At 39.4% G+C, this 484,522-nt stretch overlaps 8 protein-coding genes, 1 non-coding gene and 1 pseudogene across 12 annotated transcripts in view; 5 read left to right on the top strand and 5 right to left on the bottom strand.

The window, feature by feature from the left end:
- Positions 1–16,235: 16,235 nt before the first annotated feature.
- Positions 16,236–67,138, bottom strand: syt9b (synaptotagmin IXb). The gene is made up of 8 exons (XM_088339764.1): positions 66,674–67,138; positions 45,395–45,570; positions 43,700–43,917; positions 41,798–42,338; positions 28,922–29,042; positions 27,381–27,552; positions 27,172–27,301; positions 16,236–19,480 (listed from the first exon to the last, which is right to left on the bottom strand). The coding sequence occupies exons 1-8, from the start codon at positions 66,819–66,821 to the stop codon at positions 19,403–19,405; spliced, it is 1,584 nt and encodes a 527-aa protein (XP_088195890.1). The 5' UTR covers positions 66,822–67,138; the 3' UTR covers positions 16,236–19,402.
- A 13,426-nt stretch (positions 67,139–80,564) lies between these two features.
- On the top strand, positions 80,565–108,149 carry olfml1 (olfactomedin-like 1). Its single transcript, XM_088339239.1, has 11 exons — positions 80,565–80,709; positions 83,846–84,001; positions 88,595–88,691; positions 93,974–94,044; positions 96,019–96,122; positions 96,202–96,392; positions 96,896–96,999; positions 99,120–99,311; positions 102,736–102,916; positions 105,693–105,852; positions 107,126–108,149. Exons 3-11 carry the CDS (start codon positions 88,607–88,609, stop codon positions 107,280–107,282), a joined length of 1,245 nt encoding a protein of 414 aa, XP_088195365.1. The 5' UTR covers positions 80,565–80,709; positions 83,846–84,001; positions 88,595–88,606; the 3' UTR covers positions 107,283–108,149.
- On the top strand, positions 100,703–100,849 carry LOC148362367 (U2 spliceosomal RNA; annotated as a pseudogene).
- A 77,163-nt stretch (positions 108,150–185,312) lies between the features above and the next one.
- On the bottom strand, positions 185,313–190,004 carry LOC148362365 (ras association domain-containing protein 10-like). Its single transcript, XM_088339763.1, has one exon. It carries the CDS (start codon positions 189,754–189,756, stop codon positions 188,422–188,424), a length of 1,335 nt encoding a protein of 444 aa, XP_088195889.1. The 5' UTR covers positions 189,757–190,004; the 3' UTR covers positions 185,313–188,421.
- A 13,276-nt stretch (positions 190,005–203,280) lies between these two features.
- Positions 203,281–274,644, bottom strand: LOC148362363 (transcriptional enhancer factor TEF-1-like). The gene is made up of 12 exons (XM_088339784.1): positions 274,508–274,644; positions 240,360–240,691; positions 222,729–222,793; positions 220,952–221,014; positions 218,547–218,678; positions 218,209–218,258; positions 214,741–214,802; positions 212,025–212,149; positions 209,735–209,908; positions 208,365–208,505; positions 208,131–208,283; positions 203,281–205,882 (listed from the first exon to the last, which is right to left on the bottom strand). Exons 2-12 carry the CDS (start codon positions 240,562–240,564, stop codon positions 205,769–205,771), a joined length of 1,284 nt encoding a protein of 427 aa, XP_088195910.1. The 5' UTR covers positions 240,565–240,691; positions 274,508–274,644; the 3' UTR covers positions 203,281–205,768.
- Positions 216,087–216,168, top strand: trnal-aag (transfer RNA leucine (anticodon AAG)). The gene has a single exon. It is a non-coding gene; the product is annotated as a tRNA-Leu (tRNA).
- Positions 274,645–295,966: 21,322 nt separating the features above from the next.
- Positions 295,967–332,894, bottom strand: LOC148362362 (alpha-parvin). Its single transcript, XM_088339762.1, has 13 exons — positions 332,659–332,894; positions 321,223–321,312; positions 318,069–318,139; positions 317,831–317,933; positions 317,583–317,723; positions 314,406–314,521; positions 309,120–309,178; positions 307,559–307,578; positions 307,419–307,480; positions 306,216–306,284; positions 305,988–306,089; positions 301,297–301,369; positions 295,967–297,198 (listed from the first exon to the last, which is right to left on the bottom strand). Exons 1-13 carry the CDS (start codon positions 332,795–332,797, stop codon positions 297,122–297,124), a joined length of 1,122 nt encoding a protein of 373 aa, XP_088195888.1. The 5' UTR covers positions 332,798–332,894; the 3' UTR covers positions 295,967–297,121.
- A 3,211-nt stretch (positions 332,895–336,105) lies between these two features.
- LOC148362361 (F-actin-monooxygenase mical2b-like) lies at positions 336,106–407,407 on the bottom strand. The gene is made up of 38 exons (XM_088340272.1): positions 407,256–407,407; positions 390,325–390,679; positions 387,107–387,314; positions 386,180–386,296; positions 384,773–384,874; positions 383,650–383,805; positions 383,454–383,554; positions 380,448–380,705; positions 380,221–380,336; positions 379,089–379,215; positions 377,797–377,881; positions 376,457–376,604; positions 374,800–374,999; positions 371,623–371,702; positions 371,248–371,316; positions 371,006–371,131; positions 369,212–369,379; positions 368,835–369,083; positions 368,544–368,672; positions 368,109–368,468; positions 367,879–367,977; positions 367,656–367,748; positions 365,878–366,064; positions 365,714–365,778; positions 362,498–362,839; positions 357,525–357,561; positions 353,926–354,051; positions 351,503–351,553; positions 350,497–350,618; positions 348,563–348,784; positions 348,266–348,444; positions 345,054–345,373; positions 343,417–343,484; positions 343,242–343,331; positions 343,002–343,095; positions 337,869–337,980; positions 337,721–337,794; positions 336,106–337,648 (listed from the first exon to the last, which is right to left on the bottom strand). Exons 2-38 carry the CDS (start codon positions 390,586–390,588, stop codon positions 337,383–337,385), a joined length of 5,610 nt encoding a protein of 1,869 aa, XP_088196398.1. The 5' UTR covers positions 390,589–390,679; positions 407,256–407,407; the 3' UTR covers positions 336,106–337,382.
- Positions 407,408–415,359: 7,952 nt separating this feature from the next.
- Positions 415,360–450,159, top strand: LOC148362360 (dual specificity tyrosine-phosphorylation-regulated kinase 4-like). 4 transcript variants are annotated; one of them, XM_088339782.1, is made up of 13 exons: positions 415,360–415,511; positions 418,083–418,262; positions 418,354–418,417; positions 418,489–418,652; positions 423,750–423,886; positions 428,065–428,205; positions 428,292–428,430; positions 432,541–432,616; positions 442,522–442,655; positions 442,723–442,783; positions 446,043–446,142; positions 446,226–446,326; positions 449,574–450,159. In XM_088339782.1, exons 1-13 carry the CDS (start codon positions 415,494–415,496, stop codon positions 449,654–449,656), a joined length of 1,398 nt encoding a protein of 465 aa, XP_088195908.1. In that variant the 5' UTR covers positions 415,360–415,493; the 3' UTR covers positions 449,657–450,159. The 4 variants fall into 4 exon arrangements, 3 of the variants coding, with proteins under 3 accessions (XP_088195908.1, XP_088195907.1, XP_088195909.1); XM_088339781.1 differs by having other exon boundaries at positions 442,483–442,655; XM_088339783.1 differs by having other exon boundaries at positions 418,337–418,417; positions 442,483–442,655.
- A 27,221-nt stretch (positions 450,160–477,380) lies between these two features.
- The window catches only part of LOC148362359 (synaptic vesicle glycoprotein 2B-like), an 85,997-nt gene continuing 78,855 nt past the window's right edge, over positions 477,381–484,522 (top strand). Inside the window, exon 1 of the mRNA XM_088339778.1 lies at positions 477,381–477,550. The gene's annotated coding sequence lies outside the window, so the exon portion shown is untranslated. The remainder of the gene's footprint in view (positions 477,551–484,522) is intronic.

Here is a 484,522-nt window from a genome sequence, read left to right as displayed (position 1 = left end):
TGCGTCGTAAGCGTGTCTCTTAATAGGAGCCATTTCAGGGTCTTTATACAAACACACAAATAAAAGAGAATCGTTGTTTAATATTTCCCAGTATGCACAGCGCACTTCTTCTACGCGAAAAATGGAGTCGGTGGCTGTTTACCGTAAGTTGCGAGACCTGTCGCGGCTCAATATTGATCCATATATAAGGCGCACCGGATTATAAGGCGCATAGTCAGCTTAAAAAAAAAAAAAAAAAGATTTTAGGTGCGCCTTATAGTGCGGAAAATACGGTATTTAGATTTTTTTTTTCTGTAAGAGCCAGAACCATATTTTTTAGGACAAAACTCAACAAAGCCAACAAACCCGTTTTACAGAAAAAAAACTAATTCTTCTGTGGATTTTATTTCATTGTGTGACGTTTGAGGATTTAATAAAATATATGGAAAAATAATAATGTCAGAGCCTGTGTCCCATATCAAAAAATATTGCACTTAAAATTTGTTTCTCCTGCAGTTACTGTAAATTTGGGACTACAGAGCGCACCTGATTAAGAGCCTCATGCACAAATTTAAAAAAGACACTCAACTTTGTTTTTGCACATGCCACACTAAAAATATGAACCACAGGTTTAAGCAGTCACAGAGAATGAACTAATTCATGTTCATTTTTTAAATATAAGAAAAATCAGCGGGGAAATGTCTAGTACAGAGAAGTAACATTGTCCCTCAGTTAAGACACTCATTTGACTGACCGCTGACTGTGTCTGCAGCTAAAAATCTCAATCAACTATCCTGCAGGGGTGGGCAACCCGGTCCTAAAGAGCCGAATGTCCTGCCTGTTTTGGAGGTTTCTCTTCTCCAACTCAGTTGATGCAAATTCTAAGCTTGATAGAAAGCTGTGCTGGAGTTTGACAATGACCCAGGTGATTGGACTACTGCATCAATCAACATCATTTACATTGGTGACAAAAAACATTCTCAAAACAAAAAATGTATTATACTGACTAAAATTCAGAATCCCGCATGACGGAGAGAGATAGAGAGAAGATTGATTATTGCCAGTGTTCCGGTAGTGCACACATTCACCTAACATGCTAATGGTCCACGGTTTGAGACCGGGTGGTTTGAGACCACGGTTTGAGACTGGGTGATTTGAGACCACCAGGCTGAACTTACCCAAAACACACCATAGGAAGTGGTGCACCTACGACCCTAGTGGTTAAGGAATCCAAACAACTACTACATTAAAAAAAAGACAATTACCGTAAATTCCAGACTATAGAGCGCACCTTATTATAAGCCGCACCCACCACATTTTAAGAGGATAACCGCTTTTGTTCTTAAACAAGCCGCACCTGTATATAAGCCGCATGCGCCCACATTATAACATGTAACACAATCACAAAATTAATCCAAACCCTTCTTTGGGTCCCGTGATTTTGACTGAACATAAAGTACGCAATTCAAAAACCACAGCCTGCAAAATCGACGGAAAATGAGAGCGGTAGTTAAGATTTGATGCAGACCTGCAGAATCCGGGTCCCGTTAAAAGTAATCCAAGGAAAAAAAGTGTATATTTCGGGTAAGGGTGGGAAAAATATATATCCACTATTGTCTGCCGTGTCCACAAACACTCACCTTTACCAGTCCCCACTTCCCGTCATCCCCCGCGTCTGTTACGCCCCTTCTTTTTAATTGGTCAGTGCAAGACATATTACATATTATACATGGTTACACATATTTACAAAGAAAGACGGTACACCAAGAGAGTTTTCAAAGCTTTAATAATAATATTATAACTTTCATCCCAAACCGTGCCTGTGAAGGGTAGCAAAACGCTACTAACAACACGCTCGCAATATAGCTAACGGGTCTGTAAAAAAAAACATACCGTACATATAGAAATCTCTGTAAAACGTTCTCATCTTTCTCCCTAAAACTGACGTCATCAAAGTTGTCCTCCTTTAGGGAAAGAGACTTTGTCATATAGAAGTCGTCCCACGCTCCCTTATTCAAAAACACGCTAGCAACACGCTCGCAAGGTAAAGTTTCCGTGCAGTAGCTCTGTTTCCTTCTTTATCGGACTGCTCGATTGCATTGAACTTGTAAGCTGCGCCATGTGCCTTGAACTCGAGCGCCGCTGGCGGCCGTTAGAAAAATTACATAAATTGGCCGCATCACTGAATAAGCCGCAGGGTTGAACATTTGGAAAAAAAAGTAGCGGCTTATAGTCCGGAATTTACGGTATACATGCCGACACTCGTTACAAATTAATCTGTGAGTACAGTACATTGTTTTTTTTGTTTTGAAAATGTTTTTGTTACACTCCCGTATAAATGCTAATGCTAATTTATTAATTATTGACTTCTGCGCTAGTTGATTGAGACACAGTCCGCTAGTTAGGTCTTCTGTAATAATGTCACTAAACAAGAAGGACACAGAAGTATTTTCCTTCAGCTATTTGACAAGGTCATATTTCTAACCTTGGGAATTGAGTGTTCATTATTCGTCCTCTATTCTGTTTTATAAATGCAAATTTTCAGCATCTTAGAGGTTTGCAATTTTCGTCATGAGCAAACTCTACACTTGAAAAACATGCAGGAAATGGTAGAAGGTGGACATCACACTTGCATGTAGTCTAATGCATTTAATTGGCTAGGAGACATAGAAATAATCTCACTGACATTTCTTCTTACCAACCCAAAGTCTAGAACATACAAAACGTGAGAAAATGGTACATGTTTTTTGCACATTTATAAATACATAATGTAATTGGTATATTCCAATTATTTTACAAGATAATTCATTTTGAAGACAGTGTTCTGAAAAGTTTTGAGTGTTTTGAGCCAAGTTTTGGTAGTTTTTGTGGAGAATGCCTAGGGTGCAGCAATGGTACAACAAATGGCGAGGAGCCAAATTTGGGCAAAAATAACACACACAGAGCTAACAGGCTAAACCAAACGAAACACGGTGGCTAGCCAACTGCTAAAAAAAGGCTAACTTAGACCGATGGGCAGAAAAATAGGCTGACCAAAAGAATGCAGTAGGCAGCCAAGATAAGAGGGAGCCAACAACAACCTCAGCAATAAACACAAACCCAGCTGGTAGGAAAAAACATTGAGTACAGTAGGCTAACCTAAACCAAACCAAGCCCGCATGCTAACGGGGAGCTATTTGGACAATATTATATTAATTGCAAGACATGCAGCAAAATACACGAGAAGAAAAGTCACGATCACATACCTAAAAGGAGGCGAAGTCAAAAAAGGACGGTACGTGTACAAGATGGCAGGTAAACTGACCACCACCAGCTTTTGATGATCCAACCGCACAAAACGGATAAAACAGTCAGAAGTCCCCTCTGCAACACGGTGAGCAAAGTTCCAATTACTCCACCCGGAAGTGAGCTTTTTGCATTTTGATTACTACAATCACCGTCTGTTTTTCAACAGGTTGCCCATTTTTTGGGTTCTCTGTCATCCAATGACGTCAAGGCGCTTGTTGATATAAGGTCAAACTGTCTACTTTGAAATTTAACTTCTCAAGATCCTTGGCGCGTGGAATATTTTGAAACATATCCGCATGATTGTGGGTAATAATTTTCCACGGGTCTAAGCGTTCACACAAAGTCGGTGAGCAACGCTTGAAACAACAGTGGGCAACCATAATCCCAAGTGTGGCAAGATAATTCATTATCAAACATGTCCAAAACTTGACATCAAGTTACATTTTGCTGAGTTTCCGGCAATGCAAAATTATTTTTCTCTTTTGAATGAATTGACTCATGTACTATTGCAAAGGTTGTACGGCCTACAAACGTCGTTTGTTCTTACAATTCTTTCACAAGATATCCATTTCTTTTTATTTCCTGAGATATTTTGTCGCATAATATTATTATTTTGGGGGGCTTTTTTAGTCTGTTGTAAGATACAGAACTGTACTTAATCAGCAAGTTTTTCTTCTTTTTTTCCGTGTTTTTTTTCTACTTTTTTTTAATTCCTTTAAAAATCTCATTGTGTTTATTTTTTCCGAGCCGTTACTTTTTTCTTTTTGTTCTCTATTAACTTTTTTCTTACATTGCTTTCTTTTCTTTTTTTCTAGCTTTTTTCTAAATGTTTCCTTCTATTTTCCTCTTCCTTTTGTTTCTTTTTTTCTCAGCTTTTCACTACTTTTTTATTTTGGTATTTTTTTCTTTTTTTGTTCTATTCCCCCCTTCTTTTAAGTCATTTTGTGCATAATTTTACATAATATTTGGTTATGTTGGGATTAAAGAAGCAAAAACAACCTGAAGAGTCGTTTCCTTTTAGTGAGCCGAGCCGAAGAAGCCGGTTCTCACCAAACTCTACTAACTTTACTAAATTTCTACTTCGACTCGACTTCAAAATACCGCATTTGGGACACAACGTCAGGGAACCCGTGTATTTTTACCTTCATGCACTGTAACTTTGACTTAAGTCGCTTCTTAATAAGTAATTTTCAGCCCTCATTTTTGTGCGCTGGCTAGATTTTCTTGTGCGCAGAGAATGTGCGAGCAGTGCGCAATTGCGCACGCGCGCAGCTTAGATGGAACACTGGTAGGGACGATGCACGTTCTGTGCCTAATTGAAAAAAAAAACAGTCTTTTGTAATCCCTTTAAAGGAAAATAGTGCTCCAGCACTATTGCCGCTTGTGGTAGCAACACATATTGCACTCCCGGTTTAAATGCATTAAGATAGTACATTTTTATATCAGAGCTGGATAAACTCATGGGAAAAACCACACTTGGCTCTCGAGCCCTACATTCCTGACGCCTGCGCTAGTAGCAAGCTTCATCATTTGATAAATTAGTGCATAAAATCTGCATTTAGAAGCTTATCCTGTGCAATAATTCTCTTTATGACAAACATTACGACTATTTCGAATGAGGGGAAACAAATTCAAATGCTTCTGCAAAGCATGCCGACCCAATATAATTGGTATCAATAATCAATCAGCAAAGAAACGGTTGGAGTAGTTGTATCTCATATCTTCAGTGGCTTGCGAAATTATTTGGCCCCCTTGAGCTTTGTGACGTGTTGCTACATTTCGGACTTCAAACAAAGATATAAAACTGTAATTTCTTGTGAAGCATCAACAATAAGTGGGACACAATCATGAAGTAGAACACACTTTATTGGATATTTTAAACTTTTTTAACAAATCAAAAACGATAAAATGGGTGTGCAAAATATGTGCCCCTTTACTTTCAGTCCAGCAAACTCTGTCCAGAAGTTCAGCGAGGATCTCTGAATGATTCAATGTTATTCTAAATTACTGTGTGTAATCAAGTATCTGTATAAATGCACCTGCACTGTGATAGTCTCAGAGGTCTGTTTAAAGCGCAGAGAGCATCATAAAGAAAGAGGAACACACCAGGCAGGTCCGAGATACTGTTGTGGAGAGGTTAAAAGCTAGATTTAGATACAAAAAGATTTCCCAAACTTTAAACATTCCACCCACTGTGCAAGCAATAATATTGAAATGGAAGGAGTATCGGACCACTGCAAATCGACCAAGATCGGGCCGTCCCTCTAAACATTCAGCTCATACAAGGAGAAAACTGATTAGAGATGCAGCCAAGAGGCCCATGATCACTCTGGATGAACTGCAGAGGTCTACAGCTGAGATGGGAGAATCTGTCCATAGGACAACAATCAGTCGTATACTGCACAAATCTGGCCTTTATGGAAGAGTGGCAATAAAGAAGCCATTTCTTCCAGATATCCATAAAAAGTGTCATTTAAAGTTTGCCACAAGCCACCGGGGAAGCACACCAAACATGTGGAAGAAGGTGCTCTGGTCAGATGAGACCAAAATCAAACGTTTTGGCAACAATGCAAGAAGTTATGTTTGGTGTAAAAGCAGCACAGCTCATCACCCTCAAAACCCCATCCCCACAGTCAAACATGGTGGTGGCAGCATCATGGTTTGGGTCTGCTTTTCTTCAGCAGGGACGGGGAGGATGGTTAAAATTGATGGGAAGATGGATGGAGCCAAATTCTGGAAGAAAACCTGATGGAGTCCGCAAAAGACCTGAGTCCGCTAAGGGATTGAATCCGGCCCGCGAGACAACACTCAGAGAAGCCCAAGAGAAAAACAGGCTGCAGGTTGAAATATGTCACCTTGATGTTGCCAAAGAGAGGTGCCTCGTACAAAGACGCTACTTGTATTTCTTTTTTTTTCTCTTGCTCTCTCTACCTCTTTTCCACCCCTTTTCTCCCATTCTCTGTCTCTTTCACTCTGTGTCTCTCTTTTTCTCTTCCTTTGTTGCTCTTTGTCTCTTTCTCTATGTGTGTCCTTTTAACTTCTGTCGCTCTAACTTCTTTTTTTCCTTTTTCTCTCTTTTCTCTTTCTTTCTTCCTACCCTTTGCGCCTTCTTTTCTCTTTTCTCTTCTGTCTTTCTATTTCTCTTTGGATTTCTTTACTCCTCTCCCTTTCTTTTCCCCCTCTCTCACAACTTTGTATCTCTTTTGTTTCTCACGCTCTCTCCCTCTTTCTCGTTTTCTTTCTTCTTACCTCTCTCTCTTCTTTTCCCTCCCTCTTTCTCTTATTTCTTTAACGCTCTTTTTATTTGGCTCCCTCTCTCTTTTCGACCTTTTTCTCCCACTCTGTCTCTTTCCCTCTCTGTGTCTTTTAACCTCGTTTGCTAACTTCCTTTTTTCCTTTTCTCTCTTTTCTCTTTCTCTCTTCATACCCTTCATGGTTTCTTTTCTCTTTTCTCTCCTTCTGTCTTTCTATTTCTCTTTGGATTTCTTTGTTCCTCTCCGTTTCTTTTCCCTCTCTCTCACGACTTTTTATCTTTTGTTTCTCACGCTCTCTCCCTCTCTCTCTTTTTCTTTCTTTGTCCCGCCCTCTCTCCTTTTCCCTCCCTCTTTCTCTTTTTTCTTTCTCTCTCTTTTTCTTTTTCTTTAATCGACTAGTCCGGCCCCCCGACAGAATGTTTGCTCTATCGTGTGGCCCCCGAGTTAAAATGAGTTTGACACCCCTGCTGTATGGCCTTGTCCTGTGAGGTGTCATCACCCCCTACTGGTTGCGCCCAAGAGGACAGGTACATGGTACACCTTAACAGGGCTTTATGGAATGTGTGAATTATATGTCGTGCAAAAAATATGGTTGCATAAAACATGATTACGTCTTATGTTTAGTTTTTAGAGGTTTGCAGTTTAAAAGTACGGTAGGTATTTCAATATGAATGTTTTAAATTCAGGTGGCACGCCGGTTGAGTGGTTGGCGCACAGCCCTACCGTGTGGAGGTCCAGGCTTCAAGTCCAGAATGTGGAGTTTGCATGTTCTCCCTGTGCTTGCATGGGTTTCCTCCCACATTCCAAAAACATGCATGTCACGCTAATGGGCAGGTCCAAATTGTCCCTAGGTCTGAATGGGTGAGTGAGTTGTCTTTGCGTGCCCTGTGACTGGCTGGCAACCAGTTCAGGGTGTCCCCTGCCCGAAGATAGCTGGGATGGGCTCCAGAACCCCCCGCGATCCTACTGAGGATAAGAGGTGCAGATAATGGGTGGATGGATGTTTTAAATGTCAAAATTCACTGTTTACGTACAGGGAACCCTTAACCCCCAGGGTTTTAGAGGCACCACTTCCTTCTTGGGCAAGAACACCCTGGCGGTACCAATCCATCTCCAGGCTGTATTTTAGGCTAGGGGTTTGCTCCCCCACACAAACAATGTTTAAGTTAACCACTAAAAGATGTCAGTTCGAAATCAAATTGAGTAGAAAATCGCAAGAACCCATCAATGGTGAGCTATTTTCGTGCTACTTGGTGTTCGCAAGCACCACGTTGAAGACCTCTGATCTAGTGTAGCAGAAGCTACAAATAATGTATGTGTTCATATTTCATAAAAGCTTAATTTTGTGTTTTAGTATTATCCATCCATCCATTATCTGCACCACTTATCCTCAGTAGGGTCGCGGGGGTGCTGGAGCCCATCCCAGCCATCATCGGGCAGTGGGCAGGGGACACTCTGAACTGGTTGCCAGCCAGTCGCAGGGCACACAGGGACAGACAAATCGCTCACTCATTCCCACCTAGGGACAATTTGGACCGGCCAATCAATGACATGCATGTTTTTTGGAATGTGGGAGGAAACCGGAGTGCCCGGAGGAGACCCACGCAAGCACGGGGAGAACATACAAACTCCGCACAGGAAGGTTGGTAGCTGGATTTGAACCCATGACCTCAGAACTGTGCCGCCGTGCTGCCCTGTTTTAGGATTATTTTTTTCTTAATTGAAATATCTTTGTCTCTTGTTGGCCTTTGTTTGGAACCCAAAAGCATTTAAAAAAAACAATTATACAACAAAGCAAAAAGGTGTATTGCTGCGTTCCAAAATTGGCATTTACATTTTGCAGAAATATGTCAAACGTACATTTGTGTTCATCTGATGGAAACGTTGGAAGTACTGTACTGTATTTCCAATTAAGTGTATTGGCGGGTTTGCAGTGCCACTTGCAGGCCATTCAAGGAATCGTTGGTATTACCAACAAGTAATTGACACACATATGAAGTGTTTGAAACGAGCTAAATAATAATATAATAATAATAGTCTTATAGTATACATTTATTTTACTATTGTTTGTTATCTTGCACATGTTGCATATCTTGGTAAACAACCACATTTTGAGTGAAATAAATCTGCTGTTTTTTCCTGTTTTAATTCCCATTTGCCTTCTCTTGGGACATCTAAAAAACGGTTTGGATACAGTTTAGGTGGCAGTATATCATACCTGTCAAGCTCCAGGGCTTCATGCCCTTACAAACTGTTACAAAAAAAATCTTACACCATATTTTTAAACGTGTTTATTTATGTAGTTTAACATGTTATAGTGTACATGTGTTTCGTTATATCATCATCATATATTGTAACATTTTATATATATATATATATATATAATAATAATAATAATTTCCTTTGTATTGTCATTCTTTGTAACAATGTACACAGAACGAAATGTCGATACACCTGACCCGTTGTAGCGAGCCGATGCAGCCGCAGCCAACAGAGGGCGCCGCCATACTACCAATTAGGTATGAGTCGGCCGAGGCGCGAACCAGCGACATATATATATATATATATATATATATATATATGGAACATTTTGTTGTGAGACTGAGTTGCTTGACATGAATGAGGTTTATTATAAAAAAAGTTCAAAAATGAAGTAGCTTGGACGTCCACTGTAGAAGGAAAAAATAACTGCAAATATAATTGAGTAGAATAATACATTTTCTTATTCAAATTATGAATTCATTTTTTGCATTAAATTATTGTTGGTAATATACTGATTAAACGGATAACAACAAACCCAGCTTTTTTCATTTTCTCCTTTTATACTTCTTTTTTTCTTAACTTCATTATACAACCTAATGATTCGTAATATAATGCATCAAAGCAAGTGAGCCATTTGAAAGCCGTCTCTCTTTAATGAGTTAAGCAGGTTCTCTAAAAAGAGACGGACTTCCTTTCACTACACAACTACCACATGAAATCCGAGGCGGCAGATGCATGCGCACAGTAGCATCAAACCGCTCGCTTCGTTTATAACGACAAAAAAAAAACTATACCGGGATAAAGGCTACCGCGGCGAACTGGCTTGATTGATTTGCCGTTTCGTGATAGTCGGTGTATACCGGATGGTACCCATAATTGACAAATTTGCGTTTTTTCCGTGCAGATTTTCTTGTACGTCGTACACGTCTTAAAAATGCATAATAAACGTTCTTTGTACAGCAAAAACGTACAGGTTAACAGGTATAGTATATGTTAATAATTTTATAATTAAGCTGTTTTTTAAGCCCGCATAGACAGAATCATAAGATGGCAACAACTAGTGGCATCCATACTAAGGTATACTCCCCATCGCCTTAACTTTATGATTTTTTTAATGTATCAATTTCTCATACATTTTTATTTAATTTACATATAACATTATTTTGTCAGGGGCAGCACGGCGGCGCAGTGGTTAGCGCTTGTGCGGCACAGTTCATGTCATGGGAACCTGTCGTGGGTTCAAATCCAGCTCCAGACTTCCTGTGCGGAGTTTGTATGTTCTCCCCGTGCTTGCGTGGGTTTCTTCCGGGCACTCCGGTTTCCTCCCACGTTCCAAAAACATGCATTTCAGGTGTATTGGCCGGTCCAAATTGTCCCTAGGTGTGAATGAGCGAATGCGTTGTCTGTCCCTGTGTGCCCTGCAATTGGCTGGCAACCAGTTCAGGGTGTCCCCTGCCCGCTGCCCGGAGATGGCTGGGATGGGCTCCAGCCCCCCCGCGACCCTAATGAGGATAAGCGGTACGGCTGATGAGATGAGATGAGATTATTTTGTCAATGATATCTGCTGTTTTGTTTTCTTGGAGCAGGCACCAGATGGCGATAAAGATCTAAACAGTGACAATGTTTCCAGGCGGAGTTCCTGCTATTCTTACTGGATTGTAGTTATGGGAATTCCATCTCTTTTTAGAGAACTGGATCTTTAGCCTCAGCTAAATAAAAAATAGACTGTTCATTCGGCTCCCAGACGGCGTTTTAGATGTTTGTGTTGCTTTAATCTCTATATCAGCAACAATAATGTAACATTAAGCACACTATGAATGAAAGGACAGTTTAAAAAGATGTCAGGTCACATTTATTTGTATAGCCCATAATCACAAATGTCTCAAAGGACCACACAAGCCACAATTCCACTGTCCCCTGATCTGAAACCAGCATGTAGGGAAGGGACAACTCAAAAACCTCAGCCTGAGGAAAATAAAACCCCACTTTTGTGATGACTTGGCCGCAATAGACCTTGCATAGAGTAACAATACAAAAAATGTAGTCAATAAAAAATAATAGAAAATATGTAAGACTGTTCAAGAACTCCATGACAGCAACAATGCAGCTTCCTATCTTCGATGTAGATCAGGGGTGTCAAACTCATTTTAACTCGGGGGCCACAGGATAGAACAAACATTCTGTCGGGGGCCGGACAAGTAGATTAAAGAGAAAGAAAAAGATAAAGAAATAAGAGAAAGAGGGAGGAAAAAGGAGAGAGGGCGGGACAAAGAAAGAAAAAGAGAGAGGAGGGAGAGAGCGTGTGAAACAAGAGATAAAAAGTCGTAAGAGAGGGGGAAAATCAAGGGAGAGGAGTAAAGAAATCCAAAGAGAACTAGAAAGACAGAAGGAGAGAAAAGAGAAAAGAAAGAGCAAAGGGTAGGAAGAGAGAAAGATAAAAGAGAGCAAAGGAAAAAAGGAAGTTAGAGCAAAAGAAGTTAAAAAGACACAGCGAGAGAAAGAGACAGAGAACAACAAAGGAAGAGAAAAAGAGAGACTCAGAGAGTGAAAGAGACAGAGACAGAGAGTGGGAGGAAAGGGGTGGAAAAGAGAGAGAGAGAGAAAGAGAGAGAGAGAAATAAATACAAGTACAGTGTCTTTGTTCGAGGCACCTGGCTTTGGCAACATCAAGTTGACATATTTCAACCTGCAGCTCATTTTTCTCTTGCGCTTCTTTGAGTGTTGTCTCGCGGGCCGGATTCAATCCCTTAGCGGGCCTGACCTGGCCCGCGGGGCGCCTGTTTGACACCTGTGATGTAGATGATGACATGCTTCAGGTCCAGGAGCTCGTCTACTGACTCGTCCCAGTCCGTCACTCTCCATTTTTTCACCACCAACCAGGCAGCCGGAATGGAAAATAAAATAAAAGTATGAGGGCGGCATCACTCATAAGCTATAGAAGAGAAGTGTGTCTTAAGTCTAACAGATTTCTTCTTGGCTCTTGGAATCACAAACAGACCAGAATTTTCCGAGGAGAGACTGCGCAGGAACTTAAGGAGGAATTAAATAACCTTAACAGACCAGGGACAGTGCAAGTTAACTGAAATTGGAGTGTAATGATCAGACTTTCCTTAAACCGTTTGGAGAATATTGACGGTTTTGGTATTTTTTGAAATGTAACTCTGAAGCTTTGTCCCCAAACTGAAATATCACTGCAACATATGAGAAGGGTTTTATTCCCGCCTGATTTTTTTCAATCAAATTCCTGCAAAAGAGTGTCTCAGCAGGAAAATAGGTGAGACAATAGCTTACTAAGTATCTTGTCAAATGTGATGTTCATCTGAAACTAACCATTGTGTTTCTCACATTTTTCTAATGATAGGTCTAGGTATTTCCAAAAGCAGCCATTTGGAGACCAGTTTCCAAACTTTGCATTTGTGTATTTAACTTTGGCCAATGTTTAGACATTGTGAAAGAATTGTAAATGTTTGACTTGTCTTTCTAGAAGTCTATCCATGATTGTGCACACTTGTGCATAATTATGGTGTGTAAAAATGATTGACGATTGGCTTTGCGCATGTTTACTTTAGGCCCTGATTTGAATACACACCGTAAATGTCTACATGTTTACTTTTGGAATTAAATATGCTAACCAATGTGTCAATTCACATTTGAATACATCACTCTCGACTAAAAATATTGTAGCCAAATATGTCATGAATTGTTTTTCTCTTTTTTTTTCTTAACAGGACCCTTATAGTCAAGTCATGTCAAGTCATGTTTATTTGTTTAGCCCTTAATCACAAAAGGTCTCAAAAGGCTGCACGGATCACAGATTATGGAAAACCACAGACTTATTATTACTTATTATTATTCCCCTGATCTAAAACCTACATGAGGGCAAGGAAAAACTCAAAAACCTCAACATGAGGAAAATGAAGAAGGACCAGGTAACAAGCTTTCAATTGGCCAAGAGTGGTGTCACTCAAAAAGTCAGAGAAAAACAGACTGATGTCAAACAATGCAGGTATGCTTTTAGGTGTTTTTTTTTTTTCTTTTTTAAATCTGTCGGCATTATTGTGTGTTTTGGTGTGAATATTTTAAATGCTTGGATTTACCGGACTTTCGTGATTGTAACGACACTATATTTGCGGGTACTCCTGTCATGAGTAGTGTTTAGACATTTAACCTTTTTCACTAAGCAACTTACAAGTCAAGTAACACAGATTTTTTTGAAAAAATGGAACTCATTAACTCTTTAATACTACAAACTATTTACAATTCATTTTTGACCAATTTAGACTGAACCTACAAAAAATAAAAGGATGTACCGTCATTGCCACAAAGTTTGTTTTTCAAGAAAAATATAAAAGCCACAAGTGTTGCGATTCCTATAGTACAATGTCAATATGAACAAATGAGGTTTACTCTAAATATCGGAACAGAAGAGTTTTTTCATCAGGGATGACTCTTTACAATTACAAAAATGACGGCGACCAAATGATGAAAGTTCCGTATCTGAGTTAGATCAGGAGGCTCTTGCTACTGGTAAGTATGGAAACCATACTGTCTGGTTCATATGGGGGACAAAACCTACATCCAAAAATCAGGCTTGAAAATGATTTACCTCACCAGGCTGTACTTTCCCAAGACACACCACAGGAAGTGATGCCCCTGTGACCTTTGTGGTGAAGGGATCCGTAAACCGTGATACTTTATTTCACTATAGCGTTGAAAATAATTTCAGTACACTTTCCTTACTTCAAATAATATTTTGACGCCATCATCAGGACATTATTGGAAAAGAAAAAAATGATGTAAAAAAATATTTTGCCTTCCTATAGCATGTGGAGAAGTCCATATTTGTTGGCCATAGAAAGCTTCTTCTTCTTTTGGTGTTTTTGTTGTTCCAGAGCGTTTTGTTGGCATATTGTCTTTTAGAAAAACTCGAAATTGAAAAACTGTTTCACGTACCTAATCTAGGTTTGTCAAGCTTTTTGTGCACAACTCTGTCCGCAATGTTATTGACTCACTGGCAGACACAGGCGGAGAAACGGGTTGGGCGATTATTAAGCAGTCAGAATGCAAAACACAATGAAAAATGAAAATCAGCGAAGCAGCAAAAAGTAAATAACGATACTCGAGGGATTACGGTAATTGAAAAATTTGACACTGCTCTCTACGTTCTTCTATTGCAAGTATTTGGCATGTGTTGCTCTGGGATCCATTTTCAATCGATACTAGCCCCTCTTCCGATGCCAGGAGGTGTGAAAAACGTGAAACTATTTAAGGCTGAACCACAAGCTCTTCTCAGAAGTTTGATGACGACGCCACCTTGGACAGACTAGACACTGACGAGGTGGAGATCGGAAAATCAACTGATGCTACGGAATCCAAAAGAGTTATACTTGACTTCAGGCGGGCAAGCACAGTCCCAACTCCATTCATCATAAATCCAGGTTATGTGGAGAGAATTTACTATTTTAAACTCATGCACTTCTGACAACCTCTCCTGGTTTCCCAACACGAGGACTATGGTAGGGAACGCCAAGCATTGACTCCCATGCCGAAGGTTCTCTGGAGAAACAACCTGGAACAGAAGCTGGTGGTGTACAATGAGTAATCAACACAGCCCAGAAAATCATTCCCTGCTCTCTGGCCAGTCTGGAGAATGTTAGGAATTAAATATTAAAATGTAACGTTTACCAAATTATTCAAATTGGTTATCTGACTCCATTAACCAAACATAAACTTCATTCACCTAACAATGCATGCTTGTTTCTTTTTGTGAAAAGATGGACAAGAGACCGGCATTCCCGCACAGAGGTAGATTTAATTACTTAATCAAATCAACTGAGTGAACTCCATCGAATTAGCTGAATTAGTGTCGCTCGAGTCTTCGTCGAGCCTCTCTCTCGATTGTCCCTCTCGTTCTTTCCCTTTCTCGATCTTCTCAAGTTCTTCTCTCGACCCACGTCTCTCCCAAGCTGGCGTGCCGGCTCCTCCCATGGGCGAGCAGGAACGCCCCCTCGCCTCGATGTCAGAGATGGTCAAAACATCCCCGAGCGTTTCCACGTCATCAGGGCTTTGTTCTCCAAACATCGCCTGCCGTCCCCCGTCATCAGGGCCCCTCTCAGTCGTCGGATGTGCTGATTATCTTATCAGCCCTTGTCCCAGTTCCCGTTGTTTCAGTAAACATCATTCTTCACAAGGTTGCAATGACCTGCCCCACAGCTCAGCCAGTGATATCTTTTGCATTAAATGTAATTTGTATTTGATCATACAAAATTCCTTATAGTCAAATGTATATAGCCCAGAAGATCATTCCCTCCTCTCTGCCTAGTCCGGAGGACATTGCCAACTTGCAATACCGCAGCAGAACTATCACTATCTTAAATGACTTTTCTCACCCGCACAATCCACATGTGCGACCTCTTACCCTCTGGGAGGCGCTAGACAGTCTTTTAAAACAAAGACTAACAGGCTCAAAGCCAGTTTCTTCCCCAGCGTCGTCACCATTCTAAACAAGTGCGCAAAACGGTGAAAAATGTATATTTGCCCAGTTATTTATCGACTTATTTGGGAATTTCTGTTATTTAACTTCTTTTCATTGCACTGTTGTTATGATGCACTATTTTTTATTGTACTGTTATTTCAACTTAGCCACACCTTTGCACCAGTAGTCTCCCAACGAACGCATCCCGGACGCTTACGTGGCGCTACCTGGAGCTACCCGGAGCTATCCCGCTTCAGCGCTGTTAGACACAGACACGAAAGCCTGCGGGAAGCGGAGAGGAGGTGGACTCGCTAACACGAGGTGGTGTAACCCTGGGCACAAAGATTTCCATCTGCCGCAGGGACGTCGAACTTTTGGCCTAGCGTGTGACGTCATCCACTCTGCTGTTGCTAAACTACAACACAGCACCCCGAGGCCATCCTGTTAATCTGTTAATACACAAAACAAAGGAGACTGCTGGAAGTGTGAATTTCCCTACGGGGATGAATAAAGTATCTATCTATCTATCTATCTATCTATCTATCTATCTATCTATCTATCTATCTATCTATCGGGTCATTGTGATTTTCCAGGGAATCAGATTTTTAACTGGCATATTTTAGTGGTTGACTGAGCCTATTTCAACTCAACTTTTTAGTATATGGTTAGAATAAAGTAACAACATAGAAATAATGTAAGTTTTCATTTTAGATACTCATATCAAACTAGTAGCCCTTCGTGCCAAAAGGCTGGTGCCCCCTGCTCCAAGCACTACCTTATAAATAATTTCACCTGTTTATTCTGACATTATTTTATTTACATCTTTAAAGTCTTGATCATGTATTTATCCTGGGGTACCGTGTCTAATCTCTTTGCAAACAATGTTCACTATGTTGTTATCAATGACAATAAAGACAATTTAATTAATGGCGATAATCAGTTACGATCACTTCACAGAGCAGGTACCAAACAGCCGGTTCCTTCGTAAAGAAATATTTATTAACAACATCTGAAAGAACAGTTTAACAAACACAACTCGTGATACATCAATTAAAAATGTAAAATGAAAAGAAAAAGAAGCATCGTACATGCATTTAATCAACCAAGCACAAATCATTACAGCTACACGTGATCTTGAACAAAGTATTTTCTCAAATTCTATATCTAGAACAGAAGTACAACATGGCGTGGTATCACATTGATATAAACATGTTGGATGGTTGTGTGGTGTCTGTTAGTGTTACTTAGTAACTTGGGATGGTTGGCTAAAATTGCCCTGAAGCAAAACAGAAGACACAAAATCTCAAAACCAGCCACTAACTGCCATGTTTGAACCCAAAGGGTAGGAATGGTTGCATACAAAAGACGCTGAAGATCACATCACGTCATTTTTTTTTGTACGAGGCCTTCATATTTTTAATTTAACAAAACGTTGTGATAATGCTACTTAAATGTGCGGTTGAAATAAATGAAGTCTGAATCACTGTTAGTTCCTAGTAGAGGTAAGATCTTGGGCCCATACCAAGCCCAAAATTTGGAGTTTGGTTTGGCCTTAAAGCGTCAATCATTAAATCGGGCTGGCACGGCTTCTCTGTCATCCTTTTTTTCTGCTTTTCTTCTCTTTTTCCCATTCGTTGAGGATCTGGACAGCATGCGCTTACTTTTATTCATGTAAAAATTTAAATGAATTTCCCTGCGGGGATGAATAAAGTATCCATCCATCCATCTATCTATCTATCTATCTATCTATCTATCTATCTATCTATCTATCTATCTATCTATCTATCTATCTATCTATCTATCTATCTATCTATCTATCTATCTATCTATCTATCTATCTATCTATCTATCTATCTATCTATCTATCTATCTATCTATCTATCTATGCTATCTATGCTATTTACAGTATCTATCTATCTATCTATCTATCTATCTATCTATCTATCTATCTATCTATCTATCTATCTATCTATCTATCTATCTATCTATCTATCTATCCTATCCATGCTATTTACAGTATCTATCTATCTATCTATCTATCTATCTATCTATCTATCTATCTATCTATCTATCTATCTATCTATCTATCTATCTATCTATCTATCTATCCGTCCGTATTTCTATCTATCTATCTATCTATCTATCTATCTATCTATCTATCTATCTATCTATCTATCTATCTATCTATCTATCTATCTATCTATCTATCTATCTATCTATCTATCTATCTATCTATCTATCTATCTATCTATCTGTGCTATTTACTCTATCTATCTATCTATCTATCTATCTATCTATCTATCTATCTATCTATCTATCTATCTATCTATCTATCTATCTATCTATCTATCTATCTATCTATCTATCTATCTATCTATCTATCTATGCTATTTACAGTATCTGTCTATCTATCTATCTATCTATCTATCTATCTAAAGAAAATAATTACTAAACTTTTAGCAAAGTTTAACTCCAGATCACTAAATCCAAAAATTGTTTATCCTCGGTGTTGGAGTAAAAAATGCGCTGCTTCCTCCTTCCAACTCCCTAACATCAGACCTAATTTCCGTTTACAAGCTTTAGATACTTTCCTTCTGCTTTTTGGCTAGATATTTCACTATTTGCAGCTTGTAATCTGCAGAATTTTCAGTGCTATTTCGTTCACTTTCATTTTTTTTCACTGCAGGTTGCCAAAATGCGCATTTCAGCGCTGAACTGTTCATTTTGGCGCTTCAATTGCAGTGCACACTTGATTTGAGGGACTCAGCCAAAAGTAAACCACAAGCTGCGTGCTTCGGTGCTGAAATACGCACGGGCGGAGTAAAGCTTTGTGTTTACTTTGGAGGCAAATTAAAGCTTCTGGGTTTTTTTCGGGCTCGGTTATCAAATCAAGTTAATCTGCCGGGTTTGGGCGGGTTCGGGTTTAACGCCCCGCGACTCGGGTCGGCTCGGCCTGAATTTTTTAGGCCCGATCTTACCTCTACTTCCTTGTCATACTGTTAAAGCAAATACAGTTCCATTATGTCCGCATGTGATAAAAAAAAGCCTACATTCTACGTATTTTTAACCTAAACTTAAAATGACAGTGTGTGTTATTTGACGACCAGATGTCGCTGTAAGGTTTGGTGCACCCGATAATGAGTGCAACAAAACACTAGAAAGAATACAAACTATGGGGACTCAATTGACCAAAACACACCATTTTACGACTTATGGTTTTTCCCAGCTTTTTTAGGCTTTTGAGCAGCAAAATGGGAAACAATTATGTCAGCTCCTTTTAGGTGAGCCTCATCTTTTAAATAAATGGATGTACTTGTATTGCTGCTTATTATTTAAATCAATATTGTGTTTATTTAATGAATCAAGTTTTTTCCCACTAGAGGGCGCTAAATGATACACACTGTCCCTTTGATGAAAAATATAACGTCAAGAAATCATTAGTCACAGTTATCTCAAATTCTTAGTTTCAAAATGTTTAAACTGGAAGTAACAGTTAAAACAATTTCATACAGCAGCGGTTGTTTTGGAATGTAATTAGGTGTTTTGTAAATAAGGAAATAAAAATAAGCCTTCATGGTACAGTGGTGCCTCTACTTACAAATGTTCCTACATACAAAAGTTTTAGGTTACAAAAAACCAGAACGAGAAAATATTGCCGCTAGTTACAAATGCGTTTCAGGATACAAAGTCAAATATACAGTTCAGTACGTGCTATTATTTGCTCCTTCCAGAGTTCTACCTGGCAAAGCGGTGCGTATGCGCGAATCCAGGCATGCTCTTCGTGTCCCCAGGTAAGGTAGATTAATATTTTTATTTCTTTCCTTTATACTATGTCTTTTAACACGATTTGCCTCTCGTTTTATGTTTATTGTGCAGTAATCAAGTTTTAACATGTATTTCTTCATGTTCTGATGCTTTTTTATGATTGATTAAAAAAAATATACCATACTTTTGCGGGGCTTGGAACAGATTACCACATTTACATTTAAAAGGCGTCTCTATTTACAAATGTTTTAGGTTGCAAAGCTACTCCCAGAACAAATTATATTCATAAGTAGAGGTACCACTGTACTTCCAGTAGGTTTGTTTTCTGTTATTCAACCAACCTGAGGCTCATTCCACGCACCCGGCCTAAGTTATGTATTCAAGGTGAAGGCGGAGCCTTCAGCGAATTGGAGGATCCTCCTTGACTTCCGGTCCCCGTTGCTCCTGGTCCAACCCACTAACAACCGCAAATGAAAAATGCACAAAAAATATCAGTTAGTTGCAGAAAAAAAGTGCATACATGTACACACACATTTAGCATATATTTGACAAGAAAGCGTTTTCCATATCCCGTAAATTACGGACTATAGAGCGCACCTGATTGTAAGCCGCACCCAGCACATTTCGGGAGGAAAACCGAGTTTGTATATTCACAAGGCGAACCTGTATATTAGCCGCATGCGCCCACTTTTAAAAAATGCAACACAAACACAAAATTGACCCATTCCCGATACAGTACAAAAATCACAGCCGGCAAAATGAACGGAAAACGATACCGGTACTTAAGGTTTGATGCAGACCTGCAGAGTCCGGGTGCCCGTTGAAAGTAATCCAAGGAAAAAAGTGTATATTTCCAAAGGTAAGAGTGGGAAAAACACGTCTCACCTTTACTCCACTTCCTGTCAGCCCGCGTTTGCCCCGCCCCTTCTTTCTCATTTGCTCGTGCAAAACATATCAGAATAAATTTCTAAAATAAATACATTACAAAAATATACAGTTGCAAATACATATTATACATGGTTACACATATTTACAAAGAAAGACAGTACACTGAGAGAGTTTTCAAAGCTTTAATAATAATAATATTATAACTTTCATCCCAAACCGTGCCTGTGAAGGGTAGCAAAATGCTACTAGCAACACGCTCGCGGCATAGTAAATGGGTCTGTTAAAAAAAACATACCCTATTTGTAATAAGCACGGTAAAAAGTCCTTAACTTCCTCCTTATAACTGACGTCATCAAAGTCGTCTTCCTTCAGTATGGGAAAGAGACTATGTCATATAGGCGTCATCCCCCGCTACCTTATTCATAAACACGCTAGCAACACGCTTGCAAAGTAAAGTTTACGAGCAGTAGCTCTGTTTCCTTCTTTATCGGACTGCTCGATTGCATTTAGCTTGAAAGTTGCATCATGTGCCTTTCTTTTTGCAATTTGCATGATGAGGATATGTCTACGCTAATTTAATTTGTGCACAAGCTAAGAAGTTGCAGTCTTCCTCGGCGCATATATTCCACCGGTCTAAATCTTACCTTTTGTACTCGAGCGCCGCTGGCGGCCATTAGAAAAATTACATAAATTGGCCGCATCACTGGAGAAGCCGCAGGGTTGAAAGTTTGGGGAAAAAGTAGCGGCTTATAGTCCGGAATTTACGGTAGTATAATTTTCATTAATTTTCCCTTATTTAAAGGTGCGGTACGGAATTTGGAACCTTGTTACTCGCTGCCGCCATCTCCTGGCTTGTGTCATTATTGCAGCCTCTATCGAGCTCCTCGTGTTGCGTGGCATTTCTTAGAATAAATTCTGCTTGTTTTCATCTTTTTGGGGGGTTGAGATGATGTTGGACTATGTGCGGAGCTGAATGAACCAATCACGGTTAGGTTTATGGGTCTGGTGGGCGGGACATCGGCCGGACTGGCCGGTGCCCCGGTCAAACTGAAATTTAACAGTAAAGCCGTGTATACACTATGCGATTTTTTTCAGTCGCGGCAAAAGCTACAGCTCACACTGTACGATAAACTGTTACTGTTTACCTGACTTGTTTACCTGACTGCCCATTTTGCACATCTGGTTAGCTGCTCCTCTTGCACTATTTGCCCTACTGTAAAATACTATAGATAGCCATAATTATTTAGTATATTATTAGTACTCAATACTCCAACTCAATACAACATTTTTATTTATATCTGTACATTTAAGGAAACTGTGCGGGTCAGATGTATCGACATTTCGTTCCGTATACACGTGTACTAGAATGACAATAAAGTAGATCTGAATCTGAATCTTAAATCTGAATCTGAATAAACGTACTTTGTACCAGCGGCCCCTAGGTCAATTGAGTTTGAGACCCCTGGTCTAGAGCCACTGCTCCTCCGCATTGAGAGGAACCAGTTAAGGTGGCTCGGGCATCTGATTAGGATGCCTCCTGGACGCCTCCCTCGGAAAGTGTTCCGGGCATGTCCCACCGGCAGAAAGCCCCAGGGATGACCCAGGACACATTGGAGAGACTATGTCTCTAGGCTGCCCTGGAAACACCTCGGGAGATGAAGGTTGGGAATAGGGAGGTCTGGGATTCCCTGTTAAAACTGCTGCCCCCACGACCCGACCCCGGATAAGCAGAAGATAATGAGTGGATGGCAAATAATTTACAAATCTGGCCTCCGTGAGCATGGTATGTCTACCACGTGGCCCCTGAGCTCAAATGAGTTTGACACCCCTGATCTATACACAACGATTTCCATTTTAAGGAACGGCACTCCGAGCAGCAGTCATCGAGGTCGGGTTTTTAAATCAAGGCTGCTCAATGCTTTGCTAGCTGGTGGCTGCTATCTAGATGCGTATCAAGTGTGATCCAATAAAGGTTGTGTTATGAATATCAATTTGACACGGTGACATAAACAGGGCGATACGCCATTCAGCTTGTCCTCATTATCAATGTTGTGTGTTTGCTTGTTTAGGAGCATGACAGCCAAAGAGTCATTAAAAGTTAAGGGCATGCAGATACCTTTTGAGAGGCAGGGTATATGTGCTTGTCTGTAAAGGTGGGCAGATTGACCCAGATAGCGATAATGTCGATACTTAGCCAATTCTTTGATTAAATCAATACCATACCGGTCAACTTCCAGGGCGCCCTTACAAACTGTCGTATTTTCCCTTACAAAATAGTCAAGTCAAGTCATTTTTGCTTGTATAGCCCTTAATCACAAAGAGTCTCAAAGGGCTGCACAGGTTTTTCAGACTATTATCACACCATCCCCTGATCTGGGACCAACATGAAGGCAAGGAAAAACTCAAAAACCTCAACATGAGGAAAATGAAGAAACCTTGAGAAGGGACCGCACATACGCAAATACAAAATAATCTTACACCATATTTTTTTTCCAAACCTGTTTATTTATGTAGTTTAACATGTTATATTGTACATGTGTTTCGTCATATCATATATATTGTTAATTAACATTTCGTTGTGAGATACTGACTTGCTCTACATGAATGAGGTTTATTATGAAAAAAGTTCAAAAATGAAGTCGCTTGGACGTTCACCGTAGAAGGAAAAAATACATGCAAATATAATTAAGTAGAATAATACATTTTCTTATTCAAATTAGGAATTCATTTTCTGCATTAAATTATTGTTGGTAATATACTGATTAAAGGGAAAACCACAAACCTGTCTTTTTTCATCTTCTCCTTTTATACTTCCTTTTTTTCTTAATTTCTTTATACAACATAATAATTCGTAATATAATGCATCAAAGCAAGTGAGCTGTTTGAGAGCCGGCTCTCTTTATTGAGTCGAGGCGAAAAAGCCGGTTCTCTAAAAAGAGACGGACTTCCTTTCGCTTCGTTTGCAACGAAAAAAACGATACCTAGATAGAGGCTACCGCTACAAATTTGCGTTTTTCCGTAAAGATTTTCTTGTACGTCGTACACGTCTTAAAATGCATAATAAACCTACTTTGTACGGCAAAACGTACAGGTTGACAGGTATGCAATACCTTTGTCTTAGGATGGATATAGTCGTGGTTTCAACTATTACTTACTATAATAATGTTGTTAGTGGGTCATAAGATGACACATACATTACAACTTTTGAAATTAGAATGTTTTTGTGTTTTTTTGTTTTTTTGTTTTTTTCAAAATATTGTGCAATGCGTATTTTATTTTGTGTACTGTAAAAAGTTTTGACATTGACGTTATCTGCACTATTTGCACTTTGACTTAATTTTCAAACTATTGTGCAATTGGGAGGTATTATAGTTGTTTTTATTGACATTGTTATACAATATTCGTATTTTTGTTACATAACTTTGTTTCTGGTTTGATTGACATTGTTTTTTTGTTTTTTGTTTTTTTTTCTCATGTTTGAAATAAAGTTTCAATCATTCATTCGGTCTCTTGACTTTTGTTCTAATAGAGTTGGAAAAATAGTTTTTGCTCTGTTAAAATTGCATTGTAGCTATTTAATTGAATAAAGAACATTTTAGTGCCTCAAATCTTTGCCCTGTGTTTATCAGAGTATTATTTTAAATCAAAACGAGTGTTACAAATGAGGAAAGACTCAAAGTGACCAAAATGCACCATATTACTTTTCTTTTTTTTTGCCATTTGAAAAATATAAGAACCTACTATAAAAGCAAAAAAATATTCATCAATCTTAGGGTAGTTTGAATTACATTTAAGAAAATTGTTAGACTTAGTATATTGGAAAACAACAAATAGGAAGGATAGCTTGATCTGAGACTTGGCTTTTGTTCCTTAAATCATTTAATGTTTGTTATTCTGGTTTTTGGACAATAAAAACTGCTTATATTTTCTAATTTCCGTGACGTAAAAAGGGGGAATGATAAGTAAATGATTTTTTCTGTGTTCACTATGGGAAATCTGCAAATACGTTTGCTGAGATTCCAGAGTTGTTTGTTATTTTGACTATTGTTGCTTTACTTTGTTTGGCTCACTGTGTTTTTTTTTTAACTCTTATTTCACATTTTCATGTGCTGTTTACATCATTGTCACTGTTGGCCAATCATATTGGTGTACTTTGATATCCACTACACTTAGTGCTGATCTGATTTTTGTAACCTAGCAGATTTAAACAAAAATAAAAAAAGGACCTATTACAACAGGTTTGGATTTTCTTAGCTGAGGGTTTAGTGCAGTCTCCTCCTGTTCTCCTTGCTAGTTCAAAATCCACTGATGTCTTCTCGTCTTATTATGAGTGTCAACTCAACTATTAAAGCATCAGTCTAATTCAGGACCAGTGTCGTTCTACCAAGGCTGATACACTGCAGAATTTTAAGGTATCGGTACTTCACACTAACACAAAAATGACCATTCATTTGATTCAATTCAACAGGAATGTTCTATTGACTTTTTCTTAGGGTTATTTTAGATAACGTTACAAGTGGTGTCGGGGATTGTTAGCGATGAGTAGTACCTTGGCATTGGGTCCTTGTATGGGCGTGGAGAAAAGTGGTATCAAATGTTCCTGTTTTGCCGTTTATTGCTAAACCTGACCCCAACCTTTCTTTGTATACTTATCACTCACAAAAGTTTCAGATCATCAATCCATATTTAATATCACACAGGGACAACCCATGTAAATAGAAAATGATGTTTCGAAATGTTGATTCCATTTATTAAGGCACAAAAAATCAAAACCTATCCGGCCCTATGTGAAAAATAATGCTCCCTGAACCTAATAGCTAATTGGGCCACCTTAGGCAACAATAAGAGGAATCAAATGTTTGCCATAGTTGGTAATGAGTCTTTCACAACTCTATGGAGGAAATTTGGCCCACTCTTCTTTACACAATTGTTTCAAATCTTCTATGTTGGAAGGTTTTCTAGCAACAACTGCCAGTTTAAGATCTTACAACAGCATCTCAATTGGATTTAAATCCAAACTTTGATTTGGCCACATTGGAACCTTTATTTTGGGTTTTTTTGAGCCATTTAAAAGTGGACTTGCTGGTTTGTTTTGGATAGTCGTCACGCTGTATGATCCAAGAGCACTTGAGTTTGAGTACACGGACTGATGGCCAGACGTTTTCTTTCAGGATCTTCTGGTAAATACCAGAATTCACTATTTCGTCAAGCACAGCAAGTAGTCCTGGTCCTGAGGCTGCAAAGCAGTCGTAGACAATCATGGCATCCTGTACTTTCTTTTCAAATGCTTTAACATTTATACATCAGAAGTATTGGGCTGAACACCTTCCCCAAAAAAGTTACTTTTTAACTCATCAGTCCACTGAATTTTTGTCCAAAAGTCTTGAGGATAATCAAGATGCTTTTTTGCAGATATGAGATAACTCTTTGTGTTATTTTGTTATAGCATTGGTTTTTGCTCGGGAACTCTCACCTGGATGCCATTTTTGGCCAGTGTCTTCCTATAGTGGAGTTATGAACATTGACAAACATTTGATTTCTTTCATCCCTGCCAAAGGTGGCCAAACTCGCTATTTGGTTCAGGGGGCAACTACTTTTTCACATAGGGCCAGAAACACTTTTTTCAATAAATTGAATCATATAAAAACTATCTATCTATCCATCCATCCATCTATCCACCTACCCACCTATTTACCTACCTACCCTGGTCATATCCCTTAAGAGGAGTGACCGACAGCAAGACAAACACATACAAAAACAAAGAAAAGAAAAAGGGAAAAAGTAGCAAAAAACACACACAAAAATTTTTGGGGGACCATGGCCAACCCAAATGCCCAAACACCCAAACAAGTTAAGCACCACCAACCAAGTTGGTCATGCCTTTCTCCCTCCAGATGAAACAGGACACAAGAAAGCGGCCATGTCACTTGCGACAGGGTGACACAACACACTCTTCTGTTCAACAGCAGCGCCCGACAGCTTTCACTGGTTTACCCCTGCCGCATCATACAGGTGCCCTGCCCATCCCTTAGAACCCATCCAAACATCCCTCTATCCTTTTCCAACACCTCTCCACTCATTCCTATCAACAACAAGAGCATTAGTTCCACTAAATTTAGTACTCTTTCCTCCAGTGCACCCATAACACCATCCATCCACGTCAATCGTGGCCTTCCTCTTGGTCTCCTTCCATTGACTTCTGCTCTGTAGATCTTCTCCAACATTCACTCCTCATCCATTCTCTCCATGTGTCCAAACAACCGAGTACTCTCTTATCCACTTATCGTATCTTCTCAAAACTGCATTTTGTATTTTTATTTGGTTATCTCTGTGTGATATTAAAATTGTTTTGATGGTCTGAAACCTCTGTGAGTGATAAATATGCAAAAAAAAAACAGAATTCAGGAAGAAGGCAAATACTTTTTCATGTCACAGCAGATGTTCAGGTTCAGCCTTATAGGACACTTTCCGTTATGCTGTTCTTGTAGTCAAACCATCTCATCTCATCTCATCTCATCAGCTGCACCGCTTATCCTCAGTAGGGTCGCAGGGGTGCTGGAGCCCATCCCAGCAATCATCGTGCAGTGGGCAGGGGACACCCTGAACCGGTTGCCAGCCAATCGCAGGGCACACAGGGACAGACAACTCGCTCGCTCATTCACACCTAGGGACAATTTGGACCGGCCAATCCACCTGAAATGCATGTCTTTGGAATGTGGGAGGAAAACCCACGCACGCACGGGGAGAACATACAAACTCTGCACAGTAGTCAAACCATGTGTTCTACGATTACCAAAAACTATTGGAATTTGCTACTTTAAAAACCTCTTCACTGTTTTGTCTTTAAATACAGTAGTTCCAGCATGATTTGAATAAATTAGCCTAAGAATTCGTTTTTTACATGCTGCTTTGTTTTTTGCTCTTTTTTTAATAGGTGTGGGCTGGGAATTTAGGGCTATATATAAACAGCTCTGCCAATGTAGTCATTGCTCTGTGCAGCCTCAGCTCTTTGTTGTGGAAATCGGAAAAACAAGGCAACGCAAAATGAAAGCTGTGCTTCTTGTTACATAATTGCTGTTCCTGCCATGTAGGAATTCAGCATGATGCAACAGAAGTCACCCAGTGCATCTAATGAGATGTTTTCTTGTTTCAAACCTGAAACTGCATATTCCAAACATCCTTTTTTTAATATTCATCTGTAAATAGATGATTCATTTGGATTCTTATGACAAAATATCGCATTCGAAATTGTTGTCCTACCTCTATTAGCGGGTGCCAGTGCGCCACAGGCTTGCGTGGGTAGGTCAACATCTCACTCCAGTGGTCTCGTCCAAGAGTATCAGCTTCGTTGCCAACCTTACACACGCCAATGATTTCGTTATGTCCGACCCTGCAGTAAGAACGAGAGCAACGTGTCCAATCTCAGATGGGCTCAGAAGAACAGAAAAAGTTATGAGTCGCGAGCTGACCGATCATAGTCCATGACGGCTATAAGTAGACTTATTTGATTGATGTTTTCTGGGGGAACATCAAAGACGATGGCTTCGTTGTAAACTGGGTTTAAGGTGTTGCGTTTGGTTGATGTCTTCCTCTTCTTGAGTCTCCGGCCCTCACACATCAGGGACACCTTCACATACGGATCTGTGGGGGATCAGTATTCGGAGTAACGTGTTATGAAGGAATGCTTTCCAGGAATGCCATTACTTTTTTTTTTACAAACTCTAATGCGCTATTGATCATATTTGGTAACCACATACCTGTCGACCTGTACGGTTTTGCCGTACAAAGTACATTTATTATGCATTTTAAGACGTGTACGACGTACGAGAATATCTGTACGGAAAAACGCAAATTTGTCGATTATGGGTACCTTACCTTACTATATATATATATATATATATATATATATATATATATATATATATATATATATATATATATATATATATAGTTGGCCATGCAGCCATGCAAGGCGCCGACCTACTCATTGGGGGCATTGGGGATTCAGTGTCTTGCCCAAGGACACTGCAACATATAACACGGAGGAGCCGGGAATCGACTATCACAAAATGGCAAATCAATCAAGTCAAACGAGTTCTCCGCGGTAGCCTCTATCTCGGTATGTTTTTTTTCGTTGCAAACCAAGCGAGCGGTTTGATTTTTTGAAAGGAAGTCCGTCTCTTTTTAGAAAACCGGCTTTTTCGGCTTAACTCATGAAAGAGACCCGGCTCTCAAACGGCTCACTTCCTTTGATGCATTATATTACGAATTATTATGTTGTATAAAGAAGTTAAGAAAAAAAGGAAGTATAAAAGGAGAAATTGAAAAAAGACAGGTTTGTGGTTATCCCTTGAATCAGTATATTACCAACAATAATTTAATGCAGAAAATGACCATGCCGGTCCAAATTATCCGTAGGTGTGAATGAGCGTGTGAATTGTCTGTCCCTGTGTGCCCTTGTCATGATTACTGATGCGGGGCACCTGAGTCTGCTTCGTTGGCGCCAACAGCCGTGGACGCTGATTGGCTGCTTCCTCCTGACAACCTTCCTGAACCTACGCTTACACGCTAGGCAAACTTTTGTGACTCCTGACTCTATCCTGCCCCGTTTCCTGCCTGATACCTGTTGCCGACCTCTTTTCTGGACCCGTTTATATTTTTGCTCCTCCGCCCCGGCCATCGACCTGTTTGTTCTCGCTCGACACGGAAGAGCCACTTCCCCGTTCCTGCTATCTACCACCCGTGACCGACGATCATCGGATCGTGGATGCAAGTCCTGTTCTCCTCGAGTAAAACAAACGCAATTGGGTCCCGTCTCCGTTCCAGGTCTGTGACAGCCATGCGATTGGTAGACGACCAGTTCAGGGTGTCATCTGCCCACTGCGCAAGGATAGCTGAAATGGGCTCCAGCACCCCCGCGACCCTACTGAGTGTGAGCGGTGCAGATAATGAATGAATGAACGATAACTTTGGAGTCCGTGACGGATTGCGGCTTGGACGAAAAACCCACCTGAAGCACCAGTGATGTCCATGGCTTTGAGATTTCTTGCTTTGATCATTGTGATGGTCAGCCTGCCAGCCGTGGGGAGATAGCACAATGAGAACATCAACTCTCCCAGGTCCACGTTATCCTAGAAAAAAAAACAAATTCTAATATATCTTTAAACTGAGAAAAAATGTGTCTTGTTAACTAAATTGTTTTTAATCCTTTGAGGATCCAGCACACCACTGCCCTCCAGGTGGCGCCAGGGGACGAATTGACTAAATGTCCACGCTTGTCAACTACCTGGCATTTAACGCTGGCTGTGTTGGATCATTGCCGCTCAAGCTCTTTCATGCTCTGTTCACGGAACCTTTGTGCCCAAGAGGAAAGCCTTGGATTTACCCATCCATGAATTTGGACTGTGTTTGTGTTGGCTGTTATCTCCTCTCCTTCCTCTGCTTAGGGTTATTTCCCTTAAATCTTTAAAAACTGTCCACACGATGCATGTCTGCGTTTGGATCCTCTCCGTCCAAAACAATATATGAGTTACATTTTCACTCAATTCACACATTTAATTTTGGGAATATTGATGAAAATATTTTCATTCATTAGGTTGAAGAAAATGGACACTGAGTTTTGAGGTGTTAATAAAGAGTAGTTGTTAGTTTCAATCTAGAATGCTTTTACAGTAACAGGAGGAAACAGTTTACAATACTTAATTGATCGATGGTGAGTTACACGATTTATTTTGATATGAGTTCAACGCAAACCTGTATCAACTTGCGTAATGCCATACCTGTCAACCTGTATGTTTTTGCCGTACAAAGTACGTTTATTATGCATTTTAAGACGTGTACGACGTACAAGAAAATCTGTGCGGGAAAACGCAAATTTGTCAATTATGGGTACCATCCGGTATACACCGACAGGGTTGGGTAGGGTTACTTTAACTTGATTACTTTCAATTACTTTTGGATAACTCCAATACCAAATATGCTAATAGAAGACAAAAGGAACTAAATATAAATAAAATGATGACTCACAACACGTGGTAAGCTTTCTCTCCTGGCTTTGATCTCTTTGATCTCCGGCAAAACGAACATAAAATGCGACAGAAACAAAATGAAAATAAATCCAAACAGCTTTGCCAACATCATTTTTGCCTAACCATGTGTTTCGTTACTCCCCAAGCCTGCACAAAATTTAGTAATTTTATTCATATTTAGTTTCTTTTGTCTTTTATTAGCCTATTTGGTATTGGAGTAATCCAAAAGTAATTGAAAGTAATCAAGATAAAGTAACCCTATCCAACCCTGTACACCGACTATCACCAAACAGCAAATCGATCAAGTCAAACCAGCTCGCCGCGGTAGCCGCTATCTCTGTATCGATTTTTTTTCGTTGAAAACAAAGCGAGCGGTTTGATGTAGTAAAAGGAAGTCCGTCTTTTTTTAGAGAACCGGCTTTTTTCTTCCAGTAATCCTCATGGGATTGGATGGATCATGGGCGCCACCCTTTCCCTTCTTCCCAATAAAAAAAAAACGCTACACGAGTGGGTCCTGTTTCCGTTCTGGTCCTGACACGTAGCCTTAAGAACACCTGACAAGCTTCTGTGCACGCTGCTTCTGAAATAAAGCTCTCCAGTGATAGGTCTTCATTAAATTGAGTTTCTAACTGGTGTGAGTTTTAGGGGTTGACTGATCCTATTTTCGAAATAATTAACATGGTAATAACATTGTGACAACATAAAACAGCATAGGAATAACTTGGTGACTTATTATTTCAGAAATATATTTTAAACTGGTTGCCCTTCGAGCTAAAAAAGTAGCGCTTAGCTTTAAAAACCTCAGTGAATAATGAGATAAAAGGTAAAAATGGCTATACTGGTATTTCTTACATTCCAATAATGTGTTTTCCTTCTTTACATAACTTCGCCTACTGCTGAACTAGGGAAATAATTATATCATAAGACAAGTACTCTTAATTCCTTAGATAAAAGATCAAATAATCATTTTTGAGGAAGTCCTGGTTACACCATATATGTATGGTGGTGATATATTTTAGGGGAGAAAATATTTGTAATATTTGTATATGTAATTAAAGGCTAGGTGTGTCGAGCAGTGACAATCAGGAAGGTACTGAAAGGCACAAAAACCAAGGCTTCTTCTATTCTTGTATTAAAGTCGATTTTTCTGCTCTGGCTTGACCAGAGAGGATACATGCTTATCACGAAGAGGGTGGAGTAAAACAAATATCTATTTGAATATACATTTATTAATAATGGTATATACAGAGCAGCAGCGTTCCCTCTAAGCTGCGCGGGTGCGCAATTGCGCACTGCTCGCACAAGAAAATCTAGCCAGCACAAAAAAATGAGGGCTCAAAATTACTAATTAGGAAGCGACTCAAGTCAAAGTTACAGTGCATGAAGGTAAAAATACACGGGTTCCCCTGACGTTGTGTCCTAAATGCGGTATTTTGAAGTCGAGTCGAAGGAGAAGGAAGTTGAGTAAAGGTCGTACAGTTTGTCTGGGAACCGGCTTCTTCGGCTCGGCTCACTAAACGGCTCTTCGGGTTGTTTTTGCTTCTTTAATCCCAACATGACCAAATATTATGTAAAATTATGCACAGAATAACTTAAAGGAAGGGGGGAATAGATCCAAAAAGAAAAAAAATACCAAAATGAAAAAGTAGTGAAAAGCTGAGAAAAAAAGAAACAAAATGAAGAGAAAAAAAGGAAAAATTTTAGAAAAAAGCCAGCAAAAAAGAAAAGAAAGAAATGTAGGAAAAAAGTAAATACAAAATAAAAAACAAAAAGAAAAAAGTAACAGCTCGGAAAAAAAACCACAATGAGATTTTTTTTAAAAGAATTTTTAAAAAAGTAGAAAAAAAAACACAGAAAAAAGAAGAAAAAGTTTGTGTTGCATTCAAATAATTTCCAATGATATCAAGTGAATCCTGTTGCCAACATTGTACTTCCACTAAAAAATGTGATTAAGTACAGTTCTGTATCTTACAACCGACTAACTAAGCCCCCAAAAATGTTAATATTATGCGACATAATATATCGGAAAATAAAAATTAATGGATATCTTGTGAAAGAATTGTAAGAACAAACGACGTTTGCAATAGTACACGAGTCAATTCATTCAAAAGAGAAAAATTATTTTGCATTGCCGCAAACTCAGCAAAATGTAACTTGATGTCAAGTTTTGAACATGTTTGCTAATGAATTATCTTGCCACACGTGGGATTATGGTTGCTCACTGTTATTTCAAACGCTGCTCACCGACTTTGTGTGAACGCTCAGACCCGTGGAAAATTACAGGGAACATTGCAGAGCAGTATTGCTCAGTGGAAAAACTGTACTTGAATGTGTGTGAAAGAGTATTCATACAGCCAAGCATACACCGATGAGTCTTCCACTTAGCACTCCACAGACAATGTCATCTCCTCCCACACAAACACCCATTGAGCTTGCTTTTAGACTACAAAGTGCTAGCCACTACTCTTTAGCACTCAAAACAAAGCCAGTGGTCAATAGTACGGTCACATTTGCCCAGCCAATGAAATTAGAAAAACAGGCCTGAAGCACAGCAATAAAGCGGAGTGAGAGAAGACAGTCCATCTTTCCCAATTGGATGTTAACGCTATGTGGGAAAGTATGGATTTTCATCAACTTCCTCGTACTATGACCGTCTACCTGATAGTTTGATGTGAATCATGTGTTCTCGATGACGTCCAGCTTCATCTTTCACTGAGTGTTAATGACACATATCCACCAATAGATGTGGCGCCACAGTCGGCTATATTGGATGAGTCCAACAGAGGCAATCTGATGTTATCATGGGTCTAAACGGTTGTGTTATTGGCTGTTAAAATGAAAGTCCGTTTTTTTTTCATCTCCCCACAATAGTTACCTCTCAGGGCGAGAGAATTAAGGAACATGGTTATCGAGGTTCAGTAAAGCAGACCGAACAGAAATCGTAGCCATAGGTGAGGAGTCTGTTGTGAACATTTTAAGGGGAGACATAACTTCAAAATATTAAATGTAAGAACACGATTTAAAAGTTTCTGTATATCTATAACTGTTGTAAAACTATGGAACAATCTCAATAAGAACCTGAACCAAGTCAAAATATCCACTAGTTCAAGAAAAGGTACAAATATATGTTGCTTAGTGGGTACAAAGGAGATTGACCATGAATAATTACTGGTGAATTTGATTTATGTAATAACATGGCAGAGTAACAGGAGTCAGAGAGATGTAGTTGTATGTTTGTATTTAGGTACATATGTATGTGTATTTATTTGTGTATGTGTGTATATATATATACCGTAAATTCCGGACTATAGAGCGCACCTGATTATAAGCCGCACCCACCACATTTTAAGAGGAAAACCGATTTTGTACATACACAAGCCGCACCTGTGTATAAGCCGCATGCGCCCACATTTAAACATGTCACACAAACACAAAATTAACCCAAACCCGACTTACAGTCCCGCGATTGAAACTAAATGTCCTTCATTAAAGTCCACAGTCCAAAAATCACAGCCGGCAAAATGAATGGAAAATTATACCGGTACTTAAGGTTTGATGCAGACCTGCAGAGTCCGGGTCCCTTTGAAAGTAATCCAAGGAAAAAAGTGTATTATTGTATACTTCTGCTCACTCCTTTCTGAATATGTATTTTGTTTTCTCTTCTTTTGTTTTTTGGTTTATGTAGCTTCCTCATTTGTTTTTCAATTTGACTTGAAAAAAAGGGCGGTAAAAAGCTGGAGCTCATTCTGGTCCTGTCCCCTTAACAGCCAGCATTAATCAAATCATGTATTATTAGTAGTAGTACTAACAGAGTTTCTAAGTGTGCAGCATTGTCAAATAGGAGCGAGCTACAGCAGTTTGAGAGAACCACATAGGAAATATTGAGCCTAAACATGTCAAGTCAAGTCATGTTTATTTGTATAGCCCTTAATCACAAAGAGTCTCAAAGGGCTGCACAGATCAAAGACTATTGCAAACTATAGACTATTAAGACACCATCCCCTCATCTAAAACCTACATGAGGACAAATAATACATATTATCAACATAAAATATAAGTGCGTTTTAACTGAGATTTAAACATTTCCACTGAGGTTGCAGATTGAATCTCAGGTGGAAAAGCATTCCACAGCACCGGGGCCCGAATGGAGAGCGCTCACGAACCTGCGGATCTCTTCTTGGCTCTTGGGATCACTAGAAGACCAGCATTTTCAGAGCAAAGGCTCAGGACCGGAACATAGGGGATAATTAAATCTGAAAGCTATAAGGGAGCAAGTCCATGCATAATTTTGTATAATACCAACAGAACCTTAAAATCACATCTTAAGCTAACAGGAAGCCAATGCAGGTTAGCTAAAATCAGGGTAATGTGATCAAACTTTCTTGTCATAGTTAAAAGCCTCGCTGCAGCATTTTGTACCAACTGAAGGCTCTTGATTTTGGACTTCGGGAGACCAGAGAGTAGTGCATTGCAGTAATCGAGACGGGAAGTAACAAACGCGTGAATTATAATCTCCGCATCTGACTGAGACAGTATTGAACGGATTTTAGCAATGTTACGAAGATGGAAGAAAGCTGTTCTAGTAATATTCTTCACGTGTGTTTGAAGGGACAGATCGGGGTCAAATATGACACCTAAATTTTTGACTGTGTCACTCACATTTGTCAATGTTCAGAGCAGTTTTTGAGAACAAGTCACGCCATTTAGATGGACCAATAACTAACATTTCAGTATTTTCAGAGTTAAGGCGAAAGAAGTTGAGTGACATGTTGTCACATCCTGCACGGTTGTCATGGCGCCCAGCTGGCCCCGCCCCTTGACGCCGGCTGAGACGCATTGGACTGATTGCTCTTGGAGTACTTAAGCGCGCTCCTTTGTTCTGTGCGTGGCTGGAACGTTTGTTAAACCTGGTTAAACTCCGTGAGACTTCTGTTAAAAGCTGTTAAATCCCCAGTTCTGTGAATCTGCCCGTATTTGATCCTGTTTTGTTTTTTGGTCTGATCCGTTTGTTTGTTTTTGACAACTTGTCTTTTGTTTGGATTTCTAATCCACTCCGCGACCATCGATCCCCGGATCGAGTGTGCGCACCCTCCTTATCCTTCCCCCAATAAATTGTGAGTACGTCTACGCGAATGGGTCCTTTTTTTCCTGTTTCCCGTTTTGTTCCGTGACACATGTCTGCCTCTCATAACGAGTTTTTTCCCTGTTTTTACAATATTCCAGATTTATTGACATTCCCCAATAAAGGCTCTTCATAAATTTCAATTCAGTACAATTGGTTTTAAAAATGTTTTAAAAAAATATTGTTCCGCAAACAATAACTCCAGTCTCACAGTCTTTATTAATAGCTGACCTGCAAACTTCGGTTTTAAGATATGCTGCAGATCATCAAGTTTGATCATCCTCCACGAACTCATTAAGAGAGATGGCATTTCAGGAGAATATTGGGTCAATTATATTTAATCTACCATCCCTTTAGTACACAGTGATATTTATGGATGTGTTTGGCAGTGGAACCGGTACTGCAGGGTTTGAAATGGTGTGGGTGAATATCGTATGTGACGTGTCCCAAACTTGCAGCAGAATGAAAAATAATTCAACCAAGAAAAATAATGAAAGAAAAATGCAAAGGGGTGAGACTATAGTTTCAGTGCATCATATATGCTTAACTTTAGATGAGACACATTTGCGTTCAATGTTACTTAGATTGTGACTTAAAAATGAAATATGTGCTTTTGTGCAGTGTTCATTTTACCCCTGAAAAGTGATGGGTCCCGCATGCTCAAAAATATATGGGTCCCAACGTAGATCTAGGGGTCCCTAAAATTTAGTGTTGTAATTATATGGTTAATCGGCGACAAATATATAATATAAATCTATGTATTAATTCAGTTTTAATCATCACAGTTTATTGGTAATACAAATCAGTTATCACTTCAGATTTTTCAGTCCACAATATTGTAAATCATACAAAATAATATTGCTGAAATAATTATATTAATCTATATTTTCATTCAGTTTTAATCATCACAGTTTATTGGTAATACAAATCAGTTATCACTTCAAGATTTTTCAGTTCACAACAATATTGTACATTATACAAAATAATATTGCTGAAATAATTATATTAATCTGTATTTTCATTCCGTTTTAATCATCACAGTTTATTGGTAATACAAATCTGTTTATCACTTCAAGATTTTTCAGTTTACAACAATATTGTACATTATACAAAATAATATTGCTGAAATATTAGTCTATATTTTCATTCAGTTTTAATCATCACAGTTAAACAATTCAGGTTTTCAGTTCATATATTCTTCGTGGTTTGCTGTCCCGCCACAGTTGTTATGCCTTCTCAAGGTTCAATCCATTATCATCCTCCTCATAGCGTAACCAGGAATATAATTGAGTCCATTTTGGCAGAAAAGTCCTTTTCTTGCTAGGGATATTCTTTTGTTTATTTTCTTTCATCGAATCGTTCCCTTCAACACACGTGTTTTCCAAGCCTCTGTGGTCTTCCGAAGAATTTCTCCGCCGTTTTTTCGTGCCGGAATTATTACCGTTGTTATCACTTTTGGCATTATTTTTCGACTTATTATTGACACTGAAGAAATTACTAATTTATTTTGATTTTCACCTTCCCTCGACGACAAGCACCACAACAATGACGTCATCTCGAAGGAAAACAGGAAGTCAGAGGCAGATGAGATTGAAACCAGACAGGACAGACGGGATCTTTACCAGACACACAAGCAGATACCGGACAGGAAGGAACAGACGGGATTGATACCTGATACACGAGCAAGATACCGGACAGGACGGAACAGACGGGATTGATACCGGACAGGACAGACAGGATCAATACCTGATACCGAGATCGGCGTGCAGACGAAAACTCGAACCGCGAGCCCAAAACAACAATGGCGGATCTGTCTGATGAAAAGTTTGGAGTGCGGTAAATCTTTGTTAAAAATAAAAGTAATCGGGTAATAATGACAATTTTGTGTCGAAAAAGTTGCGTCCCCGGGGACGCACGTTGATTCGACACTATGCGTCCCCAGCAAAAATGATGCGTCTAGGACGCAGGGACGCGGGCAAACGAGAACACTGTTTTGTGCAACATTTTTGGTCAGAAATAATAGTGGGACCAATGTTTAAACATACCGTGGTATTTCTTTACCGGTATCAAATGGGGGAAAGAAAAAAATTGGGTTATATGGTGAGACTTTTGGCAGAATTACTATTGCTTTATAACAATCTAGTGACCAAATTATGAATGAAATCATGATTTTGGTCAAAGGAGCTGTACTGAATTTGGACCGTTATTACTCCGCCATCTCCTGGTTTGTGGCATCATTGCAGCCTCTGTCAGGCACATTGTGATGTGCGTGCAAGTATGTGCATTTCTTAGGTGCCCTTGAAGAAAATTTATATTTCTTGGGGTTTGGAGGGTACTTGAAACAGACGTTTTTCTTACTTCCACAATTTTTATGTTACACTAACAAATGGAAAGGAAAAGAAAACTTGAAGACAAGCATGAAGTCACTTATCATCCCCCCATCCGTTTGTGCCCCCATTCCTCCTACTTAATGTGTTCTGTCCCGAACAGCTTTGCTAAAAGTAAGATAAAAACAGATGGTGTGAAAAAAAAATATATACGTTTTCTACGAACAAAGTTAGGCATTGTTAACACATACCTTAATGGCGTTCCTTAATGAAATGAGCATATGATATAGCAGACAGAGGTATGTGAGGTATAAAACAAATCCTACTACTCCATCAGTAGTTAAGTATGTGATCTTTTGTATGCTATTCCTCAAATTAGTCCAAAAATTTTAATGATTTTAGGTCCCACACAACACAAATATTGCTTTTGTAAAAAAAACATAGTAGAAAACAGAAATCGGTGTACTGTAACTAATGTATTCACCCTGTAGATAGACTTTGGTATTCAGCGTTTGAGCAGTACAGTCATGTGTGTTAATCACAGCCCAATAGAGGCTTCAGGAGGATTCATGATTATGAATGATGCACATAGTATACGGACTAGACCAGCGCAGAGGCCCCACTTGCAATCTCAGTGGACATAACCTACTTCTACTGGGGAATGTCAGACTCCCTAATCGTCTTTACTATCCATGCTCATGCTTTGGTGAATGCAAAACCCATAGTTTTCGTGTATTTATAGAAAAAAAATGAATTGCGGTTTGGGCTGGGAAGAGCAGGAGGGTTTTAGGATCATAAACACTTAGGCTTTTCTATAAATTGCAGGATACAATCCAGTAATATCTCACTGTATCACTGTTTATTTTTTTATCGTGCATTGTGTTCCGCATTCTGATTGGCTAAACAGTCACCCCGCCCCTTTTTAGCCTCTCTCTGCCAGTGTGTCAATCACGTTGCAGTCTAAATCGTACACGTATATAACAGCTTGACAACCCTTCACTATGCAGGCGCATTTTTTTTAAATTTCAAGTTCTTCTAAAAGCCATCCTTGTCAACAAAATGCTCTGGATCGACAAAAGCACCAAAAGGCAGAGGAAGATGCTTTCTATCGCCCACAAAGTTGGACTACCCCAAATGCTAAAGGGTCAGAAAAACATTTTTATGCAGGATTTTTGTTTCCCTATGGCGACAAATTCTCATCTTAAGTAAAAAAGTATTATACTTAAATAATTCCCACCACTTTTCGGAATCAGTAGTACAATAAAGCAGCAAAAATATTTTTAGAATTATAACTTAACAATACAGAAGTATTTTATCAAATATCTTTTATAAAGTGCAGTACTTTTATTTCTTAAAATATTCTATTCACGTTAACATTTTTACACCACATTTTTGTTTCCCTATGTTCACAGGTAGCAAAATATCTTTGATGGATAGTGGCTTTAAATCAGTTCCTCTCCTTTTTGGAATCAATGGTGCAATGGAGCAGCAAGATTATATTTAAAATTGTAAACATTATCTGTAAAAAACAAAACATTTACAGAGTACAGTACTTTTATTTGCTTAACAAATGATTGAGCCTGTAAATAGGGTTTGTTCTTTGGTTTTAATGCATAATAAACGATTTATTAATTACTTATAAATAGTCCCTTTTTGCAACAGAACCCCCGCAAAAAATGAAGGATTATTTTATTCTGCTATTTGATCATCAAAAAAACGCCTGAAAATTAGTACTACTGCCACTAGGGTACATTCTGCATGCACAGCTTACTTATAATATTACTATCATTGTTGCACTCACTTGGCAGGTGATTGGACACGCAGTGTGCCAATGCCATACATAAGGTCGGGTGAATAATTTACCAGATTTCGTGTTTCTGTCACATTCCATCGTTGTGCTCTGTCCTATATGGGTCAACACCCATAAGGCTTTATACAGCTTTCATTAAACATTAAGTGTCTCTAAGTATATTTCAGTGTTTCTGTCTCTTGAAACCACTCATGTGTTCTACTTGGAGACAAAGCCAGACACATTTCCATTGATACTTCTCCAGAACTGAATTCTTACCGGGCAATTTCTTGGGCTTTTTTTTTTGTTAGCAGATGGGTTGTCTCAAAGGCTTTTTGACCAAATTGGGTGCCCCTGTCCTATATACATAGAGTTCCAAAGGTCTTGGACACATTTGAAGTCCCCATAAGAATGGTATAAGATAAAAGTTATGCAATTATTTTACGTTTTTTTAAGACTATTGATTTTGTAATATATTTTCAGACCCTTTATTAGCGTTCACTTAACCAAAAAAGGCGTTTTTTGTGCTCAAATGTGCAAAAAATGGATCATGAACTTTTATTCAGCGTTCATTTTGCAGAACATTTGGAAGGAGCCACCAGAGAGGAAATCCATTGTGAGATGACATGGTTAATTCATAAGAGATGAGTGCTTATGACCAGCTAAAAGAATAGAATACCCCTCAACTTCTGACGATTCGATCAAACAATTTTGACTGCTTTCCACCAGAACCCCTGTAAATTGATCAGAAGAGCCAGTAGGCAATTTTAGGGTCCTACATTGACCATTTGGTATGTCTTAAGAAGACAACAGCACATGACGCCTTACAATATACAGTTAGTCTAACAGTTGAAGGACCCTGACAAACCAGCACATTGTAACTTTAGCATTACATTGCAACAGAAGATGGAACATGGCAGATTTGACAATTGTCTTGTTTATGGCAAGGAGGTGACTTTTTATGTAAACTACCAAGTTAACAAGTGTAACACTTGTCATGATTGCCCTATTTGGAACACCTGTGGCAGCTTGATTGGCGCCAACAGCTCGGACAAGCTGATTGGTGGCCACACTCTTGTTAAGCCCCTGTCTTCTGTTCAAACTTTGTCAGATCGTTTGCGAGCTGTTGTGTTTTCACTCAGTGAGCGTTTTCGTCCGACTCCATCCCTGTTAAACCTGTTTTCTGCCTGATCCCCGTTTTGACCCATTTCTGAACCTGACTACGCCTGTTCTGCCTACCGCCGGCTTATGACCACTATTACGAACTCGACATCGCCTCTCATCTCCAGCCCATGTCAAACGACGTGCCATTCCCGCCTGCCTTCTTCCGACACGGAGGTGTCATCCCCGCCTTGCTCGATTCCGCTCTCTGCCAGTCCTCGGATCAAGCAATCAGGCAAGCCTAAAATCTCACTCTCTTTCAATAACATCTGAGAAACACATGCAATTGATTCCTGTGTCCGTTCTGGTCCGTGACAACACTTGCATATGGGGTACTGAAAACCCATATGAACTTGTTAAACCTGAACGAGATTCCCTAAAGTTGACTGTGTTTTGTGCTATGTCAAAAAAAGCTGTCTATGGACCATTCTGGTTTGAAAGAACAGCAGTCAATAGTGAGACGTACCACAACATGCTGGAAAGCTGGTTAATGGATAGATTGAGTAAAAAAAGAGTCTTGTGGGGTGCCACCACACTGGAACCTCAGGGTTGGACAGGTTCTGAACACAACACTGCTAGACAGATGAACTGGACAGTCTGGGCTAAATGGCCTTAATCTTATGTCCTAGCCACCTAGATCTCTCATAAGGTGTGATTTCTTTTTGCAGAAAGGTGTTAAAGGAATGGTCTATGTACCCCCTAGTCCAGACCTGGACACTCCGGTCCTGGAGGGCCGTATGTTCTGCATGATTTTTGAGGTTTCTCTGATCCAATACAGGTGATTTCAATCACCAGTATCGTTAACGAGCACTTGCTAGCTTGCTAACGAGGTTATAATTTGTATCACCTGAGTTAAAGAAGAGCAAACTTCAAAATCTGGCAGGACGTATGGCCCTCCAGGACCGGAGTGCCCAGGTCTGCCCTAGTCCAAAAGACCTGATTAAGCTTAGGGCCCAAATAACTGAAGCTGTTGCAACCATTGACAATGCAAGAATGTGACTATCGGTATGATGTGTGTCGTCTGACCAATGGTCTTTGGACATTCCATGTAAAAATTGAGATTGCAAGCTTTCTGAATTTACCAGATCTGTTTCTGTATCGTCAAAAGTTTCCAAGATATTCAATGTCAAAGGGTAACTTTTGGAACACCCTGTATGATCCACAAAACATAGGTGATCCAACTAACTGTTGTAAGGGTTTTAAGACCTGAGCAAAGAAGCGTTTTGGCAATCAACAAAACTTGAAAGCCAGTGTGAAACCTTGTTTGCGACAACGAATGCTCGAGCAAGTTCGCAAAAATGACTGGCCCGTTGTAGTTGGTTAGTTCTGGTGTAAGCTGCAATAAAGCAGTGGTCGTGTTCGAAATACTCACTAATGAGTATTGCGCTATTAATAACATTTTATAACTCTACTGTTAAAAAGAAATCAGAATAAATGACATAAAAGATTTGGTTCTTACCGAAGTGACATATTGGACTTCCCGGCACAATTTTGTTTCTCGTGGGAAGTCGGAAAGATCCAGGAAGTTGTCGACAACCACTTGTCCAATCAAGTCATGGCGGGTAAATCTGTCAAAGTCATAGACACTAAAGTGTAGCTTTCGGTTCGTCAACTCAGCGTACGCTACCGGAAAGAGAAACACCTCATCAAATATTGGGTTGAGAGTCTTGCGATGGACCTTAGTCTGGTGCTTAGTTTTACGGTCAGGAAGCAAGTAGATCTTAACGTAAGGATCAGAGGTCCCAGAAAAGTCCTTGGCAGGAAGATCTTGAGCTTTGTGAATCTTAACTATCAGCTGCTCCAGGTCAAAGTCAAACTTGAGGATGAAAAAGAGACGACCGCAATTGTCTGTCCTACGTCCATCATCCGTGTCCACAGAACGCTGCTTGTAGAGCTCCGGTTTGATGCGACCCAGACCAGTTAGACTGTCCTGCCGCTGGAACTGAGTAGGGTTGAAGTCTGGATTGGACAAGTTCATCTGACGCCGGATCGAGTTGTGTCTGTAAAGAGGGCAATGGTTGTATTACTTGGATAACTATATTGTGCAGTTTGAATTGTTATCATTTGAAAGTTTATTTCAAACAAAGGTTTGACTCTGTTGTGATGTTTCACAGGGCTTCTGGGGAGAAGAGTGGTACTAAATTAACACGTTATCATTACTATAACTTTTTAAGAATTAGATCTTAAGATAACGTGCAAGGAAAATAGTATTTTACACACAGTATGTCCCAAAAGTGAGTACACCCCTCACATTTCTGCAGGGATTTTATCGTAATGTTTAATTGAACAACACTCAAGAAACATCGCTTTGACATAATGAAGGGTAGTCTGTGTAAAGCTTATATAGCTGTGTACATTTATTTTTCACCTCAAAAAAAAAAACTCAAAATATAGCTATGAGTAGCTGAACCCGATGGTAGCAAAAGTGAGTACACCATTAAGTTAAAGTTCCTGAAGTTCAATTATTTATGTGGCCACCATGAATTTGCAGCGCCACTTCAATCCTCCTGGTCAGAGCCTCACAAATTGCCACTGGAATGCTCTTCCACTCCTCCAGTACAACATGACAGGGCAGGGGGATATTCAAGATCTTGTGCTTCTCCACCTTCCATTTGAGGATGCGCCAAAGATGTTCTATAGGGTCTAGATTCGGAGATATGCTTGGCTACTCCATCCACTTTACCCTTAGCCCTTTTAGAAAATCTGTGGTCATCTTAGAGGTGTGTTTGGGGATTCTTCTCTGCTCCAGTTTTTCACAGTACACACTTGAGTGTGTGTTTTCCTTAATGAAATGCAAGTCCCAAATTCCAGTTTAACTTATGCAGCCCCAAGCCATGACATTCCCAACACCATGCTTGACTTTAGGCACAACATAAACATGTTTGTACTCTTCACCTGGTTGCCGCCACCCATGCTTCACACCAACTAAGTCAAATACATAAATATTTGTCTCATCCGACCAGAGGATATCTTTCCGGTAAACCTTGGCCTTTGTTTACATACTTCTCTGCATTGTGTCAAAGTTATGTTGCTCCAGTGATGTTCTATTAAACATTATAAATAAATATCTGCAGAAATGTAAGGGGTTTACTCACATCTGAGACATACAGTTCAGTATTTGCTGGGGTATAGCATAGATTCATATGTATCTTTGGTTAATGTTGAGTTCTTTGACAATTTTTATTGTTTTATATTAGAGAACAATCTGTTGTTTTCTATATATTCAATACTTCAAAATGCGAATGAAGAGGAGGAAAATAATTGTTAGTTGCAGCCCTATTTTCAAATACTCCAGTATTCATATTTGACTTTCTCTTTTAACACAAGTTCAGCATCGCTAAATAATCGATTTTCTACTTACCGTACTGAAGACGTAGGTTCAGTAATTTGCCTTTGCACTCGGTCCCTTGCCAAGGTGTGAGCTTGGGCATGGTCAGCTTTTGCCTGAGTTTCCAAAGGTATGTCGGGTGAAGTGTGGCTGATCTTCAGACCCGACTCTGGGACCGACACAGCCATGGTGAGGCCTGATGGCTCCTTGGTACATCCGTCCTCACTGTACTCCCTGTCATCTCCATCCGCCTGGGATACAAATATTGAAACGAAACGAAATGAAATGAATTGATCTGCATTTATATAGTGCTTTTCAAGTCAAGACTTCCCAAAGCACTTTACATTGTGCTTCACATTTCCCAATAGCGGGCGTGCAGCCATGTAAGGTGCTAACCTGCTTATTGGGGGCATTAGGGGTTCAGTGTCTTATCCAAGGACACTTCGACATGTAACACGGAGGAGCCGGGATTCGAACTGCGATCTCTTGATCCCAAGACGAGCGCTCTACCTCCTGAGCCACTGCCGCATTGGAAAATGCTTTATAATCAATGTATCATTTCCTTTAGATAAATGGATACATACATGGATAAAAAATTCAACTGTTGGGTCTTCTTTCTTTGAACAGTAATCGCGGTTTACTTTTTGCAGTTTTTGTTGCTTCCCCGATTTTCGTGGATTGTTCTGCATTCTATTCTGCCTTTGTCTGTCTGTGCTTCAATAATGTAGCTGCCTAGGTTGTACACAAACAGCTTGACCAACTTACATTATATACTGTATGGGTAAATATCTTTTTTTCAATATAGGTTTCTCTAAAAGCGATCATGCCAACAAAATACTCCATACCCACATGATCACAAAAAGACAAAAATATATTACCTATTTCTGATGAAGTTGGACTTTTCGACATGCTAAAGGAAGATTAAAGCATTTTTATTCCATATTTGTTTTTTCCCACTAGTGTCCCTCTAGTGGCAATAAAATCTCATCTTGAAATTATATTTAGATAGCACAAAAGTTATATGTAAAAAGACAGTTCACAGTTCACAGATCCCTTAACCGCCAGGGTTGTCGCAAAGGGGTTTACTCTCCCACATAAAAATAAACACTAAAAAAACACCACAACGGAAGCTACTCTGGTGTATCTAATGAATAACCGGACTTTGAAGAAAACCAATACATTATTGTTGGTATTCTGTTCATAGTTTACGCTTTCAATAGGAGATTTTAATCATGGCAGCAACTATTCAACAACATCTACTACCTACAATGCTTAGATTGAGCAAAGAAAAATTAATACATTCGGAAGTTTTGTCTGCAGTACCTCAAATGCTTTGTCATTTTTATTTTGAGGTGACAGTGGTGGGAAAATAAAGGCTAATTCATAACACGGTACTTTTATTTGTGAAACAATTACTTGAGCATGTAAGTAGGGTTTGTTCTTTGGCTTCAATATACAATAGAATATTTGATAAATGAATGAATAATTAAGTACATATTTCTAAGTTGCATCTTTTGACTATTGCAGGTCCTTTTTTGAAAGTAACACACGCAAAAAATGAGGAATTACTGTAAAAGATAAAAAAAAACATTTGTATCTCCACTTTTATGAATGGCAGATTGTACAGTACAATCATTGCTAAATGAAAAAGAACTGAATATTTCAGTGTGTTTTATCGGGATTACACCACTGTGTCACGTCCATCTGAGGCCTTGATTTTACTTTTACCTCTGTTAGGACAGGCTCTTGGTCTCCTCCCAGAAAATGTGCCCCCTTGAGGACATCTGGCAGAAATCGGCCACTGAGAGGTACCCAGCACAGCTTCCATGATACAAATAGTGAAACGCTGAATAAAGCCAGGCCACAGGTGGTCACCAGCAGGGACAGCAGGCTCACGGATACATCTGGAGATAAAAGAGAAAGAGACTTAGGGTACCGTGTGCACTTTCAGGTGATGGAACAGAGACATGTAAAAAACAGCTTATGGGAACTGATGTTCTTTCATGCTTCTAAAGGACAAAATGTGCTGTACTGTAATGCAATGGGGAAAAAATGAAGAATGCTAACAGCTCCACGGAGAAAAAAAGAACATTTGTATAATGTCACGATCCTGCACTTCGATTTTTGCTTCTCGCTATGTTCTCTCTCTCCTTCTCTCACTCTCTTCTGCTTGACTTTACCTTATTTGGTCACTCGCTTCCTGACGCTAATTCCCTACTTGGTTGGGACTCGATTTCCCTTCTATCTCTACTCTCCCCCATCATCATCTAAACACTCTGTTTCCTTGGCTCTGTGCTAGTTTGTTGCCTTCCCTGTCACGTCCCATGCACTCTTACCTTTGCTTTTTGGACTCACTGGAACACCGACCGCACGCTCACATCCTTGACCACGATAATTGCCTCGCTACCCGAATACCTGTGTACCACACCATGCCCGAGAAAAAGGCTCTGTTTGCTGCAATAACCAGTGTTCCTGCACTCTGCCCAAGTACATTCCCGATTGGGTTCCTGACAAATAATACAGGAAAAAAGTATGCTTAAAATAAATACAAAAACAATAATAAGATAAGACAAAATAAACAAATGATTAAAATTAGCTGACAACAGTTTACCATCTACTGCGGTAAGCATTCAATTACACCAGGTCTGCCTGGGGAACACATGCGGCCCGTAAAACGAAAATGGTCAAAATATAATGACAATATATAAAAGTAAATATGGTTTTCTGGGTGAAAAATGTGTCCCGTGTCCATTTCTGTGTCAAAATAATTCTAATACAGAAATATGACAAAAAATACTACTAAGCTAAATATCAAATTTAGTGCTTAAAACAGGGACTTAATAGATTATTTTCCTTTCATTATAAAAAGTAAATAATACTATAGAAATACTACAAAAATGTTAAGTCAAATCATGTTTATTTGTGATGCCTTTAATCACAAAGAGTCTCAAAGGGCTGCACAGACCACAGAATATTATGACACCATCCCCTGATGTAAAACTTACATGAGGTTAAGGAAAAACTAAAAAAACTCAACATTAGGAAAATGAAGAAACCTTGAGAAGGGACTGCACTTGAGGTAATCCCCCTTCCGGGATATTACTACATTAATACTATAAAACAAAAATACTACTAGCAAAATAGGACAGAAATACTACAAAAATAAAACTGCAGTAATTTACAAAAACTGCAAAGAAATAATGCAAACTTACCACTATGGAAATACTACAAAATACTACAGAAATAGTACAAAATCATACAGAAAGACTACAAATATACTGTCAAGGAAATACTTCGACAGGAATACTACAAAACTACCACTGTATAAATACTATAATAAAAAATATTACTGCAGGAATAGAATGACAGAAATACTACAAAAATACTTCCACATAAATATAACAACAGAAATATGACAAAAATACAACCATCGTAATGGTACAAAAATACTGCAGATACACTTAAAAAGAGTATACGACAGAATTACTACAAAAATACTATGTCACGGTTGACATGGCGCCCAATTGGCCCCGCCCGTTTGGCACCAGCTGCGGCTCATTGACAGATTGGCTCTCATTGCTCTCATTCTGCCTTTGTCAGTCCGTCAACGAACCTCTGCCCCGCAAGACGTGGGTTCTGACTCGGTCCTGTTTTACTGTTGGTATTTTCTGTCCGGTATTGTTCCCGTTTATTTTGTTTCGTTCAATATCGGTTTCCATTTTCGTTCCCATCTGTTTTTGTTCTGTTTGTAACCGCGGTATACGTGTCCCACCAAAGATCCACATTCACGCTGGACTGGATGATGAGGTTTTTATTATTACAGTTTCTGCAAAAGGATGAGTCACAACATTAGCTTTTCTGCTGGCTTTGATCTCTTTGATCTCATTGCAGTTCTCTCTGGTAAGACTGCCAACAAAGCATATCAAAGAGCTTTCTTTTCACTTTACATAAAATACATTTTAGAATATCTCAATACATTTTTACATCTTTACATTTTAACAAGATACTCTTAACAAGAGATCGTACAGTGGATTTTTAACGTTTACAATGAATTCAACATATTTTTCTTTAGTCTGAATTTTAACCAACATCATCCTTTTTAATGTATATGAGAACATAGAAATAAAAACAATAATGAGTATAAAAACGGGTACAATTTACCTGCAAATGGATGAGTCACAACATTAGCTTTTCTGCTGGCTTTGATCTCTTTGATCTCTACAAGGGGAATTAATATTTAGTAAAACAGAAACAAAACGAAAATAAACCTAAACAGCTTGACAACATCAATCACATTACTGTGCATGTTGAGAGATTTGTCAGCTGGGGTTATAATGTTTAAAATTAACTTATTTTGTGGAGCACCAAAAAATGTGTCTTACCATTGCAGTTCTCTCTGGTAAGACTGACCTTCCGGTCACATGTCAGAAGCCAAAACCAAACCCCACCTTATACCAGCAGATGGCACTGTTGGACTCATCATTGCAGGACATTTACCAAAAACTATACACATATTTCAGCAGGAATTTCAATAAAACAAAAGTTATTATTACACCCGTTACATGTTTATTATTCTCTCTAGTTTTCATTCTCGTCTAGTTTGTCCTGTTTAATTTCGATATCCTGTTTCATTATCAAACCTGTCTGCCCCGTCCTGTCCGGTATCAAACCCATATGTCCGATATCTGCTCGGGCACCTGGAATCGATCTCGTCTGTCTCTGGGTTCCTGTCTTTCCACGCCGGACCGCTGCCCAACGTGCATGACTCCCCATTTCCCGTAAAATATAAGGGTTGTGTGAGAACGTCACATATTTGGGTCCTGATCCTCTTCCGGTTCTTGACATACTAGTATAGAAATACAACAAGATAGTACTGCAGAAATACTACAAAAGTAAAATAAACCGCTGCAATATTACCAGACTAAATATCAAAATTGGTGCTTAAAACAGAAAACCAAATACTTTATTTAGGTATAATTGTTATTGATAAAAACTAATCTAAATGAAAAAATTGGATCGGTCTCCTGGATTGTTGGCCAACCGTGTATTAAAAAATATACGACTACAAACACAACAACAAATAATCCTTACCCACATTTACTTTAATGTTGTTCACCCAAAATTGGAGAAGTACTTGCCCACTTGCATAATATTGCGAGCTGCTAGGATACGAAAAAGTAAACAATGAGCTAAGCAAAGAATTATTTTCAAGAATCTTAACCTCAACAAGCGAATGTTTTGACAGCATTTGCTAGTGAACATTCCGTTTCCAATCACATGTATATTTCATTGCCTTCATGGATTCGTATTTAGCCATTAAAGAAAATGTATGGTGTGCTGTGGAAGGTAAGCTGGAGGTGGAGAAGAAATCCTGCAGGCGATGAGGTGCCCGAGTGCAAATTCTTGTTGCTTGCCGGAGAAGCAAATAGAGAGAGACGCCACAGCTGGTTGCACTTCAGGCAGTTTAAAAAAAAAAAAAAATGTCCGAGCAAATTCCCTTTCCAGTTGAAGTAAACCGACTCACTTGAGTTGGAATCAATGTGTTCCTGTTATATTTTTTTAATAACAAATACAGGGAATAGAATATACCTTTATTGTCATTGTTACAAAATGGGTTGAACATATCGTGAGAACGAAATTGGGCGTGGCACTCCAGGTTCACATTTAACAGTCAGGACAAAAGAAACCAAAGAAGATAAAGGAACAAAGAAGAAAAGGTTATAATTTACACAATATAAAGGAACAAAGAGGGCAGCATGGCACCGCAGTGGTTAGCGCATGTGCGGCACAGTTCATTTCTTGGGAACCTCCTGCGTGGGTTCAAATACAGCTCCAGACTTCCTGTGCGGAGTTTGTATGTTCTCCCCGTGCTTGCGTGGGTTTCCTCCGGGCACTCCGGTTTCCTCCCATATTCCAAAAAAAAACATGCATTTCAGGTGAATTGGTCGGTCCAAATTGTCCCTAGGTGTAAATCAGCGAGTGAGTTGTCTGTCCCTGTGTGCCCTGCGATTGGCTGGCAACCAGTTCAGGGTGTCCCCTGCCAACTGCCCGATGATTGCTGGGATGGACTCCAGCACCCCCGCGACCCTTCTGAGGATAAGCGGTGTAGCTAATGAGATGAGAAAGGAACAAAGAAGATAAAGGTTATAATTTACACAATATTTACACAAGAAATGTGGGCATGTTGGATGTTACATACAGTTTTGGGATTGTATTAGTGCAAAAATACTCAACATTGTGCAAAAATAGTCAACATTGAGCAAAGAGAGCATAGGCATGAATACAATTTTACATCTGTATGAGGTAGTGTGTTTGCAAGAGTTTCAGTTTTTGTGTGGTGTGTGTTAAGGGTGGTAATGGCTCTGGGGAAGAAACTGTCTCTGAGTCTGTTTGTTTTTGTTTTGTGTGACCTGTAGCGCCTGCCGGAAGGCAGCAGGTCAAAGAGGTGGTGGCCGGGGTGAGAAAAATCCTTGATGATGTTTTCCGCTCTGCTGAGGTAGCGAGAGCAGGCAATGTCCTCCAGACTGGGCAGAGAGCAACCGACGATTTTCTGGGCTGTTTTAATGACCCTCTGCAGCGTTTTCCTATCTGCTGCTGTGCACCCAGCATACCACACCGTAATGTCAGAATGCTCTCCACTGTGGCTTTGTAAAAGGACACCAGCAGCTGCTGTTTTAGATGATTTTTCCTGAGCACTCTCAGGAAATGTAGTCGCTGCTGGGCCTTCCCTACCACCGCTCTGGTGTTTGCAGACCAGGAGAGGTCGTCAGAAATGTGCACACCCAGATATTTGGAAGAGTGGACTCTCTCTACACAGTCTCCTTTTATGATCAGTGGTGCTGGGTTCTTGTCTTTCCTCCTGAAGTCCAGTATGAGTTATTTTGTTTTTGTGGTGTTCAGTATGAGGTGGTTTTTCGAACACCACGTTGTCAGTGACTCCACCTCATCCCTGTACGCCGCTTCGTCCCCTTCAGAGATGAGCCCGACCAAGGTGGTATCGTCGGCGGACTTAACAACTGTGTTCGTGAGTGCGGTCTATTCACTGGATATACAATGAAGTGACCGAATCTAATACCGTATAATAAGTTTACATTGTAGTATACACTCAAAATAAGGCGAGAAGACATCAATGGATTTTGAACTTGCAAGGGGGGGCGGTACAAGAGCTTTCAGATAAGAAAAATGGCATCCCTTCCTAAAGCCTTCCTCCGAGCCCCCTCTTTTTATTAGATCTTTAAGGTTACAAAAACAGATCAGCCCTGAAAGATGTGGAAATTGAAATACAGCAACATGATTGGCCGATGGCAACAACAATGCCCTTGAAAAAACAACCAACAGAAGTGAGTGAACATAGGGAACAGTCATTCAATGAAATCTCCTTTGCCTTCATCCAATTAATTGTAAGACACTAATAATTTCCCTCCAAAATAAATCAAATCGCCTGCTCATTTAAGCCCCTAATCTTATACTGGGCCGCCCACCCACAAACAAGAAGGGCTGAGCCTAATCAATGTGCCCAGTAGTCCTAACTGGTAACTGGATTGCGCAAGTGTCTTTGACCTTTTTCAAGTCAAGAGCTACTTTTTGTGACTAATTAGTGCCACTTGAGTGTGTTTGTGATGTTAGTGGTGAGTTGGTTCATATGTAAAGTTGCATTTATTCAACTGTTGAAATAAACAAATTGTTAACACATCCAATGCCAAACAATTAGATCATTTATTTCACTGTTTGTGAATAAATGTGTTGTACTTGGATCCCTTATAATCGATGAGTATGATTTCTAGGTTGTAGGTGACTATTATTTGGCGTTGACATTTTTTCTACCTATCCGGCTCACCTGTGAACAGTTAGTCTGCATCCGCCCTCAGAGCCCAACTGAGTTTGGCATGCCTGTTTAAATAAAGTTTTACACTGTAGTAGACACTCAAAGTAAGGGGAGAATACATCAATGGATTTTGAACTCGCAAGGAGACCCAGTACAAGAGCTCTTAGATAAGAAAAATTCCATCCCTGTCATGGTTGCCATGGCGCCCACTTGGCCCCGCCCGTGTGTATCACGGTTGCCGTGGTGCCCAATTGGCCCTGCCAGTGTGTGTCACGGTTGCCATGGTGCCCAATTGGCTCGTTTAGAGATTGACTTTCTGTGTACATAAAGCTCAGCGCGCTCTTGCTTCAGGATCAGCCCGTCAACAAACTTCTGCCCCACAAGACGTGGGTTCTGTCCTGTTTTCCTGTGATATCTACAGTCCGGTATTTTTCCCGTTTATTTTGTACTGTTTAATTTCGGGTTCCAGTTTTGTTTTCCGTCTATTCTTGTCCTGTTGTTTAGTTTCTCCAGTTTTGGTTTCCGTCTAGTTTCTCATGTTTATTTTTGTTACCCTGATTTGTTATCGATCTCGTCGGTCTCTGGCGTCCCGTCCTTCCACGCCAGACCGGCTTCCTAACGTGCATAACTCCCATTTCCCATAAAATAAAGAGCTTGTGTGAGAACGTCACGCTATTGGGTCCTGTTCGGGTTCTGACAATCCCTTCCGAAAGTCCTCCTCCGAGCCCCCTTCTTATACTAGATCTTCAAGGTTACAAAAACAGATCAGTCCTAAAGGGTGTGGATATCAAAGAACAGCATTATAATTGGCCGATAGCAACGATGATGTAGATACTGATAACTGCAAGGGATAAAGAAGTGTGTCTATTTTGTTTGTGCATAATGTGAAGCTGTATGTGAAGCCAACTTCCACAAGCATTGAATAAGATCATGGAGAAGAACTTTTCAAAAGTTTTCTTTCAGAGCCTTCGAACGATAATTATGTATGTGGTGTCGGATTCCATCATACAGCGCTGCTCTTTCAGCCTCGCTTTGTCATTCTCGACACAAAGAGCGCTTTGCAACACATCTTTCGCTTCGGAGGAGTGGGTCATCAAGTGGCCCTGGGGTCGGTTGGCGGAATGCGACGGTCTTTGTCAACTTTTTTTGAGTCAAGGCACACTTTTTTTATTCAATTCTTTTGAGGCACACCGAAAATGTTTAAAAACACGTTTGTGGACACGGCAGACAAAGGTGGATATATATTTTTCCCACCCTTACCTTTGGAAATATACACTTTTTTTCCTTGGATTACTTTTAACGGGACCCGGACTGTGCAGGTCTGCATCAAATCTTAACTACTGGTATAATTTTCCGTTCATTTTGTGGTTTTTAAACTGTGTACTTTATGTTCAGTTAAAATCGCATGACTCAAAGTAGGGTTAGGGTTAATTTTGTGATTGTGTTACATGTTTTAATGTGGGCGCATGCGGCTTATATACAGGTGCGCCTTGTGTAAGTACAAAAGCGGTTATCCTCTTAAAATGTGGTGGGTGCGGCTTATAATCAGATGCGCTCTATAGTCCGGATTTTATGGTAATAAGAAGTGGATCGTGTCCTGAATCAATACAGTAGTGCCAGGACCGGCCCAAGCCTTCATGGGGCCCTAAGCCAAATTCAATTTGGGACCCCCTATTACTTGTTAATTTGCATACCTACTAGAACTCAGTCCATGTTCTACTCCCGGGGTGGGCAACTATTTGGAGTCGGGGGCCGCATGTGACATGTTATACTTCTTTTGAAATACATTATTTTCATCAAATTGGTTTTGAAACCACCACAATAAAAGCAAAATAGTTCATTAGGTCCCTGTTTTAAGCACTTCATTTGTTATTTAGTTTTGAAGTATGACTGTAGGTTTTTTTTTAGTACTCGATGCATGAGCTGTGATCACGACTATAAGCCAAGAGGTGGCAGCAGAGAGTAACTCATTTTCAAATTCCGGACAGCACCATTAAATAAATGATTGAGACTGTAAAGTGGGTTTGTTCTTTGGTTTTAATATATAATACTGTAGAGTACTTAATAAATAAATGAATGGATCAAGGTTTCTGCCTGGGACCTTTTCGGAATGCAACCCACATGAAAAACAACATTGGGTCTTTTAAACTTCTGTTTAAAAGACCCAATGTTATTCTTCTTATTAATTCTTCTTATTTTTTAATTGCAATAAAGACACTTGTCGCTTTCTGAGAGCTATGGGGTTTCCTACGTATGCGTGGTCTGTAATCATAGCCTTCAGCTCCTTACAGCTCGAAACATCTAATTGCATTCAGACGCTTCTCTAATCAGCAGGTTCGTGACAGGAAGCTGGAAAATGTCCAGATCCTCGTTACGTATTTCGGCGGAATTTAATTATCGTAATGTGATTGGGCGTGTGGCCCGTGGATTGAGCTGTTCTGCTGTCATGTGTTTCTAGATATGAATCACACCAACATGGAGGTCTAAGATCATGATACACTTGAGCTGGGAAGCAAAGATCAGTTTGATCATCGGGAGATAATGTTCTTTGTATGTTTCTCAGGTAGACAACTGTCGACAATTGAAAATTAACAATAAAAATGTAAATTAAAAACTGTCAAAGGGAATCCAGGGTGTGCTTAATTGATAAAATTATTAATAAGTATGCACTAGTTGGCATGTTTGTCAGCAAACTGATGGAAAAACTGTGACTTATCGTCCTTATAATAGAGTGAATACATTTCACAAGAAATGGAGCTCCTTCCCTAACCTTTTAATCTAATCGGAAAAGCTATTTATGAAATGAGTCTCTTCCTGGTTTTCTTTCCCTTGCATTTCTTATTTAATTCAACCTTTTTCTCTTGGCATTTTTCTTTGTTGTTATTTAAAGATGGCTGCTGGATGGCCCTGCCAATTAGCATGAGCTTTGTATACATGCTAATGATGTGTAATGGCACAGTTTTTTTTCCCCTTTATGCTAAAATCTGAACATATACAGAATTGAATGCATAGGTACTTTTCTTCCTCTCATATTTGATAATGTACTAAATCTGTATTTTTTTCATTGCTGATTATTAAGGTTAGGAGAGCACCTATGGCAGGTATTGGAACGCTGGCAATATTTGGTTTGTTTAAGGGTATCTGTCCTTGGAACGCAGACTCATACCAGTATGGGCTGCCATATATTGGCCTTTGTCTATTCGCGAACCAAAAATAAGGGGATTTAAAGAAAAGCTGTTATGACTTTTTATTGATCACTACTAGAGAGATGAGTAATATTGTTACACAACTTTGCTACAAACGTAGGATTTGACTTTTGCTTGATTGTCCATTGTTCTTGTTGGGATCTAAAGTAGTGGTTTCATCAAGAGTAGAGTAGTAAATTCAAAACAGACAGGTCAAAAAAAGTATGAGAAAAACTTAAAATCAACAATATGGTATGCTTTTGCTGATAGAAACTCAGGCACTGAGGCTCCCCTGGATCTGAGGTGACTCCAACATCAATGCCAAGCGAGAGAACATGAGCAAACACAATGTTGCTTGGATTATTTGCTGCAAATCTCTCCTTGATGAAAAATGAGTCAAGCAAACTGGACAAACCATGGTTAAAAGTGCAGTAATTTTGAGTCATGTGCAATATTATACAAAGCAATCAAAAAATACAATCACACTAAATTGTCACAACCCTGCACTCCTCTTTCATCTATCTCTCTCGACTTTACCTTATTTGGTCACTAGATTCTGAGTTCTATTTTCCTTCTCACAGCTGCGGGCACTTGTCTTGGTTTCCCTCCTATCACAACCCTCCCTCTTCACTATCTAAACACTGTTTCTCCTTGGCTCTGTGCTAGTTTGTTGTCTTCAATGCCACTTCCCAAGCTTGTTTCAGCGTTGTGGTATTCCACTGACAATTATCTGCCTTTCTGGATTCTGTACTGCCCGACAAACTCTTGGACAATTGCTCCCGCTGTTAGTAGATACTAAAACACCGACACCTTGCCTGCATTTTGTACCACAATCTTTGCCTCGCTACCTGACTTCCCTGGTATCGAACTCTGCCCGAAAAAGACCATTGTTTACTGTATTAATCAGTGTTTTGGCTCTTTGCTTCGCACCCCCGTGAGAGGGTTATTGACACACATTTATTTGACAAGCATTTTTCACATAAGGAACTGCAATTCAATGTGCGGTATAAAAGCAGTTAATAAAACATACAATGCAAGACATGCCCTTTACCACTTAATCAATATCCTAGACAATGATAAACACAAACACAAAGAGAGTGTAATGGAAAACATGGAAAGGTACAGATTAACCATTTCAGGAAAATACCTTATCTACACTAAGGACAGCAGGGGCCAGTCACAGGAAGGAGTTAATAGTAGGGATACAAGATAATTATCAGGCCAAATATGTCGCACAGTAGTTGGCCTGTTAGAGGGAAAAGAAAAGAGTGGATAGTCATATGGAGCCACACTGTCATATTCAATCGGCCGACACTACTTGTTAGAAATATTCTAATCGTTTAGGATCCCCATAAAATAAAGTATCGTGGTTTACTTTTTGTTAGGTTTAAGTCCCCAACATTTTTAATAAAACGCTCTGAAATAAAGGAAGACATAGAGAATCGGTCATTTAGAATTGGTTATTTTATAAATCATTATCATGAGAGCGGCGGAGACCAGGCTGTTACAAATCTCCTCCTCGCTCTGAACAAGTCCCCGAATCCTCCCTTCTAATATTAAGGTTCTTGGAGAAAAACAACTTGAGTTATGGCATGCACAGGTCAGGGTGCACCCACTGGAATGTGAAAGAGACAGAAACAAAAAAACAACTCATGGCCTTGAAGAACAGCTTACGGCTGAAAACTATACAAAAAGGGCTGAGAACACTTATAACATATTAATGTCAACTGTAGGATAAATATATGTATATAACTCCAACACTTTTCCCCCGTGACTCTACTGTGGATAAGCGGTGCAGATAATGGATGGGTTTCCTTTTCACGGTGCATTGTGTTCTGCATTCTAGATAACCAAACAGTCGACCCGCCCTTTTTTCTGCCTGTGTCTGCCTGTGCGTCAACAACGTTGCAGCCTAAGTTGTACACTTACGCAAAATAGCTTCGCAAACTTACTTTACAGTTATAATTCTCTCCAAAAAAAAAAAAAAATGCTCTGGATCATCAAAGACACCTGCCGCCAGGCCCGAAAGGCAGAAGAAGATGCTTTCTATTGCCAACAAAGCTGAACTTCTCAACAAAAGCTTTTGCATACTAATGAACCTAATTGAACCAACTGGAAAGCTGACATCATCCTCGGGATTGACTTCTTTGAGGGCATCACGCCTAACAACGCTTAATCAGACCACCTGGTTTCACGAGATGAAAAACCCTATTTTTAATCGTTTTGTTATAAGCATTATTTTATGAAACATACTAGTGTGAAAGATGTCAAGACCATTAAGAGAACGGGGCGAAGCTGAGTTTGTGCTTTTTTTCTATTAGCCCTTTTTTCTTATTTGTTTTCATTTGAACTGTAATCTGGGTCTTTGAACTGACTGTAACCTTGTTTCTGAGATGGAAAGAGATACATAAAATGACCCCCAAAAAATTCTAATCTCTGTGGTCTGCACTTGTGGGAATTACTGTTAGACATGAAGTTCCTGGTGCTCATCCACACTCGTCTACCCTTTAAAAAAAACAAACCTTCATGATTAAGGATTCACAGACTGCAAAGATTGTTATGTAACTCCGGGTGTCATGCTTTTGCCATTTAAAGAAAATAATTATTTACTACCTTGTTTACCAAAAATCCAATACACAACAAAAGCCACTTTTTACTACAACATGAGGGTCTGCCATAAAAGTGTAATAAAGAAATCCAGGCTAACTGAGTAAGCGCAGCTCGATCTGGCCAACACATCTTGGCTTAATCCGGTTCTCAAATAACGAGGCAAAAAATGAAAATGATGCAACATATCAATACATAACATGATTAATGCTACAAAAACCTTTTAATTTTTCACACGATTGACAACAGACGTGCCAGTGGTAAAAGCTAGAAACATACTTTCTTTTTAATGAAAGATGAGAACAAAATATTATGTGCGCCTTGAAAAAAATGATTAAAAATAATTAAAAATTGGTTGACCCTGCACTTCCCTTTTGAAAGAAATGGAAAGTATTAATGGGTTTAAATTGCACGTCATTATTTGATGTGATGCTCTTGTGCTTCTCTTAGCCTTCGGGGGCCTAATACGGCCGCTGATTTAAACAATACATTTCGATTCACTGAATCATCCGTCCATTATCTGCACCGCTTGTCCTCTGTAGGGTCCCGGGGGTGCTGTAGCCTATCTCAGCCGACTTCGGGCAGTGGGCAGGGGATACCCTAAACTGGTTGCCAGCCGGTCATAGGGCACACATTGACAGACCGTTTACTCGCTAATTTACACCGAGGAACAATTTAGACCAGCCAATTAACCTGGCATGTTTTTGGAATGTGGGAGAAAACCGGAGTGCCCGGAGGAAACCCACACAAGCACAGGGAGAACATGCAAACTCCGCACATGAGTATTCGATCCCATGACCTCAGAACAGTGCTGCGTACACGCAAACCACTGCGCCGCCGTGCCGCCCTTCCCTGAATCGACTCCTTCATAAGAATTTCCATGATACAATGCTATGTATAACATGAAATAAACTTGGGACAGATTGGTCGGGATTTCCAGAAAAAAAACAACGATAGTCTTCATTCCAGTGTGTTATTTCTTGTGGAATGCCGCTTTCAGTGGGAGAAGGTTCGCTTTTCATGGCATCTCATTAAACTGCACTGTAGTGCCTCCTCCCAAGAGTCAACCTCCGAGAACAGCTCAATAAGATGTAGCAGTCAAGTCAGCAGCAGGTCAATAAGAGACAATAAGCGAAGTGAAAGGGCAAAGGAGAGGGAGTCTAAAAGGAAACATCTACATAATGATCCTCTGCAGAGTTGGGAAAAGCTTCCCTGTTAACAATACCTGGAAGAATTTTTGAAGACATACGTTGGAACAGTTGAGGACAGAAAGCACTTTTGTGCAAGAAGAGACGGTAAGATAATTGTAACCTGTCTGAGATCATTCAGGAACATTTAATTATAAAGTCCTTAAGAGAGAAGGCAATATTGCAATGTTGCCAAGCAACAGTACCTCCAAATGCAATTAAAAATGTAATGAGGGAATCCCACAAATATTTAATGCATTTTCTAATCATCAAGTGACTCTGAAAGTAATAAACACAAATTTTATGGGATGTGAAGTTCTAAAGCAGCATATTTCCCATGGTAATGATGACTGCATGTTCTTTTGCATCAAGAGAAAATGAAGCCATCAATTTAGATTCAGGAAACCAACATTTGGTACTTTGGAATGGATGGGATGACGGGGTCCCCTTTTGGACAGTTCCGGAACGTGCCAATTCACCATATACCATAACGAAATCTGATACATAAAGTTTTAAATGTAATAAAAATATCCAAGACTATATATTGATGAAATAATGTTAGAACCGTACGTAATTATGACGATTGCAGTGGGCATTGTCAATTACAGAACATTACGCACATTTCTCACTTCTTTGGCTTTTTAACAACTTCAAACACCGTCATCCGATCCCGGTGGTCTCAGATACCTGAGACCATCAGGATTGGATGACGGATACCTGAGACCACGGCCAAAAGAGGCCTGATCTGTTCAAGCATTCCTGTTCCATATAAAAAGAGGAGCTGATTGATATTTGGCAACTTAATTTTATTATTCTTAAACTCTATAGTGCTCTCCTTGAAATAAGTAGTCTAAATATTTCGCTTCAACGGTTCTATGAGTCACAAAAGTTCTCGCACTCTGCATTATAGGCGTGTAATTTAATTTATTTATGTACTATGTAAGAGATTTTTTTTCCCAAATGACCTTAAAGTTAGTTAGAACCCTGTTATTCTCAGGTCGTGACATGTTCAGAATACAGCACAATTCAAAACCATTTGAAAAACAAAAAGATTAGATTAGATTAGGTTATTTTTACACAGGGATTGGGACACGGGTGGAATGAAAAGCAAGACTAGGAAGTAAAACTTATAAACAGTATATACGTGGTAGTAGTGATCGATACTGGTCCGATACCGTTGGCCAGTTCAAGCAACGTTACTGTTTCTCGTTCAGATGATGATTCGTTCCATGAGAAAATATTGTATTGCTCATTAGTTTCAAGGCACTGGTACATCTACATTTGTACTTTGCCAAGTTTGAGATGCGTGGAAGAAAACCAGAAGCAATTTTATGAATCAGTAATGTTTCTCTCTAATTATCAGTTATTATTTTCAGACTACAAGGTTTTGCATAGTGTTGTCCGTTTACCCGAGGCCAGTAACCAGAGCAAAGGCAGTCATTTGTTCTTTCCATTTCCCTTTCATCTTAATAAGGGACTGGAACCGAAACTAGCAACTCACAATGCACCAAGCTGCCTCCTTTTGTTTTTCTGTATGGAACTTATTGAAAATACTGCTAAATACAGCAATCGTGGAGCCTTTCTTGTTAGTGGTAATGTTTTGTTTTATGCATAACTGTCCATGCATGATAATACAGTAATTATTGTTGTTTAGGTATAGGTTTCATTAATATTTTGAATTTCTTGTAATATGTGGCTATATTAAAGCACTTCTAGAGGATTGCTTGTACTGTATGAAATGTAAGCCAGCGTATACTTACTTACTTGAATTTTTTTTGTTTGTTTGTTTTTTTATGTGAATATAATACACTATATCTGGCTTAAATTGCCCAATTCCCTCATTCAATAAATTGGAGAAGAGAAAATGTCTTCTCGATTTGGGTCGATGGTGGATCCTGAAGTCAGACCAGTTAAGAACCATTGTTTTAAGACAAAAGTATACATTTCTAAACAAAGCAAATTGATTTTTTTAGGTATATATTTTTTGGCATCAAGTGGAGCATGCGCCTCACCAGAATTAGAATTCAAAATGTGGCAAGGAAAGCAAGTTTAAAGCAATTTGCTCTTTCATGGTTTAATGTACAGCAAATGTATAAAATAATGCAGGGGTTGTGATATCAAGCCAAAGACAACAAATACCGAGTGGGTGGGAATTTTTCCTCTCTATGCAACATTTGGGCAAAAAAATAAGGACCTTATTGTTAAAGGACTTATCAGCTTTAGTATGTTAGTCAATTTAAAGGGATAGTGTGTATTATTTAACGCTTCCCAGAGGTTAAAAAATCATTAAAAAATACTAAAGTGAATTATATATATTTATATATATATATATATATATATATATATATATATATATATAGAGAGAGAGAGAGAGAGAGAGAGAGAGAGAGAGAGAGAGAGAGAGAGAGAGAGAGAGAGAGAGAGAGAGAGAGAGAGAGAGAGAGAGAGAGAGAGAGAGAGAGAGAGAGAGAGAGAGAGATGGATAGATGGATAGATGGATGGATGGATGGATAGATGGATAGATGGATAGATGGATAGATGGATAGATAGATGGATAAATAGATGGATAGATAGATGGATGGATAAATAGATGGATAGATAGATGGATGGATAAATAGATGGATAGATAGATGGATGGATAAATAGATGGATAGATAGATGGATGGATAAATAGATGGATAAATAGATAGATGGATAAATAGATGGATAAATAGATAGATGGATGGATGGATCGATGGATAAATAGATGGATAAATAGATAGATGGATGGATGGATCGATGGATAAATAGATGGATGGATAGATAGAGAGAGATTGAGAGAGAGAGAGTGAGATAGATAGATAGATAGATATATAGATAGATAGATAGATGGACGGACAGATATCGTAATATCATGTTAATGTGCATTTTTAAAAATCTCCATTCAATTTTACATCACTTGAGCCTCACCTAGAGGGGGGTTCCCATACCGTATTATAAAGCGTACCCTCCAAAAAAATTATCTTTTGTGATACAATTTTAATCATGAAATCAAAATTAAAGTAAGAGCAAGTGTTGCGTTAAATATAAACAAATAAATTCAAATGATTTTATTTCATTTTATAGAACATAAATTAACATTATGACATCGGTTACTCCACAATTATTGTCCTAAGCAGCAACAACAAAAAAAAGATTTGCAATAAGCCTTCGAAAGCTGGCCTATGAGCTGCCATCGAAGTTCTGCGCTTCTCTTTTGTTTCCTTTTAGCAACAAAAAATAAACATGTTAACCACAAGAGGACACTTGAAGACCACTCTATATGTTTCTCAAAGGCAGAAGAGTTATCGTTGCAATATGATATAATTGTAAATCTGTATTTCCAATTTCATCCACCAAATTTTCCGGTATATAGAGTGCGCCGGATTATAAGGCGTACTTCCAGATGTCTGGCTAATGTAAGATTTTTAGGTGCACCTTATAGCCCGTAAAACATAGTATTTTAATGCTCCGTGGCGATGTGGGATTTTTGCAGCCCATGCTGTTACCTTAATCCAATCGTGCCGACTCGCCCAAATCAATGTAATTGGTCGTTGATGGATTTTTTTGTTATTTTTTTGTGTTTTGTCTTCATTGTATTTTGTCGTAGTTGTATTTCTATTTTTTGTTGTCATATTTTATTGTCACTCATATTTTGTTGTTGTATTTTGTCGTCATAGTATTTTGTCGTAGTTGTATTTTGTCTTAATTGTATTTTGTCGTCGTTGTAATTTGATGTCGTTCGTATTTTGTCATAATTGTATTTAATGGTTGTTGTATTTTACTATCAAAGTTGTAGTTTATCATTGTATTTTGTTGTCGTTGGATTTTGTCGTGATTGGTATTTTGTCGCCCCTTCATTTAATTAACATTTTGCTGTGACAAAATACAACGAGGTCAAAATAAAACTACGAAAAAATAAAACTAAGACAAAATACAACAACGAAATAAAGTGATATAATAACACGACAACAAAATACAATTTATACAAACTACAATGTGAATGTGGGCAGGCCGGCGGAGCAGTGGTTAGCGCGTGTGTGGCACAGTTCTAAGGTCTTGGGAACCTCCTGTGTGGGTTCAAATCAAGCTACCGGACTTCCTGTGCGGAGTTTGTATCTTCTCCCCGTGCTTGCGTGGTTTCGTCCCACATTCCAAAGACATGCATTTCAGTTGGATAGGCCGGTCCAAATTGTCTGTCCCTGTGTGCCCTGCGATTGGCTGGCAACCAGTTCAGAGTGTCCCCTGCCCACTGCCCGATGATTACTGGGATGGGCTCCAGCACCCCCGCGACCCTACTGAGGACAAGCGGTGCAGCTAATGAGATGAGACAATTTGAATGTATTTATTTATACATCTATTTCTACCTATGCCGGGACCTGTCCTCCCATGGCATTCAATGCTTCTTTAGCATTATCATAGCTCAAGGTAAAAGTCTGATTCTGCACATTCCCAACACAGTAACTTTCCTTGTACGATAGTTCAAAAGAAAAATCTTGTCCACACTTTTTTATCTTGATAATCTGCTTGACTGCGTCTCTCTTTTCGGTTTAACTGTCAGATGACAGAACTTTATACTGTACTGGTCTGACGGCGGTGACTCTCGGTTTCCATGACGTTTGTGTGGATGTGGATCAGACCGCGTGTGCATTTAGAGCAGTCTAATACAAGCGGAAGTGGGTCACAGCACCTCGGGGGAACCAATCTGGGAGCTTGAAATTCCTTTTCATCATTCATGTTTAATGATGGATTGTATCTATCAGTTTTAAAAGGCAGAGGCCACGCCACACAGGCGATGAACAAAGTCAACTACTAATATATATATATATATATATATATATATATATATATATATATATGGTTTTTAGTAAGATATACTTACAATTTAGCGCATTTATTTTTGCCAGGGCCATATCTGCAAAGTGCTCATCGGAGATAAAGAATAATTTCGGGCGGGGCTCTCCCATCTCGCTTTTCTGGTCAGTCCATTAGAATCACCCTAACACATACTCAACAACTCTAACATTTAATGCGATAGACCAGTGTTTCTCAACTGGTGGGTCGGGACTTTTTATTGATTTGGGTCGGAGCTTGTCAATTTGGTGGGTCCTTAAGTTAAACCAGTTGACAACCAGTGTGTTAAACTACAGTTGATCTCCTTTTAAAAATACCATCTGATTGAAAAACAGTTTTTCCTTTTTTTACTTCAAGACTAGTGTTTCAGTCTAAGGCTATTTTATCTTGATGCATGAGGTTCTCATTTGATTTCAGTTTTGTTTGCCACTTCTGGTTTCAAACAAGCTCATGTAATGTCAACACAAAAGCAAAAGAAATGAAAAAAAAACTCTGAAAGATGACACCAGAAAAGAAAAACTTGGAACAGAAGTACGGTATTGAGTTCAAATCCGAGTGGACCAAGTTATCATCCTTTTTACAAGAGCATCACCAAAACACGTTTTGAGATTAAAAAGCGGTAGATTTTATCGTGGATTCTATTTTAACGCGCAAAACACAATATGCCTCAAGAATATAAAACAAACAAACGATATGTGCTTGTTTAAAACCAGAAATCCAATGTAATCGTCGGAGCGATTTATTCACGCACAAAGACTTTAAGATAAAAGCGGCCGTAGCCTAAAATACTAGTGTTGATTCAAGATGTTTTGTTGTTGTTTACATTTTGGAAACACGGTAGATTGTTTTTTAAAAGCGCTTGCCGTTTTTAAGGGTCGAAAAGCGGTAATCTAACACGTAAAGATGTAGTCTTGACAGATATGGAATAGAGTAGTGTTTTAGGTATTTATGTGATGTAAATAAACTATACAATGTCAATTAAGATTTGTTTGCGTCTTTGAATGTGTCTGTTTTTCATGATCTGGAGACTGATTGATTCTGTTTCGTGCAAATAAGTAGAGTATGCAGGGTTGGGTAGGGTTACTTTAACTTGATTACTTTCAATTACTTTTGGATTACTCCAATAGCAAATATGCTAATACAAGACAAAAGAAACTAAATATGAATAAAATTAGTAAATTTTGTGCAGGCTTGGGGAAAATTGGAACACATGGAATGGCAAAAATGATGTTGGCAAGCTGTTTGGATTTATTTTCATTTTGCTTCTGTCGCATTTTATGTTCGTTTTGCCGGAGATCAAAGAGATCAAAGCCAGGAGAGAAAGCTTACCACGTGTTGTGAGTCATAATTGTATTCATATTTAGTTTCTTTTGTCTTTTGTTAGCATATTTGGTATTGGAGTAATCCAAAAGTAATTGAAAGTAATCAAGTTAAAGTAACCCTACCCAACCCTATGAGTATGTGATAACATCTACTGCTTTTTAATGTCAAAATATTAGCATGTATGCAAATATACATACAATTTACCATGTTTTTTCTTTTGCCAAAGCCATATTTGCAAAGTGGTAATCGGAGATGGAAATATTTTGGGTGGGGCTCTCTTATCTATTTAGTCAATTAGAAGAGGAAACATCTTAACAAATGTCAATTTTACCGTGGCACATCCAAAACCTTTGTCTCGGAACAAATGAACTACAATTGTTTAATGATACGATCAGCAAAGTTGGGAGAACTGCATACATGCTAAGTTGCCAATCTTTGACCTAAAAGCAGTACATTTGATCACGCTTGCCATTTTTATATGCGAAGCAGCAAGAAAATGTTCTTGTTTCAAACCCCAAATAGCAAACTTTTACCGAAATGGAAATCTAATGTGATCGTTGGAGAGGTGTATTCACACACAAAGACAAAGTCTCGCTACAAAATCAAATACTAGTCTCGAGCCGAATAACTTTTTTTCTGTTTAATTTTGGAAAAGCGGTATATTTTTTGGTATTTGGTAGGAGGATTAAGGGGGGGGAGATGTAGTCTCACAGGTAAAGTGGTAGTGTTGGTATGTATCTAGAGGCCAGCAACTTGCGGCTCTAGAGTCACATGTGGCTTAAGTACAGTGCTAGTGAATTCCTGGAGCTTTTTTTAAAGAAAGCTTGGTAAATAATTTTTTATCTGGTTTCTTTAGGACAGGAGTCCCCAACAGAGCCCGCAGGCACCAGGTTGCCACCTAAGCACAGGAGCGCTTCTAAAAATCGCTTACTAGTGCTCGGTCATTGTGATTTTCTAGTGAAATGCTTTTGTTAGTGGTTGACTGAGTCCATTTAATCCTAATTCCAATAGCTACCCTGGTTTATAGTACACGGTTCATAGACCTCATAATCCCCTGGGTTGTAGGGCTACCACTTTGTTTGGTGTGTCTTGGGCAAGTAAAACCTGGTGACACTCATCCTTCTCCAGGTCGTTGTTTTGTTGATAAGGGTTTACTCCAGCATGGTAATAATATGAGACGTTGTTATCTTAGAAACTAATATACAAAAGGGTGCTCTTTGCGCTAATTAATTACAAAAAGTAGTTCTCAGCTTGGGCAGCACGGCGGCGCAGTGGTTAGCGCCTGTGCGGAGTTTGTATGTTCTCCCCGTGCTTGCGTGGGTTTCCTCCGGGCACTCCGGTTTCCTCCCACATTCCAAAGACATGCATTTCAGGTGGATTGGCCGGTCCAAATTGTCCCTAGGTGTGAATGAGCTTTCTGTCCCTGTATGCCCTGCGATTGGCTGGCAACCAGTTCAGGGTGTCCCCTGCCCACTGCCCGATCATTGCTGGGATGGGCTCCAGCACCCCCGTGACCCTACTGAGGATAAGCGGTGCAGCTAATGAGATGAGATGATATGAGTTCTCAGCTTGAAGAAGGTCAGAACCCCTGCTGTAGAAAAATCAAACATTCTTAACCTTGTTCCTTGATTCATGCATTTATTCATTTTCAAGGCTCTAAAAATGTTTAGAATAAATATTAAATGAGAAAGTCAATTTTTTATTTCAATTTCAAAATGCTTATATAAGGCTTTTATACTTTTTGCTGCATCAGAAATTGTATTTTTTTATGGCTTGTTCAACATTTTTGGTTGCTGATCACTAAATTTAGCCAAAGAGGAAATATCCAAAAGATTCAAGCAACAAGTCAACACATACTTTCTCCCCTATTTCGAATCACCTCCATTGTTTAACAAATGTGGAAAGTTTTGCAGCCAAATTATTTGTATTCTCGAACCTAAACACGAACGGTTATATAGTTGCGGGCGTCGTGCGATTTTGCGCAACCATTACGCGCGTGCGTCCTTACCAGAGTCGGTGTAACGCGGTCTAGCCAGGTCCCTGAAGTAGTAGGTAAAATCCAAGCAGTTTTCGTCCTGAACCTCTCCTCTCGCGCACAAATCGGAGAGCAGTTCAAGCGCCTTTCGACAAATCTCGTACTCTCTTTCTCCAGGCATTGCCTTCCAGCATCCTCCTGAGCGCTCGGCCACCTTGCCCACGTCGATGTCCCTTCTACTAGTCGCGCTAGCAGGCACCAAAGTGCTCCTACGCCCCTGGATGGCGACGCATTTGCCAAGTGGAGCCCCACCTGAGTTTGCCGACTTTAGGAATATTTTTTTAATTCTGGTTTTATAAGTTCATTTTTCGCTGTAGCATCCTCGTTGCAGTCTTGCTTTTGTTTCTGTATCTGCTCCGAAGCATCAATGGCTGCAGATGAATGAGAGCTCCGAGTGATGCTCTCAACGCAAGGCGATGCAGAGACTCACAGGAAGTTAATATGACTCCATCAACACACCCCTCTTTTTCCTTCACGGAATTTCGTTCCTGCACTTTGATTTCGCCCCCAGGTTTAAAAAAAATACAAATAATTTCAGAAAACAAACAAACAAGAAGAAAATGAATGTGTCTATGTTTATATACATTTAATATGTCATCCTCAGGGCAACACGGCGGCGCAGTTGTAACAGAGTTGAAATTGGATTGTTTTGAATGGTTTTTTTAATTCTCACAAAATCTGTGTTTTTGTTGTATTACTGTTAATATTCTGGTACTTCATTCAATTGTTAAGTCATGGGCGTCTGCAACTGTCTTTTTCGTTTGGCACTTTATGGGCTTCAGCGCTTGCCGTAGCTTCAGCTAATTTGCATCGCGCTGAAGGTAAGATGTGCCCGATATCAGTTGGATAAAAAATGCATATTTTGCTAGATATAGGAGCTGCTTCTACTAATTATTTTTGTATATAAAGATATACAACTTGTGCTAAATGATGTATATTAAAAAAGCACTAAATTAAAAGTAAAGTAATGCCGCTTGAAACGATGATGCAACATGTTTTGATGCAAACACGCCACGAGGTGCGGCCTGTTGAGTGATGTCCCGTTTGTGTATTTTTATTGTTTTAGATTATTGCAGTCGTGAACAGATGCCCTGACTTTTGTATTGTTTTGTTTACTGAATGCAGGTACGTGGGAAAGTTATGTTCATTGTTATTATTAAAGTTTCACTTTTAATATGCTCGCATGTTGTCTGCTTGCCGTAGCTTCAGCTAATTTGCATCGCGCTGAAGAATATTGCAGTCTTGAACAGATGCCCTGACTTTTGTATTGTTCTGTTTACTGAATGGAGGCAATAAACCGAGTGACTGTGAAACCTTGTGTCGCGCATGATTGAGGGTCGTTACACAGTGGTTAGCGCGTGTGCGGCACAGTTCTGAGGTCATGAGATCGAACCTCCTGTGTGGAGTTTGCATGTTCTTCCCGTGCTTGCGTGGGTTTCCTCCGGGCACCCTGGTTTCCTCCCACATTCCAAAAACATGCATGTCAGGTTAATTGGCCAGTCCAGATTGTCCTTAGGTGTGAATGAGCGAGCAAATTGTCTGTTCCTGTGTGCCTTGCGACTGGCAACCAGTTCAGGGTGTCCCCTTCCCACTGCCCGAAGATAGCTGGGATGGGCTCCAGCACCCCCGTGACCCTACTGAGGATAAGCGGTGCAGATAATGGATGGATGGATGGATGTCAACCTCAGCCAATTGATACCCTTATTAATTATTGTTATTCCCCAAAATCAAGCAATAATAAACCTTATAAAACATGCGTGACAACAGACCTAGAGGATTTTGTTTAGGAACAGTAACATGCTTACATTTGGGTTTCAGCTCGTTCCTTTCTGCAGGATGAGTTTTTTCATGTATTTATGTCAATTTATTGTGTTGCCACAGTAGCAGACAACTTCACCATACCATTCTGTAGTTGAAAAAAGGCCACGCTAGACTGCATTTCCTGTTTGTCATTTTTAGCTTCTGATAGGGGAGGGCTGATAGATATAGCCCTCTCTTCTGACTGACAGGCAGGATGAAGCAGCAGGCGAGGTAGGGAGAGGTCCCTGTCAGCTACACTCTCAGGCAAAAACTCTTTGCACAAGGGCGCTGGGCGATAGAGAAAAGGGCTGGGCTGTCTACATAGAAAAGTGGGGCTTTGACGAAATTTGTGGAGGAGTCAAGTAGCAATCCCAGGATCAAATGCTGGTACTTGCTTAGTGTCCTTTATACTGATATTTAAATTGGACCACTAACCCTTAGTTTGGATATCTGCTCATGAACTGAAATTATTGTTTTCTGTCTCTCATTGTGTATTCCACTCAAAGAAGTAATGGGATGTTATATGATAAAACACAGCTGAATATTGAAGAAAGTATATGAACAAATATTGGCGATGACATATTATGTTATTACACAATCTATGTGATTCTTAATATCCTTGAAGCTAGTTATGTCAAAGATTTGATTTTTCATTGGCTCCCTGCCACCTGCAAGTTGTAGACTGCAAAGCCCAAATAATGAGACATAATGTACGCATCTGACCTTTACTGATAGGACTAATAAAGAACAATCGCAAACGATAAACGTGCCATTAAGGTACTGATAAATCAAATAAAGGGCTTTTCAGCCATGCCCGTCTCAGTCAGTCTATAAATAGATGCAGACAGTTCGCCATGTACCCAACAGCACAAAGGCAAACCTTAATGTTTTGTGAATGGTATTTATCGCCGTTATTTAAGACATTTTTAAGCTTAGATCATGATTCAAAGATGTTTCTTCACTCAAAACTCAAGGACATTTTTTCAGTGTTTTTATACATATTGGCACATGAGTGTAAAACTATGATCATAGTGGGCGAAACTGGAAATGTTGGTATTGATCCGATTCAATTATAAACATGGTACTATCAATCGATAACGATCCGATACCGATATATGTTTTGCATGGAAATGGCATAAACAGTGAAAACAACAGTTTTTGTTTAGGAACACAAACAGGTTTATATTTTTGGTTGTAGCTCGCTGTTTTCTGCAGAGGGTAAGGTTTTTCCAATATTTTTTTGTAAATTTGCGGTGTCGCCACAGTAACAGACCACTTTAACACACAAATACACCTGGCATTGTCCTTCTGTAGTCAAACATGAACACACCGCTTCCTTTTTGCCTCTCATTTATAGATTCTGGTAGCATTTTTTCGGCCGTCTCTTCTGCCTGACAAACAGAATGCGGCAGCAGGCCAGGTAGGGAGAGGTGTTTAAAGTCTGTCTGTCACACACTTTGGCATACACATAGAGAGTAGCCAAGGGCATTGGGTGTGAGAGAATGACTGCCCTATCTATATGAAGAAGCGGCGCTTTGAGGAAATTGACAATGCTATTGATCCAGTACAAGTACTTGCTTAGTACTAATAACATCGATATTTGGATCAATCTGCCAACAACTACATAGTGGTAAGTTCAATTTCAGCAGTTTTTCTGTTGTGTGGTTGTAGTGGTGTTATGGTGGGCTGCAGATGCACCTAATTTGGGTTCAGGCACTGGAGCATTGGCCTGGTCATGAAGAACAAGGGGGAATGTGACTGCCAGTTGGTATACCCAGAGTATTCCACATTTTCAAATACCAATGCTAAATATCAATCACAATCGCTGATTAATACAATCAGGGGGAAACACTGATATTTTTTTACATGCACTGGGTTTGAAAAAGGGCTTTGAGATTAATTTGCCATGAATTAACAATGCTGCATACACTGCTCCGTGGGCGTGTACAGCAGGGTGCAAAATACCTCCTAACCCGCTGGGACCCCTGCAGAGGACTTTGTCTTCTAATTAACGTGATTGTTTCTGTTTTTTTTTTTTTTATAAAATAAAATGACAAAAGCAACAAAGATTGAGAATAGAATTGCTGGGTTGCTGTCACGCGTGCAGCAATCTTTTTTACTCAATCACCGTACTATTGTCACGGCGGTAGGTAGCACTCAGTGACTATTATTTTTTTACAGGAGACTGACAGTCAAATATTACAAAAACAGAGTCCACTTTGCCCCTGGGGAAAACTTTTGTATTGAATTGAATTCTAATTCTTTGTTATGATACTTCCAAACTAGTTTAAAGCGAGATGTGTGTCATGAAGAAAGTTATCATAAGAAGAGATTTCTGTCTTACTCATTTTGGATCAGGGGGCCAGCTGGAGGGCTGGGGGTCTTTTCAAAGGCTCGCGATTTAATTATGATATGGGGATGTAAAAATTGATTATAAAATGATAGTTTAGGGTTTTTTTTCCCTCAGTATGTTTATTCCTTCACCAAAATTTAAGCTTTTGTTTTGTTGGCCTGGAAAAATAATGAAATGAAATGATCTGCATTTATACAGCGTTTTTCAAGTCAATGACTTCCCAAAGCGCTTTACAATGTGCTCCACATTTCCCAATAGCGGCCTTGCAGCCATTTAAGGCGCTAACCTGCTTATTTGGGGTAATAGGGGTTCAGTGTCTTACCCAAGGACACTTCGACATGTAACACAGACGAGCCGGGATTCGAACTGGGATCCCTTGATCCCAAGACGAGCCCTGAATTTACCTGAATATCCTAACTTTGCTATTAAATGTTATATACAGTTGAGGTCAAAAGCTTAGGTACACTTGTAAGGAACATATTGTCACGGCTCTCTTGAGTTTCCAGTTATTTCTCCCATTTTGATTTTTCTCTGATAGAGTGTTTGGAACAGATAGTTCTTTGTCACAATGAAAATTTGAGGTTTGGATCTTTTATGAGTTTATTATGGGTTAACAGAAAAAGTGATCAAATCTGCTGGGTCAAAAATATACAAACAGCAACACGAATGGATCTGAAAAGGTGAATCACGGACAGAAAAGTCACTTGGAGCCATTTATAATAATATATAATATATAATTTAAACGAGAATCACCAAAAAGCAGATCTGCCGAGAATTAAAAGCTGCTGGAACATAGGTTTCAATGTCCACAGTCAAGCGTGAAATGCATCTCCATAGACTGGGAGGCTGAGAAGGAAGCCCTTGCTCCAAAAATGTCACCTTAAGGCTCAATTGAAGTTTGCAGCTGATTACATGGATAAAGATAAGACCTTCTGAAGGAAAGTTCTTTGGTCAGACGAAACAAAAATTGAGCTATTTAGCCACCATTCCCAGCCATATGTTTGGAGGAGAAAAGGTGAGGCCTTTAACGCCAAGTACACCATGCCTACCGTCAAGCACGGTGGTGGTAGTATCATGCTGTGGGGCTGTTTTGCTGCCAATGTAAGTTGTGCTTTACAGAGAGTAAATTGGATAATGAAGGAGGAGGATTACCTTCAAATTCTTCAAAACAACCTCTTGTCTTCAGCCCGTATATTGGGTCTTGGGCGCAGTTAGGTGTTCCAACAGGACAATGACCCCAAACACACATCAAAAGTGGTAATGGAATGGCTAAATATGGCTAGAATTAAGGTTTTGGAATGGCCTTCTGTCATGGTTGCCATGGCATCCACTTGGCCGCGCCCGTTTGTGTCACAGTTGCCATGGTGCCCACTTGGCCATGCCCGTGTGTGTCACGGTTGCCGTGGTGCCCAATTGGCCCTGGCCGTGTGTGCCACGGTTACCATGGTGCCCAATTGGCCCTGGCCGTGTGTGTCACGGTTACCATGGTGCCCAATTGGCCCCGACCGTGTGGCGCAGCTGCGGCCCGTTTAGAGATTGACTTTCTGTGTATATAAAGCCCAGCGCGCTCTTGCTTCAGTCTCAGCACGTCAACAAACTTCTGCCCCACAAGACGTGGGTTCTGTCCGGTTTTCCTCTGATATCTGCAGTCCGGTATTCTTCCCGTTTATTTATGTCTGTAATTATCTACATACTGTTTGGAAAAGATTAACCTCAAGATGCAAATGTCAAGTTGGTTGGTTAGTTTGCTCCCTTAACCACTATGGTCAGAGGCACCATTTCCTGTGGTGTGTCTTGGGCAAGTACAACCTGGTAGCGCCCATCCCTCTCCATGCCAACATATACTTCCACCTGGGACCTTAAGTGATTTAGGCAAATGTCCTAACCACTGCACTACGGAAATATATACACTTAAGAATTTGACAAATAAAATTGACTTTGACATAGTATGTAAAGGTGTGTAGCATAGCACCACACCATGGGTTTTATTTAGATCCTGGGAGACGTTGCCTAGCAGCATTCGGTTTTACTTACGGAAAATCCAGTTTTTTTCAGTTAAGCGTGGTTGTGCTGGGTTACATTATTTGGCATTTAGCGTTTGAATATCCAGCCCGGCTTGGCTACTTGTTTTGCTATCCAGCATTGATTCTGAGCAAATGAAAGAAAACATGGTTCAAAGGTACACAGTCTTCCAAATCTGTGAAAAATAAGCAATTTTAGTCAAACTCAATCACACCGTTTTTTATGAGCAAGGCGGCAGTAGCTCAGGAGATAAAGCGCTCTTCATGTGACCAAGTGGTCGCAGGTTCGATTGCCCAGCTTCTCCGTGTTCTATGGCAAAGTGTCTTTGGGCAAGACACTGAATCCCTAATGCCCCTGATTAGCAGGTAGTTGCCTTGCATGGCGGATGGCACTATTGGTGAGCGTGTATGGGTAAGTGTGAAGCACATTGTAAAGCACTTTGGGAGGTCTTCGATGACTTAAAAAGAGCTGTAGAAATGCAAACCATTTGATGTCATTTAATGTGTACTGGGCTATTTTTAGAAGCTGCGTAAATGTGATGAAAACGGTTTTAAAACTAATGAATTATCCATCCATCCATTATCTGCACCGCTTATCCTCAGTAGGGTCGCGGGCGTGCTGGAGCCCATCCCAGCCATTTTTGGGCAGTGGGCAGGGGACACCCTTAACTGGTTGCCAGCCAGTCACAGGGCACACAGGGACAGACAACTCACTCGCTTATTCACACCTAGGGAAAATTTGGACCGGCCAATTAACCTGACATGCATGTTTTTGGAATGTGTGAGGAAACCCACGCAAGCACGTGGAGAACATGCAAACTTCGCACAGGAAGGTTGGTAGGAAGATTTGAACCCATGACCTGTGAACTGTGCCGCACATGCGCTAACCACTGCTCCACTGTGCTGCCCAATGAATTATAGTTTAAATTATTACAATTGAAATCTTTAAACAGAGGCATGGCGGAGGAGTGGTTAGTGCGTCCGTGGCACAGTTATGAGGTCATGGGATCAAATCCAGCTACCAACCTTCCTGTGCGGAGTTTGCACGTTCTCCTCGTGCTCTCGTGGGTTTGCCCCGGGCACTCCCACATTCTGAAAACATGAATGTCAGGTTAAATAGCCGGTCCAAATTGTCCCTTGGTGTGATGAGTGAGTAAGTTGTCCCCTGCCCATTGCCCAAAGTCGGCTAAGATGGGCTCCAGCACCCCCGTGACCCTACTGAGGATAAGCGATACAGATAATGGATGGATGGAAATCTTTATAGAATATTAGTGATGAAGATTTATTTCCATTCTCGTCCAGCCCAATACTGGGCGCTTGGGTGCCAGTGGATTCTAGGAACCTCACTAAGACTAATGGAGTATTGCAAAGGTTGTACGGCCTACAAACGTCATTTGTTTTTACAACAATTCTTTCACAAGATTTTCATTTTTTTTTCCTGGTATCTTTTGATGCATAATACATTTTGGGGGACTTATTTAGTCGGTTGCAAGATACACAACTGTATTTCATCACATTTTTTTAGTGGAAGTACAATGTTGGCAACAAGATTGACTTGGTATAATTGGAAATTATTTGAATGCAACACAAACTTTTGCTTCTTTTTCCCTGTTTTTTTTTTCTATTTTTTTTTATTCCTTTAAAAAAATCTCATTGTGTTTATCTTTTCCTAGCTGTTACTTTTTTTCTTTTTGTTCTCTATTTACTTTTTTCCTTTGTTTCTTTCTTTTCTTTTTCTCTGGCTTTTTTTCTGAATTTTTCCTTTGTTTTTCTCTTCCTTTTGTTTCTTTTTTCATTTTGGTATTTATTTCTTTTTTGTTCTATTTCCCCCCCTTGCTTTAAGTCATTTTGTGCATAATTTTAGATAATATTTGGTCGTTTAGTGATTAAAGAAGCAAAAACAACCTGAAGAGACGTTTGGGACCCGAAAGAGCCGGTTCTCTTTAGTGAGCCGAGCCGAAGAAGCCGGTTCTCGAAAAACTCTACTGACTTTACTTTTCAACTTCGTTCGACATTGACTTCAAAATACCGCATTTAGAAAACAGCGTCAGGGGAACCGGTGTATTTTTACCTTCATGCACTCTAACTTTGACTTAATTCGCTTCTTAATTAGCATTTTCGAGCCCTCATTTTTGTGCGCTGGCTAGATTTTCTTGTGCGCTGAGAATGTGCGAGCAGTGTGCAATTGCGCACGAGTGCAGCTTAGAGGGAACATTGTTGGAGACCCCTGCTCAAGAATTTATCCCTGAATTATTTTGTACTGCTTTTGTGTTGCTGTGTAGTGTTGGTCAGAGGACAGCAGTTTACGTAAGCGACTTTTGCAGTGCTTTACCAAGTGTCCTTGATGATTGTCATCACAATTCTATGGACCGTCTCAATGTTTCCAGTTTCATCCTGGTTTGTGAGGTTTGGTTTTTGTTTTCTGGTTCCGACATTTTTATTGATTGTCTGTTGACCATTTGTTCGTTACTTTTTTGGATCATTTTGTTATTAAATACCGTCTTTTTTGGAACATTGCCAGGGATCCCTGCGTTTGGGTCTGCCGCAAATCATAACATAGTTTTCCTTTTCAAAATATCTTGAATTCAATACCACAATTTCTTTCTTGATGCACTCGCTTAGAATCATTTTTCTGTATTCCTGGCAAGAAGACACAACATTCAAGCAGGGTAGTATTAATGAAAAGTGCACCTGCAATTCACTTCACAGATGCGGTGTTGTGTTTCAGTTGCGAGTGATTTAAATTCATTATCGGACGAGATGGAGACGGGCTGAGAGCCAGGCCCAGCTGCCTCCGAGATACACAGCTGATCTGTTCACCTCCACACAGGCTGCTCTGTTCTTCATAGCATCTGCAGACTACAGGAAAAACTGAAACAAGTGTCAGGATTATGGTCTGGAAGGTAACCCAGTCATGGAGTAGCATAGGTGTGACTATTAGGTTAAAAGATTTGGCCAGAGGTCGGTGTCTGGAGACGTATGCAATTTTTTTTCATTTGCATTTAACAATAAATATGCATGCATGTTATATTTCTTTTTTTATCTATCTATCTATCTATCTATCTATCTATTGATATTCAATTTTAGATTTAGCTTAGTAGTATTTATTCCTTAGCACTTTTATAGTATTACCTGTCATGGTTGCCATTTCTCCCAATTGGTCCCCGCCATGTGGCGCCAGGTTCTGTGACGGTTGCCACGGCGCCCGAATTAGCCTCGCCCACTGATACCAGCTGAAACGCATTGACAGATTGCTGCCAGACTATGATAGAATAGAATAGAATATACCTTTATTGTCATTGTTACAAAATGGGTTAACATATTGTGACAACGAAATTGGGCATGACAACGAAATTGGGCATGACACTCCAGTTTCACACATTCACAGTGAGGTAAAAAACCCAAGAAGATAAAGGAACAGAGAAAATAAGGTTATAAAACAAGGAGGATAAGGTTATAGTTATAATTCCCGGACAATAAAGCGCACCTGATTATAAGCCGCACCCACCACATTTTAAGAGGAAAACCGATTTTGTACTTACACAAGCCGCACCTGTATATAAGCCACATGCGCCCACATTAAAAAAAATGTAACACAAACACATAATTAACCCAAACCCGACTTTAAGTCCCGCGATTGAAACTGAATGTCTGTCATAAAAGTACACAGTCCAAAAATCACAGCCGGCAAAATAAACGGAAAATGATTCCGGTACTTAAGGTTTGATGCATCGCGTTTGACCGTGCTTACACGCGGTACACACGCTAATGCACGTGATAACACCGCGATACAGGCGCAGAACAAACGTGCTATGACCGTGCTCCACCCGCGATTACCCGCTAAAATTTCGCGTCCTACCCGCGTGTAACCACGTCTTGGCCGCGGCCGTAGCAAGTCCTAGCACTTTCGTACCGCGTCTTTACCTCGTGTGTACCACGTGTGCCGCCCGCGGTTACCTGTGGTCTAAAGTTTTGAGCAGCGCAAAACTTTTTCGCACGGCCAACCGCGTGTGAATTTCTTACCGCGTGTAAAGCACGGCTGTATCTCGTCTGTATCGCGATCTCAAAGCGTCCAACACGGGCAGAAATTTATGGCCGTGATTCAGCCTCGATACGCCCGTGAAAGGCTGTGTGACCGGGCCTTTAGCATAATCTTTAGTACGGAAAATTACGATAACGCGAACGTACGATTAGCCTGGGTTAGCTTTATGTTTACGTTAAACATTCAAGGTAAACATTCAGGGTGTTGGAACAGATTAAAACAATTTACATTATTTTTAATGGGAAAAATGATTTCGGTGATCGAACAAATCGGTTTTCGAACAGGGTTCTGGAACGGATTATGGTCGAGAACCGAGGTTCCACTGTATGCACAAGCCAAGAAGTTGCAGTCTTCCTCTGCGCATATATTCCACCGGTCTAAATCTTACCTTTTGTACTCAAGCGCCGCTGGCGGGCGTTAGAATAATAACATAAATTGGCCGCATCACTGGATAAGCCGCAGGGTTGAACGTTTGGGAAAAAAGTAGCGGCTTATAGTCCGGAATTTACGGTACTTAAACGCGGTCTCGCAGGTTGCCTAGTGTTGCCTGCTAGACTCTGTGATATGCCAAGTCCTGTGAATTTGCCTGTGTTGGATCCTGTTTTATTTTCGGCCCGATCTGTTTGATTTTGACCACTCCTTAGTTCTGATTTCGATCTACTTCCACAACCATCGATCCTCGGATCGAGTGTGCGCGCATTCCTCTTCTCCCCAATAAAACTGTGAGTAACGTTACGCGATTGGGTTCTCATACCTGTTTCCTGTCCTGGTTCATGATATTACCGTTTGAGTATTTATATAGTAGCATTTTTGCAGTAGTATTTTTGTATTTTGCAGTATTACTGCAGTTTGCAGTATTTCTGTAGTACTTTTGTAGTATTACTGTGGTTTTATTTTGTAGTTTTTCCTATAATTTTTTCTAGTCGTATTTTGCTAGTATTACTGTAGTTTTATTTTTTAGTATTTCTGAAGTACTTTTTCCTGTATTTTTCTAGTATTGCTGTAGTTGTATTTCGGTGGTATTTCTGTAATAGAAATGTTGTAGTAGTATTTTTGTATTACAGTTGTACTATCGTAGTATATTTTAGTATTTATTTAGTATTGGAGTATTTCGGTAGTATTTCTTTTCTTCTTTACTGTAGTTGTATTTCGTTAATGTTGCTGTAGTAGTTCTGGTCAAAAATGTCCTTACTTTAAAACTCTACATGACTAAATATAACACTAAATGCTGTACATACTGTCAGATTTTGATGACAGATCAAAAAACTGAACCTGAAAGCTTGAGCGGATAGATAACATTGAAAAAAGATCAAAAGGACAAAAATAGTGGAAAAACAAACAACAACCATTTCAATAAACACAATTTTTCCAAAACTGAATATTTAAGTGAATATAATATTATACCTAGGTCATTTTTATAATAAGCCCAAGATAGGTTTCAAGAGCTTACAACAGTCCCGTGTTTATTGCTTATTTTAATTAAAGTCACACTGTAATTTACCAACAGTCCCTGGGAGTATTGAAAACGATCCTGTGCTATCCACTGAGACAGTAAACTTGATGGAACAGTGATATTGAGGTCATAAATCATAAAGAAGATTGGGTAATTTTTTTTCTTAAATGACATGTAGCCCATGATGCATGGGTTCGATGGCAGTTGAAGGTTTGCAGTCTTTTATTCAGTACAACATCTTGTCTAAAAGCCCTTTAGTGCAGTGGTTTCCAACTGTTGGGTCGCGGATACGATAATGGGCCTCGAGCGCGTTTTTTAGTTCGTCGCGGGCCTTTGGCTTTGCATAATGCTAATAAGAAGAAAAAAATGGTTACACTCCATAGGAGTAGATGGTCATCATGTCCTGTCAATCTCCTCTGCCTGCTCAGTCAGCCAGCTCATTTGAGAGGGACCACATCTCATTTTATTGTGATTTTGTTGGTTTTGTTTCCTTTTTCTGCCCATAATGTGGATCCTAAGAAAGGTAGTGATAAAGGGGAGGACAAGTGGAAAACAGTGATAATATTGATCCAGTCAAAGAAGGAAATGATTGACCAATATGAAAATGGTTGTCACGAGGAAATAACAACTCATTTGCGTAGACTTACTCACACAATTTATTGGGGAAGGACGAGGAGGGTGCGCACACTCAATCCGGGGATCGATGGTCACGGAGTGGATTAGAAATCCAAACAAAAGAAAAGTTGTTCAAAACACAAACGGACCAGACCAAAAACAAAGCAGGGTCAAACGCAGGCAAAATGACAAACTAGGCACTTCTCAGAATAAAACAGGAATCTCACCGAAGTCTCACCAAAGTTTAACAGGTATAACAAGGTTTAACCAACGATCTGGCAAAGCACATTTCAAAAGAGAACGTTTAAGTACCCACAGAAGTAATCAGTCAATGCGAGTCAGCCAGTGTCAATGGGCGGGGCCAGCTGGGCGCCATGGCAACCGTGCAAGACATGACAATGGTGTACGAGTGTCTGCCATTGAAGCACTGCTGGAGAGTAGAGTAAAATGGTTTAAGTCTATATTCTTAGTTTTTACCAGTATTTTAATCTTTGTTCACTTCATATTATTATCAATGTTTAGGTACTCACTTTGGGCAGCACGGCGGCGCAGTGGTTAGCGCGTGTGCGGCACAGTTCTAAGGTCTTGGGAACCTCCTGTGTGGGTTCAAATCCAGCTACCAGCCTACCTGTGCGGAGTTTGTATGTTCTCCCCGTGCTTGCGTGGGTTTCCTCCGGGCACTCCGGTTTCCTCCCACATTCCAAAGTCATGCATTTCAGGTGGATTGGCCGGTCCAAATTGTCCCTAGGTGTGAATGAGCGAGCGAGTTGTCTGTCCCTGTGTGCCCTGCGATTGGCTGGCAACCAGTTCAGGGTGTCCCCTGCCCACTGCCCGATGATTGCTGGGATGGGCTCCAGCACCCCCGCGACCCTACTGAAGATAAGCGGTGCAGCTAATGAGATGAGATGAGAGATGAGGTACTCGCTTTGGGTATTTAATTCATTTTATAGAAGACGATTTCAAATCCGGTTTTGTGAGTTGCTTATATGCGATGTAAGCTTATATGCGAGTATACCTGAAGCCGTTTTAGTTTTGCTGGTCATTCTGGGTTTATAAAAAAGAACCGAACCCAATCATTGCAATCGGGAACGAAATCGTATTATATTGTGTGTTCACGTAGCTTTGCAAAATCGGAATACCGCCAGTATTTGGTTTACAATCGGATTATTGTTTGCATGTGTGTCTAGTATGCTGCAGTATACTGGTTAAAAAACACTGGTTTAGCCTATCCCTATTTAGAAAAAGACAATTTCTCACCCATCCCATAAGCTTCCTGAACTGCAGTCACATTCGGGTCTACAGAGACTAAAAAAATAATGCTGTCGCTATGAAATATTTAGAATGAGGCTAATGCTAATCTTTCAGTGAGGTAACTACTTCATTAGCGCTAATGAATTTATATACCCAGGGTCGATTTGGCATTCACCTAGACCTCATTACCCGACAGGGGAGCTTCAGAGTCATTACGTTTTGAAAGATGGGGCAGCAGGAGGTCTGACAATACACAGAGTGGCAACTTGAGGGTGGAAAGAAGATTGTGTTTTACAAGCACACACTGACAGGAAAAGATCAGAATGCTGATGAGAAGCTGTCGGGAATAAGTGAGCGAAATCTTGTACGAACTGTAATTAAAAATGGACGGTGATACTGCGGATGACCTAATTTATGAAGTCTACTTTCGTGTATTCAAGTCTGCTTGGTGGAATCGTCATCCCACATTCGAAGGTGAGTTATAATTTTGGGAAAACTGAAACGAAACAGATTATCCTAACGTTGTAGCTTCACATTGGAAAATGTATTTAAAGAAGTAGTTAAGAAAAAGTTTGTAAACTTGATTAAAAGATTGGATTCAGAGTGATATGGCCTTGAACCAAAATTATAATTTGCCGCACTTGCAGCTTGAGGACAAACAAAACTTTGAATGGATAGATGGAAAAAGTTTACTGATTAGTCACCATTTAATTAAAGCAAATAATGTTGTGCAATCTTTTTATTTCCAGTGTTTGACAACATATTACCGATAGACCACTCATATCTGCGACTTAAAAAGGTGACCTAGGGCCTATTTCCCAGGGGAACTTGCTTTGTCTAACCCTAACTTCTGAGTCGTCCACCCTGATAGAAAACACAAAGGTTTTGGTTTCAGGCCTCTAGAAAAAAAGAAAGAAAGAAATCAAGAAAGAAAGAAAGAAAACAAGAAAGAAAGAGAAAACAAGAAAGAAAAAGAAAGAAAACAAGAAAGAAAAAGAGAAAACAAGAAAGAAAAAAGAAAGAAAACAAGACACCAAAAAAACAGAAAGAAAGCAAACAAGAAAGAGCTCAAGAAAGAAAACAAGAAAACAAGAAATAAAACTAGAAGTAAAGCAAGAAAACAAGAAAGAAAACCGAAACCAATAAATACAGAAAAAAAGGCCGGAAACAAGAAAGACAGCAAGAAAACAAGAAAGAAAGAAAACCAAAACCAAGAAAGAAAGAAAAAAAGCAGGAAACACGAAAGACAGCAAGAAAACAAAAAAGAAAGCAACAAAAGCAACAAAAGTAAGAAAGTAAGAAAACCAGAAAACAATCATGAAGGCAAGAAAATAAGAAAAAGCTAAAAAAATAAATAAATAAATAAAGTACGAAAGTACGAAAAAGTAAAAAGGTAAAAAAGTCAAAAAGTAAGTAGGAAAGACAGAAAGAAAGAAAGAAAGAATGAAGGAAAGAAAGAAAGAAAGAAAGAAAGAAAGAAAGAAAGAAAGAAAGTTCTGTTAACAAAAATGGACAGTGATACTGCAAATGACCTAACTTATGAAGTATACTTTCATGTATTTAAGTTGGCTTGTTGGAATCGTCATCCCACATTCGAAAGTGAGTAATAATTTTGGGAAAACTGAAACGATACAGATTATCCTAACGTTGTAGCTTCACATTGGAAAATGTATTTAAAGAAGTAGTTAAGAAAAAGTTGATGAAAAGATTGGATTCAGAGTGTTTATGGCCTTGAACCAAAATTATAATTTGCCGCAATTGCAACTTGAGGACAAACAAAACTTTGAATGGATAGATGGAAAAGGTTTACTGTTTAGTCACCATTTAATTACAGCAAATAATGTTGTGCAATTTTTTTTTCCAATGTTAATTTTAAATAGTTACTTCCTTGATGAGTTCGACAACATATTACCGATAGACGACTCATATCTGCGACTTGAAAAGGTGACCTGGGGACTATTTCCCAGGGGAACTTTCTTCAACCTGATATAGAAAACACAAAGTTTTTGGTTTCAGGCCTCTAGAAAAAAAAAACAAGAAAGAAAGAAAGAAAGAAAGAAAGAAAACAAGAAAGAAAACAAGAAAGAAAACAAGAAAGAAAACAGGAAAGAAAACAAAAAAGAAGGAAAACAAGAAAGGAGGAAATCAAGAGAGAAAGCAAGAAATCAAACTAGAAAGAAAGAAAGAAAGAAAGAAAGAAAGAGGGAAAGAAAGAAGGAATTCAAACTAGAAAGACCGAAATAAAGAAAGAAAGAAAGAAAGAAAGAAAACAAGAAAGAAAAACAAAGAAAACAAAAAACTAATGAAAGAAATAAGGAAATAGAAAGAAAGAACACAAGAAAGAAAGCAAGAAAGAAAACAAGAAAGACAGAAAGAAAGCAAACAAGAAAGGAAGCAAGAAAGACAATAAGAAAACAAGAAACCAAGAAATAAAACTAGAAGGAAAGCAAGAAAACAAGAAAGAGAACTAGAAAAAATGCAAGAAAACAAAAAGAAAACAAAAAAACAAGAGAGAAAGAAAACAGCAAGAAACAAGAAAGACAGCAAGAAAACAAGAAAGTAAGGAACTAAAGCAAGAAAGCAAAAAAGCAAGAGGGCGAGAAAGCAACAAAAGCAAAAAAGTAAGGTAGCAAGAAAGCAAGAAAGCAAGAAAACCAGAAAACAAGCAAGAAAACATGAAAAAATACAAAAGAAAGTAAGAAAGTAATAAAGTAATAAAGTAAGAGGTTAGAAAGTAAGAAAGTAAGAAAGTAAGAAAGTAAGAAAGTAAAAAAGTAAAAAAGTAAAAAAGTAAAAAAGTAAAAAAGTAAAAAAGTAAAAAAGTAAAAAAGTAAAAAAGTAAGAAAGTAAGAAAGTAAGAAAGTAAAAAAGTAAAAAAGTAAAAAGAAAGAAAGAAAGAAAGAAAACAAGAAAGAAAAACAAAGAAAACAAAAAACTAATGAAAGAAATAAGGAAATAGAAAGAAAGAACACAAGAAAGAAAGAAAGAAAGAAAACAAGAAAGACAGAAAGAAAGCAAACAAGAAAGGAAGCAAGAAAGAAAATAAGAAAACAAGAAACCAAGAAATAAAACTAGAAGGAAAGCAAGAAAACAAGAGAGAGAACTAGAAAAAATGCAAGAAAACAAAAAGAAAACAAAAAAACAAGAGAGAAAGAAAACAGCAAGAAACAAGAAAGACAGCAAGAAAACAAGAAAGTAAGGAACTAAAGCAAGAAAGCAAAAAAGCAAGAGGGCGAGAAAGCAACAAAAGCAAAAAAGTAAGGTAGCAAGAAAGCAAGAAAGCAAGAAAACCAGAAAACAAGCAAGAAAACATGAAAAAATACAAAAGAAAGTAAGAAAGTAAGAAAGTAAGAAAGTAAGAAAGTAAGAAGGTAAGAAAGTAAGAAAGTAAGAAAGTAAGAAAGTAAGAAAGTAAGAAAGTAAGAAAGTAAAAAGGTAAAGAAGTAAAAAAGTAAAAAGAAAGAAAGAAAGAAAGAAAGAAAGAAAGAAAGAAAGAAAGAAAACAAGAAAGGAGGAAAACAAGAAAGCTGCCCTGGTTTGAGTTACTATTGCTTTGAAAAACACTCAGGGTTCTTTCCAACTAAACCAAAGTTTCCTTTTTTATTTTCAGTCTCCAAAATCTGACCTATCCCAAATAGAGACGTTTCCATTCGCAAGCAACATTGACAATACGAGCGATTCGTCAACATACAAGACACAGGAAGACGAATGTGGGTCTCATGGACAGAGTCGGATGTCTTGCTGGGACTTCATGGATATTTGAAAGGTCTCCTCCACATATTGCAATGCATTTTTCATGAGGGTATATCTCAACGTGCCATGTGAGCCATGCGACCGTATGCAGAGATTTGTGGCCCTCAGCTAGAAAATCAAATAAGTGAAATACAATGCAGTCACCATTTCAGGCCATATTGTAATATTGTCATTTCACTCACTGCCAAAACGTAACTTCCTACATTTTTACTTTACCTTATATTTTTCTGTGTTGCACCGTCTGGTTTTTATTTTATTAGAGGTAGGGCAATACTGATACCAATGGTGAGGTTTATTTATATAGCCCTTTATCACAAAGAGTCTCAAAGGGCTGCACAAACCACAGATTATTGCAAACCACAGACTATTATGACACCATCCCCTGATCTAAAACCTACATGAAGGCAAGGAAAAACTCAAAACCATTTGTTTCGTGATAATTGATAATAGAAGCCATCCCGCTTGAGTTAATCGAGAGGGTCAATCCACAAAAGCACAAAAATACAAATGGAACAAAGTCAATATGACAATTATGTCTTCCATTGCACAATATTTTGAAAATATTTGGCGCCGATCTGTCCGAGGTCCCCGTCGGACTCTACGCCACGCCGCTCGGCCTCATTGCCGTGCCTATCGGCTGGCCTTCCGCACCTGTTCGCTAGTCAGACTCTCCTGTTCGCCAGTCTGACTCTCCTGCTCGCCAGTCCGACCCTCCTGTTCGCCAGTCTGACTCTCTTGCTCGCCAGTCTGACTCTCCTGCTCGCCAGTCCGACTCTCCTGCTCGCCAGTCTGACTCTCCTGTTCGCTGGTCAGACTCTCCTGTTCGCCAGTCTGACTCTCCTGCTCGCCAGTCTGACTCTCCTGCTCGCCAGTCCGACTCTCCCGCTCGCCAGTCCGACTCTCCCGCTCGCCAGTCCGACTCTCCTGCTCGCCAGTCCGACTCTCCTGTTCGCCAGTCCGACTCTCCTGCTCGCCAGTCCGACCCTCCTGTTCGCCAGTCTGACTCTCTTGCTCGCCAGTCTGACTCTCCTGCTCGCCTGTCCGACTCTCCTGCTCGCCAGTCTGACTCTCCTGTTCGCTGGTCAGACTCTCCTGTTCGCCAGTCTGACTCTCCTGTTCGCTGGTCAGACTCTCCTGTTCGCCAGTCTGACTCTCCTGCTCGCCAGTCTGACTCTCCTGTTCGCCAGTCTGACTCTCCTGCTCGCCAGTCCGACTCTCCCGCTCGCCAGTCCGACTCTCCCGCTCGCCAGTCCGACTCTCCTGCTCGCCAGTCCGACTCTCCTGCTTGCCAGTCCGACTCTTCTGCGCGCCAGTCCGACTCTTGTTTTCGCCATTCCGACTCTTCCGCACAATATTTTAAAACAATAATAATGCAAAATATACAATAAAAACAATAAAACACTTCTATCACAACAACTGTACAGAACAAAAGTCAAAAGAGTCAATCCAAAAAAAGAATCAATGCAACAGAAACAATAATGGAACAGAGTCAATACGACAACTATATCTTCCATTGCACGATATTTTGAAGTCATAGTGTCAGAACCAGAACAGACGGTAGACCTCAACGGGTATTGTTTCACACCAAGCTTTATTGAGGAATTGGGAAAGTCAGGCGCAGGGAAACAAACGACAGCGATCCGGTGCTCGTTTGGCAGCAGAAGCAGGAAGCCCTCGAGATCGGAGCATGGGCGGAGGACGGAAACAATTCGAGCAGCCGGGACGGGAGATCGGAGCGTGGTCGGAGGACGGAAACGAGTCGAGCAGCCGAAACGGGAGATCGGGGCGTGGTCGGAGGACTGAATCAAGTCAGGTAACCGTAGACGATCGGAAGGCCAGGGACGGACGAGCAAAAAACAGCAAAGGACGAAACAAACGGGTGCCAGAATCAAAAAGTGCTTGCCTTGCATGTGCAGAGGTTTGCTGACGGACTGACAAGGAGTAAATGAAATTGATGTGTTTAAATGGGAGGGGAACCGAGTGGGCACAGGTGAGGGCAATGGGCAAATCATGACAAATAGTGCAAATAATAGAAGATATACGATGTAAAAACCTTTAACAGTCCAAACAGTACTTCTACTACAACAACTGTTTGAGAACAAAAGAGACAAACCAGGGCAGCACGGCGGCGCAGTGGTTAGCACGAGTGCGGCACCGTTCTAAGGTCTTGGGAACCTCCTGTGTGGGTTCAAATCTAGCTACCGGACTTACTGTGCGGAGTTTGTATGTTCTCCCCGTGCTTGCGTGGGTTTCCTCCGGGCACTCCGGTGTCCTCCCACGTTCCAAAGACATGCATTTTAGGTGGATTGGCCGGTCCAAATTGTCCCTAGGTGTGAATGAGCGAGCGAGTTGTCTGTCCCTGTGTGCCCTGCGATTGGCTGGCAACCATTTCAGAGTGTCCCCTGCCCATGGCCCGATGATTACTGGGATGGGCTCCAGCACCCCCCGCGACCCTACTGAGGATAAGCGGTGCAGCTAATAAGATGAGATGAGATGAGAGTCAAACCAAAAAGCAGCAATATAACAAAAATGCAAATACTGTTTAGCAATATTACCAAAACAACTTGAATACCTTATGACGTATCATGCGACCATTTCGACCTCTTAATGCGTATGGGATGTTTTTCACTTCAGCTACTGTTCAATTACACAAATTCTACAATATGAATACACTATATACATAAAAATGGAAAATATTTATTTTTAAGAAGTGGTTAAATAATAAATATGAGTACCCTACATACATAGAAATGGTAAAAATGTATTTTAGAAAATTCTTTAATAATAAGTACAAATACACTAGGGCAGCTATGTCCAAAATCCGTCCCAGGGGCCAATTTCGGCCCGTGATCACATTTTTACTGGCCTGCTGTCAGGGGACCGGACCAGATCGGAGGCAGGAGGCAGGAAGGGAGAACTCATTCGCGTTAACGATCAGATACTTTTATTAAGGAAATAAAAGTCGTCCAACACTCAGGGACAAAACAAAACAAAAACAGGCTTACAAGGCAAACAGGAACTAAGACTAGGGATACTCACAAAACAGGCTTTTACTCAAAACGTGCAAACACAGGTTTCCTCCGAATCAAACAAAACAGGACAGAGCAAAACAGAACAGAAAATGCAGAACAGAAAATGCAATGAACCAGCAACCCGCAATACCCACAACCCACCCTTGAGAAGCCCACACGCAAATTAGAAGATCTGCTCCAGCCGGTGCCCAGGGGGCGGGGCCAGCCGGTCGCCACGGCGACCACGCTGGACATGAAAACCTGCAGCTTTTGTCATGAAATTAATAACATTTGGCCAGCTAGTAATGTTGAGCACTGTATAAAATCAGGTTGATAAAAAAGAAAAAAAATCACCATTTCATCATATGATGGTAGTATCTCTTCAGCCACCTTGCCTTTGGCTTTCTGTTAAAATTTTGGCCCACCCTATTTCTAACATGCCTGCTGTAAATAAAAAAGAACATGTGGGGATTAGAGTATTTTTCCACCGAAATCCGAAACAACTGCGTCTCCCTAATTTGCCAAGAGGCTGTGTCTTTTTAAAGAATATAATATCGAAAGGCATTGCCAGACCAAACATGCTGTCAACAAAAAGTTAACTGAAAATGAACGCTGCGAAAAGGTGAAGCGACTGGAAGCTGTTTTAACGGCACAATAGCACTTTTTCACGAGACCGGCAAGTCAAATGAAAATGATACAAAGGCGAGCTACGAGGTCACAACGCTGATAGCCAAGCACTGCAAACCTCTCATTGAGCGTAAATTAATCAAAGACCCTTCAAAAAATGCCAGGCTGAATAGTCGGCCTTCACACATTTTCAGATTAATAAATCTGGCTTGCTTTCTGAAAAGCTTGGACACCACTGCACTAGAGCTATACGAATAAACGTGAGTTGACTTCATTATGTACATATATGAAAAAATGGCAAAAAATGCTTAAATATTGAATACAAGTACAGTATTTACATACAAATTGTGCATATTTATTTTAGAAAATGCTTAAATAATAAGTATAAATGCACTATATACACAAAATGGCAAGTATTGTTTAAAAATGCTTAAATAATAAGTGGAACTGTTGAAATCTAGGCTTAAAACTCACTTCTATTTAATAGCTTATGAACTACAAAAATTTCATGTTGACAATATCTGTATATTATTTGTTATTGCAACATCCATTGCAGACTGGTCATCCTGGAAGGGGATTACCTCATGTGCGGTCCCTTCTCAAGGTTTCTTCATTTTCATCATGCTGAAGTTTTGAGTTTTTCCTTGCCCTTATGAAGGTTTTAGATCAGGGGATAGTGTCATAATAGTCTGTTGTTTGCAATAATCCGTGGTCTGTGCAGCCCTTTGAGACTTCTTGTGAGTAAGGGCTGACTTGACTTGCATTCCACTTTTAACCTGCGGCTTAAAATCCAGTGAGGCTTGTATAAAGACAAAAATACGTTTTCTGTCTTAAATTTCCACCTGCTGCTTTTATTTAGGTGTACTCTGTAGACCATGATTTGTGATTGCTCTTATTAACTAACTACTGCAGTTATTTTAGGTATTCTAACTTGGTATTGTATTTTGTGCACACGGTACTATGGGAAGACCACAGGGAGGATGCAGATAAAAAGGAGAGAATCAAACACGATCATCTGGTCATCAGCTGTTGCGAGCAGCGCTGGAAGGCAAAGTGTGTGCCCGGGTATGTAGGTTTATTTTATGGGTCAGGTGTCAATTATTCTACAGTATGTGTTAACGTACCTGTCAAGCTCCAGGGCTCCATGCCCTTACAAACTGTCGTATTTTCCTTTACAAAATACAAAATAATCTTACACCCTATTTTTTTTTTCAAACGTGTTTATTTATGTAGTTTAACATGTTATCTTGTACATGTGTTTCCTTATATCATACATATTGTTAATTAATATTTTGTTGTGAGATACTGAGTTGCTCGACATGAATGAGGTTTATTATAAAAAAGATTCAAAGATTAAGTAGCTTGGATGTTCACTGTAGAAGGAAAAAATACATGCAAATATAATTAAGTTGAATAATACATTTTTTAATTCAAATTATTAATTCATTTTCTGCATTAAATTATTGTTGGTAATATGCTGATTAAAGGGATAACCACAAACCTCTCTTTTTTCATTTTCTCCTTTTATACTTCCCGTTTTTTCTTAACTTCTTTATACAACACAATCATTCGTTATATGATACATCAAAGCAAGTGAGCCGTTTGAGAGCCGGCTCTTTTCAATGAGTTGAGTCGAAAAAGCCGGTTCTCTTAAAAGAGACGGACTTCCTTTAACTACATAACTACTACATAAATTCCGAGGCTGCAGACGCGTGCGCACAGTAGCATCATACTCGTTTTGTTTGCAACGAAAAAAACAATACCGAGATAGCGGCTACCGCGGCGAACTCGTTTGACTTGATTGATTTGCCGTTTCGTGATAGTCGGTGTATACCGGATAGTACCTGTAATTGACAAAATGATAAGAGTTCCATTCCCATGTGACAGGTCAACACAATATTGATACTTTTGCCAACATAAATGCCAGATAAAAACTACCCTACGAAATATTTAATGCATATATATATATCAATTTGAAAACGTAAATCTATGCTCTATTTTGTATTTAACATATTTTTCAGTTTACAACCTGCTTATGAAGGTGTAATATTCCATGCATTGAAAAGCATTAGATTTGATCTTGCACTCTATTTTTAACAGCAAAACACAATCCATTGCCAGAATTAAAAAAGGGCTTATTTAAAACTGTTATTGGCAATTTTTTACCAAAATGTAAATCTAATGCGAGGTTGGGGCCGTATTTTTACAAAGACTTAGTCTTGCTTCAAGATAAAGCAGCCGTAGACTGGAATACCAGTCTCAAATATATGTATATATATATATATATATATATATATATATATATATATATATATATATATATATATATATATATATATATATATATATATATATATATATACACACAATGTTCTCTTATCTTGCTATCTGGCTACCTTTTTAGCTTTTTAGCTAGCTATCTTCCCTACCTTATTTAGCCATCTAGCTAACATTTCTACCTTTTTTGACAGTTATCATTCTAAATATCATTCGAGCTTTGTTGTTAGCGTTCTATCTGGATAGTTATATGGCTTTTTAGATAGATAGATAGATAGATAGATAGATAGATAGATAGATAGATAGATAGATAGATAGATAGATAGATAGATAGATAGATAGATAGATAGATAGATAGATAGATAGATAGATACATACATACATACATACACACACACACACACACATACATACATACATACATACATACATACATACATACATACATACATACATACATACATACATACATACATACATACATACATACTTTATTCATCCCAGTGAGCTATCGATCAAGCTACCTTTGTGGATATTTTAACACCAGCTAGCTAAGTTGCTATTTCGGAAATTCTTATCAGACTAGGTGCCCTTCGCGCTAATTCGTAACAAACATTAAAATGTTGTAGACCCGTGCTCTAGTGGTAGTTAAAAATATTTACATTCAAATCCCATCACACACACAGTTTTCAATGTTGGAAAGCCAGATTTTGGATTTTTCCGCTATTAACATCCATGAGTACTTCCTCAAACATGCCTGCCTTCCCTGTGACGTCATGTCATGTGGCACCTTCGCATAGGAAATTCAAGTCGCTTACAGGTTTAGTTGGTCATGTGAACAATCTTACAAAAACATCAGATTTCACACGAAAAATTCGGAATTAAGTATTAAGCTCTGCAGTCTTAACATGGTTTAGTCTTGCTTTAAAAAAGGCAGAAGTGGATTCACATAATAAAGTGAGGTCAAGATATTTTTTTGTTGTTTAAATTTGAGAAAGTGGTCAATTAAAAAATGTTTTAAGCGTTTATGAGGGGTGAAACCACCCCATATCTACTCCCCATTTTCGCACACCAGCTTGAAGAGAAGCATGCTTTCACCATTTACAGTGGGGGTTTTGGGGATAGTGTGGCTGGTGATTCGGTATGTATTTCTAAGGTTTGCTGCTCTCTTGTGGATAAATGAGTGTAGTTCAGCTTACAATATTAGCAAGAGAAAGGGAAAGAAATGCATGTTTGTGTACAGAAGGATTAATAGAGGTAGGGACGAATGGATAGATGGATGGATAGAAATGCATGTGTGTACAGATAGATAGATAGATAGATAGATAGATAGATAGATAGATAGATAGATAGATAGATAGATAGATAGATAGATAGATAGATAGATAGATAGATAGATAGATAGAGAGGGATTGAGCGAGAGAGAGTGAGACGGACGGATAGATAGATAGATGGACGGATAGATAGATAAATAGATGGATGGACGGACAAATATATAGACGGATAGACGGACGGATGGATGGATAGATAGAAAGAGAGAAACGAATGGATAGATAGATAGATAGATAGATAGATAGATAGATAGATAGATAGATAGATAGATAGATAGATAGATAGATAGATAGATAGATAGATAGATAGATAGATAGATAGATAGATAGATAGATTAGATCGATATATAGGTGGATGGACAGATAGATGGATATATAGGTGGGTAGATAGATAGATAGATAGATAGATAGATAGATAGATAGATAGATAGATAGATAGATAGATAGATAGATAGATAGATAGATGGATGGACAAATAGATGGATGGTGAGAGAGAGAGATAGATAGATAGATAGATAGATAGATAGATAGATAGATAGATAGATAGATAGATAGATAGATAGATAGATAGAGAGGGATTGAGCGAGAGAGAGTGAGACGGACGGATAGATAGATAGATGGACGGATAGATAGATAAATAGATGATGGACGGACAAATATATAGACGGATAGACGGACGGATGGATGGATAGATAGAAAGAGAGAAACGAATGGATAGATAGATAGATAGATAGATAGATAGATAGATAGATAGATAGATAGATAGATAGATAGATAGATAGATAGATAGATGGATAGATAGATAGGTGGGTAGATGGGTAGATAGATAGATAGATAGATAGATAGATAGATAGATAGATAGATAGATAGATTAGATGGATATATAGGTGGATGGACAGATAGATGGATATATAGGTGGGTAGATAGATATATAGGTGGATAGATAGATATATAGGTGGATAGATAGATATATAGGTGGATAGATAGATATATAGGTGGATAGATAGATAGATAGATAGATAGATAGATAGATAGATAGATAGATAGATAGATGGATGGACAAATAGATGGATGGTGAGAGAGAGAGATAGATAGATAGATAGATAGATAGATAGATAGATAGATAGATAGAGAGGGATTGAGCGAGAGAGTGAGACGGACGGATAGATAGATAGATGGACGGATAGATAGATAAATAGATGGATGGACGGACAAATATATAGACGGATAGACGGACGGATGGATGGATAGATAGAAAGAGAGAAACGAATGGATAGATAGATAGATAGATAGATAGATAGATAGATAGATAGATAGATAGATGGATAGATGGATAGATGGATAGATGGATAGATGGATAGATAGATAGGTGGGTAGATGGGTAGATAGATAGATAGATAGATTAGATGGATATATAGGTGGATGGACAGATAGATGGATATATAGGTGGGTAGATAGATATATAGGTGGATAGATAGATATATAGGTGGATAGATAGATAGATAGATAGATAGATAGATAGATAGATAGATAGATAGATAGATAGATAGATAGATAGATAGATAGATAGATAGATAGATAGATAGATAGATGGATAGATGGATAGATGGATAGATAGATAGGTGGGTAGATGGGTAGATAGATAGATAGATTAGATGGATATATAGGTGGATGGACAGATAGATGGATATATAGGTGGGTAGATAGATATATAGGTGGATAGATAGATATATAGGTGGATAGATAGATAGATAGATAGATAGATAGATAGATAGATAGATAGATAGATAGATAGATAGATAGATAGATAGATAGATAGATAGATAGATAGATAGATAGATAGATAGATGGATGGACAAATAGATGGATGGTGAGAGAGAGAGATAGATAGATAGGTGGGTAGATGGGTAGATAGATAGATAGATAGATAGATAGATAGATAGATAGATAGATACTGTAAATAGCATAGATAGATAGATAGATAGATAGATAGATAGATAGATAGATAGATAGATAGATAGATAGATAGATAGATAGATAGATAGATAGATTAGATGGATCAATAGGTGGATGGACAGATAGATGGATATATAGGTGGGTAGATAGATATATAGGTGGATAGATAGATATATAGGTGGATAGATAGATAGATAGATAGATAGATAGATAGATAGATAGATAGATAGATAGATAGATAGATAGATAGATAGATAGATAGATAGATGGATAGAATGGATAAATAGGTCTTTTTGGCTAGTTCTTGTCCTTCTTTTCTTGGTTGCTTTAAAGCGCAACACCCATTTTCGTGTTTTGATTGCTCATACTTCAAAAGCACACGTTCCAAGAAAGGGGTGCGGACAAAAGGAAGGGATCACAGACTATCAAATAGGCGTGCAGAGAGGAACTGGAATCCCTTCAGTGAATCTGGATCCAAGAATGTCTGGCCTCCAACTGAGAAACAACTGAATTTTCCGACAAAAAGGAGTGGAAAAACTTTAATTTTTTACGGAATCTTTCAACGCAATAGGACTGTTACTGCTCACAGATGCCCTTTGGATTAGCGTATTTTGTTCTTGTTATTCTGTTTTTTTATCCTTTTGGAGAGCTGTAGAATATTTGAAACAAAGAATCCTATCAGGGCTGGGATAAATTAAGCAGACTTATTTTACATAACCGAAATAATGTCAGACAGAGATTTATTTCTGCTTTTGTTATGTGGTTTTCTCTGTTTGAGTTCAGTCAAGAACCAAGGTTCTCCACAGGATGCTTTTATACTACAATACCTGGAAAGGAGACTGAGACAGATAGAGGTAAGAATATTTTTTTTTAATATTGCAAAAAAAAAAACAAGATGCATGCGCATACCTGTCAACCTGTATGTTTTTGCCGTACAAAGTACGTTTTATTATGCATTTTAAGACGAAGAAGAAAATCTGTACGGAAAAACGCAAATTTGTCAATTATGGGTACCATCCGGTATACACCGACTATCACGAAACGGCAAATCAATCAAGTCAAACGAGTTCGCCGCGGTATCCTCTATCTCGGTATAGTTTTTTTTTTTATTGCAAACGAAGCAAGCGGTTTGATGCTACTGTGTGCATGAATCGGATTTCATGTGGTAGTTATGTAGTGAAAGGAAGTCCGTCCCTTTTTCGGCTCAACTCGTTAAAGAGAGCCGGCTCTCAAACGGCTCACTTGCTTTGATGCATTATATTACGAATTATTATGTTGTATAAAGAAGTTAAGAAAAAAAGGAAGTATAAAAGGAGAAAAGACAGGTTTGTGGTTATCCCTTTAATCAGTATATTACCAACAATAATTTAATGCAGTAAATGAATTAACAATTTGAATAAGAAAATGTATTATTCTACTTAATTATATTCGCATGTATTTTTTCCTTCTACAGTGAACATCCAAGCTCCATAATTTTTGAATTTTTTTCATAATAAACCTCATTCATGTCGAGCAACTCAGTATCTCACAACAAAATGTTAATTAACAATATATATGATATACCGAAACACATGTACAATATGACATGTTAAACTAAATAAATAAACATGTTTGAAAAGAAAAATATGGTGTAAGGTTATTTTGTATTTTGTAAGGGAAAATACAACATTTTGTAAGGGCATGGAGCCGTGGAGGTTGACAGGTATGTATGCGACCCCTATTTTAACTTTTCCTACCCCTAAAGCTGAATCCTCATGAAATTGCTTGTCCTTTCCCCTTCACTTCTCTAATGCATAGCTGCTCTATTATTTATTGTTTAATTACTTTAAAGGGAAAGTCAACCCTAGCGGCCTTTTCCAGCAGCTGCCCTATTGTTTTATTGTCTGCTCCTATCTTCGGTGTTTTTTCTTCCCGTTTTGACAACTACACTATGGATTACTTCTATCCTATGGGACATGGGTTTTAGCGCACAAAAAATGCGTGTACTGTATTCAAGGAATTTCAACTCCTTGCCCTGAAGAATTCTCGTGCCGGCGTGATGAAGGGGCCTATCGTGGAAGAAGAGCCAGAGCTAGCGAAGCGGCTAGCGGCGTTATAAGTCTTCGGTACCATCCGTAATCATGGTAAATGCGAACTCACGTCCAAATAAGATCATCGAGTGCTGGTGGAAAACATCGAAGCGCACAGGGAGCGCAGTTGCTGTGTTTTGCGGAAACGTGGCTCACGTTTAGCATTCCGGACGCTAACGTGTAGCCACCCGGAGCTACCCGGAGCTATCCGGCTTCAACGCCGCTAAACAGAGACACGAAAGCCGGGGGGAATCGTAGAGGAGGCGGACTTGCTAACACGAGGTGGTGTATCCCTGGATTTTCACAAAGAAAAGTTTTCCATCTGCCGCAGGGATGTCGAACTTTTGGACTGGCGTGACGTCATCCACTCCGCTACAAGCACCCCTAGGGCATCATGTTCATCTGTTAATAAACAACGGGGTAGACTGCTTGAAGTGTGAATTTCCGTACGGGGATGAATAAAGTATCTATCTATCTATCTATCTATCTATCTAAAATGTCCTGGTCTATTCAAATCCTTGTCCTCCTCTAGAGTAAGGAGTCTGATGACTAAGGGGGAGGTACCACAGTGATAGAAGACTGTTTTCTCGCTGAACTCTCAGAACCCTTATAAGAAGCACATGTCTGTGGTCGCCAGCTCATCACTTTGTTGTATCATGAATGTTTATTTTATCATCCATTGAGTTTTCTTAGTGTGTCAAAGTTTGCTGTTCCTGACTCCCTCTATGTGATCCAAATCCTCTATGCGTTCGATATAAGGAGCGACTGAATCAATGCGATCAAAACACCGTCAGTGTTACCCAAAAGACCTACGATCTCTCCTCAGAAATGAAAAATCATCTGTCAACCTTGAATGTTATAAGGTATGAGTACATCTCATTGCTTGTCGTTTCAGCAAGAAATTCAGGAACTGTTGAATTATTTTGTGATTTTCCCCTTCAGATCAGAGGTGAGAGGCCAGATAGATAGCGTGTCCATGCGTGTGGAGCGAGTGGAGAGGGAGCTGGAATATCTTGAAAACAAGATGCCCGCCCATTCTGACATTGAAATGGAAGAAGCCCTGCTTGAGGAACAGATAAAGGCAGCAGAACTGGATCAGCTCAAGAGAAAGGCCAAAATCAAAGTAGAAAATGGTGTGGTCTTATTGATAGATTAACAAGAGAACACATAAACAAATAAAAAAACAAGAAAGATAAATCAATAAGTTAACTCCAGGGTTGGGTAGGGTTACTTAAACTTGATTACTTTCAATTACTTTTGGATTACTCCAATACCAAATATGCTAATAAAAGACAAAATAAACTAAATATGAATAAAATGATGACTCACAACACGTGGTAAGCTTTCTCTCCTGGCTTTGATCTTTTTGATCTCCGCCAAAACGAACATAAAATGCGACAGAAACAAAATGAAAATAAATCCAAACAGCTCGCCAACATCATTTTTGCCGTTCCATGTATTCCGTTACTCCCCAAGCCTGCACAAAATTTAGTCATTTTATTCATATTTAGTTTATTTTGTCTTGTATTAGCATATTTGGTATTAGATTAATCCAAAAGTAATTGAAAGTAAACCAGTTAAAGTAACCCTACCCAACCCTGGTTAACTCATAGTACATGTGATGTGTCGTTTCCAGATTGCCATCTAGTCCTGGGTGAAATAAAGTCTCTCAAAATTGTAAAAAAGGTGGGAGATAACCTGGGCTCCTGGTTCAAGGATCCGTCTCCTGGATCAGCCAAGGTAAATGTTCCGAAATATTTATTCTCATCATTGTTGACGTCAAATATTAAATCAAAGGGAGAAACTGTGAATTATTATCAGGGTTGGGTAGGGTTACTTTAACTTCATCTCATCTCATCAGCCACACCGCTTATCCTCAGTAGGGTCGCAGGGGTGCTGGAGCCCATCCCAGCAATCATCAGGCAGTGGGCAGGGGACACACTGAACTGGTTGCCAGCCAATCGCAGGGTACACGGGGACAGACAATTCACTCGCTCAGTCACACCTAGAGACAATTTGGACCGGCCAATTCACCTGAAATGCATGTTTTTAGAATGTGGGAGGAAACCGGAGTGCCCGGAGGAAACCCATGCAAGCACGGGGAGAGCATACAAACTCCGCACAGGAAGTCTGGAGCTGGATTTGAACCCGCGCAGGAGGTTCCCAAGACATGAACTGTGCCGCAAATGCGCTAACCACTGCGCCGCCATGCTGCCCTTACTTTAACGTGATTACTTTCAATTACTTTTGGATTACTCCAATACCAAATATGCTAATAAAAGACAAAAACTAAATATGAATAAAATGACTAAATTTTGTGCAGGTTTGAGGAGTAACGGAATACATGGAACGGCAAAAATGATGTTGGCAGGCTGTTTGGATTTATTTCCATTTTGTTTCTGTCGCATTTTATGTTAGTTTTGCCGGAGATCAAAGAGATCAAAGCCAGGAGAGAAAGCTTACCATGTGTTCTGAGTCAGAATTTTATTCATATTTAGTTTCTTTTGTCTTTTATTAGCATATTTGGTATTGGAGGAATCCAAAAGTATTTGAAAGTAATCAAAGTAAAAAAAAAAGTAACCCTACCCAACCCTGATTATTACACAACTTTGTGCTTTGGTTATGACTGGTTCAATGCTTCACAGATTTTAATGGTGCATTGTGTTCCACATTTTGATTGGCTAAACAGAGAGAAACGCTTTCTATCGCCAACAGAGGTGGACCGCTCCACCCACTAAACCTGTTCTGTAGCCAAATGTGGGTCTTTGTCACTCCCTCTTGGCTCCCGAGCACTTTTTATAAATGTATGATTTTTGTATGACAGAACCCAAAGTTCCATAACACCCACATGATTGCAGCAAAGTATCGTGTAAAGCGAAGTGGATCAAGTCCTTAATTTACAAAGCCGTGCAATAAGAAAAAAGCAAAATTGGGTTAAAATTATTTTTTATTCATAGGGCAGCACAGTGGTTAGCGCGTGTGCGGCACAGTTCTGAGGTCATGGGATCGAACCTTCCTGTGTGGAGTTTGCATGTTCTTCCCATGCTTGCGTAGATTTCCTCCGGGCACTCCGGTTTCCTCCCACATTCCAAAAACATGCATGTCAGGTTAATTGGCCGGTCCAATTGTCCCTTGGTGTGAATGCGAGTGAGTCGTTTGTCTTTGTGTGCCCTGCTATTGGCTGGCAACCGGTTCAGGGTGTCCTCTGCCCACTGCCCGAAGACACCTGGGAGGGGCTCCAGCACTCCCGCGACCCTACTGAGGATAAGTGGTGCAGATAATGGATGGATGGATGGATTTATTTGTAAAAAAATAAAAAAATAGAGGCTCAATTATTTCTTTAACAGAAAAAGTAATGTACTTTATGAACTTATTTTACAAATAGATTCCGTATTGTCAAATTATAATTAAAATAATAATCTTGCTCTTAATGATTTCAGGACACTATCCTATTATCACCATCATGTGGATTTTGATGGGAAAACACATATATGCTATAGAAAAGCTTTGGCCTTCCTTTAGCATATCGCTAGGTCCAACTTTCTCAGCAATATCAAGCATTTTCCTCCGCCTTTTGGTGCATTTATGAATCCAGGCGTTTTGTCGATACAATGGCTTATAGAGAGACAGACACAGAAAATGGGCGGGGCAACACACAATGCACAATGAAATTTCGCAAAGTAACGAAACCGCATGTCTACCAGTTCAGGATGTCCCCTGCCCACTGCCCGATGATTGCTGGGATGGGCTCCAGCACCCCCGCGACCCTACTGAGGATAAGCGGTGCAGCTAATGAGATGAGATGAGAACGAAACCGCGATACAGCGAGGTATTACTATAATGTGTCTTCATACTTGAAGGTGTACCTGTTGAGTGGAATTCGCAATGACACGCTGCTGGAATACGAATCCCTACGAAGCTTCTCGGAGAGAATCGCTGCTCCACCCAGTCAGGTGGTCAGGCTTCCTTTTTCATGGCAGGGGACAGGCCACATGGTCTACAATGGATTCCTCTACTACCACAAAGCAGATACGTCCAGCCAGATACTCAAAGTATGGATATCAATACCAGATTTTACATATTGTTCTTCATTTTCTGAAAGTCTGGCGAGCATTAATCTCGCTTAGCAATGTGAGTTAGGAGTTTGGAAGATATGTCCATATTTGTTTTAAATTAAAAAAAGGGTGTGACTCTTGGATGGAGACAGGGTCCCCTCAAAATGAACTTAATCATTGGAAAAGGCTTATATGTTCTTTTCCTTTTCTATCCAAAAATACTTGAGGGATTCATTTTTGCCAAAAGCAACATAAAAGAAATGAGTAAGTAACCTCAAAATTGACTGTCTTTCATTAAAACAGGACTGTAGCAACAAATACCTTCCCCAAGAGAAAGACAGGTTTTGGTATCAATCCACTGCTTAGTTTTAGGAAATCTAGTGTCAGTAGGGTTTTTAAGCTATTGCAGTTTTTTTGAAAAATAAAAGTTATATTTTCCCTCGAAAAGGGACATTTAATAAAGAAATGTCAATCCAAACTTACCGTAAATTCCGAACTATAAGCCACAACTTTTCTCCCAAACGTTCAACCCTGCGGCTTATTCAGTGATGCGGCCAATTTATGTCATTTTTCTAACAGCTGCCAGCGGCGCTCGAGTACAAAAGGTAAGATTTAGACCGGTGGAATATATGCGCCGAGGAAGACTGCAACTTCTTAGCTTGTGCACAAATTAAATTAGCGTAGACATATCCTCATCATGCAAATTGCAAAAAGAAAGGCACATGACGTAGCTTTCAAGCTAAAAGCAAACGAGCAGTCCGATAAAGAAGGAAACAGCTACTGCACGTAAACTTCACTTTGCGAGCGTGTTGCTAGCGTGTTTTTGAATAAGGGAGCATGGGACGACGTCTATATGACAAAGTCTCTGTCCCATACTGGGGAAGACGACTTTGATGAAGTCAGTCATAAGGAGGAGATGAGGACGGTTTACCGTGGTTCTCAACAAGCACGGTATGTTTTATTTAACAGACCCGTTTACTGTGTTGCGAGCGTGTTGATAGTAGCGTTTTGCTACCCTTCACAGGCACGGTTTGGGATGAAAGTTATAATATTATAATTAAAGCTTTGAAAACTCTCTCGGTGTACCGTCTTTCTTTGTAAATATGTGTAACCAATGTATAATATGTATTTGCGCCTGTATATTTTTTTAATGTATTTATTTGAGACACTTATTCTGATATGTTTTGCGAATTAAAAAAAATGGGGCGGAGCAAACGCGGGCTGATGGGAAGTGGGGTAAAGGTGAGTGAGACCTGTTGTTGCGGCGGACAATAGTGGATATATATTTTTCCCACCCTTACCTTTGGAAATATAGACTTTTTTTCCCTTGGATTAGTTTCAACGGGTACCCGGACTCTGCAGGTCTGCATCAAACGTTAAGTACCGGTATCATTTTCTGTTGATTTTGCCGCCTGTGGTTTTTGGACTGTGTCTTTTATATTCAGTTACATTCGCGGAGATGGAATAAGAGCTTGCTCTGTCCACTCCATGCATCGGCCCGGTATTGCAGTACCTCCGGGAACGGTGCATCCGCAATGATCGCAGCAAGGCTTTAGGACTAGGACCTTAGCTTGGCCTTTTGGCTGAGAGTAAGTGTCCCGGCTCCTAGGCTTTGCAGCGTATTATGAACTGACCGATAACGGATAATGGATAATGAATAACGAAGATAGAAAAATAACCCTTAAAAACCCCAAAACCCCACATTCGCGGGCTAATTTTGTGATTGTGTAACATGCTTTAATGTGGGCGCATGCGGCTTATATACAGGTGCGGCTTGTGTAAGTACGAAATCAGTTTTCCTCTTGAAATGTGGTGGGTGTGGCTTATAATCCGGTGCGCTCTATAGTCCGGAATTTACGGTAAATAGTATTGCTAGTGACTCTCATAAAATATAATTCCCAAAGAAAATCTTTATTAATCTTCTTTAGTATATTTATTCAAAATACCTAGAGTATATTATTTTTTAAATTGATGTAAATAAGTGACATTTTTAAGATTATTTTCTAAATCATTCCATGAACGAATAGCTTTTCGGGTGCGGTGTCAGGAAACTAATATCAGGAAAGTTCTGTCGGCCACTGAAGTATAACAGAGTTCTTTAAGGCATAAATTATTACCACTGACGCTCTGGTAGAAACAGGCACAAAACTTCAATCCGCATACTATATTGAAGTTTGCTGTTAAGTTGATGCAACACAGAGTTCAAATAAGATGCCAAAGAAGACATTTTGTCTTCACTGGAAGTCTATTGACTCATCTTACAGCTGCGAATCACACTGCCAAATACAAGATCTCCTGTGAAGTTTTCCTTCTTCTACCGTAAATTCCGGACTATAGAGCGCCTGATTATAAGCCGCACCCACCACATTTCGGGAGGAAAACCGATTTTGTACATACACAAGCGGCATCTGTATATTAGCCGCATGCGCCCACATTATAATAACGCAATACTAACACGAAATTAACCCATACCCGATACAGTCCAGAAAACACAGCCGGTTATCTCAGCGGAAAATGATACCGGTACTTAAGATTTAATGCAGACCTGCACAGTCCGGGTGCCCGTTGAAAGTAATCCAAGGAAAAAAGTGTATATTTCCAAAGGTAAGGGTGGGAAAAATATATATCCACTATTGTCGGCCGCGTCCACAAAAACATCTCACCTTTACTCCACTTCCCGTCAGCCCGCGTTTGCCCCGCCCCTTCTTTCTCATTTGCTCGTACAAAACATATCAGAATAAGTTTCTAAAATAAATACATTGCAAAAATATACAGTTGCAAATACATTTTATACATGGTTACACATATTTACAAAGAAAGACGGTACACCGAGAGTTTTCAAAGCTTTAATAATGATATTATAACTTTCATCCCAAACCGTGCCTGTGAAGGGTAGCAAAACGCTACGAGAAACACTCTAGCAACACAGTAAACAGCTCTGTTAAAGAAACATACCATACTTGCAATGAGCACGGTAAACCGTCCTCATCTTCCTCCTTATAATTGACATCATCAAAGTTGTCTTCCTCCAGTATGGGTAAGAGACTTTGACATATAGACGTCGTCCCACGCTCCCTTATTCAAAAACACGCTAGCAACATGCTCGCAAAGTGAAGTTTACGTGCAGTAGCTCTGTTTCCTTCTATATCGGACTGCTCGATGGCGTTTAGCTTGAAAGTTGCGTCATGTACCTTTCTTATTGCAATTTGCATGATGAGGATTTGTCTACGCTTTAATAAATTGGCCGCATCACTGAATAAGCCGCAGGGTTGAAAGTTTGGGAAAAAAGTAGCGGCTTATAGTCCGGAATTTACGGTACCTAGATTACCGGTAATAAGATCTATCAAATTGTTCCATTTTCCAATTGCAAATCTTAGATTTTTCTGCCTAGCATTCACATTCAAACTCATGTTTATTTCAGGTTGACCTATCGAACGGCACGGTGGTGGACAGTACACTTGTCCCAGGTGCAGGTCGCCTCCCAGTGTACAGTTTGAATCCTTACTCCTACTTAGACATGGCTGTGGATGAACTAGGTCTTTGGGTCATTCATGCTGATCCAGAATATGGAGGGAACTTGGTTCTAACGAAACTGGATAAAGGTAACGCAAGTGTATTCACACATCCTAAATATTGCAGGTATTGCTGCTTTGTATTACAATACTATTCTGTACTTTAGTGAAATAAGCACTTTTCCGCCATATTTTTCATTTTGGTTTAGTTACGGTCCGGTGGTCCTTTTCAGACATATTTAACTCATCCAATGCCATAACATTTAAATACGTTTTTAGAAGTATTGTCCCTGAGTGCCAAAACGTAAAAATACATTTTATTTGTTTTGTTTTTAAAAAAAAGTGTATAAAGGGTTCAAAGTAAGTATCAAACCTCTGGGAAGATTTCAGTGTGATAAATCAACATTAAATGTCAGGAGTGGCAGATCTTTCTCCTCACATCGAGGAAGCCCCAACTTCCTAATCTTGCTTCCTGTATTCGGCAATTGAAGTGTGTAGGCAGCCCTATATGACGAGTAGGCATAGTGAATCAGGATGGTGAGAGGAGTGAAGACATGTCAGTAAGTATCAAACCTCTGGGAATATTTCAATATGATAAATCAACATTAAATGGCAGGAATGGCTTTGATAAGATCTTTGTCCTCACATCGAGGAAGCCCCAACTTCATAATCTTGCTTCCTGTATCCAGCAACTGAAGTGTGTAGGCAGCCCCATATGACAAGTAGGCATAGTGAATCAGGAGGGTGGGAGTAGCGAAGAAATGTCAGTAAGTATCAAACCTCTGGGAATATTTCAACATGATAAATCAACATTAAATGGCTGGAATGGCTTTGATCAGATCTTTGTCCTCACATCGAGGAAGCCCCAACTTCCTAATCTTGCTTCCTGTATTCAGCAATTGAAGTGTGTAGGCAGCCGTATATGACGAGTAGGCATAGTGAATCAGGAGGGTGAGTGTAGCGAAGACATGTCATCTAGTATCAAACCTCTGGGAATATTTCAATTTGATAAATCAACATTACGTGGCAAGAATGGCTTTGATCAGATATTTGTCCTCACATCGAGGAAGCCCCAACTTCCTAATCTTGCTTCCTGTATTCAGCAATTGAAGTGTGTAGGCAGCCCTGTATGGCGAGTAGGCATAGTGAAGCAGGATGGTGAGAGTAGCGAAGACATGGAAAAATACAGATAGTTAACACTACAACAGGTTTTTTTCTTTCTAAAAAAAGAATGAAGTCCCTTCGTCATCATTGGTCCAGAGAGGTACAATGTTCTGCTCATGTCCACTCATGAGCGCAACTGGGGTTTGAGAGTTGCATTTAGTTGAGGGAAACATTAACTCAAGCATGTACTGTAATACTGGGGAAGAGAATGATCCCCTCCATCCAGAAACTGGGTCCCAGGGCAGTGTTCCAGCCTGACAATGACCCCAAACTCACTTCTAAGATGGCCATGGCTTTTCTAATGGGGCTAAGGGTAAAGGGGATGGACCGGCCAAGCATGTCTCCAGATCAAGACAAAATCGAACGTCTTTGGGGCATCCTCAAGTGGAAGGTGGAGAAGCACAAGATCTTGAATATTCCCCACATCCGTCATGTTGTCATGAAGGAGTGGGTGTCATGATTACTCATTGCCCTCACCTGTGCCCGCTCGTTTGGCGCCAGCTGCTGCTTGTTGCCTGATTAATTCTCCTCCTATTTATACCCAGTACGCCAGTCTCTCCCTGTCAGTCCGTCAGTCAACCTCTTCATACGCAAGGCAAGAACTTTGACTCTGGCTCCCGTCGGTCCCGGTTTGTTTTCCGTATACCAGTAGTCTGTTCTTGATTCCACGTTTGTCTCCGGCTATCGACCCGTTTTGCCCGTTTGACCACGCTACGATCTCCCATTCCGGGAGATCCACTTCCACATTCCGATCACGCTCCAATTCCGTGAGCGGCTTGCCTCCATCGTCCAGCGAGCATTGGATCGCTGGCGTTTGTTTTCCTCTATTTCTCAATAAACTTGTGAGTAAACGTTACGCATCTGGGTCCTCCTCCTGTTCTGGTTCTGACAGTGGGAGAGCATTTGAGTGACAATTTCTGAGAAATTAATGCTGAGGAGAATTAAGGCGGTTCTACAAAAACATATATATAAATATATATATACAAAGTGGTTTGCATATCCACCTGAAGGTTTAGGGGTCCTTGGTTTAATTCCAGCTACTCGCTTCCCTGTGTGGAGTTTGCATGTTCACCCCGTGTTGGAGTGAGTTTTCTCTGGGCACTTTGTTTTTTTCCCATGTCCCAAAAACATGCATGACTGGTTGACAGGGTTGGGTAGGGTTACTTTAACTTGATTACTTTCAATTACTTTTGGATTACTCCAATACCAAATATGCTAATAGAAGACAAAAGGAACTAAATATGAATAAAATGATGACTCACAACACGTGGTAAGCTTTCTCTCCTGGCTTTGATCTCTTTGATCTCCGGCAAAACTAACATAAAATGCGACAGAAACAAAATGAAAATAAATCCAATCAGCTTGCCAACATCATTTTTGCCGTTCCATGTATTCTATTACTCACAAAATTTAGTAATTTTATTCATATTTAGTTTCTTTTGTCTTTTATTAGCATATTTGGTATTGGAGTAATCCAAAAGTAATTGAAAGTAATCCAATTAAAGTAACCCTACCCAACCCTGCTGGTTGATCATGAACATCCATCACCAATTACAAACGCCATAATAAAAATGTCAAGGAAGACCCTGACAGTTAAAATTATAGTTCATTTATAACAATTTGCACAAGAACTCTTGTCATGTTGGTTTAAGGTTTTATCAAGATGAACAAAAGCATGTATGATGGATGTCTTTTTGTTTAGGAAATCTGGAAGTTGAGCACATCTGGGACACGCAGTGTAAAAGCCAAGATGCTGAAGGAGCATTCGTCATATGCGGCACTCTTTATGTGGTCTACAACACACACTATGGCGGACGCTCCACTGTTCAGTGTGTCTATGACATCCACGACACCGTCCACAGGTTGGCCTTCAACTCAAAAATTCACATGAAAAGCATAAAATCTTTTAATTCCTGAATGCGAACAAACTACTGAGAAAGAATGAATCATACCTGTCGACGTTGAAGGATTTTATACATTCGACTATAAAGGATTTTATACGATCGAATACAAGTTACATTTAATGCAAAAGATATTCACTGGCTGGGCTGTGGTGCGATGTCAGGGCACTCTGGTGGAAAATGTTGTCTACATGAACGGCGGGAACGGGACGTAAGGCTGATAAGATAATCAGCACATCCAGACGCAGAAAGGCCCTGATCACGTAGAAACGCTCGGTGTTGTTTTGAGTATTCCAGACATTGCGACGCTCTTCGACGAGATGGTGAAGCCCAGGGGGGCTTCCTTGGCACACCCATGGGAGGAGTCGGCACGCCATTATGCGGGGAGAAGATGGCCAATAGGAAAAAGCTAAAGGACTTGAGAAAAAGGCTTCCCTGAGACTCCAATGTCACTAATTCGGCCATTTTCGATGGAGTACACTTAGTTAAATTTTTAGGGAAAATAAATCTGCCCCCGTGTGGAAATGTCGGCTTTCTTGTTCATCTTTTCCCTCAAGAAACGAGTGCGCATACATTTTTGGGTGAATGTAGGTTGTGTTTGGTTAATGGAGTCAGATAACTAATTCGAACAATTTGGTCAACGGTACATTTTGATATTAATTCCCAACAACGTATACGTTTTCCCCGTATTTTCTACATTTCGTTAATTTCAAATTACGTACACCGTGGCTCTAACCCGGATCGTCACTGGTACCAGACGACAACGTCGTCGTAAGTTGCTAATATTGTGATATTCTTCATAGTCTGTCATGCTGTGAGTAAATAGAATACAATAGAATAGAATAGAATATACCTTTATTGTCAATGTTACAACATGGGATATGTTGTGACAACGAAATTGGACGTGGCACTCCAGTTCCACATTTTACAGTGAGGATATAAGGAAAACAAAGAGATAAGGAACAAAAAAGATGTTTGTACTGTCCTTGTTGTATAGGCTTTGTTTTCCTCCGGAGGGGGGTTGTATGAGGGGGTGAGGGACAGACAGAGATGGGCGGATCCAATTAGATGCCACCTTTTGTTTGTAAGGTTTATAATTGCGTTACAAGGGGATTTGCAATCATTAATAAGGGGAGCAACTAGCTAAGGTCGAGTGGTATGGTAAGAATTGAGTCTTGATTCTTCTATTTCCAACTAACTCATTGTTTTGTCATACCTATGCCATCAACCGAAGCTCTGAGAGTCCTGTGGTGTTTTTCCCGAAACGCTACACAAGTCACAGCAGTATCCACTACCACCCTGGAGACAAAGAGCTCTATGCCTGGGATGACGGCTACCAGACGATTTATAAAGTGGACACAAACATCCGGGATCAAATTACGGCTGCTTGATAGTTTGCTTCGCTTGCTTTCCTTTTGATAGGGCTCATACTTTACATGCTATTTACACATAAATCTGTTGTTTTAATGCCGTTTGTCAATCTTATGTAATATCATACCTGTCAACCTACAGGGCTCCATGCCCTTACAAAATGTCGTATTTTCCCTTACAAAATACAAAATAATCTTACACCATATTTTTTTTCAAATGTGTTTATTTATGTACTTTAACATGTTATATTGCACATGTGTTTCCTTATATCATATATATTGTTAATTAAAAAAAAATGTTAGATACTGAGTTGCTCGACACCTATGACGTTTATTAAAAAAAATGTTCAAAAATGAAGTAGCTTGGACGTTCACTGTCGAAGGAAAAATACATGCAAATATAATTAAGTAGAATAATACATTTTCTTATTCAAATTGTTAATTCATTTTCTGCATTAAGTTATTGTTGGTAATATACTGATTAAAGGGATGACCTGACTTTTTTCATTTTCTCATTTTATACTTCCTTTTTTTTTTAACTTTTCTCAACTTTTTTATACAACAATAATGACTCTGTCATGTCCAGCATGGTCGCCGTGGCGACCGGCTGGCCCCGCCCCCTTGGCACCGGCTGTAGCAGATTTTCTAATTTGCGTGTGTGCTTCTTAAGGGGGGGTTTTGGGGATTGCCGGGCGCGGGTTCATTGCATTACTCTGCATTATTCTGTTCTGTTTGACTTGAGGAAACCTGTACTTGCCCGTTCTAAGTAAAAGCCTGTTTTGTGAGTATTCCTAGTCTGAGTTCCTGTTCGCCTGTAAGCCTGTTTTTGTTTTTGAGTGTTGGACGACTTTTATTTCCTTAATAAAAGTAATTGATCGTTAACGCGAATGAGTTCACCCTTCCTGCCTCCGATCTGGTCCGGTCTCGTGACAGATTCGTAATATAATGCATCAAATTAAGTGAGCCGTTTGAGAGCCGGCTCTCTTTAATGAGTTGAGCCGAAATAGCCGGTTCTCTAAAAAGAGACGGACTTCCTTTCACTACATCAAACCGCTCGCTTTGTTTGCAACGGAAAAAAAACGATACCGAGATAGAGGCTACCGCGGCGAACTCGTTTGACTTGATTGATTTGCCGTTTCGTCATAGTCGGTGTATACCGGATGGTACCCATAGTTGATAAATTTGCGTTTTTCCATAAAGATTTTCTTGGTTGACAGGTATGTAATATAATGTATCACAGAAATATATAAGGGTTAAATGAGCTTAACGGGGAGTTTTTTTCCCCCCAGACGCATTTTTGAGCCAGAGTGACTTCATTTTGATTCCGTGCTCATTGACGCCCGAGACCAAAGGCCTGCGTACGAATGACTTATTTGGCAAGATGAAAAAAATGTCTGTTTTCATTAATCATCAGGTACTATATGTTGGAAATTTATCTTTATTAAAGAATTACCGAAAGCAGGGGTGTCAAACTCATTTGAGCTGGGGGTTACATGCTAGACACAAAATCTCATGGGGGCAGGACTAGTAGGTTTAAGGGAAAGAAATAAAAAGAGAGAGAAGGAATGAGAAATAAAAATAGCGAGAACAATGGATACCGAACAAGAGAAGGTAAGACGGACAAATAAAAAGGAAAAGAGTGAAATAGAGAGAATAGGAGAAAAAAACAGAGAAAGGAAAAGGAGGGGAAAAAAGGAGAAAAAGAGGGAGCATAAGAAAAAAACAGAAATAAGAGATACAGAAAATAGAGAAAGAGAGGTGATAAAGAGAGTGCAAATAGACAGAAATGTTTGGAGAAAGAAAAAGAGCAAGAAAGACTGAGAAATTGATAGATTGAAAGATAGTAAACGAGATACAAAGAAAGAAAAATATGAGAGAGACACAGAAAAAAATAGAGAAAAAAAGAAATGAGAGCAAGAGAGAAGAAATACTACTACAGTTGGGATCTGACATTTTCATTGTAAGTGCATGTCCACTGTGAGGGAGATAAACTAAAAAGAAAAATACAGAAATCACATTGCATGATTTTTTAACAATTTATTTGTTGCAAATGTGTATTTGAAAACCTGAAAAAACAAATGGTAATGTGGAAAGTGGTGAAATCCTGCTCTGGGAATGTCGTAAAGGCTCCAGAGGTTTCCAATGTCGCCACAACAACAGGAGGAAGACATGTTGTTATGGAAGAATAGTTTTGTTCATTAGGACATGGATTACTTGAGAAGATAACATTGCAAAATGAAATTGTAAAGGAAGAGATTTCTTTGGAGTATTTACTCTCGTCTAGTCAGTAGACATTGGCTTAGCCTTAGCTGTACATTGAGACTGTGCCTATTCATTTGTAGTCAAACTGTCATGTCCAGGGAAGCATTTCTCTAAATATGTGGCCTCATTGACCCACTAGTGTACATATTGTGTATTACAGTATAGTTCAAGCTACCCGTCAAATGGGTTCAAGAACGTCCACACTTATAGCCTAAGTGAGTAAGTCTGGAGTAATAACCCCACCTGCTGCACATTTACAGTACTGCAACACTTCACCTTCCACTTATCCATTTTGCAGTCATGGCTGGGGTCAGCCATGACTGCAGAGGTCCAACTTTGGACTAAGGCATTCCTCCCCTTAAAGGTATTCAAAAAATAAACAACATGCAAAATTAGTGGAAATAGCACATGATTCTGGCATAAAATCTATATTAATATTTCATCAGTATCGTCCAATCATTTTCTGAAATAATGGATTTTGAAGACAACCTGTCTTGTCTTCGACTTCCTGAACTGTGATGTCATGTGAGGAACATCAGCACCCTAGCAAGCCAGTTACTCACAACCACCGTGTGAAAAACTGCAGTCTCCGTCAATGGTTCTATTTCTCTATTGAACACATACACTAGGCGCACCCCACTATAAGGTGTGGGAGCCCTCTGCTTACAGCCGAGTTACCACAACGCAGACAAGTGTACGTATTTAAAAATACAACGGAAGCAAAACTGAGTTTCATAATGGTTTATACGTTTTGATTCAAAAGTAAAACATTCTCATAAAACAAACGCGGCCGCAGGCAAAAAAGCTGCCGAGTCATTTTGGGCGGTGCAGTGTGTAGCGTTAAATACAGATACAGAACTGCACCTTTTAACACAGTGCACCCTATAGTCGGGAAACTAGTCAACTCGTGTTTATTTGTAAAGCAAGGCTGCACAGATCACAGACTATTGCAAACTCCAGACTACACCATCCCCTGATCTGAAACCTACATGAGAGAAAGGAAAATCTAAAAAACCTCAACATGCGGAAAATGAAGAAACTTTGAGAAGGGGCCCCACTTGAGTTAATCCCCCTTCCAGGATGACCAGGCTGAGCTATTACATATGCTATTGTAAGGGAAATTATGGTCTAAATGTTATGCTATATTCTATCCAATATATACTTTTACGTTTATATTTCTATAGTGCTCAATAACTGTGTGGTTTTACCATTTCACAAACGCTTTGAGGGTCAGGAGAGTAGGTTTCCCAAGCCAAAGGAACTTTGTCTCTACAGCCAGGAAGCCACTGGTGGGCTCCCTATCTGTTATCAAACAGAAGCACAGAACTCCTTCCGGCTAACCTATACAACCCGAGGAAAGGAGCATGAGCTTCCCAAGCCAAAGGAACTTTGTGTCTACAGATTTGGAGGTCACTGGTAATTTTCCCAAGAGTCTTATATATGTGGAAACAATAAACTGCTGTGACTGTAATTTATTGTACTCGCACGCCATCTAGCAAATAACATTATACACTGCATTGAAATATGTGATTCCTGCCTAAACCAATCAGAATGCGCTTAACGTTGTTAGGGAAAAAATGATATTACAAATGTAGCGTTTACCAAATTGTTCGAATTTGTTATCTGACTCCATTAACCAAACACAAATTCCATTCTTAATGGGAAAATGAACAAAGATAGCCGGCATTTTCACACGGGGCAGATTTATTTTCTTCAAGTATTGAGTAAGTGAATTCCATTGAATTCAGCCGAATTATTATCGAATTAGTCTAATTAGTCTTCGTCGAGCCTCCCTCTCATTCTCAGATCTGATCTTCTGTCTTCTGTCTCTGAAGTTCTTTTTCACAAGCTGGGGCATTGTCTCCTCCCTCATGGGCTTGCCAGGAACTCCCCACGTGCCCCCCACCTAGTCGCCTCCTCGTCTGACCAGTGCGTCATGAAGGCCCCTCCCATCGGGTGGGTCAGGTGCCAGCTTCACCACCTCCTCGCCGAAAGGCGCCGCCACGTCTAAAAAAACTCACACCAACAAAGCTTATCAGAACAACTCCAAACAATGTCTCCTTTCCCGTGTCACATGCTCCTCCGGCGTAACGCCGGATGTCTCCGTTCTCACAGTTTTCTGTAAACATCATTCTCGTCTAGGCCGCACTGACCCCAAGCCTTACCTGTAAAATATCCCCACTGCATTCAACAAATGTAGTTTGTATAATATCCCTTATAGTCAAATAAATAAAATAAAAAATCCTTCATTGTGCATGTGTTTTATTCTATCCTCCAATCAGAACTCTATGAAACAGTATAAGAGGCTCACGATTCAGTCCGTGGGATTATTTCATAGCAATCCAAGAACGCAATTTTGCCTTGTTTCAATGTGTTTGCTTTTCTTTAGTTAACGAGTATGATTGTAACTCAAAAGTCTCTTATTTCATCCGGGCATCGTTTTGAACCTGACAGCTTTATATTAGCATATCTGCCCTACAGTTTAGAGGACCCGGCTTTAATTTTTTATCTATTTTTTTTACAATCTTTTGCACTTGTTTAGGGTGGTAATGCCCCTGGGAGGAAAGGCCTCTGACTCAGTTTTTCTACAACGTTTATACTTTTTTGAAAATAGTTTTTAGGAAGGAAAGGAAGTGAAGAAAGAGAAATAATTACTGTGCGCATACAATAAATGAAATGTGCCAACAGTCTTGCCCGCATATAAATTACTAAAGTACACTAGACATCACGTAAGAGTGTGCAAGATGGTGGCGTCCTGTTCGGCTGCGGCTACATCGGCTCGCTACAGTTTTTTACACTTCGGTCACAAAACCCAGTCTTCGACTCAGTTTTGACGGCGAACAAAGTCAACTCAAACCGCAGATTAATATACGATCGCAGTTTTTTTGCTGGATATGCGATCATCCAGAAATCAAGCGCTCGGTGCTACGACCACTCGGGAGTGTTTACTTAGCCTCGGACTGCTACGTCAACAAGACCCAGCGGCCTACAAAGCAGCGAAGCAGAGTGGCAAGAGAGCGGTGTGACCGGAGGAGGAAGCGAGGTTGTCGGGCCGGGCTAACCGCTAGGCTAAAGGCTAAACCCTTCAAAACGCCTCTCCCATCCATTTTCTTCTCCAACGTTCGCTCTCTGGACAACAAACTGGACCATTTACAACTGGAACTATCATCGAACCGCGAGATGACGAACTGCTGCGCTATAATTCTGACGAAGACATGGTTATCCTGGCTGACGCTCAAGGAAACTGTGCGGGTCAGATGTATCGACATTTCGTTCTGTATACACGTGTACACGAATGACAATAAAGTATATCTGAATCTGAATCCGAACATGTTAATTACAAGATTGTGCTTTGCTCGTCTTTGCTCAAAAGATGAGTGTGTCTCATCCAGCAACTCCCCCTAGATGTTGACCCCTTGTGTCTAGGACTCATTTACAGTGCGTTAAAAATAGTAGTTCAAGTTCAGTTCAGCTGTGATGCGGGATCTTTTGGGTCTGTGCCTCTCTCTCTCTCGCTCTTTTGCTCTCTCCTTCAATATGCAACCTCCATGCATAAATCAATGGTAACAGCAGTTGACTCATTGCATCTCACGTCTGATGCCCAATACATCCTTGAAAAGACCGATGGTAGAAGTGAACTACTCATAGTAAATTCTGCGTGGCTTCTTGGACCAAACTTGACATTTGATTAACAGCAACATTTTTTTTCAAGCAAAAAAATAAGTCTCGCGGTAACACACAACTATAATCCCAATAACGGCTTAGTTCTATAAAAATACTTAATGCTTCGTTTTTAAAACAATACATCTACCCATCATCTGCACCACGTGTCCTCAGTAGGGTTGCAAGGGTGCTGGAGCCCATCCAGCTATCTTCGGGCATTGGGCAGGGGACACCCTGAACTGGTTGCCAGCCAGTAACCACAGACTCATTCGCTCATTCACACCTAAGGAAAATTTGGACCATACAATGAACCTGACATGCATGTTTTTTGGAATGTGGGAGGACACCGGAGTGCTAGGAAGAAACCCTCGCATTCATGGGGAGAACATGCAAACTCTGACCAGGAAGGCCGGTACCTGGATTTGATCGCCCTACCACTCAGCCGCCGTGATGCTAGTTCGAAGCAATGTTGAGTAAAAATCGTTCATACACATTTCGATCAGGCAGCACGGCGGCGCAGTGGTTAGCGCTTGTGCGGCACAGTTCATGTCATGGGAACCTGTCGTGGGTTCAAATCCAGCTCCAGACTTTCTGTGCGGAGTTTGTATGTTCTCCCCGTGCTTGCGTGGGTTTCCTCCGGGCACTCCGGTTTGCTCCCACATTCCAAAAGACATGCATTTCAGGTGAATTGGCCGGTCCAAATTGTCCCTAGGTGTGAATGAGCGAATGAGTTGTCTGTCCCTGTGTGCCCTGCGATTGGCTGGCAACCAGTTCAGGGTGTCCCCTGCCCACTGCCCGATGATTGCTGGGATGGGCTCCAGCCCCCCCGCGACCCTACTGAGGATAAGCGGTACGGCTAATGAGATGAGATGAGATGAGATGAGACGTTTCGATCAGATGATTTAGAACTACATCGGAAGAAAAAAATGTCCATTTCTTGATCCTGTCAAGAACCCAATCGGGGTGTGTGAAGGTAGAGAGCAGAAACTCTGATTAGTAGAGCAAACAGTGGTATTTTATCCTGGCAGGGTTGGGGACATAGGAAGTCAGGTCGGAGGCAAGAATCGTGGTCCAAGATGCAGGTGAGGGGTCAGTGTTCCAGTAAGTCTAAACACCGGTAGCGACAGTCCAGGAGTTCGTCAGGTGGTACTTGTGAATCGAGGGACAGGCAAAAGTTCGGTACTGTGTAATAACAAGAGGCTGAGATAAGAGTGCTTGGGATGTGACATGGAAAAAACATGACTAGCACAAAGCCAAGGAGACAGAGTGTTTAAATAGTGAAGAGGGAGTGTAGTGATAGGAGGCAAATCAAAACAAGTGACCGCACCAGTGGGAAAATTGAGAGTCACCAAATAAGGTGTATTGAGGGAGAATGGAGAGAGATATATGGCAGAGGGAACCTTACATAGAAACAGGAACCTGAGCACAGCATCGTGACAGACCATAATTTAACACACATACATATAATGTCACTGACAATCAGCAGGACAATACTTTTTCATCATATGCAGTGGCTTGCGAAACTAATTGGCCCCCTTGAACTTTGTGACCTTTTGCCACATTTCAGACTTCAAACATAAATATATAAAACTTTAACAATAAGTGGGACACAATCATGAAGTGGAACACACTTTATTGGATATTTTAACCGTTTTTAACAAATAAAAAACGAAAAAATAGGTGTGCAAAATTATGCAGCCCCATTGAGTTAATAGTGTGTAGCGCCACCTTTTGCTGCGATTACTGCTGCAAGTCGCTCGGGGTGTGTCTCTATCAGTTTTGCACATCGAGAAACTGATATTTTTGCCCATTCCTCCTTGCAAAACAGCTCGAGCTCAGTGAGGTTGGATGGAAAGAGTTTCTGAACAGCTGTTTTCAGTTATTTCAGCAGATTCTCAATTGGATTAACATCTGGACTTGTCCATTCTAACACCTTGATATGTTTTTGGGTGAACCATTCCGTTGTGGCTTTTGCTTTATGTTTTGGACCATTGTCTTGTTGGAAGACAAATCTCCGTCCCAGTCTCAGGTCTTTTGCGCACTCCATCAGGTTTTCTTCCAGAATGGTCCTGTTTTCAGCTCCATCCATCTTCCCATCAATTTTAACCATCTTCCCCGTCCTTGCTGAAGAAAAGCAGACCCAAACCATGATGCTGCCACCACCATGTTTGACGGTGGGGATGGGGTTTTGAGGGTGATGAGCTATGCTGCTTTTACGCCAAACATAACGTCTTGCTTTATTGCCAAAAAGTTTGATTATGGTCTCATCTGACAAAAACACCTTCTTCTACATGTTTGGTGTGTCTCTCAGGTGGCTTGTGGTAAACTTTAAACAACACTTTTTATGGCATCCTTCTTACCACTCTTCCGTAAAGGCCAGATTTGTGCACGACTAATTGTTGTCCTGTGGACAGATTCTCCCACCTTAGCTGTAGACCTCTGCAGTTCATCCAGAGTAATCATGGGCCTCTTGGCTGCATCTCCGATCAGTTTTCTCCTTGTATGAGCTGACGGCCCGATCTTGGTAGATTTGCAGTGGTCTGATACTCCTTCCATTTCAATATTATTGCTTGCACAGTGCTCCTTGGGATGTTAAAAGCTTGGGAAATCTTTTTGTCTCCAAATCCAGATTAAAACTTCTCCACAACAGTATCTCGGACCTGCCTGGTGTGTTCCTCGTTCTTCATGATGCTCTTTCCGCTTTAAACAGACCTCTGAGACTATCACAGTGCAGGTGCATTTATACCGAGGCTTGATTTTGGTTTCGCAAACCACTGTAAAAAGGAGCTTTTCACAAAGGATTTCTTGGTCATGTTTGTATTTATTCAGCTGAGCTGAATATTTTCAGTCAGTAGCAGCTCATGCGGCTTTCCGTCAGACGTCTCGGTGGGATTCGAACTGTCATGAATAGAGCAATGTCATGGTGTCCGGCGTGCTTTTTTGCCTCTGCTCTGTCGTTATAGCAACATGTGATGCGGGATCTCTGGGTCCGTGCGGTGCATCCGGTTGTTTGACTTTCATTTTTTCAGAATTCTATTTTTGGAATTTAATGTGCGGTAAGAGATTTTCTTGGCTTTTATTCATCAATTTAAGTGTTGGCAAGTTAACTAACATACTTTTCCATGATTACACATTTTTGCTTATTAATTTTCAGTCTGCTAGACTGTTAGAGACCCACACGGTTCGTCAACCTCCTCAGGACACATATTCTCCTCTCATAATACTCAGTTTGCTGCATGCTCTGCCAGATTTTTTTTCTTTTACTTACCTTATTTGACAAAGTAACTCACCATACAGTAGGCTAATTGTTATTTTTCAATTCACAGACTAGATTTTGTTCAGTATTAACCTAATGATGGTACCTGGGAATCCCCACATTATACTCACACTTGTTTTTACATTTTAAAACAGAACTATAAATTTATATTTCCATCAAATTTATATATATATATATATGTATATATATATGCATATGCGTGGGTTCAAATCCAGCTCCAGACTTCTTGTGCGGAGTTTGTATGTTCTCCCCGTGCTTGTGTGGGTTTCCTCCGGGCACCCCGGTTTCCTCCCACATTCCAAAAACATGCATTTCAGGTGAATTGGCCGGTCCAAATTGTCCCTAGGTGTGAATGAGCGAGTGAGTTGTCTGTCCCCGTGTGCCCTGCGATTAGCTGGCAACCAGTTCAGGGTGTCCCCTGCCCGATGATTCCTGGGATGGGCTCCAGCACCCCCGCGACCCTACTGAGGATAAGCGGTGCAGCTAATGAGATGAGATGAGATATACCAGAGTGAGAATAGTTGAACGGTACAATGTTGTTTTCCATTAGACAAAAAAAAAAAAGAAAATAGCTGCACAGTGCTAATTTGAAATTGTAACAAATATATGTTAATTATTGAATGTCTACCCAACTAATATATTTAAATGTTTAAAAAAAACGAATTTCAAAAAGTTTTACAATTTTTCTACCCTGTGAAAATGCAAAAAATTATCATTTTATAATCAAGATTTTTTTTTTCACTTTCCGGGTAAAAGCATTTTGTTACATAGTTCCCGGTTCATGGATCCCTTAACCCGCAGGGTCATCATGGCATCACCTTTGTGGTGTATATTGGGCAAGTACAGCCTGGTTGCGACCATCTTTCTCGGTAGGGGTTTGCTCCCCCACATGAAACAGACAGTACTGGTTCCATAGTTGCCAGTAGGAGAAGAATCCTCCAGATCTGATTCAGATACAGCACCTTCATCATCTGGTGGCCGCTGTTTTTTGATGTAACGCATCATCCCTGCTCTTTACAGATAAGCCAAGCCTCTGCATTGAAAGGCAGCAGCATGTGACAATATTACTCCTTCCTCCAGTAGAAATACTGTACTTTAAAAAGTATTTCAACAAAAAACAGACATCTGGTAACTTAATTGTAACGTCAAATTCACAATGTCAAAAATAAATGTAAACAACAACAAAAATTGAGGTATCTGCGAGACTAAAGATGAATTAGAAAATGCAGTCAGACGATAGAATAACAAAATGACCCGAGCCTTTAATCAGGGTTGGGTAGGGTTACTTTAACTTGATTACTTTCAATTACTTTTGGATTACTCCAATACCAAATATGCTAATAAAAGACAAAAGAAACTAAATATGAATAAAATTACAAAATTTTGTGCAGGCTTGGGGAGTAACGGAACACATGGAACGGCAAAATTGATGTTTGGATTTATTTTCATTTTGTTTCTGTCGCATTTTATGTTCGTTTTGCCGGAGATCAAAGAGATCAAAGCCAGGAGAGAAAGCTTACCACGTGATTGTCATGATTACCCAAGTGGAGCCACCTGGGGTAATCATGTGGCAAGCTGGAATGTGCTTCCTGATTGATTAATGCTCCCTTTTTAAACGCGTTACGCGGAGAACTCTTGGTCGGAGGATTACTTATTACCCCGTTTGACTCGCTTGATTTTCCTCTGTATTTTTGACTTGTTTACCTGATTCTGCCTGCCTCCGATCCGACCTGCTTCCGTTCCACGCTACGATCTTCTCTCCAGTCCCGGTAAACTCGACCTGCTTCCGTCCCACGCTACGTTTGGCTACGTGTCCCGAAGTTGTCTTCACGGCGTTGCTGCTGACGTTCGACGGTCATCGCGTCTCCCGCTAACCCTGTACGCTTCCCCAAATAAAAGACTTGTAACGAACGCTCTGGGGTCTCCTGCTCTGTTCTGGTCCTTCCTGACAGTGATGTGAGTCATCATTTTATTCATATTTAGTTTCTTTTGTCTTTTATTAGCATATTTGGTATTGGAGTAATCCAAAAGTCATTGAAAGTAATCAAGTTAAAGCAACCCTACCCAACCCTGCCTTTAATGAAACTGAAATAGTTACGAGTAAAGATACCTTTGCTTAAAAAAGGCTTACATGTACCGGTTGTCTCCATGGCCAGTTTAGTTTTTTACCAATTGTAAATTATTTAGACAGTTACTGTAATTTAAAATAATATATTCTATTAAGACGGCTCCTAATTCACGTCGATGGTACCATATTTGCACATGTGTTTTTGTCTGTGCTCCAACAGACTGGGAATACCAAAATGAGTCACTGGCTGGTGGCTTTAGGGCTCTGTTTGCTAGCACAGCTGGGAATGCAGTAAAGTCGGGGTCGACAGAAACGCCTAGGGCCAGCTCGCGAGAGGGGGATGCATTGGCAGCAATGTTCCCTCTAATTTTCCTTACGGGTCTGAGCATTCACACAAAGTCGGTGAGCAACACTTGAAACAACTGTGAGCAACCATAATCCCAAGTGTGGCAAGATAATTCATGATCAAACATGTCCAAAACTTGACATCAAGTTACATTTTGCTGAGTTTCCGGCAATGCAAAATTATTTTTCGCTTTTGAATGAATTGACTCACGTACTATTGCAAAGGTTGTACGGCCTACAAATGTCGTTTGTTCTTACAATTCTTTCACAAGATATCCATTTCTTTTTATTTCCTGATATATCTGGTCGCATAATATTAACATTTTTGGGGGCTTATTTAGTCGGTTGTAAGATACAGAACTGTACTTAATCACATTTTTAGTGGAAGTACAATGTTGGCAACAAGATTCACTTGATATAATTGGAAATTATTTGAATGCAACACAAACTTATTCTTCTTTTTTCCGTGTTTTTTTTCTACTTTTTCAAAAATTTCTTTAAAAAAAATCTCATTGTGTTTATTTTTTCCGAGCTGTTACTTTTTTCTTTTTGTTCTTTATTTACTTTTTTCCTACATTTCTTTCTTTTCTTTTTTTCAGTTTTTTTTTCTAAATGTTTCCTTCTTTTTTTCTCTTCCTTTTGTTTCTTTTTTCTCAGCTTTTCACTACTTTTTCATTTTGGTATTTTTTTCTTTATTGTTCTATTCCCCCCTTCCTTTAAGTCATTTTGTGCATAATTTTTGGTCATGTTGGGATTAAAGAAGCAAAAACAACCTGAAGAGCCGTTTAGGACCCGAAAGAGCCGGTTTCTTTTAGTGAGCCGAGCCGAAGAAGCCGATTCTCGAAAAAACTTTACTAACTTTACTCAACTTCGTTCTACTTGGACTCGACTTCAAAATACCGCATTTAGGACACAACGTCAGGGGAACCCGTGTATTTTTACCTTCATGCACTGTAACTTTGACTTAAGTCGCTTCTTAATTAGTAATTTTGAGCCCTCATTTTTGTGCGCCGGCTAGATTTTCTTGTGCGCTGAGAATGTGCGAGCAATTGCGCAGGCGCGCAGCTTAGAGGGAACACTGGTTCTAAAAACGATAATAACACCAATAGCACCATGCATAATGTAGCATAATACACCTTGTTTGTGGATGGTTTGTTGTGTGCTTGTCTGCGTCAGTGTGTGTGTGCTTCAATGAGTCAGATTTGCCTTCAAAGCATCAACCAGATATCAACGGATTTATCCTCTCATTTGGGCTGCTCAACTTACATACATTCTTACATACATTTTCAATGTGATACAGTATTCCCTCAATTTCCATGCCTATTCCATTCCAAAACAACCTATTACCGTAAATTCCGGACTATGGAGCACCCCTAATTATAAGCCGCACCCACCACTTTTTAGGTGAATTGCCACTTTTGTACTTAAACAAGTCGCACCTATGTATAAGCCGCGTGCGCCCGCGTTAAAACTTGTGGCACAGTCACAAGATTGACCCAGACCAGGATGTAAGTTCCACGATTGTAACTACATAGGTGGTACACGATCCTAGAACCACAGTTGGCATCATAAATGGAAAATGACACCCGTAATTAACGTATGATGCAGACTTGTAAAGTCCGGGTCCCGTTGAAAGTGTGGGGGGAGGGATTTTGTAAGGTTTATTGTTCTATATTCTTTATCAATTATCCATTATCCGTTATCGGTCAAATCATAATACGCTACAAAGCCAAGGAGCCGAGACACTTGCTCTCAGCCAAGGGGCCAAGTCAAGGTCCTAGCCACAGAGCCATGCAGCGATCAGTGCGAATGCACCGTTCCCGGAGGTACTGCAATACCGGGCCGATGCGTGGAGTGGACAGAGCACACAGTCCAAAATTTTCGTATACAAATCAAAGTTAAGGGTGGGAAAAATATATATCCACTATTGTCCTCTGCGACAACAGACAGATCTACCGGTAACTCAGCTTTACCCCACTTCCCATCAGCCCACGTTTGCTCCGCCCCTTCTTTTTGATTCGTCCGTAGAACACATAACAGAATAAATCTCTAAAATAAATACATTACAAAAATATACAGTTGCAAATACATATTATACATGGTTACACATATTTACGAAGAAAGACGGTACACCGAGAGAGTTTTCAAAGCTTTAATAATAATAATATAAATTTCATCCCAAATCGTGCCTTTGAATAGTACCAACACTCTAGTAGGATCACGCTCGCAATGTATCAAACATGCCTGTTAAAAATAGCATCCGGTAATTGTGAAATTCTTGGTAGATCGTCCTCAACTTCCTCCTCATAACTATGGCCATCATGGGCGTCTTCCTCATTATCGGAACGTACCTTAACTTTACAGACAATGTATGCTAAAACTTAGAGGTTGCAGTCTTTCTTGGCGCACATATTCTACTGGTCTTAATCTTACCTTTTATACTCCAGCGCCGCTGGTGGCCGTTAAAAAAATTCCATAAATTGGCCGCTTCACTGAATAAGCCGCAGGGCTGAACATTTGGGAAAAAAGTAGCGGCTTATAGTCCGGAATTTACGGTAAGTGAATTTCCATGAAGTAGGAGCTACTGTAAATGTATAGATAGGTAAAATGGCCCTGTGTTGCCAGGCCGATAAAAGACAGTATTGTACTGCTTGGAGTGGTCAGTGGTCAGGAGATGGTCTACCCAATTTGGCAACCAGAGGGCGTTAAAGATCCCACGAAAGGAAACCCAACGAAAGCAGATCTCATCTCATCTCCCATCTCATCAGCTGTACCGCTTATCCTCATTAGGGTCGCGGGGCTGCTGGAGCCCATCCCAGCTGCTGAAGTCTGAAGGCCATCACGTTTCCTGATAATCAATGGCAATAACGACAATCGTGATTTCCCACTGGGCCCCTTGTTCAACGTTTCAGCTAGTTCATGCCAGCTATTTTTTTTAACTATTTCAGCAAAGTCTAGCTGTTTAACCTTGCTCCTAAAGTGAAATAAAAATTGGTAACAATCTTGGTAACAAAGTTGGTAAGTTTTCAATTTAGTCTCTTTGAGACTATAAATCACAGGTGTCAAACAGGCGGCCCACGGGCCAGATCTGCCCCGCTAAGGGGTCGAATCCGGCCCGCGAGAGAACGCTGAGGGAAGCGCAAGAGAAAAACGAGCTACAGGTTGAAATATGTGTCCTCGATGTTGCCAAAGCCAGGTGCCTCTCACAAACGCTGTACTTGTATTTCTCTCTCTCTCTCTTTTTCTCTCTCTCTCTCTCTCTCTTTTTCTCTCTCTCTCTCTCTCTCTCTCTCTCTCTCTCTCTCTCTCTTTCTTCCTCCCTTCTTCTTGCACTCTATCTCTCTCACTCTCTCTGTTGCTTTTTATCTTTCTTTGTTCCTCTTTGTCTCTTTCTCTCTTTCTGTCTTTTTACCTTCTTTTTTCCTTTTCTCACTCTTTCTCTCTTTCTCACTTTCACTCTCTCTGTTGCTTTTTCTCTTTTTTGCTCCTCTTTGTCTCTTTCTCTCTGTGTGACTTTTTACCTGTTTTTGCTCTCTCTTCCTTTCTTCCTTTTCTCACTCTTTCTCTCTCTCTTTTTCTCTCTCTTTCGACCCTTCTGTCTTTGTCTCCTCATTTATTTCCTTCTCTGTTTCTCTCTTTCTATTTCTCTCTGGATTTCTTTCTTTCTCTCTCTTTATTTACCCCTCTCTCACTATTTCTCTTTTTGTCTTTTTTGTTTCTTATGTTCTCCCTCTGTCTTTCTCTCTTTCTCTCTCTCTCTGTCTCTCTCTTTATCCCTTTCACTCTTTCCTTGTCCAACACTCTCTCTTTTTTTCTCTCTCTCTCTCTTTCCTTCTCCCTTCTTCTCTCACTCTATCTCTCTCACTCTCTCTGTTGCTTTTTGTCTTTCTTTGTTCCTCTTTGTCTCATTCTCTCTATCTGTCTTTTTACCTTCTTTTTTCCTTTTCTCTCTATCTCTCTCTCTCTCTCTGTCTCTCTCTCTCTCTCTCTCTCGCTTTCACTCTCTCTGTTGCTTTTTCTCTCTTTTTGCCCCTTTGTCTCTTTCTCTCTGTGTATCTTTTTACCTGTTTTTGCTCTCTCTGCCTTTCTTCCTTTTCTCACTCTTTCTCTCTCTCTTTCTCTCTCTCTATCCTTCTCTCTTTCTACCCTTCTGTCTTTGTCTCCTCATTTATTTCCTTCTCTTTTTCTCTCTTTGTATTTCTCTCTGGATTTCTTTCTTTCTCTCTCTTTATTTCCCCCTCTCTCACTATTTCTCTTTTTATCTTTTTTGTTTCTGATGTTCTCCCTCTCTCTCTCTCTTTCTCTGTCTCTCTTTATCCCTTTCTCTCTTTCCTGGTCCAACACTCTCTCTTTTTTTCTCTCTCTCTCTCTCTCTCTTCCCTTCTCCCTTCTTCTTGCACTCTATCTCTCTCACTCTCTCTGTTGCTTTTTATCTTTCTTTGTTCCTCTTTGTCTCTTTCTCTCTATCTGTCTTTTTACCTTTTTTTTCCTTTTCACACTCTTTCTCTCTCTCTCTCTCTCTCGCTTTCACTCTCTCTCTGTTGCTTTTTCTCTTTTTTTGCTCCTCTTTGTCTCCTTCTCTCTGGTGTCTTTTTACCTGTTTTTGCTCTCTCTTCCTTTCTTCCTTGTCTCACTCTTTCTCTCTCTCTTTCTCTATCTCTTTCTCTCTCTCTATTCTTCTCTCTTTCGACCCTTCTGTCTTTGTCTCCTCATTTATTTACTTCTCTCTTTCTATTTCTCTCTGGATTTCTTTCTTTCTCTCTCTTTATTTCCCCCTTTCTCACTATTTCTCTTTTTATCTTTTTTGTTTCTCATGTTCTCCCTCTCTCTTTCTCTTTCTCTCTCTTTCTCTCTCTCTCTCTTTATCCCTTTCTCTCTTTCCTTGTCCAACACTCTCTCTTTTTTTTCTCTCTCTCTCTCTTCCCTTCTCCCTTCTTCTTGCACTCTATCTCTCTCACGCTCTCTGTTGCTTTTTATCTTTCTTTGTTCCTCTTTGTCTCTTTCTCTCTATCTGTCTTTTTACCTTCTTTTTTCCTTTTTTCACTCTTTCTCTCTCTCTCTCGCTTTCACTCTCTCTCTCTCTGTTGCTTTTTCTCCTTTTTTGCTCCTCTTTGTCTCTTTCTCTCTGTGTGTCTTTTTACCTGTTTTTGCTCTCTCTTCCTTTCTTCCTTTTCTCACTCTTTCTCTCTCTCTTTCTCTCTCTCTATCCTTCTCTCTTTCTACCCTTCTGTCTTTGTCTCCTCATTTATTTCCTTCTCTCTTTCTCTCTTTGTATTTCTCTCTGATTTATTTCTTTCTCTCTCTTTATTTCCCCCTCTCTCACTATTTCTCTTTTTATCTTTTTTGTTTCTCATGTTCTCCCTCTCTCTTTCTCTCTTTCTCTCTGTCTCTCTCTTTATCCCTTTCTCTCTTTCCTGGTCCAACACTCTCTCTTTTTTTCTCTCTCTCTCTTCCCTTCTCCCTTCTTCTTGCACTCTGTCTCTCTCACTCTCTCTGTTGCTTTTTATCTTTCTTTGTTCCTCTTTGTCTCTTTCTCTCCACTGTCTTTTTACCTTGTTTTTTCCTTTTCTCACTCTTTCTCTCTCTCTCTCGCGTTCACTCTCTCTCTCTCTGTTGCTTTTTCTCTTTTTTTGGTCCTTTTTGTCTCTTTCTCTCTGTGTGTCTTTTTACCTATTTTTGCTCTAACTTCCTTTCTTCCTTTTCTCACTCTTTCTCTCTCTCTTTCTCTCTCTCTATCCTTCTCTCTTTCTACCCTTCTGTCTTTGTCTCCTCATTTATTTCCTTCTCTCTTTCTCTCTTTCTATTTCTCTCTGGATTTCTTTCTTTCTCTCTCTTTATTTCCCCCTCTCTTAATATTTCTCTTTTTATATTTTTTGTTTCTCATGTTCTCCCTCTTTCTTGCTCTCTTTCTCTCTCTCTCTCTCTGTCTCTCTCTTTATCCCTTTCTCTCTTTCCTTGTCCAACACTCTCTCTTTTTTTTCTCTCTCTCTCTCTTTTCCCTTCTCCCTTCTTCTTGCACTCTATCTCTCTCACTCTCTCTGTTGCTTTTTATCTTTCTTTGTTCCTCTTTGTCTCTTTCTCTCTATCTGTCTTTTTACCTTTTTTTTCCTTTTCTCACTCTTTCTCTCTCTCTCTCTCTCGCTTTCACTCTCTCTCTGTTGCTTTTTCTCTTTTTTTGCTCCTCTTTGTCTCCTTCTCTCTGGAGTCTTTTTACCTGTTTTTGCTCTCTCTTCCTTTCTTCCTTTTCTCACTCTTTATCTCTCTCGTTTTCTCTTTCGACCCTTCTGTCGTTGTCTCCTCATTTATTTCCTTCTCTCTTTCTCTCTTTGTATTTCTTTCTGGATTTCTTTCTTTCACTCTCTTTATTTCCCCCTCTCTCACTATTTCTCTTTTTATCTTTTTTGTTTCTCATGTTCTCCCTCTCTCTTTCTCTCTTTATCTCTCTCTCTTTGTCTCTCTCTTTATCCCTTTCTCTCTTTCCTGGTCCAACACTCTCTCTTTTTTTCTCTCTCTCTATCTGTCTTTTTTCCTTCTTTTTTCCTTTTTTCACTCTTTCTCTCTCTCTCTCGCTTTCACTCTCTCTCTCTCTGTTGCTTTTTCTCTTTTTTTGCTCCTCTTTGTCTCTTTCTCTCTGTGTGTCTTTTTACCTGTTTTTGCTCTCTCTTCCTTTCTTCCTTTTCTCACTCTTTCTCTCTCTCTTTCTCTCTCTCTATCCTTCTGTCTTTTTACCCTTCTGTCTTTGTCTCCTCATTTGTTTCCTTCTCTCTTTCTATTTCTCTCGGGATTTCTTTCTTTCTCTCTCACTATTTCTCTTTTTATCTTTTTTGTTTCTGATGTTCTCCCTCTCTCTTTCTCTCTCTCTCTGTCTGTCTCTCTCTTTATCCCTTTCTCTCTTTCCTTGTCCAACACTCTCTTTTTTTTCTGCCTCTCTTTCTCTTTTTTCTTTCTCTCTTTTCTTCTTTCTCCTCAATCGACTAGTCCGGCCCCCGAGAGAATGTTTGATCTATCGTGTGGCCCCCCGAGTTAAAATGAGTTTGACACCCCTGCTATAAATGGTGCTGGTTCCAACATTGCAGCATTTTAGTTTGTCACCACAAGATGGGGATAAGTAGTACACAGTGCGGCACTTTTACAGAAAAGCCCTCAAGTGCGAGCACATCATGAAACATGTTTTGCAACCACTACTGAACAACATTCGTTGGCTTTCTCCAAAGGGTGAAGCAACATCTACCGCTCCACCAATAAATCATTCATAGTTCTAAAAACCTTGTCATTACAATCCTGAGTCATATCCCGACCATGGCCTTGAGCTCACGGTAAGCTCATGCAAAATGTCCTCATCCTGTTCAACTTGAGGTGACAAATACAAGCTGTAACATGTCGATGTTTCGGGTTTACCATTGAGCTGCGAAAGCGGGACCTCCACACATGTCTGACATTGATGGAGGTGGATCGGAAGGGAGACATTGAAGGAAGGAATCTTGGGTCCCGCTGAATGCTTTTGGATGGTCTCTCTCTCTCTCTCTTTTTTTTTTCGGTAGACAGTACTGGTTCCATAATTACCAGTAGCAGAAGAACACTCCTGATCTGATTCAGATACAGCACCTTCATCATCTGGTCGAGTTCTCAGGACTCAGTAAGAGCTCACATTAGGTAGTAATGTCGGGGGACGTGGTGGCGTGGAGTGGGGTGACCGGACCAGAACGGAGGCAGGAAGCAGGAAGGGAGAACTCAATTGCATAACGATCCATAAGTTTTATTTAACAAAATAAAAGTCGCCCAATACTCCGGGACAAAACAGAACAATACAGAGTTCCTCCGGCACGAACTCAACAGGACAAGGCATAACAGACCGGGGATTGTGTAATGAGCCAGCGCCCGCCAAACCCAAAATCCAGCCTTAAATAGCAGACCAGCAATCAGCTGATCTGCTGCAGCTGAGTTCGGGGGCGCGGCAGACTGGTAGCCATGGCGACCGTGACAAGTAAGGCCCTCCAATTTATCATAAAATGAAAATGAAAAGAAACGATCTACATTTATATAGCGCTTTTCAAGTCAATGACTTCCCAAAGCGCTTTACAATGTGCTCCACATTTCAGATTCAGATTCAGATTCAGATTCAGATCTACTTTATTGTCATTCTAGTACACGTGTATACAGAACGAAATGTCGATACATCTGACCCGCACAGTTTCCTTGAATGTACAGATATAAATAAAATGTTGTATTGAGTTGGAGTATTGAGTACTAAAAATATACTAAATAATTATGGCTATGTATAGTATTCTACAGTAGCGCAAATAGTGCAAGAGGAGCAGCTAACCAGATGTGCAAAAAGGGCAGTCACGTAAACAAGTCAGGTAAACAGTAACAATAACACTGTAACAATAACGCTGTAAGTACAATTTCCCAATAGACGCTAACCTGCTTATTGGGGTTATTAGGGGTTCAGTGTCTTACCCAAGGACACTTTGACATGTAAAACGGACGAGCCGGTATTCGAACTGGGATACCTCCTGAGCTACTGCCGCCCCTCATTTGCTCTTTCTGTCTAGTAGCGGCCTTAAGTCGGAAGAGGAATTTAACACAAACAAAAATGAACAATTTCACTGTCCACAAAAAAATACCAAAGATGTGAAAATACAGAAAAAATATTAAAAGAATTTTGTTAAATGTTTGAATGAACAAAATTTTGGGTGAGTTTTCTCTCAATAGATAAAAGGTTAATTGCGAAGTTTGGCTTGCTAAACGTAATGAAATGTTGAATTTGTGTAAGTACAGAAAGTTTTTATAGTCATGGATTAAAACTACATTTAATCTATCTTTTTGTGTCTCTCCTTTTTTAATTAGGTTCACATGTTTTTTGAACCTTGTTTTTTTTTTTTGCTCAGCAAGTTAAGATTTGCGTGTTGCTTGTGTTTAAGAGGATCCAATCTAAAATTTGCGTTTGGGTTTGGGTTTGAACAAATGTATTGACACTAAAAAAAAAAACAATCTTGACAATCTCAACAGCAATCAAGCACATTCACAATATTATATTTCAATATGACGTTTTTAACAGCAAACACAATGTTGTCACGGAGAGGAAGGGGGGACCGGACCAGAACGGAGGCGGGAGGCGAGAACTCAATTGCGTGACGATTATTTACCAAAATAAAAGTTGTCCAAAACTCAGGGACAAGACAGAACAAACAGGCTTTAACAAAAACGTGCAAACACAGGTTTCTTCCAACTCAACTAAACAGGACAAGACATAACAGAACGGACAATGTGTAATGAGCCAGCACCCGCAAAACCCACAATCCAGCCTTAAATAGCAGACACGCAATTAGTTGAACTGCTTCAGCTGGTGCCCAGGGGGCGGGGCAGACCGGTCGCCAAGGCGACCATGACAAATCTGAGGTTTGAACAACCCTTCTCGAAAATCTTAATAGCAATCAAGCGTATTCACAATTTCCTTATATAACATCTTTGTTAGTGTCAATAGATCCGTCCAGGCCAAAGTCGATTTTTTTGGTTCTGAACAAATCCACCGACACCAACAGCAGCAAAACAAACACGACAATCTCAACAACCATCAAGCATAATCACAATTTTGTTATATCTGACAATATGACGATATGACGTTTTAACACTTTTTCCTGACATTTTCAACATCAATTAAACAATTTCAGAGTTATTATCTTTTAATAGTAGTTAACCAAAGTGTAAGGGGCAAAACTATTGTGCAAGGGCATAGCTCTAAAAGCAGCATCCTCCAGTCCTCTTTGTGGGTCCTCTCCCTTCTTACTTCTACTTTCCACAACCCAGGCCGTTGCTGCCGGGACCCCCACAGTGTAGCCCCGGTTCTCCACTCCGGGTGGGTGCGGACGATTCTTCTTTATGGCTGCGTCCTAAGCCCGCCGCTCGCAGATTGTATGGTATCTGCAGCCATTTGGAGCACAGCCACTGGGGGGATCTGCCTGCACCAGCATGTTTCTAGAGGTTCAGAGTGGGCCAATCCCTGGCAAAGTCGTTCCGAGGCCTCCTCGACCGACTCACCCCGTAAAGCACGTACTGTGCATCAGGGACCTCCCCTGCTGGCAAGTCCGGGAATTTTCCTAGTTGGTCGGCCATTGTCCACAAGTCCTCGGCAGCGCCGCACTCACAAAAAAGGTGCCTCACCGACTCCTGGGCGCCAGGTCGAGGGCATGTCGAAGTCGCTTACATTCCTCGGTGGTGCATTACGGCTCTGACTGGGAGAACCTCATGAGCCACCATCCGTGACAAGTCTCGTAGTCTGTTTGGGAGGCCTAATCTCCAAAATTCCTCCTATTTCTACAATTTTACACCTACAGTTTGTAATTTATGTGACTGTATGCATCTGCATGCTCATGCGCCATCATACCCAACGCTGTATATCACTTAGTCTATGTGTACACAGCTTGTCTAAGCAGGCAAAGATTGTCTCCTGAGTAAATACGGGGAACTACAGATAACATTCAGTTGGGAAAAACATGAACATTTACTCACAACACATACACAAACACACGCACACACGGCGACACACTTACTATAATCCTCCACACAAAGGAAAAATATACTGTAATGGAAAGGTAAATCAATTTTCCAATCCAGAGTACAGTCTGTGATAGATTTTATGAAACGTTCCTCTTCATGCATGGAGTTTAGATGATGCCATAGCTTGAAAATATCAATTTCCTGAAAGGAATCATCACATAAAACAATCAGAAAAAGACCAAATTATGTGTTTACTTGTTTTACCTCAGAGATGAACTTCAGTGCCATTCAATTCCGTAGCGAACCAAATATGGTTCAATATGATGGTGGTACCGTATTTTCCGCACTATAAGGCGCACCTAAAAGTCTTAGTTTTTTTCAAAAGCTGACCACGCGCCTTATAATACAGTGCGTCTTATTTATGGATCAACATTAAATCACAAGGTCTCGCAACTTACGCAGCAGCCGCCGACTCGATTTTCCCCCGAACGCGGAGTAGTCCGCGGTGTATGCTGGGATTTATATACCGGCGTTTCATTGGCTAACCAATGTGTCAATCATTATTTGAATCGATCACTATTGGCTGAAGTTATTCGGAGCCTCGGATTGGCTGGAGCGCCAAAACAAACCCTGCAATTGGCCGAAAAAGATGTATCAATCATCTGTTGAATTGATCGCTATTGGCTGAAGTTATTCAGAGCCTCAGATTGGCTAGAGGGCCAAAACAAACCCTGCAATTGGCCGAAAAAGATGTGTCAATCATCCGTTAAATCGATCGCTATTGGCTAAAGTTATTCGGAGCCTCGGATTGGCTAGATGGCCAAAACAAACCCTGCAATTGGCCGAGTTTAGCAATGGCGTAGCAAGCTTAGCAAGCTTGGCAAGCTTGCTAAAGTACACCATAAAGAAACATGTTTTATTAGTCTGTATTTGCAAATAATTTACTCTCCTGGATTTACTCCACTCACGGTTGTAAGAATACCATGATTGCGTATCATTATTGAACGTGAGAACTTAGGTGAGCTATGCGGCTTTATATTTTCCCGGTATCTTGTTTTAGAACGATCTTGATGTTGCTGTGATGAGTTGAGTGAATTAAACTCAATTCCAAGTGTTTATTGTCATATGCACAGTAAAGTTGCAAGCGAAAAAGAAAATAGAAACTAAGGAATGGTTGGCATTTCTTGAATCCCAAGACTTTAACCTTCCGAATGATATTTGAAATGATGCATTTGAGTGACATCGTACGGACACCGCGTCCGCACGTGTCTATGACACGTATTTGCTTCTTTGCAAGCTTTGGGAATGTTAAGGGGGTGATCAGTTGGACTGTATCATCTGACTGTTTTGTCGACGTTCCCATTGTAGCGCCTTATAATCCGGTGCGCCTTATCTATGGAAGATATAGGACCAAAAACTATTTTTTGGGGGTGCGCCCTATAGTGCGGAAATTACGGTACTCCATTTGCAACGACTACTATATTAGACAAGGCAAGGCAAGGCCAGTTTATTTGTATAGCACAATTCATACACAAGGGTCCGAGGAAGTTGGTGCCAAAGGAACAGACTTTGGTGCTCCGCGTCAGTGATCATGACACCCTGGCAAACAATATTTTCCTGCTACAAACTGCAAAACAGTGTTTCTTGGCCCCTCGATATAGCATTTTCTCCACGATACGACATCAACAACAAAACCATTTATTTGCAAGTCCAAATGCTTACTCTGGCCTCGATAGCAGATCACATCTCAAAGTCTCTGTTGTGGGGCAAATTGCCCACACTTGTACGATACGAAAGAATAGTCCCCTAAAATGTGATCCTTATTTATTGAGGCGGCAGTGGCTCAGGAGGTAGAGGGCTCGTCTTGGGATCAAGAGATCGCAGTTCGAATCCCGGCTCCTCCGTGTTACATGTCGAAGTGTCCTTGGGTAAGACACTGAACCCCTAATACCCCCAATAAGCAGGTTAGCGCCTTACATGGCTGCACGGCCGCTATTGGGAAATGTGAAGCACACTGTAAAGCGCTTTGGGAAGTCTCGACTTGAAAAGCGCTATATATATGCAGATCATTTCATTTATTTCATTTCATTGAAAGCAAAAAAATAAACCGTTTCTCAAGCTCGACAATCGACAAAGACTCTTTGTGATTAAGGGTTATACAAATAAAAATGACTTGACTTGACTCGAATCATTTTGAGTGGCCAAAAACAAAAACTATTATATATTGACCATCAGAGAACTGAAACAAAAAAAAAAAACAGGCTTGGGCAATTGACAATGTACAGTATACACTGTTTGCAGGATAAAAGGAAAAAATGGTTTAGTGATAAAGAAGAATATCCTTTTTTTTTTTTACAATGCAGTCACTTCTCATTAGTGATGGGGTTCAACATTAAGCTTTAAACAGACTAATGGGACTAGTGAACCCCAAATAATAAGCTCTCGATTTATGCGGCTAGCCTGACATCATTTATTTAGAATGTGGCAAAATCCAAACCTACTATAAAAAACACAAGACAAGTGCTTAAAACGCTCTCATCATGAATAATAAAGCGGGAACAGCTTGTAGGGCCAGGCTGCTGTCCTAATATGTCAGCTAGCATTAGGACAAGAAATGATGACACCCTTTTATTACTGTGACCTAAGCCTTTCATGCACAGGCTCATATTTGCATGACAGGGACCAATAACTTGAAGTCATGCAAGTTGGGATTGCATTAAAAAGAAATACTGACCTTTTCCGTTCTCTCAAGTTTAAAACTTTTTTTATATTATATTTTTCGAGTTGGCTGTCAATTGTGCAAACTGCGAGCAGCTAGCTCATTCAACTTAAAAATGTTGTCTTGCGAGTCAAGCGTGTGGAATTTGGAATGGTTAAGTCCACGTTGATTTATGCATACATGAGATTTTATGTTCCGGAACGACATGCTCTGGAGCTGCTGAATGAGCCGACAAACAAGCTCTCCGACATGACTTTTAAAAGTCACACTTTGGCATTTCCGATCATGATTGTACATGTTTTAAGATAATGAGTGCACTCATAATAATGTTTCAGGGGGTGACAAAAATGTTGAAATTGTATAAACAATGGTAAAAATCTATTTGTGTTTCATATCATTTTGACCGATTGCTGAAAAAAACGTATTTTCCGCACTATAAGGCGCACTGGATTATAAGGTGCACCCAGCCCCCGAAAAAATAGTCTTTTGTCCCATATTTTTCACTCTTAAGCAGGGTTGGGTAGGGTTACTTTAACTTGATTACTTTCAATTACTTTTGGATTACTCCAATACCAAATTTGCTAATAAAAGACAAAAGAAACTAAATATGAATAAAATGATGACTCACAACACGTGGTAAGCTTTCTCTCCTGGCTTTGATCTCTTTGATCTCCGGCAAAACGAACATAAAATCCAATGCATATGCTGACTATTTGTTGCACTATGATGACTTTGCACCAAATGCAATATTGCACAACCCTTACGATACCAACGGTATCACGACAACACTGTATGTAACATCCCACATGCCGACATTTCTTGTGTAAATACCATGTAAATTATAACTATAGCCTTATCCCCCTTGTTTTATAACCTTATCTTCTCTGTTCCTTTATCTTCTTGGCTCATACCTCATTGTGAATGTGTAAAACTGGAGTGTCATGCCCAATTTCGTTGTCACAATATGTTAACCCATTTTGTAACAATGACAATAAAGGTATATTCTATTCTATTCTATTCTAAAATGCCACAGAAACAAAATGAAAATAAATCCAAACAGCTTGCCAACATCAATTTTTTCCGTTCCATGTGTTCCGTTACTCTCCAAGCCTGCACAAAATTGAGTTATTTTATTCATATTTAGTTTCTTTTGTCTTTTATTAGCATATTTGGTATTGGAGTAATCCAAAAGTCATTGAAAGTAATCCAGTTAAAGTAACCCTACCCAATGCTGTGGAAGCGGATTTAAAAGAAAACGAGCATTGTGTGTGTCAGAGACACTAGATAGATAGATAGATAGATACTAGGCAATCCTAGCATTAGCCTTGATATTTATGAACTTGATGGATCGTTTGGTTTCTTTCCTTTCATTTTTTTGTCTCTAGCCACTTCTCTCATCCATTCATTTGCCATTCTTTTAGGGCAATTGAGGTGATACATTTTTAATGATGGCAAGAAAACAGAGTAACAGTGATGACGCTTAGGCAGATTCTCATCAATGATACATCAGTCTGTATGAATCATTTCATTATACCGACAATAAAAACAGGGCCAGATTTTAATATGGAAAGACTCTTCAGCAATTATTCACACATGCTCAAAATATGATATTTAAAACATGACGAATAGCACTTGAAAAAGTTTCATACTGAAACTGAGAAACAGAGAGATATTTTACTTAAATATAGACTGACAACCCAACCGGTGAAAGTCACACCACCTGGAAAGCCAAATGAGAGAGAAATACATAACTATATTGATGAAATCACCATAGCAACATTAAAACCAAGAGCACTAAAATAATATGGTCCATTAGCATAAATATTTTATCATTTTAGAAATCCATTCTCTTTCTTCTTTTATATTTTAACTTGATTTTCTAATAAATTAAGATAGTAAAGTTAATGTTTAAATTGAATAAGATATATTATTTAAAAAGATTACATTTATCTAACGGAAAAAAACGGGTCAGTATCCAGGACGGGAGACAAAAAAACGTGGTCCGGATCAGATATGAGTCGAAAGGCAGGAGAGGAGAGTAGACGTGGTCAGGATCAAAAAACGGGTCGAAGCCGGAAACAGCCGGGAGCAAAAACAAATGGGAGTCAGGGTCGAAAAAGGCTTGCCTGGAGTAATCTGAAGTTCGCAGACGGACTGACCACAGGTGACAGAAGGGAGTGGTTTTAGATAGTGACAGGGAGCCAATCAGAGTCCGAGGCGCCAAAGGAGCAGGCACAGGTGCATCACATCGATAATCATGACAGAAACCTGCTTTAAGGAGTGTAATTGACCCGCGAAAATATATATATATATATATATATATATATATATATAAACATATTTATTTATTTATTATTATTACTTTTTTGTCAACATTATTTTGCCAAGGCAAAGGCCGCAACCCAAAAATGGTTAAGAAAAAACGGTTAATTCCAATAGTGTATAAACTGTGATCAATGATTAACTTCCAATTTCAGTATAATGTAAAAAAAAAAAAAATTACCGCGAAATTTGGACGAAAGATGCACCTGATTATAAGCCGCACTCAGTACATTTTTAGAGGGAAAAAAAAACGGGATTTACTTACATAATTCACAGAAAACTTTGTCCTTCAGGTTGAAGGCGATGCTTTGGGCAGAGAGTTGTCGTTTCGTGTGGTCCGAGGTCTCGATGCTCCCACCTCACTATAAGCAGCATGTGCCCACATTGAAACATGACATTTACAAAGAAAGATGGTACACAGGAAGTTCTAATAATATACAGTACCTTAACCCCTTAAAGTTCCGACAGCCCACCGGTGGGCCGCTTTACTTTTGATTAATACGTCTCTGTACGATGTCACCGGACACTGAACTCATTCATGCCACATATCATTGGAAAGCCTAAACTCTCGGGATTCAAAATAAGAATCACCTAAAAATATACTCATCAGAGAAACATCACAATCAGTCTGAAACACGATTCCTGAAAACTATAAAGCCGAGGTACCTCACCATTACCATTAGCGTAATCTTTCGTACGGAAGATTACGATAACGCGAACGTACGATTAGCCTGGGTAAGTTTTATGTTTACATTGAACATTCAAGGTAAACATTCAGGGTGTTGGAACGGAGCCCAACTTTTAGGGTGTTGGAACGGAGCCCCCTTTCCAATGAACCGCTCACCACTTGTTGTGGAGACCCGGGTGCTAAATGACTTGTAAACGAACTGATTTTTTTTCATTTTTACATGTTCATGTTAGCGTAATCTTTTGTACGGAAGATCACGATAACGCGGACGTACGATTAGCCTGGGTTAGCTTTATGTTTACGTTAACATTCAAGGTAAACATTCAGGGTGTTGGAACGGATTAAAACGATTTACATTATTTTTAATGGGAAAAATGATTTCGGTGATCAAACAAACCGGTTTTCGAACAGAGTTCTGGAACGGATTATGGTCGAGAACCGAGGTTCCACTGTACATCAATCTGCTATTATATTGTCTCCATGTCCACCTCAGTAAAAAATCTTTCACACCAATGCGGCCCACTACTCAAAAGGTTTGCCCACCCCTGATCTAGAGCACATATGTCAGAGTCAAGGCCCGCGGGCCACATTAGGCCCGCGAGAGGGTTTTACCTGGCCCGCGTGACGATATCAATATATTATTAGATCCGGCCCGCAGGCCGCTGCAAGCCAGCAGCCCGCAGTACGCACGAATACTACATTTCCCACAATGCAACGGGGACGCGCCGAGCGGGAGCAAAGCGGGAGGCGGTTTGATTTATTCAGCAGTCGATCAGCAGCAGTCATTAGCATAACAGCAAAAATTAGCCCACATTACCCATCAACAATGGCTAAACGGAAGGTGGACACTGAAAACCGGGGCTTTCAAACAAGGTGGGAGTTGGAGTACATGTTCACGGAGGTAGCTGGAAAAGTATCAGCGTCAGCCTCAAACAAGTAATGTAGAGTTGTAGTAATACAGTACTGTATATAAATGTATGTAAATACAGTAATAATACAGTAATGTTTCCTGTGCAATTACACATTTGAAGTTTTTACTCCGTTCAAGTTTAAAAGTTAAATATGCACATAAAGAAGGTCTTGTTTTTTGTTGTTCCCCTCGGGAATTTTAAAGCTTTATTGTCTATGTTGACTATGTTGTTTTTGTTTGCCGACTCTGTCCTGGGAGTGTTTCTTGTTTTTCGGCTTTTCATGGAAAATAGATCTTGATGTGGACAACAGTCTTTTGATAAAATTGTCTCCTATTTAGCAGAAAAAATGACTTTTGATTGTTATTATTTGTTAATCAGTAATTCCTTTTTTTCACACTAACCCAGAGAAAGCCCAGAAAGGAAAGTCAATGTACATTTGAGCAGGACAGATGAGGTCCAGTGTGTTGATTGCTATTGGTTTTAAGTAACAAGAGATTTTTGCACTTTATTTTATTGTATTTCGAGGCAATATTTCTTTTTAATAATTTCAGATGATTGAATGATAGAAAATGGTTATGAGTTGTTGTTATGAGATATGTTATGAGTTTTTTATATAAAGGACATTTGTATTTTGTGCCTGCTGAAATTAAATATGACTGACAGAGTCATAAGAAAATATTGCTTTATTTATACAATCATATTGTAATATATTTGTTGTGTTTTCAGTAGGTTAAATCTTGGTTTCAGTAAAGATTGGACAGTCCGGCCCTCGGCTTGTAGCCAAATGTTTTATTTGGCCCTCCGTCCATTTGACTTTGACACCCCTGATCTAGAGTGTCATAGGAGGACTCGAGTCCCTCATGTGTGAAGTGACAATGAGAGTTAATGTGGCAGATGAAACATTGGTGCATCATCTGTTGGAAAAATGGATGGTAAGACAACAAAGTGGAGTGCTGGCATTAAACAAAAGAAAAGCTCATTTGGCTTCACTCTGCTTTCATGAGGAAGGAAGTCGACACATCTATTTCTGTCGCTGCCTTTCCAGATGGACAGCGCTAGGTCGTGTGGAACCGCATATGTGTCCAAAAATTTAACCCGAACAAAAATGACTTTTATTTCACAAAATGTGACTGAAGCTGAAGAGCGAACGATGAACATCAACCTCTTTGAGAAGGATTCATAAGAAGGAGGTCTACCTTGAAATTACTGTAAAATCAAGATTATAAACAGCAAATGTTTTTTCCTAAGCTTTCAGCCCTGCGGCTTATGCAACAATGCGGACAATTTCTGCCTTTGTTCTAATGGCCGCCAATCTTCCGTACGAAAGATTACGCTAACATGAACGTGTAAAAATTAAAAAAAGGATAAAGAAAATAATTATGAATAGGATTTCTTACCTTTGTGGTGGTCAGCAGAAGGCACAGGCAAGATCAGACACTCGCAAACCTTCTTCATATTTGCTATTATTTCTTTCTTAAATGCAATAGTTGTACGGACTACTTTTCTTTTTGCACCTGTAGCAACTTTGCTGCTTGCACTGACTTTCTTCGGAGACATAATTAGGGGCTAAAACACTTCGTACACCTATATTAAAAGCGAAAGCAAAACGAAGCACGTCCGCACGCGATAACAGTTGGTCACGAAAAGAGCCATCTACATCCGTACGCCGCTCAGCATCGCACCCTAGCGTAGGCACTCACGCATTACCGGCGTTCGAACTCCGATTTTTTGACCGAACAGCGAAGCAAGAATTTCTTGAAATTTTTGGTCAGATTCCGATTTGTTCGAACTGAGAGGCGTTCGAAAACCGAGGTTCCACTGTATTTAAGTGTTTATATGGCGATAGAGTCTTAAATATAATACCTCTGCAATACATGAGGAAAATGGACAACATAAATCCATCTTTTCACATCGGCAGTTACCTGCACAAGTTGTGTCTTATTATCTATTTGTTTATAAAGAGACCGTTTCATCCAATTACAATAAATACTTAGATTAATAGTGGTAGCAAAGCACTAAATTTGAATATTTGCATTGAAAACAATTAATGTAATAGGACTACTCAGTGTTTTATTGCATACAATTTTAAACCTCGATAGTGTCAGGACAGGAACGGAAACAGGACCCACTTGCGTAACGTTTACCACTAGTTTTATTGATGGAATGAGGAAGGGGTGCGCACACAATCCGGTGTTCGCTCTCGTACTCAACTTGTGATTCAAACACGAAAGTGGATCTTCCGTAGCGAGCGATGGCGGTGTCAGGGGCGGACAACTGGTCGGTAACCGGGACTGGGAGAGCAAGAGGTGACCTGGGTGGGAAACAAGTCGCAAGCCGGGACGGGAGAGCAGACGTGGGACAGGCGTGAGTCAGGGTCGAAAAAGTCTTGCCTAGTATACATGAATATTCGCAGATGGACTGACAACAGGGAACAGATAAGAGTGGGTTTACGTAGGGACAGGGAGCCAATCAGAGTCCAAGGCAGTTGGCGCCAAAGGACGAAGGAGGAAGGCTCAAACATCTAGATAAGTGTAATTATATTGCCTTAAATAATGACTTTTTGACTGTTTAAAAATAAAATAACATAGGATTTCCACAAATGTTTTACATTTGATGAATGGTAGTCACCATATAAATATACAGTGCGTGTTACGGAATGGCACGTGGCTTTAGCGCCATTCAGTGGACACATTTATTATTGCGGGTCATTTTTAAATAAGAAGCAGCCAATTTTTTGCCTTTTGAATCATTCAGTATCGTCTCGCAGGTCAGATTAGATATAATGGCGGGCCTGATACTGCCCGCGTGCCGTAGATGTTAGGGCATTGATCTTAAACTCAGGGCCCGAGGGCCAATCGCGACCCACGGGATCATGGTTTGAGGCTATGTTTGCCGTGTGTATGTCTTTCCAGAGCAACTATATTTACAACTGAAATGATTTCCTTTCAAATTGGTAACCTAAGTGACTAGCATTAGATGCTAACATAGCATTTTTGTTTTACAACTAAAACAACAAATAACAAAAAAGGGAAAGATATGCACTGCTGTATTATTATAAAGATATTTATAAAGTTATATCGTGTTGATGATGTCATTATAATTAAAGCAAGGGTGATTTTAACTTTAAAATGGACTATACTTGGATTATTCTTGCACTACAGCCACTTCTAACTGGACTACACTTGACTACTGAAGGATTTTATACATTTGACGATAAAGGATTTTATACATTTGACTATAAAGGATTTTATACGGTTGACTCATAATGCAAGGAAGATCTTCCCTGAGTAGGCTTTAGTTCAATGACAGGTCAGGCTGTTCCAAATGCAAAATATTTTGTCCAGTTCTGTTGATAACAGGAGCCTGACGGAGGACGGCAGGCGTTGTTTTGAGAAACGCTCTGCGTTGTTTTGAGTATTCCAGACATTGCGACGCTCTTCGACGAGATGGTGAAGCCCAGGGGGTGCTTCCTTGGCACGCCCATGGGAGGAGTCGGCATGCCATTGTGTGGGGAGAAGATGGCCAATAGGAGAGAGCTAAAGGACTTCAGAAGAAGGCTTCCCAGAGACTCCGACGTCACTAATTCTGCCGTTTTCGATGGAGTACACTTAGTAAATTTGTTAATGAAATTAAATCTGGCCCCGTGTGAAAATGTCAGCTTTCTTGTTCATCTTTTCCCTCAAGAAATGAGCGCGCATAAATTGTTGCGTGAATGTAGGTTGTGTTTGGTTAATGGAGTCAGATAACTCATTCGAACAATTTGGTAAACGGTACATTTTGATATTAATTCCCAACACTACTCGTGCACACTTGAGTCGATCTTGTGTTTATCTTTATTTTCATATTTTTGCCTTAACTCAACTTGAGTTAATCTTGTATTTTTATCGTTTACTATTTGTAATATTCTTTTATGTGTATATGTGTATATGTGTATAGTTTCCTAAGTTTTCATTTTTACGCTGGCAACTGTGTGGACAGCAAAGTAAGAATTTCATTGTTCATATACTGTACATATGACAATAAACACTTTGAATCTTTGAATCTTGATTTTTTTTGTTTTTTGCTTACTTTGAACTGTTTTAAATGTCTTGTGTGACGTGCTTAATGGGTTCTTCACCCACACTGAATAATCAAACCATCCAAGTACAAAGTTCAATGTTGTATTTATCAGCAGGGCAAGGTTGTTAGTGCAGTGGTCATGGTTGCGGCCCCCAACCCGTCTACTAATGTAAACATCAACCATGAGTCTGCATACAATACCTCAAGATGTCAATCTTTCCATTTCCCAACTCTTTTAAAAGCCAAACAAGCGGCACGTTATCAGTAAGCGATATGCAGGGTTGGGTAGGGTTACTTTAACTGGATTACTTTCAATTACTTTTGGATTACTCCAATACCAAATATGCTAATAAAAGACAAAAGAAACTAAATATGAATAAAATGACTACATTTTTTGCAGGCTTGGGGAGTAACAAAATACATGGAACGGCAAAAATGATGTTGGCAAGCTGTTTGGATTTATTTTCATTTTGTTTCTGTCGCATTTTATGTTAGTTTTGCCGGAGATCAAAGAGATCAAAGCCAGGAGAGAAAGCTTACCACGTGTTGTGAGTCATCATTTGATTCATATTTAGTTTCTTTTGTCTTTTATTAGCATGTTTGGTATTGGAGTAATCCAAAAGTAATTGAAAGTAATCAAGCTAAAGCAACCCTACCCAACCCTGTTCTTAAACGTTTATATACACGAATTATGTGTTTTGAGAGTGTTAAAACAACGCCTGCCGTCCTCCGTCAGAGTACTGTTATCAACAGAACTAGACAAAATATTTTGCATTTGAAACAGCCTGACCTGTCATTGAACTAAAGCCTACTCAGGGAAAATCTTCATTGCATTATGAGTCAATCATATAAAATCCTTTATAGTCAAATGTATAAAATCCTTAATAGTCAAATGTATAAAATCCTTCTGTAGTCAAGTGTAGTCCAGTTATTTAAACAGGTTGTTGTGGGTTCAGCTGAGGGTGCTGCTGACTTATGGCTGCATTCTACACGTGAGTTGGTAAATATTTTCTTTTTCGTCCTATTAGGCAAGGCAAGGCAAGTGTATTTGTATTGCACAATTCATACACAAGGCAATTCAAAGTGCTCTACAGAAATGGCAAAGAGACAGGTTAAAAACACACAATTACAGTTAAGTCAAGACATTTTTATTTGTATAGCCCTTAATCACAAAGAGTCTCAAAGGGCTTCACAGGATTACGCAGACTATTTTTTCAGACTATTATTACAACATCCCCTGATCTGGAACCAACATGATGGCAAGGAAAAACTCAAAAAACCTTAACATGAGGAAAATTAAGGAACCTTGAGAAGGGACCGCACGTGAGGTATCCCCCTTCCAGCTGTTTACGTTCCACCGGATGCTAACGTTCCACCGGATACTAACGTTAGCATAGCGCTAAATCTCCTGCCCGACAACAGAGGATGTTGCAATCGCAAATAATACAGAGATATTGTCCACGAAAAGTTTAGGTTATTCATGCTATAGAGTAGAAGCGAGTTTTAAGCTTAGATTTAAAACATAGAAGAAAAGACACTGAAAATTTAAAAGATGGTTTTCAAAATGCATTAAAACCACAGATAAAACATAATAAAATCAATGAATTCAAATAAAGTAAAAGTGAAGAGTGCAGATAGAACCCTTTCAGTTGTATGCACTTAAACACTGTCAGAGTAGACGCCTGTCTGACGTCATCAGGAAGACTATTCCAGAGTTTAGCTGCATGGAACTGAAATGCAGCTTCACCCTGTTTAGTCCTGGCTCTGGGCACCAGCAGAAGGCCTGTCCCTGAGGTTCTCAGGGTCCGAGATGGTTCATATGGGACCAACATGTCACAGATGTACCGTATTTTCCGCACTATAAGGCGCACCTAAAAGCCTTTATTTTTTCAAAAGCTGACCATGCGCCTTATAATACAGTGCGCCTTATATATGGATCCATATTAAGTCGCAAAGTCTTGCAACTAAGGCAAGCAGCCGCCGACTCGATTTTCCCCCGAAAGCGAAGTAGTCTGCGGTGTATGCTGGGATTTATCTACCGGCGTTTCATTTCCTAACCAATGTGTCAATCATCATTTGAATCAGTCACTATTGGCTAAAGTTATTCGGAGGTAAAGGGGGCGGATCCTTTTTATCATTTACAGGCTCGCATAGGCTAAAGGGGCGAAACAAAACCTGCAATTGGCCGAAAAAGAAGAATGTGAATCACACGTTGGGTTGCACTACGGCATAGAGAAAACATTTTTTACTATTCTGTATTTGTAAATATTTTACTCTACTGGATTTACTACACTCACGGTTGTAAGAAGACCATGGTTACGTATCATTATTGAACGTGATGGCTGCAAGAGAACTTAGGCGAGCTATGCGGCTTTATATTTTTCCGGTATCTTGTTTTAGAGCGATCTTGATGTTTCTGTGACGAGTCTATTTTTAAACTAAATTGAATTCATATGCACAGTAAAGAACCCCGTTCCCCTGCACAACAAAATTCTTACCTTGCTGTCCACACAGTTGCCAGCAAAAAATAAACTGGAAACTAAGAAATGTTCGGCATTTCTTGAATCCCAAGACTTTAACCTTCCGAATGATATTTGGAACGATGCATTTGAGTGACATCGTACGGACACCGCATCTGCACATGTCTACGACATGTATTTGCTTCTTTGCAAGCTTTCGGAATGTTAAGGGGGTAATAAGTTTGACTGAACTATCTGACTGTTTTGTCAACGTTCCCATTGTAGTGCCTTTTAATCCGGTGCGCCTTATGTATGGAAAATATAGGACCAAAAACTATTTTTTGGGGGTGCGCCCTATAACCCGGTGCGCCTTATAGTGCGGAAAATACGGTACTTTGGTGCTAGACCATGAGGAGACTATTCTCTGAGCGACAGGAAGCCAGTGCAGAGACTTGAGCACAGCACTAATATGGTCGTACTACCTGGTTCGACCATATTAGTCCTGTGCTCAGGTCTCTGCACTCCTCATAGCCACTCCTATTAGGCTCAGCACTTCTTGGAGAGGCTAAGAGGGTGTTTTGTGACCTGGGTGGACACCCAGGGCAGAACTGGGTGTCCAGATTAACAACTACAAAGGCTATCTTTCCAGACAAGGAATGTCAACTTTGTGGCAGGAAAGGGGAATGAACTGACATGTGAGGCGGAGAAGTTCTGTCTCGACCGACCATTTGCTTTGCAACTGATTCCTGAACTTGTGCTCAGAAAGGGGTTAGTTTGTTCCAATCTGGAGTTGTCCACAATAAGAGGCCTAATGCCCGTGTAGACATACCTTTTGCCGTTTCGTGTGGAGAATAGCTTCGACCATTGCCCATCAGTTGTGTATGCCTTGTTAGCTGTGTGGATCTAAAAGGGGAAACAATATTTGTCTTTTAGAGAACATGAATTGTCCTGTTCCTGTACATTGGTGTCACCAGAACATGGTGACAATGTGACTGAAACAGATTCTGTCGTATGTACCAAACTATATCTCCCATGGTGACAAGATGGTACAAGATGGCCGGGTCATCGAACTGAAAGTTGAAAGGAATTGTTCAGAGCCAGTCTTGAATGCTTTAAAGCAGGGGTATCAACCTCATTTTAACTCAGGGGCCACACGATAGAACAAACATTCCGTCGGGGGCCGGACTAGTAGATTAGAGAGAAAGAAAAAGAGAGATAAAGAAATAAGAGAAAAAGGGAGGGAAAAGGAGAGAGGGCGGGACAAAGAAAGAAAAAGAAAGAGAAGGAGAGAGAGGGAGGAACGAAAGATAAAGACAGAAGGAGAGAAAAGAGAGAAGAAAGCGCAAAGGGAAAAGAGGGAAAAGGAAAAAAGAAAGTTAGAGCAAAAGAAGTTAAAAAGACACAGAGAGAGAAAGAGACAAAGAGCAACAAAGGAAGAGAAAAAGAGAGACAGAGAGTGAAAGAGACAGAGACAGAGAGCGGGAGAAAATGGGTGGAGAAGAGAGAGAGAGAGAGAGAGAGAGAGAGAGAGAGAGAGAGAGAGAGAGAGAGAGAGAGAGAGAGAGAGAGAGAGAGAGAGAGAGAGAGAGAAATACAAGTACAGTGTCTTTGTTCGAGGCACCTGGCTTTGGCAACATCAAGTTGACATATTTCAACCTGCAGCTTGTTTTTCTCTTGCGCTTCTCTGAGTGTTGTCTCACGGGCCGGATTCAATCCCTTAGCGGGCCTGATCTGGCCAGCGGGCCGCCTGTTTGACACCTGTCCTTTAAAGGGACCTGTATTCCTCTGCTGTAGACATAAGATACGGCACACAACCCACCTGGCGGCAAGTTTATTAATAATACATGTCAGTCACTAGGTAATTTGCTTGGTAGAGCACTAGATTAGTCCTCGAGACATACCTCCCTTGTTCAATTCCCAGTCCACTTTTTCCTTTACTGAATGTTCTTCTTACTCTCAGATTTTTAGTCATAGTGGTCCTTTCCTGAGGGTTTCTCTATCGCACACATTTCCGTGCAATCTTCATCTTTTCTATCAATTATTCAACTCGTGGGACACAAAAACTCCATGTTTTTGAATCCTGTTCAACATTTTTTGGGGTCAGTCAAATTATTTATTGTCATAATGTTTTTGTGGGGCAGCACGGCGGCGCAGTGGTTAGCGCGTGTGCGGCACAGTTCTAAAGTCTTGGGAACCTCCTGTGTGAGTTCAAATCCAGCTACCGGACTTACTGTGCGGAGTTTGTATGTTCTCCCCGTGCTTGCGTGGGTTTCCTCCGGGCACTCCCGTTTCCTCGCACATTCCAAAGACATGCATTTCAGGTGAATTGGCCGGTCCAAATTGTCCCTAGGTGTGAATGAGCGAGCGAGTCGTCTGTCCCTGAGTGCCCTGCGATTGGCTGGTAACCAGTTGAGGGTGTCCCCGTGCCCACTGCCCGATGATTGCTGGGATAGGCTCCAGCATCCCCGCGACCCTACTGAGGATAAGCGGTGCAGCTAATGAGATGAGAGATGAGATGTTTTTGTCTTACTACAATAAGTAGATTGAAATGCTCCAGATGTGATCTGGATAACTCGAGTATGTAATATTTCTGAAACTCATATTGGTGAGCCAGGCTTGGTCACCTTTGGGCCAGAGATCTGCTGTGCAACTACATAGTATGGACATACTAAGCTTTATATTCCAATAGCTTCTTCCCTCTTCACAGAAAGTCCTTAAACATTTGGCTCACAGTTCATTTGTATTACCGTGAATTCCGGACTATAAGCCGCTACTTTTTTCCCAAACTTTCAACCCTGCGGCTTATTCAGTGATGCGGCCAATTTATGTCATTTTTCTAACGGCCGCCAGCAGCGCTCGAGTACAAAAGGTAAGATTTAGACCGGTGGAATATATGTGCCGAGGAAGACTGCAACTTCTTGGCTTAGGCATATATTAAATTAGCGTAAACATACCCTCATCATGCAAAATGCTAAAGAAAGGCACATGACGCAGCTTTCAAGCTAAAAGCAATCGAGCAGTCCGATAAAGAAGGAAACAGAGCTACTGCACGTAAACTTTACCAGACCCGTTTACTGTGTTGCGAGCGTGTTGCTAGCGTGTTTTTGAATAAGTGAGCGTGGGACGACGTCTATATGACAAAGTTTCTTTCCGACACTGAGGAAGACGACTTTGATGGCTTCAGTTGTAAGGAGGAAGATGAGGACGGTTTACCGTGATTTTTACAAGTGCGGTATGTTTTTTTACCAGACCCTTTTACTGTGTTGCGAGCGTGTTGCTACCATTAACTGTCCTGTCACAGGCACCGTTTGGGATGAAAGTTATAATATTATTATTAAATCTTTAAAAAATCTCTTGGTGTACCGTCTTTCTTTGTAGATATGTGTAACCATGTATAATATGTATTTGCAACTGGATATTTTTTTAATGTATTTATTTGTATTTATTTTAGAAACGTATTCTGATATGTGTATGAATGAGAAAGAAGGGGCGCAGCAAAAGCGGGCTGACAGGAAGTGGAGTAAAGGTGAGACGTGTTTGTGGACGCAGCGGACAATAGTGGATATATATTTTTCCCACCCTTACCTTTGGAAATATACACTTCTTTCCTTGGATTACTTTCAACGGGACCGGACTCTGCAGGTCTGCATCAAACCTTAAGTACCGGTATCATTTTCCGTTCATTTTGCCGGCTGTGATTTTTGGACTGTGTACTTTAATAAAGAACATTCAGTTTCCATCGCAGGACTTAAAGTCGGGTTTGGGTTAATTTTGTGTTTGTGTTACATTTTTAATGAGAGCGCATGCGGCTTATATACAGGTGCGGCTTGTGTAAGTACAAAATCGGTTTTCCTCTTGAAATGTGGTGGGTGCGGCTTATAATCAGGTGCGCTCTATAGTCCGGAATTTACGGTGGTTTTTGATTGTGTGACAATTTAGGGTATTTCTGTATGGAACATTATTGATTGTTTACAGGCAGTTCCTTAATTGTATTATCTAATGATGGCTTTCTTAAAAATTCCGATCACCATAAAGTAGGCCCTAAGGCTAAGGTTGAGCCTAAATACCAGAGGGATTGATCAAAATCCCTTAACGTTCCTGTAAAATTTACCTCAAACACCTGTCCAACACACATTCGAAGTTAATTAAATTATGTTTTTGAACCGTTTGGAGAATACGACAGTTCTGGTCTCTTTTGAAATGTAACACTCCAAAGTTTTAATCACTGCAAGTGCAACTAACATTGAGTAATCTAAATTGAAACACACCGAACTTGAAGGTTGTTATTCATGTCTGCAAGAGTTTAGCATGTACGTCAGCTTGGAAGCAGATGGGATAATAGCATGAAGCCTTACCTGGTCCAAGGTAAAATCTGATCACTATAAGAAAAACTAAACATTGTATTTTACACATTACTCTGTAACCATGCATTGTACTTTAGTCAAATTTTAGACATTGTAAAAGAGTTGTATATGTTTGACTTATTTTCCAGAAGTCAGTCAGTGTTTGTGCACACGTGCTTGTGATAATCGTGCGTGAAAATGAATTCCGGATTGCATTATGTACGTTTATTTTTGGCTCTGATCTATATACAAACCTAGAAAATGAATCTATGTTGGGAAATCCATCGGCTAACCAATGTATCGATCAACATTTGAATCGGTTACTATTGGCTGAAGACTTGTTCAAGCCAAAGTTGGTCGTATCTGTTTTCTCATTTATGGGGCGGCAGTAGCTCAGGAGGTAGAGCGCTCGTCTTGGGATCAAGGGATCCCTGTTTGAATCCCGGCTCATCCGTGTTACATGTCGAAGTGTCTTTGGGTAAGACACTGAACCCCTAATACCCCCAAAAAGCAGGTTAGCGCCTTACATGGCTGCAAGGCCACTATTGGGAAATGTGGAGCACATTGTAAAGTGCTTTGGGAAGTCATTGACTTGAAAAGCGCTATATAAAATGCAGATCATTTCATTTCTATACAGGAATTTAAAGGCTGTGGCAGAATAAAGACGGTGAAAAAAAACTTGCATTTTGCCGACCGTGGTGACAATCAAAAGGTCAGAGGCCATATTGGAAATGATCTTTGAAAAGGAAATTACCCGGCGAAACAGACGGATTACAACAAGGAACTCCAAACGATGCAGAGATGCCCTTAGGCGGATTTTTTTTATCCGTTGACATTATCATGAATAACTATTTTACACAGTTGGATTCATTGGACTTTCGTGAATGTAACCAGACAATTTTTCGTGACGAATCACCTCACAAGCTGAATACTAAGGGACGTTATTGCCGAGCCCTATAGTTTTCCGGTACCTTGTTTCAAACTGATCATGATGTTAAGGGGTTTAAAGAGTCTGAATTCCTAAGATCAAAAATTACTTGATACTTTGACTTTTTGGTGCCCCAAAAATTTGTATGTAAAAAAATACACCTACAGCGGAACCTCGGTTTTCAAACGTCTCTCAGTTCGAACAAATCGGTGTCCGACCAAAAATTTCGAGAAATTCCTTGTTCACTGTTCGGTCAAAAAAATCAGAGTTCGAACGCCGGTAATGCGTGAGTGCGTACGCTAGGGTGCGATGCTGAGCGGCGTAAGGGTGTTTTAGCCCCTTATTATGCCTCCGAAGAAAGTCAGTGCAAGCAGCAAAGTTGCTACAGGTGAAAAAAGAAAAGTAGTGCGTACAACTATTGCATTTAAGAAAGAAATAATAGACAAATATGAAGGAGGTGTGCGAGCTCCTTCTGCTGACCACCACAAAGGTGAGAAATCCTATTCATAAGATTACGATAACGCAAACGCAAAATAAAAAAATTCAGGGTGTTGGATCGGAGCCCAACATTGAAGGTGTTGGAACAGAGCCCCCTTTCCAATGAACAGCTCACCACTTGTTGTGGAGACCCGGGTGCTAAATGACTTGTAAACGACCTGATTTTTTTATTTTTATGTTAGGGGAATCTTTCGTACGGAAGATTACGATAACGCGAACGTACGATTAGCCTGGGTTAGCTTTAAGTTTACGTTAAACTTTCAAGGTAAACATTCAGGGTGTTGGAACGGATTAAAACGATTTACATTATTTTTAGATAGATAGATAGATAGATAGATAGATAGATAGATAGATAGATAGATACTTTATTCATCCCCGTAGGGAAATTCACACTTCCAGCAGTCTACCCTGTTGTTTATTAACAGATGAACATGATGCCCGAGGGGTGCTTGTAGCGAAGTGGATGACGTCAGGCCAGTCCAAAAATTCGACATCCCTGCGGCAGATGGAGAACTTTTCTTTGCGAAAATCCAGGGATACACCACCTCGTGTTAGCAAGTCCGTCCGCCTTATCTCCGATTCCCCCCGGCTTTCGTGTCTCTGTTTAGCAGCGTTGAAGCCGGATTGCTCCGGGTAGCTCCGGGTGGCTACACGTTAGCGTCCGGAATGCTAAACGTGAGCCACGTTTCCGCAAAAACACAGCAACTGCGCTCCCTGCGCGCTTCGATGTTTTCCAAAAGCACTCGATGATCTTATTTGGTCGTGAGTTCGCATTTACCATGATTACGGATGGTACCGAAGACTTATAACGCCGCTAGCCGCTTCGCTAGCTCCGGCTTTTCCCCACGATGGGCCCCTTCATCACGCCGGCACGAGAATTCTTAAGGGCACGCATTTCTTGTGCGTTAAAACCCATGTCCCATAGGATAGAAGTAATCCATAGTGTAGTTGTCAAAACGGGAAGAAAAAACACCGAAGATAGGAGCAAACAATAAAACAACAGGGCAGCTGCTGGAAAAGGCAGCCGCTCGTGGCAGCGCCGCTTTGATCGCTAATGGGAAAAAATGGAACGGATTATGGTCGTATTATAAATCGTACCTGTTTTAAGTGTGTTTTAGTGCCAGTGTAAAGCAACACGTCATTTCGTTTTTCCTACTACCGTCCAACCCTTTTTAACGACAGTTCTCTTGCATGGGAGTAAAGGGGAAATAATGCTATGCCTGATTCAATGTAGCAAATTATTCCAACCGCCTTCTTCACAGTCCATCCAAAATTCAGTGAAATGGTTTTACCGTGAATTTAGTCGTCACGCTCAGTGCACCCAACAGTGTCACAGCTGCAGATGAAACACAGAAAGTTCATCCGACTTCATCCTCCGCCTATCATCGCCAAAGTTGAATGGAGGGAAACAGATGCTGCCCACAGCTTTCCTGATTGCAGTTTCCTATTATGCCTCGTACTGATATGTGTGAGACTATTTCACTTTCCATGTCTGCTCCTGTTAGCTGGAGATGCGAATGTAGGAGCTTTTGTGAGAAAAACACCTTGCAGGCAATGTTCCCTGTAATTTTCCAGGGGTCTGAGCGTTCACACAAAGTCGGTGAGCAACGCTTGAAACAACAGTGAGTCACCATAATCCCAAGTGTGGCAAGATAATTAATGATCAAACATGTCCAAAACTTGACATCAAGTTACATTTTGCTGAGTTTGCGGCAATGCAAAATTATTTTTCTCTTTAGAATGAATTGACTCATGTACTATTGCAAAGTTATACGGCCTACATACGTCGTTTGTTCTTACAATTCTTTCACAAGATATCCATTTCTTTTTATTTCCTGATATATTTTGTCACATAATATTAACATTTTTGGGGGCTTATTTAGTCGGTTGTAAGATACAGAACTGTACGTAATCACATTTTTAGTGGAAGTACAATGTTGGCAATAAGATTCACTTGATATAATTGGAAATCATTTGAATGTAACACAAACTTTTTCTTCTTTTTTCCGTGTTTTTTTTTTTAATTCCCTTAAAAAAAATCTCATTGTGTTTATTTTTTACGAGCTGTTACTTTTTTCTTTTAGGTCTCTATTTACTTTTTTTCCTACATTTCTTTCTTTTTTCTGGCTTTTTTCTAAATTTTTCCTTCTTTTTTCCTCTTTCTTTTGTTTCTTTTTTTCTCAACTTTTCACTACTTTTTCATTTTGGTATTTTTTTCTTTTGTGTTCTATTCAACCCTTCCTTTAAGTCAATTTGTGCATATTTTTACTCAATATTTGGTCATGTTGGGATTAAAGAAGCAAAAACAACCCGAAGAGCCGTTTAGGACCCGAAAGAGCCAATTCCTTTTTAGTGAGCCGAGCCGAAGAAGCCAGTTCTCGACATACTCTACTAACTTTACTCAACTTCGTTCGACTTCAAAATACCGCATTTAGTACACAACGTCAGGGAACCCGTGTATTTTTACCTTCATGCACTGTAACTTTGACTTAAGTCGCATCTTAATAAGTAATTTTGAGCCCTCATTTTTGTGCGCTGGCTAGATTTTCTTGCGCGCCGAGAATGTGCGAGCAGTGGGCAATTGCGCACACGCGCAGTGTAGAGGGAACACTGCTTGCAGGTCATTATTTTTAGCACAAGTGTGTGACTTGTGCATGTTAAAAGACTTTTGACCTGGATGCAGGTGATCCATGTGGCATGCTCTCACGTCAATTTCATTTGGTTGGGTTTGTGCTGATGATGAATAAGTAGTTCACTTGACCAAAAATATCGCGACATTTTGACTACCTAATCCAAACTAAGAAACTCTCATCGGGATGACTCATATTTTGCCATTTGTCATACAAGCAAGATACATTTTGATAAGATAATTTTTGTCCCACAATTGGGAAATTTCTTTTGTTACAGCAGTAAAAGACAATGAATAACAGCTAAAGAATATCGACAATATAAACATGGAGTACAGTGGAACCTCGGTTCTCGACCCTAATCCGTTCCAGAACCCTGTTCGAAAACCGATTTGTTCAATCACTGAAATCATTTTTCCCATTAAAAATAATGTAAATCGTTTTAATCCGTTCCAACACCCTGAATGTTTACCATGGATGTTTAACGTAAACATGAAGCTAACCCAGGCTAATCGTAGGTTCGCGTTATCGTAATCTTCCGTACGAAAGATTACGCTAACATGAATGTGTAAAAATTAAAAAATCAGGTCGTTTACAAGTCATTTAGCACCGGGGTCTCCACAACACGTGGTGAGCGGTTCATTGGAAAAGGGGCTCCGTTCCATCACCCTGAATTTTGGGCTCAGTTCCAACACCCTGAATGTTTACCTGAATGTTCAACGTTTTTATAAAGCTAACCCAGGCTAATCGTACGTTCGCGTTATCGTAATCTTCCGTACGAAAGATTACGCTAACATAAACGTGTAAAAATTTAAAAAAAGGATAAAGAAAAGAATTATGAATAGGATTTCTTACCTTCGTGGTGGTCAGCAGAAGGCGCAGGTGGACGGTGGGCTATTCCCTAGCAAGATCAGCACACCTTCTTCATATTTTGCTATTATTTCTTTCTTAAATGCAATAGTTGTACGCATTACTTTTCTTTTTTCACCTGTAGCAACTTTGCTGCTTGCACTGACTTTCTTCGGAGGCATAATTAGGGGCTAAAACACTTGGTACACCTATATCAAAAGCGAAAGCAAAACAAAGCACGTCTGCACGCGATAACAGTTGGTCACGAAAAGAGCGATCTACACCCGTACGCAGCTCAGCATCGCACCCTAGCGTACGCACTCACGCATTACCGGCGTTCGAACCCCGATTTTTTGACCGAACAGTGAAGCAAGAATTTCTCGAAATTTTTGGTCGAACTCTGATTTGTTCGAACTGAGAGACGTTCGAAAACCGAGGTTCCACTGTATAAACAGAAAGTCACGGGCGGGGCCAATTGGGCACCATGGCAACCGTGACACACACGGGCGGGGCCAATTGGACACCATAACAACCATAACACGCAGGTGCAGCCAATTGAGCGCCATGGCAACCATGACATTTTCATACTGTATTAGTCTTGTCATGGTAGATTAAATTCATATGAGCATAGTATTAATTTTTTTTCCTGCATTTGGGAAAAAAAAAAGGGGGCTGCAAAAGGCAGAAAAGACACGAAAACTAATTTTTAAACACAAGAGTATAGCTATATATATATATATATATATATATATATATATATATATATATATATATATATATATATATATATGTATATAATGCCCTGCGATTGGCTGGCAACCAGTCCAGGGTGTCCCCTGCCCACTGCCCGGTGATTGCTGGGATGGGCTCCAGCATCCCCGCGACCCTACTGAGGATAAGCGGTGCAGCTGATGAGATGAGATGAGATACATATATATAATTATATAATTTGTATATAATTTTTTTAAGGGTCATTTTGCACAAGATTTTCTCATATTGTTTGCCGATTCTATAATCACAGTATACTTAATGTGTGCAGGTTAAGTGAACACAGGTATGTGACCCCCTCGGTTCACTGCAGCTTAGGTTAGGAAGCTTGTCTTTGATCCTGAATTACTGGGTTCAACCATTAAAGGGTCATAGGGTACATGTTGTACATTCCAGTCTTTAATAGATCACCATCTAAATGTTAAACTTGTGTTGAACTGAGCCAAAAAAATGTGTTGTCTGTGTATACTTGAACTAAATCTGTAGTATATAAATCCTTTGTCGTTGTTTAACACACTGAAGTCTGTCTAAAGTCCGGCCCGGGGGCCAGCTACAGCCCCTTATCACGTTTTCATTGTTCTGAAGAGCTTGGAAATATATTGAGCAAAGTACTAAGACGAGTTAGCAACATGGAGTGGGAGACTGGATTTTTTAAAAGCAAAGGGTGGTTAATGGTGGTTTGGACCACCTGGACAGGGGAGTTGAGATGGAGACTGGAAGATGGGGCCATGCTGTCATCTCTTAGAGAAGGGAAGGGACTACAGGTGCCAGACCATGACACTTTTAGATTACAGAGTCAGGGTTTGGGCCAATGGACAGCAACAGGTGGCTCTGGAGCCGCATGCAGGTCTTAGGCGCTTCTTACTGGCTCTTTGGTGTTTTTTCAAAAATGTTTGATAGTGGGAAATTATATTATTGCTGTAGGAGAACAAACATGACACAAACATTCTTAATGTTTCTTAATGAATATAAATAACATATACAGTACATTATATACCAGGGGTCGGGAACCTATGGCTCGCGAGCCATATATGGCTCTTTCTATGAGTATCTGTGGCTCAGAGACCAATTTGATTGCATGCAAAATTTCTCCATCTTGTTCAAAACCGGAGCTGTCAATCCTATTCAGGTACACGCAAAGCCAAACCAAAGCTAAATATAAAAGTAACACTTCGCAGTATATATAGGGCATGTTTTTCACTACAATTTACAGTCAAGGTGTCACACAAAAAAAAAGGGGAAAAAAAAACTCGTTTTGGCTGTACAACGCTAAAGAATCCTTTATTTAAAAGTTCACTATATAATCTGTGTTCAGTGTTCAGATACTTTATGATGAATCCACAGAACTGTAAATACGCCAAAACACCGGAAGAGAACTTAGTCATTTGATTGGGTGAGTGGGAGGGATGGGTGGAGCTATGCAAAAAGTACAAGCATTCCCTCCCATCTCTCGCCAAAGGTAAGCACATAAGGCTCCCTATTCTCAGAATGTTGTGACGTTTTTACAAAATAAATGCTTGCATCTGGTTTTGAAACCAATATGTATGAAAAAAAGGGTCAAAAGGAGTTTAACCGATCTTGAGTAATTGCAAGAAAGAGACAAGTTTAAAGTGGTCTGTTTGTTGAATTTGGGACAGGGGCTCTGGCATTATTCTCTTTTCATAATTTTTATCAAATCATCAAAAATAAATGTGCTGAAGACTAAGCTTCTGTCTGGGGCGCGGGTTTAGCAATTTAGTAAATTTGTCTCATAATATATGGTGTGGCTCTTTCCCAAAATAAAATTAATATTTTTTGCTTTTATGGCTCTTTGAGTCAAAAAGGTTCCCGACCCCTGTTATATACTGTATATGCATTGTGGTTTGAATCCTTTATGAGGCTGATATAGAGCTTTTAATTTTTTGCGACTCCAAACATATCATTGTTTTTTGTCCAATATGGCTTTTTCAACGTTTTGGGTTTCCGACCCATGGTTTAGGTACCCCTGTAATGTATTGTATAAGTTTTGCAAAATAGTATGCATTGTGTCTATCTCAGTAGATTAGATCAATACAGCAGTAGTTATGCTTGCAGTTGCCAAGTAGTCCACAAAAACTACATGAAAAAGGAGTGAAAAGCTGGGGGGGAAAAAGAAACAAAAGGAAGAGAAAAAATAAGAAATTTCAGAAAAAAAGCCAGAAAAAAAGATAAGAAAGAAACAAAGGAAAAAAAGTAAATAGAGAACAAAAAGAAAAAGTAACAGCTAGGAAAACATAAACACAATGAGATTTTTTTAAAGAAATTAAAAAAAAATAGAAAAAACAGGGAAAAAGAAGAAAAAGTTTGTGTTGCATTCAAATAATTTCCAATTGTATCAAGTCAATCTTGTTGCCAACATTGTACTTCCACTAAAAAATGTGATTAAATACAGTTGTGTATCGTGCAACCGACTAATTTTTCTGCATTGCCGGAAACTCAGCAAAATATAACTTGATGTCAAGTTTTGGACAAGTTAGATAATGACTTAATTGCCACACTTGGGATTGCCGTTGCTCACTGTTGTTTCAAGCGTTGCTCACCGACTTTGTGTGAACGCTCAGACCCGTAAGGAAAATTACAGGGAACATTGGTGGGGACCCCTGCACTAGTGACATCTGATCTACATTTGTAATTCAAAATGTGACGCTTGTACTTTTGCACTCCTTCCCCAGAAGGCTGAAATGATCACAGGAAAGAAAAAGCACAGGACAACGTAATGGTATTTCCCAAGGGACGAGGGATCAGAGGTGGGGACCAAGGCCAAGAGAAGCTCCCACACTGCTTAACATGCATCTATGGATCAGATAACAAGCTTCAGTTAACAAAACTCACTTTAGAGCACAGGTGTCAAACAGGCGGCCCGCGGGCCAGATCAGGCCCGCAAAGGGATTGAATCCGGCCCGCGAGACAACACTCAGAGAAGCGCAAGAGAAAAACAAGCTGCAGGTTGAAATATGTCCACTTGATGTCGCCAAAGAAAGGTGCCTCGAACAAAGACACTGTACTTGTATTTCTTTCTCTCTCTCTCTCTCTCCCTCTTTTCCACCCTTTTTCTCCCACTCTGTCTCTTTCACTCTCTGTGTCTCTATTTTTCTCTTCCTTTGTTGCTCTTTGTCTCTTTCTCTCTCTGTGTCTTTTTAACTTCTTTTGCTCTAACTTCCTTTTTTCCTTTTCTCTCTTTTCTCTTTCTCTCTTTTCTCTTTCTCTCTTCCTACCCTTCGCGCTTTCTTTTCTCTTTTCTCTCCTTCAGTCTTTCTATTTCTCTTTGGATTTCTCTCCCTTTCTTTTCACCCTCTCTCACGACTTTTTATCTTTTGTTTCTCATGCTCTCTCCCTCTCTCTCTTTTTCTTTCTTTGCCTCGCCTCTCTCCTTTTTCCTCCCTCTTTCTCTCATTTCCTCTTATCTCTTTTTCTTTCTCTTTAATCTGCTAGTCCGGCCCCCGACAGAATGTTTGTTCTATCGTGTGGCCCCCGAGTTAAAATGAATTTGACACCCCTGCTTTAGAGCCTGTAGAGCAGGGTTGGGCAAACTACAGCCTGTGGGCCACATGCTTTTTAATCCAGCCCAACAAAGAAAAATAATACAATAATTATGACACTATATACAAACAGTATATATAAAAGTTGATAAAGTACTTCCAATAAAAAAATTGTTTTTGGTGGCAGCTTTGTCTCACTTGTGCTTTTCTGTGTCTACTACAAAATTAAATAGCAAACATACTGCTTAAAACAGGGACTTGATGCATTACTAAGTTCTACAGCAATTTTACAAAATACTACTCAGGAATACTTCATTTAAAAAAATACTACAACAGAAATCTAACAAAAATACTATGAAGCTAAATAATAACTTTAATGCTTAAAACAGGGATCCAATATATTATTTTGCTTTAAATCTGAAAAGAAACACTGCATAATACTAAACAAATTCAACAAAAAATACTACTAAAATATTACTACAAATTTACTACAAAACAATATACCAAATTTTAATGCTTAAAAACAGGGACCACATGTATTATTTTGCTTTAATTATGAAAAAATACTGCAGATACACCACACATATACTACTACAATAATACTATCATGCAAATATACAAGTATGGATGTCAAGAACCGGAACAGGATCAGGACCCAAATGCGTGACGTTTCTCAGACAAGCTTTTTATTTTACGGAAAATGGGGAGTCTAGGCAGCAGTCTGGCGTGGAATGACAGGAAGCCAAAGGCCGACGAGATCGATACCAATTGCCCGAGCAGATATCTGACAAATGGGGTCGATACCGGACAGGAAGGGACAGACAGGATTGATATCAAAACAGGATATCGAAATTAAACAGGACAAACTAGACGGGAGCGAAACTGGAAACCGATATTAAACAGGACAAAATAAACGGGAAAAATACCGGACAGGAAATAGTGAAACAGGACCGAGTCAAAACCCACATCTTGCGGGGCAGAGGTTCGTTGACAGACTGACAACAGGTGAGTCAGAGCACTGAGCTTGAATAGAAGGAAAGCCAATCTGTCAACGAGTCGCAGCTGGCGCCACACAGGCAGGGCCAATTGGGTGCCAAGGCAACCGTGACAATAGAAATATTACAAAAATACTAAAACTGTACGACAAAACTATATACTGTACTAAATTTAGTGCTTGAAACCAGAGACCTAATATATTATTTAGTTTTAATTCTGAAAAGAAAAAAGAAATACTACATAAATCCCACCAAAATACTACTACAATATTACTATCAAGCAAAAATACTAATAGAAAAATACTACAAAAAAATACAAATTTACTACCACTGTGTACAGTAACAAATTTAGTGTTTCAAAACAGGACCTTATATACTATTTACTGTTTTGCTTTCATTCTAAAAAGAACAAAGAAATCATTCAGAAATTCTAGGAACACATTACTAGAGAAATACTACTACAGAAATACGACTACAGAAATACAACAAAAATACAACTTCAGTATTACGACAAAATAATACAGAAATTCTGTAAAAACACTACAACAGTGATACTACAAAACTACTACTAGAAAAATACTACTACAGAAATACTCCAGAAATATGACTACAGAAATGCTACAAAAATACAAAACTAAACGTCAAACTAAGTGCTTAAAACTGGGATCTATTTCAAAAGAAAATATATGTAAATAATGTATATGTATTTAAAAAGAAAAGTGTAAAAGTTGGCATGAATATTTATTCATAAATCCAAATGAAAAAACTGGGTAGGTCTCCAAGCCTGGGCCCCTGGCCAAACTACTGAGCCCCACGCAGCCCACTACTCCTGGTACAGAACCTATTTTGCACACCCTAATGTCTTGTTGCTGTCTCCGTCTCTGAGTCATAGAAGCTTGGGGTTGTCCATCGATTCGATGATGACCATCTTCTTTTATTTGTGAGTCTTCTGATGCTTGAACAGTCCGATCCTGGATCCACAGATGCTGACGTGCAGAGGTCCAGCTAAGAGCTTCCAGCTCATTCAAACCTGCTCCCGTCACTGGATACTCCATCGCCGCCAGACTTTTGTGGTCGGAGACTCAGGTAAAAGAGGATACCTGCGCAATGATGGTTTTTAAAGTGGCGTGAGGGGTGCGCTTTACCCATCGCCACTATCTTGATTGTAAAGAAGATGGTTCCAGTGGCATGGGAGACCCTAGACAACCGGCATCTTCCTACAACTGCAGGCGGCTGCCGGGATCCAGGTCTGTAGGAAACCGCCTCGAAGCGTGCCGCCACCAGCTTTTGGGATCACCCTTAGTCTGGACTCTACCCTTCGACCTGTTCGGCTTGGGTAACCCTACCAGGAGTACGAGACTCCCGCCGACATAGGGGTCATGGAAACGCGCAAGGTGCCCCACCACGATAAGGTGGTGATCCGTCGGGACACCACCTGAATAATGCATAATAATGAGTAATGCACTATAAAAAGTTTTGTGTTTTTCACTCTCACACCAATTCGCTTCTGGCAGACTGCCGGGGTCACATGTGTTCATCTACTTTCAAATAAAGGATGAAAAAAATAAACAGAATAGCTGCAACTGGGTCAATGATAAAGGGGGGGAGTTTTTTCTCACTAACCAAAGAATTTAAAACTACCGTATTTTCCGCACTAAAAGGCGCACCCCGAAAAAATAGTTTTTGGTCCTATTTTTGACATACACAAGACGCACCGGATTATAAGGCGCTACAATGGGAATGTCGACAAAACAGTCAGATAGTTCAGTCCAACTTATTGCTTGCAAAGACGCAAATACGTGTCGAGAACACGTGCGGATGCGGTGTCCGTACGATGTCACTCAAATGCATCGTTCCATCATTCGGAAGGTTAAAGTCTTGGGATTCAAGAAATGCCAACCATTCCTTAGTTTCTATTTTCTTTTTCGCTTGCAACTTTACTGTGCACATGACAATAAACACTTGGAATTGAGTTTAATTTAAAAATAGACACTCCATTCCATCCATTGTCTGCACCGCTTATCACAGAAACATTGAGTTCAGTCTGAAACAAGATACAGGGAAAGTACATAGCCGGAGTAGCTCACCGAAGTCGTTGTGTTCAATAATAATGTGCAACCATGGTCCTTTTATATCCGTGAGAATAGTAAATCCAGGAGAATAAAATATTTTCAAATACAAAATAGTAAAAAAAATGCTTTCTTTATGCCGTCAACCACGTGCTATACGCATTCATCTTTTTCGGCAAATTACAGGCTTTGTTTTGCCGTCCAAGCCAATGCCAGCCTGTGAATGATAAAAAGGATCCGCCCCTTGAACTCCAAATAACTTTAGCCAATAGTGATCAATTCAACTGATGATTGACACGTCTTTTTTGGCCAATTGCAGGCTTTGTTTTGCCGTTCAAGCCAATGCCAGCCTGTAAATGATAAAAAGGATCCGCCCCTTGACCTCCGAATAACTTTAGCCAATAGTGATCGATTCAAATTATGATTGACACATTGGTTAGCCAATGAAAGGCCGGTAAATGAATCCCAGCTTACACCGCGGACTACTTGGCGTTCGGGGGAAAATCTAGTCGGCGGCTGCTGCATTAGTTGCAAGACTTTGCGAATTAATTTTGTTCCATAAATAAGGTGCACTGTATTATAAGGCGCATGGTCACCTTTTGAAAAAAATAAAGGCTTTTAGGTGCGCCTTATAGTGCGGAAAATACGGTAAATACACACGGATACACTCACATATAAAATAAGAAACAAACAGAATATTCTGGGCTTAGGGACTCAGGACAAAGTCTTCCCTAGACAAGTATTGAGAAAATGACTCGCCACTGTCTTATAGTATAGGGGCTTGGACTGACAAAAGTGAACTTAGCTGGAAAATGAAACAACCAGCCAAATTAAGGAAGCCCCATCTTCGCAGGAGACCTTTTGTTAAGACTGGATCGAACAAGATTTTGCAGGTGTTGTGATAAGAGTATGACTCAAGAGCATATATCAGAACACCACTTAGAAATATCACTGGGAAATTAGTGAATGGGTTGGGTTGGGTTACTCTAACTGGATTACTTTCAATTACTTTTGGATTACTCCAAAACCAAATATGCTAATAAAAGACAAAAGAAACTAAATAGGAATCAAATTACTAAATTTGGGGAGTAACGGAATACATGGAACGGCAAAAATGATGTTGGCAAGCTGTTTGGATTTATTTTCATTTTGTTTCTGTCGCATTTTATGTTCGTTTTGCCGGAGATCAAAGCCAGGAGAGAAAGCTTACCACGTGTTGTGAGTCATCATTTTATTCATATTTAGTTTCTTTTGTCTTTTATTAGCATATTTGGTATTGGAGTAATCCAAAAATCATTGAAAGTAATCAAGTTAAAGTAACCCTACCCAACCCTGTGAATAAGAATAAAATGTGTTTATAATAACTAAATGAATTATGTGGTTCTCAAAGTAACAATGTGATGATTGACTAATAAAAGTAATATAGCTGAAAAACTCATGCAATGGTAACAATATATTCAGTGACACACTTTGAATAATGTAATACTATATAAGTTAATCTTGGTATTTTAGGCCATAGATTCTCACCCTTTTTTGAGCCGTAGAACTTTTTTTTTTTGTTTTAAAAAGTATTTTTATTTTTAATAATTTGTGGTCACTGTGGCTCATGATTTACTGCAACCAGTTTTTAAGCAGTTTTATTTTATTTTTCTAGAAAAATAACAAAATAAATAACAATAAAATGAGAACCATTTTTTTAACCTCGTCCTTATTTTTTTCCATTTATTTTTAATCAAAATAAGAAAATAATATTAACAATCATCAAAAGGTTGTGCAAGATTGATACTTTATTTTTTTTATTAGCTCTCAAATCTTAAACATAGATTAAATATAGAAGTAAATAATTTCGACTAACAATTTGAATGCAATTCTGTATTTTACTATATTTTTAAAGCTCCTATATGTTATATTTGACCACTAGATGGCGCTGTGTTTTCTAGTACGAGCAAGTGTCAGTGATATACGGCAGAGCAGGGATGCCGAAAGAAAATAATATAGAAAGACAAAAAAAATCATGAATAGGGGGTGAGAGGACTGAGGTGATGAGTCTGGCATAAAAGTGGTCTTCAACCCGGTTTGCTAGTCCATATTCCTTCACCAGCTGCCTCCCCGTGAGGAGTTTGCATGTTCTCCCCATGCATGTGTGGGTTTCCTCAGGGCAATCCGGTTACCTCCAACATTCCAAAAACATGCAAGTCAGGTTAACTGGCCAGTCCAAATTGTCCCTAGGTGTAAATGAACGAGCCATCAGGGAGTGTCCCCTGCCCACTCCCTGAGGACAGCTGAGATGGACTCCAGCGCCCCTGCAACCCTAGTGAGGATATTGAGATAGAGAGAGGAAGGTGCTCGCTGCCCGCGGGAAGCAAGTCGCTCTTGCAATCGGATCGTGATCTGAATACGGAGGTGGATCTTCCGTAGCGGGAGATGGCGGTGTCAGGGAAGGAAAAACTGGTCGATTGCCGGGACAGGAAAGCAAAAACGTGGTCAGGGACAGAAACGGGTCGTAAGCCAGGACGGGAGAGCAGACATGCTCAGGATCAAAAATGGGTCGCAAGTCGGGACGGGAGAGCAGACGCGGTCAGGCTCAAAACCGGTTGTAGCTGGAGACAAACGGGAACAAAAACAGGACAGGCGGGGGGCAGGGTCGAAAAAGGCTTGCCTTATAAAAATAGAGGTTCGCAGACGGACTGACAACAGGGGATTGACAGGACTGGGTTTAAATAGAGACAAAGATGTGCAATGTATAGCCGAAATCTAAATAGAGCAGTTTTGCATTCATTTGGCAGGAAGGCAGATGTACTTGTATATAAAAAACATATTCCTTTCCTCAGTCTCACAGTTGTATTTTAACATACAACTCACCAATGGGTGGCACGGCGGTGCAGACTTCCTGTGCGGAGTTTGTATGTTCTCCCCGTGCTTGTGTGGGTTTCCTCCGGGCACTCCGGTTTCCTCCCACATTCCAAAAACATGCATTTCAGATGAATTGACCGGTCCAAATTGTCCCTAGGTGTGAATGAGCGAGTGAGTTGTCTGTCCCCGTGTGCCCTGCGATTGGCTGGCAACCAGTTCAGGGTGTCCCCTGCCCACTGCCCGATGATTGCTGGGATGGGCTCCAGCACCCCCGCGACCCTACTGAGGATAAGCGGTGTAGCTAATGAGATGAGATGAGACTCACCAATGTTTTAGAAATGTGAAATGAATTCTTAGACACAAAATCCACGCAGTATGTTTATATACTGTACAAGCTGTCTTTTAACGCTATGCAAATGGAAACTGTGTGCCGTCTCTTTCATTCCTGAGTTGACATAGTTACCCTCATGGACTTGGGCCTTGTGAACAATGCTGAACTAAATCCAGCCATTACTCAAAATGACAACTACATAGTTGAGACTGTTTCTAGGTAAGCCATCCATCAATGTAAAGGAAAACATACTCAAATCTGAGGTCAAATTCCAGTCACTTCAACTAATAAAAGAGACTTTAGGCTGAGGAAATTAGGAATGTACAGTAAGTAATCAGCTTTGATCGAAAAAGAATGAATGTACTGCCTGCAATAATGCACACTAATTCCACCTTTCTCTTGTATTTCAGTTTTTGTTTTTAATTATTTGTGGTCACTGTGGCTCATAATTTACTGTAACCAGTTTTTAACCAGTTTATTTTATTGTTCTTGAAAAGTAACAAAAAAGAACAATTAAATGAAAACCATTTTTTTAACCTCGTCCTTATTTTTTTAATTTTATCTTTAATAAAAATAAGAAAATAATAATAATAACAATCATCAAAACGTTGTGCTAGATTGGTGCTTTATTTTTTTATTAGCTGTCAAATCTTAATTAAAAAAAATTCGACTAACAATTTGAATGTAATTCTGTACTTTACTATATTCTTGAAGCTCCTATATGTTAAATTTGACCACTAGATGGCGCTGTGTTTTCTAGTACGAGCAAGTTACTGTAAACCATGGGTGGGCAACTATTCGGAGTAAAATAATAATAATCATAATAATTTCCTTTGTATTGTCATTCTTTGTAACAATGTACACAGAACGAAATGTCGATACACCTGACCCGTTGTAGCGAGGCGATGCAGCCGCAGCCAACAGAGGGCGCCGCCATTTTACCAATGTTATAAGTCTTAGGTATGACTCGGCCGAGGCGCGAACCAGCGACCTCCCAGTCTCAAAGCGGGCGCCCTACCATCTAGGCTACTGAGCTGGTAAGGCCATATTGGGTTAAAACAATGGCCAATGAGCAGGTCTTGAAGACCTACCTAATTTTGCCTATTTAGGATAAATATTGCCTATGTGTTGTAAAAGGATAGCGGGATGTTTTGGCGCATTCTAAGGGATAGACAGGGCACCTGTATGATGCGGCAGGGGTAAACCAGTGAAAGCTGTCGGGCCCCGCTGTTGAACAGAAGAGTGTGTTGTGTCACCCTGACCAGAGTGACATGGCCGCTTTCTTGTGTCCCGTTTCATCTGGAGGGACGAAAGCATGATTAACTTGGGTGCAGAGGTGCTTAACTTGTGTGGGGGGTTGGGCATTTGGGTTGGCCATAGTCCCCAAAAAATTTCTGTGTTATATGTTCTGTGTTTGTCTTGCTGTCGGTCACCTCTCTTGAGGGATATGACCAGGGTTGGGTAGGGTTACTTTAACTGGATTACTTTCAATTACTTTTGGACTACTCCAATACCAAATAAGCTAATAAAAGACAAAATAAACTACCGTATTTTCCGCACTATAAGGCGCACATAAAATCTGATTTTTTTTTTAAAAAGCTGTCTATGCGCCTTATAATCCGGTGCGCCTTATATATGGATCAATATTGAATTGCAAGGTCTCGCAACTAAGAGAAGCAGCCACCAACTCCAATTTTCGCGTAGAAGAAGAAGTGCGCTGTGCATACTGGGAAATATTAAACAACGATTCTCTTTTATTTGTGTGTTTGTATAAAGACCCTGAAACGGCTCCTATTAAGAGACACGCTTACAACGCAGAGTTTAAACTCAAGGCGATCAGTCACGCAGTAGAACACGGAAATAGAGTAGCAGCAAGAGAGTTTAACATTAATGAATCGATGTTGCGGAAGTGGAAGAAGCATGAGGATGAGCTGTTTACGTTTTACATTTTACAGTTAATATGTTATTGCATTATTGTTATTGTTTTGCACTTGTTATTGTTTTTGCACATTACGAGTGTCACTATATTGCGATTGCACTTACGTTTAATGTACCATAACAATTTTAGACGGGTTTTTTGCGTCTTGACTAAATGGAGGAAAAGTAAAATGTTATGCCTTGCTGTTGTTCAAAGATGTTAAAGATGGGTCACAGAAATGCTTTACCTCAGAGAAAATAATAAAACAGCTGTTTATTCATTTTGGGAGTGAATGGAGTTGAGGAAAGCTTGTTTGTTATCTATTAATAAAGTTTGACTGACCTATCTGACTGTTTTGTTGACATTCCCTTTAGCGCGGCTCCATCTAATGGTTGCAGAACGTAACTACATCCTCTACTGTAGCCAAGTCAAGTCACATTTATTTATATAGCCCTTAATCACAAAAATGTCTCGAAGGACTGCACAGGATTACAATTACAAAATTGCACAATTACCTGATCTGAAACCAGCATGCACTTATAGTGCATTATAATGCGGTGCGCCTTATGTATGGAAAAAGTTTTAAAATATATCATTCATTGAAGGTGCGCCTTATAACACGGTGCGCCTTATAGTGCGGAAAATACGGTAAAAATGAATACAATTACTAAATTTTGTGCTCGCTTGTGGAGTAACGGAATACATGGAACGGCAAAAATGATGTTGGCAAGCTCTTTGGATTTATTTTCATTTTGTTTCTGTCACATTCTATGTTAGTAAGAGATCAAAGCCAAGAGAGAAAGCTTACCACGTGTTGTGAGTCATCATTTTATTCATATTTAGTTTCTTTTGTCTTTTATCAGCATGTTTGGTATTGGAGTAATCCAAAAGTAATTGAAAGTAATCAAGTTAAAGTATCCCTACCCAACCCTGGATATGACCAAGGTAGATAGATAGGATAAATATACATGCAGACACCTACATGGTATATTTCTTTATTTGTTTTTTAAACAGATCAGTTCCAACAAATTGGTTTCGAAATGTTTAAAAAACAAATGTATTAGGTCGCTGTTTTAAGCACAAAATGGGATATTTAGTTTGTGGTATTATTGGAGTTGTATTTTTTAGTATCTTGTAGTTTTTCTGTTGGATTTCGTAGTATAACTGCAGTTTAATTTTTGTGATGATTTGAGTATTTCTGCAGTAGTATTTTCGTAGGATTTATATAGCAGTATTTTAATACTAATTAAGTCGTATTGTTCTAGTATTTCTATTGTATAATTTTTGTAGTCTCTGTAGCATTACTGTTGTTTTTTGTTGTAGTGTTTCGGTGGTAATGTTTCTATAGTAGTATTTCTGTATTATACTATTACTGAAGTGGTATTTCTATAGAAGGTATTTTTTAAGTATTTCCGTAGTTCTTTTGTAGTATTTCCATAGTACTATTTTTTTTGTATTCCTCTAGTTAACTTGTAATATTACTTCAGTCGTATTTTTGTAGTATTTCTGGGGTAATGTTTCTTTGTATTATAGTATTACTGTAGTAGTAGTTATGTGGTATTTTTTCTCTTCAGAATGAAAGCTAAATAATAAATGAGGTCCCTGTTCTCAAGCTCTAAATACGATATTTAGTCTAGTATATTTGTCACTTCTTTGCTGTAATATTTTGGTTGTAGACAATGGGTACACATTTGACACCCCAGTTTACATCATTAATAGTATTTGATTTACTGTTATACAGATATATTTTGAGCATTTTCTCTAGGCGGGCCAAATGAAAAAAGCCCGACAGGCCGCAAGTGGCCCACGGGCCGTTGTTTGCCCACCTCCGCTCTAAATGTTATGCCGAAAAATGGTTTTATAATGTTAGTTGCTTCTCACTGTTAAACAGATGGTTGATGACTATGACCGCAAGCAGAAAATTAGAATGGATAGGGAAATCTATTCTCTCGGGTGAAACAAGAAGAATAAGAATAAGGAGATACAAGAGAGTACAGCATTCCTCCTATTGTTCCATGTTCTTCGCCTGCAGCTCAGTCGATGTTTGACGTATCAACTTCTTCACAAATTCTACGCATTTGAAAGCACTCTGAGCAGAATACCAAAAGAGCCTTAAAAATTCCAGATACATGTGGTGTTCGGACAATATTTTTACAGCTCGAGATATGTCGCGCGATTGTGGGATAATGCCAAGTGGTTGTGGTATTCCAATAGTGTGACCCTGAGAGCAAATTGAAGACGCCAGCTCAACCTTTGATTTTGTTCAAGAACTGAAAAAACAACCTTACAGACTAGCTCTCCGCCAAACTCATTTGAGCTCAAATAGCATCCACGCGAGGGCTGGACTTGTTGATTAATGGTATAATGGCATGTAGGGTTGGGGATCTTACAGAGGCTCACAATCAAATTACCGTATTTTCCGCACTATAAGGCGCACCGGGTTATAGGGCGCACCCCGAAAAAATATTTTTTGGTCCTATTTTTGACATACATAAGACGCACCGGATTATAAGGCGCTACAATGGGAAGGTGGACAAAACAGTCAGATAGTTCAGTCCAACTTATTACCCCCTTAACATTCCCAAAGCTTGCAAAGACGCAAATACGTGTCGAGAACACGTGCGGATGCGGTGTCCGTACGATGTCACTCAAATGCATCGTTCCATCATTCGGAAGGTTAAAGTCTTGGGATTCAAGAAATGCCAACCATTCCTTAGTTTCTATTTTCTTTTTCGCTCGCAACTTTACTGTGCATATGACAATAAACACTTGGAATTGAGTTTAATTTAAAAATAGACACTCCATTCCATCCATTATCTGCACCGCTTATCACAGAAACATCGAGTTCAGTCTGAAACAAGATACAGGGACAATATAAAACCCGGAGTAGCTCACCGAAGTCGTTGTATTCATAATAATGTGCAGCCAATGTCCTCTTATATCTGTGAGGGTAGTAAATCCAGGAGAATAAAATATTTACAAATACAGAATAGAAAAAATGCTTTCTGTATGCCGTCAGCCACGTGCTATATGCATTCATCTTTTTCGGCCAATTGCAGGCTTTGTTTTGCCGTTTAAGCCAATGCCAGCCTGTAAATGATAAAAAGGATCCGCCCGTTGACCTCCGAATAACTTTAGCCTATAGTGATCGATTCAACTGATGATTGACACGCCTTTTTTGGCCAATTGCAGGCTTTGTTTTGCCGTTCAAGCCAATGCCAGCCTGTAAATGATAAAAAGGATCCACCCCTTGACCTCCGAATAACTTTAGCCAATAGTGATCCATTCAAATAAATCCCAGCATACACCGCGGACTACTTGGCGTTCGGGGCAAAATCTAGTCGGCGGCGGCAAGTTAGTTGCAAGACTTTGCGAATTAATTTTGTTGCATAAATAAGGCGCACTGTATTATAAGGCGCATGGTCAACTTTTGAAAAAAATAAAGGCTTTTAGGTGCGCCTTATAGTGCGGAAAATACGGTATGTTTCAGGGGTGTGCGATTCAGTTATTTCTGTCCTCAATATTTGTTTTGCTTTACTTGTCAGGGACCAGAGCAGACTCTCGGATCCAATAGCGTTAGTTTCAGAGTTTTTATTTGAAAGAGTTGTTGGAGCTGGCTTAGGACGTCGGCGCTTGTTGGTCGTCAACCTCTTCGGGCGGAATGGCAGCTCCGTGACGGATAGACGAAAGGTGCAGCTTAGCGGGTAAGTCGCTGGCCGGGGCGGGAGAGTAGGTCGCAAAACGTGGAACGGAAACATGTCAAGAACGGAAGGCAGGCATGAATCAGGCAAGAGAAGTCGTGGGTACCTTGTAGTCTGGAGAAACACTCAGGGATACCAAGGGTACACTCAAACGTCCATCTCTGGACGCAGACCGCTTAAGTGGAGAACGTCAAACCAATCAGTAAGTGCGCTCCAGCACGCCAAACGATTGCCCCAGGTGACTTCACTTAGGCAATCACGACATTACTAAAATGTAATCTTGTCATGATTGCCGATTGAAAGCACCTGCAACTGTTTAATTGGCGCCAACCGCCTGGACAGCTGATTGGCTAATGCACTCTTTTTAAACTCCCGGCTTCCAAGAGGAAGCCGTCAGATCGTTATGCGAACTGTTGCCATCAGCTCAGTAAGCCTTTCCGTCAGACTCTGTTACTGCCCTGCTTTTGTCTGCCTGATCTTCGTTGCCAACCTGTTTCCAAACCTGTTTCCGTTCTGCCTGCCTGTTACCTGATCTGTTTTGCCCCATTACCTGCCTGCCTCCTGTTGCCGACCTCGTTTCCGAATTTGACAACGCCTTTGCTCTCCAGTCCCGGCCAGCGACTTGTAATTCCCGCCTGTCTCCAATCCTCTTCGCTAGACACGGAAGTGCCACTTCTGCATCGCCCGCTCCCCTTGTCCGTCAGCCATCGGATCGTGGAAGCAAACCCTGCTCTCCCTCTTTATTAATAAAAATAGAATAGAATAGAATATACCTTTATTGTCATTGTTACAAAATGGGTTAACATATTGTGACAACGAAATTGGGCATGACACTCCAGTTTTACACATTCACAGTGAGGTATGAGCCAAGAAGATAAAGGAACAGAGAAGATAAGGTTATAAAACAAGGGGGATAAGGCTATAGTTATAATTTACATGGTATTTAATGTCGGCATGTGGGATGTTACATACAGTGTTATCGTAATACCGTTGGTATCGTAAGGGTTGTGCAATATTGCATTTGGTGCAAAGTCATCATAGTGCAAAAAAAAATAGTCAGCATATGCATTGGTGAAAACATAGACATCATAGTGCAGAAAAAAGAAATGGTCAGACATTGTGCAAGGTGAGCAGTAAACGTAGTGCAGTCGACATGTGCAAGAACATAGACATGAGTACCATTATATTGTATGAGGTAGTGTTGGCACGAGTTTTCAGTTTTTTTGTGTGGTGTCTGTTTTGAGCAGTGAACAAACATAGTGCAGTCAGCATGTACGTGAGTACCATTTTACATTCGTGTGAGGTAGTTTTTTGCAAGAGTTTTCAGTTTTTTGTGCGGTGTCTGTTTAGGGTGGTAATGGCTGTGGGGAAGAAACTGTCTCTGAGTCTGTTTGTTTTTGCTTTGTGTGACCTGTAGCGCTTGCCGGAAGGCAGCAGGTCGAAGAGGTGGTGGCCGGGGTGAGAAAAGTCCTTGATGATGTTTTCTGCTCTGCTGAGGTTGCGAGAGCAGGCAATGTTCTCCAGACTGGGCGGAGAGCAACCGACGATTTTCTGGGCTGTTTTGATGATCCTCTGGAGCTTTTTCCTGTCTGCTGCTGTGCACCCAGCATACCACACCGTAATGCAGTATGTTAGGATGCTCTCCACTGTGGCTTTGTAATAGGACACCTGCAGCTGCTGTTTTAGATTATTTTTCCTGAGCAATCTCAGGAAGTGCAGTTGCTGCTGGGCCTTCCCTACCACCGCTCTGGTGTTTGCAGACCAGGAGAGGTCGTCGGAGACTGAGAAAACGAGCGCTTTTGAGTCCTGTGTCCGCTTCTGGTCTGTGACAAATCTTATTTATGAACTGTAATATATAAATTGTAAAAAATATCATACAGTGGAACCAAAGAACAAACACTCAACAGGTTCAAGCATGTGTTTAACCATTAAACACTGTACCATCAAATAATAAGCACCATTTAGCCTGAGGGTCTCCGACGAAGTGCCGCCGGGCACCAAGTAGTGGCTACTTGGCTACCAAGACCACCGGAGTAACCCATGGACTAGTTAAAAAGATATATATTGTGTCATTGTGATTTTCGAGGAAATTCGATTTCTAGCTGGTGTAATGTTTAGTGGTTGGCTGAGTCTGTTTTTTTTACGTCTAAAAATTACAACCTGAGAATAACATAGGATCAACGTAGAAGGCCCAGCAGCGACTCCATTTCTTGAGAGTGCTCAGGAAAAATCATCTGAAACAGCAGCTGCTGGTGTACTTTTACAAAGCCACAGTGGAGAGCATTCTAACATACTGCATTACCGTGTGGCATGCTGGGTGCAAGGCAGCAGACAGGAAAACACTTCAGAGGGTCATCAGTACAGCCCAGAGAATCGTTGGTTGCTCTCTACCCAGTCTGGAGGACATTGCCTGCTCTCGCTACCTCAGCAGAGCAGAAAACATCATCAAGGACTTTTCTCACCCCGGCCACCACCTCTTTGACCTATTGCCTTACGGCAGACGCTACAGGTCACACAAATAAGAGACAGAGACAGTTTCTTCCCCAGAGCCATTCCATCCTCAACACACCCCGCACAAAAACTGAAACTCTTGCAAACACACTACCTCAGACAGATGTAAAATTGTATTCATGCCTATGCTCACTTTGCACAATGTTGACTATTTTTTGCACAATGTTGCCTATTTTTGCACGCATATTGCACTAATACGATCCCAAAACTGTATATAACATCCTACATGCCCACATTTCTTGTGTAAATATTGTGTAAATTATAACCTTATCTTCTTTGTTTTCTTTTATCCTCACTGTTAAATGTGAACTTGAGTGCCAGGTCCAATGTCGTTGTTACAATATGTTCATCCCATTCTGTAACAATGACACCAGCTCAGTAGCCTAGATGGTAAGGCGCCCGCTTTGAGACTGGGAGGTCGGTGGTTCGCGCCCCGGCCGAGTCATTCCTAAGACTTAAAAAGTGGTCGGCGGCGCCCTCTGTTGGCTGCGGCTGCATCGGCTCGCTACAACGGGTCAGGTGCAATCGACATTTCGTTCTGTGTACATTGTTACACAGAATGACAATACAAGGAAATTATTATTATTATTATTAAAAGTATATTCTATTCTATTTTATTCTATTCTATTATTTTTAAAATGTATATAAAACTGGAAGCCCTTTGCGCGAATCAATAGCAAAAACGTATATCTTAGCTTAAATGTTTGCCGATTTCTGGTTTAAAAAACAATGCATGTTGCAAATTTGTGGAGTAACAAAATCGTGAAGAGTAGAACACGATGTAACAAGGGATTACAGTATATTTTCCATTTTAATCTGTGAAGCATATTTACAGATTCATTTCTATTTTGAATGGGAGGACAAATGAACATGATTTGTTTCTTTAATATATTGCACGATCAAAGGACTTATAGGTTCTTCATGTTATTTTTTCTTCTTCTGACAGTGACTGGAGTTCTGGTCCTAATGTCAGCTATCTGTCGCTCATTTACACAAATCCTTTTCTTGACCTCCGCCGACCCACATCCTTGCTTAAAACAACCGAAAGCACTTGGCAAGCAGACTAAAGCGGAGAGGAATGGTAGCTATGCACAAAACACAACCGCATGCACACGCACAAAAACTCACAAACTGTTTGAACACACTCACGCACACCAAAAAAGTCAATTAAGCCTACTCAGCAATGTTATTAGGTTTGAGTGGAAAGGATTCAAGGGCAGACACATGCATCAGAGAGTATTTAATAAGGATCAGGGAAGTAACGAAAGGCGCTCCGAGGAGGAAGGGAAGAGAAAACGAATAGTAACAAAAAACATAGTACCGTATTTTCCGCACTATAAGGCGCACCTAAAAGCCTTTATTTTTTTCAAAAGCTGACCATGCGCCTTATAATACAGCGCGCCTTATTTATGGAACAAAATTAATTCGCAAAGTCTTGCAACTAACTTGCCGCCGACGACTAGATTTTCCCCCGAACGCCAAGTAGTCCGCGGTGTATGCTGGGATTTATTTACCGGCGTTTCATTGGCTAACCAATGTGTCAATCATCATTTGAATGGATCACTATTGGCTAAAGTTATTCGGAGGTCAAGGGGAGGATCCTTTTTATCATTTACAGGCTGGCATTGGCTTGAATGGCAAAACAAAGCCTGCAATTGGCCGAAAAAGATGAATGCGTATAGCACGTGGCTGACGGCATACAGAAAGCATTTTTTTCTAATCTGTATTTGTAAATATTTTATTCTCCTGGATTTACTACATTACGACATTGGCTGCACATTATTATGAACACAACGACTTTGGTGAGCTACTCCGGGTTTTATATTGTCCCTGTATCTTGTTTCAGACTGAACTCGATGTTTCTGTGATAAGCGGTGCAGATAATGGATGGAATGGAGTGTCTATTTTTAAATGAAACTCAATTCCAAGTGTTTATTGTCATATGCACAGTAAAGTTGCGAGCGAAAAAGAAAATAGAAACTAAGGAATGGTTGGCATTTCTTGAATCCCAAGACTTTAACCCTCCGAATGATGGAACGATGCATTTGAGTGACATCGTACGGACACCGCATCCACACGTGTTCTCGACACGTATTTGCGTCTTTGCAAGCTTTGGGAATGTTAAGGGGGTAATAAGTTGGACCGAACTATCTGACTGTTTTGTCCACATTCCCATTGTAGCGCCTTATAATCCGGTGCGTCTTATGTATGTCAAAAATAGGACCAAAAAATATTTTTTCGGGGTGCCCCTATAACCCGGTGCGCCTTATGGTGCAGAAAATACGGTATATTAAAATGCAAGGCTGGAATACAAACAAAGTCTTACATAATTTGATAGATATAGAAGGATCTTTGAGGGCAATGTGGAGGGGCACGAACATCAGACGATCCCTGTCCTTAAATACACTAGTTCTAGTGAGCACCAGGTCTGCCCAATCAGTCAATCAGTTGCCATAGTACACAGGAACCTCACAAATGTTCCCCGATATCGACATACAAGTGTCCTCTACCAAGACGTTTCGAGGAAGCACTACTATGGAAAGAAAGTCTTGCTAGTAGAAGGCAACCATTTACTTTTCTCAGTCACAAGAATTGTAAGGCGTTATAAATGCAGATTATGAATTATAATACCCGCTGATCGTTGAATACTCCTACATCACTCACGTTATCACTTACAACCTTCAATCTGCCAGCAACATTTTCTAGAGTGTGGTCATATTCGTATTTATATTTCCCCAAAAGTACAACTGAATAAATATGGCAGCGTTGTCACAAGCACAGAGTACGAGGAGGCTGAATTTCTCCTCATGGTCATATTCTCCCTAGCGTATATACTCCCATCTGAGCTGAATTTACACCTATAAAATAAAATACTGAAATCAGAGGCTTTGCAGTAGCCAACGATATGCGGTAAGTGGGGAGGGTGTCTTGGCTTATACAGGAACAATTAAATCAATGAAATCAATGGGGCAAACTAGCGAAAACCACTGTAAAAGTGAGCTGAATTTAAGTCGATTTTACATGAAAAAAAATAGTTATTCTTTGAATATACCATGGAGAAAAAAAAGAAAACGTCACGAACACTACCCAAAAATGGAAATATTCGAGTAGTTAGAAGTCCAGAGACAAATTGGATATGGAATGTCTCACCCAAGCGTACATTTGCAAGCTTTCAAGATTGCACAAACCAAGAAATATGAAAGGTTCGCTACCTTCACAGGTCTGTGTACACGTTTTCTTTTATTTCTTTTATTATGTGGCTATTTTAATGCAGTTTTAGGGAGTTAGAAGGTAATTACAGAGTAATGCTCTACTTTTTGGTGTCAGTAATCTGGAGGGTAACTGAATTACTTTTTAAATGATGTAACTAGTAACTGCAACTAATTACCATTTTTCAGGAACGCACCTAACACTAGCAACAGCAAACTGAATCAGACTAGTAAATATTTCACACTCTGTCATATCAGGAAAAGCTGGTCCCCCTGGCTTATTGTCATGTCCTGCACGGTTGTCATGGTGCCCAGCTGGCCCCGCCCCTTGACACCGGCTGAGACGCATTGGACTGATTTGGAGCACTTAAACGCTCCTTTTGGGACTGCCCGTTGCTAGACCATTGCTTAACCTTGTGGAAAACCTGTTCATGCCTGTTTGATCTGAGTAATGCCTAGATTGTAATTTTGCCTGCCTTTGAACCTGCTTTGTTTTGTTTTTGGTCCGGTTGTGTGCTGGACAACTTTTTCTTTCCTAATTAAAGTGACGGATCGTCTACGCATATGAGTTCCGACTTCCTGCTTCCCGGTCCGTTTCCTGACACTTATGGGTAATTTAGTTAAAACTACAACTACTGTATGTTCATTTTGTACTTGATTTTTATTTCTTTTTTTTAAATCTGCACAGGGTAATAAGTGCATTATTGTTCAGAACATACAGTATAGATATAATTTTTTCTTTTCAAAGATCTTGTTATACAAATGACCTTTAAGTTTGATTTATACCCCGGACATAGAAAACTATTGAAGGAACAAATGGTCCTTTGGGTGGAGTTATCTTCTACTGTTACTTGCTTTTCAGTTGCTTGTGCTGCTGTGTTACTATCTTTCCCATTATCTGTATTGTGTGAAGGATGTACAGTAGGTTTGGAAAATGTACTTTTATCAGGTTGACTCTTATCTTTCTCAAGGTTGAGTCAATAACACGAATGTTTTGAAACAATAACACTACTGTGGGGCCAAATACACCCTAAACCACATCTTTAAAGTTGTAACTTGAGAAAGAAAAAATCTAATTAGCATATCTAGTCGTGACCAGTATTCCCTCTAAGCTGCTCGCACATTCTCAGCGCACAAAAAAATCTAGCCAGCGCAAAAAAGTCAGGGCTCAAAATTACTAATTAAGAGGCGACTTAAGTCAAAGTTAGAGTGCATGAAGGTAAAAATACACGGGTTCCCCTGACGTTGTGTCCTAAATGCGGTATTTTGAAGTCGAGTCGAAGGAGAACGAAGTTGAGTAAAGTTAGTAGAGTTTGTCGAAAACCGGCTTCTTCGGCTCGGCTTACTAAAATGAAACCGGCTCTTTTGGGTCCTAAACGGCTCTTCAGGTTGTTTTTGCTTCTTTAATCCCAACATGACCAAATATTATGTAAAATGATGCACAAAATGACTTAAAGGAATGGGGGAATAGAACAAAAAAGAAAAAAAATACCAAAATGAAAAAGTAGTGAAAAGCTGAGAAAAAAAGAAACAAAAGGAAGAGAAAAAAAAGAAAGAAATGTAGGAAAAAAGTAAATAGAGAACAAAAAGAAAAAAGTAACAGCTTGGAAAAAAAAAATCAATGAGGTTTTTTTAAAGGAATATAAAAAAAAAGTAGAAAACAAACACGAAAAAAAGAAGAAAAAGTTTGTGTTGCATTCAAATAATTTACAATTATCTCAAGTGAATCGTGTTGCCAACATTGTACTTCCACTAAAAAATGTGATTTAGTACAGTTCTGTATCTTACAACCGACGAAATAAGCCCCCAAAAATGTTGATATTATGCGACAAAATATGTCAGGAAATAAAAAGAAATGGATATCTTGTGAAAGAGTTGTAAGAACAAACGACGTTTGTAGGGCCTGCAACCTTTGCAATTGTACTATAGTCAATTCATTCGAAAGTGAAAAATAATTTTGCATTGCCAGAAACTCAGCAAAATGTCAAGTTTTGGACATGTTTGATAATGACTTAGTTGCCACACTTGGGATTATGGTTGCTCACTGTTATTTCAAGCGTTGCTCACCGACTTTATGTGAACGCTCAGACCTGTAAGGAAAATTAGAGGGAACATTGGTCGTGACCTTTTGCTTATTGGTACATTTGCAGAATATGAATCAAGCAGCAAACTGAATTTGCATTTGTCCCCTATGTTGGGTAGCTATTTTCTGAAAATGGCGTCATGGTTTCTTAGGTCACAGCGAACGACCAATCCCGGTTTATCCTTTTTCTCAGATTTGTCATTTGACATCTAAAAGAAGCCAGTGTTTTGTACTAGTTATGATACAAAGTAACAGGTTACATTTTATAAAATAGCAGATTTTTCCATTTTGGAAAAAAAACAATTGGAGTTTATAATGTTCTATTAACGACCTCTTTTATGCAGTTTAATGGGACTAGGCATCTCTATAAAGGTCTTTAAAAAGAGTTTCCTAATTCTGAACATAACATTCCAATTATATAAGACTGTGCAAGACAGTAAAAAATATATCAATATTCTATAGAAAAATGGGAAATCATATAAACTTTATTGTCAAATATGCTATATGCACAACATACATCACGGGTGAAATGACTTCCTGTTTCCTGTGTGCAAACATACAATACATATAAAACAATACAAATAACAAATAGTAGTAAGGTAAAAAAAGAAAAGAAAAGAAAATGAAAATGTATGCATATAAAAATGTATATAGTTTAGGATGAAAAAATGTGTATAGTATAGCCGAAATCTACATATAGCTGTTTTGCATTGTTTTGGCAGAAGGCAGATAAGTGAGAGGGGGTAGGGCAGGGAGCGAATACAGACAGCCTGATGGAAGAAGCTGTCCTTGAGCCTGCTGGTTCTGGTTCTGAGACTCGTTAATATCTTCTTTTATCGAATGTTGTTGCTGCTAAATATTTTTGTGCATTATTGCTGATGCAATATTGTTACAATCCACTTGAAACGCCGCCCTTTGTAATCGGATTACTCCCAAAGGTCATAAACCCAGGGTAGTGTCATGATTGCCAAAATGAAGACACCTGTGGCAATCGTTTGGCGCGCAGGAGCGCGCTCTCTGATTGGCTGGCACCCTCCTCTTAAGCTGTCAGCGACCCGTCTGACATGTAGCCTGCCTGCCAGTCTACCTATCGCCTGGATCTGGACCCACCAGTTCCGCGCCGAGGTCGTTCCTGAGGTTCCGGCTCATCGGTTCTTCCACCTTCGGACCCACCCCCTGCCGCCCTTTCGGATGCTGGCGAGGGGGCCTCCTTTCACTCAGAAGAGTTCTGAGGACGGCCTGGGACGCACCTTGGGATTATCGGTGACGTATTTTTGGATTTACTTGTGGATTACCTGTGTTTTTCCTGTGACTTTTTCTTGGTTTGCCTGTGATGACCTGTGACCTACCCTTGGAATATTTTTTTTTGTTTTGGGACTTCTGGAGCCGTCCCTTGAGGGGGGGGTTCTGTCATGTCAAGACACCTGTGGCAATCGTTTAGCGCGCAGGAGCGCGATCTCTGATTGGCTGGCACCCTCCTCTTAAGCTGTCAGCGGCCAAGAGGAGGGTGTCAGACCGTACTTGTGTCTCCCTGTTTGTTTTGCCAGATTCCAGTACCAAAGACCTTTCCTCTTTGATTCCTGCCTGCCTTCGGTGTCGACCTGTTTCTGCCCCGCGCTTATGACCTGGCCATCGACCTGCCCGCTAAGACGAATCGATTCTGCCTACCTGTCACGCAAACTGCCACTCCGTCCAACGCTGCTAGCGACCGACAATCATCGGCTTCCTAAGCAAGCTCTGTCAGCTCAATCCAATAAAGATTCCTTTAAAACAAACGCAATTGGGTCCGAGATTCCATTCTGGTTCCTGACAGGTAGTTCATTTGTCACTAGATATGTATATTATTCGTTTGGACTGGTTCAAAAATCTGAAATTTGATCCAATTTGAACTAGTATGTTAACATACACATTGGCATGTCACCTTTTGTAAAAAATGTACTGTAACTGAATAATTTAAATTAATATATAATTAAGTATAGGGGTAGCACGGCGGCGCAGTGGTTAGCGCGTGTGCGGCATAGTTCTGAGGTCGTGGGAACCTCCTGAGTGGGTTCAAGTCCAGCTCCTGGCCTTACTGTGCGGAGTTTGTATGTTCTCCCCGTGCTTGCGTGGGTTTCCTCCGGGCACTCCGGTTTCCTCCCACATTCCATAAACATGCATTTCAGGTGAATTGGCCGGTCCAAATTGTCCCTTCGGGTGTCTGAGCGAGTGAGTTGTCTGTCCCCGTGTGCCCTGCGATTGGCTGGCAACCAGTCCAGGGTGTCCCCTGCCCACTGCCCGATGATTGCTGGGATGGGCTCCAGCATCCCCGCGACCCTACTGAGGATAAGCAATGCAGCTGATGAGATGAGATAATTAAGTACAACTTCACATTTCTGGGGGCTCTTTATTCGGTCCAAGCGACCAATTAAGAAAGAATTTGAGTCATTAAATAATGTCAGCAGCACAGTATTAATGAAAAATTCTGTTTAGAATTTACGTTGCTCAAAAATAAATACTGTATTAGACAAGTCGAGGTGTATTGATATTAGGGAATCCTCAAGATTTACTTTAAATTTTAAAAAGGGGTTTTAAAAATGATCTTGCCAATTTTAGAAAAAGGTGTATATATCATTTACTACATTTTATTTGTAAAGATGTTGTCATTGCACAATTTTATTTTGCACTATTGTTCTGATTCATAAACAACTTAGGCGGATCTGTAAGCACTACTTTGTAAATATTTTTGCCCATTTATCCCAAAATGATTTTTTTATCTTATTTTTTTTCTTTTAGGTCTTTATCCTACTGTGTTTTGTCAAATCTTGTTGTAAACAATGTTCACAATGTTGTTATTGTCAAAGACCAGAACGGAAACAGGACCCAATTGCGATACGTTTCTCACAAGTTTTATAACTATAGTTTTATAATAAGAGAAAGAGTTGCGCTCACGATCCGGCAATTGCTGGACGCTGAAAGCAGTCGCTCTGAACGCGGAAGTGAATCTTCCGTGGCGAGCGAAGGCGTTGTCGGAAACGGAAAAACGGGTCAGTAGCCAGGAGAGCAAAAACGCTGTCGGGGTCAGAAGCGAGGAGTAAGCCAGGAAAGGAGAGTAGACGTGGTCAGGATCAAAAACGGGTCGAAGCCGGGGGACAGAGAGGAGCAAAAAACACGTGGCAGTCAGGGTCGAAAAAAGCTTGCCTAGCGTTAACTGAGGTTCGCAGACGGACTGACAAAAGGCGACAGACAGGAGTGGGTTTAAATAGGGACAGGGAGCCAATCAGAGTCCGAGGCGGTTGGCGCCAAAGGAGCGGGCACAGGTGATTCACATCGGTAATCATGACAGTTATCAATGACGACAAGGACAATTCGAATTCCTATGTTTGTTTGCAAAATTCACACTACATACTGAGCTATGACAGCAAGGAACAAAATAGCAAACCCGTGAGCATAAAAAGGCGATTTTGCTGCTCTATTTTTCTAACAAATGAAATCAAAATAAATAGCAAGGACAAGTCAAGTCAAGTTTATTTGTGACACCATAATCACAAGGAGTCTCAAAGGGCTGCACAGACTATTACAGACCACAGGCTACTATTACACCATCCCCTGATCTAAAACCTACATGAGGTCAAGGAAAAACTCGAAACCTCAGCATGAGAAAATGAAGAAACCTTGACAAGGGACCGCACATTAGGTAATCCCCCTTACAGGAAATGCAAGAAGCCTCTTGAATTAAAAAACAAAATAAAAAACATTGCAATTAGTGGATTTTCCTGCTCACTGTATATCTCAATGAACGTCTAAATAAATCGAATGTTTAAACAAACTAAAAACTATGTAATACAATAGTCAGATTGTAATAAAAAGCAACTCTATTTAAGTATTTTTTTTGTCCCAATGTCCTCTTACAAGAATTAAGTAAAACTTTAGTGAAGGTCAATTAATTGGAAAAGTCTGAATAGCCTATACTCAACCTAGGGAAATACAATACTTATATTTGTGGAAAATAATTGAAATTCCTACATATATTCATATGGTAAATTAACTAACATTATCAAGACATTTTAATGAACCCCATTTGCTATACTAAGGATAAATAATACATTTAATATGAACCCTTAACCATAAATATATATCTCAATCGGTAATCATGACATTGTCATAATTGCCCTATTTGAAACACCTGTGACAGCTTGATTGGTGCCAACAGCCCGGACAAGCTGATTGGTGGCCACACCCTTCTTAAGCCCCGACTTTGTCAGATCGTGTCGAGCTGTTGTGTTTCACTCAGTGAGCGTTCCCGTCCGACTTCATCCCTGTTAAAACCTGTTTCCTGCCTGATTCCCGTTTTTCGACCCGTTTCCGAACCTGACTACGCCTGTTTTGCCTGCTGTCTGCCTACGACTACTATTACGAACTCGACATCACCTCTGATCTCCAGCCTTGGTCAAACAACGTGCCATTCCCGCCTGCCTTCTTCCGACACGGAAGTGTCACCCCCGCCTTGCTCGATCCCGCTCTCCACCAGTCTTCGGATCAAGCAATCAAGCAAGCCTTACTCTCACTCTTTTTCAATAAAATCTGAGAAACGCATGCAATTGAGTCCTGTGTCCGTTCTTGTCTGCGACAGACATATACGAATCAACATTAAATGACTTTAGCGAAACTCGTGTTGTGGAAAATAGACTTGCATTTGTAGAATAGAGTTGCATACATTTAGAAAGAAATGTAGAAAGACTTGCTTACAGTGTGACAGAATGTTGACATCATTTCAGGAAGGTCCTTGGGACCTTCAAGGACTCTCTGAGCAAACTGAGGCGAACAACATGTCCTAATAAGGGTACGACAGCATCTTCCTTGTTGTTACTGAGGACTAGGGCCGCCTTTTGGGTTGTACTCAAACTGAAGCTATAAAAGCATTGTTATGTCTGGAGTTCTCTGAGTTCTTTGGGATGACGAAATAAAGAGCTCCCCCTCATGGCAAGCCTCCGTGTAATTGATAAATCACGTAAGAGAAGACTTAAAAGATTATCGAACCTGCATTTTCCCCTACACCCGAAATCGAAAATATTCGAGCGTACGTGATTGACGTCAAGCTGTTTCACATAAGTGTACAACTCAGAGCGCAACGTTATTGACGCACAAGCAGACACAAGCAGAAAGGAGGTGGGGCGACTGTTTAGCCAATCACAATGCACAACGAAAATCCGCAATAGCGAATCAGCGAAAAGTAAGCTGCGAGGGATTACTGAATTGTTTTGCATGCAGATGGGACAAATCTGGAATAGTTGCAAAGAGAAAATCAGAAAGAACCAAACGAGCAAAAAACTAGTTGAAAAGACACCAAAATTCCATTCAAAGTCCAAAATATGCAAGGTCCTGGGTGGGCTTCTTTAGAGCGTATTCATAACCAAGATTTTAGGGAAAACCTGCATAACATGGTGTGCTGCATTCGTGTTTTATAGGGGTACTAAATAGTGCGCTCGGGGCCAAATGGCTTTCAAACTTTGACTCTGCCTTGCACAGATAAGGCGGGTCCCCCGGGGCCGCTGTCTGTCTCTCGGCTTTTTCGTGATTCGTGTCAAAGTGTCACTCGATACAAGCTGCCGCCATCCGATCTCATCCTTCTCGTTCCAACAGGCAGCCTGTCAACGCCCAGCACGTTTTCCTAACACTGTCGTAATTCATGCTAGCGTGCTCCCGCTAATTCTTGACTTTCATCTTGACTTCTTTGATTTTTGGTTGACAACCCTGCCTCTGCTTCCATTTTTTTTTTTTTTTTGACAAACATGGTTCGTTTTACAAGTGCAGTCTACCCCAGACGTCTTCTTTACATTTATAATAATATATCTGGCAACCTCAGTCAACAGATCCCTTTATTAATGATTGCAATTCCCCTTTTCATCAAACTTGAATCTTAGAAACACACACGGTTGGGTAGTTTCTTCTTTTTTCTTCTGTATTTCTTCTTTTTCTTTTGTCCTTGTATTTTTTTCTTTTCGTCTTTTTTCTTTATTTTTCCTCATATTTCAATTATTCTGTTCATAATTTTACCAATTCTATTCCTTTGTTGTCTCTTTTTCTCTCTGAGTCTTTTTAACTTCTTTTGCTCTATCTTCCTTTTTTCCTTTTCTCTCTTTTCTCTTTCTCTCTTCCTACCCATCACACTTTCTTTTCTCTTTTCTCTCATTCTGTCCTTCTATTTCTCTTTGGATTTCTTTCTTCCCCTCCCTTTCTTCTCCCCCTCTCTCACGACTTTTTATCTTTTGTTTCTCACACTCTCTCCCTCTCTGGCTTTTTCTTTCTTTGTCCCGCCCTCTCTCCTTTTCCCTCCCTCTGTCTCCTATTTCTTTATCTCACTTTTTCTTTCTCTTTAATCTTCTAGTCCGGCCCCCGACAGAACGTTTGTTCTATCGTGTGGCCCCCGAGTTAAAATGAGTGTGTTAAAGGAAGGAAAAAGGACATTTTTGTTCTTAATTGGTGACAAAATATCGTCTGAATTGCATTTTAAATGAAGTAACTGTAACAACTCTGGACACACTCTACTGTATCTTTTTGCGGTTTATTGTTAATGGCAATAATAATATCTTAGCTTTAAGTGCAAGTAAAAATAAAAACATTTAAAAACAAACAAAGTCGTGTACATGTAAAGACGGCAGACGAGGGAAGTGAGAAGTGAACCGACCCGGGAGGGAAGACATAACCCGAAGGCTGCATGCAGGTGTTAGTGCATTGTAACCTGAGCTGGTAGGAACGTATTCATGTTTCTCTTTCAGGTTGCAATAATTAGAGCGAAGGACTGATCAGAGAGTAACAATTACACTGAACTATGTGTGAGCAGGGTGCACTTATGTGAGAGGCCATTTGAGAAGTAAATCATACTTGCTCTCACATTTAACATCATACTTTCACACTTGCAGAACAATACTCTCATGCACTCATACGTCATACCCAGGGTTGGGTAGGGTTATTTTAACTTGATTACTTTCAATTACTTTTGGATTACTCCAATACCAAATATGCTAATAAAAGACAAAAGAAACTAAATATGAATAAAATGACTAAATTTTGTGCAGGCTCGGGGAGTAACGGAATACCGTATTTTCCGCACTATAAGGCGCACCGGGTTATAGGGCGCACCCCGAAAAAATAGTTTTTGGTCCTATTTTTGACATACATAAGACGCACCGGATTATAAGGCGCTACAATGGGAAGGTGGACAAAACAGTCAGATAGTTCAGTCCAACTTATTACCCCCTTAACATTCCCAAAGCTTGCAAAGACGCAAATACGTGTCGAGAACACGTGCGGATGCGGTGTCCGTACGATGTCACTCAAATGCATCGTTCCATCATTCGGAAGGTTAAAGTCTTGGGATTCAAGAAATGCCAACCATTCCTTAGTATTTATTTTCTTTTTCGCTCGCAACTTTACTGTGCATATGACAATATACACTTGGAATTGTGTTTGATTTAAAAATAGACACTCCATTCCATCCATTATCTGCACAGCTTATCACAGAAACATCGAGTTCAGTCTGAAACAAGATACAGGGACAATATAAAACCTGGAGTAGCTCACCGAAGTCGTTGTGATCATAATAATGTGCAGCCAATGTCCTCTTATATCCGTGAGGGTAGTAAATCCAGGAGAATACAATAGTTACAAATACAGAATAGAAAAAAATGCTTTCTCTATGCCGTCAGCCACGTGCTATACACATTCATCTTCTTCGGCCAATTGCAGGCTTTGTTTCGCCGTTCAAGCCAATGCCAGCCTGTAAATGATAAAAAGGATCCGCCCCTTGACCTCCGAATAACTTTAGCCAATAGTGGTCGATTCAACTGATGATTGACACATCTTTTTCGGCCAATTGCAGGCTTTGTTTTGCCCCTTTAGCCAATGCCAGCCTGTAAATGATAAAAAGGATCCGCCCCTTTCAATTACTTTTGGATTACTCCAATACCAAATATGCTAATAACAGACAAAAGAAACTACATATGAATAAAATTATGACTCACAACACGTGGTAAGCTTTCTCTCCTGGCTTTGATCTCTTTGATCTCCGGCAAAACGAACATAAAATGCGACAGAAACAAAATGAAAATAAATCCAAACAGCTTGCCAACATCATTTTTGCCGTTCCATGTAATCCAAGCCTGCACAAAATTTAATCATTTTATTCATATTTAGTTTCTTTTGTCTTTTATTAGCATATTTGGTATTGGAGTAATCCAAAAGTAATTGAAAGTAATCCAGTTAAAGTAACCCTACCCAACCCTGTGTATAGTGGTATGCGTGAGAGAGTAGATTAATGTGTGCATGAGAATATAGTAGCATTTGTGAGAGAGCATAGTAGTGTTTACAAAAGTGTACCAATATATATGTGTGAGACAGTATAGTAGTGTTTCTATGAGAGTATCTCTCTATATGGCAATGTGTAACTCGAAAGTTACTTTCAGAATAACACGCTACTTTACTCACATATATCACTACACATGTATGACTAGTGTATAGTTGTATGTGTGAGGGAGTATATTCTTGTTTGTATGAGAGTATTGTAGTACGTGTGAGAAATTATAGTAGTGTGTGTATGAGTGCATACATACACACTACAATGTGTAAGAGTACAGTAGTGTGTATGAGAGCATACTGGTAATAGTGAGAGAGAATATTAGTGTGTGTTTGAGAGTATAGTAGTATGTGTGGGAGAATACAGTAGTGTGTATGAGAGTATAGCAGTATTAATGCATGGGAATTATTTTGTCCCTATGAGAGTATAGTTGAGCATGTGTGAGAGTATAACGTTATATGTGAGAGCAAGTATGATTTACTTCTCAAATCGCCTCTCGTACACATTCATCCGTCCATTCAAGCTAGTTTTCTCACTGCAAGCTCAAACTGTGCCAGCCATCTTGGCGTTTACTGTAGCAAATCAATAAATGAATGAAGGAATGAATACATTAATAAATACATAGAGTTATGTCAGAATACTGCAAATCGTAAGACTCATGGCCCGTGGGCCAAATGTGGCCCGCCACATCATTTTATATGGCCCGAGAGACAAAGCTGAGTAGCACAAGAGAGAAATGAGATACCCCGCGTCAAACAATGACTTGCACTTTTAAATACGTCCACTGGATGTCACCAAAGCCAGGCGTCACTACCAAAGCACCCACTCTTGCTGTATTTGCTGACTGCAATTTATCAACCAGAGAACATTGAGGAAACCCATACCAATGTTATTTTACTTAAAATAAAAGTCAAGGGTGTGCTGTTTAAGGTAATATGAAAAACACAACATTTGAGAAATAGCACATGAAGCAAATCCTCAATAATTGTTCCCTAATCAAATCTTACATTCATAAATCATAATTAATTTATGAGCCCCTGAAAAGACCCCCAGCCCTCACACTAAGGCTCAATTTTTAAGCCATTATTTTACTAGTCCGGCCACCATGAGAATACTTTTTCTACCATGTAGCTGCTAAAATGATTACAGGAAGAGTTCCTGTTTATTTTAATATCTGTAATTATGAACTTCAATGCCTCCAAAGTGGTTTTGTTTGCATAGGTGAGTGTCACAGGCCAGAAACGGAGACAGGACCCAATAGCGTTTGTTTTACTCCGTTTTTATTGAGAAAGAGAGCAGTGCTTGCTTCCACGATCCGATGATCGTCTGTCACGGGTAGCTGACGGCAGGAACGCGGAAGTGGCACTTCCCTGTCGAGCGAGGGTAGTCGTAGGCAGCGGGAAAACAGGTCGATGGCCGGGATGGAGGAGCAAAGCAGAAACGGGTCCAGAAAAGAGGTCGGCAACAGGTATCAGGCAAGAAACAGGGCAAAACAGGTCAATGGCCGGGACGGAGGAGCAAAGCAGAAACGGGTCCAGACACAGGTCGGTAACAGGCATCAGGCGGGAAAAAACAGGGCAGGATAATGTCGGATAGTACAAAGTTTGCCTAGCTGCGAGCATTGGTTCGTAGACGGTCTGACAGCTTCCTCTTGGAAGACGGGGGTTTAAAAAGAGTCAGAGTGTTTGGAACCTCTGAATTGCCGTACTTAAACCAGGAAATAAATAATAAAAGAATAAATGTTGAGTATTGCACACTGTCAGCAATTTTGGGTTTGAAACCAATACAGGCGATTATCTTTTCTTTTTTAGTCAGCCTTGTTGACTAGTTAATTATTTTTAATTCTTAATTTATAGGTGCCAGTCCTCCATTCTGTTTTTGATAGTTGTCCTCAATGGGGAGAAGCATTTTATCTGTGACCCTGATCCTGGTGACTGTCAGATTTTTGCATAAATTACAAAATGCTGCATTATTTGTACATAACATGGCTCGACAGGCCCCGCGACCCTACTGAAGATAAGCGGTGCAGCTAATGAGATGAGATGAGATGGCTCGACAGGCCTTGAATTTGACCCTGTGATGAATATATTCCAGTTAAATCGCTGAGTGTTTTACTTTCAAAGAGTAAAACATATAGTCTATGCCAGTTGAGAAAACATTTTGATTCGCCAGTCACATTGGTTGAAAATATCAAGCAGAGGGGCTGGGCCAGGATGGAAAAACAGCATTGATTTACTTGATTTCTTGTATATGACTATACAAAATCCAATACCTTGTCAAAAAATAAGGAAAAAGATCATGTTTAGGCCAGGGGCCACCCGACTTTTGAAGCTAAGGGCTTCTTTTTGTTACTGAGTAGCTTGAAGTGCTACCAGTTTGATACGCATACCTAAAAGACCACTCATGTTATTACTATGTTATTACTATGTTGTTACCGGGTTGTAATCATTATAGGTAAAATAGGCCCAGTCAACCACTTAAACATCATTCTGGTTAGAAATCGAATTTCCTAGAGGTATTTTCAAAACTTATTCCTTAGGCTACTGTTCTTAGGGGGCTACCCGGTGACCGCAAACACCACATTGAAGACACATCTTAAGGTCTATTCGTTTTTTCCTCATGTGCATTCACGAATACCGTGCAGGTAAATATACATACGGACATTTATATGTTTGTTAGATTCCATTTTTGAATAATTTTTAGATGATTTCATCTAATTGGTTTTGAAACACACAAAATTGACTCATAGTAATATCTAAAGTCCCTTTTTAAACACTAAATTTGATAATAATGTATGCTTGAAAAAATAGCTGGCTAGCTTTAAATTTTCTTTTCTTGCATGACTTTTGATTAATGTATTGATAAGTAAAATAAATTCATCCAAAAAAGTAACAAAAAAATGTAATAAAATAAAATAGAAAATGTAGCAGTCTATTTGAGTGTTGGCCTTGAGTTCAGTACATGTTGGTGTGAAAAATGTATTATTTATGGTGAGGTTGGAGACACACTAAGGGACACTGGGGACAATACTATCACCCAAACCCCAACAAATTAGTATTAGTAGTACTTTATTTGCAATTTTATAAATTATCATTGTATTTTCACCATTTTTGCTTAGTGGGCCGGAATTAAAAGCATGAAAGGTAGTTTTGTGTCCCGCTGGCTGTATTTTGCACACCCTTGTTCTCTGCAGTAGCCTTTTGGTTTAATTGGCTGATATTAAAACAGAAACAACTGCATCCAATAATTGTTTTTCACTTGTACCTGCGTTTTTTTCTCAGTCCTAAATTCTAGTTCAAAACTGATTTTGTAATTTTGTCGTCTCAGAACGAACATATGCGCAAAATTTTGGAACCCAGTGCAGTTCACACCTGATTTCCATTGGTGAGCATTAATTTAGTCTCCCTTAATTCATTTTCTGCATTAAATTATTGTTGGTAATATACTGATTCAAGGTATAACCACAAACCCGTCTTTTTTCATTTTCTCCTTTTATACTTCCTTTTTTTCTTAACTTCTTTATAATAACTAACATAATAATTCGTAATATAATGCATCAAAGCAAGTGAGCCGTTTGAGAGACGGCTCTCTTTAATGAGTTGAGCCGAAAAAGCCGGTTCTCTAAAAAGGGATGGACTTCCTTTCTCTACACAACTACCACGGAATGATGCATGATGGGAAATCCCCAGGCGGCAGTCGCATACGCACAGTAGCATCAAACCGCTCGCTTCGTTTGCAATGAAAAAAGACGATACCGAGATAGAGGCTACCGCGGCGAACTCGTTTGACTTGATTGATTTGCCGTTTTGTGATAGTCGGTGTATACCGGATGGTATCCATCATTGATAAATTTGCGTTTTTCCGTACAGGTTTTCTTGTACGTCGTACATGTCTTAAAATGCATGATAAACGTACTTTGTACGGCAAAAACGTACAGGTTGACAGGTATGGAATTTAAGAACGAAACGAAAAGCTACGCCGGATTTAAAGCCGAAATGTTTAAATATCAGCAAAAAAGAAGCAGCTTGTGGTCTGGAATTTACTGTAGGTGTCAAACTGACAATTAGTGGACACCCCTGAATTAGTGGTCTGCCTGGCCCCACCGCGCGTCAATGTGTCCACTTTGGCTAATAAATCCTGCAATTCTGTTTTCTTTCACTCCCAGAATGAGAGACTCAAGTCCGAGCCCCACCCTGAATGCCCTCAAAGTCCAACTAGAGTCTCGAATCGATGTAGTAGCTGGTTTTCAGCTGCGTTTTCATCCTGTGCTCCTCCAAAGACTCCTCCTCGGTCTTTTCGCCATTGCCTCATCCGACCTGCTGTCTGCTGTAGTGGATTGCATAGCCCAAACTTAAAATCCATGTTATCCAGTTTAGACCAAAGACTCACACACAGGCGGGTTGTCAGAGTCCTGACTGTGCATAGAACTCAGCCCCGTGTCCGAGTCCTCGTCATTGACGCTGCAGGTCTTAGGCAGGACTTGGGCCGGCTCCACCCAGATGCCGCCCTTTACTGCCGGCACCACGGCGCCCTCATCTGCCTTCAAGTCTTCCTTGTCCTCATCATCCTCATCATTCAGTGTGAAGTTCACCTGCTCAATATACAATGTTTCCACTTTGGCCAGTAAATCCAGAAGTTCTGTTTCCTTTTGCTCCCAGAGATCGAGACTGGAGTCCAAGTCCCCCCGAATGTCATCCAAGTCCGACTTGAGTCTCAGGCCGATATAGAGGCTGGTGTTCAGTTGTGTTTTGATCCTCTCCTCCTCCAAAGACTCCTCCTCCTCCGGCAAGAGGCGAGGCAATGGGAGTACCGGAAAGGTCTTGCCGCCATCCCCCTGTTTGTCCTGTTGTCGCTTCATCCACCTGTGGTTCAGCTCCTCCTGGATCTCCGCTGTGATGCTTTCAACAAGCGCCTCTCGTTCCATCAGTTCCTCCTGCAGCCTCACCACTTCCTCGCAGCACCTCGCGTACCCCTCAAACTGGGCCAGCGCCTCCGGGGAGATTTTTCGGTCGTCCAGGAAAGTCGCAGACTCTTCCAAGTAAGTGTCCTGCACATAATTGGCACCGTGTCTCTTCACACGCTCTAAATGCACGTTGGATTCATAGTTCTCAATCTCTTTGTCCAGCTCTTTGAGTCTTTGGACCTGCTGACGAATGGTGTGGTCCTGCGAAAGCACCAAGTGGACCAAAGTTTCCATCTTCTCCTTTCCAAGAGCTAGCTCTTTCTTTTTGTTCATCTTATCTAATTTGCGAAAAGCCTTCCTCACAATGCGCCTCTGCCTCTCCTGGGTGGTGGTGGTTGTGGGCCAACAGGTCCGAGGCGGGGTTCTGATCACCCCACCTGGACCCCAGTTCTCCTGACGCTGGACCACGCGGGCCTCAGCGCTCCGGGGCCCGTTATTAGGGAGCGAAGCGTCATTCTTGACCAGAACAAAGCGGACATTCTCCTGCTCGTCCCCCCAAGCGCTCCAGAGTCGGAGGATTTTGGTTTTGTTGGGTAAAATCCTCTCGAAGCCCCTCCATTTCTCCACCACGCAGTAGGACTGAGGGTGTCCGGACAGCATCCCCGCCGAAGCGCCTTGCCGCAGGTTTTGGTCCTCCAGCAAGACTTGGACCACGTCGGTGCATGTGGTCTTCTTAGTCAGACCCGAGACGAGCTTCTCCTCTCGACAGACCCACACAGAGACTTTTCCATCTTCTGGCTCCATCTCACTCACTGCGAGATTTTAAAATTGCCTCCAGAGTGATTGTTCATTCCAGAAAAGTGAACTAGAAAAGTGACATCAGCAGTAGGAAAATACATAAAAAAGTCGATCTGGAAAGTATATTCCGTGAATTTTGGGTGGGCTTTTGGTTTCTTCCTGCCGCGTTGACATCGTGTCACAATGTCCCCGGTCTAAAAAGACAGACGAAAGAGAGACGAAGGGACAAGCGTGCTGTCCCGTGTTGGGCCAGGTTGCATGTGCTTGTGCGTGGGAGCCAAGAGGAGGCTGCTGGTAGCTTTACGATACGCCTCCTCGGGTTTAACTCCTCCTCCTTTTTTCCTCCTCCTCCACCCTTCCCTCCCACTATTCTTTGCTCATGTACACACTACTAGTGATGGGAAATGTGAATCATTTCAGAGAACCGGCTCTTTTGGCTCGGCTCACTAAAAAGAGAGCTCTTTTGCCTCCAGTTTTTTTCAGATTTTGGTGTATGTTCCTAATAATATGTTACCAATGATCATGAAACATCTCATCTCATCTCATTAGCTGCACCGCTTATCCTCAGTAGGGTCGTGGGGGTGCTGGAGCCCATCCCAGCAATCATCGGGCAGTGGGCAGGGGACACCCTGAACTGGTTGCCAGCCAATCGCAGGGCACACAGGGACAGACAACTCACTCGCTCAGTCACACCTAGGGACAATTTGGACCGGCCAATTCACCTGAAATGCATGTCTTTGGAATGTGGGAGGAAACCGGAGTGCCCGGAGGAAATCCACGCAAGCACGGGGAGAACATACAAACTCCGCACAGTAAGTCCGGTAGCTGGATTTGAACCCACACAGGAGGTTACCAAGACCTTAGAACTGTGCCGCACACGGGCTAACACTGCGCCTCCGTGCTGCCCATCATGAAACATAATAACGCTAATTAATTTATTCTGAAAATGTAACGTGCTACTATTTTATAAAAGCCTTTTTTTTCACCGGCAATTTTTCTGCGGCTTTCGATCAGCTCTGTTTTCCTTCCAACTCAACCTCCCTGGATACGGAAGAGCTCACCTCTTGGTTTCACCCCTCCTGCCAAACTATATTCGACTCTAAGGCACTCGTAAAAACTGTGTAGCCTAAAGCTAAACCTGAGCCCTGGTTCATCGTCAAATTGTGGTTAGAAGGGAGTGCCTCAGAGCTGAGCGCTGGTGGAAGAAGGACAAGCTGCAAGTGTCACTTTTAATGCTAAAAGACTGCTAGCGTCATTGTCAAAAGACTGTTAAGGGTGAAGGATTTTATACATTTGACTAAAAAGGTTTTTATACGATTGAATACAAGTTACATGTATTGAGTTTAATGCAAGATTTTTACTGAGTGGGCTTTAGTTCAATGTACAAGGTCAGGTCACGTCAGGCTGTTCAAAAAGCATGATATTTTGTCTAGGGAATTTTGATAACAGGACTGTGACGGAGGACGGCAGGCGTTGTTTTGAGAAGCCCCACGTTGGGCTTCCTTGGCACGCCCATGGGAGGAGCCAGCACACCATCTTGCGGGGTGATGTGGGCCAATAAGAGAGAGAAAAAGGACTTCAGAAGAATGCTTCACACAGACGCCAACGTCACTAATTCAGCCGTTTTCGATGGAGTACACTTATTTAAATTGTTAGGGAAAATAAATCTGCCCCCGTGTGGAAATGTCGGCTTTCCTTTTCATTTTTACCTCAAAAAACGAGCGCGCATAAATTGTTGGGTGAATGTAGATTGTGTTTGGTTAATGGAGTCAGATAACTGATCCGAACAATTTGGTAAACGGTACATTTTGATAATTAATTCCCAACAAGGGTGATCTGATAATACTGTTGTGACTAACTGCCACAACCCACGTGTGCTCTTTAAAACTATTGGTTCCGTCCAGTTAGTTTGGAAGCATCAACTAAAATGAGTTATACCTTTTTCTACTTTTTGATTGACAAGGTTCTAAATACAGGGACCCTCTGTTTCTGTCTATTGCATAGCTGTGTTCGATGAGTTCAAGCTTTAAAAGAGGTTTTTCCCAGTATTGGGCACTCAGTTCTGGCCATGAGTCACAGCAGTCTTTCTTCTGGTGTTGTCCCCACTGGTTTTAAACATGCAGTAATGCAACCACTTCTTAAGAAACCTGGCTTTTACAAAACTGTTCTCGGTAACTTTAGTCCCATCTCCAAATTGTCCTTAATGTCCAAGATATAGGAGAAAATTAAAATTAAAAATAAACTCCTAGCGCCAATAGTGGGGGACGCCACGAGAGATTGTTATTTTGCTTCTGGCGTCAGGTATACACAGCCAGTTTTTGGAGGGAAGCGGCACGCTGCCAGTGGTGCTGGGTATCATACGTCTGATCATTTTGGCGCCCAGTTGCCAAATACTTCAAGTGTGCTGTGTAGCGGAGAAAACACAGACCTATAAATGAGGGCATTTCCCACTGCGAGGGGGCTCCCTAGCCACTTCGGCTCCCTGTTCCAGATAAAGACCTTTAGCCGTCCACTTTGCTGCAGCCTCCGTATTTTTGTTTTTCTTTTGGGCATCTGGTATCCGTCCACCAGAGGGCACCTAATCGGTTTGTAATCGGGACAGGTTTGTCTAACCACCCCATACACGCCTGACCCTTCATAAGGACATTTTGGACAGCACCTTATGTGGGGGTCATCTTTCATTTTTCATCCTCCACCTTCCACTATGAATATATATATATATATATATATATATATATATATATATATACCGTAGCCATATCCCCCTAGTGGGAGGTGGCTAGAGTCAGGAACACATTCATATGATATTGATACAGAGGAGGGGATTCCCAGCCCCCTCGCTCAACCAACCAAACTGATGTGTTGGAAGTCATTAGGTGACCAAACCCCTAATGCTGAGCGCCAAGCAGGGAGGCAATGGGTACCAATGTTATAAGTCTTAGGTATGACCCGGCCGAGGCTTGAACCAGCGCCCTCCCAGTCTCGGGGCGGGCGCCCTACCCCCTAGGCCACCAAGCTGGTTCACTATGAATACCATCACCTTTTTGCAGTTTCATTCATTTGTAAAAAAATACCATCGAAATACCATTAGTCGAATTAGTGTCGCTCGAGTCTCTGTCAAGCCTCCTCTCTCGATTTCTCGCTTTCTCTTCTCGACCCACGTTTTCCGCAAGCTGGTGTGCCGGCTCCTCCCATGGGTGTCCCAGGAAAGCCCCCACGTGGGCTCCACCCCCTCGCCTCGATGTCTGGAAAATCTCAAAACAGCAGAGCGTTTATCAAAACATTGCCTGCCGTCCTTCGTCAGAGTCCTGTTATCAACAGAACTAGACAAAACGTTCCGCATTCGGATCAGTGTGACCCGTCATTGAACTTAGGCCTACTCAGTGAAAATCTTCATTGCTCTCAATAAATGTAACTTGTATTCAATCGTATAAAATCTTTTATAGTCAAATGTATAAAATCCTTCACTAATTAAAAGAATTGTATTTATTTTCGAAGGAGACTGGAGTCATGAGACTTCTCAGTTACAACTGCTGGGGAAACCTGGGAACAAGATAAAGTAACCCAATACTTTTTATTTATGCTTTAAAGAGTAATGGGTGTTTTCAAGTGAGTTTGGACTTCTTCATTAGTTATACTCTGCATAAATCCGATCTCTATGAATAGAGTGGCAAGAAAAAAGCCCTTTCTGAAAAAATACCATAAAAAGGCCCGTTTGGCTGCATGAAGCCACATGGCAGGCACAAATAACAAGTGGAACAAGGTGCTCTGGTCAGATGAGACCGAAATGGAACTTTTTGGTTTGAATGCACGACGTACTACCCATTGACAACATCTGTGTGAACTGTACATATTAAGCATCAACTACAGGCAATAGCTTATTACTGCGAAAAAAACGCTATAAATGTCACTTAATAAGCAGGTAGGTGCCTTGCATGGCTGACTCGCTATCTGACTCGGTGTGTGAGTGTGTGTGTGAATGGGTAAGTGTGAAGCACATTGTAAAGCGCTTTGGGAGGTCTTCATTGACTTGAAAAGCGCTATATAAATGCAGACCATTTAAAATCACCCAAAACACAGCTACCACGATCCCACACTGAGGCTCCTGTTTTTCTCTCTCTCCTATCTCTCGACCTAACATTATTTGACCACTCACTTGCGGGTTCAAATTTCCTCCTGACGGCTGTGATCACTTGTCTTGATATCATCATGTTTTTTCTTCTGATCACAACTCGTCCGCTTTCCTTTATTAGTAGTCGGTTCCCTTGGTTCCTTGCTATTTTGTTGTCTTCCTCATTAAATCCCTAGGACCCCTGTCTCAGCTCCTTATTCTTCCAGAATACTGAATCCTTGCCTGCCCCTGGATCACATCTACCACCTGATTAATCCTTGGGACTGTCACCTTCGCATCTTGGGTTGACAGGAACATTGACCCCTCGCCTGCCTCCTGGATCACAATCCGATTTACCATGGACTGAACCCTGCCCAAATAAGAGACATCTATTTACAATTATCCGTTTAATGTACTAAGCTATGTTTCTGCACTGTGCTCCTGCACCGTAAGTGATCCTTGACTTTCCTATATAACGTGACATATGATACTGATTTGGAATGATGAACTTGTTTTTGCATGGCTGATAGAGTCATCCATTTTGTTTGGATCGGGACAAGCTGCCGAAAACTTTCACTCACTTTAGAACAGCCCACCAGCTTGCAAAGTCAGTGAAAATGGAAGTTAGAATGCTAGTTAAATAGGGGTTGACAGATAATCAAGGGAATTAGCAGATTAGCACCAATTTTTTTCCATTTTTATCATTGCATCGAAAAATATCCGGACATTGCTGTAAGTTACGTTTTATATTGTGTGCAACTTTTTCTGAGTAGAAGAAATTACTATGGTGCTTCTTCCCGCCGCGTGGCGCTGTGAGAGGTCACGCAGCATCCACCCCGAAGAAGAAATCCGGCTTCCTCTTCCTAGTTTGTGAGTAAACATTCTATACTGTATCTCCAGCGCGCTAAGAACTTTGATATTTTTATTGTTTAATATCTCGTGCATCCATTCACTATAGTTGGTGTAAAGTGTAAAGAAGCAGCAAGACGTTTCTTTTGAAATGAAAGTGGAATAAGAAAGCTTGATGCGGTTGAAAAAATGGTCGGAAGGCTTTTTCTTAGCATGGAGGAGGACCTCTTGAAGCCCAGCTTCCAAAAGCAAGTTAAACTCAACTTTATTTATCTTAATAGTGTCATGATTACTGATTCGCCAGTAGCGCCAACAGCCCTGGTCGCTGATTGGCTCCTTGCCACTTTTTAAACTCCCCGGCTCCCCGTTACCGGCGTCCGATCGTTGCGAACCTTCAGCTCCCGCTGAGGCAAGCCTTCCGAACCTGACTCCCTGTTTCTGACTCCCGTACGTTTCCTGGCTTCGACCTGTTTCCGTTTGATCACGTCTCTGCTCCTGCGCCCCGGTAACCCGACCTGCTTTTCCCTCTTCGACACCGCTATCGCTCGCCAGGGAAGTGCCACTTCCGCGTCACGAGCGACCTGCCCCCCCACAATCTACGATCACTGGATCGTGGGTGCCAGATTACGTCTCTTTTCAAATAAAACTAAGAAACTAACGCAATTGGGTTCCCGTCTCCGTTCCTGGTTCCTGACAAATAGAGCATATTATTTTATGAAATATTTATTTTTTTAGTAGAAAATGAGACAGATAACGTATACAAGCCTTAAAAATACAAAATATAGCGCTGAAAAACTTACGAACAAATTTATCGTTCGGACCCCATCTCGTTCGTAAGAAGATCAATTTTTTTCAGAATAACTCAATTTTTTTGTAAATTGTCCTCTAATTTTGATCCCTATTGTATCTCTGGGGAGGAACACTACACGTTCTGTGCCATTCAAAAACATGGTCTTTTTGAATACATCAAACTGTTTTGAATATGGCGGAAGAATCTCATTTATCTCTTTGTGTGCAAACTAGCTTTTCACCTGAATGCCGAGCGTCATTCATCTCACTGATGTGATCCACGAGGTCACCAGAAAAAGCATCCACTATCATATTTCAAACGTACGTGCGCATGAGAGTCCATTTGATAGGAAGATTTGTGTATGCTAATGGTGCGTCTGCAACGTGAGATAACACATTCCTTTTACAATCTTTGAGCTGGTTTCCCGTGAGGTCACTATCTTCACAAATAGGTCCGTTCGCAGACACCAAGGTGCCGATTGTATTTTAGCAATAACAAAGGGTAGGCCTTTCAGTATGTATTTTTTCTCTTGTTTGCAGTAATAGTGCTCATTGCTGTAAAAGCTAAAATATACATTTATATAAAAATAGAGCAGGGTCTTAAACTCGCAATTGCGGCTATCGGAATGATAGTTTGAGGTCCTTGCCTTCATAAGAAAAAGGAAAAGGACACAAAAACATAAAAAAAGGGGAAAAAAGGAAAAGGGAAAGAAAAAATAAGGGAAAAGGAAAATAAAATAAAAAGAGAGAGAGAAAAACAAGAAAATATGAAAATGGAAAGAATAAATAAAGAAAAACAACAGGAACAAATAGAAAAGCAAAAAAATAGAAAAAAGGAAGAAAAAATAAAAGGCAAAAAAGGAGAGAGAAAAAAGAAAAAAACAAGGGGAAAATAACAAATAAAAAATAAGATAAAAATGAAAGAAAAAATAAGAGAATTTGAAAGAAAAAAGAAGAATAAAGGAAATGGGAAAAATGAAAAAAAGAGGAAAGAAAATGAGAAAAGGTAAAAAAACAGCGACAAAAAGAAAGAAAAAGGAAATAAGTAAAGGAAAGTAGAAAAGGAAAAAGGAAAAAAAGGCGAATGAGGGAAAAGGGAAAACTAGAGCAAAAAATAAAGGACAAAGAAAGAGAAAGGGAAAGAAAATAGAAGGAAAGAACACAAGGGAAAAATGTATTTTACAACAAAATACAACGACCACAATACTACAAAAAAATATATAATATCAGAACAGAGCTAAATATCAAATTAAGTGTTTAATAAAGGACCTAATATATTATTTTTCTCTTTTTTTTGTGAAAACAACAATTAATATAGAGATTCTTCCAAAATACCCAATAGTAATACTGTAATAAAAAAAAAAAAAACAAGTACAGGAGTATTACAAAAGAAATACAAACAATTACAGTAAAACCACAAAAATACTACCGAAATGCTACAGAAACACTGCAAAAATACGACAATTATATTACAACGAAAATACTTCAAATAACATTACGAACATATTAAATAACTACTTTACTACTGCAGAAATATTTTGACAGATACTACAAAAATACAACCACAGTAAGAAATTACAGAAAAACTACATACATGCTACAATAAACCTATTTTGGAAATGCTAAAAAAAAATACTAAAGAATTGCTACAACCGAAATACTACATAAATGCTTTAAATATACGACTACACTAAAACTACAAAACTGAATATCAAATATAGTTCTTCAAAACAAGCACATAATTTATTTTCTATTAATTAGGAAGGTTTCAAAATCAACTGGATGATTAAAAAAAATCAAATATAAGAAATAAATTCAAGAGATTTCGATGCGATGAGGACAACCATGTTCATATAAACTACATACTTTATAATCTGGCGACCTCTAGTGGACGGACGGGATATTGCCGGCCATACACCAAAAGCCTGTCCGTCTATATTAATGTGGCTATATTTTAAACGTCACAAGTGTTTCACGCATTGAGCAAGATTGATTAATATAGTAATTATTATTATCGTTCGATTATTAGCAATATATAATATGATATAACATTTCGCAAAACTCACCAATTACTGTACAATTATAACAATATAACCTCCAGAGCCGTGGTGACCACAAATGGCTAGAAAATACTTACCATTCAGTCAATTCGACGACATGATAACGTAAAGGGGCAGTGTGTATTATTAAGCGCCTCCTAGAGGTAAAATAAACAACAACCTTTCATTCATTAATTTAATATTAACCAAAACAAGCGAATCTATTATTTAAACACACTTTTTGAGAATGTATTTATTTGACATACTATGAGCCTCTTTTCAGCTATGGGTACCCAGATAGCTCAAAAAAGCTCATCAAAAATTGAGAAGTAAAATGGTGCGTTTTGGTCACTTTGAATCTCAATAGTTTGTCTTCTACCGTGTGCTTTTTTACACTCGTTTTTTTGGTTGCACGACACCATACAGTCACATCTAATGGTCAAATAATACACAATGTCCCTTTAAGTATGAAAGTCATCTGAATTTATGATGAAGAGATTCCTTTGAAAATGGACTACAGAAATATTACTCCAAAATATTACGGAAAAAGCATAAAATACTGTTAAAAAATAACAAAATGACTACTATGGAAATACTACAAAAACACATCTACAGTAGTACTACTGTAGTACTAAAAAATTATAATTCAGTAATACTATAACGCAAAAATACTCTGAAATACTCCAGATATATTTCATAAAAGTGACAAAAGTACTACGGCACAAATACTACAAAAGTCCATCTACAGTAATATTACAAATTACTACAGAAATAATCCTAAATACTAATACACTAGTATAATACAACAGAGGTATTAGAAAATACTAAATAAACACCAAAAAAATACTGCAAGTATACTACAAAGATACATTAGTACTAAAATATATTACAGCAAGATTAAAATATATTTAAGTAATATTAAAATACTGTATATTACAGAAGTACTACAAAAATACTGTAGAAATAACACGAAAATACAGCAGAAATACGACAACAGTAATACTAAAAATACGACAGAAATACTACAAAAATACTGCAAAATACTACAAAATATCTAATACAGTAGTACTAATAAAGATATACTACACAAGTATTACAAAATACTCCAGAAACTGTGCACTATGGACTATAATATCTCACTAGATCGGCTGGAACATTTGGATTAGTCTCTCAGGAGCTGTCCTTTCATGGTTCGGATTAAAGGTAAAATCCAGCCCAACCCAACCCGCGGGTATAAAAGCCCGAACCCCACCGATTAACTCTATTTTAGAGATAGGATTCGAAGTAATACCAAAGCTGCACAGAAGTACGTGTGGCGCCAAACTGCAGCACCGAGCTGCATCTTCGGGTTTCCTTCACACTTTGGCGCCAAAGTACTCGCGGGGGTGAGGTGCAGCCCCGAAGTACAGTTACTTCAGACTAATATTGCTCAAGTCCAAGTGAAAAGTAATTGTCCAAATAGTTACTTGAGTAAAGTAAGTACATACTGTGCAAATCCTTCATGAAAACCAAATTCAAATAAAACGGCGAGAGAAAAGCCCAGCCGGACTTTATATACTTTTTATAGTTATCTTTAGTTCAGATTCTACCTCTCCGATAAGACAAACGCATTGGGTTAGATATGGTAAAATGACCTGTGAGCCCTTTAGCCTTACCAGTGGCGTTCCGCAGGGCTCAGTACTTGGTCCCCCTTCTTTTCAGCATTTATACGCTTCCGTTATATTATTCGTGATTGTAATATCAGTTTCCGTTGCTATGCAGATAACCCTCAACTGTATCTTCCAATGGAGGAATCTACCCACTAAATTGTGAAAATTTGGAGAACTGACTCACTGTGATAAAACGATGCATGTCACTCAACTTTTTGCGCCTCAACCCTGAAAAGACGATTGCATAAGGACAGATAAAATGGACAAAACACATTTAAGAACTGGCCATTTATTTGACAGTGAATAGCATATGCGTACAAAGTTGCTACAAAGCTAAAAAATAAAATAAAAAATACCTAACATATTTTAGAGCAGGAAGGGAAAAACAACAGAGCAAAGATCAGACCCTGTGTGGTATTACTGCTGTTTGATTCCTTAAAGTGTACAGTACTCTCACAAAATAGGATTGGAGTTAGAATATCAAAGATTATACATAACTTCTGTGTCATTGTCACCTTTTTTATACAAAGCGCCGTAAAAAAATCCCATTACTCAACGGGAAGCAAATATTCAAGGCCATTTTGGAACTGGGTACTTGATTTCTGTGTCACGCGTGGTCTTAAATTTCCTTAAACATTCATTCAAACTTTTATAACCATTATAAGTATTTTAACATTTTTTCTATTCCCTTACCGGAGAAGTCCAATTGAATAAAAACTGGTCATCGATATCAAAAGAAAATGATCTATACAGTGATCCTTGCTACTTCCCACTTTGTTTTTTTAATTTAATTCTCTTTATTTTTATCAACATCAATCCATTGTGCATTGTGTTCTGCAGCAGACGGCACACAGCAAATGCTATCACGGAGGCAGGATGCATGTGTGTGTTGGGTGGGCGTGACTGCCTGTGTGCCCAAATGTGATAGGGTGGTGTACGGCGTCAGTCAAAGAGCAAGGCGGCGCACAAATCAATGGGACCACCCAAAACGAACGGCGACGGTTAGCTTTTAGCGGATGTATACAATAAAAAGAAATTCATCGATTGAATAGGACTTTGAGGGAAGTCAGAAGAAATGGTGATCACCAGAAGGTGATCTGTAAACTACTGGGTTCGGGAAACGACCGAAGGGAATGGCGGTGCTGCAGGTCTGGCCTACTGCTACGGCTAGGTAACAACTCTCACAAGCTACCCCTGTCAAGACTGTATCTCACCAACGCTCTATTGGCCATGAAACGGCTGACCAGGAGCTACAACTTTAGGGAGGCCGCGACATTCGAGACGGATGTATTATAATCATCGCAAACCTGGCTCGGTTCGAGGTTACCCGATGCTAGCGTGCAGCTAACCAGCCGCTTTCTAAATTGCTTTCTCGCACTAAAATCTTTCATTTAAGGCTGGTGAGGACACTTTTTTCATGGCCGAATTCAAGTACTTTTTAAGAAATTTCAAAGCCAAATTTCCAGTTTATCCAGGACCATTGAAAGAAAAAAAAATCCAGTATGAATCATGTAATACATCTGCGATTTACATGTGTAAATTTCAAATCTTGCCTGTGCATTTATCAAGACATATGACCTTTAGAGATTGAGTAAATCAAAAATATGTGTGCTTTTGACTCGAATATCACCAATATAGGTGTTGACAGTTAAATGTACACTGGAACTTCGGTTTTCGAACGCCTCTCAGTTCGAACAAATCGGTGTTCGACCAAAAATTTCGAGAAATTCTTGCTTCGCTCTTCGGTCAATAATTCGGAGTTCGAACGGCGGTAATGCGTGAAAGCGTACGCTAGGGTGCGATGCTGAGCGGCGATGCTGAGCGGCGTACGGGTGTAGATCGCTCTTTTCGTGACCAACTGTTATCGCGTGCGCACTTGCCTCTTTTTGCTTTCGCTTTTAATATCGGTGAACGGCGTGTTTTAGCCCCGAACTATGCCTCCGAAGAAGGTCAGTGCAAGCAGGACAGGTGAAAAAAGAAAAGTTGTTCGTACAACTATTGCCTTTAAGAAAGACATAATAGCCAAATATGAAAGAGGTGTGCGCGAGTGTCTGATCTTGCCTGCGCCTTCTGCTGACCACCACAAAGGTAAGAAATCCTATTCATAATTATTTTCTTTATCTTTTTTTTTTTTACACAATCGTGTTAGCGTAATCTTTTGTACGGAAGATTACGATAACGCGAACGTACGATTAGCCTGGGTTAGCTCTATGATTACGTTGAACATTCTGGTAAACATTCAGGGTGTTGGAACTAACCCCAAAATTCAGGGTGTTGGAACAGAGCCCTCTTTCCAATGAAGCGCTAGCCACTTGTGGTGCTAAATGACTTGTAAACGACCTGATCTTTTTATTTTTACACGTTCATGTTAGCGTAATCTTTCGTACGGAAGATTACGATAACGCGAACGTACGATTAGCCTGGGTTAGCTTCATGTTTACGTTAAACATTCATGGTAAACATTCAGGGTGTTGGAACGGATTAAAACGATTTACATTATTTTTAATGGGAAAAATGATTTCGGTGATTGAACAAATCGGTTCTCGAACAGGGTTCTGGAACGGATTATGGTCGAGAACCGAGGTTCCACTGTAGCTTACATTTTCAGTCGCAGGAAGTTACATTTTACAATTTATTACTAGGAATCCTGTTCTAATACATATTTCATAGAGCCCGGCCCATAGTCGATGCCTTATAGGGCAATACCTTACCAACTAATGCCAGCTGTCATTAATCAGTGTCAGCATCATTTTTGTCGAAAAACATGGCCACAATTTCTAGAATTTACAAGTACTTCACCCAAAATTCAAGAACTTTTTAATCCTAAACACGACATTAAAATGAAACCATTTTTCAAGGATTTTAAGCACGTGTACGAATCATGAAGAAATGTCATTAACATCTTTTCAGTGCCCCGTAGTCAATGAGATGCATCGGAACACACACGCTAGTGTGACGCTCGCCTCCTACCATTTCCTGGATGTTTTTTCAAGCGTGGTTTGCTCAAGTTTTGAAAACGCTATAAATGATAAATGATACGTTTGAGGAATGAAAATGAATGTTTGTAGATTATTAAGATGTCAAAGATTATCATTTATAAAACTAAATGAAGGTTGAATAAAGGCAAATCATCTGTATCCTTCTCGTTTGCAGAATATAGTGTCATTTTTACGAAAGATCTCTGCTTGCACCTTGATTCTAAACCATTATTTTTCACCCAAAAACTTCAAAATTACCCTAAACAATTTTAAGCATGTAAAGGCAGGAAGGATACTTTTTGTTATGCGACACAGGCTCTGGCATTATTATGATTATTTTATAGACTATGAAATCATCAATCTTCACACAGTGAAATAAAATGCGCTGAAGAATTAGGTTTTTGTCTGGAGAGCATGTTTGGTGGTTTGGTAGAAAGATATGGGGTGGTGCTCCCCCCAAAAAACACACACATACATGTATACGTGTATAAATGTATAGCTCTTTGAGTCCAAAGGTTTCCTGCCATCAAGACCAACGAGATTTAATTAAAATATATGGTTAGGGGGAACAAGTTGGAATTTCATATTTGAAGGCTTCACTCTCCTCTTCTCCTTGCAAGTTTAAAATCCGTAGATGTCTTCTCTCTTTATTTTGCGTGTCTACTAAACCCTAAATGTATCAGCTTCCTATAAATCCTGAAAAATATTGTTGATATTGTATGCATTCGCTACATATAAGTCTAATCACAAATCTACGTGAATATTCTTTTTGTAAAATGTTCTTATTAAATATGCTTCAGATAATCTTCATTCAATTAAAATATTGTCTATATAGTGTATATATTTTATGAATTATCCTTTTCACAAAAGGTTCTTTTTTGATTTCCATGAAGATACAAAATTGGTAAAAAATAGAAATAAAAAAATTAATAATTTCTTTGGGACGATCTTCTTTTTTCTACACAAGAGTGAAGCTCACACCATTTAGCAATCTACACAAAACCAAATGTGTACTGTTATCTACGCTAACCTGAACGTAATATGTCATTAATGATACACAGGGTCTGATCTTAGACATATTCTCACACACAAACACACACATACACACATCTAAACACATTCTCTGGAGTGAGTATAATTTGATTTTGCTTGTGTTTTCAAGTAGGTAAGCGACACAAATTGTAAAAATAAGCAGATGGGGTTACTCTCGGCGAGTAAAATCCTGCCATAGGTCAGGCACAGTATGCATTTATCCACAGTTGTTTCTTGGGTTCGTACACATTTTTCATTGACAAATCCAAGCAATCTTTAAGTACTTTAAATTTGATTCTCCTTTTTTTCCAGTACTATTAAAAAAAGAAATCCAGCTCCAATCAGAAGAACAGTTCTTTGTTGTTGACTTTAATCACTAAAATGTTGCTATCGTCTGCTTCTAGCCGGACAAAATATGGCTACAAATTCAAGCATTTAAAAGCATTCAACTCAATTTCAAGCACTTTTCAAACCTTGAAAACATTAAAATGCGAGCATTTTTAAGGATTTCAAGAAACTGCACGAACCCTGGATGCTTAACTAAAAACACCTGAGGCGGGATTAAACCTGTGGCAGGATTTTTACTTTCGGGACCTGAAACAAGTGACCACAAATTAAAATGAGGTTTCAAGGGTAAGTCAACCAAAAGATTCACTATGCAATAAAAGCGGTAATCGTGTATTGCATATGTGGAATTTGAATTTAGAAGTAGCGGGATGATATTACGGTGCCTAAGAACTCGGGAAACAACCAATCAGAGCTCAGCTAAAACATTGGTTGTGTCCAAAGTACCTGAAATTCCAGACGACAAGATTAATGATTTCTTAATGTAAAAATAACAAAACTAGGTTTCCTCTCTATTAGTTTGTCATGGGCGCAAGGGATGGGAGAGCTTAAGATCATGGCTCTGCATCTGCACAGGCTGTTGCGGTTGTACAGGCTTCTAAATTTTAGTCATTACATTACATTCAATTTTGTTTTGAGAATGTTTTTGTCGTACTCCTGCGTAATTTAATGGGAATTTCATTCAGTTTAAGTGCTGCGCTAGTGGATTAAGATTGGCAAGTGTCTTAATCGTGGCACAATGTGCTACTTTTCTGTACTAGACATTTCCCCACTGATGTATTAAAAGTTCAAGAAATGGACATGAGTGAGTTCATTTTTATGGGTATTAAGACTGCGAATTAAAATCCGGTGATGCTTGTACAAATACAAAGATGTTACCAACCCCTCTCCACATTTATCATACATTAAGTCAAATGTGTCAACATCAAATACTAGACCTAGTTACATTATAAAACAACGATAAGATATTTTGAATTTAGCAGTGTTAGCATATTTAAATAGAAAAAGCTTTAGACTAAAAAGTACGGCTTTTTGGTTGTTCCCTTGGGGGGATAGTTTGGCAAACACTAAATTTTCAGGGTTCATTCATGTTTAAAATGAATCATCTCGAATTTGTTTTTGTACTAGCAATTAAGAGTACCATTTTTAAGATGAAAGTGGAGGTCGCTGGTTCGCGCCTCGGCCGAGTCATACCTAAGACTTATAACATTGGTAAAATGGCGGCGCCCTCTGTTGGCTGCGGCTGCATCGGCTCGCTACAACGGGTCAGGTGTATCGACATTTCGTTCTTACAAAGAATGACAATACAAAGGAAATTATTATTATTATTATTATTCTTAGACAATGTAAACTGCACATCAAACCTGCTGTTACTGCAAGTGTCCAGCAGATGGCACTAATGCACTATAAATAACCAAGGAACGATCAAAATTTGATTTTCCTACCCCCCTTTTTGTAATTTTCATAGAAAATTTGTTTTTCATAACTTGCTATCAACTGGCGTACTGAAGTAGAAGATCCGTAGTATTTGGTACGTCTGAGTTGTTAGTATATAAGGCAAAACTGGGCATTTGAGTGTTGTAATTCCCCTCGATGTGATCAGTGATGCAGTCAGTCGCTGGTTAAGTCTCCTCACCAATTTAAAAACGAAATAACAAGCTGTATAAACATTCAAACAAGACTTACTGTTGGTTGCAACTCACACCCTTCGTGTGCACACACGGACTGACTTCAAAGCACAAATCTTCAAAGCATCTGTCACTTCCTATCTTAAAGGGTCCATGCGTGAACACAAACAACAGCGACAAAAGTAATAGACATTACAGTATTATTTTCAGCAAATACTTATTTTAATTCTACGCAAGTACATTTTTCAATGACTACTTTCCACTTTTACGTGAATGATAATATTTTCAAGTAATTCGTCTTCATTGATTAAAGATGTTTGTACTCTACCCACCTCTGCTTATTCAAGATTTTGTTTGGAAAATCTTTGGGTTGACTTCCCTTTTGAAAAGGTGTAACATCCTCTTAACATGGCTTGGTCACATCTCATCTAACTTAAAATGCCAAAAGTCTTTCACTCAGGATGTGATGCTGCAAAAACCTGTTTGCTTCATACACACATCTTAGATTTAGATTGCAAGTGTGATGTGACATTCTTAAACCATCGAAAGATCATAGAATGCTTGTATGTTTGTGTAGGGTGAGGTCGAGTTTGTTCCTTTATTCCTTGATAAGACGATAGATGTGGTGCTGTGCTCCGTGCTCATTGTTTGAGACCTCAAACACGCAGGCCATGCACAGCAAGGTCTCCTGAGTGTCCCTGTTGCTCACCACCTAAAACAGCCAAACAAAAAGCATCATGTAAAAAGAAGCCCTTAACACAGGGGTCCACAAAAGGGCAGCACGTTTAACCAAAATCGAATGGACATAGCAATGTGACGTAGCGCGATTGTGTAATCGCATAACACTGCGGTTTTTTTCATGGTTTTATAGACAGAAAACCTTACAAAATTCCCAAGAAGAGGAAGATGTTTGCTTAAATTTAACATTCTAATAATCCTGTAAAATTATCCTAAAATCTCAAGACGTACCCGAAGGAATTAGAATGCTGTTGTTGAACCATTTGGAGAATCTGGGCGGTTTTGCTCTCTTTTGAAAGGTAACACTCTTTTGTCCTCAGCTGAAATTATCACTGCAAGCGCTACTAACATTGAACAATCTAAATTGGAACACTCAGAAATGGTAGGCTTTTATTCTCGCCTGAAATTGTTTTTGCTATCACATGCATGGGAATCTTAGCAGGAAAACAGCTAGGACAGACACACGAAGCCTTACCCGGTCCCAGGTCAAATTTGATCACAATCTAAAAAACTAAACATTAGTATGTTGCACATTTTTGGAAAGGAATGTATAAGCTTTCCACAAGTGGCAATTCTCCAAGCTGCATTGTTCAGCCGAAACGCTCAGCGCTGAAGTACGCATGGCCGAAGTAAAGCTTTGTGTTTACTTTGGCAGCGAATTAATGCTTCGTGTTTATTTTAGGCAAGGTCATCAAATCAGGTTAATCCGTCGGGTTTGGGCGGGTTTGCGCCTCGGGTCGGGTCAGGTTGAATTTTTTATGCCTGAATTTACCTTTTTTCCTTTGGAGTGCACCTGATTAAGATTTCTACCGCGCTGAATGAGGGCTATGTTGCGTAAAATGTGAGCCCTATATTTATACAGACTACAGCGGCAGGGACACCATACTGTGGAGAATAGTGCGAGATTGCAACCAGGATTTTTTTGTGCTGTTGTCATTAGTGTCTGCCGTGGTGACGGACCGAATTGAATTCCCTTGTCATCGTTCCTAGAGTATTAAATGAAAGCTAAACAATAACTACGATGATACGGAAAGAGTAGAGCAGCAATTATGATAGATAACTTTCACTGATGTTCAATTAGGATGCATACATTGATTTGTGGGTGAAATAGTTGAAATATTGTGAGTACGTTGTAAATATTCAATATAGTACTGTCTCCCCTCCTGTTTTGTTTCTGTTATGTATTATCCAAATAATTTTGGCAAAACATAGACTAATTTATTTAGAAAGGTGTCATAAATGCTTCCAGAATTCACTGTATTTAAAGCAGCAGTGCTTAAAATGTAGCAAAAAACAAGCAGCTTGTTGTTTGGAATTTATGGTACTTGGCACGCAGATTAGGGTGGTCCTTATTTTTCGACTTTTAAAATTTCATGCTCTGACCCCTTGAATATGTTCCAATATATACAAAACGTAATTAGGCAAAGTTTCATCAAAATCAAAGGATATTTAGAGGTCGCTCAAGGCCTCTGAAATTTTGGTATGAAAAATAAGGATTTTTCGCACATTATATCAGACCTAGTGTACAAAGTTACTTGTAACTTTTCTTGTGTTACAATTATAAGCAATGGACTGAAATTGGATGTTCTAAAACGCCGTACACATAGGGTTAAGATTTCCGTTTTTTCTCGAAAATTGCCAAAATTTTACCATTTTGGGAAATTTCAAAGTCGTTGAGCTACCTCTAAATATTATCCAAATTGTTCAAAATTGCACACAGTGTGTTTTTATCGATATAAGAACATATGCGGGGGGTCAGAGCCCAATATTTCAAAAAAAAAAATTTCGACCCCCATTAAGGACCACCCTAACGCAGATCTATGTGAGGTGTTAGGATAGCAACCAGAGAAAGCTTCCATTGGCACATCCGCCTTACAGTTCAAAAATTCCCGGTTCAATTCCCGCTACCAGCTTCCCTGTGCAGAGCATGTTCTGTCTGTGCCACAGTTTTCTCAGACATTCCAAGAACATGGCCTTGTGAGGATAAGCCATTTAGTGCAATGACACCCAAACGTTTCCCATGATTACACCGTGGATTTACACAAATTATTATTATTAATGTTATAATTGTTGCTAGTATTATTATTTTAGAAAAAGTACAAACATGCTTAATGCTGCCCTTGGGTGGGGCAACCTTACATATTGTCAGATATTGAAACGGTCAGTGATACAAAAAAGGTTAGGGAACCCTGTTCCAACAAGAGCATCTTGCTTTGGCTCACCAGCAGAATGGTGAAGTTCTCCAGCACGCTGTTCATCATGTACTTTTCCGGCAAGTGTTTCAGCTTGTGGATGAAGTTGATCATGTATTCACACATAGGAGAGCGATTGATTCTGTAGACAAAACGGCCGTTCTCGAACCTGGCGTACTCCGTCTGAGGGCGGAGAGAAGAAAATCTTGTTCAGAAGAAGTCAAATGATGTTACTCGATGTGGCGAAATGAAATTCAGACTTGCCTCCACCTTCTCGACGACCTGCTTGCCGAAAGAACAGACTTTGGTGGAGCAGGTGATAGTCATGTTCTCAGAGCTCTCGTACTGGCTGGTGACTCCGTAAAAGGCTGCTGGGTCTTCCTGTATGTTGTAATTCAGGTCCGCCTACCCAGATGGAAACAGGAAATGATTTAGTCAAACAACACAAATAAGACAAACAAACAGCTGTTGTCTTTATCTTATGTAATTCCTGTACTTAGTTTTTTGTTTAAGTGAAAGATTAGTCATGATAGTCAAATTAAAATTCTAATTTCCCTACGGCACTGTAAAAGGTTTCAGAGAAAAAGTTTGAGTTGCATTTATATCAAATATGATTTGTTTGTTTTTACATTATTACAAATTTCCAACGCCAATTTCGAAGCTTTTACAGCAATATCGGTTATCAGTCTTCTTCCAGTACTAATAATCGGTATCGGCCCCTGATTATATATATATATATATATATATATATATATATATATATATATATATATATATATATATATATGGATAAAATGCTTGACTTGAACAGGGGCTTTTCTGTCATGACTATTGCGAATATGTTTTTAACTCAATGATGAGGTAAGCGATGTGAGGGAGGGGTGAGGTGTGCACACTCCTTGTAATGAGTTCTCCAAGGACAACACGTGCACACAATGGCACGCACACACAAACACACTTCTATTGGAAAAGTACAATCTGAACTAAAATGCCTGAGAGACAATTACTGAGAATATGAGATAGATGTTTAGTCAAAAATCAACTACCGGGATCCTTTCCTGACCATTTTTTAAGTCAAATTGCAGAGTAATAAATTACAAAAGAGACCATGGTTGGTACCAACGATGTTGATCACTGTTATAGCTAAGTGAAGATGGAGCAACAAGGTGAGCAGGTGTTCAAACATATCCCAGGTGGAAAAGACATCACACATATAGAGTGTACACACACCATCACATCAATCAGCACAAGGAAATGTCTCAATGGAGGACAACTGGTAGGCCAACAATGTCTCATCAATGAGGATACACCATTCATTTTTCTGTGGATATTAATATTGTGCAGAAAAAAACTATACATCAATATTGATACTGAGCGAGGGCTTATATCAGATACTATTGTCTTAAGATTGAAACTGTATTTCTGTTTTTACTATCACTATATATAACATATATATACACACACACACATTTGATATATATATATATATCAAACACATCAGCTAAAATATGAGTTCTGTATGCACTGTCTGATGAAGTGTTAATCAAATAAATTTGGATTGGACTGTATTCACAGTCACTGTTTCAAAACCCACATTAAACTCGAAGAGGGGTTCAACTTAGTTATGCACTCACCCAGAACTTGATGAGATAGAAAGCGTTTTGAGGACCTTTGGCAAACAGTTCCTTAAGGCCGCCCTTTTTCTCAGGGAACTTGTCGTAGATCTGCCTGATGTCCACACACTCTAGCAGTGGGTCGCTGTAGCTCGGACTGCTCTGATTGATGTGCACAAACAAGTGCTTGTTGTACTGAGGAAAAGATCACACACATTTATTATATTCTACATGTATTGTAAATTCTGACAACAAAGAGGGTGTCCCAAAAAATGTATACCCACTTTGACATAAAAAAAGAATAAATTTTGTTTCTATTTCAGATTTAATTTTGAAGTAAGAATGACGGATACTGGGCTTACGTTTGTACAAAAAAGATGGTCTTAAAACATAATGGAAATTTGAAAATACAGCTGAAGTAATATTTGGGCATCAGCGTGTGGAAATCATAGAACTTCAGCATTTCACATTTTCAGAATGTTTCAGATTTTTTTCCACAAGCGTAAGCCCATTAGCCACCATTCTTGCTCCACAACTAAATCTAAAAAAAAAAAACAGTCTACAGGCGCTCCCCTACTTACGACCATTATAATTACTATAAACGTTAGATACGAAAAAAAAATTGGGGATGTCGAAAAATATCCTAGCATTGCTGTATGTTAGATTTTGTATTGTGGCCACCTTTTTCAGATTAGAGGACAGTAATGTAGTGATTCTTCCCGCCGCGAGGCGCTGTGAGAGCTAACCCAGCATCCACCCCGAAGAAGAAATCCGCTTCCTCTTCCTAATTCGTGTGTAAACATTCTATACTGTATCTCCAGCGCGCGAAGAACTTTGACATTTTTATTGTTTAATATCTCGTGCATCCATTCAATATGGTTGGTGTAAAGTGTAAGAAAGAGGTGAGCCAATTCTTTTGAAACGAAAGTGGAATAAGAAAGCTGGATGCGGTTGAGAAAATGGTCGGAACGTAGGAGGACCTCTTGAAGCAAAAGAAGTAAAAAATTAAGTAAAACTTCACTTCATTTATCTTTATAGAGCATATTATTTAATTTTTAGTACAAAACAATACAGGTTACTTATACAAGCCGTAAACATACTTGTATAAACCATAAACATACAAAATATAGCACTGAAGCAACTTACGAACAAATTCAACTTACAAACCATTGTCCGGAACCTAACTCGTTTGTAGGTCGGGCAGCATCTGTATTGGTTATTTAAAGTCAAAGTGTATATACATTTTTGGCTCACCCTGTAAGTACTGTATGTAGTTAACTGATTAAATCCGGTAGTTCCTAAATGGGGTAAGGGTAACCCTGACAAGTATGTAAAGGCACTCCAGGGGGCACATTACGTTAACAAAAAATATAGGGCACATTTATATTACATTTATGTAAAAATCAAAAAGTGTCATTATCTCTGAAAGATTGTTCATACAACTGATTTTATTTTGAAGGCCGCACTCTAAAATTAACTCAAACTGGCCCAATCTACAATTTGGAATATTTTTTCCCCTTGTTAAACATAAACAGCTTTAATTTATCTTAAACCCAAAATATTGGGCTATATGAAACGAGAGAAAAAAACTTGCCTCACTTTGATTCATACAAAAATATTGGGTACTTATTATAAACTGGGTAATGGTTTCAAACAGTCCAAAAACTTAATATTGTTTGAAAAGTTCGGAATCTGGTCGTCAGCTGACAACAACCCTATGGATCATTTTTTTAATAGTGTTTGAATAATACACATAAAAAACGACCCCTGGGCAGCAGGTTTGAGACCATTGGTTTAGTCTTTTTTATAATCTCTATTAAAGTTTTCTTTTTAAAATATCCTTAAAAATAATGCAGGCGAGGTGTACGAGGCTGAAAAGAAAATTCACACTGGGGATGCTCATCTACTGCCTTGAAAAAAACAAAAACAAAAACAACATGCTCTTATTTTATCCCCGAGCTATGTAAGGATCCATATCTGGCTCGTGAGCCATACGTTTCCAACCCATGCTCTGAGCTTTAAACCCTTTGAGAAAAAGTATCATTAATAAGTCCTTAAACTACTCAATAATGTTTCTGTATGTTTTCAGATAGCAAACACTAAATTAAATTGAAGCAAGATGGATGTCAGCTGTCAGAGTTTACAAGGCAGAAAAATGGCATTGAATCCACAGTGTGGCAGCATGAAAGATAGACTGAAAGAAAATAGCTTTAAACAAGGTAAGCCATACATGGAGACACACAATTGAGGCCAAAGCGCACTATCGGTCATCTGAGAGCGTGTGTGCATTGTGTTGTTGTGTACTACTGACTGCTTCTTGGTCTCGTTGGGTTTCCAGGAATGAGGAAAACTCCACCAGTCTTAATTTAGTGGTGCCGATGGAGCGACCCTGCCACGCTGGCTCTCTGTTTGGCTCGGCTGCCGGACGCTCATAACCTGAAGAGCACACACACAAGCAGTGTGCTCATTAAGTTATTTATATTTCTCGATGATACACTGAATCACACGCTAGGGAAAGATCGAGTCATCAACTATTTTCATCACACTTAGAAATACAAAGAACTAAGATATGTAAACAATGGCTACAGAACAGAAAAATACATTTTTGTTTCAAAAAATCCAGACAAAATGTTGTTTTTATGAGATATTAGTGTATTCTTTTTCAATCAAAATGAACATGTATTTTCGGATTGTCTAAACTACATTAAAAAAACAAAACAAAAGAAAAAATAAATAAATAACCCATGTCATTCTTTGCAAATTGTATAGGCTTCAATTTACAGTAAAGTGGAACCTCGGTTTTCAAACGTCTCTCAGTTCGAACAAATCGGTGTCCGATCAAAAATTTCGAGAAATTCTTGCTTCGCTGTTCGGTCAAAAAAATCGGAGTTCGAAAGCCGGTAATGCGTGAGTGCGTACGCTAGGGTGCGATGCTGAGCGGCGTACGGGTGTTTTAGCCCCTTATTATGCCTCCGAAGAAAGTCAGTGCAAGCAGCAAAGTTGCTACAGGTGAAAAAAGAAAAGTAGTGCATACAACTATTGCATTTAAGAAATAATAGCCAAATATGAAAGGGGTGAGTGAGCGCCTTCTGCTGACCACCACAAAGGTAAAAAATTCTTTTCATAAGATTACGATAACGCGACCGTACGATTAGCCTGGGTTAGCTTTAAGTTTACGTTAAACATTCAGGGTGTTGGAACGGAGCCCAACATTGAGGGTGTTGGAACGGAGCCCCCTTTCCAATGAACCGCTCACCACTTGTTGTGGAGACCCGGGTGCTAAATGACTTGTAAACGACCTGTTTTTTTTTTTTTTTACACGTTCATGTTAGGGGAATATTTTGTACGGAAGATTACGATAACGCGAACGTACGATTAGCCTGGGTTAGCTTTATATTTCCGTTAAACATTCAAGGTAAACATTCAGGGTGTTGGAACGGATTAAAACGATTTACATTATTTTTAATGGGAAAAATGATTTCGGTGATCGAACAAATCGGTTTTCGAACAGGGTTCTGGAACGGATTATGGTCGAGAACCGAGGTTCCACTGTATTTCTAAATGACAGCTTGATAAATAATCTAATCAGTTTGCCGTTGTGAGCCTTTCCCGTTCAATTCTATTCGAATCAATTTTTAAGCACCTATACCATATACAAATGGTAGCACTCAAGTGCTTTGTGTTATAAAAACTTCAGTTGTAAAACAAAAGGCAAGACCCACACCTCCCCACCAACAGCACAGAGAATACTACAGCGGTAGATTGCTGATAAATACCACCAATTACATGAGCAAATGAAAATGTTAGTAGTTAGTACTCAGCCTCAAGTGCCTTCAAACAAAAGAAAACAGCCTTACAACCAGAATTGCATGTCTAACTGAAAACACTGGTGGTGGAGAGTTTTCAGCTGCACCAGTTTTCTCTCCACCCCCAAATTAGCCTAAGTCATGCAGCAATTACAAAGGCTAGCAAATATTTACTATTGTGCAAAAAGAAAACGAGAATGGGGACTGCAACACGCAGAAGTGCCTGTTTTTTTTTGTCATTGGACGTTTCTGCGGTAATTGACCAAATAGCATTCGCATGTCATCGTTCCTCGTGGATAAAAGGAAATTGAACCGATGATATGTAGAAAGGAGCGTTGCGTTATTGATAGACAGCGTCCACTGCTGTTCAATTCGGATGTATAATGTTTGAGACCGAGTGAACGCATTTGTTCGCCTGGAAAGGGATGAGCGCCACCAGGCTGTTTTTGCCCAAGACACACCACAGGAAAGATCACCCCTACAAACCAGGTGCTTAAGGGATACCGACACCCACCAACCGCTCCTTTGTCGAACCACCCTTTTTTGCTTCTTAAATGTATTATATGATTAATTTTGGCAAAAGAATAGAACAATATATTTTAAATTAATGTTTCCAGATATTACTGTGGTATTTTTGCATATTTGTATGCCGTACACAGAAAATAACAACATGTAAGGAATAAAAGAGGAAAAAAAAACATGCTGCAGTGTTTAAAATGTAGGGAAATAATTGTCGTCTGAAATTTCCCATGGTCATCGAGCAAATTATGTTTTTTAACCCACTGTATATGTAGCTGTAAATTATATATGAATTGTCAAATATTACAGAACTGTAACCTTATTGAGTAAGTGAAAAGCTGTTGGTGTATAAAAGCAGTGTCGGAAATAGTTGAGTACCGCTAACATCTGTGATCGTTTAATCATCATCTCAGAGAAAAATAAGGTTGTTCATTTCTAATATTTAATCAAATAATATTTTTTTATACGGTGTATGTAATTTTTACTCAATGACCTAAAAAAGAAAAAAGGGAAAAAAATATACCCATGCCTACTTTTGAGGCTGATTGACCCATTTTATTGTACTCAGGACCCTTCCCACCAGGCAAGCCCCACGGCCACTCGGCCCAATCCAAAACTACTCAGCAGTGGCCTGAAGAGCAAGAAAGAGGACCGCCTGTTCACTTCAGACAAAGAAGATAATTGTAGTGTGGTTCCTCTCACCTGTGATTGTGGTGGTCCCTGCTGTCTGCACCGAGTAAGGTTGCTGCAAGAACGGCTTGATGCTGAGGGAAAGAGGCAAGCAGAAAGGGCAGCATTAAAGACTAAAAGGACATAAGACACAGCATGGACAGTCACATTGTGCCTGCATTGTAGCAAAAGGGATTACGGTGTGTTCTGTGACTTGAAGGAACACTTGCACGAGGTCAAGAGGGTCTAAAAGCTAAGAAGGCCTCATTTCACATCCTTATTACCATTATGCGGTCGTGTGACTTCAACTTGAACGTAATACATAAAGATTATGCTTGGAGGCATGAGGGTCAAATTTAAGAGCACCAAACCTCTGTAATTCGGTAATTCTGTCTATTCTAAGGACCCCCCCCCAAATGAGGTCTCGTGTTAATGTTTAAGTTACAATTCATTTATTTCATATTCTTCAAACTCACATTTATTATGAAATACACCTAAGAGTTTTTTTCTCTTGTGATTTTATCCATTGTATCATTCGGGACGATTTTCTTATTTCTCCATCCTCTAACATTCAGATTCAGATTCAGATATACATTATTGTCATTCTTGTACACGGGTATACAGAACGAAATGTCGATATATCTGACCCGCACAGTTTCCTTGAATATACAGATATGAATCTATCTATCTATCTACCCTGGTCATATCCCTCAAGAGGGGTGACCGGCAGCAAGACACACACATACATTAACAAAGAAAATAAAAGGGAAATAAATAGCATAAAAAACACACAAAAAGTTTTGGACCATGGCCAACCCAATTGCCCAAACACCAAAACAAGTTAGGCACCTCGGCACCCAAGTTGGTCATGCTTTCGTCCCTCCAGATATAAATAAAATGTTGTATTGAGTTGGAGTATTGAAGCACTAATAATATACTACTAATTATAGCTATGTATAGTATTATACAGTAGTGCAAAGAGTGCAAGAGGAGCAGCTAACCAGATGTGCAAAATCATCTCAGGTACAGTGAATAAAAATATTGTTTATTGTGAGATAAAGTCAAACGCCTGTTCATACGTTATCAGTATCAAGTCAAGTCATGTTTATTTGTGTAGCCTTTCATCAAAGAGAGTCTCAAAGGGCTGTAATATTGGTATTCCCTTGTCCCCTTAATTGTAATGGGTTAAGGTTTAATTCTGTGTATGTGTGAATGGGTAAGTGTAAAGCACATTGTAAAACGTCTTCATCGGCTTGAAAAGCGCTGTATAAATGCAGACCATTTACCATTTTGGTATTCAGGTATTCACAGAGACGGCAAGTTTTAAAATAGTGGCAGCACGCCAGGCGGTCGTCAACAGACCATTTAATTTTATGAGCGGTAGTGTGGCCGAGCGGTCTAAGGCGCTGGATTAAGGCTCCAGTCTCTTGTGAGGCGTGGGTTCAAATCCCACCACTGCCAAGATTATTTATGATGAATATGGCAGAAATATTTCACAATTGAAAACATGAAATTGTGTAACCATTCACGTCCTCTTACTGTTGAGTTAGGAGTATATATAAAACCTGTAATCCAACGGAAATGCAATGAAATAATCATACACAAAAACTTTACCTCAACTGACAAAAAAAAACATTTGGAAAATTTAGCTCAGATCAATGTCACTTGCGGACAAAGAGAGTTTAACACTAGTGGTCTAGTGGTTAGGACGTGCGATACAGGTTTAATTCCTGTTGCATCCAAAATGTTGGTATTGTAATCGGAGATATTTTTGGACTTATGAATTATTGCAAAAATGAGCCGTAAAACCTCAAATATAACTTGGAGATATTTTTGAGGCAAAAAAAGTGCATTATACACAAAGAAATACAGTAGATGAAATCTGCCTCAAAGTACAATTTTAGTAGGAAAATGAAGAAATAAAGATATCTCTTAAATATTTTTTACAATCCAGTCCCACCACTGACACTAGTTAGGGTCAAAGTCAGTCAGAAAAAAAAGAAAGAAAGAAGAAAGCACCAAAGAAAATTTTTGGTTATCACATAGGTTCTGTAATTTGGTTAAACTAGATTGCGGGCGCAAAACATGCATTTACAAATGTGATACTCTTATGTGGTGGGAATTGCAATATCGCTACAGTTTGTATCCTCATTTAATATTTGTTTAATGCATATTTGTCTTAACTATGGCCAGGGGACCATCTGAGGTTGCTGATCAGGGGATGTTTTAATTGTGGCCTATATAGCCCTTTAGGACTCTGTGATATAATGAATATGACTTGACCAACCACTTTTTAACAGCCTGGGATCAACAGTACACTAAAAATGATATATTCTTCTGTGTACAGCTTTTAGCACGCGAAAATGAAAATTAACTATTTACAATGACACAGTAATCCTCATATATAACATTAAATATTTTTAGGTAAAAATTTTTCCTCCAGTTTCCACAGTGTGAAGGTTCAACATGTAAACATGACCATGACCCGAAAAACTAAGTAATTGTTTTCACATATAATCAGCTTTTAACAGATGTTTCCTGTACATGCCTGTATATATTGGGTTCCCGGGGTCTTAGACAACACCCAAAATCTGGTAAAACTAACTTTATTATAGAAAAATAGGAACTCTATCAAAAAAGTGCTAAAAAATGGCCCTTCTATCATTCCTTTTTTCTTCCTTGGGCACTCCTGGTGGAGCGCATCAATATTTCCGTTATTTCGAAACATCTTGCCAGCTAGGTGCAGCTGTGGTTGGCTGAAGGTTAATGAAACCTTTGCGAATGAAACTTGCTTAAAAGCCACAATTAACTAGTGACTCGTGTTTTAGAATCAGCACCAGCATTGATGAATATAAACTAAACTTAAATTCCTACCTTTGATTTCAAAATTAAGAACATTTTCAATTTGCAGGTTTTAGGAATGAAGAAATCATTCAATTGGTGGTCCATTTCTCATGAATATACATAAAGACCTCTCAGTAAATCGGGTTGCTTGTGAAGTGGTTTTTGGTTTGCAAAATGGAGATTGCCAATCAATTCATTTACTGATCAATCATGCAAATTGTAAGATTACGTGTGATAGATAATCAGGCTTAAAATTCAAGAATTTCGGATTATTTTTTAATCAACTATCTAAACTATGATATTGCTGGGCAAAATCGTGGTGCAAGAGTTCAAGTTGAATGTTTACATAAAATATTTCATGATACAAATAGCAAAGAACAGACTATTCAATCCTGACATGACTAACAGCAAAGTTATTATTTTTACCCATATTGCATCTTTGACCACGCTCTCATTTTCAAAATTACATATTTTTCCTGGCTCATCTGGTACATGTTATCAAAAACTTCAATCAGTTTTTTCAAAGTCCACCTACTATAGTGTCTCTACTGAAATGCATCACTGCTTCGTTAAAGGCTGCTATTATATCGTAGAGTTTGATACAGCTTATAATGAATTGCAATAATAAGTAGCTTAAAAATGCATTATGTGACTTACTCCTCTGTGGCGGAACTGGACTGTCCTCCGGGAATCATTCCCTGCCACAACTGGAAATAAAGTATGATCAATATATTGTACAAGGTTAGGTTGAACAGAGCACATTCTGTAGCTATGAAATAATGTTTTTACATAGGCTGGTTGCTAGCAAACTGCCAAGAGGGCCGCAGCCCCGCATGTTTTAGACAACTCCTCTCTGGACTCACACATGATTCATGAGCAGTATGTGCAGAAATCCAATGGACACTTGTTGATTTGATTACAGGAAAATCTCTTAAACATGCAGAGCTCTGGCTTTCGAGGGTGAGATTCTGACATGTGTGCTGGAACGTGTTTACCTGTGTGTTGCCAGCAAAGTTGGCCCGCACGATTCCTGGCAGCAGCTTGCTGTGTATGGCAGAGGCCGAAACAATCTGAGAAGATGACATGGACGAGATGCTCTGTAGCGCTTTTTCCTTTGCATTATGATCCTACAATGTACATACAAATATAACTTACAAAAAGAACAAGATGTGACAGAATTGTCATCAGAATAAAACATCAATTGTAGGGTTATACGATATATGATTGAAAAGAAGAAAAAAAATTCAAAACTTCCCTCAGAACTGCTTATGTTGCATGCTTTTGGTGGTACGCATGTGCCAATGCAGGGAAGTAAACAAAGAGCAGATTATGACCATCCGGCAGCCCCTTAGAAGGCTGTGGCGGATTTTATAACCCAATTTATTGTATAGGCCTTATTCATGTAGCATAACTGAAAGAAAAATGATATTTGATTTCAGCCTTGTTAATAAGAGACTAAATTCTTACACCTGCACACGGGCGTTACATCACTGTACCACTTGACCTACCTTGGGTGCTTGTACAACAGACATCCACACATGCTTATATCACCTGAATAAACGATCTTTCTGAGAAATTATGCGTGGTTAAACTACTTGGGTGTCTTTTGTTCAGACCAGTACACTACTAACATAGCGCACAGGTGGCTAGCAATTATATGAACATGTTATGTTTTTTTCCCTGATTTGTTTGACTTGTGTTGGAAAGAGAAGCCCTCCAATTTCGTTTTGTATAATTACAATAAAGGCCATTTATTAATTCAGTTTGCGCCTTTTTATGGTGGCTTTGTCTTGCGTGGTGTTTCAACAATTGAGTGGCAAAGTTAAGACAGCATGATCTTATTTTTTTTAACATTTATTTTTTACAACAAACAACTTCAATGGTTTTCCTCTTTGAGGGGTTTTTGTATTTGATATGTCAGTACTTGTATGACGTGTTTACATTGATGACAAGTAAAAAATAAATACAGACATGAATAAAACGTTTTGCCATAACAAATAGTCAAACTCAAACACAAACCATTACCTAAATGATGTAAGAAAAACTTAAAAGGTGTGTCAAAAAAGCTTATCCTGCCAAGACTTATTAGAATTTGAATAATAATCTTTAAACTTCTTGTGTGTATGTACATGTGTGCCTATTCCCCTGTTTACCATTTTCCCTACAACAACTCAGAGATTAAACTCCTAGAGAGTGGCAGATGTGTCCAGCTTGCATTGCATTCTTTATTTAAACACGCCCAGAGGAGAATGGGCAAAAAAAAAAAAGAGGGTAAAAGGAGCCTGTCAAGGGTAGGAAATCAATATGTCGTGTTTGGGTGAAGTTTAAATCAATTAATATCAATGATTGTCTTTGATTCAGGCGCTGGTGAATTATAATTACTGTACGTTTATTAAACATTTATCGGCTGGAATCATAACATGGGGAAAAATAAATCCAATTATTATTTAGGTGTGGCAGCACGGCAGCTGAGTGGTTTAGCGCGTCCGCAGCAAAGCTCTGAGCTCATGAGATCAAACCTTTCTGTGTGGAGTTTGCATGTTCTCCCTGTGCTTGCGTGGGTTTCCTCCGGGCACTCCGGTTTCCTCCCACATTCCAAAACTATGCATGTCAGGTTAATTGGCCGGTCCAAATTGTCCCTAGGTGTGAATGCGCGAGAGTTTTCTGTCTCTGTGTGCCCTGCGACTGGCTGGCAACCAGTTCAGGGTGTCCCCTGCCCACTGCCCGAAGACAGCTGGGATGGGCTCCAGCACCCCCGCGACCCTACTGAGGATAAGCAGTGCACATAATGGATGGATGGATGTATAGGTGTGCTGGCCGATGCTGCAAGGTGACAAAAAGGCTATTTATTCTGATGTTTTCAATAAATTAACAAATGCTTTTGTGAAAAAATGATACCAACATATCTGACCACATTTACAATAGACAGGTTTTTAAATGAATTAAAATGTTCAGTGAGTGTTTTCATTCTAATGGATCTGATTTTTACTAGACATAGATATTGGAAATGGGATTCATTAAATCAGAATATTCCGAAAATGTTATATAAAATCTAGGTTTTATTTTGACTTAATGTGTTAATGGAAACACAGCTATTGTTTTTTACTGGCAATTTAAACTGTCATTATCATGCCTGGTTGAAACATCTGTACACTGCATGCATAGCAAGGAGCATTTTCCAAAAATGCCCAAGGAAATTTTATAATCTAATAAAAGACTTTGTATTATGTTCTGCATACAAGCCGACAAGGATGAATTGCTATTTTGATGTTCAGCACAGAAGTCAGTCAGCTCTTTAAGCAAAGTAGCTATTTTTCCCTCAAAAAGAGGTTGTTTTACCAGCTATTTCAAGCATTTGGAACATATTGCATTAATTGCAATTTACTATGTAAATTCCTACCTTTATCTTGGATTGGAACTCCCTTGATTTTCTTCTAGCCAAGACCTGGATATGGCTGGAAACCTGTATGAGTACAGTAGAGTGCAAAAAATGATAAACAAGTAAAAAAGGGTAGAAGATAGAGATGACACAAAGAAAAAAAAGGAAACAACCAACAGTGGGTTACCATGGTTATGAAAAGACTCTCTCTAGGCACTCACACACACACAAACACACTAGTACCCTGACAACAAACTAGATTCATCTTTGAGCATCAAATGAGTGAGCTGAAAGGCACTTGGGAAATTTGGACGAGGGCTGAACTATTATATTACATAGCAGTAACAATTTGAATGTACTGCAATATATGTATAGCATATTTTGGGAGTTGCTATTAGAGGTCAGTCCAACCAGTAAAATAAAGTATGAAGAGTAAAATAATTGAGTAGAAGAATTATAAAGGCAAACGTATTTGACAAAAACACACTCCTTGTACACACGGATCAATCTTAAAAAATAAAGAAAGAAATAAAATAAAATACAAGATCTTGCCCTCATCCGTCCAGAGTGAATTACTTTCCCAACACCACCATGTTTATAAAAGCTAAAACATCCTCATGTAACCCGCAGCAACCCGTTTGGAACACTGATGGGAGATCGCATGATGGTAGACTGCGTTTCAAGATGAGGATGCAATAACAATAACAATGACAGGAGTGAGAAATACGGAACTTTTGACACCATTCCTGAGGCAGTGTCTCATGATCTGGCCCGAAAGCACCTCAAGCAAACAATGTCAAAGTGGCAAAAAAGAATTGCCCTTATTCTCTTCCTGTGTAAAGCTGTCTGTGTGTTACAAAAGTAAAGAAACAAAATGTTTCTCGAAACAGTTTTAAATCTACTTTGAAAGGGTCCATGTTGTCTGCAGATTTAACACTGGTTTCTCCTGTCACAGGACACTAACATCGAAAAGGTGCATCTTCATTTATCTGTGCACGTATGCAACGTCATTTTAGTGGTTTTAAAAGAACTTTCTGTATTAATGGCCAAAATCCAAATTTGCATGTTGGCAAGAGGCCAAAATCCAAGCAAATCTATTAGTTTAGCAAGATACCTAGCTACATTCAGACAAAACTTAAGAACAGCAGAACATAGACTTGTACCCAACATTTCTGGTCTTTTGTGGGTGCAATTTGAAATAGGCTCAATATTTGCACAACATCACTCTGACCATGATAAAACAAAAACTGTTTTTCAGACGTGGTTTTCGATCTTTCAGGGTTCCCTAAAAAGGAGTGCAAGAACCAAGTGCAGGGACCAGTAAAGATGGAAACAATACAAAAATAGAGAGTTGCTGGGTGCTTTTTGCAAAAGGTTGTTTTTGAAATGAATTTGCACTTGAACAGTTTATGACATAAAACCTGTTATATTTTGATTTAATTTTATCTAGGGAATATTTTTTTTTTCTGCGTAAATTAACGAAGTGAATCTTTGTTGTACAGAATGCATAACAAGGACTGTGTCACAGTTTAATTGCCATGAAAAAAACACAAATTTTTCAATTTTTCAATTTGTTCTACTTTTTTTCGAGGAAATACGTGCCAATAGAATTACGCAAACTAATACCTGCCACCCGCCAAAAGAACTTGAATAGAATAAAAAAAAATGCCATGGACCCCGAGCTCTGTATGACAACATACATGAGAATAGGACAATGATTTGATTGAATAAAAGAAAAGAAACAACAACAAAAAATAAAACAAGATGTCTGGATTTGAACACTGTACTTCATGCTTACCTGTTTTCTTGTCCGCGTTTTTCCTGTGCGGAGTTTGATGTATCTTGCTATTAGCTCATTTCGACCTAGAAATAAAGAATAACAACAAAGTGATTTACGATATGGTATTTAAAATGAAGTCCAGCTATTTTTTTGCTACAAAGTATGAGGTACACGAACATCCAAATAATAATTCTTCAAGCACAATCAGAATGTAGAAGACACACTGTGGCACCACTTGAAGTTTAAATGTATTTGTCTATAACGCGCTTTTTTTTTTACCTAAAAATAACTAAAAGTCTGTATGTGTTTTATCCTATTTTGTGCAATGATTTGAGCAGTCAAAAAATATTGTTGACCACAATTGCAAAACATTGGATGCAAAGGGAATGGAGCCCAGGTCTCTGCTGTAAGAAGGCAGAACTCTAACAACCGGTCCATCAGCAATATAGATGACACATGTAAAAGCATTATATTTTATCTCATTACCACACTATCTTCACAGTACCAGAGACGAATCTTAGAGAATGGAGAAAACAGAATGTCAACTAAAAGATAATAATGATAATAAAAATGTTAAAAAAAAAAAAAAAACACAAAAGAAAAAAGAATTTTGTCAAACTTGGAAGGAAATTAAATGTGTCGGAGGTGTCTTTTAAAGGTTGAAAGTAGAAAAAAAAAATTGTTATGTTTGTGTTAAAAATGCCCAACTTAGTTCAAAGAACCCTTATGCTTCATTTTCAACGGTGCCAATCTGCTTTTTTCTTACTTTTATCAGAGTCGTTTGGGGCAGAATATTAGGTTCCAGGAATGGGAGCTGGGGGAAGTGCTGGAGAGTGACGTCATACTCGTCCCCAGGGTTTTTTGTTTATTGTTATTTGTGAGTGCAGCAAGAAAAAGGTGAAAGTTAGAAGAGGCAAATTATAGGTAGAGTCCAAATGCCAACCCAAACCTCAGGAAAGATAATAAAGACTTTATTGGAGCAAGTCTAAGAAATGCAGGTACTGCACGTGGATCATGAATGAGCTGAGTAAGGTGCAATCATGACTAAGTCAGGAGTTGGCGGCAAAGAGTAGAGAAATTCCAAATTCAGTACAGCTTAAAATAAGTACATTATACATTTGATGTTGGTATTGTGTTGATACTTTATGTTGTCGATAAACTACTTTAATCATTGCTGCACATATTCAGCAATGTTTTTCACTTCCTATGCTAAGTTTGAGCTGAGCAAAATGTTAGACCCATTTTAAATAAAAAAATAGGGGTGCGCGTTATAACGAGTGCCCGTTATACACGAATAAATATATTCACCCAATGGCTCGATAACATGCAGGCTTAACTACAGCATAGTGTCGTTGTGATCATTACACACACGCACGCAGTCCTGCAAAAAACTCTCACACGATAACTAGGGACTCCCAATAACATGCCACAGCTTTGAATACACATGACCCAACAATGCAAGCATTCATGCAGACTGGCCACCCCCCGATTACCAAAAGCACCAGGCCAGCTGTAACCATGCTTACATGGGTGCACATGTGTGAGTGCAAATACACACACACACCAGAATACACTGACAATGCTGAATAATTCAACCTATTGAAAAGAAAGCACAGCATGACCTGGCTAGTATAGATTAACACTGGCTAAGGAGCTAGAATAAATTGTATGCTTTCAGTCTTTGTAGAATATGTCTTAGAAAGTGCAACATGTTTTGCCGAAGCTGGGTGAAATTTTGCAACGTTGTTACTTAGTCTGTATGCAAGTAAGTGTGTGTGTTTAATGTGTTGTTTGGATGGTGTCTGACAGAGCTTTTTGTTCCAATGACGCGAAAACCCAAGTCAGGCCAGCTGGCTAACTGATGGTCAAGATCAGCACAAAGCCAAACCTCGACACACAACCCGAATGGCTCACAACAATAGCCCTAACTAACAAGCAGATGGTGCGAGTGTGTGTGCGTGCATGCACGCATTTGTGTTTATGTATTCTGACCAATCGTGCGCCCACTGAGATAGGCAGCAGGCAGCTTAGACTGATATCATCTACAGCTCCTCATGCAGGTGTTTTCCTTCCAGGAGTCAAACGCTGCCATTGACAACTGAACACACACACATGTACAGTACATGCAGGATTAGGCAGATTACTTAAAAAATGTAATCCAATTTAGTTACTAGTTACCTGGTAAAAAAAGTAGTCTGTAACATAGCCCCAATACCATAAAATGGCGGAAATGTAGCTGTATTTCTTTCAATTACTTTTAGATTACTCCAATACCAAATACGCTAATAAAAGACAAAACAAAATAATCTACATTACAAAATTTTGTTTAACATAAATGAACAATGTAACATTGATAAGAAATGGAGGAAACCTAGTTCAGGTAGTTGCTTGTAGTGTTACATAAAAACCACGTACAATGGAACCTCGGTTCTCGACCATTATCCGTTCCAGAACCCTGTTTGAAAACCGATTTGTTCGATCACCAAAATTATTTTTCCCATTAAAAATAATGTAAATCGTTTTAATCCGTTCCAACACCCTGAATGTTTACCTTGAATGTTTAACGTAAACATAAAGCTAACCCAGGCTAATCGTAAGTCAGCGTTATCGTAATCTTCCGTACGAAAGATTCCCCTAACATGAACGTGTAAAAATAAAAAAATCAGGTCGTTTACAAGTCATTTAGCACCCGGGTCTGCACAACAAGTGGTGAGCGGTTCATTGGAAAGGGGGCTCCGTTCCAACACCCTCAATGTTGGGCTCCGATCCAACACCCTGAAAGTTTAACATAAACTTAAAGCGAACCCAGGCTAATCGTACGTTTGCGTTATCATAATCTTATGAATAGGATTTCTTACCTTTGTGGTGGTCAGCAGAAGGCGCTCGCACACCTTCATATTTGGCTATTATTTCTTTCCTAAATGCAATAGTTGTACACACTACTTTTCTTTTTTCACCTGTAGCAACTTTGCTGCTTGCACTGACTTTCTTCGAAGGCATACTAAGGGGCTAAAACACCTGTACGCCGCTCAGCATTGCACCCTAGCGTACGCACCCACGCATTACCCGCGTTCGAACTCCGATTTTTTGACCGAACAGCGAAGCAAGAATTTCTCGAAACTTTTGGTCGGACACTGATTTGTTCGAACTGAGAGGCGTTCGAAAACCGAGGTTCCACTGTATTATGGTTTCTTTAGCAAAGCTAAAACATTTTCACATTGCAGACAAGATAAGCGCTATTTTAGTTCACATTAAGAACAAATATTGTTTTAAACACACCAATGATCTAATTTCTAACAAACTTTGAGATGTCATGTGTCCAAGTTCAAGTTTTGTTTCAAGTGGGGAGGCCATACCTCTTGACAAAACAGAGGCGCCTCGCTACTTGGCACTTGGGATATTGTTGGTTCACTGCTCGGCAGATTTTGAATTAAATGAAATTGTCTTATTGTCATTTACATCAACATATAATGCATGTTTTCTGATGGAAAACAGGTAGGGGGGGGACTGGATGTGCGGGGGAGACTGTCTGTGTGCGCGTCTATGATACATTGGTGTATGCTGTCAAACAGTTGGGAATGGTGCGTTTGGGGTCGCCACCAAAACACTGCAGAGCATGGCACTCGATAGCTTTAAATAGCTTTTAGTGGCCCTGATCTAAAACCTAAAAAGAAATGTATTATTTAAATCAGACTGAGAAAAGTCAGAAGAGCACAAAGAAATTACGAGCGGGTGCTCCATGGATTGTTATCAAGTTCTGGAAGCGACTTAGGTGGCATTGGGAGAGAAGCTAATAGTGAGGCTGCAGTTTCTCTTAAACCCCCCTGCCGAGCCTGTATCTCACCAATGCCAGATCCATTACCCATGAAACAGACGACCTGAAGCTACATATTGTGGGAAACCGCTACATTCAGGACAGTTGTATTTAAATAGAGCTTTTATGAAGGGCAGTCGCTACATTGTGGAGTTTCACGTTTTGCGTGGGGTCCCCATGAACCGTGATAACCGAGGGATTACCCAGATTTACTAGTCTGTCTAATCATCTTAAATGGACTGGTGTCCTCTTAAGTCTGATGCAAGCGTATTTGATGCCTCCCAAGCAACAGATGAAAAAAGTCGCACAAAAGAGCCCCCTAAAGCGCCTCCCACAATCTATTTGTAGCGCCAAACAAAAGAACAAGGTTGTGTTTGTTAACTTTAGTCACTTTCTTGCTGCTTGCAAATATGTTTTGCTCATTTGAGATGTTAATACCACCAATCCACTGGGTTATATGATACACTTTCAAATTCCTGGCCAAGTTGAGCTTTTTAGGTGCGCCTTACAGTATCTGTATCTGTAACGGAAAACAAGTGCATTTATTTTTCAACTATTTAAGGTACACAATGCAGTTACATGCATTTTCTTACTCCCCAATTCTGCGTACATATACACTGCCAAACAGCACACATTTATGCCTGTGGGTACACACACCACACACGCATGTGCAGAGACAGAGAACAAGTCCTGGCTGCGGAGGCTGACATCTGACTCCAGAGGGGCCAGCTGGTCTTTCTAGGAGGCTTAACGGAGAATTTTCATCCTTCACTAACCCTGCGGCACACATCTTTCTTTCTGGCCCTCCCTCTTTTTAAACTCTCCAACATACAAACCCACACACACTGCCTCCCACTGTACATCCATCTTCTGTTCTGGCTGTTTCTGTTCCCCTCCTCTGTTCCTCTCCAAGTAAATAGGCTTCTGCTCCCTCCCCCTTGTCTGCCTCTGCCTCCTGCTGCACTTAGCCAGTGAAAGACTTCAAGGCTAAAGTCAGATGGTCATTAACCGTGACCGACAGAAGCCCCAGAACACACACATAAACACTTCAAATTCTATAACAAATGTTTTGCAACCAAAAAAAGCTCCAAGACATGAATATAATATTTTTCAATGATCACAAATACTATACAGATGAAGTAAGATCTTAAGCCCGAGCCCCTTCAGGTTGGGCCAGGCTTCTCTCTTGCTGCCTTTTTAGAAAATATACACCTGTCATTCTCCCTTGTCTCTCTGCCTCTCTCTCTCTCCTAAAGGGCTGCTTTTGATTCTCAAAGACGTACTTGCTGCTGTGGTTCATGGCCCAATTTTCAACCTGTCAAAATGACAGATCCTGTCAACTGTTAAAAAAATGTTACTGACAAATAATAAAAATAATAAATGTTTATACAATTTGGCAGCACGGCGGCGCAGTGGTTAGCGCGTTAGCGGCAGCACAGTTCTGAGGTCATGAGATCGAACCTCCTGTGTGAAGTTTGCATGTTCTCCCCGTGCTTGCGTGGGTTCCCTCCGGGCACTCCGGTTTCCTCCCACATTCCAAAAACATGCATGTCAGGTTAATTGGCTGGTCCAAATTGTCCCTAAGAGTGAATGAGCGAGCGAATTGTCTGTCCCATGTGCCCTGCGACTGGCAGGCAACCAGTTCAGGGTGTCCCTGCCCACTGATAGGTTGGTCGTTTTGGTTGTAATACTTCTCAGAATTCACTGTGTGAATATAACTTGTTTTTATATTCCTAAATATAAAAACAATCTTTCACACACACACACACACACACACACACACACACATGAAGTAACGTTTCAATAATCAGTCTAATTGCATCTCTTGTACGTTTAGCAGTCTTGTACTCTTTTATTTTGAAGTCGCATTTCCGGTGTATTTTTCTGTTTCCTGTGTGAATAAAGTTAACTACACACACAGGAGGGGGCAGTGCTGCCGAGGTCCTGGCCCGGATGGGCCACCGGACAGTGCTCTCCCGCTTGGGAATTTTATTTACCTTAATGCTTGTTTTTATTTGAGTAATTCTGCCAACATAGAGTTTATATACGTTTTAACTTTAACACCCACTGCCCGAAGATAGCTGGGATGGGCTCCAGCACCCCCGCGACCCTAGTGAGGATAAGCGGTGCAGATAATGGATGAATAGTTTGTACAATTTCTTTTAACTTACATTTAGTTACAAAAATCAGGCTTTAATTTGTTATCATAAATCACCTCTCTTCCTATGGAATCCTCACAAAACAAATGTGAAAATTCGTGTTTGCTCAGGGATCGGTCCTTTGAAACGAGTTAATTGGTTGGGCTAGGTCGGGCTTTAATACCCGCAGGCTTAGGATGGGCTGAGCTAGGGTTTTTTAGGCCCGATCTTACTTCTGATAGAGATCTTATATGGGATGCCAACCATTACCACTGCATTTAAAAATAAGACCAGTTATTGTATTCAATACAATCACTGAGAAGAACATTTGTAGGAGAAACCAAAGAAAGACAACAATCTAATTGGTCATTACCAGTGTTGGGAATAATGGTGCTACAAATTACTTTTCTCAATAACGGGGTAATCTAACTAATTTTTTGTTTCCACCATTACAACACCTTTACCGTTACTGACGGTCAAAAGTGGTGCATTATTTTGAATAAACAAAAGACACTACCAGCCATTGCGAGTCTACTCTGCTGTTTGTCACCCCTGAACTTTCAAAAAAAGCACCCCTCATTGTTAATCTTGTTTTGTCCATGGGGTGGCACATGTTGATTTGGGGGTGTATAAATGGAGCAATGCTTGTATTGTCAGGCAAGTATCTGACTCGGAAAAGCAAAATGATTTTTAATCGCTACGCTAAGATGCGCTGCGCAAAAGCTGGTTTGTTGTTAACCCTTGGTTTGAGTGTCTTTTGTGTTGAGGAACACGCTATCCGACGAGAGGGTTGAAAAGCTTCTGCTCCTTATCTACATTCAATGGTTTGAGAAGGGGTAGGATAGTCCGGTTAGCTGGATACATAATAGAATAAGCACAGAATTTTTCATTTAAAAGGTAAAATAAGATGGCGGCATGCGCGAGTGCAGCGGCTTCACATGTCTCTCCAGTAAATCTTTTTAATTTTAGTTATTTTTATCTCTCATCTTTTCTTTGATAAATAACCTTATCTTCTCTGTTCCTTTATCTTCTTGGCTTTTTTACCTCACTGTGAATGTGTGAAACTGGAGTGTCATGCCCAATTTCGTTGTCACAATATGTTAACCCATTTTGTAACAATGACAATAAAGGTGTATTCTATTCTAAAAGGTATCTTCTATTCTATTCTATTATCTCAGGTTGTTCGAGTTATACTGCAGTTTTAAACACTATGTTGTGTAATTTATTCTTCATATGTTTACTTTTTTTGTGTAAAATATTTGAAGTACAGTAGCATGTGTCTACTTGACCAGTTGTCTGACTTGAGACCGCTAGAGTAAACCTCACTTCATATCATTTTATTAGGGAATTTTGTTGTGAAATGAATATTTTGAGTTCAGTTTCCAATGTCTGCTTGACCAGTTGTCTCAGGTTGTGAGAGATGGATTTAGTTTATTAAACTCACTTTATATTGTTTACTGCTGATTGTTATTTCATCATATTATTTACTGTTCATTTTTTTGCACTTTAAGTGTAGGATAAATCTGTTGCTGGATGCTTTGGAATTTTTACTGTGACAGTCACACAGAGGATGAAAATGAATGTCACATTGCTACATCATGGGCTGCACGGCGGCCAAGTGGTTAGCACGCAGCCCCAAGGTGAAGAGGTCCAAGGTTCAATTCTAGCTACCGCAGCCTCCCTGTGTACAGTTCGCATGTTTTCTCGTGCCTGCTTGGGTTTCCTCGGGCACTCCGGTTCAAGTCAAGACTTCCCAAAGCGCTCTACAGTGTGCTTCACATTTCCCAATAGCGGCCATGCAGCCATGTAACCTGCTTATTGGGGGTATTAGGGGTTCAGTGTCTTACCCAAGGACACTTCGACATGTAACACGGAGGAGCCGGGATTCGAACTGCGATCTCTTGATCCCAATACGAGCGCTCTACCTCCTGAGCCACTGCCGTCCCCCGTTATTGAGCATTTTATATCGTAACTTTTTAGCAAGTCATTGGAAAATAAGTATCTTATTTATTTATCGTTTACATGTTCTCGGTTTGCGGCCAAGCGTGTCACATTTACGGTTTTAGCCCCAAATTTTTATTTCGGAGCTTCCCTGAAGGTCTCTAAATTGTGTTTATAACAATTTTGGCTTTTAAAATGAAGCACCCTCTGAAACAAGATAAGAACATTAGTAACCTTGTCCCCTAACAGGTCAACAGCTGTTTAGACCCACATTATGTAAAACACAGCCTGTATGGGCAAGCATATTCAGAGCACTGATTTATGGAGAAAGTTTTAGAAAGATTGGTTAAATTAACCCGCCAGTTTGGCTCACATATGCCTGACATCAAGAAAATTACATTGATATAGCGCTTTTCAAGCCAATGAAGACCTTCCAAAGCGCTTTACAATGTGCTTAACACTTTCCCATTTTACAAAATAACTAAGAAATAGCAGCGTCAGCCATGCAAGGCAATTACCTGCTCATCAGGGGCATTAGGGATTCACATGTCTTGCCCAACGACACTTGGCCGTAAAACTCGGAAGCGCCGGGAATTGAACCTACAACATCTTTATCCCAGGACGTCATAACGTTATAACGTCAATATGGGGGATAATTTACTCAGAGATACAGTACTACTGTACCATTGGAAGAGCATTTTAGAGAAGAAGAAAAGAAATGTGATAAGCAGGGTTGGGTAGGGTTACTTTAACTTGATTACTTTCAATTACTTTTGGATTACTCCAATACCAAATATGCTAATAAAAGACAAAGGAAACTAAATATGAATAAAATTACAAAATTTTGTGCAGGCTTGGGGAGTAACGGAATACATGGAACGGCAAAAATGATGCTGGCAAGCTGTTTGGATTTATTTTCTTTTGTTTCTGTCGCATTTAATGTTAGTTTTGCCGGAGATCAAAGAGATCAAAGCCAGGAGAGAAAGCTTACCACGTGTTGTGAGTCATAATTTTGTTCATATTTAGTTTCTTTTGTCTTTTATTAGCATACTTGGTATTGGAGTAATCCAAAAGTAACTGAAAGTAATCAAGTTAAAGTAACCCTACCCAACCCTGGTGATAAGCCAGGCTGCTATGTATCACTCATTATCTAAAAAATGTGATTGGTGCGCCCTCACATTTGAAGTACATGCTACAATTTCTAACTGTATATATTTGACGGATGGCCTAAGAAACCATCAGGACAAGAAAGAAACTGCCCTAAATTGTATACACTTTTGGAAAATCAGAGGCACAACCACAAGAATTCTGGTTATGTAAGTAATAATAATAATAATAATAATAATTTCCTTTGTATTGTCATTCTTTGTAACAATGTACACAGAACGAAATGTCGATACACCTGACCCGTTGTAGCGAGTCGATGCAGCCGCAGCCAGAGGGCGCCGCCATTATACCAATTAGGTATGTCTCGGTCGAGGCGCGAACCAGCGACCTCCCAGTCTCAAAGCGGGCACACTACCATCTAGGCTACTGAGCTGGTGATATGAAGAAAAAACTCGAGTACATTTTATAATTTACAATTACAGTTAATTTTGTGTTAGCTTAATTAAACAATGATCCAATCCAAACTGAATTTCTGCAACATAAGCCTACTAAAATGTCATTATTCACCTTGCGATTCCTGTTCCCTTTTATAACGTGTCATTTATCATTTGTGATGCATTACCTTAACAAGTACATCATGGCTCCTTTGCACATCATTTTCTTATTTTCCGTTGCAGCCCATTTTCCTGCAACCAGTGGGGGGTACCTTTTGCCAAAGATAGGTCTGGGCGCAGTAAAGTTCCCTACCTTGAGCGACAACCACTAATGAGGGAGATGTAGCGGAGAAATTATTTTAAAGACTCAGTGAGCATATCTTTTTCATTATTTTTTGCCTACTGGGACAATTATGGGAAAATGGTGAGGAAAAAAAGATGAGTAAAATGTTGCTAAAGCAAGATATATGATGACAAGCAGCTGATTGACGATGGTCGATCGAGGGCGGCATAGCTTGTAAACCACTTGATGAGGCGTTTTAGCCACATCAACATATTTCTAAACTACGAGTATGTAAAAAGAATGCCTGTTTTTAATCACTGCCTGTGTGTTTTTGCTTATTATTCGAATCAGTTAATTGAGGGAGGGGCTTATAAATTAATTGATGAGTAATTTAACCACTTAAGTCAAGTCACTGAAATATATCATGCCACATAAGATTGGGATTTAAGATATGATGACTGTTTCAAAATATACTCACAGAAACATTACAATCAGTCTGAAACAAGATACCCAAAAACTATCAAGCTAGGATAGCTCACCAATAAGTCCCTTGGTAGTCAGCTAATGAGATGATTCACTGAAAACATGGACTCGTTACATCCAGGACCGTCAAGTGAGGCCTACAGTGTAAAATATTTACTCCAAAACACATAGCCTGCATTAGCCTATGAGGGGCTAAAACGGACATCGCCTCCTTTACCTCCGAAAATCATTAGCCAGTAGTAATAATAATAATAATAATAATTTCCTTGTATTGTCATTCTGTGTAACAATGTACACAGAACGAAATGTCGATTGCACCTGACCCGTTGTAGCAAGCCGATGCAGCCGCAGCCAACATAACTGATTCAAATAATAATAGACACATTGGTTAGCCAATGAAATTCAGAAAAGAACAATAAGCAGAATGTACGGAGTGTATTAAAATAAGACCCCAAAATAAACTTCGCCAACACCACTCGTGATTTATTTTTACGTACCATTATTACGTGCAAATGTGCACAATAGTAAAAGAGAAGTCAAACATTTACAACTCTTTGAGAATAAAAAAAATGGCCAAAGTAAAATCCACAGTTGCAGAGGTTTTAGTGCTGTAAACTGGTCATCTCCAAATGGCCAATTTTGAAAACGCCTAGACTTACCTTTGGAAAAATGTCTGAAATACATTGTTTTGTTTTTCGGATTGTGATCAAATTGTAAAAAGCACCAGGTAAAACGTCAAGCTATTGTCTCACCTGTTTTCCAGCTAAGATGCCCATGCTACATTTAGCTGCAGGCATTTGATTGCAAGTTGCACTTGCAGTGATTATTTCAATTTGGGACCAAATTTTATTGTGTTACCTTTCAAACGTTCAAGAACAGCATTCAAATTACTTTGGGTATGTCTTGGAAAGAGACTTTAGGCAAATTTAACAGCAATGGGGTTAATGCAATTAGAAGGGTCATATATAATACACACTGGGGCTTTAAATTGTGCTTTGCTATTTTTTTTTACTTTACTACTTTGAAAATTCAATTTCACAACTAAATGTAGATGAATCAAAGAGTTAAACCATGGCGACACACTATTTCTATAAAGGTTGGTTGATTGGATCCCTTAACCACTGGGGTTGTAGGGGCACCATTTCCTGTGGTGTGTCTTGGGCAAGTACAGCCTGGTGGTGGCCATCCTTCTACATGTGTTTCCACCCGGTCTTGAATTGTTTCAGCGAAATGAAGACATTTTTCTTTATTTTCTATATGTTTATGCCTGCCTACTAGTCTAAACGGTACATCCTGGTGTCAAATTTTATTTTATTTGCGCAATGTACAGCAAAATTGACCAGTTTTATCCATTTCAGGATGTGGCCAATTTGTGACTTGAGGTTTACTGAAAATGAAGTCCCATTTGCACAGGGAGCAGGTGAATCGTGTTTGGTTATTATTCAGCCTTGAAATGGATAAAAACGGGTGATTTTTGCTTCTAATATACATTCTAAAATACCAGTCAAAAAAATGTATAAGTGTGGGCAAATATTGGCGCATCAAGCAAATGAAAAGCACAAGTAACAGTATTTTTGATCTAAGCCACCTATTCACACCAGCTGTTCTCTGTGTGCCTGTTGCTGAGCATGTTTTGGATTTTCCATTGAGCATTTTACTAAAGCGGCTGACCATTGCTTTTTGAAAAGGACATTTTGAGCACTTGGGAAAACACAAACAAATGATGCCAAATCTTAATAAAAAAAAAAACAATAATAAAAGCCCCAATAAGACTGAAAAATCTTATGGATAGTCCTCAAACATGATTAAGACTACGTTTTATGGGGTGACTATGTAGTATTATCGAACAAAGTCTTAATACAAGACTCCTGAAACTGAGTCAGAGAAAGAGAAGCACTTCAGATCCAAGTTCATAATTTATCACTTATAGAAGCCTTGATCGGACTCAGTATTATAAAGAATTCACTAGAGAGCACTCTGCATCTAGAGAGACGATCCAGCGAAAGGCACAGCTGGTGGCAGCAAGAGGACCATCTGCTCATCATTAGATTAGTTCAAATACGCTGAGACATTAGCACAAACACACATTCTGGTTACCCTGCATCGTGGGAACTTTAGGGGCTCTTCAGCACTCTCTTGTGGACAGCAGATATAAAATATACGCTAGGTTTAATTTTAAACGCAATAAGAGTGGATTTTGTGCATGCTCACGGATACTTTTAATCACTAGCAAATTATAAGGATGACCGACATTATTGAGGTTGGTTTACATAAGGATAAGTCCAATTACATTTCCATTTTCCTGGACCTAACACATTTCAAAAATTGTTTTGTACCTTTTGCCAATATCTTTTAATTTTCCTCCATTTTCAAATTACTTGGCCAGGTTCGTAAACCTTTTACATGACCAAATTCAAACAAAGTTTAAGAGCTTTCAAGCCCATTTTTAAATTTCTCCAGCACCATTAAAATAAACTCAGAGTGAATCATGTATTTTGCAGATCCACTAATATATCTTAAATGTACATATACATTTTTTAATCTTGGGTGTTAAATTATCAAGACATAAATGTGAAATTTTGAGTAAATCGGTAATGTATTTGTTTTTTTTGAGACAAATCACTCCCCATGAGAGTTGCGTAGGTTACAATTTCAGCTTCAGGAAGTTCTTCCGATTATAATTTCCAAATAGGAAACGCAAGCTTAATTCTTTGTTTGGACCATGATAATTGATACGTAAACCTTGCACTAATATACATTTCAGGTTTAGGATGAACCTGTCCTCTTGAGTGCTATCTATAGTGGGGAATGATGCTCCATAGGACTATACCAGAAAATGTTAATCACGAGGGAAGAAGAAATGAAAAGGCAAAGCAAAGTCAGAAAGTAGTGTTAGCCTAATTTGAAAGCAGACCAATTGTTAATCATGGCAAGAATTTCAAGCATTTACAGGCACTTCACCCAAAATTCAAGCACTTTTTAATCCTTGAAAAAAACATCAAAATTTAAGCATTTTCAAGGATTTCAATCACCTGTACCCTGGTTGGCATAAAAAAAGTGTTGAAACTGGAGATCAACCAATATCCGTTTTATAGGGTATCGGTAATTGGTGGCCAAGGAGGGGAATAACCGGTATTTTAAGCCGATATTCTGTTGTAGTTACGTTTGAAAACTAGAATGTGTTCATTAACGTAAAAAGCAAATATTCATGTTATATTCTTTTAATTTTAAATGAAATAAATACTTACGAGTAATAACGTAATTCACTGGTTTCAAACAACATTGCTTGGACCTTTTGTAGAAATTTGTAGAATTAAAGATCAACAACATCATATGGTCTTTTAATTTTAAATTAAATAAATACCTTTAGTCAAAAGAACTGGACTGCTATAATGATATAGTAAGTGTATACCAAATGAAACTTATTTGGGAAGTTTTCTTTTGAACTAGTTACATGTCAAACAACTGAAACATAACCTGAAGAACTATCAAAACACTACTGTTAAGTGTATTCAACCCCCATTGACAGTGGTCAAATTAACAATATTTATTAGAGCAAAAAGGCAGCAAAGATGCTGTAAGTTATGTTAATCAAGTATTTTGGATCACGTAATCATACAAGACGGCGACATCGGCTCCTTACTGTATTTCTGCACCCTTGAGCCATTTTCTGCGGACAGATCACTTATACACAGGAAAGGCCCATGTACCTGAGAACTTAGTAATGCATGTTAAAATGAGAAAACAGGCCAATGTAATAGATGTTGCATGAAAGTACTGTCGAATTACACTAGCGGCGGTTTCAATGTTGTTGACAGTTGCCACGATAGTAAAAAACACTGGGAGACGTTGTCATAATTCTCGGAGGATTAACGAAGGAACTCTAGCCACATTACATTGGTGTTTACATAATGTTCATAAAAGATTGCAGTCCGCAGATTCGAATAACATTGTGAGAGAACTGTAGCGTGTTTGATGGACGCTTTGCCTGTCTGATTAATTCTAATATGAAAATCGATGACTTTGATGAATTTGTGGATGTAAGAGTTAAAAATAACGTTGTGAATGCCATAGCAATTACATACCATAAATTCCGGACTATAAGCCGCTACTTTTTTCCCAAACATTCAACCCTGCGGCTTATTCAGTGATGCGGCCAATTTATGTAATTTTTCTAATGGTCGCCAGCGGCGCTCGAGTTCAAGGCACATGACGCAGCTTACAAGCTAAACGCAATCGAGCAGTCCGATAAAGAAGGAAACAGAGCTACTGCACGTACTTCACCTTGCGAGCGTGTTGCTAGCGTGTTTTTGAATAAGGGAGCGTGGGACGACTTCTACATGACAAATCCTCTTTCCCATACTGGGGAAGTGACTTTGATGACGTCAGTTATTAGGAGGTAGATGAGGATGGTTTGCCGTGATTTCTACAGGTGCCGTATATTTTTTTAACAGAGTCATTGCGAGCGTGTTTCTAGTAGCGTTTTGCTACGCTTCACAGGCACAGTTTGGGATGAAAGTTATAATATTATTATTAAAGCTTTGTAAACTCTCTCGGTGTACCGTCTTTCTTTGTAAATATGTGTAACCATGTATAATATGTATTTGCAACTGTATATTTTTGTAATGTATTTATTTGTATTTATTTTGGACACTTATTCTGATAAGTCTTGCACTGACCAATTAAAAAAAGGGGCGTAACAGACGCGGAGATGATGGGAAATGGGGACCGGTAAAGGTGATTGTTTGTGGACACGGCAGACAAAAGTGGATATATATATTTTCCCACCCTTACCTTTGGAAATATACACTTTTTTTCCTAGGATTACTTTTAACGGGACCTGGACTCTGCAGGTCTGCATCACATCTTAACTACCGGTATCGTTTTCCAGTCATTTGCCGGTCGTGGTCGTTAAACTGAGTACTGTATACTCAGTTTTAAATTAATTCATGTAATTGTGTTGCATTTTTTAACGTGGGCGCACGCGGCTTATATACAGGTGCGGCTTGTGTAAGTATAAAAGCGGTTATCCTCTTAAAATGTGGTGGTTGCGGCTTATAATCAGGTGCGCTCTATAGTCCAGAATTTACGCTACATGCGTTCGGCATACAATACTTACAAAGGTTTTTAAAGCACGAAAATAGAGCCATTGAGTAAGGCATCCCGAAATATGGTGGCTTGTTGCAGATCTCTGCTATTGTCTTTTCCAATTTCTACCTGTGCTTATATTTTGGGGACCAGTTTACATTTAAAGAATAAGTTAATTAGGGCAAATATTTAATAACTTGTAAGACAAAAGGACATGTAAAATGTTTTCAAATGTCCCCGCCATGTTTCGTATTTATACGTTGAGGAAAAGAGCAGGCTTTGGCAAGTTTGATACTTTTGATTTTATTTTGGGAAAAAGACACATAAAATCAACAAAACCGCTAAACCCGCTCTCCAGACAAAAGTTTATTCCTCAGCACATTTAATTTCACTGTGTAAGATTTGATGACTTGATAAAACTTATAAAATAAGAATAATGCCAAAGCCTGTATCCCAAATGTCAACTAATACACCACTTTAAACTCGTCTCCCTCCCGCAATTTCTTAAGATCGTTAAGGCTCATTTAGACCTTCATTCTTTTCTTAAATAAGGGTTCCAAAACAAGGGGCAAGCGGTTACTTTGTAAAAACCTCACTAAAGTCTGCAAACTGGGATCCCAATCTATTCACTTTCAGCACAGACTTGTGCAAAGCTCTCTGCTGGTTACGATTGTGTGTGAACCTAAACGAGCAGGGATTTAATGCAGTTTTCGGGTTTTATCATACAAGATAATTCAAAGTGCTAGTGCAGTGCTCCTCAATTATTTTCGGTTGTGCCCCCTAACGAAGAAGAAAACATCTCGCGCCCCCCCCAAGGCCCCCCTAACCCTAACACTCCACAAAATACTATACTTTATCTATAAAACTGCTTACCTATACATAACACTGTATCTGTATCATGTTATAAGAGTATACATCAAGTCAAGTCACATTTATTTGTATAACCCTTAATCACAAGATGTCTCAGAGAACTGACAGGATTACAATTGCACCGTCTGATCTTAAACCAACATGCGGGCAAGGAAAAACTCAAAAGCTCAGCGTGAGAAAAAAAAGAAACCTTGAGAAGGGGCTTCACAAGTGGTAATCCCCCCTTCCAGGATGGTGTAATAGATTTAGAAAAAACTATAGACACATATATATGTCTCTCTCACTCTCCCCTTTTCATACCTCTTAAATATTTTTCCATGGTATCACCTGAGAATCCGCTACAGTTTACGCATTTTGGTAAAGATAGCACCACTGCCCCCTAGCAAAGTGAAGTCCAACTGCAAGAGCGCCATGGAAGATGACTTATTTCACTCTCGGACAGTCACAATTTAGTAAGACTCACCTGGGAACCGAAATATGACACAATTTGATTTAAAGTCCATCGATGCTTCTTAGTACATACCCAAATTTGTCCAGACACTAGAAAAACTGTTGATTGTATCAAACACCAGATATTTTTCAGCACTAATTTAGCATTGTTTTGTAAAATGTTGCTGTTCTATCATGCCACTCATGAGAACCAGTGAAGAGAAACCAGGACTTTGATGGAACCCGAAAACCCCAAAATAACCCAAAAGGCCACCAAACAAAACTGTAATGCACCTTATGTCAAACTCATGACCTGCGGGTCAAATGTGGCTCACCACATTATTTTATGTGAACGACAAGAGAATGCTGTGAAGCACAAGAGAGAAATGAGCCCTCATCGAATCAAAAAATGACCTGCAGTTTTAAATATGTCAACTGGATGTTGCCTGAGCCATGCACCGGTTGCAAAGCACCCACTATGATGTATTTGCTGATGACCATCAATCAACCAGAGAACATATTATATTATTTTGCTTAAAATAAAGTCAAGGACGCGAAGTTAAATGAAGCTTTAGCTCTTCCTATAATAGATATGATACATGACAGCAAAGTTCCCATATTCAGGTAAATAGTTTCATAAAAAGATAAAAACTTTTAAATCATTAATCAATTATTAATCACCTAAATCAGTTTTTCTATTTATGTAGTCATTTTTTATGCTTTTATGCTTTTCGTCACTTTCCAGTCTGTTTCCCAGAGTTAAATAAATAAACTGTAGTGGAATTGAAATCAGTATTGTTTTTATTTATTTTTTAACAAATGCACAGTTGATAAACACTACAAGGATTTAAATCTTAGTGAAGGGAAATAGATATTGAGAAAAAAAACCTGAATAATCGTTTGCGATCAAATCTACTTTCGTGAATCATAACCTAATAAAGCCAATTTAGTGGGTTAGGGAAGCATTACTAGTGCATACTTTGAAATCAAGACAAACAGAACAATTTGTAAATGAGCATTATTGAAGTGACTTAAAAAGACGTCTTGTCAATGAGCACTCACCATACATCTTTCCTTCGTCCGACAGTATAATTTTCCTTCTTCCGCAAGGCGGGTAAATGGCAAGGGCTTCTTGGAAGCTTTGCTCAATGTCAGGGCTCCAGACCCCCTCAGGGTCCCCATCCATCGTCTTGTCTCCACCAGAATCACTCAGTCTGTCCATGTCATCCCCAGGACTCTCACTGCCACTCCAACTGCTGCGTTCCATCTTGGCAGCTAAGGTTGAAGTAGTTTGTTTCGAAATTACTTATGGTCCAAAATGTTCCCTCAATACTGGATGGCAAACCATAGGAAAGTTATAAGTTGGTAAAATCCCAGGGGCCGTGCCAGGAACCCTACAAAACAAAGAAAGGAATTTTTATGTGATATGCAGAGAAAATTAACAGCTCACTTGTCAGTTGTCATTAGTACCGTATTTAGTCATATATATACTGCATATTTTATAACCATGAAAAAGAGCTCAGAGTTAGGGTGCGTGTCATACTCAAGGTGTTACAGTATTATCGCAAAAAATTGTTTGTGACGGGATTTGAACCCGGGTCTAACCACTGGGCCACCAGTGATATGTAGTAGAACACATGTGAAAAGGCATTGGGTTTCATCTCATTATCACACAATCTTGTCGGTACCAGAGACAAATGTTAAGTTTGGTGTGCATTTGACATGTTACAATGAAAAATAATTTGTCACTTACAATGACTTGAAGCATATTAAGTACGTACATCTCTTTCATAGCCACATTTAAGCACTTTTTAAGGCCTTTAAAAGCTGATTTTCTAATTTCTCCAGTACCATTAAAAGAATGAATCCGGTGTGAACGAATTATTTTGCAGAACCACAATTATATATGCGATCCATCCATCCATTATCTGCACCGCTTATCCTCAGTAGGGTTGCGAGGGTGCTGGAGCCCATCCCAGCTATCTTCGGGCAGTGTGCAGGGGAGACCCTGAACCTGTTGCCAGCCAGTGCAGGGCACACAGAGAAAGACAACTCACTCGCTCATTCACACCTAGGGACAATTTGGACCAGCCAATTAACCTGACATGCATGTTTTTGGAATGTGGGAGGAAACCCACGCTAGCACGGGGAGAACATGCAAACCCCACACAGGAAAGTTCAATATCATGACCTCAGAACAGTGCCGCACACGAGCTAACCACTGCGCTGCCATGCTGCCCAAATATACATGCGATTTACAAAACTAACATTTGTCTCTGGTACAGTGACCAAAAATAGTGTGACGATAAGATAAAATCTACTGCCTCAACATATGTCATTGGTTAAAATTGGAAATCGATTCCGGTTGCATCCAACCGCAGAGTTTGAGCTGAGAACAATTCAAAGACAATCTTATACCGATTCCTAATCAAAAATTACAGGTGCCATTATACGTGAGTGTATGTTATACACAAATAAATATTGCAACTGTTATCCCAATAAAACTGTGTTGGGTTGGTGCACTACAACCATAGACTACCCTGTAGACACGCAAGGTCTTCTAAGAAAAGTTAAGTTTATGCTTAATCGCTATGCAAATATAGGTAAAATTCTTAGAGCATGTAAAGACACCACAAAGCACAGAAAAATTATGTGAGGAAAAGCACACCCACAATGACAGGATGTTACAGTTGCTAGTGCACTAGAAGAACAACATAGGTAAAATAGAGTAGTCCTGATTTTTAAATCCACAGAACAAGCTAAATTAAAGAATAATCAACTGTGTTTTTCCCTCTTTCCTGCCCAGTCTGATTAAGACTCTAAACAGACGTTGAGAAAAAAAACATAACAGACAAACACAAATATTGGCATTGGCACAATTTACATTTACACGTGAGGCAGCACGGCGGCGCAGTGGTTAGCACTTTTGCGGCACAGTTCATGTCATGGGAACCTGTCGTGGGTTCAAATCCAGCTCCAGACTTCCTGTGCGGAGTTTGTATGTTCTCCCCGTGCTTGCGTGGGTTTCCTCCAGGCACTCCGGTTTCCTCCCACGTTCCAAAAACATGCATTTGAGGTGAATTGGCCCTTCCAAATTGTCCCTAGGTGTGAATGAGCAAATGAGTTGTCTGTCCCTGTGTGCCCTGCGATTGGCTGGCAACCAGTTCAGGGTGTCCACTGCCCACTGCCCGGAGATGGCTGGGATGGGCTCCAGCCCCCCCCCGCGACCCTAATGAGGTTAAGCGGTACGGCTAATGAGATGAGATGAGACAATTTACATCTTCTAACCCTGTAGAAAAACAATCCGCTTTTCTTCAAATACAAAATAAATAATTGACTGCAGCCCTCATAAATGCCATCATTGAAATCAAAATTCCCTGCGTTATACTTAATTTCAACACTTTCGTTTGGATAAATTTGATTCCATGTCTCTTTAAAAAAACATTTTTGTTGCATAGGTGAACAGTTTTTCCTCTACTCAAAACATTTTACGCTTTGTTTTATCAAAAAAAAAATCTTTTGTTCAACACTAACACTATTAAGTAGAGCAACAAGCATGGTATACAATGCAACCGCCGGATGAGTAAGAGAAAAACAACAAGGGGATGCCAGCTGCCTTCAATTCTACTAAAATCCACTTGGGTAAACAGTTGGATTGGCACAATACGCAACACAAACACATGTCCACCCTAATGCAAACTTGTAGTGCCAACTCCTTGGGTTATCATTTCATTTCCCATGCCCTACGCCCCTTGCCACCGCATGAACAAACCATTTGAACTTGATGTGTTGGTGTTTGTAAATGAACACATGCACATGTATGCATCGGAAACATGTTTGGCAGCATTTGACAGAGTCATTGCATTTCAGTTTGTGATGACTCAATAAGATCAAACAAGGTTACGTTGGGACATCAGAAGACTTGGGCTCAATGTTCCCTCTAATTTTCCACGGGTCTGAGCGCTCACACAAAGTCGGTGAGCAACGCTTGAAACAACAGTGAGCAACAGCAATCCCAAGTGTGGCAACTAAATAAATATCAAACATGTCCAAAACTTGACATCAAGTTACATTTTGCTGATTTTCCGGCAATGCAAAATTATTTTTCACTTTTGAATGAACTGACTAATGTACTGTTGCAAAGGTTGTAGGGCCTACAAACGTCATTTGTTTTAACAATTATTTTACAAGATTTCCATCTCTTTTTTTTCCTGGTATCTTTTGTCACATAATACTAACATTTTTGGGGGCTTATTTAATCGGTTGCACGAAACAGAACGGTATTTGATCACATTTTGTAGTGGAAGTACAATGTTGGCAACAAGATTGATTTGATAGAATTGGAAATTATTTGAATGAAAGGAAATGTAATGTTACCCTTAATTGTCATACCGGTTTGAAATAAATAAAAAAGAAATACAAAATAAAAGTTTTAGCAATGCATGGGCAATATTATACTAAACAAAGGCTGAGATTATATTCTTTACTGCCACTTAGGAACCAGAGAAGCATTTGCTTTGCATTCATTTTAAAAAAGTTTTGATGGAAATGGTTTGCTTCTTTTTTTTTTTTGACATACTCAGAAAATATGGCAGGACAGGTTAAATCATCCAACGGGCCACGTACGGTCCGCGAGCTTTATGTTTGTCATGCTTGCTTTAGTTACTTCACGACCCCACAACTGATCTACAGCGGCCACAAGTGCTCTATCATTATCCGTGTAAAGACACACATCATTTCCGTTGACTTCTTGTGGCTGCAAATATATGTACGACAACCTATTTTTACACTTTTAATCTCATATTTTCGCTTTGTTTACTAGGGTTAATGTTGTAAGAAATGATAAAGAGCTCGAAATGACTATGGGATTTTAATGATTCCGAAATGTCTTACGATGGGGATAAAACGAGTTTTCATAAGCTTCTCGCATGAGTAACAGATGGACGCTGGAGAGAAACATTAGCCACACAATGAGCAACAATGACTACTGGGTTTCATAGCCTGAGTTACCCCTTCCTTTGCGTTTATGTGTGCGTATGACAGGCCTGAGACACTCCAGCCAGGACAGCATGCTTCATGGTGTCAGTGCCAAACCCTCGGTGGAACACAAGCAGGGCATCCAGCCACAATCCTGCAGCTGCCTCAGGGCCTTATGTTCTCCCTTGGTGTTCCTTTCTCTTCCTGTGTAACCCATTACTTTGTTGTAGCATCCAGATATGCTAAGTCCATGTATGAGTTTATGTGCATGGAAATATCATGGTTAAAATCCTTCATAGACTGTGTTGTTTCAATCGTGCCAAATGTTGATCCACAATCTTGTTACAGTTACATCCTCATAAGTTACTCCTTACACAGTATGCATTAGTTTGTAAACAAATTACACAAGTTTTTGCCACCCACTAAAGATGATCTTTTTGGTTTTGCAATTGTATTTATGGTAACAGTGAAATCTTTGTCAAAGAATTAAAATTGTGTTCACAGGCATGTCGTCTTATTCTAATTAGAATCTTAATATAGAATGAAAATAAGTCGAATGTGTTTGGCTTGACTCTCCAAGTTGATCGAACAACAACACATAACAAGCTAAACAGACTAACAAAAAATAAATAAACCGATAAACAATGAAAATTGCAGTTTGGCATTACATTTCTTAACACATTCTTGAAAGACGACAATAAAAATCTACATTGAGGAGGTTCAACAAACAGAAAACATGGGCTATAGATCCTCGGTCAGTAATTTTCAGAACAACTCTATTTCTGGGAAGGAGTCTGAACTACATTCCTATTGCAAGTGTCACTAGTGACTGCTGACTGCAGTCTTTCAGTTAAATATGACACAATAAGATTTATTTTATTTTTATAATCTCCAGATTTGCAGAACATAAGCCTGAAACTAAATCCTCCTGTCGAATGGTAAAAACAGATGTCGACAAAATGAAACAGCAATATACCGTATTTTCACGACTATAAGGCGCACACAAAAAGTCTCTGATTTTCTTCAAATTGTGTGGTGCGTCCTATCAAGGGTTGCACCCTGTGTGTAATGTAAAGCGGGGGACTGAGACGAGCTCAGTGGCCTTAGGACTGGGAGGTTACAGATTCGAGCCTTGGCCATACAACATTTTAGGTGTACAGTGGAACCTCGGTTTTCGAACGCCTCTCAGTTCGAACAAATCGGAGTCCGACCCAAAATTTCGAGAAAGTCTTGCTTCGCTGTTCGGTCAAAAAATGGGAGTTCGAACGCCGGTAATGCGTGAGTGCGTACACTAGGGTGCGATGCTGAGCGGCGTGGCGTACGGGTGTAGATCGCTCTTTTCGTGACCAACTGTTATCGCGTGCGGACGTGCTTTGTTTTGCTTTCGCTTTTAATATAGGTGTACGAAGTGTTTTAGCCCCTAATTATGCTTCCGAAGAAAGTCAGTGCAAGCAGCAAAGTTGCTACAGGTGAAAAAAGAAAAGTAGTGCCTACAACTATTGCATTTAAGAAAGAAATAATAGCTCCACCGTCCACCTGCGGCTTCTGCTGACCACCACAAAGGTAAGAAATCATATTCATAATTCTTTTCTTTATCCTTGTTTTTTATTTTTACACGTTCATGTTAGCGTAATCTTTCGTACGGAAAGTTACGATAACGCGAACGTACGATTAGCCATGTTAGCTTCATGTTTACGTTAAACATTCAGGGTGTTGGAACGGAGCCCAACATTCAGGGTGTTGGAACAAAGCCCAACATTCAGGGTGTTGGAACGGAGCCCCCTTTCCAATGAACCGCTCACCACTTGTTGTGGAGACCCGGGTGCTAAATGACTTGTAAACGACCTGATTTTTTTTATTTTTACACGTTCATGTTAGCGTAATCTTTCGTACGGAAGATTACGATAACGGGAACGTACGATTAGCCTGGGTTAGCTTCATGTTTACGTTAAACATTCAAGGTAAACATTCAGGGTGTTGGAACAGATTAAAACGATTTACATTATTTTTAATGGGAAAAATGATTTCGGTGATCGAACGAATCGGTTTTCGAACAGGGTTCTGGAACAGATTATGGTCGAGAACCGAGGTTCCACTGTAATTAAATTTTTTTGTGAGATCATTTAAATTACCCACTAAATGGGCCATGTATGCGATGTAAATGTAAATGGTCTGCATTTATATAGCGCTTTTCAAGTCAATGAAGACCTCCAAAAGCGCTTTACAATGTGCTTCACACTTTTTCCCTTTTACACACTAACTAACCGATAGCAGCATCAGCATTCATTAGGGATTCAGTCTTGCCCATGGACACCCCGACATATAACACAGAGGAGCCGGGAATCGAACCTGCGACCTCTTGATCCCAAGACGAGCGCTCTACCTCCTGAGCTAATGCCGCCCCGCTACCTCCTGTGACTTTTATGCCTTCTCCCGTGACCACCAAAAATTTCCCACAGGCAGAAGAGAACATGTGACGTCACACGCAATGCATTGTTTGGGGAAGCACTCATAGATTCTAACACCATAGCGTAGCTTGGATTTTTGTTATTGTTATCGTCTTGGTGTTTTCCTTTACTGAAACAATGTCATTACAATGGACTACTATGGCGAGGAAACTTACAGCAGTTTATCAATAATTAATGATGATTGCTGATGATTGGGCTAACTTGTCTGCCGGGACTGTTGTTCGAGCTTTCGCAAAGTGACTCTGAATGTGACTGAAAGTGAAGAAAAGAGAGTAACCTTTTTAATGGGAATTTAGGGAAGCTGTTCTGGCCAGAAACAGGAGTTTGATGGTTATGTTATGGATTACCGGTAAAAAATGTGAGTGCCAAACTATTTAGCACCAGCTTTTCTTTTTTTTATTTAGTTTTATACATGTGTTTTGCTTCAATACTTAAATGAACCACAATAAAACTCAGTTTTGCTTCCGTTGTATTTCTAAATACACACACTTGTATGCTTGTCTGTGTTGTTGTAATGCGGCCGCAAGTAGAGGGCTCCCTCGCCCTATCATGCGATGCGCCCTGTGTATTGTTAAATCCAGAAATAGAACCAGCTACAGAGACTGCGCCTTTTAACATGGTGCGCCCCATGGTCGTAAGGACACGGTAATAAGAAACCACAAATTAAAAACTCTTTACAAACATTTGTAATATGCACCTATTATGGCATTGGGTTTGCGGTGAAAATGACTCCAGCATTTTTAACAATATAGTTACTTTTCCCAATCAATACCTCAAAATGTTGCTCTGGAGGTACAATTGAGGTCATAGACATGGAGAAATAGACATGGCGAGTACTCTGTAGCTTCCGTCCCTAAAGAAAGTCACATCATTGTATAGAGCATGTTGATCAACATGGTGGTCGGTGAGGAAAGGGGTGCATTTTTGTCTGCATTCCTCATCCCAAAAATTGGATAAATATCCCCCAACATTTTAAATTATGCATGTTCTAATTTACAGTTTGAGAATGATGTTGAGAACATTTTCACCAGTCACCGATACGGAAAGAGTTTAGCGAGTGATGTCAGATGTTCGTAAGTTGGACAACAGCTATTTGACAAAAACTAGGAACTGAGAAACCCAAGATGGCATCGATAACGATTCAGTCGATCTCATTAAATCGATAACATAAGCGTTATATTCCGAAAGATTGGGAAAAAAATCAACAATCCATCATTGCAGAGGAAAATCCTTTGAAAAAGCTTACCAGAAATAGAACTTTCATGGGATAGTGAAGTATATGATAATTATTATTGCCTACCATGTCTATTTATCTCTGCTTGAGGTACATTCAAACATTTTGTGTCATAGTTCAACAAAGCAAGTGCAAACAATATCAAAACACATCTTCCACCAAACATGGACACAACAAAATTAGAAGGATATTGTGCTTCTCTGCTTGCGCACTTGGACAATATGACACTCATCAAAAGAGTGTAAACCGAGTGCAGGGTCATGTGAGGACATGTGTCCTTGAAAATTCAAATGGAGGAGCTGAAAAATGACCAATGCAAATGTGGAAGGCTACACATCCAATTCAAAATACATAAACAGGCTTTTGAGGAAGAGTCACCCTGATAGTTTGTTTAAGTTTAGATCATATTTTAGGTTTATGGGGGTGTGGACTAATATTTTACTTCTCGCATGCTAGTATTATTCACTCTCCTTAATCTGAAAAGGAGATGATTAAAAAACAAGCTTTATAATTAGAAATTCTATAATATGCCATATTAAGCTATTCCATCAGGGGATCTGGTGGTCAACGTTCGAGCACAACTTAAAACACATGCGACACATCAACAACGCATCTTTTGGAGCTAGGAGGAAACAAGAACAGCACTTTGTTGATTGTGGTGAGTGACACAAACAAAGAGCTTTAATATCAAAAGATTCGTAAGCAAAATCCATGATGACAACAGATCGATCAGATTGGTCCCAAAAACATTACTTGACTATTCCTTGCTGGTTAAGATACCCAGAGACTTACAGTTCAGAATTTTTATGCCCTATAGCAGGGGTAGCAAACAAGTCTGACACAAAGAGCCGAAATTTTTAACCGTGAGAGTCAAAGAGCCACACCACGCACTGACCCACATCCGACGTAACCTACGCAGATGATTGGCAGTCAATTGTGTCCGGATCAGCAAAAAAGAACAACAAATCTGCCAAATTAATTTAAAAATATTATCTATTATTTGTTATTAAATCTGATGGATTCAAGTGTTTTAAGAGGGGGAAAAAACTAAACATGAAACAAGGCAAAGAGCCACAGTATATAGAAAATATGATGAGGCAAAGAGTGGCATTCTTATTGGCCAAGAGCCGCATGTGGCTCTAGAGCCGCGTGTTTGCCACTCCTGCCCTGTAGTCTTCCTTTTATTTTCAAATAGGGGTTGGAACATGCACGAGCAGGAAAACTGACTACCGTAAATTCCGGACTATAGAGCGCACCTGATTATAAGCCGCACCCACCACATTTTAAGAGGAAAACCGATTTTGCACATACACAAGCCGCACCTGTATATAAGCCGCTTGCGCCCACATTTAAACATGTAACACAAACATAAAATTAACCCAAACCCGACTTCAAATCCCGCGATTGAAACTAAATGTCCTTCATTAAAGTCCAGTCTAAAAATCACAGCCGGCAAAATGAACGGAAAATGATACCGGGACTTAAAGTTTGATGCAGACCTGCAGAGTACGGGTCCCGTTGAAAGTAATCCAAGGAAAAAAGCGTATATTTCCAAAGGTACGGTTGGGAAAAATATATCAGATGAACACATTTACTCACGCAACTCCTTTTTCTTTAACCAACTTTTTACCCCCTCTTCTTTCCTTGTCTGTCCCTCACCTTTAGCGATCCCCACTTAAACTCGGCACCCCGCGTTTGTTCCGCCCCTCATTTTTCGTTCATCCGTGCAAAACATATCAGAATAAGTGTCTAAAATAAATACAAATAAATACATTACAAAAATATACAGTTGCAAATACATATTATACATGGGTTACACATATTTACAAACAAAGACGGTACACCGAGAGAGTTTTCAAAGCTTTAATGATAATAATATAGCTTTGACAGGGCATTTAATGGTAGCAACACTCGAGCGCTGCTAGCAGCTTTTAGAAAAATTACATAAATTGGCCGCATCACTGAATAAGCCGCAGGGTTGAAAGTTAGGGAAAAAATTAGCGTCTTATAGTCCGGAATTTACGGTAATTTCTGAGCTAAAACGTCTCTTTTGTGACGATTGACAGACTTGTATTTAGTGTGGTAAGAAGACTTTGGTTCATAGGAAACTCCTATTGCATATCTTCATTACTATTGTCCCAGGTTGCACATGAACAACGTATATGTGAGGAATATGAAGAGTGGTTCAATAATCCTCTCTGGTCAACCTATTATTTTTTGCTGAGTAAGAGTAAGCCATTGTCTAGCCTTTTCCTTATGGATAGAGAGGGAGTGGACACCATCTTAGACACTTACACAAAACCACACAAAACAATATCCGTCACAAGAGGAACAAGGGCGAGAAGGATACCAACACCATTTAATAAGTGTGAATTTGGGAGCACTGCAGAGACAAATGCAAGTGTTTGTGTGTATGTATGAATATTTCAACCATACGGTAAGTCTTCAGTACCCAAAATTGTCTCCCTTTATGTCTAATATTTGAATAGACACAACACACAAACCAGTGATACATCTTTATTCGGATTCACAGGCATTGGGTCAGACTGCTTTTAATCTAAAAATCAGACTATGTTGTGCATGTGCATTATCTTGAATCTAGAGGCTTTTACCGAATCTGGTGTTTTCCAGTTTCTTCATACAACATAGTTTAAAAAAAGAAGAACCAAATTTCAGTGCTGGAGAGCAACATGGTGACCAACATCGTTATAATTTCTAATCAAACTAATACTAAAAGAGCACCCCCACAACTTAAAATGTAACACCACCCGCACAAAGATATAGTAGACATATATTTATTTTTCTTCAGACAATAATGGCATGCAATAGGTCACATCTCATCTCATTAGCTGCACCGCTTATCCTCATTAGGGTCACGGGGGTGCTGGAGCCCATCCCAGCAATCATCGGGCAGTGGGCAGGGGACACCCTGAACTGGTTGCCAGCCAATCGCAGGGCACACGGGGACAGACAACTCACTCGCTCAGTCACACCTAGGGACAATTTGGACCGGCCAATTCACCTGAAATGCATGTCTTTGGAATGTGGGAGGAAACCGGAGTTCCCGGAGGAAACCCACGCAAGCACGGGGAGAACATACAAACTCCGCAGAGTAAGGCCGGGAGCTGGATTTGAACCCACGCAGGAGGTTCCCACGACCTCAGAACTGTGCCGCACAAGCGCTAACCACTGCGCCGCCGTGCTTGCCCATGCAATAGGTCATTATACGTTACTTAAGTGAAGGGAGCATTCTACGTTCTTCGGTGGGCTCACTAGGTTTTTCCAATCTCAGCGGTGAAGTGTAGTGGGCAGCATGAAATAATGCTCATTGCAGGGTTTTTTTATTTATCAATTAACACATTATTCTATTTCCATAGTTACCATAACTATGGTTATATTTTACTTCAGACATTGTATTTTTGTGAAATTAAAAAGAAGCTGTACAGAATTTGGAATTTTGTTACTCTTTGTAACCATCTCATGGCTTGTGTCATCGTTGGAGCCTCAGTCAGCTTATTCATGATGCGTGTGTAAGTACATGCATTTCTTAGAAGTGCTCAAATAAACTCTATTCATCTTTATTAGTCTGGGGTTGGTGTTTAAACTCTACTTGAAGCATGACTTTTCCTATTTACCATTTTTATGCTACACTGTCAAATAAATCTAGATCTTTTCTTCCTCATGCCATGAGGCTCTTTAACTCCACCCGGCAGAGTAAAGGCCCACATTAAACCACACCACCTACATTGGATATTACCGAATCTTACTGCAATATGTATTCTGTGAAGCACTATTTAGTTACTCTATATAACACGCTACAGTGGGCATTTGGCGCCCGCTTTGAGACTGGGAGGTCGCTGGTTCGCGCCTCGGCCGAGTCATACCTAAGACTTATAACATTGGTAAAATGGCGGCGCCCTCTGTTGGCTGCGGCTGCATCGGCTCGCTACAACGGATCAGGTGTATCGACATTTCGTTCTGTGTACATTGTTACAAAGAATGACAATACAAAGGAAATTATTATTGTTATTATTATTTGCACGTCACACTGGGTATTTGTATATTGTATTCTTTTGGCTTTATTATTGTACTGTTCTCAGCTCAGGGATGCTGCTGGAAATGTGAATTTCCCTTCGGGGATGAATAAAGTATCTATCTATCTATCTATCTATCTAAATGAAAAATAATTGCGGGGCGAGCATGACGTAACTCTCATGATGTTCCCCCCAGCCTTCATTCCTCAAACCTAATGTATTCTGCCCCAAACAGCTCTGCTAAAAGAAAATGAAAGTAGATAGGGGACAGGGGGAAATACTGTTAACAGATACGTAGTAGGGATCATATTTAACTAAAGAAACCTAAAATCTACACACCCTGCCTTTAAGCTATATTTTTTTACCAGGTACTTGCTTATTCACTGATAATATTAAAGTTGGCTTCATGTAAAATAAAACTCTCCGAAACTCATTTTCTGGAAACAATAGTGTTATTTCAACCTGCTAAAAAAACTAATTTGGAATATACGATTTTCCCAAGACAGTGACAATATGTTACCGTGATAAGTTAAAAAGCATTCATCATATTGTGGCGTTTCAAAATTAAAATGGAATATGAAGCCATTTTGTAAAAGAATATTTAATTAGTGGCAACCTCTCTGAAACGACAAATAATATGAGCCTGAGCAGAATGAAATTCAAGGCCAAATCTTTACTTTTAGATCTGCTGTTCTCGAATTTAGGGAAATTCAGGTATGTCTTTTTATCCTGTTTTAGGGGCTGTATGCAAGACAGCTCAGCTTAGCAAGATTCATCACGTCAGCGCGGCCAACCAGGAAAGTAAGCAAGATGGAGCTGAATTCCCCACTTCCTGTTCGCCTCACACTGGGCTCAGGAAACAAGAGGTTGATTCAGGCTCCCCAGTCGGGGTCTGTCGCTACGATTTATCTGCTTGCCAAAAACAGGCGTAGCAAGAGGACAACATACATAAGCACACTATATACACACACATTTAAATGCTTACACCACAAAATACATCAAATATACCCATATGGGTGATATCCACAGGTGGGTAGAGTAGCCAATGAATATACTCAAGTAAAAGTACTGTTACTTCAGAATATGACTCAAGTACAAGTATAAAGTAGCCTTTCAAATAATAACTGTACATGAGTAAAAGTAAAAAATGCAATTGGTAAAAGAAACTACTCAAGTAATGAGTAACTGTAGCAAAGTATTTTAAAGAACCATTCAATCAGATGATCAATAAAAAGTGGTAAACAAAGTGGCCGAAAAAAAAGCGTTCCGACATTTTCTCAACCGCATCAAGCTTTCTTATTCCACTTTCATTTCAAAAGAAACGGCTCGCCTTTCCTTCAGACATTACATCAACCATATTGAATGGTTGCACGAGATATTAAACAGTAAAAATGTCAACGTTCTTAGCGCGCTGGAGATAGTGTAGGTGCACATCAATGATGTCGGTAGGGCGACGAGAGTGTACGGGAGCGCGAGAGTTTAGTTTTGGAGAGAGTTTGGTGTGTTTACAACAGACGGGTGCTGACGGTTGACGCTCTCCAAAGAGACCGTAAGTGTATTTTTTCATGAACAAGCAGTAATCCATTACCCACACAAAATGGCACGCTAGATGGGTGGCAGCGGTGGGATTACGAGTAGGTGCAGGAGAGATGTTTACACATGGACTACGAAGAGGAAGCGTTTTTTTTTTTTACTTCAGGGTGGATGCTGGGTAACCTCTCACAGCGCTACACGGCGGTAGAAGCAGAAAGAAGCACTACAGTAATGTCCTGTACTCGGAAAAACGTCAACAATAAATAATCTAACATACAGCAACGTCCGTATATTTTTCGACATCCTGAAAAAAAAAAATGTTCGTAGGTAACGTTTTACGTAAACCGAATGGTTGTAAGTAGGGGAGCGTCTGTACTGAAAAACAAAGCTGAAAATGTAAAGCCAAACATTTTTACGTCCCTGGTTTGACATACATTGTTGACTAAGTTTGCATCTACCGAAGAGAGTTTTCACAAAGCGACACCAGTCCCATTATTATACCAGAAGCCACCATCTTCAGGATTTTCCCCACCACAACAGTAATTATGGACTTCAGTGAGGAAAATAGTAAACCATCGCTGCATTTGTTATTACACAAAGTGTTCGGACTGCAGTCAGAGAGGGGTTTTCAAAACCTTTCTCTCTGTTTGGTTTGTGTAAATTCATCAGCATCACAAAATTCAGCACGCAACACTGATAAGGAATAGAAAGCTGGCGGAGATTTTTTAGAGAGCACTGCCTCCATTCAGTAGCTGGTGTGAAGGTTTGGCGTTCCAGATGCATTAAGGGTCAAATTTCATTAGTAGCTTTTGGAGTTGGACTGAAAGGCAGACAATTACAGGAGAGGAGTGAACAGGTGCTAGGGGACAGCAACAAGCCAGCACAGGTTCTGTTGGTGTCCTGTGGTCACCGCCACAGACGACCCCCTCCACTCCAAAACACATGAACCCCTTTCTCCCACCCCGCCCAGGAGGATGCCCATTGTTCCCCTTAACCCTTAAACAAAGACTACCAAACTCCAAAACCAAAACTCACCCTCCCTTTGCCTCCGCCCTCATTCGATCCCGCTCACTCGCTCAACATGAACTGCTCCCAACATTTCATTACTTGTTTTAGGGTTTTGTTTTTACACATGTTATAGTGATCTAAGTCTGCATTACATTTACATGATGTTCTGCTTAAAATATGAGAAGTGGGCCTTTCTTGTTGAGAAGCATGAAAAATATGATCTTAAAGGAAAAATCTTTCATTGTGATGGAGTTTATAACTGCATCGTTTTAGACTAAGTGTTTGATGTCATACGACTGATTAATTTTTATCTACAAGCAAAACCTAACTACCATATTTTACGGACTATGAGGCGCATCAAAAACCACAAATTGGCCAGAGATCTGAACGTGCACTTTATACAGTAATTTGGGGCGCCTTGTATGCAGACAAAATTGGTAATTGTTACCATATTTGTGCAATTTTAGATCAGTGGACGAATTTTATCGCTGACCCCAACTGCATAGCAATGGTTCCAACGGGAATCGAACCTTATAGCAATGGTAAGACGCCACTGAATCCTTACTACCAGGCTAAGAACACATTGGTTGTCCTCCATTGTATAACCTGGATCGCGACGGGGAGAACACCGGATCCCATTTACTAAATGACCGGAGATGCAGACGACACATGAAAAGGCATTGAGTATTAATAGGTCTTTTAGTCATGGTATAGTTTATATTAAATAAAACGTTTCACTTTTTCTCTGCTCAAACTACAAAAAATGGAAGAGACAAATGTTTGGAATATGTGGGGTTGTGTGCTTATTTTTATCTTTCATGAAGACTGAATTACTTCTCACACTGCCTTTCTTAGCATTCAGTTCAGAACGACCAAATTACTTACCACAATGCCATTCTCATTGATTTGTAAAGACTTTGCGAGTCGACAAAAGTCGACTGTACCACGGACTAGTCTAATGTCTGACAATATTCTTGCAGCCTGGCCCAATAATAACATCAACAATTTAGTACTGTGACTAAAAAAGTGTGAGGATGAAATAAGACCTAATGCCTTTTCATGTGTCATCTGTGTCCCTAGTTATCTATTGGATAGGATCAAGTGCACTCCACCTGGCGATCTGGGTTTTATTCCAGTTGCATCTAATGTTACGCGATCAGCGATATATTCAATCGATGTGCAAAAAAAGACTTTTATCATTGTGTGCAATGCTAGCCCTTGCAGTAAAATAAATTCAATCCGCCCTTTGTTTGGGTGCGCCTTATATAAGAACAGAAATTTCACAATGTAATCCAGTGAACCTTATGGTGTAAAAAAACACAATAAATTCCCAGATTTACTCCATCACCTGTTGATATGCGTCATTGTATGTGACAGACTCTCTAAGAATGATTCTTCCCGGTAAAATCAGACTATAGCTTTGCATAAAGTAGGGTTAATGTGAATGCCATATTTTCTCCTTGTGTCAATAAATGAGATGACAGATGAGACAAAAGAGGGCAAGTTGGTGCGAGGAACTCCACCATACTGTCACGGCATTAGTTTGCGACACGAACACGCACACAAACATGAACGAGTACACAGCGTTTGTGAGCAAAGCACACAGAGGCCATATGGTGCGTCCTCATACACCGACGCCTGTTGCCGCTGCAACAATAGCTGCCTGGCCGGGACAGCAAGAGGCAAACACACACACGCAGCAAATGGTCGTTAGTCAGCCGGCCTGTGTTGCTTAGACCCTGAACAAATGCCGTGATTTGCATTCTGTGCCTCCCTTTATCGTCTTTTCCTTTCTTGTGTGCACACACACAAGCTTCCAGTCTACAGGTGCATGGAGCACTCAAAACAGATGTCAACGGAATGAAGGGGGTGGGGGGTAGATGGCAGGAGAGTGGGGGGATGAGGGTCTTTGGGGCTTTTTGCCCAGGGTGACTGAAAAGCTTTGTGCACTCTCAAGCCTGGACACGGCAAAGACAATGTCCAAACATAGACAAACACATAGTTATACTTTCACGGCCAATTCAACATTACAAGGAACAGAGTATAAGCACATGGTAAGAATCACTTTCGACAAAAGAAAATAAACAAAAGAATACTAGCAAGAAAAAGAACTTTTCTGCCAAAATGGACTAAATTATACTCCTGGTTACGCTATGAGGAGGATGATAATGGATTGGACTTTGAGAAGGCATTACAACTATGGCAGGACAGCAAACCACAAAGAATATATGAACTGAAAAATTTGAAGTGATAACTGCTTTGTATTACCAATTAAGTGTGATGATTAAAACTGCATGAATATATCAATATTTCAGCAATATTATTTTGTATAGTGTACAATATTGTGAACTGAAAAATCTGAGGTGATAACTGCTTTGTATTACCAATTAACTGTGATGATTAAAAATGAATGAAAATATAGATTCATATAATTATTTCAGCAATAATATTTTGTATAATGTACAATATTGTTGTGAACTGAAAAATCTTGAAGTGAAAACTGATTTGTATTACCAATAAGCTGTGATGATTAAAACTGAATGAATATATAGATTTATATTATATATTTGTCGCCGATTTACAATTTCAACCGCGATAATACTAAATTTTGGGGACACATAGACCTCTTTTGGGACCCATAGATTTTTTTAGCATGCGAGTCCCTGGGACCCATCACTTTTCAGAGGTAAAATAAACACTGGTTCATTTTCAAGTAATTTTAATTTTAAGTAGACATAAAGTGCTTACAAATCATCAACTGTCTCTCATTCTTATACCTGTCAACCTTAGCCACAGTGTTCACAATTTGAAATGTTAAAAAAAAAGTATAGAAAATGTGAAAACGTTTAAATAAACAGGTATGCAATCTCCGTCACTCCTGCACAAGCTACTCCCCTGGCACTGTGCATAAACCTGTTAGGACGTTTTGTTAATATCATCTAAGGCACAGGTGTCAAACACCGGCCCGCAGGTGATCAGGCCCGCTAAGGGATTGAATCCAGTCTGCGAGACAACACTCAGAGAAGCGCAAGAGAAAATAAGCTGCAGGTTGAAATATGTGAACTTGATGTTGCCAAAGCCAGGTGCCTCGAACAAAAACACTACTTGTATTTATTTCTTTCTCTCTGTCTCTCTGTCTCTTTCTCTGTCTCCCTCTCTCTCTTCCACACCTTTTCTCCCACTCTCTGTCTCTGTCTCTTTTACTCTGTGACTCTTTTTTTCCCTTCCTTTGTTGCTCTTTGTCTCTTTCTCTCTATGTGTCTTTTTAACTTATTTTCTTCTAACTTCATTTTTTCCTTTTCTCTCTTCCTACCCTTCGCGCTTTCTTTTCTCTTTTCTCTCCTTCTGTCTTTCTATTTCTCGTTGGATTTCTTTCTTCCTCTCCCTTTCTTTCCCCCTCTCTCACGACTTCTCTTTTTATCTCTTTTGTTTCTCACGCTCTCTCCCTCTCTCTTTCTTTGTCCCGCCCTCTCTCTTCTTTTCCATCTTTCTTTCTCTTATTTCTTTATCTCTCTTTTTCTTTCTCTTTGATCAACTAGTCCGGCCCCCGACAGAATGTTTGTTCTATCGTGTGGCCCCCGTGTTAAAATGAGTTTGACACCCCTGATCTAAGGCATCTTATCACTGTATTTATTTTTTTGTTTAATCACTATGTAAATGTGTATTAAAGCTATTTAGGGTTAACTTCGATGCTTTGGGAGGTGGGGAATGAGCCAATTAATTTTGGTTTACTTCAGATCAGAAGAACTAACTAGTTACTCAAGCCATTCGAGCCATGAGCATGATCCTGGAACCAACTGTATACCTAATAATGTTAGCTAACAAATTAATGTGATGATCAATTTCAAGTCTCTTCAAATGTATATCCACAAATAAGTTCCATCAGGCATAAGTTGACTGAAAAACCTTGCCTACATTTTACACACCCAATTAGTGTTCAGGCATTTTTTCTGAACAATATAAGCGTCGCAAAATCCACCCGTTTTCATCGGTCTCAGGGATTAACTTATAAGGATCACATGACTGACCTAGAAACCGTAGTTGGTCTTTACCTGAAAACTTTTGCCAAAATTAGCAGTTGACAGCAAGAAGCCATTGATGGATGACAATGTATAAAATTTGCAATCAATGGCATTCCAATCAGAATACCAGAACATGGAACATATTATTTTAGTTTCAGTTAGATGTGCAGTCATGTTGGATTTTTTTCAAGTATTTTGGGAACAAAAAAGGATAACATGAGAATGCTAACATCTATTTAAAAAACAAGCTAACGTTAGTCAATTTTCATCATTTTTTTATCGATATAGCAATGATTTTAGCGAATAAACATGTCCTAATTTTCTCAGGAGGCATCCCGATGTTGTGACTATGATGAGTTGTGAAGAAGGCAATAACATATTTATTTAGACTTTTTGATGACTTATAGATGTAAAACAGCTTACAAGTTGTTTGATACTATTTATCAAAACTAGGGTTTATATAGTATACTTCTGTGACAAACTTTTGTTTTACGTCACCTAAAAAAACGATTTTAATCACTTTTAGGAAAAAGATGTTTTTGATGATATTCTATATTTATTGCACATGTGTAGGCTATACAAAAATGTAATGTACGTGTATTTAACTATGAATTTCAATCCACAAGCTCAAAATTGACCACAATCGTTGGTTAATCCAATACCCACACAATTTTCCAATTAATGTTATGAGTTGATTATATCCTGTCACTAATAACTGTAAATTTGAATTGTATAGCTTCTTAAGATCTAAAATAAATAATTATAATTACTCAGGAATAATTACATGCAACACCATTCAATTACATCCAAAAACAGAAGGGTAGGCAATGGATTCTGGGAGTAGACCGATTATCATCTATTATAGTCACCAATATTTAGGAATTTGACGGATATCGTTATCTGCATTTTTTATTATTCGACGGGCCGATTATTTAAGCTCAGATAGAGCTGAGCCTCTCCCTCTCACCCGCCTTATGTCTGGATACCTCTCGCTTTCTGATTGGATAAGCGACGGGGGTAGAGCCACTGAAGCAGGAAAAATAAAATAAGATAACCTTAGAGGGGAGTAAACAGCTGCAGGTCTGTGAATCAAGACCACCGATAATATTGAGATTTTAAAAACTCCGTGGTAGAGGCGCGCGTGTGTGTGTTATTATGAGATAGCGTAAAAAGTGAAGTTACCTTGTTTAAGGGAAGCCGGTTCTGGTGGAGACTGATATATTAGCTATTATCGTAACATTAGTTAGACAATCAAGCATGTGTTATGGTGATTGAGGGAGAGCTTCGAAAGCAGGCTGAAGTGGAAGGCTGAGTTACAATACCTTTAGTTTGTCAATCTGAATCTAAAACAGGAGGGCCCACACTTATCAATTAGTGAGCTCTGAAATTTTAAGACACTTTTAGTTTTAAGTTAACATAAGTCATGTTGGCTGTCTTGACATTTTTTTTCTTTTATCGTAAAAAAAAATCAGGGTTCTATTTAAGTTATTTATATTTTACATTATTTGTTGATTTTTGCATTATTAAAAATGTCCTACGCCATTTTTAAAGCTTTTTCGGCAAATGAATCGGGTATCGGCTTCCTCTTATTGTTAACAATCGGTATCAGTGTTGGCCCTGAAATACCCATATCGGTCGATCTTTGGACTGACTCTATGCAATTGCTTCAGGAATTACAAAATTATTATCCTCTGAAAGACTTTAAAATATACCCGCTAAGGGTAAACAGGTCATACAAATTGACTGCATGTGTTTGTTTGAGGCTTTTAAATTTGGACAGAGCACAAAAATGACAACAACAAATAATTAAGAAAACGAAAACAATGTTTGTACACAATCAGCCGTACAATAAAATATTAACACACATAATCATGAGTCCAAACCTTCTTTGACAAATTCATTTTTTAATCATATTTAACAAAAATACTCAAAGTATATAATGCTTAAGATTTATATTATTCAGGGAAGTTTTTAATGTTATTATCTTAATCATTTCATAAATGAATACTCTTTAAGTGCCACAATTTATCTTCCAAGTTTTGCAAACATATTGGATTTTTGAAATGATAGATTCCTCTCAATTGATGGGTGCATTGTAATAATAATAATAATAATAATAATAATAATAATAATATTATTATAATAATAATAATACATTGTATTTCGAAGCGCTTTTCAGGACATCCAAGGTCGCAAGGACACAACAAAAACGAAGAATAAAACAAGCAAGTAATAAATGGACCATAAAACACATTATAGTTAAAAGGGGCAGTGTGTGAGGCATATGGTCAATAATAGGCAAGTCTGAAGAGGTGAGTTTTGAGATTTGAATGTGGACAGCGTCGCAGAATTTTGGTGGTCAGGGGGCAATGAGTTCCAGAGCTGGGGGCAGAGCGGCTGAAAGCTCTGCTCCCCCTGGAGCCGAGGCAGGCAGGGTCTATGGTGAGATGGAGGGAGGAAGATGATCTGATAACTTGGACATTTCGTCATCCAATTTTTGCCAAAGCGATTAATAGCACTATATTTGAGTTCGATAATATATTACCTAAAGAGAAAAATTATATTTTGATGTCATATTTTTCATATTTTTTTTATTTTTAATTATACTACAGAATATGAAAAATTTACTTGTAAATCAAATTGAACAGAGCAAAAAAAAAAGGGTTGAACTGAGATGTAGATAGCAGCACACAGCAGTGAATATTGGGGGTGCTATTGCCAAGTTTTATAAATGCAAACAATTTAAATGTGATTTCTTTGTGATACAAACTCCAAAACACTTTTGTGTTTGATCATTTACATCACAGCAAGCTAAGTTGACTCCAGTAGAAGATGTCCCGTCACATTATATTAAAACCGGAAGTTCACACCGCTAGAGCATACAATGCAAAGCAACTACCTGCTAACCAGGGGAATTTGGGATTCAGTGTCTTGCCCTTGGACACTTCGACATAAAACAAGGAGGAGCCAGGAATCGAACCTGCGTCCTCTTGATCCCAAGAAGAGTGCTTATCTCTTGAGCTACTAGTCTGTTCCGTCATAGACTTGATTTAGTTGAAAACTAGACGTCTAAAACAACACCTCCTCATTACCCGTCTTAATCTTAAAAAGTTAATAAAAAGACATCCTTTTGATGCATTTAAAAATAATTTTCTTAATCTTTACATTTCAACAAAAGTAAAAACTACTAGTTTTTTTAAAGTATCATACTCTCGATTTGCATTTAATGTATTTTTCCTCCATAGAAAATTTATTTTTCACCGACTAACCAGGGGCTGGGTGGGTACAGTCAGTGCTGTCGCAGCAGATCGTGCACCAAATGACTGATTTACAGATCCTGGTATTCTCAGGATGTCTCCCATCCCAGCACTAACCAGGCCCGACCTTGCTTAGCTACCGGTGTTCGGGCGTTTTCAGGGTGGCATGGCCACAAACAGGTTGCTGGTGTTTAATCTTTCTTTTTAGCAATCAGGAACTGCAAATTGGAGGAATAGAAAAGTGAAATGAATTATATGCAGAATAAAAGAAAAGTGAGTATTATTTGTTAACCAGATGTCGCTCTATTCTGTATTGCTGACGAAGACAAGTGCTAAATAGCTCAAAGAATACAAAATAAGGAGACTCATTTTTTGAGGGGCAGCCTTTTGCAAGGTTTTAGGGTACCTGTAGCAGCAAGATGTCGGACTATTATGCCAGCTACATCTAGGTGAGGCCTAAATCAATAGTTGTTGATTTTTAATGAATAGTTTCTTTTACCACTACAAGGCGCTCAATAATACACACTGTCACTATAGAAAACATATTATTAATAATGGCGTTTTTTTTTTAGTAAAGAGAAGTGAATTACATATAACAATGGTATCTGTAAATGATATATTCTATTGTTTATTACTAAATAGTTAAAGGGACACTGTGTGATTTTTGAATGCTAAATGTCGCTATAATGTATACTACAGGGGTCACCAACCTCTTCGAAGCTTAGAGGTACTTTTTTTTGTTACTGGTTGGTGAAGGTGTCACGGTCGCCATGACGACCAGTATGCCACGCCCCCGAACTCAAGCTGAAGCAGATCAGCTGATTGCTGGTCTGCTACTTAAGGCTGGGTTGTGGGTTTGGCGGGCGCTGGCTCATTATATATATACACATTCCCGGTCTGTTATGCCTTGTCCTGTTTTAGTTTAAAACTTTGTCCGTTCTGTTATGCCTTGTCCTGTTTAGTTGAGTTGGAAGAATCAACTGTTTGTTTTGTCACGTCCCAGAGTTTTGGACAACTTTTATTTTTGTGAATAAAAGTTTTTGGATCGTTACGCAATTGAGTTCTCCCTTCCTGCCTCCGTTCTGGTCCGGTCACCCCTTCCCTCCACCTCGCCCCGTGACAGAAGGGCTCAGTTTGATATGAAATTCGAAAAGATAAAACTAATTATGTTATTAATATGTTGTTACAAGGTTAGTAACAGGTTCTTAATTAAAACTAAGGGGTCAAATAGGCTCAGATAACAACATTTTTTTTTAAATCCTAGAAAATCACAATGACCCATGCATGGGCTATTTTCAGAACCTGTCTACAGGATATTCAGGTGTTGGAACCGCAATCAAACGTCGCAAAGCAAAAGGAAGATTACAAACTACGGAGACTTCGTGACAAAACCGCAAAGATTTGCGTCTCATTTCTTCCACCCACCCAAACTTCTATAGAGGGCTCCGCGCTTTGTGCTAAAAATAGTAACACGGCTTCGTGCCGCCATCTTGGAAGTCTGTCGATTACAAGCGGTGATAGCGAGAGGAGCAAATATTTACTCAGTTTGTCTATTTATTTACTCAACTAGCTTCGTTTGTGTACGGATTTTGTCCATCAACACTATGGAAAACTACGTGGAGAGTTTAGACAAGCAAGCACGCGAGCGGTACGCTGCAAAGTTGCATTTTATTGGAAAATTGGATCCCTACAAAATTAAAAACAAGGACTGGAAGTCCGATCCCGATTTGTTGCCGTGTGTGACTTACATCGAACTTGTTAACTATCTTATTTTCCACCCAAGTCCCTTTTGTGAACTGAAGGATTTTCAAAAGTATGGAAGCCTACGACAGATTTGTGTCTGGTTGGGTTCGGGATGTGTCTGTGCACACAGTATTTAACCTAGCCATACTTGAATGGTGTCGACAGATGTACATGAAGTACACATGTCCCATAACCTTTTTAAAATTTATTTCTACATCATAAATAATTCAATTTACCTGTCAGAAAGTGGTCAGAACAAACACGAACACAGTCAAGCTTTGGCAAATTCGACCGGTTGATAGCTGCCAGCCACATTCGTCTTTGCCGTTCACTTTTCTCCTGAGCTTCAATCCCCTGATTGTAAACACACTTCGGAAGTCTAAAGAAGCCCTTCCCACCCTTTTCCCCTCGGCTACAACAGCCAACAATAACGCACGTATTCGGCATTACAATGTAGAATCTAACTGGTTCGCTGAACAATAACAATGAAGTGAAAAGCTTTGTGGACTTCCAAAATGGCCGCCAGCAATGCATTGTGGGTAATCTTAGGACCTCGAAGCACTCTATACATTTTTTGTCCTCTCACTCACTTTTGGTTAATTGGTCATTGGTTAATTTGAGTGTTTTTGTTCGCTGAGCAGAGGAGGAAGGGATCGGGGGTGGGGGGTTTTCTGCAGCAACAGCAGATTAAGCAAAGGAACGGTTCAAGAGAGATTGCAATACGGAGGAGAAATAGGTAACCTAAAAAAATGAGTCGATGCAGGAAAGTGATCCCTATTTGGACTCATTTAATTAAGTTAATGGCTGCAAAACATTGTGCATAGTCTCTCACTGACAGAAGAACTTGAAATGATTTCCTCAAAGCTTAGCACTTTGCGTTCCTAAATGCCAATATTCCGTAGAGATTGATATCTTTATTTTTATTCTTGGTTGTTTTTCCTAGGTTATGTGTTGTTCCAGTCAACATTGGTTACAAATTGAATTGTAAATAGCTTTGTAATTCAGGGATTCTGTGTCACTTGACTCTAAAATTGCATAGTATGTAAAAGTTAAGATTAGTTAAAAGTTCACTGTAAAGTGGAAAAAAAATAAAGGCTAGTATAATATAGTAGTATAAGACATTGGTATTACAGTGGAACCTCGGTTCTCGACCATAATCCGTTCCAGAACCCTCTTCGAAAACCGATTTGTTCGATCACCGAAATTATTTTTCCCATCAAAAATAATGTAAATCGTTTTAATCCGTTCCAACACCCTGAATGTTTACCTTGAATGTTTAACGTAAATGCTAACCCGGGCTAATCGTACGTTCGCGTTATCGTAATCTTCCGTACGAAAGATTCCCCTAACATGAACGTGTAAAAATAAAAAAAATCAGGTCGTTTACAAGTCATTTAGCACCCGGGTCTCCACAAAAAGTGGTGAGCGGTTCATTGGAAAGGGGGCTCCGATCCAACACCCTGAATGTTTAACATAAACTTAAAGCGAACCCAGGCTAATCGTACGTCTTATGAATAGGATTTCTTACCATTGTGGTGGTCAGCAGAAGGCGCTCGCACACCTTCATATTTGGCTATTATTTCTTTCTTAAATGCAATAGTTGTACGCACTACTTTTCTTTTTTCACCCGTAGCAACTTTGCCGCTTGCACTGACTTTCTTCGGAGGCATAATAAGGGGCAAAAACACCCGTACGCCGCTCAGCATCGCACCCTAGCGTACGCGCTCACGCATTACCGGCGTTCAAACTCCGATTTTTTTGACCGAACAGCAAAGCAAGAATTTCTCGAAATTTTTGGTCGGACACAGATTTGTTCGAACTGAGAGGCGTTCGAAAACCGAGGTTCCACTGTAACTCATTTTCATGCATAATGTTACATTAATATCGGAACGGTTAAAGCAGCAAAATCATTTTCTCACAAAATTCTATTGAGAACAGTTTATGTATTTTTATCTATTTTTCAAATCAAAATACAGGTAATAAGATTTTCTTTAACACAAGGGGATGCTAAATTATACACAATATCCCTCAGTATCGTCTCAGGCTGAGGGAAAAAAAATCCCTAAAAAAAAAAAATAACCAATGAGTGTGATCATTCCTGTGAGCACAAAAGGCAAAGCTCTATGCACTAGAGGTGAGCGGATTGATCTAGATATCAATTTTATCGATACTTAGTCATCGATTGATACTAGCTTCATGGGATCGATACTTTTCTCCTTCAAGAATTCTCTCAAAGCGCTGCTTCTCTATATAGATAGCGCAGCCCTACTCTCGCTCTCTCTCTCTCTCACTCAGCATACAAGCTAAGTTTATGCCTGAAGTGCATAACTTACAGACACGCTTTTAGCAACTCTTTCTATCTGGCTGGCAGCTGCATAGTGCCTGCCTGGCAGAAGAAAGGGCCGGATCTATGTGCTCATCTCCACCAGAAGCTAAAAATGACAGAGGAAAACAGGAAGTGGAACCCAGGGTGGACTTTTTTTTCAGTTACAGAAAAGGACAATGCCAGGTGAAATTGGTGTGGTAAAAAGTTACTATGGCAGCACCACAAATTTACATGAACACGTAAAATACTCACTCTGCAGAGAGCAACGAGCTGGAATCTAAAATGTAAATATGTTGCTGCTCCTAAATGGAAGTTTCTAAATCCGCTGTCGCCATGGCAACAGACCCGAAGAAACAATTAACACTTTATTTGCATTACTGACTTTATTTTTTTTTTTAAATGTGTTATAAAAAAAAAGTTATTTCAGTTCCCTAGATGACATTGCTAAACAGTATTTGTTTTTGGTTTGACTTTTTGCGTTTGTTCTGAAACAGTTTAAATAAAAATTATTTTATTCATTTTTATGTTGTTAACATTTGCAATGTAGTTATTTAATAAAACATGAAAATTTTTTAGTGCTTAAATATTTGTGCTGAGTTTCTCGTAATCATTAACTAATTCAAAGGGGAAGATTCAAATATTTAATGGTCATTATGTTTTCAAGCAAAAAGTATCGGTATATTGATCGATACTGCCTTGTATTTATTCAGACTGGATCGATACTAAAATTCATGGTATCGCCCACCCCTAAGATCCTAAGACTTTTATACTCTTTCTGTGTTCCAAGCGGATATATATAGAACGCATACATGTACATAGTATTTTCCATTTTGTGTATACATATTTGATTTTAATTTTCATTGTATCCTAATCAGTGTTGGGGCATTACAAAAGAACGCATTCCTGGCACGCTGTCAGAACCAGAACAGATACAGGACCCAATCGCGTGACGTTCTCACAGAAGCCTTTATTTTAAAGGGAAATGAGGAATCATGCATGTTAGGCAGTGGGTCTGACGTGGAAAGACGGGAAGCCAGAGACTGACGAGATCAATAACAAATCAGGGTAACGAAAATAAACAGGAAAAAACCGACGGGAACAAAAACTGAGGTAACCAACAAACAGGACAAAAACAAACGGAAACAAAACTGGAACCCAAAATTAAACAGTACAAAAATGAACGGGAACAATACCGGACTGGAGAAATCACAGGAAAACAGGACTGAGTCAGAACCCACGTCTTGTGGGGCAGAAATTCGTTTGACGGGCTGACAACCAAAGCAAGAGAGCGCTGAGCTTTATATAGACAGAAAGCCAATCTCTCAACGAACCGCAGCTGGAGCCACACGGGCGGGGCCAATTGGGCACCATGGCAACCGGGACACACACGGGCGGGGCCACTTGGGCACCATTGCAACCGTGACACACACGGGCGCGGCCAATTGGCCGCCATGGCAACCATGACACACGCATTACTTTTATCAGTGACAAGTAGTGTAAGACATTACTAGTAATATATTGTAAGTCAACTGCCATTACAATATGGTGCGTTACTCCGATACTTAAAATGGGCGATCATTAGTGACATGTCCTTTTATCGATAACTGTTACGGTGTAACAGCACATTAGTCATCACAACAAGTTTATATATTCTTTAAAAGTACACCTGATTACCGTGCCGGTGGGACTGTCTAAAGCACAGAATATGAGGACACTCTCCCAAACCTATATACCGTAAATTCCGGACTATAAGCCGCTACTTTTTTCCCAAACGTTCAGCCTTGCGGCTTATTCAGTGAAGCGGCCAATTTATGGAATTTTTCTAACGGCCACCAGCAGCGCTGGAGTATAATAGGTAAGATTAAGACCAGTAGAATATGTGCGCCAAGTAAAACTGCAACCTCTAAGTTTAAGCATACATTGTCTGTAAAGTTAAGGTACGTTCCGATAATGAGGTAGACGCCCGTGATGGCGCTAGTCATGAGGAGGAAGTTGAGGATGATTTTCCGTGAATTTCACAATTACGGGATGCTTTTTTTAAACAGGTACGTTTGATACATTGCGAGCGTGATCTTACTAGCGTGTTGGTACCTTTCAAAGGCACGGTTTGGGATGAAAGTTATATTATCATTATTAAAGCTTTGAAAACTCTCTCGGTGTACCGTCCTTCTTCGTAAATATGTGTAACCATGTATAATATGTATTTGCAACTGTATATTTTTGTATTGTATTTATTTTAGAGATTTATTCTGTTATACGGACGAATCAAAAAGAAGGGGCAGAGCAAAACGCGGGCTGATGGGAATTGGGGTAAAGCTGAGTTACCGGTAGATCTGTCTGTTGTCGCAGCGGACAATAGTGGATATATATTTTTCCCACCCTTAACTTTGGAAATATACATTTTGTTTCCTTGGATTACTTTCAACGGGACCCGGACTTTACAAGTCTGCATCATACGTTAATTACGGGCATCATTTTCCATTTATGATGCCAACTGTGATTCTAGAATTGTGTACTATCTATGTAGTTATAATTGCGGAACCTACAGCTTGGTCTGGGTTAAACTTGTGATTGTGTCACAGGTATTATTGCGGGCGCACGCAGCTTATACGTGGGTGCGGCTCGTGTAAATACAAGAGTGGCAAATCACCCAAAAAGTGGTGGGTGCGGCTTATAATCAGGTGCGCTCTATAGTCCGGATTGGGGATCAGTCGGTATGAGCATATTTGGATTTGTGTCTCCAGTAGCGAATGGTAGGCAGCCCGTCAGGAGAGTGCGTGGCTTGTACAAAAGGAACAAACCAACTCAATCAATGGGGCAAACATGGAAATAGAATTTAGAGTAAAAGTGTGCTGAATTTTGGTCTTTTTTTCCGAAAATGATTTTTGCCTGGAGAAAAAAATGCCTTGGGAATGACCTACGAACGGAGAAGTAAATTTGGTCTGAGGACAAACTGGATATGGAGTATCTCTGCTAAGTGTTTGTTTGCAAGCTCTCAAAATATCACAAGCCAGCCAAAGAAATATGAAATCTTTACTGCTTCTACAGATTGGTGTACACGCTTTCGTCCATTTCTTTTATTCTGTGGATATTTGAAAGCAGTTTTAGACGGTCGGCTTTAAAGCAAGTACATACGGAAATTGGTAACTAGATAGTTCCTCTCGGAGTTACATGCTACTTTTGGGTGTCAGTAATCTCGGAGGAGCGGGTAACTTAATTACTTTTTAAATGGAGTAACTAGTAACAGTAACCAGGGGCTGTTTTAGGTTCTGGCTGGTTAAAATGTAAACGAGTAATAAATAATAAAATAATACACAAAATAATCTACCTATGTGTTCTAAAACACAATCTTTTTTTTTTAAATTATGAGACTTCAGTATCAGAAATATCGATACCAAATTATAACTTTTTAAATAGTAAATGGTTTATAAATAAATCATCAAGTGATCATGTTGAATAAAATAAACGTTTTTATTGTCATTGATATCAACGTTGTAATAACACTGTATGCAACGAGATTAGACATGGTACTCAAGGGTTAAACAGTTAATAAAGAAATTAAAGAGGAAAAAAAAAGAAAAAACTAAGCAAAAAAATAATCACAACATAGTGCTCAGAAAACTGGTCTAAGTTTTATTAATAATAATGCAATGAAAAGGGGATTGTAACAATGTAATGTGGTCAACTAACGAGGAGAAAATCCTCAGAACACATCTTAAATGTTATTTAAGATGGGATGTATTTAAGAAAGCGGAATAAAATGGATTAAAATATTTTAAGTATTTTCAATGCTACGTTTTCACATTTTTTTTTAATCTAGCGTTTTTCATCATAGATAAGCCTATCCTATCCTTTATTAAGGCATGGAGTTTTAAAAATGCTATAATTTTGGGGGGGTGTTTGTGTTTAATTTGGAGGTGGTTGAGCACCCCCGAAAACGTCTCTGGTTACGCCCATGACTGACACAAATCACAGAGAAAGTCGGACTATGAGGAGCACCTGTTTATAAGTACATTTTGCACATGCATAAGCTGCACCTGACTATAAGCCGCATGTGCCCACACTAAAGCATGAGATTTTTACATAGAAAGACGGTACACAGAGTTTTAATAATATACGCTACCTTAACCCCTTGATGTACCTATGGCCCGCCAGTGGGCCGCCAACCTTTAAAGAAACAAATACCGTATTTTCCGCACTATAAGGTGCACCGGGTTATAGGGCGCACCCCCAAAAAATAGTTTTTTGTCCTATATTTTCCATACATAAGGCGCAGCGGATTATAAGGCGCTACAATGGGAACGTCGACAAAACAGTCAGATAGTTTAGTCAAACTTATTACCCCCTTAACATTCCCAAAGCTTGCAAAGAAGCAAATACGTGTCGTAGACACATGTAGATGCGGTGTCCGTACGATGTCACCAATCACTCAAATGCATCGTTCCAAATATCATTCGGAAGGTTAAAGTCTTGGGATTCAAGAAATGCCAACCATTCCTTAGTTTCCATTTTATTTTTTGCTGGCCACTGTGTGGACAGCAAAGTAAGAATTTTATTGTGCAGGGAAACGGGGTTCTTTACTGTGCATATGACAATAAACACTTTGAATTGAATTTAGTTTAAAAATAGACTGATCACAGAAACATCAAGATCGTTCTAAAACAAGATACCGGGAAAATATAAAGCCGCATGGCTCACCTAAGTTCTCTTGCAGCCATCACGTTCAATAATGATACGTAACCATGGTCTTCTTACAACCGTGAGTGTAGTAAATCCAGGAGAGTAAAATATTTACAAATACAGAATAGTAAAAAATGTTTTCTCTATGTCGTAGTGCAACCCAACGTGTGATTCGCATTCATCTTTTTCGGCCAATTGCAGGCTTTGTTTCGCCCCTTTAGCCTATGCGAGCCTGTAAATGATAAAAAGGATCCGCCCCCTTTACCTCCGAATAACTTTAGCCAATAGTGACTGATTCAAATGATGATTGACACATTGGTTACGTAATGAAACGCCGGTATATAAATCCCAACATACACCGCGGACTACTTCGCCTTCGGGGGAAAATCTAGTCAGCGGCTGCTTGCCTTAGTTGCAAGACTTTGCGACTTAATATGGATCCCTATATAAGGCGCACTGTATTATAAGGCGCTTGGTCAGCTTTTGAAAAAAATAAAGGCTTTTAGGTGCGCCTTATAGTGCGGAAAATACGGTACGTGTCTGTATGATGACACCAGTCACTGAAATATGTCATACTGCGTATCATTACAAAGCTTCAACACTTGGGATGCAATATATGATGACCGTTCTATAATGTACTCATTAGAGACATATTAGGATCAGTCTGAAACAATATACCTGTAAACCAGGGGTGTCAAACTTGTATTGACTCGGAGGCCACACGATAGAACAAATATTTTCTCTGGGGCCGGACTAGTAGATTGAGGAGAAATAAAAAAGACAGAAAAAGAGAGAAAGAATAGGAGAAAGAGAGGGAGAGAAAAAGAGAGCGTGTGGGACAAGGAAAGAGAGAAAGGGAGAAAGAGAGAGCGAGAATGTGAGAAACAAAAGAGATTAAAAGAGAAATAGCAAGAGGGAAAAAGAAAGAGAGGGAAAGAAAGAAATCCAAAGAAAAATAGAAGTAGAAAAGGAGAGAATGAGGAGAGAAAGCGAGAAGGGTTGAAAGAAAGAAGGGGAAACCAAGAGGTAGAGAGAGAAAAGAGAGCGAAAAGGAAAAAAGGAAGAGAGAGCAAAATAAGGTAAAAAGACACAGTGACATAAAGAGACAAAGAGGAACAAAGAAAGAGAAAAAGAGAGACAGGGAGAGTGAAAAAGAGAGGGATAGAGAGTGAGAGAAAATTTGAGGATGAGGGAGAGATTGAGAGAGAGAGAGAGAGAGAGAGAGAGGGAGAGAGAGAGAAAGAGAAATACAACTACAGTGTTCGTAGGAGGCACCTGGCTTTGGCAACATCAAGTGGACATATTTCAACCTGCAGCTCCTTTTTCTCTTGCACTTCCTTCAGCACTGTCTCGCGGGCCGGATTCAATCCCTTTGCGGGCCTTATCTGGCCCGCGGGCCGCCTGCTTGACTACCCTGCCGTAGACTATAAAGCCGAGGTAACTCACCAATACGTCCCCAGGCCGTCTTCAACGTCTTTGAATGTTCGTGAAAATGGCTTTGTTACATCAAGGATTATCCAGGGAAACCGTGTCAAATATTTACTCCAAAACATACGAAAATGCCAACAAATAATAGGAATCCGCCTTGAACATTTTGTCGGAAGTTGCTTGCAATCTGTTCGTTTCCCAACATTATTTCCGTTTACAAATAAACAGACTTGTAAAATTATTCCCAATATGGCAGTTAGCGCTCCCCTTTCGATTGACATATTCATACCTGTCAACTTGTACGTTTTTGCCGTACAAAGTATGTTTATTGTGCATTTTAAGACGTGTATGACATACAAGAAAATCTGTACGGAAAAACGTGAATTTGTCAATTATGGGTACCATCCGGTAAACACCGACTATCACGAAACAGCAAATCAATCAAGTCAAACCAGTTCGCCGCAGTAGCCTCTATCTCGGTATTGTATTTTTTCGTTGGAAACAAAGCGAACGGTTTGATATAGTGAAAGGAAGTCCGTCTCTTTTTAGAGAACCGTCTTTTTCTCATTAATGATGCATTATATTACAAATTATTATGTTGTATAAAGATGTTAAGAAAAAAGGAAGTACAAAAGGAGAAGATGAAAAAAGACAGTGGTTATCCCTTGAATCAGTACATTACCAACAACATTTTAATGCAGAAAATGAATTCATAATTTGAATAAGAAAAAGTACTTGCATGTATTTTTTCCTTCTACAGTGAACGTCCAAGCTACTTCATTTTTTAACTTTTGATATAATAAATCTCATTCATGTCGAGCAACTCAGGATCTCACAACAAAATGTTCATTAACAATATATATGATATAACGAAACACATGTACAATATAACACGTTAAACTACATAGATAAATAAAAAAAAATATATGGTGTAAGATTTGTTTGTATTTTGTAAGGGAAAATACGACAGTTTGTAAGGGCATGGAGCCTGTCTTTTTTCATTTTCTCATTTTATACATCCTTTTTTTCTTAACTTCTTTATACAACATAATAATCCGTAATATAATGCATCAAAGCAAGTGAGCCGTATGAGAGCCGGCTCTCTTTAATGAGTTAAGCCGAAAAAGCCGGTTCTCTAAAAAGAGAACTTCCTTTCACTACATAACTACCACATGAAATCCGAGGCGGCAGATGCATGCGCACAGTAGCATCAAACCGCTCGCTTCGTTTGCAACAAAAAAAGAAACGATACCGAGATAGAGGCTCCCGCGGCGAACTCGTTTGACTTGATTGATTTGCCGTTTCGTGATAGTCGGTGTTTACTGGATGGTACCCATCATTGCCAAATTTTCGTTTTTCCGTACAGATTTTCTCGTACATCGTACGTCTTAAAATGCATAGTAAACATACTTTGTATGGCAAAACTGTACAGGTTGACAGGTATGCATAATTATTCGTAATAGAATGCATTAAAGCAAGCGAGCCGTTTGAGCGCCGGCTCTCTTTAATGAAAGAGCTGGTTCTCTAAAAAGAGACGGACTTCATTTCACTACATCAAACCGCTCGCTTCGTTTGCAACAACAAAAAAACGATACAGAGATAGAGGTTACCGCGGCGAACTCGTTTGACTTGATTGATTTGCCGTTTCGTGATAGTCGGTGTATACCGGATGGTACCCATATTGACAAATTTGCGTTTTTCCGTACAGATTTTCTCGTACGTCGTACACGTCTTAAAATGCATAATAAACGTACTTTGAACGGCAAAACCGTACAGGTTGACAGGTATGTGTCTTCCTCGACACATATATTCCACGTGTCTTTCCCTAACCCGTAGGGAGAATGCATAAATTAGCCGCATCGTCGCATAAGCCGCAGGGTTGAAATCTTGGGGGTCGCGTTTGTAGTCCGATCTTTACAATCCTGTTTTCTTGAAGTAACGCACCCAACACTTAGTAGTTTTGAACTTATTTCATCCAAAGTGTAGACCGGAATGAAGAGAAAATGTACGTTAATGACGATAAATAGAAGATGAAATCTTGAGCGATTTGTCGGTGAAGGAAGGCCGTGGCCTGCGAGTGAGGGGCCGATTTGCTTGCCTGTCCTCCCGCCCACCGACGGGGAAAATAGCCGCCGAAGCAACAAGTCCTCCATTGACTCTCCGCTTTGGTAAACTGACTAACAGTTCGCTTCTTTTTTTTCACAACAACAACGACAGTCGAACTGTTTTGATAACACGAAGGCAAAGACATTTTGTGAAGAAAATGTTGTATCGCGGGAATCGCTAAAGTAGAACAAAAGCGTCCGTTCGGAGTTCTCAACGACAAAAGACTTTCCCATTTCGTCCGTACATGAAAAAACGTTCTTTATCCGAGTCTTTCGTCCTCTTAATGTCGACTTAAATGGTGTTTTCAAGCGAGAATAAGCACTTTGCGTGGAACGTCCGGTTGCTACAAGAAGGGGGGGAAAACGGAGGAAAGGACTCTAGTAGGATAACTTACCTCGATGAATTGGCTTTGGAGTCCTAAAATTCCTCGTTTCTTCCCCACGCGTGTGCATGTGGAAGATCCCCCCCCCGTCCTCCGGAAACTCGCCGGCGTGGACTGGGCGTTTTTGTGACGGAGTCTCGGGCGTGCTGAGTGCGTAGAATGCGCCGGCTCTCTCCAAGGATGCGAAATATGCGCGGAATGGGAGCAGGAATGAAATGAACGCGGAGGACTCGGTAGTAGTGAGGGGTGGTTCGCGAACGAAGAGGCTCTGCGAGTTGGCTCTTTGGAGTTGATGGGTGTGAAGTAAGAAACTGACTCTTTTCAAAACTCTCTCTTTTTCTCCCTTGTTTTCGCTTCTTTGTCTCTCCATTTTTCTATTTCCCTCTCTCTTTTTCTCTCTCTAGCAAACTTCCTATCCCTCTATCTTTTCTCTAACTTGATCTCTCTCTCTCTCTATCTCCCTCTGTCATTCTCTCTAACTTCCCCTTATCTATTTCTCTATAAATTTTCATTCCACTTTCTCCTTTTCTCTATCTTCCCTTTCTTCCAATTCTCTCTCTTTCTTTTTCTTTCCATTTATCTCCCTCAATTTTGTTCTTCCCTCTCCCTTTCTATCGCTCTCTATCTCTCTCTTTATATTTTTCAATTTCTTTCTTTCTGCCCCTCCCTCTCTCTCTCCCTCTCTCTCTCTCTATGCTTCTCGAACTTTCTCTCACAAGCTAACATTCTCTTTCTCTCCCTCTGTCATTCTCTCTAACTTCCCCTTATCTATTTCTCTATAAATTTTCATTCCACTCTCTCATTTTCTCTATCTTCCCTTTCTTCCCATTCTCTCTCTCTTTCTTTTTCTTTCCATTTATCTCCCTCAATTTTGTTCTTCCCTCTCCCTTTCTATCGCTCTCTATCTCTCTCTTTATATTTTTCAATTTCTTTCTTTCTGCCCCTCCCTCTCTCTCTCTCTCTCTCTCTCTCTCTCTCTCTCTCTCTCTCTCTCTCTCTCTCTCTCTCTCTCTCTCTCTCTCTCTCTATGCTTCTCGAACTTTCTCTCTCAAGCTAACATTCTCTTTCTCTCCCTCTGTCATTCTCTCTAACTTCCCCTTATCTATTTCTCTATAAATTTTCATTCCACTCTCTCATTTTCTCTATCTTCCCTTTCCTCCCCCTGTCCCTCTCTTTTTTTTCATTTACCTCCCCCTTATTTTTTTCTTTCCTCTCCCTTTCTATCTCTCTGAATCTTTTTCTTTATATTTTTCACTTTCTTTCCTTCTGCCTCTCCTCTCTCTCTCTCTCTCTCTCTATCTTTCTCTAACTTTCTCTCTCAAGCTAACTTTCTATCCCTCTATCTTTCTCTAACTTTCTCTCCCTTTGTCTTTCTCTCTAACTTTCCCTTATCTATTTCTCTCTTTCCCCATGTTCTCTATAAATTTTCATTCCACTTTCCCATTTTTTTCTCTATCTAAACTTTCCTCCCCTTCTCTCTCCTTTTCTCTTTGCATTTATCTCCCTCTATTTTCCTTTTCCTCCCTCTCACTTTCTATCTACTTTTCATCTATCTCTTTCTGTTTTTCACTTTATCTTTCTCCTTCTCTCTCTCTCTCTCTCTCTCTCTCTCTCTCTAACTTTCCCTTATCTATTTCTCTATACATTTTCATACCACTCTCTCCTTTTCTCTATCTCCCCTTTCCTCCCCTTCTCTCTCTCTTTCTCTTTCTTTCACTTGGTCTCCCTCACTTTTTCTTTTCCTCCCTCTCCTTTTCTATCTCTTTTCATCTCTCTCTTTTTTTCACTTCTCCCACTCGCCTATCCCTCTCTCTCTCTCTCTCTCTCTCTCTCTCTCTCGCTCTCTCTCTCTATATATATATATATATATATATATATATAGAATATTTTCATAACTTTCGCTCTCAAGTTAACTTTCTATCCCTCTATCTTTCTCTAACTTTCTCTCGCTCTCTTTCTCTCCCTTTGTCTTTCTCTCTAACTTTCTCTCGCTCTCTTTCTCTCCCTTTGTCTTTCTCTCTAACTTTCTCTCGCTCTCTTTCTCTCCCTTTGTCTTTCTCTCTAACTCTCCCTTATATATTTCTCTCTTTCCCCATGTTCTCTATAAATTTTCATTCCACTTTCTCCTTTTCTCTATCTCCCCTTTCCCCCCTTCTCTCTCTCTCTTTATTTTTCTTTCCATTTATCTCCCTGTATTTTTCTTTTCCTCCCTCTCCCTTTCTATCTCTCTCTTTATATTTTTCACTTTGTCACCTTCTGCCACTCCTCTCTCTCTATGTATATTGAACAATAAGGCTATTATGTTATAAAGGCATAATACTGGTTCAAAAATTTACTATTTTGGTGCATAATGTTTCGTTATTACTGGTAATCTACACTTATATATAAATTCCGACTTGGGTGCGTGCGTATTTGTTCGTATGTGGCCTATAGGCTTCGAAACGGCTGAAGCCATTTTATGTGAAAATATACGCAGTTGTACTATAGATCCCTGGAAATGTCTTTTACTAGTTTTCGTTTAAAAAAAAACCCAATACAGATCAATAAAACCGATAACCATTTGCTTTTGTGTACACGTGGCTCTTGGGCGCACCCTAGTGGCTCCCTGGAGCTATCTACGGCTGCAACAACCTCACCCAAGTAGAATTCCCAGCAACACCAAGTGTGGCAACGCCGGGCCGTTTTGCGTTTGGGAGCCGAAAGAGCCGTCCCCTTATAGTGAGCCAAACCAAAAGAGCCGTATCTCTAAAAAGAACTGGAATTCCCATCGGGACTCAATTGGACCAGAGTGAGTGAGTGAGTGAGTGAGTGAGTGAGTGAGTGAGTGAGTGAGTGAGTGAGTGAGTGAGTGAGTGAGTGAGTGAATAATGGGAATTTCTGAATATACAGAATGCGCCAAAAGACGAGAAATAGAAAATAGAAAGAGAGAAAGAGAAAGTGAAGAACACAAAGAGAAAATGAGAAAAGGAAAACGAAAGAGAAAGACAAAAGATAAAGAGATAAGCTAAAAGATAAAGAAGAGAAAAAAGAAAGAAAGAAAGAAAGAAAGAAAAAAAAGGATGAATAAGGAAGAGAAAATGAAAAATAGAGAGCAAGAGATTTCACGTACTCTTCTTTAATTTTGTAGTTTTTTATGTGCGAGTAAGTGAGTGAGTGAGTGAATAATGGGAACGTCTGAATATGCAGAATGCACCAAAAGACGGTAAGTAGAAAATAGAAAGAGAAAAAAAGAAAGTGAAGAACACAGAGAAAATAAGAAAGAGAAAACGAAAGAAAAAGATTGAGACATAAGATAAAAGATAAAGAAGAGAAAAAGAAAGAAAGGGAGAAGTGAAGGGAGAAGTGAAGGGAGAAAGAAAGAAAGAAAGAAAAAAAAGGATGAATAAGGAAGAGAAAATGAAAAATAGAGAGCAAGAGATTTCACGTACTCTTCTTTAATTTTGTAGTTTTTTATGTGCGAGTAAGTGAGTGAATGAGTGAATAATGGGAATGTCTGAATATGCAGAATGCGCCAAAAGACGATAAATAGAAAAAAGAAAGAGAGAAAAGGAAAGTGAAGAACACAGAGAAAAAAGAAAGAGAAATCGAAAGAAAAAGATTAAGACGTAAGATAAAAGATAAAGAAGAGAAAAAGAAAGAAAGGGAGAAGGAAAGGGAGAAAGGACGAAAGAAAGAAAGGACGAAAGAAAGAAAGCAAGAAAGAAAGAAAGCAAGAAAGAAAGAAAGAAAAAATGGAACGAAAGAAAAAGATTAAGACATAGGATAAAAGATAAAGAAGAGAAAAAGAAAGAAAGGGAGAAGGAAAGGGAGAAAGGTCGAAAGAAAGAAAGAAAGAAAGAAAGAAAGAAAGAAAAAAAGGATGAATAAGGAAGAGAAAATGAAAAATAGAGAGCAAGAGATTTCACGTACTCTTCTTTAATTTTGTAGTTTTTTATGTGCGAGTAAGTGAGTGAATGAGTGAATAATGGGAATGTCTGAATATGCAGAATGCGCCAAAAGGCGATAAATAGAAAATAGAAAGAGAGAAAAGGAAAGTGAAGAACAGAGAAAATAAGAAAGAGAAAACGAAAGAAAAAGATTAAGACATAGGATAAAAGATAAAGAAGAGAAAAAGAAAGAAAGGGAGAAGGAAAGGGAGAAAGGATGAAAGAAAGAAAAAAGAAAGAAAGAAAGAAAGAAAGAAAAAATGGAACGAAAGAAAAAGATTAAGACATAGGATAAAAGATAAAGAAGAGAAAAAGAAAGAAAGGGAGAAGGAAAGGAAGAAAGAAAGAAAGAAAGAAAGAAAGAAAGAAAGAAAGAAAGAAAGAAAGAAAGAAAGGATGAATAAGGAAGAGAAAATGAAAAATAGAGAGCAAGAGATTTCATGTACTCTTCTTTCATTTTGTAGTTTTTTTATGTGCGAGTGAGTGAGTGAGTGAAAAAAAAACGAATTCGTCGCCTGTCAATCAAGCAAGTTTCTCGACCCCAAAAACTTTTGAATTACGAGCTAGTTTTATGTACCGTTTTGCGAGTGATAATGAGAGCGAGGAATGGAGAAAAGGGGTGGCCTAAAAAAGAAGAAGAAAAAAAGAAAGGAGAGGCTGACCGCGGTGGGGGGAAGGGTCTTGGCTGCGGCGGACAACAAAAGAAGAAGAACTCTTTTCAATGGAGGGCGAGGAAGAGAGCGAGCAGCTGACAGCAAACCCAACAAGCGGAAACTCAAGCGAACAAACAGCCACGGCGACGCGTGGCCCTTAAGAGAAGCTCAAGAGAAAAATGAGCTGCCTCCCGGTAAACACTGACTTCCAGTGTGAAATACAGTGGTACCTCTACTCCAGAATTTCATTCAATCCGGGAATGGTTTTGTAACCTGAAATATTTGTAAGTAGAGACGCCTTTTGAATGTAAACGCGCTAATCCGTTCCAAAACCCCGAAAAGTATATATTTTTAAATAAATCATTAAAGAGCATCAGAACATGAAACAAATACATATTAAAATTTGATTCCTGTATGTTTTCATACCTTTCCATTATCTCTTGCTTTGTGGCCGGAAAAAGTCTCTTCCTCTTCTTTTCTCCTTATACACTTCTCTGCATGTTTTTTGTGAATGATAGCTCTTTGTAACTGTGAATATCTTTTGCATTTAAATGTAATTTGTATTTTATAAAATATAAAATCCTTCACTTCTGAAAGGAAGAGAAACAATAAAATAAAAAAAGGAGTAAAAAACTAAAGGAAAAAAGAACAAAAATTAAAACTCAAAATTGTCATGGTCGCCGTGGCGACCGGTCTGCCCCGCCCCTGGGCACCAGCTGAAGCAGATCAGCTAATTGCGTGGCTGCTATTTAAGGTTGGGTCGTGGGTATTGCGGGTGTTGGCTCATTATACCTTTTCTGTTCTGTTATGCCTTGTCCTGTTTAGTTTAAGTCGGAGGAAACCTGTACCTGACCATTCTGAGTTTAAGCATGTTTTTGTTCTGTTTTGTCCCGGAGTTTTTGGACAACTTTTATTTTGGTAAATAAAAGCTTTGATCGTACGCAATTGAGTTCTCCCTTCCAGCCTCCTGCCTCCCTCACAACCAGTTTTAGAATTGTATATTTCTGTTCATCCATGAAAGATTTCATACATTCGACTATAAAGGATTTTATACGATCGAATACAAATTACATTTAATGCAAAAGATATTCACTGGCTGGGCTGTGGTGCGATGTCAGGGCACCCTGGTGGAAAATGTTGTTTACAGGAACGGCGGGAACGGGTAAGGCTGATAAGATAATCAGCACATCCAGACGCTGTTGACGCAGAAAGGCCCTGATGACGTAGAAACACTCTGTGTTGTTTTGAGTATTCCAGACATAGTGACGCTCTTCGACGAGATGGTGAAGCCCAGGGGGGGCTTCTTTGGCACGCCCATGGGAGGAGTCGGCACGCCATTATGCGGGGAGACCATGGCCAATAGGAGAGAGCTAAAGGACTTGGAAAAAAAGGCTTCCCACAGAGGGCCAACGACACTAATTCGGCCATTTTCGATGGAGTACACTTAGTTAAATTGTTAATTTAATTAAATCGGACTCCGTGTGAAAATGTCGGCTTTCTTGTTCATCTTTTTTCTCAAGAAACGAGCGCGCATAAATTGCTGGGTGAATGTAAGTTGTGTTTGGTTAATGGAGTCGGATAACTAATTCGAACAATTTGGTAAACGCTACATTTTGATATTAATTCCCAACATCCATGACATTGCAGTGCGGGATCGAGGTGAATGTTGAAATGAAATGAAATGATTTATACAGCGCTTTTCAAGTCAATGACCTCCCAAAGCGCTTTACAATGTGCTCCACATTTCCCAATAACGGCCTTGCAGCCATGTAAGGCGCTAACCTGCTTATTGGGGGTATTAGGGGTTCAGTGTCTTACCCAAGGACACTTTGACATGTAACACGGACGAGCCGGGATTCGAACTGGGATCCCTTGATCCCAAGACGAGCGCTCTACCTCCTGAGCTACTTGTTATTGTTGTTAAAAAAGTAAAAACCCCGACACACAAACCTTTCGTGATACTTTGGAGAATTCTTCATAAATTTACCTTTTTGGCGTCTGAAGATCTAATAAGCGTCATTGTTCAGTCCCTTAGTAAAGACAATTGACAGTTTTTCCGCACAATTTACCGTGAATTCCAGGATGACAAAGACGCTAATTCTTTGTTACATTTTAAAAACTGATGGGCAGTGTGCCTGGAGATTTTTAAATAAAAAAAAAAAAAAGGGTGCCAAAGTTCTCCCCGTGCTTGCGTGGGTTTCCTCCTGGCACTCCAGTTTCCTCCCACATTCCAAAGACATGCATTTCAGGTGGATTGGCCAGTCCAAATTGTCCCTAGGTGTGACTGAGCGGGCGAGTTGTCTGTCCCTGTGTGCCCTGCAATTGGCTGGCAACCAGTTCAGGGTGTCCCCTGCCCACTGCCCGATGATTGCTGGGATGGGCTCCAGCACCCCCGCGACCCTACTGAGGATAAGCGGTGCAGCTAATGAGATGAGATGAGAGGGTGCCAACGCTCTATAAAGGTTGGGAAACACTGTGCTAGGAATAAACAATGCACTTATTTTGTTGTGGGTTAAACATACATAGGCCCTCTCCAGAAGAAGTGCACCGCAGGGATCCCACTTTTCGGGGGCCACCGCCCTAACCGGAAAAGCTTCCGTCTCTCTCGCTCTGCCAGATCTCCGAATGCGCTGAGCAGCCGCCTGATAAAGGACTTGTTGTTTACTACTAAGCTCTGCCCATCTCAGGTTTCATCCCCCCAGGCCAAAACCGGACTGTCATCTCCCCGAAGGGAGGGGCTGTGACATGAAACAAACACATGCCGGGGTCACAGCCTGCAACTCCTACTGAAACAATACACCTCCAGCGCATAGCAGAGCGGGAACATGACAACATTCCAGCCTGCAGCGTGTTTGCCGAAAATATTCTCGCATGGTCGTGCAAAGACGAGCCACGTGTGTTGCCTGTGCGTACAAAACAGTGCCTTGCAAAAGTAGTCACATTTATTTGTGACACCCATGATCTGAAACCTACATGAGGGCAAGGAAAAACACAAAAAGCTCAGCATGAGAAAAATGAAGAAACCTTGAGAAGGGGTCTCACAAGTGTCAAGTCTCGTCATGTTTAGTTGTAAAGCCCTTAATCACAAGAAGTTTCAAAGGGCTGTAAAGACATCTAGAATACCCTGATCTGACACCTACATGAAGGCAAGGAAAAACACAAAAAGCTCAGCATGAGGAAAATGAAGAAACCTTGAGAAGGGGTCTCACAAGTGTCAAGTCTCGTCATGTTGATTTGTAAAGCCCTTAATCACAAGGAGTTTCAAAGGGCTGTACAGGCACTGTTGAATACCCTGATCTGAAACCTACATGAGGGAAAGGAAAAACTCAAAACCTCACCGTGAGGAAAAGAAGGAACCTTGAGAAGGGGTCTCACAAGTGCCATGTCTCGTCATGTTTAGTTGTAAAGCCCTTAATCACAAGAAGTTTCAAAGGGCTGTGCAGACACTGAAGAATACCCTGATCTGAAACGTACATGAGGGCAAGGAAAAACACAAAAAACTCAGCATGAGGAAAATGAAGAAACCTTGAGAAGGGGTCTCACAAGTGTCAAGTCTCGTCATGTTGATTTGTAAAGCCCTTAATCACAAGGAGTTTCAAAGGGCTGTACCGGCACTGTTGAATACCCTGATCTGAAACCTACATGAGGGCAAGGAAAAACACAAAAAGCTCAGCATGAGGAAAATGAAGAAACTTTGAGAAAGGGTATCACAAGTGTCAAGTCTCGTCATGTTTATTTGTAAAGCCCTTAATCACAAGGAGTTTCAAAGGGCTGTACAGACACTGTAGAATACCCTGATCTGAAACCTACATGAGGGCAAGGAAAAACACAAAAAGCCCAGCATGAGGAAAATGAAGAAACCTTGAGAAGGCGCCACAATTTCCCAGGCTTTCTAGTACCTTTTACTACTTTTTGTCCTTTTTACTCCTCTTAGTATATTTTTGAACCTCTCTGTACTTTCCAATACGTTTAAATGCTTTTTCATACTATCAAATTAAAAATAAAATTAAAAAAATTGTCATGTCTCATACATAGGGCGCACCAGACTATTAGGCGCAGGAAAATGAGACTACAGTAAGAGTGTGTACAGACCATATTAAGACACCTCTGGCTGAAGTACAGTGAAGTGAGAAATATTTTGAAGGACATCAAGTCATGGTAGGTTTAAGTCAAGTCAGGTTTATTTGTATAGCCCTTACTCACAAGGAGTCTCAAAGGCCTGCACATACCACATACTATTGAACACTACAGACTATTATTACACCATCCCCTGATCTGAAACCTACATGAGGGGAAGGAAAAACTCAAAAACCTTAATATGGGGAAAATAAGAAACCTTGAGAAACCTTCTCAAGGTTTACAATCAGCAGTAAACAATATAAAGTGAGTTTAATAAATTGTACTCGAATGGTCTGTTGTTAAGATGGAAATCCCTTCCAGGCTGACCAGGCTGCAACAGATATTGTCCACATCAAATAAAAGTCATTCATAAGCCTCACTATGCGGAAAAAACTCATCCGGTCTCAACCAGGTTTCACACAGACCAATCAGGTTAATTTTATAATGCAAATAAGATAATTAACAAGTAAATCTTTAAGAGCAAGCGATCTAATATTTAAAAAGAAAACAAATTTCAGCTATGCTGAATCTTTTAACTTAGCTGTAGTCTTTATAGAAATACTTCAGAGATTCGTTTACCTACACTGCCATCGATGGCAAAGATTATTTTGACTTAAGGCTGTCTTGGAGGGTAAAAACATCAAAGATCCATTTTGGGTAGGCCTGGCATTAGAGATAATAGACAAATAGACGGCCAATGACGGCTGCAGACGGCAAAGGTCAGGTTTAACGAGGCTACTATAGATTTCAAAGATCGACTTTATATCCGCTACCATGGACGTCAAAGATACAGTCTAGCTAGCTAGCTATTGATGACTACAGGTGTCAAAGATCCGTTTTACCTAGACTACCATAGATTTCAAAGAATAATTTTACTCAAAGCTGTCATAGACATCAAAGATCCAGTCATGTTAACTGAAATTGGGGTCTGTAGACTTGAAAGGTCATTTACCTAGGCTACTATAACCTTTAAAGAACCATTTTACATAGGCTGCCAAAGACTTCGAAGGTACAGTTTAGCTAGCCAGCTATTGATGGCTACAGGTGTCAAAGATCCGTTTACCTAGACTGCCATTTTAAATCAAAATTTTAGCGAAGACTGTCACGGAGGGATATAGACATCAAAGATCCAGTCACGCTAGACTGACATTGAGGTCTGTAGACATCATAGGTCCAGTTTACCTAGGCTACTATAGACTGCAAAGATCCACTTTACAACTGCTACCATTGATGTCAAAGATACAGTATAGCTAACAAGCTATTGTTGGCTATGAACGTCAAAGATCCGTTTAACCCAGGCTACCATAGATTTCAAAGATTAATTTTACCCAAGGCTGTCACAGAGGGATATAGACATTAAATATCCAGTCACGCTAGACTGCCATTGAGGTCTGTAGACATCAAAGGTCCAGTTTACCCAGGCTACTATAGACTTCAAAAATCCATTTTACATTGGCTGCCACGGACTTCAAAGATACAGCATAGCTAGCCAGCTATTGATAGCTAAGGACGTCAAAGGTTCGTTTACCTAGGCTGCCATATATTTCAAAGATTTGCTTTACTCAAGGCTGTCGTGGAGGGATATAGACATCAAAGATCCAGTCACTCTAGACTGCCATTGAGGTCTGTGGACATCAAAGGTCCAGTTTACCTAGGCTACCATAGACTTCAAAGAACCATTAACATGGATGTATACATACATTGCGTGATTATCTTAGTCCATAAACACAATGCTAATAAAAGCGAGCATCGGAAAAAGACACCAGGCTTAAAAGCTATGTCAGAAAACGGGGGGTTGATGATGGGGGTGAGGGTCAAACAGAGTTGCCGGATACAACCGGAATGTTTGATCTTACATTACACATAGTCCAGTGTTTTTCCGAATTGCTCAGTCCACAATTGAATGGATTTGGGAGTACAGTCCATAAACATGCCCGATTAAAGTCGCCGTCGACGATAAAGCTCCGTTGGGGCCCCCAAGTGGGCTCCATCATCTTGGAGAAGAGCGCCGCAATGTCTGGAATTAACCAAAACAACTTCTCCATACAATGCCTGCCGTCCTGCGTCAGAGTCCTGTTATCAACAAAACTAGACAAAACATTCCGCATTCGGATCAGCGTGACCTGTCATTGAACTTAAGCCTACTCGCTGAAAATCTTCATTGCACTCAATAAATGTAACTTGTATTTAATCGTATTAAATCCTTTATAGTAAAATGTATAAAATCCTTCAACACGAACTAGGAAGAGGAAGCCGGATTTCTTCTTCAGGGTGGATGCTTCGTGACCTCTCACAGCGCTACCACACGTTGGTAGTGGCAGATAGAAGAACTACAGCAATGTGCGGATATTTTTCGACATCTTGAAAAAATGTTCGGATCTACCGATTTTCGGAAGTTGCTGTAATTAGGGGAGTAAGAGTCAAATGAGACTAAATAAAACCATAAGTACTTAATGTATCATCTCTTTAAAATACGCATATAACAGGTAGGAGGAAAGCGTACAAATTTCTCGGATGCTTGTGTAGACTGAAAAATTTTATACATTTGACTTTAAAGGATTTTATACGATTGAATACAAGTTACATTTATTGAGTGCAATGAAGATTTTCACCGAGTAGGCTTAAGTTCAATGACAGGTCGTGCCGTTCCGAATGCAGAATATTTTGTCTAGTTCTGTTGATAACAGGACAATGACGGAGGACGGCAGGCATTGTTTTTTAGCTAATCGTTTTGAGTTTTCCAGACATCGCGGCGCTCTTCTCAGAGATGGTGGGGCCCAGGGGGCTTCGTTGGCACGCCCATGGGAGGAGCCGGGACACCATCTTGCGGAAAGACGTGGCACGAGAGAAAAAAAGGCTAGAGGACTTCAGAGAAGGCTTGCGAGAGACTCCAATGACATTAATTCGACTAATTCGGCCATTTTCGATGGAGTACACTTAGTTAATTTATTAATGAAATAAAATCTGCCCTTGTGTGCTTTTCTTGTTCATCTTTTCCATCAAGAAACGAGCATGCATTGATGGGTGAATATTGGTTGTGTTTGGTTAATGGAGTCAGATAACTAATTCGAACAATTTGGTAAACGATACATTTTAATATTTAATCCACAACAAGACTCACCGGGCATTGGTCGGACGTCTCAATGATTCGGTCGGAATTTCAGAACACCGGTTCCCTTTGAGATGCTTTTTGTCCTCTTGTGATTGGTCAATATGGATTTTTTTTTTCCCCACGGATTCTGCGTCGTCGACCTTAAATTTGTCGGGTATATAAAATGTTCCAATGTTTTCCGTTTCCCCTGTTTTTCACACCAACCTTCAGCTGAAGCACGAAATGTGCTTTTTTTTAAATCCAATTGAACGTTTTCCAATAAATACTCCATTTTAACCTTCACCGAAGAACCGGCCATTATGTGTGTGGGTGTGCGCCCGATTTTTCTACAAGGTCTAAAAGATGTTTTTTGTATTACATCAGTGCTGTTTGTTTACTTGCTAAATTAAACATTCTTGTGAATTTCTGGTTTTAATTCCTAAGGTGGTTTCTTCAGTGTACCCTGCAAATGAATTTTAACGGGTGAATCTCATCAGGGCAACTTCGGCTTTGGCGGCCTTAAAAAAAAATTGGGATTTAAAGTGGCTTGCGAAACTATTTGCCCCCCTTTAACTTTGTGTCCTTGTGCCGCATATCAGCCTTCAAAAATAAAGATCTCATCTCATCTCATTAGCTGCACTGCTTATCCTCAGTAGGGTCACGGGTGTGCTGGAGCCCATCCCAGCAATCATCGGGCAGTGGGCAGGGGACACTCTGAACTGGTTGCCAGCCAAAAGCAGGCAACACAGGGACAGACAACTCGCTCGCTCATTCACACCTAGGGACAATTTGGACCGGCCAATCCACCTGACATGCATGTCTTTGGAATGTGGGAGGAAACCGGAGTGCCCGGAGGAAACCCACGCAAGCACGGGGAGAACATACAAACTCCGCACAGGAAGTCCGGTAGCTGGATTTGAACCCACACAGGAGGTTCCCAAGACCTTAGAACTGCGCCGCCGTGCTGCCCCCAAAAATAAAGCATCAACAATCAGGGTTGGGTAGGGTTACTTTAACTTGATTACTTTCAACTACTTTTGGATTTGTGAACCAGCTCGGTAGCCTAGATGGTAGGGCACCCGCTCCGAGACCGGGAGGTCGCTGGTTCAAGCCTCGGCCGAGTCATACTTAAGACTTACAACATTGGTACTCATTGCCTCCCTGCTTGGCGTTCAGCATTAGGGGCTAGAATTGGGGGCTTTGGTCACCTAATGACTCCAAACACCTCAGTTGGGTTGAGCGAGGGGGCTGGGAATCCCCTCCTCTCAATCAATCTCCTAAAAAGAGTCAGAAATGACTCTAGCCACCTCCCACTAGGGGGATATGGCTGTGGTATATATATAATACTTTTGGATTACTCGAAATGATTCAGCCCTTTCACTCTCAGTGCAGCAAACTCGTTCAGTGAGGATCTCTGAATGATTCAATGTTGATCTAAATGACTAACGATGATAAATGGAATCCACCTGTATGTAATCTGTATAAATGCACCTGCACTGTGATAATCTCAGAGGTCTGTTTAAAGCACAGAGAGCATCATGAAGAACGAGGAACACACCAGGCAGGTCCGAGAAACTGTTGTGGAGAAGTTTCAAGCTGGATTTGGATACAAAAAGACAACTGCAGGGCCATTTTGACAGGAATTTAACAACATAGAGAGGGAAGATCAAAACCACAGTCAATCATCAAATCTAAACCCTGTTGAGTATGTATTTAACCAAATATAATGCATGAACAGCATTTTTGAGGGGTGTACTTTTACTAAATGTAACTGGTGTAATAATAACTTTTGTTTTATTGAAATTCCTGCTCAAATATGTGTATAGTTTTTGGTAAGTGTCCTGTAATGATGAGTCCAACAGTGCCACCTGCTGGTATGGGGTAGGGTTTGTTTTGGCTTTTGACATGTGACCGGAAGGCAGGGTTTTGTTGGCAGTCTACAGAGCGAGCTGCGAACGGTAAGATACATCTTTTGGTGCTCCACAAAAAAAGTTAATTTTAAACATTATAACCACAGCTGACAAATCTCTCAAAATGCACAGTAATGTGATTGATGTTGTCAAGCTGTTTGGATTTATTTTCGTTTTGTTTCTGTTGTGCTAAAGTGGTAATTCCCCTTGTAGAGATCAAAGAGCTCAAAGCCAGCAGAGAGCTAATGTTGTGACTCATTTCATCTGCAGGTAAATTGTACCCGTTTTTATAGTCATTATTGTTCTTGTTTCTATTTTCTCATATGTATATAAAAAGGATGATGTTGGTTAAAATTCAGACTAAAGAAAAAATATGTTGAATTCATTGTAAACGTTAAAAAAAAAACACTTTACGATCTCTTGTTAAAAGTATCTTGATAAAATGGATGTTAAAATGTATTGCAATATTCTAAAATGTATTTCATGTCAATTAAAAAGAAAGCTCTTTGATATGCTTTGGGCAGTCTACAGAGCCAGCTGCCAACGAGGTCAAAGAGATCAAAGCCAGCAGAGAAGCTAATGTTGTGACTCATTTCATCTGCAGAAACTGTAATAAAAACATCATCATCCAGTACAGCATGAATGTGGATCTTTGGTGGGACACGTACACCGCGGTGACATAGATATATTTTGTAACTCACTAAAGATCTCCAAAAACATTTCCATTCGTATTGTAGCTTGTCGGCAGCAACCTGGTCTCTCTCAAATTCCTGACATTTATTTGATGATAGAGCACCATGCAGAAGTGAAAGATAGCATTTACACGATTGGCCTTAAGGCTCCAGTTTCATGATTGGTATCGATCAAAGCGCTTTTCTGTTGCGATGGGATGAATGAACTTGTCGGAAGAGGTCAGAACCTCCGTCACTCTTCCGACGGCTGCCAGAGTGGAGCTTGCTGATCCAATCAGTGTTACCTTTCACATCTTTATGTTCATGACAGTTGATTGGGGGAGGCATTTGAAATCAAGCGTCTCAAGACTCCTCTGGGGACTCGGAGCAAAGGGACTATGTAGCCCATTTTTTTCTCTTAATTCATGACCTTTATATTCTGACTCTGTACTTAAAAGTAGACCCAAATTGAAAAACATGGAAGACGTGAGAAAATAGTACAGTGGAACCTCGGTTCTCGACCCTAATCCGTTCCAGAACCCTGTTCGAAAACCGATTTGTTAGATCACCGAAATCATTTTTGCCATTAAAAATAATGTAAATCGTTTTAATCCGTTCCAACACCCTGAATGTTTACCTTGAATGTTCAACGTAAACATAAAGCTAACCCAGGCTAATCGTACGTTCGCGTTATCGTAATCTTCCGTAAGGAAAGATTACAATAACATGAACGTGTAAAAATGAAAAAAAAAAAGCATAAAGAAAAGAATTATGAATAGGATTTCTTACCTTTGTGGTGGTCAGCAAAAGGCGCAGGTGGACGGTGGGGAGAGGATCAGACACTCGCACACCTCCTTCATATTTGGCTATTATTTCTTTCTTAAATGCAATAGTTGTACGCACTACTTTACTTTTTTCACCCGTAGCAACTTTGCTGCTTGCACAGACTTTCTTCGGAGGCATAAAAAGGGGCTAAAACACCCGCACGCCGCTCAGCATCGCACCCTAGCGTACGCACTCACGCATTACCGGCGTTCGAACTCCGATTTTTTGACCGAACAGCGAAGCAAGAATTTCTCGAAATTTTTGGTCGGACACCGATTTGTCCGAACTGAGAGGCGTTCGAAAACCGAGGTTTCACTGTACATGGTTTTGGCACAAAATCCCTAGATATTTCATCAGTATATTCCAATTATTCATTCATTTTGAAGACAGTTTTGAACTTCCTGAGCTGTGGTGTCATGTGAAAAACACAGGCATCTGAGCAAGCTACCATAAAGGTCACATGTGTCAAACAGGCGGCCTGCGGGCCAGATTCAGGTCCGCCAAGGGATTGAATCCGGCCCGCGAGACAACACTCAGAGAAGCGCGAGAGAAAAAACAAGCGGCAGGTTGAAATATGTCAACTTGATGTTGCCAAAGAGAGGTGCCTCGAACAAAGACACTACTTGTATTTCTTTCTTTTTCTCTTGCTCTCTCTACCTCTTTTCCACCCCTTTTCTCCCATTCTCTGTCTCTTTCACTCTCTCTCTATTTTCCACCCCTTTTCTCCCACTCTCTGTCTCCGTCTCTTTCCCTCTCTTTGTCTTTTTAACCTATTTTGCTTTATTCCTTTTTCTCCCTTTTCTCTTTCTTTCTTCCTACCCTTCACGCTTTCTTTTCTCTTTTCTCTCCTCCTGTCTTTCTATTTCTCTTTGGATTTCTCTCTTTTTTTCTCTCTCTTTTTCTTGCTTTGTTCCGTTCTCTCTCCTTTTCCCTCCCTCGTTCTCTGTCAGGTTCAACCCTACACTTGTAACAAAAACCTGTATACAAAAAGGACACAGAGAATTGTGTATAGTTTACTTGCAAGGGAAGCGAACGGAAAACTGCTTTTGGTTACAGTTCCTGCAACTCACTCCAAAGCAGCCTTCCCTCACCTTGCCTTTTATTCAGAAAAGGAACACCCTAGTTACAAGGTGGTTTCAACACTAAGGGTTAGGGGTTGGTTGAAGGTTGAATTTTTCCATTGAAACCAGTTCTTGCACAACAACTTGTTATTTGAAATGTGACTGATTAACTCTCTTTATGCTATACTCCAGGAAAGGATCCTTGATCTTCAGGTCAAATCTGTAACTGATCCACACCATTTTATTCTCTCTTGCCAGGGTGTAGTGGAAGACTTTTGCTGAGAGAATATCTTATTTTGTAAGCACAATATCTCACAAGAAAACAAATAACACACATAAATTATAGTAAAGTTGAATAACTTATGTACATTATTCCAACATTCTCTTACTACTTTATCTCTCTTTTTCTTTCTCTTTAATCTACTAGTCCGGCCCCCGACAGAATGTTTGTTCTATCGTGTGGCCCCCCGAGTTAAAATGAGTGTGACACCCCTGATATAGGTTAACCTTTTAATTAGTTAAATAGGTGTTGTTTTAAAGTGTTTCGGTAGTTTTTTTTTATGGAGAATGCCCCAGCAATGTGTGGCAGGTGGATGCAAAAATCGTACAATGAAGGGTGTGTAGCCAAAATGGGGCTAACCTGAAAAAAATGACATAAAAACTAACAGGGGCTAACCGGGGGCAATCCACGAAAGGTGGCCGCAACCCCGGCAGAAAAACTCAAAGCTTGGTGAGCCAAAACAGGCTAATTGGGAACCAATAACGAAAAACAGCTATATAAAAAAACCGCGAACCTGGCCTGGAATAAAGCAATGGACACAGCAGGCTAGCTGGTTCCTGGCTGCTAACAGGGGCTAACTGGAACGGTTAACGAAAGTTGGCTGCAGCCTTGGCAGAAAAACAAAATGCCGGACAACCAAAAACACGCAGTGAGCAGCCAGACTAACCGCGAACCACTAACGAAAAACAGCTACGAGACAAACGCAAACCCAGCCTGGAATAAAGCAATGGACACGGCAGGCTAGCTGGTTCCTGGCTGCTAACACGGGCTAACTGGAACAGTTAACGAAAGTTGGCTGCAGCCTGGGCAGAAAAACAAAATGCCGGACAACCAAAAACACGCAGTGAGCAGCCAGACTAACCGCGAACCACTAACGAAAAACAGCTACGAGACAAACGCAAACCCAGCCTGGAATAAAGCAATGGACACGGCAGGCTAGCTGGTTCCTGGCTGCTAACACGGGCTAACTGGAACAGTCAACGAAAGTTGGCTGCAGCCTGGGCAGAAAAACGAAATGTCGGACGACCAAAAACAAGCAGTGAAAAGCCAAGCTAACCGCGAACCAACAACGAAAAACAGCTATGGCGGCAAACCCGAAGCTAGCTTGGAATAAACCAATGGACACAGCAGGCTAGCTGGTTCATGGCTGCTAACAGAGGCTAGCTGGAACTGTCAACGAAAGGTGGCTACAGCCTTGGCAGAAAAACAAAATGCCGGACGACCAAAAACACGCAGTTAACAGCAAGGCTAAATGACTGGGAACCAATAACGAAAAACGTCTACGTGACAAACGCGAACCCAGCCTGGAATAAAGCAATGGACACAGCAGGCTAGCTGGTTGCAGCCTGCTAACAGGGGCTAGCTGGAACTGTCAACGAAAGTTGGCTGCAGCCTGGGCAGAAAAACACAATGCCAGTGTGAGAGTTATACAAGATATCAACTCTCTGTTGGCAGAATTACTCAGATGAAAACACTCATTTAGGTTTTAACGTCCCTCGCGAATAGAGTGTGGACGACCGAGCAGCCATCTTCGCACAATCCCCTCCCACTCGGTCAGAAGGACTGGTTTATTTTCTTGACACCTAAGCAGGAAATGAAGTCACGCATAAGCGCGACTTGGCGAGAAAATGAAATACAATTGAGAAACGTATTTACGAAGAAAATGGAATTAGACTGATCTTTGAAACGTGACCATGTGTATGTGTGTGATGATGGTTTTTATATTCCTAAATATAAAAACAGGTACATTTCATAGCATAGAAGTCTGAGAAATACACATCCAAAAACAGTCAACTTAACAGCCGGACAACCAAAAACACGCAGTGAGCAGCCAGAATAACCGTGAACCAACAACGAAAAACAGCTACGGCGGCAAACGCGAACCCGGCCTGGAATAAAGCAATGGACACAGCAGGCTAGCTGGTTCCTAGCAGCTAACAGAGGCTAGCTGGAACTGTCAACGAAAGTTGGCTGCAACCTAAGCCGAAAAACATAATGCCGGACGACCAAAAACACGCAGTTAACAAGTCAGGAGAAACAACCATCCATTGTTGCATTATCGTATTATGTTATAACATAACAAGTTCCGTACTCCCATTGTCGAATGGTTCCCAGGGTGAAGGAGCTCAGAGGGAATAATGGTTACATGATTAGCCATCCCTATGGATCACTTGCAAGTTGTAACGGAGATAAAAGCATCTGAGAAGGCATTTAACAGCAGATACGATTACGCCAGAAAAAAAATTCTGTGTTGAATAATTTCTAAGAGACACCCACACGGCACTCCATAATTTTTTTTCTACCGTTAAATCCAATTACTGTGAAAATGTAGTACAACTGTACATAGTTGAAAACTCTTTCAATAACAATATTTTCCAATCAGGTATCAGTATGAGTACTTGAAGTTCACCGATACAATACTTGATATATATGTTTTTAAGAGAAAATTATTGTGTTAAAGGCTTTCAGTGTAGATGCTCTTCGTGTCACCGTTATTGTTTTATACTGTTTAAAAAAATGAGTGTGTACTTTAAGTTTGACCGTACACTGTTGATACTCTTTAAGGATGTTCGATAACAATACTATCCAAACCAGTATCAGTATGAATACAGTGGTACTTCTACTTACAAATGTCTCTAAATAGGAAAGTTTTAGGTTACAAAGTACCTGAATGGGGAAATATACAAAGGATACAAAATCAAAAATACAGTGCTGCTGTTTGCCACTCCCAAAGTTTTCCAAATGTAAAAGAACTGGCTATTGCTTAATATGTGTCTGGCAACCCAGTGCACATGTGCAGCATGCTCTTCGTTTCACTGTCACAGGTCAGAGACTACGAGGAGGAAGCTTTTCGGCAAGATCGCGGGGAGGAGTACGCAGCCATCATTCAATCAGCCCAAATTAAAGACATTTAAGGAAAATTTCATAAAGTCTTGGAATTTGTGGAAAGGAATCAGCTGGATGAAGTGTAGACAAGTCTGGCAATCGCTATCTCTGCCTCATGCATTTCCAGGGTTGGGTAGGGTTACTTTAACTTGATTACCTTCAATTACTTTTGGATTACTCCAATACCAAATATGCTAATAAAAGACAAAAGAAACTAAATATGAATAAAAATGATGACTCACAACACGTGGTAAGCTTTCTCTCCTGGCTTTGATCTCTTTGATCTCCGGCAAAACGAACATAAAATGCGACAGAAACAAAATGAAAAGAAATCCAAACAGCCTGCCAACATCATTTTTGCCGTTCCATGTATTCCGTTACTCCCCAAACCTGCACAAAATTTAGTCATATTTAGTTTCTTTTGTCTTTTATTAGCATATTTGGTATTGGGGTAATCCAAAAGTAATTCAAAGTAATCAAGTAACCCTACCCAACCCTGTGCATTTCCGACGGATTGTCAAAAGCCAGCAAAAGCAGACGTCATTGGATCAGTTTTCAAGAAACCCGGGGCAAAAAGGTAAATGAATATTTCTATTCTTAGTTTGTTTTTTTTACATCATGCACCTCTTGTTTTACGGTGACTGTGCGGTAATCTAATTTGAACATGTATTTGTTTCATGTTCTGATGCTCTTTTATGATTTATTAAAAAATATACTGGACTTTTGCAGGTCGAGGTAACACTGTACTTAACTTGAATTTAAAACAATACTTAAAATATACGTATTTAAGGTCATTAAAGCTAGCAGGTAGCCAAAGTTGAATTCAAGCCTAAAGAGTCCCAAACAATAAGCTGTCGTGTGGGTTACAAGTTAGAAAGGCAAATCTACCAGTTTTTCTCTGGGGGAGGCCATTTTGAGAGGTGGGGTCAAAAAAATGACATCATGGTTATTCTCATATCACGACACAACAAGGTGTTGAGATAATCGTAATGCACATAATTCATAGCCAAGGCCAGCAGCCCAGATTCGGTTTTCTGGGGCCTCCCCCCGAGATAGACTTGATAAATTACTGTATCGTACACCAAGAATCATTGTGTATTCTTTAACTGTATGTTTTTTTTCCCCTATCTAAGAAAGTGTCGTTTATGGTCAATATTTTTTCACCATGTTTTATTGCATTTCAAAAGGAATTCCTTTTTTTTTCTTCCATAACTTCCTTCAACTTCCGGGTTGTGAAAGGGGTTGGAGGTGAGCAGTCTAGAAAGCAGTTTGATTTAAGAGTGTCAGAGCCAGAACAGAGGGTAGACACAAACGCGTAACGATTCACAAGAAGCTTTATTGCAGAAGTGGAAAAATCAGGCGCAGGAAAACAAACACGAGATCGGAGCGTGGTCGGAATGCGGAAACGTTGGAGTAGCCGGGACGGGCGATCGGAGCAAGGTCGATGGGCAAAAACGGGTCAAGAAGCCGGAGTGGGAGATCGGAGCATGGTCGATAGACAGAACGGGTCAAGTAGCCGGAGACGATCGGGAAGTCAGGGACAGACGAGCAGGATACAGGTGAGGACGGGACAGACGGGATCGTTAACGAGCAGGATACCGGACAGGACAGGACAGATGGTATCGATACCAGATACAGGATACAGGATGACTGGGCTTGGAGATCGATACAGGATGGTTCAGGAACAGAACGCGAGCCAGAATCAAAACGCTTGCTCGCAATTGCGGAGGTTCGTTGACGGACCGACGAGGACTGAGAGTACTGAGCTTAAATAGGAGGGGAACCAATCATAAAACGAGCAGCAGCTGGAGCCAAACGAGCAGGCACAGGTAAGGGCAATGGGCAAATCCTGACAAGTGATCTGTCAAAATGTCTGAGACTCACTCTAATACTATTAATAGTATTAATATAGTACACATAACATTTCAAAGACTTTATTTACCATTTCAATTTTGCCCATTATTTCAATAAAAAACATTAAAACTTGTCTGCAGCAAAATCTTAGAACAGATATTTCTGCATTTTTATAAGAAAAAGCAAACAACTAGATTGTGCTATCAGGTTATTTATTAAATGACACAAAGAAAATACAAGGCGTGCTGGCAGTATTCATACGGAATTATTTATCCGGATACATTCTCATTTTACATTGCTCAACATACTGTTCACCCTGACAGTTGGATGCATGAACCTTGAAAGAACTTTTCAGTGCTCATTTTTTTCAGTGACCATGGCGATCGCGTTTGCTCGGGCGTGCACGAAACGTCATCCCTCCCTGACCGGACGATGAGAGTTAGTTATATTCTTTTTAAAGATTAAGCCCTGTTAAAGTTCTGTTACCCATTTTTCCATGCCTTGCAAGTCCCACCAAGCTGCTTCAGTACGAGTGGCTGGCTACACACACTCATTGTTGGAAAAAGGAAGTGGGGGCATCTTTGATGTGTAGACAAAGATCTAATCAAGGCACTCCTGCCATGTAACAGTAGTTTATGATACTGAAATCATCCCCAGGGGCTTGATATTTTACTGATGACTAGCTCCAAACCCCTTATAATAATTCTTAAAAATAAAACTAGAAAAATGTATTTTTACAATTTGGCACTTGGGGACTGCTTCTAAAAAAACCATTTATTCCTTAGGATGAATGAATTAAAAGGACAGTGTGTATTATTTGAACACTACACGTCGTTGTATGATGTAGTGCAACCACAAACGAGTGCTAAAAAGCACAAGGAAAAATACTAACTACAGAGACTGAGTGACCAAAAACCACCATTAATTGTTTTTTTGGTGTTTCTTAGGTACCCATAGCAACAAGATGGCAGGCAACCCCCTTTAAGTGAGGCTTGGTCGATCTACGAGTATTTAAGATTAGTTTATATGATAGTTCATGTCTTTTTTGCTTATTTTTGAAATCCAAATTTCATGATGAATGAGGTTATTTTTAAATTTAGGAAATAATACACACTGTCACTTTAAAAAACACTACCTCTTAAAGAAAAAAACAGTAAGAAAACAATTTTACAATAAATAAAGAAATGTTACAACAAAAATGTGATACATTATGCAGAATAACTGAAGAATAACGTGTGCTCAAGTTAAAAATCATTCTTGTAGATTCGAATAAAAAACAGAAATAAAAAAGGTATCGACAATTTATAGCCCGTTAAAATAAAAGCTTCCTTTTTTTGTTGCTTTTGGTCCTCAGTCTACATTCCTGTACCTGGTGAAGAGGTTGTAGAGGACACGAAGGGTTGATTTAAGGTCACAGTTGACAATATCTGCAAAAAATAAACGCAATTAAGGCCGTTGCGGTGGTAAGCTACACAACAATAGAGTAACCCACCTTCTCTTTGTGAAGGGTTAAGGTTGTTTACTTCGCACTCATATCCAATTATAAGCACAGCTCAGGCTGCGCTCAGCCCAAACTTACCGATTCGGTTTGTAAATATTTGACTAGCTCAGGGGTTGGCAACCCGGAATGTTGAAAGAGCCGTATTGGATCCACCCCAAAAGCATCTTTGGAGACGCAACAAATTAAAAGCTTTATATAAGCCTTACAGTTTTACAGTAATCCCTCGGTTACTGCTGTTAATGGGGACCAGAACCCTCTGCGAAACTAGGAACTACAATAACATTAGAGGATTTCTCCTTTCAGTAAAATAAAGCGATTTAGAGAGCGACCGGCGAGCTGGAGGCTAGCACCGGGTATTCATGGATTGACCCAGGGCTCTGTACTAATAAAAAGATAACAGTCACGGATGTAGCGGTTTTCCAAAAGTTGTAGCCACAGTTCATCTGTTTCATAGGTAATTAATCTGCTGCTGGTGAGAGCAGGGGTTGATTGTGAGGGTTGTTCCATAGCTTAGGGGCCAGTCACACAGACATTTGCGGCTGAATCACGGCCAGAAATTTCTGCCTTTGAGGCAGACGCTATTGGACGCATTGAGATCGCCATTCAGACGAGATACGGCAGTGCTTAACACAAGGTCGGAAATTCGCGCGCGGGCGGCAGCGCGAAAAAGTTTTGCGCTGCTCAATTCTTCAGAGCGCGGGTACACAGCCTTTCACGAGCATATCAAGGTTGAACTACGGCCAGAAATTTCTGGCCGTGAAGCAGATGCTGTTGGGCGCTGTTGGGCGCTGTTGGACGTTTTGAGACCGCCATATAGACGAGATACAGCAGTGCTTTACTCGCGGTCAGAAATTCACACGTGGTTGGCCGCGCGCAAAACTTTTGAGCTGCTCAAAAGTTTGAGCACGTGTTAAACCGCGTGCCGCACACGTGGTCAACACGAGTAATGACGCGGAAATGACGCGGAACGACGTGCTCTGGCCGCGGCCAGGGAGTGGTTACACATGGGTAGGATGGGAAATTTCAGCGGGTAATCGTGTGGGTGGAGCATGGTAATAGCATGTTCTGCGCCTGTATCGCGGTGTTATTACGTGAAACTAGCATGTTACGCGTGTGACAGTCAAACGCCTTTCTCCGCGTATATACAGCGCGATTTGCCGAGCACACGTCATTTGTGCTCGTGACGTCAAGGGGGTGAACCTGGATCCCCGTCAGCGTAGTGACCTCGTCTTAATCCATTTTTATTTCTTGACATTTCTTTTCAAGATAATAAAATAAAAATGATGCCATAGCTTGAAATCTTGATCTTCACGGGACTGTGTTTTGAGCGGTTATGATTTCTACAGCCCGGTGTTATCCGAGAAATGCATCCCTGTCGAGATTTGCATCCCCTCGCTACTACAACCACTTTTACCTCGTTTTATCTCACTTTTAGGGAATGTAATGGCGAACATATAACCAAATCCACTTCGTCTTGCATTTGTTGGGAATGTAATACAACATAAACCATTCCGTCTTTGTTTTTGTTGTGAACGTAATCGAACGGTAAATCCTCCCCCCCTCGCGTGAACGCGCATTCTGCTGCGCTTCCAACAAAAGCGATCGTATTCTATATAAAACGCTTATTAAAACAATAAAGCGGGCTAATTATAACAATTGGGAGATCCTAGTCTATATAACGCGTTTATTTAAACAATAAAGTGCGATCGTATTCTACAAAATGCGTTTGTTAACGCGGATGAAAAAGTCACCAACGTCAATGCACGCTTACAACAAAAGCGATCGCAGCAGAATGCACGTTCACGCTAGGGGGTGGGGGGGTGTGTGTGTTGCGTAGGAGTCGGATTTGGGCACAACACCGGCTCGGGAGCTTTTATACCCATGGTCCACACGAGAAAATGACGCAGAAATGACGCGATGAGGAAGCGGAACAGTCGCCGGCGTTTCTTTTGCGGGCATACCACCGATGAACAGCGGGTTGGCTAATTTTGCGCATTTTCCATCGCGGGGAACCACGGGCAAAAAAAAACCGCAAAATTTTAGCCGTGATTCAGCCGCAAACGGCTGTGTGACCGGCCCCTTAGCCATAGCAGTATACCGGACCTGGAGCCCAAATATTGTTTACTTTCTGTCCATTCCCGAAGCCAATAACAATCCACGAAGCACCTGCTGGTTATCACCATTTCTTTGCGCTCTTCTGACTTTCCTCAGAGTCCTATTTAATTGATGCATTTATTTTCAACGTAACGAGCTGATAAATGCTAGCTGTCGCCCTGCTTGGTAGTTTGTTTTGTTGACCACATTAACTTGTCCCACCCATCCACCTGACAGCATACCAACCTATCAAAGTTGGGCGCACTAAAAGCTAGCTGTCGCCATGCTTCGCAGTTTGTCTGCCTTGTGATAGCATTTGCTGAGTGCTGACTGCTGAACACAATACACAAGACGTTGATATTAGTGACAATAAAGACAATTCAATTCGAAATTGGCATATTAGTGAACCAGGGATGACCAAGGTCGTGAGGGATTACTGTGTATATATATATATATATATATATATATATATATATATTATTTGAAAATTGTTAAGAATATTTTTGTCGTGTTTGTCCTCCAGCAGGCCACATATTACTTTTGAACAAAAGCAGAGGAGCCGCTTGTTGCTGACCCCCTGACTATCATGTAACCAGGAGAAAATGAACCATTTTAAAAGGTGGCTGTTCACCTAAAAATAAAAAATAGGTTACCTTAAACCAGGGCGACCCACCCCTTTTTGATTCGCAGGCTGCATTGGATTAAAATATTTGGCAGAAGTGTCGAAAAATATGATTTACTTTATTCAAATGTACAAATACAGTCTGCAATCTGATACCTTAGCAATACATGAGGAAATAATATAATATAGGTACTGTATATCCAAATTTTCTCATATTGTCACTATTTCTAAAAAATAAATGTTACATTCGTGCAAAAATATAAATGACAAAAAAATTTAGATGAGTCTTTTTAGAATAATAGAAATAAAGACATCGAGTTAAGTCATGTGTATTTGTGATGCCCTTAATCACAAAGAGTCTCAAAGGGCTGCACAGACCAGAGATTATTGCAAACCACAGACTATTGTTACACCATCCCCTGATCTAAAACCTACATGAGGGCAAGGAAAAACTCAAAACCTCAACATAGACTACTGTATATGTATATTTCAAATTTCCTTTTCTTTATCTATAAACAAGGGGTTTGGATTGTCTTAATTGTAATCAATAACAACATAGCAAACATTGCATACAACGAGATTAGACGTGGCACTCCAGGGTAAACATGCAATAAAGAATTAAAAGTATAAACAAGATAAAAGACCATCAGGATGAAAAGGCAGAGAAAAAAATATATACAACGTAGTGCTTAGAGGGTGGCCGAAGTTATAACAATAGTGCAATGTTTGGAAATGAAAAACAATGGTACGGCCTAACAATAGTGCAGTGAAGTACAAAAACATTTAGCAGCAATAAAATCCCCAAAATAAGTCACAAGGTATTTATTTTCTGTTTTCTGCAATAACATTTGGCAGCATCCTTTTTCAAGCTAAAAGCTACCTTTTCTTACTAATTAGCGCAAAGGGCCCCCCGGTTTGATTTGCATTTCTAAATTAAAAACCTATGTTAATACTATGTTACTAAGTTATTACCGCGTTAATTATTGGAAATAGGGTTGAATAGTGGTTAGCAGATTCGCGTAACACGCAAAAAGATCCCCAGTTTGAGACCGGGTGGAAATATACTTTAGCCTGGAGAGGGATGGGCGCCACCAGAATGTACTTGCCCAAAACACCCCAGGAAATGGTGCTCCCACGACCATAGCGGTTAAGGGATCCATTGCGTTCAATGAGTTCTATTTTAGGTAAAGAAAAATGCTCTCTGGTATTTTTCACTAGGTCAGATCAAATGTGGAGGCGGGCTGTATCCAGTCTACAAACCATAGTTTTTTGACCACTGAATAATATGCTTGTGTAACAGTTTCTTACCCTCTGGTCTTGGCTTTGGTCGCTCCAGTCCGCCATCCTGCATCAGCTCGAATGAGAAAGACACGTTGTGCACCTAAATGACATGTTACATAAGATATTTCAGATATTATGCCCGTGCAACTCAGAAAGAACAATAATGCTTTTTTTGGAAAGCATTCTTAAGGCTACATCTGGTATGGAAAATTACAGTTCGCAAGAACAGAATCGAATTGTCCTTATTGTCATTTATACCAACGTTGTGAAACATTGTATGCAAACATGGCACTCCAGGGTAAAACATGTAATAAAGACTGATGAGAAACTACAGAAAACACTAGTAGGATAAATAGGCAAAACAAAATAATCATTGCAACATAGTGCTAAGAAAACTGGCCTAAGTTATAATAATATTGCACTGAAAAAGAATATTGCAGTGTAACAATAGTGCAATGAAAATAAATGCAATCACATTTAACAGCAGCAATATAAAACACCCAACATAGTTCACAAGCAATGTTCCCTGTAATTTTCCACGGGTCTGAGCGTTCACACAAAGTCGGTGAGCAACGCTTGAAACAACAGTGAGCAACCATAATCCCAAGTGTGGCAAGATCATTATTAACAAACATGTCCAAAACTTGACATCAAGTTACATTTTGCTGAGTTTCCGGCAATGCAAAATTATTTTTCTCTTTTGAATGAATTGACTCATGTACTATTGCAAAGGTTGTACGGCCTACATACGTCGTTTGTTCTTACAATTCTTTCACAAGATATCCATTTCTTTTTATTTCCTGATATATTTTGTCGCATAATATTAACATTTTTGGGGGCTTATTTAGTCGGTTGCAAGATACAGAACTGTACTTAGTCACATTTTTTGGGAAGTACAATGTTGGCAACAAGATTAACTTGATATAATTGGAAATTATTTTAATGCAACACAAACCTTTTCTTATTTTTTCCGTGTTTTTTTCTACTTTAAAAAAAAAAAATCTCATTATGTTTATTTTTTCCGACCTGTTACTTTTTCTTTTTATTCTCTAATTACTTTTTTCCTACATTTCTTTCTTTTCTTTTTTTCTGGCTTTTTTTCTAAAATTTTCCTTCTTTTTTTCTCTTCCTTTTGTTTCTTTTTTTCTCAGCTTTTCACTACTTTTTCATTTTGGTATTTTTTTTCTTTTTTGTTCTATTCCCCCTTCTTTTAAGTCATTTTGTGCATAGTTTTACATAATATTTGGTCATGTTGGGATTAAAGAAGCAAAAAACAACCCGAAGAGCCGTTTAGGACCCGAAAGAGCCGGTTCCTTTTAGTGAGCCGAGCCGAAGAAGTCGGTTCTCGACCAACTCTACTAACTTTACTCCACTTCGTTCTACTCTGACTCGACTTCAAAATACCGCATTTTAGGACACAACGTCAGGGGAACCCGTGTATTTTTACCTTCATGCACTGTAACTTTGACTTAAGTCACTTATTAATTAAGTAATTTTGAGCCCTCATTTTTGTGAGCTGGCTAGATTTTCTTGTGCGCAGAGAATGTGCGCGCAGTGCGCAATTGCGCACGCGCGCACCTTAGAGGGAACACTGTTCACAAGGTATGTATTTTTCAGTTTTATGCAATAGTAAATTGAACCTACGCACACGGCTGGATTAAAAAAAAACAGTTCTTTTTTACTACTGCAGAAACAGATGCCTGTTCAATTTAGTACATTTAATAACTTTTAGGGTAGTTTAATACTTTGAAAAGAAACAATTGAAATAGTTTAAAAAATACATAAATATAACTGGAAAGCATGATCCAGGTTGTTTAACTCATTTAATGAGTTTTCAGAAGCATTGTCCCTGAGTGCCAATAAATATAAATATGTTCTTGTTTTTTTAGACTATTATAAAGGGTATATATAGCAGGTAAGCTTAGTTAGGCAGTGTGGTGAAAAGAAACCTCCCATCGTCATATGGTCAAAGAATGTCATTTTGTGCACATCTTCAGGAACGTCGTCACCCGAGTGAACTGGATCGCCATGGTGACCGAAATCATGTGATCACTTTACCATAAAAAAATCAGGTGAGGCAAAGTTCTTGCAAAGCTAATGGATTGTTCATGCATCAGTTCAGTAGGTTTAAATAGTAAATTAAGTCAAACACTTAAAAAAAACAAAAACATTTTACTAGAGAATCACAATGACCCACCATTGGTGAGCTTATATTAGAACAGGACCACAGGCACCTCAGCTGACCTTATGGGGCACCACGTTGGAGACCCACAAAAAAGCACCAACATGAGAGTTCTGCTTGAAATGCCTCCTTTCACAAAAATCAGTTTTTTTTTCTTAGTTTTCTTTGAAACAAATCTTTTCAAGAAACTTGGCAATGTTCAACTGTTGTTTACTAAACAATGGTAAAAGCTAAAAACATACTTTTTTTTTTGCAAATTATATCATATCACTTTTTTTTATAATGAAAGATGAGGGCTTTATTTTAAAAAGTCCCATGCCTATAAAGCTACATAACATTTTCTGTAGGCCTTCAAAAATGAGTCAAGATGGCAAATATTGGCTAGCTCTCCGAATTTGAGAAAATCATATGGCATTGAATGAGTTAACACATACTCGAGTTAATTTTAACAATTGTGTGTAGCCTTCATTTGCAGAAAAACAAGATCAGCCAAGTTAAAAAAACAAAACAAACAAACATGAACTCACAAAACCTAGCCCCTGAAGCCATCACTCCAGTCTTTCCCTGCGTAGAAGAGATTACAAATGCTATGGGCTCTTGCCTGTTCTTCCAGGCCAGAAGTGTGTGTTTGCGTGTGGTGTCTGTTTGGAATCGTGCACATTGTATCGGGGTTTGCCATTCTGCTTCACAGTTTGGCAAGGGATGCTGGCCAAGACAGATACAAAAGCTTACTTTGGTGTCTCTGTAGAGTGCCTGTTTAGAATACTAGAATACTAGAGAGGCCAATAGAGAGGAGAGATGGCGGCGCATTGGACTGGCTTTTAGGGAAACAGATGGCGAGAAACCAAGCTTAGGAGGGCAGACCCTGACAATGTCTGCCTGATGCTCCTTAAGGAAAACATAGGTTTTGTGTATAAGTGTGTTTGTCAACCTTTTTGGGTCAAATATTTTTCATTAGACGGAAGAAACACCAACTTCATGGTACATCCCTATAATGAACAGTGTTGGAACTAACACGTAACGAAGGAACGCATTCTTGGCACATAATCATTTTTCTTAGTAACGAGGAGTGTAATGAGTTATTAATGAAAGTTTGTAACTTTTTTGTCGTTACTACAGGTACATTACTCTACTATTGGTCACACATCAAGCCAATAGTCAAATTCTTGCCAAATGCATCCCAGTATTGCATTGCCAATTGGTTACAACAGCGTCTGTTATTCGTGTTTTACTGTTTTGTGCTAAGTCAAAGCTGTCTACGGACCATTTCTCTTTGAAAGAACAAATCAATGGTGAGCTGTACCACCACATGCTGGAAAAGTGGTGAGTGGATAAATTGATTGATAGAGAGTCTGGTGACTTCATTTTCCATCAGTTATGGGCACCACCACACTGTGGCCTTAGGGTGAGATAGTTTCTGAACACAACATTGCCAGACGGATGGATTGGACGGTCTGGGCAGAATGATCACAATCTCATGTCCTGGCCACAGAAATCTCCAGATTTCACACCATGCAATTTCTTTTTGTGAGAGGATTGGTCTATGTGCCCCCTATTCCAAGAGACGTGGATGGGATGAAGGCATGAATAACAGAAGCTGTTGGGACCATTGACAATGCAATGCTGGGACGCGTTTGGCAAGGATTTGATTATCGGCTTGATGTGTTACGTGGTTCTCACACTGAAGATCTTTAAACATTTTATGAAACATTGAGATTGCAAGCTTTCTGAATTTACCAGAGCTGTTTTTATATTCTTAGTAGTTTTCGAAATTGACTTTCAAACATGATCACCCATTTGGATCAATCTCTATTATCAAACAATAGAACAATTTGAACATGCCTTTTCCCCAACATAAGAAGAAATACAAGCTGTCCAAAAGATGTATACTGATTTGTTCCTAAATAAAAGCCACAAACAGTTTAACTCTAAATAGCTGATAAACCTTTTTTCTATTTCATATTTAGCGTTTGCTAATGAATCTCAAATAATGGACTTACACTCGAGCAAAAAAAGGGTTATGAAAACATTCTGGAATTATAAAAATAAAGCCTAAGTGCGTAAACATGTTGGGGCATCTGTGTGTGGATCTCTTTGCACTTCAGCTTAATTTTTAAATTTCCAGAATTTTTTTTGTACAAATGTAAGCCCAATATTCTCCATACTTAATCCAAAATCTAACCTGAATAATATTAGAAAAAATATCGGCTATATAATGTCTAGGTGTGTATACATTTTTGGGACAGCCTGTACTTAAAAGAATGTCATTTCCACTACTAGTGTATGCTACAACCTCATCTGTCAGCGTGAACCAAAACGAGTCGCCAAATTATTGATTTTACTACCGCCTATGCATACTGTATCACTTATGAAAAGTAATCTACTGCCATCATATAATTTGAGAGAATATTTGTTAATGATTAAAAATTTGTGGTCAACAATAACCTGAAATTGGACTATTCCCTGTGGCCAAACCAACAAGAACACAGAGCACACCAATTCATTCAAAAGTGTAGATAGAATGAGCAAACTCCACCTTCTGGTCAAAATTTTCTGGCGTGAGGAAGAAGTTGTAAAGCGGTACAAAGTATCCTTCAAGAAGACCCATCAGGAGTACCAGATAAACACCATCTGCAAACTGACACACGGAACAGGCAGGTAAGTACACAAGAAAACGCAATTCTAAAGGAACCTTTGGCACAATTAGAATTTACAACAAGAATGTCTTTTACGTGTTATCTGTGTGCAGGTGAGGTAGTCATACCTGTGTTTCCAATTCCGACACTTCCAGGTTGAGCTTGTTCAGGTGTTTGTTCACAAATGTTATCAATGTCTAAGTAAACACAAATATAGTATTTAGATACAAAAACTGGATAGAGAAATAATGAGCGTGAACATTGATTTTGTGGTGAGAGTGCTCAGAATTAAAATAAGCTGATTTTGCACTTGTGCACATATCCTTATGATACAAATATAAGACCAAACAATTTTTACAGACACATCTATCTGTAATTTGGGGAAGTGCGGCATGAGCTCTAGCACCACCTACTGTCCCATTAGTACACACCACCTACAATATACTCAAGCTTTGACACCAGTTCACTCTGCCAAACAACGTTAGCTTGATTTATAAAGATCCTCACTTGGGACTGCTTCCCAAAGTAAAAGAAACCATTTTACTAATAATAATGAACGGCATTTGATCGGAACGGATAACTTATTTTCCGAACTATAACGCGCACCAATATAACTAAAATTCGCCAGAAATTTAAAAGTGCATTTTATAATCTGATGTGCCTTATAGACGGAAGATGCAGTAAATATAATTGGGAATGCATGATTTCAATTAAACGTTCTTACATATGTTGATCATTTATGAATGAAACAATCCAAATTCCCAAAATAAAAGTTCATGAGTGTTTTTAAAAAAAAGTTTTTAATGCAACCCTCACTTTTACTGCTGTTATATATGAAAAATAACTAATAAAAGAAAATTTTGATGGTCCACCTTGTAATCAGGTGTGCTTTATAGTCCAGAAAATACTGTATGTTTGTATAAAAACAGGACAAGCTGAATCTAAGAGAAACTGCGGTGCAAACTCTGACCACATTTTGTCAAACTGACAAAAAAATATCAAATGTATTTACGACACTCATTAATTACATAATCAATTTATATCCCGTTTGACAGGGCAAACATGTTAATTTGCAGTTAAATTCTAAGAGCTTTTGGGAGGATTATCTGTAACTCAGAGTTACCGCAACTATGCTTTGTGATAGAATAATTTCACAGTGAAATATTTGTACGATACTGTGAACCATATACTCAGAGAAACAAATATGCATTAAATCAGCCTTTGGTATTTCTTGTGTACCATTTTGGTTAAATTATATGCATCCTTCAAATTGTAAAGTCCAAGGTTTGTGGTCAAATAATCAACTGCACCTATGCAAAAATATCGCTTACCTTTTTGACAACATTCAGTTTATCTGGAGCGTGGTCGAACAGGGTGTCAAAAGCGTCACGTTCTATGGGAAAACATGAGATACACAATAAAACTCCCAAACAAAACAAATGGAGGCAAAATATCCTAGCTAACAACATACCATGTCTTCCAGAGAAAGCCCTGATAAAATAGAATAAAGAAGTGTCAGTACACAAAGAGGGTAAAAAAAAAAGGGTCTCATTTGATGTTATTCATAATTTCACACTTGAATCTCTCCAGAAAACGAGAGAATGGAAGGCAAATGTATCCAATTCAATCACAGAGGAATGTGGAAAACAAGGGAGGGATTATAATGATTCGACAATAGACGTAGCTATGGCATCATAATTAGATTGAGGACAGACACAGGTACAGAACCTGGCTATCATCAGTAACAGGTCCGCAGTGACGCCACATTGTAACAGCATCTCAACAGCAGAACAACCCTGCTGGGGCATTGATACAATAAACAAAAACAGGGCTAACTGGGGAGCCTGTCGTCACATATGGAAATGATCACAAATGTTTGGAAACTGCAGCAGTTCATATTTCCCTGAAGAGGCATGTTGTGTAGAGAAATCACACATTCCCTTACGAACGCATGAACCTTGTCATCAAGGGATGTCAAGTCCCGGCATGACTCTTGGTGCCGTACTGACGACCAGATTTTCACTGTGCAACCAGGCTGGCGTTTTTTTCCTCTTTTTGCTGCTGTGAGGTTGCAGCCTCTTGCTCATCAGCAACATGTGACTTGCACGTATGGGAATGCAGCTGCAAGATGGAAACGTAATCTTTGATTGATGACAGGTTCCTGATACTTCTCTTCCTCTGCTCTGTTAGTCGTTGCCAACGTTTACATGCAGTATTTCAATTTTTTTAAGCCGTGTAAAATGTAATGCACTGTGGCATATCGGTTATTTAATTTTAAAAGTTTATTACGGAGCTGAGTGGTCATCATATCTGCGGGACAGTTCTGAGGTCATTGGTTAAAATCCAGCAACCAGACTTCCTGTGCGGAGTTTGCATGTTTTCCCCGTGCTTGCGTTGGTTTCTTCTGGGCACTCCGGTTTCCTCCCATATTCCAAAACATTCATGTCAGGTTGATTGACCGGTCCAAATAGTCCCTGGGTGTGAATGGTTTAGGGTGTCGCCTGCCTACTGCCTGAAGATAGCTGGGGTTCCCGCACCTCCACGACCCTACTGAGGACAAGCGTTGCAGATAATGGATGGATGAATTACAGACATATATTTGCGTAATAACGTCGCTCCCGTTTCTGCTTGTCAGGTAAATCCAACTCCCAATTCCAGTTGAACTGGAAATGTAAGCTGTGACTTTAAACAATGTCATATTTGAGTAGATTGTTTGTCTATATGGAGGAAAGAGCTCGCATTTTTCATTTCTTGTGTCATTATCAAAGAAAACCTTTAAAAGGATGTTGTGTATATCGTGCCCACTGCATAAGTTGTCATTTTTCATTCTCATTCAAGATTATGAATTTAAATCCATGTCATAACTTTTTTTCCTTTTTTGTTATTCTGCTTGTGTATGCATAACGGCAAAACGGCAAAGAGAAAGCCAAAAATTACTTTTTAGGCAGACAGACAAAGTTTAGTATCTCATACTCGACATGATTTGATGGATTTCCAAAATACAAAATGATTTAATCTGGTTTTATACTTACTCTGTATTACCAGTGATTTCCTCTTGAATTTGTCTGGATTGGAGGATCCCTTCTCTCTTCTGAAAGTCAGATAAGATTATTGTCATTAAGGTAGTTAAGTTTGTTGTGATTTGTAAGTCAAAGTTGTGACAAGTAGTTGCAATTGTAAAATACTGAAAATAACCTTGTCATCTGCTTTTTTGTAGAGGAAAGAAAAAGTTGCGATTAATAGATCAAATTGAATGTTACCACATTTTTAATATTGAATTATTACTAAAAACAAAGGAACAAACTTAAAACCTTGTGTGTTTACATTTTATCTGATGTCGAGTCCTTAGAAACTCGTCTTATATTACTTGCAAAAAAAAATACCCTGAACATTTACTAAATTGTCACAATAGTATAAATTGAAATAAACAAGCTTATATATATATATATATATCTATATATATATATATATACATATATATTAGGGTGGAGCTTATTTTCAAAATTGCAAAAAGTCACCGTCTTACCCCCTAATTGTGTTCCATTACACAAAAGAACAATCACTGTGCAGTTTGGTCTTAATAAAATAAATTTTAGAGGTAGCTCAATTGGTGAGAAGTTTGGCGTTTTCGATCAGTTTTCATAAATGGGAGTTCTAGAGATGCTGGGATAAGCCACACATGTGTAAGTTTATATCTCAAACAATTATTACCCACAAGTCATTACTCAGTAAGATCAGTCTAATTCAACTAGTATAATTTCCCTAGACCTATGTTTGAAGACTAGGCCAGCAGACCTTCTTTGTCCTCCAACAAGTTGACATTCAAAGATCAGCATCAGGTAAATATTCAGTACATTCAAACATTTCTCACTTACATAATCTTCCTGATTAAAGCTTGCACAAAATAAATGTTTCTCACCATGATAGTTTGATATTACATCTGCATGAATAGTCAAGGAACATAATGGCAAGACTTTCTAATCATCCATATTGCAGGCGGTCTTCCCATGAGCAACACGGTTATAACTAGATCAAAGAAAGAAGGGTATCTGCTTGGTACTTATGTGTCTGAACTAACTGGAAGCAAGCTACCATCAGTTAGCATGGCTCTTGGTTTCTTTCTTCATCAACACTTGGAATTGCACAAGCCCATCAAAGCGTCTTCCGCAGTGACAGTGAAAAAAAATCATTATTTTGGAATAAAGCAAGTTGAAAAACATTTTCAAGCATGGCGTTTGCTAAAACAGAACAAAGGACGACAAATAGCAACACAAAAAGCCAAGGAAAGTGAGTGAAAAAAAGAACTTGATGACCTGTTTGACATTGCTCATGCTAATGCTCTCAACATTATGACAATTCCAGAAGACAGAGTTTTTGTTGGCTCAAAGAGCAAAGGGGTCAATGACAGGTGTTGACAAAGAATTACAAGAGAAAGAAAAAAGACTTGAAGAAAACCAAGAAAGGACATTGAAACGACGCCTAGAACCTGAAGCTGAGCGAAGAATTGCGAATGAGCCAGTTCAATTATCATGTAGCAGAAGTTGTTGAGAAGGTGATAAACCAGGAACAAGTCATGACATATCAGGTGTTGGTATCTCAAAGAGGAAGAGAGGCATGATAAATGTTGTAACTTGAAAGCCTGGATCATGGCACCTCTTGCTGCAAGTGCCCCTCTCACTGATTTGCAGCTTTTAAAGTCTTTGGTGGAATATTCAAACATCAATGCTGCAATATATAAGGCAGCCCTTCAGAGATTTTCCAATCACCTGTGGTAGGTAACACAAGAAACGGTTACACATGCTTTGTTTTACAATCAAGTCAGTGCATCAACGAAACAACTCATGGCGGCTGCAATGAAAAATAAGGACAATATAGATGAAACCGCTGAACAGAATTTTCAAAAGAGGATGTCTGTAGATTTAGACACTGTTACGAGCAAATGTCTAGAAGACTTTGTGTCCTCTGGATCTAGCGCTTTCTTCAAAATCATGGACCTTCCTTTTGGCTATCTTGATGTTGAATCACAGGAATGGGAATAGCTGGATGACTTCAAACAAGCTTTGGAAACTGTTCAGGCAATCAGTGTGGTCAATAATCGTGCCGAACGAGGTGTGGCGCTGATTCAGGAATTCTGTGGTCATATCACAAAAGATGAAATTGATCTGCAGCATCTACTTCAAATTGATTAAAAAAACACAGCAAAACTTTTCCTGACAGCCGACTTTGATAAAGGACAGTGTTTTTCTTCTTGGTTGTATGGCCGTTAACTCAAATTTATACAGTGATTGAGCTACCTGTAAATATCAACTTACATGACTGAAACTTCTGCTGGGTAGTTTATGGTGGAAGTGGAACATTTTTGTGGGGTAAGATAAAAGAATACATGAAAAAAATATATATATATTGGTCATATAAGCTCCACCCTAATATATTATATATATATATATATATATATATATACATATATATATATATATATATATATATATATACACACACACACACACTGTATTTTCACGATTATAAGGCGCACTGGTTTATAAGGCGCCAGCCCCCAAAAATAGTTTTCTGTCCTATATTTTCCATACATAAGGCGCACCGGACTATATGGCGCTTTATGGGAACGTCAACAAAACAGTCGGATAGTTCAGTAAAACTTCTGACGGCTCGCAAAGAAGCAAATACATATCTCAGACACGTACGGACACGGTGTCTGTACGATGCCACCAATCACTCAAATGCGTCATCAGGAAGGTTAAACTCTTGGGAATCAAGAAATGCCAACCATTTCTCAGTTTTTATTTTCTTTTTTGCTGGCAAATGTGTAGACAGCAATGTAAGAATTTCATTGTGCAGGGTAACGTGGTTGTTTACTGTGCATATGACAATAAATACTTTGAATTGAGTTGAATTGAGTTTAAAAATAGACTCATCACAGAAATATCAAGGTCCGTCTGAAACAAGATACTGGGAAAATATAAAATCGGGGAAGTTCGCCTAAGTCGTCTTGCAGCCATCACGTTTAATAATAATACGAAACCATGGTCCTTTTACATTCGTGAGTGTAGTAAATCCAACCGTAAAAAAACTCCAAAACACACAAGTATATATATAACTCAGCATACACCGCGGACTACTTGGCCTACGGGGAAAAATCAAATCGGCGGATCCTTGTCTTAGTTATATACGGCCCACTGTATTATAAGGCGCATGGTCAGCTTCTGAAAAAAAATAAAAGCTTTTAGGTGCGCTTTATAGTCGTGAAAATACGGTATATATGACAATGACTGAAACATGCCTAAACAGTCGTCAAGCCAACATTGAAAGGTAGACAGGATACAACGTTTATAGGTGACTTCACCTTGCAAGACAAGGGGCCGTGATTGGCTCACTGGAAAATATTTTGAAGCCCTCACCTTAATGTGAAAGTTTAATGTTGCTGCGGCCCTTACGAGTTTGTTGAAGATGCCACAAGACGTGAGGAAAGATGAGCAAATTATAAGCCAATTCGCTTTTTCTCATTTGCCTACACAAGTTAGGTTTCATTTACTATTTCTTTGTACAGGGACCATTTAACCTAGTTTGTTTTAAAACACTCAAAATATTAAAAATAAATTACAAATAAAAAAGATAATTAAAAGTACTAGCAAGGTATCATCCCCCTTTTCTTAAATTGTATAATTTGCATTGAATAACTCAATGCAATAGGAAAATGTTAGAGGTGTTTTATTGCATGAAATGTAATATCTTAATAACAAGTAGAGAAAAATGTAGCCAGCTATTATGTTGGCAATGAGCCCAATGAAAAATATGGTTTTGATGGGGGAACACGGGCTAAAAATTCCAGGTGAATGCAACCGTATTTCCCTAAACAGCGCATCTGCGAATTTTAAGTCAAATAACATTGGGATGCTTCATTAATCAATGGTTGATCGATATTAGTTAGCAAATACTGCTACAGAGGGGTGGTTTATTTTGCGAGTGGCACTTAGCTTTGGCGATATCTAATGGACATAAAGCTGTGCCCTACTTACGAACGAGTTTCCGGACAATCATTGAATTTGTTCGTAAGTTGCTTCAGTGCTATATTTTGTATGTTTATACAAGTATGTTTAGGGCTTGTATAAGTGACCTGTACATTTTTGTACTAAAAAAATAAATATTTGAGCAAATAATATGCTCTATAAAGATAAATGAAATTCAGTTTAACTTACTTTTGGAAGAGGTCCTCCTCCGTGGTTAAAAAGTGGCCGAAAAAAAGCTTACCGACCGTTTTCTCAACCGCATCAAGCTTTCTTATTCCACTTTTGTTTCACAAAAAACGGCTCGCCTCTCCTTTACATTTAACCCCAACCATACAGAATGAATGCAGGAGATACTAAACTAAAAACGTCAAAGTTCTTAGCGCACGAGCGATACAGTACATGTTTTTATGTTTACACAAAACAGGAAGTTCTTCGGGGTGGATGCTGAGTTACCTCTCACAGTGCCACGCGGTGGAAAGAAGCACTACAGCACTGTCCTCTAATCAGACAAAGGTGCACACAATACAAAATCTAACTTACAGCAATGTCCGGATATTTTTCGTCATCCGGAAGAAATGTTCGTATGTACCGTTATTCGTAACTCGAATGTTTGTAAGTAGGGGTGCGTCTGTATTCAAAACAGCAGGTCTTTGTCAGGTGTGATGCGGCTCATTTTTCTCCTGTGCTACGCTAGGCTTTGTGTGGAGGGCTAGATTGAATCCATTGGCGGGCCTGGTCCGGTTCACGGGCCATAGTTTGCCCACCCCTGCTTTGCCATTTGTAGTCGTGCACTCCACTGTGTCAGAGTGAAATGGCAACACATATTATTCGGCTCCAAGGCTAGGAAACTCATGCTCCCTACATAAATATATTGAGAAAAATAATGAACAGTACGTGAGTGTATTGAACCTAACATGCCCCAATGAAAATTGATTAACACAGCACATACACGTGACAACCTTGGCTTAAACCCTTATTTTTTGCCAGCAAATGACCGTGTACATGTTGTTGTTAAGTAAAATCAGTTTTGTCGCACGGCACAAAGGATGTCGCCAAAGGTTAGTCGAAAAGGTGAGAAAACTGTAGTTATTAGTTAGAATTGCAACCCCGGACTGAATTCACAGGGACCGGCCCAAGTAGCATTAAATTGAAAATCTGTGCATAATCCGTTAATTGATGCGCTAAATTTTTAAACAGATGGTTGTGGCTTTTGAAAATGAACATATAAGACATTAACAGAGTAAAAGAATATTTTTCAAAAGTGGCAAAGAGTTGAGCACGGCTGACACTCACCTGGACCACGACGACTTGAATAGAAACGTGGTCTGGCAACCTTATGGGTGCTCTGAAGTGTTGTGAGAGCGCCACCAGCAAATGAAGGATGGCAACGATACTTTTTGCATGAACCGCTGTATTTGGGGAAAGCCCAAAAAAGTTGTATTAGTGATTAATCAAAATTCAAGAACAGTACCGGCAAAAACACATGCCTAAAACAAAAGATAAAGGATCTAGTAAAAATTATACATTACAGTATTTCCTTTATTGAAGTTTTCTTGGGGCACATCCAAAAACCCCAAATTAGCCCTAAATTTGAGTGTGACCCAATAATAATAATGCGGACAAAATTAGATAAGCGTTACCTTATTTGCGCAACGATTGATGGACATTATAGCGTGGAACAGATGATATATGGTACAACATTACATGAACAAAAACTTTGCTGTTCAAAAGCAACAATTTCTCTGAAGTAACCAAAATAGCATTTCTCCTGATTTGTCTTTCTTCTTTCATAATGAATATACAATCGAGTCCAACATGGATGACAGGTCCCAGGCAATGTTCCCTCTAATTTTCCACAGGTCTGAGGGTTTACACAAAGTCGGTGAGCAACGCTTAAAACAACAGTGAGCAACAGCAATCACAAGTGTGGCAACTAAGTCATTATCAAACATGTCCAATTTTGACATCAAGTTACATTTTGCCGAGTTTCCGGCAATGCAAATTTTTTTTTCCACTTTTGAATGAATTGACTAATGTATTATTGCAAAGGTTGTACGGCCTACAAACGTCATTTGTTTTTACAATAATTCTTTCACAAGATTTTCTTTTTTTCCTGCTATCTTTTGTCGCATAATACTAACATTTTGGGGGGCTTATTTAGTCGGTTTCACGATACAGAACTGTATTTAATCACTTTTTTTAGTGGAAGTACAATGTTGGCAACAAGATTGACTTGGTATAATTGGGAATTATTTGAATGCAACACAAACCTTTTCTTCTTTTTCCCTGTTTTTTTTTTCAATATTTTTTAATTCCTTTAAAAAATCTCATTGTGTTTATTTTTCCTAGCTGTTACTTTTGTCTTTTTGTTCTCTATTTACTTTTATCCTTTGTTTTTTTCTTTTCTTTCTGGATTTTTCTGAATTTTTCCTTCTTTTTTCTCTTCCTTTTGTTTCTTTTTTCCTCAGCTTTTCACTACTTTTTCATTTTGGTATTTTTTTCCTTTTTTGTTCTATTTGTCCCTCTTCCTTTAAGTTATTTTGTGCATTTTACATAATATTTGGTCGTGTACGGATTAAAGAAGCAAAAACTACCTGAAAAGCCGCTTGGGACCCGAAAGAGCCGGTTCTTTTAGTGAGCCGAGGCGAAGAAGCCGGTTCTCGAAAAACTCTACTGACTTTACTCAACTTCGTTCTCCTCAACCCGTGTATTTTTACCTTCATGCACTGTAACTTTGACTTAATTTGCTTCTTAATTAGCAATTTTGAGCCCTGATTTTTGTGAGCTTGGCTAGATTTTCTTGTGCGCGGAAAAGCTCTGGGTCGTGCGCAATTGCGCACACACGCAGTTTAGAGGGAACATTGGTCCCAGGTGAAGACTTGTAAAAATAAATTAAAAGTCAACAAACATTCCAATAGTTTATTAAATGTTTTGTATTGTATTGTATTTATTTTTTCAGCCAGTATAAACCATAAACATGATATATAAAAGAAATCATTTGACACGCGAACATTTAATAATTTCTAGCTCGTCTACCCGGGGGCCAGGTCGGGTTAGGCTGGATTTTTTTAGGCCCGATCTTACCCCTAGCCTTGAAGGTTCTGGTAAGAATATTTGACAATAATCACAGTTTGTACAACCATTTTATGTATGGCCAAACTAAGAACACTTTAAGGAGTTTTTAAATAAAACTCTCCAATTTTTCCAGTACAATTAAAAGAAGAAACCCAGAAATGGAATGGTAGAACGTAGTAACCATAAAGCAGTGTCGGCACCATTTTTAAGTAGTCTTTTTGAGAAACATAGCAATAATTTCAAGCACTTCCCCCAAATTTAAGTACTTTTCAATCCTTGAGGAAAAGTCTAGCATTTCCAAGGATTTCAAGCACCCGTACAAACCCTGAATAATGTTACAGAGCAAAAGTCCCTGAAATGTGTGTACTTCGATCGGACATGGGAAGAAGTCTTCACAACTCTGAGCGCTGTTCAACAGTAAATATTGTTTCGCTTATTCAATAAAATCAAAGAAAATAATAACATTTTGGGGAAGAAAATACAAATTGTGAGCCTAACTGGCACACAATTAAGTCACTCAGGTTTGAAAGGGGGCAGCACGGCGGAGCAGTGGTTAGCGCGTGTGCGGCAGAGTTCTAAGGTCTTGGGAACCTCCTGTGTGGGTTCATCCACTCCGCTACAAGCACCCCTAGGGCATCATGTTAATAAACAACGGGGTAGACTGCTGGAAGTGTGAATTTCCCTACGGGGATGAATAAAGTATCTATCTATCTATCTATCTAAATCCAGCTACCGGACTTCCTGTGCGGAGTTTGTATGTTCTCCCCGTGCTTGCGTGGGTTTCCTCCGGGCACTCCGGTTTCCTCCCACATTCCAAAGACATGCATTTCAGGTGGATTGGCCGGTCCAAATTGTCCCTACGTGTGAATGAACGAGCGAGTTGTCTGTCCCTGTGTGCCCTGCGATTGGCTGGCAACCAGTTCAGGGTGTCCCTTGCCCACTGCCTGATGATTGCTGGGATGGGCTCCAGCACCCCCGCGACCCTACTGAGGGTAAGCGGTGCAGCTAATGAGATGAGATGAGGTTTGAAAGGCATGCATATGCATACTAACAAGGCTTGTTTGTCTAAGCTAAGGAAATGGAAAAGATTAAAAACTCAAAGTTGAAGAGTGGTATTAATTGGTTCATCATTACATTGTTATGATTATTACAAAAATATTTTTTTTGTTACTTGTGTGTCCTCAGTTTACTTAGGAAATCTGCCCTCCCATTACGCATTTTGTATGATAACTTTTACATCCACATGCACACATAAGAGTACATCATAGTTGCTAAACCTCTTGGCCACGAAAATTGAGAAAAAACAATGCTTCCTTTTTTAACATGAGATATGATGCGAAGAGGCCACTTTAATCCCCTTCTAAGAATGTTTGTGTGAGGATTTGAGTAACTTACAGTCCACATTCCAGCGAATGTTCCTGGTAGAGAGTTTAAGAGAGTCGTTGATCCGTTCTAACACTGTTTGGAGTTTCTGCTTCTGTGCGATTTCTGACTGTGTCACCTCCGCCACATTCAGTTTTTCACCTTCTAGCTTTTCTAAACGTTTGAACATGATAAAATAAAAGCAATCTCAATTTTTGTAAAGGAACATAAAACAGCTTAGTGTCAAGCAAAAACATGTAGTTTAAAACTAGAATAATCACCAAATAGTTTCTGCAGGACTTGCCCATCATAGAGATCTTCAGCCAGATCCTTCACAATGATCCTTTCCCCAACAAGAACATCATTTATCCAGTCAATCAACACCTAGAATAGCACATGACATTTTCTTCAGGACTGTAGATACGATTCTTGCGTCTAAGATCATATGCAGGAACTCAGCTGTCACTTGTGATTAGATTTAGATAAGATGTCAGAATGATTTTACCCGGCAGCACTGACCTTCATAAGTTCTTGTAACTTGCGATCGTTCTTGGAGTTTGGATCCACCATGGTGCGCACTTCATTCTCCTCTAAAAGAAGAACATTTCAGACCTAAGACTGTGCACAGCAGTAAAATATGCTTTGGTTGACAATTTCACATTTTTCCTCTGTTTATCAAACACGAAGTTACAAAGAATTCAATTATTGATTTTCAAACTGTTTTCAGTCACAGTACCAGAAACTTGCATTACATATGTTGCAATGACAAAAATTCTATTATCTTATTCCACTGTTATACTAACTTGTGAAATGCGCAATGAAAATAACATTTGTCTCAGGTACTGTGACTCATGTGTGAAAATGAGACAAAACCAAATGCATCTTCATATTTCATAAATATCACTGGTCTTTTGGTAGGAGTTTGGCGCTCTCACCCATCTGACCCGGGATTGGGTTACAACGAAAAACGCGCTCATGAACTTTAGAGTTCTTTTGAAGATGAAAAAAAAAATGTGGGTCAAAATGCTTTCCAGTATTGTTCAGGGGGCCGTAGGTTGGGGACAACTGATCTAAATGCTGCAAATGTTGGTTCTTTGTGAACAATAATCTCAGGAATGGAGCTTATTGTCGCATGTCAAATTAAACTAAGTTAATCGTTGCATGTTCAAGTGTTTATACTTCTGACCTTTCAAAGAATTTCTATGCAAAATTAAGCAAACTTCAAAGAACAACTATGCAGCTTTTGAAGTGCATGTTGTGTGAACAGTGACCCGGTGAATTTAATAACAAAATAAAAATAACAAGCTGTATAAACATTCACACAAAAGCTACTGTTGGTCGTAACTTACACCATTGTCGTGCACTCACAAAGTGGGGCTGCAGGATAATCGCCGATTTTCAGACTATTGTTGCAAATTCGATGCTATTTTTGTTTTTAAAAGTGTATTTTCTGTGGTAGTTTTGTTTTTTGTGAGTACTTAATCATCAGCGTTTCCCATAGAATTTTGTGAGACCCTGGTGAGTGGACAATCTAGGGCAGGGGTCTCTAACATGCGCTCTAGAGGCCAATTGCAGCCCCCCACCGTAATATGAAAGATTAAAGGAGCAGTTGTATTATTTAGCGGTCCAAGTGGTAGAAAAAAATCTTTCATTTAAAAGAACAATAAATACACAAACTATAATATAAACAACAAACCCGGGCAAGCCCATGGGAGTAGCCGGCACACCAGCTTGTGGAAAAAACGTGGGCATAAGAAAGAAAGAAGATCAGAGAGGATCGAGAGAGAAGGCTTGACGGAGATTCGAGCGACACTAATTCGGTAAATTCGATGGAGTTCACTTAGTTAAATAGTTTAAGAAATTAAATCTGCTCCCGTGTGGAAATGCCGGTCTCTTGTCCATATTTTCCCATCAAGAAACGAGCGCGCTTTTTTTTTTTTAATTCTCGTTGCCCGAGAAATATGCATTTATTTTACATAACATGAGCTAGTTGTCAGCCATCTTGGTGCAAAGGGTAACTAAAAACCTCAAAAAGGCTAGGCAAAAAAATAAAATTGTCCATTTTGGTCACTTTCGAGTCTCTATAGGTTGTATTCTACCTTGCACTCATTTTTGGTTGCACTACTCAGCAACATCTTGTAGTCATATAATACACATTGTCCCTTTAACGTAAGTAAAGCCAATTCAAATTACGGATTCATTTTCACTTTTTCACATCAATATATTTATAGTTTAACATTAATTCTTAATGTTTTTTTTAAAATCTTATTTGGTGTAGAAAATTAAAAAAATTATTAGAGAACAGTGGAATGTTTTTAAGAGAAGTTTTCTTGTGGAAAAACGGTTTTGGCCCAGTTTTACTCGGAAACTAGCTTTGGAGCAGTGCTCGAACTAAATCACCATAACTATTTCAAGGCAGTGGAGTATTTCTGATGTTGCGTTGTTCACATTTTTGTTTCATTTTCCTTTCTTTATTTTTCTAAAGTGTTTTGGTCATATGTAGACTTATCCTGTTCTTTATTAAAGAAAAGAGAGTTTTAAAAATAATTGTAAAGTCATTTTTGGGGCTCTTGGGTTGAATTTGTGGGTGCTTAAGTGCCCTCAAAAATAGGCTGGTAAGAGTTTAGTGTAGATCAAACTCATTTTAACTCGGGGGCCACACAATAGAACAAACATTCTCTCAGGGGCCGGATTATTAGATTAGAGAGGAAAAAAAGAGAGGGAAAGAAAAAGAGAGGGTAGGACAAAGAAAGATAGAAAAAGAGAAAAAAAATGGAGAGAAAAGAGAGAGAACATGAGAAACAAAAGAGATTAAAAAGAGAACTAGTAAGAGAGGGGGAAGGAAGAGAAAGAAAGAAATCAAAAGATAAATAGAAAGAGAGAAAGAGAAGAGAGAAAGGGAGAAAGAGAGAAAGGGAAAGCAAGAGAGAGAAAGAGAGAAAATGAAAAAAAGGAAGAGAGAGCAAAAGAAGGTAAAAAGACAAAGAGAAACAAAGAAGGAGAAAAAGAGACACAGAGAATGAAAGAAGGAGAGACAGAGAGTGAGAGAAAAAGGGTGGAAAAGAGAGAGAAAGAAACACAAGTAAAGTGTCTTTGTAAGAGGCACCTGGCTTTAGGAACATCAAGAGGACATATTTCAACCTGCAGCTCATTTTTCTCTTGCGCTTCTCTGAGCGTTGTCACGCAGGCCGGATTCAATCTCTTAGCGGGCCTTAACCGGCCCACAAGCTGCCTGTTTGGCACCCCTGGTGTAGATTGAAAGATAACGCGATAGGGATTGCATCATTTAACGACTCCCCCCTACCAAGGAGCGTCGCAGCGAGAAAAAAACATTCCAATCAACGACACATAAACATGCCATTTAACCAATTAACAAATTACATAGAGTAAGAAGACGAAAAAAGCCGGCAAGCGAAAACACCAGCATGTTTGCTCTAGTGTATAGCGCCGTTCTAGTTGGCCAAACTATCTATCAATCGATCAAAAAACAAACTCTAAATCCTTTAAAAAAAACGCGGGTTCTTACGATTTCACAACCGCACTACGTCACATCGCGATGTCAATTCGATTTCGATTAATCGTGCGGCCCTACTTCGGAGTATTCAACTTCTGCATCTGTTGACAATCAAACTCTTAATGTGCGTAAATGAGGGATTGACTTTGAAACGAATACCTAGCATGGTGTCTTCCGGGTCAAGCTCATAGTGGGTGGGGCTGAGAGGAAGGTTGATGGCATTTATCCCCTCCTCCTGAAGCTCAGACACTGTAGTGAAGAGAAACACAAACACACAAAAAATCAGTAAAACATAACTTTGATGTCAGATTGTCTTGACTGTTTCCACTATAAAATGGGTAACCAAAGGGTGAAGGATTTTATACATTTTACTATAAAGGATTTTATACGATTAAATACAAGTTACATTTATCAAGTGCAATGAAGATTTTCACCGGGTAGGCTGAAGTTCAATGACAGGTCACGCTGATCCAGATGCGGAATGTTTTGGCTCGGGAATTTTGATAACAGGGCTCTGACGAAGGACGTCAAGCATTGTTTTGATAAACACTCGGTGTTGTTTTGAGTTTTTCAGACATTGAGGTCAGGGGGTGGACCCCACGTGGGGGGGCTTTCCCTGGCACGCCCATCGGAGGAGCCGGAACACCAATTTGTGGAAAAAACGTGGGCAGAAGAAAGAAAGAAGATCAGAGAGGATCGAGAGAGAAGGCTTGAAGGAGACTCGAGTGACACAAATTCGGTTAATTTGATGGAATTCACTTAGTTAAATAGTTTAAGAAATGAAATCTGCCCCCATGTGGAAATGCCGGTCTCTTGTCAATATTTTCCCATCAAGAAACAAGCGCGAATTGTTAGGTGGTGTTTAGTTAATGGAGTCAGATAACTAATTTGAACAATTTGGTAAACGGTACATTTTAACATTTAATTCATAACGAGGGGAATAAAGCCACTTAACATGGGGCGACAGTAGCTCAGGAGGTAGAGCGATCGTTTTAGGATTAAGGGATCCCAGTTCGAATCCCGGCTTGTCCGTGTTACATGCCGAAGTGTCCTTGGGTAAGACACTGAACCCCCAATAAGCAGGTTAGCGCCTTACATGGCTGCACAGATCACGGCCGCTATTGGGAGATGTGAAGCACAATGTAAAGTGCTTTGGGAAGTCATTGACTTGAAAAGCGCTATATAAATGCAGATCATTTCATTTCATTTACATCAAGCATGATATGATACTCCAAATTTTGGAACACAATCCCTTTTCTCCAGTGATTTAGGATCTAGTATCAGTATTGTCACATGCCGCTGCCCATCAATGCAGAGGTCCAGCTCAACTCCAGAGAGCGAAACGGCGCTTTACATCAGAAAACAACGCCGATCAGATGATGAAGGTGCTGTATCTGAGTCATCTCAGAAGACTTATCCTGCTACTGGTAACCATGGAGACCAGTACTATCTGTTTCATGTGGGTGATCAAACCCCTACCCAAAAAAATGGTCTGGAAAGAGAGGTGCTGCCAGGCTGTACTTGCCCAAGACACAACACGAAAAAACACGACAACCCTGGAGGTTAAAGAATCCGTTAAACTGATCCACAGTTATTCTCATTTAGTACATAGGTGCTTTCTTTATTGAGAAAGAGCTCAATTGCATCAGGAAGAACGCCTGGGTTTTAGAAATGTAGTGCAATGAGTCTCTTTCATCAAAAGTCATGCAGTGAGGCTTCCTGTTTCGCTACAGGCCTTTAAACATGCCCAGCATGCCTTTCTTCTTGATTTGTCAGATAACTGAAGAGGTTTATCCATTCAAAACATTCACATTGGAAGCATGTAGCGAACATCCTGTGAATTGCTTTGCTTGAATGGAAAGGGGTCTACATAATCAACACCATTCTTAAACACACAGCAAATCAGTACCAAGTTTAATCAGGCATTACAGTTTGAGTAAACAAGTAACAAATTATATTATCGATTTTGCATCTATGGGACTGATTAACAGTCTTTTTTGTATTGGCCAAGTACTGGATTTATAAAAAAAATTGGGACAGAGTGTTACAAAGGGACTACAGCCAAATGTCCGTAAACATGTAATATGATTTCGTAAAGTAGTGACACGTGAACAGATAGGAACCACTGGATTGTTCCAGAAACCGCTTACTGCATTTCAAAGTATCAACTTGTGCGATAAAATACCATAAAATTTGGACTATAAGTCACGACTTTTTTCACGCTTTGTGCAAGAATGAAACTAGCACGGAGAGACCCTCATCATGGAAAAGGTGTCAATCGAAAGGGGAGCGTTAACTACCATATTGGAATCATTTTACAAGTCTGTTTATTTGCAAACGGAAATAATGTGGCAAAACGAACGGAATACAAGAAGAATCGCCCAATAAAGCAAAAATGCTTATTTATCTGTCGGCATTATCGTGTGTTTAGTCAAGTCATGTTTATTTGTATTGCCCTTAATCACAAAGAGTCTCAAAGAGCTGCACAGACCACAGATTATTGCAAACCACAGACATCACCTGATCTAAAACCTACATGAGGGCAAATAATACACAGATATTATCAACATAAAATATAAGTTATTCATATGCTATAGAAGTGTGTTTTAAGCCTCGATTGAAACATTTAGTAATACATATATTACACGGTTGGAGTCTATAGATTGTCCTTGATATAACGAAGCCATTTTCGTAGACATTCAAAGAAGTTGAAGACGGCCAGGAGACACTATGGTGAGTTACCTTGGCTTTATAGGTTTTCGGTATCTTGTTTCAGACCAATGGTGATGTTTCTCTGATGAGTGTATTTTGAAATGGTCAGAGGTCGGCTGTCGGACTGTTAAGGGGTTAAGGTACCACATTATTATCAAAACTATCTGTGTATCGTCTTTATTTGTAAATATCTCATGTTTCAATGTGGGCACCTACGGCTTATGGTCAGGTGAGGCTTATGTACGTACAAAAATGCATCACATGCATCAGAATTAGGCAGGCTGAGATATGGTAATAGTAAACAAAGCACTCCAGAGCCCAAGCAGTATGTACTGCAACAGTCAAGCCATCTCAGCACCGGGTGGAGACATTTTGTTGGCTTGGGGAGGGATGGGCGCCACCAGGCTGCACTTGCCCAAAACACACCACAGGAAATGGTGCCCCTACCACCCTAGTATAATCCATAATTTGATTGAAAATTCATGACAAGTCAAACATGCAGTTGAATAGAGCACTATTATCCAGATGACTGTCTCGTCATCTTAAAGGATATCTTACACATGCCGCTCGACCGTTGGTGAGGCAATCAAATGTATTTCGTTAAAACGGACAAAAGCTGGACTTGACAAAGTGTGATCCTGTCAGGGATGTGCTTGTTTGAAGATCTTTTCAGGAACTAAAATTGGTGTTTCCCATCTTTCAATGTGCATTGCACTCAAAGAAGTAGGGGGATATCATAAAACAAAACACAACAAAAGTTACATAATTCCGACTAAATAAATGGAGTTATAAATGAAGATATTATATAATCATGACTATATATGGGCAATGACATATTTCAATATTACAACAAAGGCTATAACAGTTTGATATGCATTTCTGAAATTAACCTGGAACATTATTATGAGGTTGTAAATGTAAGGATTGGGGGCTAGAATACACAGACAACCACAAAAACATCTTCCTTGAAAATGGGCACTGGTAGATTGAATGTATAATTGATATATTAATTTTAAAGTTATGTATTCAGATTTTTTTATTAGGAACTGATCATGTATCTGTATAGAGAGAAATGGATGTTAAGCGTTTCTTATGTCAGTTAGAACATGGATATAACCAATTTAAACACATTTTTTCCTGATATTTTCCATTCTTTATGTTTTCTTAGATCCAAAAAAAAAAAACATATTGACCTATAATTTGGGAGCCATTTTCAGTACTGGTCAGTGGGCGTTTTGGAATTTTCCTATTTCTATTCATATATAACACGGCGATCAAACCACAGCCTACAGGACACATCATACCCGCCAACAGATATAATCTGGCTCGCGAGACGATGTTGAGAGAAGCATAAGAAAAAAAAAGTCCCTTTTAGGAAAATCAATGACCTATGGATTTTGCTATGTGCACTGGATGCTGCAAAAGCCTCACGCCACTCTGACCATTGTATTTGTATATGACGACTGCAATTTATCAAACACAGACATATGTGCAAACACCCATTTGGATGTTACTTGATTAGAATAAAATTATTTGTTCAAGGCAGTACGATTTGCAATTACCTGGATGTCCCCATAAAAACTATATTTTTCCCTGCGCTCATGGCAAACCATCAAATAGAAAGTTTATAATAATAATAATAATAATAATTTCCTTTGTATTGTCATTCTTTGTAACAATGTACACAGAACGAAATGTCGATACACCTGACCCGTTGTAGCGAGCAGATGCAGCCGCAGCCAACAGAGGGCGCCGCCATTTTACCAATTAGGTATGACTCGGCCGAGGCGCGAACCAGCGACCTCCCAGTCTCAAAGCGGGCACACATATAGTTTCTGTAACTAACTTATAACTAACTAATTCATCAAGATATCAAATATCATGCACTAAAACAATTCTGAAGCAGCCCTATTACATTAAGATTTTTAACGCAAATTATTTACATTTTATGCTTAAAAAGGGGAGCTATTACTACCCTTAGTAAATGATTACAGAGACTCCTCGCTACTTTGTGCTTCGATTATCGCTGGTTTAGTCAACCGCTGATTTTAATCCGAATTGTCTTTATTATCATTGACGTCTACATATCCTTCGTTGTGGCCAGTAGAGAACACACAGGAAGTGCTGCACGGGGTGTGTGTTGGGTGGCAACTGCAATAAGCTGCTGTCAGTCAAACACGGGGCGGGCACTCAAGTGTGGCCACTAAAACCAACTGGACAGCGGCCGCTAGCTTTTAGCAGTTCGTTACATTGAAACGAAATTCATAAATTTAAATCAGACCTTGAGGAGAGTCAGAAGAGCACAATAAAATGTTGATCACAAGTAGCTGCTTATTGGATTATTATCAGGAGCAACTGGGGAAGCGTCGGTTAGAAGGCAAGACTCGCGGTTCTGCTGGTCCGGCCTAAGGCTACGGCTAAGCTAACAACTCTCCTAAGCCATCGTGGCTGGACCCTGTATCTTGCCAACGTCAGGTCTATTAGCTATGAAGAGGATAACCTGGAACAACAACTTGTGGGAAACCGCTACATTTGAGACAATTTTATTTAAATCATAGCAGAGATCTGGCTCAATCCGAGGACACCCGATGCAATTGCGCATTTAGCCAGTCGCTCTCTAATTTGCTATATTACACTGAAAGGAGAAGCCTTTCAATTCCTTTTTACTTTTGTGTAATGACAATCAAACCATTTAGTCAAGTCAAGTCATGTTTATTTGTATAGCACTTAATCACAAAGAGTCTCAAAGGGCTGCACAGATCAAAGACTATTGCAAACTACAGACTATTATGACACCATTCCCTCATCTAAAACCTACATTAGGGCAAATAATAGACATATTCAACTGCAATTGTGCGTTGTGTGTAATTATTTGTAGATCTATAAGTGTTTTTTTGTTACAGTTGTATACTCTCAGTCGGTAATCGAGTCGTAGTCGAGAAATTTAACCCTTGTGGGCTTTCAATGAAGGTGCGACACTACTTTGCAGATTTTTTTGGTCCCCATTGACCCCGAAAACCGAGAGATCTCTGTACATAGGTATTTTTGTGCGTTTCAAAACCAATTGAAGGAAATAGTCCCTTTATAAACAAATAAGACAATGAATAACAATGTGTGGAAGTAAATGCAAAAGCGAAACAAAGGTTTGACCTATGTTATCTTTTTCCTTCATGTAGTGGCAGGGTATCTGATTTAATACTCTATCGGCATATACATAACATTAAATAGATCCGTTTTTTTTTCTGGCACACCCCTGTGCAGATATTTTTCTATCCAAAACTTTGGAGACCCCTGCTGTAGCACTTATATTCTCATTCCGTCTGCACCTTAGTTCCAACTCACTCTTATTTCACTTTACTATGGCAACTGCTTTGGCAACTGAGCATGAGCATCACAGTGACCTGCAATTGATTCAATGATATGGGGGGCAGTAGCCAAAGCATTCTATGAAACCAGGGAAAAGGCACGGATCCATGCACGTTGTGCGAATGTGTGTGCATGTCTTCTGCCGTCACAAATTTGATGCGATTACATGCAACAGCATTGAATGAGGCTCAGCTGTGGAAGAGAGCAGGACAGCACAAAGTAATCATCCATCTAAAAGGAGACCTTTTTACGGGCATGTAAAAGCACTTGAACAGAATACTCGCAGAAAGAAGTAGGCTAGGAAAACAAGCGATTTCTAATGACATTACACAATCGTTCTATTTGATATTTATCACCCAAGAGCAAAGCGAGGGTGGTGATAATGTTTCTGTTCGGGATATAAGTTTATAGAGCTGTTTATGTGTCTGCCCACCTGATGAAAACGGGGAAGGTTAGATACCACCATCTTTCACAGGCAGTTAGGTAGGTTACCCTGGATACAAAAAGTGACCATAAAAGCTGATGGAACATTTTTAGTTTGATTGACTCAGCATTTCCTCAGGAAGACATTCCACTCTCCCAGAAAGTACGACATTGAATAGCAAAATCATCTTTCACAGACAGTCAGGTAGGTTGACTTGATTCCAGTCTCAAATGACAAAATGACTAAAAATATCAATACCACATTTTCAGGGTTGGGTAGGGTTACTTTAACTAGATTACTTTCAATTACTTTTGGATTACTCCAATACCAAATATGCTAATAAAAGACAAAAGAAACTAAATATGAATAAAATGACTAAATTTTGTGCAGGCTTGGGGAGTAACGGAATACAAGGAACGGCATGTTGGCAGGCTGTTTGGATTTATTTTAATTTTGTTTCTGTCGCATTTTATGTTAGTTTTGCCGGAGATCAAAGAGATCAAAACAAGGAGAAAAAGCTTACCACGTGTTGTGAGTCATCATTTTATTCATATTTAGTTTCTTTTGTCTTTTATTAGCATATTTGGTATTGGAGTAATCCAAAAGTAATTGAAAGTAATCAAGTTAAAGTAACCCTACCCAACCCTGCACATTTTACAGGCAGTCAGGTAGGTTACTATAGATGTGAATAATGCCAAAAAAATTGACTCAGCATTTCTGGTCTTGCCAACTCAGCAACTTTCCCAGAAAGACATTCTTTGAACTATAGTGAAAACAACATTGAATATCAACACCATCTTTTACAGGCAGTCAGGTAGGTTACCCCAGATGAGAAGAATGCCAAAAAAAAAGGACATTCTACTCTCCCAGGCCTGAACAAGTTTGGCCAGGATCACAATATCCCACAAGCAATCAGGTAGGACACTCTAGAGGGGAAGAACACACAGAGGTTTCGATGACTCAACAGTTTTTACAGGAAGATATTCCCCTCTTCCAGGACAACAGCATTCAATTTCAACACAATGTCTTGCTGAAAGTTAGAAGGGGTGAACCTTTATGTGAAAAAATGCCTAAAAAGATGAGCACATAAGGTTATAATGAATCAGCATTTAATTTTAGAAAGACATTCCATTCTCCCATGCCAGAAGGATATTATGATTAGCTCCCTGAATATCCCAGAATTATAATTCAAACTTGAGCCCCCGAAAAGACCACCAGCCCTCCAGCTAATGCACACTTTTCATGCCATTAATTTGCTAATCTGGATAAAAAAAAAAATTCTACTATGAGGCCCCTGAGCTAAAAAGAGTTTGACATCTTTGCCTTGGATGCATCTGCCTCATACACAAAAACAAAACAAAACAAATAAAAGTGTTAAATGACAACTGTAACTTAAGAATGTGCTTCTTCAAAATTGTGTTGCGTTTAATTATAAATGTAAGTTTGCCTAATGAGAAAATCATAATCAATCATATTAATAAAAACAAACTGTTAGTAAAATCCAACAATTCAATTTGAAGATATAGTGAAACTTACATCTCTATTATTAGTATATTGAGCAAGTAAGCATCAAATCCAAACACATATTCATCAGTCGTTTCTCTACAAAGCAGATACTCATCATCTCAGGGGAATCCATAATTTTAAGGTACAATATTTTCGCACAAGTCAAGTCAAGTTTATATTCCTTAATCACAAGAAGTCTCAAAGGGCTGCACAGACCACGGATTATTGCAAACAACAGACTATTATGACACTATCCCCTGAACTAAAACCTTCATGAGGGCAAGGAAAAACTCAAAACTTCAGCATGATGAAAATGAAGAAACCTTGAGAAGGGACCGCACCTGAGGTAATCCCCCCCATCCATTACACTGGCATTACACTGTCCCTTTAAAAAATAACATTAGACAGAGGCTGTGTCTGTAATTGCACCTCTATGAACACAGGAGGCGCACCACAACTTTGATTGTGTGACCTCACCGCAAAACCTAGTGGAGAAAGAAAATTAAAGTACGTTTTTTTAAAAAGCCATTGCGTCACCCGAAAAGCTGTTCATTTATAGAACGATTAAGGCGATGACTTTTGAAATGTCCCTAATTTACATCAATCTAAATAAATGATAAATTATACATACAATAGCAGTGTCTGAAATAACGTCTGCCCGGACGCCCGGGGCGTGCATCTTTAATGTCGGGTGTACAACTTACAAAACGTCTCCGCCGGGTGGCCAACAACTTTTTCAAGAGGAAATAAAAAAAATGTTTTGTTTTTTATTCCGATTTCGTAATCATCGTTCGGTGTGGAAATTTCGGAATTTTGCTTTGTTTGGCAGTTTGCATACTCCGCAGCCGATCAGAAGCCTGCATCGAATAACTTCGTGCTTACAGATTCTCCCGAGCGTTATGAGGTCGCGCATTTGCATATCCATTTCCAAAGTAGACGCACAGAGAACACAAGAAAAATGGAGAAGTGGTTAAGAATCAAGCCAAAACCTCAGCCTCTGACAAAAGATTCAAAAGAAGCTGACAAAATTTATGACGCTACAAAACGTAAAAGTACATTAAAAACATCGTGGAAAGAGGAGTTCACGTGGCTTGTAGCAGACGACGCAACGCAAACATTGCATGAATGAAAATGAGTAAATTCAGGTACATACTGATAGCAGATGGAAAACAGCGATGTCATATACATGCAATTAATGTTATAAGCAGATTTATAATAAACTTAATTTTAAAGTGTTGTTCTGTTATATATTCTGATTATCAATCCTTAAAATTTTGCAACAAGGTTTTTTTTTTGCGATTAGTCGTCTTATTGCAATTCAAGTTGAGAAAAATGGGGCAGGCAACTTTTCAGAGTTGTCCGCCCTGGTGTCGGGTAGCTTTGTGTCATGAGTTTAAAACACTGATAATAAATATACTGAAGACACTAATATATGATGTTTTGGGGTATAATATGTTATAGGAGTCAAGTCAAGTCACATTTATTTGTATAGCCCTTAATCACAAAAATGTCTCAAAGGACTGCAAAGGATTACAATTACACCATTACCTGATCTTAAACCAACATGCAGGCAAGGAAAAAGTCAAAACCTCAGAGTCACTAGTGATTCTACTATACATTTGAAATGTCATTTCTTTGTTTACTAATTTTCCTTTGTGGGGTAGGGTTCTGTTTTTCTTGTTTTGATTTTAAATATGAATTCCCTGCAAGGAAAAATGGGACAGAGTAGGCCTTTAAAAGCTTCGGCTTCAGCCTACTCCCTTTGAGCACATGAATATGTATTACAGTTGAAGGATTTTTATACATTTTACTATGAAGGATTTTATACAAGTTACATTTGTTGAATACAATGAAGACTTTTCACAGAGAAGGCTTGAGTTCAATGACAGGTCATGCCGTTCCGAATGCGAATATTTTGTTTAGTTCTGTTGATAACAGAATTCTGACGCAGATGGTGGGCGATGTTTGGAGAGCGAGGCCCTGATGACGTGGAAACGCGCAGGGATGTTTTGACCAGTCCAAAGATCGAGGAGCTATGGAGACCACGTGGGGGCTTTTCTCTGGCCCGCCCATGGGAGGAGTCAGCACGCCCATGGGAGGAGCCGACACGCGAGCTTGGGAGAAAAGCGTGGGCCGGGAGAAAAGAGAAGATCGAGGGACAATCGAGAGAGAGGCTGGACGAAGAGCGACACTAATTCAGCAAATTTGATGGAATTTACTTAGTTTATTATTTAAAGAATTAAATCTGCCCCCGTGTGGAAATGCCAGTCTCTTGTTCATTTTTCCATAAAGAAACGAGCATGCATTGTTAGGCGAATGTAAGTTGTGTTTGGTTAATGGAGTCAGATAACTAATTCGAACAATTTGGTAAATGCTAGGGGCAGCACGGCGGCGCAGTGGTTAGCTTAAGGTCTGGGGAACCTCCTGTATGGGTTCAAATCCAGCTACTGTACTTCCAGTGCGGAGTTTGTATGTTCTTCCCGTGCTTGCGTGGGTTTGCTCCGGGCACACCGGTTTCCTCCCACATTCCAAAGACATGCATTTCAGGTGGATTGGCCGATTCAAATTGTCCCTAGGTGTGAATGAGCAAACGAGTTGTCTGTCCCTGTGTGCCCTGCAATTGGCTGGCAACCAGTTTAGGGTGTCCCCTGCCCACTGCCCGATGATTGCTGGGATGGGCTCCAGCACCCCCGCGACCCTACTGAGGATAAGCGGTGCAGCTAATGAGATGAGATGGTAAACGCTACATTTTAATGTATTAAATTCCTAACACAGTAAATTACTATATTGTGCAGCTGTTCTTTGTGTTAATATTTTATTGTTTCTTTTGTTACTCGATGATCGATATAGTTTTAGTGCTGTGCCTAAATAAAACGCCACTCAGGAGGTAGAGCGCTCGTCTTGGGATCAAGAGATCGCAGTTCAAATCCCGGCTCCTCCGTGTTACATGTCGAAGTGTCCTAGGGTAAGACACTGAACCCCTAATACCCCCAATAGGCAGGTTAGCGCCTTACATGGCTGCACGGCCGCTATTGGGAAATGTGAAGCACACTGTAAAGCGCTTTGGGAAGTCTTGACTTGAAAAGCGCTATAGAAATGCAGATCATTTCATTTCATTAATTGTATGGTTCTGTTTCCCTTTGGGGCAAAATTTCCTACATTAAGTAAAACCAGAACATACATAGATGAGTGTGTCACCTCCAGTGTATAATGGTGTGAGTTTCTTGTCCAGTACTAGTTAGTGACTGATGGGAGGCAATGAACATCTCAAGGAATTTTTTGACCTTACAAGGATACAAAATGATCGCTTGCGATAACGGAGATAATGACGCCAGATTTCTCTATAACCTATCGATAAAATGAACACTAGGTTTAAATGTATCATCCTGTCCCTGTTTCCAGAATTAGCCACACAAATAAACACTGATTCGTGTGACTTTACTTTGCTGTTTACATTAACGAAATGACAGTAAAACATTTTATTTCAAAACACTAATGTCACTGAGAAAAGAATAAAAAGATAATATTGATAAAAATAGAAATAAATATGACAATTGAAAAATATAAAATTAAAGAAAGTATAGTACCTTCTTTGGCTTTTTTCCTCCTTGCCAGGGTGCCACCAAGTTTTCCAAGGAAAGAGTCGTCTTTCTTTCGAGAAGAAGGAGATTTCGGCGTTGTCGGCGATTTGGGAGAAGACGGAGATTTCTGAGGCGAGGAAGCCATTGTCCTAAGAAAACGATAAAACTTTAAAAAATGACGTGGAAACTGAAAGTTTATTGAAAAGGGGGGGAGAAAAAAAAAATCCCTGTCCCCTCCCTAAAGCGGAAATAGAATTCCAGACTTTCCTCCCGAAGTTGGTCGGAGAGGCCCCGCCCCTTGGACTAACATCAGGGGCGGAAGCGTTTTTTTTTTAAATTCCCCCAAAGTCAAAGAAACACACTTAAAATTTTTGGCTAAAGGATAATATCTCCTCATTTTTGAAAATTAATATTGAAATAACCGACCCTATGTTCTTTTAATGTTCAGTTATACAAGAGTACAGGCAAAATGTTCAGCTCTGCCGTAGGGTTGGGTAGGGTTACTTTAACTGGATTAGTCAAAATTCAAGTCAAGTCAAATGTATTTATATAGCCCTTAATCACAAAAATGTCTCAAAGGACTGCCCAGGATTACAGTTACAAAATTACACAATGACCTGATCTTAAACCAGCATGCGGGCAAGGAAAACTCAAAAACCTCAGTGAGGAGAAAAGAGAAACCTTGAGAAAGGACCTCACATGTGGTAATCCCCCTTCCAGGATTGACCAGGGTGAATTACAATTAGCATTACTGTACACATAATAGTAAATAGATTACTTTCAATTACTTTTGGATTCCTCCAATACCAAATATGCTAATAAAAGACAAAATAAACTAAATATGAATAAAATGATGACTTACAACACGTGGTAAGCTTTCTCTCCTGGCTTTGATCTATTTGATCTCCGGCAAAACTAACATATAATGCGACAGAAACAAAATGAAAATAAATCCAAACAGCTTGCCAACATCATTTTTGCCGTTCCATGTATTCTGTTACTCCAAGCCTGCACAAAATTTAGTCATTTTATTCATATTTAGTTTCTTTTGTCTTTTATTATCATATTTGGTATTGGAGTAATCCAAAAGTAATCAAGTTAAAGTAACCCTACCCAACCCTGCGTACTCCTGTCATCCCCACGTGTCCTACCAAATTCATCTCATCTCATCTCATTAGCTGCACCGCTTATCCTGAGTAGGGTCGTGGGGGCGCTGAAGCCCATCCCAGCAAACATCGGGCAGTGGACAGGGGACACCCTGAACTGGTTTCCAGCCAATCGCAGGGCACACAGGGACAGGCAACTCGCTCAGTCACACCTAGGGACAATTTGGACCGGCCAATCCACCTGAAATGCATGTCTTTGGAATGTGGGAGGAAACCGGAGTGCTCGGAGGAAACTCATGCAAGCACGGAGAGAACATACAAACTCCGCACAGTAAGTCCGGTAGCTGGATTTGAACCCACACAGGAGGTTCCCAAGGCGCTAACCACTGCGCCGCCGTGCTGCCCTCGTTATATCATATATATTGTCAATTGAAATTTTGTTGTGAGATCCTGAGTTGCTCGACATGAATGAGGTTTGTTATAAAAAAAAGTTCAAAAATGAAGAAGCTTGGACGTTCACTGTAGAAAGAAAAAATACATGCAAATATATTAAGTAGACAAATACATTTTCTTATTCAAATTATGAATTCATTTTCTGCATTAAATTATTGTTGGTAATATACTGATTAAAGGGATAACTACAAACCTGTCTTTTTTCATTTTATACTTCCTTTTTTTCTTAACTTCTTTATACAACATAATAATTCGTAATATAATGCATCAAAGCAAGTGAGCCGTTTGAGAGCCGGCTCTCTTTAATGAGTTCAGCCGAAAAAAAATGGTTCTTTAAAAAGAGACGGACTTCCTTTCACTACACAACTACCACGGAATGATGTATGATGGGAAATCCCCAGGCGGCAGACGCATGCGCACAGCAGCATCAAACCGCTCGCTTCGTTTGCAACGAAAAAAAACGATACCGAGATAGAGGATACTGCGGCAAACTTGTTTGACTTGCCGTTTCCTGATAGTCGGTGTATACCGGATGGTACCCATAATTGACAAATGCGTTTTGCTGATTTTACTTGTACGTTGTACACGTCTCGAAATGCATAATAAACTTACAAGTTGACAGGTATGGGTTTTATAATATAATGTCCATTTTTTTAGCTTGCTATATGGCTAGCTTTTTATCTTTTTACAAGCTATCATATTACTCTTTTATCTATTTAGCAAGCTACCGAGCTTTTACATTTTTTGTATTCTACCTAACATTTAACCTTTTTTGCCAGTTATCAAGCTAAATTTTGACCTCTTTTTTAGCCAGCACGCTAGATTTTTTTTAAGCTTTCTATTTGGCTATTTACATGGCTTTTCCTTGTTTTTCTAGCTCCCTTTAAGTTTTCCCCCCTGTTTACCTATGTAGCTAACCATCAATCTACATTTTTAGAAAGCCATCTAGCTAAGTTGCTATTTTATAAACGTACTGTATATGGAACCGGTTGCCCTTTGCGCTAATTAGGAACAAATGTTAAAAAGTTGAGACCCATAAACTAAAAGTTTTCCATAAACATAAGGGCTTGCACAATATGCTTAACAAATAATTGCAAGATCATGCATGAACTCTGAAAGAACCTTTCAGCTTCCAGGGGTTTCCCTGTATGACACATTTGCAGGATTCCAGCCATCGACAGACCCGCTGCTACTTGATGGAGCTTCTGTTTATGATAAAAAAAATGCGACATGAACACCGAAATAGTTGGAAGTGTAGAAAAAGATTCAGTACAAACAATCACTACATTTTAGTGAAGAGGAAAAAAAGGCAGCATGAACATTTCAGTGAACTGTGGAAAAATAATGCAGTATTAAAAATGGCTGTAAAGACGTGTAGATAAATGCAGTATTCAAAAATTACTGCATTTTAGTGAAGGGGAAAAAAAATGCCCCATGAAATATGACTGAAGTAAGAGGAGGGGAATAACTTTCTTGCTCATTGCTTCTGGATTTACCGCCTTTGAGTTAATAACAGTTGTATTAAGCCGCAAGCCACTGTGCAGTTGCTGGACCATTAGTGGTGTTGATGACATATAAAATAGAATGCATTTTTCTGTTATCACACTATTTTTACTCACAGTGCCACATTGTACAACATGGTTTTGGCTGAACTTTTTCCCATAATGCCCCATTTTAATGTTGTACAACATGCACCATAAGTGTGATGAAACCAGACCCAACGCCTTTTCCTGCGAGATCCCTCATAGGCTAATGGGTAGAATTTGGTGCTTTCACTTCTGCGATCCAGGAATGATTCCCATTGCATTCAATGTAGGGCAAATGTGGCTAATGTATGGATCAATTTTTGTATCATTGGTCATGCAAAATAATTTACCTTCAAAAACTCCATGAATAATGCGCACCCAAACATTGAATTTATTTTTTGGGGGGTGTGGGACAAAAAAATGGTGTATACACGCATATTGTATAACAAAAATAAGGCAACATTTTTTTTTTCTATCTCTGCTGTCAAGTACCAAACGGCCCACAGCAGGGCACAGTCCGTGGCTCGGTCAATGGTTGGCGACTGCTGATCGATATAAAAAAGGACAGAGTGCTGCAATAAATGACTTTTTGACGAAGTAATTACAAACTTGATGCAAAATACTTTCTTTTACATAGTCTTGTTATTCAACAGGGAAGATATCATATACAGTACATTCATTTTATTATTGATTGGGATTAAAAAAAAAAACACAAACAACATGTAGCAACACATTCAAATCATACCTAAATACACAAAAACGGCTAATTTTTCTGGGAACAAGGTAATTTCCCCTCTAAATGGTTTAAAATAGGTACACAGGAGATATGACATCCCGGATTATGGGCTGCACATACAGTAATGTGTAAGAGGGAGTAAATTGCTTTGCAAGTCATTTATTTCACATATGGCATCCCCATTGATCGAGAAGTGCAAGGTAAAAGAAACATACACATCTTAGACTGCTATAGTAGGTTTCATACTGTTGTTTCATTAGGCAGGTCACATTTTCCTTGCGCCTCCGGTCAAAATGCGGAATATAATGCGAATCAATACACATCTGTAACCTTTTGAGGTACCATCAGAAGCGCGAGAAGATGAACACTGCTATATGAGTGGATATGGAAGATTTTGAAATGGTTGCACGGATGTCTTCTCACATGCAATTACTCTAAATCGAAAGGTGAAACCAACCAATAGTGAAACACCAAATTCTAATGACAGCTTCACACACAATGACACAAACTTAAAATATTCAACCAAGTTTACACCAGTGGATTCAAAATCCAATTACAAAATGATGTGCAAAACTGAAACCCCAGCTAAGTTTCCTGGTTAGTCAATGTGACTGAAAAAAAGTGATTATATACATTGGAAGAGATACTTTTTCAACAATACAACTTCTGTAATAAGACCATCAGTTCGGTCCAGAATCCAATAAGTGTGCAAAAAGAAGTCACTCTCAGCAGTAGTTAATAGAAGGTATGATTCCGTTCTGTGTTGGTTCAATTTAAATTCTTCAAGTCTTTGTCAGTTTGATGAAAATCTCAAGCGTCAACACCATATTGTTGTATGTTGGGAATTATTTTTAAGTTTTCTTTCTTCAAGCAAGTGCTTCGGATGGCATCAGAGTATCTGGACAGCGCTCACTGGCTTGTATGTAATTGGGCCTCTCTTGAATATTCCCCACTAAGCCCCACCTCTTCTGAAGTCCAGCTGTCGTTCGCTTGGGTCCAATGGAACTCGTAACCTTTTGATAGCACAAGGCTCTCCAAGTCCCGGTCTTCGGCTTTTTCTCTCAGCCTCTGTTCTTCAAGCTGAGACACTAGCATGTCGCGTTTTTCCACTGTTCGAATGATCTCAGAAAGGATCTCCTGCTCCTTCTGGAGCTCAGAGGCACTCTTCTTAGAATCTTAGAGACGGAGGAAAACATTAATAGATATAATATGATCAACTTGATTTTTTACAGTCAAGACAGATTTACCTTCTTTACTCATCCTGTCGCGAAGGTCTTGCTGAAGTCGACCCTGAGTGTCCTCCAATTCGAGCTCCTGAGCACTGAAACAGAGCGATTATGAGACCACTACTGGTTCAAGATGGAAAGCGCATCACCATTAGGCGCAGTCACTTACAAGATCATGAGATCGGACTCGTATCGTGCTAGTCTGTTCTTCTCCAAAACCAGTTCAAACCATGATTGGTAAAGTTGGGCGAGTTCGCCATCACTGGTCTGACTGTCAGTTCCTTGGAGTAAAGAAACAATAGTGAAGATAGATTGACAGTGAGTTGATGCAGAAGGTACAAACTATTAATAGAAGACAAGGGGAGATAACAATTAAGACAAAAAACTCAGACAACATATTTCGAGATGATGTGAAAAGAGGTAACTTTACATTGTAATACAACCCCAACAGTATCATGGCACAAGTACCGTGAATACCAGATTACCAGACGTTTTCTTCTTCTTCTTTTTCTACATTTTAAACACTGCTGTTTACAAAACAATGTGGCTTATTCATTTTTTCCTTGCAAGGCAGATGGTCGCCGAAGTGCGACAAAAATGTTCTCAAAACAAAATTAAATGTATTGTAATGATATAAATTCAAAAAGCTTGTACAATTACAACAGCCTGTGACTTGCTGAGCCACTCAATCGATCTTAAGCTCCCCCATCCCTTGCGCACATGACAAAGTGATGAAGGGGACACCCAGTAATGCTGGTACTACTAAATCAAAAACATTATATATGCCAACACTAGCTACCAACAAAAGGAGGAGTACATGATAATTATCCGGCAGAGAGTTTTCGGCTTGACAGGAAAAATATACCCAATAATTAGTCACCTGCTGCCATACTAAAATTTTCAATCAGCAGATACTACTCGTTCGAAAGATTTTAAGTATTTATGTATAGTTCTTTGTAATGACAATTCAATTAATATTGATTGCTGCCCAAGTTGGCTTACAGACTTCCAACGAGTGTCTTAATCGTAGCACAATATGTTACTTTTCTGTGCTAGGTGCATTGCACAAAAAAAGCAAACTTGAATATGTTCGTCATAAATGTGTTTCAAAAAAAATAAAAGACCAGGGGTCCTACAGCTTAAGGCAAGTTAAATTCAAGAATTTACGACCAAGTCGACGGAAAAAACTACAAAACACAAATATTTCTTGCACACAATTTATCCTGCCTCATACACGTTACTTGGCAAAGATTTTAGCCATTGCCAAAAACGGTTTGTTGGCAGCCACTTCTCATTAAATTGAGACTTTGCCATGGTCCAAAGTAAACATCTCTGTCCGAAGTTGCTATGTGTATTCTGGGTAGACCTAAGGGGCCGGTCACACAGACATTTGCGGCTGAATCACGGCCAGAAATTTCTGCCTTTGAGGCGGACGCTATTAGACGCATTGAGATCGCTATTCATACGAGATACAGCGGTGCTTAACACGAGGTCGGAAATTCGCGCGCGGGTGGCAGCGCGAAACTGTTTGGCGCTGCTCAATTCTTCAGAGTGCGGGTACACAGTCTTTCACGAGCGTATTGAGGCTGAACCACGGCCAGAAATTTCTGACCGTGAAGCAGATGTTGTTGGGCGCTGTAGGACGTTTTGAGACCGCCATATAGACGAGATAGAGCAGTGCTTTACTCGCGGTCGGAAATTTTCACGTGGTTGGCCGCGTTCAAAACTTTTGAGCTGCTCAAAAGTTTGAGCACGTGTTAAACCGCGTGCCGCACACGTGGTCAACACGAGTAATGACGCGGAAATGACGCGGAACGACGTGCTCTGGCCGCGGCCAGGGCGTGCTTACGCATGGGTAGGACGGGAAATTTCAGCGGGTAATCGTGGGTGGAGCATGGTAATAGCATGTTCTGCGCCTGTATCGCGGTGTTATTACGTGAAATTAGCGTGTTACGCGTGTGACGGTCAAACGCCTTTCTCTGCGTATAAACAGCGCGAATGCCGAGCACACGTCAGTTGTGCTCGTGACGTCAAGGGGGTGAACATGGATCCCCGTCAGCGTAGTTTCTCTTCATTTCGAATAAATCTTTCGGTGCATTCGCAATGGTCACAGCAAGGCTTTACCGCCAGGACCTTAGCTTGGCCTTTTGGCTGAGAGTGAGAGTCCCGGCTCCGAAGCTTTGTAGCATATTATGAACTGATCGATAATGGATAATGAATAAAGAAGATAGACCAATAACCATTAACCACCCCCCGTCAGCGTAGTGAACTCGTCTTAATCCATTTTTATTTCTTGACGTTTCTTTTCAAGATAATAAAATAAAAATGATTCCATAGCTTGAAATCTTGATCTTCACGAGACTGTGTCTTGTGCGGTTATGATTACTACAGCCCGGTGCCGAGATTTGCATCTCCTCGCTACAAATACTTTGACCTCGTTTTATCTCACTTTTAGGGAATGTAATGGCGAATATATAACTAAAACCACTTCGTCTTGCATTTGTTGGAAATGTATTACAACTTAAACCATTCCGTCTTTGTTTTTGTTGTGAACGTAATCGAACGGTAAATCCTCCCCCCCTCGCGTGAACGCGCATTCTGCTGCGCTTCCAACGAAAGCGATCGTATTCTATATAAAACGCTTACTAAAACAATAAAGCGAGCTAATTATAACAATTGGGAGATCCTAGTCTATATAATGCGTTTATTTAAACAATAAAGTGCGATCGTATTCTACAAAATGCGTTTGTTAACGTGGATGAAAAAGTCACGCGAGGGGGTGGGGCGGTGTGGGTGTTGCGTAGGAGTCGGATTTCGGGCACAACACCGGCTCGGGAGCTTTTATACCCGTGGTCCACACGAGAAAATGACGCAGAAATGACGCGATGAGGAAGCGGAACAGTCGCCGGCGTCTGTTTTGCGGGCATACCACCGATGAACAGCGGGTTGGCCAATTTTGCGCATTTTCCATCCCGGGCAACCACGGGCAAAAAAAAAAAACGCAAAATTTTAGCCGTGATTCAGCCGCAAACGGCTGTGTGACCGGCCCCTAAGACATCCGTCTGCTCCGAAAGACCTGACTGAAACCACATCACTGTTTTGATACTTCTGTCATTGTGGTCATGCAATGTTGTCATGAAAGTAAATGAATTATTCAGACAGACTATTGACAAATCATAACCATGTTTTTTTTAGATCAACCCAATACAAATCTTATTAATGTGTTTACATTTTTAAGAATTTCAAAAATTGGATTTAAGACGTTTTAATGTCAATCAGGCCTCATTTTAAGAATAATGAATTCAATTCCTTTTAAGACTTTTCAAGGATCTACGGGAACCCTTAGAAACACCCTTTACCATAAATGTCTTGAAGTCCTCTACTACGCCCACTTTACAATAACCCCACACACACACACACACACACACACACACACACACACACACACACACACACACACACACACACACACACACACACACACACACACACACACACACACACACACACACACACACACACACACACACACACACACACACACACACACACACACACACACACAGTAGAACACAACTGAGTTTAGTTGTGCTTTAAGAATTGATGACAAAGTTGTAACCTTTTTTCAATGATCAATACGCGTGGGCATGGTAAAAAAACGATAAAGCAAGCACAAAAATAGAGCATGAACAAAACATTTTCACCCTAAATCGTATTTTACCGAACCCTTCAAAATCCTCATCCTGTTTCTCAATCGTAGAGCAGCGCTAAATCTACATCCAACGACCCAGCTTCACTCTCACATGCAGATACTGATAACACGTACGGACACAAACACACAGGTTCTCATTCTTGCACATAATGTTTCATTGTACACAAATTATTTACCGCTCGCATTTTCCCTTCAAGTTTCATGGTGCCCTCTGCCTCACAATTCACAACACACAAAATAGTGCGTGCCACACATTTGGAAGAAAACGTAATATTTAAACGTGCACTTAATAGTCTGCAAATACTGTACACAGGTTAACAACACATATTGTCTTGTGTTTTTTCAGCTAAATAAGGGCGAATCAGATGTGCTGAAAGTAGAAATCACAGTTTTGCTCAGTCAGGTCAAGATTTTGAAATATAGCCAGATGTCAGTTTTTTATGTTTTAGTATGTATGCATGTTGGGAGCATTATAGAAAAGCCTTGAAGTTTGAGCAATGTTGGCCCATCCTGCAATTTACGTTTACTTACCTTAAGCAATGTTCAGCATGTAGAGAGATTCTCTTAATGGCTACAGAAACAACCCCCAAACTCTTTTTGCTGCCGGACTGGGCACCCCCTGATCATTGGCTCCCAACCATGGCCAGCCCCTCCGGCTGCAAGGCCCACTGGTCGAGATCTTTAAATCACTCGTGGGCCCCCGAATGCTTCTTGTGTCTGGCCAAGACGTGACCCACAAACCAGGTAACTTGGGCACAAAATGGACAGCAATCTGTGATTTTTTGGGTAGCTGTGAAGCTTAGTACGCATTGGTTAGATACATTTCTCAAATTAGGCCCAACAATACCAAATCCTGTGTTTAGCTAAGAAATTACAACGTTGCCAACTCCATTCAACTCCAACTTGCTTTTTGTCCACTCAATTCCTGTTTTCTATTGTTAATTAGAAGTGTTAGTTTCTGTTCAGACAATGTCCTTTGTTCTTCCATTTGATTTGATTTTCCTTGCCATGTAAATAAATTGTAGTTTGTTAGAATCAAAACAACGCTCCATTATTCATGTGTGTGTCTATATGAACCTTTCTTTGGACTGATCAATCATTATTGATATCAATGAACTAAAAATTTGATAATTTAAAGCTAAACTTGCCCAGGACACACCATAGGAAGTGGTACGCCTACCACCCTAGTGGTTAAGGTATCCAACCAACCATAAAGAGGCTAATTTGGGAACTAATTCGGGCAGAAATCATGAACACCACCTGCTGGCCAAATCGATTACCACCGAATTAGATTCTGAACAAAATAAATGTAAGTTAAAGCAATTTTCCCTACAACCATTTACAGTAATAAATATTTCCATCAGGAAATGAATATATAATTCAGGACCAAAAAAACCTTACTTTGGATGTTGTTGGATAATGTGCATTGACAAAAATGAGCTGAAAATGCCACAAGAATGTCATCAATTTGGTCAAATGGTATATTTTCCCAAAGATTTGGCACAAATATCTGATCTTACTGTGAGAAACAACATTTAAAACGTAAATAATTGTTGGCCAGTATTATTAATATAATTCATCATTCAGTACCTGCTTCTCCTCTGATAACCTTTTCCATTGCCACCCCTCTCTCCTCCAAGTCTTTTTGTTTCTCTCCGACTTCCTCGAGTTGTCGCTGAATCACCTAAAAGGGTCAAAACCACACAAAACTTGTTTCCACAAAAACTGCAGTAATTCACCTTGAAACCTGCACATAAAGCAACAGACTGTTGCTGAAGAGAAGAAGTGGCGTTGAAGAAGTAGATACCAAAATCGGGAGAACTATAGTACCTGAGCTCTGTGCAACCGCTTTAACTGTTCTCGTTTGGCTTGCAGAGCTGCACTCTTCGCTTGTTTCTTTAGTTGTTTTTCTGATGACACCTGGGACCAAAAGCACTCAACATTGAATAAAATGTGTTGTATACACAAATGAAGAATACAGAAACACGATCACAAGTGTACAAACCCTTGGATAAGTCGATTCCCATTCGTCATCAGTTGAGCAGGGCTCCTCCAAACTCCGTTGACTGGAAGCTAAAGAGATAATGGAGAATAGAATGCTTAAATGAGCAAAATGGCCATAAAAAGGAAAAAAAGGGTAAAATGACTCTTCTATTTGTCTTTAAGGCATTCACGAAGAAAGGATGTGTGAGGAACATGAAAATACCTGATGCACTGTATCCAAATTCATAGACTTCTTTTTTACAACATACACCCGCTAGCTCATGCCCTATTCTAAGTATTGAACACGAGAAATCAAAGGAGATGCACGGAATTTGAAAGCTCATTTTCTTGCGGCCGCCATCTACTCTCTCGTCATTGCAGCCTCCGCCAGCTCCTTCATGATGCACGTGAGTCATCATGTACATGTATTTCTTGGATGTGCTTGAAAAAAACTCTTTTCATCTTTCTTGGGCTTTGGGTTTAGACTGTACTTGAGAAATGATTCAACTTACTTTTACCCATTTCATGCTACACTGACAAAACAACACAAAAAACCCTCAGGGACCACACCCCCACTCCTTCTAACTAATGTTTTCCACCTCAAACACTTTTGCTAAAAGTAAGATAAAAGCAGATAGGTGCGGTAGGAAAAATCATAAAATAAAGTCATAAAGTTTATAAACTTAATTAGGCATTGTTAACAAATACTTAACAGAAAAAAGATTTAACTTTCAACATTTTTAAGGACACCTCAAACAACAGCCCATTTTGCACACCTGGTTAGCTGCTCCTCTTGCACTCTTTGCACTACTGTATAATACTATACATAACTATAAATTATTTAGCATATTATCAGTACTTCAATACTCTAACTCAGTACAACATTTATTTATATCTGTACATTCAAAAAAACTGTGCGGGTCAGATGTATCGACATTTCGTTCTGTATACACGTGTACAAGAAGGACAATAAAGTATATCTGAATCTCTCTCTTTAACGATGCCCTTATATCCATTTTTTCTTCCACGCCCATCTGCTATCTTATTTTTTTTTTAATCAAAGCTGTTGTGGCCGCAGAACACATTAGTTAAGAAGAAAATAGGGTGTATTAGAGAGTGACTTTATGCTCGTTATCAAAGTTTTGTGTTAGTGTAGCGTGAAAATATTGAAAAGAAAAGGCCGGTTTCAAGTACAGTCCAAACGCCAATCCAAACCCCCTAAAATATAGAAGAGTTTATCTGAGCGCGTCCAAGAAATGCATTTAAAGCACGCGCAACATGAGGAGATACAAAGAGGCTGCAATGAAGACACAAGCCAGAAGATGGTGTCAGTGACTAGAAAAGTTCTCAATTTCTTACAGCACTTTTGAACATATTTTCAACTGTGGGGATATTGGTAGGAACCAATAAGCAGAAGTAATGTGCCTGGTGTTAGGAGCTGACCGGTGACATTTAAGGTAACAGCCATTTCAACAGACGGTATATTGTGAGATGACAATGAGCTTGGATGTACGATTAAAGCAGCATTAAAAAAAAGATCCTCTCCTCTCATTACGCTTAGTCATACAATTTAAAGAACATTGTTACATCCACTTTTTAAGGACACATAAAACGCATCCAACCTTGATAAATCCTATGTTTGCGATTCACTGCACTGACCTTTGTTTCTAAGGTTGGTCAGGATCATCCTGATTTCCTTTTGAAGTTCCTGGTCTTTGGCATCACACCCTGATGGCTCCCTCTTCTTCAGCCTCAATGACGAAAAAAGAGAAACCCTCCTGCTTGGTCTTGAGGACGACGCGTTGTCATTGAAGACCCCTCCGGGGTCTCTGCGGCTTTTAAGGGGGACTTGCGGCAGTTGAGACGACCGAGCCATCACTTCTTTCTTCTCTGTGAATGATGCCGGTTCAGGAGAAGTAAAGTTCAGCTCCCCTTCAGACTTTGGCCTCTGTCTGCGCTGGCCTTCATGTCCGGGCCTCCTTGAAATGGAAAAAAGAAAAGAAAAGAAATGCAGCATGAATCGTATACAGTAATAATTTGTTGTATCATGATTTTGCTACTTTGCGGATCTTTAGCATGCATTGTGTCCTGCATTCTGATTGGCTAAACAGTCGCCCCGCTCCTTTCCTGTGCCTGTCTGCCTGTCAATGACGTAGCGGTCTGAGGTGTACACGCAAGTAAAGTCTGACAAAGCTATATTATGTACTCGCAAATCTTTTTCAACTTCGATTTTCTCTAAAAGCCATCATGTCAACGAAACACTGGACCGGCAAAAGCACTGGCGCCTGGGGAAAAAAAGCTGGGGTAAGTGCTTTCTATCGCCTTTTACCATTTCTATTCTCCACTGACAAATAGAAATAAAATAAAAAACATGCAGGGGACGAGCATGACGTCTCTCTCCAGCACTACCCACAGCCCTCTGTTGGGCATTGTTAACACATACTTAAAGTAGAAAATATTTAATTTTCATCCATTTAGGGAAACCCCACTTATTTTACAATATTGCAGCAAGATTAGTCCTAAAATTATAATGACAGTACAGAAGTATTTGTAGATAAAAAGTACAGTACTTTAGTTAAATACTTGTAAATTGAGTTTGTTCTTTGGTTTTTATGTATTTTGAAGTTTATACGTTGCAAGACCTTTTTGGAACAGAACCACTGCTAAAACAAGGGATTACTGCAGGGGTTGGGATTTTTTTTGAGCCAAAGAGCACTAGTAGCAAAATATTTAGATTTTGTTGTTGTTGTAAAAGCCATACCACATATTTTAAGAAGAAAATAAACAAAATCGCCAAACCCTCTCTCCAGCCAAAACCAAATTTCTCCGTGCATTTGATTTCATAGTGTGATGATTTGATCAAATTTATGGAATAATGTCAGACCCTGTGTACCATATAAGAAAATAGACCAATTTAAACTTGTCTCCTTCCCACTGCTTCTTAGGATAGTTAAGACTCATTCTGACCTTATTTTTTATATGAATAATTGTTCCAGAACAAGGTGCAAGCAGTTCTTTTGTAAAAATGGCACAAAATACTGCAAACAAAAAGTTTCCGTCTGTGTATTATTTCCTTTCAACACACTGGGCGCATGCAAGAGAGAAAGAAGCGTGCTGTGTGTGTAGATATCCGCCCCACCCATAGCGCTCACCCGATCAAGTTGCTCTATGGACTTGGCTGATGTTTTTGGGAATTTGCAGTTGGTTTTGTGGGTTTTTTAAATAAAGTGTGTCAACAGTGAGCCTATATAATCTAATGAGCTTCCATATAAAGGATTCCTTAGCCACGTACAACCAAAACACGGTATGTTGGTGTGAGACCTTGACTGTAACCTGTAGTGGAAACTGTGCCTTTTATATACTGGACCGTGTCACACTCTCTAATAGTGTTACATTGGCGTTGCTCGTGCCTTACTCAGTCAATGCCAAATGGAAAGAACTCAAATTAAATTTTCATGAACAGAATTTTGTCTCAGAGCCATATGTACTTATTAAAAGAGCCATATATGGCTTGCGAGCAAAATGTACTCACGAAAAGAGCCATATATGGCTCGCGATCCATATGTACTCATGAGAATAGCCATATAAAGCTCACAAGCCATATGTACTCATGAAAAGAGCCATATATGGCTCGCAAGCAATATGTACTCATGAAAAGAGCCATATATGGCTCGCGTGCCATATGTACTCATGAAAAGAGCCATATATGACCTCGCAAGCAATATGTACTCATGAAAAGAGCCATATATGGCTCGCGTGCCATATGTACTCATGAAAGGAGCACTATAAGGCGCACCGGGTTATAGGGCGCACCCCGAAAAAATAGTTTTTGGTCCTATTTATGACATACATAAGACGCACCGGATTATAAGGCGCTACAATGGGAACGTCGACAAAACAGTCAGATAGTTCAGTCAAACTTATTACCCCCTTAACATTCCCAAAGCTTGCAAAGACGCAAATACTTGTCGAGAACACGTGTGGATGCGGTGTCCGTACGATGTCACTCAAATGCATCGTTCCATCATTCGGAAGGTTAAAGTCTTGGGATTCAAGAAATGCCAACCATTCCTTAGTTTCTATTTTCTTTTTCGCTCGCAACTTTACTGTGCATATGACAATAAACACTTGGAATTGAGTTTAATTAAAAAAAAGACCCATCACAGAAACGTCTAGATCACTCTGAAACAAGATACTGGGAAAATATATAGCCGGAGTAGCTCACCGAAGTCGTTGCGTTCAATAATAATGTGCAACCATGGTCCTCTTATATCCGTGAGTGTAGTAAATCCAGGAGATTCAAATATTTACAAATACAGAATGGTAAAAATTTTTTCCTCTATGCCGTAGACAACCAAACTTGCTATTCACATTCATCTTTTTCGGCCAATTGCAGGCTTTGTTTTGCCCCTATAGCCTATGCGAGCCTGTAAATGATAAAAAGGATCCGCCCCCTTTACCTCCGAATAACTTTAGCCAATAGTGATCGATTCAAATGATGATTGACTTATTGGCTGGGAAATGAAACGCCGGCATATGTATCCCAGCATACACCGCGGACCACATCGCCTACGAGGAAAAATCTAGTCGGCGGCTGCTTGCCTTTGTTGCGAGACCTTGCGACTTAATATTGATCCATATATAAGGCGACTGTATTATAAGGCGCATGGTCAGTTTTTGAAAAAATAAAGGCTTTTAGGTGCGCCTTATAGTGCGGAAAATACGGTACTCATGAAAAGAGCCATATATGGCTCGCGAGCCATAGGTTCCCGACCCCTAGATTACTGTATGCATGAGATCAACCATTTTAGGTAGGCACAGGATAACAAGAGCAGCTTTGATTCGGGGCACATAATGATGTCTTTACAAACATTGTGGGGGCTGTGTTGGAGCTGTTGGAAGAATTGGTCACACTAAATGTCCTCCTGAAGGCATTGGCAATAAGCTGGAAAGCCGAGAGGGAAGAGGCAGAAGAAAATTGGCTTTCTGTTGGTTCTACAGGCCGGTCGGAGTCTGCCTGAGGCTTATCTGCTTCTGTTTCTGCTTGGACCTGATAAAACATCAGAGGGGAACGGGTAACACAGGTCATTTTGAGGTGAAATTGTTTTTTTTCTTATTTCTTGTCAGACTATCACATTAAACAAAGAGACGGATAGTGACGTCTCAACCTGGCATTGCTTTGTGGTCGCAGCCGCTGTAGTGATGGAGGTTTCGTTCGGAGTGCCCGGCACGTCCCAGCTCAAGAGTTTCTCTATGTCATTACGAGATAAAATCAAACGTTTCTTTGGGCTGCTCAAGTTGCACGTTGTCGCCTTTGAATTCTTGTCTTTGCACTTCTCAATTTTTGCTGAGGGACAGATGGGATCACCGGATGCGTCGCCTTTAGAAGTCTGAGTAAAGAAAAACAACTTCCTATTTATTCATTAGGGATAAGTCACATGTGTTTAATTCGTGGCTCGCCACATCATTCTATGTAGCCATCAAGACAATGATGAGCGAAGCACAATACAATGGATCGCATGTCTTTGCAAGAGTTTACAGAAGCTTTAGCTATATAATAGATATTAAACCTAACAGCAAAATTTCCATATTCAGGTGAACATTTTTTATTAAATTAATTATCTAAATGTTTGTATTCTATTGTTGTCACTTTGGAGTCTGCATGAGTTTCCCCAGGTAATTTTTTTTTTTTTTTTTTTACATAAATGCACAGTTGTTAAACACTACAATAGATTCAATCTTAGAGAAGGAAAAGAAATATTGAGGGAAAATAACCGCTAATTATCATTTTATTATCAAGTCCCTGAATCATAATTTAATCGTGAGCCTCCAAAAAGACCACCAGCCTCCCAGCTAGGGCACACTTATTATGCCATTAATTTAGAATGCGAAAATGTTTTTTGTTTGTTTTTTAAAATATAGCCCCTAAACTGCAGACTGACTGAACAATAAAACCTTATTAGTATAAATAACCTATTTCATTAATCTTTTGGTTGTTTTCCAGATTAATTCCGATAAATGAATTATTTATAAACAGAAAAATCCAAATAGCATTGTAGAAAACAAATTAATAATAAGCTACTCTATACACAATAACAGGGGTCTCCAACGTGGTGCCAAAGGGCACCAGGGTGCCCCCTACGGGCAGTTGAGGTAGCCGCGCTCTGTTCTGACATTAGCTCATCAGTGCTGGGTCATTGTGATTTTTATTGGTTGACTGAGTGTATTTAACCTTTTTTAATAGTTCACCTGGTAATAACATGATACTAACGTAGTAATAATGCTGTTTTAGAAATTAAAATAAAATAAAAAAATCAATCTATACCAGTATTGATAAATATTTTTAAGCAATTAATTTAGAGAGTAAAATCTGAATCTGTATCAAGTCACATTTATTTGTATATCCCTTAATTACAAGATGTCTCAAAAGACGGCACAGGATTACAATTACACCATCGCCTGATCTTAAACCAACATGCGGGCAAGGAAAAACTCAATACCTCAGCGTGAGGAAAAAAGAAACTTTGAGAAGGGGCCTCACAAGTAGTATCAAAAAAAAAATATTCAACTTTTTATTTATTTATTTTACAAGAAATACAACAAACTGAAATCCAATTTATGGGTTTTATCAAGTGAATAAGCAAAAAAATGTGCATTTTTTTTTACCTAACTTTTAAGTTTTGTTGCCATCTATCTTGCTTAATAGCTTTTCGCAAGCTATCTAGCAAGCATTTTACATTTTTTTGCATGCTATCTAGTTAACAAATTATCCTTTTTGCTAGTTATCAAGCTAAATTTTGGCCTTCTTTCTAGGTAGCTATCTAGCTTGGTTTTTAGCTTTCTCTCTTGCTTTTCACTCTTGTAGCTATCCATCTATCTCCCTTTTAGTTTTTTACCAGTTTACCCTTCTTGCTAACTATCAAGCTACCTTTTTTGCTATTTCGCAAACAATCTCGCTAAAGTTGCTTTTTTGGTAGTTCATATCAAACTGGGTGCCCTTTGCACTAGTTAGTAACAAAAAGTAGCTTTCAGCTTGAAAAAGGTTGGAGACCCCTGCTCTTTATCATGGGCTAAAATTGTGTAGGTATGAGTCTGAACGTACTAGGTTTTTTTCAGCTGACTCGATCTCCTCAAAGTCAGAGTCCACTTCAGGGACAGTCTCCGGTCCTTCTTTGTCCCGTGGCCAACTTTGTGGATGGTTTTTCACAAATATGAGAGGGAACGCTTGAAGGAGGAAAGAGGATAATAAATGGTTTATCTTCATTAAGATTTGATAAACTGTGATAAACTAGCATCGTATTGCAATTTGGTCAGTAGGGGTTCTGTACCAGGATATCAGGTTAAGCCATTAGAGACGCTCCCCTACTTACGACCATTCGACTTACGAAAAACTGTAGATACGAAAAACATTTTCGGCACATTTTTCGGACATTGCTGTAAGTTAGATTTGGTATGGCGTGCACCTTTTTCCGAGTATAGGACAGTACTGTAGTGCTTCTTTCCGCCACTACCGGGGTGTGGTGGCGCTGTGAGAGATCACCCAGCATCCACCCCGAAGAAGAAATCTGCTTTCTCTTCCTAGTTTGTGTGCAAACACTTATATTGTATCTCCAGCTCACGGAGAACTTTAACATTTTTATAGTTCAATGTCTTGTGCATCCATACAATATAGTTGGTGTAAAGTGTAAATAAGCGGCAGGCTGTTTCTTTTGAAATGAAAGTGGAATAAGAAAGCTTGATGCGGTTGAGAAAATGGTCGGAACGCAAGTCCCAAAAGTATGTAAAACCTTACTTTGTTCATCTTTATAGAGCATATCATTTTATGAAATGTTTATTTTTCAGTACAAAATAATACAGGTTACCTATACAAGCCTTAAACATACTAATATAAACCTGAAAAATACAAAATATAGCACTGAAGCAACTTACGAACAAATTTAACTTGCGAATGAACGTCCGGAACCTCATTCGTAAGTGGGGCAGCGTCTATCCTAAAATCATGTTTCTTTATTCGTCATTTGTTTGCCATCTCAATTTGTCAGTTGAAATTAAGTCCAATCAAAAAAGGATCAGTTAAAAAAAGGAAAGTTAAGGTAAAGATTACTCACTTGCCTTGATTCTTTGTTTCCAACAATTACTGTGTTTGGTCTTACAGGTATCTGCATACATTTGGGGGAGAAAGAAATCAAGACAAAAAGACAATAGCCTTACTTTTGATTGCACAGGTACATGAACTTTGATCCATTCAAAACGAAGGGTTTGCCACTTTATTTTAACGCACAGCTTTCAAATCCAAGCAGATGGCTGCTTAAAGTAATCAATGGCAGATTAGCTTGCTACAGTGAAGCAACGGCACCTTATTTTCTTGACGGCTAATGTAGGCAGTAAGCCAAGTCCATGTTTCTGCTTTGGTGCTTGAGATTACCTACCTGGATTTTTCCAGGTTTGAAGTATACAGTATATATCTTTCTTAGTCAATTTAATTTGTTGGCAATCATAATGTATGTTAGTTTTAGAGTTTCTGAAACATACAGGCATTGTGAAAGCCTACCTTGTCATTGTTGTTTACTAGCAATGACAAGAAGCCTTGACAACACAAAATGTAGCAGCACAATGAGCCTTTTCTTAAGGTTAAATCAAAGCAGTCCCAAGCGCCAACATTCTCTCTCTAGCACCCAGGAATGCTCAGGCAAACAAGAAGAAAACGGTAATTGGTAAATTTCTTCCATCCTGTCTCTGTGAAAGGGCTTACAAGATTATCTTCTATTACAGTATCTCATCTCATCTCATCTCATTACAGTATATCAGTCAAAAAATATTCTCTGAGCATTTTAGATAAATATAAAAAAAGATGAATAAATCAAGACTTCATAAGTTTTACTCATCACTAGCAATATTATTACAAGTTTAATTGTTTTACAAACCTTTCCTCCCCCAAACGATTTACTTGAAGTATCACTAGCGACACTATTTTGACACAATTTTAAGTTTGAAATATAATTTCCTTGTTTTATAATTTGCGTTTTGGGGTAAAGTTCTGTTAACTTGTTTTGGTTTTGAATAAGTCTTCCTTGCAATTAAAATGGGGGAGAAAATGCAACAGGGGTGGGCAGTTAAAAGCTTTGGCTTCTTTAGCCTACTCCCTTTCGGCACTTGTTTATGTATAATATTATTGTGTTGTACAGCTGTTTGATTACTTGGTTGAGTTTTTATGTTTTTGTGCTGTACCCAAATACATTTCATTCAGTCATCTTTTTAAAATACAATATAGGGTAACATGGGTAAACAAAAAGGTTTTTAACCGAATCTATATTTAATTAAATTGGAAATATTAAACATGCCATCGAACTTATGTAGTGCCAGCTGCTTGTCTCGACCTAAAGCTTAATAGGTTGCCCGCAAAATCAAAGTAAGATGTCGTAACTCCACCAGTTTGAGTGATGCTGACGGTAAAAGATAACATGGAATAAAACACAACTAACAAAAAGAAAAAAATGAACACTCCTGAGTAGGGCTGCAACTAACGGGTCTTTTCCTAATCGATTAAACATTAGATTAATGTTTAATCGATTAGGAAAAGACCCGAAAAAAACATAATTTTTTTTTGATGAATCAATGAATCGGATATCTTAAAAACACTTTTAGTTTCCTCCTCTTCATTCAAATATTGAAGTTTGGGACAAATAGAAAAATCATTCACACAACAACAGAATACTCTATAATATAACATAAAACAAAATTCCAAGTCATTGTCAATTATCTTGACAATAAACAAAAATGCATACAAATATATGCAATACACATGCAAATATGTAAGATATCCTTTTCATACCACTTTATCAAAATATCATATTATATTTTCATTTTAGGTGTTGCACTGTTTTTTTTTATCCACAAAAAATATCAAAAACATAAACCCAATTTTCAAACTTTTGTCAACAAATGTTTTTGGGGTGAATCCTTGAATATAATCAACATTGCCAATATGAAAACTATATATAATATGCTTAAGAATCTGCCCCAAGGATACTGTTAAAAATTTCATTATTATCAATAATTTTCTTTTACCAACTTATTTTTTTCCAGTACTTCTGTTCCCCTGAAAAGTGTTTACTTAGTTTCATGATGAAAAAACTTTCATGCTAATTTTGTTTGTAATGATGTTCAATACAAAAAAGACTTAAAACAATGTCAGATAACTTAATAAAATCGGTCTTGGCACCTTCTGCCAAAAGTGGTACTGCAACTTTTAGTGAATTGTGTGCACTGGTATTTGCATTGATTTAATGTTCTTAGTGGCTCAAAAATCATGTGACTCAACAGATGATATAATTAGATGCCAACGCTTTTAATAGTTAAGTTTATCGATTAATTGTTGCAGCCCTACTCCTCAGACACAAGCACAACACATTATAATCTCGTTGGACTGTCTTGCTAGTTTTCTCTTAATTTTGAAGATGGTATTGAAACTGAGATGCATCAATAGACAGTACTGTGCAGTGCTGTAGAACCACAGTGAATCCTAAACCACCTTCAGCATTCTTTTCCTTTGTGACATCTTCTACTGAAGTTTTTTCTTGGCTGGGGGCATTGAGGTTTTCCACAGATGCATATGTTACCTGAGGATCTTCTTTCAAACACCTATCTGCATGCAGGTCTGAAAATTAACAAAAGGCAAACAACAACAACACTAATTGCTTAAGGAATATTATCTGGTTATAGAGTACAAAGGAAGGTGGGGATATACTTTGGAGTGAGCCAAACAGACCGGTATTTTTTCACTTTTTAGAGTCATATCAAGTACCTGGTCGTTTAATGCAAGGTAAAAACAAAATCTTAGACTAATGTGTTACAAAGGAACGCAATTACTGTAAAGTAAAGCCTAATCAATAACAATTTCTAACTACTCTCGCTACTACATGGTGCGTTACAATGTTACTCCGCTATTGAACATATCCAGATCATTAATTATAGTAACCTCTGATTATTGGCTGCTTTTGCTTTGCTTACGTGAAGAGTTATGGTAGCCCAGTCTCAAACGAGGCCGCTGAATTCCTCCTCAAGGATATATAGTCTGCCTACTATATCTACTCGCATCTAAGCAGAATTTACATCTATAAAATAAAAGTCTGAAATTACTGAGTCAGGTTATACTCGCGTATTTAGTTGTGCGTCACAATTAGCGTATAGTTGACAGTTTGTGGGGAGGAGGGTGTGATTTATAAAGGAACAAAATAACTAATGGGAAATCCATTGGGCAAACATGAGCACAGAATTTTGCAATACATCATTCCTGTAGAAAAAAAATGTCTTGGACAGTAACAAAAAAAGGAGAAAGATCTTTGAGTGTTCTTAAGCACAGGGACAAAATGGAGAAGTGTAATGCTGGCTAAACTATGTGCTAATTACTCTGAATCATCACGAAAAAAATCTAGTTACAATACTGTACAACATGCAATCCGTACTCGCATAAAAGCTCAACATTTAACAAGTTTTTCTTCCAAAAGGAGTCTTTTCAATTATTGAAAAAAGTAAAACAAGTACAGAAAGAATGACGCAAACTTCTTTACATTGTATATTAGGCAGAAAAATTTCAGTTTTATCCTAAAATCTAAAAGGCAAAAAGGTTACATTGCGTAGCAAGCTTTCCTTCTAGAAAATGCAATAAACCGAAAAGCAGGGTCAATTTGGATTTTGACACAATGACAATAAATATCCTGCTGTAGTTCTGAGTCACAATTGTTGGTTCTACAGTCGAAGTTATCAAACTCAAATGTTTTCAGTCTACTAAAACATAACAGACAGCTTACACTTTTTAAAATTAATTTTCCTGGGATGATTAAAAATTGTGTACAACATTTTGTATACAGGAAAAAAAAAAAAAATCTTGTTTTTTTTTGTCATTTTGCCCATTTCGATTGGTCTCTGTCACTGGTAGCAGATGATGACGTCATCATAAATTGCTGATATTGTCATGGTACACTAGTAAACATTTACTGCAAAGGGGAAAAGAACGAAGAAATATGCTGTAAATATTGTTTGCATTATCTAGTAAACTACACTTGTTTACACAAACCATCTTTGCTTTTTATTTTACATATTCTGTCTTGGACTATATAGGAGCTGTGCTGTGTTTGTATGGTGTATTATCGCTTAACTCATTCAATGCAGAGTTTTACTCAAATTTTTGCCACTTTAATTTTTAAAGGCCTACAGAAAATGTTGTTTTGCATTATAGACATATGACATGTCAAAAGAAAGATTGAAACCTCAAATTTCATTTGAAAAAAAAGGATGTACACAAAACGTCATCCCTCCCTGAACAGATAATAACAATTATACTTTGTCTTTTTTGTTTTGATAGGAATAAGCTCTGTTGAAGAGTTAACTGCCCATTACTATATGTCCATATCTCGCAACTCACCACATTGTTTGTGTACGCCTACTCACCATATACGGTCACCTAAATACACTTATTCGCCGGATACAGGAAGCAACACTACGATTTTGTGCTTCCTCGATGTATGGAAAAAGATCCGATCAAAGCCACTCCTGACTTCTAATGGTGATTTATCATACTGAAATCATTTCAAGAGACTTGCTGGCGAGCAGCGCCAAACCTTTCACAATAGTTTTTTTAAACACAAAAACATCTGTTTTTTTTGTTTTGGCACTCATACAATACTTCTGAAAACATTTATACGTCATACCATTGAATTAGTTGAGGTTGACAGGTATACTGTAATATTTTTAGTAGCGATTGGTCACTATTAGCTTGATATTCCCATTTAGAAAGGCAACATTTTTTTAAAAGAATTGATTAATAAGAGCCATTGTGAAGTGTTAGGGAAATATGAAAAAACATCACCACCTAAAGGACAAAGACTCAAGAAACAGCAAAGAGTTGACAAGAAGATGACAGAAGATATCACGTGATTCACTTCAGCTTTGCTCAAGTATCTAACCCCCCTGTGCACCGTTTTAATACCCAGTCTCTAATTTTTAATGGTGCTCTCGGACTGACAAACAAATACGTGATGTTAGGTAAATTCAGCACAAACACACAAGATTTTCTCGACAGATGGGTGATAATGCAATTGTTAAATGATTGGTTATTATGTATGGGCAGAGCTACCAATCATTGAAAATCATATTTCTGAAGGCATAAGGAAAATATCAGCTTCCTAGTAGCACTTAGAAGCGCAATTTTTTTTAGTTGAAAAGTGGTTCCTACACAAGGTTATCAGAAATTACTGCAAAAAATGAGCAATCATTAATAACTTTATTTTATAAATTGGATATAAATATCTGTAACGATCTAAATACTGTATTTGTAACAAACAAAAATTTTAATACAAAAATGAACATTGCTTGATTTTTCATTTTCATAGGAAATGTGTATTTCATAATTTGCTAAAAACTAGTGTACTACGGAAGATTCTTATTAATATTTGGTAGCTCTGTGTATGGGTATTACTTTTATTTGAACAGAGTAGAGACTAAGGTCTTAAGTTATGCAAACAAGCTGACAATAAAGCACAACACAACGGTTATCAATTGGATTTATTTGGACTTATTTTTATTTACATTGCATAAATATCATAGATTTTTACAGTGGCAGTGAATAAGGAAATAAGAAAAAAGCCAATATCGAGACTTAAGCCTACAGCGATGCAGAAAATTAGTATTAATTGGATATACAAAGTGAACACAACTTTAAAAAAAAAAAAAAAACTATTTTATAATGCAGAATTGGTCAAATTGAACTGCAAGCTATACAGAACAAACTGAAAATATATACTAATACCTATGTACGTGGTAGGAGACTACTGTTGTAAACCTTTACTTTTATTAAAAACATTCTTTTGTGGTTGATATCCACTCATAAAGCAAGGCAATAATACAGAATTCCACGTTTTGACATTTGAAGCCGCAAGTCACCAAATACTAATTTATTAACACAAAAAGTTTAAATTTGGTGATTACAAGTGAAAACCATCCATAGCATCATATCAAATGTGTCCACAAACTGCATATTAACCGCCTAATGCTTTGGAGGGGAAAGAAACTATTGGGAAGATTACCTAAAAATGACATAAGAAAAAAACAAAAGACTAGTAGGTACATGACAGAGCTCTGGAGAGGGATTCTGAAGGGGGGAGGTCTTCTGTAACAGAAGGAACCACACAGATGTGGATATGCACGTTACTGTCAAGCTAGTCTATCGATAAAAGCATGGTGGACGATGCATCAACTGAGGCAGGCAGAGCGTGTGATGGGATTAATGTATGAGAGGCCTTTTGAGAAGTAAATGATACTTGCTTTCACATATAACATCATACTCACAAATACACAGCTAATCTCTCATACAGATACATTCATAAGCCATGCACACAATTGTTCCCTCTAATTTTCTACGGGTCTGAGCTTTCACACAAAAACGGTGAGCAACGCATAATCCCAAGTGTGGCAAGATAATTAATTATCAAACATGTCCAAAACTTGACATCAAGTTACATTTTGCTGAGTTTCCGGCAAAATTATTTTTCTCTTTTGAATGAATTGACTCATGTACTATTGCAAAGGTTGTACGGCCTACAAACGTCGTTTGTTCTTACAATTCTTTCACAAGATATCTATCTATCTATCTATCTATCTATCTATCATTTCTTTTTATTTCCTGATATATTTTGTCGCATAATATTAACATTTTTGGGGGCTTATTTAGTCGGTTGCAAGATACACAACTGTACTTAATCACATTTTTTAGTGAAAGTACAATGTTGGCAACAAGATTCATTTGATATAATTGGAAATTATTTGAATGCGACACAAACGTTTTCTTCTTTTTTCCATGTTTTTTTCTACTTTATTTTTTAAATTCCTTTAAAAAAATCTCATTGTGTTTATTTTTTCCGTACTGTTACTTTTTTCTTTTTGTTCTCTGTTTACTTTTTTCTACCTTTCTTTCTTTTCTTTTTTCTGGCTTATTTCTAAATTTTTTCTTTTTTTCCTCTTCCTTTTGTTTCTTTTTTTCTCATTTTTTTTCCACTTTTTCATTTTGGTATTTGTTTCTTTATTGTTCTATTCCCCCCTTCTTTCAAGTCATTTTGTGCATAGTTTTACATAATATTTGGTCATGTTGGGATTAAAGAAGCAAAAACAACCTGAAGAGCCGTTTAGGACCCGAAAGAGCCGGTTCCTTTTAGTGAGCCGAGCCGAAGAAGGCGGTTCTCGACCAACTCTACTAACTTTACTCAACTTCGTTCTACTCTGACTCGACTTCAAAATACCGCATTTAGGACACAACGTCAGGGGAACCCGTGTATTTTTACCTTCATGCACTGTAACTTTGACTTAAGTCGCTTTTTAATTAGTAATTTTGAGCCCTCGTTTTTGTGCGCCGGCTAGATTTTCTTGTGCGCAGAAAATGTGCGAGCAGTGCGCAATTGCGCACGCGCGCAGCTTAGAGGGAACACTGATGCACACTACAATACTCTTACATCTACTACTATACCTCATACACAGTACTATTCTCTCTTCAGGGTTCCTACATCTTAAGGCAAGTTAAACTCAAGACTTTTCAATGCCGTTTGAAATTAAAACCCACAAATATTTCTGGAATGATATACATTGTTTTCCGTACACTAACTGGCACAGCTTTTAGCCGTTAAGAAAAACGTTCATCAAACAGCCACTGCTCAATAAATTAACACTAACACGGTCCAAAGTAAACGTCTCTGTCTGAAGTTGCTATGTGTATTGTGCTTCTGAAACCAAATCACAGTTTTGATAGTTCCATTATTGTGGTCACGCGATGATGCCATTCAAGTAAATCGGCGAATTATTTCACAAGACAATTGATAAATGATACTAAACCTCTTTAGTTTAAACAAATATAAATTTTATGTGGTCACATTTTTAGGAATTTCAAAAATTAAATTAAATACATTTTAATGCCAAGTAAGGCCTTATTTTTAGAATAATGAATTCAATCAGAGTTCCTACAGCATGTTAAAAATCAAGACAGTTTAAGACTTTTAATGCTTTTTGAAATAAAATTTAAGACCAAATTATTTTTAGAATAATGAATTTAATGCCTTTTAAGATATTTTAAGGATCCACAGGAACCCTGTCTCTTACACATATTAGTATATCCTCCTACACAGGCACTACTATACTCTCTCACACTTTCCTACACTATACTGGTTTGCAACTATAGTCTGACGTGAAACGATACAACATATGCACACACGGATCACTGTGCATCCCCCATGGTTACCAAAACTAGCCATAGTAAAACAACACTAGGATGTGCAGTGATCATTACACGAGGCGTGAAAAAACTGACTAGTAATGGTCATTTTATTGGTGTGTGAGAGTGAAAAGTGTGAGTGAGAGAGTATATTAATTGTAAGAGTCTATAGTTGTGTGTGGGGGGATATAGTAGTGTGTGTGTGAGGGAGTTTATATTCAAGTGTGTTTGAGTATACTATGCTTTGAGTACAGTAGTATGTGTGTGAAAGCATAGTAGTGGGTCAATGAGAGTATAGTACTACAGTATGTGTGCGAGAGTATAGAAGTATGTGTGTCAAAGCATTGTAGTGTATGTGTGAGAGTATAGTAGTTTGAATGGGAGAGTACAGTAGGGTTTGTGCATGGGTATGACAGTGTTTGCGAGTATAGTTGTGCATGTATAAGCCCATGATGCTACTGTATATGTGAAAGCAAGTATGATTTGCTTCTCAAACGGCCTCTCATATCAATGATGAACTGCTTAGTACAAGCTGTTAGTAGGGTCACAATGATGATAAAACAAACAGTGAGTATGCTGTGGATATTTCCAATACAAAGTTTTACTCGTGTATTAGACACTAAGAAAGACATACGTAGCCACCTGAGCATACAACATTAGCTATAATCACAACGAATATTGGCCAATTGTTGCCCTGCTAGCATCAATCTGTGGTTGTGCCGAGTTACAAATGGTAAATGTACTGAACAAAATGAAGTGAAGAAAGAAAGGAAAACATAAAGAGTACATTATAGTGCTTTGAGGTGAGTATAGACTTGAGTGCCAAAAAAGGGCCATTGAAAAATATTCAAGGTGCTTTTTAGATAGACAAAAAATCCATATAATTCTCACAAATGTCTCATGGATTGACAGCTTGCATGCAATAGTATTGTGATTTTAAATCAGAGTGAAAAGAAGAAAAGTGAATATATTAACGAACTTTGAATCTATTAAGAAAAACGTCATTGTTTGAAAATTTCCACTGCAGTCAAAGTGCAGCTGGTATTCCTTCAAATATCTGGACTACTGTTTTAGGTATTTAATTGTTATAGTAGGATCATTCACACCTAAAAGTTATTTTTAGGAGCAAATTTCAGTTTACTTACAAGTTGCAATTGAGGATGTGTCAATGTCTTTCATCCTGCAATCTTTGATTGACCAATTTGTTCTATTATAGTTGGCTTTCATTATTTTACTAACTGCAGCCGCGACTTCAGAAGCAACAGTAAATTTCATGTGCAGTGTCCCTCAGGAATCAGTTGTGTTAGCTGTAGCGAGACCCCTCGCTACTTCGCACTTTGGTTATAGCTGGTTCACTGCAATGTGGATTATAAATTAATTTTCCAGAAGGTGTTCCTAAGATTGTTATCGGGTCCTGGAAGGGACCGAGGCAGCATCGGGAGAGAGGGGAATATCGGGGCCTACTGCGGCCAGGTTGCGTAATAACTCTAACAAGCTACCCCTGTGGAGCCTGGATTTCACCAAGGCTACATTCATTACCTATGAAACGGATGACCTGGAGCTACAACTCGTGATAAACCGCTACATTCGGAAAAATTCCATTTTAATCATCGCGGAGACCTGGCTCAATCTGAGGCTACTGATGCTAGCATGCAGCTGCCAGCCGCTCTCTAAAACACTCTTACCCTGAAAGGAGAAGCCTTCCAATGTCTTTGTACCTTTGTTAAAATGACAAGACCATTCAACCGCATTTCTGTTTTCTGTGATTTTTTTTTTGTAAATCCATAGTACTTATTTTGTTGAAGTAATATACTCTCAGTCGGTAAGGATGTTGTCTCGAGGTAAGTTTGACCCTTAGGGGCTTTTATAAAGGCTAATTAGCAGAAGGTTCTGGTACGCAATAACCGTAATAACTAAGGGATTGATTTAGCCTGCTGTTTAAAGCATGTCATATATGGGGCATCTTTTATTAACCTAGTAGTAATATAAGTGCTTTACTAAACGGGCGAAAAGTAACTGTCTGGTCCCCAAATCTTTACACGTTGGTGAGCTAAAAGTACTGTTGGTGTTTTCATTATCAGGAAAGAGTTAATGTTCAGTGCCGATAAATATCGATAGCAAAAAATAAAAAAAATCCGAAAATAGTTTAATTTTCATATTTTTGGCTAACCATCAAGCAAACATGAGTGTAACATTTATGACCCATTTGTCAATTTTTACGTAATGCCCACCTCTGCAAATTACAATTAAATCAATATGTACTTGGGCTCTACTAGGCATTGCTACTCAGTTGCACATATCATTAGTCATCTTTTACATTTAGTGAGTTTTATAAATAAAACAGCGACAAGCACATTTTCACCACACGTGCGTTCAGCTCATTGCCACATATGCACAGCATAAGTGTGCTACTTCGGAATGGACTTTGGAGGTAAAAGAATAGTTGAAATTGAAAACGTAGAATCTTGGCATGTGATTCTTACAAATAATCCTGGCCTTCAAAGTTGTATCCAAAACAGCATTTGGAATGTCAACATTCAAGACAAGCCCAAACAACACCGCATGTATAGAGCTTGAATGGAAAGCTCTGAGACAAAGTCTTTAAAGGGACAGTGTGTATCTTTTGATCACCGGATGTTGCGGTATGGTGTAATACCGCGGTTGGTAACAAAACATGTTGAAAGAGCCAAAGTGGTTAAAAAAATATATGTTTGTAAACATTTAATTTTGATTATAATTTAAATAAATGCTGTTTTTATAAATCATGTTTTTTTTTTAACACGAGGGGGCGCTAAATGATACACACTGTCCCTTTAACTATTCCCTTAGTTTGTTATGTGAGCTAAACGGCAATAAACTGCTGCCGAGCTAGCTGAGACTCCTGGCTGATCTGTCCAAGCACCTCGTGCAATACAGAGAGCAGCGAACCGCCCATGCTCAGTAACTCATAGAGGAACATATAGTCATTTGTGTAGTTTCTGGCATGGGTGCTCACAGCTCGAAAAGACTCACGCACACTGCCCAAAAGACGTCCAGGTATCTCACACAGAGCTCTGCTGGCATGCGTGGGCCAACTCAGGCCTCGCCAAAGCAAGAAAACCAGGGTACCTTGAGTTTGCGTCTGAATGCCGCTTGTCACTGCGATTCTCTCCTTGTCAAGCACCATGGCTGTGACACGATTGTGGTCATCCTGCACAAAACAAATACCATGTGAATGCCGAACTTTGTATTTTTATCAGTGCTTGAATTAGGGAATATACACATTTTTCATGTACAAATGCAAACACTTAAGGACTTTCAAAGTCAGTTTTTCAATTTCTGCAGTAGCATTAACAGAAGAAATCCAAATGTGAACCACAGATTTTGCAGATCCATGAATATATCTGCTATTAACCAATGGGATTTTTAATTTTGTCTGTGCATTCATCAATACATATCATTTTTAGATCTTGAGTAAATTGATAATATATTGTGGATTCGAACAGTTTTTGTGTAAACATCTTTTAGAAAACTCTGAAAAAAAATCCCGCGTGTTGGGTAAAATGACAGGAATATGTTGCTTAGATTTTCTGTTGCAGGAAACTCTTCCAGATACAATTTACCACTGGAAAATCTTTATTTGTTTGCATGGCCCATAATAAATGTGCATAATTGATACAAAATCCTTGCAAATATACTGGACTGTCTCAGAAATTTAGAATATTGTGATAAAGTTCTTTATTTTCTGTAATGCAATTAAAAAAACAAAAATGTCATACATTCTGGATTCATTACACATCAACTGAACTATTTCAAGCCTTTTATTATTTTATTATTGCTGAATTTGGCTTACAGCTTAAGAAAACTCAAAAATCCTATCTCAAAATATTAGAATATCATGAAAAAGTATACAAGTAGGCTATTCAACTAATCACCTGAATCATCTAATTAACTCGAAACACCTTGCGAGGGTTTCCTGAGCCTTAAAAACACTCAGCTTGGTTCAGTAAACTAAAAAGTATGGGGAAGACTGCTGATCTGACTGCTGTCCAGAGGACCATCATTGATACCCTCCTGATGGAGGGTAAGACACAAAAAGACATTTCTCAAAGAGCAGGCTGTTCACAGAGTGCAGTTTCAAAGCATATCCACAAAAAGTCGGTTGGAAGGGAAAAATGTGGCCGGAAACGCTGCACAACCAAGAGAGATGACCGCAGCCTTAACAAAATTGTGAAGAAGAGCCGCTGTCTGGAGTCCAAGTATCAAAAGCCACAGTTCACAGACGTGTCCGGGAAATGGGCTACAATAGCCGTATTCCCATGGTCAAGCCACTTCTGAACTCAAGACAACGGAAGAAGCGTCTGACTTGGGCTATGGAGAAGAAGCACTGGACAGTTGCAGAGTGGTCCAAAGTCCTCTTTTCAGACGAAAGCAAGTTTTGCATTTCATTTGGAAGTCAAGGCGCCAGAGTCTGGAGAAAGGCTGGAGAGGAGCAAAATCCAAGTTGCTTGAAATCCAGTGTGAAGTTCCCACAGTCAGCAATGGTTTGGGGAGCCATGTCAGCTGCTGGTGTTGGTCCACTGTGTTTCATCAAGTCCAGAGTAAATGCAACTGTGTACCAAGAGATTTTAGAGCACTACATGCTTCCATCTGCTGAAAAGCTCTATGGAGATGAGGATTACATTTTCCAGCATGATCTGGCACCTGCCCACAGTGCCAAAACCACCAGTAACTGGTGCACTGACCATGGCATCACTGTCCTTGATTGGCCCGCTAATTCCCCTGACCTGAACCCCATCGAGAATTTGTGGGGTATAGTTAAGAAGAAGATGAAAGACACCAGACCTACAAATGCAAATGAGCTGAAGGCCGCTATCGAAGCATCCTGGGCATCAATAACACCTCAGCAATGCCACAGGCTGATTGCCTCCATGCCACGCCGGATTGATGCAGTAATCCGTGCAAAAGGATTCCCAACCAAGTACTGAGTGCATCAATGAACATTTTCAAATGTTTGATTTAGTTTTGCTGTTATAAAATTATTTTTTTACTTGGTCTGAGGAAGTATTCTAATATTTTGAGATAGGATTTTTGAGTTTTTTTCAGCTGTAAGCCAAAATCAGCAATATTCAAATAATAAAAGGCTTGAAATAGTTCAGTTGATGTGTAATGAATCCAGAATGTATGACATTTTTGTTTTTTTAATTACATTACAGAAAATAAAGAACTTTATCAAAATATTCTAATTTTCTGAGACAGTCCAGTACACATTTCATAGTGCCCTGTTCAGATATAGCATGCACGTGTCCTCTTGGGCATGTATGGGGCGATGGTGCTTTACGGGACAATGCCATACAAACAAATGCCAGCTGCCCCTAATCACGAGGGAAGAAGAAATGCAATGCCAAAGCCAAACCACCAGAGAGCAGTGTCAGGGTCATTTGGAAGCAGACTTGTAGAACAACATTGCAACAATTGTCAGTTTTTAATTTGAAACACTTTTCAACCCTTGAAAACTACATTAAAATTCTAGCATTTTCAAACCCTGTTGAATAGAAATGCTACATTTCTCTAATTTAGAGGTCTCAAACTCAATTTGCCAAGGGGCTGATGGAGCTAGGGTCTGAGTGAGGTATGAATAAACTAATTATATTGTTTTCAAATATTATATTTTAAAATTCCCCCAAAAAAGATAAAAAAATAAATTATTTTTATGGTAATAAAAATTGATCCATTATAAATAATTCCATAATCAAAGGGACAATGCAGTGTTTCTCATTTAAATTTGAGTATAGTAGTAATTATGAGTAGAGAACCCGGTAAGTGGACAGTGTAGAGGGATCAGGGTGTGTGGCCCCTGCATTGCCCAAGTTTTCTTCAGTGTCACGGCTTAAAATAGATCTTAGATTTTACTCAAAATAGAAGTATGATACACAAAAAGTTTTCAGGTGAAATTCCCAAATTCGAGGATTTGTAAAAAAAAAAAAAAAAAAAATCTGCTTTTTGGACTTAGATTTGTGTTTTTGAGCTACGTGTTAATTTCTATAGATCTATTGTGGATGTATGTTTTTAGAAGTTGTTTTACCTTTCTTTTCCTGTAATGTGCACTGGAAAGGTATTGGGCATAATGCGTCTTACAGTAGAACTTTGCTGAAGGGATACAAGTAAGTATAAATAAGTATTTTCCAAAACACGCAATAGTTTCATAATTCAATCGTACATATTGACATTGACTCAACTCAAGCATACCCTCATATGAGTTGTAAGCATGGCCGCCCAGTCGTAGGGTGCAGTTGCAAACGTCACAGCGGAAACACTCTCGGTGGAAGAAGTAACCTTCAGCGCTCAGTCTCTCCATTACGTATACCCGCTTGGAGCAGAAGTGGCAGATGTCGCTTCCACCCAGTCCAAAGTGCAATTCCTTTCGTCCTACACACTGAGTAAAGCAAAAGGCATGGAAGGGCAAGATTTGAACGACTGTTGGGACAAAACTTCATCAAAGCAAGTGAGCCGTTTGAGAGCCGGCTCTCATTAATGAGTTGAGCCAAAAAAAGCCAGTTCTCTAAAAAAAGACGGGCTTCCTTTCACTACACAACTCGAACAAGTGACTTGATTGATTTGCCGTTTCGTGATAGTCTGTGTATCCTGGATGGTACCCATAATTGACAAATTTTCGTTTTTCCGTACAGATTTTCATGTACGTCGTACATGTCTTAAAATGCATAATAAACGTACTTTGTACGGCAAAAACAAACAGGTTGACAGGTATGAATTTCTCCGCCGTTTTTTTGTGCCGGAATTATTGCCATTGTTATCACTTTCTGCATTATGTTTCGACTTATTACCGACACTGAAGAAATGACCAATTTTGTGTTGATTTTCACCTAATACTGTTTTTTCGGAGGCATACTTAACCTTCGTCGACGACAAGCACCACAACAATGACTTAATCTCGAAGCAACGAGATCTCGTTGGCCGAGATCGGCGTGCAGACGAAAACTCGAACCGCGAGACCCAAACAACAATGGCGTATCTGCCTGACGAAAAGTTTGGAGTGCAGTAAATCTTTGTTACAAAAAAGGAATCAGCTAATAATGACAATTTTGGGGCCAAAAAGTTGGGTCCCGGGGACGCACGTTGATTTGAGACTATGCGTCCCCAGCAAAAATGATGCGTCTAGGACGCAGGGACGCGTGCAAACGAGAACACTGTGCTGAATCAATGATTAGGAATTTAAGGGGAAATAACGAGGAAGGAAGCAAGTGAGGTAGCAGGAATGGAAGGACAGAGTAAGGTAAATAGTAAAAAAAGGGAATGAGGGGAGGGAGTGAGGAATTCAGTGTGCAAGGAGGAAAAGAAGAAAAGATGGAAAACAGGACTTAGCTGACATACACCAACATGCCACAAAATATTGTCCTTACATAATGCTGCTGCATTCATTCAACTTCTTTTCTTATTGTGGTTGGAGTTTGCAGCGGTTACTAAGATTGTTTTATGTTTTGTTCCCAGAAGGTCCTAGATGAAGTGCAAAATATAAGTCACTTTACAATAAGATTCTGTGTGCAATGAGTGGTTCTAATGAAATCGGACTTGAGTTAGGCGTCTTCAGAGACGTGTACACCTTCACGTCTGTAAATGGCCTACCCCCCCTTAAAAAGAGTTCAAATTGCATCAAAATGCAATTTAGTGTGCAACTGAACATCTTGTAACTGAATCATTATAGCAGGATTAATTGGAACACCCTTAATTTTGCGGACAGGATGTATGTCTAGATTGCTGATAAGGCCAGGACATCAGCCATTTTATGTGAGGATGATGCAGGTATGTTAGTATGCGGTGATTAGAAGACACCTGAAAAATAAGTTTTGGTCCAAGCAGATTCAATACTTGGTTTATTTATATGTTAAAGCATGCGCAATGGGTAATGACTTGTTATTGTTTGCATTCTACAAATTCAGTAGTTTAAGAACAGAAGAAGCTGTAAATTTGTTATTTATATCCAAATAATATCAAAACACATATCTTACCATAACAGCATTGGGCCTGTGATCTGTCTCATAGAGGATGGCTAACATTTGGGCTTTAGCATCTATGGTTGATGACACCTTTCCAACTGTACGCTAATGTTGACATCAACAGAAAATGCAAGGACAAGAGAAAGTTGAAGAACATTCACAAAAACGTTCAAGGAAAAAGACGACAAAATCCCATTAACAAACGTAAATTTAGGATTAGGTTATTAAATGGTACCTCTTTACTGTAGCTTGGCGGACCAGTTGGACAACTGTCAGAACGAATGACTGATTTTCGAATTATTCCTTTAGCGTCTTCGAGACCATTAGTTCCATTCTATGAGATTTTGCAAATTATTAAAACAATGTCTTTTATTTGGAAATATTGTTTACACAATCGGCATGCACTACATTGTTCCATGGCATGCACGCTCGTATAATGACAGGCTACTGGCACACATCTTTTACCTTTACGTTACATTTGTGGCCTTCTGGTGACTCATGAAAAACTTTGCTTATTTTTGGAGTTCCAAGAATGCTCTGAAGGTTGTTTTCCATTCCTGTATGTTCCTTTAATTGTGCAAAATCTCCATCCTGGTTTGAGTTACAACTAAATATTTCAATGCTGTCACTAGACAAGGAATGCAGGTGCTGCGAAATTCCAGAGTCTGTAGGAATCGAGGGGGGAGAGGATTCTTTTTTGTGATTTTGGGGAAGTGTGTTAAGGAAGCCAGAGTGGGCAGTGGGGTCTGGAACAGGATAAACCACAGTAGGGCTTTGGATACTTTTAGGTGGAGGTATTGGAAGGACAGATATAGAAGGTTGATCCTGGAAAAGAGTATAAGATTAAAGTTGAAGCAGTATAAGGAGAGCAAAAGATCAACAGAACACGATGAGCAGAACCTGTTCTCGAGGAACAGAGGAAAAAGAAGTGGTAGGTTTATCGGTGCCTGTTAACAAGGATGAAAGAAGGACAGCTCTTTCCTTTATAGTCTTTTGTGCAAACTGTCTCGCAGATGACTCAGTTTTTCTCTGCAAAGTGAACGAATAACGAGAAATGAACAAGAGCAAAAATGCATTTAAGAAACGTTATAATATAATTATTATAGTTATATTGTTAACATGTTTTATATTTATTTCTAACAGGATAACATGGTTTTTAGCATTAAATTATATAAATTTGAACATTTTCACCTGTTGTATTTTGTCCTCTGATCTTTGAGAAGAAAGATTACAGTCCAAAAGAGCAGAAACAGTTTTACTGGATTTATCAACAGACGAGAGGCTTCCTGAGCACTGTAGCTCAGGACTCTGCGATCGCAATGGACTATTGAAATTCACCGGTGAAGGAGAGCGCCTGCCGCTTACAGAGTAAGATGAAATGGGGGAACTGAGACAACTGTTAGGAGCAGGATTTTCCAGTAAACGAAGGTAGATGGAAGGCTGAGAATTTGGAAACAAAAACACAGGGAATCACGAGCAAATCAATAATTGATAACTCCATATGTAATCACAAAAAAACCGAGCCGTCATGTGTGATAACCACAAGAAATAGAATGGGAGGCGCATACCTGCCATTTAGGTTGTACGGGTCGCAGAGGAGGAGGAAGGGGCTCATCCTTGGGCTTTGCAAAGCGGGGATTTTCGCCTTCCTCCTCCCACTCATTTGAAAGAGGAAATGGGGTAGAGCAGGGTGAAAGAGGTGGAGAAATGGATGGACTGGGTATGTCATCGTCAGGCTGATTATAGGAGGAATAGGAAAGGAAATGAGGGACAGAGAAAGTAAACTGTCTTCTTTAAAAAACTATGAACTGTTTTATGATTTTTTATTTAATTAATCAGTCTGAACGTATAGTTTGTAAAGCAAAACAAGTGTATGTTGGAAAACACGCTTACATTAAACAATTATCTGGACGAAAATGTCATTCATTTAGTAATTTTTCAATTCTGTCCAGAGATGAGTGCATCAATAATTATGAATTTCCAATGATAACAGTCCAGCAGCCTTTTGCCAGTGTTATTTCAAGCAGATTAATAATCAAACTAATAAAAACAGTGTTGGTCATTGAATGTCAAAATGGGTGTGAGTCCTTGAGATTTCTTGCTGGAATGTTTGTCCCTGAATGAAGGTTTGAGTGTGATGCAGAGCTTTTACGGTCGCGATTACACAGCTGTGAGAACAGTTACGCACACACGCACAAACACACATCGATATTCACAAATACATTTTAGGTGTACTTTACAGCCAGGCTTGTTAAGTGCAGTAAATACCATTACACTATAACCAGAAATGATTTAACAACTAAAACAAAGTCTGATATTAGTAACAAAAAACAGGTCCTTTAAAACTGGAGACATGGTCCAAAGAAGGAAAGGGTTCTTGGGTTTTCCAGCGTTAAACTCGAGATGATAACGGTACAGTGATGAAGAGCTTTGAGGGCTAGAAACCAAGATGACTCCCCCCCCCCATTCTTAATCTACCCGTATCATATAATCAGTTTATAAACTAGTTCTGAAGAGACATGATCACGGTCCAGAGAACTTTATAACCAGCTTTGAAAAAGTACAGATGCATCTAAATTGTTCAGAGTACCAGTCACTGAGATCCTGGAATAGAGAACCCTGATTTTTGTTACATAAAACATTGATTGCTTTTCTCTAAAATTTATGTTTGGTGACTCAGTCAAGAGACAATTGTATTAAAGTAAATGTGTCAAGGAATTCAAACATTTGTATAGCTCTTAATCACAAAACGTCTCAAAGGGCCACACGGACCACCTAATCTGATCCATGACTTGAAAATTTAAGAGACAGTATTTTTTTTCTGACCACTAGATTTCGCTGTACAGTTTTGTGCAACCAAAGAGAGCTAAAAAGCAATACAGAAAATGTAAATTATGGAGTCTCATTTGTTCTTATCAACTTTCGCCAGGCTTTTTATTTTTTACCTGTAGCAAAAAGCTCACGGCCAACACGATTATTAATACTACTAAGATGTGGGAGTGGTGCTTTACAAAGAAATGTGTTCCAAGGCCTCAATCACTTTTGTCTGCAACAACTACTGTAAAGTGTTATTGGTTACATTTTGTAACTTAACTGCTGTAACAACATACCTTTTAAAAGCAGATCATTAATCACAAAGCTTACCAATTAGGCAACTGCTCCTTTGCTAACTTAGTCATTTACACAATTAGTTACTTCATTTAAAAAGTAACTAATCCCTTTTTTTCCCCAGTAACGTGCCCGACGCTGCTGTACTATTCAGAAACGACGGACAAAAAAACTTAATAGATGCATACTCCATTGACTTCAGTCAGAGTAAAATGCTCAAATGTTGCAACATTTACTAGCTTTTCATACCAGACCTTGTCATGCATCTTATCTGCAGAATTCTCCTCAAATTTGGCCTGCAGCTGCGTTGCCATGTATCGGACCTTGTTCTCCTGCAGTTTTCCATCTTCACCCCCAGATGGCGCACTATGACAGGATAACTGATGACGATTGCAAGACCCAAGGACCGTGATCAAGGAAGTGAAAAAACGTGAAAAAGAAATAAAATGAGGAGAATGGAAGCTGACTCTTTAATGTGAGTAATAAATCTACAAACCTCTGTGAGGTAGCTGTTACCCTTCCGTCGCCTCTTATTTGCAGAATCCTCCTCCAATTTTTTATAATCCTGCAAAGGAAAGCATATGTTCTTTTTATGGTTAAGATGAAGCCCGAATGCACTCATTTTGCATTGTCTTTGAATCTTCAGGCACTAAATTTTAAACTAAAATTTTGGAAAATGTCAAATATATTAATCCATTGACAAGGCTTTGGCAAATCTCACTAAATGGCAGAATAGTAATGATGCTGCTCTTAGGAAAGGACAAATTTATGATGAGATTGAAAGAGGTATCGATCGTTTCACCTTGAGAAAAAGGCAGAGTAGAAGTTACCCAGAAATGTAAAAAGTTCACTGAGAAGAAAGTTTTACAACCTTAGTAATCCTTTTCCTTGGCTGGCTTAGGGTGCATTTTGCTGATCGTCTTTCACTGTTCTCATTTCTTTCCTTTGCTCCTGTAAAGGCACAGTGTGTTATTATAACACTTCCAACAGGGTTAATCTTTAATTTGATATGTATCATTTCATGCTATGTGGAATACATATATTCCAGGGGAATAAAAGGCAGGAAAAAAACATAAATTATACAAACAAATAATAAAGAAGAGAGTGGTATCCAATTCTGTACCCGTAAGGATCCAGTAGCCCCCTAAAAACAAACACCTGATTAGGTTCCGAAAATAGCTTACCAGTAATGGGTCATTACAATTGTCTCGTAAAATCGATTTTAACTAATAACTAAAACCTGTAATACTATAGTAACAACATAGTAATAAAACAACTTGTAATTTTAGACATGAATATCAAAATGGTATGCCTTCACTCCAGGGCCCCTTTTTCAGACCGGGTGTTTTCTACCCAATGCTTGCCCACTTAGCTATAAAGGTGGAATTTGAATAAATGGAACAGCAGCGAGCTAGTAGTCTAGTCCCCCTGGCCATTAGACTGTTAAATGGTCAATCTAACATATAGTTAACCTAAATCTAAACGGCTGCTAATCTGACTTTTTGCACTACTGGCAGTTCTTTATAGCTTGCCACTCCTTGCACATTTGCTCTCTGCACTATTGTACTTACAGCGTTATTGTTACAGTGTTACTGTTACTGTTTACCTGACTTGATAACCTGAATGCCCATTTTGCACATCTGGTTAGCTTCTCCTCTTGCACTATCGGCACTATGGTAAAATACTATACGTAGCCATAATACAATACAACTTTTACTTCTATCTGTACAATCGAGGAAACTGTGCGGGTCAGATGTATCGACATTTCGTTCTGTATACACGTGTACTAGAATGACAATAAAGTAGATCTGAATCTGAATCTGAGCTCTTATGAAAAACTTTTACTGGTAATAAATTCAGTAACATGTTAACTGGCGAGGAAGGCGGGCTCTGTTCTGGTCACAGAGCTGGACAGCCTGACAACTGGAGCTGAGAGACGGGTACTGAACAAGCTGCGGTCAATCATGGACAATTCATTACATCCACTACAGAACATCGTCTCCAAACGGAAGAGCAGCTTCAGCGACAGACTGCTGTCACAGTCTTGTTCCACGGACAGACAGATCATTTCTTCCTCATGCCATTAGGCTCTTTAACTGCACCCAGGGGAGTAAAATCCCACATTAAACCCAACCCCACAATTGCATATTACCCTATTTTTATTACAGTGTATTGTCCGTAGCACAATTTAAATACTATATATCAACACGTTGTATTGGGTATTTTTGTATTCTATATCTTTTATTTTATTTTATTATTTTTCAACACACGGATACTGCTGGAAGTGTGAATTTCCCTGCGGGGATGAATAAAGTATCTTTCTATCTATCTATCTATCTAACAAAAACACTTTACAAATTTAATTCAAGAACATATATAAAGATTCTGATATAGATGAAAACCTCTCTCAACTTATGTACAGTATCGGTCATTTGAAATCAAAATTGCCTTCCAACAGATTGTTAGGCTTTACACTAAACTCTTCAGAAGTAGCTTGAAGACACACATTTTAAGGAGGCTACTTAAAACATAACATCCTCCTAAGCAAAGCACTGATCACTGCAACTTTGTCAATGACAATGTCATTGTCTCTAGTCATGAGAATTTCCTTTTCAGTGTACATTAGCATGAAGACAGTGAGCTTCTTAGCCTGGTTTTCACACATTTTGAAGCAGAGAAGCTCCGTTCACAAGCAACCGGAGTACAGGGAAAGGATCAACACGAACTTATATGCTGGTCCAATGACATGGTAGGCATCTGTGAGGAGCTTATTTTGTGAGAGGGCTTTTTTCTTCATTTTCTACCATTTTTCCTACTTTTCTTTTTATTCTTTTGAGTCTTCTAGCCTTTTTTTCCTTTATTATTGTTTTGGGTTTTTTCCCTTTAATTTTTTTCTTCTGCTGTTTCTTTTTCCATTGTTTTTGATGTATGGATTGAGGCAACAAAAACAATCTGAAGAAGCTTTTAGGAGCTGAAAGCGTCAGCTCTTTTTATTGAGCCGAGCCGATAGAGCCACTTCTCGAAAAAGAGAGAATTCCCATCACTACAAGCTTATGAGTGTGAAGAGCTGGCTACCCGGCGAAGGTCTTTATCTGCTAAATTCTGCAAACAAGTAGCACAGCACAAAATCCGGACACACAGATGACGAGCAAAAAGTGCAAGAGTGAAATAAGTCGCGTTTCTTTTTCGTTTCCTGGCTTTTTCCTCTCCAACCTTCTCTCCTCCATTGTACCTCCCTCATCCCATTCATGCTGTTCTGTGTTCATTTTACTGCTACAGAGTCTTGGTGGGCAAATCCAACTTCAAATTTTGCGCTTAATGTGGCCAAATAGCTGATAAGAGAATAAACGCACGAGTAGCAGATACAGGTTAAAATTTTTTTTATCATCTAACCAGCCCAAACTCCATTTTACAATTTCCCGTTCTTACCGATTAGCCACTGGCATTGCTTCACGTAAATCAGTGACAAAGAGTAGCCCTCAGCTTAAAAAAGGTTGGTGACGCCTGTGCTAGAATATTGAAATAAACCAAGAAAGCTCATGCATGAAAATTTCAGACAACTTGATAATAACGATTGTGAAAAAATATTCATAAAATATCCTCGATGCGCTGCTCTGAATTTTAGAATACTCAAACAAAAAGCTCAACTTAACATGAATCCCTAAATCAGGTCTTCTAGGGGGGCAATCCTCCATGTATCATAAATGTATGTTTCGCAAACACACCTGAAAAAACTTATCTGGTGTTATCAGGTGTCTGAGGATCTTGCCAAGAACCAGTCCCATAAATCAAGTGCGCTGTGGGAGTGACAGCTCTTAAACATGCAGGAATGTTTCTTTTGAGTATCAATATTGCTTATTCTAGTTAATCATCTCCCCACTATTAAAATTACCTCAATGAGAACAGCACAAAAATACTTTCATATTAGTTTATACAACTCTTAATGTTGCCTGGTTAACCTTTTTCTTATCAACATAAAAGAAAAAAATACATTTGCAACAGAAACCAAAATTAAGCATGTTAGTGTTGAAGTATTTTTTTCTCTGACCTTTTCTGTTTCCAGGCAGGTTTCTGAAGGCTTCGTGAAATTTGGATAAGTATAAAACCATCAGCAGTTTATCTGGTTCAGCCCTGGCGACCATCTCTTGTCCAGTCGTTACTGGTTGAATTCCAAGATGATGCTCAGCCACATCAAAGGCCAACTGAATGTTAGATGCCACTTCATCCTCATTAAGGGAATCATAGTCACTGATAAAAAAAAAAAAATCACAGACATGTTTGGGGGGGAAAGAAGAGCGCAATTCAGTATACTGTATTTTGAAGTGGATTGAAAGGTGCACACCCTAAAAATAGTCTTTCATCATATATTCGTTTCCCTTTGACTCCTTTCACAACTACAATAATATCCACAACATCCCGAGGTATATACAGAGACCACCGGATCTCCCCGGGTGATCTGCCTGCCGACAACGACGGAGCAAAAGTAAAAAGCTGCCGGTTGGGCCTAGGCTAAGAAGGCGACCACACAGACCAGCGCTCCCAAGCATGTTCCTAACCAACGCCAGATCCATCGTCCACAAAATGAGTGAATTTTAGCTGCAGATCGCCACCAATAGTTTTGTCCAAAATTGCAGTATGTCATCGCGGAGTCTTGGCTTCCCCGACGCTGTTGTGGTTTTCTCCAGGTTATCCTGGCTGCCTACTGCATGCTTTTGATCGGCAAGCCTCCAGTTTTACTGTAAATTGGTCCCGGTTAGCCTTATTTAATAGCCAACTAGCCAGTCGTGCCATGGCTGGTGTAGACTCTGTTAGCTCATTGTGTATTATTTTGGCCAGTTCGCCCCATTTTGGCAGCTCATCATCTGTTCTACTATTGCTGCACCCGCGTGCGACACAATGATCCACAAAAACTACCAAAACTTTTCTTAGAATGCTAAAAACCTTTCCAACTAACTAACATGTAACCCAATATTGTGACTGGCTTGCTAGGGTGCTGGTGTTCTTCACATGACGTCAGAGTTCAGGAAGGTAAAGAAGAGACTAAATGCATTATCTCTAAAAATAATTGGAATACACCAATGACATATTATGCAAAAAACACTTACATTGTATGCTTTAGAATTTGGGTATCCCTTTAAACAGTTCCTCCACTTCTTCACCTGTGCGTCAATAACTTCTCGATTTGATATGTATGCGCACGTAAAAGAGGCTGTATAGTTTCTGGACTTTTTGTTTTCTCTATTCTCTAACATTTTGTTGATAAGGAAGTGGAGAGTCTGTGACCTATCAGAGTGCATTAGCAAATCAGTGTTCCGGGCACTGTGGGTAAAAATAGTGTGATAATGACAAAACATTTAATGCCCTATCTTTATAAATTATAACACTTGGAATCTAGTGGTAAAGTGTTGGCACTCAACGCCACTATTTGGGTTTGATTCCAGATGTACACCATTTTTTGCAACTTAAATCGTCGATGTTTATTGATCAATCATTATACAAACATTGCTCAAATATGGCACTAAATCGTGAATCCTTATGTGGTAACGCATACTCCTAATTACTGCAAGCATATTCAATTGTATCCGCCGTTCTGGCAAAATTTAGGTTTCTAGGTGGGCCTTATAGTCTGGAATATACAGTATGAGCAGTTTAAATATCATGAATATGATAATGAGACAGTGAGATGACGGCGAGTGAATTCTCACATGAGTTCAGGCCTCTGCTTATGTATAAGGGCACAGAAGGCAAGGCCATTCCACCAAGAAGATGTCAGGTTGGTGACGTGGACTCCTCGATAGCCATTCGTCTGTTTCTGACACCATGTCAACAGCCTATCAGGACGCACCTCAGACTCTGTATCCCAAGAAAAGTTATATACATTACAGAAGTAGTCTTTGAGGCAAACAAGACAGTTGTCGCTTCATCCAAACAGTGAAGCATGATTAAGAAAAATGTAATTTTCAATTTTGCCAAGAAGTTGAAAAATCCACCAGAAAAGTCATTTGCAAATTAGACACTGCCTGGTGAAAATCACCTCCTCTGCTTAACATAAAAATACAATTTAGATTTGTTTCAATTCAAGAAAAATACTACACAAAGCTTCCAGACAGTAAAAGATGTGACTCTGAAAAAAAATAAGAACTTATGTGGTAACATCAAACGGGCTTAGGAAAAGGACCCGTATCCTGTACCTTAGACGAGAAAACAGCGAAGGGAATTCTTTCCATGTCAGCGGACTATGTAGGGGAAGTTACAAATAAATGCATCCAATATCAATAAATATGATTTCCCTCTATAAAAACTTCAGAATGGGACTGCTCAAGGACGATTTATGTTGGAAGTGTATTAATGAGAGAGGTAGGAAGATTGGTGCTGAAAATATATTATGTGTCGCTGTGATTTTCTAGAAAATAAGATTTGTAACTGGCATGATGTTTACCGGTTGACTGACCCCATTCAAAGCTCTAATAATGACAACTAACATAGTAATAACATGATATTTTAAAAACGCATATCAAACTGGTAGCTCTTTGCGCTAATTAGTGACCAGAACTACCTTTCAGTTTCAAAAAGGTTGGAGAACCCTGACCTAAACAAATTTGATTTTTTTCAGCACTAAGCACAAATAACAACACCATGTTTTCTTTCTCTTAAGTTGTATTTCTTCTGCCGTGCTTTGGACTTTTCTGCTTCTTCATCATCCCTATAATCCACTTTGTCATCCACTATATAGGCAAATTGTGGATGGATAAACAATGTAGTGTTTAAAGCTGATTTCGTTAATGGGGTTTAACTACAAACTCAACCAAACAGGTTTGATATTGACAGTGACCTCTACAGAATATGTAAAACTTTCGAATTTCTCAAATAGCAAAGAAAATAAAATCTTATTGCACTAATGACAGAGAAAGCTCTAACTATGTAGAAGTTGATAGGTTGTTATTCTTCCCATTTAATCATGAACATGTGGAACTATATTGGTCAAAACAGCTAATACATATAAATAGAATGAAATTCAGTACATCTTTTGATATCCCCGTCTTACCTCCTCCAGATGGGATGACACGTCTACCTATGGGACGTTCAAGGTGGCATGAGTCCTGTTTGCCGTCAATGAACAGGTGCCGTACCTCGGAGGGAAAAATATATTCCTTTATTAAATTACCATTGTCACGTGACAAAAATGTGAATTTTTTTTCTCTGACAGTCAGTATAGATTAGTTTTACAAGACTCAACTGGCGCGTCCACAGATATTAAATAAAATGTTTATTGAAGGTAATTGTTGGATACATTAATCAAAACATGACACAAAGAAAAAACTAATGCTGAGAGTGAGCATGGCCAAATATGGTCACCTTACGCCCCCTCCCCTAAGGAAATTTGACAGATCTATTTCTGCCAACCTTTGCTTAAAGGTTTGCACCGTATTTGCACTAATAACCCGGTCAGGCAAAAAATTCCAAATTTTTGGTATCCTGAAAGAAATAAAGTTTCCATGCAAGTTGCTGGTAGGTCTAGGCACCCGTAACTTATATCTGTGACCACGTAGACCATCAACACGACAGAACTCGAAAAATTGATCAAAAGGCACATCGATCATTCCATGTAGTACTTTGAACACAAAAATTAAATCAAATCGAATTCTGCGGAGCTCCAAAAAGTCCAAGTTCAGTCTTTGTAGTCTTTCCGGATATGACAAGTTGTGCATCCCAGGTATCCGCTTCGTATACCGACGTTGAACTCCTTCCAGTAGGTTAATGTCCTTGAGTAAGTAAGGGTTCCACACAACGCTATTATATTCTAACCCGGGTCTAACATAAACGCAAAACATTCGAACTAAGAATGCTGGGTTCTTATTGTAAAAGTGTCTGTAAATGTTTGATGCTATATTATTGGCTTTGTTGGTAATTTTGGCGATATGCGTGATAAACTTTAGGTTTGAAGTAAGAGTGGCACCCAGATCCTTATGTTCAGTAACAACATGCAAATCATGATCATTAATGTTATACAGCGGAACAGAACCATGAAAAAACGACTGTGCTAAGCATTTATGAGATGACAGTTGCAGTTGCCACTGTTTGGACCAAAGAAAAACTGAATTAATGTCATTTTGGAGAGAATCAATTGTTCCTGCAACCTGGGTTATTGGTAAGAAATCCGACAGTTTAGCATCATCGGCAAAAATTGAGATATATGAAACTATTGATAATCTATCAACCCAACCATCCATTTCTTTCCATTTATCTGAAAAGACAAAAATATTTGAGAAAGGCCCAAGACACATTCTTGGTTTGACTTCCCTTTTAACTTTTTAATAATATTAGTGTCAGACTCACCTGGTGGGGGCGTACTTGGCTTGAATTTAGGTTGGGATAGCGGGTGGCAGGGTCAATGGTATACTGATCAAAGTTTTTGCTGATGTTTTCTGTTGTGGTCTGAGGAAGTAGCCGATAGATGCTCTCTCTAGGAATGATAAAAACATGAATCAGTAAAAAGCAACAACGGACTTAAACAACACTTTTGAAACAGGTATTGTGTAAAGGAGGTTGCAGAGGTCAGTGAAAGCAGCACAGTGCCTCATTGCCTGCCCTCTCCCCTCCCTGATGGACATTTACTCCACTCAGTGCCTCAGCAGAGCTCAAAACAAGGACAGCTTGCATCCAGGTGCTCAGCTGTTTGACGCGAATAGTTCTACAAGTCTTCGACAACAACTGGAGCATCTCCTGGAATGGAATTCTGATGTTCTTGCGAGAAAATACCATAAGAAGCGAACCTTTGTTGACACATGAAATTGTAAACCTTCTCGAGTCGCAGATGAAATTATTGTTATTTACATCTCAAACAGCACATGTGTGAAGAAAACATTCAGTTCTTGAAGCACCATCTGTGGCATAGAACCGTAGTTATGAATACAAGTTTTGTTTAACTTCATTTGTTGCACTTTGTTGTCCCACAAGAATTTTAATTAAATCACTTCAATTGCTTTTTTGTTTTTATGAGAATAATAAATACTTTCCCACGCAAGCACTGGGAGAACATACAAACTCCGCACAGGAAGTCTGGAGCTGGATTTGAACCCACGACAGGTTCCCATGACATGAACTGTGCCGCACAAGCGCTAACCACTGCGCCGCCGTGCTTAATGCCTAATTTTTTGGTTTTAGCATTTTGGTTTTAGCCCATAATTTTCAAATTGGGTTATTTGTAGTAACAACTTCCAAGAAGAATGCTATAGAATACTAGGGGACTCTGATTGCTATCCATTGACAAACTGAATATGTGCGGTTTTAGTTTTCATGTACTGTTTCCATAGCATAGACTGAGTAGGTTGACGTGGTGAAGCACAGAATAAAAAAAAAAAAGGTAAAATAATTTGAAATTTCAGCCTTAAATCGTGAACCATCAAATAAAGACATTTGCAAATAGTTGACAATTTATTTCTTATGTCAGAAAAAATGTCGCACGAACCTTTCTGCCAGTATCTCCAGTGGCTGTTTACCCTGTGCAAAGGCTTTTACCATCCACGCTGTGTCAAAAGCTGCCAAAAACCCTCGGGCGCAACCTGTTCCCATAGGCCAGAAAGGCTGTGGAGAAAAACAATCATCATCACTATGACTTTCTTGTTCAAGAACAGTTTTGTCTTAAAAAAAAAAAAAAAAAAAAAAACTCCATGCTAGTTCCTTTGTCTCACTTACCTCAAGCAGACTATCTCCCACTAATGCAACCAGTAGTCGACGCCCATGTTTCTCCCTGATCAAAGCAGCATTTTCTGATGCATACATGCTGGTGAAATCAAACATAGCAACATCGGGCTGACCGTAGTGGTTGATAGCATAGTCCAGTGACGGTAGCTGGTAATTTGTGCCAAAATCAGCTGCTTCACGGGCATAAGAGAGCAATGCTTCCTGGTTAACATTTTCAGTGCTTAGTAAACGGTCTGTGTCCATGTAGTCCTAAATAAAAAAACAAAAAGCAAACATAGATGATGCTAATAAACCAGCATAATCACAAAGTCAAATTTGTTTGGGGTTAGAATTCACTTCTAGGGTGGAAACGAACCAACATCAAGCAGACGTAACACCACCAAAGCAGGCCTTGTTAGATTGGCCTCCTGCTTAGCTAGTCTTGGGTTGTGGGTAACTGGCTGGCGATCTGAATCGAGTCGACTACTCTACTGTCGGGATTTCGACCCAGTGGAGTGGCGCTAACCGGTATGTGGTGCGCTTGGTCTGGGGTTGTTTTGGAACAGCCGGGGTCAAAATGTTCCTTTCAGAGGGGATGACCAATGGTACTTTTTATTTTGTTCTTTGTGATAGGAGCCAGCAGTCCTCTGGGCCAGGAAGTGCTGGCAAACATTAGTCCAAATGTCTCATGTACACTTTCAGCCATTACCTTTGCTTTAGTCACAACTCAATGGGTTTATTCAGGTGTGCACCTTCCAGTTTCTAAGTGCCCCTTTCTGTCTGGCTCAGAAGTGGTAAATAAATAATAACCTTAATGAGCTGAGCCTTTTAAACATTGAACAGTAACAAGTTACTGTGGTACGAGTACCAACATTTTAATAGGCAACACTGCAGAAACTATGAACAAGGGGAATGGGCAACAGTGTTCGGTTTTAAGTAGTGATAATTTAAGAGCTGCGCAGAGGGAGTTATGACATGTACATAATTTAAGAAAACATAATAAGTACTGTTCAAAACACGAAAAAATGTTTGATTAATAACTTTAGAAAGTCTGCTTAAGAGAAAAACCCAACATGACGGTCTAAGGCAAGGGTGGTCAACACGTGGCTCTAGAGCCGCATGCGGCCCTTGACCAATAAGAATGCGGCTCTTTGCCTCATCATATTTTCTATATACAGTGGCTCTTTGCCTTGTTTCATGTTTTTTTTTGTGTGTGTGTTTTGAGGGTGGACACTTTCCTTGAAGTCAACACAAGAACAATACTTTTTGTATTGTAAGGAAAGGAGTGTGTTATGGGAAATAATGTTTTTAATTGTGTGAGTGTTTGTGTGCGTCTGTCTGTCTGTCATGGCAGGTGTGGTGTGGCTCTTTGACTCTCACAGTTAAAAATGTCGGCTCTTTGAGTCAAACTTGTTGGCCACCCCTGCTCTAAGGTTTCAATGACTATAAATGTTTCTTTCAAAAATCCTAGATTTATTGTATGGGTAAAAACAATTATTTTGTGTTTACTCTGTACTACACATTAAATGGGATTATTGGAAAGAATGACCGCAAAAAGAAAGTGCAACACAGATTTGAACAGAAAAAAGTACCTAATTTTCATGACCGTACAAGCGCACATAAAGGTCTCAGATTTTCTTCAAATTGTGCGGTGCGCCCTATCATGCAGTGCGCCCTGTGTGTCATGTAAAGACCAGCTAGGCGGCCTAAGGGTTTGGTGCACGCCCCCGAGACTGGGAGGTCACAGGTACAACCCTTGGCCGAGTCAAGACTTACATTTTTTGGGGGGATGAAACCCGATGTTTTTGTGAGATGGTTTACATTTCCAACTAAATGTGACATGTATGCGAATGTCTGTGACTTTTATGCCTTCTTCCATCTTCGCCCCAAGTTTCCCAAAAGTAGAAGAGGACAGGTGATATCATATGCAATGCATTGTTTGGGGAAGCACTCACTGTTGCCAACACTGTAGCGTATCGAGTGATTTGAAAATTATGGTTAGCGGTTTGGTGCTTTTGTTTCAGAAAACAGTGTCATGTTTTCACCCGCACCAGTACTACGGTGGCACAGAAACGTCTAGAGGATTATAATGAAAACAATTGTCGATGCTTGGGCTAACGTGTCTGCCGGGACATTTGTTCTATATTTCGGAAAGTGACACTGAAAGTGACGAAAGTGAACCTTTTAACGGAGATTTAGCGAAACTGTTCTGATAAAAAAACAGAGGACGAGGATTTTGATGGTTATTTTATGGATTACTGGTAAAACATGCGGGTGCCAAACTGTTTTGCATAAGCTCTTTTTTTTAAATGTTGCCTTATCTGTGGGATTTACTTTGTAATCAATCCTTAAATTACCACAACAAAGCTCAGTTTTGCTTTTGTTGCAGTTTTAAATACGCACCAATGTATGCTAGAATGTTTTGTTGTAACGCAACCGCAAGAAGCGTTCCCGCGCCCTAGCTTGCGGTGCGCCCTGCGTAGTGTTAAAAGCAGAAACTGAACCAGACCGCGCCTTTTAAACTGTGCGCCCTATAGTTGTGAAAATACAGTATCTAAACTTAACTTCTAAACTCCTTAATAAATTCAGATGTGTGTGGTGTGTGTACATATGACTTGAAAGCTCAGAAACAGCAGAACAGATTTTCATCAGAATTTACAGAGTTGTACTTTAGAACTCCACCAATGTCTTGAGAGTTTTCGTGTGAAGACACCCCGCATAAATACCAACAAAATTCATAAACATCTGCTTTCTTGGGGTCTCTAATGCCCTCACGTAATGCAGGTTCCGACCACTGGCCACTTCAAGCAGCCAAACCAAATCTTCTATCAGCACAGCAACGCTGGGCCTGTTTGTTTGTAACAATGCATTGCTCTTGCGTGTATGATATTATAAATACCGGTACTCTTTTTTTATAAAGCTCCTTACTTAGGTCTCAAAAAACATTAAAAAAAAATACAAGGGGACCAAAATAACAGGGATGTGTTAAAGTTGATGAATACGAAGATGTGAACTTACATTAATAATGACTTCTTTTTCAAGCAAACTCTGTTTCTTTGCAGTCATTACAAAGTAATGGGTATTGTCTCTGTAGTAAACGATATTCTCCAAATCGATTCCTGAAAATTAGAGAACAATGCCCAGTTAAGTTTAGATTGACACTTATACTGTATACTGCAAAGACTACTTAGGGGTGCTTTGTTTTTTTATTTACCGGTCTCTTCCTTGAGTTCAAGAAAGAACTTCTGGTTGAAGATAAAAGCTACTCCACTAATCTCTTCTACTTTAGCCTCTGCAGTGGTGTTTCTGTTGACAAAGTTTGCCGTAATCGCGATTGCCAGCTTTCCACGAAACTCCTTGCGGCTGAACCCTAACAAAAGAAAAGAAAAATGTTTATCATGCAAAATAGTTTGAAGTCTAACGCACACATAAATTCTCTTGTGCCAATTGAGTATCAAAACCTTTATATTTAAAGTGTGACAACAAACTGGTGCTGTGAACCCATGTTTTGCCATAACAAAATATTGCATTTTTTTTTAAGAACAGAGGTTTGGCCCAAAACAAACTGTTGCCAGTTTATGTACCAGTATGTGCCTGTTTGCCTTAAAATGCAGAAATGTACATGTTACGTTTCTTCCAAAATAAAGATAAAAAATGAATCTTTGGATGTGTTTGCAAAACTTAGCCTTGAATAAGGCCTATTCATGTGTTGAACCAGCCTCCGCAGCTGCATCTTAAATCAAGCATTTTCTATAATTGTCACTTAAATTAGTAAATCAGTCACATATGTGGAGGAATTGTGTGTAGCCGTTTTCACAACTGCTTTCAATGGCAAGTAGTCAAGAGGTTTCAAATTAGCATGAACAGCCTCGTTCGGGACAGGGCTTTTTGTAGCACAGGAGTACTTTTCCAACATTTTAGCAGGTGCATGATGTTTGAATACCATAGTTTTTACACTATTGTATTGCATTCCATATTTTTGGGGGAATAAGCTTTGTTTCCATCTGTGTGATGACCCTAAACATTAAGGTGTAGAAAAAGAGAAATATAGTTGATAGCGTTGTCCTAAAGGGAGAACTACACATGTATAATACTCAAGCTTCCACCAAAAGTTATGTAAACAGGAAATACTTGAGTGTTGGAGGGTAGCTCTTTAACTAGTCAGACAATTTACACTTAAAATAAACAGATCTTTGATTACAGGGTATATATGGCAGATATGGTTATGTCAGCCCTCAACAAATATAGTTTTTCTTAAGAAAAACTTTGGTTCATATAGTTTAGGCCATTAATGTAATCAATAAAACATTTTGGCTGACTAAAATACCATCATTTACCATCTAAAGTATTTTTGCGTCCATCAGCTCCAATCACCACATCAAAGTCAAAGTTTGAGATGGAGTGGCTTGAAGGGAGGATATCAGATCTCCAACCTGGACCTAAAGAGGGAGATAGCAAGCAGGCCTGATTATTTTCTGCGAAATGTGAAAAAATTCTTAATAGCAGTTGGATTCAATGTTTAAAAAACAAAATGTTCAGTTTAAAACAGTATGCAGTAAGATTTAATTCTGAAAAAATTGAATACGTTTATGGGCTTATATGAAAGCCAAGTCAACTAGAAACTTTGGGCTTACGTGTATTAGTGAGTTTATCTTCAACCACTATTCCCATTGTTTTCCTTCTTCCCTTACTTTATTTGGCATTTAACTGGATGTGTCTGAGTGGTCACACAATTTGCCCGGACTGGTGCAATTGCTCACAAATTAGGGTTTGCAGTGCCAAAAACAAGGAGTATTTTGCCTCAAAATTAGTGGACAGCAGGGGTTGGGTTTGGTTTACCCGCTTCCAGAGGTAAGACCTTAAGCCAGACCCAAATATCAGGCTTAACATGTCAAGCATTACTTTCAGGTCGGGCCGGGCTTCTCTGTTACTATTTTTTTTTTAAATTATTATCCACCGGTCATCGTTCTTCATTGTCTAGCTCCCTCTTTCTCTACCCCTCTTTCTCTTTCTTATAGTGGCTCACTAAATTCTTAGGGATGTATTGCTGCTGTCGTTTATAGCCCAGTTATCAACCCATCAAAATGACAGACGGCTTTAAAATGTTCTTAATTCTTGAATAGAAATCCATCAAAGATGATTAACATTTTTAGTTAATGTCACCTCTGCAGACGCAGAAATATAAAAGATGTAAATTATTATACAGTTCGTTTTAACTTGGATTTCGTTACAAAAGACAGGCTCTTTTTTTATATAAATCCTCTCTCCCCCTCTCAAGTCCTCACAAATAAAGTATGAAATTTCAGGTTTGCTTTGCGCTTGGTCCTGTAAATCAAGTTGATTGGTCAGACTCCATCTAGGTTTCAAGTCTGGGTTGGGCTGAATTTTAAAGCTCCTATCTTACCTCTGCCTGCTTCTGAGAAGAGGAGATAAAAATCTTGAGGTAGTGCCGTCACATATAATAGTAGGTTGCTAAATAGTAACAAGGGTATTTTTTAATCTGGAGCGAGGATACCAATTTGTTTGTATGAGATTTTTTACACAGGACAATGGGCAAAATAGCCAAATGCTTCGAAAGTGTAATATGCAAATTTGGCTATGCGAACACACAGTCTTAATTAGACTGGTTTCACCACTGATAGCGGCGATTTCAAATTTGGAGTGCCATTTTAAAATTTAAATGGGAATCTGTTGTTGTATTTTACCTTTCCAAATATTATGGTGAAAATGTCACACAAACTTACTGTCATCAGACTGTTCTTCCGGTGGCTCAATGAGTTTAATAAATTCCACATTGACATGAACCTCAACTCCCAAAATTAGGCAAATCTTTAGCAACATCAACTGGAGTTGACGGATACCTGAAAGAGATACCAGCACTTTAAACATCTTTTAAAAACAAAAGGAAAAGTAGAATACCAAATTGTGTAATAACACAAAATGAAGACATGAATGATGAAACCCTGTATCTGGACGTTTTCAAATTTCTCCAGTAACATTCAAAGAAAAAACAACACATTATAATATTGTTAATGATAATTATGGATTAATTGTTTTTATCATTATAATTATTGATCCTACCAACGCTAATAATGTATTTAAGTTGGGCGCAAGCCAAAAAAAGTAAATTCTTCTTAAGTTTTATTTTTCTTCAAATAATGTGTAGTCAAGCACTACACCCACAATCAAGCACTTTTCAAACCTTGAAAACAAAAAATTACAGTTCAAGCATATTCAAGCATTTTGAAGGATTCTAAGCACTTGTGCGAACCTTGCAAATTAGTCTTTGTGTTAGCTGCTAAAAATCAGATCTTATTTCAGTTTTTTTTATTGCATCCCTGCTCTAGTTGGTGTGGGGTAGCACACGTAATCAACTACACGGTTTCAAAATAAATAATCACAAAACCCATATGAGAGCTTGACAAAAATTACTTTATATTTGGCACAATTTCTGGGCTTTTGTCTCCCTTTGCTCACTTTTCATTTCTGCCCAATGGGCGCAAACTTCGTTAGACGCGACGCCACCTCAAAGCAGTGTTTTCTTGCAAATAGTGCACCTTTCAAAATCTGAGTACCAAATTACTTTCCTGGTTCGAATACATTCTAAATACAGTGTATGTAGACTCAATTTCTCTGCCACATGATATTGCATCAGTTGCAAATTTACTCACTGATGTGATCAATGGAGCCTGCACAGAACTTGCCGTAGAACTTCTTTGCCCCAAGGGCTCTGAGGTCTTCAATGGTGAAGGGCCACAAATGAAGCACATTGTTCCTGGAAAAAGTGTCCCTCTTTTCAATCACTACCACCTTGCAACCCAACAAGGCTAACTCAATGGCTGTCCGCAGACCACAGGGTCCACCACCAATAATCAGACACTAAACAAAGAGAAGAGAACAAGTCATACAAGCAATACCGTTTTCCTATACTTTTTCATCATATTTATTCTGCCAAAAATGCATTTTGCCAAGGTTGATCAAAAAAAATTAAATCCCGACATGGTAAAATGTTGGGGGGGATACAGACCATAAAGAGCTAACATTATCGTGAATAGCTTTTCAAGTATGATGTTATGATGTGAATAATGTTGCGCTATTCATATAGAATTTAAAAAAAACCCACAGACCACTGGATCCCTTCATGCTAAACTACGATTCATTTTTGTATGACTTTGATGCTATGCATTGAAGGTGTAGGCCTATTCAAGGTCAAAATGTCTTACTTTCCAATTGTGATTATTGCTGGAGAGTGAAGTGTAATAACATCAATGTGCAGTGCACATATGACTCAATTATTGCTTTTGTAAAAAAATGTAAAGAAAAAAATGAAAGAACATTTCAAAGATATTAATTCAACTGTTGTTTTTGGCTAACCAAAGAATGTTCTCTTGCTCTCTAATACTTATTTCGTCTTCAAACACCTTATCTTTAGTTAAGCTATGAGTCATGAATGAAGTGTATGCACTTCACAAAAATCAGCATCAACCACTCATTAACAAAAGGGAACAACAAAACATTTGCACAAAAAACAGCTCAACAATACAATGTTATACATCAACATGTGGCCAACTGAAGTGTCCAACCCTGTTATATTTTTTTCCTTGTAAGACATATTCAGAATCTAAAGCAAAAATTAACCCCACAAAAAAAAAAAAAAAAAACAATGAATGGCATTCCCTACTTATAGTAATATTGCAAGGGACTCATATATTTAATACCCAAAGAAAATCTTGACATATTAATATTCTTTAGTATATGTATCCAAAGTATGTGTAGTGTATAATCTTTTAAATTGATATAAATAAGGGACATTTTTAAAGTAGTCTTTTAAATTGTTCCATGAATAAATAGCTTTTCGGGCAGCACAATGGCTTTTCAATGTTGTGCAAAAATTTCGGGACATTGAATATATGTATTCCTCTGAGATAATTTGTCTGAGAAACAGCTGTTGAATATTTGTTGGTGCTTAATTGTTTTGTATACAAATAATAAGGATTTTAGTTTCACTATATTTTTGAAATCTAACACGTAGGATTTTAAACAAAGTTTGCATGTTATATCCAGCGTTGTGCACAATCCTAATAGCTTTCTTTTGTAATTGAATATCAATTCTATTTTTGAAGGTTTTTTCTGGTCATACATACTTCCGCATCTACTCATAACAGCAAAGTTCTTAGGTAGTTTGGATTGCATGCCTTTTATATGGGGTCCACAGCTAATAATGACTCAGAGAAATTTGAAGTTTTTCTATATGAACCTTAATAATTTCCTTTGTATTGTCATTCTTTGTAACAATGTACACAGAACGAAATTAACCATCTTTACTATAGTATCATGTACCAAAATGTTCGTAGTTTACAGTGGCATCGTCTGGATTGTGACTTGGTATTAACCAAACATTAGTTGGCCTGGAGAGGGATGGGTGCCAAGACACACCACTGGAAATTGTGCCCCCTAATGGTTAAGGGATCCAACAAACCAACCATTAGCCAAACATATTGTATCATTTGTAAAAATCTTTAAACTGTAGCCCTATAGTTACCGCCTGTATTTTAAGCATGCAGTCCATCTTTGTCCCAAAGCTGCATTTCTAGGTGATAAATCAAATTTGCCACACGTTGATTTTATAGTGGCCATCTAATAAAAAGGACCTGTATAATGTATATTAATGCCCTAATCCCTAGTGGCTATTCAGAGCACATGTGTCTGTAAGGGTTGGCATTGTCTAGCATTTATGAAATCTGTTGGAGTATTACTAAAGTGTAAAATCAGAGCATACATTCTTACTGTTAGGCAATTAAATGTCCTGTACTGTCGGGGATGGTTATTTATAATAGGTGTGCATTCTGTTATTTGCTGAAAGGCTAAGGAAGACCAATGTACACAAACAATCAAGCTCGCATAAAGTGAGACCATTAGCCATCGACTATGGAACTGGATAAAGATTCGATTGGGGAATTTTAATAGTTTGTTAACCTAAACTGATGTGTAAATGCACATTCGTATTGGCCATGCTTGTCCAGACGTCGATTCAGGCGAGTCAACCACAATTCATTTTTCTGGCAAATGTAAAATCATTGTGTCTCGAGTTATACACATACTCACATGTATGTACTAGTCTGGTTTATAATAATAATAATTCTGTGAACCTGTGTGCACAATGCATTTTTAACAACACAATAAATTGTCAAAACTGAAGGTTGACTTTAGCCTATAAACCTAAAAAATTTACAATATTGTACATGTGCACCACTTTTTTTCTCTCCAATCATTAAATAGTTAAAAAAAACACATCAAAGTCGTTTTCAAGTACCATGTGCCTTTGGTATGTGCTATGCTTCACTGAAGGACGGACATTTCCTGCCAACAGCACAGTCACATCACTTATAAAGAGGAAAGGCGGATGCGACTGAGTGTATGCATGCCGGTGCTAAAGAGTTAAAGGGTGTGTTCAAGAAAACCAGGAATGCCAAGTTATCTTATGTACAGTATGTCACAAAAGTGAGTACACCCCTCACATTTCTGCAGAGATGTCATTCTCCTGTTTAGTAGGACAAAACTGAGGAAACATCGCTTTGACACAATGAAATGCAGTTGGTTTTGTCCTTTATGGCAGTGTAAATTTATTTTGACCCTTAAAAAAACTCACAATATAGCCGTCAATAACTATACCCCTTTGCAACGAAAGTGAGTACACCTTAAAATTAAAATTCCTGAAGTGTATGGTCTGAGTACCAATTACGCATTGTACCCTCATGCACGCATTAAATACAGAAATAGCACCTCTAAGTTGGACTGCACCAATGTTACAAATTCCAATATGTCACAAAAACATTGCATTACGAACACAAATACCTTTACGATGATTGATCAACTGAATGTGCCTTACCCTAGTTCCTTGACAAGCTTTATTCTGGGCATAAACCTTTTGCTGTGCCCTCTTATCCAACTTGGTCCACAGAGCTTTAACCTTCCAGGAGTTTACTGCTGCTTTCAATGAGCTATAGAAGTTTCTGTAGTCCAGAGGATCCAGCTCCAGTTGCCTGCAGATTATACTAAAGGCCTGCAGAGTCCCTTTACATGTGGACATCTGAACAAAGTTCTCAAAAAGCTGGATGGCCCTAGTTGTGCGCTCATCCTCCGTTTCGCCCATCCTTTCTGATCACCATCAATGGCTTCCTTCTTCTTATAACTCCTTACACACTTTAAAGACTCTCCTAGAATGTTGTCATGCATTTCAGGCTCTGGAAAGTAAACAAAATGTTTTATTTAGTAATACAATCAGACAGAATACTGAAAAAAAGGTTTGTTCAAATGACCCTTTAATTTTGTTTATATTTGTTTTGCCCCGCCTTTGCTAAACAATGTTTCTAACAGGTTATTCCATGTCAAGTCTAGAACATTTCCTGGTGACGAGACTTTGAGCTGATTTTTATGATGTTAGCGTTTTATGTTGTGACACCAGCTACCGTGACTATATGGGTGCTGCATTGAATCAGCAAGGCTACCATTCACACACCATGTTTATGTAGCATTTACGTTGTGTGTCTAGAAATCTGCCCTTGATGTTTTTGCACAAATATCAATCTGAGACTTAATTTATTTGTTTAATCATTAGATCAAACAGCATTTGAATTTTTTTTTTTAGGACGTCAGTGTTCCTGATCCTTTAAACAACAGTATTTAAAATGGTTCAATACCATGAAGATAAACACAAGTTGAATTATTTGTGTGAGCTCTGTAATTTGTTTTGTGGGACAAGTTTTTTTCCACATTCAAAAAAACAACAACCTTTCACTATCATGGGACTTCACAAGCGGTCACGCAATAAGAACCGGTGCGAGTGAAACGTTTGTTGAAGGCTACTTGCAAACACTAGCTTTTTATGTTATTAACTGACAACTAGAGGGTATTACTTACGATATAACATCAAATTTAAGTAGTTATGTTATTGTCCAAATAGCATTACTTTCACTTGTTTAAAATATTTTATGGTAACTTTTTTATCCAACATTTATGAACTGATGTCGAGTCAAGCATTAGATAGTTTCCGAAACGTCTTTGTCTTTAAATAGTACATATTCAATTAACCTATCAACCTGACTTGCTTCCTGTTTTGTTTTACAAAAGTCCTCGTCCGCTAAGTTTAAGAAATAGTAAGATGTAATCGCAAACATCTGTTCTGTAGGCAGTTTGCATGTAGAAGCTGACAAAAACGTTTTGGGGGTTTAATTTTTGTCAGGACCGCGCAGACACAAGGCAGCCTCCATTTAGTTTTTATGAATGAGGCTTGAGCCTCTTAAGTGAAATGATCTTCAAGTCATTCTCATTGTCTTCTCCTGGTGTCAAATGAGAAAAAACGCTTCTCAAGAAATACAAACAAAATACTGTAGATGATTTTGAGCATTGTGCTCATTTGAGTAGTTAGGTTTGGACATATTAAGACAGAAGGAAGATGCTTTCTCAAATCAATAAGAAACCTCTAAAATGTATTATTGGATTCTAGAGATTCAGAAAAAAACACAGCTGTGTGAGAAAACAGACCTTGACAGCAGTCTTTATTAATTCAGTAGATTAATTGCATGATTAATATTTCCAACTATACAAAATGTGAACATCTCATAGATTGTCCAATTATAGTCCTTAAAATAATGGAAATTGTTGGGTGAATGCCAACATATCTGGGGTGAACATATTAATTGCTCTGCCGTGCAAAAATAATAATTCAGCTGTATTAAGTGCATCACTCTCTCGTTGTTGGTGTCATTTACTGCTGCGTTCTGCAGGAAGTGCAGAATCCATTTCACCAACATGCCAGGAGTGTTATTAAAGTAATCCTGGAAGGGTCAGATTACAACTGGAGACGTGTTAACTAATGAACAAGAGGAAGTGTCTGATGAAACTTCACTTAGGCTATGTTACCCTGGCCTATTTCTTGGTTCAGTTCTCATAAAAATAATTCAGGACAGGGAATAAATGAGTTGAAAAACATTTGCATCTGCCCTCAATTTTGGGGCAAAAAAAGGATTGTTACTAGGCTACAAAAATAGTCAAAGCTAAAAAAATGTTAACCTCCTTGGAGAAAGGAAGAACCAATATGGTATATCTCCAAGAAGCAGGTTCAAACATGCAAGTTGCATGATATGCTAGAGACAACAGAAAATCCACACCGTAAATATCTCATTTTTAAGGTGATAGCAATTATTTATCTGTCTTGTCTTGAAATGTAAATTCTTTAATTTAAGCGAGTCCTGAAGGGAAAAAAAAATGTTAGTACAAAAAAATTCATCACTGTTGTTCAGTCATACTTGAACGTCAACAAAGTTTACAAGAAACATGACCTGACTTCATTAAAAACATCACAAAATTTGGTTTGATGACGAAAAATCAAACAGATCACACATGTAACTCCTAATTGCTCTTTTTAGGGCTAAGCATTCTAGTAAATAGCGATTACCTCAAAAATAGATCTCATCGTTTAGTCCTTTAAACTGTCTGCTTATGTCAAGTTGATGAACTTGTCATTTAGAAACAGGATATGCATCTTACGTACTGCAATACGAAGCTCAAACTTGCCTGCTAGCTAAATTCTTACAGAATTTGAGACTTCAACAAAATACCCAGAATGTATCTTAAACTCAGCCTACTTATATTCTCTGAAATGTACCACTTGTTGCTTAGACAAATCACAAAAAAAGTGCTAAGGGCAGGGTAAACCCAGGCAAAAATGGGAGAGTTTTGAATTTTGTTGCGTAGTCAAATTTCAAGGCAAGGATGCTTTCCTTTTTTTGTTATCGGCTGAATTTTATTTACATAATACTGTCAAGAAGTGTGTAACCTTGTATTGTGGGCGCCAACATGTGTGATGGAGTATGTTTTTATTAAAACCTTACCATCGCTTTAAGGAAAATCTAAATCAAACTTTAATCTCCGAACAACAAATTAAATCCAGATAAATGAAAAGTAAACCTCATTGAAAACATTGTGTTCTGAATACCAGCTACTAAAAGCAGCTTTGACGGTTGCATGAGAGTCCTTAAATCAAACTCCTAATCCTCATCCTCAGAGAATTAGCTCCCCAAAATGTAGATGACGGATTAAACCCATTAGTTTGTAATGGTTGTTACGACAATATCTCACACTTTCATAGTACATGACAAATTGATCACAATTTTTAAATACGTAGCCAGGACTGAGCAATTTTGTCGATTCTTATTGTGATCAGATGCTCAATAGTAATAGGAGGTGACTGAATAAATATGTTTTCTAAAAAAAGATGAAAGAAAAATGTAGGAGTGAGCGAGTGACCCATCAAAGCAGGGCTTAACATTGTTCAAATAAATGACTGCATGTTTTAGTGTAGCACTTGTATTAGAATATACAACATTGCAAATTGAAATGCGCACAGAAACATTGTACATCTCCTGAAAATAATTTGTTTTTGAATCGTTTGTGTTTTATTCTACTTCATCTTTCACCCTTTCAATACTTAAATAGTTCAATGATTTTGTTTAAAGAAAACCAGTAAATCGGTTAACAGATCGACTGATTTCAGCCTGAAAGTTGAAAAACTTTATAATCAGACTTGATGAATATAATAATAATAATAATAATTTCCTTGTATTGTCATTCTGTGTAACAATGTACACAGAACGAAATGTCGATTGCACCTGACCCGTTGTAGCGAGCCGATGCAGCCGCAGCCAACAGAGGGCGCCGCCGACCACTTTTTAAGTCTTAGGAATGACTCGGCCGGGGCGCGAACCACAGCTATGTGTAAAAACAAGTAGTTGATTATATGAATATTTTGGCCCGAAAGGAAGAAATTGACATTCTTGGCAGAATGGCAACACCAAAATATATAAGAAAAAAGAACAGACAAATGAAAAATATTGATTTTGCACTGAATTACTAAATGCATAATATGAAATAATAAAACAACTGACTGGCAAATTATAATAACTGCTGATTTTAAATCTCATCTCATCTCATTAGCTGCACCGCTTATCCTCAGTAGGGTCGCGGGGGTGCTGGAGCCCATCCCAGCAATCATCGGGCAGTGGCATTTAGTGCTTTAAAAAAATAAAAAGTCCAGTCAGACAATTAAGTGCAACAGGTGGAGTAAAACTGCGGGGAGAAATAAAATGCACTAGCGAGTTCCTTTGAGTAAAGTGGTCGTGTAACCCTTGTTAAAAAGGAAATAAAATAAAGGATAATGAACTTTTAATGACAATGTTAAAATTGGACAGGAAACACAATGGAGTAAATATTATATCAGAAGTAAATTCTTAAATAAAATAGTTTAATTAGCTCAACAATATTATGTTATTCACTGTTTCAATAAAGTTCTGAAAATAAGACATCATAGACTTCATAGCAAGAACCGATAGTCTTTCGTCATCGCTCGCTGTGGGCAGAACACGCACGCTAGTGACCCGAGATGATCAATAGCAATTGTGAGAAAGACATTTTGAAATTGGAAAACCAAATCTCTCCTTTTCCTTGTTTTGATTCACAAAGGACGAAAAAACAGACCAGTTTTGGTGAGTTTGTTTCCATTCATTTTGTAGTTTTATAAAGTTGTATTGATCCACAAAGAAAATAAAATTGCATTTGAATCCAATTTGATTCCTCTGATTATTATACTTTATATTGTTACTTGACTTGCTTAATTTCTGTGTAAACTTACAAGTTATTGTTATTATATCAGGCTACGTGTAGCTGACCTTACATGTTCCTTGACATAGAGCCGCAGACAGCTTGCTGTTGTCAAAGTTTATTCTTTAAAGGTATATATTGTGTGATATTTGACTACTAGATGGCACTTGTCTAAAACCAGGACCAAATGTGCAAATTGTACCGGCAAGATGCCAGACAAACATTGTAGCGACTACTACGTATGGATTCCATTATATAAAAGAAACCCGATGAATATTTATAAAAAATAAATAAACATTGGTATTATAGTTCATGTATTTTTCCCTATTATTAAAATCAAAGTTTTTTTTGTACAACTAAGAGGCACTCAATATTAAGCACTGTCCCTTTAAAAGATAACAATATATCTATTTTGTTGGTTTTTCAACTGCCAGGTTTTTTCCCCCCCTCCCAGAAAAATTCCTTGATTCCTTGGAGGATCAGAAATCTCGGTGACCCGAGTGGCGAGCTGCCCAGACCAACAATCCAACAAGGATCAGATTTATCATTGAGCTTCGCATTATGTTCACGGTAGGAATTTGATTATTCCCTTGACCTTGACCATGGACTGCTGAACTTTGAGAAACCAGTGATACTCATGAATTTGGGATTCTCTGAATTGTAAAACATCAAAATTGTGTTTTCCTTGTCTATTTCATGAACCTTCTTGTCATTCATTTAAATTTTAAGTTTATTATTGTGTGACTTTGAATTCCGATACAAAAAATTATCAGCCGAAATTAGAATGGACGACCAGTCATTAAACTGAAATAGAAATTAAACTGGTCTAGTAAACCAAGATCAACCAAATGTATGCTTTCTCATCTAACACCCTAAACCAAAAAAGGGTGTTATTTTACTATAATTGATGTTAGATGTCTATCGTCTTGTCCATTGTTCATTGGATTCCTGCCTTTTGTTCAAATTAATTTTAACTCTGGTGTTTCCTCTATTAATTTTACCACTCATCAAACCTAGAACTAGTCAGGTTTTCTTACCTCTGCACAACAGCATAGGTGCTACATTTGGTTATGATGAAAAAAAAAAACTGTTGCACTCAACAGTCTATCTCTGTATGTTGGAATGTTTGGGGCATTTTAGCTTTTGTTGCAAAAGCTAGTAAACAGTGACAAGATCACGGCAGGAGGGAACCAATGACGTCAATGTTGATGGTATAGTGCTCGACAGAGCATAATTCATCAAATTTATAGATATGTTATAATTAAATAACAATATATTAAATGTAATCCTCCGTGCACGTAGCTTAACACCAAACAATCTATTTGGGGACATACGGATTGAATTTCACACAGTTTATACCTGTTCACGAATTAAAACTGCTAAATTCCGTGCATACCTTCTTTTATTTGATTTTAGTACTTAGCAACTCCATCATGATTTTCACGTTAAACACAGACATACGTATCAACTGTTGAATAATAAAATGCTTGTTCTGAACTGAACCGAAGAAAATATTATCTGTCACACAGGAGCTCAACTTGGCATTTCTCATCTGACAGCAGTCAATGTTGTCAGCCAACAACACTTAACTCCCTGGTGTATTTTTGTCTCTTGGTCTCGCCCCCAATGCTGATACGTGCAGAGTCAACCCCATATAAGCCAACCACTCATTCTAGGAACTAACGGCGTGTGCCAAAGTGGCCTGTTTTTTTGTAGCTGTATATACTGAATGACAGAAAGATAAATGAGAAATGACTGAGAGGAAATATGGTATTATAGTCTACCTTGCACTTATCATAATTGTAGCATGACAGTAAATTTCAACGCGAGTACACTAGTGATGTCAATATCTTTTCAGAATGTGGCCCATGGTCTACTTTAGAGGTCTCCAACGTGGTGCCCCTCGGGCACACAGGTGCCCTGTAAAGAAAGCTGAGGTGTATGCGGACCTGTTGAACGTAAATGTAAATGTTGGGATCAAGAGGTTGGGGGTTCGTTTCCCGGCTCCTCCGAGTTATATGTCCTTGGGCAAGACACTGAATCCCTAATACCTCGATGAGCAGGTAGTTGCATGGCTGGCACTGCTATCAGTTAGTTAGTGTGTGTAAAAAGGAAAGTGTGAAGCACATGGTAAAGCGCTTTGGGAGGTCTTCGTTGACTTAAAAAGCGCTATATAAATGCAGTTCTGAAAATGGGTCACTAGTGCAGGGTAAAGTGTAATTTTATGGTAAAATTACTTTTTTTGATGGTTGGCCAAGTCTATTTAACCTGACTTCCAACAATTAACCTGATAATATCTTAGCAACAAAATAGTAATACAATGATAAGATGTATTTTAGAAATGCATATAAAACCAGGTCACCGTTGCACGAATTAGTAACAAAAAGTAGCTCTCAGCTTGAAAAAAGACTGGATTGTATTTGAAACAGAGTCAAAGTTATTGTCAATTTCCTCAAATGGACTTGACATACAAGAAACTGAAATTCTGTTACCAACTCTCCCATGTCCAGACATTGACAACTATAAATAAATACCAGTTGCACAGAACAGTCCTAACCTAAGATGATAATAAAAGGGCGAGTGACCCATCGGCTAATACTGAAGTAATGTAACTGACATTTAGACACGACATTCAGTAAAATGTTCCAAGCAGCAGCAGCAGTAGTAGTAATAATAATTAAGAATAAAGGTAAAAATGTAAAAGGTAAAAAATAAGCAGGAGTGTGCAAGTTGATATGCAGCCATTGAGCGTTCATTTCTTCTTTCCGGGTGTGGAGAGAGTTCAGTCATGTCACTGGCTGGTGGATGAAACTGTTAGTGAGCCTAGTGGTGCGGGAGACCTTTTCTTTTACCATTTTTAAGCTATGTTTACAAAAACCTGGGAGGATGAGCATGAAATGACTCTCCCCCATTGAACCCCCACCTGCTTCCTAATGAGTGCTAAAAGTAAGATAAACGCAAATAGGCATGGTGGGAAAAAATATCAAGGCTCTTTGAACTCAGCTGGGCATTCAACACCAACTTAATAGAGAATATATTGTACTTTCAAACTTTTAAGGAATTCTCAAACGACTCACCCCACCTTCAAATAAATGCTTGGTCCTGTTCTGTGTAGGGCTCCAACAGCTAAATACAGTAGATACGGGATAAGGGGGTAGGAAGAGTATCTAACATATTTGCAGGAATATAGCATACTTTCTATGTATTTTTGTAAATAAAGTTAATTGACAACCACTTGTATTGTTTTATTGTTTCATATAACAAGATATCCTGATGTTTTGTACACTATTTTTCGATTATTCCAAAACTTCAATATTTGAATAAAGAGGAGATTAAAAATGTCTTTGAGAAATCTGTTTCATCAATTAATCAAAAGAATAATCGACCTAAGTCATCGATTATGAAATTAGTCGTTAGATGCAGCGCTGTTCTTTGATTTCAATGTTTAATAATAATAATTGTAAATAATTGTAAAAAAAGGTTTATGTTTCACTAATTTTGCCTAATTACGGGTTCTCTTTGAACATAACCATTGCAATAATCGAGGGGTCTCGTGTAACAAACTCATTTATACAAATGCTGCAAATAAGATAAACATCAAATATCTATATACAAATTATTAAACCAAATTATAAATATGGACTGATATTCCATTTTATTCCGTTTGTGAAATGTACGTCTTGCAGAAGTAATCGGTACGGTTTGAAAAATTCTCATACTTTAAGTATTGATTTCATTTGAAATATGTCATTCTGTGTAACAATGTACACAGAACGAAATGTCGATTGCACCTGACCCGTTGTAGCGAGCCGATGCAGCCGCAGCCAACAGAGGGCGCCGCCGACCACTTTTTAAGTCTTAGGAATGACTCGGCCGGGGAATAGTTCCAAGTCTAGCTATTTAATTTATAAACAATTATTTTTCACTGATTTCATATAAAACACCCATTATAAAATAATAAATAACTGTCCGGTATTGCATTGTCTGCATATTTTTGTTTTTCTGCTAGTATTTCTTTTATTGTCATTAAACAAAAAAAAAATCCCACCTGACAAAAAGTGAAACAGATGTGGTGAAACTACTGACAGATCTAATATGCAAGAAAAGACAAGCAAGTTCATTCTACTTGAGCAGTGATTTGTTTTGATTTAAATAAAAAGCTTGGAACTGATGCACTAAACAGTTTCACTTTCCATTTTATAAGTACATAGTTTTGTAGTATTTCTAGCTTTAATTGGATATGAGAGTAAAAAGTGACAAGAAAACTGGAGGCAGAAACTGATTATGATGGTATTAAAGTCAGCTCAGTCTAATGCAATATTGGCCAAAGTAAAATAATAATATTAATAATAATAATAACAGTGTCTAACATCTCAGTGCACGCAGCTTAGCGCCAGCTTATCGACTTCGGGGATGAACAGACTGAAAGTCATACACTAAACATATGTATACAAAATAAAACTGCTCGACTGTGGTAAATTAGCTCCGTAATGTTAACATGTATATTAGCCAAAGTCTGTCCAATGGCTGTCAAAAATGCGGGAGAGGACGGACACACGAACTTGAGAAAAAAAAAAATCTTCCAAGCACAATATCCAGTTATTACGACCAGACCCATCTCCCTTCTTCGTGTACAAAATTGAAAATTAGTAGGTGCGTCACGTACGGCAATAGTATAGCATGTAGCAGTATAGCAAAATTGGCACACATCGTAAAGCTGTTTTTAAAAGTTTGCGTCATTAACTCATCAATGCCCGTCATTTCAAATGCAAGAGCTGGGGCCAACCTATTTTTGCCATATTGATTCATTTTCAAAAGCCTATAAAAGCCATCAATAAGCTGATAGATAGAGATAGGAGATAGAGATAGATAGATAGATAGAGATAAAGGGATAGAGATAGAGAGACAGATACAGAGAGACCGATACAGAGAGACAGAGATATAGAGAGATATATAGAGAGAGATAGATACTTTATTCATCCCTGTAGGGAAATTCACACTTCCAGCAGTATCCTTGTGTTGAAAATAAAATAATAAAATAGAAGAAATAGAATGTGTCATAATAGTCTGTAATAATAGTTTGCAATAGTATTTGATCTGTGCAGGCCTTTGAGAATCAAGGGCTATACAAATAAACATGACTTGACTTAAAAGGTTTAGTTCTGTAGCTATATAGGCATAGGGCATATCAAAAGAAAGCTTGAACCCTTTTGTCAGAAAAAAGGTGTTTCTAGCTTTTATCATTAAGTAAATAACACTGGAACATTGCTAAGTTTCATGAAAATCCGAGTTTCCAAGTAAATTGAGAAAAACTGTGCTCAATACCACACGATCCTCATCATAATCATCAGTTTCCTACCCAAGTTTTCTTATCACTATTTACTCTCCTGTCAATTAAAAGCTAAAACGCCCCAAAAATATGTACTGAAAGGAGAGAGATTGTTTGGGTAGAGTTGATGTGATAACTTATTTTTCATTTTTACTGTACTAAAAGTAAATGGAACTCGCTTCTGTTATTTGCATTTTAAATCTTTAAGCAATTTTACTTTTCCTGTATCACTTTGGTCCGACAGGGTTCCTTTTATGCACTTATATGCAGTAGCAGTGTTTTCATCAGCCGCTAGTAGAACTGTGGCTAATTATTACTTGCTAACACTATAGATCCCACTATCCACAGTTTAGCAGTTTTAATAGCTTAACACGTACTTTGAGAGTGACATTCAACACCTTAGTCTCTGAAATAGATTGGCTGGCGCTTAGCTGTATGAGGATAATTTACTATATTTATTATTTTATTATGGCCAATATTCGACCGTGACAAATTTATTATATTAAACTGCACCGACAACATGAACGTCATATTCATTTCCTCATGTTTCTTCACTTATTTACTGTCCTGTAAATAAAAAATAAAGTGCACTGTATATCCACTGGTGAAAGAGCTACACTGTTCAGTACAGCAGCTACTAGCCATTTATTTTTTATCATAACCAGCCACTTAACTCAAAGTAGTAAAGCAGAATGAACTGCGTTATCTGCATTTTATGTCTTTCTGCAGTTTTCGGGGCAGGTACACCTTTTTATGGCCAATTTCAAGCACTTTTGATGACTTTCAAAGCCAATTTTCCAATTTCTCCAGTGCCATTAAAAGAAGAAATAAAACATTATTATATCGTTAATTATTGATCCCATCAACACAAACAATTTAAGATAGGTGCAAGCAAAGGAGTAATTTCTTCCAAAGTTTAACCTACGTGTGAACTAAGTCAACTGTAAATATAAACAGATCATCTGAGCCACTATTTTTGTCCTTACTAATGCCAGCTGCCGTCATTCACGAGAGAAGAAAATATGCATTTGCAAAGTGAAGCCACCAGAGAGCAGGGTCGCCGTTGTTTTTAAACAGACTTGTTTTGTCTTCATTTAATGCGTGGTCTATTGAGTCGGCCTGCTGGTAAACATGGCAACAATTTCAAGCATTTACAAGCACTTCACATTAAATTCAAACACTTTTCAAACCTTGAATCATTACATTTACATTAAATTTATGGATTCAAAGCACAAACCCTGAATTTGCTTCATCTGTAATACCTTTTAGTCGGACAGGAATTTTTAAACACTTAAATCCTTTTTTTATTTTATGAGAACTTGATTAAAGTAGACAATCATATAATTATCATTGTATGGGATGTAAGTTACGCAAATCAGTGGAAAATACTAATTTAAAATATTTTTTTTCTTGATAATTTGGTTGGTTTTAGTCTTTCGGCCAAGCGTTTCGGACACAACTTTTTATTTCGGTACATAAACAACACGATTAATATATTTTTATACATTTCTAATTGGTCCAATTCAGTGTAATTTTGATCCCATGACAATTTTGTTGCGTTTTTTTTGTACTATTTCCAAATTATACCATTTCATAGTATGACAAAATTAGAATGTATATACTTGAAGAATTTGGGGTTGCAGCCCCCACCCGGTACTTTAACAAGTACTCTGTATGAATATGCTAGCAATGTAGAATGGGCTATGTTTGAATTACCCGGTTATCTTACATATGCACAAGCACTACATGTTATCAGCAGGAGTTGTATTTCTTCAGAGTGACATTGCGTTTTATTTAGAGCCTCTTAGTGGTTAAAATACCTTAATTGAGTAAAATATAATACTAATAATAATAATAATAATAAAATAATGATTTGAATCATAAGCAAAATCACATGAACTGCCATACATTCAACATGCATTTCTAAAGACTCATAGGTCAAGAGATTTGTATTCATTATTCAAAACATGAGGCTCAGGTAGCTGAAATTATTGTTCACTGTCTTTTGGTAAGTGCACCACCAAAAGCCAAAAATCTTGTGAAAGGCTGGCCAAAGAAATGAGCAGAAAAATCATATAGCTTTGTCATTGAGTCTCCATAGTTTGTACTTTTCTTTGTGCTTGTTAGCACTTGTTTTTAGTTGGCACTACACAATACAACAACATATAGTGGTCAAATTTTACAAGTGTCTCTTTAATTTACAAGTGGGGAGATCGATTCAAATATCGATATTATCGATACTGAGCTGCTACCTGGGTCGGAACAATAGTCTTTTTTTAACTATCACTAGTGTGTCATAAGATAAAACCTACATTTTAGGGGGCAGCAGTAGCTCAGGAGGTAGCGCGCTCGTCTTGGGATCAAGGGATCCAAGTTCGAATCCCGGCTCGTCCGTGTTACAAGTCGAAGTGTCCTTGGGTAAGACACTGAACCCCTAATACCCCCAATAAGCAGGTTAGCGCCTTACATGGCTGCAAGGCCGCTATTGGGAAATGTGGAGCACATTGTAAAGCGCTTTGGGAAGTCATTGACTTGAAAAGCGCTATATAAATGCAAATCATTTCATTTCATTTCATTATAACTTTTAAATTTGTTTCAGTTGCGGTTAGTCTATTTGCACTACTAATTTTATTCTCAACCTACTATGCAATGAAAAGTACCGTATTTTCCAGGCTATAAAGTACACCTGATTATAAGACGCACCTTCAAAAATACCCCTTCTGAAAGTTTTTCTTTCATATAAAAGGCGTATCAAACTATAAGCCTCTTAAGATTAAAACAGAAGATAAACAGCATATTTTCTAGTACATAAAAATTAGGAAATCGAGTTTACCAATTGAAATGAATTGATTATTTCATAAACGGTTACCGTATGTAGAAAAATGTATTGCAATTATACATTGAACAATTTCTTTACCATATTTCTGGCTCTATAAAAGGCGAACGGGATTATAAGGCATACTATTGAATCTATGGCAAAATTAGGCTTTTTTGGGTGCGCATTATAATCTGGAAAATGTGGTATGTTAGTTGTCTTGTTGACATTGTTATACAGTATTTGCATTTTTGTTACATTGCTGCTCTTATAGTTTGACTCTCGACTTTTGTTGTAAAACTGTTTTTCATTTCTATACTGGCCTGTGCAGCCCTTTGAGACTCCTTGTGATTAGGGGCTATAAAAATAAACATGACCTGACTTGACTACATTGTTTTGTTTACACTATTTGTAGAATGACTTCATTTTCAAAATATTGTGCGATGGAAAGTATTATCAGGGTTCGTAAACCTTTTTGATGGACAAATTCATGCACTTATCAAGTACTTTCAAGGCCAGTGTTTCAAATTTTGCAGTACCTTCATAAGAAGAAAACCAGCGCCGATGAAAAGTATATTTTATTTGGTTGAATTTGATGACTAGAATAAAGCCGCTATCCTGTTGCTAGCGCATACTTTTAGCTATTTTGAAACGTTCCTATCTATATGATCTTTTTGTGGTTAAGGGGACATAAATTCTGCCAGTCTGCTTTAACAATCCACACGCACATTGTATACACGTGTACGTAGCCAAACAAAAATAAAAAATAAAAAAAGATAAATTAACTCATCTCCTGATTAGTTTGTTATGCTTTTTTTTAATCTTTGGTGCGAGTCTGTGTGGGCCTTTCTTCTGCCAGCAATTTTGATTTTAAAAATGGTCAAATAAACCTCTGCTTAATTTTTATTGACTGTTCCCTCTTCAGAAGTTTTTGTCTAAGGTGATAGCTGATGAAAAAAAAAATCATTTTAGATTGTGGTCCTGTAGTGAAATAGTCATATCAACCAAAGGTTTTACAGTTTTTTCTCAGTGATACCACTTTTATCTGTGTGAATCTGCAAATTCCAAATATAGTTGGTTTTGCCATATTCTGTGCTTTACTTTTATCTGAAAGGTCAAAAGTGACAATGTCCGAAGTTTTGGACAGATGGAAAACATAGTCCAGAACACAACATCCTTTTTAATCATTTACAGGCTCGCATAGGCTAAAGGGGCAAAACAAAGCCTGCAATTGGCCGAAAAAGATGAATGTGAATAGCAAGTTTGGTTGTCTACGGCATAGAGAAAACATGTTTTCCTATTCTGTATTTGTAAATATTTTACTCTCCTGGATTTACTACACTCACGGATATAAGAGGACCATGGTTGCACATTATTATTGAATGCAACGACTTTGGTGAGCTACTCCGGCTATATATTTTCCCAGTATCTTGTTTCAGAGTGATCTCGATGTTTCTGCGATGGGTCTTTTTTTACTATCTGACTGTTTTGTCGACGTTCCCATTGTAGCGCCTTATAATCCGGTGCGCCTTATGTATGGAAGATATAGGACCAAAAACTATTTTTTGGGGGTGCACCCTATAACCCGGTGCGCCCTATAGTGCGGAAAATACAGCACTATAATATAAAATGTTTCACAAATAGCCTAAAAAAATAAATACATACAAATGTATTCTATACACTCGCTAATGTGTACGAACGATACTTTTTTCAGACTACCTTATCCAAAGATCAGATTACATTTAGACTTATCTCACAAAAGAAAAAAGTGCAATAAATTAAATTTGTATGTGTAGCAAAATTTATATTCGCCAAAAAATTATGAAAAATGTAAAACCACTTATAAAACTGTTGTTCACGAATTTTGTTTTTTGGGGGTTAACTCTTTGAATATGATTAACATTCCCAACATGCAATTTCTATGTAATATGCTTAATAATTTTCCCCTTGTGTTTAGATAAACATGTCATCATTGTTATTTTTCATTTTACTTAATATATTTTATTCATCTATTTCGATATTCTTTTTTTCTGTATTTCTGCAGCACTTTCTGATCGATTGTTTTACTTTGTCGTGTTTGACTGTTTCATGCCAACTTTGTTGTAATGTAATGCACTTATTTGCAGTGGAACATGCTTAGTGGCTCAGATTAATCGATGAGGCAACGCCTTTACTAATCGATTTATTCGATTTGTTGTTGCAGCCCTAAGTAACACACATTTCCTAAGTCCTTGTTAAGGTGTTGCATGCACCTCTCCTCTTGGGCGCTACCTGTAGATAGCGATGACGCCTCATAGAACAATGCCGTTCAAATGAATGCCATCTGCAGTTATTCACAAGGGAAGAAAAATGTAATATGGTGAAACAAAGCCACAAGAAAGCAGTGTCGGCAGCATTTTTAAGCAGACCTGTTGATAAACATGGCGACAATTTCAAGCATTTACAAGCGCTTCACCTGAAACTCAAGCATTTTTTAATACTTGAAATTCAAGCACTTTCGAGGATTCCAAGCACCGTTACAAACACCTAATGCTGGGTTAGGGAACCTATGGCCCAGGAGCCATTTATGGCTCTTTTCATGAGTACATATGGCTCTGAAATAAAATGTAACTATTGCACATCTCTCTGTGGCGTTTCAAAGTCATGTGATTTCATCCCGATTTTGGTCCATATAAAGCCGAAGCGACTTAATGCAGAAGTTTGATAAGAAACCATTTAAACTGATAAATAAAAACGCTGGCAAACGACTTTGATTGGGTGAGCGGATCCTTGCACACAGCGCAAGGCACCTCACACACACACACACACACACACACACACACACACACACACACACACACACACACACACACACACACACACACACAATGACGATATGCTTATCGTTTGCAGTAATTTGTGACATTTTTACAAACAAACTTTGCATGCACATTGTTTTGAAACCGTTATTAAGGACAAATTTAATGGCAAAAAATTAGCCTCAACACTCTTAACTCAAGATGGAAGACAAATTTTAAATGGCACATTTAAGTTGATTCGGGACACAGGATTTGGCATTAGGGCAGCACGGCGGCACACTGGTTAGTGCGTGTGCGGCACAGTTCTAAGGTCTTTGGAACCTCCTGGTTGGGTTCAAATTCAGCTACCGGACTTACTGTGCGGAGTTTGTATGTTCTCCCCGTGCTTGCGTGGGTTTCCTCCGGGCACTCCGGTTTCCTCCCACATTCCAAAGACATGCATTTCAGGTGGATTGGCCGGTCCAAATTGTCCCTAGGTGTGAATGATTGAGCGAGTTGTCTGTCCCTGTGTGCCCTGCGATTGGCTGGCAACCAGTTCAGGGTGTCCCCTGCCCACTGCCCGATGATTGCTGGGATGGGCTCCAGCACCCCGCGACCCTACTGAGGATAAGCGGTGCAGCTAATGAGATGAGATGAGATTTGGCATCGTTATCATTCCATTAATTTGATTAAATAATCAAATGACACACAGTGAAATAAGATGAGCTGAACAATAAGCTTTTGTCTAGAGATCATGTTAGGCATTTTTTTTTATTTTGTCTGAAAATATATGATGTGGCGATCTCAATTTCTTTTTAGAACATTTTTGGCTTTTATGGTTCTTTGGGTCAAAAGGGTTCCGGACCCCTGACCTAATGACAATTTCATTGAGAATAGTCCCCTTTTCACTTTCATTTGGCTTCCTGGATACATTTTCAGAAGCAAATGTAATTACAAATAAAATCGTTCATTTGTTGTCGACAGTTTTTGAGCTCTTAGTCCGTCAACATTACACCTTTAGCTCGTGACCTGCTTAAATTCACCTGCTGTGCTTCTTTAAGCGTGAAATTGAGTAAATAAACCTTTAGTAAGTTCATAAATATTTGATAGTTTTATCGATTGTGTTGGCAAGCTTAGATAATAATTAAACGGGTAATTTGCGGTCAGGTGCGACATTCTAAAGTAACACTCTTAATGCACTTAATGTTCTTACTCGCGTAACGGCTGTGTCAGCTACTTACCGCGAAGCTCATCTCAGAAAGAAATTTTGAATTCTCCGCAGTCTTTTGTGTTTATTCCACGTTGTTTTCCCCAAGTATTGACAAAATTGGCTTGAAAGTCAAGACGTACGTGCATGTATTTCAGATGACCTGCTCGCTCCTCACATAACAGCTTATTGCCTTGGACTTCACTTGAGAGCACTACTTAAGAACTGCATAAAGTTATTTAACAGTAACAAGACGCTTCCGTCTTGCCTTTCAGTATAAAATATCAATTTGTAACTAAACTTTTGAATGAACTATCTTTCAAATTTGTAAATGACGGTCCTTTTTTATCATTATAATTGAAGAGGATATTTGTGTAATACCACACACAAGGGTTTGTTTGACTGTGGGAAAAATATTTACAGTAAATGTGGTTTTGACGTCATACTATATCGTTTCCGGGTAGATTGACACAGTTTTCTATCATAGTGGTTAACTAAATATCGTCTCATCTCATCAGGGTTGGGTAGGGTTACTTTAACTTGATTACTTTCAATTACTTTTGGATTACTCCAATACCAAATATGCTAATAAAAGACAAAAGAAACTAAATATGAATAAAATGACTAAATTTTGTGCAGGCTTGGGGAGTACCAGCTCAGTAGCCTAGATGGTAAGGCGCCCGCTTTGAGACTGGGAGGTTCGGGTTCGCGCCCCGGCCGAGTCATTCCTAAGACTTAAAAAGTGGTCGGCGGCGCCCTCTCTTGGCTGCGGCTGCATCGGGTCAGATGCAATCGACATTTCGTTCTGTGTACATTGTTACACAGAATGACAATACAAGGAAATTATTATTATTATTAAAGGAATACATGGAACGGAGAAAATGATGTTGGCAAGCTGTTTGGATTTATTTTCATTTTGCTTCTGTCGCATTTTATGTTACTTTTGCCGGAGATCGAAGAGATCAATGCCAGGAGAGAAAGCCTACCAAGTGTTGTGAGTCATCATTTTATTCATATTTAGTTTCTTTTGTCTTTTATTGGCATATTTGGTATTGGAGTAATCAAAAAGTAATTGAAAGTAATCCAGTTAAAGTAACCCTACCCAACTCTGCATCTCATCTCATTAGCTGCACCGCTTATCCTCAGTAGGGTCGCGGGGGTGCTGGAGCCCATCCCAGCAATCATCGGGCAGCGGGCAGGGGACACCCTGAACTGGTTGCCAGCCAATCGCAGGGCACACAGGGACAGACAACTCGCTCGCTCATTCACACCTAGGGACAATTTGGACCGGCCAATCCACCTGAAATGCATGTCTTTGGAATGTGGGAGGAAACCGGAGAGCCCGGAGGAAACCCACGCAAGCATGGGGAGAACATACAAACTCCACACAGGAAGTCCGGTAGCTGGATTTGAACCCACACAGGAGGTTCCCGAGACCTTAGAACTGTGCCGCACACGCGCTAACCACTGCGCCGACGTGCTGCCCATTCAGTGCAAAAGAAAATAGATTCGCCTCCTTAAAGGTACATTGTGTAATATTTGACCATTAGATGGCACTGTTTTGTTTAATACGAACAAAAACCAGTTCCAAATGAGCACAGCATAGCAGCGAGATGCTAATTTCTTGACCTATGATTATTTATTAGAATCAACATTGGTATGATATTTCATGTATTTTTGCATATTATTCAAATCACTGTTTTTTTACTGAACATGGGGATTTTGTACCACTGGGAGGCACTCAATGTTACACACTGACCCTTTAAGAAACACTTTTCATCAAAGGGGATGGGCAATGCTGGAAGTTTTGCTACTGATCAGATCAAGTCGAAACTGGTTAGTATCGATCAATACCAACCAGATACCGTTACTTTCAGGGTTGGGTAGGGTTACTTTAACTGGACTACTTTCAATTACTTTCGGATTACTCCAATACCAAATATGCTAATAAAAGACAAAAGAAACTAAATATGAATAAAATGACTAAATTTTGTGCAGGCTTGGGGAGTAACTGAATACATGGAACAACAAAAATGATGTTTGGATTTATTAAGGGCTATACAAATAAAAATGACTTGACTTGACTTGACTTGACTTGATTTTCATTTTGTTTCTGTCGCATTTTATGTTACTTTTGCCGGAGATCAAAGAGATCAAAGCCAGGAGAGAATGCTTACCACGTGTTGTGAGTCATAATTTTATTCATATTTAGTTTATTTTGTTTTTCATTAGCATATTTGGTTTTGGAGTAATCCAAAAGTAATTGAAAGTAATCCAGTTAAAGTAACCCTACCCAACCCTGGCTACTTTTAGCTTGGATGTTTCATGATCATTAAATAATTGAACCCTCCACTGCGAATTAGTTTGTAATTATGATAAACACAGCACAAATATTTTAAGGACGAAAAATGTTTCACTTTAACAGTATAAGAAACATATAAATACTTTTATTACAAGCAGGTAGGGGCCTAGCATGATTCTGCTATCGGTGTGTGAGTGTGTGTGTGTGTGAATGGGTAAAGCGTGAAATACATTGTAAAGCGCTTTGGGAAATCTCCAGTGAATTCAAAAGCACTATACAAATGCACACTATTTATCTTTTACCATTACAACTGTTTCAGAACAAAAGCTAAGATAGTCAAACAAAAAAGCAGCAATGTAACTAAAAAACAAATACTTTATAACTTTGTCATTAGAAAAAGTGTCAATTGACTCTCATTGGCTCTGTTGCCATAGTTGCAACGAATTTACAGGTTTTTGTTCAGGAACAGCAACGTGTTTGTTTTGGTTGCAGCTCATTGCTCACTGCAGGGTGAGTTTTTTCTTTTGTGTTTTTTGTAAATTTATAGTGTTGCCACAGTGGCATTGGCCTTTTCTCTATTAGCAAAAAAAAAAGGAATTTCCTTTGTGTGTACATGCTGATTCCCATTTGTAACATTTTAAATGGCCTCAGACCAGTAAAAAACACCCAGTGATGAAAACTGTCAGTATAATGGAGCGGGGCGAATAGGTTGTAACAACTGTGAAAGTCTACAGCTCAGCTGTGCAACCAATGGTACTTTGGAATTGCATTTGACCATTTACACAAACTTTAAATTACTTTAAAATGTGATTACTGGGTCTTTGACCTTCAATGCTTAAAGCTGCCACTTTGCAGGCAGCTGAAAGGTAGGGTTGCCATGGGAGCCACCAGATACTTGGAGCCAATGCTACCATTTGCTGTATAACTTGCGCTCATTTGGCTCAATGGCAAGTTTACCCAATCCCAGCTGATGTATAGATGATTGAAAAAAGCCAACATTCCTGGTCCAGCTAAATGCCATGACTTGGTCTCAAACACAGTTCTGAACATAGACAAATGTATTACCACCCAGAGTGACTCAGTCAAAACTCTGACCCTAATCCGTCCCTCAGGTTTTACGTTAAGAAAACTACAAAGACAGCTTTTTTCCATCTTCGCAACAATGCTAAAATTTGCCCTAAACTGTCCCAGTCTGATACTGAGATCATAACTCATGTGTTTGTTCCCTCCTGTCTTGATTACTGCAATGTACAACTCTCTGGTCTCCCAAGTCTAGCATCAAGGGCCTGAAGCTGGTGCAAAATGCTGCAACGAGGCTTTTAACTAAGACAAGTTTGATCTCATTACCCCAATTTTAGCTAACCTGCATTGGCTTCCTGTCAGTTTAAGATGTGATTCTAAGGTTCTGTTGGTAGGATACAAAATTATGCATTGACTTGCCCCCTCAAATCTTTCAGTTTTAATTTCCCCTTATGTTCCTGCCCCGGGCCTTTGCTCTGAAATTGCTGGTCTGCTCATGATCCAAAGAACCAAGAAGAGATCTGTAGATTCAAGAGCAATTTCCATTCAGGCCCCGGTGCTAAGGAACATTCTCCTCTCTGAGATTTGATCTGTAAACTGTATGTGTATTGTTTTATTGTTTGTTACATTGCAACATCCGTTGCAGCCTGGTCATCCTGGAAGGGGGATTACCTCAAGGACAGTCCCTTTTCAAGGTTTCTTTATTTCCTTCATGCTGAGGTTTTGAGTTTTTCCTTGCCTTCATGTACGTTTTAGATCAGGGGATGATGTAATCATAGTCTGTAGTCTGTAATAATCTGTGGTCTGTGCAGCTCTTTGAGACTTCTTGTGATTAAGGGCTATACAAATAAACATAACTTGACTTGACTTTGTACAAAATATCCAACGTAGGGTCCAGGAAACAGGACAGGTATTCTGTAGAAAGCTAAGCAAACATAGGGGGACACCATTTTGAATCCAATGTACTTTGTCAAAGTCAAGGTCAGTTTTATTGTCAATTCTGCAGCAAAAACAGAGACTAGAAATTGTGTTTCTCTCAGCCCTTGTTGTCTAGAAAATAAAAACAAACACAAAAACCCAATGCTAGGACATACTACACTAAGACAGACATGTAGACAGTATGACAGACACACATACTGCACACATAAGTCAAATTGCATAGTGGTATCTTGTAACTTGTGGAACTCATCTATAAAAATAAATGCATATATATATATATATATATATATATATATATATATATATATATATATATATATATATATATATATATATATATATATATATATATATATATATATATATATATATATATATTGTTGGAATTAAATATCAAAATGTACCGTTTACCAAATTGTTCGAATTAGTTATCTGACTCCATTAACCAAACACAACCTACATTCACCCAAAAATGTATGCTCGCTCGTTTCTTGAGGGAAAAGAGGAACAGGAAGCCGACATTTCCACACGGGGGCAGATTTATTTTCCCTAAAAATGTAACTAAGTGTACTCCATCAAAAATGGCCAAATTAGTGACGTTGGAGTCTCAGGGAAGCCTTTTTCTCAAGTCCTTTAGCTTTTTCCTATTGGCCATCTTCTCCCCGCGCAATTGCCTTGCCGACTCCTCCCATGGAGCCAAGGAACCCCCCTGGGCTTCACCATCTCGTAGAAGAGCGTCCCGATGTCTGGGGTACTCAAAACAACACCGAGCATTTCTACGTCATCAGGGCCATTCTGCGTCAACAGCGTCTGGATGTGCTGATTATCTTACCAGCTGTACGTCCCGTTCCCGCCGTTCCTGTAAACAACATTTTCCACCAGGGTGCCCTGACCACGCACCACAGCCCAGTCAGTGAATATCTTTTGCATTAAATGTAATTTATATTCAATCGTATAAAGTCCTTATCCTATATACATATATATGAACATATGTAAAACATTTTTAAGCTTGTTCGGTCTTGGTTTTTATCATGTCCAAAATACATTTTCATTCTTTAATTTCATTTATTCCCATGCCAAATGTGGCCCGCCACCTCATTTATGTGGCCTACGAGATAACGTTGAGAGAAGCAAAAGAGAAAAATTAGTGAATGACTTGTAGTTTTAAATATGTCCAATGGATGTTGCCAAAGCCCGACCCCACTCGCCAAGCACCCACTCTAGCTGTATCTGCTGACAACTATTAGGCAACCAAAAAAGGCACCAAAGAGTTAATGACTATTGGGGGGGGGCCTGGTGGTTTCGGGGCCCTAAGCAGCCGCTTAGCTCGCTTATTTATGCCTTGGGCCGGGATTATGCTGAGAAATGCATCCCTGCCGAGATTTGCATCCCCTAGCTACTATAAGCACTTTTACCTCGTTTTTTCTCACTTTTATATCACTTTTCAGGAAATCAATGGCGAACATATAACCAAAACCATTTCGTCTTGCATTTGTTGGGAATGTAATACAACTTAAACCATTCCGTCTTTGTATTTGTTGTGAATGTAATCGAACGGTAATGCACACCGTATATAAATCACTTTTGAGAACTGTTATGCACTCTACCATAAAGCTTATTATGCTGAAATAAGCTTTATGGTAGAGTGCATAACAGTTTTAATACGAGCGATTTGAGTAGAAAAAGGCAAAATAAACCCGTTACCTGCTCTAAAGTGATTTATATACGGTGTGCATTACCGTTCGATTACATTCACAACCAGGGTTGGGTAGGGTTACTTTAACTGGATTACTTTCAATTACTTTCGCATTACTCCAATACCAAATATGCTAATAAAAGACAAAATAAACTAAAAATGAATAAAATTACTAAATTTTGTGCAGGCTTGGGGAGTAACGGAATACATGGAATGGCAAAAATGATGTTGGCAAGCTGTGTGGATTTATTTTCATTTTGTTTCTGTCGCATTTTATGTTACTTTTGCCGGAGATCAAAGAGATCAAAGCCAGGAGAGAAAGCTTACCACGTGTTGTGAGTCACAATTGTATTCATATTTAGTTTCTTTTGTCTTTAATTAGCATATTTGGTATTGGAGAAATCCAAAAGTAATTGAAAGTAATCCAGTTAAAGCAACCCTACCCAACCCTGTTCACAACAAATAGAATAGAATAGAATATACTTTTATTGTCATTGTTACAAAATGGGTTAACATATTGTGACAACGAAATTGGGCATGGCACTTCAGTTTTACACATTCACAGTGAGGTATGAGCCAGAAGATAAAGGAACAGAGAAGATAAGGTTATAAAACAAGGGGGATAAGGCTATAGTTATAATTTACACAATATTTACACAAGAAATGTCGGCATGTGGGATGTTACATACAGTTGTTATCGTGATACCGTTGGTATCGTAAGGGTTTTGCAATATTGCATTTGGTGCAAAAGTCATCATAGTGCAAAAAAATAGTCAACATATGCATTGGTGCAAACATAGTCATCATAGTGCAGAAAAAGGAAATGGTCAGACATTGTGCAAGGTGAGCAGTAAACATAGTGCAGTTGACATGTGCAAGAACATTGACATGAGTACCATTATATTCGTATGAGGTAGTGTTGGCAAGAGTTTTCAGTTTTTTTTGTGCGGTGTCTGTTTTGAGCAGTGAACAAACATAGTGCAGTCCGCATGTATTACATTCCCAACAAATGCAAGACAAAGTGGTTTTGATTATATGTTCGCCATTACATTCCCGAAATGTGATAAAAAAAAAAGTGAGCTGAAACGAGGTAAAGGTGGTTATAGTAGCTAGGGGATGCAAATCTCGGCAGGGATGCAATTCTCGGCATAAAACCGGCTTTGATCAGTGTGGTTTGAACAAATTTATTGACACTAATAACAGCAAACAAACAATGTGAAGTTTTAATAACCCTTCTCGACAATCTTAACAGTGTAGGCAAGGATTTTGGGGAAAAAAATTAAACAAAAAACGGAATTTCAATGCCCAACTGTGCCCGACATATTTGTTTCTCTTCCGACCCCAAGTGGAAAGTTGTAGGAATTACATAAAACATACCAAGAGCCTCACTCGCCGCACCATCACTAAAAATGCCATACAATACAAGGTTTTTTTTTTGTTTGAACAATTTTATTGACACTATTAACAGCAAATAAACAATGTGAGGTTTGAACAATTTTAACAGCAATTAAGCATATTCAAAATTTCGTTATATCTGACAATATGACGTTTTAACCATTTTTTCCCCGACATTTTAAACAGCAATTAAACACACCATTTCATTATATCATATCCCAACAATATGAGTTTTATCGACACTTTTAACAGCAATTAGATACATTCACTATTTCATTATATCATATTCTAACAGTATGAGGTTTGAACAATTTTTCTCGACAATTTTAACAGCAATTAAGAATATTCACAATTTCGTTATATCTGACAATATGACGTTTTCACCATTTTCCCCGACATTTTAAACAGCAATTAAACACACAATTTCATTATATCACATCCCAACAATAAGAGTTTTTACCGACACTTAACAGCAATTAAATACATTCACAATTTCATTACATCATATTCTAACAATGTGAGGTTTGAACAATTTTTATCGACACTTTTAACAGCAATACTATTGTGCAAGGGCATAGCTCTGTCTTCTCAAGTGGGATGCATTGTTTTTCATTCATTAAGAAAACGGCTGATAAATTCATATTGTGACGCTGATTTCTTGCTGACGCGCACCAATGAATTAATTTGTGTCCCCGCAAAAAGTCTTTGGACGGACTGTGACGTTTTTAACGATCCTTTAACTCAAAGAACCATCCCGTGACGTGAAGTTTTTGCATACAATCGTATTACAACGCCCAATGACTGCATAAATATTTTTCAACCATTTTGACATTAGTCAAGTCCTCAAGCAAAAGTGCTTGGGACTTGAAAAGACTTCAAACAGGAAGACGATCCCAAATCGACGATGTATTTACAGAGCAATGCTGCAGCCCAGCAGGGTAAGTTTTTTTTTTTCGTTATTTTTTTCCAAACACATGAAAAAACGTGGCTACGGGGGGCATTGTGAGGTTAGGATTCGGAATATTTATTCTCATTGTCAAAAAGACCGACAAAACTTTGTTTGGAGCATGCATTCTACAAATAATAACAGAAAAAAACAAAACACTCATAATAAATATCCATAAATAACCCAAAACCCTTAATGGCCCAATTTAAACATTTCAGGTGTCATTTCTATTTACACAACGTTACCTCGATTGCAAAGTAGAATGTTCACTCCTCTTAATTCATCCTACTGAAAAATAGACTGGGATATGTAACAGAACTGTTTGAAATAAAACTATTTAGGATTAGTATTTAAGATTGTCTTTACTCAAATGACATTTCAATTGCAATGCTCGTGTAGATATATATATATATATATATATATATATATATATATATATATATATATATATACACGATATATATATATATATATACACGATATATATATATATATATATATATATATATATATATATATATATAGAGAGAGAGAGAGAGAGAGAGAGAGAGAGAGAGAGAGAGAGAGAGAGATAGATAGAGGGATATAGATAGATATAGAGGAATATAGATAGATATAGAGGGATGTAGATGGATATAGAGGGAGATAGATATATAGATAGAGGAATATAGATAAATAAGATAGATAAGAAAAATAAGATAGATAATTTAATCATCCCCATAGGGAAATTCACATTTCCAGCAGTATCCCCATGTTAGAAAAATAAAATAAAACAAAAATACCCAATAAAACATGTAGAATAAAACATTTTAATAATGTTTCCAAAAATAAACACTGTAATAAAAATACAGCAAAATATCTAAATGCGAGGTTAGGGTTTAACGTGGGCTTTTACTCCCCCGGTTGGAGTTAAAGGGCTTCATGGCCTGAGGGAGAAATGATCTCCGCAGTCTGTCCGTACAATGTTGACGAAAGAAGTATAAGAACTGGGATACAATAAAAATAAGATCAAATATGTGTATACAAAAAGGAAAAGTGGCTGGGATGGGCTCCAGCACCCCCGCGGCCCTATTGAGGATAAGCGGTGCAGATGATGGATGGATGAAAAAGGGAAAGACTATGTACATATATCCTGTGTTGTAAATGTACATTAATGTACAGCTGAGAAACAAACAGAACACAAAATATATATATTATTATGCACTGATAGATGCAACTTTCTGCTCTTCCATAAATGAGGCAGGTTAAAGCAAAATTCATTTAGGGGCTGCCTAATCTAGGAATATAAACTAATACATATTGAAATAAGTGATTTATAAACGAGATTTAATTTTGGCAGATTATCTTCCTTTGTAACAGTGTTAAGCAAATAATATCTTAATTTGAATTGGTAATTTTACAGTACATGCATCTTCAAGACACAGTATATTTTAAGGTACAGTACTAAGTACGCGGAACACTTAAAGTAAAATTTTAATTCTATTTTGGTGAAACATGTAGTCCCTCGCTATGAGTGATGAATTAACACTGGTGCTTTTACAGTGCATGCATCTTTGTGATGCAAACACTGTTGATTTTGTGCTACACAGTTATAGTGTTAATTTAACACTTAAAAAGTAACATTTAAACACTACCTCAGTGAAAATATACTCCTTTAAATTAACACAGGTGATTTTACTTAGTGACGTAAACACTGTTTATTTTAAGGTATTTAGTAATAGTGTTATTTTAACACTGAAAGAGCAAACTTTTAACAATACTTCGGTGGAAATATAGTCCTTATATACTGTAATAATTAAATATCTTAAAAATGTATCGTTTAACAAATTGTTCGAATTAGTTATTTGACTCCATTAACCAAACACAAACTTCATTCTCCTAACAATGCATGCTCGTTTCTTTCTGGGAAAAGATGGACAAGAATAACCAACATTTTAACACAGCGGCAGTTTTATTTTCTTAAAGTATTTAACTAAGTGAATTCCATGGAATTAGCCGAATTAGTCTTCGTCGAGCCTTTTCTTTCGATTGTCCCTCTCGATCGATCTCCTGAAGTTCTTCTGCCCACGTCTTTTCACAAGCTGGCGTGCCGGCTCCTCCCATGTGCGGGCCAGAGACTCCCCACGTGGAATCCACCTCGTCTCCTCGATGTCTGGACCCCGAGCGATTATCAAATCAGTGTCTGGCCTTCTGCGTCTGGCCTTCTCCGTCAGAGTCCTGTTATCAACAGAACTCAACAAACATTCGCATTCGGAAGGGCGTGACCTGTCATTGAACTTAAGCCTTCTCTGTGAAAAATCTTCATTGCATTAAATAAATGTAACTTGTATAGAATCCTTTATAGTAAAATGTATAAAATCCTTCACTACGAGTGTCAAATCAACACTGGGAATATTACAGTGCACTTGCCCAAGCGACACTACAGGAAGCGTTCCCCTGACAATACAGGTGTTTAAGGGATTTGTGAAGTGATATTTCAATATGCGGATGACCACTAATTGCTTCAATGCATGATGATACAATGCAGGTTGTGAACAAATCTTTTTACCTTTTAAACTTCTAGATAAGTCCAACCTCGAGGAGCAACAAGGACTATCTGATGTCAATAACATGTGCTGAAAATACTCAGATGTCTCCACCATCGAATCCTTCTATTCAGATAACCGAATTTGGGTTAATATGTCAAAAGATAAGCTACCCCCAAAAGCACTCGCACCAACAAGACACCAACAAAACCATCCAGGTGTGTTCCATCAAAGTGTTGTACATTTATTTGAATATTTTAAGTTTGTCAAGTTACATTGTAAATGTTTTCAGTTTCTTGTTCTATTCAGGCATACCGAACAACCATCAAGAACAAAATCTTCACTTTTAATTTACCGAGTATAACACACGAAAGTAAGCTTCAGGGTAGCCGAATTCTTTGTATTGCCATGACAAATACCTGAAATATTTTGATCTGCGGACAGGTGTTCTTCGAGATAGCAGACGATTCTTGACACCGTATGAGCAAATTGAAATTAAAGAATACAGAAAAGTCTGGTACATAGGGAAAAAAGATAGCAAAATTCGGACACAAACCATTGCTGAGGAGGCCAAGGCATTTGATGATGACCAAGGATTCTATAAACCGGTGAGTACGAAATTCCCTATTAAAATTTGAATGAATGAAAACTTTATTCGTACATCAAAATAAAAACAGAACAAAAACAATAATTAAACAACAAAATAACGTTACATAATATGTTCGAAAAGGTAGTAAGAAGCAAAGTGCTTATATTCCCTACCCCTTCATTTTCCCCACCAAATATACCAATGACATCACAACAATTGTATTGCTATTAATAATAACAGTTTTGATATAAGTATAGCAACAATAACACAAAGTTAACTCGACACACTATTCCCAATCTCCCGCACCACTCATACCCCATCATCTCTGTATTCTGCCAGTAATGTTCCTTTGTATATAAACCTGAACAAGTGAATTTTTGGACACCGTTTGATCTCGTCTTGCAATCCGTTCCAAAGCTTGACTTCACACACAGGCACACACATACTTTTCCTGGTGGTTCTCACCTTTGGGATTATGAATTCACTACAGCCCCTTAAGTTATAATTTCCCTCTTTCTGAATGAATAATTTAAGGATGTTTTCTGACACTATGTTTTTGTTAACCTTAAATAGCAGTTATGCAGTGAAAGAATTTACTAAATCATCTAATTTTAATAATTTGGACTGCAGAAATGAAATATTAGTATGATCTTGATATCCTACTCTGTGTATGGTTCTAATTGCACATTTTTGGAGGAAAAAAAGGGGCTGTAGTGAACTTTTGTAATTATTGCCCCATTATTAGTTAAAAAAAAAAAGTATTTCTATTTAAGTGTCAGGGAAGACCAGAACAGAGCAGGAGACCCCAGAGCGTTCGTACAGTTCTTTATTTGGGGAAGCGTAAGGGTTAGCGGGAGACGTGATCAATCGTAGCGTGGGACGAAGGCAGGTCGAGTTTACCAGGACTGAAGAGAAGATCGTAGCGTGGGACGAAAGCAGGTCGAATCGGAGGCAGGTCGGATCGGAGGCAGGTCGGATCGGAGGCAGGCAGGCAGAATCAGGTAAACAAGAAGGCACATGTAATTGGGAGAGTCTTACGGGGTACAGAAGTAATCCTCCGACAAAGAGTTCTCCGCGTAACGCTTTTAAAAAGGGAGCATTAACCAATCAGGAAGCACATTCCAGCGCGCCACATGATTACCCCAGGTGGCTCCACTTGGGTAATCATGACATTAAGAGAAAAATGTGAAAAAGTGTTACACAGAACAGATTTTTTTTTTCATCCCAATATCTAAAAATGCAAAAGATCATTTTTTTTTTTTTTTTGAAGGATGGGCAAGTATCAATACAAAGTTTTGGTGCCAATACCATTTTTTTTTAAGGTATCAGTACTAGAAATGGTACTGGATACCAATATCGGCTGCTTTTTAGTGGCTATTTAACAATGGAAAACTCCATCAAAGAATGGTGAATTGCAAATAAATGTTTAATGAAATATTTAGGAAGAAAATTCGATTTAAAGTGTTTGTTTAAACATTTTTTGTAAAGGCTAGATCATTTTCTTTCAGGGTCTCTTGTCTGCATCTATCTGATCAGTTCTTTGCTTGGAAGTCAGCTAGGCTGTGTAGAAAGAAAACGGGGGTAAATGAATCTGAATGTAGAGTACTAATGTTCTGTTATTGGTGACTACAAGTTAACATTGAAACATTGTTTATATTTCTCTTGATCAGGGGGTCTCCAGCGTGGTGCTTGCGGGCACCCAGTAGCCCCCTAAAACACCAGAAAATAGCTCACCAGTGATTTCTAACTGGAATGATGTTCAGTGGTTGACTGAAACTATTTGAACTGCTAAAAATTTCAACCTGGTAATAACACAGTAACAACATAGTAACCATACAATACATTTTTTTGGAAATGCATATCAAACTGGTAGCCCAGTAGCCCCTAAAAACACCTGAAAATAGCTCACCAGTGATTTCTAACTGGCATGAGGTTCAGTGGTTGTCTGAAACTATTTGAACTGCTAACAATTTCAACCTGGTAATAACACAGTAATAACATAGTAACGATACAATACGTTGTTTTGGAAATGCATATCAAACTGGTAGCCCGGTAGCCCCTAAAAACACCTGACAATAGCTCACCAGTGATTTCTAACTGGCGTGATGCTTAGTGGTTGACTGAAACTATTTGAACTGCTAATATTTTCAACCTGGTAATAACACAGTAACAACATAGTAACGATACAATACATTGTTTTGGAAATGCATATCCAACTGGTAGCCCAGTAGCCCCTAAAAACACCTGAAAATAGCTCACCAGTGATTTCTAACTGGCGTGATGTTCAGTGGTTGACTGAAACTATTTGAACTGCTAATAAATTCAACCTGGTAACTTGGTTTTGAAAATGCATATCAAACTGGTAGCCCTTTGCACTAATCAGTAACAGAGTAGCCCTCAGTTTCAAAACATTGATGATCCCTGATCTGGATTGGCAGTCTGGGTTGGTGTGCCGCTTTAAAAAAAAACGTTTAGACAGTGTGCTCCTATCATCCATTTTCTGCGCCGCTTAACCCCAGTAGGGTCCCGGGGGTGCTGGAGCCTATCCCAGCTATTCTCGGGCAATGGGGAGGGGACACCCTGAACTGGTTGCCAGCCAGTTGCAGGGCACACAGGGACAGACAATTTGCACGCTCATTCACACCCAGGGACAATATGGACCGGCCAAACAACCTAGCATGCATGTTTTTGGAATGTGGGAGGAAACCAGAGTACCCGGAGGAAACCCACGCAGGCACAGGGACAACATGCAAACTCCACACAGTAAGGGTGGTAGCTGGATTTAAATCCATGACCTCAGAACTGTGCTGCGGACAGGCTGACCACTTAGACACTGTGTGGCTGCTCTGAGGATCCTGCCACAATTTTCTCTCCCCAAGTTTGTCAAATTAATGTGGATACCAGTTTGATATTAATTTTTGAAATAGAAAATGTCAACAAGCTTTAACTATGTTTTTTTTTTTAATTTTAGTATGTTTGTTAGCATGTAAGGAGTTATCCCAAGTTGTTTAAATTTTATTTTGGAAGCTCAGGTATGCTTAGTCAACCACAAATAGGTCTTTTTTCAAAAAGGTTAACTACATATACAAGCAATACGCTTACTGTAAAAATATGTGTAGTTATTACTTATCTAAAACATTTAAGGGTTCTTATGGACTTTGGACCTTTTCTACTCGCTGACTCTATCTTCTGGCTTAAGTCACCATTGCAACCTCTGTCAAGCTAATTTTTTGCGTGCAAATATGTGCAATTCTTAGAAGCGCAAAAATAATCTCTTTTTCGATTTATTTTTTTTTGAAACAGGCCTTTTCTTACTTTTACCACTTTCATGCTACGCTAACAAAAACCGCAATGACGAGCATAAAGTCACTCTCCAATCCTCCCTCCCCTCTTTAATTGTCATGATTACTGATGTGATTCACCTGTGCCCGCTCATTTGGCGCCAACAGCCGCGGGTTATGATTGGCTCCCTGTCACTATTTGAACCCAGTCCTGTCAGTCCCCTGTTGTCAGTCCGTCTGTGAACCTCAGTGTATACTAGGCAAGCCTTTTTCGACCCTGACTCCCACCTGTCCCGTTTTTTTGCTCCTGTCTCCGGCTACGACCCATTTTGATCCTGACCACGTCTGCTCACCCGTCCCGGCTTACGACCTCTTTTTGTCCCCGACCACGCCTCGCTCTCCCAGTCCCGGTTACCGACCCTTTATTCCGTCCCTGACACCACCATCGCTTGCTACGGAAGATCCACTTCCGTGTTCGGATTACAATCCGAGTACGAGAGCGAATTGCTTCCCGCGGCCAGCGAACACCGGATCGTGGGCGCAGCCCTTCCTCTTTCCTTTAATAAAACTTAACGCAATTGGGTCCTGTTTCCCTTCTGGTCCTGACACTAATATGTTGTGTGCACTGAACAGCGTTATTAAAAGTAAGATAAAAGCAGCAAAATCATAAGGGCTCTTTGAACTCAGTTGGACTTTGTCAACACATACTTAATAAAGAAAATATTACATTTTCAACTTTTTAAGGACACCTCTGAAACGTTTAATTTGCCTACATTTTAAAATTTCTGAGTGTTCACACAAAGTTGGTGAGCAACGCTTGAAACAACAGTGAGCAACAGCAATCCCAAGTGTGGCAAGATAATTCATTATAAAACATGTCCAAAACTTGACATCATGTTAGATTTTGCTGAGTTTCCGGCAATGCAAAAAAACAAATTCACTTTTGAATGAATTGACTCATGTATTATTGCAAAGGTTGTACGGCCTACAAACGTCATTTGTTTTTACAACAATTCTTTCACAAGATTTTCATTTCTTTTTTTTCCTGGTATCTTTTGTCGCATACTACTAACATTTTTGGGGGCTTATTTAGTCAGTTGCACTATACAGAACTCTATTTCATCACATTTTTGTAGTGGAAGTACAATGGTGGCAACAAGATTGACTTGGTATAATTGGAAGTTATTTGAATGCAACACACACTTTTTCTTCTTTTTCCCTGTTTTAATCCATTTTTTTAATCCCTTTAAAAAAAATTTATTGTGTTTATTTTTTCCTAGCTGTTACTTTTTTCTTTTTGTTCTCTATTTACTTTTTTCCTTTGTTTCTTTCTTTTCTTTGTTCTGGCTTTTTTTCTGAATTTTTCCTTCTTTTTTCTCTTCCTTTTGTTTTTTTTTTCTCAGCTTTACACTACTTTTTCATTTTGGTATTTTTTTGTTCTATTCCCCCTTTCTTTAAGTCAATTTGTGCATTATTTTACATGATATTTGGTCACATAGGGATGAAAGAAGCAAAAACAACCCGAAGAGCCGTTTAGGACCCGAAAGAGCCGGTTGCTTTTAGTGAGCCGAGCCGAAGAAGCCTGTTCTCAAAAAACTTTAAAAACTCACACACGCAGTTTAGAGGTAACATTGCGCTGGATAGAATTTCTTGTGCGCTGAGAATGTGCAGGCAGTGCGCGATTGCGCACGCGTGCAGTTTAGAGGGAACACTGCTGGTGAGCTATTTTTACAACATGTGCACTTGTGGGCCCCAAATTGGGGACTCTTGCTATAAAACTATATCCACTAAAAGAAAAATGACTAAGAATGAATGAATGGCTTTCTCATCAACAGAGGATTGGTGACCACCTGGCTTACCGTTTTGAAATTCTCCGGGTGATAGGATCAGGATTTGCTGGAAAAGTCCTCAAGTGTAAGGACCACAAGACAACAATGCTCGTGGCAGTCAAGGTCTTTCGAAACACAACCGAGTAAGATGTCACCAAACCAATATACACAACAAATAGATTTTACGTGAGATATAGGTCCTGGTTCACGCACCGAGCTCACTTAGTCCAGGGGTCAGCAACCAAAAGTGTCGAAAGAACCACAAAAAAATGAAAACGAAAAATGTCTGGAGCCGCTTGAAATCCTCAAATGCTTGAATTTTAATATTGTGCTGTCAAGGATGGAAAAGTAATTGTATTTTGTGTGAAGTTGTTGCTATGTTTTACGACAAAACTGTTTAAAAATGACACCAACACTGCTCTCTGGTGGCTTCCTTCTTGATTAACGGCATTAGTTTCTATGGCATTGTCCCATGAAGCAACAGCCTACAGGTCACACCCAAGAAGCCTGTCACGGTTGCCATGGCGCTCAATTGGCCGCGCCCATGTGTGTCACGGTTGCCATGGTGCCCAATTGGCCCTGTCCATGTGGCGCCAGCTGCGGCTCGTTGAAAGATTGGCTTTCTGTTTATATTAAGCCCAGCGCTCTCTTGCTTCCTTTGTCAGCCCGTCAAACCAACTTCTGCCCCACAAGACGTGGGTTCTGACTCGGTCCCGTTTTCCTGTTGGGATTTCCAGTCCGGTATTGTCCCTGTTTATTTTTGTCCTGTTTAATTTTGGGTTGCAATTTTGTTTCCGTCTGTTTTTTTCCTGTTTGTTATTTTGTCCTGTTTTTGTACCCGTCTAATTTCTCCTGTTTATTTTCTATATCCTGATTCGTTATCTTGTCTGTCCCGTCCTGTCCGGTATCAACTCGGGCCATTGGTATTGTTCCCGTTTATTTTTGTCCAGTTTAATTTCGGGTTGCAATTTTGTTTCCGTCTGTTTTTTTCCCGTTTATTATTTTGTCCTGTTTTTGTACCCGTCTAATTTCTCCTGTTTATTTTCTACATCCTGATTCGTTATCTTGTCTGTCCCGTCCTGTCTGGTATCGACCCCATCCGTCCGGTATCAACTCGGGCCATTGGAATTGATCTTGTTGGTCTCTGGCTTCCTGTCTAACGTGCTAACTCCCCATTTCCCGTAAAATAAAGGCTTGTGTGAGAATGTCACGCGATTGGGTCCTGATCCTGTTCTGGTACATGACAAGGACAGGTGCATGTTTCACTGAAACGGAACTATGAAATGTGTATTAGTGCAAGGATTACATATGAATTATGGACATTTATTTTGGGCTATCTAAAATATGACAGTAGCGTTTCCCAGTGGTAATTTGTAAAGCGAAAAACTTACTGCAACTGAAAATGGAAGTTACACATTACTGTCATTTTACCCAATACCTATACGGATAGAGATTTGTCTTGAAAATATTTAGACGCATATTGTTCAGTTTTACAAATATATTTGTGATTTACTCAAAATCTAAAAGTCACATGATTTGATAAAACGCACATGGAAGAGTAAAAATTGCATAAGTAGATCCCATATATATTTGAGTCTCAAAATACATGATCCATAGCGAATTTCTTCTTTAACGGTATCGGAGAAAATGAAAAATTGGCTTTGAGAGTCTTGATAAAATGCTTGTGTTTTGCCATTAAAAAGGTGTATGAACTGTGAATATAGGCCTTTTTAAATCAAAACTAATAAAAGGGATTCATAATAAAAATTCCTCATTTAATATTCATTCTAAACATTTCACTGCCTTCAAAAAAACCTAAGTGTCATGATTACTCGTGGCACTCACCTGTAGTGTAGCTTGGGCATTACCTGCTCCTTGTTGCCTTTTTGATTCCCCTCCTATTTATTCCCAGTACTCCAGTCACTCCTTGTCAGTCCGTCAGCAAACCTCTGCATACGCAAGGCAAGCACTTTGACTCTGGCTCCCATTGGTCCTGTCTTCATCCGTTTCCTACTCGTCCGTTCCTGATTTACCGTTTGGTCTCGGGCTATCGAACTGTTTTGTTCATTCGAACACACTCTGATCTCCCGTTCCGGCTAACGACCCGTTTTTGACCACCGACCACGTTCTGATCCCCCGCTCCGGCTATCGACCCGTTTTTGCCCCTGACCACGTTCCGATCTTCTGTCCCAGCGAATCACTTCCGCATTCCGATCACGCTCCGATCCTGTGAGCTGCTCGCACCTCCTGTCCAGGGATCACCGGATCGCTGGCGTTTGTTTTCTCGCTCCTGACTTCCTCGATATCCTAATAAATTTTTGCGTGAAACGTTACGCGTTTGGGCCTACCATCGGTTCCGCGTCTGACACTAAGATTGTCTGTTTTGTGTTTTTCTTCTGCAGGAACCAGATTTAAAAATATATATTTCTCTCCCTCTTCGTTTTCTGTTTCCAAGCAATTTTGAAAAAGCTCTCGAGTGGCGCTAAAGAGCCGAATGCAGCTCTAGATCTGCAGGTTGCTGACCCCCCGACAGATTTTACTGCATAATCAGTAAACAATGAGATTTGAGGTTGTGAAATATGTGTTATTTACTCGTTTACAAAGTGCTGTTATTGGAAATGCTACAGGGCACGTTATTGCTACTGTTCCAAACCAGGGGTGTCAAACAGGCGGCCCTCGGGCCAAATCAGGCCCGCTGAAGGATTGAATCCGGCCCGCGAGATAACGCTTAGGGAAGCGCAAGAGAAAAACGAGCTGCAGGTTGAAATATGTCCACTTGATGCTGCCAAACGCTTCTCAAACACTTTACTTGTATTTCTCTCTCTCTCTCACTGACCCTGTCTTCCTCCCCCTTTTCTCTCACTCTCTCTCTCTCTTTCACTCTCTCTGTCTGTCTTTTTCCTCTTTGTTTTTGTTCCTCTTTGTCTCTTTCTATGTGTCTTTTTACCTTCTTTTTGCTCTCTCTTCCTTTTTTAATTTTCTCTCTTTTCTCTCTTTCTCTCTCTCTCTCTTGATGTCCCCTACTCTCTTTTTTCTCTTTCTCTCTCTCTTCCTTTTTAATCTTCTCTCTGTCGTGATTACCTAACTGGAGCCACCTGAGGTAATCAGCTGGTGTGCTGGAACGCGATTTCCTGATTGGTGGAAGCTTTCTACATAAGCTGTTAGCGTCCAGAGATGGACGTTCGAGTGTACTCCTCGTTTCCCTGAGTGAGCCTCCAACATTCAAGGTACCACGATCCCTTTGTGTATTCCAAGTCTGATTCTCGTTGCCTGACCCTTGTCTGTTAAAAGTTTACGATCTACTCTTCCGTCCCGGCCACCGACTTACCTGCTACGTTACTCGTCACGCGTTTTCACCACGGAGTTGCCATATCGTCCAAAGAGGCTGTCTGCTACCAAGAGACGACGTCCCAAGCCTGCTCCACCGAACCTTGTCCAAATAAATCCTTTAACTGACGCTATTGGATCCGAGTGCTTGTTCTGTCATGGACCAGATTTAATTAATTTAGAGTTTCAAAGTGCATGCTTATGCATGATGGGGAGTGTGGGTGGATCCCTTAAACCACTTGGAGGGGCACCATTTCGGCCAATTGCAGGGTTTGTGGTCATCTCTGGACGCTAACAGCTTATGTAGAAAGCTTCCACCAATCAGGAAATCGCGTTCCAGCACACCAGCTGATTACCTCAGGTGGCTCCAGTTAGGTAATCACGACACTCTCTTTTCTCTCTTTCTCTCTCTCTCTTGGTGTCCCCTACTCTTTTTTTTCTCTCTTTCTCTCTTTCTCTTTTTTTCTTTCTATATCTCTTTGGATTTCTTTCTCTCTCTCTCTTTCTCTTTTTCCCCCTCTCTCACTTTTTCTCTTTTTATCTCTTGTTTCTCATATTCTCTCTCTCTTCTTTCTGTCATTCTTTTTCTCCTTCTCTTTTTTGTCCCATTCTCTCTCCTTTTCTCTCCCTCTCTTTCTTTCTTTTCTTTTTTCCTTCTATTTTTCTTTCCCTCTACTAGTGGTCCCCGAGAGACTGTTTATCGTGTGACCCCTGAGTTAAAATGAGTTTGAAACCCCGTTTCCAAACAATAATTTAATTGTCATTTTCTAAAAACTTCACGAAAAATTGGAATGGTACTAGAAATCGTTTCAACTTACAGTGTGTACGCATTCAGGTTACATAGGAAAGCGACAAGTGGACCCTGCCATGAACAAAAGCAAAAAAAAACTCCGTACATGTGTAAAAGCTGCACTGAAATTGTATGTTTTTCTATACAATTAACCCTTCACCCCCATGAAGAAAATAATGATTCCGGATTTGCTTTTGCTTTTAGGGGCCAAGGGTTTGCAGAGGCAGAATTAAAAGTCTTAAGGACCTTGCAAAAGTTAGACAAGAGCAACAAAGCCAATATAGCTCACATGAAGGAGTATTTTTATTTTCGCAGCCACCTCTGCATTACATTCGACCTCTTTGAGTAAGTTGAGAACATGATGTCGATCCTTTCTTTAGTTGGTCTTGATTTGGATTCTCTCAGTCTCAAATTCTTATATCGATTTTCAGAAAGGACCTTTTTAAAGCCTTAATGCAGAGCAAAAGGCGACGACTCCATGATGGGGACATTAGAAAATATGCCACCGATGTTCTCAAGTGTCTTCAGGTGCTCAAAGGCATGAAGATTGTTCATGGTGACCTGAAACCGGTAAGAATTGATTTGTTCTATCTATCTATCTATCTATCTATCTATCTATCTATCTATCTATCTATCTATCTATCTATCTATCTATCTATCTATCTATCTATCTATCTATCTATCTATCTATCTATCTATCTATCTATCTATCTATCTATCTATCTATCTATCTATCTATCTATCTATCTATCTATCTATCTATCTATCTATCTATCTATCTATCTATCTATCTATCTATCTATCTATCTATCTATCTATCTATCTATCTATCTATCTATCTATCTATCTATCTATCTATCTATCTATCTATCTATCTATCTATCTATCTATCTATCTATCTATCTATCTATCTATCTATCTATCTATCTATCTATCTATCTATCTATCTATCTATCTATCTATCTATCTATCTATCTATCTATCTATCTATCTATCTATCTATCTATCTATCTATCTATCTATCTATCTATCTATCTATCTATCTATCTATCTATCTATCTATCTATCTATCTATCTATCTATCTATCTATCTATCTATCTATCTATCTATCTATCTATCTATCTATCTATCTATCTATCTATCTATCTATCTATCTATCTATCTATCTATCTATCTATCTATCTATCTATCTATCTATCTATCTATCTATCTATCTATCTATCTATCTATCTATCTATCTATCTATCTATCTATCTATCTATCTATCTATCTATCTATCTATCTATCTATCTATCTATCTATCTATCTATCTATCTATCTATCTATCTATCTATCTATCTATCTATCTATCTATCTATCTATCTATCTATCTATCTATCTATCTATCTATCTATCTATCTATCTATCTATCTATCTATCTATCTATCTATCTATCTATCTATCTATCTATCTATCTATCTATCTATCTATCTATCTATCTATCTATCTATCTATCTATCTATCTATCTATCTATCTATCTATCTATCTATCTATCTATCTATCTATCTATCTATCTATCTATCTATCTATCTATCTATCTATCTATCTATCTATCTATCTATCTATCTATCTATCTATCTATCTATCTATCTATCTATCTATCTATCTATCTATCTATCTATCTATCTATCTATCTATCTATCTATCTATCTATCTATCTATCTATCTATCTATCTATCTATCTATCTATCTATCTATCTATCTATCTATCTATCTATCTATCTATCTATCTATCTATCTATCTATCTATCTATCTATCTATCTATCTATCTATCTATCTATCTATCTATCTATCTATCTATCTATCTATCTATCTATCTATCTATCTATCTATCTATCTATCTATCTATCTATCTATCTATCTATCTATCTATCTATCTATCTATCTATCTATCTATCTATCTATCTATCTATCTATCTATCTATCTATCTATCTATCTATCTATCTATCTATCTATCTATCTATCTATCTATCTATCTATCTATCTATCTATCTATCTATCTATCTATCTATCTATCTATCTATCTATCTATCTATCTATCTATCTATCTATCTATCTATCTATCTATCTATCTATCTATCTATCTATCTATCTACCTACCTACCTACCTACCTACCTACCTTAGTCATATCCCTCAAGAGGGGTGACCGACAGCAAGACAAACACATACAATAAGAAAAATAAAAGGGATAAAATAGCAAAAAAAAACCATGGCCAACCCAAATGCCCAAACACCCTAACAAGTTACACCTTGGCACCTAAGTTGGTCATGCTTTCGTCCCTCCAGATGAAAAGGGACACAAAAAAGCGGCCATGTCACTCGGGTCAGGGGGACACAACACACTCTTTTGTTCAACAGCAGGGCCCGACAGCTTTCACGGGTTTACCCCTGCTGCATCATACGGGTGCCCAGCCCATCCTTAAGAACGCGTCCACAATCCCACTATCCTTTCACAACACATCTCCACTCATTCCTATCACCAACAACTTCTCATCTCATCTCATTAGCTGCACCACTTATCCTCAGTAGGGTCGCAGGGGTGCTGGAGCCCATCCCAGCAATCATCGGGCAGTGGGCAGGGGACACCCTGAACTGGTTGCCAGCCAAACGCAGGGCACACAGGGACAGACAACTCGCTCGCTCATTCACACCTAGGGACAATTTGGACTGGCCAATCCACCTGAAATGCATGTCTTTGGAATGTGTGAGGAAGTGCCCGGAGGAAACCCACGGAAGCACGGGGAGAACATACAAACTCCGCACAGGAAGTCTGGTAGCTGGATTTGAACCCACACAGGAGGTTCCCAAGACCTTAGAACTGTGCCGCACACGCGCTAACCACTGCGCCGCTGTGCTTCACAAACAACGTAATGATGTAAAACTGTTAAAAAAAAATTAATGATGTAAAATTGTTAAAAAGTTATTTTCGTGAAAAGTTTATAAGGTTTACACATGTTGATTTTCAATTACGTGCAACAACATGCAAACCAGGCAGCACGGCGGCGCAGCAGCACAGTTCATGTCTTAGGAACCTCCTGCGTGGGTTCTAATCCAGCTCAAGACTTCCTGTGCGGAGTTTGTATGTTCTCCCCGTGCCTGCGTGGGTTTCCTCCGTGCACTCCGGTTTCCTCCCACATTCCAAAAACATGCATTTCAGGTGAATTGGCCGGTCCAAATTGTCCCTAGGTGTAAATGAGCGAGTGAGTTGTCTGTCCCTGTATGCCCTGCGATTGGCTGGCAACCAGTTCAGGGTGTCCCCTGCCCACTGCCTGATGATTGCTGGGATGGGCTCCAGCACCCCCGCGACCCTACTGAGGATAAGCGGTGTAGCTAATGAGATGAGAACATGCAAACCAAAATGGAAACCACAGATTTGTGCTTTTATGGCTCATTACACAGAATGTGTGAACTCTTCTCCGGGAAAAATTACATATAATATAAAGATCTGATTTCATGCTTATGCTTTCGGATTTCTGTTAGGGTAGCATGAAAATGGTGAGAGAAGGAAACGCACTGTTTCAAATACAGTCCAAAAGCCAACTCAAACCCACAAAAGATAATAGTTTATTCAAACGCATTTAAGAAATGCACTTACTTGCGCACACCACTTAAGAAAGCCTTACAGAGGCTGCACTGATGACTTAAGCCAGAAGATGGCGTGAAAGAGTAGAAAATTTTAACATTTTGGACAACACCTTCAGCTCATTCCATTACATAAACATAGCTAGTTGCCAAAACATCACATCGAATTTTACAGGCAATACTATCGGAAAGAGGGTCAGGGTGTCCAAGCAGTGGCTTAGGGGCCATTTGTGACTTGCTCACCATGTTTCAAAAATCATACTAATTTGAAAAAAATTTGATTTTTTTTTAATCTTTAAAGTTATTGTGTTAATAAGAATTGCATTTATGGAATTGAATTTTATTGTTAAATTGAAAAAAAAAAGCATGGCAGCTGATTGGTTAGCGCGTCCACGGCTGAGTTCTGAGGTCATGGGTTCAAATCGAGCTACCAGCCTTCCTATGAGGAGTTTGCATGTTCTCCCATGCATACATGGGTTTCCTCCAGGAAACATGCAAGTCAGTTTAATTGGCCGGTCCAAATTGTCCATAGGTGTGAATGAGCGAGCGAATTGTACTGTCTGTCCCTGTGTGTCCTGCAACTGACTGGCAACCAGTTCAGGTCGTCCACTGCCCGAAGTCGGCTGGGAAGGGCTCCAGCACCTCCCGTGACCCTACTGAGGATAAGCGGTGCAGATCATTGATGGATGAAAAATAATAGAAAGCTATTCAGGTTCTGCAAAAAAAGAAAAATACAATAAAAATAAATAGATTGGGGTGCTTAGTAAAAACATTCGTGGCCCTTGCACCCTGCCAAATTCTGTATGTGGCCCTCAAAGGAAAAAAGTGTGGACACACTTTCCCTCAGTGACAGTTTCATTATAGAAACCATGGTGCTGTACTCACCCAAGACACACCACAGGAAATGGTGCCCCTACGAGTGGTTTAAGGGATCCACCCACACTCCCCATCATGCATAAGCATGCACTTTGAAACTCTAAATTAATTTAATATATCATCAATCCTTATTATGAAAACATCACTTTGAGTAAACTTCCATTCTATCTTTTTGCAGGAAAACATTCTACTAGACAAGGAAAACAATGCTGCAGTGAGCGATTTTGGAGGCTGCATTTTTTTAAAAGACAACGGCAAGTGTATTTTTTCAGCTGAATCTCACAGATGAACATGCCAGGCCTGTTTTAAAAAAGCATACAATATTTTGGGTAACAGCGGGGATAGATAAAAATTGTGTGCCCCCGGGATTTACCTTAATTACCCAAGCTACCAATGAGTTCTTTCCCGGCATTTCTGCTTTAAATGTCGGAGGGATTCAATGTTATGTTAAATTTTGACTTAGGAGTAAAATGTATGAAAAATGTTAGTTGTAACAACCCAAAAACAATTACCGTATTTTCCGCACTATAAGGCGCACCTAAAAGTCTTAATTTTTTTCAAAAGCTGACCATGCGCCTTATAATACAGTGCGCCTTATATATGGCTCAATATTAAATTCGCAAGGTCTCGCAACTTACGCAACAGCCGCCGACTCGGTTTTCCCCCGAACGTGGAGTAGTCCGCGGTGTATGCTGGGATTTATATACCGGCGTTTCATTGGCTAACCAATGTGTCAATCATTATTTGAATCGATCGCTATTGGCTAAAGTTATTCGGAGCCTCGGATTGGCTAGAGGGCCAAAACAAACCCTGCAATTGGCCGAAAAAGATGTGTCAATCATCTGTTAAATTGATCGCTATTGGCTGAAGTTATTCAGAGCCTCGGATACGCTAGATGGCCAAAACAAACCCTGCAATTGGCCGAAAAAGATGTGTCAATCATCTGTTATATCGATCGCTATTGGCTGAAGTTATTCGGAGCCTCGGATACGCTAGAGGGCCAAAACAAACCCTGCAATTGGCCGAAAAAGATGACTGAATAGCAAGCTTGCTAAAGTACGCCATAAAGAAACATGTTTCATTAGTCTGTATTTGTAAACATTTTACTCTCCTGGATTTACTTTACTCACGGTTGTAAGAAGACCGTGATTGCGTATCATTATTGAACGTGAGAACTTAGGTGAGTTATGCGGCTTTATATTTTCCCGGTATCTTGTTTTAGAACGATCTTGATGTTTCTGCGATGAGTCTATTTTTCAACTAAATTCAATTCCAAGTGTTTATTGTCATATGCACAGTAAAGTTGCGAGCGAAAAAGAAAATAGAAAGTAAGGAATGGTTGGCATTTCTTGAATTCCAAGACTTTAACCTTCCGAATGATATTTGAAATGACGCATTTAAGTGACATCGTACGGACACCGCATCCGCACGTGTCTACGACACGTATTTGCTTCTTTGCAAGCTTTGGGAATGTTAAGGGGGTAATCAGTTTGACTGAATCATCTGACTGTTTTGTCGACGTTCCCATTGTAGCGCCTTATAATCCAGTGCGCCTTATCTATGGAAGGTATAGGACCAAAAACTATTTTTGGGGGGTGCGCCCTATAACCCGGTGCGCCCTATAGTGCGGAAAATACGGTATTTCTTTTTCCTCACCTCATCCCTGATTAATCAGGGTCGGCTCCTTTAGACACACTTGCAAATGTGTACAGTAAACGAAGCAACGATAGTTCTACCCAACTGATGTGTCGCGACGCTTTTTTTTGGGAGTCATTAAGCGACCTAACGCCCCAATTCCAACCCCTGGTTCCGAGCGCCAAGCAGGAAGGCAGTGAACAACCCAAGCACAATTTGAGAAACAAAAATCACTTCAACTGCCTTTCACAAACCAGGAACGGAGACGGGACCCAATAGCGCTCGTTTTCTCAGTTTTTATTGATAAAGAGGGAGAGTAGGGCTTGCTTCCACGATCCGATGGCTGACAGACAAAAGGAGCGAGCGGTGCGGATGTGGCACTTCCGTGTCTGGCGAGGAGGATCGGAGACAGGCGGGAATAGCAAGACTGGAGATCAAAGGCGGTGTCGAGTTCGTAAGCGAGGTCGGTAGCCGGGGGCAGGCAGGTAACGGGGCAAAACAGGTCAGGTAACAGGCAGGCAGAACGGGGCGAAGTCAGGTCCGGAAACAGGTTGGCAACAAAGATCAGGCAGAAAAAAACAGGAGTCGGACGAAAAGGCTTACTGAGCTGAAGGCAACAGTTCGCATAACGATCTGACGGCTTCCTCTTGGAAGCCGGGGGTTTAAAAAGAGAGTGTCAGCCAATCTGCTGTCTGGGCTGTTGGCACCAATTAAGCCGTCGCAGGTGCGCTCAATTGGCAATCATGACACTGCCACAACTCAATTAAATCAGATACTATTTACGGAACCACAGATCGGTTGGGGGGGTGGATTATTTGAGGCAAAATGTATTTAAAGATTCAAGAGGAGGGTGTGGTATTTTATAGTAATTAAAGCTGAAATGCCTCCTCTCCTCACCTTCATTGATTAGTTTAAGAATTAGTTAGAAACATTCAGTGCCTACCGAAAGAATTGGCCCCTCAAAAACTTTTGGTCATATTGCCACATTTCGAAATTCAAACATTAAAAGTTAAAAAAAAAATCTATATTTTTGAAGAAACAGTGACATGTAAGACACAATTGTGATTATTTATGACTAGTTAAATTACTTCAAAATTTTATATTAAAATAAAAAAACTGCAAAGTAGGTGTTGCAAAAATATTGGCCCTCTGTTCTCTTAGCTCAGCTAACTGACTCCAGAAGTTCCCTGATGACTTCTGAATGATCCAATGTCAACCAAAATGACTAACAATGACAAAGAGTGTGTCATTAAGTCTCAATTTGAACAAACCTGATCGGTGATGGGCTCAGGGGTCCGTGAAAGGAGGCACTGGAGAACAGACAGCATTATGAAGCCCAAAGAACACAGGTCTGGGATCAGGTTGTGGAAAAGTTTAAAGCAGGAATGGGATACAAGAAGATTTTACAACATTTAAACATCTCCAGGAGATTTGTGCGTGTGATAATATAAAAATGGAGAGAGCATAAAACCACTGCAAGCCTAAGAAGACCTGGCTTTACCTCTAAACCTTTGGCCCAAACAAAGAGAAAACTATTTCAAGAAGCAACCAAGAAGCCCATGATCACATTTGATGACCTGCAGGCATACACAGATGAGGTGGGACAATTGGTGCATAAGACAACTTTTAGTCGTACTTTTCATAAATCTGCCCTTTAAAGAAGAATGAAAAGAAGAAAGCGCTTTTTGAACGAAAACATTAAAATGGCCTGTTGGTTGTTGGCAAGAAGCCACATGGGAGACACAAATAACGTGGAACAAGAGGCTCTGGTCAGATGAGACTAAAATTGAACTTTTTGAGCTGAATGCAAAGCGTTATGTTTGGTGTAAGACAGGCGTCACCAATCGAAAATGTTGAAAGAGCCATATTGGGCCAAAAAAAAACCAACCTATTTGTCTGGCGCCACAAAAACAATGAAAGCCGAATACAAGCCTTAAAATGAATGCAACACATGCTGTATGTATCTTTTTTAGCCTACTATCAATATTATTGTTGTCATTTTTATTTTGACGGTTTGAAAAAAAAATAATAATAATATGGTGTGTGCCGTTTATAACAAAGAATATATCCATCCTTTTTTCAAAAAACAAAAATGACCAGCAAGAAAATGCTGGTCTACTAGTGATCCCTAGAGTCAAGAAGATATCCGCAGGTTCAAGAGCGTTCTTCATTCGGGCCCCGATGTTGTGGAATGCTCTGCCCCTGAGATTCGTTCTGCAACCTCAGTGGAACTGTTTAAATCTACGCTTAAAGCACACTTCTATTCTATAGCATATGAATTATCTATATTTCACGTTGACAATATTTGTGTGTGATTTGTTATTGCAACACCACTTGGTTTCTTTATTTGCCTCATGTTGAGGTTTTGGGTTTTTCCTTGCCCTCGTGTGGGTTTTGGATCGGGGGATGGTGTAATAATAGTCTGTAGTCTGCAATAATCTGTGGTCTGTTCAGCCCTTTGAGACTCTTTGTGATGAAGGGCTATACAAATAAACATGACTTTGACCAAAATAATATGGAACATCAAATGTGCCCCTCACGTGGGTAACGAAAACAGTGAAATAAAATGCAGCATGAATTTATATGAGTAAAATAGAAGCCTTTTGAAAAGGTAAAACAAATGAAATCACCTCAAAACAGTTTGAATTCTGTGAAAATGTCAAACAAGTCAGTGGAGGTGTAAAACGCAGCAGAATTCTCTCTTTTAAGATAGAACATCAAGGCAGCCATCCTCGGGCCTGAGCAAAAGAAAACACATTTATATCCCCGAGGGGCACTCCAAAAATATATTGATCAATCAGTAATCACTTAATAAAAAGTTACTTAGTTACTAAATTGCCGCATATGACAGGATTGTGTCCTTGTTCTTGTCATAATAGTCTGTAGTTTGCAATAGTCTTTGATCTGTGCAGCCCTTTGATACTCTTTGTGATTAAGGGCTATACAAATAAACTTGACTTGACTTACCCGCAGGGTTGGGTAGGGTTACTTTAACTGGATTACTTTCAATTACTTTTGGATTACTCCAATACCAAATATGCTAATAAAAGACAAAAGAAACTAAATATGAATACAATGACTAAATTTTGTGCAGGCTTGGGGAGTAACGGAATACATGGAACGGCAAAAATGATGTCGGCAGGCTGTTTGGATTTATTTCCATTTTGTTTCTGTCGCATTTTATGTTAGTTTTGCCGGAGATCGAAGAGATCAAAGCCAGGAGAGAAAGCTTACCACGTGTTGTGAGTCATCATTTTATTCATATTTAGTTTCTTTTGTCTTTTATTAGCATATTTGGTATTGGAGTAATCCAAAAGTAATTGAAAGTAATCCAGTTAAAGTAACCCTACCCAACCCTGCTTACCCGTTTAATGTGACTGTGAGTTTTCGGCAGTTTCTCAACATCAGGCAACTTTAATCTTGCTGCAGGACTGCAGGGTCTTATCTGTAAGGCGGGTGCGCTATTTTGATTTAATGTAGTTCATGCTCGAGAAGATCTGCTAGCACAGGTATATTGATCCAAATGTCTTCATGTTCCTGTATCTGTCAGGAAGAGCATTCCATGAGTCATAGATAGGTTTTTCAGATGTTGGGAGGCTTTAAATTTCTCTCTATTTTTGGCTTAGCGCAGGATGGGCTTTCTGGCTAGTGACTTTTTCAAGCTTGGCTTTCAGAATTGTGAATTTGGACTCTCACAAAACACTGCCCGCACATTTTCAGTGCACAAGAAAATCGAGCCAGCTCACAAAAATCAGGGCCCGAAATTGCTAATTAGGAAGCGAATTAAGTCAAAGTTACAGTGCATGAAGGTAAAAATACACGGGTTTCCCTGACGCTGTGTTCTAAATGCGGCAATTTGATGTCAAAGTAGAACAAGTTGAGTAAAGTCAGAAGAGTTTTTCGAGAACCGGCTTCTTCGGCTCGGCTCACTAAAATAAACCGTCTTTCGGGTCCCAAACGGTTCTTCAGGTTGTTTTTGCTTCTTTAATCCCTACACGACCAAATATTATGTAAAATTGTGCACAAAATGACTTAAAGGAAAGGGGGGAAATAGAACAAAAAAAGAAAAAAATACCAAAATGAAAAAGGAGTGAAAAGCTGAGAAAAAAAGAAAATAAAGGAAGAGAAAAAAGAAGGAAAAATTTGGAAAAAAAAATGAATTAAAGAAAAGAAACAAACAAAGGAAAAAGAGTAAATAGAGAACAAAAAGAAAAAAGTAACAGCTAGAAAAAAATAAACAAAATGAGATTTTTTAAAGGAATTTAAAAAAAATACAAAAAAACAGGGAAAAAGAAGAAAAAGTTTATAATTTCCAATTATACCAAGTCAATCTTATTGCCAACATTGTACTTCCACTAAAAATGTGATTAAATACAGTTCTGTATCGTGCAACCGACTAAATAAGCCCCCAAAAACGTTAGTATTATGCGACATAAGATACCAGGAAAAAAAAGGAATGGAAATCTTGTGACAGAATTCTTGTAAAAACAAATGACGTTTGTAGGCCGTACAACCTTTGCAATAATACATTAGCAAAATGTAACGTGACGTCAAGTTTTGGACATGTTTGATAATGACTTAGTTGCCACACTTGGGATTGCTGTTGCTCACTGTTGTTTCAAGCGTTGCTCACCGACTTTGTGTGAACGCTCAGACCCGTGGAAAATTAGAAGGAACATTGAAAGGCAGTGTCATTTTTTTCATTCAAGAACTCACAAAATTTGCTCCAAAATGCAGTTTGCATATTAATAACTGCGCTTGGAGTGTGTGATCACGATGGGCTTCTTTGAATTCCCCTTATGGATGCGAAGAGGAATAGCGTGCCTTCCTGTACATCTCTAGCAAAAGCAGTCCTCTTTTCCAATATTTTTAGTGCAGTTTTTTCCTGCGCCTGAAGACTTTCATTTACCTTGTTTCGGTGAACCGTCATATCCAGCAAATAGTGCAGTTACATGTTCTGAACAAGCGACAAAGTGACATAGAACCTCACCCCTAGACAGCCATTGGCCTATGTTGTGTAGCAGGAGATCAGAATATTCGCTGTCAACTTCATTAAATAATGCCCGGAGTTGACGTGGTTCAATGCTTTTGCAATGATCTTGTTCTCCATCTTTATGACCGCCATACACTCCGATGGAAATGTTTGTGCACATTGTGGATCTTGCAAGATGCAATAAAATGTAAGCAGACTTCGATCAAATACTTTTTGGAGAAAAGCGACAAACTGTGGCGGTTGCCATGGCGCCCAATTGTCCCCGCCCGTTTGGCGCCAGCTGCGGTTCATTGACAGATTGGCTTTCCGTCTTTTTAAGCTCAGTGCTCTTTTCCTTTGTCAGTCCGTCAACAAACCTCTGCCCTGCAAGACGTGGGTTCTGACTCTGTCCTGGTTTCCTGTTGGTATATCCAGTCCGGTCTTGTTCCCGTTTATTTTTGTCCTGTTTAATATCGATTTCCAGTTTCGATCCCGTCTATTTTTGTCCTGTTTATTATTTTCCCCAGTTTTCCTTCCCGTCTTGTTTATTCTCAATATCCTGTTTCATAATCAATCCCGTCTGTCCATACTCTCCAGTATTGACCCCATCTGTCCGATATCTACTCAGGCAATTGGTATTGATCTCGTCGGCCTCTGGCTTCCTAGCATTTTACGCCAGACTGCTGCCTAACGTGCATGACTCCCCATTTCCCGTAAAATACAAGGCTTGTGTGAGAACCTCACGCGTTTGGGTCCTGATCCTGTTCTGGTTCTTGACACAAACCCCTTTTTTGATCATTTCATGCTGGGTGCCTTGTCTGTAGCCACTGAGATAAGGTGGTTGGTGTTTATTCCATTGTCATTTAAACATTTCAGCACAGCCTCACATATGTCCTCCGCCTGTGCTTGACCTTTCAGTGGTATTAATTGGATAAATTCTTCTTGCGGCCCATCAGAGTTCAGATACCTCCATAAATGTGCATTCTGTTCAATATCCAATTCCTCCACTTTAGGGGTTGCAACAAAACTTGCTGCAGTCGTGTTGTTTGCTACACTACTGCAATCCATTTCTTAAATCTATTTTTGCTCTCATCTAATGTCTTCAGAAGGGATGCAATCACACTTTATTACTTCCAACTGGGTGCTTGGCTGCAAATGCAGCAGGCTTTTTCCCTGGAAATGTCTTTCCACATTACTTTTTTTGTTATTCGCTAACTTCTCTTTACATAGCAAACATTTAGGCAATCTTTCCGCATTGGCAATGAAGGCAAATAATTTTGTCCAAGAAACATTGAATCCTCTATTTTCCTCAGTTATTTTTTCTCTTTTTAACTTTGGGGTCTGTTGTCGATCTCACACTTCGGCCACAAAGCAAACAAAGGAGCGAGAAGAAGAGGGTACCGTGTAGTTCAGCATTGCCAATAAGTTCCCGTACAGGAGTATTCAGCCTGAGAGCCATGACTTCACATCACAATATATGACTGCTGCGCTTCAGGCGACAACCAGTATCCCATGTTTTTACAACTTAATAGAGAAAAACTAAATAAGTGCCAGGAAGCCACTTGACAACACTAAAGAGCCCCGTGAGGCTCATGATCCCCTTGTTGCCAACCCCTAGTGTAAGAGTACCACTGCACATCACTCTAAGGGCTACACAAATAAACTTGACTTGACTTGACTCTGAAAACATCTATCTCACTGTCAAATATGGTCCCACTGTCAAACATAGTGGTGGCAGCATCTTGCTCTGGGGTTGTTTTTCTTCAGGAGGAACTAGGAAGATCCTTAGAATTGGAACCAAGTCGATTCTGTTTGATTCTCTGAGAGGCCTGAGAATGGGGCACAGGATCACCTTCCAACAGTACAACAGCTTTAAGAATAAAGGGAAATATACAATGAAATGGGTTAAAACTAACAGTATAAAGGTGTTGGAATATCCAGGCCAACGTTCAGACCACAATCACATAGATCATTTGGGAAAAGATCAGAAAAATGCTGTGCCTGAATGATCACACAACTCAAGCTGTTTTGTAAGAAAGACTAGGAAAATATTTAAATTTCAAGATCTGCAAAACCTATAGAGCATTATCTTCGGTCAACGTCTAAAAAAAATATTTTTTTTTACTAGAAAACCACAATACCAGCATTGTGAGCTATTTTCAAAACAGGTCCGCGGGCACCTCAGCTGTGCTTAGGGTGCACCCTGGTACCTGGGGGCTCTACGTTGGAAACCCCTGCTATAGAGACATACCCCAAAATACTCATGGCTGTGATCAAAAAGAGGTTGTACAAAAGTCCTAACTTTGTAACATGTACTTGTCCATTTTTTATTTGATAGCACAATATAAACTGTTGAGCAAATTTGGTTTGTTTTCGCAATTGTGTCTCACAATCTTTTAATCATTAGAAAATATTTTGAGTTTTTAATCTATAAGTTTAAAGCCAGGCAGCACGGGGGTTGAGTGGGTAGCACTTCCGTGGTATAGTTCTGTGGTCATGGCTTCGAATCCGGCCACAAGCCTTCCTGTGCAGATTTTACTTGTTGTCCCCATGCCTTGTGTGGGTTTCCTACAGCACTCTGGTTTCCTCCCACATTCCCAAAACATGCATGGCAGGAAAATTGGTGACTCCATATTGTCCCTCAGTGTGAGTGAGGGTGGGAATGGTTGTCTGTTCTGTTAGTAGCCTGAAATATGTCAATATGTTAGGGGGCCAAATTCCAATTAAATCCTGTACTTTGGATGACCTTGAACCAGCTCCTAAAGGACATTGTAGTCCTCATGCCCTGTCCTGTTGTACCAATCAAAACTGATGTTTCTAAAAACCTTAAACCACCATACAGAATGGCATGCTCTACAAAATAAGGATAGATCCTCGCATGGTCAAGAAAATCTTCCAGTTTGTGGTGCCTGACTCATTGAAACAGAAAGTCCTCCACGGTTTACATGACTCAGCAGGGTCACCAAGGCCAGAACCGTACTTTGTCTCCGGTGAGGCAACGATTCTTCTGGAATGGCATGGAACGTGATGTTGTGAACTATGTCAAATCCTGTCAGCGTTGTATAGTAGGAAAAACACCGGAACCACACAACGGTGCACCACTCAAGAACATAGTCACCTCTGAGCCTATGGAGTTGGTCTGTATAGACTTTTGGACTGCTGAGCAAGAGTACAAGTCTGTAGAAGTCCTGGTCGTAACTGATCATTTCTCCAAGATGGTGCACGCCTTCCCTTGCAGGAATCAAACCGCCAAACAAGTTGCTCGCCGTCGGTTCATTATGCACTAGATTTACTGGGTCATAGGTGTGGTGTCAAGGGTAAGCACAGCCTGGTGGCCGGAATGGGAAAATGTCTACTTATTTCATTAATTTGTTTGAAAATTATAAAACTTTGAATGCATGATGAAACAATAAACGGGAATATAATCTAGTAAAAGCGTTTCAACTGAAGGAGAAATAAAACACTGCCAGCTACATGGATGCTCATATATGTTTTCTATATGATTTACCACAGAGCGACCAACGATTTACACTCTACCGTACATGTCTCCAGAGCTGCTCCTCGGCAAAACTTCCACCCCAGCGACCGACATGTGGAGTCTTGGGTGCATGTTGGGTGAACTCGAAAGAGGCTACGCTCTCTTTAGCGGCCATACCAAAGCAGACATGTTCTTTTCTATTACAAAAGTAAGGCGGCTACAAAAACGATTGCAAACCTCATCAGTATTAGGGGTTTAATATCACTCTATTTCAGGTGCTTGGAATCCCACCAATGGAAATGCAGATTGAAGCAAATGAAAAAAAATTCAGAATTGGTAAGTTGTTGTTTTTTTTTGGAGGATAGTGACCCACGTGGGAGAAGCAGGAACTGGAGGCAAGGGTTTGGTATTCAATAAAAAAAGGAAAGTACAAAGTGACAAACCAAGTTCTGAAAACAAACAAAAAGTCCAAACAAAACAAAACTTAATAGTCGAAACCAGAAACAAAGAACTTGGGGAGAAAATGAGAGAAAATGGAAAAAGTTACAAAGAAATCAGAAAGAAACACAAACCTGGCATGGTGGTGAACATGAAAATGACCTAACGACGTGTGCTGTTCAAAATGTCCCTATGAAGAATGACAAACACAAACCTGGCATGGTGGTGGACGTAAAAATGACCCAACGACGTGTGCTGTTCAAAATGTCCCTATGAATAATGAAGATATTTGGGGACAGGTGGATATTTTACACACCTATGCCCGAATCTAATCACGCTCAGCACCCCTGGTGGAAGGTGGAGCACTAGTCCTTAACATAAACCCCCTCTCACAGGCCGGACACCAGACGGCCCAAAAGAAAAATAATAAGTAAATACAATTATGGTGTACCTGTCCCACCAAAGATCCACTTTCACGCTGGACTGGATGATGAGGTTTTTATTACAGTTTCTGCAGATGAAATGAGTCACAACATTAGCTTCTCTGCCGGCTTTGATCTCTTTGTTCTCGTTGGCAGCTCGCTCTGTAGACTGGCCAAAGCATATCAAAAAGCTTTCTTTTCAATTTACATAAAATACATTTTAGAATATCACAATACATTTTTACATCCATTTTAACAAGAGATCGTATAGTGAGTTTTTACGTTTACAATGAATTCAACATATTTTTCTTTATTCTGAATTTTAACCAACATCATACTTTTTATATATATAAGAAAATTGAAATAAGAACGGATACAATTTACCTGCAGATGAAATGAGTCACAACATTAGCTTCTCTGCTGGCTTTGATCTCTTTGATCTCTATAAGGGGAATTAACATTTTAGCACAACAGAAACAAAATGAAACTAAATCCAAACAGCTTGACAACATCAATCACATTACTGTGCACGTTGAAAGATTTGTCAGCTGTGGTTATAATGTTTAAAATTAACTTTTTTTGTGGAGCACCAAAAGATGTGTCTTACCATTGGCAGCTCGCTCTGTAGACTGCCAACAAATGTTAATAGAATCCACCTTTAAAGCGCTTATCTTTGGCAATGACTATCGCAGAAAATCCACAACTGCAATTCAAGTACTATCATCAAAAACAAAATAGTTGCTTTATTCAAGAGACCATTGGTGCCCTGAACCAGATTATTTGTAATCCTTGGTCAACACTCAAGAGAAAGAGTGCTCCATACCTCCTGACTTTTGCAGTTTCTTGAACTGATACAAGACGGCCCAAAAGAAAAATAATAAGTAAATACAATTATGGAGGCGGCCCCTCGCTGCCAAGTCAGGCAACCAGGCGCGGCCGAGGGTCTTTTTCCTCACTGGCACTAAAGGTAACCAGGCTCAGCCAAGGGTCTTCCTCTCTCTGCTAAGAAAGGAAAGCATTCGCGGCCGAGGGTCCTTTTGTGGTCGGATCATTGTCAATTATTACCATTATTAGCCAGTTTATCCTGGTTTGTGAGGTTTGTTTTTTTGTTTTTTGGTTTGGACAGTTTTGTCAAATATTCATTGATCATTTGTTTACGTAGTTGATGATTTTGTTATTTAATGCCATCATTTTTGAGCACCTTGCTTTGGTTACTGCTCCCCTGCGGTTGGGTCCAAGTATCAAAAAGTCCCGATAGCTTGCTAACCATACAAATGCATTCTATGCTAAGTAAGCAAAGAAATACGAACAGCAATTCAAAAAAGTGCATGTCATTTTTTACAAAACCTTACCATAAAGAAAAATCTTCATTCAAGTAATTACAGTGGAACCTCGGTTTCCAAACGCCTCCCAGATCGAACAAACCGGAGTCCGACCAAAAATTTCGAGAAATTCTTGCTTCGCTGTTCGGTCAAAAAAAGCAGAGTTCAAACGCCGGTAATGCGTGAGTCCGTACGCTAGGGTGCGATGCTGAGCGGCGTACGGGTGTAGATCGCTCTTTTCGTGACCAACTGTTATCGCGTGCGGACGTGCTTAATTTTGCTTTCGCTTTTAATATCGGTGAACGGAGTGTTTTAGCCCCTAACTATGCCTCCGAAGAAGGTCGGTGCAAGCAGCAACGTTGCTACAGGTGAAAAAAGAAAAATAGTGCGTACAACTATTGCATTTAAGAAAGAAATAATAGCAAAATATGAAGGAGGTGTGCGAGTGTCTGATCCTCTCCCCACCGTCCACCTGCGCCTTCTGCTGACCACCACAATGGTAAGAAATCCTATGCATAATTCTTTTCTGTATCCTTTTTTTGTGTTTTTACACGTTCATGTTAGCGTAATCTTTGGTACGGAAGATTACGATAACGCGAACGTACGATTAGCCTGGGTTAGCTTTATGTTTACGTTGAACATTCAAGGTAAACATTCAGGGTGTTGGAATGGAGCCCAACTTTTAGGGTGTTGGAACGGAGCCCCCTTTCCAATGAACCGCTCACCACTTGTTGCTAAATGACTTGTAAACAACCTGATTTATTTTTACACTTTGATGTTAGTGTAATCTTTCGACCGGAAGATTACGATAACGCGGACGTACGATTAGCCTGGTTTAGCTTTATGTTTACGTTAAACATTCAAGGTAAACAATCAGGGTGTTGAAACGGATTAAAACGATTTACATTATTTTTATTGGGAAAAATGATTTCGGTGAACAAATCGGTTTTCGAACAGGGTTCTGGAACGGATTATGGTCGAGAACCGAGGTTCCACTGTACAAGACATTTCATTATGAAAAAATTATTACATTGCAAAAAAAACTTTGCAACGAACGTTCGGAAGTTGCCGTCTAAGCTGCACTGCTCTTCTGTTTAATAAGCAATTACCATGATAACCACAAAAGCGCACTCGAAGACTACTTGTATGATGCTTGCAGTATAATTTAATTATAACTATGCATTTCTAATTTCATCCACCTTACTGTCCGATGAATATGGCACACCGGAATTTGGAGTTTTTAGGTGCGCCTTATAGTCCAGAAAATACGGTACAATAAATTATCCATACACCTATTGCTCATGCATTTTGCAAAATTACAATGGTCAAAAGTAATCAAGAGAATTTGTTTGTAACCTTTATCTTGCCTGAAATTACTTTTTGTTACTTTTTCACTCTCTTTTTTCAATGCAGGTAGCCCGGACATTGAGTTCACAAAACAAAAGAACACACTGGCGATGAGGATAAGGTCAAGTAATCCAAAATTTCTGGATTTCATTTCTTGCTGCTTGGAGTAAGAGCTCTTACATTATCCTACTTCTATGAGCAATCTGTAAAGTGATATATGCTGTTCACTAAGTGCTTGTATTTTTACAGATATGATACAAGGAAGCGCTTAACGCCAGAACAGGCTTTGCGTCATCCATGGATCATGAATGCAGAGGCACCTAAACCAATCAAGACAACTATTAAAATGAGTAAGATAGTGCTTAAAGTGTTTGCTGTTATTGAATAACTGATAATGTTACACCGTAGATTCCCACTACTTTACACAGACTACATACCGTATTTTCCGAACTATCATTTTTTGGTCCTATATTTTCCATACATAAGGCGCACCGGATTATAAGGCGCTACAATGGGAATGTCGACAAAACAGTCAGATAGTTCAGTCAAACTTATTACCCCCTTAACATTCCGAAAGCTTGCAAAGAAGCAAATACGTGTCTCAGACATGTACGGAAACAGTATCTGTGCGATGTCACCAATCACTCAAATGCATCGTTCCAAATATCATTCGGAAGGTTAAAGTCTTGGGATTCAAGAAATGCTAAACATTTCTTAGTTTCCATTTTATTTTTTGCTAGCAACTGTGTGGACAGCAAAGTAAGAATTTTATTGTGCAGGGAAACGGGGTTCTTTACTGTGCATATGACAATGAACACTTTAAATTGAATTTAGTTTAAAAATAGACTAATCGCAGAAACATCAAGATCGTTCTAAAACAAGATCCCGGGAAAATATAAAGCCGCATAGCTCATGTTTTCTTGCATCACGTTCAATAATGATACGTAACCATGGTCTTCTTACAACCGTGAGTGTAGTAAATCCAGGAGAGTAAAATATTTACAAATACAGAATAGTAAAAAATGTTTTCTCTATGCCGTAGTGCAACCCAACGTGTGATTCACATTCATCTTTTTTGGCCAATTGCAGGCTTTGTTTCGCCCCTTTAGCCTATGCGAGCCTGTAAATGATAAAAAGGATCCGCCCCTTTACCTCCGAATAACTTTAGCCAATAGTGACTGATTGAAATGATGATTGACACATTGGTTAGGAAATGAAACGCCGGTATATAAATCCCAGCATACACCGCGGACTACTTCACCTTCGGGGGAAAATCTAGTCGGCGGCTGCTTGCCTTAGTTGCAAGACTTTGCGACTTAATATTGATCCACATATAAGGCGCACTGTATTATAAGGCGCATGGTCAGCTTTTGAAAAAAATAAAGGCTTTTAGGTGCGCCTTACAGTGCGGAAAATACGGTATATAAATGTATGGCTTGTATCAAATAAGCATCTCTCAAATAACAGATCAAGTTTCCCCCGCAAAAAGGCCAGAATAAACTTCATCTCATTTTATTAGCTGCACCGCTTATCCTCAGTAGGGTCGCGGGGGTGCTGGAGCCCATCCCAGCAACCATCGGCCAGTGGGCAGGAGACACCCCGAACTAGTTGCCAGCCAATCGCAGGGCACACAGGGGACAGACAACTCGCTCGCTCATTCACACCTAGGGGCAATTTGGACCGGCCAATCCACCTGAAATGCATGTCTTTGGAATGTGGGAGGAAACCGGAGTGCCCGGAGAAAACCCACGCAAGCACGGGGAGAACATACAAACTCCGCACAGGAAGTCCGGTAGCTGGATTTGAACCCACACAGGAGGTTCCCAAGACCTTAGAACTGTGCCGCACACGCGCTAACTACTGCGCCGCCGTGCTGCCCAGAATAAACTTGGTATTTTAAAAATGGATAACGATTGTTCCAGCCCTTGAAACATTTAGCAAAGATTTAAGTGTAAAGAATTATGACAACGATAAAAATAAGCAAAGCCAACACCATTTTTCAAATCACTCAGAAAAATACATGACCGAAAGGGAGTTGAAAGAAATATCCTATAATAGGTCCTATAATTTTAGTGTCTGTCATGAAGAACAGAAATATTACATGAAAAACAATGAAACAATGAAAAAAACGAGGCTGGTAGAAACAAGAGAAACAAGAAAATATATATTTTTCTAATTTTGGACTTCAGAAATCCCTCTCATTTGATGACATATACAACGGTGTGTATCTAGTGGCTTTAAGTGTCCCACAGGTTCTTAGTGAAAGCACAGTTCCCCTCAGGGCTGTGTGCTTCAGAACCAGATCAGCTCAGAGCAGGAACAGTGAAGTCCCGACGCGGAAAACTACTTTTTGACAATCGGCTTATGCTGCACGAGGCTCAAAAGCCTGGGACTGTTTACCCACTGAACTAAAGGAAGAGTCAAACTGACTCCTTTTTAAATACAAACTTGAAGATATTTTAATCAGAGGTCAGACATGTGACCACCTGTAGCCTCTGAAATTGTGCTGTTTATTATATCGTGTATTTTATATAAGTTTTCTTTAAAAGCCCTTCTGGGGACAGACATTGAGAATTACCTTTGGCTAAAATTTCATAGTACAGTGGAACCTCGGTTCTCGACCTGAATCCCTTCCAGAACCCTGTTCGAAAACCGATTTGTTCAATCACCGAAATCGTTTTTCCCATTAAAAGTAATGTAAATCATTTTTAATCCGTTCCAACACCCTGAATGTTTACTATGAACGTAAACATGAAGCTAACCCAGGCTAATCGTACGTTCGCGTTAGCGTAATCTTCCGTACGAAAGATTACGCTAACATGAACGTGTAAAAATAAAAAAATCTGGTCGTTTACACGTCATTTAGCACCCGAGTCTCCACAACAAGTGGCTAGCGCTTCATTGGAAATGGGGCTCCGTTCCAACACCCTGAATGTTTTACGTAAACAAAGCTAACCCAGGCTAATCGTACGTTCGCGTTATCTTAATCTTTCGTACGAAAGATTACGCTAACATGAACGTGTAAAAATAAACAAAGGGTAAAGAAAAGAATTATGAATAGGATTTCTTACCTTTGTGGTGCTCAGCAGAAGCCATGCTGTATGTATAGCAAGATCGGAAATTCGCACACCTTCTTCATATTTTGCTAGTATTTCTTTCTTAAATGCAATAGTTGCATGCACTACTCTTCTTTTTTCACCTGTAGCGACTTTGCTGCTTGCACCGACCTTAATCCGTTCACCGATATTAAAAGCAAAAGCGAAACGAAACACGTCCGCACGTGATAACAGTTCTTCACGAGGGGTGGGGGCAATCTACACCATCTACACCCGTACGCCGCTCAGCATCGCACCCTAGCGTACCGGCGTTCGAACTCCGATTATTTGACTGAACAGCGAGGCAAGAATTTCTCGAAATTTTTGGTCGGACTCCGATTTGTTCTAACTGAGAGGCGTTCGAAAACCGAGGTTCCACTGTATGTGACATGAGTTTATGGAGCAAACTTGTCCCTTTTCAAATAAACCAAACTTGATCTACGCTCAAGTTGTTGTATACCTTTTGAAATAACTGAAAATAATACATTTTTCTTGTTTTCAGGTGTCAAGTCAGCCAAAACCAGTTTACTCAAGAGAGACAAAATCGCACCACCGCTGCTACAGCCCTTGGTACCACATAAATAGTGATACCTAAACCCTTGGAGATTGGGGAATACACACTGCATGTCTATGTAAAAATACATATCACGGTCACGGATCCTTTAACCGTCTGAGTCGGTTAATATACATGTATATATATGTAAATATTTTGGGACGCATCATAACAGCTAAGTTAGTTGAAGAGTAGACAGGGAGCTCTCGTGCGCACCCACCTCTGGAGTGCAAAACACGGCTCTCAAGACTTAAAAGCTCTATGTAAGGAGTCTCTGAACTTATAAGGAGAATGCTTACATCACCTGACAAATGGATAACCCACTCAGCGCTGGAATTCCGCACCAGGACCATTGCATCTTCTACATTCAAGTGTAGCATATAGAAACATGCCTTTTAAAATTGTTTCATCGTGCCTTCCAACCTTTTGTGTATGTTGGTGTATGCCAGGGATCGGGAACCTATGGCTCCAAGACATATATGGCTTTTTTTATGAGTACATATGGCTCAGAGATAAAATATAACTTGCGCAATTATGTATTGTTTTCTTTCATGCGGAGCAATGTGCAATGCAAAGACACTGCTGACCACTGCACCTCTGGAGCTGTCCCTTGAAGGGGGGGCAGTATATATAGGACACAATCTTAACTACAGTTTACAGTAAAGGTGTCACACCAAAATATCCCGTTTTTGCTGTAAATCGCTAAATAATCCTTTATATGGAAGCTTATTAAACAATCTGTGTTCATTGTTGAGACACATAATGATGAAAAGCCACTGAACAACTTCTAAACACCCATAAGCTCTACTCAAGCACCTAGACCAATTGGATTTGGTGAGCGGTTTTGATAGGCAGAGCTATACACAGGGTGTGCGCACTTCTCCTGCTCGTCCTGAAGGTAAATACGTTGGTATCCTCATTTGCAGTATTTTGTGGCATTTTTACAAAAGGACTTTGCTCGCACCTTGTTTTGAAACCATCCTCTAGGATAAAAATGACTAAATGAACATCAATGAGCATTAAGTAACTGATGGCAGGGAATCATTTTAAGTGGTATATTCATATTAATTTGGGAGAAACGTTATGGAATTATTATTATTATCCTCATTTGCAGTATTTTGTGGCATTTTTACAAAAGGACTTTGCTCGCACCTTGTTTTGAAACCATCCTCTAGGATAAAAATGACTAAATGAACATCAATGAGCATTAAGTAACTGATGGCAGGGAATCATTTTAAGTGGTATATTCATATTAATTTGGGACAAACGGTCTGGAATTATTATTATTATCCTCATTTGCAGTATTTTGTGGCATTTTTACAAAAGAACTTTGCTTGCACCTTGTTTTGAAACCATTATTTAGGACAAAAATGACTAAATGAGCATCAATGAGCATTAATTAACTGATAGGAGGGAATCATCTTTAGTGGTATATTCATATTAATATGGGACAAACGCTCTGGAATTATTATTATTATTATTCCATAGATTTTATCAAATGAAATAAAATTTGCTCAAGAATCAGCTTTTGTCTGGAGAGCCAGTTTGGCAGTTTGGTTGAATTTTGTCTTGAAATATATGGTGTAGCTCTCCTCGACAAAAAAAAAAGGATTTCTTTGGTTCAATAGGTTCTCAACCATTGGTGTATGCTGACATTCTGCAGCATTAAGAGTAATCGAGATTACTTAACATTGTTTAGACAGGATATTTTCTGCTTTTGAACCATGTCACCCTGTGCTTTGTAAAAACTTGGTAAGAAGTGACCTCAGTGAAATTGACAGGTAAGTCCTGTATGTGCTTGCAGTCATATAACAGCCAACAAACAGTATTATCACTGGAATTGATGCTGCTGTCGTTACCACAAGAAATTTGACAATCCACTCAGGTTTCTACATAGAGATGAGGACAAGAGGGTGAGTGCCACAATGCCAGACAAAGTGAGAATCTATAAATAAGTGGGGGACTATCCAGGGGGATGATCTGTTTTGTCAGTTTTCCCTTTCCTATTACCGTAAATTCCGGACTATAGAGCGCACCTGATTATAAGCCCCACCCACCACATTTTAAGAGGAAAACCGATTTGGTTCCTTTCACAAGCCGCACCTGTATATAAGCCGCATGCGCCCACATTCAAACATGTAACACAAATACAAAATTAACCCAAACCCGACTTCAAGTCCCGCGATTAAAGCTAAATGTCCTTAGTTAAAGTCCGCAGTCCAAAAATCACAGCCGGCAAAATGAACGGAAAATGATACCGGGACTTTTTGATGCAGACCTGCAGAGTCCGGGTCCCGTTGAAAGTAATCCAAGTAAAAATGTGTATATTTCCAAAGGTAAGGGTGGGAAAAATATATCAGATGAACACATTTACTAACGCAACTCCTTTTTCTCTAACCAACTTTTTACCCCCTCTTCTTTCCTTGTCTGTCCCTCACCTTTAGCGGTCCCCACTTAAACTCGGCACCCCGCGTTTGTTCCGCCCCTCATTTTTCGTTCATCCGTGCAAAACATATCAGAATAAGTGTCTAAAATAAATACAAATAAATACATTACAAAAATATACAGTTGCAAATACATATTATACATGGGTTACACATATTTATAAAGAAAGACGGTACACCGAGAGAGTTTTCAAAGCTTTAATAATAATAATATAACTTTGACATGGCAGTTAATGGTAGCAACACTCGAGCGCCGCTGGCGGCCGTCAGAAAAATTACATAAATTGGCCGCATCACTGAATAAGCCGCAGGGTTGAAAGTTAGGGCAAAAAGTAGCGGCTTATAGTCCGAAATTTACGGTAGATGTCTTTTCAGGGGGGTTACTGCTATGTATTTCTGATGTAAAATTTTGATGTTTTCTTTTCATAGCAAAAGGTTTCCGCAAGGGAACAGGAGCCTGCATTTGCTTTTCAAGATTACTGTATATTTTAGGTCCAGAGTGACTATATTACATTTTTTGTTATTCCATATATTTCCCGTTTTGCATTCTTTCTGCTGCACTCACAACACAGCACCTATTTTCTCACAGAAAGAAGAAAAACAAAGATGCGTGTGAAGTTTAGCTAGTGTACAGTGACAGTATTAAGTCAAGTCAAGTCATTTTTATTTGTATAGCCCTTAATTCCAAAGAGACTCAAAGGGCTTCACAGGTTATTACACAGACTATTTTTTTCAGACTATTACACCATGCCCTGATCTGGAACCAACATGAGGGCAAGGAAAAACTCAAAAAACCTCAACATGAGGAAAATGAAGAAACCTTGAGAAGGGACCGCACATGTGGCATCCCCCTTTCAGGATTACCAGACAGCAAAGGATGTTGCAATCACAAATAATACAGAGATATTGTCAACAAAAATATAGGTTATTCATATGCTATAGAGTAGAAGTGTATCTTAAGCTTAGATTTAAACATTTCCACTGAGGTTGCAGATCGGATCTCAGGAGGAAGAGCATTCCACAGCACCGGTATTAGCAATCTAGGATGTTTTCGTCTGCTTCCAGTGAGTAAGACGATCCGTATTTTTCGCCAAAATGACCAAGACAAGATCAGTCAAGTCAAGTCAAGTCAAGTCATTTTTATTTGTATAGCCCTAAATCACAAAGAGATCACAGATTATTACACTATATTACACAGACTATTTTTCAGCCGACGAGAAGAGTAGGTTATTCATATGCTATGGAGTAGAAGTGAGTTTTAAGCTTAAATTTAAACATTTCCACTGAGGTTGCAGATCGGATCTCAGGGGGAAGAGCATTCCACAGCACCGGTGCCCGGATGGAGAAGCCTCTCGAACCAGCAGAACACTTCTTTGCTCTTGGGATCACCAGAAGACCGGCACTCTCAGATCGTGGGCTTCGGACCGGGACATAGGGGGCAAATCAGATCTGAAAGATAAGATGGAGCAAGTCCATGTATGATTTTGTATGATACTAAGAGAACCTTGAAATCACATCTAAGGCTAACTGGGAGCCAATGCAGGTTAGCCAAAATCGGTGTCATGTGATCGGACTTTTTTGTCCTAGTTAAAAGTCTCGTTGCGGCATTTTGTACCAGCTGAAGAGACTTGATTCTAGACTTCGGGAGACCAGAGAGTAGTGCATTACAGCAATCGAGACAGGAGATAACAAACGCATGAATTATAATATCCGCATCCGACTGAGTTCTTGAAAAATTCTTAAACGTCATACAGTATTTGAATCCAATTCAAAAAAAGGAAACAATACGGGGGAAACATACATTGACAGGTATGAACAGATCTCCCAATATTCCTGATCAGGTGAATTCAAATGGATCTTCTTCTGAGACTCAAAATCTGCCTGATGTTTGAAATGAAGAAACACATAAATGTGCTGAGCAACCGAAAATCGCAATGAAACCATCTTGTCACCTACACAGCTGATATGTATTCAGCTCTTGTCGAGACTGCATCAAGAAAGCTCCCTCTCCGTTTTCTCTGTCCCTCTTCGATTTCCCCTGCATCATCATCGCATTGGGATAGCCAGCATCCTTAACGCAAGGGGGAAGCCCCAATCGCCTACGTTTGAAGAAAAGGATAAGGCAAGTAAAGCGCTTTTATCGTTCTCCCTTTCAGTATTTTTGTCGAAATTTATAATTGAGAGTCGTCCCGATATGCAAAAAAGGGCTTTCAGAAAACTAAGGACTTAGAAATAGATAGAAAGATATCGTAATACTTGCATATTGAATGTTTGACCGCATAGCAAACTATTTTAAATGAGTCAATCCGTATGTGTAGAGAATAGTCAGATTACGTGTAGAATATGGCCAATTATTGGGGTTTTGTCAGGTCACGTAAACTATGAGTTTAGCAAAAGATCAATCAGATCGATACTGAGAGAATATTTGTATCAGATCAATTCTGTAATCCTTTTTTTAACTACTCACTTCAATAATGTTAATGAGTCGTACGATTATACACACAACTGCAGTTTCATCGATACGACATTGAGCTAAACCACCAAAGAAAGACCGTGACCACAGCGGGTTTGAAAATGAAGCTTTAATTTCTTCTCCGGATGGCGAAAACTGCAAAAGTACATTACACTAAATTAAGACTTGGCGAAAACTGCAAAAGTACATTACACTAAATTAAGACTTGGCGAAAACTGCAAAAGTACATTACACTAAATTAAGACCATGTGTCAATAAGTTCATAAAAATTGAAGTGCATACACTTTACTTCTGTCAGAACTATTTGATATAGTAGCTTATACTTCATATCAATACTTTTAGAAACTTGCGACATTGCCCTGTAAATCCTTAAACATGGATGGAGATAGATTAGGCATGCACCCGTCCTGTCAGAAATTGTGTGAGACGATTGTGGAACCTGATTGTGGAATTAGAAAAGATGTAGATAACTCAGAAGCAATGTTCCCTCTAATTTTCCACGGGTCTGAGCGTTCACACAAAGTCGGTGAGCAACGCTTGAAACAACAGTGAGCAACCATAATCCCAAGTGTGGCAAGATAATTCATTATCAAACATGTCCAAAACTTAACATCAAGTTACATTTTGCTGAGTTTGCGGCAATGCAAAATGATTTTTCTCTTTTGAATGAATTGACTCATGTACTATTGCAAAGGTTGTACGGCCTACAAACATCGTTTGTTCTTACAATTCTTTCACAGGATATCCATTTCTTTTTATTTGCTGAAATATTTTGTCGCATAATATTAACATTTTTGGGGGCTTATTTAGTCGGTTGTAAGATACAGAACTGTACTTAATCACATTTTTTAGTGGAAGTACAATGTTGGCAACAAGATTCACTTGATATAATTGGAAATTATTTGAATGCAACACAAACTTTTTCTTCTTTTTTCGGTGTGTTTTTTTCTACTTTTTAAAAAATTCCTTTAAAAAAAATCTGATTGTGTTTATTTTTTCCGAGCTGTTACTTTTTTCTTTTTGTTCTGTATTTCCTTTTTTTCCTACATTTCTTTCTTTTCTTTTTTTCTGGCGTTTTTCTTAATGTTTCCTTCTTTTTTTCTCTTCCTTCTGTTTCTTTTTTTCTCAGCTTTTCACTACTTTTTCATTTTGGTATTTTTTTCTTTTTTGTTCTATTCCCCCCTTCCTTTAAGTCATGTTGTGCATCATTTTACATAATATTTGGTCATGTTGGGATTAAAGAAGCAAAAACAACCTGAAGAGCCGTTAAGGACCCGAAAGAGCCGGTTCCTTTTAGTGAGCCGAGCCGAAGAAGCCGGTTCTCGACAAACTACTGACTTTACTCAACTTCGTTCTACTTCAACTCGACAAAATACCGCATTTAGTACACAACGTCAGGGGAACCCGTGTATTTTTACCTTCATGCACTGTAACTTTGACTTAAGTCGCTTCTTAATAAGTAATTTTGAGCCCTCATTTTTGTGCGCTGGCTAGATTTTCTTGTGCGCTGAGAATGTGCGAGCAGTGCGCAATTGCGCACGCGCGCAGCTTGGAGGGAACACTGCTCGGAAGTAGTATTATTTTGCTGTATTTTACAATACAAACTTTAATAATCTATGTAGAACACTTCTTAATAAACTTACATGCATTTTAGCCTTGTATTACATTTCAAACAGTCCTTTATTAAAGAAACCGCTTTCAGTAAGGGCCACACACAAACCTTTAAATTAAATCTAATTGTGGTGACACTTTATTTGCACTATTGATTTTATTTTCAAAATGAAAACAATTAAAAGAACCATATTTTATCACTAATAGGCAGACCTGATTATAAGACGCACTTTTAAAAATACCCCCTTGTAAAATATTTGTTCATATATAGGGCGCATCAAACTATTAGGTGCATGAGACTAAAACAGAAGATAAACATTTCATAAAAGTGAAATGTAAGGGAATCCGTTTTCTCAAGTAAAAATGTGATTTAGACATACCGCATGTAGAAGAATTTTGTTGTAATTGTGCATTTCCAAAATGATTTACCGCATAGCTGGTTTTCTAAAGGCGCACTGCAAAATTTGACAATTTTGGGTGCGGCTTATAGTCGGGAAAATACAGTATTTTAGTATACAGTATCTGTATTTTTGTAATATTGCTGCTTTTTTGTTTGACCATATTCACTTTTGCTCTTAAACACTTATTATTAAACGATTAAATATTATTATTATTTTTTTATAATTTTAAAGTTGTAGTTATAAAATACAAAGAGACCATTTTTAATCTGTTTTTATTATGATTATAAACTTGCTCAAGGGAGGAGTGGTTCAATTATTCAATGATAATGACATTTCCAAGCAAAAAGTATCGGTATAGAATTGATATCGGACGATACTACCCAGTATTTACTTGAATTGGATGGATACCAAAAATCTTAGTATTGCCAACTCCTAATTTAAACAGGCTGAAATCTGAACATCTTATTCAGACCGTAGTCCAATTAGAAGAGTTTACCAGACCCAAGCTTTGTAAATTGGGTTTGAGTCCCCTGCACAAATGTGTCCCATCACTCGATATTAAGGGTGGGTGGATCGATCCAGATATCTATATTGCCGATAGCCAGCAAGTACTCGGTTCGGATCAATACTATCGTCCTGGGAGTGATACTGTCTTCCCATTTGAACAAGCAATATTGTTGTTTATTAATTGTAAAATTATAAAAAGATTATTATGAAAATTCTATCAAATTGGATCAAATTGTGTTCACAATTTGCATTACGGACTTTATTTTGAAAATTTTGTGTCAGGTAAGGTATTTCTGTTGTCTTGGATTTTCATTACTTTGCTGATTTTTGGGGTTTTAATCTCCTGACTTCTGTTCTGAAACAATTGTAGTATTTTATATTCAGGGTTGGGTAAAGTTACTTTAACTGGATTACTTTCAACTACTTTTGGATTACTCCAATACCAAATATGCTAATAAAAGACAAAATAAACTAAATATGAATAAAATGACTAAATTTTGTGCAGGCTTGGGGAGTAACGGAATACACGGAACGGCAAAAATGATGTTGGCAAGCTGTTTGGATTTATTTTCATTTTGTTTCTGTCGCATTTTATGTTCGTTTTGCCGGAGATCAAAGAGATCAAAGCCAGGAGAGAAAGCTTACCACGTGTTGTGAGTCATCATTTTATTCATATTTAGTTTCTTTTGTCTTTTATTAGCATATTTGGTATTGGAGTAATCCCAAAATAATTGAAAGTAATCCAGTTAAAGTAACCCTACGCAACCCTGTTTATATTACACAAAGATATAGATGGTTCCTTCTTGCACTATTTGCACTTTCCGACTCTTTTTTTTTCAAATATTGTACAATAACAGTTATAGTTGTCATGTTGACATGATTATATTTGTTTTTCAATACATTGCTGCTTTTTCGGTTTGCGTGGTTGTCGTTTGATAAAATATAAAACATTTTACCAGCTCAAATCTTTGTGCTGTTATTATAGTAATTATTGATTAACAGAGCAGCACGGCGGATGAGTGGTTAGCGAATCCGTGGCACAGTTCTGAGGTTATGGGATCAAATCCAACTACCATCTTTCCTGTGCGGGGTTTGCATGTTCTCCCCATGCGCCCTGCGACTGGCTGGCAACCGGTTCAGGCCGAAGGTAGTTCGGGATGGGCTCCAGCACCCCCGTGACCCTACTGAGGATAAGTGTTGCATATACAGTAATGGATGGATTAATTCACAGACAGGTGGAGTCACTAATTCAATCATCATGAATTTTCAAGCAAAAAGTATTGGATCCCCAACGATCGATACTTCCCTGTATTCATAAGAATCTGTTCGATACAAAAATTCCGAATATAGCCCACCCTACTCTGTTTATTGAGAAAATCGTGGAAAATGAGTAACAGTGTATCAAGTGCCTGAAGTTGAAAAGATATGCATGCACCATCTATTCCAGGGATGGCTCTAAGGCCAAATCCAGACTTTCTGTTCTCAGCTGGGCCAAATCAGTAAAAGTGTCACGAAACGGACCGGGAAGCAGGAAGTTGGAACTCAATTGCGTAGACGATCTGTCACTTTAATTGAGAAAGAAAAGTTGTCTAACACACAAACGGACCGAAAACAAAACAAAGCAGGCTCAAATGCAGGCAAAACTACCGACTAGGCATTTAACGGGATTAAACAGAACTTGCAGGAATCTCTCAGAATGTTACACCGAAGTGCAAAAAAGTCCAACAAGCACAACAAGAATAAACAGGTATCAAACAGGTTTTTAACAAGGGTAAACAATGGTCTGGCAAAGGGCTGTTCCAAAAGGCACGTTAAAGTACCCATGGGAGTAATCAGGAAAATGCAGGTCATCTGGTGTCATGGGGCTGGGCTAGCTGGGCGCCATGACAACCGTGCAGGACATGACAGAACCCCCCCTTCAAGGGACAGCTCCTGAGGTCCCAAAAAGAAACAAATACTACACCCCCCAGAATGGGTCGACGCTCCCGAAGAGGGTCACCCCACTCCCTCCCCCGAAAACGCAGGAACGGGGAGAGGCAGGGGCGGCAGGCGGACGAATAGGAGCGGCGAGCAGACGAGTCGGACTCAGACGGGTCGTGCGTTGCAGGAGAGTCGAACGGGTGAGTCGAAGAGTCGGAATGGCAGGCAGACGAATCGGGGTGGCGAGCTGACGAGTCGGACCGGTGGGTAGAAGAATCAGACAGGTGGATGGTTGAATCAGGCAAGCAGGCGGGAACCATAGACAGATCATTTAACGGGATTAAACAGAACTTGCAAGAATCTCTCAGAATTTTACACCGGAGTACAACAAAGTCCAACAAGCACAAGGATAAACAGGTATCAAACAGGCATGAACAGGTTTTCAACAAGGGTAAACAATGATCTGGTAAAGGGCAGTTCCAAAAGGCGCATTTAGGAACCCATAGGAGTAATCAGGAAAATGCAGGTCAGCCGGTGTCAAGGGGCGGGGCCAGCTGGGCGCCATGACAACCGTGCAGGACATGATAAAAAGAACATTAACTTTCATTTTTTAGCTTTATCAGTATTATGCTTTATCATTTAGCCTACATCAGTAACACACCCAACATTTTATAACCACGGATGACAATGGATCATTTTTAAACACAACGGGAAAACATTTTCTGTTGGGCGTTGAACATGGTTAACTTGGTGTTATTGTTGCTATTGTTATATGATAACTGTTATTATTAATATTATTTCAATCGTTGTTAAATAATTGGTGTGTTTAATAGGGAAGATGAAGGGGTAGGGAATATAAGCATTTGCTTCTGACTACCCCTTTTCGAACATCTCATCTCATTGGCTGCACCGCTTATCCTCAGTAGGGTCGCGGAGGTGCCCATCCCAGCAATCATCGGGCAGTGGGCAGGGGACACCCTGAACTGGTTGCCAGCCAATCGCAGGGCACACGGGGACAGACAACTCACTCGCTCATTCACACCTAGGGACAATTTGGACCGGCCAATTCACCTGAAATGCATGTTTTTGGAATGTGGGAGAAAACCGAAGTGCCCGGAGGAAACCCACGCAAGCACGGGGAGAATATACAAACTCCGCACAGGAAGTCTGGAGCTGGATTTGAACCCACGCAGGAGGTTCCCAAGACATGAACTGTGCCGCACATGCGCTAACCACTGCGCTGCCGTGCTGCCACCCCTTTTCGAACATATGATGTAATATTATTTTGTTGTTGAGTTATTGTTTTTGTTCTGTTTTTTCGTTGATGTTCGAATAAAGTTTTCATTCAACATGTTAACTGGTTTATTTTAACAGTTGAGTAAATGCAGTTTTACATTTGAACCTACTCACCATGCTATACAAGACTTTTGAGGGAAGTTACCGTATTTTCCGCACTATAAGGCGCACCGGGTTATAGGGCGCACCCCGAAAAAATAGTTTTTGGTCCTATTTTTGACATACATAAGACGCACCGGATTATAAGGCGCTACAATGGGAACGTCGACAAAACAGTCAGATAGTTCAGTCCAACTTATTACCCCCTTAACATTCCCAAAGCTTGAAAGGACGCAAATACGTGTCGAGAACACGTGCGGATGCAGTGTCCGTACGATGTCACTCAAATGCATCGTTCCATCATTTGGAAGGTTAAAGTCTTGGGATTCAAGAAATGCCAACCATTCCTTAGTTTCTATTTTCTTTTTCGCTCGCAACTTTACTGTGCATATGACGATAAACACTTGGAATTGAGTTTAATTTAAAAATAGACACTCCATTCCATCCATTATCTGCACCGCTTATCACAGAAACATCGAGTTCAGTCTGAAACAAGATACAGGGACAATATAAAACCCGGAGTAGCTCACCGAAGTCGTTGTGTTCATAATAATGTGCAGCCAATGTCCTCTTATATCCGTGAGGGTAGTAAATCCAGGAGAATAAAATATTTTCAAATACAGAATAGAAAAAAATGCTTTCTCTATGCCGTCAGCCACGTGCCATAAACATTCATCTTTTTCGGCCAATGGCAGGCTTTGTGTTGCCGTTCAAGCCAATGCCAGCCTGTAAATGATAAAAAGGATCCGCCCCTTGACCTCCGAATAACTTTAGCCAATAGCGATCCATTCAAATGATGATTGACACATTGGTTAGCCAATGAAACGCCGGTAAATAAATCCCAGCATACACCGCGGACTACTTGGCGTTCGGGGGAAAATCTAGTCGGCGGCTGCTTGCTTTAGTTGCAAGACTTTGCGACTTAATATTGATCCATATATAAGGCGCACTGTATTATAAGGCGCATGGTCAGCTTTTGAAAAAAATAAAGGCTTTTAGGTGCGCCTTATAGTGCGGAAAATACGGTACCTAAAGACGAGCTTCTTTTTTTATATATTCAGAAACTCATGACGGGCCAGATTAAATCATCCATCAAGCCTGATCCACCCCGCGGGCCGTATGTTTAACATGCCCGATCTATTCAGTTTAAAGTGTCAACACGCTTTTAAGCTTTTGCTTAGTCAGGGTTCATTAGTAAAATAGAAATGTGTCGGCATTTGGCTCACCACTTTCATCCAATCCTAAATTGCTTCTGCTCAGTGACTGGACATTAATCTCAGAAAAGCACTGTTTCGGAGTCCCTTTAAAATACTCGTTTACCAATCATCATTTTCTTTTTTTAATTCTCAACCTCGCTGATTACAGTACAACGTATCGTTCAAAATAATGTTCTCTGTAAACTATGTAATACTGCCTGTGTAGGCTTAATATCGCAGTGAGCGCATTTAATGTCTGAAATTTCATTGGAAGCATGATTTTCACTTTTCTGCTTGCATTAGCTGATTAGCCTTGACATTTTTATGCTAGGGTTGTAAATCCCTGACTAATTCGCCAATATTTAGGTTCTTGGCAGAGTTATTATTTGGACACAATGACTGTGCAAAAGGAGTGGGCGGATCGTCCCAAATATCGATATTATCGATACTTGGCAAGTACTTGGATCGGATCGATACGGTTGTCCTGGGATCGATACTTTACCCCTTCACCAATTTCCTTTAAAGCGCTGCTTCTCTAAGTAGATAGCGCACAGGTGTCAAACAGGCGGCCCGCGGGCCAGATCCGGCCCGCTAAGGGATGGAATCCGGCCCGCGAGACAACGCTCAGAGAAGCGCAAGAGAAAAACAAGCTGCAGGTTGAAATATGTCAACTTGATGTTGCCAAAGCCAGGTGCCTCTCACAAAGACACTGTACTTGTATTTATCTCTCTCTCTCACTCTCTTTTCCACCCCTTTTCTCCCACTCTCTGTCTCTGTCTCTTTCACTCTTTGTGTGTCTCTTTTTCTCTTCCTTTGTTGCTCTTTGTCTCTTTCTCTCTCGGTGTCTTTTTAACTTCTTTTGCTCTAACTTCCTTATTTCCTTATCTCTCTTTTCTCTTTCTCTCTTCCTACCCTTTGCGCTTTCTTTTCTCATTTCTCTCCTTCTGTCTTTCTATTTCTCTTTGGGTTTCTTTCTTTCTCTCCCATTCTTTTTCCCCTCTCTTACGACTTTTTTATCTCTTTTGTTTCTCACGCTCTCTCCCTCTCTCTCTTTTTCTTTCTTTGTCCCGCCCTCTCTCCTTTTCCCTCCCTCTTTCTCTTATTTCTTTATCTCTCTTTTTCTTTCTCTTTAATCTACTAGTCCGGCCCCTGACAGAATGTTTGTACTATCATGTGGCCCCCGAGTTAAAATGAGTTCGACACCCCTGAGATAGCGCAACTCTTCTCTCTCTCACCTAGCCCCTTGGAAACTACCTAAGTTTATGCCTGAGTCATGACTGACAGGCACACTTTTAGCACCTCTCCTTAATTTCGGGGTATCAAACTCGTTGCCCTAGGATGATAGTTTGAGGCCCCCGCCTTATTAGGAAAGTCAAAGGGACAGTATTTTTTTCTGCCCACTAGATGTCGCTGTATTTTGTGGTGCCACCAACAATGAGTGCTAAAAGCACAAGGGAAGAAGACAAAATATGAGACTCAAAGTGACCAAAAAGCACCTTAATACTTTGGAAAAGAAAATAAATAAATAAAGGAAAAAGGACAAATGAAAAAAAGAAACAAGAGAAAAAAAAGGAAGAGAAAAATGAAACAAATTAAAAAGAGAGAAATAAAAAAAAGGGAAAAAAGAGAGAAAATTGCTTTTAGTTCAGTTTTTGTCTTCTATCCATCTATCATATGCACCACTTATCCTCAGTAGGGTCGCGGGGGTGCTGGAGCCCATCCCAGCTATCTTCGGGCAGTGGGCAGGGGACATCCTGAACTGGTTGCCAGCCAGTCACAGGGCACACAGGGACAGACAACTCACTCCCTCATTTAGACCTAGGGACAATTTGGACCAGCCAATTAACCTGATGCATGTTTTTGAAATGTGAGAGGAAACAGGTGTGCCCAGAGGAAACCCATGCAAGCACGGGGAGAACATGCAAACTCCACACAGGAAGATTGAATCTCATGACCTCAGAATTGTGTCGCACACGCGCTAACCACTGCGCTGCCATGCTGCCCTAGTTTTTGTCTTTTTTCTCTTTAATTCATTGCGTTCCCTTCCTTTTTTTCGTTCCCTACTTCCTCTACTGTTATCTTTCATTCCCATTTCCTTTCCTCTTTTTCTTATTTCTTCTTCCCTATTTTTATACCTTTTTTAAAAAAAAGTTTTGTTCCCTTTTTGCCTCTCTTTGAGAAAGGCTTCTTTATGCTCACTTTCAATTGATAGTCTTCCTTGGACTGATTTTTGGTCGCGCTACACATTACAGCGGCATCTAGTGGACAAATATAAAACACTGCCCCTTAAGTGCAGCAAGGTGTTTGTAGAAAATCCCATTTGGCCTAACCTCACCAGGACCCTGACTCCTGCAACCCCCAACTCAATTGAGTTAGAGACCCCTGCCCTAACTGATCTGCTGCTGTCTTCTTCCTGCCAGGCAGAAGAGAGAGCTAAATCTGGGCACCCACAAGCTAAAAATGACAGAGGCAAACAGAAAGCGCAACACGGTGTGGACTTTGTTTTAATTTCAACTACAGAAAACGACAATACCAGGTGTCATTTGTGTGCTAAAGTGGTCTGCTACTGTGGCAACACCACAAATTGATTGTGGTTAACTGCATCAAATTCTAAAGAAGTAACTAGTAACTGTAGAAAACGCTTTATAATCCAATGCACTATATGCCACTTGTTCACTCATTAGTTCTCCCCCTATTTTAACACATCATTTTCATTCACTCTTGGTCAGTCCGTCAGCAAACCTCCGCACAAGCAAGGCAAATCGTTTTTGACTACGGCTTCCATCTGTCCCGTCCTGTCCTTTTTCTTGCTCGTCCGTCCCTGGCTTCCCGATCATCTCCGGTTACCTGACTGGTCCCGATCTCCGAGCACGCTCCGTTCTCCCGTCCCGGCTGCCCGACCTCCTTCCGTCCTCCGACCACAATCCGATCTCCCATCCTGGCTGCCCGACATGTTTCCGTCCTCCGACCACGTTCTCTACTCCCGTCCCGGCTGCCCGACTAGCTTCCGTCCTCCGACCACGTTCTCTACTCCCGTCCCGGCTGCCCAACTAACTCCCGTCCTCCGACCACGTTCTGTTCTCCTGTCCCGGCTGCCCGACTTGCTTACGTCCTCTGACCACGCTCCGATCTCCCGTTACAGCTGCCCGACTTGCTTCCGATCTCCGTTCGCAAGGGCTTCCTGCTGCTCCTGCCCAGCAAGTTACGGATTGCTGTTGTTTGTTTCCCTGCAACTGACTTCTTTGATTCCTCAATAAAGCTTTGTGTGAAATGTTACGCGTTTTGTTCTACTGCCTGTTCTGGTTCTGACACCATAGTATGAATAAAATGTGGGTGTATATATATATTTATATATATATATATATATATATATATATATATATATATATATATATATATATATATATATATATATATATATATATATATATATATATATATATATATATATATATATATATGTGTATCCAGGTGAAAGTATACATGTAGGATGGTATACGTTTATATGCTATGCTTCTCACTCCTTTCTTACTGTCTTTTGTTTTCTATTACTTCGTTTTGTGGTTTATGTATCTTTCTCTTGTTTTTCAATTTCTACATGTTTTCATTTCCCGACATATTTTGATAATGATCAGGAAGCCTTGCACTGCTTGTGATGCATATCCAGAATGAATAAATGACAACAACGACAACACTTTATAGGCCTGAAAATGTGGTAAATAAAATTGGAAATGCATAATGACCATAAAATACTACTAAATACAGTTCCCATTATGAAAAAAAAAACTATTTGAAACTATGAAACGAGATTTAATCATGATAGTTTTTGTCCTAGGAAATAATTTTCTTAAAATTCCATGCGCCTTATAGTCTGATGCACCAATTGGGTCCTGTTTACGTTCCTGGTCCGTGACAAAAGGCTATTTTTGAAAGTGCGCCTTCCAGTCAGTGCGCTGTATATATGTAACCGCGTTGTACCTGTCCCACCAAAGATCCACATTCACGCTGGACTGGATGATGTGGTTTTTATTACAGTTGCTGCAAATGAATGAGTCACAACACATGGTAAGCTTCTCTGCTGGCTTTGATCTCTTTGATCTCGTTGGCAGCTCGTTGTAGACTGCCAAAAACATATCAAAGAGCTTTCTTTTCAATTTACATAAAATACATTTTAGAATATCAACCATCACAATACATGTTTACATCCATTTTAACAAGAGATCGTATAGTGTTTTCTTTATTAATGTTTACAATGAATTCAACATATTTTCCTTTAGTCTGAATTTTAACCAACATCATCCTTTTTATATACATGAGAAAATAGAAATAATAACAATAATGAGAATAAAAAACCGGGTACAATTTACCTGCAAATAATGAGTCACAACACATGGTAAGCTTCTCTGCTGGCTTTAATCTCTTAGATCTATAAGGGGAATTAGCCTTTTAGCACAACACACAACGTCCGGCAAAACTAACATAAAAGGCGACAGAAACAAAACAAAAATAAATCCAAACAGCTTGACAACATCAATCACATTACTGTGCATGTTGAGAGATTTGTCAGCTTTGGTTTTCATGTTTAAAATTAACTGTTTTTGCAGAGCACCAAAAGATCGTGTCTTACCGTTGACAGATCGTTGTAGACTGCCAAAACCCCCGCCTTCCGGTCACATGTCAAAAGCCAAACCAAACCCTACCCCATACCAGCAGGTGGCACACTCCAGAAAATACTATACTAATTTTTCAGTAAAACGAGCAACAATGCTGTTTATATATTTAAGTAGTTTGAAGTATGCAGCGTTGAAGTACAGTGGAACCTCGGTTCTCGAGCATAATCCGTTCCAGAACCCTGTTCGAAAACCGATTTGTTCGATCACCAAAATCGTTTTTCCCATTAAAAGTAATGTAAAATCGTTTTAATCCGTTCCAAAACCCTGAATGTTTACCATGAACGTAAACATGAAGCTAACCCAGGCTAATCGTACGTTCGCGTTAGCGTAATCTTCCGTACGAAAGATTACGCTAACATGAACGTGTAAAAATAAAAAAATCAGGTCGTTTACACGTCATTTAGCACCCGGGTCTCCACAAAAAGTGGTGAGCGGTTAAAGGATAAAGAAAAGAATTATGAATAGGATTTCTTACCTTTGTGGTGGTCTGCAGAAGCCATGCTCTATTCCCTCGAAAGAAGGGAAACTCGCACATCTTCTTCATATTTTGCTATTATGTCTTTCTTAAATGCAATAGTTGTACGCACTACTCTTCTTTTTTCACCTGTAGCAACTTTGCTGCTTGCACCGACCTTCTTCGGAGGCATAATTAGGGGCTAAAACACTCCGTTCACCGATATTAAAAGCGAAAGCGAAAAGAAGTGCGCGCCCACGTGACAACAGTTCTTCACGAGGGGTGGGGCCAATCTACACCATCTACACCCGTACGCCGCTCAGCATCGCACCTTAGCGTACCGGTGTTCGAACCCCGATTTTTTGAACGAAAAGCGAAGCGAGAATTTCTCCAAATTTTGGGTCGAGAACCGATTTGTTCGAACTGAGAGGCGTTCGAAAACCGAGGTTCCGCTGTACTGAAATCCCTGGTTTGAAAATAGGATTAAATTCAGGGTTGGAAAATAACGGCTGCACGAATCATGATGACTATATCTGCTCTAAACGGAAAGCTGCAGTTGTCTTCTCGAGATCCGCAGAGAATGAATTTGTTTTTCGTGGTTTTTTTTAATCTATATTCCAGCTTCACTATAACGACTGTTCGGTTGACTGTCAGACTGATGATCTTTAATCTTCTCTGTCCTCGTTTGCCAAAGTGTACCACTGGGATTAAGGGCCTCCCCCTCCTATACATGCTTATGTTTGGCAGAGCTTCCTGCTGACTCCAAATATAAAAAAAAGCGTTGCAGTTCCTGTTCGAGTGGATGTCATGAAACTCAGACCCTACTTTGATTAAGAATGATACGAATTGATTTATTTTGAGACGGACAGTAAATGAAATCGAATTTCGAACTGCCAAATAGTTACCGTAAATCCCGGACTATAGAGCGCACCTGATTATAAGCCGCACCCACCACATATAAAGAGGAAAACCGATTTTGTACTTACACAAGCCGCACCTGTATATAAGCCGCATGCGCCCACATTAAAACACGGAACATAATCACAAAACTAACCCAAACCCGGCTTTGAGTCCCGCGATTGTAACTGAATAAAAAGTACAGAGTCCAGAAATCACAGCCGGCAAACTCGGGATCGGAAAATGATACCGGTACTTAACATTTGATGAAGACCTGCAGAGTCCGGGTACCCGTTGAAACTATTCCAAGGAAAAAAAGTCAATATTTCCAAAGGTAAGGGTGGGAAAATATATATCCACTATTGTCCGCCACGACAACAGGTCTCACTCACCTTTACCCCACTTCCCGTCAGCCCGCGTTTGCTCCGCCCCTCTTCTTTAATTCACAAAACATATCAGAATAAGTGTCTCAAATAAATACATTACAAAAATATACAGGTGCAAATACATATTATACATGGTTACACATATTTACAAAGAAAGACGGTACACCCAGAGAGTTTTCAAAGCTTTAATTAAAATATTATAACTTTCATCCCAAACCGTGCCTGTGAAGGGTAGCAAAACGCTACTAGCAACACGCTCACAACACAGTAAACGGCTCTGTTATAAAAAACATACCGTACTTATAGAAACCACGGTAAACCGTCCTCATCTTCCTCCTTATAACTGACGTCATCAAAGTCGTCTTCCTCAGTATGGGAAAGAGACTTTGTCATATGTAGACGTCGTCCCACGCTACCTTATTCAAAAACACGCTCGCAAAGTGAAGTATACGTGCAGTAGCTCTGTCTTCTTCTCTATCAGACTGCTCGTTTGCTTTTAGCTTGAAAGCTACGTCATGTGCCTTTCCTCTTGCAATTTGCATGATGAAGATATGTCTACGCTAATTTAATTTGCGCACAAGCTAAGAAGCTGCAGTCTTCCTCGGCGCATCTATTCCGAGAAAAATTGTTCAAACCTCACATTGTTTATTTGCTGTTAATAGTGTCAATAAAATTGTTCAAACCCAAAAAATATATATATATATATTCCACCGGTCTAAATCTTACCTTTTGTACTCGAGCGCCGCTGGCGGCTTTTAGAAAAATTACGTAAATCGGCCGCATCACTGAATAAGCCGCAGGGTTGAAGGTTTGGGGAAAAAAGTAGCGACTTATAGTAGGGTAAAAGCAGTGTTTGGTATGTGTGTTTGGTTACAGTTACTGTACTTGTTACTTCATCATACCTGTACGGTTTTGCTGTACAAAGTACGTTTATTATGCATTTTAAGACGTATACGACGTACAAGAAGATCTGTACCGAAAAACGTAAGTTTGTCAATGATGGGTACCATCCGGTATACACCGACTATCACGGAACAGCAAATCAATCAAGTCAAACGAGTTCGCCGCGGTAGCCTCTATCTCGGTATTGTTTTTTTTTCATTGCAAACGAAAGGGAGCGGTTTGATGCTACTGTGCGCATGCGTCTGCCGCATCAGATTTCATGTGGTAGTTACGTAGTTAAAGGAAGTCTGTCTCTTTTTAGAGAACCGGCTTTTTCGGCTCTACTCATTAAAGAGAGCCGGCTCTCAAACGACTCACTTGCTTTGATGTTATTATATTACGAATTATTATGTTGTATAAAGAAGTTAAGAAAAAAAGGAAGTATAAAAGGAGAAAATGAAAAAAGACGGGTTTGTGGTTATCCCTTTTAATCAGTATATTACCGACAATAATTTAATGCAGAAAATGAATTCATAATTTGAATAAGAAAATGTATTATTCTACTTAATCATATTTGCATGTATTTTTTCCTTCTACGGTGAACGTCCAAGCTATTTAATTTTTGAAACTTTTTTTATAGTAAACCTCATTCATGTCGAGCAACTCAGTATCTCACAACAAATGTTAATTAACAATATATATGATATAACGAAACACATGTACAATATAACATGTTAAACTACATAAATAAACACGTTTGGAAAAAAAATATGGTGTAAGGTTCTTTTGTATTTTGTAAGGGAAAATACGACAGTTTGTAAGGGCATGGAGCCCTGGAGTGCGACAGGTATGCTTCATTTTAAAGTAGTTCTGTTACCTCCTACTCACAGTAACTATACAGTTACAGATTAATGTCTGTACTCGCATAGAGGCCAAGACCCTACAAATGCTTTACAATAGCCTGATAATAAATTGAAGAGTAGAAAACGTGTTCACCAAGCCGTGGAAGCGGTGAAGCCTTCATATTTCTTGTGTTAAAGTACAACTGTGTACATTTTCCCCAAAATCGGTTTCGGAGCCTAAAAATCAAAAACACACGCACACACTCAAAATTGGAGTTTATAAAGTACAGTAGTTTAGAATAGTTTTAGATAACATAAACAATATAGGGCATAAAATGGAGCCTTGTGGTACCCCACGTGTGATGCATCCCACTAGGGAGGCGCGGGGATTGTTTATGTATTTAATTTTTTTCTACAACAAAGTGCAGGTACACCTTCACTAGGCTAGGGGGCAGTGGCGCTCAAAGGTTCTCAGGTGATACCATTGAAAAGTAAATAAGCCGGATGAAAATGAGAGATAAAGAGATAGCTTTAGATATGAACTCTGTTATGCTGGATGAGACAAGTACTGCAAAAACTCATTAGTTATCGGTAATTTTAGTTCTTGCATTCAGATTAATTTAAATATTTTCTCTTACAGTTAATAAAGTAGTTATTTGTTATAGGTTTGTCTATCTTTTTAATTATTTTATAAGTTAATACAGATACAGTGTTGTGCATAGGTGTACCATTTCTTTAGACCGAGTATAGTATTTAGTTATGCGTTGAAACTAGGGGGGGGTGTTGCAGAGATGGGTAGAGTAGCCAAATATTTTACTCAAGTAAAAGTACTGATAGGCAGCACGGCGGCGCAGTGGTTAGCGCTTGTGCGGCACAGTTCATGTCATGGGAACCTGTCGTGGGTTCGAATCCAGCTCCAGACTTCCTGTGCGGAGTTGGTATGTTCTCCCCGTGCTTGCGTGGGTTTCCTCCGGGCACTCCGGTTTCCTCCCACATTCCAAAAACATGCATTTCAGGTGAATTGGCCGGTCCAAATTGTCCCTAGGTGTGAATGAGCGAATGAGTTGTCTGTCCCTGTGTGCCCTGCGATTGGCTGGCAACCAGTTCAGGGTGTCCCCTGCCCACTGCCCGGAGATGGCTGGGATGGGCTCTCCCGCGACCCTAATGAGGATAAGCGGTATGGCTAATGAGATCAGATGAGATGAGAAAAGTACTGATACTTCAGAATAACATTACTCAGGTAGAAGTAAAAGTAGTCATACAAATACTTACTTGAGTAAAAGTAAAAAAGTACTTGGTGAAAAAATGACTCAATTACTGAGGAACTGTAGCTACATCGTAGTTATTGATTTTTTTTTTCAAACAACCAATCAGATCATCAAATGATCAAAGTCCATCCAATCAACAAAAAAAACACGTTTGATCTAAAAATAATCAATGTACATTCAAGTGTTTGGATAAACAACAAAATAAAAATAAGATAAATCAAATCAATAGATTTAGCACATGTAGCATCAAGTAGCACAATACTTAATAGGCTCTGCAGGCAGAACAACAAGAAAGCCCATGAACTACAACAAAGGAGACAGTCCATATTTTAACTGCTGTTTAGCATCCTTTTAAAGGCAACATGCTTTTGATGTGAGGCCAGGCGTGCTCCTCCTCTTCTGTCTTTTAACCCTCATTAATTTTAATCAATTTTAATCCCGCTTCCTTCTGCGGGGTGGAATACTCTAAACCAGGGGTGTCGAACTCATTTGAACTCGGGGGCCACACGATAGAACAAACATTCTGTCGCGGGCCGGACTAGTAGATTAAAGAGAAAGAAAAAGAGAGATAAAGAAATAAGAGAAAGAGGGAGGGTAAAGGAGAGAGGGCGGGACAAAGAAAGAGAGAGAGAGAGAGAGCGTGAGAAACTAAAGAGATAAAAAGTCGTGAGAGAGGGGAAAAAGAAAGGGAGAGGAAGAAAGAAATCCAAAGAGAAATGGAAAGACAGGAGAGAAAAGAGAAAGGAAAGCTTAAAGGGTAGGAAGAGAGAAAGAGAACAGAGAGAAAAGGAAAAAAGGCAGTTAGAGCAAAATAAGTTAAAAAAACACAGAGAGAGAAAGAAACAAAGAGCAACAAAGGAAGGGAAAAAGAGACACACAGAGTGAAAGAGACAGAGACAGAGAGCGGGAGAAAAGGGGTGTGAGAGAGAGAGAGAGAGAGAGAGAGAGAGAGAGAGAGAGAGAGAGCAACAAAGGAAGAGAAAAAGAGGGACACAGAGAATGAAAGAGACAGAGACAGAGTGGGAGAAAAGGGGTCAAAAAAAGAGAGAGAGAGAGAGAGAGAGAGACGGAGAGTGAGAGAGAGAGAGAGAGAGTAAAGGTAAGAGAGGCAGAAAAGAGGTGAGAGAGAGAGAGAGAGAGCAACAAAGGAAGAGAAAAAGAGGGACACAGAGAATGAAAGAGACAGAGACAGAGTGGGAGAAAAGGGGTCAAAAAGAGAGAGACAGAGAGACGGAGAGTGAGAGAGAGAGAGAGTAAAGGTAAGAGAGGCAGAAAAGAGGTGAGAGAGAGAGAGAGAGAGAGAGAGAGAGAGAGAGAGAGAGCAACAAAGGAAGAGAAAAAGAGGGACACAGAGAATGAAAGAGACAGAGAAAGAGTGGGAGAAAAGGGGTCAAAAAGAGAGAGACAGAGAGACGGAGAGTGAGAGAGAGAGAGAGAGAGTAAAGGTAAGAGAGGCAGAAAAGAGGTGAGAGAGAGAGAGAGAGAGTGAGAGAGCAACAAAGGAAGAGAAAAAGAGGGACACAGAGAATGAAAGAGACAGAGACAGAGTGGGAGAAAAGGGGTCAAAAAGAGAGAGACAGAGAGAAAGAGAGAGAGAGAGAGAGAGAGAGATACATAAGTACAAGTACAGCGTCTTTGTTCGAGGCACCTGGCTTTGGCAACATGCTGCTGGAAATGTGAATTTCCCTTCGGGGATGAACAAAGTATCTATCTATCTATCTATCTATCTATCTATCTATCTATCTATCTATCTATCTATCTATCTATCTATCTATCTATCTATCTATCTATTTCAACCTGCAGCTTGTTTTTCTCTTGCGCTTCTCTGAGTGTTGTCTCGCGGGCCGGATTAAATCCCTTAGCGGGCCTGATCTGGCCCGCGGGCCGCCTGTTTGACACCCGTGCTCTAAACATAGATTCGATCTTTGTACTCTCAACAACACCTAACAATAATCCTTGGAGCCATTTCCATTAGGCAGACCCCGCTCCCTGTTTTTTTTTTCTTTTGAAGGCAGATGCTTCATCTTCTGTTAAATACTAGCTTGCTATTATCGTTAAATCTTTGGGTATACTCTTATTGGGCATGTTACAATCATGTGTTCCTCAACCTTATTTTTCTATTATATGTATCTATACGTGTGCTTATTATTATTGTACGTTTTACATTTTTCTGTAGTGTAGAGCGACAAACAGGGTTGGGTAGGGTTTGTCACGAGACCGGACCAGAACGGAGGCAGGAGCCAGGAAGGATGAACTCATTCGCGTTAACGATCCGTACTTTTATTTAGCAAAAATAAAAGTCGTCCAACACTCAGAGACAAAACAAACAAAAACAGGCTTTACAGGCAAACAGGAACTCAGACTGAAAATACTCACAGAACAGGTTTTACTCAAAACGTGCAAACAGAATGCAGAACAGAAAACGCAATGAACCAGCACCCGCAATACCCGCAACCCACCCTTAAGTAGCACACACGCAAATTAGCTGATCTACTACAGCCGGTGCCCAGGGGGGCGGGGCCAGCCGGTCGACACGGCGACCATGCTGGACACGACAGGGTTACTTTAACTGGATTACTTTCAATTACTTTTGGATTAAAAGACAAAAGAAAATATGAATAAAATTCTGACTCACAACACGTGGTAAGCTTTCTCTCCTGGCTTTGATCTCTTTGATCTCCGGCAAAACTAACATAAAATGCGACAGAAACAAAATGAAAATAAATCCAAACATCATTTTTGCCGTTCCATGTATTCCGTTACTCCCCAAGCCTGCACAAAATTGAGTCATTGTATTCATATTTAGTTTCTTTTGTCTTTTATTAGCATATCTGGTATTGGAGTAATCCAAAAGTAATTGAAAGTAATCCAGTTAAAGTAACCCTACCCAACCCTGGCGACAAATGTATCCAAATTGTTTTTCAATGAGCACGTTTAATGCAAAAAGACTCGTTATGGACATATGTTCTACAATGAATTCACATTTGTGTCCCAAAGGCAAAGTACAGAGCAGTCACGTTTCTATGTGCACACGTGCTTTTAGTTGCTAATTACCTGCCAGGAGAGAAAGCTTACCACGTGTTGTGAGTCATCATTTTATTCATATTTAGTTTCTTTTGTCTTTTATTAGCTTAGCGCTTGTGCGGCACAGTTCATGTCATGGGAACCTGTCGTGGGTTCAAATCCAGCTCCAGACTTTCTGTGCGGAGTTTGTATGTTCTCCCCGTGCTTACGTGGGTTTTCTCCGGGCACTCCGGTTTCCTCCCACATTCCAAAGACATGCATTTCAGGTGAATTGGCCGGTCCAAATTGTCCCTAGGTGTGAATGAGCGAATGAGTTGTCTGTCCCTGTGTGCCCTGCGATTGGCTGGCAACCAGTTCAGGGTGTCCCCTGCCCACTGCCCGATGATTGCTGGGATGGGCTCCAGCCCCCCGCGACCCTACTGAGGATAAGCGGTACGGCTAATGAGATGAGATGAGAATAGTAATCCAAAAGTAATTGAAAGTAATCAAGTTAAAGTAACCCTACCCAACCCTGTTTATATCATTGCCACTATCAGCCAAACATATTTCTGTTATTTGGTTTCCACACCTTTCAGGACAGATCCTTTTTGTAATTTAGGAGATTTAATAAAAAGAAAGGGCTCAAGGAGGGCTTTGAGAACAGGGTGGAATAGCTTATCGGTGTTTTGGGCTTTCCCATTGTCACGGACCAGAAACAGACACAGGACCCAATAGCGCTCGTTTTCTCAGTTTTTATTAATAAAGAGGGAGAGCAGGGCTTGCTTCCATGATCCGATGGTTGACGGACAAGGGGAGCAGGAGATGCGGAAGTGGCACTTCCGTGTCTAGCGAGGAGGGTCGAAGACAGGCAGGAATTACAAATCGTTAGCCGGGACTGGAGAGCAAGGGCGGTGTCAAGTTCGGAAACGAGGTTGGCAAATGGAGGAGGGCAGGTAGCGGGGCAAAACAGATCGGATAACGGGCAGGCAGAACGGGGCAGAGTCAGGTCGGAAACAGGTTGGCAACGAGGATCAGGCAGGAACAGAGTCTGACGTAATAGCTTGCCGAGCTGGGAGCAACGGTTCGCATAACGATCTGACAGGGATCCCTTGGAAGTCGGGGGTTTAAAAGGAGTTTATCAACCAATCAGCTCTCCGGGCTGTTGGCGCCAATTAAGCAGTCGTAGGTGCTCTGAATCGGCAATAACGACACCCATGTTCTCTTTGCAAGTTCAAAATCCATTGAAGTCTTATTTCCTTATTTTGAGTGTCTACTAATGTCACGGATCAGACAGGCGGGGACCACAATTGCCTCACGATGAGAAAGTTTATTTAAGGATGGGGGGAACCAGTGTTCCATCTAAGCTGCGCAATTGCGCACTGCTGGCACATTCTCGGCGCACAAGAAAATCTAGCCAGCGCACAAAAATGAGGGCTGAAAATTACTAATTAAGAAGCGACTTAAGTCAAAGTTGCAGTGCATGAAGGTAAAAATACACGGGTTGTCGTTGTGTCCTAAATGCGGTATTTTGAAGTCGAGTCGAAGGAGAACGAAGTTGAGTAAATATAGTAGAGTTTGTCGGGGAACCGGCTTCTTCGGCTCGGCTCACTAAAAAGAACCGGCTCTTTCGGGTCCTAAACGGCTCTTTGGGTTGTTTTTGCTTCTTTAATCCCAACATGACCAAATATTATGTAAAATTATGCACAAAATGACTTCAAGGAAGGGAGGGAATAGAAAAAAAAGAAAAAAATACCAAAATGAAAAAGTAGTGAAAAGCTGAGAAAAAAAGAAACAATAGGAGGAGAAAAACGAAGGAAAAATTTAGAAAAAAGCCAGAAAAAAAGAAAAGAAAGAAATGTAGAAAAAAAGTAAATAAAGACCTAAAAGAAAAAGTAACAGCTCGTAAAAAATAAACACAATGAGATTTTTTTTAAAGGAATTTAAAAAAAAGTAGGAAAAAAACACGGAAAAAAGAAGAAAAAGTTTGCGTTACATTCAAGTGATTTCGAATTATCAAGTGAATCTTGTTGTGATTAAGTACAGTTCTGTATCTTACAACCGACTAAAAAAGCCCCCCAAAATGTTAATATTATACGACAAAATATATCAGGAAATAAAAAGAAATGGATATCTTGTGAAAGAATTGTAAAGAACAAAGGACGTTTGTAGGCCGTACAACCTTTGCAATAGTACGTGAGTCAATTCATTCAAAAGAGAAAAATCATTTTGCATTGCCGGAAACTCAGCAAAATGTAACTTGATGTCAAGTTTTGGACATGTTTGATAATGAATTATATTGCCACACTTGGGATTATGGTTGCTCACTGCTGTTTCAAGCGCTGCTCACCGACTTTGTGTGAACGCTCAGACCCGTGGAAAATTAGAGGGAACATTGGGGGGGTACCAGGCGAGAGGGGCATGTTTTTGGAATGTGGGAGGGAACCGGAGCACCCGGAGTAAACCTCCGCAAGCACGGGGAGAACATGCAAACTCCACACAGGAAGGCCTCAGAACTGTGCTGCGGACGCGCTAACCACTCACCCTGGAATATAATAGTCAATACAACAATCATTACTTAAATTCAATCATAATCATCATCGAAATTGTAATAAACACAATCTTGTATGGCAGCACGGCAGCGCAGTGGTTAGCGCTTGTGCGGCACAGTTCATGGGAACCTGTTGTGGGTTCAAATCCAGCTCCAGACTTCCTGTGCGGAGTTTGTATGTTCTCCCCGTGCTTGCGTGGGTTTCCACTCCGGTTTCCTCCCACGTTCCAAAAACATGCATTTCAGGTGAATTGGCCGGTCCAAATTGTCCCTAGGTGTGAATGAGCGAATGAGTTGTCTGTCCCTGTGTGCCCTGCGATTGGCTGGCAACCAGTTCAGGGTGTCCCCTGCCCACTGCCCGGAGATGGCTGGGATGGGCTCCAGCCCCCCCGCGACCCTAATGAGGATAAGCGGTACGGCTAATGAGATGAGACAATCTTGTATGGTAAACCAAGTGAAATCCTGCATGCATCCGTTTCTGCCCCTCCACACAAAAGTAAGCATTTTTATATTTGTGCATCTCATCATAGAGCATCTCACCCTAAGTCAACACATCTGTCACTGGGAAGCCCCAATCACTTATTCCAGCTCCTCATTTATTCATCCCTTCCTGCATGCATCCATCCACCCCCCTCCCTCAAGCCACCCATCTGTTTCTCTCCTTTTGCACCGTCTTTCCTCTCATCACCTCCTCCTCCCAGCAAGGCAAATGGAACGGTCTGGCGCGTAATAAAGGACAAGGGCGGGCTGTACCAACTCGCGTAGGAGGGGGAACAGAGAGGAGTGCTGCAGAGAGAGAGAGAGAGAGAGAGGCAGAGAGAGAGAGAGAATGACTGAGACAGCGAGGCTTTCTCCATCCATTGCTCCGTTTAATCCCTCGCTCTGTCTGCGTAGTCAAACTGATGCTCTCTACACATGACGCTATTCAAGTACCAGATTCTGATTTTTGGGTGACTATTGAACGGGAAAAAACATTTTTGGGATAGACCGCCGAACAATCGGAAACTTCACTTTGAGACCCTCCCGGTAAGTCGATGATTCGAAATGAACTTCATTAAAAATACATGAGTGTCTTTTCATCTTTGAAAGCCGTTTTACTCCTAAATGTTTATGTAATAGAAATGCCATGCAAATTACCAAATATGTATTTAAATTTGGAATCATAGTTGAAATAACCATGCAAGCAATGTACTCCTCTTTTTGGTATACCGTATTTTCCGCACTATAAGGCACACCGGGTTATAGGGCGCACCCACAAAAAATAGTTTTCGGTCCTATATTTTCCATACATAAGGCGCACCGGATTATAAGGCGCTGGACAAAACAGTCAGATAGTTCAGTCCAACTTATTACCCCCTTAACGTTCCCAAAGCTTGCAAAGAAGCAAATACGTGTCTCAGACGGAAAACAGTGTCTGTACGATGTCACCAATCACTCAAATGCATCGTTCCAAATATCATTCGGAAGGTTAAAGTCTTGGGATTCAAGAAATGCCAACCATTCCTTAGTTTCTATTTTCTTTTTTGCTGGCAACTGTGTGGACAGCAAAGTAAGAATTTTATTGTGCAGGGAAACGGGGGTTCATTACTGTGCATATGAATTGAATGTATTTTAAAAATAGACTCATCACAGAAACATCAAGATCGTTGTAAAACAAGATACCGGGAAAATATAAAGCCGCATAGCTCGCCTAAGTTCTCTTGCAGCCATCACGTTCAATAATGATACGTAACCATGGTCTTCTTACAACCGTGAGTGTAGTAAATCCAGGAGAGTAAAATATTTACAAATACAGAATATTAAAAAAAAAATTCTCTATGCCGTAGTGCAACCCAACGTGTGATTCACATTCATCTTTTTCGGCCGATTGCAGGCTTTGTTTCGCCCCTTTAGCCTATGCGAGCCTGTAAATGATAAAAAGGATCCGCCCCCTTTACCTCCAAATAACTTTAGCCAATAGTGACTGATTCAAATGATGATTGACACATTGGTTAGCCAATGAAACACGGTAAATAAATCCCAGCATACACCGCAGACTACTTAGCGTTCTGGGGAAAATCTAGTCGGCGGCTGCTTGCATTAGTTGCAAGACTTTGCGGCTTAATGTTGATCCGTATATAAGGCGCACTGTATTATAAGGCGCATGGTCAGCTTTTGAAAAAAAATAAAGGCTTTTAGGTGCGCCTTATAGTGCGGAAAATACGGTACATTTAATGATATGTAAGCAAGTTTATATAGTATAGAAGTGGAAACCCTAACCTTAAGGTGTTAAAACTGCCCAAAAGTTTAAGGTAATGTGCAAGTGTATAATATAAGCCATGTATACATTAAAACACTCTTATATCTTATTTATTGGCCTTATTTTAGAGCAGGGGTGTCAAACTCATTTTAACTCCGGGGCGTAACGATAGAATTGTCTCAGGGGCCGGACTAGTCGATTGAGGAGAAAGAAAAAAAGAGAGAAAGAAATAAGAGATAGAGAGAGAGAGAAAAACAGAGCATGTGGGACAATGAAAGAGGGAAAAGGAGAAAGAGAAAGAGAAAGAGATAGAGAGGGAGAGAAAATAGGAGAGAGAGAATGTGAGAAACAAAAGACAAAAAGAGAAATAGTCAGAGAGCGGGTAAGAAAGAGAGAGAAAGAAAGAAATCCAAAGAGAAATTGAAAATGAGAAAGAGAGGAGAGAAAAGAGGAGAGAACGATAGAAGGGGAGAACAAGAGAAAGAGAAAGAAAAAAGAGAGAAAGAAATAAGAGAAAGACAGGGAGAGAAAAACAGAGAGTGTGGGACGATGAAAGAGAGAAAGGGAGAAAGAGAAAGAGAGAGAGAGATAGACAGGGAGAGAAAAAAGGAGAGAGAGAATGTGAGAAACAAAAGACAAAAAGAGAAATAATGAGAGAGCGGGAAAGAAAGAGAGAGAAAGAAAGAAATCCAAAGAGACATTGAAAGTGAGAAAGAGAGGAGAGAAAAGAGGAGAGAATGATAGAAGGGGAGAACAAGAGAAAGACAAAGAAAAAAGAGAGAAAGAAATAAGAGAAAGAGAGGGAGAGAAAAACAGAGAGTGTCGGACAATGAAAGAGAAAATGGATAGAGAGAAAGAGAGAGAGAGATAGACAGAGAGAGGAAAAAAGGAGAGAGAGAATGTGAGAAACAAAAGACAAAAAGAGAAATAGTCAGAGAGCGGGAAAGAAAGAGAGAGAAAGAAAGAAATCCAAAGAGAAATTGAAAGTGAGAAAGAGAGGAGAGAAAAGAGGAGAGAAAGATAGAAGGGGAGAACAAGAGAAAGAGAAAGAGAAAGAAAAAAGAGAGAAAGAAATAAGAGAAAGAGAGGGAGAGAAAAAAAGGAGAGAGAGAATGTGAGAAACAAAAGACAAAAAGAGAAATAGTCAGAGAGCGGGTAAGAAAGAGAGAGAAAGAAAGAAATCCAAAGAGAAATTGAAAATGAGAAAGAGAGGAGAGAAAAGAGGAGAGAACGATAGAAGGGGAGAACAAGAGAAAGAGAAAGAAAAAAGAGAGAAAGAAATAAGAGAAAGACAGGGAGAGAAAAACAGAGAGTGTGGGACGATGAAAGAGAGAAAGGGAGAAAGAGAAAGAGAGAGAGAGATAGACAGGGAGAGAAAAAAGGAGAGAGAGAATGTGAGAAACAAAAGACAAAAAGAGAAATAATGAGAGAGCGGGAAAGAAAGAGAGAGAAAGAAAGAAATCCAAAGAGACATTGAAAGTGAGAAAGAGAGGAGAGAAAAGAGGAGAGAATGATAGAAGGGGAGAACAAGAGAAAGACAAAGAAAAAAGAGAGAAAGAAATAAGAGAAAGAGAGGGAGAGAAAAACAGAGAGTGTCGGACAATGAAAGAGAAAATGGATAGAGAGAAAGAGAGAGAGAGATAGACAGAGAGAGGAAAAAAGGAGAGAGAGAATGTGAGAAACAAAAGACAAAAAGAGAAATAGTCAGAGAGCGGGAAAGAAAGAGAGAGAAAGAAAGAAATCCAAAGAGAAATTGAAAGTGAGAAAGAGAGGAGAGAAAAGAGGAGAGAAAGATAGAAGGGGAGAACAAGAGAAAGAGAAAGAGAAAGAAAAAAGAGAGAAAGAAATAAGAGAAAGAGAGGGAGAGAAAAACAGAGAGTGTGGGACAATAAAAGAGAGAAAATGAGAAAGAGAAAAAGAAAGAGAGAGAGAGCTAGAGAGGGAGAGAAAAAAAGGAGAGAGAGAATGTGAGAAACAAAAGACAAAAAGAGAAATAGTGAGAGAGCGGGAAAGAAAGACAGAGAAAGAAAGAAATCCAAAGAGAAATTGAAAGTGAGAAAGAGAGGAGAGAAAAGAGGAGAGACAGATAGAAGGGGAGAACAAGAGAAAGATAAAGAGAAAGAAAGAAAAGTGAGAGAAAGGGAAAAAGGGAAGAAAGAGCAAAAGAAGGTAAAAAGTCACAGAGAAAGAAAGAGACAAAGAGGAACATAGAAAGAGAAAAAAGAGACAGAAAGAGTAAAAGAGAGAGATATGGAGAGTGAGAGAAAAAGGGAGGAAGAGAGAGAGAGAAAGAAATACAACTGCAGTGTCTTTGTGAGCGGCAACATCAAGTGATCATATTTCAACCTGCAGCTCCTTTTTCTCTTGCGCTTCCCTCAGCGTTGTCTCGCGGGCCGGATTCAATCCCTCCGCGGGCCTGATCCGGCCCGGGGGCCGCCTGTTTGACACCCCTGTTTTAGAGAGTACTTCATAATGGTGAGGCATTTTAATAGAACTTCATGGCATCGATGATCATCCACTCCTCCACCAAGCGTTTGAAGCCCTGAATTTTCATCATTTTATTCATTGAAACCTATTCTTCTCAAGCAAGACTGTGAAGTTTAAAAGAGGTCACACTCGATCACAAGTTGGAATATTTAGACCAGGGGCGTCAAACTCATTTTAACTCGGGGGCCACACGATAGAACAAACATTCTGTCGGGGGCCGGACTAGTCGATTAAAGAGAAAGAAAAAGAGAGATAAAGAAATAAGAAAAAGAGGGAGGGGAAAGGAGAGAGGGCGGGACAAAGAAAGAAAGAAAAAAAAGAGAGAGGGAGAGAGCATGAGAAACAAAAGATGAAAAGTCACAAGAGAGGGGGAAAAGAAAGGGAGAGGAAGAAAGAAATCCAAAGAGAAATAGAAAGACAGAAGGTGTGAAAAGAGAAAAGAAAGCACAACGGGTATGAAGAGAGAAAGAGGAAAGAGACAAAGAGAGACACAGAGAGTGAAAGAGACAGAGAGGGGGAGAAGAAAGAGTGAAAGAGAGAGAGGGAGAGAGAGGGAAAGAGAGAGAGAGAGAGAGAGAGAGAGCGCAAAACAAATGATAAAAAGTCATGAGGGAGGGGGGAAAAGGAAGGGAGAGGAAGAAAGAAATCCAAAGAGAAATAGAAAGAAGGAGAGAAGAAAGCGCGAAGGGTATGAAGAGAAAAAAAGAAAAGAGATAAAAGGAAAAAAGGCAGTTACAGCAAAAGAGGTTAAAAGAGAGAGAAAGAGACAAAGAGCAACAAAGGAAGAGAAAAAGAGAGACACAGGGAGTGAAAGAGACACAGACAGAGTGAGAGAAAAGGGGTGGAAAAGAAAGAGAGAGAGAGAGAGAAAGAGAGAGAGAGAGTGAGAGAGAGAGAGAGAGAAAGAAATACAAGTACAGTGTCTTTGTGAGAGGCACCATCAAGTTGACATATTTCAACCTGCAGCTTGTTTATCTCTTGCGCTTCTCTGAGTGTTGTCTGGCGGGCCGGATTCAATTCCTTGGCGGGCCTGATCCCGCCCGAGGGCCGCCTGTTTGACACCTGTGATTTAGACGCTCATTTCAAGCCTAAAATGGAGGTTTAAACATGTGTTTGAATATTTGGTTGAGTACCGTATTTTCCGCACTATAAGGCGCACATCAAATCTGATTTTTTTTTTTTAAAAAGCTGACTATGCGCCTTATAATCCGGTGCGCCTTATACATGGATCAAGATTGAATTGCAACGTTTCGCAACTAAGAGAAGCAGCCACCGACTCCTTTTTTCGCGTAGAAGAAGAAGTGCGCTGTGCATCCTGGGAAATATTAAACCACGATTCTCTTTTATTTGTGCGTTTGTATAAAGACCCTGAAAGGGCTCCTATTAAGAGACACGCTTACGACGCAGAGTTTAAACTCAAGGCGATCAGTCACGCAGTAGAACACGGGAATAGAGCAGCAGCAAGAGAGTTTCACATTAATGAATCGATGTCTTCTTGCGTTGTGCTTCAAGCACTCGTTTTCGGCGGCACGGCAGAACACAGCGAATATCTAGTGATAAAAAAAATACACACTTGACTTTTGTAATAGAAATAATATACGAATTTTTTTTGTTACCGTTTGCGTTTCAGTTATTTGCTGTAAAAAAAAAAAAAAAAAAAAGAAAGACCATTTTAGGCTGTTTTTATTCATGATTATAAGCGAAATCAAGTGGGAGGCGTTCAATTATCATCTCCAAGCAAAAAGCATTGGTATCAGATCAGTATCAATCAACACTATCCTGTATTAAATGTGATTGAATCAATATCAAAATGTCATGGTTGCCATGGCGCCCAATTGGCCCCCGCCGTGTGGTGCCAGGTTCTGTCACGGTTGCCACGGCGCTCAATTGGCCCTGCCCACTGACACCAGCTGAAACACGTTGACAGATTGCTGCCGGACTACTTAAACGCGGTCTTGCGAGTTGCCTGGTGTCAGAGCGTCTGCAAAACTCCTGCTAGACTCTGTGTTTTATTTCAAGCCCTGTGAATCTCCGTTTTTGCCTGTGTTCTGATCCTGTATTTTGGCCCGTTCTGTTTGATTTCAATCTACTTCCGCGACCATCGATCCCCGGATCGAGTGTGTGTGCATTCGCCAGGGTTGGGTAGGATTACTTTAACTTGAGAACTTTCAATTACTTTTTGGATTACTCCAATACCAAATATGCTAATAAAAGACAAAAAAAAACTAAATATGAATATTAAATGACTAAATTTTGTGCAGGCTTGGGGAGTAACGGAATACATGGAACAGCAAAAATGATGTTGGCAAGCTGTTTGGATATATTTCCATTTTGCTTCTGTCGCATTTTATGTTCGTTTTGCCAGAGATCAAAGAGATCAAAGCCAGGAGAGAAAGCTTACCACGTGTTGTGAGTCATCATTTTATTCATATTTAGTTTCTTTTGTCTTTTATTAGCATATTTGGTATTGGAGTAATCCAAAAGTAATTGAGAGTAATCAAGTTAAAGTAACCCTACCCAACCCTGCGCATTCCTCTTCTCCCCAATAAATTGTGAGTAACGTTACGCGATTGGGTTCTGAATTCTGTTTCCTGACCTGGTTCGTGACACAAAAATCCTTAATCTAAATTTACCCAGCCCCTATTTTCTTTCAAGTAGCTCAGGAGGTAGAGCGCTCGTCTTGGGATCAAGGGATCCCACTTCGAATCCCGGCTCGTCCGTGTTACATGTCGAAGTGTCCTTGGGTAAGACACTGAACCCCTAATACCCCCTATAAGCAGGTTAGCGCCTTACATGGCTGCAAGGCCGCTATTGGGAAATGTGGAGCACATTGTAAAGCGCTTTGGGAAGTCAATGACTTGAAAAGCGCTATATAAATGCACATCATTTCATTTCAATTAATTGTCGATACAAAATAATCTAATTTAGTGAAGGCTAATTCTGGATAGCGTGAGACAGACCGTAGATTGGAATTAAGCATGCGGGACAGACTGCGGTAAGACCAGTGGAAATATTTAGTTCCCATCCTGCTGAGTTGTAGGATGGGCGTGGACCCAAGACCAACAGAGAGGATGCATAAAAAATGAGCGTCACTAGAATTGATAGAAAAATCCTCGGTACTCAGAGAAACGTGTTTCGTCTTTAGATCCGGGGATCCCGCTTTAACATTGAGTATTTCAGGCGTTAATCTGATATTCCTCATTGCACTAAAATAAATGTGTGAGCATATATGTGTGTGTTAGGGAGAATGAAAAAGAGTGAGGCGCAGGGAG

Source organism: Urocampus carinirostris, chromosome 7 (genome assembly GCF_059441175.1).
Source record: "Urocampus carinirostris isolate Australia breed hairy pipefish chromosome 7, RoL_Ucar_1.0, whole genome shotgun sequence".
Lineage (NCBI taxonomy): Eukaryota > Metazoa > Chordata > Actinopteri > Syngnathiformes > Syngnathidae > Urocampus > Urocampus carinirostris.
The sequence above is the reverse complement of the archived record's forward strand: the minus strand, read 5'-3'. Positions and strand labels throughout refer to the sequence as shown.

Coding starts and splice junctions, on each gene's coding strand:
- LOC148362363 (XM_088339784.1), bottom strand. CDS start 240,564: ATGGAACGCAGCAGTTGGAGTGGCAGTGAGAGTCCTGGGGATGACATG. Junction 218,259..218,546: donor ACTTTGCTGGCAACACACAG/GTAAACACGTTC, acceptor CTTTATTTCCAG/TTGTGGCAGGGAATGATTCC. Junction 209,909..212,024: donor CCCAACGAGACCAAGAAGCA/GTCAGTAGTACA, acceptor TCTTTTCCTCAG/TACAACAAGCACTTGTTTGT.
- LOC148362360 (XM_088339781.1), top strand. Junction 428,206..428,291: donor ATTACATTCGACCTCTTTGA/GTAAGTTGAGAA, acceptor ATCGATTTTCAG/AAAGGACCTTTTTAAAGCCT. Junction 442,656..442,722: donor TGTTCTTTTCTATTACAAAA/GTAAGGCGGCTA, acceptor ACTCTATTTCAG/GTGCTTGGAATCCCACCAAT.
- LOC148362362 (XM_088339762.1), bottom strand. CDS start 332,797: ATGGCTTCCTCGCCTCAGAAATCTCCGTCTTCTCCCAAATCGCCGACA. Junction 317,724..317,830: donor AGTCCTGCAGAAACTATTTG/GTGATTATTCTA, acceptor TCAAACGTTTAG/AAAAGCTAGAAGGTGAAAAA. Junction 307,579..309,119: donor GAAATCACTGGTAATACAGA/GTAAGTATAAAA, acceptor CTATTTTATCAG/GGCTTTCTCTGGAAGACATG.
- LOC148362361 (XM_088340272.1), bottom strand. CDS start 390,588: ATGGGCGAAACGGAGGATGAGCGCACAACTAGGGCCATCCAGCTTTTT. Junction 384,875..386,179: donor GGAAGAACAGTCTGATGACA/GTAAGTTTGTGT, acceptor CTCCCTCTTTAG/GTCCAGGTTGGAGATCTGAT. Junction 337,649..337,720: donor CGACAGGATGAGTAAAGAAG/GTAAATCTGTCT, acceptor TCCGTCTCTAAG/ATTCTAAGAAGAGTGCCTCT.
- olfml1 (XM_088339239.1), top strand. CDS start 88,607: ATGCAGATAAAAAGGAGAGAATCAAACACGATCATCTGGTCATCAGCT. Junction 88,692..93,973: donor AAGGCAAAGTGTGTGCCCGG/GTATGTAGGTTT, acceptor GTTTGAGTTCAG/TCAAGAACCAAGGTTCTCCA. Junction 99,312..102,735: donor CGTCCAGCCAGATACTCAAA/GTATGGATATCA, acceptor TGTTTATTTCAG/GTTGACCTATCGAACGGCAC.
- LOC148362365 (XM_088339763.1), bottom strand. CDS start 189,756: ATGGAGCCAGAAGATGGAAAAGTCTCTGTGTGGGTCTGTCGAGAGGAG.
- syt9b (XM_088339764.1), bottom strand. CDS start 66,821: ATGCCTGGAGAAAGAGAGTACGAGATTTGTCGAAAGGCGCTTGAACTG. Junction 27,553..28,921: donor GGACATCACTGGTGCTTCAG/GTGGGTTTTTCG, acceptor GATCCCCCACAG/ATCCGTATGTGAAGGTGTCC. Junction 27,302..27,380: donor GCCGTCATGGACTATGATCG/GTCAGCTCGCGA, acceptor TTCTTACTGCAG/GGTCGGACATAACGAAATCA.